The sequence below is a fragment of the Rhinoderma darwinii genome, chromosome 3 (assembly GCF_050947455.1).
Source record: "Rhinoderma darwinii isolate aRhiDar2 chromosome 3, aRhiDar2.hap1, whole genome shotgun sequence".
In the NCBI taxonomy this organism is placed as follows: domain Eukaryota; kingdom Metazoa; phylum Chordata; class Amphibia; order Anura; family Rhinodermatidae; genus Rhinoderma; species Rhinoderma darwinii.
The window spans coordinates 266,604,220-267,160,189 of NC_134689.1; the positions used below are offsets into that span (position 1 = coordinate 266,604,220).

General features: G+C 41.9%; 1 protein-coding gene across 4 annotated transcripts; it reads right to left on the reverse strand.

Annotated features, from left to right (window-relative positions):
- Positions 1 to 125,209: 125,209 nt before the first annotated feature.
- On the reverse strand, positions 125,210 to 405,202 carry OTUD7A (OTU deubiquitinase 7A). Of its 4 annotated transcripts, none has more exons than XM_075857890.1 (14): positions 404,923 to 405,202; positions 309,420 to 309,527; positions 279,295 to 279,441; positions 246,683 to 246,839; positions 210,548 to 210,730; positions 209,037 to 209,255; positions 197,122 to 197,223; positions 195,382 to 195,509; positions 194,344 to 194,456; positions 181,618 to 181,745; positions 178,326 to 178,475; positions 130,975 to 131,086; positions 129,254 to 129,338; positions 125,210 to 126,838 (listed from the first exon to the last, which is right to left on the reverse strand). In XM_075857890.1, the coding sequence occupies exons 4-14, from the start codon at positions 246,765 to 246,767 to the stop codon at positions 125,411 to 125,413; spliced, it is 2,733 nt and encodes a 910-aa protein (XP_075714005.1). In that variant the 5' UTR covers positions 246,768 to 246,839; positions 279,295 to 279,441; positions 309,420 to 309,527; positions 404,923 to 405,202; the 3' UTR covers positions 125,210 to 125,410. The 4 variants fall into 4 exon arrangements, with proteins under 4 accessions (XP_075714005.1, XP_075714002.1, XP_075714003.1 ...); XM_075857887.1 differs by having other exon boundaries at positions 130,975 to 131,089; XM_075857888.1 differs by lacking the exon at positions 279,295 to 279,441 and having other exon boundaries at positions 130,975 to 131,089.
- Positions 405,203 to 555,970: the final 150,768 nt, after the last annotated feature.

Genomic DNA, 555,970 nt, shown 5'->3' on the forward strand with positions numbered 1-555,970 from the left:
CCCCATGTTTGTACATACCTGTCAAAATTTTCAGTTATAAATTTGGACAAAGCTCATGGTCGATTTAATCCATAAATGGTGTTTTATTTACACCCACATTTACTGAGCGACCATGCTCATTTTTGGCCACCCCACTTAGAGACCATGGTTTGTTTTTTTAAGGCCACCCTACTTAAGGTTTTAAAAAATCTGACTTCTCGTAAATGTAAAGTATTATATATCTTAAATGGTTTTAGTTTTTTAGAGGCATAGACAGCTGAATATTTTTTTTTTTATAGTTACCGATATTGTACAGCACTAATAGTACTGCACTATTGATTCCGTCGGAAAAACTGAAATCTGCCGGAATGGTGACGAACGGACATTAGCAATGTTTCCGTCACCATTGATATCAATGGTGACTGAAACGGAAGCTGTGATTTCAGTTTAACTTTCCGTCAAACCTCCGACAGAACCCCGGAACGGAAAGCCAACTCTGGTGTGAACATGCCCTAAGGGGGCAAACCTTGGTAGTAACAGCTATAATTGAGAATTAGAAATGTTGTATCTGATCAGTTATCTTTATAAGCATTTATCTTTATAATCAGTTATCTTTAGAAGCATTTTTAAAGTCCTCGAAAAACCATTTGCTAAAGCCCTTTTAGTAAATACCTTCACTCCCCATGAAACAATGCTGCAGCATCTTTTCTTAGAACTCTGTATTGTGTCTTTCCTCTGTTATTGCTCCATTTTCTTTATGAATAGGGTGTGTCCCTACACAGCCTGACACTGTCAGCACTGATTGGATAGTGTCAGACCATTTAGGGACAAGCCTCTTTGACAAAGGGCATAGTAACAACCAGTAATCAATTTATTCACACATTTCCATTAGGAATAATAGAGGAATGGCACAATGCGGAGTTCTAAGATAAGATGCTCCAGAATTATTTACTAAAATAGATGTCAGGGTACCTAACAGGGGTACTTTTAAAGTGGGTTGTCCTATATGGCGAACCACTTTACATATACCCTTTTATAGACATGTAATGGGGAGGGCCGCTTTAAGGGAAATATGTGGTCATTCCAAATTTTCTCAGACAATACAAGTTTATTGCCAGTCGAGACCACCCCCTTTAAGTGTATAAAGCTGTCCCTTGCTGTCTTAAAATATTATAAGATGTAAAATAAAAAATTTAATCAGAAGAACACTGTGAGAACATTTTGATTTTTATCGATCGTCGTGATTTTTAAAACTCTTAAGGGTGTGGCCTACACAAAATTCAATGTCTCAACACTGGAAAAAAAATTGCCATACACAAATCTAGAGCAAGTTTGGGCCAATATGGTGTGTGGCATCCATTTTCCAAATGTTTCAGTCTGCAATGGTGCAATGTATTTTGTGAGCTAAACCACAAGAATGAGATTGATTAATGAAATATTGTACATCTAAAACTTTGCTTCACTTTGTGTAAATGCAGTTTAACTAGTTAATCATTGATTTTCACAAATATGGTTTACTCCACAAAATAGTTGTACAATAAATACCGTATTTTACGGACTATAGGACGCACTGGACCATAAGACGCAGCCATAAATTGTAGCATAAAAGAGGAGAAAAAAAAGGTTTTGCCTTTAACTGTACATTTCCTCGGTAATATTGAGGCAATAGGGTACCACAGTGCCCCATAACAATGTCAGACACATAAATACAAGATATTGGCAGCTATAGTGCTCCCACCCTCCCCTGAACTCACCAGACATCAGAGGTGGGGAGTGGCAAGAGTTAAAGGGGTTTTCCCACGAGGGACATTTATGACTTATCCAGAGGATATGTCAGAAATGTCAGATAGATGTGGGTCCCACCTCTATCTCTAGAACAGGGGGCCCCTAAACCCTGTTCTAGCTTTGTCTGCTATCCCTGACTCCTGTCTACTTCCTGACTTTATGGTCGGGAGTTTACGAAAACAGCGTAACTCGCTGAGCTACGCTGTTTCCGTAACTCCCATAGTAGTGAATAGCAGTTATGGAAGCAGCGTAGCATGTGAGCGACACTGTTTCCATAACTACCATTCAGTTATATGGGGCTTATGAAAACAGCGTAGCTCAGCAAGCTACGCTGTTTTCACCTTCATGGTCGTAAATCAGTCGACACAAAGAGGTAGAACGGGGTTTAGGGGCCCCGTCCTAGAGATAGATGCGGGTCCCAGCAGTGAGACCCACATCTATCTGACATTTATGACATATCAAATGTCCCTTGTGGGAAAACCTCTTTAATGGTGATGAATCTGCTCTACTTGCTGCTCTGTATATAGGAGGGGGCGTGGCTAGAAGGTCCTTGCAGATCAGGACCTGCATAGATTTACTGTGCTGTGTGTACTAATGTCTGTGTTATTTGCTCACTGAACAGTCAGATTTGAAATAATTCTGTGTGTAAGATGTGACTGTTCAGTGAGCAGATTACACAGAGATCTTTTACACACAGCCCAGGACATGCTGCTTCCATTACACTGCACTGCAAGGACCTTTGAAGCTCTGAGCTCAGTCTCCTGCTCCTGGCAGCTGTTTGCCTTCTGGAGATAAGACGCAGCAGAAGATTACAGCTCAGATTCTAAGATAGAAACTGCGTCAAATAGTCCAAAAAATACGGTAAGTGCATCAGCACACGAAGAAAGTCTAAACTTATTTATAGGTGTTAATTGTTGGATGTACGCAGCATGGTCTGTGTTAATAAAGCCATATGAGTTTTGTCCAATAAAACTTTCACCAAAGTCGTTAAATGCATTTACATCATAGCAAATATGGTTTAGGTGCCGTTTTAACGTATGTACATACTATCCCTGTCACATGTAAGATTTTTGGGATATATTTAAAAGAAAATACTAACAATAAATAGTAGGGCTCTGGTCACATCGACACCCTGTTTCCTTTATAACGGAAACCAGGACGCAGTATCGTGGTGCCCGTTGTTTTTAGTAGTGTCAAATCTGGCAGGATCTGCGATGGAGGGTCTAAATGGAGCCTCTGATGCAGATGTAAACCAAACCTTGGCATGGTATTGCTGAAGTAATAGAAGATATATGTATATATATATATCTACATATAAACACACCTAAAACATCACTTTGTGACACAATCATTAGATCATTAGGGTTCTTTCAGACCAGCATTTTTGAGAAGTATTTTTTTGGGTTTGACAGTGGACATGATGCATTGGGAGCAATTATTCTTCTATATGATTATCATGATTTCCATTATTCCATTGAGGAATACAGCATTATCAGCTTCTAAATCAAATGCTCGTATTAATTGACCCTTCCAGTGAACAATTTATGTATTGCAATTAAGACAACATAACTTGTATGTTAAGTCCACCAATTTATGTTGCAAAGTATGTATAAACTTTTTTTTATCTTAAAAAGTTACGATTTCTGCAGAGTGGCCATTTTACGTATATAAAGCAATTCAAAAGAGAAATATTTTACAAAGAAACAATAATTATTGGGCATTGATACCTAGCATTCCATAGATTTTATATTTGGGCATTCAGGTTCCATTTGTATTTATCAAACCAGGCATGTTGTGCAATCTCGGTTTTATTATTCCTTCTTTATAATACAATTGTTTTATTATAAAATATGTTGCTGTTTTTTAAGTTTTACTGCAATTAATTTTAAATGTATTATTTTTTTCCAGCAGTATTTCTCCTGTGAACAGTTTGCAATTGTTTTGTCTCTTTAAAAGGGAGCTGTTTGGTCTGTCTAAAGCAATGAACCTTGTCGGTCACAAAATGTATGTGGTTGTATGACTTTCCAACAGACAGGGAATATTGCATGCAGGGAAAATATATGTAGACTTGTGTATTATTATTATTATTAATTTTAGAAAGTTACTTATTTTACGGCATCATGAATTATTCTGGTTTAGTTTTGCATTGAAGCCGCATGTGTAGCATTTTATGTGTTTCATTTTTGTTGATATAGTTTGGGTTGTTGTTACATATTAAATATTAAAAGGCATTCCTCTTTTCTTATTGAGGTCGTTGGTGACTGTCTTGAAAGGCTTGTAGTTTTGCATTATATAACTGTGTAAGAAAAACGTTGTTTGCAGTAGACACAGTGGTGTTATATGTCATCAGAAACATTCGTTAAATATATAGAAGGTAATTTTTAGCAATATTCTACCCATTTTTCTATCAGATATTGACTAATATCCTATATATATATATATATATATATATATATATGTACATAGCTTCATGGTAAAAGTACCGCATTGACAGATTGATAGGTCTATACGGTCATTCTCTTGGAAATAAACAGTCTAATGTGATTTTTCATAAGTGCAATAAGATCCTTCATAAATGATTATAAAATAGGTTATCTACAATAGAAAACCTCTGGATATATGACCTAGCAGGGCATGTGTAGGTAATAGAGAGTGGTCCCCATCTTTTTGCTATAGCTGAGAGTCGCATCATTTGCAGTCTCAGCAGTAGAGGAACACAAGGACTTTGTTGACACCGCAGAACTTCAACAGTTGCCCTGCCATGTTTCATTTTTTCCACAAAAAAGGTGTAGACATTGTGGTCCCATCTTTCCCAACAGCTGATTGTGGGGCTCCCAGGACTATGAGAGTTGGGGCAGTCTAACTATCACCTTTAATAAAAGAAAATACAAGATGTTCTTATCATACATCTACAAGTCCAGCACATGCGTGCGTAGGTAGATTAAGGTTTATCCACACCACCTTCTAGAACTACTCATTTTGCTGTTTTGTACCCCATTTTCAATAGTTTATCGATATTGACAGCCTAAATCACTACTGGTTGTACAAACTCCAGATAAGTGTGCTGTTTTGGGGAATTTTTGCTCATATTTATCCTTCAAAAACACACTTTATAGAATGTTTAACATCTGAAATGTAGCCAATTCATTTTATTGCCAAGTCTAAATGCACCAAAAGCATATTTTTATTTTACGGTTATTATAATGCAATCTGATTCAAACACGTAAGATACAATTATTGTATAGCTTTCATTAAGAATACACTTTTTGTGTATATCGTTTATTTGGAGATGTTGAAACCCTTCAACATATCTGCTTCCTCTTGGATTCCATGGCACTTGAGAAATGGCTTTTTAAGCACTATTTTGGGCACATACTTAGAATTTGTTTACTTACTTTTACAAATCCCTTTTTCAGGGTTTATACCACCCGCTTAAAGTTCCACTGTTCTCTAACGTTGCAAAGGGCCATGTGGGCTACCCAGGCCTAGGAGCCCGGGTGTCATTGTAATCTTTTACCCCATACTGTTATGCCATTTTTGATAGGAGTTTTGTAGCTGGTCTATTCTACAAATGTCAGTATCTATAGACACAAAATAAAAGAGCCATATCATTTACTGATATGGAAGGGGGTGTTCAGTGAGTGCAGCAGAAGCACCCACTGGCTTGTTCTGGTTATGGCATCTAATAAATGCCCTCAATAAAAGATGTCCGTCATCATTACAGCTCTTCTTTAACAAAGAGATGTTTTGAGAAAGCCTTTGCATTATTTGGCAAGGATATAGTCATGCTCAGTGTGCCTCCAACACAAGCATCCTAATTCATGTGCTCCAAATTGCCTTAAATTAGAAGAACTATTACAGGGAAAACGAGGGCCAGGACCCCATCATTATTGAGATCATTGATGGTCCTCAACTGTGGACCCCAATCACTTTTACACATATGACATGAAATGTCATAAATGTTACATTTGGGAAAGCTCTAAGAAATGTTCCCTTTAAGTTGTGCACTCTGGAAACGAAAGAGTTAAAACAATGTTCCAATGAGATCAACGCACTAAGGCTGTATACACACATTGCGGATAAGGTAAAAGTTAGACAAGAAAATTAGCAAATTGCGGTAAAACCACATTTTTATTTTTTTACTTTTTTTTCTGCAGTTATAACCACACCTCAACCGCAACCTGTGGATTTTTTAACTATAATTTCTCGAAAACACAACTTAGAGGGAACGGTGCCCCTAAGTAGTTAATACAAACTTGTCATAAACTGATGCTGTGTGGATATGTGATGGATAAAGTCCGTTTTCAATGAACACTGATGACTATTAAAATACTTCAAGTACACAAGTACTCTTTATTCTTGTAATTTAACTCAATTATATAATAATAGATAACTCTAAATATAATACTATTCTTTATTATTCAATAGTCTTATATTTGGTGGAACTTATACCATATAGATAATTATCTAAGAAGCACAATAATAGCAAATAGTCCTTGTGTACTTTACATATAGATGGGGGCTTTACAATAGGAATTTGGAGAATCCTTGGTTTATGCCAATACATTCGTAATCTCTTTGGGAGAACAGATACAGGTATAAATATTAATTATACTTCCAGGCTTTGTCAATTCCTTGGACACCTGTCCATAGTGTTATGGCAGGTGTTCTGTAGAACTATATATAGGAGAGTTAGCAGTATATCTCATGCCTTTTTCTCTTGGATTAAAGCTAAGGTGTAGCTCCTTATATTTGCTGTATGGAACAAGTACTCTGAGTATGCCTCCGGTTTGAAGACTATATGAAGGAATTGCTGAAATAGAGTATTTCCCGTTAGCTGTAATAGTTATCCATTTCTACTCGAGAACTGCCAGGTTAATTCATTTTCCATTTTATTTTCTACTACCTTTCAACAGGCAACAGATTACTTTATAATATTCATCAGTCTTAATCCCATTCACAGATGGTATAATTTGCTGTGACTACTGATGGATTCTCAGGGGAAGTGTGGAAGTTCGATCTCTCCCCAGCAAGTCTTAAAGTGAGGCTGAATAAATATATATATTTGAAGTTCCTGGGCCCCAATGCAAAACATGTTACAGGGCCCCCACCTACCTTGTGTCATTTGTAATATTAGTGTCTTCTTATGTGGCATTAGAGCATTGGCTCCTGGGCCTGGATGTGACTGATAACTCTGCTCCCCCTAAAAATATTTGTTTAATTAGCAATTCCCTAATATATTATGCAAATTGCTATCCTGAAAACATTGTAAAGATATATATCAGAATGCTTATATAACTACATTAAATATCTTATTTAATGTTTTGAGTGTAAAATAGAAATATTGGTATAAAGATTTAAATATAGTTCTGAAAACTTGGCCTATTGAACATATGGGCATCACTGCTAGTGAAAAAAAAAGTAAAAAAAAAAAAAAGCACAAATTTGTGGACAATCAAGAGACAAACTGCAAAAAATAAATAAAAAAAAGCTTTAAAGTCAAAATCTTTGCAACTGTAAGGCTAATTGTGCTCACAGTTTTAAAGTTTGGTACAATGTGGTTATTTCAGTTTTAAAAAAACCCTAATATATTATTATAGGAACCACATCAGTTAAAAGCAAGTGGGTGTAACCCAGGACTGTAGGGTATTTCAAGTTTCCCATTGTCACCCTGGAAGATCCATCAACAGAATACAGCCTGCTATTGACAGAAGCCTGTATTTTCTCTATGCAATGTATACACAGGCTCTCGTGGTCTCTGTTAGGTGGAGCTTCACTTTAAACTAAGATGACAAGATATTAAATTATTACAATAACTAGATAACTGTATACACATTTTTGTTTTGTTGAATATTTTCATTAATATTTTCCACCTAGATGATAACTATAAAAGGCTTACTGAATTGATTGAGATATGAGACAAACGAGGACGTAAATTTAGATATACAGGGTGGGCCATTTATATGGATACAGCTAAATAAAATGGGAATGGTTGGTGATATTAACTTCCTGTTTGTGGCACATTAGTATATGGGAGGGGGGAAACTTTTCAAGCTGGGTGTTGACCATGGTGGCCATTTTGAAGTCGGACATTTTGTATCCAACTTTAGTTTTTTTCAATGGGAAGAGGGTCATGTGACACATCAAACTTATCGAGAATTTCACAAGAAAAACAATGGTGTGCTTGGTTTTAACGTTCCTTTATTCTTTCATGAGTTATTTACAAGTTTCTGACCACTTATAAAATGTGTTCAAAGTGCTGCCCATTGTGTTGGATTGTCAATGCAACCCTCTGTTCCCACTCTTCACACACTGATAGCAACACCGCAGAAGAAATGCTAGCAGAGGCTTCCAGTATCCGTAGTTTCAGTTGCTGCACATCTCGTATCTTCACAGCATAGACAATTGCCTTCAGATGACCCCAAAGATAAAAGTCTAAGGGGGTCAGATCGGGAGATCTAGGGGGCCATTCAACTGGCCCACGACGACCAATCCACTTTCCAGGAAACTGTTCATCTAGGAATGCTCGGACCTGACAACCATAATGTCCCCCATAACTTGTAAATAACTCATGAAAGAATAAAGTAACGTTAAAACCAAGCACACCATTGTTTTTCTTGTGAAATTCTCGATAAGGTTGATGTGTCACATGACCCTCTTCCCATTGAAAAAATTAAAGTTGGATACAAAATGGCCGACTTCAAAATGGCCGCCATGGTCAACACCCAGCTTGAAAAGTTAATATCACCAACCATTCCCATTTTATTTAGGTGTATCCATATAAATGGCCCACCCTGTATATTGGGCAACTATAAAAAAAACTGTTGTATGTAGACAGTTTGCTCCCTCGAAGACATCATAGTTCCCATTGTGGTAGCATGTGATTTTAACTGGTGGCAGCGGAATAATAGCACAGTTAATATTACTCTTAGTAATATTTATGGCACATATACAAAATCCACCAAACTAGAACACTTAAAATATAAATCCTTTAATTGATGGAAAGTGCGAAAAGAAATAATTCAAATCCCTCACAATATGAATGATATACACATTTGTTTTTTTGCTATATGGGCATTATGTTTAGTAATTACTTTAGCCATATTAATTATCTTTTAAGGTTACACTTTGTATGAGTGATTTATTAAAGGTATAAATTATACCCATCATTACTGGGCAATCAGCACAGGAGAAATGTAGAATTTTTTACTAATCTAACTAGGTCTAATAAACGAAAAAACAATTAGCAAATCTCCCTCTATTTTACGCCCCCAAAAAATATACAAATACAATAAAGCCAAATCCATCCTCTATACATACGCATCAGCACTGTACAGTATGTCTGTATAATTTTGATATAAACTTGAATTTTTGCATATATCCTTGAATTTCTGCTTTTTTGAGTGATAAACGTTATAAATTTTGCAGTTTAAGGTGTTTTTGTAAAAATAATAAAGTGATCCTAAGTTAGGAGTCATTGTATAGTTATAATCTGTAATATTTTGCATGTATTACTTAAATTTTCATATTTTTTGTGCTTGAACAAAACTTTTCATAATAAGAGTTATGCAATGTATACTATTTCATTTTTATATAATTTTATTGTTTTCATTTTTAGCTTTATGGTTTCTTCATTTAATAAAAGTACTTTTTATGAACAGTCTTACAAAAATAACAGCAAGTGTCATGATGTTTTTGTTCATTCTATACATTAAATTTTATGTTTATTATTTACATTAAATGGTCATTAACTTTTCAACAAACTTCACAAAAAAATTAACGGTATAAGCGAATATAATAATAAAAATAAAAATGTGTAATATATCTTATTAGAGAAAAAATGCCTCGTTCTCCACTTATCAGGCCCCCCTCCCCCCACTGTTCACTCACTCTCTACTTTTTCCATCTTCTCAAGAGGAGACTATCAGCTCACTGAGGGATCATGTTACAGCTGCCCATATAAGTCTACTGAGAGGAGAGGGGGAGGAGGGAACAGGAGCAGAGTAAAACAGGCATAGAGACAAACACAGATTCACAGCTACGCTGCTCATTACTTCAGTGTAATCTCAATGCTGCTGCATCTTCTATATATGTGATAGGGCAGCAAAATTCTTCTCTTCTCTGTGTGCAGTGTATAGAAGATATGATATAAGTTAAGCTCTACCCCGTAGCTCATGGAAAACTGTGATTTAATTATTGAGCCTGCAGAGGGGAAAACTGCTAAATAAAAATGCAGAATACAAGTTGTATAATGGACAGAATTAATATTCCTCATGAACACAAATATGTATATGCTTATTCGAAAAAGTCACCTGAAAGGTTAGGTATTCTTTAACCTTTATTTTATTATGTAATACCCATATGATAATGTTGGTATTATATATAAGAAGCAGAACAATGAAAAAACATAAGCGCAGGCGCCCGACAGAACCCTTTGATTTTAGTGAGTTTCAACATGTTTCCTTCCAAGGTATCCCTCGTTTTGACAGACTATTTTGTTATTTATGTTTAGCATTATTCACCCCTGCAGATGTGAACAAGCTCTTACTGATAACAGCTGAATACAGAAGCTCCCATCAACAAGACCCTCCATGATCAGTATGTCTGAGCTGGGGTGTAGTGTTTCTTATTGCTCAAGTACCTCAAACAGGTCATGGTTGCAGTATTTCCATAGTATTGATCAGGTCATATACTGTAATTATTGTCAGCGCATCAGATATTATCACAGGCATTCCCTCTATGGAATAACCTCAAAACATAACCTGTTGGGTGTGCTAGAGAACTGGTGTTGAGTAACACTGCTTTAATGGACTCACACAAACTTTTTTCCCGAAAATAACTGATCACAGTTCAGAGAGTACTGGGGTTAATTTTCATCAGCTCATTTCCATTATTTTTTAATGCTTGAACTATACTTTGTCTTGTTCGGTGATTTTATTGGCTGTTCAATTTATTAATCAATGGTTATTTAACTATGAAGCTTCTCATTACACAATATTGAATGATACATTATAACTCCGCCACTTTTTTTTTTTTTTAGAGATTGCATGGGAACCCCATCATCTATCATTACATCAACACACAAATGGACCAATCAGAATAAAGCTGTAAGAACCCCCCCCCCCCCCCCTCTAGCCATTACACGCTCTTATGGCAATGCAGCCAGCAGAAATGACAGCAGTAGAATGTGTATGAACAAAGAGATCATCCTAAGACTGGATCTGTCACATTATTGACTAGTCCTGGGATGCTAGATACACACTACGGTCCACTCTTCAGGTAGAAACACATACACACAGTTTCCAGTTAATTTACGTAAAAGAGATTGATACTCCCTATGCCACCAGAAGAACTTAATTCCACATGGGCATGGGCTCTACCAGTTTGTTTTTTAAAAGTCTCTAAAAGAATTTTAAGGTGTATCAGTAGAAATGTCAGTAAAAGAATGCACTTGGTTACCATCAATGTTTTTTACAAGATAACCGCCATTTTGTGCTTTAGTGTTTTTGTGTTTCCAAAAATAAGCCTCTACTAAAAGTAAATCAACAGAGGATAGTCACTAAAAATCTAAAAAAACAAATGCTCACCCTTAACTATATTTGACTGGCTGCTGCCCACTTCTTCATTTGCATCCACCAGCAATTATGAAGCTTGATTTCGGGGATATAGATACTTGTCCAAACCATAGTGATACGGCCACACACGTTTCTGAAATAATAGAAAATGTTTGCTTTTCAGAGTTATGTTTAGGCCATTTATTTTCACCTGTTTTCAAAAAGATTTATATATGTGCCTAGTCCTTTCTAGTAAAAAAAAATCTGTAGTCTGCTATACTCCAAGCAAAATCTGTATACTGAAGGTGGTGTTATAGACAATAATCAATACAACAATAGAAAATGCCTCATAGTATTGCCTTAATGATAAAATAAATACAAAAAGTAAATACATGTTGCAATGAAAAGGTTATAAATACAGAACAAATACATAAAAGGTTAATGAAACAGAAGCAAAAGTAATATGCTGAAATATAGCAGTGAAAAAGACATGGAAAGATGGAACTATAAGACAAGGATAAGTACAGTAATTCTGGCATAAATACAACTATTCATTACCCTAACCTTCCTGGTAAAGGCCCAGTAAAATCACGTTGAGACTACTATTGTCAGGAAAGGCACGGGGTTGATCTCTGTCGTATTGGTTTTGGGTGTAAAACAACTACATTACCAACTTCCTCCATCCAGATCCTCGGTTGTAATGTTTTTTTTTCTTAAACAACCTTGGAAACCTAGCAAGACCAGAAATGGTGTAATGCAGAATTATCATTTGATTCAATTATCATTTGATTCTACAACTGTTTTAAAAGGTTCAGCGTTCACAAGGATATATTATTGTGTAATACTTCATTTCCCCTGTGGTGGCTCTACGGGGGAATTTTATCACTTAATATTGGGTTCCCCCACAGATGACAGCTTATCGCTGAGAGTCCGAGCAGTTAACTCCCAGTTTATTAGCTTATCGTAAGGGAACATTTCTAACAAAAAGGAATTGTCCAAAGAGGACAATCCCTTTAAGTGGTTATGAACTGACAGCAGGACTGTCTGTGCTAAGTGAAATTTTTGTATATGTAGAAGTCTTCATAGAGGCTTAAGTGTAGCCAAAGAGAACAAGGAACAGGATTTTAGACTATACCAAACTTTACTGAATGCTTAGTTTCTCAGTAGTGAATCTCTATTCATCACATGTAGGCTTCTTATCCAAATGGCTGCACATTATACAGAATTTGTAGAAGCAACTGGAAGGAGTGTACTACACAATCCACTGCTTCAGTGAGCCGAAAACCTGAAAGCGCTTATGGTAGATGGTTTGTGGACATTCACAATTCTTTAACATAATTGTTTTTCTCTTCCAATAGACCGTTATATAAAGAATACTTCACCAGTTCTTTCACAATGCACAATCTTAGATACAATATCACAATAAATAGCACTATTTTCTTTGCCATGTTACTTCAGAAGAATGAATATATTGTACATCATACAGGGATGCAATGAAAATATTTATTACTGAGCATTGCTCTTCCTTGCCAAGATTTACAAAACAGGGTAGACTTACTTAAGACAGGGATTATCAAGCAATAACTATTTACATTCATTTAAATAGATTCTTTACAATACAGGTATTCAAAGAAGACAAAATACTCATATATATATATTTGGAAAGCTCATTGAATATATACTATACATGTTATAAGCATCAAATCTTTGGGATCAATGACCATGACAATCAATTGTTCTTTCTATCTCCCATTTATTTATCCCATAAAAATTAAAACAATGTTGGGTCTTTCAAGTCTTTGCTACCTCACCATTACAAGCTGTTATTTTGCATTATTTTATATACAATATATCTTGACATACAAATTAAATATATACAGATTAGGACGTGCATGATACAGTATCACATTTTAGATCGAAAAACGCAAAAATGCAAATGCTATGGGGAAACAGATGATGATATTGATGTATGTGATGATGTTTTATGAAGGAAGTAATGAACGTTTATGGTATAAGCCCTGGTGTTGTGCTCTGTAGTTGTGGGCGGTATAGTAATAATAATAATAATAATCTTTATTTATATAGCGCCAACATATTACGCAGCACTTTACAATTTAGAGGGAACATGAAACAAACAATATCAGACATTACATAGTGACAAAGTTCATTTACAATTCAAACCTGGGTAGTGAGGACCCTGCTCGCAAGAGCTTACAATCTATGAGGACATAAGGGAGACACAAAGTGTAACAGTGTTTGTTCTGTACAATAGTCCGGCCATTTTTATACACATGCGGTGGTAACATAAAGCTGCATGTCCGATTTCTCTAAAGGAAAATCAAGTGGCGTCTTTGAAAAGCTAATGGTGAACGTGAAACTGTAATGTATAGCACTAGAGAATGTATATATATATATATTGGTGATATATATTTACTGGTATCTGTTTATTAGTGGGATTTACTAGTATAATTTGTCTCTAGTTTATAAGGGTTTGTGGAAACAAGTAACAGTTAGCAAGTGAATGCAGCAGTTAGTAGTACTGAGTATTAAGATTTATATACTGGGTTCGGTAGACTGTGTTATGTCCATTTTAATAATGATATACTATGTCTTTGTATTTGCAATAAGAACGTAACTAACTATGTAATCTTGTGAAAGGTGACCAGATTGTTCAGATGCTCGTCCCACTAAGAAAAACCCAGGTTACAGGAAGGTTTAGCTTTGCAATTCATCCTCCCACCAGCTCCAGACTACTGAATGGCTTAGCTTCTCAACTCCACCCTGAAATCCAAAGCTATTGTGTTTTCTCAGCTCCACAACTATTCACACTCCACCATGTAAAAATACAATAGTAAAAAATAATCGATTTTCTGAAATAAGTCTACTCCAGTTCTGAGGAGTGGCGGACAACTTGCCCCTTGGCCATGGAGCAGACATGCTGGCAGTGTGTAATAAATGGATCTTGCAGTCAATATAGGTCATGACCATATGGGCTTTGAAACATACTGTGTCACAGGACATGGTCAGTGTTGCTATCCAATCGCTCATACAAATGTATTTAGGAGGTCTGATAAAATATAACAATGCGATACTTCAGTTTTTGCTGGAGTTTTCTGTAAAGCAGCGCTGGCTTTGTCATTACTCATTGTTCTATTGTATTGACTGTTGTGTTGAACTATTATTCTAGTTTTTTACATTAAAAGAATCCAACTTATTCAGAGAGTATAACATGGAGCAGGAATATTACGAGTTCCCCTATGTACTAATCTGTACATATTAGGATGGTTGAGATTGTACAAGCAGTCATTGCATCCTACAGTATATACAATGAGCAGGTCCAGCTCCCTGGCCGGGCATGTTAATAATCAGACCTGACATCTTAGCTGTATTAAATTCCATTATTATTACTATTCTGACATACTTCTGTTACTTCACGTTTTGTAATCATAAATATGCATATTGCTGGCTGAGTTCGGTCTTTGTAAATCATAGCAACTGCTCGGTGACTTCATCTCTGGCAGATTTATCATTTATTTTCTTGGCGGCAGTTGGTGTATAATGCCAGAGTAGATTGTGTTTCCTTTGCAAAATCCAGTTCTGCATTAACACCTCCTAAAATGTGACCTTAAACAAGTCCAACTTTCCTGCACTGAATATTTTTCTCTTCTACGTAATATTCATTTTAAACTGCATTTGTTTTTAACTGTTATATAATTTTTTTTAATTTATTTTTGTATCTTTACTTTTAATTATTACAATACCATGTCCATTCACACCCTATTTACATTGATCATTGGTCATGACAGCAAAATCAAAGTCGACCTAGTGCATATCTGACCTGGGCTCAGCCAGCAAAGGGAATCTCCTAATACTTTATAGTGTTGCCAAGAATTGGTAATATGCTTAGCAGCATGTTTATATGTGAAAGGAAGGCATTACGTAACTCAGGTGCCACAGCACTGTGGTATGGAAGACATTTGTGCCCCCAGAAGGTCAGTTTCAGATGGAATTCTAAAAAATATTAGAGAATATTACCCACTTGGGTCTTTTGTTGTACTTGATCTAGCAGATCCTTTGATACCTGGTGTAAACTGGCTATGTACTGGCAGAAAGTTGGTCAGCAGCTATTTCCCACCTGATCCTACCCATTAACATGCAAATTCAACATGCTTAGCCTCCTGTGGATGGGGTTGTTGAATGTATGGCAGACACTGCTGACATTCAGGTTTTGGCAAGCTTGTCATTTTTAGACGTCTATTCAGGTTTTAGTCTATTGAAAACCAGACAAAGACAACTGATACCATGCTGATACTAGATCACAAAACAGTCTCTCCACCTCCGCTGTAACTCTCTGTGTATGTTTACGTTTTTTTTAATGTCTTGCAAGAGGCATTCATAAACATTACAATGCTGAAAAGGTATAAAATACTGACTTAGGTCATGTCTAAAATCGAAGCAATTGCAAAGTACAAGAAATGATCTCACCAACATAGATGAACAGTGAGATATCATAGCATGAGTGCATGTAAATTCCCTTCTCTAGAAAACAAAAGAGATTGTGTCAACCATAGATGCTGAAATAACATACAGGAAAGTCTCATCTATTGTTCTGGCCTGATTCTTTCTTGGTGGTCAGATAAGTTCATGTATAGTCATTTTTAGACCTCATGCACATATGCGTTTTATGGCTCAGAATCAACTCCAAGTTGTACGTATCCATAATACAGCACCCATAGACTTCTATGAGCCCATACTCTACCTCCGTATGCCTTTGCTTTCATACGAACACACAGAAATAAAATCATGACATGCTCCATCGGATACTGTATTATGGAGCTTCTTAACTCCACAATATGGCGTCGTATGGAGCGCTACACAGTGACAAACCTACTGCTCTCTAATATAGAGCAGCAGGGACTTTGTCTGCTTCTGTGCAGCCACCTGCATATGGCTCTGCCATGTGCATGAGGCCTTAGGCTACTGTAAAAAATACAGTAGGAGTTACATAGACATTGCATGAATAGTATCTGTTATAGATCTACATGATATAGATACATTACCCTCTATTTAATGTATGTGAATGTGGATAATATACACTGCATTATACTACTATCATCATTTATTAGAAAGAAGGAGCACACTCTCCATTATGTTTGTTATAAGCATGAAGTAGGTAAAACCTCGTGTAGCAGAGCATATTTATTGACTGCAGGTAGTGTTCTGTATAATATGGAAAATATTTTTTTGCCCTTTTGGTACTCAATGTTTGAAAGCAAGGGCATACATACTATAGCGACCGATCATGCGACTACCATGGGGCACATGGAGAGATCAGGCTCAGGACTGTTTGGTCCCATCCCCTTTTGCTAGTGGGTGGAAAGAACCTGTGAAGGGCACCCCTCTCCAGAAAAAAGTTTATTGTAAGCAAACAAGGTGTAGAAATTTGGCCCAATGGTCATTTAAAGGCTATGCAGAAGTTTAGTGTCTGAATCTGAATCCGTCAGTCCCGCGGACCTGACAGGTTCAGTCTCGGCGGGTCCTGCATGTCTGTGACACAAAGGATCCACCTGTAAACGATCACATCTAAGTTCATAAGACACACAGGACCCGCCGACACTGAACCCGTCAGGTCCGCAGGACTGACGGATTCAGTGTAAAACAAGCGATGCAGCTGTTCTGTATAGAGAATACAGAACAGCTGTATATCCAAAAGTAAAACGATATTTTAAAGTAATTACAAAGTTTCACTCAACACACAGACTAATCTATTTATTAAAAAAAAAATGCCCTCAAAGATGTCCATAGCCTTTATTGAAGTGTGTAGGAGGAAAGAATCACCAGGCCCTTAGGTGACAATACCTGGCACCATGATTGGGGCCAATTTTGATCTTTGCTATATGGTCCCTCTTCTATGTACACCACTGTATAAAGGCCACATAAGAATAATTCTGACCAGTTATACTACCTTTACTTAGCACAAACAGAGATGAAACAGGAACAAAATATTATACACATAGATAGAAACAATATATTTTGTGGTATAGAAATGCAGAAAAAAAAATGATATCTTGCCATTATGAAGATCTTCAGCAGTATATAAATATCATGGACTATAAAATGATTGTTTGACTGATTATTTTATTTTTCAGCGCCGTACAATCAGAATAAAATGCTCCCCATTCTAATATATTTATTTATGCATTTTTCAAGCTTACTGGAAAGTTCAAGTGACATGAGTGTTTGTAAGGGAAAAGTTCATATCCACAATTCTGACATGGGTGGTTACAAATGGTTGTCATAACACGGTGAACTTCATATGAGGAAACAGCTAATCAATAGTTCATATTGATTGTATGGGGGTATATACTGTTTCACATGAGGTCATACAATGCATTCTGATGAGTGAAAGCAATATACAGCACCCTGAGCTATGTGCAGCCTTTATTTATGATCACTGCATCACTTATTGATCAAGCACTTGAGTGGCCAATGTCTCCCGAGGCATACATCACTAACAATTAGATGGCTACATATATTTAGATACACATACTTAACGGAAAGAACTGGCTATTTGTGTTCTCCTAAGCGTATTTTAGAGAGACCAAACAAAGTTAAAACCTATAAATTATCTACAATTACAATTGCCATTTCTTTCATAATTCACTCCAATACAAGGAACCTCATCTAGAATGTACAAAGCCACCACTCGAATTTTGTGGAGTAAGGGGGGATTCACACGAGCGTGTATTGAGTCCGTGCGGGCCGCGTAGTTTTCACGCGCCACGCACAGACCAATACAAGTCTATGGGGCAGTACAGACAGTCCGTGCTTTTTGCGCAGCGTTTGTCAGCTGCGCAAAAAGCGCGACATGCTCAATATCTCCGCGTATTTCGCGCATCACGCACCCATTGAAGTCAATGGGTGCGTGAAAACCACGCAGGTCGCACAGAAGCACTTCCGTGCGAACCGACTGAAACAGCGCACCAGCTGTCAAAAGGATGAATGTAAACAGAAAAGCACCACGTGCTTTTCTGTTTCCAAACATCCAAACGGAGTGTCTTTGAGATGAGCGAACCCGGACAACCGAACCGAACTTCACCGGGTTCGGCCGAACTCGTTTTGGCCGAACCCGGCAAAAAAATTTCCGGTACGCGACGTCAGGAGATAGTCACTGTCCAGGGTGCTGAAAGAGTTAAACTGTTTCAGCACCATGGACAGTGACTTCCGATCCCAATATACATGAACCTGTAAAAAAAAAACGAAGTTCTGACTTACCGATAACTCCCGGCTTCTTCCTCCAGTCTGACCTCCCGGGATGACAATTCAGTCCAAGTGACAGCTCCAGCCAATCACAGGCCAAGCACAGGCTGCAGCGGTCACATGGACTGCCGCGTCATCCAGGGAGGTGGGGCCCTATGTCAAGAGAGGCGCGTCACCAAGGACGCGTCACCAAGGCAACGGCCGGGAGGGAAGTTCTCGGTAAGTACAAACTTTTTCTTTTTTTTTAACAGGTTTCTCGATATTGTGTTCGGCATTCACTGTCGAGGGTGCTGAAAGAGTTACTGCCGATCAGTTAGCTCTTTCAGCACCTTGGACAGTGACGGGCGTCGACTAGCCTCATCTCTATGATGGTGGCTGCGCGAAAATCACGCAGCCGCGCATCATACACGGATGACACACGCAGCTGTCAAGTGTTTTTTGCGCGAACGCAACGTTCGTCTGAATCTGCCCTAAGTAGAATGAGCAAATAAGAATGAAGAATATCCTCTTGGCTTTGTGCACGTGTGGGTAATGCATAAACCACAGTACATATAAGGGCAGTGGTATTGCCGTTCGGAATTTATCACATTCTGTAATCTTATAAGTAAAGGTTTGAAAATATTGGCAATGCATGGTTTTTATCTGCAACAGTCTTTAGACTATGTGGAGTATTTCATATGATAGTCTTTGTCTAAAGCCCGCAAGCGTAAGATGCAACTAATTTATTAAGATGCTTATGAGATTTCCGCTATAATTTGCACCAATTTCTGGCATAAATTATAGTAAATCTATCAGGCTGCATGTGACCCCACCCCTTACACTAAGCCCAGCCCATTTCTAAATAAGGACAAGCACGTTGTGAAACTGAAAAAATTAGCAAATTATTGCACAAATATGGCATGCATCATAATTTGCTACTTTTTAATGCCAGAAAACTGGAGTAAAGCCATTCTGAAATTCTTCCCTTTGTATCTTGTATTCCACTGATGTCACAAATTCCTAGTGAATTGTTTAGTTGAAAATATCTGTATAATGCAAAAGCATTTGTTTGCATTGTGTGGGTGTTGTATAGATATATATGGTTCCTGCTTGCATGCTACTGCGTACTGTAGGGTTACTGTAGAATTACAAAATCCACTGTGCTCTCTCTAAGCGCTGATGCACACTACTTTATTACATCTCTGTATTACATCTCATTTGAACCGAGCTATATTATGGCGCCCATGGTGCCCCACACTGTATATTTCCATTTTCATATGTAGACTTTTACGGTTAGATTCATGTGGAAAACAAACCTTACATGTTTTATCAGATACTGTATTACAAGACTGTTTGGAGGCACACTGAATTATGGAGCCTCAGGGACTCTGCTGTTGTACAGGTTCTGCGCACACAACTCAACGGTGTATTTGAGGCCTTAGGCTGAGTTCATGCCATGCTCGCGTAATACCGTTGAGGTAAAAAAAGAAAATGCAAATCTCAAAAACGTCAAAAGAGATGCAAATGTATGCCCATCCATTTACATACTGTACATCTGTCATTGACTTTTACCACGCTTTTTTACTGTAAAAAAAAAAATATTCAGATGTAAATGAGACAGACAAATGCTATTACGTGGTGTAGGCCTGCAGAACAGAAGCCTGTGGATACTGTACAATATACATCTGTATACTTTTTTTTTAGTATGCAGACTTAGACTTGACATAGTGACCAAAAGGCGGTGTACACTTAGCTATAGGTACTCTAACTATTTATGTAAATATGGCTCAAATAGCCATATTTAATAAGCACTCAAAGTATTCGGACATTACAATGTTTGTTGTGTGTTAAAGAGGCTCTGTCACCAGATTCTCAAATCCCTATCTCCTATTGCATGTGATCGGCGCTGCAATGTAGATAACAGTAAAGTTTTTTGTTTTTTTTTAAAACGTTCATTTTTGGCCAAGTTATGAGCTATTTTATATATATGCAAATGAGCTTTGAAATGGACAACTGGGCGTTTTTTTTTCGTTAAGTCCAACTGGGCGTGTATTGTGTTTTTAACTGGGCGTGTTTACGTGTATGACGCTGACCAATCAGTGACCAGTCAGCGTCATACACTCATCTCCATTGATTTACACAGCAGCGATGTGCAGCCACATAAACAGAGATTAACGTTAATCAAGTGTCTTGATAATGAATACACATGATCATCCAGCCTGGACGTCATGTGTATTCAGAATACTGACACTTCTGACTCTTTTCTGTGAGATTTGCAGCAAGGGAAACGAAATCGCGTTTACCTCCGTAATCTCGCGAGATTTCGTTTCCCTTGCTAGAAATCTCAAAGAAAAGATTCAGAAGTGTCAGGATTCTGAATACACATGACGTCCAGGCTGGATGATCATGTGTATTCATTATCAGGACACTTGATTAACGTTAATCTCTGTTTATGTGGCTGCACATCGCTGCTGTGTAAATCAATGGAGATGAGTGTATGACGCTGACTGGTCACTGATTGGTCAGCGTCATACACGTAAACATGCCCAGTTAAAAACACAATACACGCCCAGTTGGACATAGCGAAAAAAAACGCCCAGTTGTACATTTCAAACCTCATTTGCATATATATATAAAATAGCTCATAACTTGGCCAAAAATGAACGTTTTTAAAAGAAAAAAAAACGTTACTGTTATCTACATTGCAGCGCCGATCACATGCAATAGGAGATAGGGATTTGAGAATCTGGCGACAGAGCCTCTTTAAAGATTATCTGTCACTAGTTTAGTCATTTGCATATTAAGAAAAAAAGCTCATAACTTTTGAAATAAAAAAACGTTTTGGGACACAATCTTCACTAGAATTATCAATGTGAGAGAGCCTATTAGATAGGACATTACTAAACTAGTGACAGATCCTCTTTAAGGCTTTGTCCAGGCTATTGTCTTGGAACCCATGCCCGCAGGATGGGGTCATTGGTGCAACTTCAGACTGCCTGGTCTAAATCTTCCACAGCTTGGTAAGTCTGCCACTGTGGTTAAGGTCCCCAAGATCTGAGATCATGGACTGAACTGAAACAACACATATTACATGTTAGAGTACTATATGTGCCTGTTATACGAGCCACATTTATATATATATATATATATATATATATATATATATATATATATATATATAAACACTTAGGGGGAGTTTATGAAGCAATCTGCGCCAGTTTTCTGTCGTAGAAAAGTCGCAATTTAGACAAAAACAAGGATTTAGGCAAAAAAAAATTAACTTTGTTTTTTTGTCTTTAGAAAAAGTGGGTAGGGCTTAGCAGAAGTACCCGGCATAAATTATAGCGGAAATTGACACAAGCTCATAGCAGGCATAGATTTCCTTTTCACCTCTTAGAGTTACCGCATCTTATTTCAGCAGCATTCATTCTTAGACTCACGTATAAAATGCCAGTCTAAGTAAATCTCCCCCATAGAACTCACAAAAGAATTAAAAGACCTAAATGGATAATAGATGTCTGGAGGCAATACTGAATTAAGCTTTCAGAGTGTATTACCCTTCTGACATTGATGATCAACAAAATGAACTGGCCCTTGGCTTTGGGTTACAGGGTGGATCCTTTCCTATTCAAGGCTCTTATATATGTTAGAGATGACCTAAGGAGGTCTCCATCTGAAAACATCGTAATGTAGTTATTAATTCCAGATTTCTTAATATTCACTGCATTAACATTATTTGATGATCATAGTTATTTGATAAATGTTATAAAAATCTGCAGACATTTCCTGTTACAGGACATATGTTACAGACATGTGTATGGATATAAGCTGGGGAATCGCTCTTTAATCCTATTAATTCTTTGTATCCTAACAGGTCATTTTGTTGCTGGGCAGAAACATGGAATTAGATAGAATGATGCATCTCCTTTATTCACATTGCTAACGCTATGAAACTTGTCCCTTTCACTAAGCCAAAATACCCTTTTAACCAATACTAACTAACCAAATACAGAGATTCTTCCTAGTTTTTTAATATGTTACATTAGTGTTTGCATTAACACATAGATAGCAGTGCCACACATTTGTATACTGTGTATATGTGCATCTCATTGGTATAAACACAGTTTCGACCGAATACAGAAGCTGTTAGGCCGGACTCATCAATCATCTCCATGGAACAGCAAGTGATTGTCAAATGCAGGTTATCATGGTTAATTCAGGAAAACTTCTCCATTAGGAAAATAACAGTGTATAAAATGGGAACAATTTGTATGCATCATATTACTGTCTGAACAGTGTGCAATGTTAGATTTATGGAAGTCTTCCGCTCCATCGTTTTAATTCAATGGTATTGAGTATTATGGATGTGCCAGTGTAACACTTCCTTCACTGTACTTATTTTTCATGTATTTTGTACTTTGTATACTATATATATATATATATATATATATATATATATATATATATAGTGGAAATGAAATGGTTACGGACAGCAAAGAAAGCGTAAAATTGTTATAGATCATGTTCTGTATGCATGGGTTTTGTTGTTTTGAAGAATTATTTCTAATAAAGTAAATAAAACGCTAGTAATTTGTCTGAGTGTTATTATTCAATGATCATTATTCATCAGTGCGTGTGTGTGTGTGTGTGTGTGTGCGTGTGTGTGTGTGTGTGTGTGTGTGTGTGTGATTGAACAGAACACATTCTTTTTTGCTGTTTGTCACGTTTATTCACTTGCAAGGCTCTGTTCACATTGGTGTCATGGTTTCTGTTTTCTATTCGGATTCATTTATTATTTACATTAAGATACAGTTGGTCCGTCTGTTTTGGTTTTTTTTCTTATTGGATAAAATAGTTCAGCGTGCTAAACTATTCTGGCCATGAAAAATTAACAGAAACCTTTAAAGAAAAAAACAAAAAAGGCCTTGTGTTCACAGTGGAATCCCTGTAGGCACTGGCACATGTGCCTCCATATAAAGTTCCATCTGGTGCCATATTACAAAGATATTCTCTTCTAGGAGAAAATAGACAGGTTTGTTTTTATTCTGTCAAAGACATACGGAATCTGACAGAAGTAAATTAGATATAGACTTCATTAAATAATACATTGGAAATTCTTTCTACTGGGATACCACTATCGGCCATATTAGTAGTACAATTGTCAATCCTATTCTAACTTTGGCATACATTATGCCGAGTGTCACACATCTGTAGTATATTCAGTGCCAAGTCTCCAATGGCTCGGTAGAATTATTTCCAAACCCTGAAGATATATCACGAGTGCCTAGCAAACAAGGGGGTTAGTCTCCTGTCACAGTTGATCCAGGAGCCAGTAGACAGCACTTCTATTGATTATATTATCCTTTAAAGTGTAGCTAAACGTTTGACAAACTTCTGACATGTCATAGTGACATGTCAGAAGTTTGGATTGGTGGAGGTCCGAGCACGGAGACCCCCACCAATCTCTAGAATGAAGCAGCTGAAGTGCTCGTGTGAGCGCTCAGCTGCTTATAGTCTGTTCGGCTTTTTCCGGAAAGCCAATGTATCGGAGTACGGGCTCATAAACTTTCTATTGAGTCCGTACACCGATACATTTATTTCCGGAAATCGCCGAACAGACACGAAGCGGCTGAGCACTTACACGAGCGCTTCTGCTGCTTCGTTCTAGAGATTGGTGGGGGTCTCAGCGCTCAGACCCCCACCAATCCAAACTTATGACATGTCAGAAGTTTGTCAAACGTTTAACTACACTTTAAGATTGTAAGGTGTAAGAAGCAGGGACCCCTTTCTTGTGTCTCCTTATTTTAGATTATAAAGGTGAGAAGCTGATTAAAGGGGTTATGTGGGGAGCGAAAAATAATATCAGTGTACTCACTGCAGTATGTGAGTACACTCGCTAATATACATTCCGGTCCCCCGTCGCGCTGATTATGAGATTTTAATAGATTTTTATAGTGCTGACAGGGGACAGAAGTCTAGTACATACAAATGTTTACAAGCCCCACAACCGCACAGTGCCGGAAGTGATGCAAATTATTTCACAAACTGAAAAATACATCATTAAAACAAATTGGATAAAAAGTATTAAATCAAAGATATATAGTCCACAAAACAGCAGGTGTGATGATATTATAATATGCAATATAACATATACATACAAATGTAATTGAAAACTTGTTTGAATTAAAATTGATACAAATTTATTCAAATTTCTCTAAATTTATTCGTGTGTTGCAGCCTCGGAAATGGATCAAAGAAAAGAAGGGAAAGAGAGGGAGGAGAGAAAGAAGGAAAAATGAAAGAGAAGATGGGGAGGAAAGAAGCTAAAGGGGCAAAACATGAGATAAATGAAAAACCAACCAGCAAGGCAAACAAAATGGGTGCCCCTAATCAATACATTATTGAGAAGATCCAGGAGCAAACCGAGAATCGCTATAGGGGACTGATCGACAGGGAATCCTTTTGGATATTTAAATGAAACATCTTATATCCCGATGGTTTCAACGAGACTATCGAAACTACACGGTTATCTTCTTTGTTTGCATGTTTTCTATGTCAGGTGTATAGTCACATATGCATTTAAATGTATTTTTTTTTCTCTGTGCATTTGTATGTGTTGCTGGCTCCTCCTTTTCTTTTTTTTTTGCCAATATAAATTCACGTTGACATCACAATCGGCACGTCATTTTTCGATAAGCCTGTATTGATTAGGGGAACCCCTTTTGTTTGCCTCGCTGGTCGATTTTTTATTTATCTCATGTTTTGCTCCTTTAGCTTCTTTCCTCCCCATCTTCTCTTTCCTTTTTCCTTCTTCCTCCCCTCCCTCTCTTTTCCGTCTTTCCTCCCTCTTTTCTTTGATCGATTTCCGAGGTTGCAACACACTAATAAATTTAAATAAATTTGAAAGAATTTTAATAAATTTTAATTCAAACATGTTTTCAATTACATTTGTATGTATATATGTTATATTGCATATTATAATATCATCACACCTGCTGTTTTGTGGATTATATCTTTGATTTAATACTTTTTATCCAATTTGTTTTAATGATGTATTTTTCACCGTTTGTTAAATAATTTGCATCACTTCTGGCACTGTGCGGTTGTGGTGCTTGTGAACATTTCTATGTACCTGCGAAAGAGGTCAGCCTGAGCTTGGAACGCATTGTACGTTCATTAAATCATCTTTTCTAGTTTTTACTCCAGACCTTCTCATTTTGGTGCATCCTGCATTTTTCTTTTTGCTTGGTGATGTATCGTTAAACATCTCGGGATTGAGTTCTGCAGGCGGAGCAGCAACCATGCTGATTGTAGGGCCGAGAATATTCCTATACACGCATCCTAGAATTGTGCCTTCTGCTTTGCACAACTCTATCCGGTGATTGCGGCTAACTCTATCCGGTAATTGCGGCTCGGGCCGCCCAGTGGATTTTCTTACCCTTCTCTTTTTTACTGGACTGTGGATCTATTTTTGTGTTAAACTGTACAAATAATGTCCACTATAATAATTGTCATGTAGTTTTACATTTTATTATTTAAAGGGGTAGTTATATGGCCACAAAATAGGAACATAAAAAAATAGGCAATATAAATACCTTAGCAATTAGTTTTCATGCATTCACTAACCCCCAACATGACATTACACAAATTGGGAAACTGCAGGGGAACAGCAGTAGTTCAACTGAATGAGCAGGAAGACAGAATTTCTAAGGAAAGTGTAAAGGATCTGCCAGGCACAGCTTCGGGGTTAACTCCCTTAATTAATCAGTCAGCACCTGAATCTACATCCCTGAGTCTGACTCCAGCTTCCACCACTCAGGCTGGCAGGCTTAGGAGTGGGAGAGCCTATCGCAGCCTGGCCAGACTCAGCTAGCTCCCGCCCTCTGTCTATTTATACCTGCATTTCCTGTTCCTCCTTGCTTGTTATTCTTTTTCGTGTGGTTTCCTGGCCCAGCTACAGCTCCTTCTATTTTGTTCCTGCTCCATACTGACCCTGGCTTACTGACTACTCTTCTGCTCTTCGTTTGGTACCTCGCACACTCCTGGCTTGACTCGGCTCGTTCACCACTCTGGTTGCTCACGGTGTTGCCGTGGGCAACTGCCCCTTTCCCTTGCTTGTATTCCCTTGTATGTTTGTCGTGTTTGTCGTGCACTTACCGAGTGCAGGGACCGCCGCCCAGTTGTACCCCGTCGCCTAGGGCGGGTCGTTGCAAGTAGGCAGGGACAGAGTGGCGGGTAGATTAGGGCTCACTTGTCCGTTTCCCTACCCCCCGGTCATTACATAATAACAAGCCCATACCTAGTCTACCCTGGTCCCTGACACCACTATGGACCCCCGTGAGACCCTGGCTCAGCAAATGCAGGGTCTCTCCCTACAGGTCCAGGCCCTGGCTCAGAGGGTCAACCAGCCTGATGCTACCTTGGTAGTTCCCCTCACCGCACCTCTTGAACCCCACCTCAAGTTGCCCGACCGGTTCTCAGGGGACCGGAGGGCTTTTCTCTCCTTTCGGGAGAGTTGTAGGCTTTACTTTCGTTTAAAGCCTCATTCCTCAGGTTCTGAGAGCCAGCGGGTGGGTATAATTATGTCCCGGCTCCAGGAAGGGCCCCAAGAGTGGGCCTTCTCCTTGGCTCCTGACGCCCCTGAACTTTCCTCCGTTGATTGTTTCTTTTCTGCTCTCGGACTTATTTATGACGAGACTGACAGGACTGCCTTTGCCGAGAGTCAGCTGGTGACCTTACGTCAGGGTAAGAGACCTGTTGAGGAGTATTGCTCTGACTTTAGGAAGTGGTGCGTAGCTTCTCGGTGGAATGACCCTGCCTTAAGTTGCCAGTTTAGGTTGGGTCTGTCGAATGCCCTGAAAGACCTGCTAGTTAGCTATCCCTCTTCTGACTCCCTAGACCAGGCTATGGCTTTAGCGGTACGACTTGACCGACGTCTCAGGGAACGACAACATGAACGTTTATGTGTTTTCTCCTCCGACTCCCCCATGATGCCTCCCGAAGTTCCGTTGCTTCGTTCCTCCCCGAAAGACTCAGAGATACCTATGCAACTCGGGGCCTCCGTGTCCCCCCAACAACGTAGAGAATTCCGCAGGAAGAATGGTCTCTGCTTCTACTGTGGGGATGACAAGCATCAAGTGAACAACTGTCCTAAGCGTAAGAATGCAGCCAGAGAACTTCCGCGCCTAAGTGATCATCGGGGAGGTCACTTGGACGCACAGGTATTTCCAGTAAATAGGAAACGTACTAAGATCTTGCTTCCCTTTCAGGTCTCTTTTGGTGGTAGGTCTGCTACCGGCAGTGCCTTCGTGGATTCAGGGTCCTCTACTAATATTATGTCTGTGGAATTTGCTATGTCTCTTGCTATGCCTCTGATTGATTTGCCTAAACTTGTCCCGGTAGTGGGTATCGACTCCACTCCTCTTGCTAATGGTTATTTTACACAGCATATCCGTTTTTGAACTCCTTGTTGGCTCCATGCATTTGGAGCAATGCTCTGTACTGTTGATGCAGGGATTATCATACGATTTGGTTCTAGGCCTTCCCTGGTTGCAGTTTCATAATCCCAGGTTTGACTGGAATACTGGGGAGCTAACCAAATGGGGTAATGAATGTTGTACGTCATGTTTTTCTGTTAATTCTATTTCTCCCCCTGAGGAGGCGAATACGCTACCCGAGTTTGTTCAGGACTTCGCTGATGTTTTCTCTAGGGAGGCCTCCGAAGTGTTACCTCCTCATAGAGAATATGATTGCGCTATCGAATTGGTACCAGGAGCTAAGCTTCCTAAGGGTAGGATATTTAATCTTTCTTGTCCCGAACGTGAAGCCATGAGAGAGTATATCCAGGAATCCCTGGCCAAGGGTTACATTCGTCCCTCTTCTTCTCCGGTAGGTGCTGGCTTCTTCTTCGTGGGGAAGAAGGATGGTGGTCTTAGGCCATGCATTGACTACCGTAGCCTGAATAAGGTCACGGTAAGGAACCAGTATCCCCTTCCTTTGATTCCTGATCTCTTCAATCAGGTTCAGGGGGCCCAATAGTTCTCTAAATTGGATATACGGGGGGCGTATAACCTTATTCGCATCAAAGAGGGGGATGAGTGGAAGACTGCGTTTAACACGCCCGAAGGCCATTTCGAATACCTCGTCATGCCCTTTGGGTTGTGTAATGCCCCTGCGGTCTTCCAGAATTTCATAAATGAGATTTTGAGAAATTACCTGGGGATATTTCTTGTAGTGTACCTTGATGACATACTGGTGTTTTCCAAGGACTGGTCCTCCCACATTGAGCATGTCAGGAAGGTGCTCCAGGTCCTTCGGGAAAACAAACTGTTTGCCAAAACCGAAAAATGTGTGTTTGGGGTACAGGAGATACCATTTTTGGGTCAAATCCTCACTCCTCATGAATTCCGCATGGACCCCGCCAAGGTTCAGGCTGTGGCGGAATGGGTCCAACCTGCCTCCCTGAAGGCGTTACAGTGTTTTTTGGGGTTCGCTAATTATTACAGGAGATTTATTGCTAACTTCTCGGTCATCGCTAAGCCTCTTACGGACCTCACTCGCAAAGGTGCTGATCTCCTATACTGGCCTCCTGAGGCTGTCCAGGCTTTTGAGGTCCTTAAGAAGTGCTTTATCTCGGCCCCGGTGCTGGTTCAGCCCAACCAAATGGAGCCATTTATCGTGGAAGTTGACGCATCTGAGGTGGGAGTGGGGGCTGTCTTGTCCCAGGGTACCAGGTCCCTCACCCATCTCCGCCCCTGTGCCTACTTCTCCAGGAAGTTTTCGCCAACTGAGAGTAACTATGATATTGGCAACCGCGAACTCTTAGCCATTAAATGGGCATTTGAAGAGTGGCGCCACTTCCTGGAGGGGGCTAGACACCAGGTAACGGTCCTTACCGACCACAAGAATCTGGTTTTCCTAGAATCTGCCCGGAGGCTAAACCCGAGACAAGCTCGATGGGCGTTATTTTTTACCAGATTCAATTTTTTGGTTACCTATAGGGCTGGGTCTAAAAATATTAAGGCTGATGCACTGTCGCGTAGCTTCATGGCCAGCCCTCCTTCGGAGGAAGATCCTGCTTGTATTTTGCCTCCAGGTATAATCATTTCCTCGATCGATTCTGATTTAGTCTCTGAAATTGCTGCTGATCAAGGTTCAGCTCCCGGGAACCTTCCTGAGAACAAGCTGTTTGTTCCCCTGCAATTCCGGCTAAGGGTACTTAGGGAAAATCATGACTCCGCACTATCTGGTCATCCAGGCATCCTGGGTACCAAACACCTCATTACCAGAAATTATTGGTGGCCTGGGTTGCCTAAAGACGTTAAGGCCTACGTCGCCGCTTGTGAGGTTTGTGCTAGGTCCAAGACTCCCAGGTCCCGACCAGCGGGCTTACTGCGTTCGTTGCCCATTCCCCAGAGACCTTGGACACATATCTCCATGGATTTTATCACCGATTTGCCTCCATCCCAAGGCAAGTTGGTGGTGTGGGTGGTGGTAGACCGCTTCAGTAAGATGTGCCACTTTGTGCCCCTCAAGAAACTACCCAACGCCAAGACGTTGGCTACCTTGTTTGTCAAACACATCCTGCGTCTCCATGGGGTCCCTGTCAATATTGTTTCGGACAGAGGGGTACAATTTGTTTCATTGTTTTGGAGAGCCTTCTGTATGAAGTTGGGGATTGATCTGTCCTTCTCCTCTGCCTTCCATCCTGAAACCAATGGTCAAACGGAGAGGACTAATCAATCTCTAGAACAATACTTAAGGTGTTTTGTCTCTGACTGTCAATATGATTGGGTCTCATTCATTCCCCTTGCCGAATTTTCCCTTAATAACCGGGTCAGTAACTCGTCAGGGGTCTCTCCCTTTTTCTGTAATTTTGGGTTTAATCCACGGTTCTCCTCCGTTTCACCTGATAGTTCCAACAATCCCGAGGTAGAGGTCGTTCATCGGGAACTGTGCACAGTCTGGGCCCAGGTTCAGAAGAACCTAGAGGCGTCCCAGAGCGTACAAAAAACTCAGGCTGATAGAAAACGTTCTGCTAACCCCCTGTTTATGGTCGGGGATCTGGTGTGGTTGTCGTCTAGGAACTTGCGTCTCAAGGTTCCGTCCAAGAAGTTTGCTCCCCGGTTTATTGGGCCGTATAAGGTCATTGAGGTCCTCAATCCTGTCTCCTTCCGGCTGGAGTTACCCCCGTCTTTTCGTATACACGTGTTTCATGCCTCCCTCCTTAAACGCTGCTCCCCGTCCTTGGCTCCCTCGAGGAGACCTCCTGTTCCCGTCCTCACCCCTGAGGGGGTGGAATTCGAGGTGGCCAGGATTGTGGACAGCAAGATGGTCCAAGGCTCCCTCCAGTACCTGGTCCATTGGAGAGGTTACGGGCCCGAGGAGAGGACTTGGGTACCCGCCCGGGATGTTCACGCTGGGGTATTGGTCAGGAGGTTCCACCTGCGTTTCCCCAGTAAGCCAGGTCCACTTAGAAAGGGTCCGGTGGCCCCTCATAAAAGGGGGGGTACTCCCTTAATTAATCAGTCAGCACCTGAATCTACATCCCTGAGTCTGACTCCAGCTTCCACCACTCAGGCTGGCAGGCTTAGGAGTGGGAGAGCCTATCGCAGCCTGGCCAGACTCAGCTAGCTCCCGCCCTCTGTCTATTTATACCTGCATTTCCTGTTCCTCCTTGCTTGTTATTCTTTTTCGTGTGGTTTCCTGGCCCAGCTACAGCTCCTTCTATTTTGTTCCTGCTCCATACTGACCCTGGCTTACTGACTACTCTTCTGCTCTTCGTTTGGTACCTCGCACACTCCTGGCTTGACTCGGCTCGTTCACCACTCTGGTTGCTCACGGTGTTGCCGTGGGCAACTGCCCCTTTCCCTTGCTTGTATTCCCTTGTATGTTTGTCGTGTTTGTCGTGCACTTACTGAGTGCAGGGACCGCCGCCCAGTTGTACCCCGTCGCCTAGGGCCGGTCATTGCAAGTAGGCAGGGACAGAGTGGCGGGTAGATTAGGGCTCACTTGTCCGTTTCCCTACCCCCCGGTCATTACAGAAAGTATATTGTAAAGTTGTTACTTAGGGGGGATTCACACGAGCGTGTATTCGGTCCGTGCGGGCCGCGTGGTTTTCACGTGGCACGCATGGACCAATACAAGTCTATGGGGCAGTACAGACAGTCCGTGCTTTTTGCGCAGCGTTTGTCTGCTGCGCAAAAAGCGCGACAGGTTCAATAACTCTGCGTATTTCGCGCATCACGCACCCATTGAAGTCAATGGGTGCGTGAAAATCACGCGCACCACACGGAAGCACTTCCGTGGGACGAGCGTGATTCGCGCAACAGCAGTGAAAAGGATGAATGAAAACCGAAAAGCACCACGTGCTTTTCTGTTTCCGAACATCCAAACGGAGTGTCTTTGCGATGAGCGAAGCCGGACAAGCGTACCGAACTTCACCGGGTTCGGCCAAACTCGTTTTGGCCGATCCCGGCAAAAAAATTATCGGTACGCGACGTCAGGAGATAGTCACTGTCCATGGTGCTGAAAGAGTTAAACTGTTTCAGCACCATGGACAGTGACTTGCGATCCCAAAATACATTAACCTGTAAAAAAAACCGAAGTTCTAACTTACCAATTACTCCTGTCTCCTTCCTGCAGTCCGACCTCCCGGGATGACACTTCAGTTCAAGTGACAGCTCCAGCCAATCACAGGCCAAGCACAGGCTGCAGCCAATCACAGGCTGCAGCGGTCACTTGGACTGCTGCGTCATCCAGGGAGGTGGGGCCCGATGTCAAGAGAGGCGCGTCACCAAGGACGCGTCACCAAGGACGCGTCACCAAGGCAACGGCCGGGAAGTTCTCGATAAGTAGGAACTTTATATTTTTTTTTTACAGGTTTTTCGCTGTTGTGTTCGGCATTCACTGTCGAGGGTGCTGAAAGATTTAGCTCTTTCAGCACCTTGGACAGTGACGGCCGTTGACAAGCCTCATCTCTATGATGCCGGCTGCGCGAAAATCAAGCAGCCGCGCATCAGACACGCATGACACACGCAGCTGTCAAATGGTTTTTGCGCTCGCAAAACGCTGCGTTGTTTGCGCGCGCAAAAACGCAACGTTCGTGTGAATCTGCCCTTACAGTGAAGGAAATAAGTATTTGATCCCTTGCTGATTTTGTAAGTTTGCCCACTGTCAAAGACATGAACAGTCTAGAATTTTTAGGCTAGGTTAATTTTACCAGTGAGAGATAGATTATATAAAAAAAAAAAAAAAAAATCACATTGTCAAAATTATATATATTTATTTGCATTGTGCACAGAGAAATAAGTATTTGATCCCTTTGGCAAACAAGACTTAATACTTGGTGGCAAAACCCTTGTTTGCAAGCACAGCAGTCAGATGTTTTTAGTAGTTGATGATGAGGTTTGCACACATGTTAGATGGAACTTTGGCCCACTCCTCTTTGCAGATCATCTGTAAATCATTAAGATTTCGAGGCTGTCGCTTGGCAACTCGGATCTTCAGCTCCCTCCATAAGTTTTCGATGGGATTAAGGTCTGGAGACTGGCTAGGCCACTCCATGACCTTAATGTGCTTCTTTTTGAGCCACTCCTTTGTTGCCTTGACTGTATGTTTCGGGTCATTGTCGTGCTGGAAGACCCAGCCACGAGCTATTTTTAATGTCCTGGTGGAGGGAAGGAGGTTGTCACTCAGGATTTGACGGTACATGGCTCCATCCATTCTCCCATTGATGCGGTGAAGTAGTCCTGTGCCCTTAGCAGAGAAACACACCCAAAACATAATGTTTCCACCTCCATGCTTGACAGTGGGGATGGTTTTCTTTGGGTCATAGGCAGCATTTCTCTTCCTCCAAACACGGCGAGTTGAGTTAATGCCAAAGAGCTCAATTTTAGTCTCATCTGACCACAGCACCTTCTCCCAATCACTCTCAAAATCATCCAGATGTTCATTCGCAAACTTCAGACGGGCCTGTACATGTGCCTTCTTGAGCAGGGGGACCTTGCAGGCACTGCAGGATTTTAATCCATTACGGCGTAATGTGTTACCAATGGTTTTCTTGGTCACTGTGGTCCCAGCTGCCTTGAGATCATTTACAAGTTCCCCCCGTGTAGTTTTCGGCTGAGCTCTCACCTTCCTCAGGATCAAGGATACCTCACAAGGTGAGATTTTGCATGGAGCCCCAGATCGATGTCGATTGACAGTCATTTTGTATGTCTTCCATTTTCTTACTATTGCACCAACAGTTGTCTCCTTCTCACCCAGCGCCTTACTTATGGTTTTGTAGCCCATTCCAGCCTTGTGCAGGTCTATGATCTTGTCCCTGACATCCTTAGAAAGCTTTTTGGTCTTGCCCATGTTGTAGAGGTTAGAGTCAGAGTGATTAATTGAGTCTGTGGACAGGAGTCTTTTATACAGGTGACCATTTAAGACAGCTGTCTTTAATGCAGGCACCAAGTTGATTTGGAGCGTGTAACTGGTCTGGAGGAGGCTGAACTCTTAATGGTTGGTAGGGGATCAAATACTTATTTCTCTGTGCGCAATGCAAATAAATATATATAATTTTGACTATGTGATTTTCTTTTTTTTTTTTTATATAATCTATCTCTCACTGGTAAAATTAACCTAGCCTAAAAATTCTAGACTGTTGATGACTTTGACAGTGGGCAAACTTACAAAATCAGCAAGGGATCAAATACTTATTTCCTCCACTGTAGTTACATAGTTAGTACGGTTGAAAAAAGACACATGTCCATCAAGTTCAACCAAGGGATGGGAAAAGGGAAGGGAATTCTATTATACTATTCTGTGGCCATGCCCAATAATCCAAAGAGACCAAGAGCATGTACCCGTAGCAGCAAACCAGTGTTTACATGGGGTAACCACAAGAATTGTTGGCAAAAACGGAATTGAGTTAGAGCTTGAATTGAAGGTCACCTTACCTGGATCCTGCAAACATTAGGCATGAAACACCACCACTACAGTGAATTAAGGTAAGCTAAAACTGACATGGTACTCACATTCATTGCTAGTTGGTGAAGTTGGCTGAAGAGGTTGGACTAAAGCAGGGGTCTCAAAAATGTGGCCCCCATAGCTGTCATCTGTGGCCTGCGGGGCACTGTAGCTGCCTCAGGAGAGGAGAAAAGGCCGAAGAAGGGGCGTCCGAGTACTAGAAGTGGCTCTGCTCCAGGAGTCCAGCTCTGGGAAAGCCCCTGACATATAAGCCCCATATATGGACAGTGATGTCAGGAGCAGAGCTGGAATCCCAGGCTAGTAGCGCTCTGCCTGGGACACCGGCTCTGGGGTTGCCCCTGGCATCACTGTCAAAATATGAACAGTGATGTCAGGGGCTTCCACAGAGTTCCGGAGCAGAGCCTATACTTCTGCTCTGCTCTGGGACTCTGGATCTGGTGTTGCCCCCGACATCACATTCCGGTCCAAGAGGATCCCCTGACGTCCCTGTCTATCGACAGTGACGTCAAGGGCTCCTCCAGCAGAGGAGTCCCCGGGCAAAGCGTCGGCAACGCTCTGGCCAGGGATTCCACTCCTAGAGGGAGCCCCAATAAAGCTATCTACTGGGTGTGTATGTGTGGCACTATCTACTGTGTCATTATCTAGGGGGAGAGGGTGTGACAATATTTACAGAGGGCACTGTGGCATTATGTATGGGTGGGTGTGTGGCAGTATCTACAGGGAGCACTGTGGAAGTATCTACAGAGGGCACTGTGGCATTATCTACAGAGGGCACCATGACATTATCTACAGAGAGCAATGTGGCACTATCTACACAAGGCAATGTGGCATTATCTAGAGAGGGCACTGTGGCATTATCTAGGGGGTGTGCCATTATCTCCAGAGGGCACTGTGGCATTATCTACAAAGGGCACTGTGGCATTATCTACGGGTGGGTGTGTGGCAGTATCTACAGAAGGGACTGTGGATGTATCTACAGAGGGCACTGTGGCATTATCTATAGAGGGCACTGTGGCATTATCTACAGAGAGCAATCTGGCACTGTCTACAGAGGGCAATGTGGCATTATCTACAGAGGGCACTGTGGCATTTTCTAGGGGGGGTGTCAGTATCTAAAGAGAGCACTTTGGCATTATTCTACAGAGGGCACTGTGGCATTATCTACAGAGGGCACTGTGGCACTATCTAAAGAGGGGCTGCCCAATCTTGAAATTCTTGTGTCTGCCAAACGCTGCCAACTGAGCCACCAGACTGAATTTAGCGACACAAACTGGAAAACTGGATTGTTTTAATAAGCACATGGAGTAAACTCGCAAATTTAATGAAAGTTTAAACCTAACAGTATTATTATAGTAATGTAGTATTGTTTTAGTAATGTAGTATTATTATAGTAATGTAGTATTGTTATAGTAAGGTATTATTATAGTAATGTATTGTTATATTAGTGTTCAGTGTTATAGTAACGTAGTATGTAACATCCATGGACGCAGACCGCCAGGACTACTCACCCCTCGACGGCTGCAGCCATGGACTTGTGAGCGCTGGTCCGCATCTCCTCCCCAGGAGACACCAACACACCTCCGCTCCGCTCTGTTGTGTCCCGAAAGGGGCGCGTGCAAGCCTTAAAAGGCCAGTGCTCGCACATGTTAAATATTACAAATTAGCCCATGATCACCCTAGAATATAAGAAGGGCCCTGCCCTTTTACTCCTTGCCTGAGCGTTGTTTGTATTCCTCTGTTAGTCTTGCAAATGATCCCTTAGTCCTATCCTGTTCCCTGTGTTCCCGTGCCCTGCTACCTGTATCCCGTGCTGAATTTGTTCCTGTGCCATCTCTAGTGTTAGAGTCGTCTTGTGCCGTCTACTACACCTGCTGAATTACACCACGTCTGGTGTCATCCGCCACATTTTGCATCACCTGCCGCCAAGGTCCCATTTATGCCTAAGCCGTTGCTACTGTCTAGACTGTTACAGGTGCCCTTTTGCTCAGACTTTATATTGACTTGGTACACTGTTGTTTGGCCAGCTGCTACTCCGCTACGGCGGTGCGGGCTTGTGGGTACACATGCCCACAGCTCGTGACAGTACGCTCAGGCCATGGACCCCGCTGGTCAAACCAAGACCACGACGACGTCACAAGCCATGTGGGCGGATATGCTAGACCTCCAGTCACGACAGAACCAACTCCTCCAGGCAGTGAACATTATTGCACATCAGCTGGATACGCAAGCTGCAGCCCTCCCGGAACCTGCTCATATTGCTCCTGCTGTTCCTCCTACTACAACTCCTGGCAGTACAGATTGTCTATTCTCTCTGCCACTGCCTCCCCGTGACGACAGACTCGAGGACCTGCAGGGGATTTCTGAACCAGTGTAGGATCCACTTCAGTCTACATGCCGGTGCATTTCCTTTCCGATGGCACAAGGATCGCATTCATAGTCTCTCTCCTTAATGACTAGGCCCTGGCATGGGCGAACCCCAACTGGGAACTTCAGGGACCGGAGACCTGTGACCTATGGTGTTTCCTACGGACTTTCCGCACTGTATTTGAGGAGCCTGGGCGAGTCCCTTCAGTGGCTGCATCCCTGCTGATCCTTCGCCAAAGAGACACCTCCGTGGGCGAGTACGCCATTCAGTTCCGTACCCTGGTGGCAGAGCTGATCTGGAACAACGAATCCTTAGTGGCTACATTCTGGCAAGGTCTTTCCTCCGATATCCCGATATCAAAGCCGAGCTTGCCGCTCGAGATCTGCCCTCTACCCTAGAAGACATTATTCTTCTAGCCACCCGGATTGGCATGAGGATCCAGGAACAGTCTCAAGAGATTCACCGGGTCAGGAGATTGCCCAGGCCGGCTCCTACATTCCAGCAACCCCTGCTGCCCTCATCAGCTGTTCCGCCAGAGGAGCCTACGCAAATAGACCATCTCAAGTTGTCTGTCCATGAGAAACAGCGCAGACGCACTTGCGGCCTCGGAGGCCATTTTGTGCGTCTGTGTCCCCAAATGCCTAAAAAGCTCCAGAGCCTAGGATTGGTTGGAGAGAAAACCGTAGGTGGAAAAGGACTAAATAATAAATTCTCTGGTTCCTGATGCTTCACCTCCCCGTGGACGCGTATATCCCCTCTCCTTGCCAGAGACTCAGTCCATGTTAGCCTATATCAAGGAGAATCTGGAGAGGGGTTTCATATGAAAATCCTCTCCGGCCGGTGTCGGGTTCTTCTTTGTAAAGAAAAAAGACGGATCTCTTCGACCCTGCATAGACTACTCTGGTCTCAACCAGATCACGGTCAAAAACAAATACCCTTAGCCTCTGATCTCGGAATTATTTGATCGCATACGAGGAGCCAAGATTTTCTCTAAACTAGACTTGCGTGGGGCCTACAACCTAATCTGAATCCGTCAAGGTGACGACTGGAAGACGGCATTTAACACTCAAGACGGGCACTATGAATACCTGGTGAAGCCCTTCGGCCTGTGTAACGCTTCCGCTGTCTTTTTTTGTCAATTATATCTTCCGAGATCTCCCGTCTGTGTTGTAGTCTATCTTAATGACATTTTGAACTTCTCCCCAGATCCGACGACACATCGGAGACATGCCCATCAAGTCCTGCTGCTATTAAGGGAGAATCGCCTTTATGCCAAGTAGGACAAGTGTACTTTTGAAAAAAATTCTTTGCCCTTCCTGGGCTACATCATCTCTGATCAGGGTCTCAAGATGGATCCTGAGAAAGTAAAGTCCGTCATGGAGTGGCCACGTCCTCAGGGCCTGCGGGCCATACAGCGTTTTTTGGGATTCGCTAACTTCTACCAGCAGTTTATCTCAAACTTCTCTTCACTGACAACCCCCATCTCTAGCCTTACCAAGAAAGGTGTGAACGCCAAAGTGTGGAATCCAGAGGCCGAATCTGCATTCAATAGCCTCACGAATGGCTTCATTTCAGTCTCGATCAACCATCATCCTGACGTGTCTCGCAAGTTCTCGTTGGAGGTGGACACCTTCTGTTGGTGCAGGTGCACTTCTGTACCGGAGAAGCTCCAAAGGAAAGGCAGTAGTATGTGGCTATTACTTGAGACTTTTTTCCCTTGTAGAGTGCAATTACTCTATTGGGGATCGGGAGCCACTGGTCATCAAATTGGCTCTGGAGGAGTGGAGACAACTGCTCAAGGACGCAGCTCACCCCATCCTGATATACCACAAGAACCTCACCTATCTCCAGATGGCTCAACGGCTAAACCCCCGTCAAGCCAGGTGGTTGCTTTTCTTCACCCGTTTCCAACTTGTGCTCCACTACCGTTCCTCTGATAAAACAGTGAGGGCCGATGCCCTGTCCAGGTCGCTTGAAACGGAGGACACGGTGGAATCCCCTCAAAATATCATAGACTCGTCCTGCATTGTCACTGCCAATCCTTTGCAAGTTAGAGACATCCCTTCAGGGTGGACATTTGTTCGGTTGGCAGACAGGAGGAGAATTTTCCACTGGGGACACAGCTCCAAACTGGTTGGGCACGCTGGTGTTCGCAAGACTCGAGACCTGATAACTCATCATTTCTGGTGGCCCTCGCTGCCCAAAGATATTGTGGATTTTGTCTCATCCTGTACTGTGTGTGCTTCCAACAAGGTTACTCACTCCAATCCTGCCGGTCTGCTACAACCTCTGCCCGTACTCAATGCCCCTTGGCAGCACATTGCAACTGACTTTGTCACAGACCTTCCCCCCTCATCAGGATGCAATACTGTCTGGGTGGTGGTGGATCGATTTTCGAAGATGGCACATTTTGTCCCGCTGACCGGCCTACCTTCTGCTCCTCGACTGGCAAAGCTCTTTATTCAGCACATCTTCCGCTTGCATGGCTTGCCCCTTCACATCGTGTCAGATTGGGGGGTTCAATTCACCTCAAAATTCTGCAGAGCCCTCTGGATGTGAGATTGGAGTTTTCCTCAACCTATCGCCGCCAGTCCAATGGTCAAGTCGAGAGGATTAACCAGATCATGGAGAATTATCTCAGCCACTTCATCTCCATGCAGCATGATGACTGGGTAAAGCTTTTTCCATGGGTCGAATTCTCGTATAACAGTCACACAAATGAGTCCACCACTTCCACACCATTGTACATTGTCTACGGTCAACATCCGAGAATCCCTTTTCTTGTGTCGGCTACTTCTCAGGTACCCACAGCTGACTCTGCATTTGTGGACTTTCTGCAAATCTGGCAACAGACCTGGTCCTCTATTCTGTGGGCAGTAGATCGCATGAAGCGAAAGGCGGAAATAAGAAGAAGAGCCGCCCCAGTATCTTCCGGGTACCAAAGTCTGGCTGTCCTCTACGAATATCCGTCTGAAGGTGCCTTCATACAAATTTTCTCCCAGGTTCCTCTGACCTTTTGAGATCCTGCAACAGATTATTCCTGTGTCCCATAAGCTTTGGCTTCCTCCTATCCCCAGAATCCCTAACTCCTTTCATGTGTCCCTCCTGAAGCCCGTGGTCTTGAACCGCTACACTAAAACTACTAGCCCTGCAGTTGCTCCCAGTGGTTCTTCCAATGTGTTCAAGGTAAAGAAGATCCTGGACTTCAAGAAAGTAGGAGGAAGAATTTTTTATTTGGTGGATTGGAAAGGGTTTGGTCCAGAGGAGAGTTCCTGGGAGCCAGAAGAGAACCCTCATTAAAAAGTTCCACTCTCGCTCTGGTCCTAAGAAAAGAGGGCGTAAGAGGGTGATACTGTAACATCCCAGGAGCCAGTGCTCACTTCCGCTACGCACTGCTGTGTCCCGTAGGGTGCGCGTGAAATCTCGCGCCCGGCCTTAAAGGGCCAGAGCGCGCACATGTTAAACATCCCTAATTAGCCCATGATCACCCTGGACTATAAGAAGAGCCCTGCCCTTTTACTCCTTGCCTGAGCATTGTGTGTATTCCTCTGTTAGTCTTGCAAATGGTCCCTCAGTCGTATCCTGTTCCCTGTGTTTTCGTGCCCTGCTACCCGTATCCCGTGCTGTATTTGTTCCTGTGCCATCTCTAGTGTTGGAGTTTTGTTGTGCCGTCTACTACGCCTGCTGACTTATACCACGTCTGGTGTCATCTGCCATGTTTTGCATCACCTGCCGCCAAGGTCCCATCTGTGCCTAAGCCGTTGCTACTGTCTGGACTATTACAGGTACCCTTGTGCTCGGACTTTATATTGACTTGGTACACTGTTGTTTGGCCAGCTGCTACCGCGCTACGGCGGAGCGGCCTAGTGGGTCCACATAGCCACAGATCGTGACAGAGTATAGTTATAGTAATGTAGTATTGTTATAGTAGTTCAAATAACTAATTGATGAACAAATTATTTTGTATTGTATCAAATTTGAAATGAATGCGGCCCGTCAATTTCACATTTTTTTAATATATGGCCCATTCACCTCACCGAGTTTGAGATCCCTGGACTAGCGCAATATGCGAATTAAACTTCCATTGTCGTACTTAGTAGACCATTGACAGTAATGGCTCAGTATCCAGTCATACTAGACATGTTTACTGAGAACATGTAGATAATTGTTTTATAGCATGGGACTTGATCCAAACACTGTTCAAACAGCATTACTTTAATGTTACTCCATTTGTCACACACCATACCTTTAGCTTTATTTTTGGTATCAATTATTTTATTGGTTCCTTTAAATGACTTCGTAAAACAGTTACTCACTGAAATCCAGCAGCTTCTAATGATCCAGAATGAATTTTCATTGTGGAAATGTTGACTTATCAGCGTAATTGCATTTTAGATTGAATATGGATGAATTCCATTAGAGCAGTTGTTTCTATTACTGTTCATTCTTCTGCTAATGTCATTTGAGATGTACAGTACGGTTTGGCCTTTATATATGGAACACTTTAATGGATGTGTGAGGTAAACATTGGAACGGCTTTAACCTCCTGAGTGCTGTTTTGTTCTGATGTTGTACTCCACTAAATAAAACATCAGTCTCTACATGGTTGGTCGTGTTCCCTTCTATCAATTCCAATCAAAACAAAATATTCTTAACACTTACAATTTCTAAATCTACGTACATCTCCTTATAAAACAGTGGTCTATTAACCCACAAAAGAGAAAATATTTCCTTCTGACTTCCTATAGCGATTAGACTGGATCAACCTTCACCCAGATATTGATAGACTTACATAAGCATTTGTTTTATTTTTTCAAGAAAGCATTTAAAGCTGCCCATCACTTTGTTTTTTTTTCCAAATGGGATCCATTTTCTGTTTTTGGGGACAAACAATACACCCATTTAATTGAAGACTAGAAATTGTTTTGGGAATGTTATGTGTAGAAACATGACTCAAAATTCTGTAGCATGTCATAGTTGACGACCTCCGTTAAATGACCCTTTGTCTTTATGCACAGAGCTCCCACCCCTAGGCTGGATTCACACATGCAGTTTTTGCTGCAGTTTTGAGCCTAAGCCATGAGTAGATCCTAAAATAAAAAGGAAACATATTAAGGAAGAACTAATTTCATGAGTATTAGACCTTAGCAGGCAGCATGTTATAGAGCAGGAGTAGTTGAGCAAATTTGATGTATATTTTGAATCAGTATAATTTGTAATTTATTCACCTAAACCTATGCTCATTCTGGGCTTAGGAGTCCAGTAGGCGGTCCTATACCGTGACAGAAAGTCTTCCCTATATGAGTGTGAATACAGAGATAACTGTCAGTCAATGTGTGTGGGACCGCCTACTGGACTCCTGAGTTATACTGAATCATTTGCTACAAAAATATACATCAATCTGCTCAGCTCCCCCTGCTGTATAACATGCTGACCGTAGATTGGCCTCTATTTTTAACATGACAGGTCGCCTTTACGTTATGTGTATTCTTAAAGGCTATATATTTAAAGTAATTAATTGAACCAATCTTAAAAGTTCGTTTTTTTTTGTTGAATTAATAAATTGAATACATTAAAAAGTCAAGGGCTCTTTTAGAAAAAAAAAATAAATGTATAACGGTCTGGGAATATCTATGTAGCAAGACCTACTGTGGAAAATAAGGTCATATGGGTTAATTATCAGGATTTATTAAAGGCAGCCCTATAACAGAAAGCCCAAAGCTATCTTTAATTTAGTAATTCTAAATTTCATATCATGAAAGGTACTTCGGCTACATTTTTAGCTAAACTGGTTCAGAACCAAGGGGGAAATCGGGCAATTGGAGCAATATGTGGAAAGTATGGAAGATTGGTCTTCATTCCTGAGCAGGTTAGAGAAGAGTTCCTTAGGCTGAAAGTTTGTATTCATTAACTGAGATAATACAATTCTTACAAAAGGTTAAATTGTCCAGATTCACAAAAGAACAGGCAGAAGCATTAAAATCTCCTTTAAGATTGGAAGAATTGAAGGATGCTGTTAGACAGTCTACCATTTGTAAATCCCCGGGTACAAATGAGATTCTGCTGAAATAAAGTGACGTGCTATTGCCAACCCTCCTGGAGGTCTTAAAACATTCAGTTGAACAAGCTGCCGTGCCTTTGTCACTTTAATTTCTGAAAAGTGACAAAGATGCTACAGATATTGGCTCATATCGGCCCCTTTTTTAATGAACACATACTATAAACTGTTAGGGTATGTGCACACGTAAACTGCATTTACGTCTGAAATTACGGAGCTGTTTTCAGGAGAAAACAGCTCCGTAATTTCAGACGTAATTGCTTGTCCTCGCATTTTGCGAGGCGTCATTAACGGCCGTAATTTAGAGCTGTTCTTCATTGAATTCAATGAAAAACGGCTCAAATTACGTCCAAAGAAGTGTCCTGCACTTCTTTGACGAGGCAGTCATTTTACGCGTCGTCGTTTGACAGCTGTCAAACGACGACGCGTAAATTACAGGTCGTCGGCACAGTACGTTGGCAAACCCATTCAAATGAATGGGCAGATGTTTGCCAACGTATTGGAGCCGTATTTTCAGGCGGAAATTGAGGCATAATACGCCTCGTTTACGCCTGAAAATAGGTAGTGTGAACCTAGCCTTAGTCAATGTTCTATCGGAGAGATTGGCAAGAGTGTATGCTTTTTTTGGTGCACCCTGACCAAATGAGGTTTATACAGTGGAGGAAATAAGTATTTGATCCCTTGCTGATTTTGTAAGTTTGCCCACTGTCAAAGTCATGAACAGTCTAGAATTTTTAGGCTAGGTTAATTTTACCAGTGAGAGATAGATTATATAAAATAAAATAAAAGAAAATCACATAGTCAAAATTATATATATTTATTTGCATTGTGCACAGAGAAATAAGTATTTGATCCCCTACCAACCATTAAGAGTTCAGCCTCCTCCAGACCAGTTACACGCTCCAAATCAACTTGGTGCCTGCATTAAAGACAGCTGTCTTAAATGGTCACCTGTATAAAATACTCCTGTCCACAGACTCAATTAATCAGTCTGACTCTAAACTCTACAACATGGGCAAGACCAAAGAGCTTTCTAAGGATGTCAGGGACAAGATCATAGACCTGCACAAGGCTGGAATGGGCTACAAAACCATAAGTAAGACGCTGGGTGAGAAGGAGACAACTGTTGGTGCACTAGTAAGAAAATGGAAGACATACAAAATGACTGTCAATCGACATCGATCTGGGGCTCCATGCAAAATCTCACCTCGTGGGGTATCCTTGATCCTGAAGAAGGTGAGAGCTCAGCCGAAAACTACACGGGGGAACTTGTTAATGATCTCAAGGCAGCTGGGACCACAGTCACCAAGAAAACCATTGGTAACACATTACGCCGTAATGGATAAAAATCCTGCAGTGCCCGCAAGGTCCTCCTGCTCAAGAAGGCACATGTACAGGCCCATCTGAAGTTTGCAAATGAACATCTGGATGATTCTGAGAGTGATTGGGAGAAGGTGCTGTGGTCAGATGAGACTAAAATGGAGCTCTTTGGCATTAACTCAACTCGCCGTTTTTGGAGGAAGAGAAATGCTGCCTATGACCCAAAGAACACCGTCCCCACTGTCAAGCATGGAGGTGGAAACATTATGTTTTGGGGGTGTTTCTCTGCTAAGGGCACAGGACTACTTCACCGCATCAATGGGAGAATGGATGGAGCCATGTACCGTCAAATCCTGAGTGACAACCTCCTTCCCACCACCAGGACATTAAAAATGGCTCGTGGCTGGGTCTTCCAGCACGACAATGACCCGAAACATACAGCTAAGGCAACAAAGGAGTGGCTCAAAAAGAAGCACATTAAGGTCATGGAGTGGCCTAGCCAGTCTCCAGACCTTAATCCCATCGAAAACTTATGGAGGGAGCTGAAGATCCGCGTTGCCAAGCGGCAGCCTCGAAATCTTAATGATTTACAGATGATCTGCAAAGAGGAGTGGGCCAAAATTCCATCTAACATGTGTGCAAACCTCATCATCAACTACTAAAAATGTCTGACTGCTGTGCTTGCCAACAAGGGTTTTGCCACCAAGTATTAAGTCTTGTTTGCCAAAGGGATCAAATACTTATTTCCCTGTGCACAATGCAAATAAATATATATAATTTTGACAATGTGATTTTCTGTTTTTTTTTTATATAATCTATCTCTCACTGGTAAAATTAACCTAGCCTAAAAATTCTAGACTGTTCATGTCTTTGACAGTGGGCAAACTTACAAAATCAGCAAGGGATCAAATACTTATTTCCTTCACTGTAACTGGCAAGGGGGAAAACTACAATATTCAAAGATTGTATTAGAATATGCAAGAGTTTCCTGATAATGCAAGAGATTGCGCAGTTTTTGTCCCTCGACGCGATCAAAGCCTTAGGTCACGTTGAATGGAATTCTGTGCAGGCTGTACTGAAGAAATTTGGGGTTAAACCATGTTTTTTTTTAGGTGGATTATACACTTGTATAAGGGAGCTAAGGTGAGAATCAGTATAAATTGATTGGCTACAGATTCTTTTCTTCTGCATAGGGGTACAAGGTGAGTATACCCATTGTCCCCATTATTATTTGCATTAATAATGGAACCATTGGCCTCTTATATAAAATCTAGACCTAAAATTTAAGGCTTTAGGTATGGTTCCAGGGAGTAAAAAATTTTGCTTTATGCAGACGATATGCTTATATTACTGGCGGATGCTGAGAAGTCATAATAGAGAAAACGTCTGCGGCAACAGCAGGTAGGGAGGTTTCAGTATGCTGGTTAAAATAATTGCACAGAGGCATAATTTTTTTTCCCTTTTTCTTTGCTTCCAATGGGGAGCAGGGTGCGTCTTAGGGGATATATACAATGGCGGATCATCATTGGCCGTTTTGGGCGACCACCCGGGGCCCGAGTCTCCCGGGGGCCCATGGTCGCCCCAAGTACAATGCATTTGTGCTGATATTTAGTCTGGGGTGTGTATTTAGGGGGCCTGGTCTCTATTAGTTTATAGGGGTCTGTATTTAGAGGGTAAGGTTCTGTATTAGTTTAGAGAGTCAGGTATGGGGTCTGTATTAGTTTATGGGGTCTGTATTTAGGGGTCTGGTCTGGGGTCTGTATTAGTTTACGGGTCTATTAGTTTAGGGAGACCAGTCTGGGGTCATTATTAGTTTAGAGGGTCAGGTTTGGGGTCTATGTTTAGAGGTGTTGTCCGAGGTCTGTATTTAGGGTGCTTGTTCTGGGTCTGTATTTGTTTAGGATGCTTGTTCTGGGGTCTGTATTTTCTTAGGGGGGTCTGGTCTGGGGACAGAAATAGTTTTGAAGGTTTCTATAAAGGCTGGAAAAGGTTGCAGAAATGAGGAGCAAAGATGTCTCATCAGGAGAAGTCGCCATACCGGTCTGTGTCAGATGGAGAAGAAAAGAGAACGACTCCCATCAGAGAAGACGTCACTTGTGAGTCACTGGATCTATAGAGTATCTGTCCCCTCCCCTGACATGTCTGTTGTAGGAAATCCTTGTATTCCACATAAAGTCTTTTGTACCCAGGACTAATAGACAAATGTGTGTTACCATTCCCATTGTCAGGAGGATGTGTCCCTACACAGTGTTATACTGTCAGCGATGGTTGGAGACTGTCAGTATGTAAGGACACAGCCCTTTGACAAGAGGAATCGTAACACCCATTTGTCAATAGCTCACACAAAAGGTGGTGTTTACTATAGACATGACAGAGCGGCGGTGGGGAAGTGGGGCCCAAGTTTGTGGAACAGCCAAGGGCCTATGGTTTACTTAATCTGCCAATGGATATATAGATGTCTATAGATGTTTTTTCTCTGTATTTTCATAATTATTGTTATGTACTGTAAGAGACATAAATAAATAATTTTAAAAAGCCATTAATTAACATGCCCGACAGCGAATATAGCCCGAATTTTTTATTTCATGCTAAGGTACATCTGCAATCTGTCTATGAATGCATGAAAAGTATACGCTTACTACTGGTACTCTACTATTTCTAAATGCTGCATAGACTACCTGAGCAAAGCAGACCATTAGTCTTTATATATTATAAATGGCTTGTACATTAATACAGTAGTATATGGATCATAAATCATACAAAATAGGTCCCATGAATATAGGAAAAATAATGTTCTAAGGTTCTACTGTAGTAAAGCTGTAAGTTGTAAATGTAAGGTTCTACTGTAGGCTGGAAATTTCTATGTGAAATGTAAATGACCCTTAGCTCTGTACGAGCATCAGGGGCATTTCTAGGGTCTTAAAAGATCAGGAGCACAAGCCCCAAGATATATATTCCCCCCCCCCCCCCCAAAAAAAAAATAAAAAAAAAGTCAATGGGTGCATGAAAACCACGGACAGCACACGGACGACATCCGTGTGCTGTCTGTATTTCACACATCAATTACACTGAAAAAAAAGTGCTTGCGAGTGCGTGAAAAACACATGCCACATGTAAAGCACATTGATGCATAACGCTACGCACGTTTTTTTTTACGCACATAAATCTGTCACGCTTGTGTGAATGTAGACTTAGATCCAGGGCCCCAACAGTAAGTATCCTTGTACTAAACCTCAGTGGCAGATTTGGCATTTCTAGGGCCCCAAGCAAAGTTATGTCACGGGCCTCAAATCAAACACACCTGTAGAGAGTACCCCACAAAATTACCCCTGCATATAGTGTCACAACCCCCCTGTATGGTTACACACACAGTCCCCCTGCCATACATCGCCCTTGTATACAGTGCCATGCAGTCTCCTGTAGGTAGTCCCATATATTCTCCTTGTCTTAACAGTCAGTATCATACATGATAGGCTTAGATACATGGCCCCAGCAGATAGTATCACACATGATAGACTTAGATACATGGCCCAGCAGACAGTATCACACATGATACTAAAGCCTGATTCACACGAGCGCTGCGCATCTCGGACATGAAAAACTGCAGTTTTTCACGTCCGAGGTGCATCCGTGCTCAGTGCTGCGGGATGCGATGTCAGGCATTCCCCATAGTTGAGAGTCTATGGAGGGATGCGTGATGCGCGAAAAGAACGGACATGTCCTATTTTCGCACGGACCCTTCACACGGTCCATTAAAACAACGGCTGTGTGAACGGCCACATTGAATTACATGGGTCCGTGGGACGGTTGCTGTTTCAACGGCTGTCCCACGGACGTTTAACACGCTCGTGTAAATAAGCCCTTAGGTACAGGGCACCAGCAGTACGTATCCTTGTACTAACATATGTTCACACCCCCAAAAAAATGTGTGTGCGTGCATGTATATGTGTGTATATATATATACATATATATATATATATATATATATATATATATATATATATATATATATATATGAGACAGCATATCTATAGCACTATGACCCAGGGGCGTAACTAGGAAAGACTGGGCCCCATAGCAAACTTTTGACTGGGGCCCCCCTCCCCTGGGTGTCACACAACCCCCCCCCCTTGTAGATAGTGCCCTTTTTATGGCGCTATCTACAGAGGGGGCTGTATGGTGCTATCTACAGAGGGGGCTGTATGGCGCTATCTACAGGGGGGACTGTATGGCGCTATCTACAGGGGGGACTGTATGGCGCTATCTACAGGGGGGACTGTATGGCGCTATCTACAGGGGGGACTGTATGGCGTTATCTACAGGGGGGGTGTATGGCGATCCCTACAGGGGGGGACTGTATGACGTTCCCTACAGGGGGGGACTGTATGGCGTTCCCTACAGGGGGGGACTGTATGGCATTATCTACAAAGGGGGCTGTATGGCGTTATCTACAGGGGGGGCTGTATGGCGCTATCTACAGGGGGGCTCTATGGCGTTATCTACAGGGGGCTGTATGGTGCTATCTACAGGGGGCTGTATGGTGCTATCTACAGGGGGGACTGTATGGCGTTATCTACAGGGGGGACTGTATGGCGCTGTATGGCGCTATCTACAGAGGGGGCTGTATGGCGCTATCTACAGAGGGGGAACACCATACAGCCCCCCCTGTAGGGAACGCCATACAGCCCCCCCTGTAGGGAACACCATACAGCCCCCCTCCCTGTAGGGAACGCCATACAGCCCCCCTGTAGGGAACGCCATACAGCCCCCCCTGTAGGGAACGCCATACAGCCCCCCCGTAGGGAACGCCATATAGCCCCCCCCCTGTAGGGAACGCCGTACAGCGTCCCCAACCCAACAAAAAAATGCGACCTACAGTGTGAAAAGACAAAAGACATGTATCCACTATCCGCAGGATAGGGGATACATGTGTGATCGCTGGCAGCTATAGGGAGAACGGGGGACCGAAAGTCCCCCCAAGTTCTCCATGACTAACCTCGGACTTCCGGCATCTGCGCAGCTCCATAAAAATGAAAGGAGCGCTGGTCACGCATGCGCACAAGCGCGACCGGCGCTCCATTCATTTCTACGGAGCTGTCGACACAGACCCCGGAAGTCCGAGGTTTGTGATGGAGAACTTCAGGGTTCTTTCAGTCCCCCGTTCTCCCTATCAATGCCAGCGATCACACATGTATCCCCTATCCTGTGGATAGGGGATACATGTCTTTTGTTTAATGGCAGAGCGGGGAGAAACCTCCCTGCTCTGCCGTAGTGTTCAGTGGCGTCCCGCTGTAGCAGCCATAGCGGCTGCTAGCGGAGCCTCCGGCCATGGTGGGGGCCCGTGCCGGCGGGCGACACGGGCCCCCTCATGCCGCGTGCCCTGTAGCAGCCGCTATGGCGGTAGTTATGCCACTGCTATGACCCTATACCTATATATAGGATTAGATAAAGTGGCTCAGCAGACAGTATCACACATGATATGATTAGATATGGGGCCCAGCTCGCTGACATTGCGGCTTCAGCGCTGGACCCAGGAAAGGTAAGAATAATAATTGTATTGCTTTTTTATGTGTTACAAATTTTTTGGGTGTATTTGTGTTTTTTTACAGGTTCGGTCGTTGGACTACGTCGGATTCGAGGACTACTTCGATTACAACTTTTTTTATTTTCAATAAAATGGTTAATCAGGGATGTGGCGTTTTTTTTTTTCAATAAAATATTTTTTCTATGTCCTTGTATTTTTTTTTGTAATAAACAGGGAAACCATCCCCCTGTCATAACCCAATGTGCTAAAAATAATAAGAATAACAGACAAAATCTGTATATTTTCATCAATTGGTCCAGTTGTGGATCCTATAGATCAGGGGTCTCAAGCACGCGGCTCGCGGGCCGCATACGGCCCCTGGGGCTGTCATCTGCTACCCGCGGGACACAGAGCCGCTAGTATAGACTCTGCTCCGGGACACTGGAATTCCCTGACATCGCTGTCCACATATGGACAGCGATGTCTGGGGCTTCTTCAGAGCTGAAGTCCCGGGCAGAGCGCTAGTATAGGCTCTGCTCCGGGACTCTGTGGAATTCACTGACATCGCTGCCCATATATGGACAGTGTGTCAGGGTCTTCCCCAGTGCGAGTTCCGGGCAGAGCGCTAGTATCGGCTCTGCTCCGGGACTCTGTGGAATTCCCTGACATCGGTGTCAATGTATGGACACACATATCTGGGGCTTTCCCAGAGCCGGAGTCCTGGGCAGAGCACTAGTGTAGGCTCTGCTCCGGGACTCTGTGGAATCTTCTGACATCGCTGTCCACATATGCACAGCGATGTATGGGGCTTCCCCAGAGCTGGGGTCCCGAGCAGAGCGCTAGAATCGGCTCTGCTCTGGGACTCTGGGGAAGCCTCTGACATCACTGTCCATACATCCATATTCAAATAAATAAATACCTCAGGTTGCTTAGAGTAAAATGTACCTATAAGCCTAGTAATGTTAGTATCTGCCTTTGGAGATTCATGCGCTGTATCTATGACCTTTCTAGGGAAACCTCTTTCTTTAAACGTCTTCCCAGATCCCTAGATTGACTCTCAATGTCTGACATAGAGCTACAGTTCCGACGGACTCTTAAAAACTGACCTCTCGGAATACCACGTTTCAATGGATAAGGGTGACAACCAGTGTTCCCTATAAGGTGCGCAGCTTCGCACCTTCCACGGTCCGCCCGCTCACTAATGTTTAAAGCCGCGCATGTCACGGGCGGCGGGCGGTTGCAGGGACGTCGCTAGCACCGGTGGGAGCCACATTCACTTGTATGTGCATCATACAATACACATACAAATGAATACTATAGGCTGTAGGCCACGTTAAGCCTGCAGCCTATAAGGTGCTGGGAGTCGCGCAGGCTGGCGTGATGACGTCACATCATGCCGGTTTGCGCCTGCGTCCGACTGGAGAGATAGTGTATCGCTCTGTCTGTCGCAGGAGCGGGGCAAGGTAAGTACAATTTTTTTTTTAAGGAGCTGTGGGAGGGGGGCTGTGTAGCGCTATATACAAGGGGAGGAGTGGAGCCGTGTAGCGCTATATACAGGGGGGGAATTGCTATCTATCATCCATGCAACTGAATAAAAATATATAACGGATTATGGATTGTATATTTATCATAATGTTATAACTTATGTTTATGTTATGTGACAATAAAGAATAAGAAAATCTATTGTTATAATGTAATATATATAGCAATTATCAACGTATTTGACAAAAAATTGTCCAATAATATAATTATTTTAAGAAAAGGGAAAAATATTCAATAATATGAAATAACACTAGAAAAACCGCAACAGTGTGAATGGAAAAAATAAATCTTTGTTTTCTATTTTTTTTATTTTTTCCTCCCTCTTTTAAACCTTACCAGTTCACATGGATATTGGCACAATACATCATCATATATTTCAAATTACTGATGAGTTTACTAATTCCAGTTCTAAATAGAGAATATATATTAATATATACAATATGAATTTTTATAAAGAATACATTTTAATGTATATAATGTTCATATAGGTGCTGATGTATTTTACACACCAGAACAAAGGGTCCAAAGTATACATGGAAGGAGCTTGAACTTGGTTCGTTGTGACATGATCTAGGAAAAAATTATATATTAAAATCTCCAATAATTTAAATTATACACTGATTTGAATATGCAGGAGACATATGTCCAACACATCCCAACCTATGGGCAAGCCAATCCTAAACGATGCCATCAGTAGAAAAATCAACATTCAATCCATGGGGTTTTAATATGTGTAATCTCTCTATCTACTGCAACTCTCTGCATTTTAATAATTTGATACGATTGTCTCCTCTACGAGGAACCGGAATGTGATCTATCAAATAAACGAGAATTTGTTTCTCTGTATGTCCTGCCTCAGTATTAGTGGCATAGCTATAGGGTCGCAGTTGCGACCAGGTCCCTAAGCCTGGGGGCCCAAAGGGCCCCCATTCCCATACAGCATGCTGGTTAAATAAATTTTCTGTGCCGTGAAGCCGGCACTAACTGGTTACGTTCACATGGTACACTTAGTGTACCATGTGATCGTGACATCTTGTGACACGTCTTTCAGCCAGTGCAGTGGAAGAGCCGGTGCGGAGGTCTCCAGGTGAGCTGCAGAGTCTGTATTGTAATGTAATGTAATGTAATGTAATGTATTGTGTTGTCTTGTAATGTATTGTGTTGTATTGTGCTGCCTGTGTTTGCGGTGGAGAGGTGGGGTACATTAAATTACAGCCACCCCCTTCTCTCTCCACCGCAAACTGCACAATACAACACAATACAATACAAACTGTGGGTCGCGTCCCCCTGGGGGGGTCGTGTGAAGACCACCAGGGGGTCGCGAGTCACTCATTGAGGTCCCGGTTCCATTCAATGCTTGAGCAAGGAGCTGACGTGTCCTTGCTCCAGCATTCACTGTACCCTGAGTGGCTCGACGCAGGCAGGCACGATGTAGCGATGTCTTCGCGCCTGTCTGCGCCGAGTCACTCATAGCACACACCGGAGGAGGCGAAGGATCCTCCACCCGGCGCGGGAACGGGGATAGGTAAGTAATTATGTTATTTTTCTATTATGCACATATGGGGGCATTATACTGTAGGGGGGGCTGATATGGTGGGGGGGCATTATACTGCATGGGGGGTGATATGTCATAGGGGCTGATAAGGTGGGGGCATTATACGACATGGGGGCTGATATGGGGGAATTATACTGTATGGGGAGATGATATGGGGGCATTACAGTGTATGGGTGGCATTATACAGTATGGGGAACTCATATAGGGGCATTATACTCTATGGGGAGCTGATATTGGGGCATTATACTGTATGGGGGCTGATATGGGGGGCATTATACTGTATGGGGGGCTGATATCGGGGGCAATATACTGTATGGGGAGCTCATATGGGGGCATTATACTGTATGGGAAGCTCATATGTGGGGCATTATACTGTATGAGGAGCTGATATGGGGGGGCATTATACTGTATATCTCCGCTATATCTGTATATCTCCGATCCGATACTGGCAATCTCCGATATGAGAACAGGGGTGCATTTTTAATCTCTGGAATATGTGTAAAGCATTTCATTAACATAGGCCAATGGTCAAGTATAATTTTATTCATGGAATGACTATTTTCCGCATACGTGGTGGTAAAAGGTATGCAAGCTGGTTTCGAAGTCCATATCTATAGCACTATGACCCTATAGCTATGGATAGGATTATATACAGTGGCTCAGCAGACAGTATCACACATGATAGGATTGGATACATTGGCTCAGCAAACAGTATCACACATGATGGGATTAGATACACTAGATCAGCAGACAGTATCACACATTATAGGGTTAGATACAGAAGCTCAGCAAAAGAGTATCATACATGATAGAATTAGATACAGTGGCTCAGCAGAAGAGTATCACACATGATAGGATTAGATATAGGGCCCAGCTCGCTGACATTGCGGCTCCATTGCTGGACCCAGGAGGTAAGAATAACTCTTTTGCTTTTTTATGTGTTACTATTTTTTTGTGTTTGTGTTTTTTTACAAGTTCGGTTGTTGGACTACTTCGGATTTGAGGACTACTTCGATGATGGCGTTTTTTTTATTCTCAATAAAATGGTTAACGAGGGTTGTGTGGGATTTTTATTTCACAAAAAATATTTTTTCCTGACTTTTTTTCCCTGACAATGACTTTTGTTGTATGCGTTTTGCAGGGATTATCCAAATACAATTGACATTGTCTGGGGGAGATAGACATCAGATACTTTTAAAAAAAGAGCCTGAAATTATTTTAAAAAAGGAAGCACTAGAACCACTCGGTCTGAATGATCGTAACGATCTTAGTGCCTTCTTGGTATAGATGTAACTAACAAAAATTGATAAGTTATCCGCTATTTGTATACTCTATTGTGGCTATCGTGCATACCTGTTATATAAAAATCTGCTTTTCTCTTTGCTACTTTAAATGTAAAAGGATACTGTGTATACTCATATGTGAGCAGGGTATATAATGAGCAAAGAGAGGAAGTTACACCAGGGCCTTGAAAAAGCGTGCGCTAACGCGAAATGGCCGTAGGATTACTCCACATCTTTGAGACCATGATCAGTGAATAAAATAAGTTTATTGCAACCAACGGTGAGTGCCTCGATTTTTCTACTTTATCTATTCAAAACAAGCGTGCTGTACTTGTCAATGAGCACCCTGGGGGCAATTATAAGTTGGCTCTTTACATGATCACATGCTAGTTAAAACCTCTATACAGGACGATTGCTCTGTCTGAATCAGGTAGTGCCAGCCTCCTTCATTTCTTCGTTTTTTTGAATACCTTTAAAATTGCCTGCCAATGACGTCCCAGATGTGCTCGATGGGAGACAATTGCCGGATACCATGGTAGAACATTTAGGCCATGCAGGCTGCTCACAGTAGCACAAGCAATGACGTAGTCTCCAGACCAATCTACGACTATCATTGCATTCGAGACAAAAGCGGGACTCATCGCTGAAGAGGCTAGACCTGCATTCCAGCCTCCATTTCCATCTTGCTGTGCACCATGAAAGCCTTCTTATCGTTTGTGTCGACACTGGTTGCCGTTTTAGGCTGGGTTCACACGACCTATTGTCAGGCGTAAACGAGGCGTATTATGCCTCGATTTATGCCTGAAAATACGGCTCCAATACGTCGGCAAACATCTGACCATTCATTTGAATGGGTTTGCCAACGTTCTGTGCCGACGACCTGTCATTTTACGCGTCGCTGTCAAAAGACGACGCGTAAAATGACTGCCTCGTCAAAGAAGTGCAGGACACTTCTTTGGACGTAATTTGAGCCGTTTTTCATTGAATCCAATGAAGAACAGCTCCAAATTACGGCCGTCAAAGACGCCTCGCAAAATGCGAGTACGAGCAATTACGGCTGAAATGACGGAGCTGTTTTCTCCTGAAAACAGCTCCATCATTTCAGCCGTAATGGTCGTTATCGTGTGCACATACCCTTAGGCTTTGGATGTGATATTTAATTTCACTTGCAGTACAGAATAGATCACTGCATGCCATTCTTCCAATCAGACGTACAGAGGTTCGCCTCCGCGCACGTCTTGCTGTCATTCCTGTTCATTGTTGTTCTCCCAACCTCCGAGACACACAACATTGAACAGTGCTGACATCTCGGCGTAGGCGCTTAGCGATCTGCCGGAGTGATAAACCAAGGTCTCTCAGTTCAAGGATTCTGTCCCACGTTGACGAACAGAAGGCATTGCACAATCATCCCACACCACTTGATCTGATTTTTGAGCTTTCATGTGGCTAAAACACTTTGCTTTCAATCTGACTTTTATGCCCCTTCCATGTGCCACAGATTGGAGCCAGGTGCTTGAAAATGTTATCATTTGCAGATCTTAGTAACACCTGCTACTTCCTCGATTTGCATAACCTTACGGCTTGCACTTCTTGGCTGCCACTGAAGGGGTTGTTCCTAAAAAAAGACATGCATCCCCTATCCACAGGATAGGGGATACATGTGGTTTCGCTGGGACGCCCAGCGATAAGGAGAACGGGGGACCGAAAGTCCCCCGAAGTTCTCCATGACAAACCTCGGACATCCGGGGTCTGTTGGTAGCTCCATAGAGATGAATTGTGCACCGGTCGCGCTTGTGTGCATGCGTGACCAGCGCTCATTTCGTTTTTATTGAACTACGCAGACCCCGGAAGTCCGAGGTTTGTCATGGAGAACTTCGGAAGACTTTCAGTCCCCCATTCTCCTTATCGCTGCCAGCGATCACACATGTATCCCCTATCCTGTGGATAAGGGAAACATCTCTTTTGTAGGAGCTTTTTTTTGTGTTTTTTGGGGGGGTGTAGGGGCTGTATGGCGTCATCTACAGGGGGCTGTATGGCATTATCTACAGGGGGGCTGTATGGCGTTATCTACAGGGAGTTTGGGACTGTATGGCGTTATCTACAGGGGGGGGTTTGGGGCTGTATGGCGTTATCTACAGGGGGGCTGTATGGCGTTATCTACAGGGGGCTGTGTGGTGTTATCTATATGGGGGTTTGGGGCTGTGTGGCGTTATCTACAAGGGGGCTGTATGGCGTTATCTACAGGGGGGCTGTATGGCGTTATCTACAGGGGGGCAGTATGACGTTATCTACAGGGGGGCTGTATGGTGCTATCTATAGGGGGCACTTTGTGCCAGAATCTTTAGGGAGGCACTATCTACAAGGTTGTGTGATTCCCAGGGGAGGGGGAGCCCCAGTAAAAAGTTTTCATAGGGGCCCAATCTTTCCTAGTTACGCCCCTGAGGACAAGAATACCTGTATAGAAGATTTGACAGACACTTTGCATAGCAGACGCTTGGCTTAGCCGATGCCTGGCATAGTAGACACGTGGTGTAGCAGTTGTTTGGCGTAGTGGACGCTTGGCACAGATGATACTTGGCACAGATAATACTTGGCACAGATGACACTTCGCACAGATGACACTTGACTCCAACACTAAACTTCTCACAGGAACAAATACAATTACTGGAAACCGGATATGGGAACACAGGATACAGCAAACAACTAAGGGACCATTTGCAATAACTAACATGGACAGACACAACAATGCTGAGGCAAGGAGGAAGGGGCAGAGCCATTTTTATAATTCAGGGTATTTTTGGGATTGGGTAGGGAACATTTACTGGGCAGTGCGGCCGCATGTGCTGGCGTCTTCAGGAAGGAAGACGCAGGCAGGTGTTCCCAGGTCTGCGGTCGCTGGAAGGCAAGAGAAGCCGGCGGTTCATGATCGCGTACATCACAATACCCCCCCCCCTCTTCTTAGGTCCAGAGTGTGAGAGGAATTTTTTAATGAGAGTAGAGGCATTAATGTTCTCTTCTGGCTCCCAAGACCTCTCCTCAGGACCAAACACTTTTTAGTCCACCAGATAGAAAGTCTTTCCTCCCACTCTCTTGTAGTCCAGGATTTCCTTCACCTCGAAGACGTCATAAGAACCACTGGGAGCAACTGTAGCACCAGGAGATTTACTGTAGTGGTTCAGGACCACAGGCTTTAGGAGGGACAAAAGATGTGTTGAATAAACAGATTTGCCATACGAGGGGCAGATTTCCAGTTAAAGGAACGAAATGTGTCATTTTGGAGAAACAGCACACCACTGCCCAGATAGCAGCCTTGAAGAAGGGCTTTGTTTAAATGATTTAATGTTGCGTATTAGCCATCTTATCTGCAGCCTCCATTCTCTAGTGAGATAAGAAGTAGAAACACATTAACTTGTGTATCTGAAGTGTGTCTCCCACATGTAACAAGGGAGAGGCCACCTGGGAGACCTTGAAGGGTGAATAATCATTATAATGCATTGAAATATTCTCATTGGCTGAATCAGAGTCATTATCATATTGTAGATGATTGGCTGAAATGAGAGCCTACACCTTTTCTGTCATCATACTTATATACTTGTTTGGATCAATAAAGATCAGAGGAGTATTTTGAGAATACCAGCAGCGTCTGTGTGTTATTTCTCCCGCGCGATATATCGATAACCAATAACCACTGAGATTATTTGGACCTGAACAGGTGTACTGATACAGGTATTGGTTGACACACCTACCTAAATCTTCAGTCTAATATACTTTTGGCCGAACCTGCGACGACAAATATATTATAATGGGTGCAAGCCTTACAGGAACCTGATCCAAGGTCCCATGAATGGAGACCGCAAAATACTGCTTGAGAAAGGTCCTGTTGGACTGAAACGTCGCATTTGTGGGTAAATAAATTCATATTATTTTGGATGTGCTGCCTTGTCTCTTGTATTTTCTTCAGAGTCATCTGTCTTGAATGACCGGGACAGGGCACCAGCCTTAATGCTTTTATCCGCAGGGCGGAAGTGAAGAAACTGAAATCTGGCGAAAAACAGCGACCATCTGGCTTAACAAGGATTTAGTCACTTTGCAGACTGCAAATATGTGAGATTTTTGTGATCTGTAAAGATGATGATAGGATGAGCAGCCCCCTCCAGCAGATGTCTCCACTATTCCAAGGCCAACTTGACGGTGAGTAATTCTCGGTCCCCGATAGAGTAGTTGCGCTCAGCGGGAGTGAAAAGTTTGGAGAAGAATCCACACGATACTGCCCTTCCTTTGGAATTCCTCTGAAACAAGAGTGATCCTGCAAGGATGGAAGAGGCATCAACCTCCAAGGAAAACTGTTGAGTCACATCAGGATGATGAAGAACAGAGGCAAAAGTTAAGGCGCTCTTGAGGTTGGAGAATGCCGACTCTACCTCAGGGGACCAGTCCTTAGCCTTCACTCCCTTCTTGGTAAGAGCTGAGATGGGAGCGGTAAGGGACGAGAAATTTGGGATGAATTGTCGATAAAAATTGGCGAATCCAAGAAATCTCTGGATAACTCAGAGACCTAGAGAACATGGTCACTCCAAGATGGAGTTCACCTTCTCCGGATCCATTTGAAGACCACAATCATAAATAATATACCCCAGGAAGGGCAAGGATTTTTTTTTCAAACACGCACTTCTTGAGTTTCGCGTACAGGCTATTCCCCCTGAACCGCAACAAAACTTAGGGTACATGCTTCCGATACATCGTCAGATCAGGTGAGTAGATCAAGATGTCATCCAGATACACCACCATGCAGACATACAGAAGATCACGGAAGATGTGGTTTACGAATTCTTGGAACACTGCTAAAGCATATAATGAGAAACCTAAAGAGAAAGAGGTCAAGTACATTCAAAATAATGTGTAATAGAAAAACTTTCTTTATTAACAGATAGAAAGACAAACAGTTAAAAATGAGTCATACAGTGTAAAAGGGCGTCAGCCCACACGGAATACATGAAAAGATACTGATGATGGTATTAAATAACAAAGACCCAGGGTTAAATGTTAACAGTGAACAGCTCGATACATGTAGCATAAGTATAAGGGAATAGATCAAGTGATCAAGTAATTCTGATGTCTATAACACCATACGCTGGTATTGGTAGTTGTAATCAGTAACTATAGGTTAATATCATGTAGCAGTATAGCTGAGACTGATTGAGGAGCAGTACAACCTGGATCTAAGTGGCCATGTGCATTAGGTAAATAAAACATGTCACGTACCCGGATTCATGTAGCCGCATGGGGGAGACGCCAAGCCCGACGCGCGTTTCGGCGGATGCCTTCGGACGAAGGCATCCGCCGAAACGCGCGTCGGGCTTGGCGTCTCCCCCATGCGGCTACATGAATCCGGGTACGTGACATGTTTTATTTACCTAATGCACATGGCCACTTAGATCCAGGTTGTACTGCTCCTCAATCAGTCTCAGCTATACTGCTACATGATATTAACCTATAGTTACTGATTACAACTACCAATACCAGCGTATGGTGTTATAGACATCAGAATTACTTGATCACTTGATCTATTCCCTTATACTTATGCTACATGTATCGAGCTGTTCACTGTTAACATTTAACCCTGGGTCTTTGTTATTTAATACCATCATCAGTATCTTTTCATGTATTCCGTGTGGGCTGACGCCCTTTTACACTGTATGACTCATTTTTAACTGTTTGTCTTTCTATCTGTTAATAAAGAAAGTTTTTCTATTACACATTATTTTGAATGTACTTGACCTCTTTCTCTTTAGGTTTCTCAGTATATATTCATGGTCAGAGTACCAGGTCATGTTGGGTTTACATGTATGTTCCTCCTACTTCATAATCTTGGTTATTTATGTCACTTTGACTGTTACCGGTACTTACGAAGATATATATCTTTAGTATCTTTTCTGATGTGGAGTGCATACGTTTGCTGCATGTGTACAATTTGGTTTTCTACTGCTAAAGCATAGCATATTCCGAAGGGCATTACGAAATACTCGTAGTGACCGTCCCAGGTGTTAAATGCGTCACCCTAGCAGATACGGATCAGATTATAGGCCCTGTGTAGATCCAGCTTAGTGAAAACCTTGGCTCTGCGAATCCTGTCAAAGAGCTCGCAGATATGCCGCAAGGGAGTACTTTTTTTTTTTTTTTACTGTGATTTGATTCAACCCACGGTAGTCAATGCATGGTCGAAGAGATCCATCCTTTTTTTCCACAAAGAAGAATCCAGCTCCGGCTGATGAAGTAGAATTACTGATGAATCCCCTCTCTAAGTTCTCCTTGACATAATCTGACATGGCCTGGGTTTCTGGCAAGGAGAGAGGATAAACCCGTACGTGAGGGGTAGAGGCTTTAGGAAGCAGATCGATTGGACAGTCCTAGAGACGATGAGAAGGAAGGAGCTCTGCCTCCTTTTTGTTGAAGAAATCAGCGTAATGAGCATATTATGGAGGTAGTCCAGAAAGAGATTGGGGCAGAGGAGAAACGACAGGTTGACCCGAGGCAGACAGCGCTGAAGACATCGGGGTACCCATTAAGGACCTCCCTGGAATTCCAATCAAGGACTGGGGTGTGCTGGCGAAGCCATGGCAATCTCAGCAGGAGGGGTTTAATAGCTTTGGTTAAGACGTGGAGGGCTATTCGATCGGAATGGAGGACTCCTATCTGTAGTCTCAGTGACTTAGTGATAGACAGAATAGGATCTGGCGGGGGCTGTCCATCAACTGAAGCAACCGCCAGAGGTTTCTCCAGAGTGATAGTGGCCAATTGAAGATGGTCTACCAGGTCCGCTGGATAAAATTTGCAACCACTCCGGAATCCAAGTAAGCAGGCACACCATGCGATCCTTCACTGGTGACAATAGACACAGGAATAGACAGCCTAGACGAGAATTTAGCAGCAGAGTTAGAGTCACCTAGAGTTGTCTCTCCAATCAACCCTAGGAGCTGGAGGTTTCCCCGCTTCTGAGGGCATTGGCGCACAAAATGTCCCTTGTGACCACAGTATAGACAAAATCCAGAAGAACATCTGTGTTGCCGCTCTTAGTCGGACAGTCTGAGTGTAATGACGGGGTAAGGAGACAGACAGGTGAGCCCTAATCTACCCGCCACTCAGTCCCTGCCTACTTGCACGACCCGTCCTAGGCGACGGCGTACAACTGGGCGACGGTCCCTACGCTCAATACGTGCACGAGAGACAAACAGACAAGGGTATACAGAAGCTAAGGGAAATGGGGCAGTTGCCCACGGCAACACCGTGAGCAACAAGTGTAGTGAACGAGCCGAGTCAAACCAGGAGTGTACGTGGTACCAAACGCAGAGCAGGAGCGTAGTCAGTAAAGCCAGGGTCAAAATGAAGCTGAGGTCAATAGTAATAGCTGGAACAGCAGAGCTAGGAAACTAGAGAGAATCACAGGCAAAGACAAGAAGCAAATGAAGGTATACATAGACTGAGGGCGGGAGCTAGAACCGTCTGGCCAGGCTGTGATAGGTTCTCCCACTTCTCAGCCTACCAGCCTGAGTGGTAGCAGATCGAGTCACTCTAACAGACCTATGAGCAGATGCAGACTGATTAACCACGGGCGTCGATACAGAAGCTGTGTCTGGCAGATCCTTTACAGTTCCCCCCTTTTATGAGGGGCCACTGGACCCTTCCTAGGTGGACCTGGCTTATTGGGGAACCGAAGATGGAACCTCCTGAGCAATACCCCAGTGTGAACATCCCGGGCAGGTACCCAAGTCCTCTCCTCAGGCCCATATCCTCTCCAATGGACCAGGTACTGGAGGGAACATTGGACCATCCTGCTGTCCACAATCTTGGCCACCTCGAATTCTACCCCTTCAGGGGTGAGAACAGGGACCAGAGGTTTCCTCAAGGTAACCAAGGACGTGGAGCAGCGTTTCAGGAGGGAGGCATTATGAAATGTTAAATACTTTTGTGTCAAAAAAGACAAAAGTATAATAGGTATGATACCTTTATTGGCTAACCATAAAAGTTCTATATGCAAGCTTTCAAACCGGCATGAAACACCTCGTGTATTTGAAAAAAAGGGGGTAACTACAGCCAGAAGGAGACAGGGTTAAGGACCTCAATGACCTTGTACGGCCCTATAAACCGGGGCGCCATTTTTTTGGACGGAACCTTAAGGCGCAAATTTTTGGAAGACAGCCACACCAGATCCCCGACCACAAACAAGTCTTCTATCTGCCTGAGTCTTTTGTATGCTCTGGGACGCCTCTAGGTTCTTCTGAACCTGGGCCCAGACTGTGCACAGTTCCCGATGAATGACATTTACCTCGGGATTGTTGGAACCACCAGGTGAAACGGAGGAGAACCGTGGATTAAACCCAAAATTACAGAAAAAGGGGGAGACCCCTGACGAGTTACTGACCCGGTTATTAAGGGAAAATTCGGCGAGGGGAATGAAGGAGACCAAATCATATTGACAGTCAGAGATAAAACACCTTAAATATTGTTCAAGAGACTGATTAGTCCTCTCAGTTTGGCCATTAGGTTCAGGATGGAAGGCCAAGGACAGATCAATCTCCAACTTTTTACAGAAAGTTCTCCAAAACAATGAAACAAACTGTACCCCTCTGTCAGAAATTATATTGACAGGAACCCCATGGAGACGCAGGATGTGTTTGACAAACAAGGTAGCTAACGTATTGGCGTTGGATAGTTTCTTGAGGGGCACAAAGTGGCACATCTTACTAAAGCGGTCTACTACAACCCACACCACCGACTTGCCTTGAGATGGAGGAAGATCGGTGATAAAATCCATGGAGATATGGGTCCAAGGTCTCTGGGGAATGGGCAAAGAACATAGTAAGCCCGCTGGTCGGGACCTGGGAGTCTTGGACCTAGCACAAAATTCACAAGCGGCGACGTAGGCCTTAACGTCTTTAGGCAACCCAGGACACCAATAGTTTCTAGCAATAAGGTGCTTGGTACCCAAGATGCCAGGATGGCCAGATAGTGTAGAGTCATGATTTTCCATGAGTACCCTTAGCCGGAATTGCAGGGGAACAAACAGGTTGTTCCCAGGAAGGTTCCCAGGAGCTGAACCTTGATCAGCCGCAATTTCGGAGACTAAGTCAGAATCAGAGGATATTATTATACATTATTATACCTGGGGGCAAAACACAAGCAGGATCTTCCTCCGAAGGAGGGCTGGCCATGAAGCTATGCGACAGTGCATCAGCTTTAATATTTTTAGACCCAGCCCTATAGGTGACCACAAAGTTGAATCTAGTAAAAAACAACGCCCATCGAGCTTGTCTCGGGTTTAGCCTCCGGGCAGATTCTAGGAAGACCAGATTCTTGTGGTCGGTAAGGACCGTTACCTGGTGCCTAGCCCCCTCCAAGAAGTGGCGCCACTCTTCAAATGCCCATTTAATGGCTAAGATTTTGCGTTTGCCCACGTCATAGTTACTTTAAGTGTGCGAAAACTTCCTGGAGATGTAGGCACAGGGACGGAGATGGGTGAGGGACCTGGTACCCTGGGACAAGACAGCACCCACTCCCACCTCGGAGGTGTCAACCTCCACGATGAATGGCTCCATTTGGTTAGGCTGAATCAGCACTGGGGCAGAGATAAAGCACTTCTTAAGGATCTCAAAAGCCTGGACCGCCTCCGGAGACCAGTGGAGGAGATCAGCACCTTTGCGATTAAGATCCGTAAGAGGCTTAGCGATGACCGAGAAGTTAGCAATGAATCTCCTGTAATAATTAGCAAACCCCAGGAAGCACTGTAGTGCCTTCAGGGAGGCAGGTTGGACCCATTGAGCCACAGCCTGAACCTTGGTAGTGTCCATGCGGAATTCATTAGAAGTGAGGATTTGACCCAAAAATGGTATCTCCTGCACCCCAAACACACATTTTTCAACTTTAGCAAAGAGTTTGTTTTCCCAAAGGGCCTGGAGCACCTTCCTGACATGCTCAATGTGGGAAGACCAGTCCTTGGAAAACACAAGTATGTCATCAAGGTACACTACAAGGAATACCCCCAGGTATTCTCTTAAAATCTCATTTATGAAATTCTGGAAGACCGCGGGAGCATTACACAACCCAAAGGGCATGACGAGGTATTCGAAATTACCTTCGGGCGTGTTAAACGCAGTCTTCCACTCATCCCCTTTTTTGACTCAGATATGGTTATAAGCCCCCCGAAGATCAAACTTAGAGAACCATTGGGCCCCCTGAACCTGATTAAAGAGATCAGGAATCAAAGGAATGGGATACTGGTTCCTTACAGTGACCTTATTCAAGTTTCGGTAATCGATGCACGGCCTAAGACCACCATCCTTCTTCCTTACGAAGAAGAACCCAGCACCTACCAGAGAAGTAGAGGGGCGAATGTAACCCTTGGCCAGGCTTTCCTGGTTATATTCTCTCATGGCCTCACATTCTGGACAAGAGAGATTAAATATCCTACCCTTAGGGAGCTTAGCTCCTGGTACCACATCGATTGCGCAATCGTATTCTCTATGAGGAGGTAACACTTCGGAGGCCTTTTTTAGAAAAAACAACAGCGAAGTCCTGAATAAAGTCAGGTAGAGTGTTCACCTCCTCAGGGAGAGAAATAAAATTAACAGAAAAACAGGACGTCATGCATTCATTACCCCATTTAGCAAGATCCCTAGTACTCCAGTTAAACGTGGGATTATCCATCTGCAACCAGGGAAGGCCTAAAACCAAATCGGACGATAATCCCTGCATCACCAGTACAGAACACTGCTCCAAATGAATGGAGCCAACAATGAGTTAAAAAACAGGGGTATGCTGCGTAAAATAACCATTAGCAAGTGGAGTGGAGTCGATACCCACTACCGGGACAGGTTTAGGCAAATCAATCAATGGCATATCTAGAGACATAGCAAATTCCACATACATAATATTAGCAGAAGATCCTGAATCCACGAAGGCACTGCCGGTGGCAGACCTACCCTCAAAAGAGACCTGAAAGGGAAGCAAGATCTTATTAGGTTTCATATTTACGGGAAATACCTGTGCGCCCAAGCGACCTCCCCGATGGTCACTTAGGCGCGGAAGTTTTACGGCTGCTTATTCTTATGCCTAGGACAGTTGTTCACTTGATGCTTGTCATCCCCACAGTAGAAGCAGAGACCATTCTTCCTGCGGAGCTCTATACGTTGTTGGGGAGATACGGAGGCCCTGAGTTGCATTGGTTCATCCGAGTTTTCAGTGGAAGAACAAAGCAACGGAACCTCGGGAGCCATCATGGGGGAGCCAGAGGAGAAGGCACAAAAACGTTCAAGTCGTCGTTCCCTGAGACGTCGGTCAAGACGTACCGCTAAAGCCATAACCTGATCTAGAGAGAGTCAGAAGAGGGACAGCTAACAGGTCTTTCATCGCGTTCGACAGAGGGAATCTAAACTGGCACCTCAAGGCAGGGTCATTCCAGCGAGAAGCTACACACCACTTCCTAAAGTCAGAACAGTACTCTTCAACGGGTCTCTTACCCTGATGTAAGGTCACCAGCTGACTCTCGGCAAAGGCAGTCTTGTCAGTCTCGTCATAGATGAGCCCGAGAGCGGAAAAAAAAGGTCAACAGAGGAAAGTTCAGGGGCGTCAGGAGCCAAGGAGAAGGCCCATTCTTGATGGCCGTCCTGGAGCCGGGAGACAATTATACCCACTCGCTGGCTCTCAGAACCTGAGGAGTGGGGCCTTAGATGGAAATAGAGTCTACAACTCTCCCGAAAGGAGAAAAAAGTCTTCCGGTCCCCTGAGAACCGGTCAGGCAACTTAAGATGGGGTTCAAGAGGTGAGGTGGAGGGCACTAGCTGGTTAGCATCACGCTGGTCGCACCTCTGAGCCAGGGCTTGGACCTCTAGGGAGAGACCCTGCATTTGCTGAGCCAGGGTATCAAGGGGGTCCATTGTAGTAGGAACCAGGGTAGAAAAGGTATAAGGGCCTGTGATTATGTAATGACGGGGTAAGGAGACAGACAGGTGAGCCCTAATCTACCCGCCACTCAGTCCCTGCCTACTTGCACGACCTGTCCTTGGCGACGGCGTACAACTGGGCGACGGTCCCTATGCTCAATATGTGCACGAGAGACAAACAGACAAGGGTACACAGAAGCTAAGGGAAATGGGGCAGTTGCCCACGGCAACACCGTGAGCAACAAGAGTAGTGAACGAGCCGAGTCAAACCAGGAGTGTACGAGGTCCCAAACGCAGAGCAGGAGCGTAGTCAGTAAAGCCAGGGTCAAAATGAAGCTGAGGTCAATAGTAATAGCTGGAACAGCAGAGCCAGGAAACTAGAGAGAATCACAGGCAAAGACAAGAAGCAAATGAAGGTATACATAGACCGAGGGTGGGAGCTAGAACCGTCTGGCCCGGCTGTGATAGGTTCTCCCACTCCTCAGCCTACCAGCCTGAGTGGTAGCAGATCGAGTCACTCTAACAGACCTAGGAGCAGATGCAGACTGATTAACCATGGGGGTCGACACAGAAGCGGTGTCTGGCAGATCCTTTACACTGAGTCTGTCTATTTGCATTGGCTCCTCCAGGGATACAATAGGAGAAGGCAGAAGTGGTCTTTGAAACATAGGTTGCAATTGATATAATCTCTTCTCCCGGCGAACTTCACAAGTACGCTCTTGGATCCTCATATAGATCTGGATTACTAGCAGTATCAAGGCATCCAAAGTAGAGGGATACTCTCGAGCTGTTAGTTCATCTTTTATATGTGGAGCTAGTCCCTGCCAGAAAGTTGCCACCAGAGCCTCATTATTCCATACCAGCTCCGCTGCCAGGGTACAGAAGAAGTACTCCCCTACAGTTGATTCCCCTTGTTTAAGAGTCAGCAGTGAGGCCGCTGCAGAAGATATTCGACCCGGTTCCGCAAACACTGTACGGAAATTCTCAAACAACAGTGTCAGATCAGAGAATTCCGGACCCTCTCGTTCCAAGATGGGGTTCACCCATGCCAGGGCTTTGCCAGAGAGGTTGGAAATAACAAAAGCGACCTTGGCCTCATCAGAGAGGAAGAGATGGGCACGTAATTTGAAGTGGATCGTACACTAGGTAATGAAACCTCTACAGGTCTTAGGATCCCCGTTGTAGCGATAAGGTATAGGCAATGAGATTGCAGACCCAGGACAGGCAGGAAGGATAGCAGGTGGTGGAGCAGCGGTAGCAGCCAGAGGAGGAACAGAAGGACGATCCAAACACATAATGACGGAGTTTACAGCCTGTAAATGCAGATTCTAGCGTGCCCGGAGGTCACACATGTCCACTTGCATCAGCTGGATCGCGGTTTTGGATTCACCAGCGGGATCCATGTCCTGAGCGCACTGTAACCACTGTGGGGTATGTGGACTCACTGAGCCACTCTGCGATAGCAGAGTAGCAGCTGGCCAAACAAGAGTCAATGACAGTTATAGGACAAGAGTACCTGTATTCAACAGACCCTTGTCGTAGCAGACACTTGGCGTAGCAGATGCTTGGCATAGTGGACACATGGTGTAGCATACGCTTGGCACAGATGACACTTAACTCTAACACTAGATTTCTCACAGGAGCAAACAATTACTGGAAACGGGAACACAGTGTACAATTAAGGGACCATTTGCAATAATGAACATGGGCAGACATAACAACGCTCAGGCAAGGAGGAAGGGGCAGAGCACATTTTATAATTCAGGGCGTTGTTATGAATTGGGTAACGAACATTTACAGGTGCATGCACCTTAGGAAACACTACAGGGCACTGTGGCCACGTGTGCTGGCGTCTCCGGGAAGATGTCTGCAGGAGTTCAGAGACCTGCGGTCGCGGCCGCCAGAAGGTAAGAGAAGCCGGACATTACAGTACTGTGATATATATATATTAGTCGTGGCAGGTGGGCTCACACAATTTGATCAAAATGTGCGCTAAGAAGCTCACTAATGTAAGTAGATTTAACAGTAATGCATATTTATTTATAATCAGTGGCCTAAGTGGCATTGGTGTTCGCAGTGTGCTGTCGCAATTTTTTGTGTGCTTTGTGTATATATACAGTGAAGGAAATAAGTATTTGATCCCTTGCTGATTTTGTAAGTTTGCCCACTGTTAAAGACTTGATCAGTCTAGAATTTTTAGGCTAGGTTAATTTTACCAGTGAGAGATAGATTATATAAAAAAACAAAACTGAAAATCACATTGTCAAATTATATATATTTATTTGCATTGTGCACAGAGAAATAAGTATTTGATCCCTTTGGCAAACAAGACTTAATACTTGGTGGCAAAACCCTTGCTGGCAAGCACAGCAGTCAGACGTTTTTTGTAGTTGATGATGAGGTTTGCACACATGTTAGATGGAATTTTGGCCCACTCTTCTTTGCAGATCATCTGTAAATCATTAAGATTTCGAAGCTGTCGCTTGGCAACTCGGATCTTCAGCTACCTCCATAAGTTTTCGATGGGATTAAGGTCCGGAGACTGGCTAGGCCGCTCCATGACCTTAATGTGCTTCTTTTTGAGCCACTCCTTTGTTGCCTTGGCTGTATGTTTCGGGTCATTGTCATGCTGGAAGACCCAGCCACGAGCCATTTTTAATGTCCTGGTGGAGGGAAGGAGGTAGTCACTCAGGATTTGTCGGTACATGGCTCCATCCATTCTCCCATTGATGCGGTGAAGTAGTCCTGTGCCCTTAGCAGAGAAACACCCCCAAAACATTATGTTTCCACCTCCATGCTTGACAGTGGGGACGGTGTCCTTTGGGTCATAGGCAGCATTTATCTTCCTCCAAACACGGCGAGTTGAATTAATGCCAAAGAGCTCAATTTTAGTCTCATCTGACCACAGCACCTTCTCCCAATCACTCTCAGAATTATCCAGATGTTCATTTGCAAACTTCAGACGGGCCTGTACATGAAGGAGTGAGCAGGTGCTTTAAATAATAATAGCCACTCCCACTAGTCTTGAGGGGAGTGGTGTGTGTGGTGCATGGGATGTGTAGTAAGAAATAATAAATGAATAGTGTGTGTGCAAGTGTAATACTGTAAGTGAAATATAGGGGGCAGTAATGAGTGAAGTGCCTCAATAGAAATAAATGGATAATGGGGTGCAAGTGTGTGAAACATGGAGGGATAGTGTGTACGTCATGAGGCACAACGTGTATAGCCAGGTAGAAGCCTATTTGTGACGCCTTGATAGTTCATAGAGCGGGCTACCCTGCTTGCTATGCCAAACAACAACACACCATGCTCTCCCAGCCTCAAAGACCTGGCTGTGTCCAAGAGAAGCGAATATACGTAATAATGAAAAATACCTGGGGCATTAGTGATCATTTTGGCCAAAAGGATGCAAGCTCGCAATCCACGACAAGGATCCCCACACTTGCGAGTCCCTAACTCCTTAACTGGAACTGAATGTTCCTGATGCACAGACAAAACCGATAAAAACAAGGGGACATATACAAAAACACCGAAAAAGGCCATACTTACAAATGGACACAGCCAGGTCAGAAACGCTGATGAAGGAGTGAGCAGGTGCTTTAAATAATAATAGCCACTCCCACTAGTCTTGAGGGGAGTGGTGTGTGTGGTGCATGGGATGTGTAGTAAGAAATAATAAATGAATAGTGTGTGTGCAAGTGTAATACTGTAAGTGAAATATAGGGGACAGTAATGAGTGAAGTGCCTCAATAGAAATAAATGGATAATGGGGTGCAAGTGTGTGAAACATGGAGGGATAGTGTGTACGTCATGAGGCACAACGTGCATAGCCAGGTAGAAGCCTATTTGTGAGGCCTTGATAGTTCATAGAGCGGGCTACCCTGCTTGCTATGCCAAACAACAACACACCATGCTCTCCCAGCATCAAAGACCCGGCTGTGTCCAAGAGAAGCGAATATACGTAATAATGAAAAATACCTGGGGCATTAGTGATCATTTTGGCCAAAAGGACGCAAGCTCGCAATCCACGACAAGGATCCGCAGACTTGCGAGTCCCTAACTCCTTAACTGGAACTGAATGTTCCTGATGCACAGACAAAACCGATAAAAACAAGGGGACATATACAAAAACACAGAAAAAGGCCATACTTACAAATGGACACAGCCAGGTCAGAAACGCTGATGAAGGAGTGAGCAGGTGCTTTAAATAATAATAGCCACTCCCACTAGTCTTGAGGGGAGTGGTGTGTGTGGTGCATGGGATGTGTAGTAAGAAATAATAAATGAATAGTGTGTGTGCAAGTGTAATACTGTAAGTGAAATACAGGGGGCAGTAATGAGTGAAGTGCCTCAATAGAAATAAATGGATAATGGGGTGCAAGTGTGTGAAACATGGAGGGATAGTGTGTACGTCATGAGGCACAACGTGTATAGCCAGGTAGAAGACTATTTGTGACGCCTTGATAGTTCATAGAGCGGGCTACCCTGCTTGCTATGCCAAACAACAACACACCATGCTCTCCCAGCCTCAAAGACCTGGCTGTGTCCAAGAGAAGCGAATATACGTAATAATGAAAAATACCTGGGGCATTAGTGATCATTTTGGCCAAAAGGACGCAAGCTCGCAATCCACGACAAGGATCCCCAGACTTGCGAGTCCCTAACTCCTTAACTGGAACTGAATGTTCCTGATGCACAGACAAAACCGATAAAAACAAGGGGACATATACAAAAACACAGAAAAAGGCCATACTTACAAATGGACACAGCCAGGTCAGAAACGCTGATGAAGGAGTGAGCAGGTGCTTTAAATAATAATAGCCACTCCCACTAGTCTTGAGGGGAGTGGTGTGTGTGGTGCATGGGATGTGTAGTAAGAAATAATAAATGAATAGTGTGTGTGCAAGTGTAATACTGTAAGTGAAATATAGGGGGCAGTAATGAGTGAAGTGCCTCAATAGAAATAAATGGATAATGGGGTGCAAGTGTGTGAAACATGGAGGGATAGTGTGTACGTCATGAGGCACAACGTGTATAGCCAGGTAGAAGCCTATTTGTGAGGCCTTGATAGTTCATAGAGCGGGCTACCCTGCTTGCTATGCCAAACAACAACACACCATGCTCTCCCAGCATCAAAGACCCGGCTGTGTCCAAGAGAAGCGAATATACGTAATAATGAAAAATACCTGGGGCATTAGTGATCATTTTGGCCAAAAGGACGCAAGCTCGCAATCCACGACAAGGATCCGCAGACTTGCGAGTCCCTAACTCCTTAACTGGAACTGAATGTTCCTGATGCACAGACAAAACCGATAAAAACAAGGGGACATATACAAAAACACCGAAAAAGGCCATACTTACAAATGGACACAGCCAGGTCAGAAACGCTGATGAAGGAGTGAGCAGGTGCTTTTAATAATAATAGCCACTCCCACTTGTCTTGAGGGGAGTGGTGTGTGTGGTGCATGGGATGTGTAGTAAGAAATAATAAATGAATAGTGTGTGTGCAAGTGTAATACTGTAAGTGAAATATAGGGGGCAGTAATGAGTGAAGTGCCTCAATAGAAATAAATGGATAATGGGGTGCAAGTGTGTGAAACATGGAGGGATAGTGTGTACGTCATGAGGCACAACGTGTATAGCCAGGTAGAAGACTATTTGTGACGCCTTGATAGTTCATAGAGCGGGCTACCCTGCTTGCTATGCCAAACAACAACACACCATGCTCTCCCAGCCTCAAAGACATGGCTGTGTCCAAGAGAAGCGAATATACGTAATAATGAAAAATACCTGGGGCATTAGTGATCATTTTGGCCAAAAGGACGCAAGCTCGCAATCCACGACAAGGATCCCCAGACTTGCGAGTCCCTAACTCCTTAACTGGAACTGAATGTTCCTGATGCACAGACAAAACCGATAAAAACAAGGGGACATATACAAAAACACCGAAAAAGGCCATACTTACAAATGGACACAGCCAGGTCAGAAACGCTGATGAAGGAGTGAGCAGGTGCTTTAAATAATAATAGCCACTCCCACTAGTCTTGAGGGGAGTGGTGTGTGTGGTGCATGGGATGTGTAGTAAGAAATAATAAATGAATAGTGTGTGTGCAAGTGTAATACTGTAAGTGAAATATAGGGGGCAGTAATGAGTGAAGTGCCTCAATAGAAATAAATGGATAATGGGGTGCAAGTGTGTGAAACATGGAGGGATAGTGTGTACGTCATGAGGCACAATGTGCATAGCCAGGTAGAAGCCTATTTGTGAGGCCTTGATAGTTCATAGAGCGGGCTACCCTGCTTGCTATGCCAAACAACAACACACCATGCTCTCCCAGCATCAAAGACCCGGCTGTGTCCAAGAGAAGCGAATATACGTAATAATGAAAAATACCTGGGGCATTAGTGATCATTTTGGCCAAAAGGACGCAAGCTCGCAATCCACGACAAGGATCCGCAGACTTGCGAGTCCCTAACTCCTTAATTGGAACTGAATGTTCCTGATGCACAGACAAAACCGATAAAAACAAGGGGACATATACAAAAACACCGAAAAAGGCCATACTTACAAATGGACACAGCCAGGTCAGAAACGCTGATGAAGGAGTGAGCAGGTGCTTTTAATAATAATAGCCACTCCCACTAGTCTTGAGGGGAGTGGTGTGTGTGGTGCATGGGATGTGTAGTAAGAAATAATAAATGAATAGTGTGTGTGCAAGTGTAATACTGTAAGTGAAATATAGGGGGCAGTAATGAGTGAAGTGCCTCAATAGAAATAAATGGATAATGGGGTGCAAGTGTGTGAAACATGGAGGGATAGTGTGTACGTCATGAGGCACAACGTGTATAGCCAGGTAGAAGACTATTTGTGACGCCTTGATAGTTCATAGAGCGGGCTACCCTGCTTGCTATGCCAAACAACAACACACCATGCTCTCCCAGCCTCAAAGACCTGGCTGTGTCCAAGAGAAGCGAATACACGTAATAATGAAAAATACCTGGGGCATTAGTGATCATTTTGGCCAAAAGGACGCAAGCTCGCAATCCACGACAAGGATCCCCAGACTTGCGAGTCCCTAACTCCTTAACTGGAACTGAATGTTCCTGATGCACAGACAAAACCGATAAAAACAAGGGGACATATACAAAAACACAGAAAAAGGCCATACTTACAAATGGACACAGCCAGGTCAGAAACGCTGATGAAGGAGTGAGCAGGTGCTTTAAATAATAATAGCCACTCCCACTAGTCTTGAGGGGAGTGGTGTGTGTGGTGCATGGGATGTGTAGTAAGAAATAATAAATGAATAGTGTGTGTGCAAGTGTAATACTGTAAGTGAAATACAGGGGGCAGTAATGAGTGAAGTGCCTCAATAGAAATAAATGGATAATGGGGTGCAAGTGTGTGAAACATGGAGGGATAGTGTGTACGTCATGAGGCACAACGTGTATAGCCAGGTAGAAGACTATTTGTGACGCCTTGATAGTTCATAGAGCGGGCTACCCTGCTTGCTATGCCAAACAACAACACACCATGCTCTCCCAGCCTCAAAGACATGGCTGTGTCCAAGAGAAGCGAATATACGTAATAATGAAAAATACCTGGGGCATTAGTGATCATTTTGGCCAAAAGGACGCAAGCTCGCAATCCACGACAAGGATCCCCAGACTTGCGAGTCCCTAACTCCTTAACTGGAACTGAATGTTCCTGATGCACAGACAAAACCGATAAAAACAAGGGGACATATACAAAAACACCGAAAAAGGCCATACTTACAAATGGACACAGCCAGGTCAGAAACGCTGATGAAGGAGTGAGCAGGTGCTTTAAATAATAATAGCCACTCCCACTAGTCTTGAGGGGAGTGGTGTGTGTGGTGCATGGGATGTGTAGTAAGAAATAATAAATGAATAGTGTGTGTGCAAGTGTAATACTGTAAGTGAAATATAGGGGGCAGTAATGAGTGAAGTGCCTCAATAGAAATAAATGGATAATGGGGTGCAAGTGTGTGAAACATGGAGGGATAGTGTGTACGTCATGAGGCACAATGTGCATAGCCAGGTAGAAGCCTATTTGTGAGGCCTTGATAGTTCATAGAGCGGGCTACCCTGCTTGCTATGCCAAACAACAACACACCATGCTCTCCCAGCATCAAAGACCCGGCTGTGTCCAAGAGAAGCGAATATACGTAATAATGAAAAATACCTGGGGCATTAGTGATCATTTTGGCCAAAAGGACGCAAGCTCGCAATCCACGACAAGGATCCGCAGACTTGCGAGTCCCTAACTCCTTAATTGGAACTGAATGTTCCTGATGCACAGACAAAACCGATAAAAACAAGGGGACATATACAAAAACACCGAAAAAGGCCATACTTACAAATGGACACAGCCAGGTCAGAAACGCTGATGAAGGAGTGAGCAGGTGCTTTTAATAATAATAGCCACTCCCACTAGTCTTGAGGGGAGTGGTGTGTGTGGTGCATGGGATGTGTAGTAAGAAATAATAAATGAATAGTGTGTGTGCAAGTGTAATACTGTAAGTGAAATATAGGGGGCAGTAATGAGTGAAGTGCCTCAATAGAAATAAATGGATAATGGGGTGCAAGTGTGTGAAACATGGAGGGATAGTGTGTACGTCATGAGGCACAACGTGTATAGCCAGGTAGAAGACTATTTGTGACGCCTTGATAGTTCATAGAGCGGGCTACCCTGCTTGCTATGCCAAACAACAACACACCATGCTCTCCCAGCCTCAAAGACCTGGCTGTGTCCAAGAGAAGCGAATATACGTAATAATGAAAAATACCTGGGGCATTAGTGATCATTTTGGCCAAAAGGACGCAAGCTCGCAATCCACGACAAGGATCCCCAGACTTGCGAGTCCCTAACTCCTTAACTGGAACTGAATGTTCCTGATGCACAGACAAAACCGATAAAAACAAGGGGACATATACAAAAACACAGAAAAAGGCCATACTTACAAATGGACACAGCCAGGTCAGAAACGCTGATGAAGGAGTGAGCAGGTGCTTTAAATAATAATAGCCACTCCCACTAGTCTTGAGGGGAGTGGTGTGTGTGGTGCATGGGATGTGTAGTAAGAAATAATAAATGAATAGTGTGTGTGCAAGTGTAATACTGTAAGTGAAATATAGGGGGCAGTAATGAGTGAAGTGCCTCAATAGAAATAAATGGATAATGGGGTGCAAGTGTGTGAAACATGGAGGGATAGTGTGTACGTCATGAGGCACAACGTGTATAGCCAGGTAGAAGCCTATTTGTGAGGCCTTGATAGTTCATAGAGCGGGCTACCCTGCTTGCTATGCCAAACAACAACACACCATGCTCTCCCAGCATCAAAGACCCGGCTGTGTCCAAGAGAAGCGAATATACGTAATAATGAAAAATACCTGGGGCATTAGTGATCATTTTGGCCAAAAGGACGCAAGCTCGCAATCCACGACAAGGATCCGCAGACTTGCGAGTCCCTAACTCCTTAACTGGAACTGAATGTTCCTGATGCACAGACAAAACCGATAAAAACAAGGGGACATATACAAAAACACCGAAAAAGGCCATACTTACAAATGGACACAGCCAGGTCAGAAACGCTGATGAAGGAGTGAGCAGGTGCTTTTAATAATAATAGCCACTCCCACTAGTCTTGAGGGGAGTGGTGTGTGTGGTGCATGGGATGTGTAGTAAGAAATAATAAATGAATAGTGTGTGTGCAAGTGTAATACTGTAAGTGAAATATAGGGGGCAGTAATGAGTGAAGTGCCTCAATAGAAATAAATGGATAATGGGGTGCAAGTGTGTGAAACATGGAGGGATAGTGTGTACGTCATGAGGCACAACGTGTATAGCCAGGTAGAAGACTATTTGTGACGCCTTGATAGTTCATAGAGCGGGCTACCCTGCTTGCTATGCCAAACAACAACACACCATGCTCTCCCAGCCTCAAAGACATGGCTGTGTCCAAGAGAAGCGAATATACGTAATAATGAAAAATACCTGGGGCATTAGTGATCATTTTGGCCAAAAGGACGCAAGCTCGCAATCCACGACAAGGATCCCCAGACTTGCGAGTCCCTAACTCCTTAACTGGAACTGAATGTTCCTGATGCACAGACATAACCGATAAAAACAAGGGGACATATACAAAAACACCGAAAAAGGCCATACTTACAAATGGACACAGCCAGGTCAGAAACGCTGATGAAGGAGTGAGCAGGTGCTTTAAATAATAATAGCCACTCCCACTAGTCTTGAGGGGAGTGGTGTGTGGGGTGCATGGGATGTGTAGTAAGAAATAATAAATGAATAGTGTGTGTGCAAGTGTAATACTGTAAGTGAAATATAGGGGGCAGTAATGAGTGAAGTGCCTCAATAGAAATAAATGGATAATGGGGTGCAAGTGTGTGAAACATGGAGGGATAGTGTGTACGTCATGAGACACAACGTGTATAGCCAGGTAGAAGCCTATTTGCGACGCCTTGATAGTTCATAGAGCGGGCTACCCTGCTTGCTATGCCAAACAACAACACACCATGCTCTCCCAGCATCAAAGACCCGGCTGTGTCCAAGAGAAGCGAATATACGTAATAATGAAAAATACCTGGGGCATTAGTGATCATTTTGGCCAAAAGGACGCAAGCTCGCAATCCACGACAAGGATCCGCAGACTTGCGAGTCCCTAACTCCTTAACTGGAACTGAATGTTCCTGATGCACAGACAAAACCGATAAAAACAAGGGGACATATACAAAAACACCGAAAAAGGCCATACTTACAAATGGACACAGCCAGGTCAGAAACGCTGATGAAGGAGTGAGCAGGTGCTTTAAATAATAATAGCCACTCCCACTAGTCTTGAGGGGAGTGGTGTGTGTGGTGCATGGGATGTGTAGTAAGAAATAATAAATGAATAGTGTGTGTGCAAGTGTAATACTGTAAGTGAAATATAGGGGGCAGTAATGAGTGAAGTGCCTCAATAGAAATAAATGGATAATGGGGTGCAAGTGTGTGAAACATGGAGGGATAGTGTGTACGTCATGAGGCACAACGTGTATAGCCAGGTAGAAGACTATTTGTGACGCCTTGATAGTTCATAGAGCGGGCTACCCTGCTTGCTATGCCAAACAACAACACACCATGCTCTCCCAGCCTCAAAGACCTGGCTGTGTCCAAGAGAAGCGAATATACGTAATAATGAAAAATACCTGGGGCATTAGTGATCATTTTGGCCAAAAGGACGCAAGCTCGCAATCCACGACAAGGATCCCCAGACTTGCGAGTCCCTAACTCCTTAACTGGAACTGAATGTTCCTGATGCGCAGACAAAACCGATAAAAACAAGGGGACATATACAAAAACACCGAAAAAGGCCATACTTACAAATGGACACAGCCAGGTCAGAAACGCTGATGAAGGAGTGAGCAGGTGCTTTAAATAATAATAGCCACTCCCACTAGTCTTGAGGGGAGTGGTGTGTGTGGTGCTTGGGATGTGTAGTAAGAAATAATAAATGAATAGTGTGTGTGCAAGTGTAATACTGTAAGTGAAATATAGGGGGCAGTAATGAGTGAAGTGCCTCAATAGAAATAAATGGATAAAGGGGTGCAAGTGTGTAAAACATGGAGGGATAGTGTGTACGTCATGAGGCACAACGTGTATAGCCAGGTAGAAGCCTATTTGTGACGCCTTGATAGTTCATAGAGCGGGCTACCCTGCTTGCTATGCCAAACAACAACACACCATGCTCTCCCAGCCTCAAAGACCCGGCTGTGTGCAAGAGAAGCGAATATACGTAATAATGAAAAATACCTGGGGCATTAGTGATCATTTTGGCCAAAAGGACGCAAGCTGGCAATCCACGACAAGGATCCGCAGACTTGCGAGTCCCTAACTCCTTAACTGGAACTGAATGTTCCTGATGCACAGACAAAACCGATAAAAACAAGGGGACATATGCAAAAATACCGAAAAAGGCCATACTGCAGGATTTTAATCCATTACGGCGTAATGTGTTACCAATGGTTTTCTTGGTGACTATGGTCCCAGCTGCCTTGAGATCATTAACAAGTTCCCCCCGTGTAGTTTTCGGCTGAGCTCTCACCTTGCCCAGGATCAAGGATACCCCACGAAGTGAGATTTTGCATGGAGCCCCAGATCGATGTCGATTGACAGTCATTTTGTATGTCTTCCATTTTCTTACTAGTGCACCAACAGTTGTCTCCTTCTCACCCAGCGTCTTACTTATGGTTTTGTAGCCCATTCCAGCCTTGTGCAGGTCTATGATCTTGTCCCTGACATCCTTAGAAAGCTCTTTGGTCTTGCCCATGTTGTAGAGGTTAGAGTCAGACTGATTAATTGAGTCTGTGGACAGGAGTCTTTTATACAGGTGACCATGTAAGACAGCTGTCTTTAATGCAGGCACCAAGTTGATTTGGAGCGTGTAACTGGTCTGGAGGAGGCTGAACTCTTAATGGTTGGTAGGGGATCAAATACTTATTTCTCTGTGCACAATGCAAATAAATATATAGAATTTTGACTGTGATTTTCAGTTTTTTTTTAAAATATAATCTATCTCTCACTGGTAAAATTAACCTAGCCTAAAAATTCTAGACTGTTCATGTCTTTGACAGTGGGCAAACTTACAAAATCAGCAAGGGATCAAATACTTATTTCCTTCACTGTATATATATACATATATATATGGTCTGCAGAGCGCCAGATTATACGCCACGGCGCGCCAGTGTAGAACTGGTATGTGACCGCTATATTGTCACTGTATGGTGATATTATTGGATTCTTGTGGTAGATATATGTGTTCATGGTTTGGAGGTCGTATTTGGCCCTTTTATACTGGTATTATTTGGTAACTGCATGACTGTATTATTCAGAGAAATGCTATTATATATACATTAGTGTTTATGACGGGGCAAACTATTTGGGGTAGGGCTGATGTATCTATGGGTACAGATTGCCTTACAAAGTAATTACCAGGGACAGTGTACTGATGAGGTGGTGTATCCAAGTGTATCGTATACTAAAAGTTGGTTTATAGGTATGGTGTATTCAATATATTTTTTGGGGGGAGGGGCTTTTTCCCCTGATCTGTTTAGATCCTAGCAACACTCCTGGTAGATATTGGGTCTTTTTCCAATGACAAGATATAAATACACTAATGAGACACTTGTAGTAAGTGCAAGAGGGAAGTCTGTATACTCAGTATTAACACAAGTCATAAGGGGACTATACACAATAGTAAAATAAGAGACTTTAAGACTATATTCACACAACAGTTGAAACCTGCTGTGACAGAATTATTTTTAATGGCCGTCACACAGCTGTTTTTAGAACAATGAAGTTCTATGGGTGGATTCACACTGCTTTTTTTTTTTTTAACTGTCCGTGAATACTGACCGGCAAAAAATAGAAAATTTTTGGCCCGTTTTAACGGTCCGACACCCCCCATAGAAAGCAATGAATCAGTGTGTGGCAGGGTGTGGCTCGATCTACAGGGGTCACTGTGGCACTATGTGGGCACTATCTATGGGGGACACTGTGGCGCTATGTGGGCACTATCCACAGGGGACACTGTGGCATTATCTACAGTGGCGCATGAAATTTTGTGAACCCTTCAGAACTTTCTAGATTTCTGCATAAATTTAACCTACAACTACAGCAGATTTTCACACAAGTCCTAAAAGTAGATAAAAACAACCAAATCAAACAAAAAAGTAAAAAATATTAGACTTGGTCATTTATTATTGAGGAGAATGGTCCAATATCAAAAATCTGTGCGTGGAAAAATTATGTGAACCTTTGCTATCAGTATATCAGGATTTCCTGACATTTTCCCTAATAATTTGCTTGTATAATTCAGAATTCATTGTCCCATCAACGATGGCAAGCGATCCTAGCCCAGATGCAGCAAAACAGGCCCAAGCCATGATATTACCACCACTGTGTTTAACAGATGGTATGAGGTTTTCATGCTGGAATGCAGGGTTTTTCTTTCTCCAAACATAACGCTTCTCATTTATCACCTTTACGCTCATTGACGAAACTATACCGCATGGTGCGTGGGGGGTGATGTACGAAGCAGGCTCACGCACTGAGTCCGCTCTTTACGCTGCGGGTGTTAGCTGTGTATTACAGCTGATGCCTCACCCTAAGTGCTTATTTACACAAACGTGATATACGTCCGTGCAACGCGCGTTATTTCACGCACGTCGCACAGACCTATGTTAGTCTATGGGGCCGTGCAGACAGTCAGTGATTTTTGCGCAGCGTGAGTCCGCTGCGTAAAACTCACGACATGTCCTATATTTGCGTTTTTCGCGCATCACGCACCCAGCACTTCCGTGGGACGCGCGTGATTCGCGCAACAGCAGTAAAAAGTATGATTGAAAACAGAAAACCACCACGTGCTTTTCTGTTTACAAACATACAAACAGAGTGTCATAATGATGGCGGCTGCGTGAAACTCACGCAGCCGCGCATCAAATGGTGATGACACACGGAGCTATTAAGTGCCTTTTGCGCGGGCAAAACGCATACGCTCGTGTAAATCCAGCCTAACAGCTAGGAACAGAGAGCACTCTGATCCTGGCCATTTAACTACTTAGATGCCACGGTCGATAGCGAACGCGGCATCTAAGCCGTTAGAAAGAGAGGGGCCTCTCTCCGACTGCCCATCGGCCCCTCCGTGACGCGATTGCAGAGTGCCGATGGTTGTCATTGCAGCCTGGTGGCCTAATGAAAGCCCCCAGGCCTGCCTTCTTTCTGCTCTGGCAGGACTTAACCCCTTAAGGACGCAGCCTAGTTTTGGCCTTAAGGCTCAGAGCCCATTTTTCAAATCTGACATATTTCACTTTATGTGGTAATAACGTTGGAATGCTTAAACCTACCCAAGCGATTCTGAGACTGTTTTCTCGTGACACATTGGGCTTCATGTTCGTAGTAAAATTTGGTCGATATATTCAGTCTTTATTTGTCAAAAATTGCAACATTTAGAGAAATTTTAGAAAAAATAGCATTTTTCAGAATTGAAATGCATCTGCTTGTAAAACAGACGGTTATACCACCCAAAATAGTTACTAGTTCACATTTCCCATATGTCTACTTTAGATTGGCATCGTTTTTTGAACATTCTTTTATTTTTCTTGGACGTTACAAGACTTAGAACATAAACAGCAATTTCTCATATTTTTAAGAAAATTTCAAAAGCCTTTTTTTTAAGGTACCTCTTGAGTTCTGAAGTGGCTTTGTGGGGCCTATGTATTAGAAACCCTGATAAAACACCCCATTTTAAAAACTAGACTCCTCAAAGTATTCAAAACAGCATTTAGAAAGTTTTTTTAACCCTTCAGGCATTTCACAGGAATTAAAGCAAAGTGGAGGTGAAATTTGCAAATTTCATATTTCTTGCTGAATTTCAATTTTATTCATTTTTTTTTCTGTAACACAGAAGGTTTTACCAGAGAAACACTACTAAATATGTATTGTCCAGATTCTTCAGTTTTTAGAAATGTCCCACATGTGGCCCTACTGCGCTCGTGGACTAAAACACAAGCCCTAGAAGCAAAGAAGCACCTAGTGCATTTTGAGTCCTCTTTTTTTATTAGAATATATTTTAGGCAGCATGCCAGGTTTGAAGAGGTGTTGAGGTGCCAAAACAGTAGGAATCCCCCAATAGTGACCCCATTTTGGAAACTACACCCCTCAAGGAATTCATTTATGGTTGTTGTTACCATTTTGACTGCACAGTTTTTTCACAGCACGTATTTGAATTGGGCTGTGACATTAAAAAAATGACATTTTTTCCAATAAAATTAAATTTTTTATCAAAATTTCTTATTTTCACAGGGAACAAAATACTAAATTTTGTTGCCCAATTTCTCCTGAGTGCAGCAATACCACATTTGTGGCAATAAACTGCCGTTTGGGCCCATGGGAGGCCTCAGAAGGGAAGGAGCGCTGTGTGTTCTTTGGAGTGCAGATTTTGCTGGTTTGGTTTTCGGGTGCCATGTCGCATTTGCAGAGCCCCAGAGGTATCAAAGCAATGGAAACCCACCAGAAGTGACCCCATTTTGGAAACTACACCCCTCAAGGAATTCATTTATGGGTAATGTGACCATTTAAACCCCATAGTTTCTTCACAGAACTTATTTGAATTGGGCTGGGAATTAAAAAAAATATATATTTTTTCCAATAATATGTCATTTTAGCTCAAAAATTCTTATTTTCACAAGAAATAAAATACTCCATTTTGTTGCCCAATTTGTCCTGAGTGCAGCAATAATCCATTTGTGGTGATAAACTGCCGTTTGGGCCCATGGGAGGGCTAAGAAGGAAAGGAGCGCTGTGTGTTCTTTGGAGTCCAGATTTTGCTGGATTGGTTTTCGGGTGCCATGTCGCATTTGCAGAGCCCCAGAGGTATCAAAGCAATAGAAACCAACCACAAATGACCCCATTTTGGAAACTACACCCCTCAAGGAATTCATTTATGGGTGTTGTGACCATTTTGACCCCATAGTTTTTTCACAGAACTTATTTGAATTGGGCTGGGAATGAAAACAAAATATTTTTTTTCAAATAATATGTAGTTTTGGCTGAAAATTTCTTAGTTTCACAAGAAACAAAATACCCCATTCTGTTGCACAATTTGTTCTGAGTGCCGCAATACCCCATTTGTTGTGATAAACTGCTGTTTGGGCCCATGGGAGGGCTCAGAAGGAAAGGACCACCATTTGGCCTACTGGGGATTTTCTAGTGCGAAGTCATGTATGCAGAAGCACTTGAGGTACCAGTACAGTTGAAACCCGCAAGAAGTGACCCCGTTTTAATAACTACACCCTTAAGGCATTCATCTAGAGGTGTAGTGAGCATTTTGACCAGAGACCTACACCCCATGAACTGTAATGTGGGTTCTCCCGGGTATGGCAATACCTTACATGTGGCTGTTATCAGCTGCCTGGGCACACAGCAGGGCTCAGAGGGGAAAGACGAGGGGGGATAAGCTGTGTGGAGTGCATCAGGGTAAGTAAAATTGGAGTAAATTATAAACCAAGGGATGTATGATAAATTTTAAAACTGACTTTCATACAGAGCTCTGGTTATTCGGGACACGTGTCACATTGATATATTGTGTCATCCCTTATCGCCCTCTTATAGCAGACTTTGCACCTCTTTTGACTTTGTCCCTTCTTGCCAGTTTGGGGAACTTCTCCTGGAAAGTGTTGCCGCCCTGGTACGATGCGTGTAGCCCCGCTTCCAGAAGTACTGGGTGCCCCCCCCCTTCTTGGTCCCTAAAGATTAGGTTCTTGATAATCACCTGTTGAAATTCCAGGAAAGTTCCCGTCTGGCCTGCACATCGACGTAGCACGTACGTATTGTACAATGCCATTTGTATGATGTGCCCGGCCAGCTTCTTATACCACACCGCATGGCGCTGTAGGGCTTCAGGATTTGATCTTACAAGTCCATCCCTCCCATGTACCTATTGTAGTCCAGGATGCAGTCTGGTTTGGGGGTGGCCTTTCCTTCATATAGCCTAAACCTGTAGGTATACCCGGATGCACTCTCGCAGCTTATACATCTTCACACCATACCTTGCCCTCTTACCCGGCAGGTACTCGCGGAATTGAACCCTCCCTTTAAAATGTACCAGGGACTCATCAATAGAAATACACTTCTCGGGGGTGAATGCTTGGGAAAACCGGGCACTGGAACGGTCTAATAGGGCTCTCCGTTTATACAAACGGTCAAAACTGGGGTCATCTCGGGGTGGGCACGGCTCATTATCAGTATAATGTAAGAAGCAAAGTATTGCCTCATTTATTTATTTTTTTAGGTTCCAGTTCAGTTCTGAAGTTGCTTTGAGGAGCCTATATATTAGAAACCCCTATCAAATACCCCATTTTAGAAACTAGACCCCTCAAAGTATTCACAACAGCATTTAGAAAGTTTATGAACCCTTTAGGTGTTTCACAGAAATTTAAAGCAAAGTAGAGGTGAAATTTACATATTTTTTTTGTCAGAAAATCCTCTTTATACCATTTTTTTTATAACACAAAAGGATTTATCAGAGAAACGCAACTTAATACTTATTGCCCAGATTCTGCAGTTTTGAGAAATATCCCACATGTGGCCCTAGTGCGGTAATGGATTGAAGCCCCGGCCTCCGAAGCAAAGGAGCACCTAGTCGATTTTGAGGCCTCTTTTTTATTAGGCAACATGTCCAGTTTGAAGAGGTCTTGTGGTGCCAAAACATTGGGAACCCCCCAAAAGTGACCCCAATTTGGAAACTAGACCCCTTGAGCAATCCATTGTAGTTTTCTTGGGGTGCATGCGGCTTTTTGATCAGTTTTTATTCTATTTTTAGGTGGCGCGGTGACTAAAAAACAGCAATTCTACTATTGTTTTTTTATTCTTTTTTATTTACTGCGTGCACCGTGCGCTATAAATGACATTCATTTTATTCTGCGGGGCGATACGATTACGTCGATACCATATGTTTATAGTTTTTTTTAATGTCTTATGGCGTTTGCACAATAAAATACGTTTTGTAAACAATCATTCACTTTTTGTGTTACCATATTCTAAGAGGCATAACGTTTTTATTTTTCAATCAATAAAGCCGTGCGAGGACTTATTTTTTGCGTAACGAACTGTAGTTTCGATCAGTACCATTTTTCGGTACATGCAACTTTTTGATCTCTTTTTATTCCATTTTTTGGGAGGTGAAGTGACTTAGAACCCGCGTTGGCAGGCAACCTCTCCAACAAACCCCTTATGACAGCTCGACGAAGTATGAACTTGAAGGATATGCTGGTAAGAAGTCACTATGTACCAAGACAGTGCAATCCATTTACATCAAGCACCCCTAGACATGGTTGTTACCCTTGTGGTGACTGCCTGTCCTGTAAGAATCTGGTCCGCACAACTAAATTTGTATCAATGATTGACAACAGGGAGTTTGAGATTAGACACTACATCTCTTGTAGTACAATGAATGTTATTTACTACGCCACCTGTGCCTGTCAAAAAGTATACGTGGGCCTAACGTCAAGACAATTACGTGTCAGAATACGTGAACACGTGCGTGACATAGTGGCTGCAAGAGATGTGGATGACCTCACACTCCTTAAGACCATCCCTAAGCACTTTAAAATACACCATGCCTGTGATCCCAAATCATTTAAGGCATGGGGTATTGATAAAGTTCTCTCTGGGATTAGAGGCGGAGACGTCAAGAAACTGCTAGCCCAGAGGGAATGTAAGTGGATAGTCACTTTAGGTACTATGGCCCCTGTTGGTCTGAATGAGACACTAAGTTTTGTGTCATTTCTATGAACTTTCTGCCTATATGTATTTTTAATTTGTTTTAACTGTATGTCTACTAATATATGTTTTTGTTCTATTTAGTCATTTTCTCTGTTGCTGATCATGTATGCCTTAGACCATCTGCGAGTGTGCCTTCCGGGATTCTGAGGGATTGAATTTAGGCTTAAGAGACTCTCCAATATTTTATATTTTATATTTAATTTATATGGTGTTGATATGTTAGTAATGTATATCCACTTTTTGATAATATATTTTTGTTATGTGACATCTCCTGTACTGTATTGTGTATGACCCATTTTTCTGAAGCAGAAAACTTACCTTTTTTACCTATCACTATCATACTTTTTGTAATTCACTTCATATATTTATTTGTATATAACTTTGGTATCTCATTAATTGCTGCTATAAATAAATTTTCGTTAGCAAGCATCTTACTTTTGTTTAGTTTTGATACCCATGATTATATGTTTTCCTCTGTAATTGTCACTTATATTAATAATCACTTTTATAAATATATTTTTTCAGCTCATTTATTATGAGATTTTTTCACATGTTAGCTTATAATCTGTAATATTTTATTATTTTTATATTTTTATGCTTTTCTTCAGTATTATTTTATTATTATATTTTTTCTGCAGGAATGTTTAGTTACTCTAGTACTGATCACATTATCGTGACATGGATTGATCTAACTATGATATCTGCTTCTCGTATGTCTGAATGATCTGTTCATTGATAGATTTTTTCCGATATTTGAGTTAGTGTGATAGTCCTACTGAACTTGTCCGTGAAGAAGATAAATGGCACTTATATTGGCCTAATTATCTTTTTAGTGCTAGATTGAGTCCCCTTTCCCTACCTTATCCTGTTCTTCATCCGTGTGTGTCAGTTCTGTCATCGTCGGGACTTGCCTGGATTGTTCATTGTACGCGTCTGCGCGTGCGCAGTTTCCGGAGCCGCGCATGCGTGGTCGTGTCTTGACGGCCCGGAGTTTAAGTATCGCGATGCCTTTTCCTTGCATGCGCACGGCGGAAGTCATTCCCCTATTGGCTGATGAGCTCAGCTGACCTTGTGACTTACTGCATAAGAGGCGTAATCTAAATGATTAGGAACATACCCCTTGAAAAAGCCATCCACGCGAAACGCGCGTTGGGGTTTCTCCACTTCTGGGAGTCACCACATTCCTGGAACGATATGGGTCAGTACTAGCGGTGTTTCTTTTGCAATCTTAAAATATACGACTATTGACTGATACATTTACTCCTCTGAGCTTGCGACAGGTTAGTTGCAAAACACTTATATCTACTTAGACAGCAGGTTTGGTCGTACTGAGACTTTCTCTGCTTAAAGAGGCTCTGTCACCAGATTTTGCAACCCCTATCTGCTATTGCAGCAGATCGGCGCTGCAATGTAGATTACAGTAACGTTTTTATTTTTAAAAAACGAGCATTTTTGGCCAAGTTATGACCATTTTTGTAGTTATGCAAATGAGGCTTGCAAAAGTCCAAGTGGGTGTGTTTAAAAGTAAAAGTCCAAGTGGGCGTGTATTATGTGCGTACATCGGGGCGTTTTTAATACTTTCACTAGCTGGGCGCTCTGAAGAGAAGTAACATCCTCTTCTCTTCAGAACGCCCAGCTTCTGACAGTGCAGATCTGTGACGTCACTCACAGGTCCTGCATCGTGACGGCCACATCGGCACTAGAGGCTACAGTTGATTCTGCAGCAGCATCAGCGTTTGCAGGTAAGTCGATCTTACCTGCAAACGCTGATGCTGCTGCAGAATCAACTGTAGCCTCTGGTGCCGATGTGGCCGTCACGATGCAGGACCTGTGAGTGACGTCACAGATCTGCACTGTCAGAAGCTGGGCGTTCTGAAGAGAAGAGGATGTTACTTCTCTTCAGAGCGCCCAGCTAGTGAAAGTATTAAAAACGCCCCGATGTACGCACATAATACACGCCCACTTGGACTTTTACTTTTAAACACACCCACTTGGACTTTTGCAAGCCTCATTTGCATAACTACAAAAATGGTCATAACTTGGCCAAAAATGCTCGTTTTTTAAAAATAAAAACGTTACTGTAATCTACATTGCAGCGCCTATCTGCTGCAATAGCAGATAGGGGTTGCAAAATGTGGTGACAGAGCCTCTTTAACTATTAGGTTCCTTATCCTTTTCATGCCTGTTACTAGACTAATCGCTTTTTGCTGATATGTACCGACACTGTGTATGGTTATAACTAACCCTCGCTTCCTCTGTATCTATCGTTTGCAAACCACTTAGAACCACTGATATAAACTGATAACCACTGATATAAACTGTTGTTTGTACTGTTTTACCTCTATTACCCATGTTCCTCTCCCATACTTTTGGAGATATACAGTCTATTTTGATTTGTAGTCTATTTTTAATCGTGTTACTTGTATTGTCCAATAAAATATATATTTTTCTATGCCATTTGGCAAATTTACATTTATTGATAGTTTCTGACTCTTTCTTTCTCTTGTGCTTAATCTGATATTTGGAGTTTCTATTATTACTGGGGAGTCGAATAAATTTAACCGCACTTGCTGGCGACTTAACCCATAGACTGTATAGTCCCATGAGACATATGTTGACACCCTTGAGCAATCCATTGTAGTTTTCTTGGGGTGCATGCGGCTTTTTGATCAGTTTTTATTCTATTTTTAGGTGGCGCGGTGACTAAAAAACAGCAATTCTACTATTGTTTTTTTATTCTTTTTTATTTACTGCGTGCACCGTGCGCTATAAATGACATTCATTTTATTCTGCGGGGCGATACGATTACGTCGATACCATATGTTTATAGTTTTTTTTTATGTCTTATGGCGTTTGCACAATAAAATACGTTTTGTAAACAATCATTCACTTTTTGTGTTACCATATTCTAAGAGGCATAACGTTTTTATTTTTCAATCAATAAAGCAGTGCGAGGACTTATTTTTTGCGTAACGAACTGTAGTTTCGATCAGGACCATTTTTCGGTACATGCAACTTTTTGATCTCTTTTTATTCCATTTTTTGGGAGGTGAAGTGACCAAACAATTGTGATTGTGGTACGGTTTATTATTTTCTTTTACGGCGTTCACCGTGCGGGATAAATAACGAAATAATTTTGTAGTTCAGGCCGTTACAGACTCGGCGATACCAATTATGTATAGTTTATTTGTTTGTTTATATATTTTTATTAATAATAAATGACTGATAAGGGAAAAAGGGGGATTTTTACTTTTAATACTTTTAAAACATTTATTTTCTTATTTTTACACATCTTTTTTAAACTTTTTTTTTACTGTATTACTTTGTCCCACTAGGGGACTTGAGGGCAGGAGGCCCTGATCGCAATTATAATACATTGCACTACATGCGTAGTGCAGTGTATTAGAACTGTCAGCTACTCACTGACAGCAAGCATAGTGGGTCCTAGGCTTCCGTCTATGGTATAGCCAGACGCCATTGTTTGGTGTCCGGTTGCCATAGTCACCATCGCCGGCCGCTATCGCGTAGCAGGCCGGCGATGGCAGCTTAACCCCTAAAAAGCCGCGATCTCTATAGAACGCGGCTTTTAAGGGGTTAATCAGCGGGGACACAGCGATCGGTCCCCGCTGTAGGAGCTGTGACAGCTGCTGTACGAGACAGCAGCTGTCACAGCTCCTGTATGTGTCGGGAGGACGGCCGAAACGGCCGTTACTCCCGAGACGTACTATTAGGTCATGAAGTGCGAACGATACAGCTGCCATGACCTAATAGTACGTCCAGGAGCGGGAAGGGGTTAAAGGCTATGTACACTTTTTTTTTTTTTTAAATAAAAATGTGTATCAGTGTGTTTGGTGCAACCTTATTACTTTTTATTTTAAATTATTTTAGATTCAGCTTAGTTGTACCCTGTATACAGACAGGGCCGCCATCAGGAATTTCAGGGCCCCATACAGCTAAAGTTTTTGGGCCCCCCTACCGTGGCACCACCCGTTAACGGTACTCTGTCCAGCACTATATCATGGTACCCAGGGCCGCCATCAGGGGGGGTATTAGGGGTACTGATGTGAGAGGCCCGGCCAAACCTAATTGAAAGGGGGGCCCGGCAACTGCCGCGACTTGCCTTTGGTAGAAAAAAAACAGGCCCCTGCAATGGGTCCCGTTTTTTTCACCAAAAGAATGTCGTGAGCTGCGGGCCCCCCTTTCAATTAGGTTTGGCCGGGCCTCTCACATCAGTACCCCTAATACCCCCCCCTGATGGCGGCCCTGGGTAGCATGGGGGTCGTCATGGGGGCCGTCAAACACCGCCTTCCGTGCGACCGATCGCGCACACCCGCAAACTCCCACGCGTGCGCACACGCGAGGGCGCACCCACGACCGCACACACCTGCGACCGCCCGCGCACCCGCGACCGCCTGGTACCGAGCACCGAATTTTGAGGCAGATTTTGACCTGCCCACACTATCTTGCCGCGTTTTTTTGCCCGCGGCGATTGAGGACAGCAGACAAAAAACGCAGCGAAAAATGCATTTTCTGCCTCCCATTGATTTCGATGGGAGGTCAGAGGCAGAACCGCAGCAAGAAAGGACGTGCTGCTTTTTCTTTTTCCCGCGACTGGCTCCCATTGATTTCAGATTAAATCAATGGGAGGCGGTTTTGGAAGTTGTTTGGTGCTGATTCTGACGCAGTGTCTGAGTCAATATCAAGGCCCAAAAACTCTGTGAACTGGGCCTTATTGTTAGGGCTTATTCAGACGATCGTGTAATACATCCGTGCAACATGTGTGATTTTCACGCGCCTCGCACGGTCCTATGTTACTCTATGGGGCCGTTCAGACTGTCAGTGATTTTCACGCAGCGTGTGTCCGCTGCGTAAAACTCACGACATGTCCTATATTTGTGCATTGTTCGAGCATCACGCACCCATTGAAGTCAATGGGTGCGTGAAAATCACGCCCAGCACTTCCGCAGCAGTATAAACTATGAATGAAAACAGAAAAGCACCACGTGCTACAAACATACAAACAGAGTGTCATAATGATGGCGGCTGCGCGAAAATCACCTAGCCACGCATCATACGCTGCTGACACACGGAGCTGTTATGGACCTTTTGCATGCGCACGCAAAAAGCACCCGCTTGTGTAAATCCGGCCTTAGGGTAGGAACACACTAGGCATGAACGCTGCGGATTTTATGCAACACATTTTATTGTGGATAATCCGCAGCGTATTACAGTCGCAGCAGAGAGGATGAGATATGAACAAATCTCATCCACACGCTGCAAAAAAAATTGACCTGCAGTGTGGCTTTTTAAGCCGCAGCGTGTCAATGTATTCTGTGGAATCGCTGCTCCTCTGTTGCGGAAATGCTGCGGTTCTGCCGCAAAAATCACAAATGAGAAAAAAAAAAGGTACTTTTTTAAATTTATAAAAAAGTTTAGACTTACCCCGACCGTAGTCCTGGTGACGCGATCCTCTATTCTTCGCGCAGCCCAGCCTCCTGTCATGACGTTTCATCCCATGTGACTGCTGCAGCGGTCACATGGTCTACAGCGTCATCCCAGGAGGCGGGGCTACGTTCAGAAGAGAGAGATGCGTCACCTAAACTACGGCCGGGGTAAGTCTAAACTTTTTTATAAATTTAAAAAAGTGCCTTTTTTTTTTTTCTCATTTGTGATTTCTGCGGCAGAACCGCAGCATTTCCGCAACAGAGGAGCATCGATTCCACAGAATAAATTGACATGCTGTGGCTTAAAAAGCCACACTGCAGGTCAATTTTTTTTGTTCAAATCTCATCCACTCTGCTGCGACTGTAATACGCTGCGGATTTTCCACAATAAAATGTGTTGCATAAAATCCGCAGTGTTCATGCCTAGTGTGTTCCTACCCTAAGGCCGGATTTACACAAGCGTGTGCTTTTTGCGCGCGAAAAAAAAGTGGCATGCAAAAGGTCCATAACAGCTCCGTGTGTCAGCAGCGTATGATGCGTGGCTGAGTGATTTTCGCACAGCCGCCATCATTATGACACTCTGTTTGTATGTTTGTAGCACGTGGTGCTTTTCTGTTTTCATTCATAGTTTATACTGCTGCGGAAGTGCTGGGCGTGATGTTGTGAACAGCGCACAAATATAGGACATGTCGTGAGTTTTACGCAGCGGACACACGCTGCGTGAAAATCACTGACAGTCTGCACGGCCCCATAGAGTAACACAGGTCCGTGCGAGGCGCGTGAAAATCACGCACGTTGCACGGATGTATTACACGTTTGTCTGAATAAGCCCTAACAATAAGGCCCAGTTCACAGAGTTTTTGGGCCTTGATATTGACTCGGACACTGCGTCAGAATCAGCACCAAAAAACGTCCAAAACCGCCTCCCATTGATTTAATCTGAAATCAATGGGAGCCAGTCGCGGAAAAAAGAAAAAGCAGCACGTCCTTTCTTGCCGTTGTTCTGCCTCTGACCTCCCATCTAAATCAATGGGAGGCAGAAAATGCATTTTTCGCTGCGTTTTTTGTTTGCTGTCCTCAATCGCCGCAGGCAAAAAACGCAGCAAAAAACGCGGCAAGATAGTGTGGGCAGGTCAAAATCTGACTCAAAATTCTTTAAGGAATTTTGAGGCAGATTTTTTCGGCCTGCAAAATACTCTGTGTGAACAGGGCCATACTTAAACTGCACTTTGAGATATTTTACTCACTGTGTCAGAAGAACTGCTCCCACTCCAGTCCTCGTCAGGCGATGTCTTCGGTCCAGATGTCCAGTCCTTCACCTCCAGGCTCCAGAAAATGGCGGGGATCGTAGAACTCCTGCCGCCGCGCAACAACTGGACTCCTCCCCCTCTCCTTACGCAGCTACGCTCTGGAGGAGGAGGAGGAGGTGGAGGCGGAGGCGGAGTAGGAGGCGGACCAGCAGGTAAGTAGTCTGTGCGCCGCTCTCCCTGTGTGGCTGTCCTTCCAAGTAGTTCGGCGGTGTTCAGGTGGTGCGGGCACGAGCATGTTGCGCGCCGATACGTCCGGTCGTTCATACGTGGGCGCGCGTCTACGGTCCTTTGTGCGGGGCGCTTGTGCGTTCGAGCGCGCGCGTGTGCGGTGTTTCACGGCGGTGTTTGACGAGAGGGGGGCCCGCAGCTCACGGCGGTGTTTGACGAGAGGGGGGCCCGCAGCTCACGACATTGTTTTGGTGAAAAGAACAGGCCCCATTGCAGGGGCCTGTTTTCTTCTACCAAAGGCAAGTCGCGGCAGTTGCCGGGCCCCCCTTTCAATTAAGTTTGGCCGGACCCCCTACAGTAGTACCCCTAATACTCCCCTGATGGCGGCCCTGTATACAGAGCAGCTCTAGCGCTGAGACCTGTATCCCTCAGGTCAGCGGGACTGACGGGTTCAGTGTTAGAGGGTCCTGCATGTCTTTGACACACAGGATCCACCGGTTATCAATCACATCTGAGTTAGGAACTTAAAAATTGCGGGGTGCCGATGGTTGATATGGCAACCAGGAAGCCTAGCAACAGATTCCTGGTCGGGTAAGTACAGAAGCCTATTAGGTCCTGCCTTTGGCAGACTAACTGCCTGTTGTAAATGACAGTTAGGGTATGTGCACACGCTAGCTGTCATTTACGTGTGAAAAGACAGACTGTTTTCAGGAGAAAACAGCTGCCTCGTTTCACACGTAAATGCTCCTCCTCGCATTTTGCGAGCCGTCTGAGACGCTTGTAAATCTTGAGCTGTGCTTCATTGAGTTCAATGAAGAACAGCTCAAATTACGTGGCAAAGAAGTGTCCTGCACTTCTTTGCCGAGGCAGTCCATTTACGCGTCGTCGTTTGACAGCTGTCAAACGACGACGCATAAATTACAGGTCGTCTGCACAATACGTCGGCAAACCCATTCAAATGAATGGGCAGATGTTTGCCGACGTATTGGAGCCCTATTTTCAGACGTAAAACGAGGCATAATATGCCTCGTTTACGTCTGAAAATAGGTCGTGTGAACCCAGCCTTAGGCTGGATTCACATGAGCACATTACGTCCGTAATGGACGGAACTTATTTCGGCAGCAAGTCCCGGACCGAACACACTGCAGGGAGCTGGGCTCCTAGCATCATAGTTTTGTACGATACTAGGAGTCCCTGCCTCGCTGCAGGACAACTGTCCCGTACTGAAAACATGACTACAGTACGGGTCAGTAGTTCCACGGAGAGACAGGGACTCCTAGCATCGTACATAACTATGATGCTAGGAGCCCGTGTCCCTGCAGTGTGTTCGGTCCGGGACTTGCGGCCAAAATACGTTCCATCCATTACGGACGTAATGGGCTCATGTGAATCCAGCCTTAGGGTATGTGCACACATAAAATCAAGACCGTCTGAAAATACACAGCTGTTTTCAAGGGAAAACAGCTCCTAATTTTGAGCCGTTTTTTTAGCAACTCGCGTTTTTTACGGCCGTTTTTGGAGCTGTTTTTCTATAGAGTCAATGAAAAACAGCTCAAAAAACGGCTCAAGAAGTGACATGCACTTCTTTTTCGCAGGCGTTTTTTTACATGGCCGTTTGAAAAACGACCACGTAAAAAACGCCCTGTTGGAACAGCTTCTGATTTTTCAGCTTACAATACACTGTACTACATACGTGGTGCAGTGTATTGTACTGGAGATCATAAGATCAGATCTTCAAGTCCTCTAGTAAGTGTAAAAAAAACTTTTTGAAAAATAAATAAATAAAAGTTTTATGTAACAAAAAACAATAATCGTTTCCCTGATCAATAAATTAGAAAAAAAAAAACAAAAAAAACAAAGAACCTATACATAATAAATATCCCCACGTTCGTATCGGCCTGAACTATAAAAATATCATATTATTTATCCCGCATGGTGAACACCGTAAAAAATAAACAAATAAAAAACAATGGCAGAATTTTCTTTTTTGGTCACATTGGTTCCAAACAAAATGGAATAAAAAGTGATCAAAAAGTTGCAAGTACACAAAAATATTACCAATAAAAACCACAGTTTGTCATGCACAAAACAAGCCCTCACTTCGCTCCCTCAACAAAAAAATAAAAAAGTTATGACTCCCAGGATATTGAGACACTAAAATATTATTTTATTTAGAAAAAAGTGTTTTTGTTGTGTAAAAGTAGTAAAACATTTAATAATGACATAAATTTGGTATTGCTGTAATCGTATCGAACCGCAGAATAAAGTAAACATGTTGTTCATACTGCACACAGAAAGTCGTTAAAAATGTATAAATAACAGTAGGAGGTTTTCTGTTTTTTGGACTCCTCACCTCCCAATTTTTTTTTATAAAAACGAATAAAAAAATCGCATGTACCCCAAAATGATACTAATAAAATCTACAGCTCGTCCCATGAAAATCAAGCACTCATACAGCTCGTCAACGAAAAAATAAAAAGTTATGACTCTCGGAACGCAATAGTGCAAAACGACGGCCCAGACTAATTTATATGTGCAGCAGTTCTTCACCTGAAACCCCACGTTATCATTTGCTAGCCCCCATTGGTAGACTATGTAATGCAGCGGAGACTATGACATTTTGGGGTCTTGTGCTACATATGTGGCTAGTGAAGAAATCAAAGATTAGGCAATGCTGGAGTGCGGATATTTTGTACAATACCACGGACACCCTTCAGAAGTGCGACTCCTGCACCCAAAAATCCGGCCTGTGCATAAAGGATTGGTTCAAAGCGTATGTCACTATCAGTGGATAATTATTTTTATTATTAATTTACCCCATTATTACATCATCCTATTATGACCTGATGCACTCCGCCCAGCTTACATATACCCTGATGTACCCCGCAGTTTACATATACCCTGATGTACTCTGCCCAGTTTACATATACCCTGATGTACTCCGCCCAGATTATATACTTTGATGTACTCCGCCCAGTTTACATATACCCTTATGTACTCCGCACAGCTTACATGTGCCCCCACATTATAAACTGAAATACCAGTAATAACCCAAACAAAACTACTTCCCAAAAAACCCGCTTAGCGATTTATGGGGTGTGTGTCTAAAGTGGCACAATCTGAGCACAACATATTGGGCACTAAAATAGCATATCTATGGGAAATGGCAATTATCGATCTGCAATATATATTGTGTACTCATTTCTGCAAAACCTGTGGGGTCAAATTTCTCACTACACCTCATGATAAATTCCTTAAAGGGGTATAATTTCCCAAATGGGGTGGTCAGTTCTCGGGGGTTTCCACTGTACTGGCACCTCAGCGCAATGCAACATGGCGTCAAAAACCAATTTTGTAAAATCTCCACTCCAAAAACAAAATTGTGCTTTTTCCCTTTAGACCCTTGCCGTGTGTCCAAACAGCAGTTTACAACCACATATGCAATATTTCCTTACTCAGGAGAAAGTGTGTAACAAATTTTGGGGTGTCTTTTCTCCCGTATTCTTTGTCGAAATGAAAAATGATGCACTAAATCGACATATTAATGGAAAAAAATTTTTTTTTCATTTTCACAGCCCAATTCTAATAAAATCTATAAAACATCTGAGGAATCAAAATGCTAACTATACCTCTAATTTAATTCTTTAAGGGGTATAGTCTCCAAGATGGAATCACACCTGGGGAATTTCTACTGTACTGGTACTTCAGGGGTTTTGCAGATGCGACATGGCCCCCAGAAAGCAATTCAGCTAAATCTGAGTTGCAAAATTCAAATGGCACTCCTTCCCTTCTGAGCTTTGCCGTGGGTCCAAACAGCAGTTTATTACCACATATGGGGTATTGCCGTAATCAGGAGAAATTGCTTTACAAATGCTGGGGTGTTTTTTCTCCTTTGTTCTTTGTAAAAATAAAAAATGCTATGTTTTTTCAGAAAAAAAGTAGATTTTCATCTTCACAGACTAATTCAAATAAATTTAGCAAAAAACCTTTGGGGTCAAAATGTTAACTATACCACTAGAAAAATTCCTTGAATGGTGTAGTATCCAAAATGGGGTCACTTTTGGGGGTTTCCACTGTTTTGGCCCCACAAGACCTCTTCAATCCTGACATGGTGCCTAAAATATATTCTAATAAAAAGGAGGCCCCAAAATCCACTCGTTGCTCCTTTGTTTCTGAGGCCTGTGTTTCAGTCCATTAGCACACTGGGGCCACATGTGGGATATTTCTAAAAACTGCAGAATCTGGGCAATAAATATTGAGATGCATTTCTCGGGTAAAGCCTTCTGTGTTGTGAAAAAAATGTATTACAAATGAATTTTGGCAAAAAAAAAATGAAATTTGAAAATTTTACCTCTACTTTCCTTCAATTCCTGTAAAACGTCTAAAGGGTTCAAACACTTTCTGAATGCTGTTTTGAATACTTTGAGGGGTGCAACTTTCAAAATGGGGTGTTTTATGGGGGTTTCTAATATATAGGGCCCTCAAAACTACTTCAGAACTGAACTCGTCCCTAAAAATATAGCCTTTTGAAACTTTCTTAAAAATGTAATGTTAAATACCTTTGTGTCAAAAAATACAAAAGTATAGAAGGTATGATACCTTTATTGGCTAACCATAAAAATTCTATATGCAAGTGTTTTATGGTTAGCCAATAAAGGTATCATACCTTCTATACTTTTGTCTTTTCTGACACAAAGTTATTTAACATTGCATATTGTTTCTGGCTAACACGGTACTACACAATTTTTTTTTACTGTACTTCTTAAAAATGTAAGAAATTGCTGCTAAAGTTCTAAGCCTTGTAACGTCCTAGAAAAATAAAACAATGTTCAAAAAACGGTGCAAACATAAAGTAGACAAATGGGATATGTTAATTAGTAACTATTTTGTGTGGTATTACTATCTGCTTTACAAGCAGATACATTTAAAATGAGAAAAATCTTAATTTCTTCAAATTTTCTCAAAATTTTGGTGTTTTTCACAAATAAGCAATGAATTTATCAACCACATTTTTTCACTAACATAAAGTACAATATGTCACGAGAAAACAATCTCATAATCGCTTGAATGGGTAAAAGCATTCTGAAGTTATTACTACATAAAGTGACACGTCAGATTTGAAAAAATGGGTCTGGTCCTGAAGGCCAAAATTAGCTTGGTCCTGAAGGGGTTAAATATATGGTATCAGTCCTTCGGGCCTAAAATTTTTATAAACATATATCATATATTCTTATATATAGAACCACTTTATAGAAATAATAGGTAGAACCTGTCCCTTCATTTACACACTTAATATATAAAGTTCAAGATAGTTCACATGTCATTATTGAACTACGTTTAGTGTGTATGTTAGGAAAGCGCCCAGTGTACATTCTAAACGTGTCCATAGAGCTCTATTATCCCGATGGAGGCCAAAAGTGTCCGTTTGGACTGTGTCGGGCTGGTATACGTTAGTATACCTTTTTTTAAGAAGGATGGAATAGCGTAGTAGACTATGCTATTCCATGCTATGGGAACCTGCAAAAAGAAAAACGTATAATCTGCGGTATACGTATTTTACCATTGGAGCCTATGTGTGATGGATGCAACTGTATGGGATCTGTCATAGCTTCGCTCCGTGGAGTCCAGCACTGAGAAAGCTCCTGACATCACTGTTCATATATGGAGAAGGACTTCAGGAGCTTCCCCAGAACCGGTATCCGGATGCAGGGAGCTTCCGATACTCAAGCCAGTGACTTTGGCATTGTAAAGCTTCCCCGGGTTCAGAGTCCACGGACAGAGCGCTTCCGATGCTCTGGCCAGGGACTCTAGGATTTTCACGTTCCTGACGTCAGTGTTCATATATGAACTCTGATATCAGGAGCTTTCCCAGGCACATCGCTTTAGGTAGCTCCTTGCCAGGGATAGTTGATATCTTGCGCTGCCTAAGGTGGACTAAAATATAATGGATTAAATCAAGTCTCAAAGATATACATATGGGGGGTCGGGGTGTTACATTAAGTTTTATATTCAAACATAAGGATTGTACTCAGACAATGTAAAGGATCTGCCAGACACAACTTCTGTGTCGACGCCCATAGGTAATCAGTCTGCACCTGCTTCTATGTCTGTGAGACTGACTCCATCTTCCACCACCCAGGATGGCAGGCTTAGGAGTGGGAGAGCCTATCACAGCCTGGCCAGACGGGAGAGACAAGGACCAGAGACCCGTGACTTCCCTGCCTTCCTCCGGACTTTTTGCATGGTGTTTGAGGAGCCTGGACGGGTCTCATCTGCAGCGGCATCTTTGATTAGCCTACGCCAAGGAGACACCTCCGTGAGTGAGTACACCATCCACTTCCGTACCCTGGCGGGAGAGCTCTTATAGAACAATGAGGCTCTGGTGGCTGCATTCTGGCATGGACTATCTTCCATAATTTAAGACGAACTTGCCGCCTGGGATCTGCCGTCTACCCTGGATGACCCCATCCTTCTGTCTGCCCGGATTGATATATAGATCCGTGAACGCCTCCAAGAGGTTCAACGGGAGAGAGCCCTTCCTAGTCTGGTTCCTACTCTGCAGCAAACCCTGCTGTCCCCCGATGTCAATCCTCCTAAGGGTATGTTCACACGCTAGCTGTCATTTACGGCTGAAATGACAGGCTGTTTTCAGAAGAAAACAGCTGCGTCGTTTCAGCCGTAAAAGCAGCTCCTCGTAATATACAAGGCGTCTGTGACGCTCGTATATCTTGAGCTGCTCTTCATTGAGTTCAATGAAGAACAGCTCAAATTACGCTGCAAAGAAGTGCCCTGCACTTCTTTGCCGAGGCAGACAATTTACGCGTCATCGTTTGACAGCTGTCAAACGACGATGCGTAAATTACAGGTCGTCTGCACAATACGTCGGCAAACCCATTCAAATGAATGGGCAGATGTTTGCCGACGTATTGTAGCCCTATTTTCAGGCGTAAAACGAGGCATAATACGCCTCGTTTACGCCTGAAAATAGGTCATGTGAACCCAGCCTAAGAAGTCGGTAATAACGGACCAGTGTAAGTTATCTCCTCAAGAGAGACAACGCAGACGCACTTCTGGACTCTGTCTTTATTGCGGTCTCAATGGTCATCTTGTGTGCCTGTGCCCCCAAAAATCCCAAAACCTAGGGTTGCTTGGAGTGACGACCTTGAGTAAAGATGGACTTCCGTTTAAATTGTCCATACCTGTGACCATAGTGTCCGGCGCGAAAACGCATTAGGTCTCTGCGTATCTGGACTCTGGATCCGCTGCTAATTTCATCCGCAGAGATCTGGTGGATCTGCAATTGCCCACCAGCCCTTTGGAGAGCCCGTTGACAGTTGCTTCAGTAAATGGTCTACCCATGCCAGACCCTGTTATAGCCGTGACCAAGCTGCTGAGGCTCCAAGTGGGAGTCCTTCACTCCAAACTTCTGACGTTCTATGTCCTGCCCAAAGCTGTAAACCCTGTGTTGCTGGGCCTGCCTTGGCTCCGACTACATGCCCCAGTTCTGGACTGGAATTCTGGAGATGTTCTCCAGTGGGGCCCAGAGTGTCAAGGTCGATGCCTGGTGCGGATTCGTTCGGCTCAGTCTTCTCTGCCTCGGACATTGGCAGGATTGCCGGGTCATTATGGTGCCTTTTCGGACGTCTTCAGCAAGAGGGAGGCGGAGACATTGCCCCCACATCGGGCGTATGACTGCCCTATTGAACTGATCCCTGGTGCATCCCTTCCCCGTGGTAGGGTGTATCCTCTCTCCTTGTCAGAGACTCTGTCCATGTCCTCCTATGTGAAAGAGAACTTAGAAAGCGGCTTCATACGAAAGTCTTCCTCCCCGGCAAGAGCCGGGTTCTTCATCGTCAAAAAGAAAGATGGCTCTCTTCGTCCTTGCATCGACTACCGTGGTCTCAACCAGATCATGGTGAGGAATAAATATCCGTTGCCACTGATCTCCGAACTGTTTGATCGTATACGTGATGCAATTTTTTTTCTAAACTAGACCTGAATGGGGCTTACAACCTAGTCCGGATTCACCAGGGTGATGAATGGAAGACTGCATTTAACACCCGTGATCGACACTATGAATGTAATGCCCTTTGGCCTGTGTAATGCTCCCGCGGTCTTCCAGGAGTTTGGTTTTATTCAGTAAAAGTGTCAAAACAAATAACACATACACATATATGGTATCCCCGTGATCGTAACAACTTGACCAATAAAATTAACACATTAATTAAACCGCCGGATGAACGGCGTCCAAAAAAAACGCAAAATTCTCTCTTTTCTCCCATTCCCCCCATAAAAAATAAAATAAAAGTTAATCTATAAGTCCTACGTACCCCAAAATAGTACTAATGAAAACTACACATTGGCCCGCAAAAATCAAGCCCACATACGGCCACATCGACGGAAAAATAAAAACGTTACGTCTCTTGGAATGCGGCGATGGAAAAACAAGTAATTTTTTTCTAAAAGGGTTTTTATTGTGCAAACGTAGGAAAACATATAAAACCTTAACATATTTGGTATCCCCGTAATCGTGCCGACCCATAGAATAAAGTTAACATGTTATTTACACTGCATAGTAAACGGCGTAAATTTATAACGTGAAAAATAAAGTTAATAAAAGTTAATCAATATATTGTAAGCATCTAAAAATGGTACAATTACAAAATACAACTCGTCCCGCAAAAAACAAGCCCTTATACGGCTATGTCGACGGAATAAAAAAAAAGTTACGACTCTTGGAATGCGACCGTGAAAAAACAAAAAATAATCCTTGGTCATTAACGTGAAAAATGGCCCGGTCATTAAGGGGTTAAATATATACTTTTTTTTTTATGATCTGGTTGTCTTTCCGCACTGTGGTAATTATCTCTGCTTTTAAAGTATTCTGTAATTTTTAACTTGATCTAATAAATTTACATTGTTTTAATTCATATTTGGTGTATCAGACTCCAATCTTTAGGTTTTGCTTCAAACCAGCGGGTTTCACCATTACCGCCATGTTTATTATGGGCTGCTGTGCCCGGTTCCCTATAGACAGTATATATTAAGTGCAATGCATACGACAATGAGTATTTTAGGGATCCTCTATGTGTTCTCCATTTAGGTACATTACTCCTCTATGCTTGTGTTGTAGTCTACCTTGATGACATCTTGATTTTCTCCCCAGATCCTATGACGCACCAGAGACATGTCCATCAGGTTCTGTTGTGGTTAAGGGAGAGTCGTCTGTACGCCAAGTTGGAGAAGTGCGTATTTGACAAGGATGCTCTACCCTTCCTGGGCTACATCGTCTCGAATCGTGGTCTCGAGATGGACCGTGAAAAGGTAAAGTCTGTCCTGGAGTGGCCACGCCCTCAAGGCTTCAGCGCCATACAGCGCTTTTTGGGATTTGCTAATTTTTACAGGCAATTTATTCCGAACTTCTCCTCACTGACTTCTCCCATCTCTAACCTTACTAAGAAGGGTATGAACGCCAAGGTGTGGACTCCCGAGGCAGAGTCCGCATTCAATAGCCTGAAGAGTGCCTTCACGTCAGCCTCTATCCTCCATCATCCAGATGTCTCTCTGCAGTTCTCGTTGGAGGTGGACGCATCCTCTGTCGGTGCTGGTGCACTCCTGTTCCAGAGAGGTCCCAAGGGCAAGTCAATGGTATGTGGATACTTTTCCAAGTTCTTCTCTTCCACAGAACGCAACTACTCGATTGGAGATCGGGAGTTACTGGCCATCAAATTGGCCCTGGAGGAGTGGAAACATCTACCAGAGGGCGCAGCTCATCCAATCTTGATTTTTCCGGACCACAAGAATCTGACCTACCTCCAGACGGCCCAACGGCTGAACCCTCGTCAGGCCAGGTGGTCACTGTTCTTTGCAAGGTTCCAGTTTGAGCTTCATTATCTCCCGGCCGACGAGAATGTGAGGGCCGATGCCTTGTCCAGGTCTTTCGAGATAGAAGACACCATTGAGAGTCCACAGAACATTATCTTGCATTGTCTCGGTCAACCCCCTGCAAATTGGGGACATTAATCCTGGGAGGACTTTTGTGCGCCTGGCTGATCACTCCTCTAGACTGGCAGGTCAGGCGGGGTTATGTAAGACCCGGGATTTGATTGCTCGTCACTTCTGGTGGCCCTCTCTGCCCAAGGTTATTGTGGACTTAGTTTCTTCCTGTGCTGTATGTGCAGCCAACAAGGCCACCCACTCCAGACCTGCTCCAGCCATTGCCTGTGCCCAATGCTCCCTGGCAGCATATAGTGATGGACTTTATCACAGACCTGCCTCTCTCTGCTGGATGCAGTGCTGTCTGGGTGGTGGTGGACCGATTTTCGAAGATAGCCCACTTCGTTCCTCTGACCGGTCTTCCTTCTGCTCAAGTTATTTATCCAACACATCTTCCGCCTGCACGGCTTGCCGCAGCATATTGTCTGATCGGGGGGTTCAGTTCACCTCGAGGTTCTGGAGAGCCCTCTGCGGACTTCTTGGCGTGAAGTTGGACTTTTCTTCTGCCTACCATCCTCAGTCTAATGGTCAGGTCAATGGGATCAACCAGATTTTGGAGAACTACCTACGCCACTTCATCTCCAAGCAGCATGATGACTGGGTGCAGCTGCTCCCGTGGGCAGAGTTCTCCTACAATAATCACACCAGCGAGTCTACTAGGAATACACCGTTCTGCATTGTCTACAGCCAGCACCCACAAATTCCTTTCCCGCTGCCTGACACTTCCGAGGTACCTGCGGCTGACTCCACGTTTAGAGACTTTTTGACGATCTGGCAGCAGACTCGATCCTCCATCCTAATGGCAGTGGACCGCATGAAACAGAAGGCTGACACAAGGCGAAGAGAGCCTCCTCGGTTTCTTCCTGGCACTAAGGTCTGGCTGTCGTCCAGGAATATCCGACTGAGGGTGCGGTCATGTAAATTTGCCCCCAGGTTCCTTGGACCATTCGGGGTTCTGAAGATCAATTCTGTCGCCTACAAGCTTCGGCTGCCTCCTACCCTCAGAATTCCCAACTCCTCCCATGTCTCCCTCCTGAAACCTGTGATCCTGAACCGCTATTCCAAGACTCCCAGCCCTGCGGTTGCCTCCAGCGGTCCCTCGGACATCTTTGAGGTCAAGGAGATCTTGGACACCAAGAGAGTGAGACGAAAGACTTTTTATTTGGTGGATTGGAGGGGGTTTGGTCCTGAAGAGAGGTCCTGGGAGCCAGAGGAGAACTTCAATGCCCCTACTCTTCTGAAAAAGTTTCTCTCTTGCTCTGGTCCCAAGAAGAGGGGGATACTGTAATGTCCGTGGCTGCGGGCTGCCAGCTCCAACCTCCCCGACAGCCACGAGTCGGCAAGCGCTGGCCCCAGCCTCCACCTCAGGAGATGCCAGCACTCGCATCCACTCACCTCTGCCAGATCCCGTAGGGTGCACGCGCACGCTTAAAGGGGCAGCGCGCGCGCCGGACCTCATGGACGAACTTTGACCCATGAGTACTCTGGACTATAAGAGGGGTCCAGCCCCCTAGTTCTATGCCTGAGCGTTGTTGTGTTCCCTATAGTTTGTCTATCTGATGGCCTAGTGTGTTCCCTGTTCCAGTCCCTGTCCCTATACTTGTTTCCAGTTCCTGTACCTAGCAATCCGTACATTCGTGGTTTAGCACGGAGCCGTGCCAAAGTCGTGCTGCGCTACATCCACGTCTGACCTGCTCCACCTCGCCTGACGTCCGCCTGCTACCTAAGTCCCAGCCGTGACTGCCCTGCTGCTGTCTGAGCTGCCACAGGTACCTATAGACTCTCACTTGCTCCATAAACTAAATAACAGCATGCAATGTCAATCAGCTGTTTCTAAGGCCAGCAAGATATTGTCGTGTATTAAAAGAGGCATTGACTCGCGGGACAGGGATGTAATATTACCACTTTACAAAGCATTAGTGAGGCCTCATCTAGAATATGCAGTTCAGTTCTGGGCTCCAGTTCATAGAAAGGATGCCCTGGAGTTGGAAAAAATACAAATAAGAGCAACAAAGCTAATAAGGGGCATGGAGAATCTAAGTTATGAGGAAAGATTAAAAGAATTAGACCTATTTAGACTTGAAAAGAGATTACTAAGGGGGACATGATTAACTTATATAAATATATGAATAGCACATACAAAAAATATGGTGAAATCCTGTTCCATGTAAAACCCCCTCAAAAAACAAGGGGGCACTCCCTCCGCCTGGAGAAAAAAAGGTTTAATCTGCAGAGGCGACAAGACTTCTTTACTGTGAGAACTGTGAATCTATGGAATAGTCTACCGCAGGAGCTGGTCACAGCAGGGACAGTAGATGGCTTTAAAAAAGGCTTAAATAATTTCCTAGAACAAAAAAATATTAGCTCCTATGCGTAGAAATGTTTCCCTTCCCTTTCCCATTCCTTGGTTGAACTTGATGGACATGTGTCTTTTTTCAACCGTACTATGTAACTACTCCAGTTGGGAGGAATAACAGTCCATTTCAATGGCGAGAGGTAGTCACTATATAATCTAGATATGGAAAAAGATGTACGTTTAAGTGCCACTGAAGGCATTCCACCGAGAAAAATTCAGACACCATTTACTATAAATTATCTAAGATAATAGATACTTTTAATATTGGAAAATGGAGGCATTCCTTCCAATGTACCTAAACCATCAGTAGTAACAACCTCTTTGCGACATTCTCCTTAACCTTCCACTGCTCACTCAGGTTAATATTATACATTTCAGTAGACTATCTAGAGTGTCTAAAGTGCTAGAGGCATTCCTCTTGAATTTATGAACATTGAAGACGTCTCCTACGGTATGTTACTGTAATGGCCGCGGTCGTATTACTTACCTGCCAAAGGCCGCAAACCTGTGAGCCCATGCCGGCGTCTCCCTCCTCTGAAATGCTGGCACACAAGACTGTCTTCGGCTGCTGCTGTGCATAGTGCGCAGGTGCTCCAGGCCTTAAAGGGCCAGCGCGTGCACCAAGAAAATCTCCCCCATCTTATCCCAGCATACCAGGAACTATAAAAAGGACTCTGCCCTATCCCCCCTCGCCTGAGCGTTGTTGTGTCTGCCCATGTTAGTTATTGCAAATGGTCCCTTAGTTGTATCCTGTGTTCCCGTACCCTGTATCCAGTAATTCTGTTTGTTCCAGTGAGAAGCCAAGTACTATCTGTACCAAGTCTCATCAGTGCCATGTGTCTGCTACGTCAAATCATCCATCCAGGTACTCTTGTCCTAGAGAATGTTATTGACTATTGTTTGGCCAGCTGCTACTCCGCTACGGCAGAGCGGCCTAGTGGGTCCACATACCCCAGAGTCGTGACAGTTGCACATCAAGTATTAGAGGCATTCCTCTCAAAATCAACAAACATTCCTCCTAGGGTATATTACACACTCAGTATTAGAGGCATTCCTCTTATAATCAGCAGAAACATGGTGGCATTCCTCCTACAGTATATCACACTCAGTATTAGATATTTTTTTTGCATAAGCAAACACATGGAGGCATTCCTCTCAAAGAGCTACACATTCAGACTCTCCTATTTCCGCTAAACCATGGTGTTGATATTGTATTGGTATTATAAGGGCTAGTCCTAACAAGGATTGTATATTAAAATAACAAAAAAAGTCCCTAAATTAGCCTCCCTACTTTTCACCACATACAGTGGTGTTATCAGGGGAGAATGGCTGTTCTAATGGCCAAAGGTGGAGCACCCAACTTTATTTTGTCAATGCTTTGGGTAAGTAATAAGCTTCTTACTGAAGGAATTTGTAGCAGCAGTACTGATGGCAGACTTCCTGAACTTGACTATTCCTGTTTGTTATAGAGAAAAAGAAGGGTCACAAACATTAGGCCAGCCTTGCTCGTTTTAAAGCGGCACGTTTAGGCCAGTACTGCTCATTTCACGGGGGTCACAAACTCCAGACCAGTCCTGCTCACCCCAAGTGGGATAACCTGTAGGCCAGTCCTGCTTGTTTATAAGGGATGCAAAATTTAGGCCAGTACTGCTCATTGCAAAAGGAACACATAGGTTAGGCCAGTACTCCTCATTTTCAAAAGGGGTACTGACTTTGGGATTTCCCTGCTTATTTGGAGAAAAAAAAGAGGGCACTAACTTACGGTAAGTCCTGCTCTTATTCCAGGGTTGGCACTACAACGCTCCACCCGCTCTATTATCAAGAGTCTGGAACTAGGAACTTGAATCGTATCTGCACTGTGCTCTATGTCCCTCTTTGAAGCTGGTCTTCACGATCTGACCACGGCATCTTTTAGTCTCTGCTCCATCAGACTGACCGATCCTGCTCTGTCTGCTGGCATTATATAGACCAGCAGGTGTGCGGATCCATGACATCATGAATTACAGTGTCTATGATGTGGCGTCACCTGATTGACCAGCAATGTCCTGTGCTTTTCACCAAGAACTAGTGACCCCCACCGATCGTGGGTAGGTATTTTCCCCATAGTTTTCAGGGCACATCTGGCATATTAACCCAGGAATTGCTCCAGGAGATGCTTTTTTATGTGAAAAAGTATCCATTGACTTCTATGGACCAGGTGAATGCCCAAAAGTTTACCCTTTTGTCATATATTTCGGCTGAAAGCATCGATATAACTTTAACTGTACTGTAAAGCTTAGTTAACTATGCTTTTTAATACAAAGGCATCTTTCAAAAACAAGGTATACTATGTGTTATATGTTTTTTTTTTCAATGGCAGACATATGCATAACGTATGCCATACAGTTGCAAACATCCAGCCCAAAGGTTTAGGCTATGTTCACACGGAGCATTTTGGGGGAGGAATATCTGCCTCAAAATTCCGTTTGGAACTTTGAGGCAGATTTTCCTCTCCCTGCACGCCGATTTTCGCGCCGTTTTTCGCCCGCGGCTATTGAGCGCCGCGGGCATAAAACAGCGAGAAATACGCTTTCTCTGCCTCCCATTGAAGTCAATGGGAGGTCAGAGGCGGAAGCGCCCGAAGATAGGGCATGTCGCTTCTTTTTCCCGCGAGGCAGTTTTACTGCTAACGGGAAAGAGACGCCGACGCCTCCCATTGAAATCAATGGGAGGCGTTCTCGGGCCGTTTTTGCCGAGTTTTGCGACGCGGTCTCCGCGTCAAAAAACTCGGCAAAATACTCCGTGTGAACATAGCCTTAGTGTAAATGTCTGAATATTTTCCTGGAGTATATGCCGAATGTGCAATACAAGAGCATTGTACAGAGTCTGTAAATATATTTTGCAACAATGTGCTTTATGCCCCTTAAGGGTATGATCACACAGGGCGGATACGCTGCGTAAAAGCACACAGCGTATCCGCCCTATGCGCTGCAGGGAATTCCGGCTGAAAAACCTGCACCAAATTGTGGTGCAGTTTTTCGACTGGAATGTCAGCTGTGGAAAACTGCCCCTGAAAAAAAAAAAGCTTCATACTTATGTAGCCATGGCAACGCATCCCTCCACAGTCGCGGAAAATCCGCAGTATTTACGCTACGTGTGAACTGACCCTTCTACTCTCTCCTGATGTATTTTTTAGATGTTAAACTTAATTCTGCATACAACTTTGATACACAAAATCTGAAGAACATGTATAAAAGTAATCATTCAGGGTGGAAGACAGCATTTATTTATATACAGTGTTTATTCTTACCTTATGTTGTATAATTTAAACTCTATAGAAACAACCCCTTGATCATTTATGCTGCCATAATAATTAAATACATAGATAATGTAGAATATTATACAATCCCTGCAATTTTCTAGAGTAAAATATATTGCAGAGTTTGGTTTGCCATTACATTGTCCAGCATTGTGAAAACCGTATTTGGCAGCCTGAAAACATAATTTGCAGCAGTTATAGTAATTCAGCACTAATGTGAGTAACAGTGCTTCTTCATACAGCCGCTAGCTGGATATATTTAATTATAAATGGGAACGTGGCGGGCCGTGTGGAAAATGTATGTGTGCACGATTTTACTATATCAGATTTGGCTTTTATCCAATGCAATTACATTAGGTAGTAAAACAGAACCTTAGCTGAACTCTAAACTCAGAAAGTCTATCTTAAAAAGTCAAATAACTGGTTAGTGTGTGCTGTAAATGTCTGCAGCTTTGGGCCCTGTAAATTAACTACTGTATACCAACGCAAAAAAATTTCAGCACTTTTCGTTTTCATACTATATATTAACCTTTTGTTGAAGTCTGGGTTATATGGCACTGGATGAATGTTGTTTTGTTTTTAACATTATATATCTGCAAAGTGGAATTATTATCTGCATAATCTCCATACTTTATAATAACAAAACAAAAATACATAATCTGTTACCTGCTGTCAACAATATTTGTCGTTTTTATGCACTTTTGGGGTTGCAGATTTTTCTTAGCGAATCCGCAACCCAAATTTATTATATGACTTTTTTTGCACCTTCTTTGACAATTGTATAAAGTGACTAGAAAAAAGGGCTTGGTTAAGAGGAGTTACAAAATGTGCCACATTTATTAGCGGTATGTACTATATTTGGGTACAAAATATTGGTATAAAGAACGTCAAGCAGGAGGTGGTTGAAGGAAGAGAAAGGTGTATAACATGTCTAGCAACCTGCGCCAAATTTATTATACTGCCTGTTCCACGCTGATAAATTTGATGCAGTTTCCATTGGTCTACTCAAATTTTGTCTGGTCTTTTTGACAATATTAAAAATTTGCCCTAGGTGCTTTCACTTTTCTTATTCATTTATTAAGTGTAAGACTGCAATGCACAGCCTACTCTCTCCCTGTAAAAAAGGACTAAAAACCGACCTGTTCTCAGAATTGGATCCCCACTAATGTTTTATAACTTATCCTATCGATGGGTCATAAAACTTTATGTCAGGAAAACCCCTTTTTTAGATTACCATTAATGTTTTTGTTAGGAAACATCTGTTCCTTTAAGATTGCCTTGACTACTGGTCTAGCTTCTGGTTTTACTCTGAGCCTATCTCTCTTCTCTGTCTTTCTCCCTATTAGAGGTAAGGGTGAAGTATTTATACCTGGCTTCCTCCACTTGTTCTTTGCTTGTGATTTACTTGTCTTCAGGTGTTTTGATCAAGCTTCTGACAATACTATGTACCTCTGACTTCTGGACTTCTTGGAAACTGACCTCGGCTTGTCTCTGTATAACCCCTTGATTTGGAATATCTGCTCCTGGCTGATTTTGACTTCTGCTATACCTGATATCCACTTGCTTTCTAATTTGGGTTTTCTATTTACCCTCTGGCTGTCTGGTTATCCTGTTCAGGTTTGCCTGCCTTGCACCACTTATCCAACACTGAACTATGCTTAAGACAACCTGGGTTCTATGCAGCAAAAACCATCCTGCCTTACAATCGGCTCTGGCAAAAACATAGAGTAGCCTTAGACTCTGTTGATCAGAGTTGTGACGGATTTGAGGTTGCAGATTCATTTGAACCCTCACTCCCAGCAGTCTCCTGTAGCCTTTAGGGAATCACTCTCATAGCAATTCCATAACAAACATTGAGATGGTATTTTACCTCTAGATTTATGTCACACTCCTCCTAAATGTGCCTTGCACAACTAGTCCTGAGCTTCACCTCTATTGTTCTGCTTTCAGCACATTTCCTCCTATTTTATTTTCTACCTTGTTTCTTTGATCTACACTTAAATCACACTTAGACCTTGTTCACACAGTGCAGTTATAATGAGTGATCCACAAAGAAGTCTGGGATTGTGGAAAAAAAATCATCCATTTTTGTAGATACCAAATATATGAACCTAACTCATTTATTTTCAGTTGTTAATAAAGTATATGCATACATATGCTGGAATGTGCTGTTCAAGCTTTTGTGTTTGTGATCCATATATGTGGGGTTAGTGACTGCCTCCATTTTTGTTCTTGCACTCCTCCCATTCTGCCCTGGGTGATTTTAATTTGTTTAATGTTGGTCCCTACCATCGCCAGATATATGTAGGCTTAGTCCCAGTTCTGGTTGTATGTGCAGAGTAGGTCCCCGCCTATGGAGGACGCCTTGTCGTGGCAGGTGGGCAAACACAATTTGATCAAAATGAGCACTAAGAACCTCCCTATTATAAGAAGATTTAGCAGTAATGCATATTTATTTATATTTAGTGGCTTAGGTGACATTGGTGTTCGCAGTGTGCTGTCGCCATTTTCTTGTGTGCTGCATACATACACTGGTGTGTCCATTATTTAACTGGTTGCCGACCGCTGGCTGTGTTTTTACGGCCAGCGTCCTTAAAACCCACGCCATAGACTTTTTACGGCTCAGGTTTTAACTTGCTGCCCGAGCGATCGGGCAGCTGAATGTCGGGTCTCCGGCTGTCAGTGACTGCCGGGGACCCTGAGGAGAAGATAGAAGCAGCTTTCGCTGCTTCTGTCTTCTCTGATCACTTGTACACAGCGCTCAATGAACGCTGTGTATCGGAATAGAGGCATCGCCGCTGTCTCTATTGCTCCCGGTGTTCATGTGACTGGTCACATAATCGCCGGGTGTCGTTAGTGACAGACTGCTGCTGGGTCTTACTAGACCCAGCACAGCCCTATTAGTGACAATCGTCACTATGAGAGGGTTGATTTCCCCTGTAACTGGGGCTGCTGTGCAGCTCCAGTTACAGTGGAAAAACATGGTGTAAAAGAAAGAAAAAAATATATAAAGTCCCCCAAAGGTCTTTTTTGACCTTTGAAGGACAGACCATAGTAATAAAAAAATAAAAGTAAAGTAAAGTGCAAAAAAAATTAATAATAAATACACATAAAATACCCACCCCAAAAAAAAATGTTCCCCCCCCGCCAATCATTGTTGTGACCCAATTACCCTAATATAGACATGTAATATATTAAAATTTACGGTAGACAAGGACGATCACAAATAAAAGGTCTATTTTAGGGTAAAACTATGTTATTACAAAAAGAAATAGCTGAAAAGTAAAAAAGCTTATTTTTTTACTATTATTTTCAAACTTTAAGAATAAAAATTCTAAAATAGCGAAAAGTATGTGTATAAAAACGATAAAAAAAAAGAAACCTGCATTGTCTACGGAAAAAAACATCGCAAAAATCACGTCGCTAGCCCAACAAATAAAAAAGTTATAGCCATTTAACTAATACATGCTAAAAAGGGCTAAATGGTGTCTGGTCCTGAAGGCTCAAAATAGCCTGGCCCTGAACTGGTTAAACGACTTAATTTAAAATAAATAGAACTTAAATATAATTTCTTATTTATACCCTTATATGCTAACAAATTCTATACTGTATTCTATTGTAAGAGCAAATGAAGACTTGCATTAGCATCATATGCCACTACCTTAGGGTGAGGCTCATATCTTCTGATAACCAGGTACTCTTCCTTATAAAGAAAATAAAGTTGGTATTCACTGGCATTTTGGCCCATCATGGGTGCTGCCACGAGGCTGCAGAGGAGACATGTTCTCCGAGATCTCTCTCCCCCTGTATTTCCATGGTGATTGGAAGTCCAAGTGGACATATGAAAGATTTTTGGATGTGGAAGTTATTTCATTGGGAAGGTAAAAGCATTCCTACCATAACGTAATACATCTATAGGAAAATCATGGAAGTCTAGAGGTTAACGACAACAAAGGTTAAAGAGGCTCTGTCACCAGATTTTGCAACCCCTATCTGCTATTGCAGCAGATAGGCGCTGCAATGTAGATTACAGTGACGTTTTTATTTTTAAAAAACGAGCATTTTTGGCCAAGTTATGACCATTTTTGTAGTTATGCAAATGAGGCTGGCAAAAGTCCAAGTGGGTGTGTTTAAAAGTAAAAGTCCAAGTGGGCGTGTATTATGTGCGTACATCGGGGCGTTTTTAATACTTTTACTAGCTGGGCGCTCTGACGAGAAGTATCATCCACTTCTCTTCAGAACGCCCAGCTTCTGGCAGTGCAGATCTGTGACGTCACTCACAGGTCCTGCATCGTGTCGGACACATCGGCACCAGAGGCTTCAGTTGATTCTGCAGCAGCATCGGCGTTAGCAGGTAAGTCGATGTAGCTACTTACCTGCAAACGCTGATGCTGCTGCAGAATCAACTGTAGCCTCTGGTGCCGATGTGTCCTCGCTCGTCTGACACGATGCAGGACCTGTGAGTGACGTCACAGTGTGATCAGGCAGAAGCTGGGCGTTCTGAAGAGAAGTGGATGAAACTTCTCATCAGAACGCCCAGCTAGTAAAAGTATCATAACTTGGCCAAAAATGCTCGTTTTTAAAAAAAAAAAACTTTACTGTAATCTACATTGCAGCGCCTATCTGCTGCAATAGCAGATAGGGGTTGCAAAATCTGGTGACAGAGCCTCTTTAACACTGCTCCAGTACAAATACATTATAAAATATGGAGACAACAATGTCTAGGAGTTAACATTATGCAAATAACTATGTACGTACAGTGTGTCATCTGTATATCTGTGCAGAAATTCATAGGAGCAGGTGTCAAAAATCTATGCTGGTGGCTTCCTGCGTGTTAGACAATGACATAGATCCTATAAAAGGATTATCTACTGCTAATCAAGTTCAGACAAATAAGAAAAAAAAACAAAAAAGACACCAGATCTGATCAAGTAAACGTGCGCAGTTGTGAAAATAAATGAGCTTGAAAATGTTTCATGAAGATATGCAAAGGAACAGCTACTAAAAGGATGACGATAATGAGAAGGAGTGGTAGCAAGAGAAAAGCAGCTATGCACAAGCTGACACTTACCGTCAGAGCATCAGAAGATGGGAAATAAATGATGAGGTGAAAATATACACCCAAACTGTTATGTGGCAGTAGCACAATTTAATTTTCAAGCCATGAAGACTGATAAGATGCAGCATTTTATCTCCTACCCTACAATGTTACAGAGATCAGGTCTTGCAAAATTTTTGAGTTGAAGAGATACAGTATTCCAGGAATTATGTTTTACATGGTCTTCATTAATAAGGAGGAAAATTCTTATTTATGGTAAAAAGGGCAAGTATGAATAAAAAAAGAGTGATTTGTAACTGGAGGAGAGATTAACATCCCCCATCTACTACCTCACCCATGCACTACAGACCCTATACTTGGGGGGAGGGGGTGCACAAGAGAATGTGCCGAAACTGTTGTGAGCAAAGGATTTTCTTTCTGTGTCTGTGGTTCTACACGCAGCCTTTCATGGCTGACTAGCCCATAATGTACTCTAATGCCTGCCTATGGTTGCTGTCTCCTAGGAAATATTCATCATTATAACCACAGAGACAAAAACAGAACAGTGTTTATAATAAACAAGACACAGATGAACAAATGTCACCATCAACATCTGGTAACTTTTCCTTTTAGGGGAAATGCTCTTTAAAGAATCTCTCTATTGCATATAATCACTTTAGTTTGATGTAGGTTGTTTGAAAGGTTTAAGAGACAGAAAAAAAGCATAAGACAATTTTAATAGAAACCATTCATATATTTCAACTTTCAATAAACATTTTTGTGTGCATAACAATAAATAGCATTCATAACTTACTAGACTGTTTACAAAGCATCTTCATGTCATGGTCTACCAACGGCTCTGCAGGTAACCTACTAAAGTGACAAACCCTGTATATAATAAAGGCGCAAAATATTGCTCTATAGCATATTTTGAAAATAATATAAAAATAAGTTCTATATTACAATTTAAACTTGGCTTGTAAAATTTCAACAGAATACAGCCTTTAATCTACAAACAGAACACATACAAACAACTTTCTTTTATTTTCTCAACGATATACTATTTATTTTTCACTACATTGTTAATGAAGTGGTGTGCAAAAAAAATAGAAAGTGTGTAAATTGCAACAAAATTTTCTAAAAATAATTTTTTTTTCTATCATATATCAATATGATAAAAAAAAGCTTATGAGAGAATTCTTTTACAAACCTAACATATGAAAAAGCCATAGTTTGTTCATAATGGCACCATTGGCCTTTATAAATACTACCTACAACATGTTAAAAAAATATCCAGCAATACACAGATTAGTTTAATGAAAAAGCCAGAGCTGAAAAGTTACCTACAATCATGGTCAGTCCTTTCAATGGTTAGAATATAAACGTAAGAGGGGATGACAATAGCCATCATGTTCACCTACTCCGGATCATATTCTATTTGGATTTATAAGTCACAGTTTTCCAATTCTTTATTATAAACAGTCTTCTGAGTGGTCACAAAAATGTTTTACGCAGCTAAAGTTGTTTGAGACAAAACCAGGAGGGTTTTTTCCAAGAAAAGTAAAAGAATAAGGGAAAGACTGATACGTCTCTACTCTTGTTCCACTCTTGTGTTTGTCTTAAAAACTGCATAAAAAACTGCATGTGTGATTCCAGCCTTACATATGCACTGAAAGCCTGCATTCATAAAGCCATAATGCGGCTCCATGCGGGACTTATATATTTAGTGCCAAAGACAGGATTTAATCCCATCAGGGGATAGCAGGAAAACCTTTCCAAAACCTTATATCTATGGCTCCATTAAAGTGCCATAGTATGGATCATCTGGAGGCGCTACTGCGTGGTGAAATTGTAAAATGACAGGATGGTAGAGTCCAGATATAATAATATCATTTATTTAGGACAAGACGTGGCTACGCGTTTCGACGCTGAACAAGCGTCTTCCTCAGGCCGCTTGTTCAGCGTCGAAACGCGTAGCCACGTCTTGTCCTAAATGAATGATATTATTATATCTGGACTCTACCATCCTGTCATTTTACAATTTCACCACGCAGCAGCGCCTCCAGATGATCCATTTTTTTCCTCCTTTCTTCGCTAACTAAGCGGTCCCCTCCGGGAACCAATTCGGATCTGGCAGCAGCATATGTGGACCTACCCTTGCGTTATATGCATTCAGCCTAGGTGAGCATGGTAATGCCCCCTCTCCTCACCTACCTAACATATTGACCTGCACAAGGTGGCGCCGTGTTTTTTGCTCTCTCTCTTCAGTGCCATAGTATGGCTGTGTGAGAGCAGCTTAAAGAGAACTTGTCATGTTGAACATGCAATCTGATCTGCTGGCAGTATGTTGTAGAGCTGGAGGAGCAGAGCAGATTGATATATAATTTTGTGGGAAAAGTTTAGTAGACCTTGTAATTGGTTGATTGAAATCTCTGATCACTGCGAGCGTATTAGTCCAGTAGGCGGTCTCACAACTATCTCAAAAGTTTCTCAATCATTCAGCCACTCCGTCCACTGACCTCATAAACCCACAGTCGGTAGAAATTGTAATAAAGAATGTACAAGTTATACTTAATCTCTTCCTACAAAACTATATATCAATCTGCCTTTATAACATGCTGCCTGCAGATAAGACAAAATGTTCTATCTTGCAGGCTCCCTTGAATGGGTTAAACCACAGGGTGTTAAGTGCTCCTGCTACAGTACCCCCTCAAACAGCTGCACCGTGCTACTGCTTACTAAACCGATCAAGTAGGAGACGTAGTGTGAGGGAATCCCTGTTGATATCCACACGTTCGACAAATTAGCATAAGATTAATTGTCTCAGAAAAAGGAAATAGCCAGGGATTCTCTCACACTTAAAAAAAAAGGCAGTAGTAGTGTAAGTGGGACTGTATACAGGAACGTGGGACTGTTTAGTGGACATAATTAATCCTCTATGATTCCCTTTCAGATATTACATGATCTACTAGATAGTGAAAACTTTAAATTACATACATGCCTAGTAAATCTGTTCTAGTCTTGTCTGTCCAACGTGCATACCCTCAGTGTGAGTAGATTTAAATTCTATAATCAGGCTAAATTATTAAATCCCGATGGGTGAATCCGTTCACCTCTAACATTCAATTCTCCTTATATAGTATAAAAAGAAAAAAGTAAGAATATTCCCTTCATACAACACTGTAACCCATACAGCTGGCAGTATATGAGGGTAAACATTTGCATAGCAACTCCTATTATACATAAACATGTTAGTATACACCAATATTATTCACAGACTTTTACAGTTTTGTGCAATTAGCAAATGAAATCACAAGCAACACAGAACCTAAACAGCTTACTGAGATTTATATCACATTGCAAAACCTCTATAGAGTTCAATTGGGTTTCACAATTGATGGTCGCTCATAGACTGCATCATCAGAATTATTTCCTCTGGGGCCTGGTAGATGATCAAAGGGTGATATGGGGTCATGGCCGACTTATGTTGATAAGCAGATTACTATTGGCATTCACACAACTGGTTGCAGTAAGTGTGTGGTAAAGAATCTTGGTAAAGTTCGTTCTTATATTCTACAGGGTTGGAGTACTTGTTGAGGATAACAGGGCAATCCAGTCAACTGCCTAGTTATAAAGAAAGACACATCTGAATAGAATGTCATGACTTATTGGGTGGGCATAACGCTTCCAATGAGGATTTCGTTTTAGTGCAAGCTGTAATTGGTAATTGTTTGACTACATGCAAATATTAGTGGTACAGAAGGAAACGGCTAGTTACCAATCCAGACTATTCACAGAACCATGATAGGTTCATGGTGGTCTTAAATAGAACTATTCAGCCCCTCACATTTTATGCTACGCCAGTGTTGATTTAAAGTGTACCTCCACTTTCAGTGAAAAACAATTACAGTGCAGCAGTGTGTGGTATAATCGTTTTTCTAAACTCCTTTAATATTAAATTTTGCTTTTAGCATCAGCACGTACTGTGTAAAGTCCGTGCTACTGGCTGCTCATAACTCTTCAGTGGGAGACAGAGCTTATGAGCAGCCGGCAGTATGGACTTTACACACCATGGATTATTGTGCACACCCTTGCACTATATACGTTTTTCACTGAAAGTGGAGGTACGCGTTAAAGGGTATTTCGGACCCTGAAAAATCACATTCTATTGTTTTAAAACATTAAAAGGAAAATGCTAATATATGTAAATATACAAGACAACATTTTGAACCAAGGTGGGTAAATCCGTGTAAAGGGGTTTTCCTATTTTTTTTTTAAATTGTGCGCAAGTACTAATGTACTGTCTGTAGCTAAAATGTCTTTATAAGCCATTCTCACATTCAGTCACAGGACCACGATCCTGGTGTTTATCTCCTGCTTGTATGACGTTCCATTCACTGAACACGTGGTTATCTGTCCTCTCCCTGTAGTGTATAGTACATCACACATCACCTGCCTCTTATCTCCACTGCTCTTGCCATCCCTCTCTGGAGGGATCGTATTTCACATGCTGGGCAGCAAGTAGCGCAGAGAACAGTGTCTCTGTAGCAAACAGTGAGTAAATACAGAACTACCGTACAAATTGGAATGGGGGGGGGGGGACTGTAAATATAGGCCATATCTGTGAGTGGAATCATGGGAAATGTAGTCCTTTTAATAGTTATCACACTCACAGCACGCCCTAGCAAAATTAAAACAACAGTGATGTACAAAGCTGGGCAACATAGTAAAAATAAAAATAAACTACTTCTGAGCCATGGGGGCATCATTTGGTGACCATTTAGATACATATAGGTACTTTCCGGTATTTTTCATAAGCTTGAAATACCCATTTAGGGTAATTGAAGCTATTCAGCTGAAGTTAAAACCTCAATGTGTTCCTTTATACATTTCATTTTTATCCGAGTGACTCAACAAATACATATTCATGAAACTATATACTTAAAAGGGTTGTCTGGTTTGTTTAGTTAATAGTTACACAATTTTCTAATATACTTTCTGTATTAATTCCTCTGCTTGTTGTTATTCAGTAGGAACATTCATGGTTTACTTTGAGTGGATAAAATTCTGTTTATGGTCATGTGATGGACACACAGGTGCACGGCTCGTTGCAGTATGTGTCCATCTCTGATACACCTGTGTGTCCATCACATGACCCTGGACAGAATTGTATCCAATGGAAGTAAACAATTAATGTTCCTACTGGATAACAACAAGCAGAGATATTGAAAACCGTGTGAAATTAATGCAGAAAGTATATTGGAAAAATTTACAACTTTTAATTATACAAAAAAATATTGTTCATTTCCTGAAATCGGACAACCCCTATAACATAATCGGTCAAAAATGCATATTATGATACAGTGTTCAAAGTCAGCAGTCCACCATTTCTGTGCACTAAAAACACTTTTCTAATCAAAGACTCTGAAGTTCAGCTCCCTTTAATTCAAAACCACAACTTCCTGTTCATATAAACCTAACATCCTGAAATACTGGTAAAATAAAAAATAAAATCTGATTTTGAATGGGAGTCATAATTGTCACTATTTACATTAAGGTATTACTCATGAGGTATTAGGCTGGGTTCACACTGAGTTTTTTGCAGGAGGAAAATCTGCCTCAAAATTCCGTTTGGAAGTTTGAGGCAGATTTTCCTCTGCCTGCACGCCGATTTTTGTGGCGTTTTTCGCCAGCGGGCATTGAGCGCCGCGGGCATAAAACGCTGCGAAATACGCTTTCTCTGCCTCCCATTGATGTCTCCCGGTCTTACCACTCGCAGGAGAAAACCGCCTCCGCCTCCCATTAAAATCAATTTGAGGCATTTTCGGCCAGTTTTTGGCGAGTTCTGCCGCGCGGTTTCCGCGTAAAAAAACTCAGTGTGAAAATTTCCTTAAGGTATTACTCATGAGGAAAGTTAATGGTTAAGAAATCCAGTACAAAATCTTCATGAACTGGCACCACTCACCTGCCCTGCTACATCACCTGAACTCCACAATAGCCAACAATCTCTTGGATCAACTAACCACATCTTCTGGAGATCCAGCCTGAATGTAATATTGGTATTCGGTTAGGGCCACAATTTCCTCAGTACTACATAGAGACATGCCCCTAGACCAACTGACTTACCTACTTGGGGTTCCTTGTAAGTCCCTAAGATGGACCTCTACTAGCTACTTTAACACACCCTCTAAGTGGCTAAAAGGCTAATAGCTATATATGGATATGAACAGCATATCAAGCACAACGGACTCCTACGATAGGATAAAGAATATTCACAATGTGGAACGGCTTACTAGTACCAACATGAACATCAAAGTGCGCACATTTGAGGAAACTTGGATTTCATGAGACTCTTTTTACATTGACTTATCACTCTATTTCCTACAATAATTTTATTTCACATTCTGTAGAATGATGATGACTTTTGGTTGAACACGCTTCTCTTAGCTTTCCTTGTCTCTCTGTCCCTTGCCCTTCTTTCCTAAATCCTTAAACCTATGCATACCAATATATACTGCCATTACTTGCCTATTGTACTGCACTCCAATTATCTATAGTCCACTGTTTTTATTGTTGTACTCCTTATTTACTCATCCAATAAAATGCAAGAAAAAATAAAATGCTATATCTGTTTATATTTGTATTTACTACAAAAATACGCTAAACTCTGTAAAAGTACATAGGTATTAGTACTTGTATTTATTCAGTTTTCACTTAAAAGGAGTGGTATACACCTTGCTCGGGGGATAAATAGGAATATTGTGTTTTTTGTTCTGACTATCTGAATATGTTTTTATACATAACCAAACGAAACTCAATAATAACTGTGATATGCACATTAAAATGACCATAAGGTTTACATCTACTAAGATATCCACAGATTTTAATTGATGCATATTGAAGAATAGATTCATAGAAAAAAATATGTGAAATGTTTATTCAGTTATTTCAGATTTAATGTCATTGTTTTTTAAGTTGGGTCGAAAAAAAATAATAATGTGCATCCAAGTGTTTTTATTTCCAAATATACTTTATTATTTTATTCTGCTTCTTTCTTGTAATATTGCAGCATGTATTGCCCAGTCTCCATCATGCATACAGCTCATATAATAAAGAAAAGGAGACAGAACATGGTGTAGGCTTCTCTATTGATTACAATAGGAGTTTTGCAGTAGACAGTCTTGTATATAAGAGACTTTGTTATATAAGCAGCGCGCAACACGGACACTGTACAGTCCAGACTGCATTATCTAGAGGAAGAAGCAGAACAAGCTAATGGAGTATATTAGCAAATGACATCACTTATAGTGAGTGATGAAAAATATGAATTTCTTCATATAATTAGAGGTATGTCGAAAGCCTAATGCTTGGCTTGAGATATGGTCCTACAACATCTATATAAGAGACCAAGTTATATTCAAATAAGCCGTACAAAACCTATACTATGTAGTCTGATGTCTTCCATTGTTACCAATTGGTCTAAGAGAAGAAAATCTATGTAGAGACAGACCACAAAACACTAATAGGAATAATTTCATATATGACAAGATTATTGTAGGGCACCAAGATCTTATTGGTTTTACCACTTCTGGAACATTTGGGCAAAAACCTTACCTTGTCAAGGTAGCAGCAATATTGATACAGCTTTGAAGTGGTTTTGTGTCCAGGTTGTTTTGCAGTCACATTGAGAGCTCCAATACACATTATGAAAGGCTACATTGTTCTGCAAACCTCCCACTTATTATCAGTGAAGCTGGCAAAATTATGTCATCTCCTCTGCTGTAAAGCAAAACTGTCACAAAAAAAGTTCCCTTTAGAAAATGACAGCAATAAGTAGCAGGTACCTGATCATTGATCTTCTGCCTTTCTGATTGGATTCCAACAGTTTTGCCTTTATTCCTTAGCAGTTTAGTGTTGACAATGGTAAAACCAAAAGATGCCACACTCTATTAACAATGTAGTTGTAACTATTCAGGTCCATATAGATTGAAAGTGGCAAAATGTTGACCATGCTAAATTGCCAGATAAGACAAGTGGAAGAGTTATTATCAAAATCATAATGTTCAGGTCCATGAGGAGCCAAGTACTTACAGTGATCATTGCCCAAAAGTAAGGTAGTAATATGTAGTAATGTGTGTATACGCAGAATCTGTAGTAATGTGTGATTGACCCAGATTATATATTGTCTCTTGTGGTATGTATGTCCTATGTGCACTTAAGTCCACATTGTTGGGAGTTAATATTCATACTGGACCCTAGTGGTATTTAATACACTTTCTTAACACAGAGGATTAATATTAAAACCAAATCTAATCGGAAAATACAAAAAAAATAATAGACTGTGGAAATGTTGAACGAAATTTACATTCGCCTAACATAATGTTATGATATACATTTGATGCATTCACTGAGGCCATTTTATAATTTATATTTGTTTAGTCTTCAAAGTTTCTCAAGCAAAAGTTGCTTGCAGGAGTTTGTATATTATGCATTGGCTGCATTTTACATATATTCATATGGACTTTTTGAACCACATCCCTATCCTAGTGTTGAACACTATAAAATGCAGTTTTCATAATAACATATTTAATGCCACTCCTATGGGAAAAAAACTATGACTGTGTCAATATTAGCAGGAATAAATAAAATGTTACCTTCCATTGCTTGGCTGATCAAGAAACTTAGTGGTCTCCCTTATAAATGTACATTTAAGTAATAGTCTTCAACTCTCATTCCCTGAGGCTTTGCCATTATTTTTTTTGTCCACAGGGTAGAGCTATGTTCAGCTTTTACATCAAATGATTACACTCCACATTATTTACTAATCTCAGCAGAAAAAAAAAGAAATAACTAAAAATATAATATATATATATATATATATATATATATATATATATATATACACATATACATATACTAGTCCTTCTCAATGAATTAGAATATCATCAAAAAGTAAATTTATTTCAGTAATTCAATTCAAAAAGTGAAACTAATATATTATATAGATTCATTACACACAGAGTGATCTATTTCCAGCATTTTTTTCTTTTAATGTTGATGATTATGGCTAACAGTTAATGAAAACCCAAAATTTAATGTCTGAAAAAATTTAAATATTATATAAGCCCAATTTCAAAAATGATTTTTAATACCGAAATGTTGGCCTACTGAAAAGTATGTACAGTATATGCCCTCAATACGTGGTCGGGGCTCCTTTTGCATGAATTACTGCATCAATGTGGCGTGGCATGGAGGCGATCAGCCTGTGGCCCTGCTGAGGTGGTATCAATGCGGCGTGGCATGGAGGCGATCAGCCTGTGGCACTGCTGAGGTGCTATGGAAGCCCAGGTTGCTTTGATAGCGGCCTTCAGCTCATCTGTATTGTTGGGTCTGGTGTCTCTCATCTTCCTCTTGACAATACCCTATAGATTCTCTATGGGGTTTAGGTTAGGCGAGTTTGCTGGCCAATCAAGCGCAGTGATACTGTGGTTATTAAACCAGGTATTGGTACTTTTGGCAGTGTGGGCAGGTGCCAAGTCCTGCTGGAAAATGAAATCAGCATCTCCAGAAAGCTTGTCAGCAGAGGGAAGCATGAAGTGCTATAAAATATCCTGCTAGATGGCTGCGTTGACTCTGGACTTGATATAACAACACCAGCAGATGACATGGCTCCCCAAACCATCACTGACTGTGGAAACTCCACACTGGACCGCAAGCAACTTGGATTGATGCCTCTCCACTCTTTCTCCAGACTTCGGGACCTTGATTTGCAAATGAAATGCAAAATTTACTTTCATCTGAAAACAGGACTTTGGACCACTGAGCAACAGACCAGTCCTTTTTCCCCAGTGCTTGCGGTCCATTATGAAGTTTCCATCAAGTCCAGAGTCTATGCAGCCGTCTAGCAGGAAATTTTACAGTACTTCATGCTTCCCTCTGCTGAGATGCTGATTTCATTTTCCAGCAGGACTTGGCACCTGCCCACACAGCCAAAAGTACGAATACCTGGTTTACTAACCGCAGTATCACTGCGCTTGATTGGCCAGAAAACTCGCCTGACCTAAAAATCCTGGAGATAAATCACTCTGTGTGTAATGAATCTACTGTATATAATAATATAATATGAGTTTCACTTTTTGAATTGAATTACTGAAATAAATTCACTTTTTGATGATATTCTAATTCATTGAGAAGGACTAGTGTGTGTGTATATATATATATATATATATATATATATATATATATATATATTTTTTTTTTAAAGAGTTATTTGATTTGGCCAAAATGTATAAATTATTTGTGAATAACAGCATATTTTTTAAAATAAAGTTCATGAAACTATAGTGACAATACGGAAACAATTTATACATTACGCCGATATAGAACAAAACAAGCCTTTTACCACCATTACCCCCTAAGACACACAACTGACTTGTAAGAGCAGGTTCTGAAGGCAAAGTAACCTTACATACAAAATAAACTCTGGTTTAGCATGGTTTAAATAAAGCAGTCCATAGATATTCCTTTATTCTTTTCATATTTTGCTCTGATTTTACCCATGTACAAGACAATTAAAAAAATATGTAAAATGTACGTGGAATGACAGAGCCTAACGGTTTCATCCATGATAAGAAAAACATGGCTGCTTTCTTCTTAAAGAGGCTCTGTCACCAGATTTTGCAACCCCTATCTGCTATTGCAGCAGATAGGCGCTGCAATGTAGATTACAGTAACGTTTTTATTTTTAAAAAACAAGCATTTTTGGCCAAGTTATGGCCATTTTTGTATTTATGCAAATGAGGCTTGCTAAAGTCCAAATGGGCGTGTTTAAAAGTAAAAGTACAACTGGGCGTGTATTATGTACGTACATCGGGGCGTGTTTACTACTTTTACTAGCTGGGCGTTCTGATGAGAAGTATCATCCACTTCTCTTCACAACGCCCAGCTTCTGGCAGTGCAGACACAGCCGTGTTCTCGAGAGATCACGCTGTGACGTCACTTCCCCAGGTCCTGCATCGTGTCAGACGAGCCGGCACCAGAGGCTACATACAGATGATTCTGCAGCAGCATCGGCGTTTGCAGGTAAATTCGATGTAGCTACTTACCTGCTGATGCTGCTGCAGAATCAACTGTAGCCTCTGGTGCCGATGTGGCCGACACGATGCAGGACCTGTGAGTGACGTCACAGATCTGCACTACCAGAAGCTGGGCGTTCTGAAGAGAAGTGGATGATACTTCTCATCAGAACGCCCAGCTAGTAAAAGAAGTCAACACGCCCCGATGTACGCACATAATACACGCCCAGTTGTACTTTTACTTTTCAACACGCCCAGTTGTACTTTTGCAAGCCTCATTTGCATAAATACAAAAATGGCCATAACTTGGCCAAAAATGCTCGTTTTTTAAAAATAAAAACGTTACTGTAATCTACATTGCAGCGCCTATCTGCTGCAATAGCAGATAGGTGTTGCAAAATCTGGTGACAGAGCCTCTTTAAAGACAGCACCACACCTGTCTACAGGTTGCGTGTGGTATTGCAGCTCATATCTATTCACTACTTCAACAGTAGACAGGAGTGAGGCTGTTTTTGGAAGAAACCAACCATGCGTTTTAATAATCCTAGACAACCCCGTATAAAAAGGTAGAACAAATGTATACATATAATTATCTAAGAAACCAAGACAAGTATGGTAGTCAAAGTGCATTAAACAGATAGGTACATTGGTTATATACAACCAGAATGTATATTAGGAAATATTAAAAGTGGATTAGTCATCTGCGCACAGTGGAGCCAGTTTTATTTGTGGGTTGAACTAATATAAATTGATCAATACCCATGAAATTAGGGACATCACATAAGCAAAAGAGATGTTGCGGCTTATGCATTAGTGACGTCTCTAGTTCCTAGCAGTTTGCTGCGTCGTATATTGCGATTCACCATAAACTGACTGCCTTTAATGTATGTAGGTGATGAGTCCACTATTATGATCCTTCCTACTTACCTGAGTGATAGCAAAAGAAATCAGGCACCTTAGTAGTTAATAACCATACATCATACACAGCACTGACTGTGACATGACCAACCTTTCAGCTTAATATATGAAAATGACTACAGAAAGAAAAATCTAACAAAGGCTTTTTATTCCTTCTCATTCTGAGCAGTCTAATAAAGCTTGACCTGTATAACAGCTAGCGACTATTATTTTTCCCTTGCTCTCCAATTTGGCTATTTTGTTCCATTGCAATTAAAGTGATTTTAGTACTGAATGTTTGCATGTAAAAAAAAAATGATAAGAGGACTAAGATCTGGACTTGTCAAATCAATTCAGTGCCTGTGCACTTTATTTTCCCGATCACGTTTTTTCAGTTCCTCTTTAAAGCAGTATGAACAGAAATTATCAGTTTCGGGGCGTCCATAGAAAGAGCAGTTCTCCTTCTTACACCTGCTCTGGTGAAGTGAATATATTGGGCAGCCTGAATTTCTGCCTCTACTATTTTTGTCATTGTTCAACCATGTCTGAGGAGACTCCTCGTCAGCATATTCTAAGCAGTCTCTAATATCTGTAGAGTTAAACCCATTAGTATATGTCTGAGATTTATGCTCTGTGGGTTTCTCGTATGAAAGGGATTCAACTGTGTTCACTGTGCGTATGCCCGATAATCGAGCTGGACTATAGCTCTGCGAAGACAATGAACGATTCTGTTGAGGATATGTAGCACAAGTTTTCAAAGAGCCCACAACTGGTTTGTAAGGATCATCTTGGAAGCTCGGTGACTTGGAGTTGACATCATGTAGATGAATAACACTTTGCCTTTGGACTGGTGGTGTATGGCTGTAATGGGCAGATACTGGCACGGGACCACATTTCTTAGCACCGTTGCTGGGTGAGGGATAGGAAGCAGGGGTAGGACTGGACCGATCCTTTAATTTAAGAACTAGTTGTGTTGTATGGCTTTGAGGCAAGATTGGTGATGTCTTATCCTGAGGAGATGTTTCCAGCTTCTCTTTGACAAATCCTTCCTGATCTAGCTTCCTGCAAGATGACCCGTTAAGGACGGCTTTCTTCTCCGCTTCCTTTCTTTTCTGTTCTTGCTCAGCATTGAACCGTTCCTGGGCACTGGTTAAATAAAAACCAATCATCTCCTCATGAAATTGATGCCGGTGACTAGTTAGAAGGAGTCCAGCAAAGATGAACTTGCGTTCCCCTTGCATGGCAGCTCTCAAAATATTAAGGCTGAGTTTAACATCTGTGCTATATTTCCAGGGGTCTGACTTATTATCTAATAGTGATCTGTTAGCTAGCTTATCAATGGGTGATATGCTAGCTTTATCAGTGGGTGATGGGGTTGTCTTCTCTGATGGTGAAGTGCTAGCAGACTGTCCAGACTCCTCTTTGCTTCCTTTGCGAGATTTGGACTTCTTTACTTTTTCAGTGGAATCACCGTTTTTACAATTGCCTGAATTTGCTCTGCTAATTTTGCCATGTACTAGGCCACCAAGGCCTCCCATGTTCTTTTTTAACTTAATACCCAATGTTTTGCTGAGGCTCCCAAGCTTGTTAGCTACAGAGTCAGTTCTGTTCTTTTCCTTCTCTTTCCTTTGTTTTTCTTTTTCCTTTTCTTTCCCATTTTTCCCATTGTTAACATTGGAATTACTGCAGACTGACTCACGGTCCGAGTCCACAGAGTCGGCAAGTGACTGTACGTCCTCTCCCGCAGAAGCTGTTGGAGATTCAGGTTGGGCCAAAGGAGCCTAAAATGACAAGACATCTGTTAAATGACAGTTGTACATAAATAAAGCTAGCAAACCACTGGTAAATTCACCTTATGGGCCTTTGTTAACTTGCCAGAATGTGAGTAGCCATATTAGACTGTTTTACTATACATAAATCAAGCGGAGTAGACAAAATGCCTGAAGTCTAGTAGACAATCAGATATCAATTCTTCTGGTAAACAGGTTAGCACGAATGCCTAACACCATATAAATAATTCTTCAATTTCTGCTTGTTGTTTAGGTGAATACAACTATTGTGCTGTGCCCGCTACCACTCCCTTCCTCAGTGTGTCCCTGGAAGGTCCTGAAAGCAGTTTTACAAGTTTCTCCTAGAGTTGTAGTATATGTACTTTGATGTGTGTCGATTAGCCAACAGAGGTTGCAGCCCGTCACACATGGCATACAGAAGGTATTTACACGCTCATTGCCACTACATATCCACACTCAATATATATATATATATATATATATATATATATATATATATATATATATATATACACACATATACACACTGTATATATAAGGCGGGATTCACACGAACGGGTCGTTCCCGAGCCCGAGTGCCGGCCGGTAAAATCGGCCATTCTGCCCGGCCGGTTTGCATAAAGATTTGCATCCGTGCCGGGCAGATCCGGACAGTGACATCAGCGGCAACTCCTGAAGGGGAATCCCCATGTGTTCGGGGATTCCGCTTCAGGAGTTTCCCCTGATGTCACTGCCCAGATATGGACAGAGACATCAAGCGCTCTGTCCAGGAGCGGAATCCCCGAAAACACGGGGATTCCGCTCCTTCAAGGAGCTCAAGTGCGGCTAGCACATAGCAGAGCGGGGAGATACCTCCCCGCTCTGCTATAGTGGCGTCGCTACAGTAGTAGCAGCAGCAGCAGCAGCTGCAGCTGCTAGCGGCGCCATCGAAGGTGTCGCCGGGCCAGGGTGATTTTAACAAGCAGGGGAAGGGAGCCAGCGCAGCGCTCCCTCCACCTGCTGTACACCCCGGCCCTGCCACACAGTGTGCAGCGATGCCATTCGTCAGAATGGCATCAACTCCTCCTCACATGCACTCTGCGCTGTGAGGAGGAGGAGATAGAGCGCAAGCGCCGGGAAACCCGGCCATCACTCGGAACACATTCCGGTGATGGCCGTGTAATACCCAGCCCCATAGACTTCTATGGGATGCCGGACGGCCGGGTACCCGGGCGAAGATAGAGCATGTCCTATTTTTTGACAGCCGGATTTCCCGGCCGTCAAAAAATCGGTCGTGTGAATAGCCCCATTAGGGGTCTATTATTCCTAATGCAGCCGGGTGCCGGCCGATTTATGAACGGCCGGCACCCGGCCGGGAAACCCTGCCGTGTGAATGAGGCCTAATACAATATCCAGATCACATTGGTGTTCCCCCCATAAAACATATCCCCATGTGATGATGTTTTAATAAAAACACCAGTTATCCTACGGAAAATAACTCAACTTCATCTTTTTGCTGCAAATCAGTGATCTGCGAAGATCTGTGAATCTGTGAAGATCTGAGAATCTGTGAAGAATCAATAATTTTTTTTTGAGATTCTCTCGTCTAGAAATAAGGTAAAATTGATTCATCAGTTTTGAAGTTTACATTTTGGACTCCTCTCCATATTACATTACAGAGAAACCACACTACAAGTTGTCAGTCTGTCTTCATTCTTGTCTATTTTGAAAGGTATCAATGTTCTAGTGCACCGTGTCTACTTCATGTTTGCTGTGCTACACTGTGCTTCATCTGTAGCAATACTGCCACCACTAGGTGAAAAACAAATCTGATGGGTTCATGGTTTGGGGCATAGTGCATGCACATATGAGAAGCAAATTGAAAAAATTAAATTTTATCTTCAAGTCTTACAGGTTGTAGATCAAGTTGTTGTAGCTTTAAGCATTAGATATCAACAACCAGAACTATTTGTCTGTCTTGCATCAAATTGAAGATATTAGTATTTACGAAAAGAAGAATTGTTTGAAGGGCTAAGCTTTTCTACAGGAGGAGGCACAGGCTCAGACTTTTGATGATCTCCGCCACTGGTAAAACATAATTAAAGTAATGACCAGAAATTCTCCATAGCAATACTATTTCTTTATATAGAGATAAAGATGGAGGTGAAATGTAACCTCATAAAATACAATCTAAACTTACACAGATCCGAGGGTTTAGATATTCTATGAATAATGGCTTCTCTCTATTCTATCTCCAAAACCAAACTCTATTAACATTTCAACCCCAAAATAGAAACATAAGATAAAAAAAATTAAATGTATATATATTAATATATACACACACACACATATATATGACAGAAAAGACATACTGTATATACAATATGCAGAAACACTAAAACTTTTATCTAGTCTGCAGGGGTTTACCCGTGTCTCAGAGGGTATACGTATCCAGGTTACATTCATGTAGCTGTGCAAAAGGTTCAGTTTGGCCTCCAGGGATAGAATCAAACTGTAAAGGGAATATAAAAAGGACAGCAGGAAACATTACACATATTTGAACAAATTACACAACGTTTCAGCTTGGAGAGGAATTATTTATCATAAATGTATCAAATATAGGAATAACTTAAGCTGGTTATTTCACTGTAGTATTAGCATCTTCCGAATGCCAGGGGTCCACATCTAGAGAAGAGGCTGTCTAGGTGGGACAATCCCTTTAAAGAGGCTCTGTCACCACATTATAAGTGCCCTATCTCCTACATAATCTGATCGGCGCTGTAATGTAGATAACAACAGTGGTTTTTATTTTGAAAAACAATCATTTTTGAGCAAGTTATGAGCAATTTTAGATTTATGCTAATTCGTTTCTTAATGACCAACTGGGCGTGTTTTTACTTTTTACCAACTGGGCGTTGTGAAGAGAAGTGTATGACGCTGACCAATCAGCGTCATACACTTCTCATTGTTCCCGCCCAGCATGATCCACAGCACAATCACACTGTGTGCAGTGAAAGAAGCTGGGCTGGAACAATGAGAAGTGTATGAAGCAGATTGGTCACTGATTGGTCAGCGTCATACACTGCCCAGTTGGTAAAAAGTAAAAACACGCACAGTTGGTCATTAACAAACGAATTAGCATAAATCTAAAATTGCTCATAACTTGCTCAAAAATGATTGTCTTTCAAAATAAAAACCACTGTTGTTATCTACATTACAGCTCCGATCATATTATGTAGGAGACAGGGCACTTATAATCTGGTGACAGAGCCTCTTTAAAGGGATTGTCCCACCTAGACAGCCTCTTCTCTAGATGTGGACCCCTGGCATAATCTGGTGACAGAGCCTCTTTAAGGTTGAAAACACATGGAGGGTCAGCCGCACCTGGCCAAAACCATGCCCACATGTGTTGACGAATTGCCACATGATTTCGCCTTACCATTCACCTAGTGGCGTGGTTTTGGCAGTATGCGGCTGCCACTTAGTGTGTTCTCATCCTTACTGTGCCTAGTGATAGACAAAATTTGTGACTAATGGTATAAAAAAATTATAAATAAACTTGCTGCAGAGCTAAATAATGTAAATAATTAAAACCTCAATGAAGACTCTGTCTGAGGAACCAATAATATGTGTCACGGTATTGTTTCTATGTTAAATGTAATAGTAAGAATACTCATTATCACAATTGTTATTATATTACTATTGTTTATAAGTTCTACAATCTTATCACATGGCTTTACAATTGTAGGAATGACCAAACGTAGCTCAGCACCTTAGAATAATTATCTGAGGAAACAGCCGGTGCCCTGTAATCCCTGTTCTTAACTTTAGTTGCAAAACGCAGAGTTGCTTCTAATGCTGCATGTAAGTTGGAGCTTATGTATGACTCACAACATACCATTTATTCTCTGCATTTTTATCGGACATTCATGGACATAATAGTCTGAAGCATTGCCAGGTTGTCATTGAGGCAATTTAGAAATCCACTACAGTCTTCTTGAAGTTAAATAGTCTGTCTGAGAGAAAAAAAGTTTAATATCTGCTGAGCAGGGATTTAAAAGACACCTTCAAAATTGATCACTGGTATCCTCCAAAATCCTGCTCAGAAATAAAAAACTATGAATTCCAAAAAATTGAGTGAAAGTTACCTGGCCAGCTTAATGTTGTCATTATCATCCTTGCCCCATTCCCAGTCCTTCCCAGGGTCAACTGCAAAGTGCAAAGGTAGAAGCTTGTGTTCGGAGTCTGTTAACGGAATAACTGCTGTGAAAAAAAAAAAAAAGACACAAACATGTTTAGTAAAAATTACTAGAAATTAACAGGGTGCAAGACAAATCTGCAAACTATAAAATCATAGTGAAGTCTTAAACATGTACACTACCGTTCAAAAGTTTGGGGTCACCCAGACAATTATATTTATCAAACGAGTTGCAAAATGACTAGAAAATATAGTCAAGACATTGACAAGGTTAGAAATAATGATTTTTATTTGAAATAATAATTTTCTCCTTCAAACTTTGCTTTCGTCAAAGAATGCTCCATTTGCAGCAATTACAGCATTGCAGAACTTTGGCATTCTAGCTGTTAATTTGCTGAGGTAATCGAGAGAAATTTCACCCCATGCTTCCAGAAGGCCCTCCCACAAGTTGGATTGGCTTGATGGGCACTTCTTGCGTACCATACGGTCAAGCTACTCCAACAACAGCTCTATGGGGTTGAGATCTGGTGACTGCGCTGGCCACTCCATTACAGATAGAATACCAGCTGCCTGCTTTTTCCCTAAATAGTTCTTGCATAATTTGGAGGTGTGCTTTGGGTCATTGTCCTGTTGTAGGATGAAATTGGTTCCAATCAAGCGCTGTCCACAGGGTATGACATGGCGTTGCCAAAATGGGGTGATAGCCTTCCTTATTCAAAATCCCTTTTACCTTGTACAAATCTCCCACTTTACCAGCACCAAAGCAACCCCAGACCATCACATTACCTCCACCATGCTTGACAGATGGCGTCAGGCACTCTTCCAGCATCTTTTCAGTTGTTCTGCGTCTCACAAGTGTTCTTCTGTGTGATCCAAACACCTCAAACTTCCATTCGTCTGTCCAGAACACTTTTTTGCAATCTTCCTCTGTCCAATGTCTGTGTGCTTTTGCCCATATTAATCTTTTCCTTTTATTAACCAGTCTCAGATATGGCTTTTTCTTTGCCACTCTGCCCTGAAGGCCAGCATCCCGGAGTCGCCTCTTCACTGTAGACATTGACGTTTTGCGGGTACTATTTAATGAAGCTGCCAGTTGAGGACCTGTGAGGCGTCTATTTCTCAAACTAGAGACTCTAATGTACTTGTCTTGTTGCTCAGTTGTGCAGCGCGGCCTCCCACTTCTCTTTCTACTCTGGTTAGAGCCTGTGTGTGCTGTCCTCTGAAGGGAGTAGTACACACCGTTGTAGGAAATCTTCAGTTTCTTGGCAATTTCTCGCATGGAATAGCCTTCTTTTCTAACAACAAGAATAGACTGTCGAGTTTCACATGAAAGCTCTCTTTTTCTAGCCATTTTGAGAGTTTAATCGAACCCACAAATGTAATGCTCTAGATTCTCAACTAGCTCAAAGGAAGGTCAGTTTTATAGCTCCTCTAAACAGCAAAACTGTTTACAGCGGTGCTAACATAATTGCACAAGGGTTTTCAAGTGTTTTCAAATCATCCATTAGCCTTCTAACACAGTTAGCAAACACAATGTACCATTTGAACACTGGAGTGATGGTTGCTGGAAATGGGCCTCTATACACCTATGTAGATATTGCATTAAAAACCAGATGTTTGCAGCTAGAATAGTCATTTAGCACATTAACAATGTATAGAGTGTATTTCTGATTAATTTAATGTTATCTTCATTGAAAAAAACTGTGCTTTTCTTTCAAAAATAAGGAAATTTCTAAGTGACCCTAAACTTTTGAACGGTAGTGTATTTTCTCATTACATTTGGATAGATACATGAAAATTAAACAATTGCCACTCAGCATTGGTCCCCAAGGCTTGAATTTAAACTTGCTCTAGGGCTGGGCAATTTTGCCAAAAAATAAAATCTAGATTTTTTTCAGCCCTATGGCCGATTATAGATTTGAATCTCGATTTTCTTAAAAATACCAAGAGATAATTTAATAAATTATTTTCTTTATATAAACAACTTTTTAACATATATTACTATAATAATCGTACTTAACTTCACAACTTTTAACCTCTGCAAATACTTGTCTTTATCAGAAATACTATTTGAAAAATATATATCTAATTGATTATAACTATTGTTAGGGCTCATTCACACAAGAATCTCGTCTGTGAGCTGTGCATTGAAACAGCGCACAGCATACGGCCCCATAGATTTCAATGGGGCTATTCACACATGCGTGAGTTTTCAGGCAGCGAGTGTCTGTTGCGTGAAACTCACTGCATGTCCTATATTGCTGCGTTTTCACGCACCAAGCCGCCCATTGAAGTCAATGGGTGCGTGAAAACCACGGACAGCACACAGATGCACATCTGTGTGCTGTCCGTGTTTTAGGCATCAATTACATTGAATAAAAAAAAAAAAGAAGTGATTGTGAGTGCGTGAAAAACACATGCCACTCACAAAGCACACTGATGCAAAACGCAATGCACACGGACAGATTTGCGAGCGTTTTTTTACACACGTAAATCTGTCATGCTCGTATAAATGCTGCCTTAACCTGCTCCCCGGCAGGGAACAGGTTAACAGAATCTATAATCAATTATGCACTGCGTGCACTAACACCCTCTCTCTCCGCCACCACATTAGCCAGTCTCCGACATTGTAGGTGAAAGCAGCGTAAATTGCAGCAGGACCAGGCAGATAGCGCAGAGTGGGCACTTTGGGAAAAGATTACATTATAGTGTCTGAAGTCTGAGAAGGACGTTGTGCAGTACTCGCCCCACAATGGTGTTTTAAATAAATGACATTAAGGCTGGATTCACACGACCATGATTGGGCCATGATAAATGGTCCATGCGTCAGCCGGCTTTCCCGGCCCTACTACCGTACATGTGAATGGGACTCCTGGCATCATAGTCATTCAGGCTACATTCACACGTTTGTCATCCATTTGCCATCTGTTTTTCATGGGCGTTAAAAAAAACACGGATGAATTTCATCTGTCAGGGTTTTTTGTTGTCCCAACCCCCTGAAAACACCACAGTGCCCATGTAGATATTGCCACAATGCCTACTGTAGAAAGTGCCCCCATAGACCATGTCAGTGACCACATAGTGCCACAGTGCCTGCTGTAGATAATGCCACAGTGCCCCCATATAAAGTGACACAGTACCTACTGTAGTGCCACAGTGCCCACATAGTACCACAGTGCCCACATAAAAAGTGCCATAGTGCCCACAAATAAAGTTCCAGAGCCCACAAAGTTCCACCCCCTGTAAATATCGTCATTGTAGCTCCATCTAGGAGTGGAATCCACGACCAGAGCATTGCCGACGTACTGGCCGGGGATTCTGCTCCTAGAGGGAGTCTCTGACGTCTCTGTCCATATATGGACAGTGATGTCAAGTGCTCCCTCTGAGAGTGGAATCCCATGCCAGAGCGTCTGCAATGCTCTGGCCGGGGATTCCACTGCAGGAGTGGCCCCTGACGTCACTGCCCATATATGGACAGTGACGTTAACAGCATTCCCAAGACAGGACTCTCCGGCCAGAGATCTTGCGATGCTCTGGCCGGGGATCCGCCAGAGCATGGCCGGGGACTCATGTATGGACAGTGACGACAGGGGCTCCTCCTGGAGCGAAGTCCCTGGGTTGCCGATGCTCTGGTAGGGTTTCCGGTCCTATAGAGAGCTACAGTTGTGCTATCTACAGGGGAGGGGTGGTGCTATCTACAGGGGGGTGGCACTATACTAGGAGTCCCTGCTTCCCCACGGAAATGCTGTTCAATACTGTATAATTTTGTTCAGAACAGCAGTTCCGTGGGGAAGCAGGGACTCCTAGCACCATATAGGACTAGGATGCCAGGAATCTCGTTCACATGTATCGGGACAGAACCGGGAGAAGAGGCGATGGGGCGCAACTTTTCAGATGGGGCGGACCAGGCAGGTGACGAGGCTGCAAGATGGAGTTTTGTCCTGCAACATGGCGCAACGGCGCCACTAGGTATGCGATTTAACGATTCTGTTAAAAAAAATAGAATCGTCAGAGGCCTTAAGGGCAAATTAATCAAATTAATTTGATTAATCGCCCAGCTCTAACTTGCTCCATATTTTTTCACGGTTTATAAAAAAATAAAAATAAAAATCCCCAGACTATAAACACCTTTTTCAATGACTTGGTTGAAATATCGGTTTTTATTGTAGCAGTACTTTGATGTCACAAGATGGCAGCAGAGTTCAGGTGACGGCATGTTATTTACATCAACAACACACATCACTATAGCAATCACTGACGATCATTGTGGCTGCTGACTCAAGAGGAAAGTGTCAACTCCCTCGACATCTCCCAGGTGCACTGATAAATGCTGCAATCTCCTATCACTCAGATTTACACTAATTATTGTTATGGGCAAGTTAATATATGATGATTCCAAAACACACGTCTTGTTGAATAAAAAATAACTAGTGCTGCAAAACGATACCATAAATACACAGAAACACACCCATGAATTATTTTTTATCCTTATAGAATCTATAGTTTAGTTTATACTGTTATTTAAATATACGCATACATATACACGAGGGAAAAAAAAATGCTAAGCAAAAAGTGCCAGGGATATAATGTCGGAAGAGGTACTTAGTAGTGGACCACCCTCGACCACATATTCCACACGCTCTACACAAACTTCTTGGGCGTAACAATATAGAGCTGGGCCCCCGTGATTGAGCCCAATACCCCCTCTTTCCTCTTTCCCCCCGATCAGACAAAAACAAACAAATTTACTCACCGTTCCTCTTCTCCAGAGGGCTCTCCCCGGATTCCCCTCAGACTGACACAGCCCCAGCAGAGGACTACGCCATTGGGCATGACATCAGGCAGCATCAGGATGTTATTTATATGCAACGCAGACTGTCATAGTTCCCAACACAATAATGTGCCATCTTTGTGCCCCACACAGTAATATTGACATCTTAGTAGCATCAACACAGTAATAGTGTGCCTCTTTTCCCCCACACAGTAATAGTGCCCATCACAGTAATTGTTCTCCCCACGTGCATCAATAAGCCTTGGGCGCCCACGACCCTGTTGCTGGTTAACCTGTTGTCCTTCGTTGGGCCACTTTTGGTTGGTACTAACCACTGCATACTGGGAACACACCATAAGACCTGCTGTTCTTGAGATGTTCTCAGTTGTTTAGCCATCACAATTTGACCCTTGTCAAAGTCTCTCAGATCCTTACGCATGCCCATTTTTCATGCAACTAAGGCTCTGTTCACATCTGCGTTGGGGTTCCGTTCTGACGTTCCGCTGGAGGTTTTTTTTTTTCCTTTGAGTGCTGCTTCCGTGCTCTCGTTTCTTGCTATAATTAGCAACATAGTGTATAAAGCAGCTAGAGAGCAGTCCGTTCTTGAAGTTGATGTGTAAGGCTCTGTTCACATCTGCGTTGGGGTCCCGTTCTGACGTTCCGTCGGAGGTTTCCATCAGAACGGGACCATAATCAGACACAAATTGACACCGACGGAAACCAGAGGTTTCTGTCTCCATCACCATTGATTTCAATGGTGACGGAGCCCGTGGTTTCCGTATGTCTCTTTTGTGCAGTCGGATCAGTCGTTTTGCCGGAAGCAATAGAATAGTCGACTACGCTATTGCTCCCGGCAAAAGGACGGGTCCGGTGCACAAAAGAGGCAAACGGAAACCATGGGCACCGACACCATTGAAATCAATGGTGATGGAGACGGAAAACTTTGGTTTCCGTCGGTGTCAGTTTGTGTCTGCTCAGGGTTCCGATGGAAACCTCCGACGGAACGTCAGAACGAAACCCCAACGCAGATGTGAACAGAGCCTTACACATCAACTTCAAGAACGGACTGCTCTCTAGCTGCCTTATACACTATGTTGCTAATTATAGCAAGAAATGAGAGCACGGAAGCAGCACTCAAAGAAAAAAAGTGAAATTTATTCACCCAACAGATGCTCCTTATTTATTTTATGTTGCTAATTATTATGCACATGGCATTTTTGTTCGTTTTTCCTAAACAGTCAGTATGTGCAAGTTTTTTTTTTTTATCCTAAACAGTTATTTTACAATGTGGATGTTATTACATGAGGAAGTACTGATAATAGCAATGGCTTTATTTATATTTTTAAAAGAACACAAAAAATATGTTGTTCCAAATTATTATGCACAATGCAGTTTTGGAAAACACTCAATAGGACATAACGACATACATATAATTTCAAATATGATGCACAGATAAGACTTCGTTCACATCTGCGTCGGCGCTCCGTTCAGGCGTTCCGTCTTGGCTTTCCATCAGGGGAACCCATGAACGGGAACCCTGACAAACAAACGGACCCTTGTACAACGGAGACAAACGGAAACCATTTGCACTCAGTTTTCGTGAAACATCAATTGTTTTCATGCCTTTTGCAAGACATTGAACTATTTCACGCTTTTCATCTTCGGAAAGGTCTTTCTTCCTTCCTATAGTGCATGAGAACTGTGACTTGCCTAATAATGTGGAACAATCTCTTAAAGTAAAGGTCCTTTTACACAGGCCCATTTTGGCCGGTTTTATTCTTTCAAAAGAAACTAGTATTGGGACGAGCGTTCGTTACTCTGATTGCTCGTCCCCATACATTTCTATCATGTTGGCAGCACGTCTCCCTGTTTACACAGGGAGATGTGCTGCTGACAACTATAATATTTTGGGCATTTAAAACTATACGATCAGCCGATGAACGAGCGTTTACTCGTTCATCGGCTGATCGTTGCCCTATTTACACAGGACAATTATCGGGAAGGAGCGTTCTATGAATGCTCGTTTGCCAGATAATTGGCCAGTGTAAAAGGGCCCCTAACATTCCCTTTAAATCTAGTTTGCAGATATGTGAAAATAATAATAAGACCAGTCCCAATAAAATGGGGTCCAAGTCATCAAAGAAATGGGACCAAGATGACTACAGTAAAATTTATACAAAGAATCTGCATGTGAGCAAAGTACTCTTAAATTATGTGTCCAAATAGGTAATCTTACGATCTGGAAGTGAGGGGGAAAACGCCAAGAACAATTTTTCTAAACTCATTTAGTGGGCTGAAGATTTTAACCCCTTCAGGACTTAGACTGTTTTGGCCTTGGGGACGAAGCCAATAGTTTAAAATTTGACGTTCACTTTATGTGGTAATAACTTTGGAATGCTATTATGTATCCAAGTGATTCTGAGATTGTTTTTTCATGACATATTGTAACAATTTGGTCTTATCGATATTCAATATTTATGTGTGAAAAACAACAAAATTTGAAAAAATGTGAAAAAATTTGCATTTTTTTAAAATCTAAATGTATCTGCTTGTAAGACAGATAGTAATACCACACAAAATAGTTACTATTTCATATATCCCATATGTCTACTTTATGTTTGCATCGTTTTTTGAACATTCTTTAATTTTTTTAGGACGTTACATGGCTTAGAACTTTAGAAGCAATTTCTCATAAAATTTCAAAAGGCTATTTTTTCAGGGACCACTTCAGTTCTGAAGTGGCTTTGAGGGCCTTATATATTAGAAAGTCCCAATTAAATCACACCATTTTGAAAACTGCACCCCTCAAAGTATCGAAAACAGCATTCAGTAAGTGTTTTAACCCTTTAGCTGGTTCTCAGGAATTAAAGCAAAGTAGATGTGAAATGTACAAATTTATTTTTTTTCCAAAATTCATTTGTAATAATTTTTTTTTGAGGGGCCTGTATATTAGAAACCTCTATAAAACACCCCATTATGAAAACTGCACCCCTCAAAGTGTTTAAAACCGCATTCAGAAAGCATTTTAACCCTTTAGGTTTTTCAAAGGAATTGAAGCAATGTGGAGGTCAAATTTACAAATGTAATATTTTTTGCCAAAATGTATTTGTAATACATTTTTTTCTGTAACACAGAAAGTTTTACCAGAGAAACGCAACTCAATATTTATTGCCCAGATTCTGAAGTTTTTAGAAATATCCCACATGTGGCCCTAGTGTCCTAATGGACTGAAACACAGGCCTCAGAAGCAAAGGAGCACCTAGTGCATTTTGGGTGCTTCCTTTTTTTTTTTAGAATATATTTTAGGCACCATGTCAAGTTTGAAGAGGTCTTGTGGTGCCAAAACAGTAAAAACTCCCCAAAAGTGACCCCATTTTTGGAACTAGACCCTTTAAGGAATTTATCTAGGGGTAAAGTTAGCATTGTGACCCCACAGTTTTTTTGCTAAATGTATTTGAATTCGTCTGTGAAGACGAAAATCTACTTTTTTACTAAAAAAAAATGTAGAAATTTAATTTTTACAAGGAATAAAGGAGAAAAAAACACCCCAATGCAATTGTAAAGCAATTTCTCCAGATTACGGCAATACCCCAATTGTGGTAATGAACTGCTGTTTGGACCCACAGCAGGGCTCAGAAAAGAAGGAGCGTCATTTGGATTTTGGAGCGCTGATATTGCTGGAATAGTTTTCAGTGCCATGTCGCATTTGCAACGCCCTGGAGGGACCAACAGTGGAGACCCCACAAATGTGACCCCATTTTGGAAACTACACCCCTCAAGGAATTTTTCTAGGGGTATAGTTAGCATTTTGACCACACAGGTTTTTTTGTTTTTTTTGCTGAAGTCATTGGAATTAGTCTGTGAAGACAAAAATGTCCTTTTTTTTTTTTTTTTTAAAACATAGAAATCTTAAATTTCTACCAGGAATAAAGGAGAAAAAGCACCCCATCATTTGTAAAGCAATTTCTCCCGATTACGGCAATATGCCATATGTGGTAATAAACTGCTGTTTGGACCCACAGAAGGGCTTAGAACTGAAGGAGCGCTATTTGGCTTTTGGAGATCAAATTTAGCTGAAATGGTTTTCGGGTGTCATGTCTTATTTGCAAAGCCCCTGAGGGAACAAAACAGTGGAAACACCCCAAAAGTGACCACATTTGGGAAACTACACCACTTAAGAAATCCATCTAGGGATATAGTGAGCATTTAGACCCCACAGGTCTTTTTCAGAATATATTAGAATTAGGCCGTGAAAATGAATTTCAACATTATTTCCACTAAAATGTTACATTTTTTCATTTTCACAAAGGATAAAGGAGGAAAAAGCACCCCAACATTTGTAAAGCAATTATCCAGAGTACGGCTATACCACACATGTGGTCATAAATGTTTTGTTATTAAAAATGAATTAACCCTTTCCGGACTGATGCATTTGTTGCTTTTTCTTTTTCCACTCCCCGCTTTCCAAGAGCCATAACTTATTTTATTTTTCCGTCAATAGAGTGGTGTGAGGGCTTGTTTCTTGCGAGAGGAGTTGTAGTTTCTATTGACACCATTTAAAGTACCATTTAATGTATTCAGAAACTGAAATAAAATCCTTTGCAGGCAGAAATTGGAAAAAACTGTGATTCCCCCATAGTTTTTGGGATTTTGTTCTTAATGCTTTAACCGAGCAGTAAAAACGACAACTTACATTTTTTCTACGACTCAATACAATTATGGGGTTACCAAATTTATATTGTTTTTTTTTCTATATTTTACAAAGTAAAAACTATTTGTTAAAAAACAAAATTGTTTTGTTTCCCCACTTTCCGAGAGGCATCACTTTTTTCAGTTTTTGGACGATTGAGAGGTGTGAGGGCTTATTTTTTGCGGGACGAGCTGTAGTTTTTATTGGTACCCTTTTTTGGTACATACAACTTTTTGAGCACTTTTTCTTAATTTTTTTTAGAGCTAAGGTGACGAATAAACTGCGATTTTGCAGTTGTAAAGTCTTTATTTTTTTATGCCGTTTACCGTGTGAGTTAAATAATGGTATATTGTAATAGTTTGGACTTTTACGGACGCAGCGATACCAATTTTGTGTATTTTTTTATTTCTTACATTACTTTAGAGAAAAAATGGAAAAAAGGGTTGTTTTTTTTACTTTATTTATTTAATTTCACTAATAACGTAACTTTTTTTTTTTTTACACATTTTATTAGTCCCCTAGGTGACTTGAACCAGCGATCATTAGATCGCTGGTACAATACACTGCAATACTAATGTATTGCAGTATATTTTCATTTTTACATGCTCATGTAACAGCGCGATCGCTGTTCCTTTCCATTAGTAGTGGGTGTCAGCTGTAATACACAGCTGACACCCGCAACATGTGGCACAGGCTCAATACATCACCCCCCGCACCACAACGTGATAAGTCATGGTGCGAGAAGGGGTTAATGCGCAGCTGATGGTGCGGAGTGAAAATTAAAATTTTCCTCTGATATGCAATTTTAGTGCACAATAAGTTGTGCCCAATTTGTGCCACTGAAGATAAACACCTCATAAAATATTGAGCAGGTTCTCCCGGGTATGGCGATGCCAGATCTGTGGACGTAAACTGCTGTTTGAGCACGCTGGAGGGCTGAGAAGGGAGGGAGCGCCATTTGGCTTTTGGAGCGCAGATTTTGCTTGGTGGTTGTTCTGTTTGAAGTGTTTGGACTGGTATTTCATTTTATAATGTGGGGGCATATGTAAGCTGTGCGGAGTGCATCAGGGCATAACAAGAGGGTATAATAATGTCGAACTGATAAATGGCGCCCAATCTTATCTGCTTTTGGACACTCTGCACATTTTGCGTCGCGATATTCAGAGAGCCAGAACGTTTTTATTTTTTCTCCACCGGAGCTGTGTGAGGGCTTATTTGTTGCGGGACAATCTATCATTTTCATTGGTACAATTTTGGGGTACATGCGATTTTTTGATTACTTTTTATTCCATTCTTTGGCAAGAAATGAATTTTTTTACAGGGTTCATCGTGGGCTATAAATTACAATTTTACTTTATTCTGAGGGTCGGTACGATTACGGCGATACCAAATGTATATTATTTTGTTATGTTTTGCAGCGTTTGCGCAATAAAATCACTTTTTTAAATTAAATTATTTATTTTTTGTGTCACCATATTCTGAGAGCCACAACTTTTATTTTTCAGTCAAAAAAGCTGTGTGAGGGCTTGTTTTTTGCGGGACGGGTTGTAGTCTTGACTGGTACTATTTTGAGGTACATGCGACTTTTTGATAATTTTTTATTCTATATTTTGGGAGGAGTGTTGACCAAAAAAATTGTGATTCTGGCATTGTTTTTAAACTTATTTTTCTGGCGGTGTTCATCTTGCGGGAAAAATAATCTTGTAGTTCTATAGTTTGGGTCGTTACGAACGTGGCGATACCAAACGTGTACTTTTTTTTAACGTGTTCATTTTTTTTCCTATAATAAAGGAAAAAAAACATTTTTTGTTTTTGTAGCGTATAACTTTTATTTTTACACTTTTATATAACATTTTTATTACTTTTTTTGTCCCACTATGAGACTTCAAGACTTGCAGTTCTAATCGCTGCTAGAATACATTACACTACCTACATAGTGTAATGTATTCTAACTATCACTGTGACATGACAGTCTCTCTGACAGGAAGCCTATGAGGACCAGCCACCGGCTGGCTTCCGGTTGCCATGGCTAACATCGGCAGCCCCCACGATTTGATGTGGGGGCTGCCGATCTGCTCTAAACGCCTTGAATGCAGCGATCACAATCGAACCACCGCATCTAAGGGGGCCGCTGATCAGCAACAGGGAATGCAGGGCAGATGCCCTGCACAGTTAACCGCCACTGCAGTGCAGCGCCATGTGGCGGTTAACTGCCAAAGTCCAGACGTAACTGCACGTCAAGGTGCGCAAAGTTACTGCTCAACTTGACGTGCAGTTCCGTCAAGGTGCAGGAAGGGGTTAATCAAGATCACCTGCCAATTTCATTAACAAACCCGTTTGAGATTGATACCAGACATCTAAAAACATATGAGAAAGAAAACAAACAAACAAACACTTTATTTGAAAAAATAAAACCTAAAATGATCATTTAACTGAAATCCTAATCATATTTAACTTGCATAATAATTAAATTTTATACACATACAGTGAAGGAAATAAGTATTTGATCCCTTGATGAATTTGTAAGTTTGCCCACTGTCAAAGACATGAACAGTCTAGAATTTTTAGGCTAGGTTAATTTTACAAGTGAGAGATAGATTATATTTAAAAAAAACAGAAAATCACATAGTCAAAATTATATATATTTATTTGCATTGTGCACAGAGAAATAAGTATTTGATCCCCTACCAACCATTAAGAGTTCAGTCTCCTCCAGACCAGTTACACGCTCCAAATCAACTTGGTGCCTGCATTAAAGACAGCTGTCTTAAATGGTCACCTGTATAAAAGACTCCTGTCCACAGACTCAATTAATCAGTCTGACTTAGAGTCAGTCCACAACATTGGCAAGACCAAAGAGCTTTCTAAGGATGTCAGGGACAAGATCATAGACCTGCACAAGGCTGGAATGGGCTACAAAACCATAAGACGCTGGGTGAGAAGGAGACAACTGTTGGTGCAATAGTAAGAAAATGGAAGACATACAAATGACTGTCAATCGACATCGATCTGGGGCTCCATGCAAAATCTCACCTCGTGGGGTATCCTTGATCCTGAGGAAGGTGAGAGCTCAGCCAAAAACGACATTGGGGGAACTTGTTAATGATCTCAAGGCAGCTGGGACCACAGTCACCAAGAAAACCATTGGTAACACATTACGCCGTAATGGATTAAAATCCTGTAGTGCCCGCAAGGTCCCCCTGCTCAAGAAGGCACATCTACAGGCCCGTCTGAAGTTTGCAAATGAACATCTGGATGATTCTGAGAGTGAATGGGAGAAGGTGCTGTGGTCAGATGAGACTAAAATTGAGCTCTTTGGCATTAACTCAACTCGCCGTGTTTGGAGGAAGAGAAATGCTGCCTATGACCCAAAGAACACCGTCCCCACTGTCAAGCATGGAGGTGGAAACATTATGTTTTGGGGGTGTTTCTCTGCTAAGGGCACCGGACTACTTCACCGCATCAATGGGAGAATGGATGGAGCCATGTACCGTCAAATCCTGAGTGACAACCTCCTTCCCTCCACCAGGACATTAAAAATGGCCCGTGGCTGGGTCTTCCAGCACGACAATGACCCGAAACATACACCCAAGGCAACAAAGGAGTGGCTCAAAAAGAAGCACATTAAGGTCATGGAGTGGCCTAGCCAGTCTCCAGACCTTAATCCCATCGAAAACTTATGGAGGGAGCTGAAGATCCGAGTTGCCAAGCGACAGCCTCAAAATCGTAATGATTTACAGATGATCTGCAAAGAGGAGTGGGCCAAAATTCCATCTAACATGTGTGCAAACCTCATCATTAACTACAAAAAACGTCTGACTGCTGTGCTTGCCAATGTAATGACAGGGTAGGGAGACAGACAGGTGAGCCCTAATCTACCCGCTACTCCGTCCCTGCCTACTTGCAACGACCAGTCCTAAGCGACGGGGTACAACTGGGCGACGGACCCTACGCTCAGTAAGTGCAAGACAGACAAAACAGACAGGGGTACACAGAAGCTAGGGAAACGGGGCAGCTGCCTATGGAACACCGTGAGCAACAAGAGTGGTGAACGAGCCGAGTCAAACCAGGAGAGAGCGAGGTACAAAACGCTGAGCAGGAGAGTGGTCAGAAAGCCAAGGTCAATAACAAGCAGAGGATCAGTAGTACAAGCAGCAGCAGCAAGCCGGGAAACAAGCATAGAAGAATCACAGGCAAAGGAGGATCAGGAAAGGCAGGTATAAATAGACAGTGGGCGGGAACTAGCTCCGTCTGGCCAGGCTGTGATAGGCTCTCCCACTCCTAAGCCTGCCATCCTGAGTGGTGGAAGATGGAGTCAGTCTCACAGACATAGGAGCAGGTGCAGACTGATTGCCCAAATACTTATTTCTCTGTGCACAATGCAAATAAATATATATAATTTTGACTATGTGATTTTCAGTTTTTTTTTTTATATAATCTATCCCTCACTGGTAAAATTAACCTAGCCTAAAAATTCTAGACTGTTCATGTCTTTGACAGTGGGCAAACTTACAAAATCAGCAAGGGATCAAATACTTATTTCCTTCACTGTACATGCATACATACAATATATGGACAAGAGGATTGGGATACCTACACATTACACCTACAGGAGCTTTTATGACATCCCATTCTAAATCCTAAGGCATTATTATGTTGGTCCTCCCCTTGCAGCTAAAACAGCTTCCACTCTTCTGGGAAGACTTTTGGGGTGTGACTGTAGGAATTTTCTAGGAGTAACAACAGCTCACTAGATCATAAAGACATAATAGGGGGACCTCTACCTGCTCGGGACCCCATTTTTGAATGTAGAGCCTGCTCTAAGAGACCCAACTCGTCCATAAATTAAATGGACGGCAAGTCATTTGAAAAGTCACCATGTAATTATACATTTCCCCAGGAGTGACAGCTGCAAGAGAAATGTATGCCTAGGTGAGGTTTCCTCTGGTGAGAACAGCTGATTGCCCATAGAGGTAATAAAGGATGAGTGCAAGCGCAACCTAAGAAGGTGGCCATACCCCAATTTGTACAGAAGGGGCAGGAAACAGTCAAACATACTAACCTGGACCTATTACAATCCCATATAAAAAACTTTTACTGGCAAATCTGATAAAGATAATATGGGGACTTTCAGAGGCGTAGCTACGGGTTTAGCACAGGGGGGCGAAACACATCTGAGTGGGCCCCAACCCAGTTGTAAATGCATGTGCACAACTGCAGAGCCACATCCGGTGGGGTCAGGCTTACATAAACATCTTAGTTTGATGTGCTACTCTGTTTCTGTAAACTTCAATTCACAGTATAGTGTCTCCACCACTAAGTATAATGCCCCTATAGTGCCTCGCCACACAGCATAATGCCCCCCATTGCTGCCCCACACACAGAATAATGCCCCTATAGTGCCTCCCCACACAGTATACACCGTGTTCCAAATTATTATGCATATTGGATTTAAGTGTCATAAACATTTAATTATTAGTTTTTCAATTAAACTCATGGATCGTATTGTGTCTTAGGGCTCTTTGGATCATTGTAATCAATCTCAGACACCTGTGATAATTAGTTTGCCAGGTGTGCCCAATCAAAGGAAAACTACTTAAGAAGGACGTTCCACATTATTAAGCAGGCCACAGGTTTCAAGCAATATGGGAAAGAAAAAGGATCTCTCTGCTGCCGAAAAGCGTGAAATAGTGCAATACCTTGGACAAGGTATGAAAACATTGGATATTTCAAGAAAACTTAAGCGTGATCATCGTACTGTGAAAAGATTTGTGGCTGATTCAGAGCACAGACGGGTTCGTTCAGATAAAGGCATAATGAGAAAGGTTTCTGCCAGACAAATGAATAGGATTAGGAGAGCAGCTGCTAAAATGCCATTGCAAAGCAGCAAACAGGTATTTGAAGCCGCTGGTGCCTCTGGAGTCCCGCAAACCTCAAGGTGTAGGATCCTCCGGAGGTTTGCAAGTGTGCATAAAGCTATTATTCGACCACCCCTAAACAATGCTCACAAGCAGAAACGGTTGCAGTGGGCTCAGAAATACATGAAGACAAATTTTCAAACCGTGTTGTTTACTGATGAGTGCCGTGCAACTCTGGATGGTCCAGATGGATGGAGCAGTGGATGGTTGGTGAATGGCCACCATGTCCCAACAAGGCTGCAACATCAGCAAGGAGGTGGCGGAATCATGTTTTGGGCTGGAATCATGGGGAGAGAGCTGGTAGGCCCCTTTAGGGTCCCTGACGGTGTGAAAATGACCTCTGCAAAGTACGTAGAGTTTATGACTGACCACTTTCTTCCGTGGTACAAAAAGAAGAACCGTGCCTTCCGTAGCAAAATTATCTTCATGAATGACAATGCATCATCTCATGCTGCAAAGAATACCTCTGTGTCATTGGCTGCTATGGGCATAAAAGGAGAGAAACTCATGGTGTGGCCCCCATGTTCCCCTGACCTCAACCCTATTGAGAACCTTTGGAGCATCCTCAAGCAAAATATCTATGAGGGTGAGAGGCAGTTCACATCAAAAGAAAAGCTCTGGGAGGCTATTCTGACATCCTGCAAAGATATTCAAGCAGAAACGGTCCAAATACTCACAAATTCAATGGATGCAAGAATTGTGAAGGTGATATCAAAGAAGGGGTCCTATGTTAACATGTAACTTGGCCTACTAAGTTTTTTTTTTATTGAAAGAGCTTTTGATTTCTGTAAATATGACCTCCTGATACTGCAAATTCAACAAATTACCATTTCAGTTCTCTTTACAACCTTTAAAATGTTTTGATCTCTGTTGTGCATAATAATTTGAAACAGTGCATTTTGAGTTTTTTTTACTTCTAAAAAAAAAATCTGTTATCATTAGGAGATTTGTTCAATAAAATACGCATTATACTCCAACGGTTGATGGCTTGAAGATTATACTGACTGTCATTTGCATCGACTATTTAGGAAAATCAGGGAAAAATAACATTTGCATAATAATTTGGAACGCGGTGTAATGACCCTATGGCTGCCCTCACACAAGATAATGCCCCTATTGTGCCCCTCACACACTATAATGCCGCCATAGCTTCCTCCACACAGTAAAATGCCCTCATAGCTGCCCCTATATATCCAGTACAAAGCCCCCACACCCAGTATAATACCCCCACAGCCAGTATAATGCCCCCACATCCAGTATACTTCCCCCTCAGCCAGCGCCCCCATAGCTGCTCCATGCAGTATAATGCCCCCATAGTGCCTAATAAAAAAAATACTCACCTAACCCTGTTCCCACAACAAGTGGAGGAGATCCCTCTGCTCCTCCGGTCTGTGCAATGTGTGGATCAGTGAAGACAGGCCCGATGACATCACTGCTGTTATGGAATTGCAAGTTGAGCGATTCCCTAAAGGCTGCTGGAGACTGCCGGGAGGGAGCGTGCAAATAAAACCTCAACCTCAAATCAGTCACAACTCTAAACGACAGAGTCTAAGGCTACTCTAAAGGTAGCCGACCACAAGGTGGGATGGTCTTTGCTGCATAGAACCCAGGTTGTCTTAGCAGAGTTCAGTGTTGGATAAGAGGTGCAATGCAGGCAAACCTGAACAGGATAACCAGACAGCCAGAGGGTAAACAGAAAGTCCAAAACAGAGCAAGTGGAAATCAGGTACAGCAGTGATCAGAACCAGCCGGAAGCAAATAATCAAAATCTGTAAACCAGGGGTTAACGAGAGACAAGCCGAGGTCAGTTACCAAGAAGCCCAGAAGTACAGGGAGTTTCAGAGCTTGATCAAAAACACCAGAAGACAAGTAAATCACAAGCAAAGACCAGGTGGAGGAAGCCAGATATAAATACAACCCCACACCTAATTGGCAGAAAGACAGAGAAAAGAGATCGGCTCAAAGTAAAACAGAACCGCCCAGAAGCTGGAACAGTAGTCATGGTGATCTTAAAGGGAACCTGTCACCAGCATTTCACCTATTGAACTTTACTTATCCCTCACTGGCCGCTGCTATCAAAAGTTCATTGACATTATCCTCTCTCCTAAACTCCTCCTCTGACTATAAATAATGGTCTGCAAACATTTTGCACCTTTTATCGTAATAATCCGGTGTCCCTTTGTGCGCACACATCAGAAGAGGACATCAATGCGCAAGCACGGGATTGTGTGTGCTGGGGGAAGGCGACGAGCTGTCAATCAAAAGTAAGGAGGTGGGGTAAACGCAGAAAGACACTTGAGGAATGAAGATATGACTCTTTTCAAATGAAGATTTGACTCTTTTTTGCTCATTAGCATACGGTGTGCAAATCTGAATACTAAAGTTATAAAGCCGACTAAGAAGACAATTATAGGTTATATAGAAATTATTTTTCACCCACTTCCACCAGGTATTGCTGGTTTAATAGGTGAAATGCTGGTGACAGGTTCCCTTTAAGGGAACAGGCATTTTCCTAACAACTGCATTGTGCCTGTATGCTCATGGCCGTCGTTAAGCAGTAAATTCTGGAGCAAGGGAGTGGACGGCTAGTTGCTCCAGCATTGGGTTCAACTGTATCTGAGGACGAAGATATATTTGAAACTGGGACATGCCACTGCCCCACACCCTGTTGTTAGACTGGCTGATTTCACTGAATACTGTCCAATGTGAATGCAGGGAGATAGGACCATCGCACAAAATCAATTTCAAAATCAAATCTGCAGCCCACTAAATGAGCTTAGAAAAGTTGTTCCTGGCCCTTTCACCCTCACTTTCAGATCCTAAGATTACCCATTTGGACACATCATTTAAGAGTACTTTGGTCATATGCAGATTCATTGTATGAATTTTACTGTAGTCATCTTGGTCCCATTTCTTTGATGACTTGGACCCCATTTTATTGGGACTGGTCTTATTATTTTCACATATCTGCAAACTAGATTTAATAAATGTTCTTCTTGTTGTTATATTTTGCATAAACAGGAAAAGTACATCTTTTTTGCCCAGAGGCAGTATTCCTGTACAAGCAACTTTGCAGTGGTGGTCCAGCCTAGGAGCATGTCATTGGGCTGCATTAACTCGTACTAATTTATTATTATATATATATATATATATTTATTTTTTAAATGACATTAATTCCTGGGCACTGTACAAATACTAAAAGTGTTTAACCGGTTGAAGAACGATAACGAGTATGAGTGTAATGAGTAGCAGGTTGTTACTGCATCAGGACAAGCATCACACTGTGCAAACAGGAGTGAGGCAATGGCTGTAATACTCTGCCCTTAACCCCAACGCTGATTGTGACATTCAAAAGGGAAAGAGTGAGAGGGGGACCCTCCTTTGATTGAGTCACAGGTGATCCCTGTGACGCGATGAAGGCAATACCTTACATGGACAGACAGTCCAGGGTCCATATATATATATATATACATGCCAATATATAACAGTTAAAAAAAAAAAAAAAAAACCTATATGGGATTCAAAAAAAACAAAAAAGTAAAATAAATAAAAAAATAAATATTAAACAAAAAAAATCAGTAAAAAAATACACGGAAATGTGCTTTATTTTTTTGCAATGAATAAACTTGATTAAATAGTCCCAAAACATAAAATAACATGCACATATTTGGCATCAGCACGACCGTAACAACCTGCACAATAAAATGATAGCATCATTTATGGTGAGCAATGTATGTTATAAAAAAAATAAAGGGGAAATGCTTTTTTTCAGCATTTAAAAAAAAAAAAAAAAAAAGAGAAATACATTTAAACTTAACCGCTAATGTATATGTACAAAAAAGACGCGCCTATGTAAAATACAACTCCTCCAGTAAAAAACAAAGCCTCCTACAGCTACATCGAACTAAAAATAAAAAAAGTACTGACTGGCAGGATGCAAAGAGGGAAAAAAAATAATAATTCTGGCCCTCAAGGCCAACATTGGCCCAGTCCTTAAGGGGTTAAGGAAATAACATGAGACAATAAAGAGAAAAAGTACAGTAAACATAAGCTTAATGAACGACAGACTGGTACAGATGGAGAGAGGTCCCTGCCCGCTTGGACTTACAATCTACGAGGCAAGGGGAAGGGGACAGAAGCTTTACAAATAAGTATAAAATACTGTAATGTTTTGCCTAAGGGAAAAAACAATACTAAGGCCTCATTCACACGGCAGGTTTTCCCGGCCGGGTGCCGGCCGTTCATAAATCTGCCGGCACTCGGCTGCATTAGGAATAATAGACCCCTAATGGGGCTATTCACACGACCGATTTTTTGACGGCCGGAAAAACCGACCGTCAAAAAATAGGATATGCTCTATCTTCGGCCGGATACCCGGCCGCCCGACTCCCATAGAAGTCTATGGGGCCGGGTAATACACGGCCATCACCGGGATGTGTCCCGAGTGATGGCCGGGTTTTCCGGCGCTTGCACTCTATCTCCTCCTCCTCACAGCGCAGAGTGCATGTGAGGGGGAGTTGATGCCATTCTGACGAATGGCTACGCTGTACACTGTGTGGCAGGGCCCGGGTGTACAGCAGGTGGAGGGAGCGCTGCGCTGGCTCCCTTCCCCTGCTTGTTAAAAGCGCCCTGGCCCGGCGACACCTTTGATGGCGCCGCTAGCAGCTACTGCTGCTGCGGCTGCTACTACTGTAGCGACGCCACTATAGCAGAGCGGGGAGGTATCTCCCCGCTCTGCTATGTGCTAGCCGCACTTTAGCTCCTTGAAGGAGCGGAATCCTCGTGTTTTCGGGGATTCCGCTCCTGGACAGAGCGCTTGAGGTCTCTGTCCATATCTGGGCAGTGACATCAGGGGAAACTCCTGAAGCGGAATCCCCGAACACATGGGGATTCCCCTTCAGGAGTTGCCGCTGATGTCACTGTCCAGATCTGCCCGGCCCGGCACGGATGCAAAACTTAATGCAAACCGGCCGGGCAAAATGGCCGATTTTACCGGCCGACACTCGGGCTCGGGAACGACCCAGTCGTGTGAATCCCGCCTAACACTTGCAAGGGTAATGTAGTACGCTAGGGAAATGTGTTGTAACGTCTATGGCCGTGGCCCGTCATTCTGATTGACCCCTCGACGGCCGCGGCCATGTGAGTTCCCTGCAGCGTCGTCCCCCTGTGAGGCGCCGGCACTCACTTCCTGGTATCGAGACTGTCTCCCGGAGGGTGCGTGCGTGCACGGTCTTAAAGGGTCAGTGCGCGCATAATTGCAGGGAAGTCTGCAATCAAGCCCAGAATGCTACTGGACGATAAAAAGGGCTCTGCCCTCTTGTTTGTTGCCTGAGCGTTGTTCGTTACCCAAAGTTTGTCATGCAAATGGTCTCCTAGTGTCTTCCAGTTCCCAAGTGTTCCCTGTTCCTGTATCCCGTGCTATCCTGGTCAAGTGCCGTGCTGAGCTGGGTCGTGTTGTGCTGTATTCCACGTCCGTTCTGATACTCCACGCCTGACGTCTACATGCTGCCTGATCCCAGCCGAGCCTTCCCTGCTACTGTCCGAGTTGCCACAGGTACCCTTTCTTGACTATAGACTCTGTACTATACCTACGCTACGCGGTATGGCCCAGTGGGTACACACCCCGCATTGTGACACGTGTTTAACTTACTTGGCATTCTAACATGCACAGGGATTAGTGACGCAAACAAGCAACTATCACACAGACTGCAGTTGTGGAGAACGGATTGGGAAGAATCTGCTTAGACTATGTCTGGATATCTGAATCTATCCTACAGCAAGGCTGGAATATCTATCAAACATATTTTATTTATATCAAATAAAAAAAAGCTGGCATTGTATATTGAAGTCATACTATTCTAAATAGTTTCAGCTTTTCATTCTCCAAGGACATGCTCTGCTATATTAAACTAAAAGCATCAATATCATTAAAAACCCTATCTCTTCTTGCCAAATTGTCACACACGGAAAATGCAGGATTTTACTGGAGGGATCTCAGAGGTTTTGTCTTTATAAAAGGGCTCGCAGTACCCACACAAGAGCAGAGTGCTCTTGTGTGGGTAGTGACTTTGACAAGTGTCAGATGCTAATTAGATTTTTAACTTCAGCTCCTAACATGATTTCACAAAGGAAAATGTGACAAACGGAGTCCCGTTACTTGTGATGGGGCTCAGCAACCTATTGTCTAATTAAAAACACATACTGGCTCATACTTTTTTACATCTGATTGTCTATTTTTGAACTTTATTTTCTTTAGAGCAGTTTCAGACATTAGCTTTACAGCAGGCACCCTGACATAAGAAAACGATCACTTCTACACATGACAGAGTATGCCCACAGCACTATCATAGAAGTTACGGTGCAGGGAGGAAAAACTGAGCTGTCTCCATCACCTATTTTAATGGTGTGATCTTGTTTTATCTACTTAAAGGGGTTGTCCACCTTGTGACAATTGAAGACCTATCCACCGGATAGGACATCACTATGTCATCGGTGCAGGTCCGACACCCGGCTCCCGCACCGATAAACCGCTCCAGTGGCCTGCGGCATCGGATGTTGTGACACATAATGCTATGTACGGAGCCCGGAAGCAGTTGACTTCGTACATAGCATAGTGGCCGTGCTGCAGAACTGCAGGTCTGCTCCGATTCACTTGAATAGGAGCAGAGCTGCAGTACTTCATCTCGGCTGCTATTCCATGGCCGGAGCTAACTGCTTCTGGCTTGTACGTCCGGTGCACAGAGGCACCGGATCAGCTGATCTCTGCAGGGCCCGGGTGTCGGACCCCCACAGATCATGTACTGATGACCTATCCGGTGGGGAAAACCCCTTTAAAGCTTTATAAAGACATGTTACCTTTTATAGTAATCCTGCCCTCTGTCGATAATGCAATGACTTCTGACCCTGCCTCCAGGGCACACAGCACAAGCTAAAAAGTCATCCCCACAAAACGGAAAGTGTATGGCTATTGCAAAGGCTTGTGTTTCTATTTAAGACAGAAACACTAAAGTGCCGATGCAGAAACAACTACACTGAATAAAGTCTAATTTGGAGCACAAATTAACACCATGAAATGGCAGTAAACTGCAAAACTGGTATACATGTTATGCTGGCTTCCATAGCAGCCCGCAATCACGTAGCAGGGGTGCTAATAGTACGACGATTGAAACTCATTTTAAAATGCTGAAAAAAAAGTGTGTTTGGGGCCTCACACTTGTCATACCTGCTGGAACATTTAGGGCATGCCCACACGTGGCGGATTTCCTCCGCAACTGTCCGCATCAATGCCGCACAGAATCTGCGTTGCAGATTCTGCGGCGGATCTGCCCAAAATGTGCAGTAAATTGATGCGGACTAGCTGCTGCGGACTGCGGTAAAAGTGCTTCCCTTCTCTCTATCAGTGCAGGATAGAGAGAAGGGACAGCACTTTCCCTAGTGAAAGTAAAATAATTTCATACTTACCGGCCGTTGTCTTGGTGACGCGTCCCTCTTTCGGCATCCAGCCCGACCTCCCTGGATGACGCGGCAGTCCATGTGACCGCTGCAGCCTGTGATTGGCTGCAGCCGTCACTTAGACTGAAACATCATCCTGGGAAGCCGGACTGGAGACAGAAGCAGGGAGTTCTCGGTAAGTATGAACTTCTATTTTTTTTACAGGTTGCTGTATATTGGGATCGGTAGTCACTGTCCAGGGTGCAAAAACAGTTACTGCCGATCGCTTAACTCTTTCAGCACCCTGGACAGTGACTATTTACTGACGTCTCCTAGCAAAGCTCCCGTAATTACGGGAGCCCCATTGACTTCCTCAGTCTGGCTGTAGACCTAGAAATAAATAGGTCCAGCCAGAATGAAGAAATGTCATGTCAAAAAAGCAAGACGCATCCGCAGCACACATAACATGTGCATGACAGCTGCAGACTTCATTGCGGAAATTAGAATCTCCATTGAAGTCAATGGAGAAATTCCGCCATGAGTCCGCAACCAGTCCGCCACAACTCCGCAACATCCATTGCATGCTGCGGACACCAAATTCCGCACCGCAGCCTATGCTCCGCAGTGGAATTTTCCGCTTCGTCTAAACGAACCCTACTAAATAGAAGTGGAAGTCAATGGAGAAACGGCTCCGCTGCGGATTAACGCTGCGGAGTGTCCGCAGCGGAATTCAAGAGCAATTCCGCCACATGTGGCTTTGCCCTTAGAGTTATTGATTCTGTAGGATTTAAGAATCAGAGAGCGATCATAATTTTTTTGGCTTGCTTAGTTTTCCTCTGTAATAGTTATTAGGTTAGCTGCTGGATTAATACGGTAATCTGTTGCGTGTTGTGTATTTGATCCCACCATATAATACTTACAGTAACTAGAGTCAGTATTTTACATGCCAGTTTGGACCTCAGCCACGACACAATATAAATGTTTAAGTCACTTTACTGTTGTCACACTATCCTCGGGTTCAAATTCTCCAGCCTGGCTCCATCCCAAAGCTTTAAGCCAAGTAGGTTGCTAATAAGAATTCACTAGTTGGTACAGGAATCTATCCAATTCCCTAGGCTTCTCCAAGCTTTTCTAACACTGTCCCCAGTTTCCTTAATTTTTCCAGCGTGTACCATCTGTCCGCATAATAATAATAATAATAATAATAATAATAATTATTATTATTATACTTAACCAGTTCAGGACCGGGCTATTTTGAGCCTTCAGGTCCAGACACCGTTTAGCCCTTTTTAGCACGCGTTAGTTAAATGGCTATAACTTTTTTATTTGTTGGGCTAACAATGTGATTTTTGCAATGTTTTTTTCCGTAGACAATGCAGGTTTCTTTTTTTTATCGTTTTTATACACATTATTTTTGCTATTTTAGAATTTTTATTCTTAAAGATTGGAAATAGTAAAAAAATAAGCTTTTTTACGTATCAGCTATTTTTTTTTGTAATTAAAGGTCTATTTTAGGGTAAAACTATGTATTTTTTGTGATCGTCATTGTCTACCGTAACTTTTAATATATTACATGTCTATATTAGGGTAATTGGGTCAGCGCTAGCGTTACAACAATGATTGACGGGGCGGAACTTTTTTTTTTTGGGGTGGGTATTTTATGTGTATTTATTATTAAAAAAATGTTGCACTTTACGTTACTATTTTTTTTATTACTATGGTCTGTCCCTCAAAGGTCAAAAAAGACCTTTGGGGAACTTTAGATATATTTTTTCTTTCTTTTACACCATGTTTTTCCACTGTAAATGGAGATGCACAGCAGCCCCAGTTACAGGGGAAATCTGCCCTCATATAGTGACGATCGTTACTAATAGGGCTGTGCTGGGTCTAGTTAGACCCAGCAGCAGTCTGTCAGTAACGGCACCCGGCGATCATGTGACCAGTCACATGAACACCGAGAGCAATAGAGGCAGCGGCTGTGTAAAATATACACAGCGATGTGTAAAAGACATCGGAGAAGACAGAAGCAGTGAAAGCTGCTTCTATCTTCTCCTCAGGGTCCCAGGCAGTCACTGACAGCCGGAAACCCGACATTCAGCTGCCCGATTGCCCGGGCAGCAAGTTAAAACCCGAGCCGTAAAAAGTCTATGGCTCGGGTTTTAAGGACCCTGACCGCTGGCCGTAAAAACATAGCCAGCGGTCAGGAACCAGTTAATACTATGCTAGTTATATGCAGTAAACACATTCCTCAAAATAGTAATTCCCGGAAGGCAAATGCGCACGGGGCTAATGGTGGACGCACTCCCCTAGAGCTCCGCACCTCAATGGGAGTATCCAACTATTTTTAGCCGCTCACCTCGCTCAAACTCCACCGGAATCCCTCCTGCATCCCCTCAGGGATCTTTTGATGGCGAAAGGGAATGCCAAGAAGTCCGGGATCCTCACCAGATAGTCGGCTGCTGAGCCAGAGCCCCCATTACAAATCCCACACGCGGAGCAGGCCATAATGGCGCCGGACCCGCCTCACTCACCGCAACTGCAGTCATCCTCACCGGACCCAATACACAAATTGGACGGAGGTACCCCATGTTTTCAGAGCCCAAACCCTGCCTCAGATTCGTTTGGCGAAAAAAACCTCTAATACACCGTCTGCAGAACATGTGGTAACAGGGTTTTCACTAAGCCAGGCGGGGCAGGGGGTGTCATCCTGATTATCCTTCTCACAGTTACATGCTGAAACTGGGGCATATTCTGTCGATAAGAACTTGAAAAAACGTGTGTAAAGATTACTTCTGAACGAAAAGCAAACTTTCATGCTCTAGGTTCGAGAATGGAAGCGATGGAGGCTAAAATTGAGGATACACTATCAACTGTTAATCAGCACTTTGACCACATTGATGATATATACCAACAGCTTGAGGAAGCCCATTCTAAGCTTGAAGATATGGAAAATAGATCCAGATAGGAAAATTTCCATATAAGGGGCCTGTCAGAAAACATCCTGGATTTAGAAGCGGCAGTACATGATCTTTTCAAGCATCTCCTCCCTGATCTACCTAACCGCTACTTTGATATCGACAGAGTGCATAGGGCACTTACAGCTCCCCGCACAGATGGTCTGCCCAGAGATGTGTTGGTTAAACCACATTATTATTCTGTAAAGGAACAAGTCATGGAAGCCTCCAGAATCTCAGAGCAACTGCTACTGCGTGACTGTAACATTCAATATTCGCTGTTTTGGCTCCTTGCATTATCCAGAGGCGCCGTTCATTAAAACTCCTTCTCCAATTCCTGATACGCCAGGAGATTAAATAAAGATGGACCTTTCCTTTTTGTCTCACATTCTCCTATCGCAATCGACCATACAGTTTTGCTTCCCTCCAGGAAGGAGAGTCCATTATGGAGCGTTTAGAACTTCTTTCTAAAGATGGTTCACCTCCGCCCCAAAAATCACCGCCACCTGTTTCCTCCTTTTCTACAGCTTGTCTTCGACCACTTTTGCACTACAAGTCTTCATCTCGACCTTCAGCTTCTACTACTTGAACTTGAAGTGCCCTATCACAACACTGACATGCTTATTACAGGATCCTGAGATTGGAACTTTCTCTCCATTTAGGTTCCCTTTCCTGTTTAAACTTCATGTTTATTTTTACACAAAAATTGCCTATTTTATCATAGTATTATTTGTTAATATTTCTAGTTTAGAAATTGGCTGAGCAATTAAGAGCTGGCCCTTCTGTTGGGTGATGGTATGCCCTCCTTGGGATCTTGACGGACCGACTAAACAGCGTCAAGCGTTTCAAACATATAAGTCTTTGCATTGTGATATTCTGTTTCTACATGAATTGCATTTCTCCACTACCTCTTGTCCTAAATTTATGCATAATCATTATCTCTTGTATTGTCTAGCGGTGGCTGCGGAGAAGAAAAGAGGAGTGGGCATCTTTCTCAAAAGAAACCTTTCCTTCACACATCAAACCACAGTGGCAGACCCTGAGGGCAGGTATTTGCTCATAAATGGTACACTTCAGGACACCCAGGTCACATTTATTTCATATTATACATCAAATGAAGGCCAAATTAGTTTTTTCAATACAATGTTCAGAAAATGACTCCCACATTTCCTTGGTAGAGTTTTTTTGGCGTGGGGATTCTAATGTGGCGCTTGATCATCTCCTAGATAAATCGATTGCAGGTCCTTCCTCTCGTCGCCCCCCTCCTAAACAGTGTTTACAATTAGGCAAACTATTGCATTCTCATGATTTTGTGGATGCCTGGAGAACCGTCAATCTCTCCACCAGAGATTACACCTTTTATTCACATGCCCCCTCATCTTATTCTCGCATAGACCACCTCTTCCTTCCGCCTCAGCTCCTAAATAGTATGCTCCATGCCAAAATACGCCCCATTTCGTTGTCAGATCACGATTTAGTCTGGATTACACTGGATCGTTTTTGGCTCAAGTCTCGGTCTTGGTCATGGCGTTTGAACGAGTCCCTTCTGACTAATCCCCAGATTTCCCAAGATATATTGACTGAACTCGAGCATTACTTCCACGCTAACTGTGCAACTGACACTTCCCCAGCTATTAACTGGCAGGCCCATAAAGCTACCATCAGAGGGAAACTCATTCAGCTTGGCTCACGATTTAAAAGAACTAGAGACCAAACAGGGAACAAACAAGATAAGGAAGCGGCATATTTAGCGCTCGTACAACAGGAAAAAATGGATAACAAGTTGGACCTGCATTCTAAAATTGAAGATGCCCGTACGGAAATTAATTTGTGCATTAATACTTTTGCCGAACGTCACATCCGCTGGACACAATATAGTTTTATGTTTTTTTTTGCCCAGAGTGATAAACCAGGTACCCTTTTAGCTCAAATGCTTGCTCTGCTGTCCCGTAACTCTACGGTCCCAAAACTACGGCTGGCGAATCTTACGTAACACCCTAAGGAAGATCTTAATAGGTTTTTTCCTTCTACTCCTCCCTCTACAAATCCCCTCGCCAGCTAGATGCCCTTAAAACTGATGCTTTGTTTAAAGATATCCCTTTTGACTTCCGGCGCGCACATGAGTAGACGCGAGTAAGGAGAGCTCCGTTAACCCGACTCAAAAACCGGGGTCCCGAGGCTTTGATACCTGACCTGAGGCTGCTGGCCGACAACCCTACGTACAGGCTTCTCTCCGGCGTATGGAGAGATACCTGGTGAAAACCGGGACCCCAGGATTAAAATCACAGGCCCTGCAGACTGACGACATGCTGCCGCTGGGGAAAATGGCGCCTGAGCCGGCCAGGAACACGAGGAGTACGAGCTCGCGCTCGGCATCACAACCTCCTCTGGTGCAGCCAGAAGTGGAAGAAGGTGAGCCTGAGACTATGTTTCACAATATGGACATTTCATGTCGAGTCTTGGCCAGGGAAGTAGCGAAACTTATAGCCCCAGATATCACAGCTTCTTTGGAGGCGATGGTGTCGAAATTATTGCACCAAATTCAGTCGGATGTTTCAGCTCAGGCGGAACGAATTAACGATTTGGAACAACGGTTCAGTTTATTGGAGGATGAGCTAGCGGGAACGCAGGAGGAGGTGAAGAAGGTGATAGCTTGTAATCTACAGCTGGTTGATAAAGTGGATGACCTGGAGAATCGCTCGAGGAGGAGCAATTTACGTATTATTGGGCTCCCAGTCTATACCAGCAGGCCAGCTGCTAAAGTTGTGTGCGGTGGAGTTGCCTCAGGCGCTGGGATTGCCAGCCCCGCTGAGAGCGGAGAGAGCTCATAGAGTGGGACCGATGAGAAGTGTGACCCAAGATGGCGCCCCAGCACGGCCGCGACCAGTCATTGTGAAGTACCTGGACTATGTGGATAAAACGAATGTGTTACAGGCCTACCGAAGGTCATCGGCACAAGTGAGAGTACGAGGCAACAGAATCTTAATGTTTGGAGATTACTCGGCTGAGGTTACACGTAAGCGGCGGGCTTTTAGCACGGTGTGCTCTCTACTGGTCCAGAAACGCATTCGGTTCTCTTTGATGTTTCCCGCCATTCTCAGGATCTTCGAGCCCGGTGGTGGGGTGGAATCGTTTTCTTCTCCAGGGGAGGAAGCTAAATATGTGGAAAGCTTGTCCAAAGACAACAATGGTGATAGCCAGACACACAGGGACAGTCTGCCTCGCAGGGGACGTTCCAGAAACAGGAGTATCAGGAGGGGTCTCACCTCTTCTTCTCCGGATTGAAGGGAGATGCCCAGGCAGTGATGGAAGGAGACTCATGTCATTTTAAGTTTCGCATTGTCTGAGACATAATTGTTATACCTATCGGTGCATCGGAGGTTGAGGTTTACTGATGTTAATGGTAGGGGAGGGCGCAGCTGAAGTGAGGCTTGAGGAAATTTTTGCAAGGAGTCGGGTGGGAGTGTAAGGTGTTGTTGATACTTTCCGGGTATACAGGGGGTTCATGGTATACCAAGGGGTTTTTAGTGGTGGAATGTACAGAGATTTCACGCTAAAATGTGCGAAAAAAGAGAAGTCTGAAACTAGTAATGATCTGTTGTTGGGGTTTCAATTCTGTTTTATGTTTAGGGAGGGGGAAGGAGGGGGGGAAACGGTCTCGGTGGATGAGGTTTGCTTTGCCATTACTGTGAGATGCCTAAAGTAATAACATGGAATGTGAAGGGACTGCAGTCCCCACATAAACGCATGATGGTTCTTCGCCACCTGAAAAAGCTGAAAGCGGATATAGCGATTTTGCAGGAAACCCATCTATTGGAACGTGATTTCCAGAGAATGCGCAAATTATGGGTGGGCACAGTAATGGGCTCTCCAGCAGTTAATGGCAAGGCGGGCGTCTTACTCCTCATACACAAAAGAATTGAATGTTCTGTGATTACTTCTGAGCGGGATGAGGGGGGCAGATATTTGCATGTGATCTTAGAGGGCGCCATGGGGAGAGTGAGTTTGTACTGTATATATGCACCGAATGACAACAATCGGGTCTTTTTTCAATTTCTGGAAGGAAAACTTTTAGCGGATAAAGAACCTCAGATTCTACTGGGAGGGGACCTTAACTCAGTCTTATGCACAACAGAGGACAGGCGAAGGGGAGATAGTAGGGTATTGGTTGAAAGAACACACAATTAAGTCTTGGCCCCATTACTGTCTTCCACGGGCATGGTAGATGTATGGAGAACACAATTTCCATTAGGTAGAGAATTCACTCATTTTTCTCATGCGCATACCGCATGGTCGCGCATTGACTACTTTATGGCTTCTCCGGTGCTCCTCCCTAGGATCCTTAGTGCTCGCATAGAGGACTTGGTGATTTCAGACCATTCACCGGTTTCTCTGATCTTGGCAGATACATTTAAAAGGGGGTCGGATATATTGTTAAAATTTCCGTCGTTTTTGGCAACTGATGAATCCTTTCAATCATGCTTGAAGGGGTGGTTATGGGAATATAGTCAGGAAAACCAAGCTCATAGAGAGAACAGCCACTTGTTTTGGGACACAGCCAAGGCAGTGCTGAGGGGGAGGATCATTTCTTATGTGGCGTCGCTTAAACGAAAAACCAACAAGCATTATAACGAGTCTAGTAGGAATCTTCGCATGAAATACACAGCGTACTTGGCAAACTCTACACTAGCGCTTAGGGGGGACTGGCTCACGGCTAAGGCAGAGTTTGAAATGTGGCTGGATAAAAAAGAAAGGTTCCAGAGAGAGCAAACAACTGTGCATTTTTTTAGATATGGGAACAAATCAGGCTCCCTGCTGGCCAAAATGGCGAAAGGACAATTTCGCCCGACTCACATAGGGGGGTTGAGAGATGGGAACGGGGAAGTACAGAAAGATCCAAAGATCGTCAATGATATACTGGGAGATTATTACACTGCGCTATATGCACAGGACACTTCGGAGAGGACTGAGGGGAGGGAGTTTCTGGACTCCTTAACGTTACCATCTCTCTCGGACTCTGATAGAGAAGCATTAAATGCATTGATCACGGAACAAGAGATCATATCGACCATTAAATCATTGACGAATAACAAAGCGCCAGGGCCAGATGGATTTTCCCAACGACATACAAACTTATGAGGGAGGAAGTCACGCCCATTTTATTGCCGGTGTATAATCATATGCTGTTAAATAAGGAATTCTTGAAATCGGGCAATGTAGCTTATATCAAAGTATTGTACAAGGAAGGGAAAGACCCGGCTAACCCGGGGTCTTATCGCCCAATCTCTCTGATAAATCAGGATGTTAAAATATTGTCAAAGATACTGGCCGACAGGTTGGCCATGTTTCTCCCGACTCTGATTGGGCCACACCAGGTGGGTTTTGTTAAGGGGAGATCGGCGGTCAAAAACATACGCACGGTTTTGGCGGTACAAGACGCAATGAGGACTTCTAATATGGAGGGACATGATTCGCCAGAAATTTTAACGCTAGATGCCGAAAAGGCCTTCGATAATGTCCACTGGGATTGGCTGAGGTTAGTTCTAGATAGATTTGGGATACAAGGATTGTTTAGGAATTACCTGGAAGAGTTATATTCAGAACCTCTAGCTAGGGTGTTCACTACAGGTTTTCTGTCAGCACCGATACATTTACAGAAGGGAACAAGACAGGGATGCCCCCTGTCTCCCTTGCTGTTTGACTTGGCTTTGGAACCGCTAGCGAGACATCTTTTGTCCTCCAGGGATTTTGAAGGGATAATGGTTGGCAGACAGGAGATCAAACTGACATGCTTTGCTGACGATCTTCTGTTGTTTCTAAAATCGCCTGGGGATCATTTGGGGGGGTGCTGGAGAAGCTAAGATACTTTGGGTCATTCTCAGGCTATAAAGTCAATGCGCAAAAGAGTCAATTACTTTACTTGAAGGAATCAGGGGCAAGACCACCCTTGCAGGGTACGGTGGAAATAGCCAGATCTTATATCACATACCTAGGGATTAAAATAGGCAAATTTCACTCTTCCCTCTATAAGCTAAATTATTCACCCTTGTTTGAAAAAATTCATAAGGAACTAAATCGATGGGCGTCACTGCCTTTGTCATTGTTTGGGAGAGCTGCTCTTTTAAAAATGATAAGCTTTGCTCGTCTGTTATATCCAATGCAAACCATACCCATATTGATCAAGCATCTAGATAACCAGAAATTACTGACAGCATTTCTACAATTCTTGTGGCAAAAGAAGAGACCTAGGATTGCATATAAAAAATTGGCACTGCCCAAAGTGGATGGAGGCATTCAGCTACAACTTATACGATATTACAATTTAGCGGCCATCTGCAGGCATATAGGGGATTGGATACATAACACTAATTTGTACTCCAATGTTCAGCTGGAGCAGGATTTGGCGGGATCGGTTCCGCTGCAGGCCCTGTTACATCTGCCATATGCTCAACTGCCTACTAATGTTAAGTCAAGTCTGTTGCTGAAAGATACAATCGGCGCCTGGAAGGCGGTGCGGAAGCTTTTTGGTCTTCCGTATGGTCTTTCTAAATTCTGGCCGTTGTGGGATAACCCCATGTTCCCACAGGGGAGTCAGAATAAATTGTTTTCGCAGTGGAGAGATGAAGGGATCAATGTCCTGGGCCAACTCATGTTGAGGAGGGAAGATGGCTTACGTGGCAGGAGGTCTCTAGCAAATATAATCTGAGGGGAAATCAGTATCTGCAATATGCTCAAGTAACAGAGCTATGTAAAACCAAAGTCTGCAATATTGATGTAGTGGAGATGCGGGGAGCATTTGATGGGATGGTGCCGCAGGGTGGTACGGGAAGAAGTCTTGCAAGTTTGTATGGTAAACTTCGGAATGCTCATCTTGATTCCTTTAGTACTTCTTGCTTTAGAACGTGGGAGGTGGAGCTGGAGGATCCAGAAATCTCCAGCAAAATTCGAGATGGATGGGAGAGGGTGAGGAAGGTCATGGTAAATGAACAGTGGCGTGAGATGCACTTCCGGCTTATGCACAGAGCGACATACGCCTTTAATTTATCCTATAGGGACGCTCCAGCACACTATCTGCGTAGTTGTCCTAAATGCGACTTACACAAAGCTAATTTACTTCACGGGATGTGGTTGTGTCCACAAATTCGGACGTTTTGGGATCTTGCTCTACAATTTATTAAAGACACCTGGGGGGAAGAGGTGCACGCAAACCCACAGGCAGTGTTGTTTCACTATATCCCCTTGGATCCAGGTGGGGGGGGACCACCTATAGTGGCCCGGAAAGGAATACATATGGCATTATTGGCTATCAAGAAGTGCATCTTGCGCCACTGGCTACAGGCATCGGTCCCGGAAATTGCGGAGGTCGTGACTACTCTCAAGACTTTATTGGGATATGATAAAACAGACCTAGAAAGACACAAAGAAAGGTCTACAGAACAATTTTTTAAAACTTGGCGTACATTCATTGAACAACATTATCCCACAGCAGAGATAGGGGTGTTCATGCGCACATTTCGACACACATCATGGTATAGTTCACAGAGTATCCAGGGCACGTTAGGCATGCTGATAGCTAGTTAAGAAAATGTTCACCGAGATGGAGGAGAGTTGGGGGGAGGGAAGGGAATTGTTGGCTTTGTTTTGCCTTATTAATTGCTTTGTAACTTAATGATGACAAGTAAAATGGAAAATAATTTTGAAGCTGGAACACATTGTTATATGATGTACGTATTATTGTATGTATGATACACACTGCATACTTGTAACTGTTCTGGCTTTGAATAATAAAAATATATTTGAAAAAAAAAAAAAAAAAAAAAAGATATCCCTTTGCCTACATTAATGGTCCCCCATAAAGATAGTATGGAGGCCCCCATCTCGTTACAGGAAGTCTTGGCAGCTATTAAGTCTCTCAAGTCAGCAAAATCCCCAAGCCCGTATGGGTTCCATAACTTATACTATAAGAAATTTGCTGATGTGCTTGCCCCCCATTTAGTTACCCTTTTTAACTCCTTAAGAGATGGGGGGTCTCCTGGAGCTAAAGCACTCAAAGCTTACATTCCGGTGATCCCGAAACCTAATAAAAATCCCTCCTCCTGTCAGAATTATAGGCCAATATCGCTTATTAACGTCGATATGAAATTACTCACTAAAATCTTGGCCACGAGGCTTAATGCTTTCTTGGAGCAATATATTCATCTTGACCAGGTGGGTTTTGTACCAAACAGGCAAGCGGCTGATTAGACTAGAAGAATTATTGATATTATATCCCTTGTTCATTCACACTGGGTTCATTGAAAACAGGAGCATTGTGCCTGTCATAAGACCTACACAAAGCTTTTGATTCCCTGACCTGGGACAATTTGTTTTTTGTTCTTCAGCGCTGTGGTTTTGGCAACAAATATATTACTCACCTGAAAAGTCTGTATTCTGCCCCATCCACCCAGGTGATGAACAAGGGATTCTTCTCAGACCGTATCCGCATAGCCCGTGGAACGAGACACGGGTGTCCTCTCTCCCCTATTCTTTTTGTATTAGCTATCGAACCCCAGGCCCAGCTGATCAGGATGAATAAAGATATAAGGGGGTGGAGGTTGGAGCTCAGACTTATAAGTGTGAACTATATGCACACAACATGTTGATACAACTGAATTTTGAGCTGAGATGGAGGGAAGACAAAATCTCATATCTGGGGGTTCACCTTACATCCTGTTACTCTACCCTTTATCGCACATATTCTCCCTTTAAAGCAAAAACTAAAAACAGAACTGCTGAATTGGGCTTTTATGCCTCTCTCCTGGTTTGGCAGAATAGCAGCTGCTGAAATGACGGTTCTTCCCAGAATCCTCTATTTTCTCAGCTTTCTACTAATAGATGTACCCCCTACTTACAAGACCTTCAGAAACTTATATTGTCCTTCATATGGGGTCCTAAACGTTGTAGAGTCCCACAGAGTTCCCTTTATGCTCCTAAAGTTTCCGAGGGACTGGTTTTACCGAACCTCATCAAATATTACTATGCTGCTCATCTGACCCCTTAGTTTCACTCACTCACTTAATCAAGCACGGTGGATTCCTATTAAACAGGCAGCTACTCCTGATATTCCTGTCGACTTGTTGATGCGGTTGAAACCTAATCAAAGACTACCTGTGTTATTCCCACTCCTCTCTTCTTCCTTGGCACTGTGGGATAGGTTGAGTCACAGATTCTGGCTTAGATCTACACACACACACACACACACACACCTGCAGCTAGATTGTTTTCTAGTTCCAATTTTGTTCCTGGTATGCAGCCGTCGGCATTCCAATGGTGGTTGGATAAAATCTATACTGTATTGGACACTTCTTTGATAGACTAGGCATAAAACCCTGTCATTTTTATCAATCCATAGATCACATCCCGGACTATGAGATTTTGTATTTCCATCAGATACATAATTTTATGTCTTCTTTTAAACCTATGTCGGTCCTGCAAAAAACTACTGAATTTGAAACTTTGTGCCTAAATAATGCCGGTGGTCGTTGCCTCTAATAGTTATATATTTTTGGTTTCGCCGTTGGACAAACTAGCATATATGTCTATGTGGGAGAGGGACTTACATACATTCTTTTCTGTTAGGGAATGGCAAGATATGGCAGAGCGCATTGCAAAAATCTCCATTAATACTTCTCTGGTCGAAGCTAATTACAAAGTATTTTTACGGTGGTATCTAGTTTCCTCTAGATTGGCCAAGATGTTAACTACTTCCTCACCTTCCTGTTTTAGGTATTGTGGAAATGTGGGTGATCTGCTGCATATATGGTCGGATTGTCCAAAGGTGCGCCGTTTTTGGAGACTAATCTTTAACATGTTGTATTCTATAACTCAGATTAACTTGAAACTCTCTCCATCACAGGCATTACTCAATGAGACCATCCCAGGACTTTCTAAGGCCTCTCATAAATTTATCTCCTTCCTTTTCTTCGCACCCAAAATTGCTATAGCTACATCTTGGAAAAGTTCTCTTATTCCTCTTCACTTAGTATGGCCAATGACCGATTACACTGTATGGTCTCGGACAGAGAAGAGCTCGGACAGAGAAGAGCTCTTCCGTAAAGTTTGGCAACCATGGCTTGGTTATCTTGGGACAATCTCTTAGGTTCACATAGCCTGGAAGACATTAGATCCTCATTCCCTCCCCCCCCATCCCTTTTTTTCCCCTAGTGTACTATTAAATATATATTTGTTTGCCATAGCCTATTTTACGGGGCTTCGAACCCCTGATGCTGATTTAATTTTTGATGCATTGCTGATCCTTTTTTGAAAATCTTCAATAAAAATTATTGGAACATAAAATAAACATTCCCATTGGTTTAGGTCAGTGGTTTCCAATGTTATTACTATAGGGAATCCTCCAGGGATCCATACTCTCATTCTCATCTCAAAGAAATTTGGCATAGGAACTGGCAAAGCATTATATAATCTATATTATGGCCAAGATTTGTTGACTTCTTTACTTGACCCCATAGTTATATAGTTAGTACGGTTGAAAAAAGACATATGTCTATCAAGTTAAACCAAGGGACAGGAGAAAGGAAAGGGATGGGAGAAACTATAAAACTTTGTTTTAACCCTATTGATCCAAAGGTAGGTTTAAAAAAACAAACAAAAAAACCCCCATAAGACATTAACCAATCTTCCCTAAAAGGAAAGCACAGCGCTCAAGTGAGCATTGTGCCGCTGTTTCTGATCGGTTTTACTCGGAAAGCCAAGCGAGCGGTGTACCGGCTAATATACTTTTTATTGAGCCCATACACTGCTTGCTCCGCTTTCTGAGGAAAGCAATCAGAAATGAAGCAGCACAGTGTTCACTCGGGTTCTTCTGCCTCTTAGTTTTAGCGATAAGTGGGGGTGTCAGAAGTTTTAATTTGTGGGGTCCAAGCACTGACATGTCACTATGACTTATCAAAAGTTTTTTAAAAGTTTAGTTACTCTTTAAAGATTTGTAGTAGATCAGCTTTCTTCTATTTTTTAGATTCCTAGATGATTCAATTCAAGAGGTTTACCACCCAACAATGTGTTCCAGTCATGTGATGATATCTTAACAGAGGTATCAATTTGAACCCACATATTTTATGTATTTAAACCTCAGTTATCCAACCTCAAATCCTCCAACCTCCTGCTGTCAGAGATTTACTACACTGTAAGACTACTATGTTAAAAATATTGTCGTCTGAAGTGCTGTATAGAATGGCTGGATTCAACAATCACTCATGCTGATGTATACTAAAGGCAGCTTCTAGAAGAATCATTCTCATAAATTCCTAATTTTAGAACAGAACACAAATAATGATCAACTGATCAGCAAGAGCAAGCAAAAATATATATTTATTGATCCGAACAGCACTCACGCATCAGATTCCAGATACAGGCCATTTCCACAATGGGCATGTGCTTTACTACCCTGAAGATTTTTGTTGATTTGTCCGATCAATACAAATGTTCTCTGAATATTTTGCTCACGTCATAATGATGTGGATTTACAGGAAGTAAACATTTACATTACTGCCCGACCATTTGTCATAATGTAAAACTCTAAAGGATTAAATACAACAATTGTTTATACAGTAATGTAAGGACAAAAGTTATATGGGCCAACACATCTTACAATATTGAAGAGATGAGTGACACAATAATTATAAAAGTGCTGTTTTTGTACATTGAACTAGTAGCTTTCATTTGAACAAGATATAAAACACAGTTTGGAGCATGGAGTGGAGAATAGCCAAAAGACCAGAGGATGTAGTGTTACTGAACTGGAGAATAAATGCTGAAAAACAGGTTTAGGGTATAATGAGAAGAAAAAGCGGAGATACAAAGTTAATACAATCAGAAAATCCCTAAAAAAATGCATTTTTTGAGAGCTTAGATAAGTGGCTCAGTGGTTCAGTGGTTAGCACAGTTGTATTGCAGCACCAGGTTTTGATGCTCAACCAAAGGCAACATCTGGACTTTGTATGTTCTCCGCTTGTAGGGATTCCCTCTGGGAACTAAAGTTTTCGTTCCACACACAAAAACTTACTAATAAGTTGGTTAGTTTTTCTATGATATTTGCCCTAGTGTGTGTGTTATAGGGAAAATTAGGTTGTGACCAGCCCCCTATGAACAAAGACTATTATAAGTGACTACAATCTGTGTGCAGAGTGGCAGGATATGTTAGTGCTACAACAGCATATTAACAAATATGTAGCAGTTAATTACAAACCAAAAAGTAGTGTAATGCCGTATGTAAGAAGGTCTTATAAATAACAAATGAAAGTTTTACTTTTTATTCTATCATTGTGATTTAGAAAGTGACTGAGTAAATGAAACCCATCACTTGTCATCTGGAATCCTTGTTTTAAACGTGTTATAAATTTGCTAATACCAAAAGGAAATGTATCATCAGAAATTACATATTATTTGAATCAGGTTTTTAATTTAAGCATATTTTTAACAAATGTTGGTATTTTTTTTTTAAATTCGTTTTTATGTGATTTGTTGGTGTGGTTTTTTTTGTTTTGTTTTTTTATGTGACTCCCTACAAAAAAAATAAAAAATCTTAAAATATTTCAGTTTTCACACTGGCTACTAGAGAAGGCACAAAGGCGTAAACTACCTGTCTTCTGCAGTTCACTTGTCAGCTTTGTTATGTTGACTAACACAGACTTAGCTGAGAACAAGGGATTTATTGACATCTCTATCTGCACAGCTGGAGGTCTAGATAAGGCAGCATAGCAACACTATACACTACATACATAGATAAGGCTCTGTATGTATCCCTCCTGTCACTCCCTGGTCTCTGGGTGAGGGGGCTATACTCCAAGACGTTGTTATTTTAAAGTATATGGAAACCGTTGAGCTATATAAATATAATTTTTCTGTTAGTGGTTACCTGGAATTAAACATGTTGCACTATGTTTCAGGCAGCAATCTTCCATCCTTCATTCATTTTCAGACCTTTTGATATGCAGTTTGCAAGCTGCTCTAGTTTCAGACTTTTCTACTGTGGGCATGTCCCTCCCAGTAATACATGTTGGATGTCAGTTCTATGGGTCCAGAATGCTGCTGCCTTCACTAGCTCTCATGTATCAGCACAGCTTTATCTATTTATCTATTATTTATGATAGCCTGTGTGCTTTCCTCCTTGAACACTTGGATGCTTTCCTCCCTTTCTATGATTTATAAAACCTCCAAACCCTCCCTTCTGCTATCTCTAAGGCTATGTTCACACTGAGTTTTTTAGCAGGCGTAATTTCTGCCTCAAAATTCTGTTTGGAAGTTTGAGGCAGATTTTCCTCTCCCTGCACGCCGATTTTCGCTGCGTTTTTCGCCCGCGGCCATTGAGCACCGCGGGCATAAAATGCAGTGAAATACACTTTCTCTGCCTCCCATTGAAGTCAATGGGAGGTCAGAGGCGTAAATGCCTGAAAACAGGGCATGTCCCTTCTTTCTCCCGCGAGGCGGTTTTACTGCTCGCGGGAAAAAGACGCCTCTGCCTCCCATTGAAATCAATGGGAAGAATGTTCGGGCCGTTTTTTGACGAGTTTTGCGGCGCGGTTTCCGTGTAAAAAAACTCTGTGTGAACATAGCCTAACACTGAGAGTAGGGGGGGGGGGGGCAGATTACATCATCCTGTCAGGAGAGGTGGACTGACAGATTTGAGTTAGAAGCAGCAGCACAGCCAGTTATCTACAAGAGCTGCACAGACTCTACAGCTGCAAATTGAGAGGAACAAATTTTCGGAAGACTATTTAGAAAGTTGCTTAACTTTGCATTTAGTAAGCAAATGAACAATAACCTAAATTTAGTACATAGGTGTCCATTGCCTTTAATATAATCAATCTAAGCACCAAATAAAGGGACTAAGGCTGTTTTCGGACATGCGTTTTTGCTGCATCTAACTTATGTATAATGTACATAAATAGAAGTTTAATGCTGGGTCCTTTCTATAACTTACATATTGTTACTAAACTGGAGGATTTCTTGTAAAACATTCTTGTTTCTAGATTGTTCATATTAAAGGAGCAATGTTGGGCATCATATATTGGTCCCTACTGAACATACACTGCTGGGTGTAATATACTGTATAATTATAATGACTTAGTCCGTGAAAGGAAGTATTGTAACTCGGGGCAATGTGATTACAATTGCATTAATTCTACCTAATATCCTGCAAATATAATTTATCATTGCGTATGATCTCTGAAAAAGAGATTACCCAGACATCTCTAGTGAAAAGACAGCTTGATAATGACTACAACTCTTTTATATCTTCACTATTTTTGACACATTTCAAATCTAATTGTAAACAAGAACTACTTCCAGGGAGGCTTCAAATGCCTGTCAACAACAACTTCCAGCTACGAGAGAGCTTTTCTTCTTTAATCTTTTGCATATTAAAAAAAATGAAAAAAAGAAGTTGCATGAGCTGTGATTACTCTAATCATGAAGATGCAGCTGTCTTCCTGTATTCACGGCTTTAACAATTAGCAAGAGACAGGAAAAAAAAATCTATGCTGAAAATTATGGAGACAGTATAATGGAACAACAACATACTTTTCTTATTCTATTTGTATGCTGTAAGTTACACTATTAAAGTTAATGAGAGAAGGTCAAAAAATAGACCCTACTGGAAAAGTAGTATTAGGTACCTCTATGGCTATGTTCACACCTTGTTTTTTGGCATACCTTTGGTCGTAAGCATTGGCCTACCCTTTATTCGAACTTTAGCGCACAGTATACATTTTTTTCCAAAGTTGCCCTTTACATTCCTTTTACAATGGGAACCAATAGCAGATGTAGACAACTGTATGGCATAAAGTTGCATAAGTGTGACGTACAGTATACACCGGGCATACACTGAACAAACTTTGAACAGAGCCTTAGTGACTGCACACTATGTTTTTTTATTTTATGGTGGATAGCCGAAAGGCTTTAATTGTATTCATCTTGTTCTTAGAAATTTCAGTTGCATAAATAATGATGCAGTGAGGAGAGAGAAATATTTTTATTATTTTTTGCTCTCTTGATTGACTATATTATCCGGAATGGCATCCTGTTTTTAAAAATGTTATACCCATTTGACTAGAAAATGTCAAAAGTTGCTAGGCTGATAAACTGGCATGTTATTTATTATCAGGTACATTATTGCACACAGCCTGTTCTAACATCATTCCTGAGATACTCCATGTGGTTGAAATCTAGGGTCTTGTGAGGGTTACGGAACCATACTGTAAAATGGTGCAATGTGCTGTTGAAATAAAAAAAAAAATTGTCCATCAGTGCCTGTATACACAGCAGACATAAAGATGTGAAGTTGAATAGCAATGGTCCAGTTTAATTACTCATATGCCATTAGTGATGCACTTACTAGTTTTTCCCCGATCCTATAAACTTTACCCATTCACAATGGGAAATTAACCAAAGCGAACACATGATTCAAACACACACTGATATCCATCATCTATGGAAAGATTTATGAAAATATGAATTAAATCCAGTGCCATTTGGCCATTTTTAATGCAGATACTCTAGAGCCCTCACTATGAATACATTCTTGTGTTAAAAACACATACTAATTATGGAAAAATACTGATTGGACTAATTGACGTCAAGGGGATCTCAAAAATGTTCCCATCTGTCTATTTTTCGTAGTTCTTTAGAAACCATTCCAACACATTGTTATATAATTTACTTATAGCGATTATATGACAACTGTAAGTTCTCAAATGAAAGGTAAAAAAAGAGAAGTTTTTGATAATTTTGGAACACTAAAATAGGTGACAGCTGATAACTTATTTACAAGTCCCACTAAACTAAAACGCCCTCTTCAAAGCACATCAAATAGCAATCTGTACAGAGAAGACGATACTAAACATTATTCAGATGTGTGTACTGCATAATGACAAGAGAACTCCCAACATAAAATAACTAGGTTGCTATCTGTAAGTTTAATAGTTGCCAAAGTAATACCAAACTTTTCACTCATTTTTTTCAGTTCGGTTTTATTCTGTGCAGTGCAGAAAAATAAGTTGTTGCCTGGAAAGTACCACAAGCTGGCCCAATTGCTGCTAACCAATCTTATTGCTTTATATTTATTTGTTATTAAAAAGTTTTTATTCCACACAAGTTTTAAAAAAAGATCTCACAATTTTATCAAACCTCACACTGACACACAAAGGATCACTATAAACTTAGGGTATCTTTGTAAACCTCCTTGCGATGAAGAAACAGTGCAGTGTAATGTGACAGCTATAACACAACTACCTGGAGGTGGCTTATAGTTGAAGCACTCAAGCAACTGCAGTGTGCGGCTCCCAAATTTAACATTTACTGGCCACAATGAACTCCCACTGCATCAATGTTTTAAAAGGGTTTTGTTTTTTTACTCTTTATTAAATCTTCTTAAAAAAGAAAAAAAAGATATAAACACTTAACAATTCAAACACAAAAAAAGAAGATAAAGAAGCACAGAGAAGCCAATATAGAGAAGGTCCTATTACAAAATAAAATTGCATGAACAATATAACCCACACTCCCTGGTGCAGGGAGACGAGAAGAAAAAAAAGGAGATATATATTATATACACACACTTCAGCTACAATCAAGAGGACTCGTAACTAGGGATTTATACTAAGGGCGAGTTCACACAGAGTTTTTTGCAGGAGGAAAATCTGCCTCAAAATTCCTTTTGGCCATTGAGCGCCGCGGGCATAAAACGCTGCGAAATACGCTTTCTCTGCTTCCCATTGATGTCAATGGGAGGTCAGAGGCGTAAACGCCCGAAGATAGAGCATGTCCCTTCTTTTTCCGCTTGCGGGAAAAAGACGCCTCCGCCTCACATTGAAATCAATGGGAGGCATTTTCGGCCGGTTTCTGTCGCGTATTGCGGCGCCGTTTCCGCATCAAAAAACTCGTCAAAAAACTCTGTGTTAACTCCCCCTTAGGGTCTAACTGATCTATCTACCACTTCCATTTTGGGAGCCTCCTTTTTGCCTCAAAATACAATCTCTCATAGAGAAGCACTCTTAATATCGCCTTTTGCCATCCATTCACCAGGGGCGGATCTTTAGCAAACAATTTTCTTATATTCTGCAATCTTGCCATAAACAGCAACTGAATCACAAGATTACAATATTCAAGTTTTTTATATATGTTTGTAAACTGGACATAGAATATCAGAGATATAGGTGGGGCTCAATAGCCACACCTATAGAGATCTGCACAGGGTAGATAGATTCAATCCAAGTCCAGCACATCCAAGTTAGGTGCATGGAATATTGTTCAAGTGCTAAGACCCTAAATTCCTATCCTACCCACTATTAGCCCTACGCGTTTCTTTGCTATCTATTTCTGCCGCAAATCTTCAGGGGCCTACAGCAATCAATCTATTAAATCTTCTAGCATTCTATAAGTCTAAGTGTACAATGCACTGCATTGCACTGAATGCAACAAATCGTGCTACAACGTGGACATAGCTAGCTAGCTTACTATGTCCACGTTGTAGGACGATTTGTCTCTGATATTCTATGTCCAGTTTACAAACATATATAAAAACAAATAAAAATATATAGCAACTAAGGTACTAACTGGACATGAATATATGTGATATGTTATTTTTTTAGCATTATTAGCTAGCAATTTTGTGTCAATGCAAATTGCGAAAGCACTAGACACATATTCTTGATACATTGTATCATTTATCTTGTATAAGCTGACATACTTATGATACAAACATTGGCAATGAAGCATTGACTGCCAATTTATATATCCCTTAAACAAGTCAGAGACTCAGTGAAAATACCCATGTAAGGCCTCAAGCACACGAACGTAAAAACGGCCCAAATTACGGGCCCATAGACTTTTATTGGCCACGTGTACCTTGCCGTATGCTTATGGAAAGGTGCCCGTGCCGTTGAAAAATATAAAACATGTCCTATTTCAGGCCGTAATAACGGCACGGGCAGGCCCATAGAAGTCTATGGGGCTCCCGTAATTACGGGTGGCAACGTCTGTGCACCCGTAAATACGGGAGCGTTGCTACGCGACGTCAGGGGATAGTCACTGTCCAGGGTACTGAAAGAGTTAACTGATCGGCAGTAACTCTCAGCACCCGGGATAGTGACTACCGCTGGAGTTAATAGTAAAAGTTAACTTATCCAGAACTCTTCTTCTTCTTCCTCCAGTCCGGCCTCCCGGGATGACGTTTCATCCCATGTGACCGCTGCAGCCAATCACAGGCAAATAACTGGCTGCAGCGGTCACATGGACTGCCGCGTCATCCAGGGAGGTCGGACTGGAAGTCAAGAGAGGGACGTGTCACCAAGACAACGGCCGGGTAAGTATGAATTTCTTTTATTTTTACTGCGGATAGGGCTGTTCCTTCTCTCTATCCTGCACTGATAGAGAGAAGGGCTGCCGATTAGTGCAGTGCAATTTTGCAGCGAAAACGTTCCCTGTAAATACGGGTGGAATACTGGTGACACCGGACCCGTGTTTACGGGCACGAGTCTGTAAATACTGGTGCAATACGGGTCGAATACGTGTGACCAAGGACCCGTATTTACGCCAGTATTTACGGGAGGACAAAAATATGTTCGTGTGCATGAGGCCTAACTGTGTAGACTTTCACAAGTCCTTTTCACATTTCTCAATGTTGTTACCGCTTGTATTACTAAACCGATTGAAATGCATATTCAGTTCATTATATACAGTAGAAGTATATAATTTTTCCATAAACGCCAAAAATTTAATCTTGAAACTTTGTTTATCAAGTGTAGCCTCCAAAATTCATAGAGCAGATACCAAAATCCCTCTGGAGTGTATCAAGGGTCTTATTAAAGCCGTGAATAAATAAACGTGAAATTTGACATATGCCCCAATTCTGCCAAAACTTACTATCTTCTAGCAAAGCAAACGGCAGAATGAATGCATTTGCCCAAAGTGGCGTAAACCATAAAATCTAATTCCCAATTTCACTTACCAAACCCTATGATATAGACCAAAAAGCTTACAGCTGGGCGGCGTCCTGCTGTGGTCTCCTGTCTCCAAGGCTTCAAATACATTATCCCTCCGTACAGGGCCCCCTGATGCTAAAAACAGTCTTTTTGCAGCTGAGAAATTTCCAATCAATGCTTCATATGGCACGAAAGAAAATGTAGTCTAAAATCTGGCAGTGTAAAGCCTCCCTCTGACACCAGGCAGCATAATTTAGTGTATTTAATAAAAGTCTTCACTTCTTGCCATATAAGATCATTCACAATTGATTCCAGTGTGTTAAAGATCCGAATAGGAATTCAAACTGGAGAATTGCCAATGATGTGTAACACCATAGATCATTTTGATCAGAGCAATCCTTGGGGCCCTGGACAGGGGGAGAAGATTCCAAGTCTTTGCCTTGCTACTCATACTCCCCATTAATGGGAGTATATTTAAAGAAAGATAATCCTGGATACTTTGAAATATTAATCCCAAAATATTGAAGACTTTCCACCACCTGAAGATCCTCTCCCAGTTTGAGAGCCAACCCTGCCTGTGATAAGGGAAGAAACATGGACTTAGTCCAATTAACCTGAATGCCCGACAGGGCCGAAACTCCCGGCTACACTCGGATGGCATGCTCCACATCCAAGGAATGCTTAAGATACAGGAGCATGTCCTCCGCGAGAGCTTCTCCTTCTCCCCACCTTAGCAGAAGCCCCGTATAAGCGGATTTGCCCTGATCTTTAATGCTATCCAGTCTATAACTATTGAAAACAAGAACAGGGATAATGGACATTCCTGACAGATACCTATGGATAATAAGATGAACGGTGACTTTGTCTTATTTGCTCCTATATGTGCACAAGGGTTTTTATACATAATCCAAGAGATAAAAGTTTCTCGAAGGCCAAATCTACAGAATGCTGCCCATAGAAAATCCCAGTCAAACGCCCTAGTTGCATCAATGAGAGGAGGCCCCACTCAAACTTATATTCTTCTTTTTACTACAGGGTAGTGAAAACTTTAAGTAGGTTATAATTTATTGCTTTGCCAGAGATAGGGTGTATAATAATATTCTCTATAATCGCCGCTAAGCAGGTTTGCTTATAATTTCATATCACAACCCAAAGGAGAAAAAGGGCGGGATGAGCGTAATAGCATAGGATCTTTGAGTACTCCCTCCACAAAAGCTTCCTCCAGAGTTAACAAGAACTCCCCCAGGAACTGCTCCTGGAGGATTTATCCCATAATCACTGCCTCGAATTCTGGCCTTATCAGATGTGAATCTATGGTTGTCTGGTTTAGATAATCCCTCGTTAAACGCCCAGTTAGGGTATGTTGAGCTAATAGAGGATAGTCTTCTGATTGGTACAATACAATTCAACAGTTATAAGAGCTCTTATGTGAGTGTTGTAGATGCCGTACTCATTATCCCCCTAATGCATTAGTTCTTGTCTATACTCTACATTTGTGATGTTGAGAACACCCTCAAACATGAAAGGATGGCAGAAAGTTTTACAGACACATATGTTAAAATGTTTTGAGGTTGACTGTATTTAGTCATGTATGAAAGGAACAGGGCTGCACAGCTGCTATGTAAAAAACGCCCTTCTATCCTACATTGATAGAAATCAGTTATACTATGTTCAAACTTGCGTTAGTTGCTTTCTGTCAGGTTTCCGTTGTTTTTTAAAGGTTAGAATAGAGTAGAAAAAAACACAAATAGTAACGGAAACATGACAGACCTATTCAAGGTGAAAGGCAGTAAAAAAAATTTGACTGATATGACGGATCCATCAAACGGATCATAACGGATCCGTCATGTATCCTGTAGAAACTATGACACCATGTTTGAACAGAGCCTAACTTTCACATTAACTTACTTTTGAAATGTGGTCACGTTCTCCCTCCTTTGGCACTGGGTCACGTGGTGCTGGGTCCGACACGATTTTGCCAGAAGTAATAACGTTTCGTTCTGAGATTGTGCCAGTGACCCAGAAGTCGGGACGTCATCAATGACGTGCCATTCAGGGGTGGTCGGAGTCAGGCTTCCTCTCACTGAGCATGCATTGTAAACATCAGCATGCAGTTCCACGCATGCTATGTAGCCTCCTGAACTACTTGGAGGGGTGAGGGGTGGAGTTACACGCGAGAACAGGTAGTGAAAAAGATGCAATGGGGGAGGAAGGAAGAGGCTGGACTACAGAGACAGCTAGGGAGTATGGGAAATGCAGTTTTTAGGTGCTGTTGAAGCTCTCTTGACCCAGAAGTTTTGGGATGTGAAGAAACAGCACCAGGAAGCTGTAGATCATTGTAAGAAGCACATTTTTAGCTTCAAAAAACCTATGTGACATCTAATTTATACAGTAATACTAGGTCTTATTTTAGTTTTTTGCCCCTTTAAGTATACTGTCCTTACCTGTGGTCACAAAAGAAGTGCCCTCAAGAAATCATCTATCCCAATTAGACAGTAATTGCTATGTTATATTTTACTTTAAAACATTAATGTATTACTTAGTAATGGATTTACCCTACCTTGTTCACGTTGCTGATCCTTTTGCTCCATGGAAACCAGTGCTGAGAAATGAGCTTGATCATAAGCTAAGACCAGAGGTGAACAATGACATCTGTTGGGTGGAACTTCAAGAGGCAAGTAAATTCCACCAAATGGGATAGGTGCAAATGCTGGAAAATATAAACCATGTTGCAAAAAAAAGGTTTAAATGTAACAATAAAATCATCTATTTTGTTAAGCTCTAACATCCTTAAATTGTCACTAACCTTTCAACAAACTTAGCATAAATTAATAGTACAAGTGAATATAAGAAACTTTGTAATATACCCTATTAGAAAAAAATGCCTCTTTCTCCATCAGGCTCCTTTCCTCCTCCCCGTAAGGGTATGTTCACACGCACTATTTACGGACGTAATTCAGGCGTTTTACGCCTGGAATTACGGCCGAAAATACTGCTTGAAAGCGTCGGCAAACATCTGGCCGTTCATTTGAATGCTTTTTACGATGTACTGTGCAGATGGTCATTTTTTTTTACGCGCCGCTGTCTAAAGACGGCGCGTAAAAAAGACACCCGCGTCAAAGAAGTGCATTTCACTTCTTGGGACGTAATTGGAGCCGTTTTCCATTGACTCCATAGAAAAACAGCTCCAATTACGTCCGTAATGGACACTGTGAAAAACGCCTGCACATGCTATTACGTCTGAAATTCAGGAGCTGATTTCGCCTGAAAACAGCTCGTAATTTCAGCCGTAACGGACGTGAACTTGTGAACATACCCTAACTTTTCACTCACTGAATTTACTGCTAAAGATTCTCAATTCACTAAAAGATCAGGTTAAATGCTGCCTATAGAAGTCTATGGAGAGGGCAGGGGGAGACGGAGGGAGCTTCTAGAGGGAGACAGAGGCAGGAAGACACACAGACGCTGCTGCAGCTTCTAGTGAGTTTTTTTTAAATCTCACCCAGGGATGGATTCACATCTACACTGATCATTACTGCTGTTTGATGTCCTCCATGCTGCTGCTGCTTCTGAGGGTGTGTTACAAAGAAACTGGGGAGCAGGATGTTCTCCTCTCTATTTGTGCTTTGCATGAAAGACAGTTAAACTCCACCCAAAAGCTCAGTTAAAACTGAGAATTAAATATGAAAACTTTAGAGGGGAATCTGATATAAAAAAAAAAATGCAGGATACAAGGCATAATGGCCAGAAATAGTTATTCCTCATGTACACATACATGACAGCTTATGTTTAAAAAGGCTTCTTTGCCTGTATCCAGTATATTGATGTGAGAGCAATTAAAAACTGTTTTTGGAGGACGCTGTCACCTTGGATTTCTTATATATAACATGGTGCTGGAGGATTTGAGGACTATCCCACATTTGTGAGCACCTTCCACAACCTTGTGCTGTCCTACCCTGCATTTTTTTAGCTTATTCTAAAAAGTCACCTGAAAGGTTAGGTACGCTTTAAAAATGTGGGCCATTTACGGTTATATGCCATATAGAGGCAGGATAGGTAAGGACACACGTACATCAAACAGACATGGAGCACATCAATAAGAAGGAGTTTAACATCTAAACATCTCTGACAACAACAAGCCCAATAAAAATCTCAATGTTATACTTGACCCTGTTTGTGGGAAAAAGGGAATTGTTATCAAAGGAGAAACTGAAAACTCCTGTAAATAACCTCAAGCACTGCCATCTAAAATATATCACAAATGGCCATTTTCCAAGGACAAACGTCTTTCTTTTTCTGCTTTCAAATGACAAACTGCCATCAACATTTCAGAAATAAAATCTAAACATATTTATATATTTTTTTTGCTATCTACTGTCAACGTAGTGTAATGTTCAAAGACATAGTGTATTTAAGTCAACTTAAAAAAAAAAACATCATATCGACGTACAAAAAAAATTATGTTAATGAGTAAAAAAAATAAAATAATGCAAAAATAAAATGTATTGAACCTGAATGTCTTTATTATAAAAACAATTCCTACAAATCCATGGGGGCATAGAGAAGGTAGGTAAAATTCCACCCACTTGGAGTCAACAAGGTCAAACTGAACCTGCTCCTATAAAACCCCTTTTCTTTACAAAGGAAACTTTCATACATTTATTGTGGTCTGCAACACCAACTCACAGTAAGCCATCTCCTAACTGTAAAACATGGGCTAAACAACGCATGACCTGCTCCATAGAATTGGTCAGTTGTAGCCCAATGATGTAGGATCTTGCAGTGATGTAGGACCTAGTCGGTGCCTAAGTGCTGAATTTTAACCCCATAACCCCTTATTCCTGTTATATTATAAGTACTGATTATCCAGATGTCCTGTAATATGGAACCTGGATACCACTACCACATTTCAAGAAAAATTCTTCAATACAAAGCCAAGGTCAAATGGAGACAGAACTAACAAGTATGCCCTGAATACAGATTATGACATATGAAATAAACACAAATTGTCACTGAAGGCATACTTACCTTGTGGAAAGCTGAAACCACCAAGCCCATACCCACTCACCCTCTGTTAGAAAAAAAATGAAACAAGAAAAACTGGAGGATTTCAAACATGGATTTTGACAAGGAAGACTTGACCTTGTCGATCAATCATCCACGGAAGCCAACCTAATAACGGTAAGCCAAATGTGTAGTTTCATTGGTGCAAACTTTCACCAAAATATCATTTATGTAGGAAAATGTTGTTCCCCCTTGGAGCTAGAGCACAATTGCTACTTAATCCATGACATGGGATACTAAGGACAGACTCAAAAGCAATCCACATAATTTAAAATGCACTTAATATTCTTAATGTAAGAATTGTTAATGGCATTCTCCAAGTTAAATGTGTTGGCACCCTTTATGTTCAATGACTCAACCCATACCCACTGAGACACGACCTTATATCACTGACTGAAGAATCTCTATAGTTTTGTGGAAAAAAAATTCTAAGTTAATTAGTAAATTACTGAGCCTGCCCTGAGAGTCTGTAAGGGCAAATGTCTGCTGGTTAAAAATGGACCTGAATAAACCATAGTGAAGGGTGATACACAGTCTTACAACCTCAAAAGTGGGTATTTGGAATAAAAATGTAGAATAGGAAAAATAGTTATGGGAAAAGACCGGCACACTTCTCTCCCTGTATGACTCCTAGAAGGTGGAACATAACCCACTATCTGAAAACCCAAAGGGCAAAATTTAGCTAAATTGTTTTAGTATGTAGCTAAAAAAATTTGCATCATTCTGAAAATGTACTCACTATATGTTCTGTATTACAGGACTACTTATAAATACATGCAAATTCTTACCTTCTCCCCCTGAGTCACGCAGCATTGTATCAGCGACTACAACAATAGGTCGTCTCAATATATGAGCCAGGACAAACACATGAAACTCCTCTAAACTTTCATACACTGGATCTTCTGCATTATCCACTCTGGGAAAAAATAAAAACAAGCCCATTTATTAGTCCATATTTGTCATAGGGTTCATGCACACATGAAGTAATTTATTTAGTGTGCTATACGTTTTTTTAAAGAGAGGCACACTGACTTATTCATTTCTATGGGGTCATGCTCACATTTTCGTCTTTTTGCAGATCATGTGCCATGCACACACATCCGTTTTTTTGCGGATCCGTGTGCCTGATCTACAAGACTCAGGGCAAGTCCTATCCCTGTCAGTTTTTGCGCATCAGTCCCACCTTTCTCCAGTCAACGGTCTGTTAAAAAAACGGACCGCACACGGAACCCATCCTTATGTGGTCTATTTTTTGCGGGTCCATTCAAAAGGACGAGGATGTGTGCATGAGCCCATATACAAATACAGTGAAGAACAACGAAATGAACATTGAAACTTTGCTACATTTCCATTTTAAATTTTGATTGTATAAATATTATTGTATTGTTATTTAGTGACCATATAATATGTATAACAATGACTAATATCAAAGTGCATGAGATCATGTATGGCCACTTCTCTTTATCGAGTGTAAGCTTATCATGGATGCTACTATGTTTAAGTGTATCTCAGATGAGATTATACAGTGTAAAGCCTACAACAAGTAGCTCATAGGTACATTTATGATCTGGATAACAATCTGAAAAATCTGTCCCAAACGGTGATAAAGTTGATAGACAATAAACAAATGGAAGTTGCACAGTCATTGTTTTCAATGAGAGGGACTACTGTGAGTTGCCAAGTTAGGTCCCCAGTCTATAGTCAACAAGTTGATGTCTTCAGTAGTAAAGGTAAAAGGATAGCTGACCAAATATTAATGTGGAGTTTTAAATTAAAGGGGTGATAAAGTTTCAGCAAGTAAATGTTTTTCTTTGTATAATGAAGAGTTATACAATTTTCCAATATACTTTGGTATCAATTTCTCACGGTTCCCAAGGCCTCTGCCATTCAATAAGAGCTTTCATTGTTTACTTTCAGGGGAAACAAATCAGTCCTGATTATAGAACGATCACAAAGATGCAGAACTGATTATAGTTCCTTTTTCATGGTAAAATCCATAACTACACATGGCAGAAGGTAAACTTTGCTTACACATATCAGACAGTCCTTAATGTAAGCATGCTCTGTCTAAAATCTTCTGCCATATGTTTAAGCCGTGGATTTTACCATGGAAAAACAAGTTAAGTAATATACATACGAGTATGTTTGTGGTGCTATACCTATGCTTTTCATTTATACTGTTGAAACCGTTCTACTCTGAATATATCCCTGCATCAAACTTTCGGGCTTAGTATCCTGGTCTCTAGGGCGGACTTTCCTGCTTTATGATTATACTGTAGTTACAGTAGTTATTTGTTTGTTTAAACCAGAATATCCCTTTAGAGGGGTATTCCCACCTTAGACATTTATGTCATATCCACGGGATAGATGCCGGTACCAGCTCTGGAAACCATACCTTTTCTGAGAACAGGGGTAATCTGACCCCTGTCCCACCTGGTGAGGCGGCCACCGCATCCAGTCGGGGAATGAACGAAAAGTTATGGGAGTTATGGAAACAGCCGAGCCTGCTTGCTTGGCAGTTTCCATAACTCCTACAGAAATCAATGAAGAGCCACCTCTCCATTAATTCGTCGCCGTGATGTGGTGGCCGAGTGACCCCTGTTCTTGAGATAGGCGCAGGTCTCAGAGCTGGTACCTGCATCTATCAGACATTTATGGCATATCCTGTCAATATGCCATAAATATCTAAGGTGGGAATACCCCTTTAATGATTATTTAATATACGTTTGTTAAACTAAATAATAGAAAAAAAAAATAAATGTAAAACTTCTCCTTGCAATGTAATAGATCCTTATGGATATAAGAAAATATTTATTTAAGAAACGATTATGTGCCCAAGGGTAATCTCATACAAAAATAACAATACCTAGTTAACAACAAGGCAAAACATTTGATCTCAACAATTGTGTAAGTAAATATCTTACTTTAAGAATTAGTAGTTCTCTAGTGTTCCTATTTTACCAATTAAAATATTTTCTTAAAGTGAACCTGAAACTTTACACTTTTTGGCAAAAAGGATTTAAAGAGTATATTATTTCTTGTATACCTTAAAAATATAATCTTCTACAATCTTTTGTATTGATTTTTCTGCTCTTTTAAAGTTAGAGACAAATTATAAATGACCAGCATTTGAGAAGGAGGATAGAGTAACCAGCCACTTAGCCGAATACATCTCTTTGCCACAACTCTTCCAAGTGCCCGTAACTTGTATGCAGACCTCGAAACTTTCACAGACAAATTCTACACATCTCACAAACTCCTCTTTTCGCTGCCAATAAGCGCTTTGTGTCTAATGTACTATTCATGTTTATAATAAATGTTTTAGCAGTTCAAATATTAGTCCATTCCCTTCCTGTGATTCCTGTATACTGCAGGACTAAGTATTCAGTTGTGGGGAATGGAACTCAGTTACCAGAAGGTGTAATAACTATCTTGGCCAATACCCATTAAGCTGACCTAAAGCAAGGCCAATATTATTGCATAGTGTTATATAACTTTTAGTGCTATTTTATATTTCCTACATAAACGCTCTCCTCTGGACGAGTGTGGAATGATAAGAGGACTAACAAACAAGCTAATAGATTTATATGTTGGAGGGCAAAGAGGAAATTTAAGGAAAAATCTGGAGTAGTCAATTGCAGGTATCAGAGAAGTACAGTATTTGCGGTCTGTATAATTTAAGAAATATAAAACAGCGGAGCAGCAAAAAACGAGTTATTATGTAGGTTATCAGATGTGCAAATCTATTGAGGTCCGAAAGTTTGGACAAAAAAGGTCAAATCAATCAAAATAAGCCAAATAACAGATGTGAACATTTAATTTTAGTGCCGCTGTATAGGGAATTTATGAGCGTACACAGAGAGTAAAATCAGCCAAGACTTGGCTGCATTATCAAAAAAAGACTCATTATAGTAATCTGTACCCAGAAGCGACAAAAGGGTTTCCACGAAATATGATAGCACAAGCAGTGCCTGTACATTGGCTTATTCGTCATATATCTCCATTAATACACTATTTATTTCCCACATAAGGGTTTGTGATTCTAAAATAGCACATATCGACAGTCTCTAGAGTCTGGTACACTTTTTATCATAGTTAATCTGAAGAATTTAAAAATACATTTAGCCTCAGTTTTAATGAATGTATTCAGAATAGCTGCTGCTTAGATAATTCTTTCAAGCAAGTGCAAATAGATTCGGAAAAAAACCGCATACAATCAGGCAACAGATATGGCAAGGCGTAGCGGAGGCCAACGAGGGTATTTGATGGTAATCATGCTTTGCTGATTGCAGAGAGTCTGGAATTGAGTTAGCTGCTCAACGTTGCCGGCTCATTTAAGCCTTTCACTAATATTCCCTGCTTTGTTTCAGGTTTTCTATAATTTCAAAATGTTTTTTTCTATTGTGAATAATCAATGGAATAGGCAGTCTCTAACTGGTACCATGCGGCTCCTCACTGCCCAACCCAAACAAGTGTACATTGTACATAGTTTTGCTTTGTGTCACAGTCCTGGAATGCAACACATATATGATCCTTCCTGCCTAATGGTCCTATCCAGTGCTGATGTGTATAGAAAGCGAAAGACAGATTTAAGTAACGGCTGGTTGGTCGCTTACATGTAAGATCCTGTTGGAGGAATTGAAAGCAGTGTAGGTGCATGGAGGAGATAAGTGTTCTCTATTTTAGGGACACAGGAGCTGGCACATTTATAAAGAGAGAGAAAATCTGGACCACACATTCACTTGTCACTTGGTTGTGTCTGTGGAGGGACGTAGCCTAGATCCAAGGTGGTGAAGCCTGGCAGGAGGGGTGCTGTGGGGCTTCTGGGTTGCTCCCCTTCAGGTGCTGTGTTACGGCGGCATCGGTTGCCATGCGGTACCGCCCAAAATAGAGTATGGAACCACTTAAAAGAGGTCGCTGTGAATTGGCAATTGAGCTTATTTAGTTTGATCAAAATGTTAACAAAGAATCTCATTTTCATGTTTATAAATTTTGGCACAATATTATCAGTAATTCTATGTGGCAGTCACTATAGTATGGGCAAGTCTGCGTTGATATTATTGTGGTAGCACTAATAATTGGTCTACAATTCTTTATGGACACAAGTGTAGAAATATCAACACCACTGTGCAGTTACTGAGCGGCACTAGAGTGGGCACATTATGGTGTGTGCTCTACTATTTGGAACAATTCATGGACATCATTTGAGCCACTAGTTCTGGGCACTCAAACTGAGAACAAAAAATTATCGGAGGTCAATACTACGGTTAATTTTGGGGGTGTGGTTAGTATAATAAGAGGTAGGACATACAACTGAAAACAAAAATTGTTATAAATGGTCAGCAGTGGGGTACCACAAGGATCTATGTTAGGCCCAAATCGTTTAAATCTTCTTATTAATGACCTTGTGGATAGATTAAAAGTAAAGTGTCATTTTTTGTTGATGATGCAAAACTTTGTAGGATACTTAAAACTCAGTTTGACTATAAATTATTACAGAAAGACCTAGATAAGCTTGCAGCATGGGCAAAAACATGGCAGGCAAACTTTAATGTTACTAAATGTAAAGGAATGAACTTAGGCCGCAGTAACTGTATTAATGAATATACATTGAGTGGAATCAAACTAGGGATAACAGAACAAGAGAAGGACCTAGGTATTCTGGTTACAAGTAAGCAGCCATACTCAATGTCAAGCAGCAGGTGCAAAAGCAATTACAATTTTAGGGTGTATAAAGACAGAGAAAAAACTGCAATGTCAATGTAATGTTGCTGCTCTATAAATCCCATCTAAGACCACATCTTAATTATGGGATTCAGTTTTTGGCTCCACACCCCATACCCCAATAGACAGTAAAGGCAGATACCATGACAGTGCTCAAAAAAATGCAAGATGCTTACCTAATGACAAATGGCAATGAGGGTTATAAATAATTTACCATTGAATGATGTATAGTTGATCTGAGAAAGGTTGAGCTTGATGGACACGTGTCCTTTTTCAACTTAACTATGTAACTTTTACTGTGGCATGTTTTATGCTTCCATGATTGAAGTTTCTGAATGGCAATGGTACACTTGGGCACCTGTTTGATAAATTCCTTGTATTCCTTAAATTGTCTTCAAAGAGACCCTTTGCTTAACACAAATATTGAAAAAAATAAGAACTTTATGAATTTAGCAACTGTGAGACAGTGAAAGGTAAAGTCATTGAGGGAAGGTACATTTCCCCTAGAATCCTGTCATATGTATCCTAGGCTGCAGGGAATGAGTATTTTTTGCAATAGAAAGCTCTAGCTTTCCAATCTCGGCTTAAGGAAAAGCCGGAAAAAGGGCCTGGATTTGGATTGGGGAAGAGCAGGGCGGGTTCCCCAATCCCTAGTCCATCTCTGTTTGTAGGACAAGGCTGCTGCTCAATTAGCTGCACCTGCAGCCTGTGTATAAAAAGGTGCAGACACAGTGTGTGTCAGTCTCAGCCCTGACTCAGACCGGAGACTAATAAGTCTGGAGTAGCCTGTATTCTATGTGAGTAAAGACCTGTGTTACTTTGTGTCCAGTGCCTGGTAGGAAGGCACTTGGTATAGTTAGATAATATCTTGTTTAGTTAGTGCTCAGCCGAGCAGGATTTATTTTATATTTTGCCTTGTTGTACAAGAGGCTGTTTCTTTGACAAGAATAAAACACAGGCAAAGTCCTGTTATGAACTTTAATGCACGGTGTCCCTGTCTCTGGCTACTAAGAAACCGCTGTACCAACCTCTCCTGATGCTAAACCCTCACACAACTTATTTTCCTTAACAAAATAGGATACAGTATATATATATATATATATATATATATATATATATATATATACATACATACAGGGAAGGAAATAAGTATTTGATCCCTTGCTGATTTTGTAAGTTTACCCACTGTCAAAGACATGAACAGTCTAGAATTTTTAGGCTAGGTTAATTTTACCAGTGAGAGATAGATTATATTTAAAAAAAAAAGAAGAAAATCACATTGTCAAAATTATATATATTTATTTACATTGTGCACAGAGAAATAAGTATTTGATCCCTTTGGCAAACAAGACTTAATACTTGGTGGCAAAACCCTTGTTGGCAAGCACAGCAGTCAGACGTTTTCTGTAGTTGATGATGAGGTTTGCACACATGTTAGATGGAATTTTGGCCCACTCCTCTTTGCAGATTATCTGTAAATAATTAAGATTTCGAGGCTGTCACTTGGCAACTCGGATCTTCAGCTCCCTCCATCAGTTTTCGATGGGATTAAGTTCTGGAGACTGGCTAGGCCACTCCATGACCTTAATGTGCTTCTTTTTGAGCCACTCCTTTGTTGCCTTGGCTGTATGTTTTGGGTCATTGTCGTGCTGGAAGACCCAGACACAAGCTATTTTTAATGTCCGGGTGGAGGGAAGGAGGTTGTCACTCAGGATTTGACGGTACATGGCTCCATCCATTCTCCCATTGATGCGGTGAAGTAGTCCTGTGCCCTTAGCAGAGAAACACCCCCAAAACATAATGTTTCCACCTCCATGCTTGACAGTCGGGACGGTGTTCTTTGGGTCATAGGCAGCATTTCTCTTCCTCCAAACACGGCGAGTTGAGTTAATGCCAAAGAGCTCAATTTTAGTCTCATCTGACCACAGCACCTTCACCCAATCACTCTCAGAATCATCCAGATGTTCATTTGCAAACTTCAGACGGGCCTGTACATGTGCCTTCTTGAGCAGGGGGACCTTGCAGGCACTGCAGGATTTTAATCCATTACGGCGTAATGTTTTACCAATGGTTTTCTTGGTGACTGTGGTCCCAGCTGCCTTGAGATCATTAACAAGTTCCCCCCGTGTAGTTTTCGGCTGAGCTCTCACCTTCCTCAGGATCAAGGATACCCCACGAGGTGAGATTTTGCATGGAGCCCAAGATCGATGTCGATTGACAGTCATTTTGTATGTCTTCCATTGTCTTACTATTGCACCAATAGTTGTCGCCTTCTCACCCAGTGTCTTACTTATGGTTTTGTAGCCCATTCCAGCCTTGTGCAGGTCTATGATCTTGTCCCTGACATCCTTAGAAAGCTCTTTGGTCTTGCCCATGTTGTAGAGGTTAGAGTCAGACTGATTAATTGAGTCTGTGGACAGGAGTCATTTATACAGGTGACCATTTAAGACAGCTGTCTTTAATGCAGGCACCAAGTTGATTTGGAGCGTGTAACTGGTCTGGAGGAGGCTGAACTCTTAATGGTTGGTAGGGGATCAAATACTTATTTCTCTGGGCACAATGCAAATAAATAATATATATAATTGTGACTATGTGATTTTTTTTTTTTTTTATATAATCTATCTCTCACTGGTAAAATTAACCTAGCCTAAAAATTCTAGACTGTTCATGTCTTTGACAATGGGTAAACTTACAAAATCAGCAAGGGATCAAATACTTATTTCCTTCACTGTATATAAAGCTGTCTTTAAAAAGTTATGTCAAAAAGTGTGCCTGCCGAAACAGTCATGTTCAAAAAGCAGCTCAAGACCAGCAATCCGCATGATTCATCCTGTGACTAAGCAGCAGTACTGCTACAGGTACCAAGAAGCATGAAGCGGCCCACACAGTTCTGGAAAATCAAGGAGGGTGAATCAGGCAAACATTCCTATTTTTGCAATAACATTCTGTCCTAACTGCCAGCCAGATGATTTACAAGCAGTGTTGACAGCTTAAAGACATTAATTTCCAAAAGTCTGCATTTTTAAACCTGAAATATGGCGCAACTACGAAGGTAAAACAGGCTTCCCTGTCCTACAAAATGACTTTACCTGTTGTAACTCACTGCCACTGTAAATAATTTCCACTGCATGTGACTTTAAAGCCTTGCCCCCTTTTTTCTGACACTATGAAGTGTTGAAAAAAAAAAGGGGGTTTTCAGACTTCGTACATGTGGCATTTTCTTACTTTACTTTAGACTTTAACGTAGCATTGGACACAGCGTTTGTATGTAAATCCAGAATGTGCATGTATATAACCCCTTTCTCTGATGTTTCTATATATCCATCTATGTATATAGCTAGCCTAAACACCATTCTTTTTAAAGGGGAGCTGTCACTAGTTTATTAATTCCTTATCTCCTAACTAATATAATAGGCGCTATGATGCTGATAACTACAGTGCAATTTCTTTTTCAAAAATGTTTATTATTTGCAAAATTATGAGCATTTATCTAAATATGCTAATTTGGCTATAATAGCCAAATAGGAGGTGACTCTTTCTTTTCACTGTCGGCAGTGTAATGTTTTCTGTATGACGCTGTCCAATCAGCATACAGCTTCTCCCCCTTCCTTGCCCTGCAACACGGTGTGATCATATAGTACACTGCTTTCATTTCCGACTGTGTTTTCAACTGGTGATACCTCCGGTTGTTTCACAGCTAGATCTGCGATCCTGGTGTCGTATGAAAGATTAGAATCTCCTCTTTCATATGCCACCAGAACCACGGTTCAGGTTGTTCACAGCCTGAGATATGGCTATTTGAAGTGATCCCCCTTCCCTCTAGAATGTCTCTCACACTGTGTGAAGCAGCTTCATGCGGATAGGACAGCGTCAGGGGCTGTGAGGCAGCTCCACCTTAGGAGATTTGCTGCTGTTGACAGCCACTTGTCAAGTATAGGCTCTTCTGCATATTTAGAAAAATGCTCATAACTTTTAAAATAATAAACGTTTTGGGATACAAATTTCACTAGCATTATCAGTGTGACAGCGCCTATTAGATTAGCTAGGAGATAGGGCATTATTAAACTAGTGACAGATCCTCTTTAATGCAATTGTGCCAGAAAACTGATAAATATGCCCCAATGCATTTCCACTCTTTTATGGAAATCTGTTGGCAGACAGCAAATATAGGATCATGACGCAACCTTCTAGCAATTCTCTATATAATGTTCTTTTCTGGAATATCTCATCATTCAGATATGTAACAGTGTTTCAAATCCCCAAGGTAGCCCTGTAGATAGGTCAGCAGATTACAGGCTGTTTATGGCAGTCTGTAGTTTGTCAGTAGACTGAAGACTATAGGCAAGTTTAGAGAATTTGAACCTTACAGCCCTAAAGGCTATTGGAAGTTCTTGTGTCTAGGCATTAAATGAGCATTTCCAGGAAAAATTTGTAATACTTATGCATTTCTAAAATATAGTCTTTAAAATGGCCCCTAAAAGCCTTCTCCTTAAAGGGAACCTGTCACCAGTATTTCACCTATTGAACTTTACTTATCCCTCACTGGCCGCTGCTATAAAAAGTTCATTGCCGTTATCCCCTCTCCTAAATTCGTCCTCTGAATGTAAATAACAGTCTGCAAACATTTGGGCTTTTTATCGTAATAATCCGGTGTCCCTTTGTGCGCACACACCAGAAGAGGACATCAATGCACAAGCGCAGGATTTTGTGTGCTGGGGGAAGGCGAGGAGCTGTCAATCAAAAGTAAGGAGGCGGGGATAAATCGGAAAGACTTGAGGAATGAAAATATGACTCTTTTCAAATTAAGATTTGACTCTTTTCAAACGAAGATATGACTCTTTTATGCTCATTTGCATACGGTGTGGGAACATTAAAAAGCTGAATACTAAAGCTACAGAGCCGACTAAGAAGACAATTATAGGTTATATAGAAATTATTTTTCACCCACTACCACCAGGTACTGCTGGTTTAATAGGTGAAATGCTGGTGACAGGTTCCCTTTAAGGCTATGTTCACACTGGGTATTCTCTGAAGAGAAGTAACATCCTCTTCTCTTCAGAACGCCCAGCTTCTGACAGTGCAGATCTGTGACGTCACTCACAGGTCCTGCATCGTGACGGCCACATCGGCACCAGAGGCTACAGTTGATTCTGCAGCAGCATCAGCGTTTGCAGGTAAGTCGATCTGAAGAGAAGTGGATGATACTTCTCTTCAGAGCGCCCAGCTAGTAAAAGTATTAAAAACGCCCCGATGTACGCACATAATACACGCCCACTTGGACTTTTACTTTTCAACACACCCACTTGGACTTTTGCAAACCTCATTTGCATAAATACGAAAATGGTCATAACTTGGCCAAAAATGCTCGTTTTTTAAAAATAAAAACGTTACTGTAATCTACATTGCAGCGCCTATCTGCTGCAATAGCAGATAGGCGCTGCAAAATCTGGTGACAGAGCCTCTTTAAAGTAACATTGGCTGCTGCGTTTTTGGGGGGAAAAAACATGCAAAAAAAACAATTGAAAACATAAGTAAATGCTGTTTGTGATTCTATCTATCTATCTCATATCTATCTATTTATCTATCTATCTCATATCTATCTATCTATCTATCTATCTCATATCTATCTATCTATCTATCTATCTCATATCTATCTATCTATCTATCTATCTCATATCTATCTATCTATCTATCTATCTATCTCATATCTATCTATCTATCTATCTATCTATCTCATATCTATCTATCTATCTCATATCTATCTATCTATCTCATATCTATCTATCTATCTCATATCTATCTATCTATCTCATATCTATCTATCTATCTCATATCTATCTATCTATCTATCTCATATCTATCTATCTATCTATCTATCTCATATCTATCTATCTATCTCATATCTATCTATCTATCTATCTCATATCTATCTATCTCATATCTATCTATCTATCTATCTATCTATCTATCTATCTATCTATCTATCTATCTATCTATCTATCTATCTATCTATCTATCTATCGATGAACAGTGGAAGTTATACAACCATCTATTATCTGACAAACACAAAGTATATAAAAATGGCCCTAAACCGCCATGTCTTGCTGTATGATGAGAATAAGTAATTATGTTTGATTTACTGTGAAACCTTGTTCTTTTATGTGATGAGCGGTTACTGCAGCGCCATTCAATGTAAATGTGCAGTGCAGATTCATTTGCATAGTCAGGTTTTCCCAGCAGTTGCACGAATGTCATTTATAAATATCTGCTCATCATACTAGCTACTAAAAGAGTTCTTTCTTATACAAACAATTACATGGCAATATTTATGCTTAACATACTTGAGAGTCAAATTAGCAGAATAGTCTGCAGGCTGTCAGGGCATGCTGGAAGTTGTAGTTTTGAAACAGCTGGCATGTAGCAGGATGAGACCACTGCCATACTGTAGCGGTACTCCCCAAGCTCTACTCCACAGAGCCGTGACTTCTATATCTTGTACTAATGAGGGCTTAGAAGTCTGAAACTGCTGTATATACAGTAAGTTCATATAAATTGATCTGTGCTCAAGGGCATTATCTGTCCCATACGCCAGCAGTTTTGCATGCCTAGTTAGCCACTGGAATCGGACATAAAGGAACTATCTGCATGCCTCTGCTCTGTGTCGGTATTCCAATGACGGCCATAAATGCCTGATAGAGTAATGTCAGTTGCATGTCTATCACTTCTCTTTGGATCCTGGCTGCAATGAGAAGCAAAAGATAGTCAGCAGCGTACGTGCATGGAACACCCCATTACTGTGAGGGTAACAGCCAAGCTCCTCATAGACTGTAATGGAGAGTGCTGCACACTCATTCATTATTGGATGAACTACCTTGTTTTTTGGATGCACCAATTTTAGGAAGGACTTGCATAGCTAAAGGCAATACAAAACATGGTTTTAAGTTAAGATTTGGTCAAAGATTCAAAATTTAAAGGCCCTTTTACACGCACCAATGATCGGGCAAACTAGCGTTCATATGAGCGCTCGTTCCCGATCATTGCCCTGTCAAGATTGCGGGCACGGCCGGCCGCCGACAGCCGCATTTTCGGTCCGTGCTCCCATACAAAGTATGGGAGCACGGCCCACAAAATGCAAAAGAACGGACATGTTCCATAATTTTCTGAACATTTCTACGGCACGGACACCCACCCGTAGCGCTACGGAAAGGTGTCCATGTTCAATGAAAGTGAATGGGTCCGTTTTTGCGGACCGCAAAAACTGAGTTTTTTTACGGTCGTGTGCATGGGGCCTTAATCTTGTTTGGATCTCCTGTATATTTTATATTCCCCATTTTTTGTGATAGAATAAAATTTTAGATTTTCTATTTTCATATATAAATAGTGCATGACTCTTTTGTATGTATACAATTTTTTGGAGTTACTATTTTGTTACTATCTTTTACCTTGGAGGTGTAGTAGCGCATGTGGAATCACCAATAGCCAATAACCTACTTGTCCTGCGAGACATATGATTATGATAAAAGAGCGCAGTGTGCTTTGTCACTGCACCAAGTATCCCAAAATCTATATTTTTCTTGTTTATACTTTATTTTTATTCTTGAAACTTATGCTAAAACCGAATATAAATGACTGAATAATAACAATTAATATAAGCATGATTATTACTAAGATAAATAACCTTAAAGCATTAAGGGAAGTTTAATAGAAAACGTTGAATTTGCTTCCTAGAAAACAATTCATAACCACCCCAAGATGATTTTCAAGATGTTTCTTAGATAGTCAATACTTACCCACCACCAGAGCCTCCATTCTTGCTGAAGTGTGTTCGAGGCTCACTGGAGGCCAACTTGAGCAGTTCATTCCACTCCCGCTCCCACTCATCTTCTGTGTAAACCAGCCCAGACTGCAAAGAAAAGGTCAAAAATACGTCAATAGTACAAAAAAATAAATAAAAAGTACTACAAGAAAAGTAATGCTTAATTTCTACACCTGATTTTAAGATGATCATTATCTAGTAGCATTGGTTGTTACATTGATGTGACAAAATAAAAAAATTAACACAGACTTTTTTACCGGATTTAATTGTTGAAGGGTTATAAGTTAGGCAATCTCGGAATTTGCATACTTGAAAGGTTTTAGAAGGAAATAGTTAAAATCATATAATAATTACACATGATCAGCTAAAGGTACGATTTACACCCTGTATGAAGCGATATCAAGCAGAAGTGCACAGTACTACGAAAATCTCCTTGCATTCACCCTCCGTTTCCCTTTCCTTCAGGACAGCAGGGTTTCAAGGACAGGCAGATCTCTCACAGACTGTTGGACATCAGCCCACATACAGCTGCCATAAGACCTCCAGATCCCTAAATAATGACGATACATGGGAAACATTTTGACTTTGTCATAGTCCTTTTACCTTTTCAAAAACTTGGGACCAAAACAGTTGTAAATGGGGACTTCTCCACCAGATATGCAAGTGTATGATACAAGTTATGTTTTACATACATGCTTGACCTTCCAGTTGTCAAAATTTTTCCTTTTTCTGTCAAACGCAACATATAGTTTGTTAAATATAGTTTGTCTTCCAGTGGAAAACATCAATGATGAGGTATTCCACGGGGTGACCTTGACATGACTCTATGAAGGCTCTAGAGCTTGCAGCTGTGTGTATACAGGAAAGGTAAAATATGTTAAATGTAGAAGAATCCACTAGAGTCCAATTACAGTGGCGCTATAGAAAGGTGTCCTTGTGTGGTTATAAGAAAGTTCGTAAAGACGCCGTAATGTGTGCAGACGGCAGGCGTTAAAGGACTAAAAATCAATACCTCCTTATTTTGCTGTGTCTGCTGCCACCTCCATCGTCTTTTCAGTGCTTCCCTCTCTGCTCCACTTCTCATCATGGTATAAAGAGCTTTCCTTAGGACAAGATCTCGGTCATGAAATCCCCACATTCCTATTGTAAAAGACATAAGATCATTTATTAAATCCAAATAAATCCTACAAGGGCTGCTAAACAAAACACATCCCAAGCTATAAGCATAACTGGTATGCTTCTTTCTTATACATATCAATAAAGACTTCAAAATTGTGGTCTCATCTGTACAGGGACCACAGATGCATTTATAGACAAGGACATAGCTGCTAAGAATACATATCAACCACTTTGAGTACAATAATTATGAGTTCATGTCTGCATTTTTTGCTTTCTGTCGGGGGTTGTATCAAGGTTTCCGTCACTTTTGATGGCAAGAATTCTGCAGAATGTAGCGCTATTCTTGATGTCAAAGTTAGGGAAACCTCATTGGAACCCATTATAATCCTCTCATACAGTGGATACAGCACAGCGTCATGACTTCAGTTATAAACAAAAGCCATAACACAGATGTGAACAGAGTCTAAGTGGTAGCCAACCACTGCAGTGCCAAAATGCAAAGTAGCTAATTTATTTACCCGTGTAAAGTTGAGTAAGGAAATTTTTGCATCCCTGTACTGATACCGATAATAACATTCTAATCTGCCACCAAATTGAAGAAAAACAGAATGACTTACTAAAGTAGAAGATGGATAGTAGAGATAGGTTTTTACTATACACAACAAAACATTGCAATGTATGTGCTGTAATATCGAATAGAGTTAAAGTTATGACAGCAAAGGTCTTAAAGCCTGAGTTCACTGTTTTATTTTTTAGCTGCAATAAGCAAAACTGCCAAATATTTTTGTTGTGCCGTTTGGGCTAATAGTAGAGTGGATCTGACCCCACTCTACTGTATACGGCCCTACAGAAGCATAGTATGATGACAGATTCGCTTTAAGAAGATCCCTAATGCTAACTAAATCGAATAGTTGAGGGCACAGTATATAAGTGCAAGAGTTCGTTTTACTACAATAAATAAGTTAGGCTCTGTGCACATCACGTTTTAGTCCTATGTTTAACGTATGCGTCGGGTAAAGCTTCCGACTTCTACGTTAAACGTAGGCTGTGACAAATGCCTTAAAAGTGGCATCCGTCACAATAGCGTTTAATGGTGTACGTTAAATGAATACGTTATGAACTCTCATGACCCTGTTCAGGACGTATACGTTAAATGGATACCATTACAGTCTATGGGCGATGGATGCCACTGTGAGGCATCAGTTTAACGCATACGTCGCCCATAGACTATAATGGTATGTTTAACATATACATCATGAAAGGCTATTGAAAAGCCCATAACATATACGTTAAACGTATGACATACAATGGCATAAATCACCCATAGACATATTAAAGACGTGTACCGTGCAGTATACTATTTTTGTGACATCCTTTGGGATGGAAAAGAGTAGTCTACTAAGCTATTCTATCCTCCAAATAAAAAGTATATTGAAGTATGCCAGCCTGTCAGAGGCCAAAAGGATACACTTTTGGCCTCCGTTGAACTAATGGAGCCCTATAGACACATTTAGCGTGTACGTCGGGAGCTTTCCCGACGTACACGCTAAGCGTAGGGGGAAAACGTGATGGGCACATGTCCTTATTACAAGCAAGACATCCTGCTGAACAGAACCAGAAGTTTGTATCTTACCCAAAGAGGCAGCATGTAAAAGGCAGTTCCCATCACCTGTTGTAGCTAAAGGCAGAAGACGTTTGCAACTTGAGCAGGTTGTAGACCACCAGTTCAGTCTCCCTAGGGGAATATGGTAGAAATAATTACAAGACGGTAATGCCAGAAAGAATTGTGCGCATTGGTTATAGAAAAAAGCCTGTATAGAGAAAGTGTGTGTGTCTGTGAGTCTTTGCAATAAATCAGGTTTAATTTATAAAAGTCCCATTTACATGTACCAATACCCAGTATAAATGCACAAAATGATTAACAATAAAAGTGTTCATTGCTAAACAAAATTAGTCCCAGTAAGTCAGTTCTAATTATGTAAATGTTCATCTTATCCTGTAAATGATCTTTGAAGTTGGGGATCATTAATCTAAAGTTTGTAAAAATGTAAACGGGCCTTAACTCCGTAAGGACACTGCCAATTTTGGCCTTGAGAACAGAACAATTTTATTTATTTTTTTCCTCTGCATCCCGGCACTCATAATTTTTTTGTTTGTTTGACGTAGCTGTACGAGACTGTTTTTTGCGGGACAAGTTGCACTTTATGTAGGTGTCATTTTTTGGTACATTTACATTATCGTGTCACTTATATAAATTTTTATTTGAACAAAAATGCAGAAAAAATATCAGTTTCTCTTTTTGCTAATTGAGAGCTCTAAATCCTCTGCATAGATAGAATAGAGAGTGAAGTGATAACATTCTGGCTGCCTGCAGTCACCACTAGAGGGAGCCTAGGAGCATAATGAATACTGTTTTATCATGTTTTAGATATATTATATGAATTTGTCACAGAATTTTGAAAAGGACAGACATTCACTTAAATTAGATTGCATATCAGTGAGCATTTGTGCTTTTTCTTATTTACTGCATATCTGGATTTATAATCTTACAGTATTGTGTGTAACAGATTATCAGACGCTTACAGTAGTGGTATTTAGTGGGTCATTTTTTTGCAGAACCGTATGAATAAATCTGGAGGTTATTTCTTAGAACTAGTTCATTAACTCTCAGCTGGGCCAAGAATAGATAAAGGTTATTTCACATATAAATTCCATCATACTCTCCTCACACAGCTTTCTATGCCAGGGGCCTGATAACAGATTTATGTGCAGTGGTAGTAAAGTATGACACAGGGCTAGCTTTAAAGACTTGCCTGATATTTTATTCTACTGAATGATCATTTTTTACCGATTTCTGTAATTATAGAAAGCGATCCCAGAGGTGTTTGCCCTATTCATTGTTTAGATATGTCCTTGAAATATGAAATCTAAAACCAAATCATGGGAGGGGGAAGGTCTTCAAGAGCCTTTCAAATACCATGTGAGGTTGAACCTACATAGCATTATTGTTGCTGCACCAATACTGTGAGCAAGTGATCCCATCACAATAACCAAATAGTGTCGTCACTGTCCCAGATGTAAAATAGAAGTTTACTATGCTGCTCATGATGAGAAATGCCACTGTGAGGAAAACATCTTATCCTATTGCACAATAAAAGTTACCTGTAGCCCTAATCTAAGGCTAGCCATAAACTAGCAAAGGTCTTTATGACACCAATGGGAACTCCCAATGACAGCTCATAGACCAGCGTCATGAGTGGCGAAACCCATTCTTCTACTTTTTAGAAGGAAATAGAATGGTCAGGTTGCTCGCTCGAAGATTTTTCATAAAGCTCTTCTCCACACCAACTGATTGGATATTTTCTAATATACACTGAATGACCCATAAACCTAAACACATAAAACTATATAAATATGTATTTGTAGCCAAATAATAATACTTTATAATGTGGCATCTTCCTCTATCTGCAACTATGGTCAGTTGTCATGAGAGCTTTCTAATGTCAAGATTCTCTATCAAGAAAGCGTGGAATTGTGGTGCACATTAGACATGAGAAAAATTGCTTCCATACTACACTGCTTCCGCTCTTATGACAGACTGATATAGTATTTTAATAGCTGGATTACTCCTGTTATACAGTGCAGAGTTTCATAATCTAGGGAAAAAACGTAATCTAAGTCACTGCTAACACAACAGGAGTTTTTGTAACAGGCATCATTTTTGTAAGATGTTTTCTCACAAATAAGATACAATATTTAGCACATAGTAATGCGGAACAAAACAAAGTTAGTATTCCTACCAACTTCTACACTATATACTAGGCAGGACGCCATATTTTTAGTGCGTGCAACAAATTTATGATCTGGTTATATGACTGCCCATACGCTATCTAAGTACACAAATTAAAATTAATGTAAAAAGATCCCCATGTATGCATCCTTAAAGCATACCTAACAATTCAGGTGACTTTTCAGAAACAGCTGTCATGTGTGGCCATTATAGAACTTGTATCCTAAATTTTCTTCAGATTTTCCCTCTGTAGGCGCTATCTGTTTAGCAGCTTTCCCTGAGCTACTGCGTGGAACCTAACTGCTATCATGCCTCCCATACACAACACACATAGAAGAGAACATTTTGCTCCACAATCTCTTTGTAGCACACCCTCAGAAGATGCAGCAACATGAAAAAGAATATACAGCAGTAATGAGGAGTGTAGCTATGAATCCAGCACTGGGGTGAGATAAAACACTAACACTAGTAGCTGAAGCATCATACAGAAGTACTGAGCACTGAGCAAAGTAGCACTGAGGTGAGATATAACACTTACTAGAAACTACAGTAGTGTATGTGTCTCTCTGCTTCTCTCTCACTTTCAGTTTTTTGAAAGGTTAGCGATCATTTAATCCATGGAACAAGCTCAAACCCAATAGCCACAGATAAGCGAATCATGTGCTGTAATGTATTTCACAAAATACCCTTTAACCAACTTATAAAAACATTAAGTCTTTCTTATAAAAAGTCAAGATGCTGTTCATTGAAGAGTACTCAAAAAGTTAAAGATCTGTAAACGGATTCATTGCTTTAGGAAACACCTTCACTTTTATTATGATCCCTAAAGTGTTAATCTTATAGCTGGCAATTTTGCAAATTGTCTTGGTAAAAAATATACAGCTCCTATGCAGACCTATGCATTTCCATGTTGAGAGACTACAAACATACACTGTGTACTTTGATCCTGCAGTAATTTTCCATTTCATCCGTCTCCTACTTCTCACTAACCTACCAAATGCATATTAGGAAGAAGTATGACTGCATGATCAGGCTACACAATGTTAGGAGCTGTAGAAACAAAACGGTAAAAGGTTGCTAAAAAAGGTCTATTTAGGCTTCGTTCACATCTGCGTCGTGGCTCCGTTCATGGGTTCCGTCAGACCTTTCCGTCAGGGGAACCCATGAATGTAAACCAAACAGAAACCATAGCTTTCCGTTTGCATTACCATTAATTTAAATAGTAATGCTACCATTACAAATGCTTTCAGTTTGTCCCCGTTCTGTAAGGTTTCCATTTTTTTGGCGGAATAAATAGCAGAGTCGACTACACTATTGATTATGCTGAAAAAACGGAAACCTTACAGAAGGAGACAAACGGAAACGATTTGCAACGGATGCATTACCATTAAAATTGTAATGCAAATGGAAAGCTATGGTTTCCGCTCGGTTTCCGTTCATGGGTTCCTCCGACTAAAAGGTCTGATGGAACCCATGAACGGAAGCCCGATGCTGATGTGAGCGAAGCCCTACAGTTACTTCACTTTATGTTGTAGATGCAATGAAACAATAGAAAAACTGTTGTAAAGGTAGACATACCCAAGGAAAGTATTGTTAGAAAATGACATATTATTTAAATCAGGTTTTAATTCTAAATGTATTTAGTTAACATTTTTTGGTGCTGTTTTTTAATGTTTTATATGTGGTTATTCATATATATATATATATATATATATATAAAAATTTATTATTTATTTTTTTAAATATTCCTGTGTTCACACTGGCCACTAGAGTAGTCACAATAGACTCACACTTCCATTTTTCTGCAGCGGACTTGTCAGTTTTGCTGTACAAATTGGGAAATTCCTCTCATTATCTTTATAGGGTGGGCAGGAAAGTAAGAGGCCGATTACACGGCCCAACGTAAGCCATATAAAACGAGCAAAGATTAACGAGACAGCTCATTGATCGGCACGTGTTTTATCCTATCACAAGGAGCAATAATTGGTTATGTATAGGGACGAGCGCTTGTTACTACAATCGCTCCTCACTATACATTTTCATAATGTCGGCATCCTTATGATTACACAGGGAGATGTGCTGCCGACAACGATGATTTTTAGTTCTGCATAAAAGTGCCGACCAGCCGATGAACGAGCGTTTGCTCTTTCATCGGCTGATCGTTGCCCTTATTACACAGGGTGATGATAGGGAACGAGCGCTCATATGAACGCTTGTTTGTCGCATCATTGGCCCATGAAATAGGGCTTTAACCCTTTCCCGCCGCAGCCCTTTTTCAGATTTTCATTTTCGTTTTTTCCTCCCCACGTTCCAAAAGACATAACTTTTTTATTTTTCCGTCTATATAGTCCTATGAGGGCTTGATTTTTGCGGGACGAGTTGTAGTTTTTCGTAGCACCATTTATTTTGGCATGTAATGTACTAGGAAACGGAGAAAAAATTATTTGTGGGGTAGAAAATGAAAAAAACAGCGATTCCTCCATTGTTTTTTCGCGTTGTTTTTACGGAATTCACTGTGCAATTAAAACAACATGTTAACTTTATTCTGTGGGTCAATACGATTACATCGATACCAAATATATAAAGTTTTTTCTATTATATTTTACTACTTTTACAATTAAAAACCTAAGTGTAGAAAATAAAATTTATCTTGTGTCGCCAAATTCCGAGAGCCATAACTTTTTGATTTTTCCGTCGATAAAGTGGTATGAGGGCTTATGTTTTGCGGGATAAGCTGTAGTTTTTAATGATTCTGTATGCATCTCCCCTGTCACTCCTGTCCTCTGAGGAGGAAGTTGTACTGCAACACCTCCTGGAGACTGTAATAATCTATGATACATCTCTGTTAATTCTCTCCCATTCATTGCAGCTGCCATTGTAGTGCACACGCCCTGCTGTACTATCTATACAGGAAATAAAGGAAGGAAGTGTAGGTCTCCAATATGGCCGACCCCAGGGAATGTTTTAAAAATAAAAAAAATCTATAGCTGCAAAATTTAAAAAACAAAAAACAAAAACAGAACACGTAATTTCTCTACTTTCTAACTACAGCACCCAGTATTTTTGCTGCTTACTACTACTCACTAAAGGTCTGCTACAGAAATACCGGGTACGTCCACAGAATGTCCTCTGAAATATGGTACATTTTTCTACCTTGCTAAATCCCTTATGTAAAGAGCTGTGAAGGAACGGTAATGAGAAATGTGTCATTCTTTAGTCTCCTCACAGCAGATTGTACATCACATCAACAAGATGCTTATGAGATTAGATGGTATAAAAGGCAATAATGGAATCTTACAAATTATTTATTGACATGAAATTCTGCCCATAACAAAATGCATGAAAAAAAAAATTGTGATTACACAGGAGACATAAGTGATAGGAGTGAAACTGTGGTCTCATATCAAATTATTTACCACCCATAAAAAAATAAGCCATTTCTATAAAATATAGGATTAACACTGCTCTATTCACTGCCGTAAAATACGGTTTTTCCATGTAAATGGTCTGTCTCGTGTATCACTGTCCACATGAAGATAGAAGATCCTTTGACCTATTAAGACACTGTCTTTACATGTCTAAGAGAACCCTAGTACATACTGACTTGTGCTATTGTAAATGTACATTGGGGAATTTGAGATAAGCCATAGGGTAATTATTTAATAAATTCATATCAATAAAATATATAGTTTTAGCTCCATGAGTATAACCAACATGGTTTTTTATGTGAAATAAAAAAACAAGGGGGCACATGCGCGCAGTTGGGCGAGATTTGAGCTGAACACACACCAGACCTGTGGTAGATAGCTCCAAGATTGCGCCTGATCGCGGCATTCAAAGGGAAAATTAGAAGGGGGACCCAACTTTGATCGCGTCACAGGGAATTCCAGTGATGTGATTGAGGGACAAACTTTATATGGAAGACAAGACAGCACAGGGTCTACTGAAGGACCCAAGGGCTGTCTGACCATATTTCCTGTTGTTAGGGCATACTTAGGTATGTCCTAGCAACTGTCTGGGTACTATCAGTACATAGATATATGCCAGTACATTAAAGCTAAAAAAAAATTATCTGAATTAAAACTGAATTTTATCTGAATTTTAAAAAAAATTATAAAAAATAAGTAGTGTTAAATAGAAAAATCTGTGAAAATAAAAACTTAATTTGTCAGCATTTTTGCCAAAATGAAAAGGTATATAAATTAAATGATAATGTAAATGTATAAAAAAAATGACATCTACATAAAGTCCAATTCATTCCGCAAGAAACAAGTTCTCATAAAGCTACGTCGAGCAAAAAATGTAAAAGTTCTGTACTCAAGGACAAAATTGTCCATGTCTTTAGGGGGTTAACCCCAATATTGCCATTATGTGAGGAAAATGATGGGAACACATATTAATGTGAGGCACATGGTGTTATAAATTTAGTACCTCCTTGTGCCATCATGATTGGGTTAATTACTATTAATGTGAGGCACATGGAGGTTCCAAATTGATAACACTATGTGTCTCACATCAGAAAATGGAAGGACTTCATATATTTGTGTTTTTTTTTTTGATGGCAAAGTATCGTTTTGGTATCGAGAATCGCAATACTACACAAAGTATCGGTATCGAAGTCCAAATTCTGGTATTGTGACGACACTACTGGGAACTCCTCCTTGACAAAATCCTGCATACACCCCTGCAGCCAGCTATTCAATTTAGCTAACCTATGCAATGATAGATATGAGCAGTCCAGCCAGGGGATGCAAGGGGGGTTGGTGCTGGTCTGTAAAGAGCGGAGCTTTTTACTTTTCACCTCAGGCAGCAGAAGGGCTAGACGCACCCATATACAAGGAAGTAGATAGGGGAACACATGTATGAGATATCTTTTATTTATACATAATAATAATATCATCATAGTTAATCACAATAACTGATATTCAGTGTTCCATTTAGAACACAAGAGCCAAAAAAGCCGTAGAGGATGCATTTCAAATGATATTAAAATATGCAAATTTTGCTTGGAGAAATTGACCCAGGACTTCATTATGGACGGATATACTTGCGGTGCAGAGCATATATTCCATGTTGTACATCCATTTAGTCAAGTGTTCCTACATTTCCTACTCCGTGAATGGGTTTATAATAGAGAATGAAAGCTTTGTGGGTTTTTTAAGGTGCAGAATTCTGTATAAGGCCCCATGCACACGACCTTAAAAAACTCTGTAATTGCAGACCGTAATATGGTCCGTAATTACAGACCCGCCCGGTTCTATTGGCCGCGGACACCTTTCCGTACCACTACGGAAGGGTGTCCGTGCCGTAGAACCGTGCCGGGAATTATGGAGCATGTCCTACTTTTCGATTTTTACGGGCCGTGCTCCCATACTTTGTATGGGAGTACGGCATGAAAATGCGGCCCGCGGCAGTCGGCCATGCTCGCAATCAGTGATTACGGGCATGGCTAGAGTTGTAGAAAAGTTTCATCAGTGCAGCTAATCTGTTACAACAATATATTTGATTTTAAGAGAAAATGCTGTAAGGAGATGAGGGAATGGGTAAGGTCCACATGAAGTGACATTCCTCAATGTTTGCATAGTCACTAGCAATGTGAATACTGTACATTAACCCCTTCCCGCCGCAGACATTTTTCAGGTTTTCATTAAAATTTTTACCTCCCCACCTTACAAAAGCCATAACTTTTTTATTTTTCCATCGATAAAGTCCTATGAGGGCTTGATTTTAGTGGGACAAGTTGTAGTTTTTCATGGCACCATTGTACCATATAATGTACTAGGAAACAGGAAAATAAATATTTGTGGGGTAGAAAATGAAAAAACTGCGATTCCTCCATTGTTTTTTGCGCTTTGTTTTTACGGCTTTCACCGTGCAATTAAAAATACATCTTAACCCCTTAAGGACGCAGCCTAGTTTTGGCCTTAAGGCTCAAAGCCCATTTTTCAAATCTGACATATTTCACTTTATGTGGTAATAACGTCGGAATGCTTAAACCTATCCAAGCGATTCTGAGATTGTTTTCTCGTGACACAGTGGGCTTCTCGGGGTGGGCACGGCTCATTATCAGTATAATGTAAGAAGCGTAGTATTGCCTAATTTATTAATTTTTTTAGGTTACAGTTCAGTTCTGAAGTTGCTTTGAGGGGCCCATATATTAGAAACCCCTATCAAACACCCCATTTTAGAAACTAGACCCCTCAAAGTATTCACAACAGCATTTAGAAAGTTTATGAACCCTTTAGGTGTTTCACAGGAATTTAGAGCAAAGTAGAGGTGAAATTTACATCTTTTTTTTTTTCAGAAAATCCTCTTTATACCATTTTTTTTATAACACAAAAGGTTTTATCAGGGAATCGCAACTTAATACTTATTGCCCAGATTCTGCAGTTTTGAGAAATATCCCACATGTGGCCCTAGTGCGGTAATGGACTGAAGCACCGGCCTCCGAAGCAAAGGCGCACCTAGTGGATTTTGAGGCCTCTTTTTTATTAGGCACCAAGTCCGGTTTGAAGAGATCTTGTGGTGCCAAAGCAGTGGAAAACCCCCAAAAGTGACCCGATTTTGGAAACTAGACCCCTTGAGGAATTCATTGTAGTTTTCTTGGGGTGCATGCAGCTTTTTGATCAGTTTTTATTCTATTTTTAGGTGGCGTGGTGACTAAAAAACAGCAATTCTACTATTGTTTTTTTGTTCGATTTTTTTTAGTGTTCACCGTGCGCTATAAATGACATATTCACATGTAACGTGTGTTCACTGCGAGTTGATGAGTTGTCGGGGATTCGGATTCTTATGATGTCTGCGGGGGTCACGCCTCTGATCTGCTTATTGGCGATCTCGCTTCTCGGAGAAAGCTTTTGGATAACATATCGGTGAGACTGGCACAGGGTATTTGGCTGGTTCCATGCCCATGCTATCGTCACACTGGGGTTGAAAACCCAACGAGAAGGGGAGACCCTGCATTTGCTTGATGTGTAGATCCCCTCACCTGACTTATTGGAATTATGGATATAATGAGCTTAATAGTAACGGTTATGACTGTTATGTTTTTGTTCCCCTCCCCCCCCCCCTATTTTTGTTTACTTCTCTTTAATATATTTTTTTATTTTTTATTTTTTTTTCTCCTTTTTTATTTATTGTTTTATCCCATTATTTGATCTTTCTCAATGTCTTTTATATTTCTCAACCCCCATCCTCCCCTTTCTACTTTTTGTACCCCTTATTGGAAAATGTTAATAAAAACAATTTCGAAAAAAAAAAATGACATATTCACTTTATTCTGCGGGGCGATACGATTACGGCGATACCAGATGTTTATAGTTTTTTTTTTATGTCTTATGGCGTTTGCACAATAAAATAAGTTTTGTAAAAAATCTTTCACTTTTCGTGTTACCTTATTCTAAGAGCCATAACTTTTTTATTTTGACATCAATAAAGCCGTGCGAGGACTTATTTTTTGCGTAACGAACTGTAGTTTCGATCAGCACCATTTTTAGGTACATGCGACTTTTTGATCTCTTTTTATTCCATTTTTTGGGAGTTGAAGTGACCAAACAATTGTGATTGTGGTACGGTTTATTATTATTTTCTTTTACGGCGTTCACCGTGCGGGATAAATAACATAATAATTTTATAGTTCAGGCCGTTACGGACGCGGCGATACCAATTATGTATAGTTTATTTGTTTGTTTATATATTTTTATTAATAATATAGGACTGATAAGGTAAAAAGGGGGATTTTTACACATCTTTTTTTTACTTTTTTTTTACTTTATTACTTTGTCCCACTAGGGGACTTGAGGGCAGGAGGCCCTGATCGCAATTCTAATACATTGTGTATTAGAACTGTCAGCTACTCACTGACAGCAAGCATAGTGGGTCCTGACTTCGTCAGGACCCACTAGGCTTCCGTCTATGGCATACCCGGACGCCATTCTTTGGTGTCCGGTTGCCATAGTCACCATCGCCGGCCGCTATCGTGTAGCAGGCCGGCGATGGCAGCTTAACCCCTAAAAAGCCGTGATCTCTATTGAACGCGGCTTTTAAGGGGTTAATCAGCGGGGACACAGCGATCGGTCCCCGCTGTAGGAGCTGTGACAGCTCCAATATGTGTCGGGAGGACGGCCGAAACGGCCGTTACTCCCGAGACGTACTATTAGGTCATGGAGCGCGAACGATACAGCTGCCATGACCTAATAGTACGTCCAGGAGAGGGAAGGGGTTAACGTTATTCTTCAGTTCAATACGATTACAGCGATGGCAAATTAATATGTTTTTTTTTACTACTTTTATAAGGAAAAAAACTGTAAAATATAAAATTGAGTTTAGTTTCCTCAAATTCATAGCCATAACTTGTTTATTTTTCCGTCGATTGAGCGGCATGAGGGCATATTTTTGATCTGGTGGTTTATTCTTTTTTTTTTACGGCGTACACCGTGCGGGTTAAATAATGATATATTGTAATAAATAGTTCAAATTAGGTTTATTTATTTATTTCTTTATAATGCTTTAGGGGGAAAACGGGAAAAGTTTTTTTTTTTTTACCTTTTAATATATATATATATATATATATATATATATATATATATATATATATATATATATATATTTATTTACATTGAAAAAAACAACTTTATTTAACAGATTTTAACTTTTTTTTTTATCAGTCCCAAAAGGGGACTTCAACCAGCGGTCGTTGGATTGCTTGCACTATATACTGCAATATATTGCAGTATATCGTCAAACTGACAGACTTCTATTAAGGGCTTAATAGGAGCACAAAGATGGCAGACTTGTGGGCCTTTATTAGGCCCCCACACTGCCATAACAACAACAACCCGCGAACGTATCACGGGAGGGGGGGGGGGCTTGGTAATGAGCTGTTAGAGGGAGTCAGCCCCCTCTTTCTAGCGATTTAAATGCCGCGGTCGCTATTGACTGTGAAATGTCAGCTGTAACATGCAACAGACACCCGCTTTGTATGGAACGGGCTCAGCCATGAGCCCGCTCTATACTTCCCCTACCTGGCTACGACGTAACTGTATGTTGTATGTCGGGAAGGGGTTAAAGAAGACCTCCAGTGTTAACACAACTTTTCATATCTGCATTCCCCACCTGACTGTATACCACACTTCTTTCATGTATACAGTATTTACTTTTTGAACTGCAGCCTTGTCTGTGCTTTAAAAAAGCCTCCATCTTGATTCTTAGATTTCTCAAACTTTCTCTTCCTCTCTGCTTTGCTATCAATCCCATGAGGTTTCAGCACAGCATCACATGACCAGCTAAAGACCATACCATTTCTGCATGCTGGGGGACACTGTGATTATTATTCTCTCTATATTCTCCTAAATAAGCTGAGAAACCGTAAGCATGTCTAAGTATCAGTGGTAGCTAAGTTTCTGTCTCCCCCCCCTGTGGAAAACTAGTGTGCTACAGGAACTGCTGAAGCCTGTGATGGGTGACACACTGCTGCTAAGAAACCATCCCAGTCTGATATATAGAGATAGAAGCAGCAAGAAATATAACAGGTGAGAGACTGACACATGGAACACCATAATGGTACACATGGGAATATTTCGTTTTGGCGGGAGTGTCCCTTTAAAAAAAATAAATATGTTTCCTTTATGGTTTCTATTTTTTTTAGGGTCTTGTTGCTTTAATTTTAATTTGTAACACTTTATTGGAGAAATCCTACACATATCAGTTTTCTTTTCATAACTAATGTTCCAAACCCCAATGTAAACCATATTACTTACCTGCTTGCTCCAAGGCCACCATTGTAGACTGCTCTATTAAATCACGTTCAATAAAGACTCTGAAGTCTTCACTGTACACACTGAGGTCTGGAAGTTGGAATGTATAGATGGGCATTTCTAGAGGAAATGGATCACTGCTGCATTCGTTGGCCACATGCAACCGAGCCAGAGAAACAATGGCTGAACTGGCATGAGATATGCCCCTGGACAGTCTTTTCTCTAAAGAACACAACAAAGAAAATCCATTATGCTGGAGGGACATCATCTGTTGAAGACTAAAATACATGTTGAGGTCATGAAAAAAATAGTCCAGGCCTTATGCACACGACCGTATTTTTTCCCACCCGTAAATACTGGCGTAAATACGGGTCCGGTGTCACACGTATTCGACCCGTTTTGCACCAGTATTTACGGACCCGTGCCCGTAAATATGGGTCCGGTGTCACCCGTTTTCCCCCCGTATTTACGGGCACGTTTTTGGCTGCAAAATAGCACTGCACTAATCGGCAGCCCCTTCTCTCTATCAGTGCAGGATAGAGAGAAGGGGCAGCCCTTTCTGTAATAAAAGTTAAAAGAAATTCATACTTACCCGGCCGTTGCCTTGGTGACGCGTCCCTCTCTTCACATCCAGCCCGACATCCCTGGATGACGCGGCAGTCCATGTGACCGCTGCAGCCTGTGATTGACCTGTGATTGGCTGCAGCGGTCACATGGGCTGAAACGTCATCCAGGAATGTCGGGCCGGATGTCGAGAGGGACGCGTCACCAAGGCAACGGCCGGGAGACCGGACTGGAGGAAGCAGGAAGTTCTCGGTAAGTATGAACGTCTTTTATTTTTTTTACAGGTTGCTCTATTCTGATCGGTATTCACTGTCCAGGGTGCTGAAAGAGTTACTGCCGATCAGTTAACTCTTTCAGCACCCTGGACAGTGACTATTTACTGACGTCGCCTAGCAACGCTGCCGTAATGACGGGTGCACACATGTAGCCACCCGTCATTACGGGAGCTCCATAGACTTCTATGGGCTGTTCGTGCCGTTATTACGGCCTGAAATAGGACATGTTCTATCTTTTTCAACGGCACGGGCACCTTCCCGTAAGAAAACGGGAAGGTACCCGTGGCCAATAGAAGTCTATGAGCCCGTTATTACGGGTCGTAATTACGAGCCGTAATAACGGGAGTTTTTACGGTCGTGTGCATGAGGACTAAGGCATTACTTTTGCAACTACTCTTGAAACGCGTGGTCATAATGATACTGGAGGCCGGCACCGTAATCCATAAAGGATCTATTTTAATGAGCGGGGTAATGGCACATTGCTCTTTATCACAACAAAACAAATAAGGAATTAATATTTTCCGGTCTATACAACTAGTGGATATATCGTCTTTGAACATACAAGTACATAACAGATAATTATTTAGTTCACTGACCTGGGTGGTTGAGTTAAAATAATTTGTCACAATCACAGTTGTATATGCATCATAATAAATTCCTAGAAAATGCTATTACCTTGAGCAATGTCGTCTTGTCTTTGGAGATTTGGTCTCTCAATCTTGTTGACATGCTGGGTGATTTCTCTGTCCTGCTGCTTATAGTATTTCCCTTCATTAAATACTTGCGGCAGATTTGCAGTGTGCACCTGTCGCAGTTGTTCATAGTCACTCAGTGCTGCCGTTAGATCCCAGTTCTTTCCTGACAAGTAAAAATGTACAAATCAATTACTGATTCCACTAAGTGATAAAACACGCATCAGAGATGAATGTAACTATACACTATATAGCCAAAGGTTTCTGGAGACGACCATCACACCTATATGAGCTTGTTGGACATCTCATATTTAAAACCATGGGTGTTAATGAGGCGTTGATACCCCTTTTGCGGCTATAACAGCCTCCACTCCTCTGTGAAAGCTTTTCACATGACTTTGGAGTGTGTCTGTGGAAATTTTTGCCAATTCAGCCAAAACAGAATTTGTGAGGTCAGACACTGATGTTGCATAAGAGGGTCTGGTTCACAAACGTGGTGTTCCGATTCATTCCAAAGGTGTTGGATGGGGTTGAGATGAGGGCTCTGTGCAGGCCACTTAAACTTCTCTACACCAAACTCATCAAATCATGTCTTTGTGGGCCTCGCATTGTGCACAGGATCAGTGTCATGATGGAACAAGAAAAGACCTTCCTCATACTGTTGCCACAAAGTTGGAAGAAAACAATGGTCTAAAATGTCTTTCTTTCTTTTTTAATCATGACATTTTTTTATTAAAACAAAATAGTCGCACATTATGAAAATAATACAATGAAATTTGCCTCAATAGAAAATACAATATAGTCATATTTGAAATATGCTGTAATAAAATTGTGCATGCCATTTCAGTTTCTCCCAAATAAAAAATAATAACAAGAAGAACATCAAGAAAAAAGAAAAATCAAGGAATTAGGGGTACAATAATTTGAGATACAAAATAAAAGGTAGGTGACAATTATTTCCGGAATTAAATATAGATATGGTCAAAATGTCTTGCTTAATATTTTGTAGCATTAATATTACACTTCACTGGAAATAAGGGGCCTAGCCCAAACCCAGCCCCGACCATTATCCCTTCTCCACCATATTTCATAGAAGGCAAAATGCATTCCAGTAGGTGATGTTCTCCTTGTGTCCACCAAACCCAGACTAGTTCAGATTGCCAGATAGTGAAACTTGATTCATCGCTCCAGAGAACATGTGCCCATTGCTCCAGATTCCAGTGGTGTGCTTTACACCATGCCCACGCTTGGCATTGCACATGGTGATCTTCGGCTTGTGTGCAGCTGCTCGTCCATGGAAACTCATTTCATAAAGCTCCCATCATACAGTTCTTGTGCTGATGTCACTTCCAGTAATGAAATATGCAAGTATATGAGTATAGGAAATTTTTACAGGCCACGCAATTCAGCATGCAGCGACTCCACTCTGTGCGTTTGCACTTTCTGCTGCTTCGTGGCTGTGCTGTTTTTACTCCTAGATGCTTCCACTTCACAATAATAGCACCTACAAATGATCGGGGCAGATCTAGAAGATCAGAAATTTCACGAACTGACTTGTGCTGAAGGTGGCATCATATGACAGTGCCATGTTTAATATAACGGAGCCAATACTACTAGCAAAGTTTGCCTTTGGAGATTGCATGGCTGTGTGCTTCATTTTGAGCACCTGTTTGCAATGGGTGTGGCTGAAACACCTGCACTCAATTAGGTGTGTCCACATACTTTTGGCCATATAGTTTATCAAATTGGACTGTGTATTGTTTGTTTTCTTTCTGCTTAAATTTTTTGACCATTGACATTGCATAGTCTATGTAGTTTGCCAATACAAACATCACCTACTATAGTCCATCCTAGGTCAAATCTTTCGGAGTAGGAAGCCTTGTTTTTTTTCTGTATCCTCTTGTGCATCTGTACCAGGCACCAGTTTTTCTCACTGAACTTGCTGGTGCTGCTGGACAGCTCCACTGCTGAATCTGTTGTCTAGATTCACTTGACTTTTGACTCTATGGATTAGACAATTTCGCTTTCTACCTGTAGTCTAGTTCCCCTCTCTCTTATGCTACAACCTATTGCTGCTTATCGGTGTACTGAACATGGAGTTTCCTGACCACATCTCCGTCTCATGCTATAACCTGCTGACACTTATCTGTTACCTGGACTGTTACTGGACTACTCTTGCTATTTTAACCCCCTGCCAGATTGTTTCAGCCACTGGACTCCAAATCTGCTGCAGACCTTGACAGCATCTTCTAATAGTGGATTATAATCATCAATAGCCTTTCCATGGAAATTATGAAGGAATTGTGCATTATTTGGGAGCTGATCACACTATTAGTGCAGGAAAGGGCACCAAATACAATTCATTTTGAAACAAGTGTCATTTATATGGCAGTCCTTGTACCCAATAATTTAACCATTCGGTTATGATAATAGACAGTTGTTCACTTTTTGTTATTTTTTTATTGGTTAAACCCCGAATATAAAAAGTGTTGGCATAAAAAAGTATGATGTTTGCGTTTCATAGCAGTATCTAGCAAGTCAAGGGGGGTTAATCTGCATTTAGATGACCAATCCATTTAGTTATTTCCCATCATTTTCTATGGGAGCAAGTAACATGGGCGATTTATAAGGGAACCAACTGTTGTTTCAGGAAGGCAGCCTGCTGGGACATTCATCATGGAAAATCTCATACAGGCTGGAATATATGCCCATTTCATTATATTGTTCTATGGTTGTTACATAGGTTGAACAAAAAGAAATGTTCAACAAGTTCAACCTTTCTCAGATGAATTATACATGATTCAATGTCTTTTTACTGTTGCATTAACACTGAGCATCCAACGAGGATCATATTTTTTGGGTTCTCTAACACACTAACTGCCTAGTTAAAGAAGCACTCCAGCGAAGTCCCCCCATCCTTGTTTAAAAATACGATTATGTAAAAGGTAGTGAGGTGTATTGGCTTAATGGTAGGGATGAGCTTTTATGACCTTAATCAAAATCACGATTAATTGAACATGTAATCTCGATCATTAAAGAACTATTTTAGGCCACACCCCTTTTTCATACCACACCCCTATTTGCATGCCACACCATTGAATTAATATAGATCCTCTGAGCCTGTTGTATACTACTGTATATAATATACCCCCCCACTCAGTATAATGCCCCTATAGCTTCCCCACACAGTATAATGTCCCTAAAGATTCCCTCCATGCAGTATAACGCCCCACAGCTGCCCCATGCAGTATAATACCCCCATACAGCGCCAATAGTGCCTAATAAAAATAATAAAATACATACTCGCCTAATCCCGTTTCAATAACGAGCAGTAGATCCCTCTGCTCCCCCGGTCTATGTGGCTCGGCGTTCATATTTCGCTGGACTTCTGCCACATACCGGCGTTTCAGGCATCCTACTGGTCCAGGGTGTCCTTAATGCCCACACCATTAACTTTTTTTTTTGCATCAATGCCCGCCCCATTAACATCTTCTTTAGCCTTAATGCCCACGAGCCACAAAGAGCAGACAGTGCCCAACCCAATGGTATATACACGGATGATGGGGGTTATATACAGGGTTGATGGGGATTATATACAGGGATTATGGGTGTTATAAGCAGGGATGATGGCACGCTGGTATATACAGGGATGATGGGGGTCCCTGTATATAACCCACATCATCCCATTATATTACCCTCATCATCCCTGTATATAACCCCCATCATTCCTGTATATAACCCCCATCATCCCTGTATGTAACCCCCATCATCCCCGTATATATCAGACAGTATTCATCCCTGTATATAATTCTCATCAACCCTGTATACTACCCAACCACCACTGTATATAACCCCCATCATCTGTGTATATACAATTGTGGCGGGCACTGTCCGCTCGCCATTGAACGCAGGCTTTGAGGCTAAACAAGAGTAAATATGGCAGGCATTGAGGCGGAAAACAAAAGTAAATGAGGCAGGGATTGAGGACGTCGTGGACCAATTGGATGACTGAAACGCTGGTATATGGCAGAAGTGTGTGCAAAGCCGCTCACGGCTTGGCACAGACAGGTGTGAGGCAGTGACATCATCGCACCTGTCTGTGCCGACTCGTGAGTGGCCGGCGTTACATAGTGAATAGCATGAAACTGATGGCTCCCTGCCCTACCACAGGTTTCAACTGTCCCGAGGATGCAGATACAGATGAAACCAGGAGAAAAAAAAACAGAGAAAAAAAATAACGAAAATCGCAAGATGACGTCAGTTATCTGAGCTGAATTTTGGTTTCATTTTTTTTTCTTTGATTAATTGCTCAGCCCTTCTTACCGGGCACTTTATATAAGTTAGCCACACCGTTACGGGCCGCAGTATGGTCACGTAAACCCCACTCTGATGACCCAAAACCTACAGCGTCTGTTACAGTCTCTCGATACAAATCTATGAGACTCACATCAAGGCTCTCATAGACTTGCATTGAGAGGATGACTTCTAGTCCCTACAGCAGATGCTGTAAGATTCAGGGAGTCAGAGTGGGGATCGCATGACTCAACGCGTGGCCCGGAACAGAGCAGCTCACAAGTAAAATAAAGTGCCTGGTAGGGCAATACACCTCACTACCTTTCACTTACTCACATTTTCAAATGGGGGAAGGGGATTTTTGACGGAGTGCTTCTTTAAAGCTGACCATAGACATGGGATAACTGCTATGGTTGTAGCCATCTTTATCTTGACTCTGACAACTCGCTGCAGCATGATATCACAAAACAAAAGTCATTGATAAGTCATTGAAAAAGTCAAGATAAAGGATCTAGCCACTGTGTATTTAATGCGTTAAAAGTCAAGATAAAGACGACTACATCTGTATTTCCATTGACCATAAACAAGTCCTTTTGGGTCAGCCAAATGGGTATGTTATTTCTATGGTGAAGAAGGCAAATGACACTTATCTTGGGGAAACAATAAGACTGGTGTAAAACCCAACCTATCCGATGTTTCCCCCTATAGCACATTTCAGGGGACAGTCTATCAATCAGTCACCATAAACATGAGCTTTTTGGTAAATGGCAAGGATAAAAAGGTATTTTCTATAGCTTGCTCGTCTAAAGTAATCAATCAGTCTGTATAAAAGTCTGTAGCATCAGTCTTTAAAATTAGACACAAAAACATGCAGAATATAACATATAAAAAATAATAAGACAGCCGGAATGTAATTGCTATTTGTACTTTTGTAGTAAAGTTACAATGATCACAATGAAACCTTATGGTCGCTTTAGGATACTGAGGAAGAGTCAATATTAACTAGACAAACTTTTCAACCAAACTCTTCATTAAAGGAGTTTTATAAACTTCTGAAAACCCTCCCCCAGAAAAGTACCTTTATGTGTCTGAACGCACACCGGTTGATGCCAGATCAGAAGTAGTTATTTTAAAGGCTATGTACGCCTTTGAAAAAGTTTTTTTTTATTTTTTATAAAAATGTGTATCAGTGTATTTGGTGCAACTTTCTAATCCTCTTTAGTCTCCGACACGCAGGATCGAGCTGTTATCAATCACATCTAAGTCATAACACACAGGACCCGCTGACACTGAACACATCAATGCCGCTGACCTGGCGAATTCAGGTCTCGACACAAGTTACAGCTGCTCTGTATACAGGTTACAAAGCAGCTGTATCTGAAAAAGTAAATATCATTTTTAATAAAAAGTAATTAGAAAGTTGCACCAATGTCCACAGGATATGTCATGCGGGTCCCACCTCTGGAAAGGGGCCCCCTAAACCCCGTTCCAGCTTTTTGTGCTCACTCTGACTCCCGCCCACTTACTGTTTACATAATCAGGAGTTACGGAAACAGCGTAACTCGCTGAGCTACACTGTTTCCGTAACTGCCGACCATGTCCCGCCTGACCATGTAATCAGTAAGCGGCCGGAAGACAGCGTTAGCACAAAAAGCTAGAACGGGGTTTAGTGGGCACCGTTCTGGAGATAGGTTCAGAGTTGGGACCCGCATCTATCTGACATTTATGACATATCCTGTATCAGGCTTGACAAAGACCCCTCACTCACTATGGGTCGAAACGTTGCCTGTCGATTGTGGATGTCTTGACAATAAAACCACTTTGAAGATTTGAAGACGTGTGCTGTTGTCCTACTACTTCTTTTGAAATTCATATCCTGTGGATATGTCATAAATGTCCCTCATGGGAAATCCCCTTTAAATTAAACAGTACATGGTAAGCTCCTTAGATGCCCCTAGTGGCAGCTGCCAGTAGCAAGATATTTTTTATTTAATTCTATGCTTGTCTGAAGGGAAGCAGAGTATTTGGAGCTCAGTATCAGAAAAGCTTTGGCTACTATAAAGATGTATAAATAAATGAATCACTACAGAATGTTGGAACTAGAAAAGACATGGTGTTAAAAGATGGTCACTCAGTATACCTGAAGCAGGTATATTTTTTTTAAGTCAATCATGCAATTTTTGGGTTTCAATGATCAGGGCTGTAGGGAGGATTAGGAAGAGTTCACAATTACACCAATAAAAGGTGCCCATATATGTAATAATAATGGTTATTGACACAACTGGAAAGGACAAAAAATATAACAATTATTGCTATGCGTTCTCAAAATGATAAGTTCAGACCGATGTTTTCATCAATCATAACAGATTTGGGGTTATATTTCGTTACAGTTTAAATACTACAATCTTAGGATTTAATTAGCTATGAACATAAACATTCTTGCAGATCTCTACCAGTGTCCTGGTCTCTAAGGTGTTAATAAGAAATTCAGACCTTTTTTTTAATAAATACAAACACAAACCATCAAAATACAAATAAAGCCACAGGAAGCTTAACAGCTGTGCTGCTTGCTGATAGTTTCCAGGTAACAACAAGAAATAAAAAGACAGGAAATCTATTTTTCTAACAGATTTTCAATATAGAAATATTATATTTAATGTTTGCCAAATAGCGCCAAATGTTAATGAAAGGAAGAACTCCACTTTTACTAATTAAAATATAATAATACATTTTCAAAAAAGAGAAGGTGTGAAGAGTAAAGGTAAGGCCTTATTCACACGAGCTTGTTTCTCGTCAGTGTGCTTTCTATTTTGACAACGGACAGCACACTGACCCATGCAATTCAATGGGGCTATTCACACATCTGTTTTTTTGCAGGGGGCGTTCGTTGCAAGAGACTCAATGTATGTCCTATTCTGGTCCATTTTTGCGGACCACTCACCCATGAAAGCCTATGAGTGTGCAAAAAAAAAAAAAGACGGACAGCACACGACATTTGTGTGTTGTCCGTTTTTCAATGATAATTAGAACGTCATACTTACGAAAAAGTTATTAATAATGCGGCCATAGTACAGTGAAGGTCAGCTTTAATTTGATTTCTATATGGATATGTATTCTACTTTGTGCTTCAGATCAATATACATTTTCCTTTCCTATTTTGACTCCCGTTTGCCATCTTTATCATCTTGAGCATGTAACAAGTGGTCTGGAAATGTGATTCTTTTTTCGTCATACTGTGCTACTGACTATTCTCATTTTCCTCCACTAGGTGGCGAGAAATTCACATGTCCACCATGCTACACATTTAAAATAAGATTCTTGGCAGGAATCCATTGATGTGTTCCTTCGTCTTTTCTATATATTTCATTATCTAGCTTTTATGTTTATTACAGGGCTGAATAATGATTTTATATTAAGAGGGTAGTAATGTAATAGGGTCCATTTTCATCTTTCAATGTCACTATAGGAGTCTTAGCTATACATAATTTGCGCATTCATTCATTTTATTCACGCACTCATCTCTTTTTTTAATAGCTCTGGTTTTATACTTGCAAAGCTTGTTAAACATGTAAATACTCCCTTATTGCTTCACCGCTGGGACCCTTAAGTTTCAGGATATCCATGAAAAAAAAAAAGATATTGAAGCCCCGGGGGTAGGAAAAGGAAGCACCAGGTAGTGGAAAACAAGGACATACAGTAAGCATGCTTCTAACACCTTGTTAAGGTTTTGGGAGTTTGGTAAAAACTTTTAAAGTGAAAAAACCTCAAAGTCTCCATGAAGTCTGGAACCCATGGACATCACTAAATGCGGAGATTCCTCCCTTGAGATGTTTGCCAGGCCTTTACTGCAGCCACCTTCAGTTGCTGCTTGTTTGTGGGTCTTTCTGCCTTCAGTTTTGTCTGCAGTAAGTGAAAAGCATGCATAGTCGGGTTGATGTCAGGTGATTGACTCGATCAATGAAGAATGTTCCATTTCTTTGCCTTAAGAAGCACTTGGATTGCTTTTGTAGTATTGTTTTGGGTCATTATTCATCCGCACTTTTAGTATGGTGCTTCAATCTGAGCAGAAAGTAGAGCTCAATATGCTTCAGAATTCATCCTATTTATATCCACAGTCACATTATAATGCCGGCGGCAGGTGCCGCGCCTGCTGGCGCCCCCCCCCCCCCCCTCCGGGTCTCCTACCTGCTTCTTCTTCTGCATGCCTCCCCTCCTGCTCACAACAGTGTTCCTCCTACTGTGTGGGCACGTGCTTTGGCTGCCTATTACAGAAACTTTGTGTGCATTGCAAAATCCCCCTTCATCAATTCTTGTTGCTCCTGAACTATTTAAGGCACCTCCTCAGATCACCTGGTGCCTGAGCAACTTTGCTGTATGTGTCCTGAAAAGGCTCCTGTTTGCATCCTAATTTCAGTCCGCACCTGCTATCTGCTACCAGCCTGTGTCCAGCTATCCGCTACCAGCCTGTGTCCAGCTATCCGCTACCAGCCTGTGTCCAGCTATCCGCTACCAGCCTGTGTCCAGCTATCCGCTACCAGCCTGTGTCCAGCTATCCGCTACCAGCCTGTGTCCAGCTATTCGCTACTGCCTGTGTCCAGCTATCCGCTACCAGCCTGTGTCCAGCTATCCGCTTCCAGCCTGTGTCCAGCTATCCGCTACTAGCCTGTGTCCAGCTATCCGCTACCAGCCTGTGTCCAGCTATCCGCTTCCAGCCTGTGTCCAGCTATCCGCTACCAGCCTGTGTCCAGCTATCCGCTACCAGACTGTGTCCAGCTATCCGCTACCAGCCTGTGTCCAGCTATCCGCTACCAGACTGTGTCCAGCTATCCGCTACCAGCCTGTGTCCAGCTATCCGCTACCAGCCTGTGTCCAGCTATCCGCTTCCAGCCTGTGTCCAGCTATCCGCTTCCAGCCTGTGTCCAGCTATCCGCTACCAGCCTGTGTCCAGCTATTCGCTACTGCCTGTGTCCAGCTATCCGCTACCAGCCTGTGTCCAGCTATCCGCTACCAGCCTGTGTCCAGCTATCCGCTACCAGCCTGTGTCCAGCTATCCGCTACCAGCCTGTGTCCAGCTATCCGCTACCAGCCTGTGTCCAGCTATCCGCTTCCAGCCTGTGTCCAGCTATCCGCTACCAGCCTGCGTCCAGCTATCCGCTACCAGCCTGTGTCCAGCTATCCGCTACCAGCCTGTGTCCAGCTATCCGCTACCAGCCTGTGTCCAGCTATCCGCTACCAGCCTGTGTCCAGCTATCCGCTACCAGCCTGTGTCCAGCTATCCGCTACCAGCCTGTGTCCAGCTATCCGCTTCCAGCCTGTGTCCAGCTATCCGCTACCAGCCTGTGTCCAGCTATCCGCTACTAGCCTGTGTCCAGCTATCCGCTTCCAGACTGTGTCCAGCTATCCGCTACCAGCCTGTGTCAAGCTACGCGCTGCCAGTCAGCATCCTGATACTAGTTTGTGTCCTGTTACCTACCATCAGTCTGCAGCCTATTGTCTACTGCCAATCTATGTCCAGCTACCCGAGAGGAGCCTAGGACTTTCTACCTGTTACAAACTGTGACTACTGGTCCTCATTCATCTGCCAAGGTATCGTCTGCCAGTGCCTGTACCCTCCGTGTACGACACCGTTGTATCCTGTTACACTGGACCAGCTGCTACTCACACTGGGACCACCTCAAGAGGAAGCGACCTGGTAGTCTCCCTGCAGTGAAGTCCAGAAGGGTGTAGACCGGAGAGGCTACTTAGATAACACTCTTAGAGGTAATCCTAAATCAAACCCTTTGGAGTAGCACATTGGGTCTACAACCTGGTCATAACACACATCATCACCAGTTCTTAACCACTTGGTCACATATGATGTACATGTATGTGGCAGCTGCTGGGGGTTTGCACAATTTGCTGTACATTTACAGCGGTGAGATGTCGCTGTCATACGTGGGTGCTGGCTGTATTATACAGCCGACACCTAGCTCTAGTGGCCTGGGTTCGTAGATAACTCTGATCCCGCCTTTTTTTAGCCCCTTAGATGCCGTTGGCAATGCTGACCGTGGTTTCTAAGTGGTTTAGAGAAGGCAGAGGGCTCCTTATGTCAGCACATCGCCCCCACCCGTGACATACCTGTGCTGGGTGTCGATGCGTTGATATGGCAGTTACGGGCCTAACAATGGCTCCCAGTTCTGCTATCTTAGCACACCAAGGGCAGGGCCTAATAGTGTGTATGTCAGTGTTATGCTGACAGGCATAATACACTGCAAAATGCCAGATCTACCCCAAAATTGTACCAATGAAAACATCAACTCATCCGGCAAAAAACAAGCCCTGGACATCTCCTTTGATGGAAAAATAAAAAAGTTATGGCTCTCAGAATATGGCGAAAAAAAAAAAAAGTTTGATATTTTTTTTTGTTATTTCTGTGCAAAAGTAGTAAAACTAAAAAGAACTATAAAAATTTGGTATTGCCGTAACTAACCTCAGAATAAAGTTAACATGTCATTTTTACCGCACGGTGAACGCCCTAAAAACTAGAACACAAAAATAATGACGGAATAGCTGTTTTTTTTTTTTCTCCGTTACACACCACAAACAACTACATTTTTCCAAAATGATGCCATTAAAAAATACCACTTGTCCTGGATGGAAAAATGGAAACGTTATGGCTCTCGAAACACAGTAATGCACAATGGTGGCCAAGACTAATTTGTATGCCTAGCAGTTTTTCTCCTAAAACTCCACAGCATTTGCTAGAGCCCACAGGTGGACCCCCTTGAAGGCAGCAGAGATATTGACATTTTAGGGCCTTGTGCTGCATGTGATGCTAGTGAAGAAGACAAAGATTAGCCAATACTGCGTAGCTATTTTGTACAACTCTCTGATTTACTGAATGGCCATGTCCCGGAGATGGCCATGCTGTAAATTATGATAATACAGAGTGTCCACCCCAGGATTTTTTGTAAATTGGCATGTGAAGTGTCCCCCACAGCGTTGTGGTCCCATTTGCGATTGGCTGCAGCAGCACGTTACCTATAAATAGCAAGTGACCACTGCAGGATCTTTTGGCACCTGAGGGGCGGCGAACAAGACCTCAGTATTGGAGTGGAGGCACTTCAGGGGGTAAGTATCTGTTAGTTTACTATGTAATTCCATCCCCTTCCCTGCTGCTAATTTTGCCGCTTTAAATTCCACCAATATCTGCCCATTAAGAGGGCAAGATGGTTACACCCACAGGTTTAGGGTTTACGAAGTAAAATACCCCAGTTTAAAACTCTCAGAATGCCTTCCTTCCTGGAAGTTAGTGTGAAAATCTAGGACCAGGGTTATCTCAAGTTGCCATGTCAGCCAGGGGGCTATCATTGCTGTCATCGTAACGACCTGAACAATAAAGTTAATTATACCGCCGTATGAATGCCGTACAAAAAAACGCACAAAAAACAGAGGGGAAATAGCTTTTTTTTTTCAATCCCCAAAAAGTTAAAGTTATTCAATAAGTCCCATGTACTCCAAAATAGTACTAATGAAAACAACAGCGGCTGCATCAACGGAAAAATACAAAACGGTTTGTCTGTTGGAATGCGGCGAAAACTATTTATATTTGTTTAAAAGTGCTTTTATTGGGCAAACATAGTAAAACATAAAAACCTATACATATTTGGTGGTATCGTTGTAATCATACCGACCCATAGAATAAAAGTAACATGTTATTTACACTGCATAGTGAACGGCGTAAATTTAATGAATGTAATATATGAATCCAAAAATGGTGCAATTGAAAACTACAACTAATCTCCGAAAAAAACAAGCCCTCATACGGCTATGTAGACGGAAAAAAAAAGAAAAAGTTATAACTTTTGGAAGGCAGGGAGGAAAAACTAAAAATGAATGCTTGGTCATTAGGGACAAAATACGCCTGGTCTTTAAGGGTCAAGGCAGAGAAATTACAATTTTGAAAACTGCAAATATTTAAAAAATTGTACTAAATGTTGGTGTTTTTCACAAATGCACACAGATTGTTTTGAATGTAATCACATTTACCACTAACATACAGTACAATGTGTCACATAAAACAATCTGAGGATCACTTAGATGAGTAAAACCATTACAAAAGTTATTCTCACAAAGTGACATGTCTGATTTTAAAAATGGGGCGGTGTCAGAAAGGCCTACATTGGCTGCGGCACCAAGGGGTTAATAAGTGCAGTGTATAATTTACATAATATTTACCTTAAGTAATTGCAACTATTGAAGGGACTAACCCCAAAACGAAAAAGTTTATATTAATCTATACACAACAAATAATAGTGCCTAAAATAATGGTTAAAAGGTAAAAATGCACAAATCAGTTAATTACTACTTCATATCCTACACATCTTCACCTCATATCGCACGACTATATTTAAAGAATAATAATATTCAGTGTCCTATAGCCCTTATAGTGTAGTCATTTTATAATGAGGACTTCCAGCCATACGAACCCAAAACAGTGCCATCAAAAGCTCACCATAAAGTATGATTGTAGATACAAACACCATCTCCATAATGGTGTGACATCTGTTTTTATGACAATTTTCCCCCTATTACACCTTACATTATCTATATTTTACAGCACTTACATTCATAACCTGTGCTGTATGTCCATTAACACTACATTTACAAAACAAGCATTTAATAACACTTTACTCTATTCTTGGATTGTGTGACACACTGAGAAAACATTTACATTTGATCTGTGAAATAATATTAAACAGAATCTGGAGAACTTAGAGGCTCTGTCACCACATTATAAGTGGCCTATCTCCTACATAATGTGATCAGCGCTGTAATGTAGATTACAGCAGTGTTTTTTATTTAGAAAAATGATCTATTTTCACCAAGTTATGAGCGATATTAGCTTTATGCTAATGACTTTCTTAATGCCCAACTGGGCGTGTTTTTATTTTTGACCAAGTGGGCGTTGTGGAGAGAAGTGTACGACGCTGACCAATCAGTGACCAATCAGCGTCATACACCTTCTCTCCATTCATTTACTCTGCACATAGTGATCCTGCGTTGCTCACTATGTGCAGTCACATACACACAAATTAACGTTACTGAAGTGTCCTGACAGTAAATAGGATTCACCTCCAGCCAGGACGTGATGTCTATTCACAATCCCGACACTTCGGTAACGTTTGGTGGGACTTACAGCACAGAAAGCGAAATCTCGCGAGATCACGGTGTAAATGACAGCACAACGTGATCTCGATGTGATGTGCTGTAAGTCCCACACAAACGTTACCAAAGTGTCGGGATTGTGAATAGACATCGCATCCTGGTTGGACGCGATGTCTATTTACTCTCAGGACACTTCAGTAACGTTAATGTGTGTGTATGTGACAGCACATAGTGAACAACGCAGGATCACTATGTGCAAAGTAAATGAACGGAGAGAAGTGTATGACGCTGATTGGTCAGCGTCATACACTTCTCTCCACAACGCACACTTGGTCAAAAATAAAAACACACCCAGTTGTCTATTAAGAAAGTCATTAGCATAAAGCTAAAATAGGTCATAACTTGGTGAAAATAGATAGTCTTTCTAAATAAAAACCACTGCTGTAATCTACATTACAGCGCCGATCACATTATGTAGGGGATATGACACTTATAATGTGGTGACAGAGCCTCTTTAAAACCCAGAAATACTTTAAAAGTGTAACTCAAATTTAAAGGGATACTATCACTTTAATTCTGTAATAATTAGATTGTGTATCTAGTACAAAGTTGCATACTCTATGTATATTCTTTTATAAACTAAAGGCCATAAACTAACCTTACTGCACTGTGATTTAGTATCAAGTTGAAAATATCTTATTTAAGTTTCCCTGTTTAAATAAATGCATCGCTGTAGGTTGCATCCTGGTATGCATTTGTGTTTTAATAAAATCTATATTTATTTTTGATTGACCTCTGAGACTGAGGCCAGTGATTGGCTGCAGTGGTCACTTGGGTGTATACGGGCACGCCATTGCTGGAGCAAGATAAAGAAATAACGACGAGGAGCACCGGAGCAGTGGCAGTGGATTGGCCGTGTTGGAGTGGCAGGCGGCTTATTAGGTAAATATAGGTTCTTTTGTTGTTTTATGCCATTTCCTCCATTCCATTTTCTGGGGCTCTCGGAAAACCCCTTTACAATGAAATACAAAATTCCCAAAAGAGAAAAATAGCATTTTCTAGCTTGCAAACTCTTATGCTGGCCATACACATAACATAAAATAGCTCTTGGCGAAATTCCCCTGACCACCCAGTTACAGCAAATTTTGACTTTCAGGACGTAAAAGCTTTTTGTTTTCTATTGCTTTTAATTCCACACATTCTGATAGCAAGAAGTTTTCCATTTTTGTGGAATAAGTTGTAGGTTTTGGGGTTCATATACATTAGCATTTCATTTTTTGGACAATAAAAGACGATTCCACCATGTGTGTGTCTCTCACTTTCACTCTGGACCTACTCCCCACTCCATAAACTTCTATAGGCAGCGTGTCTGTGTATCCTCTCTTTCTCTGCTACTGCTCCATCCTCCTGCTCCCCCTTCCCTTCTCCATAGATTTCTGTGTGAAGCGTGTCTGTCTTTCTTTTCTCCTTCTCTCCTCTCTCCATAGACTTCTATGGGCAGGCAGTCCGCCTCCTATGCTCTGTAACTAGGGACGGAAGTCCCCGATTGAGTAACGTATACGCCAGGAAAATTCCCTGATGTATGACCTGGACTGAAACTGTATGCCATGGAGATGCATACTATACATCTGCCATTGACTCCTATTGTAAAAAAAAACAACAACAAAAAAACAAAAACATGCGGTATATCGTTTGTTTCTTTTAGCAGGATACTTTAACCCCTTAATGACCGGGCCATTTTGCACGTTAATGACCAAGGATTATTTTTTGTTTTTTCACGGTCGCATTCCAAGAGTCATAATTTTTTTTTTATTCCGTCGACATAGCCGTACATGGGCTTGTTTTTTGCGGGACGAGTTGTATTTTGGATTTGCACCATTTTTAGATGCTTATAATATATTGATTAACTTTTATTAACTTTATTTTAGGAGAGTATTGAAAATAAGCAGCTATTCCAGCATTAATTTTCACGTTATAAATTTACGCCGTTTACTATGCAGTGTAAATAACATGTTAACTTTATTCTATGGGTCGGCACGATTACGGGGATACCAAATATGTAAGGGTTTTATGTTTTTTCTACGTTTGCACAATAAAAAGCCTTTTAGAAAAAAATTACTTGTTTTTGCATCGCCGCATTCCAAGAGCCGTAACGTTTTTATTTTTCCGTCAATGTGGCCGTATGTGGGCTTGATTTTATGTATTTTTTGCCATACATAGGGTCCATAAATGTCTATGGACAAGTATGGTGCATACTTGCGGAGAATTTTCTGAAGTATATGCAAAACATGCACTGTAAATACAGAGTGAACAGAGCTTTAACCCCTTAAGGACGCAGCCTAGTTTTGGCCTTAAGGCTCAGAGCCCATTTTTCAAATCTGACATATTTCACTTTATGTGGTAATAACGTCGGAATGCTTAAACCTATCCAAGCGATTCTGAGATTGTTTTCTCGTGACACATTGGGCTTCATGTTCGTGGTAAAATTTGGTCGATATATTCAGTGTTTATTGGTGAAAAATTGCAAAATTTAGAGAAAATTTGGAAAAAATAGCATTTTTCTGAATTTAAATGCATCTGCTTGTAAAACAGACGGTTATACCACCCAAAATAGTTACTAGTTCACATTTCCCATATGTCTACTTTAGATTGGCATCGTTTTTTGAACATTCTTTTATTTTTCTTGGACGTTACAAGGCTTAGAACATAAACAGCAATTTCTCATATTTTTAAGAAAATTTCAAAATCCTTTTTTTTAAGGTACTTCTTCAGTTCTGAAGAGGCTTTGAGGGGCCTATGTATTAGAAACCCCATTTTAACACCCCATTTTAAAAACTAGACCCCTCAAAGTATTCAAAACAGCAGGTTTTTTTCTGTAACACAGAAGGTTTTACCAGAGAAACACTACTAAATATGTATTGTCCAGATTCTGCAGTTTTTAGAAATGTCCCACATGTGGCCCTACTGCGCTCATGGACTAAAACACAAGCCCTAGAAGCAAAGAAGGACCTAGTGCATTTTGAGTCCTCTTTTTTATTAGAATATATTTTAGGCAGCATGCCAGGTTTGAAGAGGTGTTGAGGTGCCAAAACAGTAGGAATCCCCGAATAGTGACCCCATTTTGGAAACTACACCCCTCAAGGAATTCATTTATGGTTGTTGTTACCATTTTGACCGCACAGTTTTTTCACAGCACCTATTTGAATTGGGCTGTGAAATTTAAAAAATGTCATTTTTTCCAATAAGATGTCATTTGTGATCAAAATTTATTATTTTCACAGGGAACAAAATACCCCATTTTGTTGCCCAATTTGTCCTTAGTGCGGCAATACCCCATTTGTGGTGATAAACTGCCGTTTGGGCCCATGGGAGGGCTCAGAATGAAAGGAGCGCTATGTGTTTGTTGGAGTCCAGATTTTGCTGGATTGGTTTTCGGGTGCCATGTTGCATTTGCAGAGCCCCAGAGGTATCAAAGCAATGGAAACCCACAGAAGTGACCCCATTTTGGAAACTACACCCCTCAAGGAATTCAAATATGGTTGTTGTTACAATTTTGACCGCACAGTTTTTTCACAGCACCTATTTGAATTGGGCTGTGAAATGAAAAAAATTACATTTTTTCCAATAAGATGTCATTTTTTATCAAAATTTCTTATTTTCACAGGGAGCAAAATACTCCATTTTGTTGCCCAATTAATCCTGAGTGCAGCAATACCCCATTTGTGGCAATAAACTGCAGTTTGGGCCCATGGGAGGCCTCAAAAGTGAAGTAGCGCTGTGTGTTCATTGGAGTGCAGATTTTGTAGGTTTGGTTTTCGGGTGCCATCTCGCATTTGCAGAGCCCCAGAGGTATCAAAGCAATGGAAACCCACCAGAACTGACCCCATTTTGGAGACTACACCCCTCAAGAAATTCACTTATGGGTGTTGTGACCATTTAGGCCCCATAGATTCTTCACAGAACTTATTTGAATTGGGCTGGGAATTAAAAAAAATAATATTTTTTCCAATAATATGTCGTTTTAGCTCAAAAATTCTTATTTTCACAAGAAATAAAATACTACATTTTGTTGCCCAATTTGTCCTGAGTGCGGCAATACCCCATTTGTGATTATAAACTGCTGTTTGGGCCCATGGGAGGGCTCAGAAGGAAAGGAGCACTATGTGTTTGTTGGAGTACAGATTTTGCTGGTTTGGTTTTCGGGTGCCATGTCGCATTTGCAGAGCCCCAGAGGTATCAAAGCAATCGAAACCCGCCAGAAGTGACCCCATTTTGGAAACTACACCCCTCAAGGAATTCATTTATGGGTGTTGTGACCATTTTGACCCCATAGTTTTTTCACAGAACTTATTTGAATTGGGCTTGGAATTAAAACAAAATCTATTTTTTCCAATAATATGTAGTTTTGGCTGAAAATTTCTCATTTTCACAAGAAATAAAATACCCCATTCTGTTGCGCAATTTGTCCTGAGTGCAGCAATACCCCATTTGTGGTGATAAACTGCCGTTTGGGCCCATGGGAGGGCTCAGAACGAAAGGACCACCATTTGGCCTACTGGGGATTTTCTCGTGCAAAGTCATGTGTGCAGAAGCACCTGAGGTACCAGTACAGTTGAAACCCCCAAGAAGTGACCCCGTTTTAAAAATGACACCCTTGAGGCATTCATCTAGAGGTGTAGTGAGCATTTTGACCGGAGAGATACACCACATAAACTGTAATGTGGGTTCTCCCGGGTATGGCAATACCCTCAATGTGGCTGTTATCAGCTGCTTGGGCACACAGCAGGGCTCAGAAGGGAAAGATAAGGGGGGATAAGCTGTGCGGAGTACATCAGGGTAAGTAGAATTGGGGTAAATTATAAAACAAGGGATGTATGATAAATTTTAAAACACTCTTTCATACAGAGCTCTGGTTTTTCGGGACACGCGTTACATTGATATATTGTGTCCTCCCTTATACCCCTCTTATAGCAGACTTTGCACCTCTTTTGACTTTTTCCCTTCTTGGCAGTTTGGGGAACTTCTCCTGGAAAGTGTTGCCCTGGTACGATGCGTGTGGCCTCGCTTCCAGAAGTACTGGGTGCCCCACCGTTCCTGGTCCCTAAAGATTAGGTTCTTGATAATCACCTCTTATGAACCCTTTAGGTGTTTCACAGGAATTTAGAGCAAAGTAGAGGTGAAATTAAAAAAAAATTTTTGTCAGAAAATCCTCTTTATACCATTTTTTTTATAACACAAAAGGTTTTACCAGAGAAACGCAACTTAATACGTATTGCCCAGATTCTGCAGTTTAGAGAAATATCCCACATGTGGCCCTAGTGCGATAATGGACTGAAGCACCGGCCTCCGAAGCAAAGGAGCGCCTAGTGGATTTTGAGGCATCCTTTTTATTAGGCACCATGTCCGGTTTGAAGAGGTCTTGTGGTGCCAAAAGAGTGGAAATCCCCCAAAAGTGACCCCATTTTGAAAACTAGACCCCTTGAGGAATACATTGCAGTTTTCTTGGGGTGCATGCGGCTTTTTGATCAGTTTTTATTCTATTTTTAGGTGGCGTGGTGACTAAAAAACAGCAATTCTACTATTGGTTTTTTAATCTATTTTTTTTACAGCGTGCACCGTGCGCTATAAATGACACATTCACTTTATTCTGCGTGGCAATACGATTACGGCGATACCAGATGTTTATAGGTTTTTTTTATGTCTTATGGCGTTTGCACAATAAAATACTTTTTGTAATAAATCATTCACTTTTTGTGTTATCTTATTCTAAGAGCCATACCGTTTTTATTTTTCCATCAATAAAGCCGTGCGAGGACTTATTTTTTGCGTAACGAACTGTAGTTTCGATCAGTACCATTTTTCGGTACATGCGACTTTTTGATCTCTTTTTATTCCATTTTTTGGGAGGTGAAGTGACCAAACAATTGTTATTGTGGTACGGTTTATTATTATTTTCTTTTACGGCGTTCACCGCGCGGGATAAATAACGAAATAATTTTGTAGTTCAGGCCGTTACGGACGCGGCGATACCAATTATGTATAGTTTATTTGTTTGTTTATATATTTTTATTAATAATAAATGACTGATAAGGGAAAAGGGGGGATTTTTACTTTTAATACTTTTATTTTCTTATTTTGACACATCTTTTTTTTAACTTTTTTTTTAACTTTATTATTTTGTCCCATTAGGGGACTTGAGGGCAGGAGGCCCTGATCGCTATTCTAATACACTGCACTACATGCGTAGTGCAGTGTATTAGAACTGTCAGCTACTCACTGACAGCAAGCATAGTGGGTCCTGACTTCGTCAGGACCCACTAGGCTTCCGTCGATGGCAGAGCCGGACGCCATTGTTTGGTGTCCGGTTGCCATAGCCACCATCGCCAGCCGCTATCGCGTAGCAGGCTGGCGATTGTAGCTTAACCCCTAAAAAGCCGTGATCACTATTGAACACGGCTTTTAAGGGGTTAATCAGCGGGGACACAGCGATCGGTCCCCGCTGTAGGAGCTGTGACAGCTGCTGTACGAGACAGCAGCTGTCACAGCTCCTGCATGTGTCGGGAGGACGCTGAAATGGCCGTTATCCCCGTGACGTAATAATCCGTCGCTGAGCGCTAACGATACAGTTAGCGCGACGGATTATTACGTCGCTGAGCGCGAAGGGGTTAAGATTGTACATTTATGTATATTATACTTTGTTTGTATCCTGCTATACAAGCAAGGTTGTTTACTCCGGTTGGGTGGTACAGTATTTTTTTTAAACCAATAAAATAAGTGGTTGATGTTCCGTGTGATTTAATTTTTTAAGGTTAGTGTAGGGCCTCACAAGACAAAGGGATTTGATGTGTGTTGAAACGTGCATATTTTGGCCAAAATATCAACCAATAGCTCACGATTATTTGACAGGATACATGCTAGCCTTTTGATGTTGGGGGATAAGGGGGTGTAAGTACTTTGAGAGGTACTTAGAAGGTAGTGGCAGCCTCTCTGATTTAGTAGTATCGGCTCTGACCACTAGCCAGCATGGTATATTACACATAACCGTGTGAATGGCTCCTTTAAGAGGCTATATCGGAGTTCAATTGTAATACAAAGCATCTATTACTCTCCTGAATAGTAGGTGTGTGAATGGCTGTTCATTTATATTTTCCACCTGTACCATCTCCCCTATATAACATTGTGGCTTGTCTGCATCCTACTGGGAATAGTTATATTAAACTGTCCTTGAACCAGTAGGTATTGCCTCTTCAGCGAGTTGAGTTCAGCGAGCTCTGCATTGATAATCTCTGTGTAAAAGTGAAATTAAAGGGGATGCAGAATTGTGGATAGCGACTGTCGTAGAACACAAGTTAGTGTAAGCATATAAGTGGAACAGTAAATATTACCATAATAGCAGTCTCTTATAATTACCTGCACTTCTTAGAAGTTCTTTGTCGGAAAGTACGGTGAGCTGGAGTCAAAGAGCTGCTTCTGGGGCTTGGATCAGATGCCAAGGGGAATCTATATCAATAAGTAATTGAATTTGCTTGTGACATGCATTCTACCACTTTACTCAATTTGAGAAGTGCTTGAATATAAATATATTTAGGATGCCGAGGCAATCAGTGTGAACTAGGAGGACTTTGCCAAGTGCCATTAGTGGAAATTAGCAGTTGACAGCATGAAAAGTACATCATGTAAAACTGGCATATATTTTCTTGGAACAGAGGCAAGACATGGAACCGATAATAAGTAAATATCATAGCAAAACTGTTTGCTGGGTTTTAAAGTCTAAAAACTTTGCCTAAAGGGATTAAATATAAATCAGCTCCAAAGCTGAAATTGCACTATAGAAAGATCTGAGGTTTAACAAATATATTCCATTGGTTTTAATTTACAATCAAACTTCCTTGTTAAATAGTTTTGTTCTCTTCTAAGAAACTGCTAGGAATTCTATCCAAAACCTTCTGATTTGGGTTACGCTAACAATATAGACACCATTAAAGCCCTCAATTCAATCATCACACAGCATTCCCATACTTCGAAATGGGAAATCTGCATTGTTGTGCAGTAAGGCTGAGTTCACACGTCGCTGATTTGTTGCAGATTTTACCCTTTGCAATGCAAAAAGGTGAGATCTGCATCAAATCCGCAACAAACCCACCTCCATTCAGATACTGCTGCAGAAAAAGGCAGATTTTTCAGTTCAGAACTCTGAACAACCTACATGGAGGTCATACTAGCGGTCACCGTTTTCCCGCAAACAGCTAAAAAATTATTTAATAATTAAAAAAAATATATATCTGATAGAAGTAGACAAATTAAGGACTTGGGCTCCGTTCAGATCATGTGTCTGCCCTACGTTTATCGTGTATGTCGGGAAATGTTACAGCCTTCCGTTGGAGGTATATGCCAGAAGTCCTCTCGAAGTTTACCATCGATGAAAGGCAATTTACGCAATGTGAAGGGGGCCTTATTTGTGTTTTTAACTTTTGGGGCAACAAAAGTGTAGTGTAAGCCACATCGAAAAATTGTTTTCCTACTCCTAAAAAATTAGGAATATATTGTTTTTGTATTTAAAGGGATCTCTTCATGAAGACAACCCCTTCTTCATAAGTCCTATAAGGGCATATGAATGTCATGCGCTCCATTCTCCCTCTATGAGGCAGAACTCTGGTGTACCCTTCATCTACATTTACCCTATATTTCACCTTAATGTCTGGCTGGCAGTAACTTCCCCTGGCAAAATCTAGTTTGCAGAGGTGCCAGGAGCCCAATTTATTGTGTTTGCTGAGACAAGTAATCCAGCAATGAATGACTGGTAATTTATTGAGAAAGGTTGAACCTGATGGTTTCTTTTTTCAACCTATATAACAATGTAACCCCTTTAAGCGCCTTTATATGACTAGTGAGATGGCAACTTGAAATGCAACACAATATAATGTCAGTGCCCCTTTATTTGAGAGCACTTGTGAAATGCATGTTCTCTCAGGATTGTTTTAACCAGCAGCTGAGATTGGAGAGAAAATTATGACACAGCAATACAGATACAAAATGACCATCTTAGGGCCAGTTCACAGAGTCTTTTGACACTTTTTTTGACGCGGAAGCCGCGTCGGAAAACATGCTTAAAAACGTCTGAAAATGCCTCCCATTAATTTCAATGGGAGGCGGAGGCGTTTTTTCCCCGCGAGCGGATAAAACGGCTCGTGGGAAAAAGAAGCGACATGCCCTATCTTCGGGTGTTTACGCTTCTGACCTCCCATTGACATCAATGGGAGGCAGAGAAAGCATATTTCGCTGCGTTTTTTGCCCGTGGCGCTCAATGGCTGCGGGTGAAAAACGCAGTGAAAATCGGCGTGCAGGCAGAGCAAATCTGCCTCAAAATTCCAAACGGAATTTTGAGGCAGATTTTCTGCTTGCAAAAAACTCAGTGTGAACCCAGCCTTATTAGGACCACCCTCACACCTCTACTACTGGAGAAAACATTCCTTTGCACTCTGAGGGTATGTGCACACACACTAATTACGTCCGTAATTGACGGACGTATTTCGGCCGCAAGTACCGGACCGAACACAGTGCAGGGAGCCGGGCCCCTAGCATCATACTTATGTACGACGCTAGGAGTACCTGCCTCGCTGCAGGACAACTGTTCCGTAGTGTAATCATGTTTTCAGTACTGGACAGTTGTCCTGCAGCGAGGCAGGGACTCCTAGCATCGTACATAAGTATGATGCTAGGAGCCCGGCTCCCTGCACTGTGTTCGGTCCGGTAATTGCGGCGAAATACGTTCGTCAATTACGGACGTAATTAGTGTGTGTGCACATACCCTAAGCAACTTGAATTTTATTTGGCATGGATTTAACAACCTGCTGGAAATGGTGACATCAAAGAGCAACACAGTTTAACTGCACATTCATTGGCTGCACAACCTTTTACGTTAAATATTTAAGATGCTCTGTGGATCTGGAGACTGACAGTCATTGGAGTGTACACTGTTCAGGAAGGTTTGTTATGCCAAAAGTACACAGAAAAAAATTACAGAAAGTATAAAAGTATAAAGAATATAGACAGTGGCATAACTATAGTGGTCCCAGCGGCAGCAATTGCGAACGGGCCCCCGAAGCCAGGGGTCCCCGTGGCCCCCCGCACTACATCAATGAAAAGTTACTATAGCAATTGGGGCCTATGTAATAAACTACACCGGCCCCTGTTACTATAGTAACTGACAGTACTGACAGTACTTACCCTCCTCTTTCCGGAGCGCAGCGGAGGACCTGACGTCACAGCGCTGTGCGCTGCGCACAACATTCCGACCCTGGATAGAGTCAGAACCTCTGCGGCTGAAGAGGAAGGTAAGTTTAATATTACTGTCTGCTGGAGCTGATTCCCGGGACCCCTGCCAATCAGCTGTTTTGAACAGGGTGCAGTGCTCATATGAGCGCTACTTCCCCTTCATTCCGGTCACTTTCTCACACTGTGAATCGCTGACACTTCCGCGTCAGCGATTCACGGTGTGAGCAAGTAAGGGAAATGAAGGGGAAGTAGCGCTCGTACGAGCACTGCAACCCCTTCAAAACAGCTTATTGTCGGGGGTCCAGGGAGTCCTACAACCGAAGGCCTGATTTACACGAGCGTGTGCATTTTGCGCACGCAAAAAAACATGGTGTTTTACGTGTGCAAAAGGCACTTAAAAGCTGCGTGTGTCATCAGTGTATGATGCGCGGCTGCGTGATTTTCGCGCAGCCGCCATCATTATGACACTCCGTTTGGATGTTTGTAAACAGAAAAGCACGTGGTGCTTTTCGGTTTACATTCAGAGTTTGACAGCTGTTGCGCGAATCACGCAGTTCGCACGGAAGTGCTTCCGTGTGACATGCGTGGTTTTCACACACCCATTGACTTCAATGGGCGCGTGATGCACGAAAAACGGCGAAATATAGAACATGTCGTGAGTTTTACGCAGCGGACTCACGCTGCGCAAAACTCACGGACTGTTTGCACTGCCCCATAGACTTGTATAGGTCCGTGCGACTCACGTGAAAAGCACGCGCGTCGCACGGACGAAAATCACGCTAGTGTAAATGAGGCCGAACACAAACACACAAAAGTTATTAGTAACACATAAAAAAGCAAAACAATTCTTATACTTACCTTTCCTGGGTCCAGAGCTGGAGCTGCAATGTCAGCATGCTGGGCCCTATATCTAATCCTATCATGTGTGATGCGGTCTGCTGAGCCACTGTATCTAATCCTATAATGTGTGATACTGTCTGCTGAGCCGCTGTATCTAATCCTATCCATAGCTATAGGGTCTTAGTGCTATAGATATGTTGTCTCCTATATACACATATACATACACGCACACACATTTTTTGGGGGGGGCACATGTATTGGGGTTATTCCCTCTGACATTTTAAGGCCTTAGTGACGCCCCTGGCTGCTAGTGCTGCATTGTTGGGTCACTTAGGAGATCCAGCGATGCAGCTGAAAACTGCAAACCGTCGGACATGAGAAGTTTGGGGGGCGGGGCCCCAGGAAGAACCTTTGCATCAGGGCCCATGAGCCTTTAGCTATGCCCCTGAATATAGATAAATTATAGAAATGGAAAAGATGCAACTTAAAAATAGTGCCAAGAAAGTGAACAGAAAATGGCACGGCACAGGTAAGTTTGTGAAATGATTTTGGCATACACGGTAACCTGATTGAAGACCAAAAATGACTAAAAACGTACTAAGAAATGCCGGAAGAAAACAGCACAATACAAGATCAGTGATTAGAAAAGGACAAGACTAGATGAGATAGAACTGGCACAAAGACTAGATGAGATAGCACTGGCACAAAGGGAATAAACAAGATTAATGATCGACAGAGTAGAGAGAGGAAGAAAAGATGACTACATATAGTAATGTACAGTAATAAGATCATTTACCTCACTATCGGATGATGGTCATTCGGTCTGGACAGGCTTTCATCTTCTGGATTTAAGTTAGAATGTTTTTATTCAATAACAGCAAGTTTTGATCTTGAAAATAGTACATTTAAGTTGCATGCGGATGAAATACTTAATGACGCGGTCACTCTCACTTCACACGTCGACCATGCAATAGTGCTAATTGTGCTCTCTTTGCTTGTGGTGTTCTTCCTTACAAAACGTGAGTGTGAACAAGGTCCTGGAGGACCAAACGTCAACTGCTATTATTGCCATATTTCTTTTACTTATTATTGAGCTGTGGAATGAAATAAAATGTCACCTTCTGTGCTTCGCTACTACTGAGTATGCCATGATTCTTCATAATACTTTTCTAGAGCCAACGTACAGAGATCAGTCCTCATTCCCAATGGAGCTCACAATCTGATTTGGCTATTTAAGAACCGCACGCACGAGGGCCAGTTTCATAGGAGGCCAATAAACATATAATCAAATAATCAGTACATTTCTTGGCTTTGATATTTTCCCCATGCACAGGTAGAAAACATTAAAGGCTATGTATACCTTTGAAATGTCTGATGTGAACACAGCTAAACCTGCATCAGTCAGGATTCATGTCTTAGCGCACTTATGGCATTTTAGCGCACTTATGGCATTTTAGCGCACTTATGGCATTCTTTGTGGAAGTGTCCACAGATTGAGATCTTTTGGAACCAAGTAGTCTCATTTATTTATACTGTAGTACACAAGTCCTTCGTTATCAATCTGTGGATTCTCGTCTTCAATGTGGACTTAGGCCTTATTCACACGAGCATGTTCGGTCCGTAAAGGATGTAATCATGTTATCAGTACAGGACAGTAGTTCCATGGAGAGCCAGGGACTCCTAGCATCGTACATAACTATGATGCTAGGAGCCCGGCTCCCTGCAGTGTGTTCGGTCCGGGACTTGCGGCCGAAATACGTTCCGTCCTTTACGGACCAAACATGCTCGTGTGAATCAAGCCTCAGAGTCAGACGAAACAGAAATAAAGAGAATTATTATGCTATTAATATTGACAGTGAAAATATTCTGAAAGCTTGGTTAAAACCCCACAAACCAGCCTATAATGAGTACTTAAATCTCAAAGTTTTTTACTACATTAGAATGGCTACATAGTTATTAGAGGGAAGTAGTTCAGAGGAAACCATGGGAAGATCTGATGAAGTGTTTATTTGATAAACAAGATATATATAATTTTTTTTATTAAAACCACAATATGTTTCTTTTCTTTTTTTTCTGTGCACCCAAAAAAAGGAAGGGGAGGGGGGTTCAATGTATTCTAATTAAGGTCAGGGATCGGAGAATATGTATCCTTGTGACTTTATATTGATATCATTTTTTTTCTGTTATTCATGAAATATTTTAAAAAAAAAGTTCTTAGCGCACGATACAGCTACTCTGTATACAGAATACAAAGCAGCTGTATCTCAAAAAGTAACAATTATTTTTAATAAAAAAGTATTTTGAAAGTTGCACCAATCACACTGATAAATATTGTGAGAAAAACAAAACAAAAAAAAAGGATTTCAAAGGCGTACATAAGCCTTAAAATGTGGGTGGCACCACCCACTATCGTTGTGCATAATAAACCCATTTTTCTTTGTTAGAAACCCCCCATCACTGCAAGAGAGGCATTTTGATACTTATTGATTGTTTAACCTCGTATATATTAGACAAACATTTTTCAATATACACCCAGGGCCGCATCTGCCATTAGGTGAGCATCTCTGAGGGAACGGTGGTGATCGAGCTCACTCAACAGTCGCAGCTGACTGCCCCCCTGCACTCCAATTGTATCTGCGTCTATGGAACGTAGACACAATTGGATAGTGTATCCAGCACTGGCAGGAGAAAGGAACCATCAGTTGCCTGCCCTGCCATATGGCGCTTTTTCTGTGATGGAGCTGACACAATTACGTCATCGTGCCATCTGCATCATTCCTCAGGAGAACGCCTTGCTAAAAGTGGCCAAGCTTGCATCGCTGGACAGAGTGGAAACTGTGAGAATGTTTATTTGTCTTAAATAGGCATTGGGCGGGCATAGAGTCAGCAGTCTATCTACCGGAAGCACTATCAATAGTGGGCACTGTGTGGCACTATCTACAGGGTGCATGGTGTTTGGCACTATCTACTGGAAGCACTATCTACAAGGGGCACTGTGCATGACACTATCTACAAGGGGCACTGTGCATGACACTATCTACAAGGGTCACTGTGCATGACACTATCTACAGGGGGGCACTGTGTGTGACCCTATCTACAGGGGGGCAATGTGTGTGACACTATCTACAATGTTGCATTTCATTGTATATTCAAAAGGAACCTATCAGGTTGTTTTAGCTTCTAAACCTTCACCAGGCAGTAATACATGACCTGTCAATGTTTTTCAAATGCAGCAAAATCTATATAGACAACTTTTAAAATGGCGTGCGCTGTATGCTAATCACACTTTGACGAGTCATGGGATGATGCCATTAACCTAAAGAGTCACGCAGTCCAGTCTCCAAACTCACCTTGCGATGCTTTATTGACATCCCCTGGTCATTCTATATCACTACCAGCCTACTCCAACTCTCACAGATGCGCCGTTGTTTTGTACTCCCTAGGCCCTGACCGTGCATGCTCGGTGAGTATGAGGCAACGGTGCCATTTCAGTTTTCGCTTCAGGCAGCAAAAAATCTAGAATCGGCCTTGTACACCCAATACACATACATACATCTACTCATTGTATTGGTTGAAGATAAAGACTGAGCAATGGTTACTGATATCATAACTTAATGACAATACGCTTTGATGTGTCATATTCTTATCAGAGTCTATGCTATATTCATTGTCAACTAAAATACAGCCTTTAAAAGCAATGAATGTTTGTGGTTATTTATTCCGCTATATGAATATGACCCTTGAAGGAATGGCACTACAGCCAGAAAGCATTCAGAAAGAAGACAGGCATGTAGCTTCTGATTTGCAGCACTTTTGGCAGATTATTAGTTCCCATCACTGCACAATGCCTTTCATTTTAGTCCTTCCAGTCAGCCTAGCAATTACATCAATGGCTCACTAGAAGATTTCTTAAAGACATAAAAGGCAGGAATTGGCAGTTTTGATCAGGAAGTACATCTTGGAAGCAAGCTCGGAAAGACTTAATCAGACTCACATAGAAAATCTGCCCCGTTTTCCCATGAATTGTAGAGCACAATTATTTCTTAGTGTACATAATCATGTAGTTAACAAAATAGTAAGCATAGTAAAAATATACACATCATAAATATATTTATCTATAAAGTAAAGGCAAGACCTTCTTTCCTCCTGCGCAGTATCTTGTAACTTCCATTTTGTATCTGTGCTGCTACTCCAGACTGTTTTAGAATAAGAATTATACCAGTAATTGCATGTTTAGCCATCTTTTACAGAATTATAAAGTGCCACAGATAATACCTGTGCTAAATAAACTATATATTAAAAAAAAAACTATAGGAAAAAGTAAAGACTTTGTTATGGGGGTGCTTAATTCTGATTTCCTCATAAGGGAACCCATTAATCATAAATGCATTCCTGCAAATTGCAAACAAGAATGGAGATTTATTTAATAAGATTTAATGACTTATACAGGTTATTAGTGCTGTAATATTAATTTAAAATTAATTAATATTAAAATAATGGAAAATGACGTGTACTCATAAATGTTATACTCCTGTGCAGTTATTTCACTTACTGCACTCATGGACAGCCATCTTGGATTTCTGGAGTCTAGCATTTTTTTTTTTTGAAATTCTTTATTTTCGTGACAACAGCCACATATTTTCAGAATACACAATACAGCAGGTACATGTGGGAAAATATATCAACTTGCAAAAAACCAAGATGTATGCTTTTGAAATTTACAATGTAAACCTACCACGAGGTAGTATTATATGTCATCTTTAAGGTATAAACATGAACTTCCCCACTATGCATAAGAAAGACATATTTAGTTAAAAGTACAGAATGAAGTGAAAGAGCAAGAAGGGGAGGAGAAGTAGTAACTCCCACCGGGGAGACCCCCACCACCCCCGAACAGGACCCCACGAGCTATCCATCAGTGTCCACACTTCCAAGAATGTCAGTGTAGAAGTCGGAGTCCTGAAACACGATCCACGGGGCCCACGTGCGACAGAACCTAGTGTGTGCATCGTGAATGGAGGAGGTTAGGTCCTCCATATGCATAAGGTCATTGACCTTCGAGATCCACAGAGACAGTGACGGCGGAGAGGATTTCTTCCAGCGTAAAGGGATACAATGTCGTGCAGCCATCACTAAAAAGTGAAGGAGAGAGCGTTTGTATGTATTAGCCGGAATGTCACAGTGATGGAGGAGGAAGAAGGCCGCGTCCATGTTACAGGTAGCGTCTGTAACCTTGAGGATCACCCTTTTGACCCCGTCCCAAAATCCAGTTAGTCGTGAGCATGACCAGAAAGTGTGTAGAAGGGTACCATTGTCCAAACCGCATCTCCAACAGAGAGGTGAGACAGTCGGGAAGATGCGATGAAGGCGGACCGGGGTCCTATACCATCGTGAGAGCAACTTAAAGCTAGCCTCCTGATATCGTGAGCTAATTGATGTTTTATGAGCTAGGGTAAGAATTCGGGAACATTGGCTTGTGGTAAATGTGATTCCCAAGTCAGCCTCCCATTCCGAAATGTACCCAGGCTTCGGTAGGTCCGGTGGGTTTAGTAGAAGACGGTAAATTGTGGACAGAGTATGGCGCGCCGACCCATCCTCGGCACATATCATTTCCAGCTGAGATCTAGGGGCGTGGAATAGGGCCGAAGAGGGCAATGAAGAGTAGAAGTGACGGAGTTGGAATACACGCCAATAACCCAATGGGGGGGGAGTCTAGCATTTTAAGTCACCCAGTCACCTAATGTATACACAAGCCTGCACAACCTCTTCACTACAATCTACGACATCCACTTTCTTTCTGTCAGTCTAGTTATTGTTACTCCCATTGTAATTTTTCAGCAACTGTGGCTATGCTTTCTGGTCGAGCGGATTTTCACTTTGCACTGCATAGAGTTCTTAAATGAGTTCTCTCACCCCCTAGTGCAACAGCCAGGGACAGGGATGGATCAATATCTGTGGATGGCTTTGGGTATAACATTGCATTTTTGAAAGAAAATGAGAATAGCTCAGGAAAACCAGGTTACGGGTAAAAGATGAAAATGATACAGCTACAAGATATCAAACAGGAGAACAATCACAACAATCCTAAAGTAAGCAACAGTAGAATGAAGTGTCCAAACAATGCTACCAGAATACCCAAATAACGGAGCTATAATATGGCAAAAAAAATAATGCCATACAGTGCCAAACACAGCCATACATTGCCTAAATAACAGCGCTATACAATGTCCGCTTAACAGGTTCTAGTGACGTGTTGTTAGACTAATGTGAATCACCCGGAAGAAGTTCTTGGAGGCCCTGGGCAGTTGCCGCTTTTGCCTTCCCAGCCGTGGCCTGATATTTTAAGACACCACTTTGTAACAGGTCATGCCTTCATAAAGATCTATACATACCGTACATATTCATACACAAATAAAATGATATAAGGACTATAGTAACTTGTGAATCTAGTAAGTTTATTATCATCATTTTAGAAGGTAAGTGCACAATATAATGATACACTAAATACAATAGATAATTGAGAATCTGTGAGATATTACATTTGATATGAGGTAACTAGTTAAAACGTATAAATACAAGCAATTGGTGTTGACGCGAGAAATAATTATTAATGCTACGTCTGCTTTTTTAGCAGAAGAGCAACTGATGCATGGACAGTACATACGTAGGTTTATTAAAAATAGATTTTCTATAAACCTGCAGTCTCATCTGAAAAGGTTTCAGTTTAATACTAGCTAATGTACTTCCTTACACCTGCTTGGAAGCATCGCAGAGAAACAAACATCATTTATATTCTGACAATGTAGTGGTACAAAGTGGCCACAATATGGAACAATTAAACATTCTTACAATCTTTATGGTTATACAGCATAATCTCCCAAAGTAGATCTTTTCTGTCGGCTAGTGGAACCATGGGTTCAATCCCAGGCATTATCGTTCTTATATATATACATATATATATATATATATATATATATATATATATATGACTAAAGCACGAAAATAGCAACACCCATCACAAAACATACTACGGTTTTGAATAACGATTAATGCATATACCATGCATATAAGCAAGTCTTAACAACCATGGAGAGGTGATCGGTTCAAGAGATGGTGTTGACAGTGGAGTTCTGGGAAAGTCAAGCCTGAATACAAGTCTTTTTTTTTTTTCTATTGCCATAATATAAGCAATGTGTACTGTGATGAGCAGCAGTATAGACACACCTTGTTGCCCACCACTTAAGTGTTTAGGATTTAGGTTTCCCAAAAAGAGGCACGATGGAGCCTCTACATTAACCAGTTACTACTAGACGAAGAATACCTATGAAGACATGTATAGACAGCAATACTAGAAGTGTAAATAACCATAGTATAAGTAAAGCGCTAACCAATATCAAAAATATATCTTTATTTGGAAAATATTTAAAAACATACATAGACCATCACATACAATATAAAACAACACATAATAAAAATATGGTAGTGGTATCTAGGAGCAACAAATGTATAATATTATACATCCATGGAATCAAACCGTGTATAGTCAAGGTATTGACAACCCTGTGCAAGAATACCTCAACAGTTAACGGTATACTAAATATGTACACACTGGACAAAAAATACAAATGAGAGTGTCAGAAAGACTGTTCCAAGATATAAAAAATATATAGATCCATGTCGAATACCAACCATATTCTGCATGTCTGCCCCTAAATGAGTCAACCACAGACCACACCAAGACACCCCGACGTACGTTTCGCCGTCATTACCCCTTGAAAAAGCTGACGGGGAAAGGTACATCAGGGTGTCTTGGTGTGGTCTGTGGTTGAGTCATTTAGGGGCAGACATGCAGAATATGGGTTGGTATTTGACATGGATCTGATCCTGATTTTATATATTTTTTATATCTTGGATCAGTCTCCCTGACACTCTCATTTGTATTTTTTGTCCAGTGTGTACATATTTAGTATACCGTTAACTGTTGAGGTATTCTTGTACAGTATTGTCAATACCTTGACAATACACTGTTTGATTGCATGGATGTATAATATGATACATTTGTTGCTCCTAGATACCACTACCACATTTTTATTATGTGTTGTTTTATATTGTATGTGATGGTCTATGTATGTTTTTAAATATTTTCCAACTAAAGATATTTTTTGGATATTGGTTAGTGCTTTACCTGTACTATGGTTATTTACACTTCTAGTATTGTTGTCTATATATGTCTTCATAGGTATTCTATATCCAGTATTGACGTATATGGATGTTATTGCTGAAACAGGTTTTCTGTCTGGCCTGGACTTTATAGGTATTGAAACTACTAGACTAAGGTTATGAATGTGACTTAAATCATTAGAGTGGGCCATTTTTGCTATGGTCATCATGTAACTTGTCAGCAGAAGACACAGTTGGGGAGATTTATAAAAACTGGGGCAAAAGAATAGTGGAGTAGTTTCCCATAGCAACAAATCAGATTGCTTCTATCATTTTCAAAAGGGCCTATCAAAGATAAGAGCTTGATCCTCTTTGGTTGCATAAGCAAATGCTCCACTTTACTTTGCATCAGTTATGATAAATTTACCCCAGTATATTGATTACCGCAAAGAAGGTGCACTAGTCCATAACTCAAACAGCAGAAACCAGCTTTAGACAAAAATTGTATATATAATATACCGTATTTTCAGACTATAAGACGCACCCAGCTTTTAGACAAAAGAAAATAGGAAAAAATTTCATATTTTACTTCCTTTACAAAGAAAAAACTATTGGTTAAAAAAAATAATTTGTTCGGTTTCACCACATTTTGAGTGCCATAACTTATATTTTTCCATCATTTGAGCGGTGTGAGGGCTTATTTTTTGCGGGACGAGCTGTAGTTTTTATTAGCACCATTTTTTTTGGTACATACGATTTTTGTATCATTTTTTATTTCATTCTTTTTAGCGCTATGGTGACCAAAAGACAACGATTCTCGGGTTTTAAAATGTATTTATTTTTTACGCCGTTCACCGTGTGAGTCAAATAATGCTATATTGTAATAGTTTTTGACTTTTACGGATGCAGCCATACCAATTTATTTATTTATTAATTTGTTTTATATTGTGCTTGGGGACAAATGGGAAAAGGTTGTTTTCTTTTAACTTTTAAAAAATGTTTACACTCCTGAAAATTTATCTAACTTTTTTTTTCGTTTTACACATTTTATTAGTTCCCCTAGGGGACTTGAACCAGCAATCATTGGATTGCTGAAACAATACACTGCAATACATGGATGAGTTACAGAAACAGCGTAACTCGCTCAGCTACGCTGTTTCCGTAACTCACATAGTAGTGAATGGCAGTTACAGAAGCAGCGTACCATGCTACGCTGTTTCCGTAAATACTATTCAGTTCTATGGGAGTTATGGAAACAGCGTAGCTCAGCGAGTAACGCTGTTTCTGTAACTCTACCATATAACCAGGAAGTGGCTGGGAAACAGCGGAGTAACATAGAACGGGTTTTAGGGGGCCTCGTTCTAGAGATAGATGCGGATCCCAAAGGTGGGACCCGCATCTATCTGACATTTATGACATATCCTGTGGATATGTCATAAATGTCCTTCATAGGAAAACCGATATAAATGCCGCGATCGCAATTGACCGCGGCAATGAACTAGTTAAACGGCTAGGAACAGCGCAATCGCTTGTTCCTGGCTGTTATAGCAGCGTCAGCTCTAAAACACAGCTGACATCTGCAGTCTATGGAGCAGGCTCAGCGCGTGAGCCCGCTCCATACATCATCCCCTTCCCGCTCCATGATGTGCCGGCACATCACGAGTCGGGAACTGGTTAAGTAAGGAGTGGTCAGGGGGCCCGGCACTGCTGGGTCCCCTGACTGCCGACTATAAGACGCAGGGACTTTTTAGCAAGATTTATTCTTGCTAAAAACTACGTCTTATAGTTTGAAAAATACGGTAAACCTTTCAGCCATACCATTAAACCACTTGGCCTAACATAGTCTAGATCCCACTCGTGATGCCAAAATAACTCTGAACTGTTGATGAATGGACTTTACAAGACTTTTTGAAGGTGTTCTGTGGTATCTGGCAACAAGACATTAGAAGCAGATACTTTAAGTCCTATAAGTTGTGACATGGGGCCTCCATGGATTGGACTTGTTTTTCCAACAAATCCCATAGATGCTTGATTGGAGTGAGATCTGGGGAAATTGGAGGCCAAGACAACACCTTGAATGATTTGTCATGTTCCTCAAACCATTCCTGCCACAATGTTCAGGTAGGGGGTACATGTCAAATTAACATCCACGTGAAAGCCAGTATTCAAGATCTCCAACAGAACATTGCCCAGAGCGCGACACTTCCTCCGCTGACTTCCCTTCATCCTGTATTGCATTCAGCCCTCTCTTTCCCAGGTAAGTGACACACACAGACCTGGCCCTTCACATGATGCAAAAGAAAAACGTGATTCATCAGACCAGGCAACCTTCTTTTATTGCTTCATGATCCAATTCTGATGCTCACATGCCCATTGTGGGTGATTCCGCTGGTGGACAGAGGTCAGCATGAGATATGTACCCCCAAACGCAGAAAGCTGCGTATTGTGTGTTCTTGACTTGAATGGGAGAGTGGTGCAGTGCTGCAGCCCCTTAAACAGCTGATCGTCGGATCCCCCCCTATCGCCGATTTACTGGTTGCCCTTCCCTGAACCCCTTTTCGTATGTACTAACCACTGCATACTGGTAACAACCCATAAGATCTTCCATTTTGGAATATGATCTAACCCAGTAATCTAGCCATCACAATTTGGCCCTCCTTGTCCAAGTGTCTCAGATCCTTGCGCTTGTATTATTTTTCTTACTTCCAACACATCAACTTCAAGAACTGACTGTTCATATACATACACACCTATGTACATACACAGTATATATTGAAAAGTAATGCTTTATATTGTACTCAATTGACTACAGTCCCAAATTAGCTTGTTTGCCTTCATTGAATAAATATATGTGTATATATGAATATATTTATAGCTAAACAAAATCTGGATGGTAACCATACAAGGACTGTGCATATATACTAGCGAAACCGCACCAAAAAACGACCGAAAATGCCTCCCTGATTTCAATGGGAGGCAGAGGCATTTTTTCCCCGCTTGCGGGAAAAAGAAGCGTCATGCCTTTTCTTCAGGCGTTTCCGTCTCTGAGCTCCCATTGACATCAATGGGAGGAAGACATAGCGATTTTCGCTGCATTTTTGCCCGTGGCACTCTTTAGCCGCAGCCGAAAAACGTGACAAAGAAAGTGCAGGCAAGTCCAAATCTGCTTCAAAATTCCTGAAGGAATTTTGAGGCAGATTTTTCCGCCTCCAAAAATCTCAGTGTGAACAGGGCCTTAAACTACCCTTGATCTACAGGATTATGATTACCAACAATTAAAACCGATTCAGGAGTCTTTAGTTTCTATATATTGTATTTTAGTGCTGTTTGTGACAAGTTGCAATATTTTTTAAATAAGCGGGGAAAAAAAGTTAAAAAACAGCAAAATCAAGATCTGTCTTACCTTCCAGCAAATCCCTTGCCAGACCAGGTTCAGCCCCTGTAGACCTAACAAAGTCTGACAGGACTGAGTCCATATCCAGAGTCATGTGATCATGTAGCGATGCTGCTTGCCCAGCAGCAGCAGCAGGAGCAGAATGTTACCACTAAAAGGATTCCATCTAAAATACAGAAAAAGGAAAGCCGACATCTTACTAAAATGATCAAAATCAGATTTCTTACAATAAACATACAAAACAATTTAAATAGTGTTAGAAAATTACAGGGAATACCTGGAACAAACATGAATTTTAGAGTAATATATAGAGAATCAACTTTGCAAAGAATTTTGATTAACAATTTTGTGTTTGCAGCTGCTTAGTAGATCTATGTGTATTCATAGCTACAGACTACAAACGAACCCTATGTGTAGTCAGATCCTGCAGTCATGTGTTACTCCATTCTACGTGCACCCTCATTTTGCCAACCTGCTGGCTACACCAATGGTGGGAAACTGGTGGCCCTCAGATGTAATATCTGCTAAGCACAAAAAGAAAACGAGAAGAAGAGGAGGTTGTAGAGGGGGAATCAGTAGAAAATACAAAAACCAGATCCACTCCACCAAAAAAGAATCGAATCGGCCAATAAAACTATTCAACCTATCTAGTTATATTCGCAAAGAAAATTAAATACAATTATTAAACAAAGGCCTTTCTTTCTGTCCCTCTGCCACCCCGGATGGTTTTCAATTGTTTTTAGACCTAAATTATTTCAGCCATTAATTCCTTAACCAGCAGCCTTTCCCACAATATAGACCTACATCTACTGCAATATGTACTAGCCATGCATTCCTACCTTAAAGATTCGACCCAACTCAGCAAGGAACTTCAAATCATCAATACTAAGACCGACATAACCAGTTTGATATTTCTCACTACGGACGTCTCCACCCTATACACCAACATCCCCCACACAGGAGGTATGGAGGCAGTTGACCATTATCTAAGTACAAACCCAGATATGCCCATCAGAGACAATTCCTAATACAATGTATAAATTTCATCCTGTCACACAATCATTTCAGTTTTAATGCGTGTATTTACTAACAGATAAAAGGGTGTGCCATGGGGTCATGGTTTGCACCGGCCTATGCCAATATGTATATGGGAAGCTTTGAAAGCCAATTTATCCAAAGCCCCCATATGTACAGCAAACATATCCTACTGTATATAGACAATCTTTTTTTTCTTCTGGTATGGAAGTGAGAATAAAGCTTTTGAGTTTACTAAACTACTTAATGTAAATGAGTTTGGACTCAAATTTACACACCATCTTTCCAGCGGCAAAATCAAATTCTTAAACATTGTAATATGCAAGGATTGGCATGGCAAACTAACTACTAGCATCTATTTTAAGCCAGTAGACGTTAACAGCCATTTGGATTTTCGTAGCGCCCATTATGCACCATGGCTCAAAAATGTCCCCTATGATCAGTTCAAAAGGATCAGGAAAAATTGTTCAGTTTATACTATTTTCAAAAAACAATGTCGAATACTCACTAACCGGTTTAAAGAGAAGCATTTTACGGATAGTCTTATTAAGGGGGCCCTAGAAAAGGCCTCTATTCACACCCAAGAGGATTGTTTAGCTCAAAGAGGTGCGGGGAGTAGTATGGATATCTCCGGGGCCAAACATAACTTCATCACAATATTAAATTCTGGACATAAAGTCATTGTCAATATTTTGGCCCGACATTGGCATATTAATGGCAATGAGCCTTACCTGAAGGGCACAATACCTAGCAAACCACAGCTGACGTACAGACTATAAAAAACATCCTTGCACTGAGTAGACTACGAAATATGTTCCACACTATGGTAGGCTCCTATAAGTGTTGTAAACAGAGGTGCCTTTGCTGTCAAAGCATATCACTTAGAGCGGTTGCATTTATATCAGCTACCACTCTAGAAGAATTTCCTATCAAACCCTTTCTCAACTTTAGGAGTAACTTTGTCATCTGCTTCGTTGCCCGTGTGGACTTCAGTATGTAGGGTGAACCATGCAGACCTTGCGAATGAGGGTCAATAAATATAGGTCCAACACTAATTTGGGTTATCTGAAGCAGTGTCTCACGTCATTGCACAACAATCCATAATTGCACCTTTACTGGGGTCACTGTAACTCCTATCGAAGACATAGAGACCATCATTCCTAATAGATTTATTAAGATAAAACAAAGGGAAAACTATTGGATATATATACAGTAAGTTATCCACATTACATCCCAATGGGCTTAATGACATTATAGAGACCAATTTTTAAGAACATCATCACTCATCACGAGGTAATCTATTTACAAGTGCCCTATTCCTGCCCCTGCCATTGATTTCATTATTTCATTCATTTTATTACTTATTTTTTCCATCCCTACCCCATCAGTGACCTTTTGTGATCTCTTCGGAACTATAGTCATAGTCCAAGTTGATTTACTTGCAGCATTTTTTTCTGTTGTGTTTTCTACTTTCTCCCGCCCATCCTAATCTTGCCCCCCTTCTTTCCCACCAATAGTCTACATCCTGAATGTTATCCACCGCACTCCTCTCTCCCCCTGTTCTACGTAAATTCTTTGCACTTGTATGTCACCAACCTCCTCCTTGTCTCCCTACTCTTTCACTTTTCTATCACTCACTCTGGCTTTCCTTTTCATCTACCTCCCCCCTCTCTTTTTCCCAATGTACATTCTCTGCTTCTTCTTAGTCCGCCATCCACAGGTTATATATCCCACTGCTTCAAGCCGCACATTATTCACATCAAGCCCACGGTCCGCTGAGGTTTCCAGTTCTCGCGGGTTTTAGTGTTTACATAATCTCTCACTCAGTGGGGATATATGTTCATTCTCACATTTTATCACTTATTGAAAGAGTCCCCTTAAAAGTGCCTGCCCGTTTTTGTTTCGATATATTTTATTTTGATATATTTTATCCTTGTATGTATGAATGTTTATATTTATTTATATATATTTGTAATTGCACGTTGCATTCCAGCCATTTGTGTATCTATTTATTTTTCTATTTATTTATTTCATCACTGTTATCACTAAGGTTTCATTACATCCCTGCCTTTGTTACTTTGTACCAATCTCTAGCCCCTTCCAGCGGCTCATACTTCATTGACTACAGTTACTGTCAGTCACACTTGCTCTGACCCCTATGACATCATCTTTAAGTGATTTCTGGCGTTCTTTTCAACCTGTTCTTAAATTGTTTGGTGCTATATATAAACCTGCTATGTTTTTAGAACTCTATACTGGCCTAATGAAGACGCCAGACTGGATTTGAAATGCGTTGCCATTGTTTTAAGAGTCTAATAAAATACCTCCTTTACCTATTCTGCGTCATCGTTGATTTATGTTTATGTCGGCAGCTGGTATTTTCCCTGCTTTTTTCTCCTTTCTACTCATTAACTGCGGTGGTTCATCACGTCCCCCGGATTGGGGATTTCTGCGGCCAACGTTACGATTTACACCTGACTACAACAGTGTTGTACCTGTATTTGTACAACTCTACAGGATAAGCAGCATTACTTCCGTTATTCACTCATCCATCTTTTATTTGTTTTGATCTGCACGATGTTCTGCCTTGTGTCAATTTTTATCTTTTAGATTCACATATCTGATCCCCCAGGCACCCATCTGTGTACAGTACAGTGTCTTGCATATATACACTCCTTTATGTCCCGCAGATTCATACACGGCTATATTGAACAGAGAACTGTGTTTATACGGTCTTTGGACTATACTATATTATCTTTAAACATCTGAATGTAAAATTATTCATGGTCAATCTCTGATCAGTTTTCATCAGCGAGTTTACCTCCTATAGACCTTCATGCCATATCAATGGGATCTGCCTTAAATGTTTAATAGGTGGGATTTCCTATAATAAGAACCCAGGTAATACAGAAAACATAGGTCCCAAGTCCCCACCCCTTTGCAGCAGAGAGGGGGGTGTAAAAGCATAGTCACCCTCCATTACAGTAAGTACAATAGATATAGAAACATCTGGGTTATCCTCAATCACTGGCCGATGCAGTCATGTGCCTGTATGACACATCTTCTCTGCAGCGTTGTAAACATAGAAAAGCCGGGGGGATCACAGGACACAGAGCGCTGAAGTCGGTTGGTATTTAAGAGGGGAGTATGGGTTTACTTGGTATTTTATGGTGTAAACAGCTCAGAGAATTTTTTTCATACATCTACATGTGTATATTTTAGGCTATTGCATACATATCAATCTCCCTTATAATATGTCAGACTCTATAATATTGGGAGATACACAGGGAAGTGACACATTACTCCATGCCAGTAGAAATCAGTTGTTTTACAACCCCCTGTGTCGCCTACTGCACATGTCGCTGGTGCACAAGAGGTCTGCCCTTTTTCCATTTTTATGAAAAAGATATTAGGTAATGACCATTTTTTGCCAAATTTATAACCAAGAAAACATTTCATTTATGCATACAAGAAACAGGGCACATATCACAAATATTGCACATTTTCTATTTTGCAGCAGTACAGTTGTAAGATACAGATTGTACATTGATGGCTAGGCTACTTATACCTGTAACGTAGAGAGGGCACAGGCACAAATATAGCACGGGATACAAGATACAGGTAGCATGGCACGGGAACACTGGGAACAGGATACGACTAAGGGACCATTTTCAAGACTAATATAGGAATACAAACAACACTCAGATAAGGAGTGAAAGGGCAGGGCCCCTTTTATAGTCCAGGGTGATTAGGGCTAATTACTAACACCCTATAAGACACTGCAGAGTGGAGAGGAAGCGAGTGCTGGCGTCTCCTATGGAGGAGATGCTGGCAATCACTCACAAGTCCATGGCCGTCGAGGGGACAACAATGATGGTCCACGGCCGTGGACGTTACATAGACACTGGGATTTTTGCCTATTCTTCCAGGTAAAACTGCTCCAACTTCTTCGGGACAGATAGGTCAGAGTTGGTGTACAGCAGTCTTCATCTCATGCCACAGATTCTCAATCAGATTGAGTTCTCGGCTTTGACTAGCCCATTCCTAGACATTTAAACCACTCCCCTTAAACCACTCCAGTGTAAATTTATCAGTAATTTTTGGGTCTTTGTCCCTCTAGGAGTTGAACCTCTGTCCCAGTCGGAAATGTCTGGCAGACTGAAAGAGGTTTTTCTCAAGATTCTGTATTTACTGCCATCCATCTTTCCTTTAATCCTGACAAGTTTTCCAGTCCCTGCCAATAAAAAGCATCCCCACAGCATGATGCTCCCACCACCATGCCTCACTGTGTTACTAGTAAAATAGGAAGTATTGGGTTTGCACCATACATAGCGTTTCCCATGATGGCCAAAAAACTAAATTTTAGTCACATCTGACCAGAGAACCTTCTTCCATCTGTTTTGGAAGTCTGCCACATGTTGTTTTGCAAACTCAAAATGTGTTTTCTTATGTTTTTATTTAAACAAATGGCTTTTTTTCTGTATCCTCTTTCATAAAGTCCCCACTCTGTGAAATGTACGGCTTATAGTGGTCCTATGGGCAGATACTTCCATCTACGCTGTGGATCTTTAGAGCTTCCTTAGTGTTTTTATTGATGTCCTTGTTTAATCTCTGAATAATGCCCTGCTTGCCCGGTCTGTGGGTTTGGATGGGCCGTCTTTTCTTGTTAGGTTTGTAGATGCCATATTCTTTCCATTTTGTTATAATGGATTTAATGGTGCTCCAGGTTATGGTCAAAGTTTTTGATTTTTTTTATAACCCAACCCTGATCTATACTTCTCCACATCTTTGTCTCTGACCTGTTTGGAGATCTCCTTGGTCTTCATGTTGCTTGCTTAGTGGTGTTACAGACTCAAGGCCTTTCAGAACAGGCGTATTTATACTGACATCATGTGACAGGTCATGTGACACTTTGATTGCACAAAGGGGGACGTTATTCAACTAATTATTTGACTTCTGAAATTAATTGGTTTGACCAGATCTTATTTAGGGGTTTTAAAGTAAAGGGTTTTTTATACATATGGGCTCGCAAATTTTCAGGTTTTTGTTTTGTGTTGTTTTTTTAAACAAAGTATTTTTTACATTCCTCTGTAAAAATTTAGACTATTTTGTCAGGTCCATTACATAAAATCAAATTTTAAATCCATTTTGAATCCAGGTTGTAATGCAACAAAACAGGAAAAGCACCAAGTGAATATTTTCGCAAAACTTAAAATATAAATATGCATACAAATAGATATGTAGAAGTCTCACTAAATACCATCTTCTAATAACGTGGAGTGCTGTGAATTTTTTTTTGCCCCTTCCAAATTCAATTGACAGATGGGTTCAATTTCACTAGACACACCCAGGCATGATTACTGCCAGACCTGTTGAGTCTAAACATCACTCAAATAGAACCTGCCTGGCAATGTGAAACCAGCTAGAAGGTCTCAAAAAGCAGCACATGATGCCACGTTCTAAAGAGATTACGGAAAAGGTTACAAAGCCATTGCTAAGGTTCCACAAATGGAGAAAACAGTGGTGAAACTTCCCAGGAGTGCTCGCCCTATCAATATTTCACCAGGAGTGCATCGATGACTCACATAGGCGGTCACAAAAGAACCCAGACGAACATCTAAAAGAACTGCAGGAGTCACTTGCCCCCGTTAATTTCAATGTACAAGATTCCGAAATAAGAAAGGCAAAAAAAAACAACACAGGAAAAAATGCTATCCATTGGAGAGTTGCAAGGTGCAAACCATTGCAGACCAAAAAGAACACAAAGGCTCATCTCACATTTGCTAAAAGAAACATCTACATGACCCCCAAGACTTTGGGATAATATTCTGTTGGCCTATTGTCCAACTTTTTGGAAGATATTGGTCTCATTACATCTGGCGTTAAGCTAAAACCACATTCCACCATGAGAACACCACACCAACAGTCAAACATGGTGGTGGTGGTAGTAGTGTGATGGTCTGGGGCTGCTTTGCTTATGGACAACTTGTCATAATTGATGGAACCATGAATTCTGCTCCATATCAGAAAATCCTAAAGGTGAACTTCCGCCCATCAGTTCAGGACATAAAGCTCAGGCTGAGTTGCATTATGCAGCAGGACAATGATCCATAGCACACAAGCAAGTCCACCTCTGAATGGCTCAATAGAAACGTTATTATTTGAGCCAAAGGTTGTCAGGGCATGCTGAGAATTGTGGTTTCTCAACAGCTAAAATGGCGAAAGTTGCCGATCCTTGATCTATGACTTATCATAAGTTTGCCTGCACTAGAAAGATACAAGCATAGATATAAGGGGAAGTTCCCATGTGGGAGATTTGTTGCAGAAATTTCCCACATTCGAATGGGGTTTGTAAAAATCGATAGATGTGTTTCAGAAACACATTTAGATGTATGGAACAGGATTTCTGTCAGAAATTTCTCCAACAAATCTTTCAAGTGTGAATATAGCCTTAGTGGTGGTTGAAACAGGTGAGAAACATATTTTTGACAGTAGAATGCCCTTTATTTAACCCATTGAAATACATTGTGGACTACGGTTTCTTCAATAAAGACAAAAATATGTTAAGCACACAGATTTGCATTGAGGGCAACTTTATAGAGGCTATGCCCCTCCTTTGGGATTAGCCACATCACTGTATATTACTTTCCATAGTATATACAATCGTATATACAATCCTGTTAATATAAGCATATCACAATCTCAAAATAACCACTCGAACACAGTAATTCTCCAATAATACAAATACATTTGTTTGTATAGGCTTTGACATAAAAAAAAAAAGAAAAAAAAAAAAGCTAAACAGAGAAACTGACAATTCAATACGCGATTCATACTAAATCAGAAAACAGAATTATTTATGAATGAAAAGCCATGGAAAGGGAGGAAATCAAAACCAAGGCCAGCTGCCAAGAATCACTTTGAGAAAGGACATCTTAAACATGAAATGATCTGAAAGGAGTCTTGGGAAGCCCGGTTTCCTTCTCTAAATAGCTGGTCTCTATTAGAAAGGAGATACACAGTGTGCCAATGGTTAGTGCTTACCGTGGGCTGCCTGTACCATGCTGCTTCTGCTTAGAAGAGCAACAAACCCTGCTCTGTGTGACAATGACTCATTGGCGACTCACAGAAAAGCTGAAGGGATCTCAGATATAGCTTCTAATATGCAAATTCGCTCTTGTTTTTCAGAATTACTCGGAAATTGCACTTCTTTCTTAACGTATCAGTTGAGCTTCATTTTTGCTAAAAAAGTTTAGTAGAAGTGTTGCCCACGTTTTCAGGATTTACATTTATTTGGAATTAGTCACTCTTGGTTATCATTATTTACTGCATCTTGATGACACTAAAATTAATGGATAGCACAAAAATAAGCAAGAGTTTACCAGAAATCACTATATGATCATTGATATGCTGGACACAATAATAAGGCTTCGTTCACATCTGCGTCAGGACTCCGTTCATGGGTTCCATCTGACCTTTCCTTCAGGGGAACCCATGAACGGAGTCCAAACTGAAACATCACCATTTCAATGGTGATGGATCCGGTGCAAGCGGTTTCCGTTTGTCACCGTTGTTTAAGACTTCCGTCGTTTTGACTAAATGAATAGCGCAGTCCACTACGGTATTTATCCTGTCAAAACGAAGGAAGCCTTAAACAACGGTGACAAACGGAAACCATTTGCACCGGATCCGTCGCCATTTAAATCAATTGTGATGCAAACGGAAACCTATGGTTTTTTCTGTTTGTTGCAGTGTGGATTCCGTTCATGGGTTCCCCTGACGGAAAGGTCAGATGGAACCCAGGAACGGAGTCCCGACCCAGATGTGAACGCAGCCTAAAACATTAAGGTGCAGTGGAAAACTACCAGATGCTTTATAAATGTAAATGCAAAATATTTTGAGGACTTTGCATTTATCTAAAATATAAATATTAGTCATGATAGCAGGTATGTTCAGCATGTGGTGAAGGTTACAGGACGAAGCACTGAAATCTGTCTATAGCCAAGTTCACACAGTGCACTATTCTTTTTTTTGCCATTTTTGGTTGATGCATTTTTTTTAATCTCTTATATATCTTTATAGCGATCAGAGCTCCATTTTCAGAAACAGAGCTCTAAGTTCCTCTGAATAGAAATAATGTTAAATGATAAAATGTTGTCTGCCTGCAGCAGCCACTAGGTCTAGCTTACTGAATACTGTTTTACTATTGAGTTCAAAGTATATATTGTACACTACTAAGCTCCCTCTAGTTTTGAGCTCTGTTGGCTTTATGTCTATGCAGGGGATTTGGAACTCTGTATCAGACGTTCACTTTAAAGCAAATTTGTCATCATACTATGCTGCCCCGTTTAAGAGCCACATATTATGGGGACAGGTCCGCTCTACTATTACCCCAAGCGACACAAAAAATACCGTGCTGTATGCCTCATGGAGCATAAGGCTGGGTTCACACGACCTATTTTCAGACGTAAACGAGGCGTATTATGCCTCCTTTTACGTCTGAAAATAGGGCTCCAATACGTCGGCAAACATCTGCCCATTCATTTGAATGGGTTTGCCGACGTACTGTGCAGACGACCTGTCATTTGCGCGTCGTCGTTTGACAGCTGTCAAACGACGACGCGTAAAAATACAGCCTCGTCAAAAGAAGTGCAGGACACTTCTTTGGATGTTTTTGGAGCCGTTTTCTCATAGACTCCAATGAAAACAGCTCCAAAAACGGACGTAAAAAACGGCGCGAAAAACGCGAGTTGCTCAAAAAACGTCTGAAAATCAGGGGCTGTTTTCCCTTGAAAACAGCTCCGTATTTTCAGACGTTTTTGGTCACTATGTGTGCACATACCCTTACAAAGAATACAGCGGACTCATAAATATGAGCCCACTGTATTCATGTGGTGTGGGCTCGCCCCTCTCTCTGGTGAGAGGGGCCAGTGACGGCAGGAAGAGCACTACCCTCGTGAATACAGCGGACACATAACTATACACTATACAGTTAAAGCTTTTTATCTATCTCCCCTGTCACTCGATGGTCTCTGTGTAAAGGGACTGTACACCATCACTTCATGGAGACTGTTATCTGACATTTCTCTTGTCTTCCATTCATTTTAGCTGCCATAAAACACACACACACGTCCTGCTGTACAGTCTATACAGACTAGAAAGTGTGTACCTCCAATATGGATGCTTCCCAGGAAGTTTTAAAAATAACAAAGATAAATAGTTACAATATTTAACCCCTTAAACAGGCTCTGTCACCACATTATAAGTGGCCTATCTTGTACATGATGTGATCGGCGCTGTAATGTAGATCACAGCAGTGGTTTTTATTTAGAAAAACTATCAATTTTGACGGAGTTATGACCTATTTAAGATTTATGCGAATTACTTTCTTAATAAACAACTGGGCGTGTTTTTAATTTTTGACCAAGTGGGCGTTGTAAGGAGAAGTGTATGACTCTGACCATTCAGTGACCAATCAGCGTCATACACTTCTATCCATTCATGTACTCAGACATCGTGATCTTGCGAGATCATGATGTGCAGTCACTCACACATTAACGTTACTGAAGTATTTTGAGAGTGAATAGACATCGCCTCCAGCCAGGACACAATGTCTATTCACAATCCCAACACTTCGGTAACGTTTGTGTGGGACTTACAGCACAGGACATCGAGATCACGCTGTGCTGTCCTTTACAGCGTGATCTTGCGAGATCACGCTTGCTGTCATTAAGTCCTGCACAAACGTTACCGAAGTGTCGGGATTGTGAATAGACATCGCGTCCTGGTTGGAAGCGAGGTCTATTCACTCTCAAGACACTAAAGTAACATTAATGTGTGAGTAAGTGACAGCATATTGTGATCTCGCAAGATCACGATGTCTGAGTACATGAATGGAGAGAAGTGTATGATGTATGATGCCCACTTGCTCAAGAAGTAAAAACACGCCCAGTTGTCTAATAAGAAAGTCATTAGGATAAATCTAAAATAGGTCATAACTCCGTCAAAATTTTAGAAATAAAAAACACTGTTATCTACATTACAGCGCATCACATTATGTAAGAGATAGGGCACTTATAATGTGGTGACAGAGCCTCTTTAAGGACACAGCCTGTTTTGACCCATCTTGACAAATATAGCTATAAATATTAACAACCTAAATTTAGGAATTTTTGTAAATACCTTCTTTTTTTTAAATGCTGTACTTTGCGAGATATCCTGGCTCTATCTTACTGACTCCATCTCTTTGTTTATTGCTTGTTGCCTAGGGATCCGGCCACCACTGCTTTCCTCTAGCGGTGGCTGCGCCTGCTCTGTTCTACATCTTTATTTTGCAGTGAGGGTGGCAGGGATCTCGGGAACGAGCATGCTAGAGCATGCGCAGTAGCTCCCTGCCCGACCACCTCTTGGGTTCTATTCAAGTCTATAGGACGGCCCCAGGCATGCGCAGTAGCCCTGGAGCCGTCCTGTACTTGGCACATCACTAAAGGCCAGCCGAGCTGAGCCCTTATCAGGACTGTCTGTTACATACTTATGCAGCATGGACTGGCCGCTGTCCGTGGTGTAAGAAGCACATAAATCAGCTGTATGAGACAGCGTCCTGCTCGGTCCCCTGTGCTCTCATCTGCTGTAAGGAAGCCAGCCCTGTGTCAGTGTGGGCTGCTGTACTGCCGACAGGAGGACAGGAGTACAGGAGACAGAGCAGGACGCCGTCTCATATAGATGATTTATGTGCAGCTTACACCACGGACCCTACAGTCGGGGGATCCTCCAGGACAGGAATTCCTGGCTAGAGTGTTGTGTTGGAAACTACACTCATAGGAGTTAGCCACTGGGAAGGGAGGGGGGGTAGCATCTAACGACGTCAGGAGCGTGCAATAACAGCAGAGCGGCTTGATTGACATCAAGCCGCTCAAGCCCCCTTTTAGAAAATATAACCAGCACTGGCTGCATTATCTAGTTGAGGAAAAAGGGAGTTGGGAAATGATTATGAATTTTTTTTTAGAGCAATATATTTATATTTTTATTTATGTTTAGGATGTATTAAAAAAAAAATATGACTCAACTTTGGAATAACCCTTTAAGGACACCAATTTTTTCAAATCAGACGTGTCACTTTATGTAGTTATAACTCTGGAATGCTTTTATGTATCCAAGCGATTCTCAGATTGTTTTCTCGTGACATAATGTACTTTATGTTAGTGGTAAAATTTGGTCGATATATTCAGTGTTTATTTGAGGAAAAACACAAAATTCAGAGAAAATTTGGAAAAATTAGCATTTTTCTAAATTTAAAGGTATTTACTTGTAAGACAGATAGTAATACCACACAGAATAGTTACTATTTTTTTTCTTACTTTTTTAATAAAAATATTTTTAATACTAAATGGTTTCCGTTTATCTCAGTTGTGCAAGCGTTCCGTCGTTTTGACTTAATCAATACCGTAGACCACTGCGCTATTCATTCCGTCAAAACGTAACCCTTACACAACTGAGACAAACAGAAACCATTGGCACCAGATCTGTCACCATTGATCTGTCACCGTATGTTTCGGTCAGGGTCCCGTTCTGACGGGAAGCGAGATTGGGACCCTGACGCATATGTGCCCCCAGCCATAGTCAGACATGAACCCTCTATAAATGTTGTGGCAGTGTCTAAGATCTTTATTGGAAAAAACAAACAAAGGCTGGGTTCACACGTGGCGGAATTTCACTTGAATTCCGCTGCGGACACTCCGCAGCGTTAATCCGCAGCGGAGCCGTTTCTCCATTGACTTCCACTTAAATTTAGAAGTGTTCGTTTAGACGATGCGTAAAATTCCGCTGCGGAGCATAGACTGCGGAGCGGAATTTGGTGTCCGCAGCATGCTCTGTCTGTTGCGGAGCAGTGGCGGACTGGTTGCGGACTCATGGCGGAATTTCTCCATTGACTTCAATGGAGATTCTAAATTCCGCAATGAAGTCCGCAGCTGTCATGCACATGTTATGTGTGCTGCGGATGCGTCTTGCTTTTTTAACATGACATTTCTTCATTCTGGCTGGACCTATGTATTTCTAGGTCTACAGCCAGACTGAGGAAGTCAATGGGGCTCCCGGAATTACGGGAGCGTTGCTAGGAGACGTCAGTAAATAGTCACTGTCCAGGGTGCTGAAAGAGTTAAGCGATCGGCAGTAACTGTTTCTGCACCCTGGACAGTGACTACCGATCCCAATATACAGCAACCTGTAAAAAAATAGAAGTTCATACTTACCGAGAACTCCCTGCTTCTGTCTCCAGTCCGGCTTCCCAGGATGACGTTTCAGTCTTAGTGACGGCTGCAGCCAATCACAGGCTGCAGCGGTCACATGGACTGCCGCGTCATCCAGGGAGGTAGGGCTGGATGCCGAAAGAGGGACGCGTCACCAAGACAACGGCCGGTAAGTATGAAAGTCGTTTACTTTCACTAGGGAAAGTGCTGTCCCTTCTCTCTATCCTGCACTGATAGAGAGAAGGGAAGCACTTTTCCCGCAGTCCGCAGCAGCTAGTCCGCATCAATTTACTGCACATTTTGGGCGGATCCGCAGCCGTAATCCGCAACCCGGATTAGGTGCGGCATTGATGCGGACAGTTGCGGAGGAATTCCGCCATGTGGGGGCATGCCCAAACACTGGACTGAATCAAAGCAGTTGTGCAAAGAAGAAGGAACATCTCATTACATTTATTGTACCTAATCTCTATAAATCTAGCTATTACGTTTGCAACAGCGGTTACTGTGTTACGTGAGAGATATGGGTTACAGATAACTTTGCACTTTATATAAATAATAATATTACATTTTGTCTAAAAAAAAAATCAATAAAACATTCAGGGTATCTTTGGAAGAATTGTACCTATTGGAGGAATGCCAACGGTAGGTCGAAAACAAGAATACATACCAGAAGTGGGAGTAACTAAGAAAATCAAAACCTTTCTCAAAAAATTTCTCCCAGTTCCCTCTGCTGGGATCCATTTCCATTTTGGCAAAAAACAAACGTTTCTGACACTGATGTGATTTGGGCTCGTGTAATTTGTTACGACACTTCTTAACCCCTTCCCGCTGTGGCCACATTTGACCTTCCCGAAAGAGCCTCATTTTTCAAATCTGACATGTTTCACCTTATGTGGTAATAACTTCGGAATGCTTTTACCTATCCAAGTGATTCTGAGATTGTTTTCTCGTGACACATTGGACTTTATGTTACTGGCAAAATTTGCTCGATACATTAAGTATTTAATTGTGAAAAACACAACATTTTTGCGAAACATTGCAAAAATTTGCATTTTCTAAATTTAAATGTACCTGCTTGTATGACAGGCAGTTATACCACACAATAGTTACTAATTAACATTTCCCATATGTCTACTTTATGTTGGCATAGTTTTTTGAACATCCTTTTATTTTTCTTGGATGTTACAAGGCTTAGAACTTTAGAAGCAATTTCTCGCATTTTCAAGAAAATGTCAAAAGACTATTTTTTCAGGAACCAGTTCAGATGTGAAGTGGCTTTGACGGCCTTATATATTAGAAACCCCCAATAAGTCACCCCATTTTAAATACTGCACCCCTCAAAGTATTAAAAACAGCATTTAGAAAGTTTCTTATCCCTTTAGGTGTTTCACAAGAATTAAAGCAAAGTAGAGATGAAATTTACGAATTTCTTTTTTGTTTTGTTGCAGAAATTCATTTTTAATCCATTTGTTTTGTAACACAGAAGGTTATACCAGAGAAACGCAACTCAATATTTCTTGCCCAGATGTTGCCGTTTTAGGAAAGATCCCACATGTGGCCCTAGTGTGCTAATGGACTGAAACACAGGCCTCAAAAGCAAAGGAGCACCTAGAGGATTTAGCTCATATTTTTTCATTTTCACAATAGATAAAGGAGAAAAAGCATCCCAAGATTTGTAAAGCAAACTCTTCTGAGCACAGCAATACCCCATATGTGGTCATAAACTGCTGTTTGGACACACGGCAGGGCTCAGAAGGGAAGGAGCACCATTTGGATTTTGAAATGGTTTCTGGGCGCCATATATATACGGCAGATGTCGGAAAGGGGTTATAACCAAAATGAGAAGAATGATACAATTCATAAATGCTCTTTTAAAGCATCCTTACATTTAGGATTACATTGGAAACGCTAAAGTAACAGAGGACCTATTACCAGATCATTCAATATGGCCATAGTAATCATACAAAGACTGAATACAATTGTTAGATATGATTATCTGTTAGAGCCATTACAAGCATAAACGTCAACACGTCTTAACTGAGCTGACAACTGCTGAATGTCAATTCAGTGGACACAGCAATTCATCCTCATGGAAGCGGTTAATGAGTTAGGATCGCAGATGTTGTGGTCATAGTGGCTCCCAGCTACTGTACTTCTCACCTGGCGTGAAAGCGGCCATAAAGAATCGATAACAAAGATGTAACATCAAATTTTATAAAAGTGACAAATATTTTTATTTATATAGCAATTTTTTTTGGGTTTGTTTTTTTATGACACTTAGATGTAACTGTATAATCCATTTTATTGGGAGTTTTCTTTTCAGTTTCCATGGCTATTTCAAGGGTCATGCATATTTACATGCACGCAAGTATAATTTCTCCTCTAGTTTATACTAGATATAATAATAAGTAAATATACAGTATTGTGCAGATGTTTTAGGCAGTTTTGGAAAAATGTTGCCAAGAATTCTTTAAAAAAAAAAGAAGTGTTAATAGTTTTTCTTTATCAATATACAAAATGCAAAGTGAATGTACAGAAGAGAAATCTAAATCAAATCAATATTTAGTGTTACCACTCTTTGCCTTCAAGACAGCATCAATACTTCTAGGTACACTTGCACACAGTTTACTAAGGAACTTGGCAGGGAGGTTGTTACAAACATCTTGGAGAACTAACCACAGATCTTCTGTGGATGTAGGCTTCCTCAAATCCTTCTGTCTCTTCATGTAATCCCAGAGTCGATGACGTTAAGATCAGGGCTCTGTGGGGGCTATATCATCATTTACAGAGCTCCTTGTTCTTCTTTACGCTGAAGATAGTTCTTAATGACATTGGCTGTATGTTTGGGGTTGTTGTCCTGCTGCAGAATAAATTTGGAGCCAATCAGATTCCACACTGATGGTATTGCATGATGGATAAGTATCTGCCTCTATTTCTCAGAATTGAGGACACCAATAATTCTGACAAAATCCTCAACTCCATTTGCTGAAATGCAGCCCCAGACTTGCAAGGAACCTCCACCATGCTTCACTGTTGCCTGCAGACACTCATTATTGTACCGCTCTACAGCCCTTCGGCGGACAAACTGCTTTCTATTACAGCCAATCAAATTTTGACTCATCAGTCCAGAACACTTGCTGACATTTTTCTGCACACCAGTTCCTATGTTTTCGTGCATAGTTAAGTCGCTTGGCCTTGTTTCCACGTCGAAGATATGGCTTTTTGGCTGCAACTCTTCCATGAAGACCAATTCTGGCCAGGCTTCTCCAAACAGTAGATGGGTGTACCTGGGTCCCACTGGTGTACCTAGAAGAATTCATACTGTTTTGAAGGCAAAGGGTAGTCAAACCAAATATAGATTTGATTTAGATTTCTCCTCTTTTAAATCACTTTGTATTTTGTAAATTGATAAAAAACGAATTAACACTTCTATTTTTGAAAGCATTCTTACTTTGCAGCATTTTTCTACAACTGTCTAAAACTTTTGCACAGTTCTGAATATTGATGTTTGTGAATATTATTAAGACAGGCAACCCAACAATCCAGTTGTTATCACTGTTGTAGGTTTTTATCTGGCCATACATTTTTGAACTGTAGTACTGCAATAATTCAAATAATTGGCTGACCATATAGTATATGGGCGTGTCAGGTCTGTCCAACATGCGCTAAGAAGGTGTATAGTCAGGGGTTGTTTTTATGAACCCCTTTATGTACACTTTTTATAGTTAAAAATATATTTAATTATATTCCATGGCAAATAGAGAGAAAAAAAATTACAGGCTTCATTCATAGAACTAAAAAATGGTCCATAATAGGAAAAAGTTTATATAACAAATGTACTTTTTTTTTTACTAGATAGCTTTACAAATAAAATGTTTAAACCCTCTTTAAAGATACCTACAATGGCAACAATGAATACAGAAGAAAAAAAGAAAGCATATAACCAAGACCAAGCAATGCAACAGCAAAGAACAAGTAAAAATCAACTCATGAAGAATGTAACAAGAACAAGGAACCAAGTCAATGAGTATAATTAAATAACAACATCACAAGTTATCCAAGAAGAGGAGTAGCTATAGGGGGTGCAGAGGCAGCAGTCACACTTGGGCCCTGTGGTTGCACGAAGGTCTCTCTGCCAGATAAGACACCAATATTATAGTCCGAAAACTAGAATGCTAGTCATTGAACCTCACATTAGACTGCTAAAGCGCATACTTAAATGGATTTTCCCATAATCATTCGACAGTCCCATAGAAATAAATGGAGCGGTGGCCGAGGATGCGCCCTACAGCTCCATTCATATGGGGCTCCCAGGAAAGACAATGTAACCTCGTTCTCGTGATTGGTGGGGGTCCCAGCGGTCTAAACCCCCGCCAATCAGATATTTATCACCTATCCTGTGGTCAGGTGATAAATATTGATTATGGGAAAACCCCTTTAAATAATTATATTAAGTATTCAATTTGCAAGCCAAGTTTAAAGAGTTAAAGATTATATTAGGAATTGTCATAAAAGGCAACTCCACAATTTAAACTTATTATGTAAATACACAGTCAAGGGAGTGATTCAATAACAACCAGTTCTAAACACTTGACCCATAGAAAGAGGCAATACACAGGCGTTACGGTACTTACAGTACATATCCATAATACAGCAAAATATACCATAGTTTTCCGTTTGCATAACCATCAATGGTGATGGATCCGGTGCAAATGGTTTCCGTTTGTCACCGTTGTGCAAGGATTCCTTAGTTTTGACAGAATGAAAAGCGCAGTCGATATTGATTTCATCAAAACGACGGAACCCTTGCACAACGGTGACAAACAGAAACCATTTGCATCGGATTGATCACCATTGAAATCAATGGTGATGTAAACAGAAACTGTTTCTGTTTGGATTCCGTTTATGGCTTCCCCTGATGGAAATCTCTGCAGGAACCCATGAACGGAGTCCCGACGCAGATGTGAACAAAGCCTTACAGAGCAAGCTTGATGAATTATTAACCTCCAGCAGGATATTCAGATAATATCAGTATATTAGGCTGTTACTATATAAGCAATTTCCTGCAAGTAGCTCCAAAAGGCTGAGCAAAGCCTGCATCACCACAGAAGATCATATCCTTGGGTTGCTTTTAAATGCTATAGTTAAAGTGTAGCTAAACATTTGACAAACTTCTGACATGTCATAGCACTGAGACCCCCACCAATCGCTAGAACGAAGCAGCTGAAGCGCTCGTGTGAGCGCTCAGCCGCTTCGTGTCTGTTCGGCTTTTTCTGGAAATAAATGTATCGGTGTACGGACTCAATAGAAAGTCTATAAGCCCGTACTCCGATACATAGGCTTTCCGGAAAAAGCCAAACAGAGCTGCATCGTTCTAGCGATTGGTGGGGGTCCCAGTGCTCGGACCCCCACCAATCAAAACTTCTGACATGTCACTATATGTCAGAAGTTTGTCAAACGTTTAGCTACACTACAGCAAATCTACAGTATATTCATGAGCAGCCATTTTTTATTAAGATACCCAGATAAAATATGAGAATCAATATGCGGGATATTATTATATATAGTGCTGAATATCCGTGTATCATTCTGCAATGATTACCATACGCTGCGTGTGACAGTTGTGTTTTGCAGCTGACACCCGACACTCACGGCCAGGAACAGCGATCGCGCTGTTCCTGGCCGTTTAACCCCTCAAATGCTGCGGTCAATCGCGACCGAGGCATTTGAGGCGTTATAGAGAGGGGGGGTGGCCCCCTTTGACAGCTCATCGGCGCCCCCATAATGCGATTGTGGGGTGCCGATAGTTGTCATGGCAGCCCAGGGGCCTAATGGAGGCCCCCAGGACTGCCTTCACTCTGCTTCTGTTAAGCCCTGCTATAGTATTAATATAGAATTGTATTTTAGCAGCGATCCAGCGATCGCTGGTTCAAGTCCCCTCAGATGACTAATAGAATGTGTAAAATAAAGTTAAACAAAATTTTTAGTAGTGAAAAAAGTAATGAAAAGAATTAAAAGTTCAAAAACCCCCTTTTCCGATTTTTCTCTGAAGTAATGTAAAAAAATAAATAAAAAAATAACAAAATTTGTATCGCTGCGTCCGTAAATGTCACAACTATTACAATATAGCATTAGCTAATGCGCACAGTTAACGCAGTAAAAAATATAAAAAATAAAATGCCAGAATGGCTTTTTTGGTCAACTTAGCGGTGATTTTTTTTTTTTCAAAAGTCAAAAAGTCGTATGTACTAAAAAATGGTACCAATAAAAACCACAGCCTGTGCCACAAAACGTAAGCCCTCATACTGCTCAATCAATGAAAAAGTAAAAAAGTTATGGCTTTCAGAATTAACCCCTTCCCAACATCTGCCGTATATATACGGCGCACGCCGGGTGGGGGAATATGGAGCGGGCTCACGGGCTGACTCCGCTCCATAGAGCGAGTGTGTCGGCTGTGTGTTACAGCCGACACTTCCGGGTTACGAGCGGGATCCCGTTTTAGCGCGATCCCGCTTGTTTAACCCGTTAAATGCCGTGTTCAATAGAGATCGCTGCATTCAAATTACTAAAAACAGGGGGGCGACCCCCTATAACGTCCCAACGGCCCCCTGCGGCGTGATCGGGGGAACCGTTGGTTGGCACGGCTGCCTGGGGGCCTGACGAAGTCCCCCAGGTCCGCCATCTTTGTACTCCTATGAAGCTCTGCCTCCGGCAGGGCTTCATAGGAGACTGTCAGAATCACGATATACTGCAATACATTAGTATTTCAGTATATCGTGCAAGCGATCTAACGATCGCTGGTTGAAGTCCCCTAGGGGGACTAATAAAAAATGTAAACATGAGTTAAATAAAGTATTTTTTTTGTATAAAAAAAATACAAAATTAAAAGTTCAAAAAACCCCCCTTTTCCCATTTTCCCCCTAGAGCATAGTAAAAAATTAAATAAATAAACATAATTGGTATCGCCGCGTCCGTAAAAGTCTGAACTATCACAATATATAATTATTTAACCCACACGGTGAACGCCGTAAAAAAAAAAAATGTAAACGCCAGAATCTCTATTTTTCGTTCAGCTAATCTCCCACAAAAAATGAAATAAAAAGTGATCAAACCATCGCATGTACACCAAAATGGTATTATTAAAAACTACAGCTTATTCCGCAAAAAATAAGCCCTTATACCATTTAATCGACGGAAAAATAAAAAAGTTACACTTAGGTTTTTACTTGTAAAAGTAGTAAAATATAGAAAAAACTATATATATTTGGTATCAGCGTAATCGTATTGACCCATAGAATAAAATGAACATGTTGTTTTAATTGCACAGTGAATTCCGTAAAAATGGTGCGCAGAAAACCATGGAGGAATCAGTGTTTTTTTCATTGTTTACCCCACAAATAATTTTTTCCCCGTTTCCTAATACATTATATGGCAAAGTAAATGGTGCTACGAAAAACTACAACTCATCCCGCAAAAATCAAGCCCTCATAGTACTATATCGACGAAAAAATAAAAGGTGTTATGGCCTTTGGAAGGTGGGGAGGAAAAAACGAAAATGAAAATCTGAAAAAGGGCTACGGCGTGAAAGGGTTAAAAAAACAAACCATTTTCTTTTTGTAACAAATAGTTTTTTCTTTGCAAAAGGAGTAAAACATTAAAAAATATATAAATCTGTTATTGCCGTAATCGTACTGACCAGCAAAATAAAATACATTTGTCGTTTTTATCGCACGGTGAAAGACGTAAAAACGAAACCCAAAAGAAAATGGAGGAACCACAGTTTTTTCCAATTCCACCCCACATAGATTTTTTTTTCAGTTTCCTAGTACATTATATGGTACTTTAAATGGTGCCAATAGAAACGTCAACTCCTCCCGCAAAAAAACAAGCCTTCACACCACTCCATTGACAGAAAAATAAAAAAGTTATGACTCATAGAGCTTGGACTGTAAGGAGCTTGGACTGTAAGGGGTTAAACAGGTTATTTAGCGTGAAACATGAAGAAAAAAAAGAATTTTTTAAAAAAAAAATTCAAATAATTAAAAACAATTGCTGAATCGCTTTTTCCTAAATTCACGTCGTTAAAATAAATTATATAAAACCTACACAGTGAATTGTTTCTACCCCGAGCTGCACCAAAAAGAAAAAAAATATTTCTCCCGCATTAAACAAGGCCTCGTCAATGAAAACATAAAAAGGCAATGAAAGGCAGAGGCAAAAACGGAAAAATTTAGCTGGTCATTAAACAGAACATCAAATGAAAAAAAAAAATAACCACTTACAACGGGAATTAAAAACTCTGCTAAACAAAGACCTTTGCAGGCAAAAGCAAGGTCCACTTTAAATTGCTATGCAACACAAGAATCATGATCATATAAATAGCACCCATTGTCTTCTGTTTTTCTGCACAGAAAGCTTGCGTCATACTGAGGGTTAACCATTATAGTCTGTATCGAGCGACGGTTAACCCTTCACTACGAATCTTGTACTGATTACACTGGTCGGATGGATTAATGGACGTGTATACAAAGAGCACAGAGTGATTAGGTCTTGAAATAAATAATGTAGAACCACCGTTATGCTCTAATGACTCCGACTTCCTGCATAAAAAGTCCCATCAGAAACTTCACTTAGAATGAACTCACTCCATTTAATGACAAAACTGGATAATAACCGAGGTCCAATAACTGCAGACTACTAAAGTAGAATAATCAGTAAAAGGCTATTTTATCTTAGTGATGGCATATCCCTAGGACATGAAAATTAAGGGCGATAAAGGGCACCCCTGTCGGGTGCCATTATGTATCGGAGAGTCCGCTAACAGAACCTTCGCCGACAGTTGAGAATACAATGAGAGAATCCAATTTGGAAATTTAAACCAAATTCCACCCTTCAAGTTATTTCATGTATATACAGGGTGGGCCATTTATATGGATACACCTAAATAAAATGGGAATGGTTGGTGATATTAACTTCCTGTTTGTGGCACATTTGTATATGGGAGGGGGGAAACTTTTCAAGCTGGGTGTTGACCATGGCGGCCATTTTGAAGTCGGCCATTTTGTATCCAACATTAGTTTTTTCAATTGGAAGAGGGTCATGTGACACATCAAACTTATCGAGAATTTCACAAGAAAAACAATGGTGTGTTTGGTTTTAACGTTACTTTATTCTTTCATGAGTTATTTACAAGTTTCTGACCACTTATAAAATGTGTTCAAAGTGCTGCCCATTGTGTTGGATTGTCAATGCAACCCTCTTCTCCCACTCTTCACACACTGATAGCAACACCGCAGAAGAAATACTAGCACAGGCTTCCAGTATCCGTAGTTTCAGTTGCTGCACATCTTGTATCTTCACAGCATAGACAATTGCCTTCAGATGACCCCAAATATAAAAGTCTAAGGGGGTCAGATCGGGAGACCTAGGGGGCCATTCAAATGGCCCACGATGACCAATCCACTTTCCAGGAAACTGTTCATCTAGGAATGCTCGGACCTGACACCCATAATGTGGTGGTGCACCATCTTGCTGGAAAAACTCAGGGAACGTGCCAGCTTCAGTGCATAAAGAGGGAAACACATCATCATGTAGCAATTTCAGATATCCCGTGGCCTTGAGGTTTCCATTGATTGTCTATGCTGTGAAGATACGAGATGTGCAGCAACTGAAACTACGGATACTGGAAGCCTGTGCTAGCATTTCTTCTGCCAAGTCTAAGGACGTCGGAGCCGTCCGAAACGCGTAGGCTTAAAAGGATTACATTCCCCCATTGTTCACACACCAGGACTACACTCCATTGGACTTTTTAAAGAGAACCATTAAACTTGGAAAACCGTTCCATTTTATCTCCATTTAAAGCGCTGGATTCAACTTTCTTGCTACCTCTATTTCCGCATCGTGTGCCGACATGAAGGATCCGGGGGCTGACAGCGACACCTATCAGTGTGTCAGGTGAGCTGGATGATTCCTCCCCTTCTCCCCTTTATTAGAGCAGAAAAACTGTCTGATCATACGGGCCGACAGATCAAATCACTCACTCTGGTAGTGTCTTTAGCTTATTTTCCCCTCATAAATCCTACCGTGTCACAATATATAACTTGGTTCCAGAATGGGATCAGACGTATAACCACAATTTTCACAAACAACTTAGTGTCCGCATTTAAAAATGAGATTTGACTATAGCAGACATTGTGATGGATCCTTGCGAGTCGTATGTATCACCGTGATGTGTGCTCTGAGGGAATTCTAGGTACTATCCTAGAATCTGCTACTGTATTATATAACAGGACAAACTCGGGTGCAAGAATATCTGCAGACATCTTATAATAGGTAGTAAACCCGTCTGGGCCAGGCGCCTTACCAGACTGTGTAGACTTAAGGCCTAATTGAAATTCTTCCTCAGTAATTGGAAGCCCCAAAACCATAAAATCTTCAACTTGAAGCCTCAGTATCTGGACTTCTGATTGGTATTTTTGGATGGGCGTCTGAAAATAGGACTTCTGATATCTGAGGGCAGGGAAGCTTTTAGTCCTGTCATTATGAATACTGACGGTATGAAATGATGGGTACTCTGTGATCTAACATGCGCCATTTTTTAATCTTGTTCCGTGTAGGACAAATTGATAAAAAATAGGTTTTGGCTGGAGAGGTTGCACCAAAACTTCACCAGATTTAACATTACAACTAGGTATTGCTGGTCAAATTACACAAGAACTTCTGAAATATTTTAGACAATAAGAATACAATGTTACATAACATGCAGTGTCCTGTCTAAAGGAAATGGCCAGTAAGGGTCTATTCACACTGGCATCACAGTTCTGTTTTGTAAGGTTTCCATTGCTCCTGATGGGCAAAATAGTGTAGTATTATTATGAAAAAAAATAAATAAGTAAATGGAAACTTGACAGAGATCCAGTATAAGGCCTTATTCACACAAAAGTACTTCTCAGCTGTGTGCTGTCCATTTTAACAACAGTCAGCACTCTGACCCTTACAAGCCAACTGGGCTATTCATACATCCGTTTTTTTCAACATGTCCATTTCAAGAAACTCACAGTATGTCCTATTCTGGTTTTACGAACCAGACTCGCCTATTGAAGTCTATAAATGTGTGAAAAGAAAAAATTGACAGAACGCGGATGATATCTAAGTCCTGTCCCTTTTTCACAGACAAGCGATGCAGAAAAAAGCTGTCTATGCTGTAAAAGCAATAGAAAATTGTGTCTTTACGATAATGTGAACTTCCATTGGGTGTTTTCAGCGGGCTGGGGAGAATTGTGACATGACAAAAATGGATGATATATGGATGTAAAAAAAACGTACACACGGAACACACACAAACATTCATACAGATATAAAACGGTCCTTTTTTGCAGAAGCAAACCGGACATGCTTGTGTGAATAAGCCAGTCAAAGAGATTCATTGGGGTCTGTGATAAAACAGATCAGTTACATTCTATGAAAATAGAAATGATGACACCAATGTGAATAGGGCATTAAACATATTTTTCCAGGCTTATTCATCGGGGATTTATTCAGGCTCCCTAAACAGTTACTTTTTCATGTGCACATTTGCTAGGCAGCTCCAAGTCTGTATAAGACATTGCCTAGCAATAGGCCCCAAGTGGATGTGGATGGCAACACCAGATTATCTCAGGTGTTGCCGAAGTGTTGAAGGATATACACCGATGACACATCAGCACCTCCACATTTCTGCTAGCAGCAAATGGTTTACATTACTTCAGTACTTTCTCTATAACATAGTATAGAGTATAAGTTCCAGAGAATTATATATACTTGCCATTCACAGTTCTCTTATACAGTGAAGGAAATAAGTATTTGATCCCTTGCTGATTTTGTAAGTTTGCCCACTGTCAAAGACATGAACAGTCTAGAATTTTTAGGCTAGGTTAATTTTACCAGTGAGAGATAGATTATATTTTAAAAAAAACAACTGAAAATCACATTGTCAAAATGATATATATTTATTTGCATTGTGCACAGAGAAATAAGTATTTGATCCCCTACCAACCATTAAGAGTTCAGCCTCCTCCAGACCAGTTACACGCTCCAAGTCAACTTGGTGCCTGCATTAAAGACAGCTGTCTTACATGGTCACCTGTATAAAAGACTCCTGTCCACAGACTCAATTAATCAGTCTGACTCTAACCTCTACAACATGGGCAAGACCAAAGAGCTTTCTAAGGATGTCAGGGACAAGATCATAGACCTGCACAAGGCTAGAATGGGCTACAAAACCATAAGTAAGACGCTGGGTGAGAAGGAGACAACTGTTGGTGCAATAGTAAGAAAATGGAAGACATACAAAATGACTGTCAATCGACATCGATCTGGGGCTCCATGCAAAATCTCACCTCGTGGGGTATCCTTGATCCTGAGGAAGGTGAGAGCTCAGCCAAAAACTACACGGGGGGAACTTGTTAATGATCTCAAGGCAGCTGGGACCACAGTCACCAAGAAAACCATTGGTAACACATTACGCCGTAATGGATTAAAATCCTGCAGTGCCCGTAAGGTCCCCCTGCTCAAGAAGGCACATGTACAGGCCCGTCTGAAGTTTGCAAATGAACATCTGGATGATTCTGAGAGTGATTGGGAGAAGGTGCTGTGGTCAGATGAGACTAAAATTGAGATCTTTAGCATTAACTCAACTCGCCGTGTTTGGAGGAAGAGAAATGCTGCCTATGACCCAAAGAACACCGTCCCCACTGTCAAGCATGGAGGTGGAAACATTATGTTTTGGGGGTGTTTCTGTGCTAAGGGCACAGGACTACTTCACCGCATCAATGGGAGAATGGATGGAGCCATGTACTGTCAAATCCTGAGTGACAACCTCCTTCCCTCCACCAGGACATTAAAAATGGCTCGTGGCTGGGTCTTCCAGCACGACAATGACCCGAAACATACAGCCAAGGCAACAAAGGAGTGGCTCAAAAAGAAGCACATTAAGGTCATGGAGAGGCCTAGCCAGTCTCCAGACCTTAATCCCATCGAAAACTTATGGAGGGAGCTGAAGATCCGAGTTGCCAAGCGACAGCCTCGAAATCTTAATGATTTACAGATGATCTGCAAAGAGGAGTGGGACAAAATTCCATCTAACACGTGTGCAAACCTCATCATCAACTACAAAAAACGTCTGACTGCTGTGCTTACCAACAAGGATTTTGCCACCAAGTATTAAGTCTTGTTTGCCAAAGGGATCAAATACTTATTTCTCTGTGCACAATGCAAATAAATATATATAATTTTGACAATGTGATTTTCTTTTTTTTTTTTATATAATCTATCTCTCACTGGTAAAATTAACCTAGCCTAAAAATTCTAGACTGTTCATGTCTTTGACAGTGGGCAAACTTATAAAATCAGCAAGGGATCAAATACTTATTTCCTTCACTGTATTAGTGTATTCTACAGTACTACCAAAAAACTGAAATGCACATAAATTCCCTATTTAACATATCCGCTATTTACAATAGACACAACCATAAACAACAATTGGTATTCATGTATGAGGTTTTAGCCGTACTATAGTATGTATTTAGATCACATTTATGGAGTCATAAATATTACGGACCCCACTGAATTGAGAAATACGCAAGGCCATTTACACGGAACAATTTTTCAAATTACCAACAAACAATCGGAGAATTGAAAGAATCTGGTGGAAATTTTACATCATTGACATCATGGGAGAGGAGTCGCCCCTCCCCAAAGATCAGTGTCATTGCTGACAAGCGACCACTCTGCTGAAATCCGACCGCAAGGGGCATTGTAAATGTCACTATTAGCAGCATATACAATTTCCGTACAAGTTTTAGGAAGGACAGTGCACAACTATGGCATGGTCTACCAGAATTCTGCGCCTCTGGCTCAAAACACTGCCTGTGTTTTTCCAACCTAAAGGAACAATTTTGGTACATTGACACGTGGCAATTTGTTGCAGAAATTTCTGTGACTCAAAATCAGTTCAATTCATCTGAATGGGGTTATTTATGTGGCAAGCACAGGGATTTTAGCAAGCCCAATTTACATAACAATTTTGAAACAATTCTACGGCATGTGAATATACCCTTTAAATGCCATCTGTCATATATAGGTGATGGCAGTGAGCTATGTAAATACTTTGGCTGGACTTAAAAATAACTATTCTCTTACGCACTCCATGCACTAACTTTGCAAAGAATGGAGGAAGACTACAGTGCCCAGATGTACAAAGCTGACCTATGCATTGTGCGTATACATATTATTCTTAACAAATCAGTAATGCATAGGTTAGGAAAACGGTATGTATTCTAAAGAAACTTACATCACTTTAACTCAAGGGATCTGAAACGGCTGACACAATACACAAATCAAAATATTGCTCTGTAAACCAGTAATGTGACTACTCAGCATTAACCAGCGGCAGACTAGAGCGGACAGTAACAAATGCGGCCCAATCATGTATGTGGTGATTGATCTCAGCAGTACAGCGAAAAACCAACAAAGTCACGGACAAGGAACACTGTATTGGGAAAGGTGAAGATAGAATTCAGCTACATATAGAAGCCTGCGTATCAATCTAAGTAATGCCTGCTGCCAATACTTCTAGGCATACACTTAGAATGCAAACTTCTTATCTAATAGATGACCCCACACAGATAAATACATTGAAAATTTAAAAACCTACATTTTATCCCCAGATTTGAGATCCAGTTTCTAGAATATATAAGTGATTTGATAAAGTTACAATTTCCTAATATATCATTATCAGAACTGTCCACTTAAGATGAAAGGCTCATGGTTTTCCTGTGTTCTAGCCCACACTAGTGTTTGCAGTCATTAAAATCCAAGTCAGACATTATGCAAGGCACATTAACCAGTATGCATAGGTCCTTTTATTTGGGGCGTAATAAAAAAAAAAAAAAAAAAAGAATAGGCCTGATTTAAAGAGACACTAAAGTTAAAAAATTAAATTAAAAAATATATAGAAAAACTTGATTTCTACCTTGCCAAAATCACAAGGCAAAGTTAAAGGGTTATTCCCAAGTGAAGCCTTATTTTTTTTTCATGAATATGAAACATACTGCCAATTATTAGTTTAATAATGTAAATACTTTCTTGGTATTCATTTTCTACGTGTCTTTTTTCTAAGTCTTTTAACGCAGCCAGTTGCTGTTCTATTGTCTAAATGTGGGTGTGAGACGCTCAATGTCAATCAAGCCACTGTGCTCTCTGATAGTGCGCGTGCCCGATGATGAAATATACTGTAATACTGGCAGCATCGGCAGTCAGTCTCTCTCTCTAACTCACTCCCTCTCGTGGCCTGTCCGGGACTAACGCGCATGCGCCATCTGGCGCTTTCACGATGACATGGCCGGCCAATCCTGGGGAGGAAATCATTGCGCAAGTGCACCCATCACTAAAGCAAATCAGCAGTGGCCGGATCCCTAGGCAACGAGCAATATACAAAGAGGGGCTGTCATGAAGATGGAGCCTTTATATCTCCAAAACTACAGCTTTTAAAAAACGTAAAAGGTATTTACAAAAGTGCATAACTTTTAGTTGATGAGCTTTATCAAAAATGGGAAAGAAAAAAACGCCTTCTATATGTATTCCAGGAGGAATCCATTCTCCCTCAATGTGAGACCAGATAAAATTGCTTTTTCAGTTGGTCTTTAACTAAAATTGGAGGGAATCAGTAGAAAAATGGGATACCTGTCTTTCTAGGTTTTGTCCTCTCAGTCAGCTCTACCTTAATTAATCCTGTGAACACAGATCTATACATTTTAAAGGTGATTGACCTGATAATCCTCATCACTGGCTGGCCTTTGTTCAAGTATAAGCATTATTTTAGGGTTACTTAAATCAATGGCCTCTAAAACTAAACAAAAAAAGGTGTCTTATATTAAAGTGGTTGTCGATTACCGGACAACTTATGACCTATCCATAGATTTAAAGAAAATTCGTCAGCGACTTTATGCTGCCCTCTTTGTTTCCGTAGCTCTTGACGTCTGAAAACTCTCTGTACTATACGGTCAGCTGTTTCCGGAAAACCCAGTCACCTCATCAGTCAATTGCCGGAGCCTAGCAACAGAAGGTAGTTCGGGCGTCAGGGGGCCCCATTCTAGAGATAGGTACATTTCCCAGAACTGGGACCCACATGTATTAGACATGCAATAAATGTCCGAGATAGGAATACCCCTTTAATTACATATTATATGCATAGATTATTATTTTTTTCTTTTACACACCATTTTATTACACAAGCAAGATGTAAAATCTATAGTCATTCACAAATTGGGCACATCTAAAACAAAACCCAAAAAACTGAGACATCTAAGGAAATACTATATGAAGGAGGATGCTGCGAGTCTATTATGGATTTCTTCTCACTACTGCTTCAATGACTTGTCAAGACTGATTTAGTGTTTACAGCCAAGATGACAACATCATCAATTATAATTATGAATCCAGTAAAAAATACATTTCTGCTTTGCGCACTTCATTGATTGTATAATTTTGTAATAATCTGTTGAAGCAACCAAATAAAATAATGTTCATAAATGTGTTTATAACAAAGCTTTTAATTTATCGTGGCCTCTATGTTCTAGAACAACGGCATCATGCTATTATAATACAGCTCATTATGTTCATTTATAGCTGCAGTGTGGGCATACTAAGCAAAAATCATAAATGGAGACATACTTAAAAAGGAGACCTAAATGTAGAAAATACACACTAAAAAATCCAAGCAATTGCTTTTTTAATATCATCATCTCTTTCGTAACTATCTTTTCTCATATTGCAATCAAAATGGTTTGACATATATAAGTATTAGTTTATATGTGTCCTATGAGATCATAATTTCCCCTCTGCCTTTTGAAAACCCCAGATCATACCGGTCTCTGTCTGTAAGCAACTGGGTACAGCAGGAGCCCTCTCCCATCGCTCAGTGTGCAATAAGAGGCCAGGAATGCTAAGGTAATGGCCACGGTCACGGACTGCAGCCTTTCCTTAGCTGTAGACTGCAGACCTCCTCTCTTTGGCCAACATCTCCTTCCTCAGAGACGTCAGAGCATCCGGCCGCTATATCCTGCAATGGCCGTGAGGGGGCGCGCGCTGGTTCCCGGCCTTAAAGGGGCATCGCACGCATATGTAATTCATTCATTATTTCTCAGACCACCCTGGACTATAAAAAGGGCCCTGCCTTTCCACACCTTCCCTGAGCGTTGTTGTAGTTTTCCCATGTCTGTATTGCAAATGGTGCCTTAGTGTTTTCCTGCTCCCAGTGTTCCCTTGTCCTGCCTCCTATATCCTGTATCCTGTGCCTTGTTCCCCAGCCTGTATAGTACCTGAGCCGTGCCTTGCTCTGCCTGCTGGAATACTCCACGTCTGCTGTTGCCGGTCATCCCGGATAGCATCCGCCACGTCTGGAGTAACCCACCACCACCAGCCCCATCTGTACCAGAGCCCTTGCTGCCATCCGGACTATCCCAGGTACCCTTGTGCTACATTCCTACCATAGACTTTGTGCATAGACTGAGTTGGTCAGCTGCCTCTCCGCTACGGCCATGGAACCCGCTGACCAGCCTAAGACCGCAGTCCAGGGCATACAGACGGATATGCATGACCTACGACACGTCAGGATCAACTACTTGAGGCTGTAAACTCCATCATGGTCCGACTGGATCAACTCCCTGTTCCACCTCCGGTTCCTCATCCAGAGACTGCTGCCGTTCCACTGCCTGTTACTCCTCTTGTTTGATCTGGATCCAGGTTTCACTGCCTCTTCCTCCACGCTATGATGGTGATCCTAGAGCCTGTAGAGGGTTCATCAATCAATGCACCATTCATTTTAGACTCCGAGCTCATCTCTTCCCATCTGAGGAGGCCAAAGTAGCATTTATTATCTCCCTCCTCGCTGGCAAGTCACTCGCATGAGCGAACCCCATCTTGGAACAACAGGGACCTGAATCCTCAGACCTAGCCTTGTTCCTGCAGTCTTTCCGTGCCGTGTTCGAGGAGCCGGGCCGAACATCTGCCGCAGCAGCTCTGCTAACCCTCAAGCAAGGAGGCTCCACAGTAGGAGAGTATGCCATCCGTACCCTGGCAGCAGAGATGGCATGGAACAATGAGGCATTGGTGGCGACCTTTTGGCAGGGACTGTCCTCACACGTCAAGGATGAGCTAGCAGCCCACGACCTTCCTTGTACCTTGGATGCCCTCATCCTGTTGGCCACCTGGGTCGACATGAGGATCCAGAAACGCACTCAGGAGGTTCGACAGGAGAGCCAGTTTCACAGACTAGCACCCTCGGTCCAGAGACCACTATTGCCTTCCCCTGTTGCGCTACCTGAAGAACCGATGCAGGTAGACAAAGTCAAGTTGTCCGAGTAGGAGGAACAGCGCAGACGCTCTTCTGGATTATATCTATATTGCGACCTTAAGGGTCATTTAGTGCGCCAATGTCCACAGAAGCCGAGAAACTCCAGCACCTAGGGTTGGTTGGAGAGGCAACCCTAGGGGGGATGACTCCAAGCATCAAAACTTCTTCTAAATTATCTATTCCTGTGACCATCATCTCTGGAGAGACATCACAATCCTCCTCTGCCTATCTTGATTCCGGAGCAGCTGCAAATTTCATCCAGCAGAATCTAGTGGATCATCTACATCTACTCACAGTTCTTCTAGAGAGAACCCTGGCCTGCTGGAATACTCCACGTCTGCTGTTGCCTGTCATCCCGGATACCCTCCGCCACGTCTGGCTCAACCCACCACCTCCAGCCCCATCTGTGCCAGAGCCCTTGCCACCATCCAGACTATCTCAGGTACCCTTGTGCTAGACTCCTACCACAGACTTTGTGCAGAGACTGTGAGTTGGTCAGCTGCCCCTCCGCTACGGTGGAGCGGCATAGTGGGTCCACATACCCTTAGATCGTGACAGCTAACACACCACCTCTCAGTGAAGTCCTGAGGATTCAGTTCACTAACCAAGTTGACTGTGCACCGGCCATATCTATGTAGTTGTAATTTGACATACTGTATCTGTATATTGCATTTAACTATTTATTTCCCTTATACTACAATGGATATTCTTAAATTGTGACACTAGTTTATAGACTAGCAAACTAGAATTTCAAGTTAATTCACTGGCCATCAGATTACAAATCCAATCACTTAAGAGGCTGTGTAAAGTGTATTGACATTAAAGAGCGGAGAGCAGCTGTTCACATTCAGCCGAAACAAAATGTGGTCCCTTGATACTGTTAGTCATGGTGGCAATGAATGATTTTGGAGCTGATTAAGTCCATTCATGAAGCAGCTTGTACTTACTTTCATTAGCCTTTGAACAAGATGCAGACATAAATGCTTTAAGCGGGTAACATGCTGTATTGTATTGTTTTGCATTCCGATGAGATATGTATAAGTTTCCACCAAGTAGAGACGCAAGATGATTCTGGTTGGCGTCTTCAGATTAATCTGAAATGGGAAAACCATTTTTGTTAGAATAAATCCTCCAACCCATTGCTGATTTCAAGGGATAAAAAATAAAGACTATTAATTTAGTGCAAATGTCAGAAGATTAAAGACGCATCAATTTGTCCTCATGTGCTCACATTAATACATACACAAAAACAAATTTGATACGGGAAAGGGAGTTTGTTTTTTCAAGGGTAAATGACACCAAGAATCATAGTTGCTTAAATGGGCTTTCTTATGTTAACACATCTGAGAATGTCATAGATGTCTAAGAGTAACTTCCGGAAGTGAGAGGAATGGAACTGGTTGAGCATTTCATAAACAGGCATGATCAATGCTTTCAAAATGACTATTCGACCAAAGAATATCTAGTTATTTAACCCCTTAACAACCGTCAATACGCCTATTCACGGCAGGATACTTATGCCAGAGCGCCGCCTTTTCACGAAGCTCTGACATAAGCCTGGCACGGGTGTCCTGTGCAGGCTATATCGGGCGTCGGCGGTCTAAAGACAGCCAGACACCTGTACTAACGGGCAGGATCGATTTCAACATCAATCTCAACCGTTTAACCCCTTAGATGCGAAGCTCAATAGCGTGTGCCGCATCTAAGTGGTTTTGGAGGGAGGGTGCTCCCTCTCTCACTCTATCGGCACCCTGCAATTGCAATCGCAGGGTGCCAACGGCTTCTATGGAAGCCGGGGGCCTAACAAAGACCCCCAGGTCTACCTGTAGTGGATGTCTGCTATTGCAGTGTATTATAAAAGCGATCAGAAGATCGCATAGTGAAGTCCCCTAGTGGGACTAAAAATAAAGTTATCAAAAAGTTTAATAAAAGTTAATAATAAATAAATAAAAATACCCCCCAAAAAAAATGAAAAACCCACTTTTTCCCCTATAAAATACTTTAAAATGAACAAAACAAACAATTAAAACGTTACACATATTTGGCATCGGCGCGTCCGTGATGACCCTACCTATAAAGCAATTAGGTTATTTAACCCACACGGTGGCCGCTGTAAAAAAACAAAAAACAATGGCAGAATTGCTGTTTTCTGTTCATCCTGCCTTCAAAAAAATTTGATAAAAAGTGATCAAAAAGTCGCATATACTCCAAAATGATACCAATAAAACTAAAAACAATATGATACCAATAAAAACAAGCCCTCGGCGTAAAAATAAAACAATTATGGTTCAAAACATGGCAACACAAAAACAAATAATTTTGTACTTGCCCGTGTTTTGCGCTGCACGCACCTATTGAAGTCAATGGGTGCGTGTAAAGCACTTTTGGGTGTCGCGCGTGATTCGCGTTACGGTAGTAAAAAAAAATTTATGAAAACATAAAAGCACCTCCAGCTTTTATGTTGGTAAACATAAAAACAGTGTCATAATGATGCCGGCTGCGCTAAAATCACACAGCCACGCACCATATACAGATGCCACACTGAACTTTTGCGCGCGCAAAACGCAGCGTTTTTTGCGCGCGCAAAACGGACACGTTCGTGTGAATAAGGCCTAAAAGTAGTAAAACATACAAAATCTATATAAATTTGGTATCGCTACGATCGTAATGACCTACTGAATAAAGTTATTATGTTATTTATACCACACAGTAAACGGCGTAGATCTAAGATGCCAAAAAGTGTGGCAAAATTAATGGGTTTTTTTCCATTACCCCCCAAAAAAGTTAATAAGAGTTAATCAATAAATTATATGCACCCCAAAATGGTGCTATTAAAAAATACAACTTATTCCGCAAAGAAGAAGACCTTATACAGCTATGTCGATGCAAAAATAAAAAAAAATTATAGCTCTTGGAGTGAGACGATGGAAAAACGCAAAAAATTGTTTTGTCATTAAGGTTTAAAATAGGCCGGCCATTAAGGGGTTATGGTTCTCCCAGCCCTTGTTCCTGGCCGTCTTCAACACATTCCATTACGTGTTAATAAAACAACCCTCTTGTTCAAACCTTCTGAAGTCCAAGAGATGCTCATTTTTACTAAAGATGGTATAGCTCACACAATTTGCAATAATCAGGCAACATTGGAACCCCCTGTATGGGTGTGGTAACCCCACCTTTATTGAACACAGTAATACAACATTCCTTACACATTTAGGCCTAATTTCTCCACACCTGGCTTTATTACCCTTAAGTAGGAATTCTATGTTATATTTGGGCTTAGACATATCCGTCGTGTTTATCGAATGGTCCACTGAGGACCACACCAAAGATTATCATTTTCATAGAGTATGTTCACACGGCGTCTGTATGAAGAAAAATATGAAGTAGTTTTCAATAGAAAATAGCCTCTGAAAACCAGGCGTTTCGGAGGCAGATTTGCCAAACATTTTTTAATTGTTTTTCTTCAAAGTGTTTTTGGCATTGTCCATAGGTAATGGTCAAAATCTTCCTCAAAAACGCCTCAAGATATGAAATGCACTTTATTTTTTACAAAGCGTAAGTTTACTCATCCTTTTTCCCTTCCTTAAAATTACGCATCCCATGCACTATTCAGCAATTAACCATTGAAATCAATGGCAAGCTGTTTGCACGTGTTGGCGTATTTTGAACCGTAATGCAACCTTTTTTATACTCATAAATACGCCTGAAAAAACTCAGTGAACATACCCTAACTTTCAATGTAGTCCGCTCCTTCCAATTCTTTGCAAATCTTATTTTTTGCTATCGCCAAATTACCGTAAGCACTTTCTTTTACCCCTGCTAAAGAATACATTCCAGTCCCTTTCTCTCAAATTATTTGAACACGATTGTTAAGACAACTTCCATAGCCCTGGTATGATCTCAATATTGTATACCAGTCTCCACTCATCCTAGATCACTTTTTAGATTTTATTTCCAAAAACTCTTGTAAAATGCTTATTTTGGGAACATCTTAAGCGTTCCTATACTGGTACTTAGTTCCCCCCAGATTAGCCCATTCCGTTCCAGGCTACACACCTGACCAGAGGCAATGTCACGCACACGTGAAGTACAGAGCCTTTGGAAAAGGCAGCCAACAAACTAGTTACATACATTTTTCTAGTAAAACAAAAAACATTAGCAATTTCCAAGAAAAACCTTCCCTTGACTTTACCAACGTGAAACGCAGGGTAGCCTGGTACATGACCACCGAAAAACTGAACTCCATTCAGAAAACACATTTGACAAAATCATGTACGTGGTTCCCCATGGCTCATAATGTTCTTTCTCCTTTTTCTACCAACACACTTCTCCCATTGTGATACGTTTATCGGCTAGCTCCCCTCCTTATGAATATAGGCTGTAGTTGCTGTTCACTTGTTTTTTTGAAAAATTGAATAAAAATTTAAAGTTTTAAAAAGGCGTAACATAAAAGATTATCTCGATTCCCCCTAATTTCCCATCACAGATATTCCCGGACAGCCAATATATCAATGTATCAAATTAACCCCTTAAGGACACGGATAATTTTCATTTTAATTTTCTTTTCTCCCCGCCCTTAAAAAGCCATAACCTTTTATTTTTTCAGAGACATAGCCGTTTGAGAGCTAGTTTTTTGCTGGACAAGTTGTAGATTTTCAGGGCACCATTTAATGTACGGTATAATGTACCGGGAAACTGAAAAGAAAACTAATTGTGGGGTGAAATGAGAAAAAAAACAGTGACCACCATTGTTTTGGGATTTTGTATTTACGGCATCCATCAGGTGGTAAAAACGACATGTTCACTTTATTCTACGGGTTGATGTGATTACAGCAATACCAAATTTATATACATTTTTATGTTTTACCACTTTTATAAAAAAAAAAATTAAGGGATTAAAAGTTCATGATCAATTCACGGGTCTATGATCAACATAATTATTTTTTTCAGAACTGCAAACTGTGAGCTTTATATGCAAAAGAGTTGAAGGAAAGAAGCAGTAGTTGCTCTAAGCCATCAGTTCTTCAAGCGAAGGCTTGAAGAAAACAAAACAATTAATTAGTTGCCATTGGCAACAAAACTTTTAAATGCTATTGTTCAGTTTATGTATTACACGATAGCAAAGAAGTCTACCATGTAACTGCTTATTCAGAGCCTCTCCCAGGCTTTCACATTGTCCTTTTAATAAGTATCTTTTATGCAGGTTCGGTCAAGTACATGAACGGACTAGCAGAGTTCTTTTCAACATTTAGTAAACTGGTGCCAGTCTGTCAACCCTACAACACCCCTTTGACAATCATCTCTTTAGGAGGCCAGGAGGGTCACAGGTTTAAATAAACAACATTTTGCTCCTCTTTCAGCCACAAGAATACAGTCCACATGCACAGCAACTGACGGAAGCGTAGAAATCATTAATAATCATACCTCTGGTGAAAAGGTAAAATGTACTGAGCACATAAATCAGGAAAGTGGTTTTGTAGTTGATAGGTTTGTGTATATATACTAGTGATTCTCAATTAATTAGAATATTATTACGTTAATTTATTTCAGTATTTCAATTAAAAAAGTGAAGATCTATTTCCAGTATTTTTTTTTCTTTTAATGTAGATGATGTAGATGATTATGGCTAACAGAAGGTCTATGAGCCCGTACTCCGATACATTTGCTTTTCGGAAAAAGCCGAACAGACACGAAGCGGCTGAACGCTCACACAAGTTCTAGCGACTGGTGGGGGTCTCAGTGCTTGGACCCCACCAATCCAAACTTCTGACATGTCACTATGACATGTCCGAAGTTTGTCAAACGTTTAGCTACATTTTAAGGTTCAAAATAGGCTGGTCATTAAAGGGTTAACCGGGACGTTGTGTTGCCTCTAGCAAGCTGACCACCAAATTGCACAGAAACCTAAGCACAGACATAATGGTCACCTTGTTGTCACATGACCCCCAGCAATTGTAAGAGCATATTTCTATGTTAAAAAAAATCATAATGTCAAAAAGGCAACACTAGTCTGTTACATGGGAGAGGTTGGATTAGACCATTTAAATAAAAGATTGTTCAGAATGGAGAAGTCCAGCACCAGTGGATGTCAATAAAATCTTCTGCTTTATTTAATTAACGACCCGCGTAAAGTGTCTCTACGTCGGCTGTTAGGCGTAGTTCTTCTGAAGCGCTACTTCTGAGTTCTACTGAAGACGTTTTTCCGCATTGGGCAGGGTGCTCCTGAAGACTGGGCTGTTGCTAACAGCCTCGGGCTTCAGGGTTTCGATTTGAAACCACTAGCAATGGTCTCCGATCATATTTAACCCCTCAGGAAGACGCCATTTCAGTGTTGAAACGCGTCAACCTATTAACCTTATTAAAACGGAATTACGTATTACCTACTGGAGGACGTCTTTAATTTGTGATGAAGTAGCGCTTTTTGGCTTCCATTTTTTTCTGCATTTGATACAAAACTAAGCGATGGAGCCCTGTTGTCCCACCGGCTAGGAAGCAGCTGCGACTACATCATTTATTGCTTATAAATCCGTATTGTGCCTGGACATCACTCAACCTGCCCAGGTCAGGTTCACTCCTACACCTGTATCGTTTCTCTTCCAAATTACATTGGGATTTCTGCACCATGAGGCGATTTTTTGCTTACATTTTTTACAGATTATCAAGTCTCATACAGCTATATCAGCAGAAAAATAAAAAAGTTATCGCTCTTAAATTATGGCAACACACAAACAAATAAATTTAGGGGAAAAAAAAAGTGTTTTTACTGTGTAAAAGTGGTAAAACATAAAAAAAACTATATAAATGTGGTATCTCCGCAATCATAATGACCCGCTAAATGAAGTTATTATATTTATACCACACGTTACATGGCGTAAATTTAAGACACAAAAAAGTGGCAAAATTTCAGGTTTTTATCCTATTACCCCACCAAAAAAGTTCATAAAAGTTAATCAGTAAATGATAAAGTACCCCAAAATGGTGCTATTAAAAAACACAACTTGTCCCGCAAAAAAAGATCTTCACGACTGCCATACGGCTTTATACGTTATAACTGTCGATGCCCCGTGCAGTTAGCACGTATATAGACGTTTTCAGCGTGCATTGGGATTTAATGAGTGCAGAGCTGCTTCAGCGTGACCAGCTCTGCACTAATCTATGTGTCGGCTCTCTTTTCAAGTACCGACAACTCTTTGACTGGGTTTCATAAAACAAACATGTGTTTTTTTTATGAATCTAAAAGCTGCAAGTGCATCGCTGCTCACAATGAAGCAGTCCGCAATAGTTAGGATATTAAGCAATGGAAACCCACCAGAAGTGACCCCATTTTGGAAACTACACCCCTCAAGGAATTAATTTATGGGTACTGTGACCATTTAGACCCCACAGTTTTTCACAGAATTTATTTGAATTGGGCTGTGAATTAAAAAAATTAAATTTTTTCCAATAATATGTCGTTTTGGCACAAAATTTCTTATATTCACAAGGAATATAAAACCCAATTTTGTTGCCCAATTTGTCCTGAGTGCGGCAATACCTCATTTGTGGTGATAAACTGCCGTTTGGCCCATGGAAGGGCTCAGAAGGAAAGGAGCGCTATGTGCTCTTTGGAATCCAGATTTTGCTGGATTGGTTTTCGTCTACCATGTCGCATTTGCAAAGCCCCAGAGGTATCAAAGCGAGGGAAACCCACCAGAATTGACCCCATTTTGGAAACTACACCCCTTAAGGCATTCATCTAGAGATGTAGTGAGCATTTTGATCCCACAGGTATTGTCTAAAAGGTATTGCGCAGCAGATGGTGCAGCGTGAGATTTGCAATTTTCTATATATATATATGCCATTTCAGTGTCCAATATATTGTGCCCAGCATGCGCCACCGGAGATATACACCCCTTAAATTGTAATGTGGGTTCTCCTGGGTACGGCAATACCCTACATGTGGCTGTTATCAGCTGCCTGGGCACACAGCAGGGCTTAGAAGGGAAGGACCACCATTTGGCCTACTGGAGATTTTCTGGTGCTAAGTCATGAATGCAGAAGCCCCTGAGGTACCAGTACAGTTAAAACCCCTAAGAAGTGACCCCATTTTAAAATCTACACCCCTTAAGGCATTCATCTAGAGGTGTAGTGAGCATTTTGACCCCACAGGTATTGTCTAAAAGCTATTGCGCAGCAGATGGTGCAGCGTGAGATTTGCAATTTTCTATATATATATATATATATGCCATGTCAGTGTCCGATATATTGTACCCAGCATGTGCCACTGGAGATATACACCCCATAAACTGTAATGTGGGTTCTCCCGGGTACGGCAATACCCTACATGTGTCTGTTATTAGCTGCCTGGATACACAGCAGGGCTCAGAAGGGAAAGATGAGGGGTATAAGCTGTGCGGAGTGCATCAGGGTAAATTAAAAAACAAAGGATGTATGATAAATTCTAAAACAATCTTTCATACAGAGCCCTGGTTTTTCGGGACACGTGTCACATTGGTATATTGTGTCCTTCCTTATCCCTCTCTTATAGCAGACTTTGCACCTCTTTTGACTTTTTCCCTTCTTGCCAGTTTGGGGAACTTCGCCTGGAAAGTGTTGCACTGGTACGATGCGTGTGGCCTCGCTTCCAGAAGTACTGGGTGCTCCCTCTTCTTGGTCCCTAAAGATTATGTTCTTGATAACCACCTCTTGAAATTCCAAGTAAAATCCCCTCTGGCCTGCACATCGACGTAGCACGTACGCATTGTACAATGCCATCTGTATGATGTGCACGGCCAGCTTCTTATACCACACCCTTGATTTCCGCATGGCATTGTAGGGCTTCAGGACTTGATCTGACAAGTCCACCCCTCCCATGTACCTATTGTAGTCCAGGATGCAGTCTGGTTTGGGGGTCTCTGTACTGGTACCTCGTACAGGTACATGGGTACTGGAGTGGCCATGTATTGTTGTCAAAACAAGGACATCTCTCTTGTCCTTGTACTTGACACACAATATGTTGCTGCTAGAATGTGCCCTGCTCTCACCCCTTCTGAGTGTTTGCCCAAGCAGTGTTTTAGGGAGGCCTCTCATATTTTTTCTAGCAGTGCCGCATGCCACAGTACTTCTGGAAGCGAGGCAGTTGAAGAGTGGGACACTGGTAAAAAAATTATCCAGGTAGAGGTGGTAACCCTGGTCCAGCAGTGGGTGCACCAAATCCCACACAATTTTTGCATTAATTCCCAGTAAGGGGGGGAATTCTGGGGGCTGAATACTGCTGTCCTTCCCTTCATATATCCTAAATGTTTACGTATACCCTGATGCACTCTCGCACAGCTTATACATCTTCACGCCATACCTTGCCCTCTTACTCGGCAGGTACTGGCGGAATTGAAGCCTCCCTTTAAAATGTACCAGGGACTCATCAATAGAAATACACTTCTCGGGGGTGTATGCTTGGGCAAACCGGGCACTGAAATGGTCTAATAGGGGTCTCAGTTTGTACAAACGGTCAAAACTGGGGTCATCTCGGGGTGGGCACTGCTTATTATCCGTATAATGTAAGAAGCGAAGTATTGCCTCACAACGCATCCTGGACATGCTCCAGTAGGTCCTAATGGACGACTTTTTCAGAAGCCCCATGTTCAAGTGAAGTCCCCAGAACTTGCCCAACGCTGCTGCATCTACAGGGGTCCACCTGTGGGATTGGGCATAAAATTATGTGGGTTTCTTAGTAATATACTGTTGGGCATATAAATTAGTCTGGGAGACCATAAGATCTATAAAGTCATCAGTGAAGAAGAACTTGAAAAAGTCCATTTCACGGAGCCCTGCCGTATTAAATTTTATCCCTGAGCTGCCCGTGTACTCTGGGATTTGGGGCTCATAAATGTCTGGTGTGGGGGTCCAAATGGGGTCACTTCACTTTGGGGTTTCAACTGCGGAGGGGTCACTTTGCTCGGGGGTTTCAACTGCAGCGGGGTCATTTCGCTCGGGGGTTTTAGCTGTAGTGGTGGTCCTGGGGCGTCTCCTAGGGGGTTCCTCTTCATCACTGGATGAGGAGGTGGATAAATAAAACAGAGTCTCACCATCCGACGAGTCTGTGTCAGAGGCAAAAAATGAATATGCCTCTTTCGCACTAAATGTCCGTTGGGACATGTTTGTTTGTGTAAAGGATCTGCCAGGCACTACTTCTGTGGATACTCCCAGGATTAATCAATCGACACCTGAGGCCGGACCTCTTACACTGACTCCGGCTCCCACCAATCAGGGTGGCAGGCTCAGGAGTGGGAGAGCCTATCGCGGCCTGGTCAGTCGGAGTTAGCTCCGCCCCCTGTCCATTTATTCCTGCCGTTTTCTCTTCCTCATTGCTTGTGATTCTTTCTGGTTTCCTGCCCTGCTACAGCCTTGCTCCAGCCTGCTACTGCCTTGCTTCAGCCTTGCTACAGCTTCCGCTTATCCTGCTTCGCTCTGACCCCGGCTTGCTTCCTGCTCCTTGCTCTGCGTTAGTATACTTCGTGACATCCTGATTCTGACTGGCTCGTTGTCCACTCTGGTTTCCTCACGGTGTTCCGTGGGCTACTGCCCCTTCCCTTGCTTGTTCCCTGTTTGTATTTCCTTGCACTTAGTCAGCATAGGGACCGCCGCCAAGTTGTACCCCGTCGCCTAGGGCGGGTCGTTGCAAGTAGGCAGGGACAGGGCGGTGGGTAGATTAGGGCTCACTTATCCCCTTCCCCTTCTTCCGGCCAGAACTGTTTGCTTCCCTAACTAGGAGCGATAGGCTGCTACCTAAACCAGCCCAAAAAATTGATGTTTTTATAGAAAGAGTGGGCTTCCCTGAGACTAAACCTAACTAGATTTTATTTGAACTTCCCTGAGACTAAATCTAACTACGGCGACTTTTCCCTGACACTAAACCTAACTAGAATATTCCGAGCTTCCCTGACGCTAAACCTAACTACGGTGATGGACCCCTAACGCTAGATCTAACTACGGTGACGGATTCCTGACGCTAAATTCCCTGACGCTATACCTAGCTACGCATTTTGACGGTTCCCTGACACTAACTAACCCTAATACTAAACTAACCAGTTAAATTGTCTAAATGAACTGGGTTTTTTTTGTTGTTTTTTTAATTTTTGTTTTTTTTTGGTTTTATATATTTTATAAGAAAAAAAACAAAAAAATAATCCCCAGGGACCAAGAAATTGGTCCTGAAGACTAAGAAGTGGTCAGTGATAGGAGATCACTGACCAAAAATGTGGGGAGAACACAAAGAGGAAGGGTACAGGAGTGGATAGTCGATGGGAGAGGTGGGATACAGAAAAAAGTTGTTTTTTCAGTCTTTTTTTGACTTTTTGTAGGTCTTCCCTCTCTCTCTCTCCTCTTCACACAACCGCTCTGAACGCCTCGCTATCTCCAACAGAGGTGTTCAGGGCGGGTGCGGCAGGATGTGATGTCAGGGAGAGGAAGACATCGATCGCCGCTATTGGACAGTTACTCATTGACTGACCAATAGCAGCGATCGTGGAGGCGGGACCATCGCGACAGGTCCCTGCGTATTGAGCTGTGATAGCCTGCTGTCCGAAACAGCAGCTGTCACAGCTTGTGCACGCGCCGGCGGAAAATGGCGCTGCATTTTCCCTGTGACGTACTATTCCGTCACTGAGCGCGAACGGGGTGGTCAGCATGACGGAATAGGACGTCACTGAGCGTTAAGGGGTTAAAGAAGTGCACATCAGAAATGGAAAATTTGACAGCTTTCTACAGACTTTTACGGACACGGCGATACCAGTTATATTAACTTTCTTTTTTAACATTGCTTTAGGGAAAAAAATGGGAAAAGGGGGGATTTAGAACTTTTAATATATTTTTTTTTAGAACATTAAAAAAATCTTTAACTGTTTTTTACTTTTTTTTTATTAGTCCCCCTAGGAGACTTGAACCAGCGATCATTGGATCGCTTACATGATATACTGCAATACTAATGTATTGCAGTATATCACTATACTGACAGTCACCTTTGAGGTCTCTTCAGGGCTTCAAAGGAGTACAAAGATGGCAGACCTAGGAGCATTCATTTGGCTCCCAGGCTGCCATGACGACCATCGCCCCCTTAATGATTTAAATGCCGTGGTCGTGATTGACCGCGGCAATTAAGGGGTTAAACGGACGGCCTCAAAGTGATCTTTGATTTTGCTTGTTGCAGTGAGGTGTCAGCTGTACAACACAGCCGTCACCCGCTAAGCCCGTTTGTCCATACTCCCCTTAGCGGCTGCCACATACATGTACGTGACATGTCGTTAAGGGGTTAAAAAGAAAATAATTACAGGACAAACATTTCTTAGCAATATACACCGATCAGCTTTAACATTAAAAGGGGTAATCCGAAATAATAAAGAATACAGAAATGTCCCCATCAGGTTATGCCACCACAGCTCACAAGTAGTTATTTTTTATTTCCATTATGTTGCCTAGCTGTGCAGCACTGTTTTCATTTTGCTATGGCTTGCTGTGGGTGGGATCACCATGTAAAGGACTACCATTCCCATGATTCCTCTCACACACATTGCATCTATTTACAGCTGCCTGAATGTCCCTCTATTACAAGGTGTAAGGTAGTGCTGTGATTACGCACTGTTTGCTTCTAATAAAAATAATAATAATCTTTATTTATATAGCGCCAAAACATTCCGCAGCACTTTACAATTCAGGGGGTACATTGCACAGACTATTACAAAGTGACAAAACTAATTTACAATTCAAACAAAAGGAGTGAGGACCCTGCTCGCAAGAGCTTACAATCTATGAGGAAATAAGGGAGAGACAAAATGTAAAAAATGCTTGTTAAATACAATGCTCCTCCATCTTTTATACATACGAGGTGGTACACATAAAGCTGCATGAGCCGGCCACCAGCCAGTGTCAGTGTATGATAGAGATGAAGTGCATTAGGGTGCAAGGAGTGTGGGGGATACTGCTGAATGAGGGGGTCAAGTTCATGAAGAGGGGCCAGGGAAAGTAGTCAGATTAGGAAATGTTATAGGCCTGTCTAAAAAGATGTGTTTTCAGGGCACGTTTAAAATTGTGGATGTTGGGCATTAATCTGATTGCCTGGTGTAGCGCATTCCAGAGAACTGGTGCAGCACGAGAGAAATCTTGGAGACGGGAGTGGGAGGTTCGGATTATGGAGGATGTTAATCTAAGGTCGTTGGCAGAACGTAGAGCGCGAGTAGGGTGGTAGACAGAGATGATGGAGGAGATGTAAGGTGGTGCAACACTGTGGAGAGCATTGTCAGGGGCCCCCCAAGCTATGAGCTTGGGGGACACATGGTCGCACGAACCGCAAAAATATGTGTTAATATTTATTTTATATGGTTGTTGTGTTGTGTATTTCTCTTCCCCTTTCCCTTCTTTTTTCCATATGTATTAGAATGATACTTACCTTATTGGCATCCCCTATGTAAGCTGTACAGGTGGTACGAGCAGGTTCCAGAGGTTTCTATCTCCAGGCAGATGTTTCCTGGAGATCAGCTGATTGGACAAGGTCAGCTGTGCCTTGGCACGAGCAGGTTCCAGAAATTTCTATTTCTAGGCAGATTTTTCCATAAGGACAGCTGATTGGCCATTGGAATCCTAAAAGGCGGGAATCCAAACTATAAATGACCGTGTTTCTTCGTGGTCAAGCAGTTGTCTGGAAGCATGGACAGTCGCCCACCCACCCTCCCTATTATGTGTATTTCTATCCTGTCGCGATGTTTATTAGAGGGGTTTTGTCACCCAGCTAATGGACTTGGTCTTTTATTAGTTAAAAGCTGGATTTTTTTATTGGTTTTCATGATTTTAGTTTATGGTTATTTATATATTTTAATTATTCTTGATTTGGTTACCCTTAATAAACATTGTGGCCATTATTATCCAAATTTCAGTGTTGTGTGTTTATTTATTGCTTTATTATTTTGTGGGTTGTGTGCTACCATGTGGGTGAAAGTAATAAGTTTGAATGTAATTCTGAACGGTGTGGGCAACCAGTGCAGTGACTGGCAGAGGGTGGAGGCGTTGGTGTAGCGGTTGGTCAGAAAGATGATCCTGGCTGCTGAATTAAGGATAGATTTGGAGAGGGCAGAATTTAGTGAGTGGAAGACCTATTAGTAATGAGTTACAGTAATCAAGACGAGAGTGATTTAAAGCAACAATTACAGTTTTGGCTGTTTCCACAGTAAGAAAAGGGCAGATTCTGAAGATGTTTTTGAGGTGAAAATGACAGGAGCGTGAAAGTGATTGAATGTGAGGAGTAAAGGAAAGATCTGAGTCAAAAATAACCCCAAGACAGCGGGCATGCTGCCTGGGAGTTATGGTAGTGCCCCATACTGAGATAGAGACATCAGGTTTAGGTAGGTTAGCAGATGGTGGGAAAACAAGGAGCTCAGTTTTAGAAAGATTCAGTTTCAGATAGAGAGAGGACATGATGTTAGAGACAGCGGATAGACAATCAATGGTGTTTTGTATTGGAGCAGGGGTGATGCCATCGGAAGAGGTATATAATTGGGTGTCATCAGCGTAGAGATGATACTGGAAGCCAAATCTGCTGATGGTTTGTCCAATAGGGGCTGTGTAGACAGAAAAGAGAAGCGAACCTAGGACTGATCCCTGAGGAACCCCGATAGCAAGGGGAAGAGGAGAAGAAGTAGAACCAGCAACTGACATACTGCACGAGCGGTTAGAGAGATAGGAGGAAAACCAAGAGTAAGCAGTGTCCTTAATGCTAATAGAGTGGAGCATGTTAAGTAGGAGTTGGTGGTCTACAGGGTCAAAGGCTGCAGAGAGATCCAGAAGAATCAGTAGCGAGTATTTGCCAATAGATTTAGCCGCCAAGTGATCGTTTGAGAGTTTAGTAAGGGCATTTCTGTAGAGTTTAGAGTGCAGAAACCAGATTGTAAGGGGTCAAGAATGGAGTTAGCTGAGAGATAGCGGATAAGCCGAGAGTAGACCAAGCGTTCCCGGAGTTTGGAAATGAAGGGAAGATTAGAGACTAGTCAGTAGTTAGCAGCGCTGGATGGGCCAAGAGTTGTTTTTTTTCAGTAATCGGTTTATAATGGCATATTTAAAAGGGGAAGGAAAAATTCCAGAAGAAAGAGAGAGGTTAAAAATTTTAGTCAGGTGACTAGTGACAGCCGGGGAGAGGGACTGGATGAGGTGTGAGGAGATTGGAGGACGAGACACAGCTCTGTGAAATATGATTCCACCAGAGACTAAGGGGTAGGGAGCGCAGGGGGCAGTGGAGAAAACACCCTCTTCGCATTATGGTTTAAACCTTCCGTCGGAGGCATACGTAAGGAGGACTCCCTACGATAACCTCCAACAGAAAGCTGCAATGTATCTCATTGTATATGCATACAGCAGGTTATGTCACCTATACAACACCCTCTCCTCATGAGTCACTGCCACAGCTGGAGTCACAAGACAGAGCATCGGGAATCAGAGCTTCCATTCTCTGAATCCTGATGCTCTTCCCAAGGACTACTGGCCCTGGGGAAGCTCCTGACGTCACTGCATATTTATGGACAGAAATGTCATAAGCTTCCCCAGGGCCAGGGACTACTCATGCTGTGGCCCTTGAGAAGCTCCTGACTTCACTGTTCATATATTGACAGTGACATCAGGAGTTTCCCCGGAGTCCCCGACAGAGCATTCAAAGAGATGAAGCCTCCTCCACCCAGGACTACGCCGTTGCTCTCAGCCATCCTGCAGCACTACAGGCTGCAGTTCATTCTTCAAGCCCGTCCTGTCCTCACACACCAACCTAGAGAGATTGGTGACCGCTGGTTCCGATCCCCCGAGGCTGTTGCTTGGAGATACCAGGAGTTAATTCGCCCGGGGAAGGTCCAGTGATAACTGTCAATATATGGACAGTCACTGGAGCTTCCAGACATACACACTTAACGGAGGCCTTTGACGGATGCCATACAGTGGCATCTGTCAGCCATAAGTTCAAATAAAAAAAAGTATACGTCTAACGTATACTTTTTTTTACTGGACTCTGCGGGATAGATTAGCGTAATCTACTAAAATAATCCATATATTTTCCGTTTTTGCGGTATACTGACGTATAACAGCCCGACAGTGGCCAAAAGGACATTCTTTTGGCCTCCGTTAGGCTAATAAAACCCTGTGGACAGGAGCTTTCCCAAAGTACACGCTAAACGTAGGGTGAGAAACGTGATGTGCAGGGGGGCCTAAGAGGCATGTGAAGTGTGATATTTCGTACTACTGAGAGGGGAGGGGAAGGGGAGATAACCACTGTTCAGAAAACTAGACATCACACAAGTAGGTCAGTCGACTGCGCTATTGCTTCTGTCCAAAACGACGGAACACAGTCACAACGGTGACAGACGGAAACCATTAGCTAGGTTTTCGTCACCATTGAGTTCAATGGTAAGGGAAATGGAAGCTGAGGTTTCCGTTTGACTTTCCGCTGAGGGGTTGACCCGACGGAAACCTCCGATGGAACCCCTCAGCGGAAACTAATGCTGATGTGAACAGGCCCTTATTCACTTCATTTTATGTTATGGCTGATCGGTGTGAAAGCAAATAGTGAAAATATTAAATAATATGGTTTTCAATTAGATATTTATGTATGACTGATGTACAGAATACATATGGTGTATAATATTTGTCATTTGTATGTAAGTTTCACAGCCTACTGTTGGTTCTCAGCGTCAAATCCAGTGTAAGACAACTTAATGGCAAGAACAGTATGTGGTATCGAACAACTGAAAAATTATTTCCCTTCCCTCCCCAAAGTATGACAAATACAGCGACATGTGTTCATTTTCTAAAGATGGAAATGACTGTTATCAGTTATTTGTCAAAATAAAACTTCTTTAACGGCTATGCACGCCTTTGACATCGTTTTTTTTTTTTTTAAATAAAATTGTGCATCAGTGAGATTGGTACAACCTCCTAAATACATTTTCAGAAGCGCAGCAATTCATTGTGGCATAGATTCCACTAGGTGTTGAAATAGTTCTGTAGGAATATTGGCCCAAGCAGACAGGATAGCTTCTCGCCACTTAAGTGTCCTTCTGCCAGAGGGTCAACAGCTGCCATGAAGGAATGAACTTGGTCGGCCGCAATGTTTAGGGGAGCCCTACTGTTCAAATGTCCAACTACAGGTATCAGAGGATCCAGGGTGAGATTTTTTTTAATGCTTAGTGATCCAATTTTTGCTCTCTGTTGCCCACTGGAGTATTGCCTTTCTGTTTCCTTAGGACAGCTATTTCAATCAAACTGGTTGTCTCCTCTAACCTTTTTCCTAGACTTTTTTTTTAATGTCCACAAGACCCCTTTCACTGATTGAGGACAAACAATCACACTATTTTTGGTATACTCTCTACACCATTGCAAAAGAAAACCTCACAAGGTTGGTAGTGCTTTCTGAAATACTGGTCCCGCTAGTCTAGCACCGATGCCCATGCACGATGACCATGCATGGTTCGAAGTCGCTCAGATCGCTAGATTTTACTATTCTACTGTGGATTTACACTGATATGGATGCACGTATTTACACGGATATGGATGCACGGAAATCTTGCTCACTTGATTTGATGCTGCACTTACATGGCTAATTTCCATACAGGGAAGCTTTAATGGTGAAAGGGTAGGTGTCTCTAATAAAGTGACCATTCAGTGTATGTCTCTCAAAGTTCTGCGTTTAACTCTGCAAGGACGTAAATAAACGTCAAGCAGAGTTAGCTACTGTGCAAGCAATTGTGTAGCTGCAGGAGGGGAGATCAGGCTGTCAGTGACTGCCAGACTCTTCAGAGAGAATACAGCTTCTTACTGCTCCTACCTTCCTGATTGCTATATACACACACACACACACACACACACAAACACATACTACTTTCGCGTCGTGCCGATGGGATGACAGGGGGAACCACCTCCCTACGTCAAACTCCTTAGAGGCCGAAGTCCCTGTTGACTGCTACTAAGGGATTTAATGAACGGGCCAATGTTTCCATTAGTTCTGTTGCTGTGACATCACAAATATGTTTCCATTGGTTAAGCAGCTATAATATTACAAGTGGGTTTCCGTCAGGTAACTGCGGTTACATCACAAATGTGATATCATAGCAGTTTACCAGATGGAACCACAAGTGTTTGCTCAGTGAGGAAATCTACTGTGACATCACAATTGTGTTTCAGTTAGCTAAGCTTAGGGTGGACATACCATATGTACCATCGCATTAGCAGTTGGAAATCAGGGAGCCCATATATACTGTTCTTGCAGGCAGACCCTTTGTTAAAGAGGTCCTCTCCTAGTAGATTATAGAAATAATTTGTCACCAAGGATTTCCCTTATCAAACAAAAGCACAAGGCCGCAGACCTAGTAAATTTATACAGGTTATGGAATTCAGAGAAGACTTGGAAAATTCTTTTTAATTTATAGTAGATGTACATTCATTTTATAATACACATCTCAACTGTTGCAGAACCTCTTTTAGAACAGTAAAGGGACTGCCTTGTCCTTAAAGGATTGATATGAAAAACCTTAAGCCTTTTCTACAGTATATAATTTGTGCATAATTATTATTTGAAGAACTTATTTTCGAAAGAGAGAGAATGCAATACATGTCAGTCAGTGGATGGCACAGGAGTGGGAACACCACGCATTTAAGGATCTGACATCAAACGCGTCAATAGAAAATTTGCATTGACGTGTATTAAATCTCTAGAATTTACAGCAAGGGGTAAAATGCACACTATTCTTTCTTCCAAATCTAAAAGTATATCATAGATTATGTTTCCATGAACAATATCTATTCTCTACAATGCAAAAGGTCTGTGATTTACATCCTAATGATCTGTTATAGACTACAAAAGAAACAACAGAAAAACATGTGCTCTAGCCAAACTACTCCACGACAAAGCATTTCCACAAATGTATTTTTTATTACTTTACATTATTGCATTTGCTTTGCTTGTAAAAGACAAATCCAATTGACGCTCACTTAAGTGCCACATTTACCCATTAGGCTTCGGTATGAAAAGGTTACTGCAATAGATGGAGAGTTTACCGGAAAGCAGGTTTAAACAGTCCATTCCTCAAGGGAGACTTTGGCAGCTTTAAGTTTCATGCAAGAGGGTGCACTAAGGCATAAAGAATCCAGGCCATTTACAATGTATGGACAGGCACAGTACAGCGTGTAAGAGGGAATCGCTCATGTATTTTCATGAACAAACCAAATGTAATTCACTAAATAATATCAAAGCCCACCAAATAAAAAATACCATTTGTAAAGAAGCCGTTTCCACAAATTCTAATTTGCTCCAAATTCTATATAAGACTACATATGTTCACATCTGCGCCAGAGGCTCAACAGATCAGTCAGAGCGCTGTCAGAGATTAGAAATTCCGTATTTTCACGCAGATTTCTTTCCCTACATGTGGGTGGGGTTTTTAAAAAGCCCATTCACATGTATTGTAAATTGCTGCTGATTTTTTTTTTTTTAAATCTTAAATTTTTATTGAAAGATTTTTATACATTACAACCAAACAAAAATACACATAAGTAACAGACACACAATACTGTTCGTATTAGAATGACACTCCATATAAGTAAAACACATCTCAAATTAGCCATTTAAGATCATAATTAAATATAGTATTTTGAATGAGTCCAAGAATTCCATCTCTTCACATTCCGACCATGAAGAACTAAATCAGAAACTAAATAAGTTTCATGATAACATTGGCTATTAACTCTTCTAATGACCTCCTGGATAGAGGGGGAAATCTGAGATTTCCAAGATTGTGCGATGGCCATTCTAGTGGCTATAAGAATATGATGAATAATTAATCTATCTAGCGGATCTATTTCCTCCAGATTAATATCCAAAATTGCTATGGCAGGGGATAACGGCACAGGAACCTGTACGAATTCCGAAATAAGTGTAAATACCCGAACCCAAAGGCCAGACACTGATGGACACGACCACCACATATGTAAAGGGGATCCTATTTGTCCACAACCTCTCCAACAAAGTTTAGAAGAACCCGTGATGATATGCGCTAGTCTAGAAGGTGTTAAATACCACCGCAGGTGAATTTTCCGCATTAATTCAGTATGATTTACACATTTAGAGTGTTTTGCGGCCCAATTTGAAGCTTTAATCCAGGTATCTTCAGGAAAAACTGAACCCAGTTCCCTCCTCCATTTTAACATGTAACTTGTTTTACCCTTATTATCCAGAGCAAGAATCAAATCATAAAACTGTGGTAAACCCTTTGAATATCCCTGCCCTTTATTTAAGAATTTGTGGAATGAAGTGAGATTAATAGGTGATTGGGGAAGTTTCATGGATTGGATACAATGTCTGATTTGCAGATATTGGTAAAAAAGGTTATGGGAGAGTTGATAAACCTTCTGTAAGTCTTCAAACGTCTGAAAAGTGTCAGAGTTATAAAAATCAGAAATAACCTTTATACCTGCGGCAACCCAAGGAGACATGGAAATATGAGGAATAAAGAACTCAAGAACAGAAAGTGGAATACACTCTTTCGACACATGAACCCACTTATTTTTGCAAACATGTCGTACCCACACCTGTAAAGAGTCGGTCATAGAAGTCAAAGTAAATTTTGGTATCTTAGCTCCTAATAAAGTCGCTATAAGAGTAGATTTAAATGAAACGTTAGGGTGACTATTCTCTTCTAAGACAGCCCACAGAAAGGGGGTCGTATCATTCCAAAAGGGATATAGTTGGTCTGCAATAGCCGCTACGTTATAGGCTACAACATTTGGTACACCCATCCCTCCATTTTTTATTTTGCGATAAAGGAGATTCTTAGCTACTCTAGCTCTCTTCTTATTCCAAATAAAATTAAGAAATAAGGATTGGAGTGGTGCTGTAATAGAACCAGGAAGGATATATGGAATAGTTCTGCATAGATATAAAAATTTGGGGAGCAAAAACATCTTAACTAATTGAATTCTAGCGAACCATGAAAGCTGAAGATTTTCAAATTGTATACAATCCTGTTTAAGAGCCTCAATAAGAGATGAAAAATTAGTAGGGATTACCTGAGAAGGGTTGGGAGTGAGCGTAATCCCCAGATATTTCAGACCCGATTCCGCCCAAGTAAATTTAAATTTAGAGATAGACGCTCTCATTTGTGCGGAAATATGAATAGACATCATGGAGGATTTAGCAACATTCAATTTATAAAAGGAGACTGCTGAATAAGATTCTATAACTTTAAGAATTGCGGGAATCGTTGTTAGAGGCGATTTACAAAATAACAGGACGTCATCCGCATACAACCCGATTTTGTGCTCAATAGGGCCGACCTGGAGGCCCTGGATATCAGGGGAACTACGTATAAGTTCAGCAAATGGTTCCATGCATAGGGTAAAAATTAAGGGGGACAACGGACACCCTTGACGAGTGCCATTACTGATTTGAATATGTTTTGAAAAGAAACCATACGTAAAGATCTGGGCCGATGGGGAGGTATATAAAGAAAGGATTGCATCCTTAATAAAGGCTTGAAAACCAAATTTGTCCAGGACCGCTTCTAGAAAATGCCAATTAACCCTGTCAAAGGCTTTTTCCGCATCCAATGAAATCAGCACCGCAGGGACCCTCAGGGAATGCGCAATTTGAATTAGATCAAGACTCCTCCTAGTTCCGTCTCTGGCCTGACGGCCTGTAATAAAGCCCACCTGGTCTGAAGCAATCAGAGAAGCTAGGCACCTGTTAAGTCTCGAAGCCAGTAATTTAGCAAAGAGTTTTATATCATTATTTAACAGTGAAATCGGCCTAAAATTAGCCGGAGAATCAGGGGGTTTACCAGGTTTAGGGATAGTAACAATTATGGCTTTCAACATTTCCGCGGGAGGAGAGCCATTACGTGCTATATTATTTACCAAACCCATAAAGTACGGGGACAGAACGTTAATAAAAGTTTTATAATACTCATTGGGAAGACCATCTGGGCCTGGGGTCTTATTTTGTTTCGAGGATCTAATAAGTTTCCTGACTTCCTGCTCTGAAATAGGGTTGTTTAGGCAGTTCAATTGCTGATCAGATAGTTTTGGTAAGTTCAGGGCTGACAAAAATTCCCGAGCCTTTTCTAAAGTTACTTGTGGAAGAGAAGGATCTTCCTTCAAATTATATAAATCACTATAGTAGTCTGCGAACGCATCTGCTATTTTTTGAGGATCATAAGTATCAACCCCATCTTTCGCTTTGAGGTGAGAAATTTTAGCTTTAGCGGATTTCTTTTTTACTCTATTCGCCAATAATTTGCTAGGCCTATCGCCCTGAGTGTAGAAATTCCATTTCATTCGTTTCAAATTCGTTTCATAATAGCCCAAATTCAAGGATTTCAACTTATTTCGTAAATTTTTCAATATATCAATATACCCTGGTAAAGGACTTTGTTTCATTAAACCCTCATATTGTTGGATTTTATGTAAGAGATCATCTATTTCTCGGGTTCTTTCTTTTTTGGTCCTAGACGCTACTTGTATAAATAAACCTCTCACAAAAGGCTTTGTGGGTACATCATAATAATTCCGGAGAAGAAGCAGAGGGAGCATTAATTTAAAAAAACTCAGATAAGCCCTTTTCAATGTACGTTTGAACCTTTGGGGACTTCAAAAGGTGAGTTCCAAGTCTCCAAGGGGATCTAGGGGGTAAGTCATATTTGTCAGAAATTACTAGCTCAATAGGGGCATGGTCAGACCAAGTTATAGTTCCAATTTCCGAAGATATAGAATTTAAAAGCATACCTCTATCCACCAAAAACATGTCTATCCTTGAATAAATCTGATGAGGAGAGGAAAAGAAGGAATAGTCTCTCTCTGAAGCATGCTGGTATCTCCAAACATCATGGAGGTTTTCCTCTAATAAAATATCCCCTATATCACGAGACCCTCTAGCAGAGGCTACAGATCTATCCAAACGAGCATGCGTAACTATATTAAAGTCTCCACAGAAGACCAGCCCCCCTTGTTGGATAGCTTTAGCTTTTTTAATCACTTTTCTGATAAAGGAATGTTGTCTAGAATTAGGAGCATACACCGATACAATAGTGAAAGTAATGGCATTAAGTTCACAAATCAGGATCACGTATCTACCCTTTGGATCAATGACATTTTTCACATGTTTAAACGCAACTGTGTTTTTAACAGCTATGGATACTCCCACCTTCTTCTTATCAATGGAAGCGGAAAAAACATGAGGAAATCTAGAATGTTTAAGGAGAGAAGTATCTTTAGCACACAAATGAGATTCTTGGATACATAAAACATCACATCTCGATTTAACTGCTTCTTTCCAAAGAAGCGACCTTTTAAATGGAGAATTCAAACCATGGACATTTAAGGACAGAAACTTGATTCCCATCAATCGTACTGCAAAAGAATCAGGAAGTAGTCAATCTTATTATCAACACACAACAGTATATAACTGATGAGCAGTAGAACCAATATCCCTCTTTCAGGGAAAAAACAACGGAGGCAAAAGTCAGTGGAACTTCTTTACCCTCTGACAAAGGGCCACAAAGCGAACCAAGCAGAAAGTTACACACTTATGTGAAGCTCAGCCATCTGAAAGTGAAGTAGACATGGACAGTTTCAATCCTCAGCTCTGCACTTAGAACGAGTAACCTTTTCAGACCAGAGAGGAGTCATCATTTCTGGTCTTGTGCCTTGATTATGAATCGGACTGTTAGGTGGGGTAGAAAGGAGACCCCAGGTGTGAAGAAGATTTCTTGCTTCCGCCGGAGAGAAACACACATGTTGAGATCCATTCCTTGAAATTATTAGCTTGACCGGAAATCCCCATTTGTACAGGATACGGTTTTCTCTCAGGAGTTTGGTCATAGGTAAGTATTCCTTTCTACGTAACATAGTAGCTGCCGATAGATCTGGGTAGATTGATACCTCTTTAAATTTATCCGGAAGGTCTGGAGAGGTTTTTAGAGCTTTCAAGAAATCATCCTTGACATGGTAGAAATGGATCCGAGCAATAGTATCTCTAGCAAGGTGGGCAGCAATATGTCGCGGCTTGGGAATCCGATGAATTCTATCAATGGTGAGGTCAAGCTCAGATCTTTGAGGAAGGACCCTGGACATAAGCTCTTTCAGGTATGGAGATAACAAATCCGGAGTAATAGATTTTGGGATGCCCCGAATTCGTACACTGTTTCTTCTAGATCTATCTTCCAGATCTAGAACTTTGGTAGAAAGTCTCTGAACTTCTTCTTCTAAGGTAGCATTAGCATCAATCAAGGAGTTGTGAGATTTAGCAAATACCGCCATCTTGTTTTCGATATGATCTGTACGAGTAGCAATGGATTGAATGTCCGCCCTTAACTCCCCCAAGGCTTGTCTGATATCCGTTTGAAGAGAATCTCTCAGTGAGTTTAAAAGCTTTTTAATCACTGCTTCTGACACAGGGTGAGAGTCCAGGGGATCATGCATCTCCCCATCTAGAGAGTCTGCTCTAGAGGAGGGGGTAGGAGAGGATGGGGGAAGTGATATACGCCTATTCACATCCAAGGACTGAGATGAAGAATGTTGTAAGAACTCTGTGAGTTTCGTGGGTTTAGACTTGGCAGTTTTTTTAGTTGTACCACCCATGGTGAAATGAAAACAGTAGGTCTTCAGACCAAGAGTCAGTTAAATATATAATATGTGACTTGTTAAATGGATGATTTCTCACATTCAAATAATGACTCCAGCAGGAAGGAGTAGGACAAGACCGGTGTATTGCAGTACACTGGAATAACTTTAGGTAACAGACGCTTTGTATTGCAATGCAGACAGGTATAATGTGAGCAGACAGTGCCAATTCAAAATGTCTCAGTGCTGCATGAGAGATGTACTCACTGTGGAGATGAGGAAAGCTGTGTGGTGTTCAGTAAGACAGCAGCTGCTGCAGGCAGAGGTAAGAGCAGGGGGATGTCAGTCTCTGTTAGCCCGGAGATGGTAGTTTCTGATAGCTGTGTCTGCTGATGCAGAGCAGCAAGCACACTGCTCAGTGCATTCACCAAGGGCTGGTCTACAGCACCACTTTAGTCCCTGGTTTCCAAGTGTCTGAGGCCGCAGTCACACAGAGAGGAGCTGACAAGCAGGAGAAAGCTCTAAATCACGCTGTATCTTCACTCCACTCGTACCCAGGTAATCCCTGGTTGATATTGTCTGTCTACTTCCACTTTTGTGGTTTAGATGAGCCGTTTTGTGCTTCACTTAGAGGGAGAGAAGTAACCTAAACTTCTGCTCTCATGCTTGTCCAGGCCACGCCCCCCATTGCTGCTGATTTTTAGTACGGTATCCGAATTGAAAATCTGCAGCATGTGAACTCACCCTAAGGCAAGATTCACACTTCGCGTATTTGTAGCAGACTTTGATGCAGATTTTTCAGACAAATCCAGAAGTGGATACAGGAGGAAGTTTTTGCTTAATATTTCCAATTCCTTTAGAAACCACTTCTGGCATCAGAATCCGCAACAAATACGCGATTTGTAAATTCAGCCTTAGGGCACACTAAAATCACTTTTACCAAGCAAATACCAAGATAATATTTCAAGTTCTATTAGTACTTATCAAATACATGTATTTTTTATTTTTATTTAGAAAGATAATACGCTAGTAAGTATAATAAGGGTGCTGAAAAATGGATAGCCCTGCAAAGATGGAAAATAAGAAGGAAAGATAACAGCTAGACGAGCTCTTCTAAAAGATTTCATGTCCATCTTAGAAAAATGGATCTGTTTTATTCTTTTGCAAAAACAGTACCACTCTTGTCCATGGGCTAAGTCTGATATTGCTGCTCATTCCTATTCAAGTGAATGGGGGCTGAGATGCAATAGACTCTCTTTTCTAATCGAATACTACTCCAATACTACCAGCTACAACAATTTCCAGAAGCCTGTTTATGCTATAGATTTGGGTCCGACCGAGCCATCCAACTGGTTGGTTTATAGCTTGCCCAACAGTGGATTCATAAGGGGTGGGGATGGATTGAGGTGGTCAATAGTGGTGACCATCCCCCATAGCTGCTTTCTAATTGTTACACAATTATGCAGCTGTCCCATCAGGAGCGCGAGTTTATGATCTGTGGAATAGTAAAGAATCCACTTAAAAGTAGAGTTTTGGGAGAAGTCGCTTATGAGTGGCTGCTCACTTCTGCTGAATGATTGACTACGTTACTTGTTGTCAGAGGGGTACAGAAAGAGGAGAGGAGTATGATTCAAGTAACTGTTTGGGGCTACAATTAAAGGGGTTGCCCCAGGATAGATACTGATGGCATATAACTAGGATGTCCGGGTCGGACTCTATGACCCCTGCTGATTGCTAGAAGGAAGTGGCCACGACCCTAGTAAAGTAACCGAACACTTCATCTCCTCTTGGCTTACTTCGGAGACCGTATGGTCAGTCCATTATACTCAACTGCTGACCATGTGGCTGCCCAGAAAATGCCAATCAAAGACGTACATGCTGTTGTAGATGTGGCCCATTGATTAAGTGGGATTTCTGTTGAAGGGGTTATATAGTAAAGTAAATTTGCACAACGAAAGTAAAGGCAATGCCCACAACAGGGAGTTCCCAATGTGCATGCAACGTTTCTCTGTGGTACAATACATACACGAGAATGCCAAACTACTTTGGATGGCACAGGGGGCATCATCCATGTCAATCAGGGAAAGATGATTGGGATTAGCAGCCAAAACACCGGACACTTCTAGGATGATACAAAAACACCGAAAAAGGCCATACTTACAAATGGACACAGCCAGGTCAGAAACGCTGATGAAAGGGCGAGCAGGTGCTTTAAATAATGATAGCCACTCCCACTAGTCTTGAGGGGAGTGGTGTGTGGTGCATGGGATGTGTAGTAAGAAATAATAAATGAATAGTGTGTGTGCAAGTGTAATACTATAAGTGAAATATAGGGGGCAGTAATGAGTGAAGTGCCTCATTATCCATTTATTTCTATTGAGGCACTTCACTCATTACTGCCCCCTATATTTCACTTATAGTATTACACTTGCACACACACTATTAATTTATTATTTCTTACTACACATCCCATGCACCACACACCACTCCCCTCAAGACTAGTGGGAGTGGCTATTATTATTTAAAGCACCTGCTCGCCCTTTCATCAGCGTTTCTGACCTGGCTGTGTCCATTTGTAAGTATGGCCTTTTTCGGTGTTTTTGTATATGTCCCCTTGTTTTTATCGGTTCTGTCTGCTGCTACTTCTAGGATGATGATGCACCCAGCGGATATGCTCATTTGCATATGACGCAGGACTTTTGAAATATATGTCTTTATTTAGAAAGGTCTCTGCATGTCCTAGACCATGGTGGGAGCAGTTCCCTTTAAGTATTTCTTTGTGAAATGACTGGTAGTGTATGTTAGGAAAGTAACTTGTTTGATCAGTCAGCTTTTGCATTTGATATTCCTCCAGCAAACAAAACACACAACCCTGTGCAACCTTCAGACACCTGGGCTATTTGTTTTCTTCATCACAATCAGTATATCTAGAGTATAAGCAGCTGCTTTTAGCATTTTCAAGCCAAAAAATGTGAAATATTTCATTAGATATTTACTATATATTAGTAAAAAAACAGACAACTAAAAAATATCCAGTAATTTACACTCAACCGTGTTTGAAGCCCATAAACATGAAAGCTATAACCATCAGATACGACTGATTCACATGTAGAATAATGGGCAGCTCAATACGAATTTCAGAAACCAAGAATTACTCTAGAACATATTATTATTATAGATGCATGAACATTGGAAATTGTGTTGCATTCTGCTAAATGATCGTTCCCATATTGGTACTAGAACGGCTTCGTCCAGAACTGGCATTGTGTCATACTTTTCCTGGCACATGTACTCAAGTAGAATCGTCCAAAGAACAACTGTGTAAAATAGTATTTACCTCCCTCCAAATGTCTACAATCACTGCATATTTTTAAGGATTTTGCATAGTGTTTAGACACCCCTAAAGATATTTTTTCCTTGTAAGCAGCGATCCAGAATCTTCTTGCAGGCCACAACTGCACCGTGCTCTCTCGGTTTACTTCTGAGCAACTAATGTCATAGGGTGCCCGGAAATTTGCGCAGGAAATAACTTTCTGAACATGCAGTGACATATAGAGTTCTGTGGGTCCATGCGCTGGAGATATTTTAGCTGCCCCTATGCTTACCTGTGAAATAAAGGAAAAACTGTGCTCACTAGCATTTCCTTTCATAATTCATTTTGACCTTGTAGAGCCACTACTGTGTTAAGGTGTCACTATAATTCTATTCTCCTGCCTGATCTGACATGGGGTATGGAGAAACGGCAAGAACACGTTGGGTGGTACATTTCATAGTTACGTAGTTACATCGTTTGTACGGTTGAAAAAAGACACATGTCCATCAAGTTCAACCAAGGGATGGGAAAGGGGAAGTGGGATGGGAAAGGGGAAGTAAAAAATTTCTACACATAGGAGCTAATATTTTTTTTGTTCTAGGAAATTATCTAAGCCTTTTTTAAAGCCATCTACTGTCCCTGCTGTGACCAGCTCCTGCGGTAGTCTATTCCATAGATTCACAGTTCTCACAGTAAAGATGGCTTGTCGCCTCTGCAGGTTGAACCTTTCTTTTTCCAGACGGAGGGAGTGCCCCCTTGTTTTTTGAGGGGGTTTTACATGGAACAGGATTTCACCATATTTTTTTTTTCTAAGGTAATATCTGTACTTCCGTTTAGTATGTTAAAAAAAACAGCCATCACACGCCCATTTTTCACTGTCTTGTGAATGTAGCCTTAATGCAACTAAAAAGTAAAGAGGAGATTACTCATGACCTCAAGTTCTTCAGCACCTTAGAAAAAAAAAAATATTTATATATTTTTATGAGAAAACTACAAACTCTGCAACCCCAAACCGGGCCTAATCTTCTTCTCAGCAGAGGAATATGAGACTTCAGGATACAAGGTGCAACTTAAAGATGCTCTGTCACCAGATTTTGCAACCCCTATCTCCTATTGCAGCAGATCGGCGCTGCAATGTAGATAAGAGTAACGTTTTTTGTTTTTTTTTTAAACCGAGCAGTTTTGGCCAAGTTATGACCATTTTTATATTTATGTAAATGAGGCTTTCTAAAGTACAACTGGGCGTGTTTAAAGTAAAAGTACAACTGGGCGTGTATTGTGTTCGTTACATCGGGGCGTTTTTACTTCTTTTACTAGCTGGGCGTTGTGAATAGAAGTATCATCCACTTCTCTTCACAACGCCCAGCTTCTGGCAGTGCAGACACACAGCGTGTTCTCGAGAGATCACGCTGTGACGTCACTCACTTCCTGCCCCAGGTCCTGCATCGTGTCGGCCACATCGGCACCAGAGGCTACAGTTGATTCTGCAGCAGCATCAGCGTTTGCAGGTAAGTAGCTACATCGACTTACCTGCAAACGCTGATGCTGCTGCAGAATCAACTGTAGCCTCTGGTGCCGATGTGTCCTCGCTCGTCCGACACGATGCGGGACCTGGGGCAGGAAGTGAGTGACGTCACAGCGTGATCTCTCGAGAACACGCTGTGTCTGCACTGCCAGAAGCTGGGCGTTGTGTAGAGAAGTGGATGATACACGCCCCGATGTAACGAACACAATACACGCCCAGTTGTACTTTAGAAAGCCTCATTTACATAAATATAAAAATGGTCATAACTTGGCCAAAACTGCTCGGTTTTAAAAAAAAAAAACGTTACTCTTATCTACATTGCAGCGCCGATCTGCTGCAATAGGAGATAGGGGTTGCAAAATCTGGCGACCGAGCCTCTTTAATGTATGAATGGAACAATTTACAGTAGTAGCGGGTTGCCAGCAGTTATTACATGGAGGCATGAAGAACCTATTGGTACATTCAGGAAAACGATCCTGTCAGTACACACGTAAAAGTGTGTACCATGAATTGTGTTCAAGACAAGACCACAATATAACCAAGTATATCTTGGTGCATTGACCCACAGTACTTAGTATACAACCTACAGAGTGTGGGGTACAATTAACACAACACATAAATGATAGAAAATTAAAAATTTTATTGAAGATAACAATGTATTAAAAAATGAGTCATGCAAAGCATGAATAAAACGTCTGTCAAATGCAGAGACAATATGTAAACAATTACTTGAGAAAAGGGCATGAACAATATATTGGTGTACAAAAAAGTATGGGTCTATCCAAGAATCGGATACGGACTTAGTGAAGAAAAGCACCCTTGACAATATATCATGATGTATCAGAATGTGATGCTTAAATAGCAAAGGGGGTGCAATGACACATTAAGGAGGAAGAACATACCCATATTAGCACCTCTGCATAGAGAGAACGTCAGACCCGTCTGATTGTATAGGCTGTGTACTGATTGTATAGGCAGTTTTTAGGGCATACTTCAGTATGCCCTAACAACAATAAATATGATCAGACAGCCCTGGGGTCCTTCAATGGACCCTGGGCTGTCTGGCCATGCAAGTTATGGGCTTTGATCGCATTACAGGGATTTTCTGTGACGCAATCAAAGGGCAGTTCCCCCTTCTCTTATTTACTTTGAATGTCGCAATCAGCTTTGAGGGGGTTAACGGCGGAGAGAAAAGGTTTCTCTTCTCTCCATCGTTAGAGCGGGACTGCGGCTGTGTATTACAGCCGTTGCCCCGCTCTTGATTGCGAGTGGACATGGCTGTCACACAGGACGAGAATGCTCGTCCTAATGCACTAAAGTACCTGCCGCTCAGGACAAGTATTCTCGTTCTGTGTCGGCAAGTGGTTAAAAGTTATAAACAAGAATAAACATTTTATGAAAAAACTTGAATTTGAATATAAATGTATTAGAACGGAGATCATTAAAATGTTATTGGTTTCAATTAAATATATTTCAAGAAGATATATGATGAAATGATGGCTCGTGTAAGTTATACAGTCCACAGAACACAGTATATGAGCAGGACATAGCTAACTCATCAGACTTTAATGCTTAAAGCAAAATACACTGCAGAAAATAAAAACCTCTATTAAAGCACTCACTTCTGGTTGCTACTGTCAGGTTAACTGCTTCCAGGCATCTTGGCTGATTATACGCTTAGGAGAAGCAGGATTGACACCCATCCAACTATTGTTATGAAGACTGTCTGCCTGCAAAATGAATGAAAACAAATAGAAGTGAACCAGATGCTGCTGCTGTGATACATTGAATCACACAGTTACTAAGAATGTGTGAAAAATAAAAATAGAACAGTTGTGCTCGCACCCAGAATCGAAAATAGCACAAGGTTGCAAAAGACCTGTATCAGAATGTAGATTACTAACATAGGGGAATAATAATCTGAATGATGCAGTGATTGCCTGCTACAAAGCAATGAGATTTAAGGGAACAAGAACATCTTACCATGCAAAATAAGGCTGGGTTCACATCAGCGTTGCTTTCTATTGAGGGGTTCCGTCAGAGCTTTCCGTTGGGGGAACCCCTAAACGGAAAGGCAAACGGAAACCTTAGCTTCCGTTTGCTTCACCATTGAATGGAACGGAACCATTTCACAATGGTGGCAAACGGAAACAGTTAGCAAAGTTAGCCTTCCCGTTGAGGGGTTCCCCCGAAGGAAAGCTCAGACGGAACCCCTCAACGGAAAGCAACGCTGATGTGAACAGGCCCTAAAATAGACTAATACACAGATATTCAACAATGAAACTCATTGGAGACAGTTCATATGCAACAAATAAACCAGATTAAATAGTCCCTTCAGTGAATTACAGGCACCTATGAGGGTATGTTCACACGCAGTGGTTTCAGACGTAATTCGGGGCCATTTACGCCTGAAAAAAACGGCACCATTACTCCTCCAAACATCTGCTCATTGCTTGCAATGGGATTTACGGTGTTCTGTTCCCACAAGGCTTAATTTTACGCTTCGCTGTCAAAATACAGCGCGTAAAAAGACGCCAGCGAAAAAGAAGTGCAGGTCACTTCTTGGGACGTTTTTGGAAGAGTTTTTAATTGACTCCATTGAAAAACACCTCCAATAACGGCCGTAAAATACACAGTGAAAAACGCGAGTTGTTACAAAAACGACTGAAAATCAGGAGCTGTTTCGCTTGAAAACAGCTCAGTTTTTTCAGACGTTTTTAAGTTTGCGTGTGAACATACCCTAAAGGATACCAAATGTATGTTCACACGCATCAGATTTGGACATCTGTTCCATATATGTGAATAAGGTTGTTTCTGCCACATGTGCATGGATTTTTGCAAGCCTCATATGAAAAGGACAGTTGAAGAAATTTCTGCAACAAATCTGCCCTGTATGAACATAATTGAAGTCACCAATAAATTACAAAACCTGCAGAACCATGGGATTTCAATCATTCTGATACAAAGTTGTTGACTATACGCAGTCACATGAACCTCCTATCAATAGTTTATAAAAGATAAAACAAAAACTAGATTATCCAAAAATCAAACAAATTCTGATAATTACACAACCATAGGGCCAGGTTCACGTTTTACCACAGTAGTCATATATGTAGTATTTCCATGTACAATTGCATTGGCTTTACAAATTGCAGTCTTTTTGTATACGTTTTTCCCAGATACAGTGGTACTATCGATAATCTGTATTCGAAATTCCATTTTTTAATACCCTAGATCAGGGGTCCCAAACTCGGCCGGGTAAGTGGGCCGCATATAGAAAAATGGGAAGTTGAGGGGCCGCATTACTTTCAAATTTGATACAATATAAAATTATTGTAAATCAATTAGTTATTTGAACTACTATAACACTATATTACTAGAATAATAATACTACATTACTATAATAATACCACTAGGTTTAAAATTTGAGATATTTCTCCACGTGCTTATTTCAACAATCCAGCTTTCCAGTTTAAGTGTCGCTAAATGCAGATGCTGCCGCAGAGTCCTCCGTAGATGCTGCCGCAGAGTCCTCCGTAGATGCTGCCGCAGTGCCCTCCGTAGATGCTGCCGCAGTGCCCTCCGTAGATGCTGCCGCAGTGCCCTCCGTTGATGCTGCCGCAGTGCCCTCCGTTGATGCTGCCGCAGTGCCCTCCGTTGATGCTGCCGCAGTGCCCTCCGTTGATGCTGCCTCAGTGCCCTCCGTTGATGCTGCCTCAGTGCCCTCCGTTGATGCTGCCTCAGTGCCCTCCGCAGATGCTGCCACAGTGCCGTTAGGGGCTTGCCCAGAGCTGGAGTCCTGGAGTAGAGCCACTTCTGGCACTCTGCCTGGGATTCCAGCTCTGCTCCTGACATCACTGTCCATATATGGACAGAGATGTCAGGGGCAACCCCAGAGCTGGAGTCCCGGGCAGAGCGCTAGTAGGCTCTTCCTGGGACTCCAGCTGTGCTCCTGACATCACTGGGACTCCTGCTCTGGGGAAGCCCCTGACATCATTGTCGATGTATGGACAGCGATGTCAGAGGCTTCCCCAGAGTCCCGGAGCAGAGCCGATAATAGCGCTCTGCCCGGGACTCCGCTCTGGGGAAGACCCTGACACACTGTCCATATATGGGCAGTGATGTCAGGGAATTCCACAGAGTCCCGGAGCAGAGCCTGTACTAGCGCTCTGCCCGGGACTCCGGCTCTGGGGAAGCCCCAGACATCGCTGTTCATATGTGGACAACAATGTCAGGGAATTCCAGAGTCTAGCGGCTCTGTGTCCCGCGGGCCGCAGATGACAGCTCCAGGGGCCGCATGCGGCCCGCGTGCTTGAGACCCCTGCCCTAGAAATATTTTGGTGACCATGCTATTTTGCAGGTTGTCATTGCATCAAAGGCAACAATACAAATTTTCCAAATTGCAAAATTGGACTGTGCTATCTTTAAGGGAACCTAGCACCGGAATTTCACCTATTGAACTCTACTCCCCCCTCGCTGGCTGCAGCTGTCAAAAGTTCATTGCCATTATCCCCTCTCCTAAACTCCTCCTCCGACCGTAAATAACGGTCTCCAAACTTTTCGTGACTTTTTTGGTAATAATTCAGCAGTCTCGTTCGTTCCTCTTCTTATGACTGCCCACCGTCGAAAACTGACCCGCCCTGAATGCCGAAATCTCGGCATGCGCCTGTCATTTCTGGTCCAGCACCCCTCCCTGCTTCGTCCGGGGCCCAAATCTAGTTACTGTGCATGCGCTGCTATGGTGTACCGTTGTGCGCACACACTAGAACAGAACATCGATGCGCAAGCGCAGGAATTTGCATGTGCTGTGGGGAGGCGTGGAGCAGTCAATCAAAAGTAAGGGCTTAACTCGGAAAGACTTGCGGAATGAAGATATGACTCTTTTGTGCGCATTAACATACGCAACAGGAACACTAAAAAGCTGAATACTAAAGAGAAAGCGTCATAAACTTCTCTTCATTCTTGTTACCTGTACACACAGCACAGCGTGATTTCTCGAGATCATGCTTTGCTGTCACATACACCCAGATTAACTTTATTGAAGTGTCTTGAGAGTGAATAGACATTGCCTCGAGCCAGGACGCGATGTCTATTCACACTCCCGACACTTCGGTAAAGTTTCTGTGAATGACAGCACAGCGTGATCTCGCGAGATCACGCTGTGCTGTGAGTAAGTCCCACACAAACTTTACCGAAGTGTCGGGAGTGTGAACAGACATCGCATCCTGGCTGGAGGCGATGTCTATTCACTCTCAAGACACTTTGGTAGAGTTACTGTGGGAGTGTGTGACAGCACAGCATGATCTCGCAACATCACGCTGTGCTGTGAGTACAGGTAAACATGAATGAAAAGAATTGTATGACGCTGATTAGTCAACGTCATACACTTCTCTTTACAATGCCCACTTGGTAAAAAGTTAAAAAACGCCCATTTGAGTATTAAGAAACTAATTAGAATAAATCTAAAATTGTTCATAACTTGCTCAGAAATGATCGTTTTTCAAAATAAAAACCACTGTTGTTGTCTACATTACAGCGCCGATCAGATTATAAACTGGTGACAGAGCCTCTTTAAGAATGGTCGTCATCTTGATTTTGTTTGCACTGTACAAAACAAATGGTTCTCTGACATAATGTATTGTATTTGAGGAACAAATAGTGCTCCTTGTTATTATAGTGTCTGTGAACGATGTTGCATCTTAATAACTTTGAGGAACTTTCAAGTCATCAGGAATTAATAAAAGTTGTTTTAGGTTGAATGGTAATAGTCAGTATGTATAAAACAAGTCTAGCAAATAGATTTTTGCTAAGAGAAAAGCTCAAGGTCAAATTGGTGCCAAAAGTGTAGGTGCATCTATCAAGAGTGAAACATTTTGTACACAGACAATGCAGAACACTCAGTACAGTATATGCTACACACGTCAATTGAAAAAAAAAAAAGAGACCTGTGTGTGTGTGTGTGTGTGTGTGTGTGTGTGTGTGTATATACATATATATATATATACACACATACATACACACATACAGTATATATATATATTTTTTTTTTTATTCAAAAGAAGATCTTGCAGCACTCCAATAGGCGATGAAAAAATTGTCGTTTATTCAAGCAATAGCAGACAGAGCAAAGTTTCAGTCCTGCAATAGGACCTTTCGCAAGAAAATATATATATATATATTTATTTATTTTTATTTTAAAAAAAGTCGCCATATTTTCTTGCTGGACAATTTTCTTAAATTGCAGGGTGGAATGATAACCACATCACACTAGGTAGACTCTACTTGAATTCCTTTCTACATCTCCCCATGAGCCCTAAGTTGTTCCCCGCATTCAGGCACACATCTAAGTTCTGTTAATAATAAAGTAGTCGCACATTTCCTACGACTCTGGTATACTCACAGCAGGAGTGTAACTAGGAAACACTGGGCCCCAAAGCAAACTTTGGACTGGGGCCCCCACACAGCCCCCCCCCCCCTTGTAGATAGTGTTATACAGCCTCCCTTGTAGACATGGATATACAGCCCTCCCTGTAGACAGTGCTATACAGCCCTCCCTGTAGACCGTGCTATACAGCACTCCCTGTAGACCGTGCTATACAGCACTCCCTGTAGACCGTGCTATACAGCGCCCCGTGTAGACAGGGCTATACAACCTCCCCATACAGTGCTATACAGCCCTCCCTGTAGACAGTGCTATACTTTCAAGTATCACAAAGTGGGACAATCGATTTGGCGCGCAGCGGCATTTTTTTCTCTTAAGCCACGCCTCTTATCCCACCCAATCCCTGCCCATACACACCTGGTTCAGCCTACACAGTATCATGCCTCTCATAGCTGCCCCCACAGTATATTACCCCCCCATAGCAGCCCCACCGTATAATGCCCCACACAGTATAATGCCCCTCATAGCTGCCCCATACAGTATAATGCCCCCACAGTATGCCCCCCATAGCTGCCCCACAGTATAATGACCCCTCATAGTTGCCCCATACAGTATAATGCCCCCCATAGCTGCCCCACAGTATAATGCCCCTCATAGCTGTCCCATACAGTATGATGCCCCCCATAGCTGCCCCCACAATATGTGTCCCATAGCTGTCCCCACAGTATAATGCTCCCCATAGCTTTCCCCACAGTATAATGCCACCCATACAGTATAATGCCCCCATATAGTAAAATGCTCCTATGGCTGCCACCAGCGTCCGTGTTATGTCCGTGATTTTCACGCACCCATTGACTTCAATGGGTGCGTGATGCGCTAAAAACACTCAAGTATAGGACATGCAGTGAGTTTCACGCAGTGGACACACACTGCGTGAAAAACACGGAGTGTCTGAATGGCCCCATTGACTTACGTAGGTCCGTGCGACGTGCGTGATTTTCACGCGCATATCACGGACGTGAAATACGCTCGTGTAAATAAGGCCTAAGTTGGAAGTCTCAATCAATCCCCTTTCAAAAAACTATTCTAAAATGTAGAGATAATTGGGCTTTTAAACGTATTGTAGCGGCATTAGAAGATAAAGTTCTGAGATACAAGGCTATTTGCTAACAACTGCAGGACTCCTCCTAAAGTGGACTCCTTGGAGGGAGATAGTTTCAGCTGAACTGGGGATTCTCTGGCTGCCAGCCCTCTTCTTTCCTTTTCCAGACACCCATGACCTATTTTTATTACTTTTATGAAGTAATCTTTAATGCTGCTGTTTATTTTTCGCCCCTCTTACCCCTTCTTGCTTTCTGTCTTCCCAACTTCCCTCCCCAATTCCCTGCTTCTGATATGTTTGGGTACTGCGCTGCCCAATTCACACCTATATTTTTCCTTTATTTTGTTCTCTGGTGTTTCATGCACTTTTCCTCCATTGATGATACATGTAGAATACAATAAAATAAAGAAGTCTAAAAAAAAAAAATCGACTACGCTTTTTAATATAGTGAGAAAAAAGGTATGCTGGTGGGCACTTTTTTGGCATACACTGGGCCCATTAAAGGCTATGGATACGTTCAGTGTATGTGCGGTGTGAACATAACCTAACAGAAACTAGGAACAGTTATCATCAGTTAAAAGTACAGTATGTTCACACGTGTCGTTTTTGCCTCAGGCAAAGTCAAATTTCTGCCGTAGATGTGCCATTGTTATTGAATGGAGCTGATACCCGTGCGGAATTTGTGGCATAGAATGTCAGCGGATTTACATGCATAATCTGTGCCTAAATCCTTATCAAATCCTGAATGTGTGAAAATGGGCTAAAAGCTTATTGACAGGAAGACTTTTCCTTCAGGGTGCTAGCCGTTTTTCTGACCGCTAGCACCCTGACCCATTCATTTCAATGGGGCCATGCACACTTCAGTTTTTTGACGGTCCCGTTGCTCCGTTCTGATCAAAAGTAGAGCATGTCCTACTTTGGTCCGAGTTTCCGTGACCGTGAGGCCCATGCAAGTCAATGGGGCCGTCAAAAAAACTGAAGGCACACGGAAGGCATCCGTGTGCCGTCCGTGTGTGATGGAGCCGTTGCCTAGCAACGGCCGGTCGGGCAGAAGTACATTACAGATATATTACACTAATCGGCAGCCACTTGTCTCTATCAATCACTGATAGAGAGAAGAGGCTGCTGATAAAAATAAAATAAAAAGCAGTTCATACGTACCCGGTCGTTGTCTTGATGACAAGTCCCTCTTCTTCCTTCAGTCCAACCTTTCTGTATGACGCGGCAGTCCATGTGACCGCTGCAGCCTGTGATTGGCTGCAGAGTCGGTCACGTGGGATGAAGTGTCATCCCTGGAGGCAGGCCTTCTGACGTCATCCTGACTTGCGTGACCGCCACTACAGCCTGTGATTGGCTGCAGCGGTGACATGGGATGAAACGTAATCCCAGGAGGTCGGACAGGAGGATAGTAAGTATGAACGTATTTTTTTATTTCATTAAAATTGCATTTTGCGAGCGCCGAGCATGGTCATTCTTCAGCGCTAGTCACTGTCCAAGGTGCTGAATCAGTGCAGCCCATTAACTCTTTCAGCACCCTCTACAGTGACTAGCGCTGAACAACCCTGCTCTTTCAGCAGCCTGGACAGTACCATGCTCGGCGCTCAGAAACAAGGACTGAAATCACACAGCCGCTAAACCGGACACACGGATCCGTCAAAAACATCAGTGAAAACGGTGATGGAAGTGTGCACGAGGCCTTATTCACACGGGCGTATTTCACGTCCATGTTCCGCGCGTGAAAATAACGCACATCACACGGACCTATGCAAGTCAATGGGGCCATTCAGACATTCCGTGTTTTTCACTCAGCGTGTGTCCGCTGCGTGAAACTCACTGCATGTCCTATACTTGTGCGTTTTTTGCGCATCACGCACCCATTGAAGTCAATGCGTGTGTAAAAATCACGGACAGCACACGGACGCACATCCGTGTGCTGTGCGTGAGTCACGCAACAGTTGCTAAAGAAATGATGATGAAAAGAAAACCACCTCCTTCAGTTTATTTTGCTGACGTAAAAAAGGCATGACATACGGATGACATATGCGCGTAAAAACCGCTGACAAGCACCAAACACTGATGTCACACGGAACTACAACGCAGGAAACACGCTGCGTTTTTTACGCGAGCAAAACGGACACGTTCGTGTGAATAAGGCCGAAAAGGGAGACATATTTAGCAGGAAAAATAAATCTACAAACTTACCATAATACCACATTCACAATGCAGTTTGTGATGTGTCTTTTGTAAGCCAAAACAGGGAGTGGATAAAAGTAAAATAAAGAAGTGTAAGGGTATGTTCACAGAGTTTTTTTGCAGACTGAAAATTCAGCCTCAAAATTCTGTCTGGAATTTGATCTGCCTGCATGTCGTTTGCCGCGTTTTTCGCCCGTGGCCTATGAGCGCCGTGGGAAAAACGTAGCGAAAAAAACGCTTTCTCTACCTCCCATTGATGTCAATGGGAGGTCAGAGACGTAAACGCCCGAAGATAGGGCATGTCACCTGTTTCCGCAGACAGAATAAAACCGGCTCGCGGGAAAAAACCGGCCTCCCATTGAAATCAATGGGAGGAGTTTTCAGTCGTTTTTTAGCGCAATTTCCGACGCGGTTTTCGTGTCAAAAAAGTCTGTGTGAACAGGGCCTAAGTCTTTCTTTTGTACTTTTCGTTAATTTAGAATCTACTCTTGACATTGGCAGGAAAAAATAAATAAAAATAACTCGTAAAAAATTGGTACAAAACCACTTTGAGTTAGGCCAATTTTAATGTCCGTGTAACTGAGACCAAAACCCACTGCGGTTCTACTAAGAAATCAGACCATTATAGGATACAGTAGAACCTCAGGGGATCTGGGTATTGCAGCAGTAATACAGAAGTTAAAGTATGGCTATATCACAGCCGTCCGAAACTCGCTTCACTCTGTCTTTTAAATGGGTATTCTCAACTTAGACATTTGTAGCATATCACGGGATTCCACACCTATCTCCAGAACGGTAGTCACCTGATCCCTGTTCCACCTGGTGAGGGGGACAGCTGGCGCCGCATCCATCGGAGAATCAATGGAGAGGTTGAACAGCATGTGTCAGAACGGTAACCCCCCCCCATTATGGAGATAGGTGTGGGATTCTGTGGATATGTTATAAGTGCCTAAATTGGGAATACCCATTTAATCAGAAGCAAATTGTTTAGTCTAATGGTAAATAAATACAATTCTAGACTATCTGAATTCTCAGGTTAATGATTAAATTAAAATGGTTTTATAAATTTAAAATTCAATTATTAATGTAGACTGTAACCAATATCCATTAGAATTAAATGTATTAATTTACTAGTGTAATTGATTAAATGACTCCATTCTTAAAAGCTATGCAGCATCCACTGTATGTACAGGACTACATTTTGTTATAGGTCTGTATTTTCACCAATTTTAGCGTATTATAGAAAATGAAAAAAAGAACAACAAACTAACCATAAATCGTGATGCAGATTAGGAAGAAAAAGCTGCTCCTCTGAACGGGCGCTCAGGTGTGGATTGTACTGGTATCTTCACAAAATCGTCAGGGTATATTTTCAACGATTTTATTATTAAAAAAGAACAATATAAAATTCGATTGCTGCAACGCGTTTCAACCACGCACTGTGGTCTTCATCAGGCACATAAATTTGGTTACAATACATCATCTTATATACTTGTATCATATGCTTCACTTCCAGGTTAAACTGGCAAGGTGAAGGTTCATCATGGGCGTTTCAGCACAGGTGTGTGTATGTTTTTTCTTCAGACTGATTTTCTCTTAATTGCTATTTCTCCTCTTTTCTACCTTTTAACCAACTATTTTCTGCCAAATGGTAGATATTCTTAGCTTTAGTATAGAAGAAGATTAAATATGTTTATATGCAGGTGACCGTATATTTCAAAAAAATCATCATCGTCCGCATATTCTCTTTTTTTTTTCTCTTTTTTTTCTCTTTTTTTATCCCCCTTTTTACCTCAAGAATCATAAATCGTGATGAATCTTAAGTAATATTATTATGGAATAAAAGTTCTCTACTAAAACAGGCGAAATGTCAACTAATTCTCTACAGCACTTAAATGAGTCATGTGTAATCCCACAAGCACAAGTGCTAAATGAAACTCTGTTGTTATGTGTTCCCTGCAGGTTGTTTCTTCCATTGAGAGAAAGGTCAGATCACGCCTTGCTGAGACACACGTTTCCTTTCACAATGCTGCTGTCATTTATTTGAGAGAAATTACCAGCGGAAGCAATAATCTAGGAAGTACAATTAGTTATTCTGCGCTTGCTTTCCTTTGCTATTCACTGATATACACTCCATTCATCAAAATCACTAAATAATACTAGAACTGTGCAAGACAACAAGAAAATCTTACTTTAATTAATTGGACTTACTTACAAATTAAGTGATTTACTAAAACAGACTGTGACCCATTTGCGGTTGCAGCACAGTTCTGCTTTTAAACAACAAATGATAAACATACATCAAACAGGCAGTATTTTCTAAAGCGGGTTTCACAAGGCAGTAATATACCTTGGACTCAGGAGGCAAAGATAGCGGAGGGGCAGGGGAGGTGGTGGCCCCGGCCTCACTTATATGGTGGGGCCTTACTAGGGTTGCGACCCAGCAGGTAAATTACTGACCTAGCTTTTTTTTTAGGTCAGGACGCTTGTGCCGGTAAAAGTTTTTCACCGGCAATTCCTATTTTGCATGCAGTGCCACAGCGTTGTGTAGATCTACCCTAAGGGCAGGAAAGCAAACAGCCCTTGGCCCATCAGCTCCAAGTGCCCTAATGTGTGGAGAGGCCTTCCCAGGCAAGAGCGTCACATTCCCCTCCTGCTATTGCTACTAGCTCCAGCAATGCTGCGCCTCCACTGTAAAACCCCTCGATGTGAAAGATAAGGGGTTGTGTGCCCAGGGCTGGTAGTGTGGCACTTTTTTGCATTGTGTGCCAGACACCCAGGGGAATGTGATTTCCGAGAGTGAGTGAAATTATGATTGCCATGTTTGTGTAGTCTGGCTCCATATAGTGTTGCCTGGGTGTGCTTTTATAGGACAGTTGTGGCAGAATTAGGGCGGATTTACATGAGCGCGTGCGTTTTTGTGCACGCAAAAAACGCGGCGTTTTGCGTGCGCAAAAAGGCACTTAACAGCTCCGTGAGTCATCACATAGGATGAGAAGCTGCGTGATTTTCGCGCAGCCGCCATCATTATGACACTCTGTTTGGATGTTTGTAAACTGAAAAGCACGTGGTGCTTTTCTGTTTGCAAACATACTTTTGACTGCTGTTGCGCGAATCACGCGCGTCCCACGGAAGTGCTTCCGTGTGGTGTGCGTGATTTTCACGCACCCATTGACTCTAATGGGTGCGTGATGTGTGAAAAACGCAGAAATATAGGACCTGTCATGAGTTTTACGCAGCGGGCTCACACTGTGCAAAAATCACTGACAGTCAGCACTGCGCCATAGACTAGCATAGGTCCGTGCCACTCGCGTGAAAAACACGCGCGTTGCACAGACGTATTACACGTTCGTGTAAATCCGCCCTGACTGAGGTAAAAGGAGGCAAGGTTTACTGCGCGAGGGGCACAGAGAGGGAATTTTTACTGTGTAGGAGCACAAAGGGGGCAGTTATGCCATTTCCCTGGGTAGAACTGGTATCTATCCATGATTTGGTGACTGCATTATTTAGAGCTATACAATTATATACAGTGGTGCTTGAAAGTTTTTGAACAAATCAGGACCCAAAGTGAGCAGTTCATGGGAGGAAACCCACCAACATAGCAGAGTTGAAGCTGTTTTATATGGAGGAATGGGCAAAAATTTCTCCAAGCCGATGTGCAGGACTAACCAACAATTACCGGAAACGTTTAGATGCAGTTATTGCTGCACAAAGAGGTCACACCAGATACTGATAGCAAAGGTTCACATACTTTTGCCACTCACAGATATGTGATATTGGATAATTTTCCTCAATATAGAAATGACCATTTACTAATATTTATGACTCATTTGTTTGATTTGGTTCTCTTTACCTACTTGTAGAACTTGTAGAAAATCTGCTGTAGTTTTAGGTCAAATTTTTGCAGAAATTTAGAAAGTTCTGAAGGGCTCAATTACTTTCAGGCACCACTGTACACTGTATATAGAGCGGAGACGCTGTATACAAGCCTGCTATGTTATAAAAGTATGTTGTGGACTTTTGCCCCTGATCTTTCAGGCTTATAGCAATGACCTTGCTGCTAGTGCGGCATCGATGTGTCACTTAACCCTTTCCCGGACAAGGACGTATCTCATGCGCCCTCGCAGGAAGGCACTTCAGTAGCCAAGAAAGTATCTGATACGTTCTTGCTACTAACGGTTGGAACTTTTAGCTATCAAACAAGCCCTGGGTGAGGGCTTTTTGTTTCCGTTCATCCTTTCTGTCGGAGGAACTGATGAATGGAATGCCGAACGCAAACTATAGCTTCCTTTTGCATTACTATTAATTTCAATGGTAATGCTTCAGTTGCAGTAGGTTTCGGTGTATTTTTGTCCCGTAAAGTTTGTTTTTTATCACAGAAACAATAACGTAGTCGACTATGCTATTGTTTCCATGAAAAAAACAGAAACTTTACGCTACAGAAATACACGGAAACCTACTGCAACTGAAGCATTACCATTGAAATCAATGGTAATTCAAACGGAAGCTATGGTTTACCTTTGAAGGAGATAGAAAAAACACAAAGCGCACAATAGTGCATGACACTGTGATAAGCAGCGTGTGAACAAAGGCTGAAAGTGGCTCACCTGGTGCAGTTATGCTGGGAGCATAACATCCAGTATAACAGATTCCAAAAAACGATAGCCTCCACGATGTGGGCAGCTTCACAATGCAGGTGTCAGGATCAGATTTGCAGCATAGGACCCGATTTGAGAACTTAGACTATGAAGTCTCAATAAGGAAATGAAGGAATAAAAGCAAAAAACGGGTGTCTTCCATGCGCTACTGATCGAGGTAGTCATCCATACCATCCAATTTGTGAAAAGTCGGAGATTAGTCCGTGGAAAAAGGATTTATTGAATATAACACGACTGTTTGACAATGAACAGTTTCAAAACCGGACCGGTTTCTTCCTCAGGTAACAATACAGATACGTAACAGGGTGGAGTGTCGGTTAAATAACCGATTAAAAGGTCAGGTGAGGGCAAGAACTACCGGGTCGGGTACATAGGTTAAACAGAGTTGCATATCGAATAATACATATGATTACAAAACAATTTAAAATAAGTAAAACGATTAAAAATGTGAGTTTGTGTAATGGTTAAAAACATAGTTACTTTTCATATTTTATAAAAGGGAAATATCTGATCATTATATAAAAACACTAAACAAAATAAAATCTATATGCACATATATATATAAATGTCATATACACATGTATTTTATCGGACAAATACCACTGTATAAAAACCTTGATAATCAAAAGGTCTTAGTTTAAAAAGGAAATTTATTTAAAGGGGGGGTAAATTTAAAAAGAATTTATTTAAAAAAATATATATAGTATTCTTAACCTTACGGTAATCACCTTAAGGGTTAAGAATACTATATATATTTTTTAAAATAAATTCTTTTTAAATTTACCCCCCCTTTAAATAAATTTCCTTTTTAAACTAAGACCTTTTGATTATCAAGGTTTTTATACAGTGGTATTTGTCCGATAAAATACATGTGTATATGACATTTATATATATATGTGCATATAGATTTTATTTTGTTTAGTGTTTTTATATAATGATCAGATATTTCCCTTTTATAAAATATGAAAAGTAACTATGTTTTTAACCATTACACAAACTCACATTTTTAATCGTTTTACTTATTTTAAATTGTTTTCTAATCATATGTATTATTCGATATGCAACTCTGTTTAACCTATGTACCCGACCCGGTAGTTCTTGCCCTCAGCTGACCTTTTAATCGGTTATTTAACCGACACTCCACCCTGTTACGTATCTGTATTGTTACCTGAGGAAGAAACCGGTCCGGTTTTGAAACTGTTCATTGTCAAACAGTCGTGTTATATTCAATAAATCCTTTTTCCACGGACTAATCTCCGACTTTTCACAAATTGGATGGTATGGATGACTACCTCGATCAGTAGCGCATGGAAGACACCCGTTTTTTGCTTTTATTCCTTCATGGTTTACCTTTGGGCTTTCCGTTCATCGGTTCCCCAACGCAAAGGTTAAACGGAACCGATGAACGGAAACCAAATGCTGATGTGAACAGGTCCTAAAAAATAAATCATCAGCCCTAGCCGGAGTTAATAAAAAACCAAAATTTAGTGTCTCTGAAAATTAGAATATTAAATAGCCCAATCTCAAACATGATTTTTAATAACGAAATGTTGGCCTGCTGAAAAGTCTGTACAGTATATGACCTTAATACTTGGTCTGGGCTCCTTTTGCATGAATTACTGCATAAATGTGGCGTGGCATGGAGGCGATCAGCCTGTGGCACTGCTGAGGTGTTATGGAAGCCCAGGTTGCTTTGATAGCGGCCTTCAGCTCGTCTGCATTGTTGGGTCTGGTGTCTCTCATCTTCCTCATGACAATACCCCATAGATTCTCTATGGGGTTTAGGTCAGGCGAGTTTGCCGGCCAATCAAGCGCAGTGATACTGTGGTTATTAAACCAGGTATTGGCACTTTTGGCAGTGTGGGCAGGTGCCAAGTCCTGCTGGAAAATGAAATCAGTATCTCCATAAAGCTTGTCAGCAGAAGGAAGCATGAAGTGCTCGAAAATTTCCTGGTAGACGGCTGCGCGGACTCTGGACTTGATATGAACCAACACCAGCAGATGACATGGCTCCCCAAACCATCATTTTCTCTATCTCCTAATTGCTTGTTCCCCTTTTTTTTGTATTTTGCATTTTCTTATCATTAATACCATTTTTCCCCTCTCAATTGGGGCAGCCTAATGGTTCTTCCTTGTGGTTCTTCCTTGTATTCATTAGAAGTCACACTTTTCACTTGTGCCTTGTAAATATGCATTAATGTATTTTTTTGGTATGTTTATATATTTTTTATTTTAGCACTTTATATTCTGTCCAGGGAAAATGTCATGCTATGTATCAGCACCTTATATTGTGATAGATTAGAGAGATTGTTTTACCTTTTTCTTGTCTCATCCCATATTTTTGCCAACGGAGGGTCACATATTTGTTTGTGACCCTCATAGGAGTGATTTATTTTTTAATTGTGTTTAAGCAACTGTTTGTTGGTGCATATATCTTTTTGTGCTCTGATAAAGTGTCTGTATATTTTTTCTCTATTTTGAACTATTGAGGGTGCGCATAATTTTTCTTTAAGTAGCCCGCTTTTTGCATCCCAAACATTTATGCTTTTTAGTGGTGCTCGCCATTTCTTCATCGTTCAATTAAAATGAGTTTTGTGACATTTTGTACATGCATTTTTCCTGGCATTTTAAAAGTCCTAAAAGACAAGTCTGAGTAAAATGGCAGAAAAAAAAAAAACATACCCAGAGCATGCTGCTTTTGAAAACAAAATCTGACCACAAGAACGCCACAAACTAAAACACATTGTATGTATCCTTATCAATAATTCACTATAGACTTTAGAGTAACATCTCGCCTAACGGTTTTGACCTTAAAAAAATAAAAAATATGCAGTGAAAAAACACGACAAACGCGTAGTGTGTGCATCTAGCATAAAGGTAAATTGTAAAAAGTAAAAAAAAAAAAATTTCATTAAAGTAAATTTAAAAAGTTTTTAAAGACACAAAAAAACATTATTTAATAAAAAATATATACATTTAAAAATGTACATAGCCTTTGAAAGGGGTTTTCCCATAATCATTATTTAATATCTTCAGCAGCCCCATAGAAATGAATGCAGCGGTGGTCGAGTATGCGCACTACTGTTCCATTTCTAAGGGACTCCCAGGATTGGCAAGGTAAACCCGTTCTCGTGATCAGTGAGGGTAGATAGGGGTTTTCCCATAATTAATATGTATCCCCTAAGTGGTTTTTGTTTTTGCCAAAGCCAGGTGTTGATCCCAAAGAGTGGAACAGTATATAGGAAGGACTTTGAGTATGTTCACACATGGCAACAAACACATGTTGTAATGTGATGGGTTGTAATTTTGAAAACAAAAAACATTCTGATATAGGAGTAAACAAAAATTTAAGTCACAGAAATTTCCGCAACAATTCTGCCACATGTGAACATACCTTTTAAGGCCTGTTCACATCATGTTTGCCTTCCGTTTGTTTTTTCCATTCACCTGCTCCTTTAGAGGAACAGATGAATGGAAAGACAAATGGAAAGTATCGTTTCAGTTTGCAATACCATTAATTTCAAAGGTATTTTTTTTATAGTTTGCCTCCGTTCCGCTAGGTTTCTGTTTCTTTTTTTTACAGAAACAATGGCGTAGCACAGGTATAAAAGTCTTCTTAATCTTTTTCAAATCCAGACCCATTTTTCACCTTACTTTTTTACTGTAGCAAGATATGATGTCTCTTTCTTACGTCGGAGACGAGAGACTGCATTTATTTATTTTCCAATGCCTAAATAGTGCCAACATATTCCACAGCACTATACAGAGATTGACACCATTTATATCAGTCGCTGTCTCCAGTGGGGCTCGCAAACTAATTTCCCAATAACAGACATACACTAGGGACAATGTCCCAAAAAGTCAGTTAACCTACAAGTATGTTTTTTTGGATTGTGGGAAGAAACTGCAGTACCTAGAGAAGACCCACACAAACACGGGGAGAACATACAATCCCATGGCAGATGTTGTCCGTGGTTGGACTTGAATCTAGGACCCCAGTGCAATATGTTTTCATCTTGATCATAAGCTATGACTATACTTTTCATATGCTGTGTATAATATAGTCATTGCAAACCGTTAGCTACTTCAGGTACTTCATTATTGGAAAGGAGTCATTATTTCCATAAACTGTGAAGAAAAAAAAATGTTTCACCTTACTTCCTCCTACAAGATGAGCTATATTTAAAGACGCCAACCTCTTTTGGCAAGTTGTTTGTGCTTCTGCATGGATAATGTGCAATGGAAAATTCATTGATATGTAAAAAGGATATAGAACAGAATCTACGCTTATTGAGCCACAAAGACATTAGACAATTTAAAATAAGTAAATGGGACCGGTTAACTGGTTCCCGACCGCTGGCTGTATTTTTACGGCCAGCGGTCAGGTTCCTTAAAACCCGAGCCATAGACTATTTACGGTTCGGGTTTTAACTTGCTGCCCGCGCGATCGGGCAGCTGGATGTCGGGTCTCCGGCTGTCAGTGACTGCCGGGGACCCTGAGGAGAAGATAGAAGCAGCTTTCGTTGATTCTCTCTTCTCCGATGTCTTTTTACACAGTGCTCAATGAACGCTGTGTATATGAATAGAGACAGCAGCAGCGGCGCTGTCTCTATTCCTCCCGGTGATCATGTGACTGGTCACATGATCGCCGGATGCCGTTACTGACAGACTGCTGCTGGGTCTTACTAGACCCAGCACAGCCCCATTAGTGACAATCGTCACTATGAGAGGGATGATTTCCCTTGTAACTGGGGCTGCCGTGCAGCCCCAGTTACAGTGGAAAGACATTGTGTAAAAGAGAGAAAAAAAATACATAAAGTTCCCCAAAGGTCTTTTTTGACCTTTGAGGGACAGACCATAGTAATAAAAAAATAGTAAAGTAAAGTGCAAAAAAAAAATGAAATAATAAATACACATAAAATACCCACACCCAAAAAAAACGTCCCCCCCCCCCGCCAATCATTGTTGTAACGCTAGCGCTGACCCAATTAACCTAATATAGACATGTAATATATTAAAATTTACAGTAGACAATGACGATCACAAATAAAAGGTCTATTTTAGGGTAAAACTATGTTATTACCCAAAAAAAATAGCTGAAACGTAAAAAAGCTTATTTTTTTACTATTATTTTCAAACTTTATGAATAAAAATTCTAAAATAGCAAAGAAGGTGTGTATAAAAATGATAAAAAAAGAAACCTGCATTGTCTACGGAAAAAACTTCGCAAAAATCACGTTGTTAGCAAAACAAATAAAAAAATTATAGCCATTTAACTAACACCTGCTAAAAATGGCTAAACGGTGTCTGGTCCTGAAGGCGCAAAATAGCCCGGTCCTGAACTGGTTAAGTGCCAGATTATCAGATATCCTATATGGTTATTGAACAGTTGAGAAGATAGGACGTTTGTAAGACAGGGAACCTACAGGAAGAAAGCTTTTTAATTAGGCATACTATGCACACAGGAATGCAACCTGTGTACACATATGGAGCATTAGCTGTATATTTTTCATGTGGGATCCACCACAAAAGTATAGAACAATGTATGGAAATGGGGATTCACAAATCCCCAAAAAGATGCTGCCAAAAAAGTCTGTACAGATCTGGGGGGCATACTGCAAATTTTCAAATCCTGAATATGAACGGTCACAGATTTTTCTGCAGGTTTCACCCACTGCTTTGCAAAGGGTTAAATGTGCATGGTATACATGCAAATTTTGCCGCAGATTTCAGGCCAACTCCTTTCATGGCATAAAATGTTAAAACTAAAATTAAAGGGGTTTTCCAGAGGGAGAAAAGGCTGCAATACCTGTGAATCGCCAGTAAAAGCGTGTCTACAGATTCATAGTGTGCAAGAAGAAATGAAGGGGAAGAACTGCACGTATGAGCGCCGCACCGCCTTCAAAACAGCTGATCAGCGGGGGTTCTGGGAGTCGGAGCCCGCTATTGATGGCCTATCCTGAGGATAGGCCATTAATTTTTATTGGGTGGAAACCCCCTTTAAATCAATTTGTATTACTTTGTTTATCAAGCGGGGCTATTTTCTGATTGTTCTCTGCTTAGTCTCCTCCTTCTGGTCTTTGGTCTTGGTGGGAAATTCATATATATATATATATATATATATATATAATTACACATACACACACACATACATACATTACTGTGCAAAAGTTTTAGGCAGTTGTGGAAAAAAATGTAAAATAAAGATAGAAGTGTGAATAGTTGTTTTTTTTATTAATTAACAAAATGAAAAGTGAATGAACAGAAGAGAAATCTAAATCAAATCAATATTTGGTGTGACCACCCTTTGCCTTCAAAAGAGCATCAATTCTTCTAGGTACACTTGCACACAGTTTTTGAAGGAACTCGGCAGAGAGGTTGTTGCAAACATCTTGGAGAACTAACCACAGATCTTCTGTGAATGTAGGCTTCCTCAAATCCTTCTATCTCTTCATGTAATCCCAGATAGACCCGATGATGTTAAGATCAGGGTCCTGTCGGGGCTATATCATCATTTACAGAGCTCCTTGTTCTTCTTTACACTGAAGATAGTTCTTAATGACATTGGCTGTATGTTTGGAGTCGTCCTGCTGCAGAATAAATTTTGAGCCAATCAGACGACTCCCTGATGGTATTGCATGATTTATAAATATCTGCCTGTATTTCTCAAAATTGAGGACAACCATTAATCCTGACCAAATCCCCAACTCCATTTGCTTAAAGGCAGCCCCAAACTTACATTCATTAGAGCACACTGAATTCCAGCGTGGTTCTGTAATAGGGTGCCACCATTTAACAAGTCCGTTTGTGAAATGTCTTCCATCCTAGAGATTTCATGATAAACTATGAGTATTATTATTGCAAATTGTAACCACAGCAACTCAGTCGAAGTTGCAGACCACGTAAAGTTACAGAGTGGTGTCACCAAGTGCTGATGCGCAATGTGCATACAAGTCGCCAACGCTCAGCTGACTCAATAACTGCAGAGTTCCAAACCTCGTCTGGCATTAACATCAGCTCAAAAGTATGCGCCAGGAGCTTCATGGCATGGGTTTCGGATGGAGTGGTTTAAAGCAGTGATCCCCAACCATTTGGTACCGGGCCGCGGTATCTGGTATCCACCCAGTGTAGCCTCAGGGAATTTCGGCCGAAAAACCACACCAAAATGTGGTGCAGTTTTTCGCCTGGAATATCCGCTGCGGAAAACTGCTGATCAGGCCTCCTGGGGTGACGTTTCATCCTAGGAGACTGCTGCAGCCTGTGATTGGATGCAGCGGCGGTCACATGGGATGAAACCTCATCCCAGGAGGCCGGCCCTCTAACGTCATCCAGGCCGGCCTTCTGGGGTGATGTTTCATCCCATGTGACCACCGCTGGTCCCAGTTCCAACTGCATCTGCATCCTTAGGATGCAGATACAGTTGACTTGAATGCTGGAGCAAGAGTGACGGCTCCTTGCCCCATTGTGACCTCATCGCGCCTCTCTGCGCCAAGACACTCATAGCACAGACCGGAGGAGAAGGATCCTCCACCCGTCGTGGGAACGGGGATGGGTAAGTAATGATGTTATTATTTTTTATTAGGCACATATGGGGGCCTTATACTGGGTATGGGAGGGGGGCTGATATGGTGGCAGCTATGGGAGCATTTTACTGTATGGGGCAGCTAAGGGGAGCCTTATACTGTATGAGAGGCATTATACTGTGGGGGCAGCAAAGGGGAGCATTATACTATGGGGGCATTTTACTGTGAGGGGGACATCTATGGGGGGCATTATACTGTGAGGGGGCAGCTATGGGGAGAATTATATCGTATGGGGCAGCTATGGGGAGCATTATACTGTGTGGGGGCATCTATGGGGAGCATTATACTATGGGGCAATATACTGTGTGGGGGAAGCTATGGGGAGCATAATACTGTGTGGGAGCAACTATGGGGAGCATTATACTATGGGGGCATTATACTGTGTGGGGGAAGCTATGGGGGCATTATACCGTGGATGCAGCTATCGGGGCATTATACTGTGGGGGCATTCATGGGTACTGTTGGGCAAGGCAGCTGGGCATAGGCGCGGGTAGGGGCAGGGGTCTGGTGGTGTTGGGGAGGGTTAGGGGGCAAAATCTGAATTCTTGCACCAGGGCCCATGACCCTTTAGCTACGCCCCTGCTGCTATTTGTTGTGGATTTTACCTCCCCATTTAATTCAATGGGGAAAATCCGCAACAAATAAGCAGAATTTATGCAAATAGAATTGACTTGCTGTGGAATAAAATTCTGCACTTCTGAGCGTTTTTTCTGCTCAGACTTTTTCATCTCATCCACTTTGCTGCTATTGTATTATGCTGTGGATTTTCCGCAGCATAATACAGGTATTATAATACAGGTATACGCCATATTTACGCAATGTGTGAACTGAAAAAAACTCCGCCCCGTCGGTCCCGGAATTTTTTTTTTGCATCAAACTGGTCATCGGTGCAAAAAAGGTTGGGGACCGCTGGTGTAAAGCACACCGCCACTGGACTATGGAGAAGTGGAAACGCGTTCTGTGGAGTGACGAATCATACTTCTCGATCTAGAAATTTGATGTACGATTTGATGTACGAGTCTGGGTTTGGCGAATGCCAGGGGAATATTACCTGAATGACGGCATTGTGCAAACTGTAAAGTTTTGTTGGGGAGAGTTGTTTTTTAGGGGTTGGGCTAGAACCCTAAGTTAGGGTCAGTTCACACCGAGATTTTTAGCGCAGATTTTGACGCAAAAACTGCATCCGAATCAGTGCCCAAAAAAAAAACCGTTTGAAATCTCCCCCCATTGATTTCAATGGGAGGCAGAAGCATACCCTTCCTCCTCTGACCTCCCATTGAATCAATGGGAGGCACACGTGGCCCTTGCATTAGCTGTAATGCCCGCGGGTAAAAAAACGCAGCAGAAAAAAAAAAACCTGTGTACAGGGCCTTACAGTGAAGGGAAATTTTAATGCTTCAGCATACCAGGACATTTTGGACAAAATGTAAGAATAGTTTGGGGAAGGCCCTTTTCTGTTCCTGCATGACTGTGCCCCAGTGCACAAAGCAAGGTCCATAAAGGCATGGTTGAGTGAGTTTGGTGTGGAAGACCTTGAATGGCCTGCACAGAGACCTGACCTTAACCCCAATAGAGTGTAAAAAAGGGAGGAGTGCATCCAAGTCTTCAGAGGGCAGATAACACGTGGTGAACCATCAACACCCTACGATTACATTGCAGGGGTGTCTACGTCTTACAGAGGGAGCTCCTTCTCTTTGTAAAACTGCTTTAGGTGACGCGTTTGTTATTGAGTGCAGCAAGAAAAGGGGTTAAACGGCCTGGAATTTAAATTCTCTCGAATACCGGCCGTTAGAGCAGGCTTTCGGGTGTATAATACAGCTGTCACCCGCAACTGTTACCGTGGTCGCAGCTCCTGTGCCTGCACCATCAATGCGTCGTAATAGCGTTCGTGGGATGGACCCCCTCACCACAACATACTATTACGTTGCAGAGCAGGAAGAACACTATTTAAGGAACATGTTAATATACAACATTAAAGGGGTGTTCCCATTTCAGCAATCAATGGTAACATGGTAGATAATGCAAATATAATTCTGTTTGAAAATACAGTCGAATCACATTATTATGACCACCTCCTACTTTTGACATCAGCAGCGCTTAGCCCATGTTGGAAATGATGTGTCGCGGGCTGGTTTGGTGGGTATATAAGGTGTGCGATAGGCAGTCTGAACACTGATAAATTACTGCTTTTACCCATGGCAACAACGACTGATATGACTTGCAAAAAGGGATGATTATAGGCTTTCAGGCCAATGGTGGCAGTATTTCTCAAACATCGCAGTTTGTGATCTGTTTGCGTGCTGCTGTAGTGAAAGTGTATTGTGAGTGGACAAATGGCACCATTGGGACAAACCGACGTAGAAACTGCAAAGCACCATGTGCCATTGATCTGAGAGGTGAGCATCGGCTACGAAGGTGCGCAAAGGCCGAACGACACGCTACAGTGGAGCAGCTCACAGTTAAAATCAACCAGGGAGCTGCCAGACGTGTGTCTAAAACAGGGGTCTCAAACTCGGCCGGGTAACTGGGCCACATATAGAAAAAATGTGACGTTGACGGGCCGCATTACTTTAAAATTTGATACAATACAAAATTATTGTTAATCAATTAGTTATTTGAACTACTATAACACTATATTACTATAATAATGCTACATTACTATAATAATACCGCTAGGTTTAAACTTAACGGAAATTTGTGCGTTTTCTCCACGTGCTTATTTCAACAATCCAGTTTTCCAGCTTAAGTGACGCTAAATGCAGTCTGGCAGCTCAGTTGGCAGCGTTTGGCAGACATACAAATGTCAAGATTGGGCAGCCCCTTTTTAGATAATGCCACAGAGCCCTCTGTAGATAATGCCACAGAGCCCTCTGTAGATAATGCCACAGTGCCCTCTGTAGATAATGCCACAGTGCCCTCTGTAGATAATGCCACAGTGCCCTCTGTAGATAATGCCACAAACCGCTAGATAATGCGAGTGTCCTCTGTAGATACTGCCACACACCCACAGTGCCCTCTGTAGATAATTCCACAATGCCATCTGTAGATGCTGCCACAGTGCCCTCTGTAGATGCTGCCACAGTGCCCTCAGTAGATGCTGCCTCAGTGCCCTCTCTAAATGCTGCCACAGTGACCTCTCTAGATGCTGCCACAGTGACCTCTGTAGATGCTGCCACAGTGCCCTCTGTAAATGCTGCCACAGTGACATCTGTAGATGCTGCCACACACACCTCTTGTAGATAGTGCCACACCCCCCCCCCCCTAGTAGATAACTCCATTGGGGCTCCCTCTAGTAGTGGAATCCCCAGCAAGAGCTTTGACCAGGGATTCCTCTGCTGGAGGAGCCCCTGACGTCACTATCCATACCGCCAGAGTGCCTTCTGTAGATAATGCCACAGTGACCTCTGTAGATAATGTGAGTGTCCTCTGTAGATACTGCCACACACCCACAGTGCCCTCTGTAGATACTGCCACAGTGCCATCTGTAGATGCTGCCACAGTGCCCTCTGTAGATACTGCCACAGTGCCCTCTGTAGATGCTGCCACAGTGACCTCTGTAGATGCTGCCACAGTGACCTCTGTAAATGCTGCCACAGTGCCCTCTGTAGATCATGCCACACACACCTCTTGTAGATAGTGCCACCCCCCCCCCCCCCCTAGTAGATAACTCCATTGGGGCTCCCTCTAGTAGTGGAATCCCCAGCAAGAGCTTTGCCAACGCTTTGACCAGGGATTCCTCTGCTGGAGGAGCCCCTGACGTCACTGTCCATACACAGTGACGTCAGGTGATCCTCCTGGACCGGAATGTGCGGTCAGGGCCAACCCCAGACCCGGCGTCCCAGAGCAGAGCACTAGTATAGGCTTTGCTCCGGAACTCTGAGGAAGCCCCTGATACGAGTGTCCATATATGGAGTCCCGGAGCAGAGCCGCTTCTAGCACTTTGCCTGGGACTCCAGCTGTGCTCCTAAAATCACTCTCCAGCTCTCGGTAAGCCCTAGACATCACTGTCTATATGTGAACAGCGATGTCAGGGGATTCCACAGAATCCCGGAGCAGAGCCGATACTAAAGCTCTGCCCGGGACTCCGCTCTGGGAAAGACCCTGACCAGGGGCGTAACTAGGAAAGACTGGGCCCCATAGCAAACTTTTGACTGGGGCCCCCCCTCCCCCGGGTATCACACAACCCCCCCTTGTAGATAGTGCCTCCCTATAGATTCTGCCACACAGCGCCCCCTATAGATAGCACCATACAGCCCCCCTGTAGATCTGTAGATAACGCCATACAGTCCCAAACCCCCTGTAGATAACTACAGAGAGGCTGTATGGCGTTATCTACAGGGGGTTTTGGACTGTATGGCGTTATCTACAGGGGGGGTTGTATGGCATTAACTACAGAGAGGCTGTATGGCGTTAACGCCATACAACCCCCCCTGTAGATAACGCCATACAGCCCCAAACCCCCTGTAGATAACACCATACAGCCCCCTCTGTAGATAACGCCCATACAGCCCCCAACTCCCCCCCCCCAAAAAAAACGGCCTATAGTTTGTCCTACAAAAGAGATGTACCCCTATCCACAGGATACATGTGTGATCGCTGGCAGCGATAAGGAGAATGGGGGACCAAAAGTCCCCCGAAGTTCTCCATGAGAAACCTCGGACTTCCGGGGTCTGCGCAGTTCAATAAAAATGAAAGGAGCGCTGGTCACGCATGCGTACAAGTGCGACCGGTGCACAATTCATTTCTATTGAGCTGCCGACAGACCCCAGAAGTCCGAGGTTTGTCATGGAGAACTTCGGGGGACTTTCGGTCCCCCGTTCTCCTTATCGATGGGCGTCCCAGCGATACCACATGTATCCTGTGGATAGGGGATAGGGGATGCATGTCTTTTGTAGGAACAACCTCTTCAGTGGCGTCATGCTGTAGCAGCCATAGCGGCTGCTAGCGGAGCCTCCAGCCATGGGGGGGCCGTGCCCCCTTATGCTGCGGGCCACGTAGCAGCCGCTACGGCTGCTACAGCGGTAGTTACGCCACTGACTCTGACAACACTGTCCATATATGGATAGCGATGTCAGGGAATTCCACAGAGTCCCGGAGTAGAGCCGATACTAGCGCTCTGCCCGGGACTCCACTCTGGGAAAGATCCTGTCAACACATATGGACAGCGATGTCAGGGAATTCCAGAGTCCCGGAGCAGAGCCGATACTAGCGGCTCTATGTCCCGCGGGCCGCAGATGACAGCCTCAGGGGCCGCATGCGGCCCGCGTGCTTGAGTCCCCTGGTCTAAAACAACAGTACAGCGAACCCTACTGTGTATGGGGCTCCGGAGCAGACGGATGGTCACTGCTCCTATGATAACAAAGGTGCATTGGAAAAAAAGGCTTAAATTTGCACGGCAGTATCGGAATTGGACCACCGATGATTGGCAAGGGTTGCCTTCTCCGATGAGTCACGTTTTAAGCTTCATCAAACAGATGGACGTTGGCGTGTCAGGCGAGAAACATCAGAGAACAAACACCCTGCAATCATTGCTGGAAAAACTCAAGTGGAATTTTTTCATGGCTTTCTCTGGGCCCATTCATCCATGTGGATAGCACTCTGAACCGATTTGGGTATGAATCTATTCTTGCAGATCACGTCCACCCATACATGCTGTCTATCTTCCCTGAGGCAGATGGAATCTTCCAGCAAGACAATGCGACATGTCACACGGCTAGAAATGTTTGACAGTGGTTGGAAGAGCAGGACCAAAACTTCCAAGTACTTCCCTGGCCCCCTAATTCGCCAGACTTTAACCCAATTGAACATCTGTGGGACCACCTCGATCGTCTTGTTCGCTCTATGGATCTTCCCCCACAAACCCTCCGGCAAATGTGGGATGCACTGCAGTCAGAATGGCTCCAGATACCTACCAGCACCTTATTGTGTCACTCCTAGCCCTTCTAGCTGATGTCCGTGCTGCACACGACGGTTACTCTGGATATTAGCTGGTGGTCATAATAATGTGACTCAACTGTGTATATTCATATTTCAAAAGTATACCTTTTTTTAGATCTAGCTTGTTAAATGTGTTTTGTGGGACAACCCCTTTAATGGCAGAGCGGGGAGATACCTCCCTGCTCTGCCGTAGTGTTCAATAGTATCTGCGTCCTAAGGACACAGATACTATTGGATGTAGCGTCCTTACTGCTGTAGCAGCCATAGTGGTTGCTTGCTGCACCACCGGGCATGGGGGCCCATGACGGCGGGTGACACGGGCCCCATATTGCCGTGGGCCCCGTAGCAGCCTCTATGGCTGCTAAAGCCGTAGATACGCCACTGAGGAGCACACATCATGTTGGAATATGCGCAATAGGTCCCTTCCCGGCCACCTGTTGGCAGCTCTATACAAGTCTATAGGGCAACTCTGTGGCACTCACAGTAGCCTTGGAGTTGTTCTTTACAGCTTCACACATGCCACCTAGCTGCTGAGCCTATAGTCCGCATGCTCCAACGCACTATTTTCTCTACATGTAAATATAGAGATAACAAGCAGACTGTAGATCACTCACAGCGGCATATCAGTTTGCATCGCACGTGATACTAGGGTAGCGCCCACAACACGTCCTCAGACAGGGAACGTGGAGCAACCAAAAGAAGGGAGGAAACTCATAAATAAAAGGTATGACAGTGGATTTGAGCACACCAATAGGTTTCTTTTTCAGTGTAGATTACAGCTGGGCAAAAAATAAATAAAAGCCTAAAATGGGAATAACCCTTTAATCATTTTGTACTCATCCAGAGATACAGGCTGTATTAGAGCCCAGAGCTGCAATCACATTTCTGCAGGCTTCAGAGCTGAATTCCTGCAAACTGAGAAGTGCAGATGCTACATCAGCCACTGTGAGGATTTGTCTGCCCACAAGCTATTTGACCTTTTTCAGTAGCAACCAGCACAACTGTTAATGAAGTACTGTACTTTACTACAGGCTGCAATTCAGGATCAGAACAAGATAAGTAATGGAATGTATTAACAATACAGTTTTATCTTTATAGAAATGGTGTTTAAATGGAAAACATACTGTATGCTCTTCTGTCAACTTTTAAAAAAAATTATATTCTGCTGTTTCTGAGAGAAATCGGTACTTGAGAAAGCAGTGTGATATCATCCAGCTTTCACAGGGACCGGAATGACAAACTTGCTTTTTTATAGGGCTATACAGGTGCGGAGGTTGTTTCACTGCGTTAGTAGGCCGTTTTGGCCATTGGGGGAGTGTGGAAGCTATAATGGCAGCCATACAAGCTCTTTTCTTCTTTAGCCATACAGGTTGATACTCTGCTTTCTCCGCAATAAACTCTCCATTCGGCTGTTTATTTGTTCAGCTTCACAAAGGAGGACAACGCAAAAGTTTATAGTTATTGATGGTGTTCTGACTTCAGATGGACGAGCTCTATGCAGATCATTGTTTTAGTTACTATGACTATTATGAATTCTACGCACACAACCAAGAGTGTCCCTTATCAATGACAACAAAAATAAGACAACATGGCAGATATTTAGAGCGATGTAGACTTGACATGATACATGTTCTATTCCATGGCAAGTCTACATCTTTATTGTTTCTACTTTTTTTCTTTGCATTATCTTATAGCTATTACTGCACTATTAGGCCTCATTCACCCGAGCGTGAGTCACGTCCGTGTGCTGTGCGTTGAAACTATGTGCAGCACACGGACCCATTGATTTCGAGTCCGCTGTATGAAATTCACTGCATGTCCAATATTGGTGTGTTTTCACGCACCTACGCGCCCAAGTCTATGGGTGTGTGAAAACCACGCACTGCACACGGATGCACATCCATGTGCGGAGCGTGATTTGCGCATTTGATTGAAAATAAAAAAAATATGTGCTTTGCGAGTGCGTGAAAAACGAATGCCACTCGCAAAGCACACTGATGCATAACGCAACACACATGGACCAGATTCACGCGCGTGAATCATACGCTCGTGTGAATGAGGCCTTATAAATCAATACAAAGCAAGTTTTAATACAATAGTGGCCATCAGGGGCAGGTTTAATCAACACACGCAAGTACAACCCAATATACTCATTACTACTACTGCGAGGACTAGACAATATATGAAACATGATAGATATATCATTAAATTTAAGCAGTAACAAAGTAAAAATAATTTAATCACAGGGATAGACCGGACCACCAGAGGGTCCTCTAGTCCAACAGAAGACAATTCCATCTTGGTATGTGCCTCAGAAGAAGTGTTTTCAAACGGTGAAGCATGACAGACACATACCGCCACAAGTTCTTCATACTTCTGTGCCTGGTTCCACGTGATTTATGTTGCTTTTGGGATACTTCACTATCAAACCGCAACATACCCCTTGTATGCCAAACGTAAATATTTATATCATATGAGCGGGATATGCCATAAATGCCTGATAGTCACTGTCACTTGACCACGTTCTTCCTGGTGAGGACATCCAGGCAAATAAATGAATGGAAAGGTGACTACGCACGTAAATGATTCCTATGGGAGTTACACAAAGAGCCGAGAAAGCAGTTCCAAATTAGCTATTCGATGTTAGGCTATGTTCACACGGGGTATTTTGCAGGAGGAATATCTGCCTCAAAATTCAGTTTGGAAGTTTGAGGCAGATATTCCTCTCCCTGCACGCCGATTTTCGCGGAGTTTTTCGTGCCGTTTTTCGCCCACGGCCATTGAGCGCCTCGGGCATAAAACAGCGCGAAATACGCTTTCTCTGCCTCCCATTGAAGTCAACTTTTGAAGTCAATGGGAGGTCAGAGGCGGAAGCGCCCGAAGATAGTGCATGTCGCTTCTTTTTCCCGCGAGGCAGTTTTACTGCTCGCGGGAAAAAGACGCCGACGCTTCCCATTGAAATCAATTGGAGGCATTTTCGGGCCGTTTTTGCCGAGTTTTGCGACGCGGTTTCCGCGTCAAAAAACTCGGCAAAATACCCCGTGTGAACATAGCCTTTAAGACTGTGTTTTCAGCGCTCAAAAATATGGGAAAAAATGTTATAGATTTGTCTCTTCAAAGGTTTAACTAATTAAATTCTGAGTCACAAAGTTCATGAAGTCAACAAATCATGTCTGATCTACACCCGCTTGAATTATTCAGTCAGAATATTGACAGCACTAGATATACCAAGGTTAAGGCAAATGCCAATAAAAAGGTTGAAGTTTCCTAGATACTTTCTGCCAACTCATGTCCATTTCAATTACAGGTTTTTAGGGTGGGAGTTCGAGAACAAATACTAATGACATTATTTGTCTACTTGGACCAAGCTTATCTGTTATTCCCTATGGGGTTGAAAAGCTCAATGAAGCAAATGAAATCAATGTTTTGCTAGACTGTCCTTGTTCATAAAGATGGTTTCAACTACAAAGCATGATATTCACGGCCTCATGTAAAAAATCTACGACAGCATGTTCCTAAAACAAAGATGTTTTAAGTCACAATTTGTGAACAGGTATTTTACAAAATCGATACCCCTTTTTACAATGTTTTCTCCTGCCGGAACAGCATTTAGAGAGTGGTAGCTACCCTTGTTGCAGTTTGCTAGGGGTTTTCTAGTTTCCTGTAAATAAATGTTATTTATTGTACATGCAACTTTATAATATACTTTAAATATCTAATAATCTCAATTTTTTGCTGGCAGTTAGTGAATAGAAAAATGCTTGGTTACATCTAGGGGTCGATTACAAATTCTGGTCATATCCACCTTTTTACTCCATGCAGTTTTTTTAGGTGCAATATTTTGTGAAGTTTAATTTCTTAATATATCTTTGTAGCAGATTTTTCTTTAAACTTCTATATAGAGTTAAATGGTAACAGGGAGCTTAAAATCTTACTGCATACTGTTTTCATTTTGACTTCACAGCTTATTTCTTACGATTTATACACTGAAGAGTCTCTGCAACTACTTTACATATCTGGCTGCGGCGCTGCTTCCGACATAGAGTAGACAGCACATAGCTCCTGGCTGGCTGCTGACTTAGGCCAGGAACACAAGCATGTTTGATGCAGTTTTTGGCACAGTTTTTTTTACTCGATTGGGGATCGGGAGTTACTGGCCATCAATTGGCTCTGGAAGAGTGGAGACATCTACTAGAGGGCGCAGTTCATCCGATCCTAATTTTTATAGACCACAAGAATGTGACCTAGCTCCAGACGGCCCAACGGCTGAACCCTCGTCAGGCCAGGTAGTCACTGTTCTTTACCAAGTTCCAGTTTGAGCTCGATTATCGCCCAGCCGACAAGAATGTGAGGGCCGATGCCTTGTCCAGGTCTTTCGAGACGGAAGACACCATGGAGATTCCACAGAGCATTATTGATCCGTCTTACATTGTCTCTGTCAATCCCCTGCAAGTTGGGGACATTCCTCCAGGGAGGACTTTTGTGCGCCTGCCTGATTGTGGAAGAATCCTCCGCTGGGGACACTCCTCTAGACTGGCAGGTCACGCGGGGGTCCGTTAGACCCGGGATCTGATTGCTCATCATTTCTGGTGGCCCACGCTGCCCAAGGACATTATGGACTTTGTTTCTTCCTGTTCTGTATGTGCAGCCAACAAGTTCGCTCACTCCAGACCCGGTGGTCTGCTCCAGCTATTGCCTGTGCCCAATGCTCCCTGGCAGCATATAGCTATGGACTTTATTACGGACCTGCCTCTCTCTGCCGGATGCAGTACTGTCTGGGTGGTGGTGCATCGGTTTACAAAGATGGCCCACTTCGTTCCTCTGACCGGTCTTCCTTCAGCTCCTCAGCTGGCCAAACTATTCATCCAACACATCTTCCGCCTTCACGGCTTGCCGCAGCATATTGTGTCTGATCGGTGGGGGTTCAGATTACCTCGAAGTTCTGTAGAGCCCTCTGAGAGGACTCCTCGGTGTGAAGTTGGACTTTTCCTCAGCCTAACATCCTAGGAGAACTACCTACGCCACTTAATCTCCAAGCAGCATGATGACTGGGTGCAGCTGCTTCCGTGGGCTGAGTTCTCATATAATAATCACACCAGCGAGTCCACAAGGAATACACCGTTCTTCATTGTCTACAGCAAAAACCCACAAATTCCTCTCCCAGTCCCCGATACTTCAGAGGTACCAGCGGCTGACTCCGCTTTTAGAGACTTCCTGCAGACTCGATCCTCCATCCTAATGGCAGTCGACCGCATGAAACGGAAGGCTGACACAAGGAGTAGAGAACCTCCTCAATTTCTCCCTGGCACGAAGGTCTGGATGTCTTCTAGGAATATCCGACTAAGGGTGCAGTCATGCAAATTTGCTCCCAGGTTCGTCGGACCCTTCGAGGTCCTACAGCAGATCAACCCTGTCACCTACAAGCTTCGGCTGCCTCCTACCCTCAAGATCCCCAACTCCTTCGATGTTTCCCTCCTGAAGCCGGTGGTTCTGAACCGCTATACCAAAACTCCTAGCCCTGCGGTTGCCTCCAGCGGCCCTTCAGACACCTTTGAGGTTAAAGAGGCTCTGTCACCAGATTTTGCAACCCCTATCTGCTATTGCAGCAGATAGGCGCTGCAATGTAGATTACAGTAACGTTTTTATTTTTAAAAAACGAGCATTTTTGGCCAAGTTATGACCATTTTTGTATTTATGCAAATGAGGCTTGCAAAAGTCCAAGTGGGCGTGTTTAAAGTAAAAGTCCAACTGGGCGTGTATTATGTGCGTACATCGGGGCGTTTTTACTACTTTTACTAGCTGGGCGTTCTGACGAGAAGTATCATCCACTTCTCTTCAGAACGCCCAGCTTCTGGCAGATCACGCTGTGACGTCACTTCCCCAGGTCCTGCATCGTGTCAGACGAGCGAGGACACATCGGCACCAGAGGCTACAGATGATTCTGCAGCAGCATCGGCGTTTGCAGGTAAGTCGATGTAGCTACTTACCTGCAAACGCCGATGCTGCTGCAGAATCAACTGTAGCCTCTGGTGCCGATGTGTCCTCGCTCGTCTGACACGATGCAGGACCTGGGGAAGTGACGTCACAGCGTGATCTGCCAGAAGCTTGGCGTTCTGAAGAGAAGTGGATGATACTTCTCGTCAGAACGCCCAGCTAGTAAAAGAAGTAAAAACGCCCCGATGTACGCACATAATACACGCCCAGTTGTACTTTTACTTTTCAACACGCCCAGTTGTACTTTTGCAAGCCTCATTTGCATAAATACAAAAATGGTGATAACTTGGCCAAAAATGCTCGTTTTTTTAAAATAAAAACGTTACTGTAATCTACATTGCAGCGCCGATCTGCTGCAATAGCAGATAGGGGTTGCAAAATCTGGTGACAGAGCCTCTTTAAGGAGATCTTGGACACCAAAAACGTGAGAGGAAAGACTTTTTATTTGGTGGATTGGAGGGGGCTTGGTCCTGAAGAGAGGTCCTGGGAGCCAGAGGAGAACCTCAATGCTCCTACTCTTCTGAAAAACTTTCTCTCTCACTCTGGTCCCAAGAAGAGGGGGCGTAAGAGGGGGGATACTGTCATGTCTGTGGCTGCGGGCTGTCAGCTCCAATCTCCCCCTGACAGCCGCAGCCACGAGTCGGCAAGCGCTGGCCCCAGCCTCCTCCTCAGGAGACGCCAGCGCTCGCTTCCACTCATCTCAGCCAGATCCTGTAGATCCTGATGTACATAAAAGTCCGGTACACACGCTGCCCATTTAAGAGCGGGCACTAGCGTGCGCGCGAGTACCGGACTTTTATGTACATCAGGCCGTGAGTACCCTGGACTATAAGAGGGGTCCAGCCCCCTGCTTTGATGCCGGAGCGTTGTTGTTGTTTCCTAAGTTTGTCTATGTGATGGCCTCCTAGTGTATTCCTGTGGAGGCGTGTGGCATCATATACAGGGAGGCGTGTGGCATCATATACAGGGAGGCTGTAAATAGTGTCTAGGTGAACATGTGACCTTCCTTTGGTTTTTTTCAGGGGTTTGGGACAAAAAAAAGGGTGACCAATGAAATTCATCAGTTTTTTTAACGGCCATGAAAAAAATTATGCAAAATGGATGTCAAACGCCAATTAAAAACGGACAGATGGACTTGAAATGGATGAAAATTTAGAGACAGACTGATGCAAAATGGCCATGAAAAACTGACAGTTGATGAGTTTTAAATGGACATTTTTTTCACTGTCGTGTGAATAAGGCCTAACACTAAAGCTAGAAAATGGTGCATATTTTAGCGCAAATCTACACCAGTTTTAATAAATATGGGAAAAAAATGTGCAATTGCTACATTTATTTAGAACAAGATGTGTCTGTGGCTCTTGGTGTATTTCAAGAGAGAACATTGTAGTGGGTAAATTGCTCCCAAATATATTACATGTCATCAGGAGTCTCCAAACCGAACATAGAAAACATCATCACTGTGTTTTTAAATTTATTTCAGCTAGCGGGAGAAAGAAGCGTCCTCGATTTTCAGGCTGATTCTGCCCGAACCTTCCATTGATGTCAACGCGGCGGACTTTGTGGTGGGATCCGTCAGTAGTTACACATCAGTATTTTGTTTCAGTATTTGAAAGCCAAAACCAGGATTTGGTCCAAAATAAGTGCACATTTTTCCATTATACTTTTCCTGTGTTTTGCAAACTATTCCTGGTTTTGGCTTACAAATAGTGAAGTAAAATATGGACCAGATTACTGCCGTGTGAAAGTGGCCTAACTACTTGAGTACTGCAGGACTTCTTAGCTTTTTTTAAGAAAAACCTGTGAGATATCTACAGGGTCTACATCGCAAAACAGGGGAAAACTGTGTATTCATTCTAATACACCTGATATGTTCGGTTTTGTTGTATAGGTTGATTCAGCTGAAAAGTCACGATAGCTGCTTCTGTACATCGCCTTGGGGAATGCTTGAGGCACATAGCATTAAACGCAGTATTTATTTAAGGAAAAGTCTGTAAAATAGACAAGGAAAGCTGTGCAGTAAATGTACCAAGCTGCAGGTTCATAATATAAGATAGATCCACCCGCTTGTTCCATCATGTGGTTTTACACGTCCTGAGTATTTTTGTACTGCCAAGATGGAAAAAGCCAACAGAGTTCTCAGATTAGCTGTGAGTTTTCTATGACCTCCAGGCCAGATGTACTGCAAACTACAAATCCATAAGCCAAAACTCACAATGACCACAATGGCCCACACTTATTATTCAGGTTACACCAGATTTTAGCAGAAATTACAAAAGTTGAAATCTCACATGTAAAGTTGCACCAAATTTGCGACATTTGTCTTCTCCTTCCAAAAAAAGAACAGGCATGAAAAATTGATGTCGTCAAGCTAAAAATTTACATTCAGACTCATTTATCAAAGGCAAAGGTTAAAAGAGGCGCGGATTTGTGGCGCTGACGTACGGCTGCTCATAAGAGTAATAAGAAATTCACAGTCAGACAATTCCAAAGGCACCAGATTAATGGGCATGCACCTTTTAATAAATTAGGTGCAATTCTCGGCAGCTAGCCCCTCCAACTTCATTGGTGCCAAATATGCCATTATTCACAAATGTGGGCCACTGTGTTATATACAATGCTTCACATTTACTAAGGCTGTAAACTTAGACCAGGCAGTCACACATTTTTTACAGTGCTGAATTCTGCATGATCTATTTGGTGCATCTTGAATGACCTGGCAAACAATTTTGTCTTCCTTATACCACATTTAAGCCATGCCCCTTTTGGGTAAACCATGCCCATTTCCCAATAAGCCATGCCCCTTTATAAGGACACTTTCAACTTGTTCCCACACCACAACATACTATGGCGTTGTGGTGGGGGTGGTGATGTTTGGAGCGGGCCCTGTGATTTACAGCATAGCAGGCGTAGTCTCGCGAGATTACGCTGTAAGCGGTCATTCACAGCGAGATCTCGCTGTGCTGTAAAAAACAGAAACGCTACAGAAGTGGTCAGGATTCTGAATACACATCACGTCCTGGCTGGAGGTAATGTATATTCATTGTCAGGACACTGCAGTAACGTTATAGTGTGTTTATGTGGCTGCACATAGCGATATAGCTATATCGCTATGTGCTGTGTAAATAAATGGGGAGAAGTGTATGACGCTGATTGGTCACTGATTGGTCAGCGTCATACACTCCTCTGTACAACACCCACTTGGCCAAAAAGTAAAACACGCCCAGTTGTTCATTAAGAAAGTCATTAGCATAAAGCTAATATAGGTCATAACTCCATCAAAAATGATAGTTTTTCTAAATAAAAAAACACTGCTGTAATCTACACTACAGCGCTAATCACATCATGTACAATATAGGCCACTTATAATGTGGTGACAGAGCCAAGTGGATAAGGTAACTCCCAAAATATAAGGAATAAAATTGTTTTAAAGAGGCTCTGTCACCACATTATAAGTGGCCTATCTCTTACATAATGTGATAGGCGATGAAATGTAGGTAACAGCAGTGTTTTTTTATTTAGAAAAAGATCTATTTTCCCCAAGTTATGAGCGATTTTAGCTTTATGCTAATGACTTTCTTAATAGACAACTGGGCGTGTTTTTACTTTTGACCAAGTGGGCATTGTGGAGAGAAGTGTATTACGCTGACCAATCAGAGTCATACACTTCTCTCCATTCATGTATTCAGCACATAGTGAGCCTGCGTTGTTCACTATGTGCAGCCACATACACACACAATACGTTACTGAAGTGTCTTGACAGTGAATAGACATTCCTTCCAGCCAGGACGGGATGTCTATTCACAATCCCGACACTTCGCTAACGTTTGTGTGGTACTTACAGCACAGCAAGTGTAATCTCGCGAGATCACGCTGTAAACTGTCATTTAAAACGAGATTACGCTTGCTGTGCTTTAGTGTCGGGATTGTGTTAGAGAAGTGTCAGGATTCTGAATACACATCACATCCTGGCTGGAGGTAATGTATATTCACTGTCAAGACACTGCAGTAACGTTATAGTGTGTTTATGTGGCTGCACATAGCGATATAGCTATATCGCTATCTGCAGTGAAAATGAATGGGGAGAAGTGTATGACGCCGATTGGTCACCGATTGGTCAGCGTCATACACTCCTCTGTACAATGCCCACTTGGCCAAAAAGTAAAACACGCCCAGTTGTTCATTAAGAAACTCATTAGCATAAAGCTAAAATAGGTCATAACTCTGTCAAAAATGATCGTTTTTATAAATAAAAAACACTGCTGTAATCTACATTACAGCGCCGATCATATTATGTACAAGATAGGCCACTTATAATGTGGTGACTGAGCCTCTTTAAAATATAGGTGAGGTACCGGAGCAGATCTTTCAGGCAGCCATCTCGTTCAGCTGCCAAGCCACGCCCCTCATCTTATTATCATCACAGGCAGGATTACAATGAAAGGTAACGCCTCCATATAGATAATACATTTACTATAGGTGACAGACACAGCTCCCTCCTATCCCTTCCTGCACAATGACCTCTGCACAGGTCACAGAGCATGTCTAGAAAACTCTCCTATAGAAGTCAATGGGTCTCCTCCTGTTCACAGGTTCCTATGTTTCATGTGGCTGTTGTAAAGCATATCTCTAAATGCTATTATCAACGGCTGTGTGCTCCCATAAAAATGCACAGAATTAAAAATAAATAAATAATGTATATATATATATATATATATATATATATATATATATATATATATATATATATATATATATATAGGTGATACATCCCTTTAACCAGTTCAGGACCGGGCTATTTTGATCCTTCAGGACCAGACACTTTAGCCATTTTTAGCACGCGTTAGTTAAACGGCTATAACTTGACTTTTGCGATGTTTTTTACGTAGACAGTGCAGGTTTCTTTTTTTATATAATTTTTCTACACATCCTTTTTGCCATTTTAGAATTTTTAGGCTTAAGGTTTGAAAATAATAGTAAAAAAAATAAGCATTTTTACTTTTTAGCTATTTTATTCTGATAAGAACATGGTTTTACCCTACAATAGACCTTTTATTTGTGATTCACCAGTCATTGTCTACCGTAAATTTTAATATATTACATGTCTATTTTAGGGTAATTGGCTCAATGCTAGCATTACAACAATGATTGGTGGGGGTGAACGGTTTTTGTGTATTTAAAATGTATTTTTTTGCACTTTTATTATTATAGTCTGTGCCTCAAAGGTCAGAAAAGACTAAATTTTTTTTACTTCTTTTACACCATGTTTTTCCACTGTAACTGGGGCTGCACAGCAGACCCAGTTATAGTGGAGAACACCAGTCTTATAGTGACTATTGTCACTAATAGGTCTGTGCTGGGTCTAGTAAGACCCAGCAGCAGTCTGCCACTAACGGCATCCCAGCGATCATGTGACCAGTCACATGATCACCGTTACCAATAGAGACAGCGGCGCTGCTGCTGCCTCTATTCATATACACAGCGCTCATTGAGCGCAATGTAGAAGAGATCAGAGAAGATAGAAGCAGCGAAAGCTACTTCTATGTTCTCCTCAGGGTCCCCGGCAGTAACTGACTGCCGGAGACGTGACATTCATCTTTCCATAGTGTGGAAATCCGGTTAAACATTCTAGACAGGGAATTTCTTTATTTAGAGCCGACTTTAATATAGGGCATATTTGGAATATCGTATTGGTTTTATTTTATTATTAGAACCATTTTCCATGGCGCGATACACTGCAAAAGCAACCCGCATCCCCACCCCCCGGCGAGTATGCCTTTGTCCGCAAAACAGGGAACCTGTTACAAATTTGAATTATACCCCTGCATTAAGGGGTTAAAGAGAGTTGGTAGATATTCTTTCCACTAATGTTACAAGCGTCCTCATCGATTCAGCACAAAACATTTCCTAGGCAACACCTGACAAAACACATTAGGGAATTGCAATGTGTTTTGTTAGTAATAATAGAAAGGCAGAACAAATCAGAACAAAGAACTGGAACAAAAAAAATAAAAATATCAACGCTTGCCAAGTAACAAAAACAATTTTGCTACCTTACCAATTAGTAAATATAGCTATAAAAGTTAACTTTCATAACTCACCAAGACAACCGTCTAAAACAAGTGTTTCATATTATTGAACACAAAGGGACATGTAACGTTCATGTAAAGTTCAAATGTTAGTATGTACACAGGGACAGACATACCACCGGTGCTACCAGTGCAGCTGCACAGTGGGCCAGTAGGTAAGGTAGCCCGCTGCCAACTATAGGTCACAATTACTGGTGGATTTTTAGAGAAACATAATGGGGCGCTCTATAATGAGCTATTACAGAGCAAGGGGCCCATATACTGTTCTTTCACATAGCCCTCTTCTGTCTGTCAGGTATATGTTAGGGCTACAGTTTACTTAAATGTCTATTACTCATAGATTGTAAGCTCTTGCGAGCAGGGTCCTCAATCCTCCTGTCTGAATTGTAAATTAGCTTTGTCACTATGTAATGTCTGTTTATGTTCCCTCTAAATTGTAAAGTGCTGCGTAATATGTTGGCGCTATATAAATAAAGATTATTATTATTATTACTCTAAATTTATTTGGTCTTCAGAAGTTTTTTTTCCCCTATATTTTCCGACTCCTGTTTTGCTCTTCCGGTTTTTTTATATCATGTATATAGCGTACAAGAATTATGAGCATACAAGGCTACAATATACAAAATGACACCCCTTTATTGTATACAATAAAGTTGTCATTTTGTATATTGTAGCCTTGTGTGCTCATAATTCTTGTAGGTTCTATATTGAATTGCCGAGCACAGATGTTACTATTATTCCGGTCAGGGGTTTTTACAGGTAGTTTATTTAGCTGAATATTTCCCCCATTAGGGACAGGGAGTTGCTTTGTTGGTATCTCGATTTCATATCATATCACGATTACTGTAGTTCTATCGAGCCATTATGTGGCTGGTGCTCCTCTTCTGGCTGGTGCTCCTCTTCCTCTGTTTAACAGAGAATACATATCTTTACTAGTGAAATGGGTAATACACTGGGGCAGATTTACTAATGCTGTCTAACATTTAGACTGCGTAAACTTAAAAGACTAGGCAAGCAGAAGATGCCCCAAATTTCTCAAAGTGGTACACGCTGTACAGTATGATAAATCAGGACATGTTAGAAAGTCTTCTCTTCCTTATACCACCTTTTCGGTGGATTACTTTAAGCTAGTTTTTTGTACTAAAATGTTGGCGCACGTAGGTGCATTTTAAACTACGTTCCTTTCTGGCAAACCACACCACTTTCTACACACTTTTGAAAAAGGGTCTAGTAAGGCAAAAACATCTCAAATCAATAATAAATGTTAACTAAATTGGTTTGCACCCAAAAAAAGCTTTCCGACTTAGGCCATAATTCTGGTGCAAAAACAATAGTAAATTTGCCCTTGTGTGTATACAGTTGCAAGAAAAAGTAAGTAAACGCTTTGGAATTACCAGGAATTCTGCAATGAATACTAATAAAATGTGATCTGATTATTATCTAAGTAACAATTATAGACAAACACAAACTAACTAAGCGAATAATACAAAAACAGTTTCACTGTTAATGGTTTTTATTGAGCCCAGTAAGTAAAAATACACAGTGCAGGGAGAAAAAGTGTGTAAATTACTTCTCCAAGAGCTAACTGGCAAAAGATGTTTCAATTAAGGAGATGAGATTGGTAGTGTGAGATTCACAGGTGCTTTGTCCAGTAAATAAAGGCACACAAAACCTGGTTTCTGACATATCTGTTCTTTCCAAGAAAGATTGGTTAGTGTGAATCATGCCTTGAAGGCAAACAACTTTCAGAAGACATCAAACAATGGGTTATAGAGACACTTGAAGATAGAAAAAGCTACAACAGAATTGCTTAAGACCTAGGTGTACATCACAAAGTGTCTACAAATGGAGAAAATTAAGGACTGTTGCTACTCTCCCTAGGAGTGCGCATCCCGTTAAAATTACTCCAAGAGCACAACGGCAATCCTGAAAGAGCTGAAAAAGATCCTAAAGGTTTCACCAATAGACCTACTTAAAGGGAACCTGTCACCAGCATTTCACCTATTGAACTTTACTTATCCCTCACTGGCCACTGCTGTCAAAAGTTCATTACCGTTATCCCCTCTCCTAAACTCCTCCTCCGACTGTAAATAACGGTCTGCAAACATTTTGCGCCTTTTATCGTAATAATCCGGTGTCCCTTGGTGCGCATACACCAGAAGAGGACATCAATGCACAAACGCGGGATTTTGTGTGCTGGGGAAGGCGAGGAGCTGTCAATCAAAAGTAAGAGGAGGCGGGGTAAACTCGGAAAGACTTGAGGAATGAAGATGTGACTCTTTTCAAACAGAGATTTGACTCTTTTCAAACGAAGATTTGACTCTTTTATGCTTATTAGCATACAGTGTGGGAACACTAAAAAACTGAATACTAAAGCTACAGAGCCGATTAAGAAGACAATTCTAGGTTATATAGAAATGAATTTTCACCCACTACCACCAGGTATTGCTGGTTTAATAGGTGAAATGCTGATGACAGGTTCCCTTTAAGACTCTACAAACTTCAAAAACCTCTGTTCATGTGTCCACTATTAGAAAAACACTGAACAAGAATGGTGTTCATGGTAGGACAGAACAAAGAAAACCACTGCTGTCCAATTCCGTCCATCTCAAGTTTGACAGAGACCACATGGATTTTCAACAATGCTTATGGGATAATGGTCTATAGACAGATGAGACAAAAAGTGAAACAAAAATGCACAATGCTATGTTTGGAGGAAAAGAAACAAAACACTGCATACAGACACCAAAACCTCATTTTTTGTGTGCTATTGGCTTAGCTAGATTGTGTTTGTCTATAATTAGGACTTAGACAAAAATCAGACCACATTTTATTAGTAATCAATGCAGAAATCCAGGTAGTTCCAAAGGGTTCACTTTATTTTTCTTGAAACTGTACGATGGCTTTTGTTTTTGGACAATCATGTATGGATTCAAAGGTCATTAATGCTTTCCTGTCATGAGACAGATTCGTTTTATCCTACTGATTAATACTTTCCTTTCCAGAATCCTTGCCCTACTGCTTTCACATGAACTAGAAGTCAAAGAAAATATGTATGGATTGCTAGGTACTCTTATTAATAATTCATCCTAGTGAACAAAAGAAGTCTGCCTGTCTTTACTGTCTTAACTAGAAAGTTGGCCTTTGGGCTTTAGTTTCTTGTAATGTAATTCATTCCCATTACTTTCAATAGTTTTAGGGCCAATTTACCACACTGCGTCTAACTTTTTTTATTTTTATTTTTTATCTGAAAGGAAAGTTCTTCAGTATTTTTCTTAAATATCATTAACCATGTCAAGAAATAAGCATTGGTGGAGTCACATAAACCATCTGATGTTAATATGTTCTACCCATTCAAGCCCAAGCCGCTTTTTTTCCACTGATACATAGCACTGTAAGGTTACATAACCTGAAGGGGGCCACACACGGTCGGGTAGTAAATGCTGGGGGTAGAGGTAACAGAGAACCTAGTCGAACTAGGGAAAGAGTATCTGGCACTGCTTTTATATCACAAAATTTCCCTTATTCCTTAGATCGGACAGGGCAAGAGTCCATTGCGTAATCGCAGCATTCAGACACAAGACGGAGCGAACTTCAAACATTCAATTGTTCTTCCAGGACACTAACAGACTGCATAATGTGTGTCCTGTGTAAGGCCTTCTAATTCGTTCCCACAACGAACTTCAATCTTTTCAATTGGGTTAAGGACATTCATTTATGTGCCAGAAAACTACGCTGGTACAAGTTCCATCAACAACTGGCAAAGAGACAGAACTTGGAAATGGGGATCCACCGTGACTTGCTGCCAGGTGTGAACCTTTTGACTGATGTTATTGAGGATGGTAAGAGAGCTTATGATACAGGCCCCTTTCAGCGACATGAGCAAGAAAAGTAGCAAAATTCTGCTATCATCTGGCGTAACTTCCCCTTGGAAAAGATGGACACTTTAGTGAGCTTCAAGAGACAATTCTAAATACTTCACAGGGCAACATTGAGTTTTTAAATATTCCTTTGAGATGTGTCTGGATCTCGTGAGATCCTGAATATTACAAAGTTTTACAACTAGACCCTACTGATGTATATCTAGCATAAATTGGCACACATGGACTCCTGATGGCAGTAGTTCATGTGTGCCAATTTATGCTAATCTGTTTCTGGGCTGGTGGGAAGAATCCCTGGTCTTCAGGGACAAGCATTTGCCCCTGACAGCATGTGTCAGTATGTGGGCACGGTACATAGATGACGTCTTCGTCATCTGGACAGGTCGCATAGAAGAGTTTGTGGAATTTGTAGGCTGATCAATAAGAATATAATAGGGTAAGACCACGTCTACTAATTGTCTATTGCAATAGGATAGTAACCACAATGTACCCCTCAAAAAGGAATACTGAAGGGCCAGTATTTTTAAATTAGACGTAATTATTCCTCCAACGCAGAATATAAAAAACAAGCAAGGGACCTACATTATGCAATCCAAGATAGAGGATATCCGGATGTCACCCCTAAATCGGCTTATGAAAAAGCACTTTGGAGAGATCTGGGCGAGTTGCTTATCCCATGTCCTAGGTTAGAGAAAGAGAAGGGATTCAAGCTCATATCAACTTTTGATGGAGCATCTAATCAAGTTAGAACGTTTATTGAGAAACGCTGGGCGGTTACTACAAATGGAATGGTAAATACCCCAAGGGACGGGACAGTGTCTAAAGGATAGACTTGTGCGGAGTCACTTTGAGTGGGACATGGCTATCTAGAAAGGTCCAGGGATGCTACAGATGCAGTAGTTGTGTAGAATGTAAATTGTTACAAACAGGGAAAAAAATTACCAGTAATGTTACATCACAACAATATATCATTAGTGATTTTATTATTAGCTGCAAATCAAGAGGGGGTAAGCTACAAGGCCACCTATAAATGTGGCCTCCGCCGAAGGATAGGGAAACATTTGTGTAATATCACGCACAAGAGGGATACAAAACATATCACGTCATATACAAAATGAACACCAAGGTGACTCGACATGCATCGAATTGATGGTAATTGAGCTTGTTAGACCGTCTGGGAGGCTGGGAAACAGGGACAAACAGGTACTCCAGAAGGCAACCCAGTGGATTTTTTGAACGGTCGAAATTGAATTTCAATTGCTTTATCTACTATTATTTACTTCTGCCGGACGGCATTATTTCTGTCCATTTCTTGTAGTGGTGATAACTGTACCTATTAGTTAATCCAGTAGTATAATAAACTTCTTGGTTTGAGAATTACAGTGCTCATGTGTATTATATGCAATTCCCTTATGAACGTGCCTATACGTATATTGGACATTACTTGTCTTTACTGGTCCATCCCTGGTACACTACGTGCTCTTAACTGATGGTTATTCATAACCCATGCATGGGATTGAAGTAGCATGTGGAGGGATCGGTGTACCATGGCACCCTATTTGTGGTCTTTTTTATTGTTTTTTATGACCTGATGTGGCTATAGGAGTCCCTTTATTTATATATGTAATGGTTGCGGGACAGAGTCTCTGACAGGCGCTACCAAGCAACACTCAGACGACACTTATGCCAGATCTACTCCCCAGATTTACGTAATTTGACAACTTCTGGTGGGTTTTTCTCAATGTGGATGAAGCGGCCTTTTTGATTATTTATACTGAGCCACCAGAACAGGTATGGTATGCCATATGCGTTGATTTCCCTCACCGCCACCTACGCTTTGTGTTGCTTAGATACCGCTAGCCTATACAACCATAGATAGGCTAGCCGCCATTTGTTTTCTACAGCCCATGGACATTTCCCTGATGAGTCCAATATAGGATGTAACGCTTAGGGAAGATAATTTGTGGTGCAACTAGGGCTTCCTTTAGGGCTAGGCATCAGTATGTAGGTCGCCCATTTCATGGCATGTGCCCTAAGATCCCTCCATCCATTAGGGTTTACACATTTTGTAGGTGTACAGGGATAGCTTTTCCTACCCTACTTACAAGTCCAATAATCCACTCTACAAATGCTAATCACTGTATGAGAAGGTGGAAAGGCTAAGACTGTTCGGATTATTCATTCTTTCAGTCCTATTGCACTATTGATGTTCTGGCTCTACAGCTGGTTATGACTGCATGGCACACCGAATTTCCATGATACTGTCCCATGATGTTGGGAGTCGTTATTTGTTTGTTCAATGTGGTTTTTGAAGGTATATTTTAAAAGTAGATTAGTAAAAGTTATATTTATTATTTACAGCACCATTTTCTGTTAATTGATTTTGACATTGTTTGGTGTAACATATTGCACCTTCATTGGGCGCCTTCAATTGCTGCGAATTTCTTATAGTAAATGCAAGCCCCCACACATTAGATAGGTCAGCCTTATACTTATATGAAGTTGTTAAATAAATATGTGGTAGACATGGTACATACATATTCTAAGGATCTAAAATTTCTTGAAATATTAATTCTATCCTAATGATTGTAAATAATCATTGTACAGTACATCATCGTACAATGTTTATTTACAATGAATCTACAATATACAGAAACTAAACCTTTCAGAATTGGTTTATTAGCTTTAATTCAAGCTATGAGCCAATGACTACCCAAAAGGCATTCAGTATACCACAGTGGGAAAATATGTTTCACTGCCTACTAGACAGGAATAAGTGCTAACACAGAAGGTTCCTAAACACTGCCAGCTGTTCTACTGTACAGCTTCAGAATACAGATCCAATAACAAAAAAGGACAATTAGTCAGCCGCCTGCTCAATACTGCTAGGTAACAAGCATCTACTTCCACAAATAATTATTGCGGTGATGGCACTTAAACTATAGTGTAAATCCCTATAATGTAAGTCACTGGTACCCAAACTCGAGTTTGCAGTCTGCAGGCAGGTTCCTGAATACATTCAAATAGCGTGGTAACGGTGCGGCACCACAACTGCATTGACACAAAAAAAACAAGGTTGTTTTGCCGTGGTGTTAAAAAAAGAAACCACTCTAGCGTAAGAACAAAAGCAAAAGTGAAAAAAATTAAAAAAGAGCTGAGAACTTGTCCATATCAAGCAATTAAATCAATGTTTCAATATTATATCAAATAATAGAAAACAGAGACCATGAAATTGTTTTATAATGTATATATGCTGAATTCTTATTTTATCAACTTTTTATTGTTGTTTAACTTTGTATTTGATATCGATGAAGGGACGGGAAAATACCACTCCCACTATGAACGGTCACCTGCACCTTTGACCCAGAAGTGGTTCCTTGTCAAAGTGGGTATTTAAGGAGTGCATTTTCTCCACCATTTTATAAGCCTGATGAAGGCCTCAGTATGATGTCGAAACGCGTAGTTTCTGGGACCACCTGTGCGAAACATGTTGTTTCATCACACATGTCTTTTTTAAAGAAATACATTTCAATTTATTGTGAAACTCTGCCTTTACTGGGAATTTGGTCCAATCATTCACACCAGCGCAGGAGTGCCTTCTACTAAGAGTGATTCTTTTATTCATTATTATCTAGACCTTGAAATTAGCGAGGAATTAAAACACATAGTACATTGAAAAGCTGAAGAACTTTTTATTACACACAGTTTAAAGGCTATGTACACCTAGTTGTTTTTTTTGGTTTTTTTTAAATGGTCTATCAGTGTGTTTTGTGAAACTTTCTAAATGTTTTTTATTCAAACATATTTTTAGTTTTTGGAGATACAACTTCCTTGTATCCTGCATACAGAGCAGCTGTATCTAGCGCTGAATCCTGTATCCATCAGGTCAGCGTCACTGACAGGTATAGCGTCAGCAGGTCCTGTGTGTCTCTGACACGCAGGATCGAGCGGTTGCCGATCACATCTAAGTTTTTTTGTTTTTTTAAAACACAACACGATTTAAAAAGGTGTACATAGCCTTTCAAATTGAAGACTGGAAAACACCTTTAAATATTCTAGAGAATCCTTTTAAAGTAGAGCAAATAACAATGCTGTGGGAGGTGTCCTCTTAAATTGAAATCCTTCACGTGAAAGTCAAGGGGGAACCTCAGTTGAGCCCACAGAGACAGTGCAGTAACTTCCCTAATAGAAACTACATTTACTAAAAGCCGAGAGTATGAAAGGAGAAAAGCACTTCTTAGTGACTCATTATTATTTCCATCAATGATAAAAGGTAAATAGTTAGACTGGCCCTTAATGGAATCAATTGACATGGTATTTGTCTTCTAACACAATCTTAAATAGAACTGTTTTGAATAGCATGAATGTATGACTAATTCTAACCTGGTCCTCCTTTTAATCTTAAAGTCGTCATTTATTATTTAAAGAGATAAATATATATATATAACTGAATATAACTAATATACAATAACTGAAAATCAAGTGAAAAAAAAAAATTCAACTAAATAAAAGATCTAGGTATAGAAATTTCACTGGTTCACATGCCCTCCTAGGGGTCCCTTCATATGTACAACTCTACAGGCATTTTCTCTCTTTGACTTCTTATAAAATTGAATATGACAAAGGTTAATACTTTAAAAGATTTTCGCTACATAGATAGAGTTTGAATAAAACATTTTCACAGATTATATGGTAAAGGAACTTCGTGTTAGGAAATTAGCATACCAAATGATTCAACTTGCATTCTTGTCACAGCCACTACCAACCTCCCTTCACGAATCACCGCTGCACTACCATTAAAGGGGTTTCTGAGATTATAAAAGAAGCTTGCTTTTTTTTTTTTATAGACACCCTGCTACTACACTAAGGTCAATGAATTCTAATGTAAGTTCAACTTCACTCCGGCCAAAAATGAAAACTCCATGTCGCTAGTATAATAGATGATATACTTTTGAACATTTTGCTTTTAAACATTACAAATATCGATTACATAAACTTAAAATTAGTCTTTTATCTATTAACGAAACGTTAATTCACCTATAAAATGCAAATATCCATAAATAGTACCCATCACAAAAAGTATAGCTTCCAAGTACAATAGAACGCATAAGAACTTCCATCTAGTTTTCACACGAATGCTGACAGCAAGTGCCTTCCATTATGGTGGTAATATTAACTACGGTGTTAAATTGGGGTGTTATGGGAACACCAGAGGAATTTATTTGGGAGGGTCTACCCATAATATAAATCCAGCACTACCGACCTATACAGAACAAGCTCATGCTATGGTGTTTTTATCATGTCACATAAAGTCCATACCATCAATAGGAATGAATAGACTATATGATAAACACAAGTGATTCTCTCCACTGCCAGCTTCAGTTTGTTTAACCCCGGTTTAAAACTCATGGGCTCTGTTTGGGCTGGAGCCCATTATTGTGTCAGAACCTGGGCCCACATGAAAATCCTCTGGTGGCTCAGTCTAACCCCAATTACCTACTACGTCAAAGAAAAAACAGGCACTACAGCTGAGAAACTTGACACATGGGTGGTTCAAACAATACTCCCACAAAGTACCCTACTGTTCTTTCCAACCCTCTCACATCCCCCCCCCCCCTTAAGTCCTTTCAAGGTTAATTATTTTTCTAACCATTTCGAAACCCCAGTTCATAACCATGGACAATTTCTATCATGTACAGTTTAGTTTGGATAGTTTGGATGTACATACACTAACCGGGATATTAGATAATTAGGATAAGATGGCAGTGACTTAATAAAGGTGCACCATACAAAGTAGTGTTGTTTTCCGACAGTTCAGCTATCAACAGACCACAGATTTTTAATTTAGTCCGTAGTCCGTAACACAAAACCCATTAGACAGATCAAAACCTTTACATGTGAATGTATTCTAAAGGTACATGCAAACCTATAGAAACCCTACAGCAAGTAACCCACTGTTTCACCATCCAAGATCTTCGGTCACGTAGGAACTGTTCTCAACGGTTTTAATTTAAACGCGAAGCAACTGATTTAGGCACTACACTATGATAGAAATGCATTGTTTTCAAAAATTCAAGTCAAACCTCAATTCGATGGTACTTAAAATAAGTTAAGATTCATTTCTCTATATGGTTGTCATTGGGATGCACTTCGGGGTATTATAATATTTGACTTTGATGAAATCAGAGAAAAGGTGGGCAATGCCCCCAGCATGACCCTGAAACCAGCAACGAATTTAAATGACCTACTGGTCAGGTCTGAGAGTGATACTTTGACATGGCTTCCTAATCGCCTTATGGGGATGTACAAACGTGGTAGTTGCTCACAATGCAAATATGTAAAAATCTATATATAATTAATACTTATGCCAATTCCTCTGTCACAAGCAAATTTATGGTATGTCCCTTTTTGAATTGTTGCTCCTCAATTGTGGTATATTTGATTTACTGTCCATGTAATAAACTGTATGTCAGGAAGTCTATCTAAGCCAACTTGCGATGTATTTCAAGCAGTTTAATAAACAATCTGTCTATCTTCATGGCCATTTATCAGTTAAATAGACAATAGGAGGTGGCAATAAAGATCGCAGACGCCTACTATAACAAAAAGAAAGTAAGTTGATCTATATGCTAATATCTATGATCCCCATGGGCTTGAAAAACATACGAATGCCGTTTTAGCTGGTACCAGTGCCTTAGATATTGGACTGGTGAAGTACATGCATTAAAGGTAAAACCAGCTTTCACATTGCAATCGTGCACTTTATTACTTATGAACTTATCCTTAAAGGGGTTTTCCAAGTTAAAATTTGTATGTGTTAATGCTTGTAACTTATGAATGTAAATACATTTGTAATGTACTTACATTTTCCAAATTGGCCCCATTTCCAGATTCTGCCGTGGGGTACTTGACGGTGTGAGCTGTGTTCATCTTCAATTTTCTTCCGGGCATACGACACGCCACTACCCGGAAGAAAATTGAAGATCTACATAGCTGCCAGAGAGGGATGTCACCCGTCAAGTACCCCACGGCAGCATCTGGAAACAGGGCCAATTTTGAAAATTGTCGCTCTTGTATGGTGTATATCATCTGTCATTGCAATAAAATGTATATCGGGAAAACCATACGTGAACTCCAAATACGTATTAGTGAACACGTATCAGATATAAAAAAAGGTGAAATGAAGAACACGTATCAGATATAAAAAAAGGTGACATGAAGAATCCCTTGGCAGTCCACTTCAAAATCTATCATCATCAATCCCCTTCTGGTTTGAAATACATGGGCATCTACTCACTGTTTGGTGATAGGAGGGGGGGAGGGGGCGAGACAAGAATAAAGTACTTGTACAAAAGGAGACTATGTGGATATATACATTGGGCACATTGACCCCTGATGGTCTTAATAATTAAACTAAATTTAATATGTTTCTTTGACATTAAATTTATTATTTCAGTTTTCAGGGTTATTTTAGGGTTGATGACTGTGTACCGGTGTCTAAACCATTCCCTGTGTTTTTTCTCCTTAATTTGCTTTGTTTCTTGTCTCCCTCACTACATAACTGTTACCAGTGGTGGGTCTTTTATCATACATTAAGTCCTCAGGTTATCTTTATTATTGATATTAGTATAGATACTCATCTCCAGATAAAAGGCTAGACTAAACAGCTAACTAGGTCCATTCAATTTGGTTAAAAAATTCTTATTAAAATTATTTAAAAAAAAAACCTTTAAGAAAATCATAAAAGGTACATTATCCTGTCCTCTTGGTCTCCCTATAATCTGGACAAAATATGATTTTCTTAACCTCACCTGTCGCAATATTAATCTTGTAATAATCACATTTACCTCTCTATTTAGATTGGTAACTGTTTTTTTTACTCTGGGTGACTTGATGGTCGGTCCTTTGGTCTGAGTGTGGGATTTTGTTTGCACCCTTTTCTCCCTTGGGGTTGATGGGGACTCGGTCTAGGACGGCAATATTGCTTGTTCTTGACTGGCTCCCTGTCACCTCGGGGGATGTTTTGGTTGCTCATTGCCCCCTCTCATCCCATCTGTGTCGGCCTGGCGTCACCTATTAGTAGTTTGAGGACGGATCCCTTAATTTGAGTTGTTAGGAAGCTGTATATTAACTTTATCCACAGGCAATATGCCATTTTTTCATTTATTTTATTTTCTTTTTATTATTAATTATTAATTTATTTTTTATTATTTATTTTGTTTTAGTTTTTGTTAAATGTATTATATTTTATTTCATATTTATTTTTAGTATTTTTTTATATATATATATTATTTTTTTTTATATTAATTTTATTATTTATATTTATTTGTTTTATTTTATTTCCCCTTTTTACTTTATTTAATTTCTTTTATATTTATTATTTTTGTCTTTATTCTATTTATTTTCTTTATGGAGTATCTACTCACTCGCGGAAATTGAATCTTTATTAGATGTGTGACATTTTTGTCCTATATTAAATACAAATTATCTATATAAGATTGTATTTTGCAATATTTTAAATATGGAAATTGGTAATATTCAGGAATATGATTAATTCCTTGATTTCACAAATACCTTATAATTACTAAGACGTTGTTTCCCCTATTGAGGTTCTTTAACCCACAAAAGATATTTTGCTTAAGATGAATAAATATGCACATGTAACCTAACTCTACCGAAACCCATGAGGATTACTGAATATAACTGTGTGGGAGATTATATATATATATTATATATATATATATATATATATATCTATCTATCTGTGGGATGGATTCATGTATTTAAATGTTAAAAAATGCTATCAGCACTAGGTATAGAATAACCTTACCTAATTAGAATGGACACTATATAAGGTGTGAATACTTGGATGTCGATGATGGCTCTGAGGAAGTCCCGGAGTGGATGAAACGCGTTAGCCAATGAAAGCTTACCTTGACACGTCCTGTGGCACAAACTGAACCGTGATGTGTGGGTACAAATACACCAAACTAGGAGGTCTGTGCCGGATTGCCTTGTCGGGTGAGGAGTATCAGGAATCTATCTCCCTTACTGACCCCGTTCTGAGGAACGTAACTTGAGTTTTTTGTGTAGTTCACTCTATGCTGTGAGTGGACCTTAAACTTTACACAGGTGGTTGGAATTGGATCATGCTGGTCCGATCTGGGGAATTAAATTCAGATCTCCCCCACATCTAATTTTGTTCTAACAACTGGAGGTGTCTCTTAAGGAATTTGTGCTCCTATATTTCGGCACAGATACAGGCTACCTATATCATCATTGATGGACATTGATTCGGCCGTATCTACAATCTACATGATAACTTTATCAATGGGGCCCCTTGATCACGTCAAGATATAGATAAGTACAATTGGATCTGCGTGCACTTATTATGTCAATTTTTGTACTTTGTCTATAACTGTCTTGTATCACGTAATTTCTCATATTATGTCTTGTATATGTGAATTTGGTAGCTTTTGGATCCTTAATCAACAGTACTTATCGTGATATATTTATCTTTACAGTTTATCATGTTAAATGATCTCTTTTCTAGCAATTATATTGTATGCCATAGATTTTTGTCTCCTAGACTATGAATGCTTTATTATATAGTAAATGGACTTGACTAAATTTTTTAAAATTAATTAATAAATAAATTTGTACTTTCTTTAATATCACATTTTCTACCTAGAGTGTGCTGGTTTGTGTCCAAAGATGTTTTTTGTTTTTGTTTTTTGTCATACTTAAATTTGGACCGCACCTCGCATAATATATGTTTTTGCATTTTTTCTAGGTTATTTAATTGGATAGTTTATTTCTATAACATTACAAATGTATTTACATTCTTAAGTTACAAGCATTAACACATACAGATTTTAACTCGGAAAACCCCTTTAAGCACCTTGCATTGTGCCATATAATGAACATCAAGTCTCTCCTCTGCTCACCACTACCTATTTGAACTATTAGCTGCAATAAGTTCTTTTGCGGTTTTAGGATTTGTGCACCCTAGTACTATAGGGCCATTTATGAATTCATTGTGTTTATACATAGATTAGAGAAATATTATTATAAATTTCTTCCTTTGTCTAATGGCTATGAATTAAAATGGGCTGATGTCATATTCAATTATTTTGTTTATGTATCTATGTGCAGAATCGCTAAATAAATTCTCTATTTTTAATGTACCTGGATTAACCCCTTCCCGCTCCTGGACGTACTATTACGTCATGGCAGCTGTATCGTTCGCGCTCCATGACCTAATAGTACGTCTCGGGAGTAACAGCCGTTTCGGCCGTCCTCCCGACACATACATGAGCTGTGACAGCTGCTGTCTTGTTCAGCAGCTGTCACAGCTCCTACAGCGGGGACCGATCGCTGTGACCCCGCTGATTAACCCCTTAAAAGCCGCGTTCTATAGAGATCGCGGCTTTTTAGGGGTTAAGCTGCCATCGCCAGCCTGCTACGCGATAGCGGCCGGCGATGGTGACTATGGCAACCGGACACCAAACAATGGCGTCCGGCTATGCCATAGACGGAAGCCTAGTGGGTCCTGACAACGTCAGGACCCACTATGCTTGCTGTCAGTGAATAGCTGACAGTTCTAATACACTGCACTACGCATGTAGTGCAGTGTATTAGAATTGCGATCAGGGCCTCCTGCCCTCAAGTCCCCTAGTGGGACAAAGTAATACAGTAAAAAAAAAGTTAAAAGAAGTTGTGTAAAAATAAGAAAATAAAAGTTTTAAAAGTATTAAAAGCAAAAATCCCCCTTTTTCCCTTATCAGTCATTTATTATTAATAAAAATATATAAACAAACAAATAAACTATACATAATTGGTATCGCCGCGTCCGTAACGGCCTGAACTACAAAATTATTTCGTTATTTATCCCGCACGGTGAACGCCGTAAAAGAAAATAATAATAAACCGTACCACAATCAAAATTGTTTGGTCACTTCACCTCCCAAAAAATGGAATAAAACGAGATCAAAAAGTCGCATGTACCGAAAAATGGTACTGATCGAAACTACAGTTCGTTACGCAAAAAATAAGTCCTCGCACGGCTTTATTGATTGAAAAATAAAAACGTTATGGCTCTTAGAATAAGGCAACACAAAAAGTAAATGATTGTTTACAAAATGTATTTTAATGTGCAAACGCCATAAGACATAAAAAAAAACTATAAACATCTGGTATCGACGTAATCGTATCGCCCCGCAGAATAAAGTGAATGTGTCATTTATAGCGCACGGTGCACGCAGTAAAAAAAAAAAAAGAATAAAAAAACAATAGTAGAATTGCTGTTTTTTAGTCACCACGCCACCTAAAAATAGAATAAAAACTGATCAAAAAGCCGCATGCACCCCAAGAAAACTACAATGGATTCCTCAAGGGGTCTAGTTTCCAAATTGGGGTCACTTTTGGGGGGTTCCCAATGTTTTGGCACCACAAGACCTCTTCAAACCGGACATGGTGCCTAATAAAAAAGAGGCCTCAAAATCCACTAGGTGCTCCTTTGCTTCTGAGGCCGATGCTTCAGTCCATTACCGCACTAGGGCCACATGTGGGATATTTCTCAAAACTGCAGAATCTGGGCAATACGTATTAAGTTGCGTTTCTGTGATAAATCCTTTTGTGTTATAAAAAAAATGGTATAAAGAGGATTTTCTGACAAAAAAAAAAATGTACATTTCACCTCTACTTTGCTCTAAATTTCTGTGAAACACCTAAAGGGTTCATAAACTTTCTAAATGCTGCTGTGAATACTTCGAGGGGTCTAGTTTCTAAAATGGGGTATTTGATAGGGGTTTCTAATATATGGGCCCCTCAAAGCAACTTCAGAACTGAACTGGAACCTAAAATAATAAATAAATGAGGCAATACTTCGCTTCTTACATTATACTGATAATGAGCCGTGCCCACCCCGAGATGACCCCAGTTTTGACCGTTTGTATAAACGGAGACCCCTATTAGACCGTTCCAGTGCCCGGTTTTCCCAAGCATACACCCCCGAGAAGTGTATTTCTATTGAGGAGTCCCTGGTACATTTTAAAGGGAGGGTTCAATTCCGGGAGTACCTGCCGGGTAAGAGGGCAAGGTATGGCGTGAAGATGTATAAGCTGCGAGAGTGCATCCGGGTATACCTACAGGTTTAGGCTATATGAAGGAAAGGCCACCCCCAAACCAGACTGCATCCTGGACTACAATAGGTACATGGGAGGTGTGGACTTGTCAGATCAAATCCTGAAGCCCTACAGCGCCATGCGGTGTAGTATAAGAAGCTGGCCGGGCACATCATACAGATGGCATTGTACAATGCGTACGTGCTACGTCGATGTGCAGGCCAGACGGGAACTTTCCTGGAATTTCAAGAGGTGATTATCAAGAACCTAATCTTTAGGGACCAAGAAGGGGGGGCACCCAGTACTTCTGGAAGCGAGGCCACACGCATCGTACCAAGGCGGCAACACTTTCAAGGAGAAGTTCCCCAAACTGGCAAGAAGGGAAAAAGTCAAAAGAGGTGCAAAGTCTGCTATAAGGGATGACACAATATATCAATGTGACACGTGTCCCGAATAACCAGAGCTCTGTATGAAAGTCAGTTTTAAAATTTATCATACATCCCTTGGTTTATAATTTACCCCAATTTTACTTACCCTGATGCACTCCGCACAGCTTATGCCCCCTCGTCTTTCCCCTCTGAGCCCTGCTGTGTGTCCAGGCAGCTGATAACAGCCACATGTAGGGTATTGCCATACCCGGGAGAACCCACATTACAGTTTATGGGGTGTAGGTCTCTGGTCAAAATGCTCACTACACCTCTAGATGAATGCCTTAAGGGTGTAGTTATTAAAACGGGGTCACTTCTTGCGGGTTTCAACTGTACTGGTACCTCAGGTGCTTCTGCATACATGACTTCGCACTAGAAAATCCCCAGTAGGCCAAATGGTGGTCCTTTCCTTCTGAGCCCTCCCATGGGCCCAAACGGCAGTTTATCACAACAAATGGGGTATTGCGGCACTCAGAACAAATTGCGCAACAGAATGGGGTATTTTGTTTCTTGTGAAAATAAGAAATTTTCAGCCAAAACGACATATTATTTGAAAAAAATAATTTTGTTTTCATTCCCAGCCCAATTCAAATAAGTTCTGTGAAAAAACTATGGGGTCAAAATGGTCACAACACCCATAAATGAATTCCTTGAGGGGTGTAGTTTCCAAAATGGGGTCATTTGTGGTTGGTTTCAATTGCTTTGATACCTCTGGGGCTCTGCAAATGCGACATGGCACCCGAAAACCAATCCAGCAAAATCTGGACTCCAAAGAACACACAGCGCTCCTTTCCTTCTGAGCCCTCCCATGGGCCCAAACGGCAGTTTATCACCACAAATGGGGTATTGCCGCACTCAGGACAAATTGGGCAACAAAATGGAGTATTTTATTTCTTGTGAAAATAAGAATTTCTGAGCTAAAATGACATATTATAGGAAAAAGTATATATTTTTTTTTAATTCCCAGCCCAATTCAAATAAGTTCTGTGAAGAAACTATGGGGTCTAAAAGGTCACATTACCAATAAATGAATTCCTTGAGGGGTGTAGTTTCCAAAATGGGGTCACTTCTGATGGGTTTCCGTTGCTTTGATACCTCTGGGGCTCTGCAAATGCGACATGGCACCCGAAAACCAAACCAGCAAAATCTGTACTCCAAAGAACACACAGCGCTCCTTCCCTTCTGAGGCCTCCCATGGGCCCAAACGGCAGTTTATTGCCACAAATGGGGTATTGCTGCACTCAGGAGAAATTGGGCAACAAAATTGAGTATTTTGTTCCCTGTGAAAATAAGAAATTTTGATAAAAAAAATTACATCTTATTGGAAAAAATTTCATTTTTTTAATGTCACAGACCAATTGAAATAGGTGCTGTGAAAAAACTGTGTGGTCAAAATGCTAACAACCATAAATGAATTCCTTGAGGGGTGTAGTTTCCAAAATGGGGTCACTTTTGGTGGGTTTCCATTGCTTTGATACCTCTGAGGCTCTGCAAATGTGACATGGCACCCGAAAACCAATCCAGCAAAATCTGGACTCCAACAAACATATAGCGCTCCTTTCCTTCTGAGGCCTCCCATGGGCCCAAACGGCAGTTTATCACCACAAATGGGGTATTGCCACACTAAGGACAAATTGGGCAACAAAATGGGGTATTTTGTTCCCTGTGAAAATAAAAATTTTTGATCACAAATGACATTTTATTGGAAAAAATGAAATTTTTTTCATTTCACAGCCCAATTCAAATACGTGCTGTGAAAAAACTGTGCGGTCAAAATGGTAACAACAACCATAAATGAATTCCTTGAGGGGTGTAGTTTCCAAAATGGGGTCACTATTGGGGGATTCCTACTGTTTTGGCACCTCAACACCTCTTCAAACCTGGCATGCTGCCTAAAATATATTCTAATAAAAAAGAGGACTCAAAATGCACTAGGTGCTTCTTTGCTTCTAGGGCTTGTGTTTTAGTCCACGAGCGCAGTAGGGCCACATGTGGGACATTTCTAAAAACTGCAGAATCTGGACAATACATATTTAGTAGTGTTTCTCTGGTAAAACCTTCTGTGTTACAGAAAAAAAATGAATAAAATTGAAATTCAGCAAGAAAAATTAAATTTGCAAATTTCACCTCCACTTTGCTTTAATTCCTGTGAAATGCCTGAAGGGTTAAAAAACTTTCTAAATGCTGTTTTGAATACTTTGAGGGGTCTAGATTTTAAAATGGGGTGTTTTATCAGGGTTTCTAATACATAGGCCCCACAAAGCCACTTCAGAACTCAAGAGGTACCTTAAAAAAAAGGCTTTTGAAATTTTCTTAAAAATATGAGAAATTGCTGTTTATGTTCTAAGCCTTGTAACGTCCAAGAAAAATAAAATAATGTTCAAAAAACGATGCCAATCTAAAGTAGACATATGGGAAATGTGAACTTGTAACTATTTTGGGTGGTATAACCATCTGTTTTACAAGCAGATGCATTTCAATTCTGAAAAATGCCATTTTTTCAAAATTTTCTCTAAATTTTGCAATTTTTCACCAATAAACACTGAATATATCGACCAAATTTTACCACGAACATGAAGCCCAATGTGTCACGAGAAAACAATCTCAGAATCGCTTGGGTAGGTTTAAAAATTCCGACGTTATTACCACATAAAGTGAAATATATGTCAGATTTGAAAAATGGGCTCTGAGCCTTAAGGCCAAAACTAGGCTGCGTCCTTAAGGGGTTAAAAAAAAATAAAATATATATATATATATATATATATATATATATAATATATCTGACCGACTGCCTGCCAGCTGCTTTTCTTTAGTTTCCCCTGTATCTGCTTTTCCCTCAGTTATTAGTACTCTAAGGTAGCCACAGGGAATTTTATTTCTATATGGCTCCTATCGGTAGCTTTGAACCATTCCATCCTCCAGCAGGATGATTTTGTTAATAAGAGTATATTGGGGGAATTGCATATATATATATATATATATATATATATATATATATATATAGTGTTCTTACTCATAAACTACAGTTACACTATTAAGTTTCCACATAATATACAGGCGCAGAACCTGTGCCTGTATATTCAATGATCTAAATATTCAATGATCAATACAGCGATGCATGGACAAGGACAGTGGTAGCGAGGAACAAGGGGAAGCTCCAGGCTTACAAGTATTTTTCAGAGTTTTTTGTGACTACAGTGTTTCCTATACTTATATCAGTGCAATCTAGTTAGATTGTTTCAGGCAATTAAATATTTACCACCACTATATTTGTGCATTTTAAACAATAAAAATGGATACTTCTCAGTAGTTGATCAAAAATTTTTTTTTATCTACTGGCTAAGACCTCTTTCACATCTGCGTTCTTGAATTCCGTTGTTCTGCTCCTTCACAAGAGCAGAACAATAAAATTGTGCCGGAAGGACACAAACGGCGCCTGACAGACTCCATTGACTTATAATGTGTATCATTAGGTACGGTCATGTGTCTGTCGTTTTGACGGAAAAAATAGCGCTGCATGCAATGGATATTTTTCGCGCAAATATGACGGAATCTGCGATGAATGCTCCAAGCGGGATGTGAACATAGCCTAACACTGTACAAATATTAATTTTTTAACTTAATGCAAAAGAACAATTTTTACCTGACATGTCCTATCTGCATGCTCTACAGCAGTGGGGCCGATTTACGAATACTGGAAGAGATATATCAAAACAGGTGCAAAGGAAAAGTGGAGTCATTGCCCATGGCAACCAATCAGATTCCAACTCTCATTTTTCAGAGACCCTTTGGAAAATGAAAGGAGCAACCTGACTGGTTGACATGCACAGCGACTCTACTTTTTATTTTGCACCAGTTTTGATATATCTTCCCCACTGTCTTAAATTTAGACTAGATGTGCCAAATTTATCAGTGTCTCATGCTGGTTGATAAATTTGGCGCATTTTTAGACACTTCTGTCTAACTTTATACCTCCTCTTTGTTGGCTTACTTTGGTCCAAAACACTTTATAAATGAATTTGAGCCAGCATTCTGGCGCATTTTGATTAGTAAATTTTCTTGAGTATTTCAATGTTTTTAAGCCAAATACTCCCTACTAAAATAAACATTGAAGTAGCCCCAAGGATATAATTATACACTGTGCTGCTCAGCATGATGACAGTGCAAGCACACCCTAAAGACATGGTGTATACCCCCTGCAGTACACATACAATACATCGAGAACTAGGTTTCACAGTATACAGTCAACAAGTCAATGATCTATAAAAAAAAAATCACCTTGTGCAGAATACTTAACATAAGGAATCATATTTCTGACTAGGGCCCAAAATATAATAATTTACTTCTTTTTGACTCCCTGGGATGTCAATTTCTCGATATGTTCAAATGTATCTATGTCAAAAGATGGAAAATAACCCTAAAAGTGACAGATGTAAGAAAAAAAAGCTGCAGCGTCAGAGCGATCATGATACAATCGAGTCATGCTTAGCAGAACATGAGCCCGTTCTTCAGAAAATTAAATGTCCCAGCTGTTTGTAGCTCATCACGCATTAAAACCGAACACAGCAACTGCGCCTCCAGCCAGTGAGAACTGCTTTTGAAGTCACGGTTTGCAAGCCCCAGGTTGCCTCACTTTTGGACACAAAGCCGATGGAAAGATCTGCTGTCAAAAGTCAACGGCTGTCACATTTTATAACATCATAAGATTTTTCAAGACTTTTAACCAACAACATATAAAATGCAGCAGACAAGGGTAAGAGCAGAAAGACTAATTAAACGGGGTTATCCGGGTTTTTAAAATTGATGGCCCATCCCTAGGATAGGCCATCAATAATAAAATCGGAAAGGGTGCAAGGTATTGCACCACTGTCCCATTCAGTTGAATAGGACAATGGTGCAATACCTTGCACAGGTTCTACAACTGTAACGGCGCATGCAAGTACGAACAGTAAGGAAAATCATGTAAACAATGAAGAGGTGCGGCACTCATACAATAAAAATGAGAAGAGTCAAAAAGTTACATGTAAGGCTGTGTTCAAATCAGCGCCAGTATTTTTGCTATTTTGTTCCGTCATTGGACAATACTAACGGCGCCAGGCGGAACCCTCTGACTTTAATGATTCATTTCTGTTTTTTTGTCGTCGTTGTGCTGGACAAAATAGCGCTGCATGCTGCGCTATTTTATCCAGCAAATAGGACAGGACCTAAACTGTGTCCACCAGAGCGGGAGCCGCTCATACTAAGCGGCTCTGGCTTATAGATGGAGGCCTTCTGAGAGACCCCCATGACATCCATAATAACTCCTCTAGTGCAGTTGACAATCTTATTTTATAGCGCATATGTTCTGACACCGATGCATGATCAGCCAATTTCTAAAGTTGTTTTTAAGGTTCAATCAAGAATCTTTACAAGCAACTATGTCCAATTCTCAATCACAACTACATTTTGGGAAATTCACACATATGTAGCATTTAGAGTCATAACACTATTTACAGATAAAGTTCACACTTTTCATTTAAGATTATGAACTAAGTTTCCTATACCTTGGTTAGCTCTTCCTTTTACTATATATAGATTTCAACCTCACTAAAAACTCACATGAGCAAACATCACCCACCACAAAGTCAAAACAGAAAACCTAGATGCATATTACTTCTATATTGAGATTGATTAGATTTGGAGAAACTAACCTAAGTGCTGAAGATTCTTTTACACATGGCAATTATCGTGTAAAAAAAGAAATCGTACTATTGAGTAAAAGTTTGCAATCATTGTCCAGTGTAAACATGAACAGCGATTGCACAACCAGCTAGAAATTCCTCTTTTGTGATTGATTGAATCTTTTTTAGATGACCTAAAAATTATCATGTTTCGGCAGTACATCCCCTTGTGTGAACAGGCATCTGCTAGTCGTTACCGGACGACACCGGTGTGGTAATATTGGCCGGAAAGACAACGTACGATTACTATTACATATAAATTCATGTCTTTTGATCATTAACCACTCGCTATGTTGTTGATCGGTGCTAATTTTTATAAATTTGACTTCACACGTAAAAGAGTAGAAATAAGACAGACAAGAAAACCACAAGTTTAGTTTCCATCTCAAAGCGTCCTGTAGCAACATCCAAAGACATTAAAGTGTACCTATACTTTCATAAAACTTTTGACATCTCATGGAGACATGTCAGAAGTTTTGATCAATGCGGTTCCGAGCACCGAGACCCTCTCCGATCGCTGCATAAGCAACATAAGCCGAGCCGCTTAGTTTCTGATCGGCTCTGCTCAGCTTTCCTCGGAATGTGGAGTGAGCAGTCTACAGACTCAGACTTTCTATTGTGGTTTGTGTTTACAGTGCAAAAGTACAGAATATTTTATTAAAAAAAATAATAATAATTAATCGCAGAATTTACGACCTTTTGCAATGCAATGTCATGTGACATCATGCCATTACGCGACATCTAGGCGTCATCTGATACTGTATTGAAGAAGCAGGGAGAGCAAGGTGGACAGGTTAGGACCAGTATGATTTCACCCTTCCCGACTGATCCCATAAGTTCCAAAAAAAATTAAAACAAATTAGCCCATGTTTGGCCCAATTATATAATTAAAAGATGAAGAACGAGTTTAGAAAGATGGATATATCATCATTCTCGGGGTTATTCTTAACCCAAACTCATAGTGATTCTCGAAGGAATAGTCTCATCACGCAAATTATCGCTAAATACACCTCCTATAGGCTGTTGAACATTTCGTCAATTGTAACCTATTTTGGTAAACACCCCTCTGACTACATAGTCACCTGCAATGCCAGACCTTTTGGTACTCCCAGTTAACAATAGTTCCGTCCACCAGCGATGTAAAATTTGCGGTGAACTTGCATGCACATTGTAGAGCTCCCTCTCCTCCTCTCACCCTGTCCTGTGTAGCTGCAGAGCCTTTGCACATGCTCATTAGATCCTTCGCTATCCTGCGATTAAGTGTCATATAAAACGCCACAGGACAGCTACAGGCATGCACAATATTCCAGATGTACCTGATGAAGAGGCCGAAGCGGTCTTGAAACGCGTTGTATATAGAATAGATCTTTTTATACTTTTTACTACTGCTGTGTCAGCGGCCATTTGAAATCCTGCTTTTTCCTCCTCCCTTTTCTACATTGTTTTGTGATCTCGTGTTCAGAGATCTGCAGGCTGGAGACCTGGATGCGACACCTTCACTGGAGGACTATTCACCTTACAAGTGCTGTACAGAGATGTGCCTGGAGGTTGCACAACCTCTTCTGGTAAGCCTTGCATTATTATGATACGGTATCACCTTGGATTTATGACACTTTGGAGGGTTTTTCTGTTTTTGTTATAAGTATATGCATGAGTCCAAGTATATGAATGATATAACATCAATCTCCTCCCACCTAGAGTTGACAAACACCTGCCAGTGTCCCTCCTCCCCCACACCATGATGAAATCTCGCAAATACGGAGTACAAGCTGCCGTTTTCCTGTATTTACAGTAAAAGAAAGCAGCAGATGGTGTTAGAAGCTGTAATTCCACACTACTGCCGCTAGAAGACGCCGTCACTCACTGCAGAACCAGAGACTCCAGCTTGTACTGAGAATGTGCGAGATATCAGCATGGTGCGGGGGAGGAGGGACTCTTATTAGAGTAGATTGAGATGACATCATGCATATACTTGGACTCATAAAATGCTAATTTTAATATCAGACAGGAAGGATTATGCAGCCATTCTAACATGGATTTTCAATGCAAGTACATCCATCTCATCAGGTCTAAGAGATCTATTTAATAAAGAATGCAGCTTGTATTATGAAAATTTGGTGACAGGTCCCCTTTAAAGGGAAAACAGAATTAAAATTATCTTTTCATATTCACTAATGAAATCCTCTTATATGTATCTATGAAGTCTGGGATGTCGGACCAATACGGACTTCCAGAATGAAAGGCTTCTATACCTTTAGTGCTGCTCATAGATTTCTGTTACTGGAAATCAACATGTGACAACATCCTAAGCAAACGGTCATTGATTTAAATGGACCTTTTCTTAGAATGTGTTGTCACGAGCAATGTGAAATTCATTTTGGTAGTTCTTTAGGGCCTTTTCGATCTGGAAATAAGTGGTGCCCTATTGCCTCATGCACACAACAGGGGCTGCCGGCCGGGCCCCGTCCATGAAACGTGGAAAGGTAGGACATGTTCTATCTTTCCATGGATCGGAAAGTCCGGTCCGTTTTCATGGACCCGATTCACCCGCTTGAAGTGAATGGCTCCGTAAAACTATCGGGTGCAACTCGGATGCCGTGAAAAATGGCTTGAGTGCCACTCGGTGGTGTGTAACTGCACTAAGATCATGGAGTTCACCAATTTTTTCCAATCTCAAAATGTTTGAAATGTCCAAATACTCTCCAACAATTCACAGTGAAATCCAGAAGGGTACAGAGACAACCAGTTGACCCATTTGAATCGTGAATGACCTCAGGTAACCCCCAGGGATCATCAGGGTAGTAATAACTGTTAGGGTATGTGCACACGATATCGACACTTACGGCTGAAATTACAGAGCTGTTTTCAGGAGAAAACAGCCCCTGCATTTCAGACGTAATTGCTCGTACTCGCGTTTTGCGAGGCGTCAATTACGGCCGTAATTTGGAGCTGTTCTTCATTGAAGTCAATGAAAAACGGCTCAAATTACGTCCCAAGAAGTGTACTGCACTTCTTTGACGACGCTGTCTTTTGACAGCGACGCGTAAAATTACAGGTCGTCGACGTATTTGAGCCGTGTTTTCAGGCGTAATTCGAGGCGTAAAACGCCTCGTTTACGCCTGAAAATAGGTCGTGTGAACCCAGCCTTAGGCTATGTATACACTTTATTGACAACGTTTTTTTTGCTCTTTGACAGTCAGAATAGGAAAAACCCAGGAAAAAAATGGAAACCTGATGGACCCAACTAATCATGAGAGATCGTATGCTTATGTACAAATGTGAAAGTCAACATCAAGTTAACAAAATTTACTGGAGACATATATACAGTATTGGAGGCAGACATAGACAGCATAGGGCCCCTGTGCAAGAAAGTTATGTGGCCCCTTGCTTTGTAACAGCTAGTTTTTCAAGTGTGAGGTGCTCGTCATAGAGCTCCTTTCTAGCCAGTACTTCAATAATGTTCTAATTTCTATGGTGGACTGTAAACCACTAGTAATTATGAGCCATGGCAATCATTAACAGTGCCGTCTCCAATCGCAATATACTCACCACTACCCAGCGTCTTCTGGTTCCTGGCCAATGCCGCACCTCTGCCCTGGTCTATGCGGCCTCCCTTGCTGCCACTTTCCTGCTATTTCTCTGTTGGCCACTATAGTGCTCGCGTGATGACTGGCCCTTTTTTAAAAGGCCAGTGTACGCCAATTCACCCAGATTTCCCGGATACTTATGGTACCTCCCCTTTGCTCGAGAAATTTGTTTCTTTACTTTAGCTTGCTAGTTGTAGTCTCCTGAGACTTGTATTTGGATAATCTGTTACCGAACAGGGCCTAAACAGGACCTTGCCTGCTTGCCCTGACTATTTGCCGGTTAACTGTCTGCCGCCTGCCCTGACCTACGCTAATACCGGAATCTTCATCTTGCCTGCTGTTATTTTACCTCATCTGTCCTCATCGGCCGTTGCCAAGGGAGAGTACTCTGGGAGTAGCGACCTGGGGATACTAGCAGCCAAGTCCACATCTCCGTACGGAGGTTAAAGGGTGAACACCTAGCTATCCTTTAGACTCCGCTCCCCAGTTTAGCCCCATTCCAAATCCAATTGTAACACAGTGGGTCCACACCATTCTGCAGGCCCCAAGACAGTCACTACTTCTACAGGCACGTGACACTTTTACATGCCATGAAGTAGAGAATAAGAAGTGCAATTATTTTTCATAAGATGGTGCTGGGCCCCTTTTCCTATTGGGCCCCTGTGCTTCTAGCATGTCTGTCCTTGGTACTGGTTGTGTCCCTTGATACTCAAGAATTCCTTGGGGACTTAATATTTACTGAATGATTCGTTTTATTTTGGCTGGAAATACTTTAAAATTGCCCATACATATTAGACAAAACTCATCTGAACCCGCCAATTTCACAGGATCAGCCGATTATCTAATAGGTCTGGACTCTTCCCCAATGGCCGATGACAGGGAAAAGAAGGATTGGGATATTGTGGATTTGAACATGCCCAATCCAATGTTCCCAAAAAAGATAAGCCACTGCCAGGGGAGTCTGGCAGTAGACTAGTCCCTTCTCCCCATCGAGATAAACATGCACGCTCAGCAAGCATGCATGTTTATGGGGGAGACGGGAGAAATAACTGTCGGCCAAACAAGCTTTCGCCCGACAGTAGTTTCATGTGTATGGCCAGCTTTAGTTTAGAAGAAGAATATGCAATAATCATTTAACAAAACTGGCGTATGAATAGGCGCAAATGCGGCAAAATTCGCAGGATTTAGAAGAAGGGCATGGGGCTTTCCATGTCCCGACAAATTTACTTTATTTTACTTCAAAAATTGGTTTAAATGAAAGAGCAACTCTAGATTTGACATTCTGGTGCATAGAAGGCTAAAAGATCTGCCTAATTTGCTAGAGATGCACCTAATTCATACCGAAGTATAAACCACCAGTCTTAACATAGTCCCCACTATATGTGTCAATACGAATCTTATAAATACCATGCTGATACTTAATTTTCTGAAAATAGTGGTGGAGCTCCAGCTAAAATAATTCAGCTGATCTCTGCAGCCTTTAGAGATGGGATCTTCCTAATATACAAATATTATTTATTTAAAAAATAATGCATTATTTATAAAGCCCCTTTTTAAAGGACTGGGATTCCAATTATTAGGAAGATAAGCCATTACTCCAGCACACAATTGTCTTTTGAGGGTTAATAGCAAAATTGCCACTTACAGAGTTTTACAGCATGAAATTGGCAATCCAAGAGAACGGCAGATATTTCACTTAAGTAGCTGCTTTGCTGGCTCACGTAACCCCTTGTATAACCTTGAATCTATAGATGAGAATATATTATGTCTGGCCTGCAATAACGACACTGTTTTCTGTGCCCGGTATAATAGGGTCTCCAAACAATGAACAGCATAAAATGAAAAAGACAGCTTACATAGCTTAAAGAGGCTCTGTCACCACATTATAAGTGCCCTATCTCCTACATAAGGAGATCGGCGCTATAATGTAGGTGACAGTAATGCTTTTTATTTAAAAAAACAATCTGTTTTCACCACTTTATTAGCGATTTTAGATTTATGCTAATGAGTTGCTTAATGCGTGTTTTTACTTTAGACCAAGTGGGCGTTGTACAGTGGAGTGTATGATGCTGACCAATCAGTGACCAATCAGGGTCATACACTTCTCTCCATTCATTTAGTCAGCGAATAGGGATCCTTTTAGATCGCTATGTGCTGTCTTATACTAACACATTAACGATACTGAAGTGTTTAGACAGTGAATAGACATTCCACGGGATGTCTATTCACAATCTCTGCCCTTCGTTACTGTTTCTATGGTAGTTACAGCAGAGGCGTTGACAGCCCGCAATTCTTTCAAACTTGATACAATACAAAATTATTGTTAATCAATTAGTTATTTGAACTACTATAACAATACTACATTACTATATCAATACTACATTACTATATCAATACTATATTACTATAAGGGTATGTGCACACGATAGCAGGCATTTACATCTGAAAAGACAGACTGTTTTCAGGAGAAAACCGCTGCCTTGTTTCAGACGTAAATGCTCCTCCTCGCATTTTGCGAGGCTTCTCTGACAGCCGTAAATTTTGAGCGGCAATGAAGAACGGCTCAAATTACGTCTGAAAGAAGTGTCCTGCACTTCTTTTGACGAGGCTGTATTTTTACGCGTCGTCGTTTGACAGCTGTCAAACGACGACGCGTAAATGACAGGTTGTCTGCACAGTACGTCGGCAAACCCATTCAAATGAATGGGCAGATGTTTGCCGACGTATTGTAGCCCTATTTTCAGACGTAAAACGAGGCATAATACGCCTCGTTTACGTCTGAAAATAGGTCGTGTGAACCCAGCCTAATACTACATTACTTCTGACAATACTATATTACTATAGCAATACTACATTGAATATAATACTATATTACTATAATACCGCATTCCTTTAACACTGCTACATTACTACAATAATACTACATTACTATAGCACTACATTACTAGAACAATACTACATTACTATAATACTACATTACTAGAACAATACTATATTACTATAATACTACAGTACTAGAATACTACATTACTATAACAATACTACATTACTATAATAATACCGCTAGGTTTAAACTTACCGAAAAATTGCGAGTTTACACCTTGTGATAATTTTAACAATCCAGTTTTCCAGTTTAAGTGCTGCTCAGTTGGCAGCCACAAGGATGTCAATATTGGGCAACCCCTTTTTACATACTCTCACAGTGCCCTCTGTAGATACTGCCACAGTGCCCTCTGTAGATACTGCCAGTGCCCCCTGTAGATACTGCCACAGTGCCCCCTGTAGATACTGCTAGTGCCCCCTGTAGATACTGCCACAGTGCCCCCTGTAGATACTGCCACAGTGCCCCCTGTAGATACTGCCAGTGCCCCCTGTAGATACTGCCACAGTGCCCCCTGTAGATACTGCCACAGTGCCCTCTGTAGATACTGCCACACAAGCCCTCTGCAGATATTGCCACAACCCCCTTGTAGATAATGTCACACACACACATCCTATAGATAGTATCACATCCCCCCTATAGGAGTGCAATCCCCAGCCAGAGCATTGCCGAAGCACTGGCCTGGTATTCCACTGCTGTAGATAGCGCCCCACACACACCACCCTGTTGACAGCGCTACACACCCCCTCCATGTAGGTAGCTCCATTCAGGCTCCCTTCTCGACTGGAATTCCTCTGCTGGAGGAACCCTTGCATCACTGTCCATATATTTACAGTGACATCAGGGGCTACCTCTAGGAGCGGAATCTCTGGCCAGAATCTCCGGCATTGCTCTGGCCGGGGATTCCGGTCGAGGGAGCCCCAATGGAGCTACCTACACGGGGGGGGGGGGTTGTGTAGCGCTGCCAACAGGATGGGGTTATTCGTGAGGTCAGACACTGATGTTGGACGACAGGGCCTGGCTCACAATCTCTGTTGAAGTTAATTTCAAAGGTGTTGAATGAGGTTGAGGTGGGGCTCTGTGTGGGTCAGTTAAGGTCTTCTAAACCAACCATGCCTTTATGGATCTTGCTTTGTGCATAGTCATACTGAAACAGAGAAAGGGCCTCCCCCCAACTGTTCCCAAAGTTAGAAGCATACAATTGTCCAAAATGTCTTGGTATGCTGAAGTATTAAGATTTCTCTTCACTGGGACTAAGGGGCCTAGGCCAACCACTGAAAAACAACTCCATAGCATTATCCCTCCTCCGCTAAACTTTACAGTTGGCACAATGCAGTCAGGCAAGTAACGTTCTCCTGGCATTTGACAAACCCAGACTCATCCATCAGACTACCAGATAGAGAAGTGTGACTCGTCACTCCACAGAACACATTTTAACTACTCTAAAAGTGCAGTGGCTGGGTGTTTTACACCACTCCATTCGATGCTTGGCATTGTGCTTTGTGATGTATGGCTTGCATGCAGCTGCTGGGCCCTGGAAACCCATGCCATGAAGCTCCCAGTGTACAGTTTTTGTTAGGATGTTAATGCCAGAGGAGATTTGGAGCACTGCAGTTATTGAGTCAGCAGAGCATTGGTGACTTTTAGGCACTATGCGACTCTGCACTCGGCGATCCTGCTCTGTAACTTTACTTGGTCTGCCACTTTGTGGCTGTGGTTCCTAAACGCATCCACTTTTGAATAATATCGCTCACAGTTCACCGTGGAATATCTAGGAGGGAATGAAATTTAACAAACTGACTTGTTGCAACGGTGGCATCCTATTACAGTACTACGCTCAAATTCAGTGAGCTGTTTAGAATGACCCATTCTTTCACAAATGTTTGTAAAGACAAACTGCATGGCTAGGTGCTGGATTTTATACCCCTGTGGCAATGGCATGAATGAAACACCTGTATTCAATGATTAAGAGGTGGGGCCCAATATGTTTGTCCATAGAGCACGGAGTCCTCTTTCAAGCAGCTCACTGCTCTAACTGATACAATAGGGTCTCAAGCAGGAGACTTGCTCTAGGATATCCATATGCCTTAATAGAGCATATAGAAAAAGGCTGTTCTAACAGGAAAACTTATGTAAACCTTTGAATGGCATTTTTTTTTTAAATTAAAAGGTCAGTCAGTCCGACTGTAAATAATTTTTATTGAAAATTCTTTTTACTTTTTGAGATACAGCTGCTCTGTATTCTCTATACAGAGCAGCTGTATCTTTCTCTAAATCCTGCTCCAGTCAGGTCCGCAGGACAGATGGGATCAGTGGAAGCGGGTCCTTCATGTCTCTGATACACATGATCCACCTGTAATCTATTACATCTAAGTTCATAACTTAGATGTGATAGATTACAGGTGGATCCTGTGTGTCAGACACGCAGGACCCACCGACACTGAACCCGTCAGGTCCGCGGAACTGACGGATTCAGGTCTCAGCGCACGATACAGCTGCTCTGTATAGAGAATACAGAGCAGCTGTATCTCAAAAAGTAAAACAAATTTCTTATAAAAACTATTTATAAAGTTGAACTAATCACACGGACTAACCTTTTTATTTAAAATAAATGCCATTCAAAAGGTTTACATAGCCTTTAACTGCATTGTGTAATGGACGTCTGAGGTACTTGCCTCATTTCTCATGCTGCTGCGTCCACATAACATGCTTTACACTGCTTGTTCTGATTGTCTCCTGTGTATAAAACACAAATTCAGCAGGAAGTTGGTGCTCGGGGAAGAAAATTTCATATCAGCAATGATAGTGATATAAACTACAAGCTACTAAAACATGGAGAAAAGATCATCGGGTAATTTTTACAAATGTACTAAGGCAAAAAAGCTTCAGTAAGGAGGTTCCTGGTGTTTTACTATAATTCATATTCTCCATTCCAGACTTTTTTTTTTCGTTTTATGCATTGAAGCGTAGGTTATTTATGTATAATTAAGTCAGAGAAAGCACCATAGGACTTTGCACTAAAAACAACCGAATGTTCTACTTACTTATTTTCCCATGATAAGTGTTTTTTTTCATCTCAGATTAAGCTGCATATCGAGTGAAACATGTTTGTTCAAATTTACTGTAATCCAACCTTTGGTGAACATACAAAAATATTAAATATAAATTCTGTAATACTATGTTGTTATCTAAACCCCCCCCCCCCCCCACACACACACACACACACACAATCGCACTTCTGAAAGGAAATGTCTTTTTCTTTTTACTTTATTTATATCTGTAGCCCTCTTTATGTGTTAATATTGATAATATGCATAGAATATGTTTCAGCTTTCTCCTGCTTGTGAATGTAACCAATGATGTTTGGATTCACGGACAGTAAGGAGAAATTTTAAAAATGGTGAGAAACTGGAACAAACCATAGCTTTTCAGGGGAAAGAGCACACTTTCGTGGGTTAGATGGTTGTCACACAAAGCAATTATACTCTAAAAGAGGGTCTCGTACAACTAGCCTCAGCCAGTTTTAATATTTCCTCGTGCAGAAAAGACAAAACACATCAATAGTACAGCTAAATAGATCGTAAACCGCCTGGCCACTAACTAAACATATAGTGTCCCTTGCTATCAGATTCTAGGCCTACAGAGAACCTCTAAACACAATTTTGTTCTTTGCCAAAACTTCTTGACTCCCACAGGCTGGCAATGCCTGTTTTTCCGAGGTTGGGAGCTTTGGCTTCTCTCCTTGCCCAGGCTGAGAGCCCCTTCGGCCTACATTACATTGAAGAAGTAGTGCTTAATGGTAGCCATCTGATAGTAATAGTCCAGGCTTGTACTGGTGGAGTGGGAGCCTACCCTTCTCTGCTCACTCCAGCAAGCAGACCCTTGTTCCAGGTCTTCCAGAAGACCAAGTCTGGGGAAATGGCCTGTTCCCTGGTCAAACACACATTCTGTCTGCTGTAAATGGCAAAGCATTACATGTTCTCCTTCATTCAGCAGTGACCATGTCACAGAATATAAAAGTATATGAGAAAGTTGAATATCTTTTCATTATACTATGATTAAAGCATACTTCCTGCTAAAAATCTACAGATGAAATCATACGTTTACATACACCACATCCACATTCATTGAATCAAAGTTTTTCATAATATCTGACATTTAATCCTAGTACACATTCCCTCTCTTAGGTTAGTTAGGATCATTAGTATATATTTCAAGAATGTGAACTGTCTGAATAATACTAGACACAATGATTTCAGTTTTTATTTCTTTCATCACATTCCCAGTGGCCTAGAAGTTTACATACGGAAAGTTGACTGTGCCTTTAAATAGCTTGGAAAATTCCAGAAAACAATGTCATTGTTTTAGAAGCTTCTGATAGGCTTATTCACATAATTTCAGATATTTCGAGGTGTACCTGTGGCAGTATTTTAAGGCCTACCTACATGGCCTACTTGCCTCTTTGCTTGACATCATGGGAAAATAAAAATAAATCAGCCATGACATCAGAAAAATACTTGTGAACCTCCACAAGTCTGGTACATCCTTGGGAGCAATTTCCAAACACTCAGCTGAAGGTACCACATTTATCTGTTCCATTGATAATATTCAAGTTTCATGGCCGTTTTGCATCACTGCGTCTCTAAATTTTCATCCATTTCCAGTCCGTCTGTCTTTTTTTAATGGCCATTTGACATCCATTTTGCATCAGTTTTTCATGGCCGTTAAAAAAACTGATGAATTTCATTGGTCAGGTTTTTTTTTCCCAGCCCCCTGAAAACAACCAAAGGAAGGTCACATGTTCACCTAGACGAAATTTACAGCCTCCCTGTATATGATGCCACACGCCTCCCTGTATATGATGACACACGCCTCGCTGTATATGATGCCACACAGCCTCCCTGTATATGATGCCACACACCTCCCTGTATATGATGCCACACAACCCCCCTGTATATGATGCCAAATAACTCCCCGTATATGATGCCACACACCTCCCCGTATATGATGCCACACAGCTCCCCTGTATAGGATGCCACACAGCTCCCCTGTATAGGATGCCACACAGCCCCGATGCAGATGATGCCGCACTGCCCCCGATGCAAATGATGCCGCACTGCCCCCCCTGTATATGATGCCACACAGCCCGACATGAATGCCCTACATACTCACTAATGCAGCGGTGTCTTCTTCAGGTAAGGTCTCTCGTCTTCACGGAATCTGCGAAGGCGACGCGATGACACTCACCGACGCAGCTTGTCTTCACGTGTGGTCTCGTCTTCATGGAATCTGCGAAGGCGACACGATGACATCATTGCGTCGCCTTCCCAGAACCTGTGAAGACGAGAGACCACACCTGAAGAGGTCGGCGCTGCATCGGTGAGTATGTCATTGAGCCACCGATAGTCAGCAAGGGAACTTGTAGTTCCTTTGCCAATCCCCATGTCACAGATCCGTTTTTAACGGTTGTTACATGTATTGACAGCCATTAAAAACGGATCCATTGACTTCGATGGGGGCCGTTAACACGGCCAAAAACAGGACATGTCCTATTTTTTGACGCCCATTATTCACAGTCGTGTGAATAAGGCCTTAAACACCCTGGGACCACGCAGCCATCATACTGTTCAGGGAGAAGACGTGTTCTCTCTCCTAGAGATGATCATACTTTGCTGCGAAACATACAAATCAATCCATGTACAACAGCAAACTACTTTTTTTTAAAAATTAAATATACATATATTTCTTGTGTGTATATACATATGTATATATTTTTTATATTACCCTTATTAAATGGTTTTCATGTAGGGACTAGATCCCTATATGAGGGCTATATTGAGTATTGTACACTGTTTTTGAACTTTTATACTAAATGTACTTTGCATGAATTATTTTTTTAATCTTCTAACTATGTACTGTCATTGATCTACACCGCATTCCAAATTATTATGCAAGTGTTATTTTTCGCAGATTTTCCAAAATAGTCGATGCAAATGACAGTCCGTATAATCTTCAAGCCATCAACCGTTGGAGTATAATGCAAATTTTATTTAACAAATCTCCTAATGATAACAGTTTTTTTTAGAAGAAAAAAACTCAAAATGCACGGTTTCAAATTATTATGCACAACAGAGATCAAAACATTTTAAAGGTTGTAAAGAGAACTGAAATGGTAATTTGTTGAATTTGCAGCATCAGGAGGTCATATTTACAGAAATCAAAAGCTCTTTCAATCAAAAAAAACTTAGCAGGCCAAGTTACATGTTAACATAGGACCCCTTCTTGCCATTCACCAACCATCCATCTGGACCATCCAGGGTTGCACGGCACTCATCAGTAAACAACACGGTTTGAAAATTAGTCTTCATGTATTTCTGAGCCCACTGCAACCGTTTCTCCTTGTGAGCATTGTTTAGGGGTGGCAGAATAATAGCTTTATGCACACTTGCAAACCTCTGGAGGATCCTACACCTTGAGGTTCGCAGGACTCCAGAGGCACCAGCGGCTTCAAATACCTGTTTGCTGCTTTGCAATGGCATTTTAGCAGCTGCTCTCCTAATCCTATTAATTTGTCTGGCAGAAACCTTCCTCATTATGCCTTTATCTGAATGAACCCGTCTGTGCTCTGAATCAGCCACAAATCCTTTCACAGTACGATGATCACGCTTACGTTTTCTTGAAATATCCAATGTTTTCATACCTTGTCCAAGGTATTGCACTATTTCACGCTTTTAGGCAGCAGAGAGATCCTTTTTCTTTCCCATATTGCCTGAAACCTGTGGCCTGCTTAATAATGTGGAACGTCCTTCTTAAGTAGTTTTCCTTTGATTGGGCACACCTAGCAAACTCATTATCACAGGTGTCTGAGATTGATTACAATGATCCAAAGAGCCCTAAGACACAATACCATCCATGAGTTTAATTGAAAAACTAGTAATTAAATGTTTAGGACACTTAAATCCAATGTGCATAATAGTTTGGAACACAGTGTATTGTCAATTGTATATCAATCATGCATTCATTGTTTCACACTGGGACTCTATTTATAATGTTGCTACCTTTTTGCGATCCTAGAGAGTATTCATGTATTACTTGTTGCTATCATTCTTTCCCCCTACTCTACCTAGAGCTCTATGATTCCAAAGATGGCGCTGATACAAACAAACCTGGGGGCTTTACACTTTCTGTCCCCGTAGATCCAACACAGCAGTTCACTGATTGGGTCTTCTGGCTCATCCGATATAGCACACCTGTGCTTTATTCCCCAATAGGAGTATTTAAACACTGCTACTTTAACTAATTCCCATCACCAGATGAAGGTTTGAGACGCTGAAACACACGTCGGGAGGGCACCAGTCAGCCAACATAAGAATATTTAAGGGTAAGCAAGTATTTGTACACAATGTCAGCTCCTTACTTCTAAGAGGGTAATTTACATATTACTAGTACATTTTTTACATTAGTTATAATATTTGCTTCCTGTTAAAGAGGCTCTGTCACCACATTATAAGTGCTCTATCTCCTACATAATGTGATCGGCCCTTGTAATGTAGATAACAGCAGTGGTTTTTATTTCGAAAAACGATCAATTTTGACAGAGTTATGACCTATTTTAGATTTATGCTAATGACTTTTTTGTTAATGTGTAAGTAAGTGACAGCACATCATGATCTCGTAAGATCACTATGTGCTGAGTACATGAATGGAGAGAAGTGTATGACGCTGATTGGTCACTGATTGGTCAGCGTCATACACTTCTCTTTACAACGCCCACTTGGTCAAAAAGTAAAAACACGTCCAGTTGTCTATTAAGAAAGTAATTAGCATAAAACTAAAATAGGTCATAACTTGGTCAAAATTTATAGTTTTTCTAAATAAAAACCACTGCTGTTATCTACATTGCAGCGCCGATCACATTATGTAGAAGATAGGGCACTTATAATGTGGTGACAGAGCCTCTTTAAGTACAGAGGTCCCTACATTTTCCAGTATATATACTTCTATGGCAATTTGTTTTGCTGTTCTGGGTCTGGTCTACAACGGTGTAACTCATCCTTGTTATATGATTATTTATGTATGTGTATCTTTAATCTTTGATTACAGAAGTGGTTTTTATTTAGAAAAACGATCTATTTTAACTAAGTTATGACCTATTTTAGATTTAATGCTAATGACTTTCTTGATAGACAACTGGGCGTGTTTTTACTTTTTGACCAAGTGGGCGTTGTAAAGAGAAGTGTATGACGCTGACCAATCAGCGTCATACACTTCTCTCCATTCATGTACTCCGCACATAGTGATCTCACGAGATCACGATGTGCTGTCACTTACTCACACATTAACTTTACTGAAGTGTCTTGAGAGTGAATAGATATTCCTTCCAGCCAGGACACGATGTCTATTCACACTCCCGACACTTCTGTAACGTTTGTGTGTGACCTACTCACACAGCACATCGAGATCACGCTGTGCTGTCATTCACAGCGTGATCTCGCGAGATCAGCTTGCTGTCATTAAGTCCCACACAAACGTTACCGCAGTGTCGCACTTCAGTAACGTTAATGTGTGTGTAAGTGACAGCACATTATGATCTCGCAAGATCACGCTGTGTGGGAGTACATGAATGGAGAGAAGTGTATGACGCTGATTGGTCAGCGTCATACACTTCTCTTTACAATGCCCACATGGTCAAAAGGTAAAACTACACCCAGTTGTCTATTAAGAAAGTCATTAGCATAAATCTAAAATAGGTCATAACGTGCTCAAAATTGATCAGTAATAGAGTGGCCATCACAAAACCCTGACCTCAATCCTATAGAAAATTTATGGGCAGAACTGCAGAACTGAAAAAGCGTGTGTGAGTAAAGAGGCATACAAACCTGACTCAGTTACACCAGTTCGGTCAGAAGGAATGGGCCGAAATTCTAGCAACTTATTGTGAAAAGCTTGTGGAAGGCTATCCAAAACGTTTGACCCACGTTAGACAATGTAAAGTTAAGTTCACAACTAGGTGTTTTTTTGGCGATTTTGACACAAAAAAGCATCTGAATCAGCACCAAAACCAGCCAAAATCGTCCTACAATGATTTTAATGGTAGGCAGAGGCATTTTTTTCCCAGGCGGCTTTTGGCTGCTCGAGGGGATAAAAAAAAAAGTGGCATGCTTTTTTTAAACGGTGTCCACTTCTGATCTCCCATTGAAATCAATAGGAGGCAGAAAAAACCTGCAGCGAACGTTTGAGAATTTTTGCAGTGTTCTTTGCCGGCTGTCCTTGCATTAGATTTAACGTCCACAGGCAAAAAAACGTTTAAAACAACGCTGGCAGTTCAAAATCTGCCTAATTTTTTTTTCTGTCTGCAAAGAACTCTGTGTGAACTAGGCCGAAGGCTAAATTCACACTAGCGAGACAGATTTACGCGCGTAAAAAAGTGCGCAAATCTGTCCGTGTGCGTAGCGTTTTTGCATCAGTGTGCTCTGCATGTGGCATGTGTTTCTCCCGCACTTTTTTTTCAATGTAATTGATGAGTGAAACATGGACAACACACGGATGTTCGTCAGTTTGTTGTTCGCGGATTACACGCTCCTATTGACTTCAATGGGCGACTGGGCGCATGAAAACGCACCAATATAGGACATGCAGTGAGTTTCACCCAACGGACACTCGGTGCGTGAAAACTCATGCATGTGTGAATAGCTTCATTGAAATCAATGGGTCCGTGTGCTATGCGTTGTTTCAAAGCACAGCACACGAACGAGAATCATGCTCATCTGAACGAGCCCTAATGCTACCAAATACTAACCACATGTATGTAAACATCTGAGCCACTGGGAATGTGAAAAAAATAAAAGCTGAACTAAATTATTGTCTCTAGTAATATTCGGACATTTCACATTCTTGAAATATAGTAGTGACCCTAACTGAACTAAGAGAGGGAATGTGTATCAGAATTAAATGTCAGGAATTGTGAAAAACTGAGTTTTAATGAATGTGGCTGAGGGATATGTAAACTTATGCTGATTGTGTTCCAGACTTCTGCTGCTTCAGTTTCTGGCACACAAACAAGCCTGGTGTCAGCCATATTAGCTACCAATGTGCCAGCGGAGCTCAGAGTATACAACAGTCTCACTTTCCTTGCAACCAATCACAGTGAGACCTCTGCACCTTAAGGGTATGTTGACACGCAGTGAGCAAAAACGTCTGAAAATCAGGAGCTGTTTTCGCCTGAAAACAGCTCCTTATTTTCAGACGTTTTTCGCTGCGTTTTTTACAGCCGTTTTTGGAGCTGTTTTTTAATGGAGTCAATGAAAAACGCCTCCAAAAAGTCCCAAGAAGTGTCCTGCACTTCTTTTGACGAGCCGTCATTTTACGCGCCGTATTTTGACAGCGACGCGTAAAATAAAGGCTCGTGGGAACAGAACATCGTAATTCCCATTGAAAGCAATGGGCAGATGTTTGTAGGCGTATTAGGGGCGTTTTTTCAGGCGTAATTTGAGGCATAAAACGCCCGAATTACGTCCGAAACCACTGTGTGTGAACATACCCTCAGGCCTCCTTCACTCACACACACACACGAGATTCTAAAAACGCTAGCGTTATTAAAATGTAACATGCGGTTTTTTATGGAGTTTTTCAATTTGTGTAATTTTGCACATGCTTTTTTTCTGGCTTTTTTATGCCCTACAGGGAAGCCCATGGGAAAAAAGTCTGAAAAAACATCATATCTAGGAGTATCCTGCGTTTAGAAAAAATGCCACTGACCACAAAATTCTGAAATTACAGTTACTCTTTAAAGGGGTTGTAACGTCTATGGCCGCGGACCGTCGTCCTGACTTACCCTCTGACGGCCGCGGCCATGGACGAGTGAGTTCCCAGCGGCATCTCCCTCCTGAGAGACGCAGGCACTCACTTCCTGGTCCGGACACTGTCTCCCGCAGGGCGTGGGCGCACGACCTTTAAGGGCCAGTACGCGCACAGTTGCAGAATACTGCAATTAGCCCAGAATGCTTCGGGACTATAAAAGGGGCTCTGCCCTCTCGATCCTTGCCTGAGTGTTGTTATGTTACCTAAAGTTTGTCATTGCAAAGGGTCTCCTAGTGTTTTCCAGTACCCAAGTTACCCTTTCCTGCTGCCTGTACCCTGTATCCCATGCTACCGTGCCTCTGTGCTGTCAAGAGTTGGAGTCGTGTTGTGCCCTCCGCTGCATTTGTGTCGCACCCCGCCGGGTGTCTGTCTACTGTCGGAGCCTCATCTTAGCCTGAATCTACCACTACTGTCTACATTGCCTCAGGTACCCTTTCTTAAATATAGACATTGCACTGTACCTGTTTGGCCAGCTGCTATCCCGCTATACGGTAGGGCCCAGTGGGTCCACACCCAGCGCCGTGACAGGGGTTTTCCCACTAAGAACTAGGGATGTCACGATACCAGAATTTGGACTTCGATACCGATACTTCGTTTAGTATTGCAATTTCGATACCAATTCGATACTTTGCCAACAGTAATAAAAAAAAAAGTTCTTCCGTTTTCTGATGTGGGGCGCGTGGTGTGATGAATTTTGAATGTGCCTCACATTAATAGTAATTAACCCCGTCATGTTTCTCAGTCATAATGGGTTAATGTGTAAGGTACGTGATGGGGTTAATTACTATTAATGTGAGGCACATGGAGATTAAATTCATCACACCTCGCGCCTCATATTAATAAGTGATAGAAAGCAGTTTTTATTTATTTTTTTTACAGCGTACACATCATAGATGATGCAAAAAAATTGTTGTGCAGGTTATTATGCCCGTGCCAATACCGAATATGTGTATATGTTATGTATTGAGACTTATTTTTATGTTTATTGTAAAAAAAAAAAGGTGTGTGTATATTTTTAAATTTAACATTACTTTATGTTTTTACTTTATTTTTAAACTGTAATGTCCTGGCATATATCTATATGCTGATAGTAATGTACTGGTATGTATCTATATGCCAGTACATTAGCCTGTGTAGTAATAGTACACAGGCAGTTGTTAGGACATACCTAAGTATTCCCTAACAGGAAATATGGGCTGTCTGCCCATATATGGTATGTCCCTCAATTGCGCGATCCAAGGGGCACCCCCTCTTCTAATTTTCCCCTGAATGCTGCGGTTAGCTTTGATTGCAGTATTCAGGGGAATAGCGGGGGAGATTAGAGGTTTCTCTGATCTCTGCCGTTATAGGGCTGCAGCTGTGTAATACAGTCATTGCCCCGCTCCTGACATTAAGTGTGCGTGCGGTCAGCATGAGGTCATGCGGCCGGCGCTGCAGTAATGAGCGGCGGTTCAGGCACTGACGACAGAACATGGGGGTGGTTTGTAGTGCGCCCGCCATGTTCTGTCTTCAGTGCTGCCGCTCATTAGTGCAGCGCTGGCCGCGTCGCATCATCCTGTTATCAGGACTCAGGAGCGGGGCAATGGCTGTATTACACAGCCGCAGCCCCGATCTCATACATTCATGTGTTACAATACAATTACTGAGCTGTGCGGCTGCGCAGCTTAGTATCGAAATACATGAAATAGCGGTATCGAACCATTTGGGGATGCACAGTATCGAAACAGTATCGTAGTTTCGATGCATCGTGCATCCTGTCTAAGAACATTTATCACCTATTCACATGATAGGTGCTAACTGCCTGATAGGTGGGGTCCGACTTAGGCCCTGTTCACACAGAGTTTATTGCAGGCAGAAAAATCTGCTCCGGTTTTGCACCACACGCGTTTTTTGAGGCTTTTTTTTTTTAGCTCTCCCTTCAACAGAAAGATGGAATAACCGCATCAAAAATTGTGGCATAAAACGCGTCTCCCATTGATTTCAATGGGGTTTTTGAGGTGGAAAAGATAGGGCATGTCGCTTCTTTTTCCCGTGATATCAATGGAAGTCAATTTCGGATGTTTTTTGCAGCGGTTTCCACGGCAAAAAACTCCATGTGAATAGGGCCTTAGGGGATGCTCATGATCAATGAGGGTCCCATATGTGAATGGTGCGGTACTGTGCACACTCGGCCACTGGTCCATTCACTTTCTGTGGGACTGCTGGAGATAGCCAAGATTCAGTATAACTTATTTATCTTAACTGCTGCTCATTCTGGTCTTAGAAGTTTGGTGGGTGGTCCTAATGAATGATTGACAGCTATATTTGTATGCATACAGGGAACGGTCAATCACTGATTAGGACCACCCACTTAACTCCTAAGAGCAGAATGAGCAGCGGTTAAGATAAATAAGTTATACTGAATCTTCCCTCACAAAAATATATATATCAATCTACTCAGCTCCCCCTGCTATTTAACCTGCTGCCTGCAGATCAGACACCATTTTTAACGCGACAGGTTCCCTATAATAAAAATAAATATATAAATATGAGGTAGCTGAAAATTTCCCTAGCATATGGGTATGCCCATGTCTTTTAACTGGCAATTGATTGCAACCACCCCACTGGCCTAGGCACTTCACATAGTGTTCATACAATTTGCTTTAAATAACAGACCCTTGCTGCGAGTCCACCGGTGATTTATGAACTATAGGGAAGACTTGGGTGACCAGCCGGGCACCATGCCAAACTATGCAGGCACTGAAACACTAGATTTCAGTGTCCACTCAAACACTGAGGTTATGTAGTCATGAGACTGCTGAGGTGAACAGTTTCTGGTCACAAACTTGCAGTAGGAGACATTCTGATCATCACTGCTGCACCAGCCAATTACCAGATCAGCGTAACTACTATTTTTGCAATGTGATGTCTATGCTTTACTTTCCTCTGATTAGTTGATACTGAAATTTGATATTTAAAACGTACATTCTGCATCTCTGGATTCAACAATTCTTGTATTTCCTGAGGGATCACAATATACTGCAAAATATTCACAGAAAAAGCAAAAACGCCATTAATCCTGAAACTGATGGCCAGAAAACATTGCTTACTTAGCATCTAACAAGATTAGTTCCAGTGCCACATTAGAAGGATACGGAGGGCATTTAATTGTCCAAATATGGCCCGATAAATCAGGACAACTCCGGAGAAGGAAATAAGGCTCTATTCACATCACGCTGGGGTATTTCCACTGTGTAGCTTTATAATGGCATACATAGTTAACTGGCTCTAATGCGAATATATATATATATATATATATATATATATATATATAAAAGAAACAGCACTCCAAGCAGGCAACGTTTCGATCCATCTCAATAGGATCTTTGTCACGTATCTACAAGGGTTCTTAGCCTCAACCCAGGAGGTTTGCACCCACCGCTGTAGCTGTGCTGCTTTATTATTTTTTCATTTTATATATATATATATATATATATATATATATATATATATATATATATACATACATACATACATACATACACTGCGTGGTATAATTTTTCTTGCGGTGGCTCACTGAATAGGAAAGTGTTATTTAATGCGCTTTCCTATACAGTAAAAGAAAGGTATACTAGTGCATTCCTCCCCGATGGAGGCCAACACCGATTGTATACACATAATGCGATGTGAACATGGCCTAAGTGTACTATGACTAAAACTAGATGCACTAGGTGACTCATGAAAATCTGATATTGTTTATGAATTTATTAGGTATGTGTCAAATAATATGTTGCAAAGTCCCTGTTTTGGCATTGTAAACATTAGTGCATGAATCGATTTAGTATCCTAATCCGTGTTTCATTCTTCTGTTGTTGACTTCTTCTGCCTTGATTTGTCAGTTAATCCTTCCTCTTCCTGTGGCGGTTGATCAGACGGTCTGGCTCGTATGTGTATTAATTGATAACATAATAATATACCGGACTAAAAACAGCTTAAAACATAAAAAAACCACTATTAACAAATTCAACACATAACTGATCTTAAGGGCTCATGCACACGGCTGTATTATGGCTCTGTAAGGCCTTATTCACACGAACTTATTTTACGTCCGTGCTACACGCGTGATTTTCGCACGGACCTATGTAACTCAATGGGGCCGTTCAGACAGTCTGTGATTTTCACGCAGCAGACATGAAGTCAATGGGTGCGTGAAAATCACGCAGGGCACACGGAAGCACTTCCGTATGCCGCTCGTGATTTGCGCTACAGTCTTTACATGAATGAAAGTAACAATAAAAGCACCTCCTTCTTTTATGTCTCTAAACATAAAAACGGAGTGTCATAACGATGCCATATGCGCGAAAATCACGCAGGCACGCAGCAAATACTGATGACATACGGAACTGCTACGCGCGCAAAATGCAGCATTTTTGCACACGCAATACGCACACGCTCGTGTGAATAAGGCCTAATAGGGCTGCCATAGAGGTGCATGGGGCCTGTACTGTACGATTTTATACAGAGATTTTTTTTCTGATTCCGTATGAATCCGTGAGAAAAAACTAAATTTATGGCAAGCTGTATTGGACTTCGTATGAACAGAGGTACTCTCCCCTAGAAGCATTGCTTATAGCGTAGGACATCACCAAACACACAGTCAGACACATATAGCGCCAATGAACTGCCTGCCACACAGGCTCCATGCACAGGGCTCTCATGTGCGCATGAGCCCTAGGAGTATATTTACATCGATTTAGTCAACTTTCTATGTAGATTTCCCCATAATACATTATTTATCTTGCATTAATACAGAGTTACACTATTTATTAAAACCCATTCATAAAGAGCTGCCTTCACAGATCTGCAGGCTCCTGAGCTCAAGTTTGTCAGCATTCCCTGCTTGTTCAGTGCCTGTTCAAAGCTTGCTCGGGGAGTTTGGTTTCTGAGAAGTGTAACAGGCACTGTACTATAACCTCATGTAGTAAAAATAACTGTCCAAGAATGTAGATCATTGCATTATAGGGGCTCAGTTAAGCAAGTTGGGATATGCCTGTTGACTTGTTCCAATAGCAACTAGAAGAATTCTAAAAACAGCGCTGGACTATAATGCACGTGGCAACCCCTTACCGACATAACTGTACATCATAGTCAGTTCTTATATAGAAAAAACACTATATAAATTTTGTATCGCCGTAATCATATTGACCCACAGAATAAAGTTAACATGTCGTTTTTACGGTGATTGCCGTAAAAAACAAACCCAAAAAACAAGAGGAATCGCTTTTTTTTTTCATTTTCACAAATTTTTCTTTTTCAGTACATTATATGGTATAATAAATGGTGCCGTTAAAAATCCAACTCATCCTGGAAGGAAAAAGCCCTCATACGGCTATTTACATAACGGGAAAAAAATGACAAAAACAAAAATCATCTGCAGCAGCAAGGGGTTCAATTCAAACACATTAACAAGATTGCCGTGCTTACATTTTACGGCCCTGTTCACATCACGTTACAGCCCTACGTTCGACATATTAATATGCTGAACGTATCCATAGGCCCCCATTCACACAGCATGTGTCCTTTTGGCATACACTGTCCTGGTATGCGTCGGCATACATTGTTTTTTGATATATGGGATAGTGCTATTGACTACGCTATTCCATACAATAGAAAAATGTATACATTGCAGTATACGTTTTTCTACTTTTGGGTCCTATGTGCTAAGAATATGTTGCAGCTTTCTTTCAGAGGTATACAGAGCCTTACTAATTCACAAAAAATACAACCTTACAAGTAACATAATAATAATTTGTGCACTTTCTTACCGGAAGTGTCCAGTATGAACGTCTGACATCTTAGAAAGCCTTTAGTCCGGCATGAAGGAGGTTACATAGCCAATATCCTGCTGGTTTAGAAGAACGGACACTACATATGGGTAGGTTGTAACCATCTAGCAAGTAGCGGGACCTGATTCGCCCACCTGATATACCTGAACGTATACGTATAGAGAAAAGCAAGTTACGAGCTGTTTGAATTAGGTGCTTTTCACCGCTGGTGACTTCAACCATGCCTAAATACTGTTGACACAGAAGTGCTTTTATGTTTGATGTGGGTAAAAAAACAACTATTGTCTACTTAGTGTGTGTCAGGTTCACTATAGGCTATGCAGGAAAGTAGACTTCTATTATACAAAATGTCACTATGGGAAAAAAAAGGAGTTATTACAATGCCCAAAGTACTAGCTGCTTTGAGATAGCATCATTTTCATAACTTAAAATTACTATTTGGAAACAAATACAATAGAAGCAACCTTATCAGACATGTAGGGACTCAGGTGTGCAAACTATTGAATAACACGAGACTTAGGCCAGGCTCACACACGCAGTTTTAATGTGTGTGTGTGTGTGTGTGTGTGTGTGTGTGTGTGTATGTGTATGTGTATGTGTATGTGTATGTGTATGTGTTGCCAGTACCATTCCCTTCAATAGGACCGGGCTGCATAGAACTGCAATCCCAGGCACAGCCGGTTCGGAAGGCCCTAGGCCTGCTAAACTATAGAGAGCCAGCTGATCGGTGAGGGCGCAGGGAGTCCATATTTATACAAATGTCTAATGTTTCATGAGCTAACTCACAGATCAATTTCTGTAGTTAAATGCTTTGTAACATTTTTGACATCTACACAGATGAGCTACCTATTATCAGGGATGGCCAAAAATGGAAGTCCCCGTGGAAGCTAGTCATATCTCTCCTGGAGCTCATTTGACTTTTTTTTTTTTTTTTACAGCCTAACAATAAGGGTATGTTCACACGCACTGTTTTCAGACGTAATTCGGGCGTTTTACGCCTGAAAAAACCGGCTCCATTACGCCTATAAACATCTTCCCATTGCTTTCAATGGGTTTTACGATGTTCTGTTCCCACGAGGTGTTATTTTACGCGTCGCTGTCAAAAGACCCCCGTGAAAAAGAAGTGCATGTCAAGTGCATGACGTTTTTGGAGCAGTTTTTCATTGACTCCATTGAAAAACAGCTCCAATAACGTCCGTAAAATACGACGCAAAAAACGCGAGTAGTTACAAAAACGTCTGAAAATCAGGAGCTGTTGTGAACATACCCTAAGAAATTACACACAGATCACGCTTGCGCCATATGTTTTTTGTTAGTGTATAGAAATATATGAATATCTTTCATTGAAAGGGATTTACACAGTTTTGCCGAAAATTACAAAAAACACTACAAATGACTCATGTAAATGCACAAGTGTTGTCTAAATTTAGGATTGTATTGGTAAATCTGTCTCATAACGTTTTTGTTTTTGCCCTTTTTTTAGCAGTTTATATAGCACACAGAGCTCTTTTGCAGGCAGAAAAATCTGCCTCAAAATCCCTTCAGGAATTTTGAGGCAGGTTTTGACCTGCCTGCTAGCTCTTGTTGCAACTTTCACAGCGTTATTCGCCCGCGGCCATTGAGCGCCATGGGCAAAAAACGCTGTGAAAAACACTATCTCTGCCTCCCAGTGATTTCAATTGGAGGTCAGAGGCAGAACCGCAACAAGAGCAGGCCGCTTTTTTTTTCCCGCGAGCGGCTAAAAACCGGCGTGAAAAAAAAACGCCTCCGCCTCCCATTGAAATCAAATCAAGGCGAATTCGGGCGTTTTTTTGCCGCTGATTCTGATGCGGTTTCCGCGTCAAAATCAGAGTAAAAAAAAACTCTGTATGAACTGAGCCTTAGAAAACCACAGTAATTTTTGCTGGTGTTGTTTCATGCAGTTAGGCCTCATTTACACGAGCGTGTTAGTTTTGCGCGCGCAAAAAACGCAGCGTTTTGCGTGCGCAAAAGGCACTTGACAGCTCCGTGTGTCATCCGTGTATGATGCGCGGCTGCGTGATTTTCGCGCAGCCGCCATCATAGAGATGAGGCTAGTCGACGTCAGTCACTGTCCATGGTGCTGAAAGAGTTAACTGATCGGCAGTAACTCTTTCAGCACCCTCGACAGTGCATTCCGATCACCATATCGCGTAACCTGTTTTAAAAAAAAGAGGTTCGTACTTACCGAGAACTTCCCGGCCGTTGCCTTGGTGACGCGTCCTTGGTGACGCGCCTCTCTTGACATCTGGCCCCACCTCCCTGGATGACGCGGCAGTCCATGTGACCGCTGCAGCCTGTGCTTGGCTTGTGATTGGCTGCAGCTGTCACTTGGACTGAATTGTCATCCTGGGAGGTCAGACTGGAGGAAGAAGCCGGGAGTTATCGGTAAGTCAGAACTTTTTTGACACGTTCACGTATATTGGAATCGGAAGTCACTGTCCAGGGTGCTGAACCAGTTTAACTCTTTCAGCACCCTGCACAGTGACTGTCTCCTGCCGGGTTCGGTCAAAACGAGTTCGGCCGAACCCGGTGAAGTTCGGTTCGCTCATGTCTAAGACACTCCGTTCGGATGTTTGTAAACAGAAAAGCACGTGGTGCTTTTCTGTTTACATTCAGTTTGACAGCTCTTGCGCGAATCACGCAGTTTGCCCGGAAGTGCTTCCGTGCGGCATGCGTGGTTTTCACGCACCCATTAACTTCAATGGGTGCGTGATGCGCGAAAAACGTACAATTATAGAACATGTCGTGAGTTTTACGCCACGCACTCGCGCAGCGCAAAATTCACGCATCGTCTGCACTGCCCCATAGCGTAATATAGGTGCGTACGACACGTGTGAAAAGCACGCGCGTATATTACGCTTGTGTAAATTAGGCCTTAGACGCACACACAAAAAAAAAAAAATGTGAACCTGGCCTAATGGAAATCTGTCACTAAGGATATGGGATATGATAGAGATAAATTAGGGAAGAAAAAACAGCACTTAAAAGGGGTTTCCAAAGATTAAAATATGTTTTCCGCATTCAGCAAATATCTGGCCAAGGGCGGTGGGAACCCTAAAATATTAAAATAGCCATTAGGGGAGATTCACACGAACGTTGCGTTTTTGCGCGCGCAAACAACGCAGCGTTTTGCGAGCGCAAAAACCATTTGACAGCTGCGTGTGTCATGCGTGTCTGATGCGCGGCTGCGTGATTTTCGCGCAGCCGGCATCATAGAGATGAGGCTTGTCAACGCCCGTCACTGTCCAAGGTGCTGAAAGAGCTAAATCTTTCAGCACCCTCGACAGTGAATGCCGAACACAACAGCGAAAAACCTGTACAAAAAAAAGATAAAGTTCCTACTTACCGAGAACTTCCCGGCCGTTGCCTTGGTGACGCGTCCTTGGTGACGCGTCCTTGGTGACGCGCCTCTCTTGACATCGGGCCCCACCTCCCTGGATGACGCAGCAGTCCAAGTGACCGCTGCAGCCTGTGATTGGCTGCAGCCTGTGCTTGGCCTGTGATTGGCTGGAGCTGTCACTTGAACTGAAGTGTCATCCCGGGAGGTCGGACTGCAGGAAGGAGACAGGAGTAATCGGTAAGTTAGAACTTCGGTTTTTTTTTACAGGTTAATGTATTTTGGGATCGCAAGTCACTGTCCATGGTGCTGAAACAGTTTAACTCTTTCAGCACCATGGACAGTGACTATCTCCTGACGTCGCGTACCGATAATTTTTTTGCCGGGATCGGCCAAAACGAGTTTGGCCGAACCCGGTGAAGTTCGGTACGCAAAGACACTCCGTTTGGATGTTCGGAAACAGAAAAGCACGTGGTGCTTTTCGGTTTTCATTCATCCTTTTCACTGCTGTTGCGCGAATCACGCTCGTCCCACGGAAGTGCTTCCGTGTGGTGCGCGTGATTTTCACGCACCCATTGACTTCAATGGGTGCGTGATGCGCGAAATACGCAGAGTTATTGAACCTGTCGCGCATTTTGCGCAGCAGACAAACGCTGCGCAAAAAGCACGGACTGTCTGTACTGCCCCATAGACTTGTATTGGTCCATGCGTGCCGCGTGAAAACCACGCGGCCCGCACGGACCGAATACACGCTCGTGTGAATCCCCCCTTACTCTGCTGAAAGTGACCCGGAATTCCAGCACAGCCGCTCTGGAGCTCCCTGTCGCTCTTTGTTGACAATGTTTTAACGATCATGTGCCCATACACCCATGTGATAGCTGCAGCCAATGACAGACCTCAGTGGGAGACCTCTGAGACCAGTGATTGGCTGCAGCGATCTTGTGGTTATACGGACATGTCATTGCTGCAGCTATTGTAAAGGATCTGCCAGACACAGCTTCTGTGTCGACACCCGTGGTTAATCAGTCTGCACCTGCTCCTAAGTCTGATAGAGTGACTCGATCTGCTACCACTCAGGCTGGTAGGCTCAGGAGTGGGAGAACCTATCACAGCCTGGCCAGACAGGTCTAGCTCCCGCCCTCGGTCTATGTATACCTTCATTTCCTGCTGGTCTCTGCCTGTGATTCTTTCCTGTTTCCTGGCTCTGCTGCTCCTGCTATCATTAGTGACCTTGCTTCATTTTGACCCTGGCTTTACTGACTACGCTTCTGCTCTGCGTTTGGTACCTCGTACACTCCTGGTTTGACTCGACTCGTTCATTATTCTTGCCGTGGGCAACTGCCCCATTTCCCTTAGCTTCTGTGTACCCTCGTCTGTTTGTCTGTCTTGCACATATTGAGCGTAGGGACCGTCGCCCAGTTGTACGCCGTCTCCTAGGACGGGCCGTGCAAGTAGGCAGGGACTGAGTGGCGGGTAGATTAGGGCTCACCTGTCTGTCTCCCTACCCAGTCATTACAGCTATGTTAAAGAGCGGTGGGGATCTCCAGAGAGGCTGCGCTGGAACGCAGGGGGATCTTTCAGGAGAGTAATGGCCCTTTTATTGTTTTATGGTTCCCACACCCCCCTTGGCTAGATTTTTGCTGAACGAGAAAAACCCCTTTAACAGTAATCTCCTATCCACAATACAGTACAGCGGCTGTTTCAGTCAGCCCCATAGACATTAAATAGGCGGCGCATGCTCGTCCTCCATTCCATTCGAGCTCCTCCTCACTGCGATCACGCAGTGAGGTGGAACAGCGGTTCAGGACTCCCTCTCGAGATCTCAGAATATTAATCTTGGGACAACCCCTATAAGCAGTCAATAACACAACCACCATTCCAGGGTTTCTCTGCCCTTTGCACTTGTAAGTGTCATGTTGTAAGTAGTTTATGTGCAAAGATCTCCACAGTTCCGGTGAGATCTACCTGTGCAGTCACTGCATTTACTGCCTCCATGACACTCTGTAAAAATGGAGAAGCCATTAGGGCAAATCAAACTAAGCCACTGGGTGCCTTTGCCTCCCATATGGGCTTTCATAAGAGAGAACATGCTGTATTTCCTTACAAAAATAAAACCCACAGACAGCCGTGTAATCCTTTTTGACCGATCAGTTGGAAAACACACAGATTAGAATACGGCCATACAGGGAGGATCCCAGTAGGTGCTTAGTTCTTTACTTTGGAAAATCCCTATTCAAATAACCGATCCCCTGATGATGCACTGACTGCAGCGATACCCCCACATTCAACGGTTATTGCCAGGGGAGGTGTAGTGGCACGCCGCTCTAGCCAACAGAGGTTGGTGCTAATCACAATCGTGCTAAATGTTGTGGAAGAATATCTACAAATGTTTCCTTTTATTATTTGCTCAGTTATGTCCCTCAATACGTTAACCTTCTTTTTGGTTCCAAAACATTCAAAGGGGTTATCCAACTTGTGAATTAAAAAAAAACAAAAAAAAAAAAAATCACCTGCTAATGTCAGAAAATAAAAAGGAATCGTCGGTATTCACCTCTTCTTTCCCCATCCAGAGTTGACACTATGGCGGTCCTCCTGGTCTTTGTTTACAAGCAGTTAATTGTGACCGCTGCAGCCAATCAGAGGGTTCAGCAGTCACGTGTTTCCTCCTGGAAGCATGCTTAGTGGTGGGAACTATAAAGCCAGGAAGATGGCACCTAACCGCTGAGCCCTCTGATTGGCTGCACCGGTCACATGTTGTAAACCAGGAGGAGAGCGCTGAAGTGTAAGTGCTGAGTCGCCGGGGGAACAGAGAGGTGAGTTATCTAGATAACTCCTTTAACATCTAGATAAATAGATTTACGGTATGTTCACACGGCCTATTTACGGACGTAATTTGGGTGTTTTAACCCCCGAATTACGTCCGAAATTACGGCTTGAATGCGTTGACAAACATCTGCCCATTGAAAGCAATGGGCTGACGTTTGTCTGTTCACACGAGGCGTATATTTACGCGTCGCTGTCAAAAGACGGCGCATAAAAAGGAGACGCCCGCGCCAAAGAAGTGTCATGTCACTTCTTCAGACGTAAATGGAGCCGTTTTCCATGGACTCCAAGGAAAACCAGCTCCAGTTACGTCCGTAATGGACGCGTTGTTCAAGCGCCTGCACATGCCGTTACGGCTGAAATGACGGGGCTGTTTTCTCCTGGAAACAGCCCCGTAATTTCGCCCGTTACGGACGCTGCCGTGTGAACATACCCTTATACTTTATAGATGGAAGAAATGAAAATGCGGCACTCACCCGTTTGCAAATCTTCTTAACTTTATTGTGTCACCTTGGCGAGGGTAAAAGCATTACAGTGAGGACAGCTAGTTGTAGGTTACAGCCTGTTTCGCGCTGGAGATCGCGCTTCTTCTGACCTACCCTTATACTTTATTACCATTCAGGGGATTTTTACAATACTACACAAGCATAGAATATAAATAAGTGTGTGAATCACACATAGAGGAAGTATAAGAAAAAGAAGTTATGTATTTGGCTAGAGTATATCTACCTAACATAAAGGACAAATGTCTCAGTATTGATAGCTCATGGAGATGGCTTCTTCTGTCGAGTAGGAGCTCCGCAAGGAGAATCAGTACCTTCCCACAGTCTGTCAAATTGTGAAACAAATCTCCTGTTTCAGCTTCATTATATTTGTTTCTGGAGAAGCTGGGTAATAACCAGGGCTGTACAGTCGGGAGTCGTAGAGTCAGGGTCAGTTTTGGATGGAGTCGAAAGAATGTGCCAACTACAACAATATTAAATATTATATGTTATACACATTGTATGTATATAATAGTCCATAGTCCACAGCTTGTTGCATATTTACTTTCATAGGAATTTAGGAAAGTTTAGAAATTGTAATCATATAAATATATGTTATATTCTATCAATCTAAGGCCCCTATTTATAAAAAAAAAACAAAAAAAAACGGTCATATCTGGGATGTTCTAGTGGCAATAAAATATTGGTTATCAGCTCCACGTTGTTCTCTCCACTATATTTACACGAGTGTAGTTCACGTCCGCACGGACCTATGTAAGGCAATGGGGCCATTCAGACATTCCGTGTTTTTCACGCAGCGTGTGTCCGCTGCGTGAAACTCACATGTCCTATACTTGTGCGTTGTTTGCGCATCACGCACCCATTGAAGTCAATGGGTGCGTGACAAATCACGCGCAGCACACGGACGCACTTCCATGTGCTGCGCGTGATTCGCGCAACAGTAGATCAAGAAATGAAGGGAAAAATAAAACCACCTCCTTCATATCTTTTTCTAAACCTCAAAACCGCATGTCATAAGGATGGTATATGCGTGAAAATCACGCAGCCACGCACCAAACACTTATGACACACGGAACTGCAACGCACAAAACGCACACGTTCATGTAAATAAGGCCTAAGACTAAGTATCTTCATGCTGCTGCTCCATGGCCCTTAGTTAGAATGTCAGAATCTGGGCTGCACATGATCAGTAGTGTAGACCACGGGAGGAAGTTCACTACATTGGGCCCTTAACACACTTTGGTGGGCCCAATGTAAAAGTTTCATGAGTGCCCCCCACCTGAACAGACTGGAGAGCTGAGGGTTAATACGGTCTTTGTTGCCAGTGATCGAGCAGCAGTGAGGGCCGTGAGTACCAGGGTTGTCCTGTACTCATCACTCCCCGTCTCTCAATCAACCTTCCTCCTATAACCCCTTTCTCCTACTTCTTCGGCGCCCAGCCAATCCGCTCAGCTGGCATGGCGCCACTACGCCGCGTCAGTGCTTGGTTTAGAACTAGCTGACAAGGCGCTCTACTTCCCTCCTAATCTCCTGGGAAACTCGGTCTCGCTGATAACCAGGAACGCTACAGAGTGTTCAGTGGAGGAGGCCACTGAACAGAACTACCGGAGGAAGAACAGGCAGACCGGCACAGAAGGAGAGAAGGAAGACAGACAACCAATAAGAGTGTGTTCACACAGGTCAGATACACTGCGGAGAAGTACGCTGCACATTTCAGCCAAAAGACCACACTAAATTCTGGTGCAGAATTTTGGCCAGAATCACCACTGCGGAAAGCAGAGCAGAAAAAAGTCAATACTTACCTTCCGTGGCATTGCCATAGCGATGCACCCTGCTGCCCACCTCTGGTTTCCGTGAAGCCTGGCCTCCTGTGATTGGCTGCAGCAGTCCAATGGGATAAAACGTCATCCCAGGAGGCAAACAGCACAGAAAACAGCCGGGGGACCAAGGGGCATACGCTACGGCAAAGCCAGAGAAATAAGTATGGACTTTTTTATTACAATTTCAGAATTGTGATTTTTGCAACGTAATCACAGTTTTTATGCCACAAAAATTGCAAGATTTGCTATTTGCTGCAGCTTTTACCTCCCAGTAATCTGGGGGAAAACCGCAACAAAAGTACAAAGATTCCGCAGCATAAATTGACATGGTGTGGATTAATAATCTGCACCGCAGGTCAATTTATGCAAATTTTCTCAGTGGATTTTTTGGGCAGCGTGTGAATGAGATTTGCCCACTTTGCTGATATTGTAATATGCTGTGGATTTTCCACAATAAAATTTGTTGTGGAAAACCTGCAGCTAATCCTTCACCGTACATACCCTAAGGCCTAATTCACACGAATGTTGATTACGTCCGTGTGACGGCCGTTAAAACAACGGCCGTCACACGGACGCATGTAGTTCAATGGGGCAGTTCACACGGGCTTTGTTTCAACTGACCATGCGAAGGGTCCATTAAAAAATAGGACATCCTATTTTTTTGCGCTTCACGCATCCATCCATAAACTCTAGTCTATGGAGCATGCGTGATAACGCGTCTCGCAGGGAAAAGCACGGATGCACCGCGAACGTGAAAAACTGCAGTTTTTCACGTCCGGGGTTCGCAACGCTCGTGTGAATGCGGCCTAAGGGTATGTTCACACGGCCTATTTACGGACGTAATTCGGGCGTTTTTGCCACGAATTACGTCCGAAAATAGCGCCTCAATAGCGCTGACAAACATCTGCCCATTGAAAGCAATGGGCAGACGTTTGTCTGTTCACACGAGGCGTATATTTACGCGCCGCTGTCAAATGACGGCGCGTAAATAGACGCCCGCGTCAAAGAAGTGACCTGTCACTTCTTTGGCCGTAATTGGAGCCGTTATTCATTGACTCCAATGAATAGCAGTGCTAATTACGGCCGTAATTGACGCGGCGTTCAAGCGCCTGCACATGCCGGTACGGCTGAAATTACGGGGATGTTTTCAGGCTGAAACATCCCCGTAATTTCAGCCGTTACGGACCCCCGCCGTGTGAACATACCCTAAAGGTGAAGGATGCAAGGCCTAACAGGACACATACACAGGAGAAGACACACAACACTGCCGCTCTACCTCCTGTCTTTGGGTTATCGCGCCCAAACCAGGGCGTCTGGAGCAGTTGCATCAGAGCTGGAGTCAGACAGTGGAAAAATGGAGGTGTCAAAGTGGGAAGTTTAGCTTTCCGACTCCACAGCCCTGGTAATAACCAGTTTGGGCGCTATTAGGCTAAGTTCAGACTTAGGAGAGAGATTTATTTAGGACAGCATGGGCCAGATTCATCAACAGGGCTTACTCCGTGTAGTTGTTGCTCATCAACGGGCCGGACATGGCGTTTTCCTAACACTTTTCTAGTTAGAGTCGTACTTTATCTGCCACATTCCGATGTGTCAGAGAAAGTGAGGCAGGGGCTTCATAAATATAGTGTCCAGTCCAAACGCCATATTTTTCAATGTGTTATGCCAGAAAACTGGTACAAATGCATTGATAAAAATGCCCCTTTATGTTTTGGTGATTTATTTGTGCAAAGGGACCAGATGTTACCTGTGGTCTGAATGAGGTTCTATGACATCTCCGTCCCTTTACATTTTGAAGAGTGCAGTTTGAGTGTTTTCAGTTTTTACAAGCCGCAGCATTATGTTATTTTGTTTGTGAATATTTTTCAATGAAAGAAAACCACAGCAGCAAAAATTGCTGGCTTTGAATACAGCACAGTCTGAACGTAGTCTTACAGGAGTTATTACTCAGCGTAGACTCCTGCCTAGCTATACTCCCTCTAATGATAGCATACGCATTCGTAATAGAAGTATACCCAACAAAAAAGTCTAATCATACATAAACACCTGATATATATCAGTGACAATTGCAGTAAGTATGGTAAATGTTTACCATGGAAAAGATGAACCCAAAATAACGCTCCAAAAATGCATCCGTTTACAACTTTGAAAATATCATATAGTGCACACAAATGATTTAGCAGAATACCAGTATTTATGACCAGTTATACATAAGATACGCTGTGCCACCTCCAGGCATGATGTGCCAAGGACAGTGCACAGTTCACACACATACAATAAAACTGATGCCAGCTAACATAGCAAATGCAATATACAACAACCAGTACATGAACTTCTGCTTAATGTGGGGGACATGTGCCATAATAGAGGTAACCCCAGGCCTGCTGATGTCCGGCATTCCTCCAATGCATCCAGGTTATTAGAGTCAAAATGTAAATGGGCAATTCCAAAGCAGACAAACCTCTCTTTCATAAATTGGGTCAAGCTGGCACACAAGCAGGTAGGTTTGCCACCTGGCTGGCATTTTTCTGGCCTAGCTAGTAAAAATAGAGCTAAATGGCACTGTTATAAATAGGGCAGAGTTGTAGCATTTGGAATGGCAGTACTATAAGAACATGTTATCATACACTGTAGACTACAGTGCGGATGTTTGTGACACAACTGCATGTAAAATTGACACTGATAACACTAACCCCATATCAGTGCCCACATTACCCCTGTGGCATGATAATAACACGTGACGCTGACAAAGTGACCCTTTAATTATCATGTGACACTACATGATATTACATATACCCTTCATACCTGGATGTTACAGTAAATCCCATGTAAAAAAAAAAAAATATATATATATATATGAGGCTGACATGACAAATGCATGTGATGGTTACACATAAGCCCATACTATGACAACAGTGTGACATGTGGAAGGTCAGCACTCACATGAGGATGCCTGGTTCTCCTGTGCCCCTGTATGTCACCGCTTCATGTATCATACAAAGTGATGATTACATGTAACATGCACAGTGGTGACCTGAACATACCAACTGCATGTAGCAGACATACATGATGAGACCCCAGCACACACGGTCATCCCTATAGCATCACGTATGTAACACAATGATGCATGACTGCTAAATGAATGGGACCGAGCACTGGAGGTCACAGCAGCACAGCATTTAAAGGGGAGTTCTGGCACTGCAGTACCAACTCTCAGCCTACTAGTACATCAATTCAAGGTGATCACACAATGCGGAGTGACCGTGCACCAGGGACAGAGGATAGTAGCGCTGATCCTGTCCCATCTCTGCACTGCAGACGCATCACAACAATGCACAGCATCCATATAACGCTCCTACACGTTGCGTACAAGGCTTACCCGCCTCATGCATCCTTCCCATCCTCCATGCATAGCATAGCATCGCATCTAGCTGGTGCACCCAGGCTCCAATCCCAGTCTCCGTACACAGCATCCGATTCCTTCTTACTTCACCCTGCAGAACCGAGGGACAGCCCCCTTGTCTTCAAGACGTGTGACATCATCCGGCTGGACTCCTCCCTCCCGGCCAGGCACTATAACGCTATGAAAGAGAAGAACCGGTGAATGACACCAGCAAGGTTCGGGTCATTGGTTTAGCCACCTGTCTATCACAGCTCGGTAGACGTGAAGACGAGCGCCCAGTAGGTGGCACAAAAGAGCAGGCGAGCGAATAGTAGGCGGGGTTATGTGGGAGACAGGGAACGTGTGGCGACATGTAGGCTCGGATATAAGACGAGCTGTGATTGGCTGTAACTAACTACACTCAACTGGTACTTCTATGTGAGCGCCGCATCCTCAGCGCCGCACAGGTTATTACAGAAGTAGTGTCGCTGCTGTGTGCCAGCATGTCCCCAGACTCCTTATCAACATACCTCACAGCGGTGCATGCTGCTGCTTATGCCTAAGGGAGGGTTCTCGGACTTTAACCCTTTAATTATGGAACTAAGAGTTTTGGTACATTTGGTGCTTTGGAACTTCTTTGATAGGGCTCGGTCACATTGTTTTAGGCCAGGTTCACGCATGGCATTATTTTGGCTGTATTCACACACAACGTCATAATTCATAGTAGAAAAGTTTTGGAAAACGCTCTGCAAGACTGAAACACCATATACTTTTTACAACACCATCATGTGTCAGAAAGTGTCGCGGTCTAAGGGTATGTTCACACGGCAACGCAAAATACGTCTGAAATTACGGAGATGTTTTCAGGCGAAAACAGCTCCTGAATTTCAGACGTTTTTACAAGTGCACGCGTTTTTCGCGGCGTCTTTTACGGACGTAATTGGATCTGTTTTTCAATGGAGTCAATGAAAAACGGCTGCAATTATGTCCCAAGAAGTGACCTGCACTTCTTTGACGCGGGCGTAATTTTATGCGCCGTCTTTTGACAGCGACGCGTAAAATGACAGCTCGTCTGCACAGAACATCGTAAGACCCATTGCAAGCAATGGGCAGATATTTGCCGACGTATTGGAGCCGTCTTTTCAGGCGTAATTCGAGGCGTAAAACGCCTCCATTACGCCTGAAAATAGGTCGTGTGCACATACCCTCAATGTGGTGGTAGGGATGAACGCCATATTTGTCTATGAAGTTACACCAGGAAACTAGTGTAGGTCATTGATGGAGTTTGTGTATGTCTTTGTGACATTCTCAGATGTTTTTTTGCCCCAGTTTTTACTTTTTCTAAAATGCCGCATGCTCCAGATGTGGTGTTTTGAAGATTATGTTCACACGCAGCAGATTCATTGCAGAAATTTCTTCTGCCACACAAATAAACATTCCATTTCTGCAAACCCCATTCAGTTGAAACGGACAGTCAAACATTTCTGAAACAAATCTGCTGTATGTGAATAGTGCCTGTGTGGCCATGTTGCTGTTTTTGCGGCATTTTATTTTTCAATATACCCAAAAAGTATGAATAAACGTCTTTTGATATTTTCGTGTGTTTATTTAACCCTTTCCTGACATCTGGCGTAAATTTATAGATTTATACAGCGGAGGCCGTGAGGGAAAGTATGGAGCGGGCCTACGGGCTGAGCCTGCTCCATAAGCTGAGCGTGTCGGCTGTAGGTCACAGCAGACACTCAACTGCAGCGAGCGGGATCCCTCTTTTTTAACCCCTTAGATGCTGCGGTCAATAGCGATCGTATTGACCCTCCGAATAAGGTGAACATGTCGTGGTTATTGGACACTCAATTCAGGATTGGAGCAGTGGACTTCTCATGTCGGAGCTCACAACTGATTTAATCCTTTGTACATTTGCCTGGGCACTTAAGTACATACTGGCTATTTCCTACTGGGAAATGTTCTTGAAAATCGCACATAAAGGCTATATCTCTCCCGTACGAAACGTACATATGGGAAATGTGCCAACCCCGGCTTGCTCCAGGTGTGGGGCAGACTTGGCTAACATGTACCACTGCTTATCACCTGTCCAGTGTCCCAGTCATTCTGGAATAGGATACTACTTTTCACCTCTTTTTGGTCATCTGCCTGACATCACTCCTCCTGTCCCCCAGACTACAAAAGGCTAATTTTTTGCATTTCCGCTGCTGCCCAAAAAAACTATCCTTTAGACCTGGCAGGACCAGACGTTCCATCCCTTCATTTATTTTTTGAAAAGTTGGTCGAGAGCACGTGGTTTATTTGAGACCTGGCAACCCGTAATCCACATCCTCCCCACACACATTAGGACCAGAATACGAGATTGTTTTTGTTCCATCCTCTGGTTCCTTGAACGAACGTTAGTTGGTGACGATCCTCTATAGTGGCCCGGTATAATCATACACACTCAGTGATTGGTCTCCTTTGCAATTCCTTCTTCTCATTGGTCTTGTTCCTTTGAACCGTTGGGATGTTTATGGTCTGCGGGTCCTCATATCCCTATTTCCCCTCCTTTTTTTTTTCTTCTCCTTCTCTTCTCCACTCTACCGCTAACCACCAGTTGTTAATACACAACTGTAGTTGCAGTCCAGTAGTTTGGAATTCTGTACATTGAGAGAAAGGCTGGGTTCACATGATCATGTTCGGTCCGTAAAGGACGGAACGTACTTCGGCCGCAAGTCCCGAACCGAACACACTACAGGGAGCCGGGCTCCTAGCATCATAGTTATATACGACGCTAGGAGTCCCTGCCTTGCTGCAGGACAACTGTCCCGTACTGTAATCATCTTTTCAGTACAGGACAGTAGTTCCACGGAGAGGCAGGGACTCCTAGCATCGTACATAACTATGATGCTAGGAGCCCGGCTCCCTGCACTGTGTTCGGTCCGGGACTTGCGGCCGAAATACGTTCCGTCCTTTACGGACGTAACATGCCCGTGTGAATCCAGCCTAAGCGGACATCTGGCTGCTGATCCTAGGGCGGGCCTGCCTTTATAAACCCACCAGGAGACCACCCTCTCCTGTATCTCTACATGCTCCTCATTTGGACTCACCCTGGATGACCTTCTCCCTGGAGCCCTCTCATCGGAATGACCCCAAAATGTCCTAGATACTTTTCTCTTTCTGAACTCTTTAATCCTCCCAAACCCTTTTTTTCCTCTCCCTTTCCCCCCTGTTCTGTTCCTGTTTGCCATGGAATTCCATGGCTGGTTGTAAAAAGTTAGAAAATATTTACAATAAAAACATGTTGATAAAACAAAAAGAAATTGCTATCAAATCGCTTTACTGGAGTCAAAGAGATTTTCTAGCTACTCAATGTATTTCCATCAAAAGCGATTTCATAGTGATTTTTTCTGGTGAGAGAAAAAAGTTTAGGTGTAACCATAGCCTTAGATCATACAGAACATAATAATTTCTCAATTCAAATCATTTTAAAAAAAAGATCCCCCGTGTCTAGACATTACTGTTACATACTTGTTATGGCGCCCCCTGGTGTTGTTTTGATCCCTGCTTAGAATGTTCATGTAATGTGTTCAGTGCTGGTGATCAGTCGCTTCTAGTGCATTGATTCTTATTGGCTATCCCATGTACAAGAGGGTCTAGAGGTATGAGCTTCTGAGCATGTGTGACCCCCAGCATTGAACACATTAGGTGGACGTTCTGAGAGGGAATAAAACGGACACCATGGGGTGTCATAACAAGTATGTAACAGCAATATCTACACACAGGGGCAATGTAAAAAATAAAAAAAACTAAATTCATAAATTATGTTTTGCGTCTTTTAACAGAGTAATGTAGTATTGAATCGTAGAACAACCCCCTTTAACTCAAGGAAACACAAATTACTGGTAGGAACTAATTCCTATTTTCCTTACGCCACCTCATGGCGGCTGTATTTTACATCAATATTATGAGCCAAAAAAAGTGTACATTGTAAATCTAGTTCATTTTAGTACTCCTCTGACTACAACCCTTCTAGACAATTTTTAAAATTGTCTAGGAGGTTTCTAAACACATTTGTTGCATGCCACTCTTTTGGTGCAATTTGTGCGCATTTTATTTCTTAAATCTCCCCCAGTGTGAAAATAAAAAATTATGTTGTTTACCCTCAAAATATTTTTCATTACAAGTGTAGTTTAATAATATATAAAGCTAATTTCCACGAAATATACCAATAACTCTGTAGTTGACTCTCTCTCTCTCTCTCTCCCGATATGTATGTATGTATGTATATATATATATATATATATGTATGTATATATATATATATATATATATATATATATATATATACATACATATACATATATTCTTTATAAGCTGCAAAAAATTAAAAAGAAAAGCGCCTCATGGTGCAGAAATCCCAATACAGTTTGGAAGAGACACAATACAGGTGTAGGCGTGCACCTCACGTGTCCAGGCACAACACTGTTTAGAAGCATTAATGGATGTATTTGCAGCTGTTTCCTAACCGATGGGACAACAGGGCTCCATCGCGTAGTTTTGCATTAAGTCCAGAGAAAAATGGAAGCCAAAAAGCGCTACTTCATCACAAGTTAAGATGTCATCAGTAGGTAACGCGTAAATATGGTCTGATGAAGACGCCTGTTCGGTGTCAATACGCGTCACCCCATCAAATTTAATAAACGGATTTACGCATTACCTACTGAGGACGTCTTAATTTGTGATGAAGTAGCGCTTTTTGGCTTCCATTTTTTTCTGGACTTAATACATATATATTCGTACAGCTATCATAAAAAAGCAGCACAACAATTTAAATTGCAACTATGCATAGAATAGTTTTATTTGTGGTGTATGTTGAAAGACATATAAGGAAATTCCATTGGCAGAACTATTTTTTCGCAAATTTCTTACGTTTTTGCCAAAATATAAACAATATACAAATTTATCAGTACTTTAAGAAAAAAAAATAACATTTCTTACATTTCTTGTACAAAACAAAGTATCATACAGCTATGTAGAGGAAAAAGACAATTAAGTAATGAGCATCGGAAAGGTGAGGGGTAAAATTAAAACAATTAGTTTGATGAAAAAAGGAATATGCAATTTGGTATAATTTTAACTTTAAGGGTATGTTCACACGAAGTGGTTTCAGGCGTATTTCGGGGCGTTTACGCCTCGAAGAACGCCTGAAAAAGTGGAAGCTGAACCCCTACAAACATCTGCCAATTGAAATCAATTGGAAAAACAGCATTTAGTACATACGGGGCGTCTTTTTACGCCTCTGTTTTAAAAAACGGATCATAAAAAGACGCTCCGTAAAAAGAAGTAGCATGTCACTTCTTGAGGCATTTTTGGAGCTGATTTTCCATTGAACTCCATGGGTATGTTCACACGAGGGCGTCCGTTACGGCTGAAATTACGGGGATGTTTCAGCCTGAAAACATCCCCGTAATTTCAGCCGTACCGGCATGTGCAGGCGCTTGAACGCCGCGTCAATTACGGCCGTAATTAGCGCTGCTATTCATTGGAGTCAATGAATAACGGCTCCAATTACGGCCAAAGAAGTGACAGGTCACTTCTTTGACGCGGGCGTCTATTTACGCGCCGTCATTTGACAGCGGCGCGTAAATATACACCTCGTGTGAACAGACAAACGTCTGCCCATTGCTTTCAATGGGCAGAGGTTTGTCAGCGCTATTGAGGCGCTATTTTCAGACGTAATTCGGGCCAAAAACGCCCGAATTACGTCCGTAAATAGGCCGTGTGAACATACCCTATGAAAAACGCTTCAAAAAACGCCTCAAAAGAAGCTCCAAATTAAGGCTATGTTCACACGGAGTATTTTACCGAGTTTTTTTACTCGGAAACCGCGTCGCAAAACTCGGCAAAAACGGCCCGAAAATGCCTCCCATTGATTTCAATGGGAGGCGTCGGCGTCTTTTTCCCGCGAGCAGTAAAACTGCCTCGCGGGAAAAAGAAGCGTCATGCCCTATCTTCGGTCGCTTCCGCCTCTGACCTCCCATTTACTTCAATGGGAGGCAGAGAAAGCGTATTTCGCGGTGTTTTATGCCCGCGGCGCTCAATGGCCGCGGGCGAAAAACGCAGCGAAAAACTCAGCAAAAATCGGCGTGCCGGGAGAGGAAAATCTGCCTCAAACTTCCAAATGGAATTTTGAGGCAGATATTCCTCCTGCAAAATACTCTGTGTGAACATAAAAGAAGCTTCATTTTCAACTTCAAAAACGCCTGAAAATCAGAGGCAGTTTTCTCTGAAAACAGTTCCGTATTTTCAGACGTTTTTGAGTTTGTGTGTGCACATACCCTTTCCCGTTCCCGCTGCAGCCACTTTTGGACTAAGTGACAGGATCCCATTTTTAAAATACGACATATGCTACTTTATGTGGTAATAATTTTGGAATGCTTTCACCTATCTAAGCGATTCTGAGATTGTTTTCTCGTGACAAATTGTACTTTATGTCAGGGGTAAAATTTGGTCGATAAATTCATTGTTTATTTGTGAAAAACACCAAAATTTTGAGAAAATTAGATTGTATCTGCTTGTAAGAAATATAGTAATGCCACACAAAATAGTTGCTAGTTAACATTTCCCACATGTCTACTTTATGTTGGCATAGTTTTTTGAACATCCTTTTATTTTTCTAGGACGTTACAAGGCTAAGGCTGGGTTCAAACGACCATGTTACGTCCGTAATGTACGGAACGTAATTCGGCCGGAAGACCCGGACCGAACACAGTGCAGGGAGCCGGGCTCCTAGCATCATAGTGATGTACGATGCTAGGAGTCCCTGCCTCGCTGCAGGACAACTGTCCCGTACTGTAATCATGATTACAGTACGGGACAGTAGTTCCACGCAGAGGCAGGGACTCCTAGCATCGTACATCACTATGATGCTAGGAGCCCGGCTCCGTGCACTGTGTTTGGTCCGGGTCTTCCGGCCGAATTACGTTCCGTACATTACGAACGTAACATGGTCGTGTGAACCCAGCCTTAGAGCTTTAGCAGCAAATTCTCACAAGTTCAAGAACATTTCAAAGGCCTATTTTTATAGGGACTAGTTCAGTTCTGAAATGGATTTGAGGGGCCTATATTTTGAGAAACCCCAATAAATCACCCCATTTTAAAAACTGCACCCCTCAATGTATTCATAACAGCATTTAAAAGTTTCTTAACCCTTTAGGCATTTCACAGGAATTGAGGTGAAATTTACAAATTGCATTTTTTTTTTGTTGCAGAAATTACGTTTTAAAACATTTTTTCTATAACACACAAGGTTTTACCAGAGAAACGCAACTCATTATTTATTGCCCAGATTCTGCAGTTTTTAGAAATATCCCAGATGTGTCTCCAGTGTGCTACTGGTCTGAAACACAGGCCTCAGAATCAAAGGAGCACCTCTTAGATTTTGGGGCCTTCTTTTTATTAGATTGTATTTTTGGTATGTCAGGTTAGAAGAGGTCCAGTGGTGTCAAAACAAAGGAAACAACTGAAAAAGACCCCATTTTGGAAGCTACACCCCCACAATGAATTCATCTAGGGTTGTAGTGAGCATTTTGACCCCACAGGTGTTCCATAGATTTTATTAGAATTGGGCAGTGAAAATGAAAAATTTAATATGTTTTTTTCCCACTAGCCCATAGCTTTAGCTCAAAATTTTTCATTTTCTCATCAAATATAGGAGAAAAATCGCACCAACATTTGTAAAGTAGCTTCTCCAGAGTAGGCAAATACCCCATATATGGTCATAAACTGCTGTTTGGGCACACGGCAGGGCTCAGAAGGGAAGGTGCGTCATTTGGCTTTTGGAGTACAGATTTTCCTGGTTTGGTTTCTCTGCACCATGTCGCTTTTGCAAAGCACCTAAGGTACCAGTGCAGTAGAAACACCCCAAAAGTGACTCCATTTAGAAAACTACACCCATTGAGGAATTCATGTAGGGGTGTAGTGAGCATTTTGACCCCACAGGTGTATAGATTTTATTAGAAATGGGCAGTGGAAATGAAAAATTACATTGTTTTCCAATAAGACATAGCTGTAGTTAAAATTTTTTATTTTCTTAACAAATAAAAGAGAAAAAGCACACCAAGATTTTTAAAGTATCTTCTTCAGAGTAGGGAAATACCTCATATGTGGTCATAAACTGCTGCCTGAGCACATGGCAGGGCTCAGAATGGAAAGAGCACAATTTGTAGCGCAGATTTTGCTGGATTGACTCCTGGGCGCCATGTTGCATTTACAGAGCCCCTGAGGAACCAGTACAGTAAAAACCCCTGAAAGGGGACTCCATTTGGTAAACTACACCCCTTGAGGAATCTAGGGGTGTAGTAAACTTTTTGACTCCACAGGTTTTTGCTGAATTTATTAGAATTGGGACGTGACAATAAAAAAAATGATACTATTGTAACCAATAAGATGTCGTTTTAGCTCAAAATTAGCATTTTCACAAGGACTATAGGAGAAAAGCAACTCAATGTTTGTAAAGCATTTTCTCCCGAGTGCAGCAACCCATGTGTGATCACAAACTGCTGTTTGGACACACAGCAGGACTCAGAAGGGAAGGAGTGTCATTAGGATTTTGAGCGCATATTTTGCTGAATTGGTTTCTGTGCGCCATGTCGCATGTGCAAAGCTTCCTAAGGTACCAGTTCAGTAGAAATTCCCAGATGTGACCTAATTTTTGAGACTTTACCCCTCAAGGAATTAAATTAGGGTTGTAGTGAATATTTTGACCCCACAGGTTTTTATATAGATTTTATTAGAATTGGGCCTTGACAATTTAAATGTACATTTTTTCCAATAATATGTCGTTTTAGCTCAATATTTTTAATTTTTACAAGGAATACAGGAGAAAAGACACCCCAAAATTTGTCACGGCAATACCCCACATGTGGTCATAAACTGCTATTCGGAAACACAGCAAGGCTGTAAAGGGAAGGAGCACCATTTGGTTGTTGGAGTGGAGATTTTACAAGATTCGTTTTCTGACACCATGTTGCATTGAGCTAAGGTACTAGTACAGTGCAGGTATTGTGAGCATTTTGACCCCACAAGTGTTTTGCAAAAATTAGTACACAGTAGATGTTGCAGATTGAAAATTGCCATTTTTCCACAGATATGATATTTTAGTGCCCAATATGTTGTGCCCAGCTTGTACCACTGGAGACACACCCCATAAATTGTTAAGCGGGTTCTCCAGAGCACAGTAATACCCCATATGTGGTCATAAACTGCTGTTTGGGCACACTGCCAGTCTCAGAAGGTCCGCCATTTTGCTTTTTGAGCGCAGATTTTGCTTGGTAGTAGTTCTGTTTTGGGTTTTACTAGTATTTCAGCTTACAGTGTGGGGGCATATGTAAACTGTGTGGAGTACATCAGGGTACATGTAAGCTGAGCAGAGTACATCAGGGTATATGTAAGCTGGGTGGAGTACATCAGGGTATATGTAAACTGTGGAGTACATCAGGGTATATGTAAACTGTGGAGTACATCACGGTATATGTAAACTGTGGAGTACATCACGGTATATGTAAACTGGGCGGAGTACATCACGGTATATGTTAGCTGTGCGGAGTACATCAGGGTATATGTAATCAGTGCGGAGTACATCAGGGTATATGTAAACTGTGCGGAGTACTTCAGGGTATATGTAAGCTGTGCGGAGTACATCAGGGTATATGTAAGCTGGGCGGAGTACATCAGGGTATATGTTAGCTGTGCAGAGTACATCAGGGTATATGTTAGCTGTGCGGAGTACATCAGGGTATATGTAAGCTGTGTGGAGTACATCAGGGTATATGTAAGCTGTGTGGAGTACATCAGGGTATATGTAAGATGGGCGGAGTACATCAGGGTATATGTAAGCTGTGTGGAGTACATCAGGGTATATGTAAGCTGGGCGGAGTACATGAGGGTATATGTAAAATTGGCGGAGTACATCAGGGTATATGTAAGCTGGGCGGAGTACATCAGGGTATATGTAAACTGGGCGTAGTACATCAGGGTATATGTAAGCTGGGCGGAGTACATCAGGGTATATGTAAACTGGGCGGAGTACATCAGGGTATATGTAAACTGTGTGGAGTACATCAGGGTATATGTAAGCTGTGCAGAGTACATCAGGGTATATGTAAGCTGTGCGGAGTACATCAGGGTATATGTAAGCTGGGTGGAGTACATCAGGGTATATGTAAGCTGGGCGTAGTACATCTGGGTATATGTAAGCTGTGCGGAGTACATCAGGGTATATGTAAGCTGTGCGGAGTACATCAGGATATATGTAAACTGGATGGAGTACATCAGGGTATATGTAAGCTGTGCGGAGTACATCAGGGTATATGTAAGATGTGCGGAGTACATCAGGGTATATGTAAGCTGTGCGGAGTACATCAGGGTATATGTAAACTGGATGGAGTACATCAGGGTATATGTAAGCTGTGCGGAGTACATCAGGGTATATGTAAGATGGGCGGAGTACATCAGGGTATATGTAAGCTGTGCGGAGTACATCAGGGTATATGTAAGCTGGGCGGAGTACATCAGGGTATTTGTAAGCTAGTCTATGATGATGTGGGGTTTTTAGTGAAAAACTACTGTACCTAAAAAAGTTGTCTGTGCCATCATCTAGCATAATTTTACATCATTGGGTTTTGAGAGTCATAACGTGTTATTTTTCCGTTGACGGAGCTGTGTGAGGGCTTGTTTCTTGTGGAACGAGCTGTCATTTTTATTGGTTCCATTTTGGGGTACATGCGATTTTGTTTATGACTATTTATTCCATTTTTTTGGGAGACAAAACCAAAAAACAGCCATTCTAGCACTATTTTGTTTCTTCTTTTTTTAGGCTGGGATCACACAACCTATTTTCAGGCGTAAACGAGGCGTATTATGCCTCGTTTTACGCCTGAAAATAGGGCTACAATACGTCGGCAAACATCTGCCCATTCATTTGAATGGGTTTGCCGACGTATTGTGCAGACGACCTGTAATTTACGCGTCGTCGTTTGACAGCTGTCAAACGACGACGCGTAAATTGACTGCCTCGGCAAAGAAGTGCAGGGCACTTCTTTGCAACGTAATTTGAGCCGTTCTTCATTGAACTCAATGAAGAGCAGCTCAAGATTTACGAGCGTCACAGATGCCTCGTAAATTACGAGGAGGAGCATTTACGTGTGAAACGAGGCAGCTGTTTTCTCTTGAAAACAGTCTGTCTTTTCACACGTAAATGCCTCTCATCGTGTGAACATACCCTTACAGTGCTCACCGTGCAGTATAAAAATGTTAACTTTATTCTGTGGGTTGATACGATTACAGTGATGCCAAATTTATATTGGTTCTTTTACGTTGCCTTAGAAACCAACAGCACCTGCGATCGCTCGCGGGGGGGGGGGGGTTGATGGAGTATAGAGGGTGCCCCCTCCCTCTGTCAACCACTTAAATGCGGCAGTCGCTATTGACTGGCGCATTTGAGGGGTTAAAATGTGATAGCCGTCGTTTCAGCGGGATGTCAGCTGTGTATTATTACAGTTGACACCCGCTGAAGGTGAAGCGAGCACAGCTCCAGTGCCCACTTCATCTTCAGGACGTGCTTGGTATGTCGGATTGCACTAAGTTACTTGCAATACCGATGTACCAGACATGTCATTTTGCGGGAAGGGATTCACAACCCGAGGAATATACATTTACCAACCTAATTTTATTGTTTGGTGAGTTTTTGACATAAATATTTACCATTTTTATATATACATTTTATGTAAACAAATTTATATGTACTTCAAAATGCTCCAATACAAGGCAACGCACAGCTATTCAAACGAAAAAAATAAAATGATGAGTTGTAAAAATCTGAAGACATCAATCCTGTATGGGGTACAAGTACAGAATTAATAAGGGAATATAATTGAAAATATGTGTTCTTTTTATAATGGGCCAATTTAAAATAATCCTTGAAGACTGTTCTACCTTCTTGTAACAATCAATGTTTTAAGGACTATCTCCAGTCTTGCTGATTATATCCTTTTACATATTTTCATTACTAGCATTGGGTCTTTTGCAATGGCGGATCATCATATGGGCGTTTCGGGCGGTCGCCCGGGGCCCGAGGCACTCAGGGGGCCCATTGTTGCCTGAACTGCACATAATCGTAAAAACTATGTAGCGCTAACTGTCACTGCAGAGAGAAGGTGCAGGCAGAACAATTCGGGGCGGGCTTAGCCGGGATAGTGAACATTACCTCTACATAAATGTGCTCCGAATTGAAGGCTAAAGGACCTTTGATGACGTCGTGCCCATGTGACCCCCGCCCACCAATCAGGTCCGTCTATCACAGTGAAGGAGCAGAATATCTGCAGGGAAGAAGGCCCGCCCACCAGTCAAGTTTTTACACAGCGCTCCAGGCTGGTGAGTGCTTTTCCAAACCCCAATCCCTTCATCACTCACTCCCTCCATCTGTTCATCCCTCCCTTCATTCTTCCATAACTCCCTCCCTCCCTTCATCACTGCTGTGTGTGATGCTATCTACAGGGGCTGTGTGTGTGTGATGCTATCTACAGGGGCTGTGTGTGTGTGATGCTATATACAGGGGGATATGTGTGTAATGCTATATACAGGGGGATGTGTGTGTAACGCTATATACAGGGGGATATGTGTGTGATGCTATATACAGGGGGATGTGTGTGTGTGTAACACTATATACAGGGGGATGTGTGTGTGATGCTATATACAGGGGGATGTGTGTGTGTGTAACACTATATACAGGGGGATGTGTGTGTGACGCTATATACAGGGGGGGCTGTGTGTGACGCTATATACAGGGGGGGCTGTGTGTGACGCTATATACAGGGGGGGCTGTGTGTGACGCTATATACAGGGGGGGCTGTGTGTGACGCTATATACAGGGGGGGCTGTGTGTGACGCTATATACAAGGGGGGCTGTGTGTGACGCTATATACAGGGGGATGTGTGTGACGCTATATACAGGGGGATGTGTGTGACGCTATATACAGGGGGATGTGTGTGACGCTATATACAGGGGGATGTGTGTGACGCTATATACAGGGGCCTTTGTGCACGTGGTGCTTTACTATACAGTGTTTGACACAATTATATTCAGGGGCGCAGTGTTTGGTGCTATTATAGTTAGAGGCACAGTCTGTGGCACCATGATCATTTTGTTTTTGTTTATAGGTGTAGAAATGTTGGAAAAGTGAGCAACAGAAGACATCTAAGTGGCAAATTCTGCAGAAATGGGTCATGGCCGGGAGAAGTCGTCAAGAAGAGGCCGTACTGAAAGAAGAAAAAAAGGAATAAGGGAAGGCCTCCATGACTAAAATAGATGGGAGGGACACAGAGTTGGCTGGCCTATGAGAGGAAAGGGGGGGGGGGACAGCAGGAGGGCTTGAGTGAGAAGGGGTGGGGATTGAAGGGGATGTACCTGTTTCCTGTTTGTGCTCTCCCTCTCTTCGCCAGGACACAGAAGCAGGAATATGTTCCCGCCCGCCCGCCCTGATGTGGATCGGTTGACCGCGGCAAAAGGTTGCTGCGGATGGTGGTTCTTCTCGTCAAAGTTTATTTGCTTATTGACATTTGTCTTTGGGGGAGGTTAAATTTTGTCATTGCAGCTGCGGGGGGGAGTCCTTGAAGTAGGTCGTAAAAAGTGGTGGGGGGGAATGCATCACGGGATGCACCCCCAATTTGTCGGCTTCTTAGGGTGTTACCCCTTTTGAAAGCTGGGTTATATATATTTATATATATATGGTGGTCATCTGCAAAAAGGTAATTTGGTGCTCCTGGGCCGGGTTACGGCTGGGGGTAAGGTATTTGTGGGCAGATGGCCAAAATTAAGTATCGGTGGCTTCAAGGACTTGCCCCTGTCATTCTGGTTGGTTTATAATGTTATGACCCTGATAGGGTCGCAGTGGGTTATTTGTTGTTATGATGTATCCCCTTTTTTGGGGATTCAAAAATTATGGTATTTAAAGTTATTGTTATTTAAATAATAAACGGCTGCTGTGGCCATTAAAATCCAACTCTGTTTCAGTGTCTGCTTTGGGAGGGTAGATTTACATAAGGGGAGAAGCGACTCGACTTATTTGAGTCATGAAGTCTGGACCGGATGGAGAAGAAAAGAGGAAAAAAGTTACCAGAATCTGAGGAGTCGTCACATGTGAGTCACTAGATTTATAGAGAATCTGTCACCTCTCCTGACATGTTTACTATAGGAAATCCTTGTGTTTCACTAAAAGTCTTTGTGCAGTGCAGGACAAATGCGTGTTACCATTCCCCTTGTTAGGAGGATGTGTCCCTGCACAGTGTGATACTGTCAGCGATGGTTGGAGACTGTCAGTATGTAGGGACACAGCCCTTTGACAAGGGGAATCGTAACACCCATTTGTTAATGCTTGCACAAAAAGGTAGTGTTACGGCTCGGCGGGGGAGAAAGGGGTCCCAAGTTTGGGTAACAGCCCAGGGCCCATAGTCTACTTAATCCGCCACTGGTCTTTTGCCTGGACCCCTGGTCTCTTAACACTGGCGATCAGCATATTCAGTTTTATCCACATCCATACGATGCATATCCAGTTGCATACCACAGATGGCTCAGTTGCACGCTTACATGAGGAGGAAGTGACGTGTACAAAAAAGTGATTGTGGCTTTTGGGGTAAGCACAGTTGGCACAGAAGTGGAGGCAGCAGGAGCGTAACTAGGAAAGACTGGGCCCCGTAGCAAACTTTTAACTGGGCCCCCCCCCCCTCCGCTGGGTATTACACAACCCCCCCTTGTAGATAGTGCCTCCCTATAGATTCCAGCACACAGCGCCCCCTATAGATAGCACCATACACAGCCCCCTGTAGATAGCGCCATACACAGCCCCCTGTAGATAGCGCCATACACAGCCCCCTGTACATAGTGCCATACACAGCCCCCTGTAGGTAGCGTCATACAAAGCCCCCTGTAGATAACGCCTTACAGCCCCTCTGTAGATAACGTCTTACAGCCCCAAGTCCCCCTGTAGATAACGCCATACAGCCCCCCTGTAGATAAAGCCATACAGCCCCCCTGTAGATAACGCCATACAGACCCCCCTGTAGATAACGCCATACAGATCCGCCTGTAGATAACCCAATACAGATCCCCCCTGTAGATAACGCCATACAGCCCTCCCCTGTAGATAACACCATACAGATCCCCCCTGTAGATAACGCCATACAGACCCCCCTGTAGATAACACCATATACCCCCCCCCCAAAAAAAGGCATATAGTTTGTCCTACAAAAGAGATGTATCCCATATCCACAGGATAGGGGATACATGTGTGATCGCTGATAGCGATAAGGAGAACGGGTGACCGAAAGTCCCCCGAAGTTCCCCATGACAAACCTCAGGGTATGTGCACACACACTAATTACGTCCGTAATCGACGGACGTATTTCGGCCGCAAGTCCCGGACCGAACACAGTGCAGGGAGCCGGGCTCCTAGCATCATACTTATGTACAATGCTAGGAGTCCCTGCCTCGCTGCAGGACAACTGTCCCGTACTGTAATCATGTTTTCAGTACGGGACAGTTGTCCTGCAGCGAGGCAGGGACTCCTAGCGTCGTACATAAGTATGATGCTAGGAGCCCGGCTCCCTGCACTGTGTTCGGTCCGGGACTTGCGGCCGAAATACGTCCGTCAATTACGGACGTAATTAGTGTGTGTGCACATACCCTCAGGCTTCCGGCGTCTGCTCAGTTCAGTAAAAATGAAAGGAGCGCTGGTCACGCATGTGCACAAGCGTGACCGGTGCGCAAGTCATTTCTATGGAGCTGCAGATAGACCCCGGAAGTCTGAGGTTTGTCATGGAGAACTTCGGGGGACTTTCGTTCCCCCGGTCTCCTTATCGCTGGGCGTCTCAGCGATCACACATGTATCCCCTATCCTGTGGATAGGGGATGCATGTCTTTTGTAGGAACAACCCCTTCTGTGGCGTTGCACTGTAGCAGCCATAGCAGCTGCTAGCGGAGCTTCCGGCCATGGGGGAGGGGCCCGCTCATGCTGCGAGCCCCGTAGCAGCTGCTATGGCTGCTATAGCGGTAGATACGCCACTGGGAGGCAGCAGCTCCTGTATTAGGAGCAGCTGCCGCTGTCCGGCCGATTTCACACGTTGCTTAAATACTGCAGATTTTCCGAAACTCATTTAGTTGCGGAAAATCCGCAGCATAATACAGTAGCAACAGAGTGGATGAGATTTGAACAAATGTCATCCACATGCATAAATGATAAGCGGAAAAAACTTTCAGAAATTGACCTGCGGTGCATTTTTGTAATCCGCAGCATGTCAATTGTGTTTGCGTAATCGCTGCTTTTTTGTTGCGGGTTTTCCCCATTGAATACAAAAGGGAGGTAAAACCTGCAACAAATAGAAGATGTTGCGATTTTTGCAAGGGAAAAGCTGCCTTTCTGCCGCAAAAATCACAACACTGAAAAAAAAGAATTCTTATACTTACCCAGAATTCTGTGCTTATACGTCCAGGCCGTTTCAGCCCATGTTACCACTTCAGCCAATCACAGGCTGCAGCGGTCACATGGGATGAATTGTCATCCCAGGAGACTGGATTGCAGGACGTCAGTGGGTAAGTACAAAACTTTTTTTATGTTCAGTTTTCCGCAGCGGACATTCATTCCACAATTTGGTGCATTTTTTAGGCCTGAATTCCCTGCAACGACAAGGGAGGATAAGCTGTGTGCTTTTACGCAGCGTATCCGCCCGGTGTGAACAAGCCCTATTAGCAACAACACCAGGCACAATATTGGTGGTAACAGAATGCACAGTTTGGGTGTAGCAGGATGGGGGTTAATGTTGCTAGACAGGGTGGGGATGCGTTGCATAAACTAAGAGCAAAAGATTTATGGGTGGCAATCCATGGGTGATGTTTCCTTCTCTTCCACCTGCTAAATTTCTGAGTTGTGTGTGTGTTTGTCTATTTGTGTCTTCTTATGGCTTTTTTACGCCTGAGCAATAGGTCATTTGGTCATTTGGTGCCAGTACACTGCAAAATAATTGTTGTTTTTTTTGCTAAGACTTCATGCACAGGAACGTAGTGATTTTTACTGTCCGCAAATACAGATCCATAGTTATACGAAAGTCATCCGCATATCTGGCACGCTATCCGCAAATACGGTCTGTAGTGCATCCGAATTTACGGATCCACAAAAAAGAGAGGGTACAAATGCTGTCACCAACATGTCCCAACCCCTTGAAAAGGTCACCTGATCACTCAGGCGCCATTTTCTCGGGGAATCCCCTGCCGGCGCATAGCAACGCTTCCACAATTATGGACTACTAATGATGCACGTCGGTAGCCATCCACAATTTTGCACGCACCCATAGAATTGGGGACATGAACAGGACATGTTCTACATTTTGTGGATCATTTCTACGGCCCAGACACTCATCCGTAAATATACAGAAAGGTGTTCTGTGGCCTATAGAAATAAATGGGTCTGCAGATTATCTGTAATTATGGATCCGTAATTATGGAATAAAATTTCGGTAGTTTGCATGAGGCCTAAGGCTGGGTTCACACAACCTATTTTCAGACATAAACGAGGCGTATTATGCCTCGTTTTACGTCTGAAAATAGGGCTACAATACGTCGGCAAACATCTGCCCATTCATTTGAATGGATTTGCCGACGTACTGTGCAGACGACCTGTCATTTACGCGTCATCGTTTGACAGCTGTAGGACACTTCTTTGCAACGTAATTTGAGCCGTTCTTCATTGAAGAGCAGCTCAAGATTACAGGCGTCAAAGACGCCTCGCAAAATGCGAGGAGGAGCTTTTACGTCTAAAACGACGCAGCTGTTTTCTCCTGAAAACAGTCTGTCTTTTCAGACGTAAAAGCCACTTCTCGTGTGCACATACCCTTAGTCTCTCTGGTTCGACTTGGTTTTGCTGCCTGCCTGGACCTTGTACCTGGTTGCTCATCCATAAGGAATTATGCCTGCCCTGACCTCGGCTTACGCACGACTACGCTTCTGTCTCTCACCTTGGTATTGCAATACTTTTCTTCAGCCGGACTAAACGTCAGCTGTTGCTAATGGTTACTTTACTGTGATAGCGACCTGGTGATCCCTCTGGGAAAGTCCATACTTCCATCAGCTGGTTAACCCCTTCCCTCCGCAGCCATTTTTAAATTTTCACTTTTGTTTTTTCCTCCCCACCTTACAAAAGCCATCATTTTTTTATTTTTCCATCAATATTGCCGTATGAGGGCTTGTTTTTTGCGGGACGAGTTGTAGATTTTCACAGCACCATTTTTTGTACCATATAATGTAGTGGGAAACGAGAAAAAAATATATATGTGGGGTGGAATAGGAAAAAAACAACGATTCCTCAACCTTTTGCGTGGTTTTGTTTTTACGGCGTTCTCCGTACGGTAAAAACAGCATGTTACCTTTATTCTGCGGGTTAATACGATTACAGCGATACCAAATTTATCTAGTTTTCTTTATGGTTTTACTACTTTTACAAGGAAAAAACTGATTGTTATTAATAAAATTTGAGTTTTGTCGCCATATTCTGAGAGCCATAACTTTTTTATTTTTCCGTCTATTTAGTGGTGTGAGGGCATTTTTTTGCGGGGCGAGCTGTCGTTTATATTCGTACCATTTTGGGGTATGTGAGACTTTTTGATCACTTATTTCATTTTTTGTGGGAGATGAAGGGACCAAAAAACAGCAATTCTGATATTTTTAGTTTTTACGGTGTTCACCGTGCAGACTAAATAATGATATATTGTAATAGATCAGACTTTTACGGACGCGACGAAACCAGTTATGTTAGCTTTTTATTTTTTTACATTGTGCTTGAGGGAAAATGAGAAAAGGGTGTTTTTTTGATCTTTTAATTTTTAATTTTTTTTTATTTGTTAAAACGTTATTTTACTGTTTTTTTACTTTTTTACTTTTTCCCCTAGGGAACTTTAACCAGCGATCGTTAGATCGCATGCACGATATACTGCAATACTACTGTATTGCATTATATCGCGATTCTGACAGTTTCCTATGAAGCCCTGCCTTCGGCAAAGATGGCGGACCTGGGGGACTTCGTCAGGCCCCCAGGCTGTCATGCCAACCAATGGCACCCCCTGATCTCACCGCGGGGGGGCCGTTGGGACGTTACAGGGGGTCGCCCCCCTGTTTTTAGTCATTTGAATGCCGCAATCGCTATTGAACACAACATCGCGCTAGATCGATCACGCTCTAACGGGATCCCGCTCGTTACCCGGAAGTGTCGGCTGTAACACACAGCCGACACACTCGCTCTATGGAGCAGGCTCAGCCCGTGAGCCCGCTCCATATTTTCCCACCCGGTGTGCGCCGTATATATACGGCGGATGTCGGGAAGGGGTTAAAGGTAAAGAAAGGATCCCCAAGGACTCGCTGGTCTAGCCTATGCCAAAACCTGTTACTATCCTAGTGGGCTTACTGCCCATCTGTTGGCTTTGTGACATTCAATGGGAACCTTTATTATTTACATCCAGTGGAAAAAAATCTCTCCTGGTTAGGTGATGGACACACAACTGCTTTGTATGTTACAAGACAGAACTCTAATAACTATACCCTGTTCTGCACCTGTGTGTCCATCACATGACAAGAACAGATATTTATCCTCTAGTTGTAAACTGTGAGGAATTGGTACAGAAATGTTATTGGAAAATTATCTACATACGGCTTATATAAATTGGTCAGTGTTATTTTGGCTAGAAACTTTTAATGTCACATTTTGTACATACATTTTGTGATGTAGTAATTCTAAATCTGGGTGTGTCCATTTACATAAACTTCCAGTGATGCCATGATATATGATGGCATAACATATTATGACATCTTCACATAAGGCCTATAAATATGGTTCACATCTTTACAAACGTGTCGTCACTGTACATTGTTTTTTTTCGAGATCATTGGTTAGAATTGGTGCCTCGTGCTCTTTATAATTTATAGAGTTAAGTGCTTTGTATTCTCATTACAGAATTGTTCTAGAACTACATGAATCCTAAACTTCACTTTTATGAATTGTTTTAATAATAATAACAATAATAATTTGTATAGACAACATCCTATAAAATCAATAAGAACATATATAAAAAAATAATCTATAATATAATTTCTAATCCATCTGAAACTCTCAGGAAAAATCCTCTACAGACAAAGCCTCCTGGTAGATCCAGTAAGTTTTATTTAATGTATCTATTTTGTTGGCCTCTTAAAAGGTCCTTATCATGACCATTTCCGTTGTGTTCTATGTTTTTAATTGGAAAATGCTTTTTCTTATTTTCAATTTTTCCTTCATAAGATCCGACTGCTTCGTGATCCCTGCATCAAAGTGAATAATCTTCCCAATTTATTTAACTGGATAACCTGTTGAGTGACAACCAAGAGTGTGACAAATAGCAATGGGGCTCTATATCAAAACCTGGACTGGAGCTCTGCTCCACCAAATCATGACTATTTTGATCCCACCTCCCTTTGTCTTATCCTTCTTTCCTTAGTCTTTTGGTGATCTGCATTAATTTTCCCACTTTTGCTTTGCCCTTCTAATTTGCTCATGCGCCCAATCTGTGGTGCAACAGTTTTAAGGATGTATTCAAGTATGAAAAATGTGCTGCCAGTGTGAAGGAGAGTAAGTTCCCATTTTTGTAGGTCCTGTACTACCAAAAATGCCCTCATATATCTATAGCGACAGAAAGTACTTCCTCACCATCATCTGTTGTGTCATGTTCCCACTCCACACTCCTCATCTTCAGGTTCTACTAACACATGCAGCATGGCAGCTTAGAGGAAAATGTGTCTCTTGAGTGCAAACATTGGCCGCTCATTAAGGATAAGGAGAGGGAGGATGAGATGACAGACTTTGACCCTATGTCTGGCGTCACTAGCAGATATGATGGCTGACAGTGGTAGGAGAAGGAGGAAAACTTGAACTGTGGGGGGGTATACAGTGATCCAGCACTCTTTTGTCCTTGGCCAGTTACATGCTTGCCTGTATCAGTGAGCACGATATGGCTACTAGAATTTGCAAAAATTGCTGCATGTGAATACACTCTTAGGGTAAGTTCACACGTAGTGTAAACATTGCAGAATTTACGTCAAGATTTTCTGCACGGAAATTGACATGCTGCGGATTGAAAATCCATACCACAAGTCATTTTCCACACGGCTTTTGTGCGGGTTTTTTCTGCAGTGTGTAGATGAGATTTGTGAATTCTTATCAGCTTGCTGTTATTTCAAGGCTACATTCAGATGAGATTCAACCTCTTTAATTTTCTAGATCAGTTTCATTAATTCCATGTTTTTAATTTTTATTATGAGCAGACAAATCACTAAAAATGTGAAAAAAACCACACTTTTTTTGTAATTTGTTAAATATATTTATCTATATATTATCTATCTATCTATCTATCTATCTATCTATCTATCTATCTATCTATCTATCTATCTATCTATCTATCTATCTATCTATCTATCTATCTATCTATCTATCTATCTATCTATCTATCTATCTATCTATCTATCATCTATCTATCATCTATCTATCATCTATCTATCAATCATCTATCTATCAATCATCTATCTATCAATCATCTATCTATCATCTATCTATCATCTATCTATCATCTATCTATCATCTATCTATCATCTATCTATCATCTATCCAGTGGCGTAACTACCGCCGTAGCAGCAGTAGCGGCTGCTACGGGGCCCGCGGCATGAGGGGGCCCGCGGCATGAGGGGGCCCGTGTCGCCCGCCGGCACGGGCCCCCACCATGTCCGGAGGCTCCGCTAGCAGCCGCTATGGCTGCTACAGCGGGACGCCACTGAACACTACGGCAGAGCAGGGAGGTATCTCCCCGCTCTGCCATTAACTGGTTCCCGACCGCTGGCTGTATTTTTACGGCCAGCGGTCAGGGACGGGTCCTTAAAACCCGAGCCATAGACTTTCTACGGCTCGGGTTTTAACTTGCTGCCCGCGCGATCGGGCAGCTGAATGTCGGGTCTCCGGCTGTCAGTGACTGCCGGGGACCCTGAGGAGAGGATAGGAGCAGCTTTCGCTGCTTCTGTCTTCTCTGATCACTTGTACACAGCGCTGAATGCGCGCTGTGTACAGGAATAGAGACAGCAGCAGCGGCGCTGTCTCTATTCCTCCCGGTGATCATGTGACTAGTCACATGATCGCCGGGTGCCGTTACTGACAGACTGCTGCTGGGTCTTACTAGACCCAGCACAGCCCTATTAGTGACAATCGTCACTATGAGAGGGCTGATTTCCCCTGTAACTGGGGCTGCTGTGCAGCTCCAGTTACAGTGGAAAAGATGGTGTAAAATAAAGAAAAAAAATATATAAAGTTCCCCAAAGGTCTTCTTTGACCTTTGGGGGACAGACCATAGTAATAAAAAAAGAATAAAGTAAAGTGCAAAAAAAATGTAAATAATAAATACACATAAATTACCCACCCCAAAAAAAAAACGTTCCCCCCCGCCAATCATTGTTGTAACGCTAGCGCTGACCCAATTACCCGAATATAGACATGTAATATATAAAAATTTACGGTAGACAATGGCGATCACAAATAAAAGGTCTATTTTAGTGTAAAACTATGTTATTAACAAAAAAAATAGCTGAAATGTAAAAAAGCTTACTTTTTTACTATTATTTTCAAACTTTATGAATAAAAATTCTAAAATAGCAAAAAAGGTGTGTATAAAAACGATAAAAAATGAAACCTGCATTGTCTACGGAAAAAACGTCGCAAAAATCACGTCGTTAGCCCAACAAATAAAAAAGTTATAGCCATTTAACTAACACGTGCTAAAAATGGCTAAACGGTGTCTGGTCCTGAAGGCGCAAAATAGAGCAAAAGACATGTATCCCCTCTCCACAGGACATGTATCCCCTCTCCACAGGACATGTATCCCCTCTCCACAGGACATGTATCCCCTCTCCACAGGATCTCCACAGGACATGTATAGGGGATAGTCAGAGGTTTGCCGGAAGTCAGAGGTTTGTCATGGAGAAGTTCAGGGGACTTTCAGTCCCCCGTTCTCCCTATCGCTGCCAGCGATCACTCATGTATCCCCTATCCTGTGGATAGGGGATACATGTATTTTGTAGGACACACTGTAGGTCGCATTTTTTTGGGAGGGGGGACGCTGTATGGCGTTCCCTACAGGGGGATGTATGGCGCTATCTACAGAGGGGGGGCTGTATGGCGTTATCTACAGGGGGGGGGCTGTAAAAAAGGCACTATCTACAAGGGGGGGGGGGGTTGTGTGACACCCAGGGGAGGGGGGCCCCAGTCAAAAGTTTGCTATGGGGCCCAGTCTTTCCTAGTTACGCCCCTGCATCTATCTATCATCTATCTATCATCTATCTATCATCTATCTATATATATATATATATATATATATATATATATATATAAAGATCTAGAGATAGGAGCAGCACTGTGTCAATAGCCAGAAACGGTTGGTGCTAGCTTCAAATATCAAGGAGTGACGTGCTCCTCATACATACATCCAAGAAAAGAGACTGGAAGCAGCACTGAGCAAAAGAATGTGAATTTATTCACCCAACACAGCAACGTTTCACTTTTGAAAATGCTTCCATGGAAAAAGTGAAACGTTGCTGTGTTGGGTGAATAAATTCACATCCTTTTGCTGAGTGCTGCTTCCAGTCTCTTTTCTTGGATATATATATATATATATATATATATATATATATATATATATATATATATATATATATATATATATATATATATATATATATATATATATATATATACACATACATACATACATACATACACAAATAGAAAAGCAGCAACACTCAAATTTAAATTCCAAGACGGTGTCGGGTGCAGGCAGGTAATCCCAATCCAGGGGATATAGGTAAATATAGAAGAAAGTCCCACAGCAGTCCGTAATAGTGAAAAAGATGATGGTTTATTAAGCCAGCACAAGCTGCAACGTTTCTGTCCTGCTATAGGACCTTTATCAAGCATAGTGATACATAAAACATGTGTGCCATATATAGTTTGTGTCTCATTAGCATAATGAATAAACATTAAGACAGTATACATTAAAAAACCATACTGATATATTGAAGTAACAAGTGTTTAAAATACAATAAAGTGATCAAGTGCAAGTAATTACATTTACTCATAAAAAATACAAAAAAAGTCTTTAAAACAAGCAAAATCGACATGATTATTGTGAAATTAGAAATGCAACCATATGTGTGTGGGTGGAGAACATCCGACCACTCACCAATCCAGGATGGTATATGTAAATTCATAATAGAGGGTGCAGATCCGTTCTACACATGGAATCCATAGCAGATCGGCGTCCTCAGGTTGTTGCTGCGCATGCTCGCATGTAGAGGACAGAAGTCTGTAGTTGCATGGCAACAACTGACACACAAGCCAGCGTGCAAATGGAACGCAGCAAACAAGACAGGAAGTAGAAATAACGCGTAACAACTAACATCAGTATGTGCCAGACTAATGTATACAATAAAGAAATGCCAAATCAATTTTAACCCCTTAGTGACCACTAATACGCCTTTTAACGTCATTTACTACTGGGCTTTAGGCTAGGCTGACGCCTTTTCACGTCAGCCTAGTCTAAGTCCTGCACGGGTCTCCCGTGCAGGCAGGAGCCGGGGCTCTGCTGTCTGATGACAGCTGAGCTCCTGCTCCAACGCCCGCGATCGAAGTTTACTTCGATCGCGGCCGTTTAACCCGTTAAATGCCGCCGTCAATAGCGACCGCGGCATTTAACTTTGTTTACAGAGGGAGTGCGCTCCCTCTCTCACCCATCGGCGGCCCGCGAATGAAATCGCGGGTCTCCGATGGGGTGTCATGGCAGCCGGGGGACTGATAAAAGCCCCCAGGTCTGCCCTGGACATATGCCTGTTAGGACGCGCCGGAGGCACGTCCTAACAGATTGCCTGTCAGATTTACACTGACAGGCAATAATGCTCTGGTATACGAAGTATACCAAAGCATTATAGCAGCGATCGGAACATCGCACAGTAAAGTCCCCTAGTGGGACTAATAAAATCAGTCATCAAAGTGAAATAAAGATTATTAATAAAAAGTACAGTAAAAAAATAAATAAAACCATTTTTTTCCATAAAAAGTGGTTTTATTTAGTAAAAGTGTAAAAAAAAAAAAAAAGTACACATATGTGGTATCGCCGCGACCGTAATGACTCCATTAATAAAGTTAATATGTCATTTAAACCGCAAAGTGAACACCGTAAAAAAAAAACGCCAAAAACTATGGCGAAATTGCAATTTTTTTCCATTGCCCCCCAAAAAAGTCATAATAAAAATGAATCAATAAGTCCCATGTACCCCAAAACAGTACCATTCAAAACTACGTCTTGTCCCGCAGAAAACAAGCCCAAAAAATCACTACATTGATGGAAAAATAAAAAAATTACGGCTCTTGGAAAGCGACGATGCAAAAACAAATAATTTTAGTTCAAAAGTGTTTTTATTGTGCAAAAGTCGTAAAACATAAAAAAACCTCCACATATGTGGTATCGCCGTAATCGTACCGACCCATAGAATAAAGGTAACATGTTAATTACGTCGCACAGTGAACGGCGTCAATTTAAAAACGCATAGAACAATGGCGGAATTTCAGTTTTTTTTTATAATCCCCCCCAAAAAGGTTAATAAAAGTTAATATAAAAATTATATGTACCCAAAAATGGTGCCATTAAAAAGCACAACTAATCCCGCAAAAAACAAGTCCTCATACAGCTATGTAGACGAAAAAATAAAAACGTTATAGCTCTTTGAATGCGACTATAGAAAAACGAATAAAATAGCTTGGTCATTAAGGCCTAAAATGGGCTGGTCACTAAGGGGTTAATAACCTGTTGTTCATTAACCCCTTAAGGACGCAGCCTAGTTTTGGCCTTAAGGCTCAGAGCCCATTTTTCAAATCTGACATATTTCACTTTATGTGGTAATAACGTCGCAATGCTTAAACCTATCCAAGCGATTCTGAGATTGTTTTCTTGTGACACATTGGGCTTCATGTTCGTGGTAAAATTTGGTCGATATATTCAGTGTTTATTGGTGAAAAATTGCAAAATTTAGAGAAAATTTAGAAAAAAATAGAATTTTTCAGAATTTAAATGCATCTGCTTGTAAAACAGACGGTTATACCACCCAAAATAGTTACTAGTTCACATTTCCCATATGTCTACTTTAGATTGGCATCGTTTTTTGAACATTCTTTTATTTTTCTTGGACGTTACAAGGCTTAGAACATAAACAGCAATTTCTCATATTTTTAAGAAAATTTCAAAAGCCTTTTTTTTAAGGTACCTCTTGAGTTCTGAAGTGGCTTTGAGGGGCCTATGTATTAGAAACCCTGATAAAACACCCCATTTTAAAACCTCAAAGTATTCAAAACAGCATTTAGAAAGTTTTTTAACCCTTCAGGCATTTCACAGGAATTAGAGCAAAGTGGAGGTGAAATTTGCAAATTTCATTTTTCTTGCTGAATTTCTATTTTATTCAATTTTTTTCTGTAACACAGAAGCTTTTACCAGAGAAACACTACTAAATATGTATTGTCCAGATTCTGCAGTTTTTAGAAATGTCCCACATGTGGCTCTACTGTGCTCGTGGAATAAAACACAAGCCCTAGAAGCAAAGAAGCACCTACTGCATTTTGAGGCCTCTTTTTTATTAGAATATATTTTAGGCAGCATGCCAGGTTTGAAAAGGTGTTGAGGTGCCAAAACAGTAGGAATCCCCCAATAGTGACCCCATTTTGGAAACTACACCCCTCAAGGAATTCATTTATGGTTGTTTTTACCATTTTGACCGCACAGTTTTTTCACAGCACGTATTTGAATTGGGCTGTGAAATGAAAAAAATTTCATTTTTTCCAATAAAATTTCATTTGTGATCAAAATTTCTTATTTTCACAGGGAACAAAATACCCCATTTTGTTGCCCAATTTGTCCTTAGTGCGGCAATACCCCATTTGTGGTGATAAACTGCCGTTTGGGCCCATGGGATGGCTCAGAAGGAAAGGAGCGCTATGTGTTTGTTGGAGTCCAGATTTTGCTGGATTGGTTTTTGGGTGCCATGTCGCATTTGCAGAGCCTCAGAGGTATCAAAGCAATGGAAACCCACCAGAAGTGACCCCATTTTGGAAACTACACCCCTCAAGGAATTCAAATATGGTTGTGGTTACAATTTTGACCCCACAGTTTTTTCACAGCACCTATTTGAATTGGGCTGTGAAATGAAAAAAATTTCATTTTTTCCAATAAGATGTCATTTTTTTATCAAAATTTCTTATTTTCACAGGGAACAAAATACCCCATTTTGTTGCCCAATTTCTCCTGAGTGCAGCAATACCCCACTTGTGGCGATAAACTGCCGTTTGGGCCCATGGGAGGCCTCAGAAGGAAAGGAGCGCTATTTGTTCTTTGGAGTCCAGATTTTGCTGGATTGGTTTTCGGGTGCCATGTCGCATTTGCAGAGCCCCAGAGGTATTAAAGCAATAGAAACCAACCACAAATGACCCCATTTTGGAAACTACACCCCTCAAGGAATTCATTTATGGGTGTTGTGACCATTTTGACCCCATAGTTTTTTCACAGAACTTATTTGAATTGGGCTGGGAATTAAAACAAAATAAATTTTTTCAAATAATATGTAGTTTTGGCTGAAAATGTCTTATTTTCACAAGAAACAAAATACCCCATTCTGTTGCGCAATTTGTTCTGAGTGCCGCAATACCCCATATGTGGTGATAAACTGCCGTTTTGGCCCATGGGAGGGCTCAGAAGGAAAGGACCACCATTTGGCCTACTGGGGATTTTCTAGTGCGAAGTCATGTATGCAGAAGCCCCTGAGGTACCAGTACAGTTGAAACCCGCAAGAAGTGACCCCGTTTTAAAAACTACACCCATAAGGCATTCATCGAGAGGTGTAGTGAGAATTTTGACGGGAGACCTACACCCCATAAACTGTAATGTGGGTTCTCCCGGGTATGGCAATACCCTCAATGTGGCTGTTAACAGCTGCCTGGGCACACAGCAGGGCCCATAGGGGAAAGACGAGGGGGGATAAGCTGTGCGGAGTGCATCAGGGTAAGTAAAATTGGGGTAAATTATAAACCAAGGGATGTATGATAAATTTTAAAACACTTTCATACAGAGCTCTGGTTATTCGGGACACGTGTCACATTGATATATTGTGTCATCTCTTATCGACCTCTTATAGCAGACTTTGCACCTCTTTTGACTTTTTCCCTTCTTGCCAGTTTGGGGAACTTCTCCTGGAAAGTGTTGCCGCCCTGGTACGATGCATGTGGCCCCGCTTCCAGAAGTACTGGGTGCCCCCCCTTCTTGGTCCCTAAAGATTAGGTTCTTGATAATCACCTCTTGAAATTCCAGGAAAGTTCCCCTCTGGCCTGCACATCGATGTAGCTCGTACGCATTGTACAATGCCATCTGTATGATGTGCACGGCCAGCTTCTTATACCACACTGCATGGCGCTGTAGGGCTTCAGGACTTGATCTGACAAGTCCATCCCTCCCATGTACCTATTGTAGTCCAGGATGAAGTCTGGTTTGGGGGTGGCCTTTCCTTCATATATCCTAAATCTGTAGGTATACCCTGATGCACTCTCACAAAGCTTATACATCTTCACGCCATACCTTGCCCTCTTACCCGGCAGGTACTCGCGAAATTGAACCCTCCCTTTAAAATGTACCAGGGACTCATCAATAGAAATACACTTCTCGGGGGTGTTTGCTTGGGAAAACCGGGCACTGAAACGGTCTAATAGGGGTCTCCGTTTATACAAACTGTCAAAACTGGGGTCATCTCGGGGTGGGCACGGCTCATTATCAGTATAATGTAAGAAGCGAAGTATTGCATAATTTATTTATTTTTTTAGGTTACAGTTCAGTTCTGAAGTTGCTTTGAGGGGCCCATATATTAGAAACCCCTATCAAACACTCCATTTTAGAAACTAGACCCCTCAAAGTATTCACAACAGCATTTAGAAAGTTTATGAACCGTTTATGTGTTTCACAGAAATTTAGAGCAAAGTAGAGGTGAAATTTACATTTATTTTTTTTGTCAGAAAATCCTCTTTATACCATTTTTTTTATAACACAAAAGGACGCAACTTAATACGTATTGCCCAGATTCTGCAGTTTTGAGAAATATCCCACATGTGGCCCTAGTGCGGTAATGGACTGAAGTACCGGCCTTCAAAGCAAAGGAGCACCTAGTGGATTTTGAGGCCTCTTTTTTTATTAGGCACCATGTCTGGTTTGAAGAGGTCTTGTGGTGCCAAAACATTGGAAACCCCCCAAAAGTGACCCCAATTTGAAAACTAGACCCCTTGAGGAATCCATTGTAGTTTTCTTGGGGTGCATGCGGCTTTTTGATCAGTTTTTGTTCTATTTTTAGGTGGCGTGGTGACTAAAAAACAGCAATTCTACTATTGTTTTTTTATTCTATTTTTTTTACAGCGTTCACCGTGCGCTATAAATTACATATTCACTTTATTCTGCGGGGCAATACGATTACGGCGATACCATATGTTTATACTTTTTTTTATGTCTTATGGCGTTTGCACAATAAAATACGTTTTGTAAAAAATCTTTCACTTTTTGTGTTACCTTATTTTTTGCGTAAAGAACTGTAGTTTCGAACAGTACCATTTTTAGGTACATGCGACTTTTTGATCTCTTTTTATTCCATTTTTTTGGGAGGTGAAGTGACCAAACAATTGTGATTGTGGTACGGTTTATTATTATTTTCTTTTACGGCGTTCACCGTGCGGGATAAATAACAAAATAATTTTGTAGTTCAGGCCGTTACGGACACGGCGATACCAATTAAGTATAGTTTATTTGTTTGTTTATATATTTTTATTAATAATAAATGACTGATAAGGTAAAAAGGGGGATTTTACTTTTAATACTTTTAACCCCTTAATGACGGGCATGTTTGTACCTTAATGACCAAGCCAGATTTGTCAAATCTGGTATGTCTGACTTTATCAGAGAATAACTCTGTGAAAGTTTTGAATATCCAAGTAATTCTGACATTGTTTTTTCGTCACATGTTGTACTTTATTTTAGTGGTAAAAGTAGACTGATACAATTTGCGGAAATTAATTAAAAAATAGAAAAATGGAAGAAATTTTGTAAAAATTACAATTTTTCCCTATTTTTAACTGCAATATGTCACATATGTACATACATACTGTACAATTTTTTAAATTAAATATATATTTCCATCTCTTTACTCTATTTTGTCAGCACTTTTGAAAAAATAAAATAAATTTTCAGCAATTTAAAGGACTTACAAATTGAATAATAATTTTATAAATTTTGAAGTACATTTTGTTTTCCTGCACCAAGCCAGGTTTTCAGAGGCTCATAGGTCTCAGAGTGATGGAAACCCCCACAAATGACCTCATTTAGAAAACTAGACCCCTTAAGGTATTTACCTAGGGGTATAGTAAGTATTTTGACCCCACAGTTTTTTGTTAAATTTAATACATAGCAGGTGAAAAAAAAAATGTAACTTTTTTTCATAAAAGTATCAGTTTGAAGACCGATTTCTTTGTAAAGCGAACATGAGAATGAAGAAACACACCACAAAATCTATCACCCTGTTTCTCCTGTTTTCAAAATTACCCACATTGTGGCCCTAATGCGCTGCCTGGACACACGGCAGGGCCCAAAAGGAAGGGAGCACCCGGAGGCTTTCAGGACTCATATTTTGCTTGAAAATGTTTTAGGCCCCACTGTACATTTGGAGGGGCTTTGAGCTGCCAGAACGATAGAAACTCCCCATAAACGACCCCATTTAGAAAACTAGACCCCATAATGTAATTATTTAGGTGTATAGTAAGTATTTTGACCCCACAGTTCTTTGCTAAATTTAATGCATATCAGGTGAAAAAAAAAATTATTTCACTTTTTTCATAAAAGTATTAGTTTGAAGACCGATTTCTTTGTAAAGCGAACATGAAAATTAAGAAACACACCCCAAAATCTATCACGCTCTTTCTCCTGTTTTCAAAAATACCCACATTGTGGCCCTAATGCGTTGTTTGGACACACGGCAGGGCCCTAAAGGAAGGGAGCACCCGGAGGCTTTCAGGACTCATATTTTGCTTGAAAATGTTTTAGGCCCCACTGTACATTTGGAGAAGCTTTGAGCTGCCAGAACGATAGAAACTCCCCATAAACGACCCCATTTCGAAAACTAGACCCCTTAAGGTATTTATCTAGGGGTATAGTTAGCATTTTGACCACACAGGTTTTTCGCTAAATATATTGGAATTAGTCTGTAAAAATTAAAATTTACTTTTTTTCTGAAACAACATAGAAAGTTTTATTATTTACAAGGAATAACGAATAAAATGCACCCCAACATTTGTAAAGCAATGTCTCCCCATTACGACAATACCCCATATGTGGTAATAAACTGCTGTTTGGAACCACAGCAGGGCTCAGAAGGGAAGGAGCGCCATTTGGATTTATGATTTTGCTGGAATGGTTTTCGGTGCCATGTCGCATTTGCAATGCACTGGAGTTACCAAAACAGTGGAAACCCACCAAAAGTGACCCCATTTTGGAAAAACCTTCAAGGAATTTTTCTAGGGGTATAGTGAGCATTTACACCCCACGGGTCTTTTGCAGAGTTTATTAGAATTAGGGCGCGAAAATTAATATCAAAATTTTTCCACTAAAATGTTGCATTTTCTCATTTTCACAAGGGATAAAGGAGGAAAAAAACAACCATTTTTTATAAAGCAATTTCTCCCGAGTACAGAAATACCCCACATGTGGTCATACGTTTTTTCATTAGAAATGAATTAACCCTTTCAGGACTGATCCATTTTTTGCTTTCATATTTTAGATTTTCACTCCCCGCTTTCCAAGAGCCATAACTTTTTTATTTTTCCATCAATAGAGCGGTGTGAGGGCTTATTTCTTGCGGGAGGAGCTGCAGTTTTTATTGGTACCATTTTTTGGTACATAAAAAGTGATTAAAAAGTTGTATTACATTTTTTTTTTAGAGCAAAGGTGACAAAAAAAAAAAACAGCGATTTTGGCGGTTTCAATGATTACATTTTTTTAAGGTGTGCACTGTGCAAATTAAATAATGGTATATTGTAATAGTTTGGACTTTTACGGACGTAGCCATACCAATTTTGTTAATTTTTTTACATTACTTTAGAAGAAAAATGCGAAAAGGTGTTTTTTTTTTTAACTTTAAAAAAATAAAATTCTCACTACTAATAACTATAATTCTTCTACACATTTTATTAATCAATCCCCTTAGGGGACTTGATCCAGCGATCATTGGATCACTGGTACAATACACTGCAATACTAATGTATTGCAGTATATTGTTATTCTTACAGGCTTCTGTAACAGAGCGATCGCTGTACCTGTCCGTTAGTACCGAGGGGGCCTGCTGTAATACACAGCCGACACCCGCAGCGTATGGAGCGGGCTCAGCACGTGAGACAGCTCCATACATCAACCCCCGCACTATAACGGGCAATTAAGTCATAGTGCGCAAAGGGGTTAATGCACAGCGGATGGTTCAAAGGGAAAATTGCAATTTTCCACTGATATGCCATTTTAGTGCATAATATGTTGTGCCCAGTTTGTGCCACAGAAGACAAATACCTCATAAAACGTTAAGCGGGTTCTCTCGGGTATGGCGACGCCATATATGTGTGGGCGCAAACTGCTGCTTGGGCACGCTGCAGGGCTCAGAAGGGAGGGACGCCATTTTGCTTTTGGAGCGCAGATTTTGTTTGGTAGTAGTTTTGTTTAGGGTTTTGCTGGTATTTCAGTTTATAATTTGGGGGTATGTGTAATCTGTGCGGAGTACATCAGGGCATAATAAGAGGGTATAATAATGGGGTAAATAAATAATATTTCATAGATATGTGGCCGATGTCGCACTGATAAATGGTGCCCGATCTTATCCACTTTTGGACACTCTGCACATTTTGCATCGTTCTATTCTGAAAGCCAGAACTTTTTTATTTTTTCACCACCGGAGCCCTGTGAGGGCTTATTTGTTGCGGGACAATCTGTCGTTTTCATTGGTACCATTTTGAGGTACGTGCGATTTTTTTTTTTTGCAATCCTGAGCAAAAAACAGGAATTCTGACACTGTTCTTTTGGTTTTCTTTTTGCGGCGCTCACCGTACGCTATAAGTGAAATTTTTACTTTATTCTGCGTGTTTGTACGATTACGGCGATACCATATGTATATAGGTTTGGTCCTTTTTTTTAGCGTTTGCACAATAAAATGACTTATTTATAAAAATAAATTTCTGTCACCATATTCTAAGACATAATTTTTTTATTTTTTTGTCAAAAAAGCTGTGTAAGGGCTTGTTTTTTACGGGACGGATAGAAGTTTTTATTGTTACTATTTTTGGGTACATGTGACTTTTTGATCACTTTTTATTCTTTATTTAGGGAGCGGTGGTGACCAAAAAATTTGTGATTCTGTCGTAGTTTTTTATAGATTTTTTTTGGGGTGTTCATCGTGCGGGAAAAATAACATTACAGTTTTATAGTTGGGGTCGTTACGAACGCGGTGATACCAAATGTGTACTTTTTTAACGTGTTCATTTTTTTTCTATAATAAAAGTCTTATTATAGGAAATAAAAGCAGTTCATGTTTATATCACTTATAACTTTTATATTTACACTTTTTTTAAAACATTCTTATTATCTTTTTTTTACTTTTTTACTTGTCCCACTAGGGGACACTTAGTCTTGCAGCTTTGATCGCTGCTAGAGTACATTACACTACACACGTAGTGTAATGTACTCCTAACTGTCATTGTGACGTGACTGTCACTCTGACAGGAAGCCGAGGAGGACCGGCAGGAGGCTGCTCCTCCGAGGCTTCCGTACATGGCAACCCGGAGGTCATTGTCTGACCTCCGATTGCCACGACAATCATCGGTAGCCCCCACGATCACTTCGTGGGGGCTGCCGATGTGCTTCAAACCACTTAAATGCGGCGACGGCAATCCGTCGCCGCACTTAAGGGGTTAATTGCCCAAAGCAGCGGCGATGGTCCGCTGTCCGGCGAGACTGATGTCTCAGCTGTCTAGGACAGCTGTCAGCGCGCGCCTGTCACTCTGTGTTTACACAGAGTGACAGTTTTAAATACTGGGGGATTTGAGGGCAGGAGGCCCTGATCGCAATTCTAATACACTGCACTACATGCGTAGTGCAGTGTATTAGAACTGTCAGCTACTCACTGACAGCAAGCATAGTGGGTCCTGACTTTGTCAGGACCCACTAGGCTTCCGTCTATGGCATAGCCGGATGCCATTGTTTGGTGTCCGGTTGCCATAGTCACCATCGCCGGCCGCTATCATGTAGCAGGCCGGCGATGGCAGCTTAACCCCTAAAAAGCCGCGCTCTCTAGCTTTTAAGGGGTTAATCAGCGGGGACACAGCGATCGGTCCCCGCTGTAGGAGCTGTGACAGCTGCTGTACGAGACAGCAGCTGTCACAGCTCCTGTATGTGTCGGGAGGACGGCTGAAACGGCCGTTACTCCCGAGACGTACTATTAGGTCATGGAGCGCGAACGATACAGCTGCCATGACCTAATAGTACGTCCAGGAGCGGGAAGGGGTTAAGAACGGAGCACTGTTAAACATGACAGTGCAGATGCTATAGTTGTATTAATACTGCTGACATAGCGTAAAGCATATGGCCTATCTAAACTATATTATGTGCATTAAACTCCAAGAAGGAAAAATATTTTTTTTGAAGACAAATCATCTTATACAACACTAAAGAAGCTGGATTAGTCAAGCAGATATAAACACATGTCGTTGTACCACAATAAAGACAATGATGGTTAGTGGTCACGATGTTCAACTGATTATCTGAAAAACATTAATGATCTATGTAAGTGAAAATACCCAAAAGATTATCACAAAGTGAAACACAAAAAAAATTATTATATAACATATATCACACGCCCCATGCAAATCAATGCATGTGTGTATATACGTTCCTCGAAGAGGACACCGCAAAAGACACCAAATAGATGAAAGGCCCTATAATTATTAATTTAATCTCGCCACATTAAATTCAATGTTAAGATCCCTTGGTTTTAAAGAATCCAATAAATGTATCCATTTAAGTTCACATTTGTGTAACAGTCTATGTCTGTCTCCCCCCCTGTAGGGAATGGGGATGTGTTCAAGAATCATGAACCTCAAATCTTTCTCAGAATGCCCAAAATCACAGAAGTGTTTTGCAACTGGCAAATCACATCTCTTTTTACGAATGGAGTGCCTATGGTTGTTAAAACGGGTCTTGAAATCACAAGTGGTTTCACACACATATAAGAGTAGACAAGGGCACCAGAGCACATAAATAACCCATCCAGTATCACAGGTGAGAAATTGTTTTATTTTGTATTGTTTATGGGTAACATGATGTGAAAAAAACATTCCCCTTGCACATAAACCGGCAGTTGACGCAATGTAAACAAGGAAAATTTCCCATTTTTCTGGGTCTTCGTAGTATTTGTTGGTCTGTCACTTGTGTTTTGCCGACTAAATTCTTGACCAGTTTGTCCCGTAAATTCTGTGGGCGTCTGTATGACATGAGATGTTTGTTATTAAATAACTCAATATGTTTGTAGCTATTTTGTATAATACCCCAATGTTTGTTAATAATTCTCGACACCTCTCCACTCAAATCTTTATATGTTGTAACAAATGGGATACGATCATGTTGTTTTAGTGCTTTTGCATCGTCACAAACCCTGACCTTAGGAGTGGGTGAAATCTTGTCTCTACATGTACGTAATAATTTCCTCGGATAACCTCTGGGAAAAATGAACAACCATCTGATTCAGTCTGATCTAATTTGACACTGTCATCAACTATACATCTTGCGCTAAGCATTTGACTATGTGGAAGAGACCGTACCATTTTCTTGGGATGACAACTGTCAAATCGAAGTAAAGTATTGCGATGGGTCTGTTTCGTAAAGAGACTAGTTTGAAACACATTGTCTCTAATATCCACCAAAACATCCAGAAATTGGATGGTAGTGGTGGAGTATGTGATAGTGAATTGAATGTCTGAATCTATGTGATTCAAAAAGGTGTGACACTCATGTAGAGATTCTTCCGAATCCGTCCAGATGAGAAAGATGTCGTTTATGTATCGCCACCACCTCAAAACATGAGAGAAGTTGTGGGATACATAGATCGACATCTCCATCATGTCCACAAAAAATGTTGGCGTAAGTAGGCGCCATGTTAGAGCCCATGGTCGTGCCTTTCTCTTGTAAATAGAATTGGTTATCAAATGAAAAATAATTTGAAGTAAGAATCAAATCCAATAGAGCGATAATCAATTCACAACATGATGCACTATATGTAGATGTAACTAGTCTGCGTCTGACCGCTTCGATGCCACTATGGTGTTGAATAGAGGTATAAAGTAGATTCAGTAACATAACCTGTAGTGCCTATTTACTAGATAACTGCTCAAATTTAGACCGAAACTCGTCATGATGTATATACATCGATGGTGTGGACTGAGATCTCATGCCTCGTGGGATCATATGATTTTTATAGTATTGTCCCAGGGTTAAGAGATGCAATTCTACATTCACAAGACGCTTAGATTCCATTTCTAAATTGCGTTTAACATCCAATAATGAAGGTACACTTAAAAATGACACATCACCTTCAGCTCCATTGCAATGTTCTCCTCGGTGAACGCAAAAGTATTGGCTGACAAGGGTGGTGCAGTCGTGGTTATGGACACTGCCACTTATATGGAGGAAGCATTTAGACAATTACAGGATAGAAGTGTTTACAGGGTACTGTCTTCTGACCCTAAAATTGACTTCAGTAGGAGGATTTCTTCTTTAGTGGATCAGGCTTATGATAATGATCTTGTAGATCTTGCTGTTAAAAAGTTCCTCATCATGGAACATCCGAAAACGCCTTATCTATACTTATTGCCCAAGATACATAAAAGCTTGGTTAAGCCCCCAGGTCGTCCCATTGTATCGGGTAGGTACTCTCTATTGAATAACATAGCTATCTTTGTAGATAGGACACTTCGAGATTTTGCCATCAAAACCAGATCGTACATAAGGGACACCTCTGATTTCATTACTAAATTGAAACAAGTGGCACCACCTCAGGGAGCATACTTGGTTTCCTTTGATGTGGTGTCACTTTATACCTCTATTCAACACCATAGAGGCATCGAAGCAGTCAGACACAGACTAGTTACATCTACATATAGTGCATCATGTTGTGAATGGATTATCTCTCTATTGGATTTGATTCTTACTTCAAATTATTTTTCATTTGATAAATTCTATTTACAAGAGAAAGGCACGGCCATGGGCTCTAACATGGCGCCTACTTACGCCAACATTTTTGTGGACATGATGGAGGAGATGTCAATCTATGTATCCCACCACTTCTCTCATGTTTTGAGAGGGTGGCGATACATAGACGACATCTTTCTCATCTTAACGGATTCGGAAGAATCTCTACATGAGTGTCACGCCTTTTTGAATCACATAGATTCAGACATTCAATTCACTATCACATACTCCACCACTACCATCCAATTTCTGGATGTTTTGATGGATATTAGAGACAATGTGTTTCAAACTAGTCTCTTTATGAAACAGACCCATCGCAATACTTTACTTCGATTTGACAGTTGTCATCCCAAGAAAATGATAAGGTCTCTTCCACCTAGTCAAATGCTTAGAGCAAGATGTATAGTTGATGACAGTATCAAATTAGATCAGACTGAATAAGATGGTTGTTAATTTTTCCCAGAGGGGTTATCCGAGGAAATTATTATGTACATGTAGAGAGAAAATTTCATCCACTCCTAAGGTCAGGGTTTGTGACAATGCAAAAGCACTAAAACAACATGATCGTATCCCATTTGTTACAACATATAATGATTTGAGTGGAGAGGTGTCGAGAATTATTAACAAACATTGGAGTATTATACAAAATAGCTACAAACACATTGCGTTATTTAATAACAAACATCTCATGTCATACAGACGCCCACAGAATTTATGGGACAAACTGGTCAAGAATTTAGTCGGCAAAACACAAGTGACAGACCAACAAACACTATTAAGGCCCCATGCACACGAACGTGCTTTTTTGGCCGCAATTCCCCCAAAAATCCACGGTAGAATTGCTGCCCCATTCATTTCTATGGGGCCATGCACACGACTGACGTTTTTACGGTCCATGCATGGCCCGGGAGCCTGCACCGCAGAAAGAACGGACCTGTCTTATTACGGCTATCTTCTGCGGTCCAGGCTCATTGAAAATAATGGCCGCGGCCATGTGCATGTCCCGTGATTTGCGGGCGGCTCGCGGCTGACAGTCCACAACTGGCCGACCCGAAAATCACGGCCGTGCACATGGCTACGGTCGTGTGCATGAGGCCTTAGACCCAGAAAAATTAAACATTTTCCTTGTTTCCATAGCGTCAACTGCCGGTTTATGTGCAAGGGGAATGTTTTTTCACATCATGTTACCCCTAAACAATACAAAATAAAACAATTTCTCACCTGTGATACTGGATTGGTTATTTATGTGCTCTGGTGCCCTTGTCTACTCTTATATGTTTGTGAAACCACTTGTGATTTCAAGACCAGTTTTAAGAACCATAGGCACTCCATTCATAAAAAGAGATATGATTTGCCAGTTGCAAAACACTTCTGTGATTTTTGGCATTCTGAGAAAGATTTGAGGTTTATGATTCTTGAACACATCCCCATTCCCTACAGGGGGGGAGTCAGACATAGACTGTTACACAAATGTGAACTTAAATGGATACATTTATTGGATTCTTTAAAACCAAGGGGTCTTAACATTGAATTTAATGTGGCGAGATTAAATTAATAATTATAGGGCCTTTGATCTATGTTATATAACAATTTTTTTTGTGTTTTACTTTGTGATAATCTTTTGGGTATTTTCACTTACATAAATTATTGTTTTTCAGATAATCAGTTGAACATCGTGACCACTCACCATCATAGTCTTTATTGTGGTACAACAACATATGTTTATATCTGCTTGACTAATCCAGCTTCTTTAGTGTTGTATAAGATGATTTGTCTTCAAAAAAAATGTTTTTCCTTCTTGGAGTTTAATGCACATAATATAGTTTAGATAGGCCATACGGTTTACGCTGACTATGTCAGCAGTATTAATACAACTATAGCATCTGCACTGTCATGTTTAACAGTGCTCCGTTCTTAATGAACAACAGGTTATTAAAATTTATTTGGCATTTCTTTATTGTATACATTAGTCTGGCAGATACTGATGTTAGTTGGTACGCGTTATTTCTACTTCCTGTCTTGTTTGCTGCGTTCCATTTGCACGCTGGCTTGTGTGTCAGTTGTTGCCATGCAACTACAGACTTCTGTCCTCTACATGCGAGCATGCGCAGCAACAACCTGAGGACGCCGATCTGCTATGGATTCCATGTGTAGAACGGATCTGCACCCTCTATTATGAATTTACATATACCATCCTCTGATTAATGAGTGGTCGGATGTTCTCCACCCACACACACATGGTTGCATTTCTAATTTCACAATAATCATGTCGATTTTGCTTGTTTGAAATAATTTTTTTGTATTTTTTATGAGCTGATGTAATTACTTGCACTTGATCACTTTATTGTATTTTAACCCCTTTAGGACGCAGCCTGTTTTGGCCTTGTGGCACAGCCGATATTTTCAAATCTGACATGTATCACTTTATGTGGTAATAACTCCGGAATGCTTTTACCTATCCAAGCAATTCTGAGATTGTTTTCTCGTGACATATTGTACTTTGTGATAGTGGAAAAATTTGGTTGATAAATTCAATATTTATTAGTGAAAAACACCAAAATGTAGAGAAAATGTGCAAAAATGTGCATTTTTCTTAAAGTTTAATGTATCTGCTTGTAAAACAGATAGTAATACCACACAAAATAGTCACTAGTTACCATTGCCCATATGTGTACTTTATATTTGCATCGTTTTTTGAACATCCTTTTATTTTACTAGGACGCTACAATGCTAGAACTTTAGCAGCAATTTCTCACATTTTCAAGAAAATTTCAAAAGGCTATTTTTATAGGGACCAGTTCAGTTCTGAAGTGGTTTTGAGGGCCTTATATATTACAATCCCCCAATAAATCACCCCATTTTTAAAAACTGCACCCCTCAAAGTATTCAAAACAGCATTCAAAAAGTTTCTTAAGCCTTTAGGCGTTTCACAGGAAATAAAGCAAAGTAGAGGGGAAATTTACAAATTTCTCTTTTTTTTGCCAAAATTCATTTGTAATAAAAAAAATTGTGTAACACAGAAACTTTTACCAGAGAAATACAACTTAATATTTATTGCCCAGGTCCTGCCGTTTTTAGGAATATCCCACATGTGGCCATAGTGCCCTAATGGACCGAAACACCGGCCTCAGAAGCAAAGAAGCACCTAGTGGATTTTGGGGCCTGCTTAATTTTAGATTATATTTTAGGCATCATGTCAGGTTTGAAGAGGTCTTGTGGTGCCAAAACAGTGGAAACTCCCCAAAAGTGACCCCATTTTGGAAACTAGACCCCTCAAGGAATATATCTAGGTATAGTTAGCACTTTGACCCCCACGGGTATTTTGCTATATTTATTGGAGTTAGTCTGTGAAAATGAAAATCTACTTTTTTCTGAAAAAAACATAGAAATGTTTAATATTTACAAGGAATAAAGAAGAAAATGCACAGCAACATTTGTAAAGTATCTTCTCCCGATTACGGAAATACCCCATATGTGGTAATAAACTGCTGTTTGGACCCATGGCAGTGCTCAGATGGGAAGGAGCGCCATTTGGATTTTGGAGCGCAGATTTTGCTGGATTGGTTTTTAGAGCCATGTCGCGATTGCAACGCCCTGGAGGGAACAAAACAGTGGAAACACCCCAAAAGTGACCCCATTTTGAACCTTTGCAGGACTGATCCTTTTTTGCTTTTCCATTTTAGTTTTTCACTCCCCGCCTACCAAACACCATAACTTTTTTATTTTTCCATGAATTGAGCGGTGTGAGGGCTTATTTTCGGCAGGACGAGCTGTAGTTTTTATTGGTACCATTTTTTGGTACATGTAAATTTTTGATCACTTATTACATTTTATTTAGAGCTTTGGTGACCAAAATCAGAGATTTTGGCGTTTAAATTCTTTATTTGTTACGGCGCTATATATGACAATTTTACTTTATTCTGTGGGTCGGTACGATTACGGCGATACCATATGTATATAGATTTTTTTTATGTTTTGTAGCGTTTGCACAATAAAATCACTTCTTTATAAAATAATTTATTTTCTGTATCACCATATTCTGAGAGCCGTAACTTTTTTATTTTTCAGTAAAAAAAGCTGTGTAAGTGCTTGTTTTTTGCGGGACGGGTTTTAGTTTTTATTGTTACTATTTTCGGGTACATGCGACTTTTTCATCACTTTTTATTCTATATTTTGGGAGGGGTGGTGACCAAAAAATAGTGATTCTATCATTGTTTTTAGTTGTTTTTTTTTTTGTGGCGTTCACCGTGCGATAAAAATAACATTATAGTTTTATAGATTCGGTCGTTACGAACGCGGTGATACCCAATATGTGTTCTGTTTTTAACGGTTTCATTTTTTCCCTATAATAAGAAACTTATTTTATTATAAGTGTATTTTTACACTTTTGTAAAATATATTTATTAACTTTTTTTTACTTTTTTCTTTACTTTTTACACTTTTTTTTTACCTGCAGCTCTGATCACTGCTAGAATACATTACACTACCTTGGTAGTGTAACGTATTCCAACTGTCTGTGTGACGTCACAGTCACTCTGACAGTTAGTCTACGAGGACCAGCCAGAGGCTGATCCTCATAGGCTTCCATACATGGCAGACCCGGAGGCCGTTGTCTGGCTCCCGGGTGCCATCACAAGCATCAGCAGCCCCCGCAATTTCATGGGGGCTGCTGATGTGCTACAAACCCCCTACAGGCGGAGATCACAATCGAGCCCCGCATGTAACAGGTTAATTGCAGTGGAGTGTCAGCTGTCAGGGATAGCTGACCTCCCGGTTCCTGATGCACACTGTCACAGACACTGTCGCCGACAGTGTGCATCGTGAGCTGCAGTGACGTCCTGTCACTCTGACAGGAAGTCTATCAGGAGGCTGGTCCTGATAGGCTTCTGTACATGGCAGACACGGAGGCCATTACTTGGCCTCCGATCGCCATGCTAGCCATCTGCAAACCTCACGATTTCATTGTGAGGTCTGCCGATGTGCTAGAAACCCCTGAATGCGGTGATTGCATTCGATCACCGCTATTAAGGGGTTAATTGCCGAAATCAGCGGAAATAAGCCGCTGATCAGCATACAGTGGAATGTCAGCTGTCAGGGACAGCTAGCCTCCCGGTTCCCTAGAGGGAGACCCTGATGTCCATATATGAACATTAACGTCAGAGGCTAACTCTAAAAGCGGAATCCCATGCCAGAGCATCGGCAGGGCTCTGGCCGGCAATTCTGCTCCAGGAGTAGCCCCTGACGTCACTGTCCCTATATGGATAGTGACGTCAGGGGCTCTCCCTAGGAGCGGAATCCCCGGCCAGAGCGATCTAACCAGGAATTCCGCTCCTAGAGGGAGCTTAGGTGGCGATTTCTACAGGGGGGATGCTATCTACAGTGGGGGGGTTCTATCTACAGGGGGTGGCGCTATCTGCAGGGGGGTGGCACTATCTACAGGGGGGATGGAGAGATGTCGGGGGCTCCCTCTAGGAGGGGAATCCCCGACCAGAGCGTTGGCAGGGGATTCCGCTCCTAGAGGGAGCTTCGGTGGTGCTATCTATAAGGGTTTTTGTGTTTATTTTGGGGCTCCCAAAGCCCCGGCAGACATGAGCGTGCAGCGCTGCTTACAATGAAGCAGCATTGCACTCATTAAACCCCGTTACAGGCTGCCAATGTTTATATACGTGACAACTTCACAAAGCATCGGCAGTTGGAACCTATATAGCCGTATGGCAGTCGTGAAGGGGTTTAGGCAAATAAACACAGTTGCAGTGCTGATATCCACTGGCTGATGTTCCAACAGACAAATTGTATTTTTAAGGGTATGTTCACACGCAGTGTTTTCGGCCGTAATTCGGGCGTTTTACGCCTCGAATTATGCCTGAACAAACAGCTCCATTACTCCTACAAACATCTGCCCATTGCTTGCAATGGGATTTACGATGTTCTGTTCCCACAAGCCTTTATTTTACGCGTTCGCTATCAAAATACGGCACGTAAAATGGCGGCTCGTCAAAAGAAGTGCAGGACACTTCTTGGGACGTTTTTGGAGGCGTTTTTCATTGACTCCATAGAAAAACTGCTCCAAAAATGGCCGTAAAAAATGCAGCGAAAAACGCGAGTTGCTACAAAAACGTCTGATAATCAGGAGCTGTTTTCGCCTGAAAACAGCTTCGTATTTTCAGACGTTTTTGGTCACTGCATGTGAACATACCCTCACTATCCCTCTTAGACCAGGATCACAAACACAGTTTTGGTGCAGTTTTTGGCTCAGTTTTTTAAACCAAAGCCAGGAGTGAATCGTTAAGGTATAAACAAAAGTCTGATTCATCTCATTTCCTTTGTGTGTTCTCCAGTGTTTGGCTCAGATGCAGGGCAGACAGCCACCAACCGCCTATTAGAATTTTTTTCTATAATAGAGGAAATAAAACACCCTAAGGCCGGGTTCCCACGGGTCAGATACGCTGTGTAAAAATTACGCAGTGCATCCGACCTGGAACCCACAGCACCTTCCATCCGAAAAATCGCACCACATTTTGGTAAGGTTTTTTCGGACGGAATTTCCGCTGCTTAACCTCTTCCCGCGCTGCTTTGCAATAGTACGTCCTGTAGAGGGGTTAGTTCCCGCATCCAGATGTACTATTGCGGAGTAGTTCCCGGCGCACACTGTCCTAACAGACAGTGTCCGGGAACCGGGAGGTCAGCTGTCCCTGTCAGCTGACACTCCAGCCTTGCCGGTCAGCGGACCATCGCCGCTGATTTCGGCAATTAACCCCATAAATGCGGCGACGGATTGCCGTCGCCGCATTTAAGTGGTTTGAAGCACATCGGCAGCCCCCACGAAGTGATCGTGGGGGCTACCGATGCTTGTCGTGGCAATCGGAGGTCAGACAATGACCTCCGGGTTGCCATGTACGGAAGCCTCGGAGGAGCAGCCTCCTGCCGCTCCTCCGAGACTTCCTGTCAATGTGACTGTCACGTCACAATGACAGTTGGAATGCATTACACTACGTAGGTAGTGTAATGCATTCCAGCAGCGATCAAAGCTGCAAGTCTAAGTGTCCCCTAGTGGGACAAGTGAAAAAAGTAAAAAAAAGATAAGAAAAATGTTTTAAAAAAGTGTAAAAATAAAAGTTATAAGTTATATAAACAAACACTTCATTTTTTTCCTATAATAAGTCTTTCATTATAGGAAAAAAATGAACAAGTTAAAAAAAGTACACATATCTGGTATCACCGCGTTCGTAACGACCCCAACTATAAAACTATAATGTTATTTTTCCCGCACGATGAACACCCCAAAAAAAAATCAATAAAAAACGACACCAGAATCGCTATTTTTTGGTCACCACCCCTCCCAAAATAGAGAATAAAAAGTGATCAAAAAGTCGCATGTACCCGAAAATAATACCGATAAAAACTACAAGCCGTCCCGCAGAAAGCAAGCCCTTACACCACTTTTTTGACTGAAAAATAAAAAGTTACGGCTCTCAGAATACGGTGACACAGAAAATAAATTATTTTATAAAAAAGTGATTTTATTGCGCAAACGCTGCAAAACATAAAAAAAAACTATATACATATGGTATCGCCGTAATCGTACCAACCCGCAGAATAAAATATAATGGTCATTTATAGCGCACGGTGAACGCTGCAAAAAATAAACTAACTCATTGTAAGAATTGCTTGTTTTTGGTCACCCGGCTTGCAAAAAAATGTAATACAAAGTGATCAAAAAAATCGCATGTACCCCAAAATGGTACCAATGAAAAGTACAGATTGTCCCGCAACAAATAAGTACTCACGCAGCTCTGGTGGTGAAAAAATAAAGAAGTTCTGGCTCCCAGGAATATGGCGATGCAAAATGTGCAGAGCGTTCTAAAAGCGGGTAACATCCGACACCATTTATCAGTGCGACACCGGCCACACATCTATGAATTATTATTTATTTACCGCATTTTTATACCCTCTTATTATGCCCTGATGTTCTCTGCACAGATTACATATACCCCCAAATTATAAACTGAAATACCAGCAAAACCCAAAACAGAAAAACTACCAAGCAAAATCTGCGCTCCAAAGGCAAAATGGCGCTCCCTCCCTTCTGAGCCTTGCAGCGTCCCCAAACAGCAGTTTGCGCCCACATATATGGCATCGCCATACCCGGGAGAACCCGTTTAACGTTTGTCTTCAGTGGCACAAACTGGGCACAGCATATTATGCACTAAAATGGCACATCAGTGCAAAATTGTAATATTCACACCATCCGCTGCGCATTAACCCCTTTGAGCACTATGACTTAATAGCACGTCATGGTGCGGGGATGATGTATGGAGCGGGCTCACGTGCTGAGCCCGCTCCATACGCTGCGGGCGTCGGCTGTGTATTACAGCTGACACCCGGGACTAACGGACAGGAACAGCGATCGCTCTGTTACAGAAGCCTGTAAAAATAACAATATACTGCAATACATTAGTATCGCAGCATATTGTACCCGCGATCCAATGATCGCTGGTACAAGTCCCCTAAGGGGACTAATAAAATGTGTAGAAGAATTCAAGTTATTAGTAGTGAGAAAGAAAAAAAAGTAAAAAAAAAAAAACCTTTTCCCATTTTTCTTCAAAAGTAATGTAAAAAAATAAACAGAATTGATATCGGTACGTCCGTAAAAGGCCGAACTATTACAATATACCATTATTTAACTCGCACGGTGAACACCGTAAAAAACTTAAATAATTTAAACCGCCAACATCTCTGTAGTTTTCGTTTTTACCGCACGGCGAAAGCTGTAAAAACGAAAACCCCAAAAAATGGAATCAGATTTTTTCCTATATCACTATATTTTCCAGTTTTTTTTACAGTTTCCCAGTACCTTTTATTTCACTTTAAATGGTATCAATAGAAACTATAATTCCTCCCGCAAGAAATAAGCCCTCACAACACTCTACTGACGGAAAAAGAAAAAAAAGTTATGGCTCTTGGAAGGCGGGTAGTGAAAAACAAAAATAAGAAAGCAAAAAATGGATCAGTCCTGAAAGGGTTAATTCATTTCTAATGAAAAAAATGCATGACCCCATGTGGGATATTTCCGTACCCGGGAGAAATTGCTTTATAAAAATTGGTTGTTTATTTCTCCTTTATCCCTTGTGAAAATGAGAAAATGCAACATTTTAGTGGAAAAAAATTGTGATATTAATTTTCTCCGCCTAATTCTAATAAATTCTGCAAAAGACCCGTGGAGTCTATATTCTCACTATACCCCTAGAAAAATTCCTTGAGGGGTGTTTCCAAAATGGGGTAACTTGGGGGGCTTCCACTGTTTTGGTCTCTCCAGGGCGTTGCAAAGGCGGCATGGCACCGCAAAACAATCCAGCAAAATCCATGCTCCAAAATCCAAATGGCACTCCTTCCCTTCTGAGCCCTGCTGTGGGTCCAATCAGCAGTTTATTACCACATATGGGATATTGCTGTAATCAGGAGACATTGCTTTACAAATACACCGAAAAAGGCCATACTTACAAATGGACACAGCCAGGTCAGAAACGCTGATGAAGGAGTGAGCAGGTGCTTTAAATAATAATAGCCACTCCCACTGGTCTTGAGGGGAGTGGTGTGTGTGGTGCATGGGATGTGTAGTAAGAAATAATAAATGAATAGTGTGTGTGCAAGTGTAATACTATAAGTGAAATATAGGGGGCAGTAATGAGTGAAGAGCCTCAATAGAAATAAATGGATAATGGGGTGCAAGTGTGTGAAACATGGAGGGATAGTGTGTACGTCATGAGGCACAACGTGTATAGCCAGGTAGAAGCCTATTTGTGACGCCTTGATAGTTCATAGAGCGGGCTACCCTGCTTGCTATGCCAAACAACAACACACCATGCTCTCCCAGCATCAAAGACCCGGCTGTGTCCAAGAGAAGCGAATATATGTAGTAATGAAAAATACCTGGGGTATTAGTAATCATTTTGGCCAAAAGGACGCAAGCTCGCAATCCACGACAAGGATCCCCAGACTTGCGAGTCCCTAACTCCTTAAATGGAACAGAATGTTCCTGATGCACAGACAGAACCGATAAAAACAAGTGGACATATACAAAACCTCCGAAAAAGGCCATACTTACAAATGGACACAGCCAGGTCAGAAACGCTGATGGAGTGAGCAGGTGCTTTAAATAATAATAGCCACTCCTACTGGTCTTGAGGGGAGTGGTGTGTGTGGTGTATGGGATGTGTAGTAAGAAATAATAAATGAATAGTGTGTGTGCAAGTGTAATACTATAAGTGAAATATAGGGGGCAGTAATGAGTGAAGTGCCTCAATAGAAATAAATGGATAATGGGGTGCAAGTGTGTGAAACATGGAGGGATAGTGTGTACGTCATGAGGCACAACGTGTATAGCCAGGTAGAAGCCTATTTGTGACTCCTTGATAGTTCATAGAGCGGGCTACCCTGCTTGCTATGCCAAACAACAACACACCATGCTCTCCCAGCATCAAAGACCCGGCTGTGTCCAAGAGAAGCGAATATATGTAGTAATGAAAAATACCTGGGGTATTAGTAATCATTTTGGCCAAAAGGACTTTTGGCTTTACAAATGTTGGGGTGATTTTCTTCATTATTCCTCGTAAATATGAAAAATGTCTATGTTTTTTCAGAAAAAAAGTAGATTTTAATTTTTACAGACTAATTCCAATATATTTAGTGAAAAACCTGTGTGGTCAAAGTGCTAACTATACCCCTAGAAAAATTCCTTGATAGGTGTAGTTTCCAAAATGGGGTAACTTTTGGAGGGTTTCCCCTGTTTTGGTCCCTCCAGGGGGTTGCAAACGCGACATGGAACCGAAAACCAATCCACCAAAATCCGTGCTCCAAAATCCAAATGGCGCTCCTTCCCTTCTGAGCCTTGCTGTGGGTCCAATCAGCAGTTTATTGCCACATATGGGATATTACCGTAATCGGGAGACATTGCTTTACATATGTTGGGGTGCATTTTCTTTATTATTTCTTGTAAATATTAAAAATTTCTATGTTTTTTCAGAAAAAAGTAGATTTTCATTTTTACAGACTAATTCTAATAAATTTAGCGAAAAACCTGTGCGGTCAAAATGATAACTATACACCTAGATAAATTCCTTGAGGGGTGTAGTTTCCAAAATGGGGTAACTTTTGGGGTGTTTCCACTGTTTTGGCACCACAAGACCTCTTCAAACCTGACAAGGTGCCTAAAATATATTCTAAAAAAAAGGAGGCCCAAAATCCACTGGGTGCTGTTTGCTTCTGAGGCTGGTGCTTCAGTCCATTATCACACTAGGGCCACATGTGGGATATTTCTAAAAACTGCAGAATCTGGGCAATAAATATTGAGTTGCATTTCTCTGGTAAAACCTTCTGTGTTACAAAAAAAAAATGTATTAGAAATAAATTTCTGCAAAAAAAATAAAATTTGTAAATTTCACCTCTACTTTGCTTTAATTCCTGTGAAACGCCTAAAGGGTTAAAACACTTTGTGAATGCTGATTCGAATACCTTGAGGGGTGCAGTTTTCAAAATGGGGTGACTTCTGGGCATTGTCTAATATATAAGGCCCTCAAAGCCACCTCAGACTGAACTGGTCCCTGAAAAAATAGCCTTTTAAAATTTTCTTTAAAATATGAGAAATTGCTGCTAAAGTTCTAAGCCTTGTAACGTCCTAGAAAAATAAAAGGACATTCAAACAACGATGCAAACATAAAGTAGACATATGGGAAATGTTAACTAGTAACTATTTTGTGTGGTATTACTATCTGTTTTACAAGCAGATACGTTTAAATTTAGAAAAATGCAGATTTTTGCTAATTTTTTTCTAAATTGTGTTTTTCAGAAATAAATACCAAAATTATGGACAACATTTTTTCACTAACATAAAGTACAACATGTCACCTGAAAACAATCTCAGAATCGCTTGGATAGGTAAAAGCATTCCAACGTTATTACCACAAAAAGTAACACATGTCAGATTTGAAAAATCGGCTGGGTCCTGAAGGCCAAAACAGTCTGGGTCCTGAAGGGGTTAAAAAAGCGCTCATACTTACCCCCTCCCTCCTTTGACATCTGCTCCGGCCTCCTACGATAACGTTGAAGGCCATGTGACGCTGCAGCCTGTGATTGGCTGCAGCAGTCACATGGGATGAAATGTCATCCCAGGAGGCCGGACTGCAGGAAGAAGGAGGGCGTTCTGAGTATATATGATTTTTTTTTCGGGGTTGCGATTTTTGCGGCGTAATCGCTGTGATTACGCCACAAAAGTCGCAACACTTCGCTTTCTGCTGCGGCTTTGCATCCCCATTAAATTCAATGGGGAAAACCTGCAACAGAAAATCAACAAAAACGCAGCATACAGTAAATTGACACGCTGCGGAATTAAATTCTGCACCGCAGGTCAAGTTATTAAAGTTTACACTGTGTTTTTTTTCTGCAGCATTTGCTAAATCTCATCCACTTTGCTGCTACTGTAAATGCTGTGGCATTTCTGACACAGAATTCCGTTGCGGAAATTCTGCAGTGTTTACGATATGTGGGTACCCGGCCTAAGGTTGGGTTCCCACAGTGCGGATTTGCTGCAGATTTTGCATGCGTTTTTTTAACCGCAAAATTCGCAACACTTGGCTATTTGTTGCGGGTTCTACATCCCCATTGAACTCAATGGGGAAAGCCCACAATAAAACAGCAACGAAAAATTACCGAAATCCATTCACCTGCTGCAGAAACAACCACATTCACATGAATGGAAAATTTCTGCAACAAAATCTGCTGGTGTGACTGCACCCTCAAACAAGCCAGTGGGATGCACAGAGAACTATCAGCTGTGTCATTCTCCTCCTACAGGTGTATTCACATTTGGAGCAAAACAAGAGTGTAAGGGCTAGTCCACATGTGGCGTAAATACTGAGGATTTTCCGCAACGTATTTCATTGCAGAAAATCCGCAACAAAATACAGTAGCAGAGGAGTGGATGAAATTTCAAGAAATCTCATCCACATGCTGCGTACGTGATATGTGGGAGCATGTCAATTGTGGTTGCGGAATCGCCAGTATTTTGTTGCGGGTTTTCACCATTGAATTCAATGGGGATATAAAACCTGTAACAAACAGTCAAGTGTTGCGACTTTGCGGTCACATGGGATGATGAAATGTCATCCCGGGAGGCCGGTCTGCATGGCGTCAGAGGGTGAGTATTGGTGGGTTTGTTTTCGCTTCTGCTTTCCACAGAGGACATTCCGGCCGAAAAACTGCACCAGAATTTGGTGTCGTTATTCGGATACACTGTGTCCCTTTATGCAGCATATCTGCCCTGTGTAAACTTACCCTTAAGCCAGTTTCCACAGGTCGGATACGCTGCGAAAACCGACGCAGCGTATCCGATATCGAACCCGCAGCACATTCCATCCGAAAAACCGCACTATTGTGGTGCTGCCTTCCAGGCAAAAACTTTCATACTTACCGCGGCCGTTGTCATGGTAACACGTCTCTTCTTTGACGTCCAGTCCGGCCTCCCTGGATAACCCTGCAGCCCATGTGACCGCTGCAGCCTGTGATTCACTGCAGCGGTCACATGGGATAAAACGTTATCCCAGGAGGCCAGACTGGAGAAAGAAGCAGTAAGTTCTGGGTAAGTAGAAATTTTGTTTTTCTGAGTTGTGATTTTTGCAGGGAAAAAAGACGCAACACTTGGCCATTTGTTGCGGGTTTTGCATCCTTATTGAATTTAATGGGGAAAACCCGCTACAGAAAACAACAAAAGCGCAGCATAAATTGACATGCTGCAGATTTAAATTCCACACCGCAGGTGAATTTATTAACGTTTTCGCTGCATTGTTTTCTGCAGCGTGGGCATGAGATTTTGATAATCTCATCCACTTTGCTGCTACTGTAAATGCCGCAGAATTTTCTGAACAGAATTACGTACGTATCACGTGCCGATTTGCTGCAAGTATTTTCGTGTGGCAAAATGCAGCGTAATACAGTACCAGTAAATGAGATTTTAACCCCTTAAGGACACAGCCTGTTTTGGCCTTAAGGACACAGCCTATTTTTGCAAATCTGACATGTGTCACTTTATGTGGTAATAACTCCAGAATGCTTTTGCCTATCCAAGCGATTCTGAGATTTTTTTCTCGTGACATATTGTACTTTATGATACTGAAAAAATTTAGTCGTTAAATTCAATATTTATTTGTAAAAAACACCAAAATTTAGAGAAAATTTGCAAAAATCTGCATTTTTCTAAATTGTAATGTATCTGCTTGTAAAACAGATAGTAATACCACACAAAATATTTACTAGTTAACATTTCCCATATGTCTACTTTATGTTTGCATCGTTTTTTGAACGTGCTTTTATTTTTCTAGGACGTTACGAGGCTTAGAACTTTAGCAGCAATTTCTCGCATTTTCAAGAAAATTTCAAAAGGCTATTTTTTCAGGGACCAGTTCAGTTGTGAAGTGGCTTTGAGGGCCTTATATATTAGAAACCCCTATAAAACACCCCATGTTAAAAACTGCACCCCTCAAAGTATTCAAAACCACATTCAGAAATTATTTTAACCCTTTAGGCGTTTCACAGGAATTAAGGCAAAGTAGAAGTGAAATTTACAAATTTCAATTTTTTTTTACTAAATTCATTTGTAATACATTTTTTTTGTAACACAGAAGGTTTTACCAGAGAAATGCAACTCAATATTTATTGCCCAGATTCTGCAATTTTTAGAAATATCCCACATGTGGCCCTAGTGTGAAAATGGACTGAAACACCGGCCTCAGAAGCAAAGGAGCACCTGGTGGATTTTGGGGCCTCTATTTTATTAGAATATATTTTAGGCACCATGTCAGGTTTGAAGAGGTCTTGTGGTGCCAAAACAGTGGAAATCCCCCAAAAGTGACCCCATTTTGGAAACTACACCCCTCAAGGAATTTTTCAAGAGGAATAGTTAGCATTTTTAGCCCACAGGTTTTTTGCTAAATTTATTGGAACTGGTCTGTGAAAATGGAAATCTACTTTTTTTCTGAAAAAACATACGATGTTTTAGTTTTTACCAGGAATAAAGGAGAAAAAGCTCCCCAACATTTGTAAAGCAATGTCTCCCGATTACGGCAATACCCCATATGTGGTAATAAACTGCTGTTTGGACTCACGGCAGGGCTCAGAAGGGAACGAGGGCCATTTGGATTTTGGAGCGCAGATTTTGCTGGAATGGTTTTCGGTGCCATGTCGTGTTTGCAAAGCCCTGGAGGGACCATAACAGTGGAAACTCCCCAAAAGTGACCCTATTTTGGAAACTACACCCCTCAAGGAATTTTTCAAGAGGTATAGTTAGCATTATTAGCCCACAGGTTTTTTGCTAAATTTATTGGAACTGGTCTGTGAAAATGAAAATCTACTTTTTTTCTGAAAAAACATACGATGTTTTAGATTTTACAAGGAATAAAGGAGAAAAAGCACCCCAACATTTGTAAAGCAATGTCTCCCGATTACGGCAATACCCCATATGTGGTAATAAACTGCTGTTTGGACCCACGGCAGGGCTCAGAAGGGAACGAGGGCCATTTGGATTTTGGAGCGCAGATTTTGCTGCATTGGTTTTCGGTGCCATGTCGTGTTTGCAAAGCCCTGGAGGGACCATAACAGTGGAAACTCCCCAAAAGTGACCCCATTTTGGAAACTACACCCCTCAAGGAATTTTTCTATGGGTATAGTGTGCATTTTGACCCTACACAGTTTTTGCTGAATTTATGGGAATTATGGCGTAAAATTGAAAATCTAATTTTTTTCTAATAAAATGTAGTTTTAGCTCAGATTTTTAAATTTTTAAACAGATAAAGGAGAAAAAACACCCCAATATTTGTAAAGCAAACTCTTCTGAGCACAGCAATACCCCATATGTGGTAATAAACTGCTGTTTGGACACATGGCGGAAGTTAGAAAGGACGGAGCGCCATTTGACTTTTGGAGCTCAAGTTTTGCTGGAATGGTTTGCAGCACCATGTCACATTTGCAAAGCCACTGAGGGGCCAAAATAGTGCAAACCCGGCAAAAGTGACCCCATTTGGGAAACTATACCCCTCGTGGAATTTATCTAGCGGTATAGTGAGCATTTTGACCCCACAGTTTTTTTGCTGAATTATTGGGATTATGCAGTGAAAATGAAAAATCTACATTCTTTCCACTAAAATGTTGAATTGTTTTCATTTTCACAAGGAATAAAGGAGAAAAAGCGCCCCAACAATTGTAAAGCAATTTCTCCCGAGTACGGCAATACCCCATATATGGTTATAAACTGCTGCTTGGATACACCGCAGGGCTCAGAATGGTAGGAGTGCTACTTGGCATGTAGATTTTGGTTGATTGTTTTTTGGGCGCCATGTCGCATTTGCAGAGCCCCTGAGGTACCCGTACAGTAGAAACCCCTGAGAAGTGACTCCATTTTGGAAACTTTACCCCTCAGGGTAATCATCTAGGGGTGTACTGAGCATTTTGATCCCACAGGTGTTTCATAGATTGTATTAGAATGAGGCAGTAAAAATGAAAAATTATTTTTTTCCCCAAAAATATGTAGTTTTGTACCCAATTTTTTTTCCCACAAGGGATAATAGGAGAAAAAACAACACATAATTTGTTACCCAATTTTTCCCGAGTACGGCAATACCCCATGTGTGGCCCTAAACTGCTGTTTGGGCACATGGCAGAGCTCAAAATGGAAGGAGTGCCATGTGGCTTTTAGAGCACAGATTTTGCTGGACTGGTGTAGGGGCGCCATGTCGCATTTGCAGAGCATTCTTAGGTACCAGAGTAGAGTGTAAAACCATGAGAAGTGACCCCATTTTGTAAACTACACCCCTCAAGGCATTTATAATTTGCCTGGACATATGACAGAGCTTAGGAGTGACAGGCGCATGTGAGACCTATTTTGGTGATTTTCGCAGCATTAGCCCACAACGGCAGGGCTCGGAGGTCAAATAGTAAAACAAACCCCCAAGTAGTGACCCCCATTTTGGAAACTGCACCCCTCAAGGCATTTTGACCAAACAGGTTTTTTTTTCTATTAGAAATGAATGCTCAGTGGATGGTGCAAAGTGAAAATTGCAAATTTCCACAGGTATGTGCCATTTTAGTGCACAATATTTTGTGCCCAGTTCGTGCCACTGAAGACAAATACCTCAAACTGTTAAGCGGGTTCTCCCGGGTATGGCGATGCCATATATGTGGACGTACACTGCTGCTTGGGCACGCTACAGGGCGCACCATTTGGCTTTTGGAGCGTGGATTTTGCTCGCTAGTTGTTTTGTTTGGGGTTTTGCTGGTATTTCAGTTATAATGTGGGGGCATATGTAATCTGTGTAGAGAACATCAGGGGTATAATAAGAGAGTATAATAATGGGGTAAATAAATAATTATCCACAGATGTGTGGCCGGTGTCACACTGATAAATGACGCCCGATCTTATCCGCTTTTGGACACTTTGCACATTTTGCGTCGCCATATTCTAAGAGCCAAAACGTCTTTATTTTTCTCCACCGGAGCCGTGTGAGGGCTTATTTGTTGCAGGACAATCTGTAGATTTCATTGGTACCAATTTGGGGTACATGCAATTTTTTGATCACTTTGTATTTCATTTTTTTGGCAAGCAATGTGACCAAAAACCTGCAATTCTGATGTTTTTTACTGCGTTCGCCATGCGCTATGAATGACAATTTTACTTTATTCTGCGGGTCGGTACGATTACGGTGATACCAGATGTATATAGTTTTTCTTATGCTTTGAAGCGTCTGCACGATAAAATCACTTTTGTTTCAAATAATTTATTTTTGGTGTCACCAGATTCTGAGAGCCGTAACTTTTTTATTTTTCCGTCAAAAAAGCGGTGGGAGAGCTTGTTTTTTTGCGGGACGGGCTGCGTTTTTTAATGGTATAATTTTGGGGTACATGCAAGTTTTAGATCCCTTTTTTTATTCTGTTTTGCGAGGGGTAGTGACTAACAAACAGCGATTCTGGAACAGTTTTTTATTAAATTTTTTTACGGTGTTCACCATACAGGTAAAATAGCGTGATATTTTTATAGTTTGGGTCGTTACGGACACGGGGATACGACATATGTGTAATTTTTTTATGTTTTTTGGTTTTTCCTATAATAAAAGACTTATTATAGGAAAAAAGGCTGTTATAGTGTTTTTTAACATGAAACTTATTTTTTTTTAACTTTTTTACAACATTTTTATTAACTTGTTTTAACTTTTTTTTTTGTCCCACTAGGGAACTTGAAGGCATGAAGCCCTGATCGCTATTCTAATACACTGCACTACCTACATAGTGCAGTGTATTAGAGCTGTCAGCTATTCACTGACAACAAGCCTATTAGGCTTCGCCTCCCGGCGGGGCCTAATAGGCTTCCGTACTAGGAAGCGATTGTTAGGCTATGGTTGCCATAGCAACCATCGGATCACTCGCGGGTGCCGATGGTTTTTATTAGCAACCATAGGGTACGATCTAATCACTTAGATGCAGCGATAGCTGCATCTAAGGGGTTAATCGGCCGGATCGGAGCCTTGCTCCGGTCCTGGCCGTTAGGGCACGATGTCAGCTGTGACAAACAGCTGACACCCGCGCCCGTGGCAACCATCGTGGTTGCCGACAGGCTACAAGCCACTTCGATGCATCGATCACGTTGATCGATGCATCGAAGGGGTTAATCGGCCGGATCGGAGCCTAGCTCCGGTCCTGGCCGTTGCAGAGGGGCGTCGGACAGTGATTTCCCGGCGGTGATAACGCTGGCTCAGCTTCTGAGCCAGCGTCATCACATACACACGTCATAGAGCTGTGATTGGTCAGTCTGCTTTGACTGACCAATCACAGCGATCGACGGCAGGGGACCGCTGTGAATGGTCCCCTGCCGTCTTACTGTGCCGGTCAGCTGTCTGTCACCTTGTCCATTGACAGGGTGACAGTTTTTAGCCAGGACGCACCGGTACGTCCCTGTGCCTTAAAGCACTTCAATGCAGGACGTACCGGTACGTCCTGGTGCGCTAAGGGGTTAAGAAACTTCATCTACACTTTGTGGATTTTTTCTGCACGTAAATTGACCTGCGGTACATATTTTAAAATCTGTAGCTTGTCAATCTATCTTGCATTTCCACTTGCGAATTGTATCTAACTAGTTAAAAAAAAAACGCACCAAAGTTCGCGGCATAAAACCGCACCTATTTCTGCCGCAAAATGTAAACATTGCGGTTCTACTTGTGGATTTAATGTTAAACATTGATTATAGCAAAGTATAAGTGCACTTGAGGATTTCCAGCGTTTTTTACTGCATTTCCGCTGCGTAAATCGCAGAACATATCTATTGCAGAATTTTTAAGTCTTTAAGCCAAACACGCAGCATCTCCGCACAGAACCTGCAGCATATATAGACATGCTGCGGAATTGAGAGTCGCACCAGAAGACACTTTACGCATGACTTTTCTGCGTTTTAATCCGCAGTGTGGGCATGAGATTTTCTAAACCTCATTCACTTTGCTCCTACTGTAAATGCTGCGGAATTTCTGCACAGAATTCCGTTGTGGAAATTACGCAGACTTTACGCTACATGGGAACCCAACCTTAATCCTCACATTTGCTAATGAGTGTGAAGTGTCCGGCTTCTCTGCTGTAATCACTCCCCAACCCCTGCACTTTGCTCTTGAGTCCTGGCTTTAGTACAGGGGTGGGGAACGTCCGGCCAGCAAAATAATTTGGTCTGGCCCTCTGGCACGCACCGACCTCACTCAGACCGCCGCGTCATTCACTACTTGGCTCCGTCCGCTCTCCTCCTGCTCCTAAATGTGAGTGACGTTACTCACACTTAGGAGCAGAAGGTCGGAGCCAAGTAGAATAATTCACTACCAGTGAATGACGCGGCGGCGGTCGGATTGAGGTCGGTGCATGATGGCCACGGAGTGGACCAGTCCAGTCACCTGACTTGGGTTACCTGACCTGACGTGACTGGTCCACTCCTTGGTCAGCACGCACTGACCTCACTTAGACCGTCACCTCATTCACTAGTAGTGAATGACACTACTTGGCTCGGTCTGCCCTCCTCCTGCTCCCAAAATGTGGAAATTTAGCTTAGGCCTCATGTACAGTTAGGACCTAAATGCATTTGCTGCAAGCCACGGCCTACTCAGTCTCGCCTCACCAAAGAGAAGCAGTTCCAGCCATCACATTAGGGGTGAGTTGATTAAATGTTTGAACAAATATAGCAGGCTAAATTTTAAGTTAATAATAATTTAGTATGGACCGCGAATCATGTTATAAATATCCAAATGGCCCTTGCCAGAAAAAAGTTTCCCCACCCCTGCTTTAGCGGATAGCACGTTATGACGCAGGAGAACATATAAGTTCTTATGTTGGGCTTTATAAGTGCCAAAGGTGTGGAGGAATTGTACTTTATCGATGGCATTATGAATTCCTAGATTTACAGACTATGTTAACCTCACTACACAACCGCACTTTTTCTACATGACAATGACCTCAAACATTCTTTTAAGGCTACTGCTGCAGTTTTTCTATCTCTTTGGACCAATGAATATAGATTAATCTGTCTAGAATTTTATCTCTGTATTTTAACAGTATGTCTGCTGATGAATATTCATGAGGAGTTTTGTCCTTAGAATACAATATTTAGCAGCTGATCGTGTCACTTGACACACTAAGCTGAATCTGATTGATCAGAGCCCTCACTGCAGCGTCTGTCCTAAGACTCATTCCGACTCAAAGAGACTCTTTAAGCCGGGTTCCCACGGGTCGGATACGCTGCGCGTATCCGACATGGAACCCGCAGAACATTCTGTCCAAAAAACTGCATCACATTGAAAAATAAAACAAAAAACATTCATACTTCCCCGGCCCTTGTCATGGTGACGCGCCCCTCCTTTGCCGTCCGGTCCGGACCCCCTGGATGACGCTGCAGTCCATGTGACTGCTTCAGCCTGTGATTGGCTGCAGCGGCCACAAGGGATGAAATGTCATCCCAGGAGGCCAGACTGGAGTTGCCATTTGTGCGGCGGTATTGCTACGATTCCTCCGCAAAAGTCACAACATTTGGCTGTTTGTTGCAGTCTTTGCATCCCCATTGAGTTCAATGAGAAAAAGCAATGAAAACGCAATATAAATTGGCAATCTGCTGATTTAAAACTGCACCGCAGGTCAATTTATTAACGTTTTCAGTGCAGGTTTTTTTTCTGCAGCGTGGGCAGGAGATTTTCAAAATCTCATCCACTTTGCTGCTACTGTAAATGCTGCAGAATTTATGCACATAACTGTTGCGGAAATTCTGCAGCGTATACGCTACGTGGGAACCTGTCCTTAGGCTGGGGCTACGTTGAGACTTTTTGTAGCGCGACTTTTAAATGTTAACTATTGAGCAACGGCTGCAGTCTACATGAGTAGATTTAGTTCCAACTGTCCTGTAGACTGCAGCTGTAGTTCAATTATAAAATTTGTATGTGGGGCACGGTCTACAGGGGCTTCTATGCAGGGCACTATCTACAGAGGTTCTATGGGGGTCACTATCTACAGGGGGCTATGGGGGCACTATCTGCAGGGGGCATGGTGTGTGTGGACAGTGTATGGTACTCTTTTTTAATCTGACAAATTGTATGGCGATATTATAGTTAGTGGTGCAGTGTATGGCGCTTTATTATATTTAGAGGATGAGAATTTTAACTTCGTTTATCGGTGCACAAATGTTTTAAAAGTGAGAAGTGAAGGCATCTGAGCGGAAAACTGCAGAAATGGGTCGTGGCCGGTAAAAAATTCTCAGATGCTGCGCTTTCTATTGAGCACAGCATCTGAGGGGTTAATCGGCCGGATCGGAGAATAGCTCTGGTCCTGGCCGTTACCAAAGTGTGTCAGCTGTAATATACTGCTGACACCCGGCGGTGATGGTGCGGGCTTCTGAGCCCGCCCTATCACCGCAACGTAATAGTACTGAAGTTTACGGGAGCCCCTTCCCGACAGCGCCGTATATATATGGCGGATCTCGGGAAGGGCTTAATAAAGATCAAGGTAAATGTGCTGCAGTGGCCAAGTATTTCACCTCACCTCATCTTTATTGAGCACCTGTGGGGAATTTTGAAGAGACATATTCAGCAGTACCTACCATCAACCATCAAAGCACTCAAGGGGGTCATTGTTCAGGCATGGAACATGATAGATGTGACAATATATTTGTGGACTTGTACACTCCATGCCAAGAAGGGTCAGTGCAGTATTTAAAGTGACAAAGGACATGTCGCTGCAGCCAATCACTGGCCTAAGCAGTCCCGTGTGGTATAACATTGTGGCCAGTGATTGGCTGCAGCGGTCACGTGGGTATACAGGCACGTTATTACTGCAGCCATGTCAACAAACAGTAGCAGGAAGTGGCTGCGCTGGAACGCCAGGGGTTTTGTCTGAGTGAGTAATTCCTCTTCTATCGTTTTATTGTATTCCCTCAGAAAACCCCTTTAACACCTTGAGCCTGTTTTGGCCTTATGGACCAGACCAAATTTTTTCAATCTGACATGTCCTTTCAAGTGGTAATAAGAAATCTATTTAGGGGTATAGTGAGCATTTAGACCCCACAGGTCTTTTGGAGAGTTTATTGGAATTATGCCATGAAAATTAATATTACGTTTCATTTGCACTAAAATGTTGAATTTTTTCATTTTCACAAGGGGTAAAGGAGAAAAAGCCCCCAACATTTGTAAAGCAATATGTCCCGAGTAAGGCAATACCCCACATGTGGTCATAAACTGCTGTTTAGACACATGGCAGCGCTCAGAAAGGAAGGAGCGCAATTTGACAAGCAGATTTTGCTGGATTGGTTTTTGGGCGCCATGTCGCATTTGCAAAACCCCTGAGGTACCTGAGTACAGTGGAAGTCCCCAAGAAGTGACCCCATTTTGGAAACTACACCCCTCAAGGTATATATCATTTGCCTGGACATATGACAAGGCTTAAGAGTGAAAGAGCACAATGCGCATTTCAGGCCTATTTTGGTGATTTTCACAGCATTGGCCCACAATTGCAGGACTCTGAGGTCAAATAGTAAAACAAACCGCCAAGTAGTGACCCCTATTTTGGAAAATACATCCCTTTAGGCATTTTAAGGGATGTAGTGAGCATTTTGACCCCACAGGTGTTTTTTTTCATTAGAAATTAATGCGCATCTGATGTTGCAAAGTGAAAATTTTCACTGATATGCCATTTTAGTGCACAATATGTTGTGCCCAGTTTGTGCCACTGAAGACAGTTATCTCAAACTGTTAAGCGGGTTTTCCTGGGTATGGCGATGCCATATATACAGACGTAAACTGCTGTTTGGGCACACTGTAGGGCCCAGAATGGAGGTAGCGCCATTTGGCTTTTGGAGCGCCGACTTTGCTTGGTAACAGTTCTGTTTGAGGTTTTTGCTAGTATTTCAGTTTATAATGTGGGGGCATATGTAGGCTGGGCAGAGTACACCAAGGCATAATAAGGTGGTAATAATGCTGTAAATAAATAATAATCCACAGATGTGTGGCCAGTGTTGCACTGATAAATGGTGCCCAATCTTATCCTCTTTTGGCACGCTCTGCATATTTTGTGTCGTCATATTCTGAGAGCCAGAACTATTATATTTTTTCGCAAACTGAGCTGTTTGAGGGCTTATTTTTTTGCGGGACAATCTATAGTTTTCATTGGTTCCATTTTTTGATCACGTTTAATTCAATATTTTGGCAAGCAAGGTGACCAAAAACAATCAATTCTGACAATGTTTTGTATTCTTTTTTTTTTTTACACTGTTCACCGTAGGCTATAAATGACATTTTTACTTTATTCTGCGGGTCGACACAATTACGGCGGTAATATATGTAATATAATTTTTTATGTTTTGCAGCATTTGCACAATAAATCACTTTTTAAAAAAAAACAATTGTGTCACCATATTCTGAGAGCCATAACTTTTTTATTTTTCAGTTAAAAAAGCTGCCTATGAAAGGCGCTGATTGGCAGGGCAGAATGACTTGCCCTGTCAATCAGCACCTTTCAACGCCGTAAACGGCGTCATGACGTCATAGCGCTGCTTGTGTCGTTCAACCCCAGCAGACCTGCTCAGAAGAGGGCAGGTCTGCATTGCCATCGGACAGCGTGGGAATCCCCTTAAGGACATAGACTAGTTGGCACGTTCAGGACGCAGCCCCATTTTTCAAATCTGACGTGTCAATTTATGTGGTAATAACTTTGGAATGCTTATACCTATCCAAGCGATTTTGAGATTGTTTTCTCGTGACACAATATACTTTAAGTTAGTGGTAAAATTTGGTCGTTAAATTCAGTATTTTATTGTGAAAAACACCAAAATTTAGTGAAATATTGCAGAAATTTGCATTTTTCTAAATTTAAATGTATCTGCTTGTAAGACAGATAGTTATACCACACAAAATAAATGGCAATTAACATTTCCCATATGTCTACTTTAGATTGTCATCATTTTTTGAACATCCTTTCTTTTTTCTAGGACGTTACAAGACTTCGAACTTTAGCAGAAATTTCTCACATTTTCAAGAAAATTTCAAAAGGCTTTTTTTTACAGGGAGGAGTTCAGTTGTGAAGTGGGTTTGAGGGGCCCATACAATGCAAACCCCCATAAATTGCCCCATTTTTAAAACTGAACCCCTCAAAGTATTCAAAACAGCATTTAGAATGTTTATTCACCCTTTAGGCTTTTCCCAAGAATTACAGCAAAGTAGGGATGACAATTACAAATTTCATTTTTTTTGCAGAAATTCATTTTTTATCCTTTTTCTCTGTTAGACTGGGTTTACACGAGCATGTTACGTCCGTAATGGAAGGAACGTATTTCGGACGCATGTCCCGGACCGAACACACTGCAGGGAGCTGGGCTCCTAGCATCATAGTTATGTATGATGCTAGGAGTCCCTGCCTCGCTGCAGGACAACTGTCCCGTATTGTAATCATGTTTTCAGTACGGGCCAGTAGTTCCACGGAGAGGCAGGGACTCCTAGCATCGTACATAACTATGATGCTAGGAGCCCAGCTCCCTGCAGTGTGTTCGGTCCGGGACTTGCGGCCGAAATACGTTCCGTCCATTACGGATGTAATATGCTCGTGTGAACCCAGCCTAACACAGAGGGTTTTACCAGAGAAACGCAACTCAATATTTATTGCCCAGATTCTGCAGTTTTTAGAAATATCCCACATATGGCCCTAGTGTGCTAATTCAGTGAAACACAGACCTCCGAAGCAAAAGAGCACCTAGAGGATTTTGGGGCCTTCTTTTTATTCAAATATATTTTAGGCACCATGACCGGTTTGAAGAGGTCTTGTGATGCCAAAACAGTGCACCCCCAAATAAAAACCATTTGGCAAACTACACCCCTCAAGGAATTTATCAAGGGGTATAGTGAGCATTTTGACCCCACATTCTTTTTGCCGAATTTAATGGAATGAAGACGTGAAAATGAAAATCAATTTTTTTTCAAATAAAACGTAAAATTTTTAAATTTTTACAAGGCAAAAAGGAGAAAAAACACCCCTAAATTTGAAAAGCGATTTCTCCTGATTACTGCAATATCCCACATGTGGTAATAAACTGCTGTTTGGACACACGGCAGGTCTTAGAAGGGAAAGAGAACCATTTGACTTTTTGAGCTCAAGTTTTGATGCAATGGTTTTCGTGTGCCATGTCGCATTTGCAAAGCCCCTGAGGGACCAAATCAGTGGAAACCACCCAAAAGCGACTCCATTTGGGAAACTACACCCCTCATGGAATTTATCGAGGGGTATAGTGAGCATTTTTACCCCACAGGTTTTTTTGCTGACTTTAGTGGAATTAGTCCGTGAAAATGAAAATCTAAATTTTTCTAATAAAATGTCGTTTTAGCTCAGATTTTTCCATTTTCACAATAAATAAAGAAGAAAAAGCACCTCACCATTTTTAAAGCAACCTCTTCTGAGCACAGCAATAGCCCATACGTGGTAATAAACTGCTGTTTGGATCCACGGCAGGGATTAGAAGTGAAAGAGCACTATTTGGCTTTTAGAGCTCAAATTTTGCTGAAACGGTTTTCTGCGCCATCTCACATTTGCAAATCTCCTGCGGGACCAAATCAGTGGAAACCCCCCAAAAGTGACCCCGTTTGGGAAACTACACCCCTGAAGGAATTTATCGAGGGGTATAGTGAGCATTTTGACCCCACACGTTTTTTGTTGAATTTAGCAGAATTAGACCATGAATTGAAAAGCAAATTTTTTTTCTGATAAAACGTGGACATTTCCAATTTTTACAAGGAATAAAGGAGAAAAAGCACCCCAACATTTGGAAACCAATTTCTCCCAAATATGGCAATACCCCATAAGTGGTCATAAATTGCTGTTTGGACACACGGCAGGTTCTCAAAGGAGAAGGAGCACCATTTGGAGCTCAAATTTAGCTGGAATGGTTTTCAGGTGCCATGTCACGTGCCTGCGGGGCCAAAACAGTAGGAACCCCCCAAAAGTGACCCCATTTGGGAAACTACACCTAAACAATCTATCTAGAGGTATAGTTGTTGTTTTTTCACCAATACATTTTTTATTAATTTTCAAGAAACATACATAAACAATTGATTTACAATAAAATAAAACTAAGGAAACATGTCAGCCATTGCATACTTATGTATGATCACAATAGAGCTACAAATTGTGGTGAGAATTAGGTAGAGAAACCATAGAAACCAGAAAGGAAGCATCAATATTCCATAGTCCAGTAGGAATCCCATTGACATTGTCAAATACTATTATATTCTCTGGGGAGAAGAGCCAGTGAGCTTTTTAACCAAGCATGCCAATGAAGCTTAAGCGCAATCAATTGAGATGAATGAGAAGCTAAAGCAAATTCGTGATGCATATACGAATTAACCTTAGCACATAAGTCAGAAAGTGTTGGAGGGATAGAAGACTTCCACTGTGAAGCCACATATTTACATGCTGAGGTTAAAATGTGCGCCAAAGGCCAATGAAGTTCTGGAGAAATTTCCGCTACGTTAATATTCAATAAGGCCATATCGGGGGCAGGGGAGATACCAAAACCAGCCACTAAAGAGATAACTTTGAAAGTATCCTTCCAAAACACTTCAAATATTGGGCAGGACCACCACATATGTTCCTAGGTACCTATTTGTCCATATTGTCTCCAACAAAGATTCGAATAACCCGAAATAATATGAACTAGCCGGGATGGGTAAAGGTACCTTCCTAAATGTATTTTTTTTACCTGCTCCAAGTGATTCACACAGCGAGACGAACACATCAGCCAGTAAAAAGCTCTTCTCTACTGAGGTACAGTTGTCTGAATATTGTCTGACAATGCTTCCGACACTAATAGGCACAGGAACAAGAACAGCACGGGGTACAGGTAACATGGCACGGGTAACAACTGGAATGGGAAACACTAAGGGACCATTTGCAAGACAGACTGGAAAACTAACAATGCTCAGGCAAGGATCAGAAGGCCAGGGGCCTTCTTATAGACCAGGAAATCTTGGCAGTTGATGATGATGACTATTTGCTTTGTGCCCTTTAAGGCCGGGCACGAGCGTGCGCGCGCACCCTTCCGGAGCGGAAGTGAGCGCTGTTGTCTCCTAGGAAGGAGATGGGGACCAGCACTCACAGATCCATGGCTGCGGGCGTCGGGAGGTGAGTAAACCCGATAGCCCGTGGCCATGGACGCTACAGTATCCCCCCTATTAAGCCCCCTCTTTTTGGGGCCAGAGCGAGAGAGGAATTTTTTATAAGAGCAGGGGCACTGAGGTTCTCTTCTGGCTCCCAGGATCTCTCCTCAGGACCAAACCCTCTCCAGTCCACCAAATAGAAAGTCCTTCCTCCTACCCTCTTGCAGTCCAGAATCTCCCTCACCTCGAACACATCAGAAGAACCGCCGGGAGCAACTGTGGAACTAGAAGTCTTGCTGGTTCAGGACCACAGGCTTCACGAGGGGCACATGAAAGGAGTTGGGGATTCTGAGGGCAGGAGGCAGCAGCAGCTTATAGGAGATAGAGTTTATTTGTTGCAGAATTTCGAAAGGACCAAGGAACCTGGGAGAAAACTTGTATGAAGGCACCTTCGAATGAATGTTCCGAGAGGATAGCCAGACTTTGGTACCCGAAAGATACTGAGGCAGCTCTCTTCGCCTTGTATCTGCTTTTCGCTTAATGTGATCGACTGCCAGCAAAATAGAGGAGATCTCGGAAGATATCATTAACAAACTCCTGAAACACTGCGGGAGTGTTACACAGTCCGAAGGGCATTACTAGGTATTCATAGTGCCCGTCCCGGGTGTTAAATGCCGTCTTCCATTCATCACCCCGGCGAATCCGGACTAGATTATAAGCACCCCGTAGGTCTAGCTTAGAAAAAATGTTGGCTCCCCATATGCGATCAAACAGCTCAGATATAAGTGGCAACGGGTATTTGTTCTTGACCGTTATCTGGTTGAGACCACGGTAGTCAATGCAGGGTCGAAGGGATCCGTCCTTTTTAACGAAGAAGAATCCAGCTCCGGCTGGGGAGGAAGACTTTCGTATGAAACCGCTTTCCAGATTCTCCTTGATATAGGCCGACATAGATAGAGACTCTGGCAAGGAGAGAGGATATACTCGACCACGGGGGAGAGAGGCATTAGGAACCAGTTCAATGGGGCAGATATAAGTCCGATGTGGAGGCAGCATCTCAGCCTCCCTTTTGCTGAAAACATCTGCATACTGAGCAAACTGAGGAGGCAGTCCCGCCAATGACTGAGGCAGAGGAGGCTTGACAGGATGGATCTGCAACAGACAACGACCAAGGCACTTGGAGCCCCATTGGAGAACCTCTCCAGAATTCCAGTCAAGGACTGGGGCATGTAGTCGAAGCTAAGGCAAGCCCAGCAGAACAGGATTGATGGCCTTGGGCAAAACAAGGAATGAAATCATTTCAAAATGAAGGACTCAAACCTGGAGCCTCAACGGCTTGGTTTTAGAAACGATGGTATCAGGCAGAGGCAGTCCATTAACTGAGGCAACAGCCAAAGACGTCTCTAGGGGAACTGTGGGCAACTGAAGATGATCCACTAGCTCTTTCTGGATGAAGTTTGCAGCAGAACCAGAGTCAAGATAGGCAGAAACTTGATGCGTCTTATCGCCGGATACTAGGGTCACAGGAATAGTCAACTTGGAACAAAACGCTTTATTAGGTACCGTTCCACCTAGGGTTGTCTCTCCAACCAATCCTAGGCAATGGGGTCTCTCTGGCCTCTGGGGACACAGACGCACAATATGAGTTAGTACAGCAAAAAAGTGAGGGGATGGCGGCGCTCCTCCGAGACTATTATGAATCTATGTGAAAAACATGATGCTAGAACAGAATGTACACAATCATGAATATATTTATAAGAACCCATGTGAATATGTGTGAATAACATATATTATCTGTATAAAGCATGATGTTTTAAACTTTGAATCCACTAAGGATCTGTTATCCTGTAACGGCTCTTGATAATTTGTATGTAAATTGAAGTGTTGTGCACCGGTGTGTTCCCGGTCTTTTTACTGCATATATATGTGCACACTACACGTGCAACTATTGTATACTGACCTGACGAAGGGACCAGTCCGGTCCGGAAACGCATCGTATTCTCAATAAAAGATCTCCTAGATCCTATGCACTTGACTCCGTTCCTGATCCTCTTCAGCCTGGCGCCGATACCCGTAATTACACTGCATTTTTTCTCTTCACCTTCAGACGCACAATATGGCCTCGAGGGCCGCAAAACAAAGTCCAGAAGTGCATCTGCATTGTTTCTCCTGGGTAGACAATTTGACATAGTTACTCTGCATAGGATCCTCTGGTGGGACGACTAAGGAGGATTGCTGGAAAGTAGAATCCAGCCTAGGAAGTTCTTTCTCCCGGAGAACCTCTTGGGAACGCTCCCGGGTCCTCATGTCAACCCGGGTGGCGAGTAGGATAAGATAATCCAGGGTAGATGGCAGATCGCGAGCAGCCAGCTTGTCCTTAATCCCTGAAGACAGTCCCTGCCAGAATGTGGCCACCAAAACCTCGTTGTTCCAGGTCAATTCAGCAGCCAGGATACGGAAACTGAATGGCAATACTCTCCCACAGAGAGGTCTCCCTGGTGTAGGGTCAGCAAGGATGCAGCAGCAGAAGAAACTCTCCCAGGTTCCTCAAAGATCGAGCGGAAGGTCTGTAAAAAGCACTGCAAGTCACGGGTCTCTGGTCCATGATGTTCCCACAGAGGATTAACCCATGCCAGGGCTTTGCCAGTAAGGAGAGAGATGATGAAGGCGATTCTGACGTCAACCGAAGAGAAGGACCTGGCATGTAGTCTGAAGTGGATCAGGCATTGATTCAAAAATCCCCTGCAGGACCTCGGGTCTCAGTCATAGCGTGGAGGTAGCGGCAGGAATCACAGGGGATCGGTACCGGTACAGACAGGAAGTGAAGCAGGGGGAACAGCAGGAATGGGTGCGGTGACGATTGTGGTAGGAACAAGCAGCCGATGGGCTATGGCGTTCACCGACAGGAGGAGTTGTTCTGGTCATGACTGGAGATCCTCCATCTCGGCCAGCATGACTTGTGTCGCCAAGGTCTCAGGTTGACCAGCGGGTCCATGGCCTGAGCGTACTGTCACGAAGCGGGTTTGTGGACCCACTAGGCTGTACCGCCATAGCAGGGAGGCAGCTGGCCAAACAACAGGTAACTCCTGCAATACAATGTCCCAAACAAGGGTGCCTGGATAGTCCAAACAGTGGCTGCAGCTCTCGTACAGATGGAGAAGGGCGCAGCAGGTAACGTCAAACGTGGCGGATGACACAGGTGCCGCAGGTTGCGCCAGACATGGCGAGTTCCTCCGGACGTGGCAGACGACACAGGACGTGGCAAATTCCTCCTGACGTTGCAGATGACACAGGACGTGGCGGATTCCTCCGGACGTGGCAGATGACACAGGACGTGACATGACTCCAACACTAATAGGCATAGAAACAAAAACAGCACTGGATACAGGTAACAAGGCACGGGTAACAAATGGAATGGGAAACACTAAGGGACTGTAATGACGGGGTAGGGAGACAGACAGGTGAGCCCTAATCTACCCACCACTCAGTCCCTGCCTACTTGCATGGCCCGTCCTAGGCGATGGCGTACAACTGGGCGACGGTCCCTACGCTCAATATGTGCACGACAGACAAACAGACAAGGGTACACAGAAGCTAAGGGAAATGGGGTAGTTGCCCACGGCAACACCGTGAGCAACAAGAGTAGTGAACAAGCCGAGTCAAACCAGGAGTGTACGAGGTACCAAACGCAGAGCAGGAGAGTAGTCAGTAAAGCCAGGGTCAATATGAAGCAGAGGTCAATAGTACAAGCAGCAGCAGCAGCAGAGCCAGGAAACAGGCAGAATCACAGGCAAAGGAGGAGCAGGAAATGAAGGTATAAATAGACAGAGGGCGGGAGCTAGCTCCGTCTGGCCAGGCTGTGATAGGCTCTCCCACTTCTCAGCCCCCTAGCCCGAGTGGCAGATGATCGAGTCACTCTATCAGACTTAGGGCTTATTCAGACGAACGTTGCGTTTTTGCGCGCGCAAAAAACGCGGCGTTTTGCGCGCGCAAAAACCACTTGAAAGCTCCGTGTGTCATCCGTGTATGATGCGCGGCTGCGTGATTTTCGCGCAGCCGCCATCATAGAGATGAGTCTAGTCGACATCAGTCACTGTCCAGGGTGCTGAAAGAGTTAACTGATCGGCAGTTAACTCTTTCAGCACCCTTGACAGTGAATGCCGAACACAATATCGAGAAACCTGTTAAAAAAAAATAAAAAGTTTGTACTTACCGAGAACTTCCCTCCCGGCCGTTGCCCTGGTGACGCGTCCTTGGTGACGCGCCTCTCTTGACATCTGGCCCAACCTCCCTGGATGACGCCGCAGTCCATGTGACCGCTGCAGCCTGTGCTTGGCCTGTGATTGGCTGGAGCTGTCACTTGGACTGAATTGTCATCCCGGGAGGTCAGACTGGAGGAAGAAGCCGGGAGTTATCGGTAAGTCAGAACTTCTTTTTTTTTTTACACGTTCATGTATATTGGGATCGGAAGTCACTGTCCAGGGTGCTGAAACAGTTTAACTCTTTCAGCACCCTGGACAGTGACTATCTCCTGACGTCGCATACCGGAAATTTTTTTGCCGGGTTCGGCCAAAACGAGTTTGGCCGAACCCGGTGAAGTTCGGTTCGGTTGTCCGGGTTCGCTCATCTCAAAGACACTCCGTTTGGATGTTTGTAAACAGAAAAGCACGTGGTGCTTTTCTGTTTACATTCATCCCTTTGACAGCTGGTGCGCGAAACAGGCAGTTCGCACGGAAGTGCGACCTGCGTGGTTTTCACGCACCCATTGACTTCAATGGGTGCGTGATGCGCGAAATACGCGGAGATATTGACCATGTCGCGCTTTTTGCGCAGCGGACAAACGCTGCGCAAAAAGCACGGACTGTCTGTACTGCCCCATAGACTTGTATTGGTCTGTGCGTGGCGCGTGAAAACCACGGACCCAATACACGTTCGTGTGAATCCACCCTTAGGAGCAGGTGCAGACTGACCAACCACGTGCGTCGACACAGAAGCTGTGTCCGGCAGATCCTTTACAGGGACCATTTGCAAGACAGACTAGAAAACTAACAACGCTCAGGCAAGGATCAGAAGGCCTGGTGCCTTCTTATAGACCAGGAAATCATGGCAGTTGATGATGATGACGATTTCCTTTGGGTGCCCGCTGGCCCTTTAAGGCCGGGCACGAGCGTGCGTGCGCACCCTACGGGACACAGCAGACCAGAGCGGAAGTAAGCGCTGGCGTCTCCTAGGAAGGAGATGGGGACCAGTACTCACGGATCCATGGCTGCGGGCGTCGGGAGGTGAGTAAACCCGACGGCCCGTGGCCATGTACACTACATGTGATGACAACATCATCTGCATATAAACCCAAATAATGGAACTCCTTTCCCACAAGAATGCCCGATATACCATCATGTGAACGAATAAGCTCTGCTAACGGTTCCACAACTAAGCAAATATGACCAGAGACAGTGGGCAACCCTGCCTGGTACTATTACTAATATCAAAACTGTCCGACAGAAATCCTGATTCCAAAACTTTTCCATTAGGAGATACATATAAAGCCATAATAGCCTTCTTGATATCTCCCACAAACCCAAATTTTGAAAGGACAGCATCAAGATAGCCCCAGTGCACCCTGTCAAATGCTTTCTCTACATCTAAAGACAGGAATGCACTCGGGGCCTTAGACATCTCAACCACTTCTAAGAGGTCTAGTATACGTCTTGTACCGTCCTTGGACTGCCTGCCCGCTACAAATCCTACTTGAACCGGAGAGATCAATGCAGGGATGACCTGCTGTAAGCGAAAGGCTAACTGTCACGTACTCCCTTCCTGCGGCTCCCTCGGTCTCCAGGACGTCGAGAGTTACTCGCTCCGGCGTCGCCCGGCCTGGCAGACTGAGGCAGTCTGCAGCCAATAGGAACTCAGGAGCATCAGGCCAATCAAAGCCTGGCTGATGTTCCAGAGCTCCCGCCCTCTCCTTATTTAGTTCAGCCTGGGGTTGTAGGCCTTTGCCTGTAATTAGAGTTACCTAGCCTGGTGCTTTCCCTTGTTTCAGACTTCCCTGAGCGACTTACATTTTGACTCCTTTGTGACCCCTGACCCCGGCTGGACTCCTGACTTTTCTTTGCCTTTTGACTTTTGTTTTTCCGCACTCTCCTGGTTTGACCCTGCCTGCCTGACTCCACCTTTTGCGCCCGGACTTGTCCGTGGCGCAATTGTTCTGCCTTTCCCTCCGTGTACTTCCCAGGTGACCCTTTGTTATTTCATACGGTCTCTGTCTTATCGTTTCTCTGTTTCACTTGTACTAGTATAGGGAACGCTGCCCAGTTGTGCGTTTTTTCGGTCGGGTCGTACAAGTAGGTAGGGACAGAGGTTTGGGAAGAACAGGGACCTCACTCCTTACCTTGTATTTGTCCGTGACATAATTACAGGCCCTTTACCTGCTACCCTGTTGTTTGGCTTTGTTTGCCATGGACCCCTTGGTAGTGTCAACAGAGCAAATGCAGGGTCTCACCCAATTGGTGCCCAGAGAATCTACCAGCAGGAGCATGCCCTGCAGGTGGCCGCCCCTGTGTTACCCGTGGCTGCCTACCCTCCCGCACCTGTGCTGGAACCCCAAATCCAGTTACCCGATCGTTTCTCTGTCGATCAACATTTTTTTGCATCTTTTCGTCAGAGCTGCATGCTTTATTTTCAGTTACGGCCCCATTCTTCTGGCTCTGAGTCACAACGTGTGGGGATCATCATATCCCGTCTGCTGGGGGACCCCCAGGATTGGGCATTTTCCTTATCTCCCACTAGTCCCCAACGCTCCTCTGTCGACGCTTTCTTTTCCGCCCTGGGACATCTCTGACGAACCCGACAGGACAGTGTTCGCTGAAACTCAGTTAGCGGGACTTTGTCAGGGTAAGAGGCCGGTAGAGGAGTACTGCTCTGAGTTTAGAAAGTGGTCAATGGAATCTACCTGGGGTGACTCAGCCCTGAAGGATCGGCTAGTAAATTGGCTCCTGGCTATTTCTGCCAGGTAAATATGCTGCTATGCTGTGATTGGTCAGTTACTACTGACTGACCAATTACAGTGATTGCGGGCGGCGCCGCACCGCGATTGGTTCCCTGCAGCATCACAGTGACTATCAGCTGTCTGTGACAGCCGATATCACTGTTCTGTCACCATGACTTTTCTTTTAATATGGTGACAGAAGAAAGCTATGACGTAACTGTACTTCATGGTGCCTTAAGGCAGTGCAAACCATGACGTACAGTTGCGTCATGGTGCGTTAAGGGGTTAAAGACATAATATTGTATTTTTTTAATTAAGTATATGTTTAATAAATTACTATTGAATTGTAACAGCAATAATTTACAAATAGAAATATATCTTTATGGTCGGAGGGGGTGTACTCAATTATGCTGTGTATTGTATTTAGATTCATCATTTATAGTCTTGTCTCAAGCTTAAAATGCTGAGTATACATGCTAAAGAGAAGATTGAAACCCATTTTGAGCAGTTCCTATCTTACATGCCTGATCTACATTATTACATTAAGACAAGAGTCAATTCTTGTTAGCATACATAATACATTGTAAAGAGCTGCTAGCAATCGGGTATAAAAAGCAATACACTGGATGTAATCTTTAAACAGAGATTACAATATAACTATGTTAATAAATGAGACTTTAATCAGCTTTACAGAATGCGTGTTTCTTCAGACCTCATTCTGTTTGATGGGCACACCTGCAGTGTTCATGTGCTGATAACTGGCGGAATGAAGCCATTTGGCTTGATTACAATCATCACGCAACCTAAATAACAGTAGACTGAAACGGAACATCCAAACAGGTGACAAATGGACGGAGACATTATATAAGTTTAATGTTAATTAATACATTTGTATACTTATGATCATTCATGATCCTGCTTACATGGAATAAGCCAACAAACAACACTATATTCCGCAATCCTTCTTTATATCCCACATCAGGATTTAACCTCTACTTTGGCCTTAAAAAGAACCTGTCACCAGCATTTCACCTATTAAACAAGCAATACCTGGTGGTAGTGGGTGAAAAATAATTTCTATATAACATAATTGTCTTCTTAGACAGCTCTATAGATTTAGTATTCAGCATTTTAGTGTTCCCACACCGTATGCTAATGAGCATAAAAGAGTCATATCTTCATTTGAAAAGAGTCATATCTTCATTCCTCAAGTCTTTCTGAGTTTACCCCGCCTCCTTACTTTTGATTGACAACTCCTTGCCTTCCCCGAGCACACAAAATCCTGCGCTTGTGCATTGATGTCCTCTTCTGGTGTGTGCGCACAAAGAGACACCGGATTATTACGATAAAAGGCACGAAATGTTTGCAGACCGTTATTTCCAGTGGCCAGTGAGGGATAAGTAAAGTTCAATAGGTGAAATGCTGGTGACAGGTTCCCTTTAAGGACCAATCAGTCTTTTCCGCTTTTTCCTCGCCGCCTTCCAGGAGTTCTAACTTTTTTTACTCTTATGTTGATATAGCTATATGAGGGCTTGTTTTTTGCAGAACGAGTTGTATTTTATCATTGCACAATTTTTGGGTGTATATATTATATTGCTTATCTTTTATTCATTTTTTTAGGAAAGTAATTGGAAAAAAAACAGCTATTCCAGCATTGTTTTGCGCGTTTTAAATTTACGCCGGTTACTATGCGGTGTAAATAACATGAACTTTATTCTATGGGTTAGTACAATTACAGAGATACCAAATATGTATAGTTTTTTATCTATTACTACTTTTGCACAGTTAAAACACTCTTAAACAAAAATTATTTGATTTTGCATCGCTGCTTTTCAAGAGCTGTAACTTTTTCTTTTTTATGTCGATGTCACCATATGAGAATTTATTTTTTGCGGGAAGAGATGTAGTTTTCAATGGTATCATTTTGGAGTACATGGTATTTATTGATTATGTTTTATTGAATTTTTTCGCCGTTATATTTGTTTGTTTTTTTTGTACTGCGTTCCCCCGGCAGTTTAATTAATGACTTAACTTTATTACTCGTGTCGTTATGATCGCGGTGATATCATATATATATATATATATATATATATATATATATATATATACATATATATATATATATATATATATGTGTGTTTTGTGTTTTTTTGCACTTATAGTAAATAAAACCTCTTTTTATGGAAAAAAATGGGTTTCATTTAAATTTTTACTGTCATTTTATAAAAAATTTGTAATAAACTTTATTTATTTATTTAACTTTTAAAATATTTTTTTTTATTAGTCCCTACCATGCGATTGTCTGATCGCTTATATAATGCTTTGGTATACTTAGTATACCAAAGCATTATTGCCTGTCAGTGTAAAACTGACAGGCAATCTATTAGGCCATGCCTCTAGCACTGCCTAATAGGCATACAGCCAGGGCAGGGCGCCTTTGTTAGGCCCCCGGCTGCCATGGCAACCCGTCAGCAGTTGACGATTGCATTAGCGGTCCGCCTGATCGGTGACAGAGGGAGCTCCCTCCCTCTATCAAATAACTTAAAGAGGCTCTGTCACCAGTTTATAAGTGCCCTATCTGCTACCTAATCTGATAGGCACTGTAATATAGATAACAACAGTGGTTTTTATTTTGAAAAACGATCAACTTTGAGCAAGTTATGAACAACTTTAGATTTATGCTAATTAGTTTCTTAATGCCCAACTGGGCATTTTTTATCTTTTGACCAAGTGGGCATTGTAAAGAGAAGTGTATGACGCTGACAAATCAGCATCATACATTTCTCTCCATTCATGTCCATCTGTACTTACAGCACAGCGTGATCTCGCGAGCTCACACTGTGCTGTCATATACACCCACAGTAACTTTACCAAAGTATCTTAAGAGTGAATAGACATCGCCTCCAGACACTCCCGACACTTCGGTAAAGTTTCTGTGGGAGTATGTGACAGCACAGCGTGATCTCGCGAGATCACGCTGTGCTGTCATTCATGTCCATCTGTACTCAGCACAGCGTGATCTCGTGAGATCACGCCGTGCTGTGTGAGTAAGTCCCACAGAGACTTTACCGAAGTGTCGGGAGTATGAATAGACATCACATCCTGGCTGGAGGCAATGTCTATTCACTCTCAAGACACTTCGGTAAAGTTACTGTGGGTGTATGTGACAGCACAGCATGATCTCACGAGATCACGCTGTGCTGTGAGTACAGATGGACATGAATGGAGAGACGTGTATGATACTGATTGGTCATCGCCATACACTTCTCTTTACAACGCCCACTTGGTCAAAAGTTAAAAAATTCCCAGTTGGGCATTAGAAACTAATTAGCATACATTTAAAATTGTTCATAACTTGCTCAAAAATGATTGTTTTTCAAAATAAAAACTACTGTTATCTACATTACAGCGCCTATCAGATTAGGTAGGTTTCTCCAATCCTAGCCGTTGCAGCAGGAATCTGGCTGTCAGTCACAGCCGTATTCAATACTATAGTCGACTGCGCTCTTCATTCTGTCAAAACTACGGAACCCTTACACAACGGTGACAAACGGAAACCATTTGCAATGGAACCGTCACCATTGAAATCAATGGTGATGCAAACGGAAACCTATGTTTTCCATTTGTTTCAGTCAGCATTTCGTACATGGGTTACCCTGATGGAAAGCTCCGACGGAACCCATGAACGGAGTCCTGAGGCAGATGTGAACGAAGTCTAAAAGACAGTTCCATGACTCTGTCCCTTTAGCCCTTTCAGTTACCCTGACAGCATTAAAGTGGGACATAGCTTAGCATCACTATAGTTTTTTGGGTGATATGCTTGGTTGTGCCCCAACAAAAGAAAAGTAGCAATGCGTGATATTGGAAGAATGGGGGTTCAGTGGTTAGCACTGTTGCCTTGTAGCTGGAGTCCTAGCTTCGAATTCGACCAATGGCAAAATCTGCATGGAATTTGTTCTCCCAGTGTTTGTGTGGGTTTCCTCTGGATACTCAAGTTTTTTCCCGCTCTCCAAAAACATTCAGGTAGGGAATTTAGATTGCTAGCCCCATTGGAGACTGTAAATGATGACAACTTATGTGCAGCACTGCGAAAAATGTTAGTGCTTTATAAACAGAAGAAATAAATTAATAAAATAAAATTGACTAAAATGCACTTACTGCAACTACGACTTTTCTAAGACTCGTGTTCGTGTTAAGAATTTTCAAATTGAATCCAAACAAATCTGAGATTTGATGTAGCTTGTTTTTTTGATTAATAAAAATCTGTGCTGGGTATTGTGGATAAATTATTAATCTGATGGATACCTTTCATAGCCAGTGCTGGACTGGGACTAAAAAGCAGCCCTGACACACAAACTCAGCACACATACACGCCCCACATAGTATCATAGAAAAATAGTGGCGTGCGATGCGCGCTGTAGAAACATTTTCTTTATTTGGGCCCCTCCACCACTTCTTTAAATATGTACACCACACCATCAACACAAGAAGGAAAATAAAAGTGGAACTTAGAAACCCCTAATCACACAGTCAGGGACAGGTATACACTTGTTTTTTTAGTCAGGAACAAGTGTAAAGTCCTGACCAAAAGATTTGAGACTGACATAAATTTGGGTTTTCAAAGTTTTAGTCAGATGTCAGTTTTAGTCAGATGTTTCTAAGGTATACTGAAGTACAATTAGAAGCATTTCATAAGTTTTTAAACTTTTATTGAAAAATAAATCAAGTTTATGCAAAGACTCTGTCACGGTCACAAGGTATGTGGACCAACTAGGCCGCTCCGCCGTAGCGGAGAGGCAGCTGGCCTAGTCACAGTCTATACAAGAGTCTCTAGCAGTTCGTAACACAAGGGTACCTGAGATAGTCCAGACAGTGGCCGAGGCTTAAGCACGGATGGAGGTGGGTTCAGCAGGGTCCTTCTTATAGTCCAGGAAATCATGGGCAGTTGATGATGATTTCCACCCTACTGGAGACAGCGGATTGGAGCGGAAGTGAGCGCTGGTGTCTCCCGGGAAGGAGATACGAGCCAGCGCACACAGATCCATGGCCGTCGGGGGGTGAGTAAACCCGACGGTCCGCGACCATGGACTCTACAGACTCAATATTTACAGTGTTGACTCTTCTTCTTGTAAGCTTCTGCAATTCGCCTTGGCATGCTGGATATCAGCTTCTGAGCCAAATCCTGACTGATGGCAACCCATTCTTGCCTAATCAGTGCTTGGAGTTTATTGCAATTTCTGTGTTTTTGTTTGTTCACCTGCTTTTTAACCCCTTCAGGACACAGCCTGTTTTGGCCTCGTGGACACAGATGATTTTTTCAAATCTGACATGTATCACTTTATGTGGTAATAACTTCGGAATGCTATTACCTATCCAAGCGATTCTGAGATTGTTTTCTCGTGACATATTGTACTTTATGTTAGTGAAAAAATTTGGTCGATAAATTCAATATTTATTTGTGAAAAACTTCAAATTTTCCAAAAATTTGCATTTTTCTAAATTGAAATGTATTTGCTTGCAAAACAGATAGTAATACCACACAAAATAGTTACTAGTTAACATCCCCCATATGTCTACTTTATGTTTCCATCAGTTTTTTTCACGTCCTTTTATTTTTCTAGGACGTTACAAGGCTTAGAACTTTAGCAGCAATTTCTCATATTTTCAATAAAGTTTCAAAAGGCTATTTTTTCAGAGACCTGTTCAGTTCTGAAGTGGCTTTGAGGGACTTATATATTAGAAAGTCCCCATAAATCACCCCATTTTGAAAACTGCACGCCTCAAAGAAATAGCCAACATGTGGCCCTAGTGTCCTAATGGACTGAAGCACCAGCCTAAGAAGCAAAGGCGCACCTAGTGGATTTTGGGGCCTCCTTTTTTTAGGAATATATTTTAGGCACCATGTCAGGTTTGAAGAGGTCTTGTGGTGCCTAAACAGTCGAAACCCCCCAAAAGTTACCCCATTTTGGAAACTACACCCCTCAAGGCATTTTTCTAGGGGTATAGTTAGCATTTTGACCCCACAGTTTTTTTTGCAGAATTTAGTGGAATTAGTCTGTGAAGAGAATTTTTTCATTTTTACAAGGAATAAAGGAGAAAAGGCACCCCAACATTTGTAAAGCAATTGTTCCCGGGATGGAGCGCCTTTTGGATTTTGGAGCGCAGATTTTGCTGGATTGGTTTTCAGTGCCATGTCGGGTTTGCAACGCCCTTGAGGGACCAAAACATTGAAAACCCCCCAAAAGTGACCCTATTTTGGAAACTACACCCCTGAAGGAATTTAGTGGAATTAGGCAGTGAAAATGAATATCAAAATTTTTGTCCACTAAAATGTTGAATTTTTAAATGTTCACAAGGGATAAAAGAGGAAAAGCACACCAGCATTTGTAAAGCAATTTCTCCTGAGTACGGCAATACCCCACATGTGGTCATAAATGTTTTAGTAAAAATTTATTAACCCTTTCAGGACTGATCCTTTTTTTGCTTTTTCATTTTCGTTTTTCACTCCCCGCCTTCCAAGAACCATCATTTTTTTATTCAATAGAGCGGTGTGAGGGCTTATTTTTTCGGGAAGAGTTGTAGTTTCTATTAACACCATTTAAAGTACCATAAAATGTACTGGGAAACGGAAAAAAAATTATTTGTGGGTTGAAATTGGAAAAAAAGTGTGATTCCTCCATTGTTTTTGGGGTTTTGTTTTTAAGTCTTTCACCATGCGGTAAAAACTACAACTTTAGTTTTATTCTGCATCTCAATACGATTACGGTGATACCAAATTTATATAGTTTTTTTTTATATTTTACTACTTTTACAAAGAAAAGACTATTTGTTAAAAAAAAATTATTGTTTTGTATCATCACATTCTGACAGGCAGAACTTTTTTATTTTTTGGTCGATTGAGCGGTGTGAGGGCTTGTTTTTGGCGGGACGAGCTGTAGCTTTTATTGGTACCATTTTATGGTACCTACATTTTCCTAATCACTTTTTGTTACAACTTTTTTAGAGCTAAGGTGACCAAAAAACAGCGATTGGGGCGTTTTAAATTCTTTATTTCTTACAGCGTTCACCATGCTCAATAAATTACTTTATAATGCGGGTCGCTATGATTACGGCGATACCATATGTATATCGTTTTTTTTACGTTTTGCAGCATTTGCACAATAAAACTACTAAATAATTTATTTTCTGAGACACCATATTCTGAGCCCTAACTTTTTTATTTTTTAGTCAAAAAAGCTGTGGGAGGTCTTGTTTTTTGCGGGACGGGTTGTAGTTTTTATTGGTACTATTTTGGGGTAAATGCGACTTTTTGATCACTTTTTATTCTATATCTTGGGAGGGGTGGGGACCAAAAAATAGCGATGTTGACATAGTTTCTCGTTTATTTTGTTTGCGGCGTTCACCGTGCGGAAAAAATAACATTATAGTTTCATAGTTTGGGTCGTTACGAATGCGGTGATACCAAATATGTGTACTTTTTTTAACGTTTTCATTTTTTTCCTGTAATAAATGACTTTTATTTTTACACTTTTATAAAACATTTTTATCAACCTTTTTTTTACTTTTTACACTTTATTTTTTTTACCTGCAGCTCTGATCGCTGAGAGTATACATTACACTACCTAGTAGTGTAATGTATTCCAACTGTCAGTGTGACGTCACAGTCACTCCGAGAGTAAGTCTACGAGGATCATCCAGAGCTGGTCCTCATAGGCTTCCATACATGGCAGACCCGGAGGCCGTTGCCTGGCCTCCGGATGCCATCACAAGCATCAGCAACCCCCACACTTGCATGGGGGCTGCTTAGGTGCTATAAACCCCCTAAATGCGGCAATTGCAATCGAGCGCTGCATTTAACGGGTTAGTTGCCGAAATCAGCGGCGATGAGCCACTGATAGGCAATACTGGAGTGTCAGCTGTCGGGGACAGCTGACCTCCCAGTTCCCGATGCACACCTTGTCGCCGACAGTGTGCATCGGGAACGACACAGTGACTTCCTGATGTTGGTCCTGATGGGCTTCCGTCCATGTCAGACACGTGTTTGGCTTCCGTTTGCCATGCTAACTTTCGGTAAACCCCGCGATTTCGGACCGGGGTCTACCGATATGCTAGAAACCCCTAAAATGTGCCGATCGCAACCGATCACCGAGTTTAAGGGGTTAATTCGCCGAAATCAGCGGCAAAGGACCGCTGGCCGGCAAGAGTGGAGTGTCAGCTGTCGGCGACAGCTGACCTCCCGGTTCGCGGTGCACACTGTCGCTCAGTAACTATACGTCCTCGTGCAGGGAGTAACCTCCCGTGACGACGTATAGTTACTTACTCGTGCGTATAGGGGTTAAGGATTGACCACAGGTTCTCCTTGGGATTGAGATCTGGGGAATTTCCTGGCCATGGACCCAAAATTTTAATGTTTTGTTCACTGAACCACTTAGTTATCACTTTTGCCTTGTGACACGGTGCTACATCATGCTGGAAAAAGCATTGCTCATCACCAAATTGCTCCTGTATCGTTGGGGGAAGTTGCTCCTGGAGGATGTTTAGATAACATTCTTTAGTCATGGAAGTGTTCTTAGGCAAAATTGTGAGTGAGCCAACTCCCTTGGATGAAAAGCAACCTCACACATGAATGGTCTCAGGTTGCATTACTGTTTGCATGACACAGGAATCATGGTAGCGCTCACCTTTTCTTCTCCGGACAATCATTCTTTCAGATGTCGCAAACAGTCTGAAGGGGGCATCATCAGAGAAAATAACTTCATTCCAGTCTTCTGCAGTCCAATCCCTGTATTTCCTGCAGTATGTCAGTCTATACTTGATGTTTTTTCTTGGAGAGAAGTGGCTTCTTTGCTGCCCTTCTTGACACCAGGCTGGCCTCCAAAGGCGTTTGCCTCACTGTGTGTGCAGATGCACTGACATACCTCCCAACCGTCCCGGATTCAGCAGGACTATCCCGGATTCCAGGTGGTGTTCCCACTGTCCTGGGCGGCCCGTGGTATGTCCCGGTGTCAACAGTATCTACGTCCTCAGGACACAGATATAGTTGAATTCAATGCTGAAGCAGTGAACCGACGCTCTGGCCGGGGATTCCGCTCCTAGAGGGAACCCCTGACGTCACTATCCGTATATGGAGAGTGGTGTCAGGGGCTACTCCTGGAGCGGAATCCCCTGCCAGCGTAATCCCCTGCCAATGCTCTGGCCGGGGAGTCCGCACCTAGAGGGATCCCTTGACGTCACTGTCTATATATGGACAGTGACATCAGTGTCTGCTCCTGGAACGGAATCCCTTGCCAGAGCATTGCCGACTGTATGGGGCAGCTAAGGCGGCATTATACAGTATGGGGCAGCTATGGGGCATTATACTGTATGGGGCAGCTAAGGGGGCATTATAATGTATGGTGACAGCTAAGGGGGCATTATACTGTATGGGGGAAGCTATTTGGGGCATTATACTGTATGGGGCAGCTGTGGGGGTATTATACTGTATGCTGGCAGCTAAGGGGGCATTGTACTGTATTGTGACAGCTAAGGGGACATTATACTGCATGGGGGCAGCTACGGGGCATTATACTGTATGGGGGCATTATAATGTAGGGGGCATTATACTGTAGGGGGGCAGCTATGGAGGCATTATACTGTATGGGGCAGCTATGGGGTATTATGCTGTATGGGGGAATTTGTTTAGGCATTATACTGCATGGCGGGCATCTGTGTGTGCATTATACTCTATGGGGGCATTAAACTGTATGGTGGCAGCTATGGGGCATTATACCCTATGGTTTCAGCTAGAGGGCTTTATACTGTGTGGGAGGCACTATGGGTGCATGGTACTGTGTGGGCTGAACCAGGTGTGTATAGGCGGCCGATTGGGTGGGATAAGAGGCGTGGCTTTAAAGGAAAAAAATTGTCCCTCTTTTCGATGCTTCAAAGTTGGGAGGTATGGCGCTGACACTAGATTGCTGCCATTCCTGAGCAAGCTCTGCGCTGGAGTTGAACCGGTCCCGTAGGTGAATCCTCTTTAGGAGACAGTCCTGGCACTTGCTGAACTTTTTCTGGGCACCATTAAGCCTTGTTCACAGCAACTGAACCTCTCGCCTTGAAGTTCTTGATGATCTGTTAAATGGTTGATTTAAGGGAAATCTTACAAGCAGCAATGTCTTTGTCTGAAAAGCCCTTTTGCTGCACAGCAATGATGACTACATGTGTTTCCTTGGTGGTACCCATGGTTATAAGAAGAAGACAAGGATTTCAAGCACATCCAACTTTTAAAGCAACAAGTATGCTCTTATAATTCAAACAGCATGACAGAATCATATCAGATGCCTTGTCCTCATTAGCACTTTGAAAATAATGTTAGCAGGTCATTTTGTGGCAAGGCTGAAATGCAGTGGAAATGGGGTTTTTGTGATGAAGATAATTTTCATGGTAAGGAATAACTTTGCAATTAATTGCAATTCATCTAATCACTCTTCATAACAATCTAGAGTTAATGCAAATTGCCACTATAAAAATTGAAGCAGCAAACTTTGTGAAAACCAAAATTTGTCTGTCTCAAATCTTTTGGCCAGGACTGTATGCCACCACTATACAAGGCTTCTTTTCCTCCTGGAAATGTATGAATAAATTGAGAACTGGGTGTTATTATTCCCCTTTTAAAAGGGCTGTTTCCCTAAATAGTCTGACAGTGTCCAATCATTGCTGACAGTATCAAACTGTTTATGGACATCCTATTGGCAAGGGGAATGGTAACTGTAAAGGATCTGCCAGGCACAACTTCTGTGTATACTCCCATAGCTAATCAGTCTGCACCTGAGTCTGTGTCTCTGAGACTGACTCCATCTTCCACCACTCAGGATGGCAGGCTTAGGAGTGGGAGAGCCTATCGCAGCCTGGCCAGACGGAGCTAGCTCCCGCCCTCTGTCTATTTATACCTGCCTTTCCTGTTCCTCCTTTGCTTGTGATTCTTCTCGTGTGGTTTCCTGGCCCAGCTACAGCTTCTGACTATTTGATCCTGCTCCATACTGACCCTGGCTTTCTGACTACTCTCCTGCTCTGCGTTTGGTACCTCGTGCACTCCTGGTTTTGTCTCGGCTCGTTCACCATTCTTGTTACTCACGGTGTTGCCGTGGGCAACTGCCCCTTTCCCTTTGCTTTGTGTTCCCTTGTCTGTTTGTCTCGTGCACTTACTGAGCGTAGGGACCGCCGCCAAGTTGTACCCCGTCGCCTAGGGCGGGTCATTGCAAGTAGGCAGGGACAGAGTGGCGGGTAGATTAGGGCTCACTTGTCCGTTTCCCTACCCCCATCATTACAGTAACACCCAGTTGTCAATTAGGCCTGGGCTACACAGAGACTTTCTGTAGCACTGCTTATTCACTTTAACTATTGAGTGACAGCTGCAGTCCAGAAGATTGCATGCAACAAAGTGTAATGCTTAGTACTGCAGCTTTAGCTTTATAGTTAAAATACGTTAATTGCATCACAAAAAGTCTCCATGTAGCACAGGCCTTGTTCATATATTTTCCGGAGGAATAACAGAGGAACGATACAAAACAGCTCTAAAGATGCTCCAGATTTGTTATCTCATGGGTAATACAAGAATTTACTATAACAGATGTGTCAGGAGAGGTGACAGCTCCTCTATAAATCCAGTGACTCACAGGTGACGTCTTCTCTGATTGAAAACATTCTATTTCCTTTTCTTCTCCATTCGGCCCAGACTGCCATATTCGCTTCTCATATTCCACTGCATAATTTGCTGCTGAGATGTCTATGGCTCCTCGCTTCAGTTTTCTCAAACAATAATAGTGCTCCTCTTAGTGTCTCCTTTGTGCTTGCACACAATAATTACCCTTTTGTGCCCCCACGTTGTAATAATGTGCACCATTGTGCATCCAATAAAGTAATAACACTCCCTTTGTGCCCTCTAGACAGTAATAATGTCCTGTGGATAGTATTAAAACCTCCTTTCTGCAACACTAATAATGACGCACTTTGTGCCCAGCACAATAAAAATGCCACCTAGAAAATAATAATGCCCTCTTTTTGCCCCTAGAAAGTAATAATTCCTCATATGTGCCCCTAGAAAGTAATAATTCCCCCCTGTGTGCCTACTAAAAAGTTATAATGCCCCATTTGCCCCTCAACAGTAGTGTATGCCTCCCAAAAAACATTCCAACCTGTGTGCCTCCTTCTAGTTAATAGTGCCCCCTTTATTCACCCATCCCAGTCGATCCGGGGACGAACTAAGCGGCTCAGGCCTCTCCTGGACTCCAGCACAGGCGGCATGATGCAGTGACATCATCGCGCCGCCTGCACTGGGACGCTGATATCATGTGCGTGGGCCTGGAAATTTGTAGGCCGCAGGCCTACAGCGGCCTATTAGCTACAAGATGGGGAATGCCCTAGGATCCAACTGTATCTGTGTCCTGAGAACACGGATACAATTAAAAGTCAGGGCCTGATCATAGTTATGCACTGATCTATGTAACAAGAAACTTATCTATTATTTTTTTTTACATCTTAAAGAAAAGCTCTTAAAATGTGTACTCATGTTCTTTATCACCAAAGTGTAGAACATACAAGTGTGCAGTAACCATCGCTACCAATTAACCTTTTGCATTAATGATGTAGCTTTCGCCAGACCCATCAGAGCTAATTAATTATTGATTGCTGGTATGTTGCAACAGCCAATCTAGTTACCTAGCTTGGTTTTTCTTCAGTTAGTGGATGGTGGAACGTCATGAGATCAGACCCCAACAATTCCAAGAGCAAAGAGGGTATAGCATAAGTACTGTGCTTGATGGAGATTTCTATGACTTCAAATCTCTAGCACAAAATCCATGGTAAAGTCATGTGTTTAGTATAAATAATAGAACTGCTGTGTTACATGTCACTGCTATCAAGTCTCTGTGTTGAAGATGAGGAGCCATTAATAGATCATTAATAATAAGCTTTATTGGGAGATCTGCTATGTTTTTCAACCCAGGACTAAGGACTTCTTGCTTACATAATCTGATATTGTCAGTGGATAGTGTCCCATTGACAAGGGGAATGGTAATGACCATCTGTAAATCTATTAACACATTTCCAATAGAAATAACAGAGGAAAGGCACAAAGCAGAGAAAAGATGTTTCAGAATTGTTACAGTTGTGCTGGTTGCTATTGAAAAAGGTCAACAAGCTTGTGGGCAGACAAATCCTCACAGTGGCTGATGTAGCATCTGCACTTCCCAGTTTGCAGGAATTCAGCTCTGAAGCCTGCAGAAATGTGATTGCAGCTCTGGGCTCTAATACAGGCTGTATCTCTGGATGAGTACAAAATGATTAAAGTGTTATTCCCATTTTAGGCTTTTATTTATTTTTTGCCCAGCTGTAATCTACACTGAAAAAGAAACCTATTTTTGCTCAAATCCACTGTCATACCTTTTATTTATGAGTTTTCTCCCTTCTTTTGGTTGCTCCACGTTCCCTGTTTGAGGACACGTTGTGGGCGCTACCCTAGTATCACGTGCCATGCAAACTGATATGCCGCTGGTAGTATTGCTGGATTAATAGGTGAAATGCTGGTGACAGGTACCCTTTAATGGGGAATACCAGTATTTACTAAAAAAAACTCGTCGGGAGAACTTACTGGTCTTATTTAAATTTAGGATTGGTTCACATGTGTATTCATCTCAGCACACTATTACCCTTTGGGTACAAGCACTGCACATTTAGTTATTATTTAGTTATTGCACATTTGTTAGTAAATAGCACTCAATTATATCCCTTTATCCAGCCACATATATTTTCTCAATGGTGGGTTGAACCATCTCTCAAAGCTGCAAGAGTAAATCATTTTATCTATATAATATCTAAAGGTTTGGCAGCACTGAATACATGTCTTGATTCAAACAGCTCAGGAAAACTAATTCTCTCTCCTCTCAATATAGCATCACCTTTTGCTACAAAGCGAATCACTTCTGGTTCTATTAACCCCTACCCGCACCAGTACGTAACTGTCCGTCGTTGCGGGAGGTTACTTCCCGCACGAGGACGTATAGTTACTGAGTTTTTCCAGGTGCACACTGTCGGCGGTCCTTTGCCGCTGATTTCGGCGAATTAACCCCTTAAATTCGGCGATCGGGTGCAATCGCCGAATTTTGGGGGTTTCTAACATATCGGCAGACCCCGGTCCGAAATCACAGGGTTTGCCGATAGTTACTATGGCAAACGGAAGCCAAACAATGGCTTCCGGGTCTGCCATGGACGGAAGCCCATCAGGACCAACCTTCGACTGGTCCTGATAGGCTTCCTGTCAAAGTGACAGGAAGTCACTGTGTCGTTCCCGATGGCACACTGTCGGCGACAGTGTGCATCGGGAACATGGAGATCAGCTGTCCCCGACAGCTGACACTCCAGTGTTGCCGATCAGCGGCTCATCGCCGCTGATTTCGGCAATTAACCCGTTACATGCGGGGCTCGATTGCGATCTCCGCATGTAGCGGGTTTGTAGCGCATCAGCAGCCCCCATGCAATCGTGGGGGCTTCTGATGCTTGTGATGCCATGTATGTCAGCCTATGAGGATCAGCCTCTGCTGATCCTCGTAGACCAACTGTCAGAGTGACTGTGACGTCACACTGACAGTTGGAATACATTACACTACCTAGGTAGTGTAATGTATTCTAGCAGCGATCAGAGCTGCAGGTCAAAAAATGAAAGTGTAAAAAGAAAAGAAAAGTTAATAAACAAAAATATAAAGTGTAAAAAGTAAAAAAAAAGTTAATAAAAATGTTTTATAAAAGTGTAAAAATAAAAGGTTTTGTTTTCCTATAATAAGTCATTTATTATAGGGAAAAAATGAAAACGTTAAGAAAAGTACACATATTTGGTATCACCGTGTTCGTAACGACCCAAACTATGAAACTATAATGTTAATTTTTCCGCACGGTGAACGCCGCAAACAAAATAAACGGAAAACTGTCAGCATCGCTATTTTTTGGTCACCACCCCCCCCAAGATGTAGAATAAAAAGTGATCAAAAAGTCGCATTTACCCCAAAATGGTACCAATAAAAACTACAACCTGTCCCGCAAAAAACAAGACCTCCCACAGCTTTTTTGACGAAAAAATAAAAAAGTTACGGCTCAGAATAGCGTGTCTCAGAAAATAAATAATTTTATAGAAACGTAATTTTATTGTGCAAACTCTGCAAAACTTAAAAAAAACTATACACATATGGTATCGGCGTAATCGTACCGAACGGCAGAATAAATTAAAACTTAATTTATTGCGCACGGTGAACGCTGTAATAAATAAACAATTTAAAGCGCCAAAATCGCTGTTTTTTTGGTCACCTTAGCTCTAAAAAAGATCCTGAGGGGCCAAAATGCTCACTATACCCCTAGAAAAATTCCTTGAGGGGTGTAGATTCCAAAATAGGGTCACTTTTGGGGGGTTTCCACTGTTTTGGTCCCTCCGGGGCGTTGCATACCCGACACGGCACTGAAAACCAATCCAGCAAAATCTGCGCTCCAAAATCCAAAAGGCCCTCGTTCCCTCCTGAGCCCTGTTGTGGGTCCAAACATCAGTTTACGACCACATATGGGTATTGCCGTAATCGGGAGAAATTGCTTACAAATTTTGGAGTTCTTTTTCTCCTTTATTCCTTGTAAAAATGAAAAAATTCTATGTTTCCACAGAAAAATAGGTGATTTTCATCTTCACAGACTAATTCCACTAAATTCTGCAAAAAAAACTGTGGGGTCAAAATGCTAAGTATACCCCTAGAAAAATTTCTTGAGGGGTGTAGTTTTCAAAATGGGGTCACTTTTTGGGGGTTTCGACTGTTTAGGTACCACAAGACCTCCTCAAACCTGACATGGTGCCAAAAATATATTCCTAAAAAAAGGAGGCCCCAAAATCCTCTAGGTGTTCCTTTGCTTCTGCGGCCTGTGTTTCAGTCCATTAGGACACTAGGGCCACATGTTGGATATTTCTAAAATCTGCAGAATCTGGGCAATAAATATTGAGTTGCGTTTCCCTGGTAAAACCTTCTGTGTTACAGATTTTTTTTTTATTACAAATGAATTTTGGCAAAAAAAATGAAATGTGTAAATTTCACCTCTACTTTGCCTTAATTCCTGTGAAACGCCTAAAGGGTTAAAATACTTTCTGAATGTGGTTTTGAATACCTTGAGGGGTGCAGTTTTCAAAATGGGGTGATTTATGGGGACTTTCTAATATATAAGGCCCTCAAAGCCACTTCAGAACTGAACTGGTCCGTGAAAAAATGGCCTATTGAAATTTTATTGAAAATATGAGAAATTGCTGCTAAAGTTCTAAGCCTCGTAACGTCCTAGAAAAATAAAAGTACGTGAAAAAAAATGATGCAAACATAAAGTAGACATATGGGGGATGTTAACTAGTAACTATTTTGTGTGGTATTACTATCTGTTTTACAAGCAAATACATTTAAATTTAGAAAAATGCACATTTTTGCACATTTTTGCTAAAATGTGAAGTTTTTCACAAATAAATATTGAATTTATCGACCAAATTTTTTCACTGACCTAAAGTACATTATGTCACGAGAAAATAATCTCAGAATCGCTTGGATAGACATGTCAGATTTGAAAAAATCATCTGTGTTCACAAGGCCAAAACAGGCTGTGTCCTAAAGGGGTTAACTGATGTTTACAGAGTTCTACTTCCACAGATTTTACTAGATTCCAATGTCTGTCACTGATCCTTTCTCACTCTCATCTCATGCATCCTTTCATTGCTTCCATGTAGCTGGGATTTAGCAGAATGGCTAGAAAAATATAGAGCTTCACAGAGCTTTATTTTTTTAGAGCACTTTTTTTTTTACAGTGGATTTGAAAAAATAATTAAAATACTGATACAATTTATTCATCAGGTGGCCAATCTGCTTGACCTTGTTGTTGGCTGAATACTTACTGACAGTGGAACATCAGCACAGATCTCCAGCTGGTTTACTGGTGTAATTGCTATATACTAAGTCTTCGTCACATCTGCGTTTGAGGCTCCGTTCATGGGTTCATCAGACCTTTCCGTCAGGGGAACCCATGAACGGAAACCATAGCTTTCCGTTTGCATTACCATTTAGTTTCAATGGTAATGCTTCCATTGCTAATGGTTTCCGTTTGTCTCCATTCTGTAAGGTTTCAGTTTTTTTTCGGCGGCATCAATTGCATAGTCAACTAGGCTATTGATTCCACAACAAAAACCCGGAAACCTTACAGAACGGAGACTAACGGAAACCATTAGCAACGGAAGCATTACCATTAAAATGAATGGTAATTCAAACGGAACCACAAAGTAGATGTGAACGAATTCTAAGGCCGGATTCACATGAGTGTGTTCGGTCCCTGATATACAGAGCGTATGTCGGCAGTATTTCCCGGACCGAACACACTGCAGGGAGCCGGGCTGTAATCATGTTTTCAGTACGGGATAGTAGTTCCGCCGAGAAGCAGGGACATCTAGTGTCATAGATAACTATGATGCTAGGAGCCCGGCTCCTGGCAGTGTTGTCGGTCCGGGAAATGTGGCCGACATACGGACGGTATATCACGGACCGAACACGCTCGTGTGAATCCGGCCTAAGACATTCTTAACGGATTAACCCTTTATGCACAATGCAACTAAATATTTTCATCTGTAATCCATGATTCCTAGGAAGGTAAACACACATAGACACATACAAGAAACTACTACTAAAAGATATGTAAAGAATACGTTGTGGACACAGATGATTTTTTCAAATCTGACGTGTCACTTTATGTGGTAATAACTTGGGAATGCTTTTACCTATCCAAGCGATTCTGAGATTGTTTTCTCGTGAAATATTGTACTGTATGTTAGTGGAAAAATGTGATCAATAAATTCAGTATTTGTTTGTGAAAATCACCAAACTTTAGAGAAAATTTGCAAAAATTAGCATTTTTCTAAATTTAAATGTGTCTGCTTGTAAGACAGATAGTAATACCACACACACAATATTTAGTAATTAACATTTCCCATATGTCTACTTTATGTTGGCATTTTTTGAACATCCTTTTATTTGTCTATGACGTTACAAGGCTTGGAACTTTAGCAGCAATTTCTCAAGAAAATTTCCAAAACCTATTTTTATAGGTACCAGTTCAGTTCTGAAGTGACTTTGACGGCCTTATATATTAGAAGCCCCCATAAGTCACCTAATTTTAAAAACTTCACCCCTCAAAGTATTCAATATAGCATTTAGAAAGTTTCTTAACCCTTTAGGTGTTTCACAGGAATTAAAGCAAAGTAGAGGGGAAATTTACTAATTTCTTTTTTTTGTCGGAAAATCCAATTTAATCCATTTTTTACTGTAACACAAAAGGTTTTTTTTACCAGAGAAACGCAACTCAATATTTATTGCCCAGATTCTGCAGTTTTTAGAAATATCCCACATGTGGCCCTAGTTTGGTAATGGACTGAAGCACCAGCCTCCGAAGCATGGGAGCACCTAGAGGATTTTGGGGCCTCCATTTTATTAGAATATATATTAGACACCATGTCAGCTTTGAAGTGGTCTTGTGGTGCCAAAACAGTGGAAACACCCCCCAAAAGACACCATTTGGCAAACTGCACCCCTCAAGGAATTCATCAAGGGGTATAGTGAGCATTTTAGCCCCACAGGTTTTTTGCTGAATTTAGTGGAATTAGTCCGTAAAAATGAAAATCTAAATTTTTTCCAATAAAACGTAGAAATTATCAATTTTTACAAAGAATAAAGAAGAAAATGCACCCCCAGATTTGTAAAGCAATTTCTCCTGATTATGGCAATACCCCATATGTGGTAATAAACGGCTGTTTTGACACACAGCGGGGCTAAGAAGGGAAGGAGCGCTATTTGGCTTTTGGAGCTCAAGTTTATTCAATTGGTTTTCGTGTGTCATGTCGCATTTGCAAAGCCCCTGATGGACCAAAACAGTGGACACCCAACAGAAGTGACCCCATTTGGGAAACTACAGCCCTAAAAATAATTTGTCTAGGGGTATAATGAGAATTTTGATCCCATAGGTGTTTTGCTGAATTGAGTGTAATTAGGCCGTCAAAACTTCTATAGTTTTTTATTATTAATTTTTACGGCGTTTTTAAATGTTATTATTTTGACATTTTACTTTTGTACATTTTTTTTTTGTAACTTTTTTTTTTTTTTTGGTCCCACTAGGGACTTGAAGATCCAATTGTTGGATCGTTATTATAATACCCTGCAATACTTATGTATTGCAGGGTATTATACCTGTAAGGGTATGTTCACACGCAGTAGCAAAATACGTCTGAAATTACGGAGCTGTTTTCGCCTGAAAACAGCTCCTGATTTTCAGAAGTTTTTGTAACTACTCTCGTTTTTCACGCCGTATTTTACGGACGTTCTTGGAGCTGTTTTTCAATGTAGTCAATGAAAAACTGCTCCAAAAACGTCCCAATAAGTGACATGCACTTCTTTGACGCGAGAGTCCTTTTACGCGCCGTCTTTTGACAGCGACGCGTAAAATTACACCTCGTGGGAACAGAACATCGTAAAACCCATTGAAAGCAATGGGCAGATGTTTGTAAGCGTAATGGAGCCGTTTTTTCAGGCATAATTCGAGGCGTAAAACGCCCGAATTACGTCTGAAAACAGTGCGTGTGAACATACCCTTAGTTTCACACTGATAGGAGGCATATTAGGTCCTGCCTCTGTCAGGACCTAATCGCTTTCCATAGATAGCAGACCGGAAGCCTTTGCCATCGCAATCGGCCCCCGCAATCGCGTAGCGGGGTGCCGATGTTGCTATAACAACTTAAATGCGGCGGTCACTATTGACTGCCGCATTTAAGGGGTTAATCGGTTTGGATCACCGCTGTGATCCGACCCAATGTTTTCCCCCAGTACTAAGGCTGCTAGTAGCAGCCCGTACTGGGAGATGCCGGGCTGCGGGGAGTGCATGTGTGCTCTGTTAGGAGCCCACGTAGATTAACGATCTGCAGGCACAAGGACCAGTGCTGCAGCCCGTTAATCTACGTGGGGTGATCGGGAAGGGGTTAAACAACTTCTTTATTATAATGCCCCTTATCTTCATTTTCTGCAGCTACCCTATTGAGTGTTTTGGAGGAAGAAAAAAAAAGGTTTTAATGGAAGATGTGTAGGCATGACACATGAGCCCCCTCTGTGCTGTTGAATGGCCAACAGGCCTCACCAAGGGAAGGAGGACTGTCTCGTATACTCAATAGCATATGTGGGACACTATTTTTGCACTCTAATCTAAGTTCAGCATTAATACGTCATCTATAATTTAAAGGGTTGTCTCATCAAGATGAAGACATCTTGCACCTGCCCTGGTGTTAGGGTATGGCCACACAGAGCGGCTCTGACATGGTCGCAACGCGGCCAACAATTGCGCTGACACTATGTAGGACTGGCTGTGAAATACCTCGTTAAGGGGTATTCCAGTTACATGCGCATGCGCACTGCTGCTCCATTCATTCTCTACGGGAGCGTCAGAGATAGCCGAGTGCAGTGTTCAGCTTTTTCTGGCGCTGCCATAGAGAATGAATAGGGGGTAAGTTGTTGTAATTTGTAAAATCGTGCGGCCATAAAGGGTTTATTAATTCATGGCCGCATGATTTTGCAGATAAAGGGACGGTTTACCCGCGTTAACATGCGGCCATTAACAGGCTGTTTGACAGCCGCACCGAACATGGTGCCGGCGCGGTTGTTAGCCGCGTTACGACCGTGTCAGGGCCGCTCCGTGTGGCCTTACCCTTATTAAGCAGAACATTGGGTCTCCAGCTGCTGAATCACTAGTGATCAACTGTTATTACCTCTGATGTGTCCACATTGTAGTATAAGTCCACGTTCAGACGGGGTGACTTGAAGAGGGCTGTACACAGGAGATGCCCTCGCAATCTGACAGATTTGAAGCGCTTTTACAAGGAAGAGTGGGCAACAATTGCCAAGTCAAGATGTGCCATGCTGATAGACTTCTACCTAAGGCCAGATTCAGACGAACGTGAGCGTTTAGCGCGCGCACAAAATGCTGCGTTTTGCGCGCATGGCAGCAGCGTGACAGCTCCGTGTGCCCTGTTCATATGGATGCGCGGCTGCGTGTTTTTCGCGCAGCCGCCATCATTATGACACTCCGTTTGGATGTTTGTAAACAGAAAAGCACGTGGTGCTTTTCTGTTTACATTCATTCTTCTACTGCTATTGCGCGAATAACGCTTGTCCCACGGAAGTGCTTCCGTGGGGCATGTGTGATTTTCACGCACCCATTGACTTCAATGGGTGCGTGATGTGCGAAAAGCGCCCAAATATAGAACATGTCGCGAGTTTTACGCAGCGGACTAACGCTGCGCAAAACTTACGGACAGTCTGCACTGCCCCATAGACTAACATAGGTCCGTGCGACCCGTGTGAAAACCACGCGGGTTGCACGGATGCAAATCACGTTCGTGTGAATCCCCCCTAAGGGTAGGGCCACACGGTGCGTTTATGTTGCGTTTTTAAACTGCAGCAAGTCATTTCTCAATAGAAGTCAATGGTGAAATGTTTGTTATGGACAGACTGATGCTATTATATTACATTGTGTTTTTTGTGCAGATAACTGCATCTTCATAATGTCCGACTGCATGCAGTTAATGACCGCGCTCCCAAAGTTGTTGCTGAACTGCTTTCGTTTTTCCTAACCGTTCTGCAATGCATTGTAATGAACTATATACAGGAAGCACCTAACAAACTTCAACACGGGTGAAAACTATGTCCACCAATTATTTCCTTTAAAAATGCAACAGAACTGCAGCATTACAGAGACAAAAAAACGCATGCAGTTGACCGCATGTGGTTTTCAAACGCAACAAAACCGTGTCAACGACGCACCGTGTGGCCTTACCCTAAAAAGACTGAATGCTGTCACAAAGTCAGAGGGTAATTCGACAAAGAATTAGTTTAAGGCCTTATTCACATGAACGTGTCCGTTTTGCACGCTTAAAAAACGCAGCGTTTTTTCTGCGTTGCTGTTCCGTGTGACATCAGTGTATGGTGCGTATCTGAGTTTTTTACTTGTGTATGTCTTCAGTATGTCACGCGTTTCACGTCAGCAAAATAAACTGAGGGAGGTGTTTTTCTTTTTCAAAATCATTCCTTTAGCAACTGTTGCGTGAATCACGCACAGCACACTGATGTGCGTCCGTCCGTGTGTTGTCTGTGATTTTCACGCACCCATTGACTTCAATGGGTGCGCGATGCACAAAAAACGCACAAGTATAGGACATGCAGTAAGTTTCATGCAGCGGACACGCTGCATGAAAAACACTGAATGTCTGAATGGCCCCATTGACTTGCATAGATCCGTGTAACGTGCGTTATTTTCACACGCGTAACACGGACGTGAAATATGCTCGTGTGAATTAGGCCTAAGGGTGTGCATATTTATGCAACCACATTATGTTTGTTCTTTATTTTTATTTTTCTACCCTAAAAGATTTCAATTTGTTTTTCAATGGAATTGTACAGATTATGGGTCACATTAAAGGTAGAAAATGCTCTGAAATGATTCATCTTGTACTGACTTTGTAACATGACAAAAACCTGGCATTTTAACTGGGGTGTGTAGGCTTTTTATATTCACTATATAATAGATAAAATATAGGACTGCATATAACATTTACTATATTATATATATAACACCACAGATAACACAGTGATAGCTCTCTGAGTACAGATCATGTAGTAGATGTTTCCTGCAGTCCTATGTAACACCACAGGTAACACACTCTGATAACTATACCCACACAGGCAGGCACACACACACACACACACACACACACACACATACTGGAACATATACACAGAGACATATGTACACAAATAGTCACTTACCATCTCTCCTTGCTCACATGTTTCTTGCAGGACGGGCTGTGGGCGGAGCTTCGTCCTGTCTCTGCTTCCTCCGTGTGTGTAACGAGGAGCAGAGAACAGAGCTTAAATGGCCTGCACAGTAGTGCCCCTTACATGCTGGGAGGCTGCAGCGCCCTGTGCACTTGCACAGGTCGCACACACCTAAGGCCGGCCCTCTCCACAGGAGAGGAAGCGTCTGCAAAGAAGATGTCAACGCTCTTTATTAACCCAAAACTTTTATGCTAAGTTCTTTCTTAAATCTGGCTAGGGGTACGGGGAGAGACCATATAAGGGGGGCATTATTGCTCTGCCTATTTGATCATGGATTTACTTTCTGTCTAATATTATAACTGCAACAATGTAATGTAAATCAAATTATTTATTAAGTAGTGCTTTCGATTTCCTATTGAATACAGTCTGTAAGCACAGAGCTTACCATATCGTACAGTATCTGAATAAAGTCAGGCAGCTGCCAGCTACCGGCAAAGGTTAGAACGCTGAATCTGCATAGATATGAATCACCTTAATAGTGAAAAAAATGGTGTGGATCTAGTACCACTAGAACTTCTACTTCTGCACTGTGCATAAGATGGCACCATACCCTAGCACAGGATAAGGGACCAAATGGTAAGTAGCTCTTTACCTATTTTAACTATTATGCAGTTTAAGAAACCGTAAAGAAAGACATTTTGCTACTCTTTTGATTTTTTTTCATTAAGGAATTCCATAATTAGCTATTTCCAAATATAATATGGTGGTCAGAATGTATAAGTCATAATAAAAAGGGATGTGGAGTTTATAAATTCACATTCCTCTTTCTTGCCCTGCAAGTTCCTGCAACAATTAACTGGCTGATGTATACAGGGGCCAATAGTCTGTGCATGGGACTCATAGTGCACGTTGTAAAAAATAATAGTCTATTGATAGGTTAACTAATAAGTCAGAAAGGGAGCGATTCCAATAGTAAGACACAATTTAGCAGCTTTCTTACTGCTGATTAGAAGTGTGGGTATACTAGCCACATGATCCCTCTTGGACAATCAGCCGAGAGGGACGTGCTGACTACATACAGCATTTAATACGGGGACTGTTCAGTGAGTGCCGTATCACCCACAAGCACCAATAGGCATATAATAGTCGTCTTAGTTGAAAGCGTACTGTTCCATAAAAAAATCCTTTTAAAATAAATAAATAAATCATTGGACGTGTGCACCCACCTAATCCATCTGTCCAGTGCTGCTGCTTGTTCCTTTTGTTCCAGTTGAAGAGTGGGACGCTGGTATAAAAATTATCCAGGTAGAGGTGTCAACCCTGGTCCAGCAGTGGGTGCACCAAATCCCACACAATTTTTGCATTAACTCCCAGTAAGGGGGGGGGGGAATTCTGGGGGCTGAATACTGCTGTCCTTCCCTTCATATATCCTAAATTTGTAGGTATACCCTGATGCACTCTCGCACAGCTTATACATCTTTACGCCATACCTTGACCTCTTACCCGGCAGGTACTGGCGGAATTGAACCCTCCCTTTAAAATGTACCAAGGACTCATCAATAGAAATACACTTCTCGGGGGTGTATGCTTGGGAAAACCGGGCACTGAAACGGTCTAATAGGGGTCTCCATTTATACAAACGGTCAAAACTGGGGTCATCTCGGTGTGGGCACGGCTCATTATCAGTATAATGTAAGAAGCGAAGTATTGCCTAATTTATTTATTTTTTTAGTTTCCAGTTCAGTTCTGAAGTTGCTTTGAGGGGCCCATATATTAGAAACCCCTATCAAACACCCCATTTTAGAAACTAGACCCCTCAAAGTATTCACAACAGCATTTAGAAAGTTTATGAACCCTTTAGGTGTTTCACAGGAATTTAGAGCAAAGTAGAGGTGAAATCTACTTTTTTTTTTGTCAGAAAATCCTTTTTACACCACTTTTTTTTATAACACAAAAGGTTTTACCAGAGAAACGCAACTTAATATTTATTGCCCAGATTCTGCAGTTTTGAGAAATATCCCACATGTGGCCCTAGTGCGGTAATGGACTGAAACACCGGCCTCCGAAGCAAAGGAGCACCTAGTCGATTTTGAGCCCTCCTTTTTATTAGGCACCATGTCCGGTTTGAAGAGGTCTTGTGGTGCCAAAACAGTGGAAACCCCTCAAAACAGTGGAAACTCCCCAAAAGTGACAGCATTTTAGAAACTAGACCCCTTGAGGAATTCATTGTAGTTTTCTTGGGGTGCATGCGACTTTTTGATCAGTTTTTATTCTATTTTTAAGTGGCGCGGTGACTAAAAAACAGCAATTCTACTATTGTTTTTTTATTCTATTTTTTTTTTCAGCGTTCACCGTGCGCTATAAATGACATTCACTTTATTCTGCGGGGCGATACGATTACGGCGATACCAGATGTTTATAGTTTTTTTAATGTCTTATGGCGTTTGCACATTAAAATACGTTTTGTAAAAAATCATTTTCTTTTTGTGTTACCTTATTCTAAGAGCCATAACGTTTTTATTTTTCCATCAATAAAGCCGTGCGAGGACTTATTTTTTGCGTAACGAACTGTAGTTTCCATCAATACCATTTTTAGGTACATGCGACTTTTTGATCTCTTTTTATTCCATTTTTTGGGAGGTGAAGTGACCAAAGAATTGTGATTCTGGGACGGTTTATTATTATTTTCTTTTACGGTGTTCACCGCGCGGGATAAATAATAAAATAATTTTGTAGTTCAGGCCGTTACGGACGCGGCGATACCAATTATGTATAGTTTATTTGTTTGTTTATATATTTTTATTAATAATAAAGGACTGATAAGGTAAAAAGGGGGATTTTTACTTTTATTACTTTTAAATCTTTTATTTTCTTATTTTTACACATCTTTTTTTAACTTTTTAACTTTGTCCCACTAGGGGACTTGAGGGCAGGAGGCCCTGATCGCTATTCTAATACACTGCACTACATGCGTAGTGCAGTGTATTAGAGCTGTCAGCTACTCACTGACAGCAAGCATAGTGGGTCCTGACTTCGTCAGGACCCTCTAGGCTTCCGTCGATGGCATAGCCGGACGCCATTGTTTGGTGTCCGGTTGCCATAGTCACCATCGCCGGCCGCTATTGTGTAGCAGGCCGGCGATGGCAGCTTAACCCCTAAAAAGCCGTGATCGCTATTGAACGCGGCTTTTCAGGGGTTAATCAGCGGGGACACAGCAATCGGTCCCCGCTGTAGGAGCTGTGACAGCTGCTGTACGAGACAGTAACTGTCACAGCTCCTGTATGTGTCGGGAGGACGGCCGAAACGGCCGTTACTCCAGTGACGTACTATTCCGTCATGGAGCGCGTACAGGGCGCTTTCCATGACGTAATAGTACGTCACTGAGCGTTAAGGGGTTAAAGGAAATAATTGATGGACATAGTTTTCATTGGTGTTGAAGTTTGTTAGGTGCTTCCTGCATATAGTTCATTACAAGGCATTGCAGAACTGTTGGCAAAAACGCAAGCAGTTCAGCAACAACTTTGGCAGCGCGGTCAGTAACTGCATGCGGTCGACATTATGCACAAAAACACATTGTAATATAATAGCAGCAGTCTGTCCATAACAAACATTTCACCATTGACTTCTATTGAGAAATTACTTGCTGCAGTTTAAAAAAGCACCATAAAAGCACCGTGACCGCACCGTGTGGCCTTACCCTTATAAGCAGATACATTTAAATTCAGAAAAATGCAAATTTTTCAAAATTTTCTCTAGATTTTGCTATGTTTCACAAATAAACACTGAATGTATCGACCAAATTTTACCACTAACAAAGTACAATCTGTTACGGGAAAACAATCTCAGAATCGTTTGGATTAATAAAGGCATTCCAAAGTTATTACCACATAAAGTGACACGTCCGATTTAAAAAAAATGGGCTTTGAGTCTTAAGGCCCAAACTAGGCTGCGTCCTTAACCCCTTAATGATCAGCCTATTTTAGACGTTAATGACCAAGCCATTTTTTATGTTTTTCCATCGTCTCATTCAAAGAGCTATACACTTTTTATTTTTGCGTCGACATAGCTGTATAAGGGCTTATTTTTTGCGGGACAAGTTGTACTTTTTAATAGCACCATTTTGGGGTACATAGAATTTATTGATTAACTTTTATTAACTTTTTTTGGGGGGAATAGAAAAAACCCTCGCAATTTCGCCACACTTTTTTGCATCCTAAATTTTCGCCATTTACCGTGTGGTATAAATAACACAATAACTTTATTCAGCGGGTTGTTGCGATTGCAACGATACCAAATTTGTATCGTTTTTGTATGCTTTACTACTTTTACACAGTGAAAACGCTTTTTTTTCAAAATCATTTGTTTTTGTGTCTCCATATTTGAAGAGCCGTAACGTTTTCATTTTTTTCGCCGATGCAATTGCAGGAAGGCTTTTTTTTTGCGGGGCAACTTGTAGTTTTTATCGGTACCATTTTGGTGTAGATGCGACTTTTTGATCACTTTTTATCACATTTTTTTTAAGGCTGGATTCAAAGAAAACAGCAATTTTTGCATGTTTTTTTATTTTATTTTTTACGACGTTCACCGTGCGGGTTAAATGATGTAATAAGTTTATAGTTGGGGTCGTTACGCACGCGGTGATACCAAATATGTGTAACTTTTTTACTTTATTTTGTTTTTTAATAATAAAGCAGTTTGTAAGGGGGAAAAGGACGAGTGTCGCGAAAATATTTTTTTTAATATCAATTTGCTTTTAGTTTTATTAAAAAATGTTTTATTTATTTGTGTGTTTGTGTTTTACTTTTTTTTCTTTTTTAACTTTTTCTTGTCTATGGGGGCTGCCATTTTATTTTCCATCTCTGTATGTGTCGATTAATGACACATACAGACATGGAATACGGCACATACAGCCCCATAGTGAATGCGAACGGGGCCCGTTCCATCCACTATGCTGTACGCCGTCTGTGTGGGAACGGCGCATGCGCCGCTCCCACACAGTCCAAATTGAAGGTCTTCGGCCGAGCGACGTCCGGCGCCATTTTCTTGTGGACCCGGAAGCCGCGGCCGGACAGTAAGATTACTACTTCCGGTCGCGGCTTCCGGACTTGTGCACTTGGAGCGGAGGGAGCAGACGGAGCGGACGGACCGGAGGGAGCGGCGGCGGCAGAAGCAGATAAGTTAGGTCTGTGTATGTACGTGTTTTAGTGTGTGATTACTACTGTATATAAACCTACTACACTGTGTGTTAGCTCAAAAAATGGCGACAAACAGTGTAGGAGGTTTGACCATTCAATCCTCTCCTTTCTCCTGGCACTAGCCAGGATAAAGGAGGGGGGATACTGTGAGCTCACTAGAGAAAGTGTGTATTCTCAAATTTTGGAGCATAAAGCAATGTGGTTGCTTTACCACATGCCAATGCTGCAATTTTGGGAATTCCTCCCTCTAGTGACCAGCACTGGGAAATGTTTTAAATTAGAATCTAATTTATAATATGTCCTGACTCGTGAAAAAATTAAAAAAATTAGAACAATGTTTAATCACTTATACACTAACTGTTTAACTAAAAAAAATAAAAAATAAATTTCTAGCGACACATTCCCTTTAAACTTTTTTTTTTTCACTTTTTTACTAGTCCCACTAGGGTACTTCACTATGCGATAATCCGATTGCATTTATAATACGCTGCCATACTTCTGTATTGCAGTGTCTTATGCCTCTGCTAGCAGGCATTCACCACAGGCAGACCTGGGGGCCTTTATTAGGCCCCCGGCTGCCATCGGAGAAACAGACACTCGGCGATCTTATCTTATCTCTCCAAAACCACTCAGATGCGGTGCACGCTATTGTGCACCGCATCTGAGGGGTTAAACGGGTGAGATCGATACTAATATCGATCTCACCCGGCAGAGCAGGGACGCCCCCAGCCCTCAGCTACCTCTGGTAGCTGAGAGCAGGGAGATTTGACAGCTCCCTGCTCTGTTTACTTATTCCGATGCCGCGACGTAAAAAGTCTATGGCATCGGAATAAGGCCCGTTAGTGACCGACGTAAAAACACTATGGGCCGGTCACTAACGGGTTAAGGGGTTATGATAGCTCTGTATAATATTACTATGTTATTGTTATGCTATAACACTTCGGCTGGACTGTACTGTCAAATATCCATGGAAAATGGGGACCTAGGAACCATTGTTGTTGTGATCATTGAGGGTCCGAGTGAATGAACCCCCACTGATTACAGTTTTATGACAACCTGAGTCAGGGGAAAACATCTTTAGGCCAGGTTTAAACAGTGACCTATGTGGACCTAGTCTTAAAGTGATTCTACAGATTCAAGTAAAAAAAAGATATACAGGACCAAGACATAAAAAAATATAAAAGAACAGCCAAGGTCACAGACAAATTCTACAGCACGGCTGAATGTCTCCCGTAGACACAATCTCTTGCGCAGTAATGCATCTATGAGGCAAGGCTGTACAGATTCTCTGATGCATAAACATGCTGCAGCTGAGATGATCATGAGATTACAGAAAGAGGGTAAAACAGCTTAAAAGGAGACGGAACATATTAGCTAGTGCTACAGCTTACTATTGACAGTCTCTGCAGTTCACCAGTGCAGTACACTTAGGGTATGTGCACACGGCTTATATTCGGACGTTTTTCTGGCCGTAAACGGATGAAAAACAGCCGAAAAATCGGAAGCAGAATACCTCCAAACATCTGCCCATTGATTTCAATGGGAAAAACAGCGGTCTGTTCCGACGGGGTGTTTTTTTATACGGCCGCGAAAAAGAAGTGCATGTCACTTCTTGAGCCGTTTTTGGAGCCGTTTTTCATCGACTCTATAGAAAAACAGCTCCAAAAACGGCCGTAAAAAATGCAGCGAAAAACGTGAGTTGCTTAAAAAACTTCTGAAAATCAGGAGCTGTTTTCGCTTGAAAACAGCTCCGTATTTTCAGATGTTTTTTGCTAAACGTGTGAACATACCCTTGATATTACTACAGAATGGACATCCAAAAAATGTCTAAGAACCACCCTCATAAAAGGGCAGGAAGAAAGCAAATTCCTCTTAAACTGTCTGTACCCATTGGAGATGAAATATTTAATGTGTGGATTCTTTAAAGTATTTAAATTTTTTCTAGAAGGAAAATGGTCAATTTTCTAAGCCAAATGACTAACAGTATAGATATATAGAATTTATCACTATAGAATATATACTTATGATTTATAGCAATATGTTCAAAGTGTGCAGACTGTGGGCTCACAGAAGCACGAATACATTTTTTACTAGATTGTGTAAAAAACTATTATTGCTTTGGATAATTTAAAATACTGTGATATATTTTCTTGACTGATTTTCCGAGAATTCTTTTCACATCCTAGCTGTTCCGACAGGAGCTGTGGCTTCTATGACTTAACTGAGCCCTACAGGAGGCCTTTGTAATCTGAAATGAGTAACAGTGAAAGACTATTATGCTTCAGCAGTTCCTTTGTGTAACGCCAATTCATGAGATACTGTATAACATTCTTTCTTGATGTGATTACTCCCCTCTCTGCCTGACTACGTGTAGAGAAGGACATTTAAATGTAAATCAATAGCTGCTTTCGCTGGAAAGCTAAAATGGGTTACCACTATTCCACAAAGGAAAAAACATAGGTAGGTAGATATATAGAAGGAGGTAGCAGAGCTTATTTTGTTAAGTCTCTAATTTGGTACGTTATCTGTGGTCTTCTATAGCACTGCAGATAAACCCATGAATTGTAGTGATACATAAAGAAATGCACATTCTTATAGATTAAATAATTAAGACTTTGATAAACTCCTGAGACAGAACATGCAGAAAATAGTCTATCTTAACAATTTTCTGTCTACATCCAGATTGTTCAATGTTTTAACAGTGTAAATATCCTTTAAAATCCATCCTCAATATGCAACAATTATGATATATAATATCATTTTATATTTCCTGATCGTCCTACGGCAGCACACTTAAGGGTTAAGATACTTCATCTGAGGCCCCATGCACATGACCATATTTTTTCCCTCCTGTAAATACTGGCGTAAATACGGGTCCTTTGTCACCCGTATTCCACTAGTATTTACGGACCCGTGCCCGTAAATACGGGTTCGTTGTCACCCATATTCCACCTATATTTACGGACACGTTTTCTCTGCTATATTGCACTGCACTAATCGGCAGCCCCTTCTCTCTTTCCAGCACTGATCGCCAGCCTCTTCTTTCTATCCAGGTCTGATCGGCAGCCTCTTCTCTCTATCAGTGCTGTATAGAGGGAAGGGGCAGTCCTTTCGGGCAGAGTTTCCACAGCGGAACGCAGCGATAGAAAGAAAAATAAGTTCATACGCCCCCCGGCCGGTGTCTTGGTGACTCTTCCCTCTTTTGACATCCAGTCCGACCTCCCTGGATGACGCGGCAGTCCATGTGACCGCTGCAGCCTGTGATTGGCTGCAGTGGTCACATGAGATGAAACGTTAACCCAGGAGGCCGGACTGGAGGAAGAAGCAGGAGGTTCCGGGTAAGTATTAACTTTTTTTGTTGCAGGTTTTTGAAGGAGACTGTCCAGCGGTAGTCACTGTCCAGGGTGCTGAAAGAGTTACTGTCGATCAGTGCAGACCCTTCTCTCTATCCAGCACTGATCGTTTAACTCTTTCAGCACCCTGGACAGTGACTAACCCCTGACGTCGCCTAGCAACACTCCCGTAATTACGGGTGCACACAAGTAGCCACCCGTAATTACGGAAGCCCCATAGACTTCTATGGACCTGACCGTGCCCCTGACTTCGCCTAGCAACGCTCCCGTAATTACGGGTGCACACACATAGCCACCCATAATTACGGAAGCCCCATAGACTTCTATGGGCCTGACCGTGCCGTAATTACGGCCCAAAATAGGACATGTTCTATATTTTTCAACGGCACGGGCACCTTCCCGTAAGCAAACGGGAAGTCTATAGGCCTGTAATTACGGCCCGTAATTACGGGCATTTTTACGTTCGTGTGCATAGGGCCTGACCGGATAGAAGAGACATATTACTCAGCAGTAATCATTAAACAATTAGGAGGTCCCAGGTAGCCTTAAATAGAGCCCAAATCTCTTCAGAAAGTGTATTTTTTCTCTACTATGAACATGGAGAGTGAAGACATCTATACTGATAGCGTTATACAGGGGGTTCCCTCTGTCCCTAAGCTGCGACCCATGAGGACATGGGGGGCTGTATACTGGGGGTTTCCTCAGTCCCTCGGCCTGGCTTCTAAGTCTTACCTGGGATAGAAGCCACGCTTCCATTCTGGAGCGTGATACAGGTTTACCTGTCCCTCGGCTCCTAGAAGTGGATCCTATACACCTCCGAAAGGGTGTTCCAAGATGGCCACCATCAAAGTAAGGTGTACACTGGCTTCTGGCGCATGCGCCGTGCGCTCTCCCGGCTTGGTGCATACTGCGGATGTGCGAGAACGGAAGTCTCACAGGATACCGGCGCTGTTTAAGCAGCTTGACCCTGGAGAATTAAGGTACCTAACTTTCATTGTGTAATGTTGGAGGTGTTTTTTCCTTGTTGCCACTTACAGGTTAGTTTGTAAATTACATGCCTCTTTCCCCAGATGGCAAGTCCTGCATCTCAAGGGAAACGCAAGAGGAAATCCAAGCACAATATTTGTAAAGGTTGTCAGCAACCATTGCCAGGGGATTGGGACCAGAGTTTCTGCTCCTCTTGCAGACCTCCTGAAACAATCCCTCCATACTGAAGTCAAGGGGTTTCTGTCCTGGTTTAAGGATCAGCTTACGGACACCTTTCAGGAGATTAAGTCGGCTGCTATGCCGAAAAAAATCTAAAGGTAGAAAGCAGATGCCCTCTCCGCATTCCCCTTCCGAATATGATATATCGGAGAATGAACTGGTATCAGAGGACTCTGATGGGGAACCTCTAGATAATATTTATCTGTAAGATAAAGACAAGGTCCCGCACTTGCTGAAAGCAGTCAAATTAACCGTCGAGACCGATAAAGATGTGTCTCATAAACCTAAAAAGGCACAACTTTATTATTTTCCGGTCAACAAAGACAGAGCCCTTCCCTCCCATCATGTTATGACAGATTGGTTCCAGAAAGATTGGGATAAGCTGGAGAGATGTATCCATCAAGTGGCGAGGTTTAAACACACCTACAAAACAGATCCCAAGTTTAGTTCTAACTGGGATGTTCCGCCCAAGGTTGATCTGGCTGTCCACAGATTATCAAAGAAATCTGTGTTTCCTTCAGAGGAATCCTCAGTTTTAAAGGATCCAATGGATCGCAGAGCGGATTCGATATTAAAAAAAGCCTACTCATCGTTGGTAGCGGCGTGTAAAGTGGCATCAGCCTCCATCCCAGTTGCCAGGGCCCTTCGTACATGACTTAGTTAGCTCTCACAAGATCTAGAAGACGGCGTGCTGAGAGAGAAGATCTTACATAATATCCGTCTCATGAAAGCGGCTGCAGAATTTTTATGTGACGAACCTTGAAGTTCTCTTCTAGATCCCTAGCTCTCTCTAATGTGGTGCGTAGAACCCTTTGGATCAAGCAATGGATAGGGGACGTACAATCCAAGAATCATTTCTGTTCCCTACCATTTCATCCCTCTTCTCTCTTTGGACCTCAGCTGGAAGACATCCTTACGTTGATAAATGATGAAAGAGGGATTTTCTTCCCACGCCCCCAAAGAGTCCACCATTCAAAACCTTTCAAACCCGTTCCAAAAGGTCCCCTAAGGGTCAAAAATATTTTTGCGGTGGAGACAGGCAGCGTAGGTTCAAAAGCAAGGAAGAGGATAACCCCCCCCCCCTTCAGGAAGAAATCCCTCTTTCAGAGAAATCCTAACTTATGACGCCAAAGAGAAAGGAGTGTCCAGTAGGCGGAAGACTAGGAAAGTTTGTTCACCTATGGCTAAGTCAGATCCACCATCCAGAATGGCTACTCGTTGGAACTAAACACCATTCCAAAAAACAAATTCTGTATAAACAGAGGAAGAAATCCGGTGGTTCTCAGTCTCATTCAAGACTTCATAAGGTAGGGAGCATTGGAAGAAGTCCCGTATCATCAGCGGGGTCAGGGAGTGTACTCACCTATCTTTGCCGTTCCAAAAAGGAAGACAAGTGGTCATAAATATTATCCAAGAAGGAGATTTTCTAGCCACTATCGATCTGCAAGAAGCATACCTTCATATCCCGGTCCTGAAAAAACACAGGAAATTTCTACGTGTAGCAATTCTTCTTCATAATCAAGTTTTACATCTTCAGTTCACCTGCCTGCCCTTTGGCATAACATCAGCGCCCCGAGTGTTTCCGAAGGTAGCGGTGGTACTGTCTGCAGTACTACGCATGAAAGGGATCTTCGTATGTCCTTACCTGGACGATTGGCTGGTGAGAGCCCCGTTAGAAGACATCCTTACAAAGCACCTAAAAGTCACTCTAGACATGGTCATCATGCACGGTTTCATGATAAACCTCCAAAAGTCTCATCTAACACCATGCACCAGGTTGAAGTACTTAGGCGGCTTCATGGTAGACACACAGCGACCGGATATATTCTATCCGTCAAGGAGTTAAACGACTAATATCATGGAGTCACTGCTCCATCCGTCAGGACATGAGAGTGGTAGGCCTTCTAACATCAGCTATCGAGGCGGTACCCTGGGCAAGGGCACACGTCCGAATGTTACAATCCAACATACTGAAAAGTTGGGACAGGAAAATAGTGTCTCTGGACACCCTAATGTCAATGTCTTCGGATGTGAGACGAGACCTCCAGTGGTGGCTGGTACCCTACCATCTCGAGACCAATTCGTCGGATGCTCCTCACTATGGATGCCTCAGGCTGGGGTGCACATATGGGAACATCATGGGTGCAAAAGAAATGGTCCAAACACAACAGCTGCCTTTCATCCAACATGAAAGAACTTAAGGCGATCAAACTAGCCCTATTACACTTTCAGACTGTACTCCATCGTCACGATGTCCAAATTCAGTCAGACAACCTCCCCACAGTTTTTTATGTAAACAAACGGGGGCACCAGAAGCAATTCCCTCAAAAAGGAATGCAGTCAGATCATGCGGTGGGCAGAACACAATCTGAGATCAATTTCTGCAGTCCACATTCGAGGAGTGTTGAATCTGAAAGCGGATTGGCTGAGCATGGTTTCCGCTCATGTTGAATCTCTCGAACGGCAACTTCTGGACACTTCCATTACGTCCAGATCTCCTACTTCAGGAGGGTTGGTTTCATCCCACGTTAGACAAGTTACAGTTACGTCACGGCATGGAAACTGAACGACAGTCTCTGAAAAATAAGGGCTTCTCCAATGAGGTAGTCAATACCTTATTAGCCTCCAGGAAACCCAGTACAATGAAAATATATTCTCGAATATGGCTTATTTTTTCTAAATGGTATCAGGGCAATGACAGGTTACCAGATACAGTGTCCACAGTATTGCAGTTTCTACAAGATACTAAAATGAAGTAAAAAGGACACGGCGCCACATAGTGCAGTTCAGATAGTAATGTAGAAGAGCAAAATGGTGAAAAATTGCTCACCTTGTGGTTGCAAGTACTGGCAGGTATTTGCAATGTAAAAGAAGCTGCTGCCAATCCCAAACGCAAACACCTGGAGGGGTTGCCAGAAATAGTAAATTTATAAGAGCAAAAACGGGAATATACAGTTTCTACAAGAGGGATACCAGAAAGGCCTCAAGCCCAATACGTTAAAAGTGCATTTGACGGCCATTAATGCCAATTCAGAGGGGAGGTTCTCCAACCATCCACTGATAACCAGTTTCTTGAAAGCGGTTCAAAAATTAAGGCCATACTATCACAATCCTCTGCACTCTTGTAGAGGTTGTAGAGGTTCGTGTAGAATTTCTGAAAGGCATTTGCAATTGAGGTTGTATCTGAGACAAAATTGCCTGGGAATTGTGCAATACGGCGAATAAATGCTTTATCTTGATGAGTTTTAAGGAGAGCGGACATCGTCTTGTTGCCCCAGTCTCCATGAGCGTAAAATTTAAACCTTGAGATTTGTAGCAATCTGGCCGATTTAATGTTGAGAAGATCCCTAACCTTATGACGCAAAGAGTTTAATTCGTCTTTAGTAGTTTCTGCTTGGGTACGTTTATGGAGGTTTTCTAGCGAGGAGATTTGAGAGAAGAGGGCATTCAAGAGTGCCGATCTCTGTTTTTTAACATATGTACATAGCGAGATAAGCTCTCCCCGTAAAACTGATTTATGGGCCTCCCAGGTGATAGCCGGTGAGACATCTGTTGTAATATTAGTGTCAAAGTAGTTTTGTATATGAGTCCGTATAGAAGATTGATGAGAAGGATCAGCCAACAGGGTATCATTGATCCTCCAACACCATTGGCCTTTAGGAACGTCTGCTAATGTCAGGGTAATATGAGTTGGTGCATGATCCGAAAGGAGAATACTTCCTATGTCAGAATGGAGTAGAAAAGGAGCATGAGATTGAGATATAAAGATATAATCTAACCTGTGGTAAGTATGGTGCGTATGAGAAAAATAGGTATAGTCCCTATCAGAGGGATGCAACAGTCTCCAGGCATCTGACAGGTGTAAGGCGTTAAAAACCTTACGCAATTTGGCAGTATATCTATATGAAGTGGAAGATGTCCCAGTGGTATCTAATAATGGATCTATAGGAACGTTAAGGTCACCTCCCACTACCAAAACACCCTCCGCAAATTGTTTAAACAGTTGTAAGGTCTGAACTATCCACGTAGTCTGCTGTGAGTTAGGAGCATAAAGATTTGCAATTGTGTAAAGAGTATTGCCTAGGAGGCACTTGATAAATAAATAGCGACCTTCCGGGTCAACCACATCAGCTATCCATTTGAAAGCCACACTCTTGTGAACCAGTATGCTCACACCTCTGCGTGATGACGAATAGGGGCTATAGTAAACATTCGGAAAAACTCTTTTCCGTAAATTTGGAATTTTGTTGTGTTTAATATGTGTCTCTTGTAATAGAGCGATTTTTGTCTTATCTGCAAGAATTTGGTGTAAAATTTGGTTTATTTTCCGTGGGGAGTTCAGGCCTCTTACATTAAATGAGGTAATTTTCAGATCCGCCATAAATTCGTTTTAGATGAAGGAGCAATTCGACCCACATAGCCACCATTAGAATGGCAAAGACCACCCCGTATCTGTGAGAGGGGGAGAGGGGTAGGAAAGAAGGGGAGGAAAGGCATGGGAGGAGGAGGGTATAAACATATAAACAGAGAGGTTGCTAGCAACCATAAGGACAGCAACAGCTTGTGAGAGTGATAAAACACAGTAGTATGATAGCTTGTCCTTATCCACAGGAGGAAATCTTGAGGTACAGAAAAATCCTGTAGGACTGAATACACATTAGACATATACCAACAAGTAATCCTTACACTGAAAAACATACCAGAACATATGGTAGAAAGGTTACATATCAAGGCATATATAAACTCAGATCACAGTATGAGAAAAAACATTATCTCCTCACAGATATAAAAAACGGTAAACTCAGTGTGAGAAATTGCGGGAAATCTGTATATTACTCACAATGCTTCTCCCACAAACTTAGTGGAGAAGCGGTCGGTCAGGGCTCCATCAGGTAACTTCTGAGAAGACAGTCAGCTGTCCAACTGTCTAGTACGAGTGTGAGCCTTCTTGATTTTTGGGGAAGTGGCTTTCGAGGTTTGGCTCCAAAATGAAGGACTAGGTAGAGGAGGTAAGTCCATCATAGTAGACGGGAGCCACGACGGGATATCTATAGGTGAAATGTCCAGCTTCTCCCAAGCAGCTACAAGATCCGCAGGCTTTTTAATGATGATTTGGTCACCATCTTTAGATATAGCAATAATAAACGGAAAGAGCCACTTAAATTGCAATTTTTTCACCCGTAAAGCATCGAGTAGGGGTTTAAGCACTCTCCTCTTTGCCAAGGTTGAAGGAGCAATATCTTGAAAAATTTGTATCGTAGAAGTTTCGTAGGTCAATACATTCCTATTTCTCGCAGCTTTCAATATGGCAGCGGTGTCTGTGTACCTAAGCAAACCGCACACTATCTCTTGGAGGGTCGTTGGGGCGAGGTTTGGCCCGTAATGCCCTGTGGATACGCTCAATCGTGATGGATTTGGCCGCGTCAGGGCCTATGAGATCGGAAAATATATCCAGAGCTAGTTGAGGTAAGTTATCATGCAGCATTGATTCTGGGAGGCCTCTGAGCCTGAGGTTGTTCCGGCGGCTCCGATTTTCTTGGTCTTCAGTACGTAATAGAGACTCATTAATACAATCTTGCTGATGGTCAAGAACACATTTGACTTTTGCACTATAATGCAGCAGAGCATTTTGTGTATTTTCTATGGTTTCAACTCTTGCGCCAAGGCCACGGAAATCAGATTTGATATCTGCAAGGTCTTTCACTAGCGGTGTGAGAGCTTGGTATAGTGTCCGTTTAATAAAAACCTCTTGATGCCGGAGCCATCCTAGAATCATCCCCAGTATCAGAGTTACAGCCTGCGCTATCCATATCGGAATCATCTTCTATGAGGTTGTCATCAGATAGGAGCTGTGCTTGCTTGGATTTACAAGCTGGTGAAGCTGTTAATTTTTTCCGTAAAAACTTATCAAGATCTGCTTGTGCTTTATGAGCCTTAGGGTATGTTCACACGGCCTATTTACGGAAGTAATTCGGGCGTTTTTCCCCCCGAATTACGTCCGAAAATAGCGCCTCAATAGCGCTGACAAACATCTGCCCATTGAAAGCAATGGGCAGACGTTTGTCTGTTCACATGAGGCGTAATTTACGCGCCGCTGTCAAAAGACGGCGCGTAAATAGACGCCCGCGTCAAAGAAGTGACCTGTCACTTCTTTGGCCGTAATTGGAGCCGTTATTCATTGACTCCAATGAATAGCAGCGCCAATTACGCCCGTAATTGACGCGGCGTTCAAGCGCCTGCACATGCCGTTACGGCTGATCTTACGGGGATGTTTTCAGGCTGAAACATCCCCGTAATTTCAGCCGTTACGGACGCCCTCGTGTGAACATACCCTTAGGGTATGTGCACACGTAGTGACCAAAAACGTCTGAAAATACAGAGCTGTTTTCAAGGGAAAACAGCCCCTGATTTTCAGACGTTTTTTGAGCAACTCGCATTTTTCGCAGCGTTTTTTACATCCGTTTTTGGAGCTGTTTTCATTGGAGTCTATGAGAAAACAGCTCCAAAAACGTCCAAAGAAGTGTCCTGCACTTCTTTTTACGAGGCGTCATTTTACGCGTCGTAATTGCCGTACGACGCGTAAAATTACGCGTCGTGGGAACAATACAGCGTTATACCCATAGAAAGTAATGGGCAGATGTTTGACAACGTATTTGAGACGTATTTTCAGACGTAAAACGAGGCAAAAAACGCCTCGTATACGTCTGAAAATAGGTCGTGTGAACCCAGCCTTAGGGGTAGGTGCTGCTTCTAGGATTTTATCTTTAGACGTTTTGACTATGATGGCTGCTGAAAATCTGAGTAAGCAAATGTTCTGGAAGTTTCAGTGACAGGGAAGTATTCAAGCTACCATTGACACAGCGGAGTGTACAAGTTTAGGTCCACACAGAGGGTGATGAAATAATTGCTTGCGTACTGGAGACTATTACAGTGTCTTTCAATCAGCAGAGCAGTGTAAGCTTGCAGCTCGTTCAAAGAAAGTAAGATGGCCGCCGGCTACAGTCCCCTTCCCCCACTCACCGGGAATGTCCTGCAACGTGTACCGGCTCGTCTCTGTCTACAGCAGTAGCTTGTAACGATCCAGGGCACCGCTGAATAGTAGTTGTAGGTGCCAGAAGGAGGGGATGGCTGCAGAGTCCCGTGTGTCAGACGTCCGCAGGGATCCACTATCACAGCTGCGTGTGGTATAGGCCGCACTTTCAATCCGGCGAGGTAAGTAAAAAACTTACTCCTGTCAGCCCAGCAGTGATGTTAGATGGTGGTAGGGAGGTGTCCGGTCGTATTCTGAACACCGGGGGTGATTTCCGTGGACGGATGATGTGAGATGCCGTTCTTTGTTTCAGAGCTCTCACTCAGCACGTCTTTCCACCATCAGCGCTAGGCCACGCCCCCCCACGGTCACTTTTGAACAAAAATCAAATGCAATGGAAGGTAACAGTATTTCATCTAGTGTTAGGGCTGATTCAGACGTGCGTGGCATTTTTGCGCACGCAAAACACGCTGCGTTTTGCCTGCGCAAAAGCCACTTGCCTGCTCCGTGAGGCAGCATCATATGATGGGCGGCTGCGTGCTTTTCGCGCAGCCACCATCATTATGACACGCCATTTGGATGTTTGTAAACAGAAAAGCACGTGGTGCTTTTCTGTTTACATTCATCCTTTTGACAGCTGGTGCGCGAAACAGGCAGTTCGCACGGAAATGCTTCCGTGCGACCTGCGTGGTTTTCACGCACCCATTGACTTCAATGGGTGCGTGATGCGCGAAATACGCGGAGATATTGACCATGTCGCGCTTTTTGCGCAGCGGACAAACGCTGCGCAAAAAGCACGGACTGTCTGTACTACCCCATAGACTTGTATTGGTCTGTGCGTGGCGCGTGAAAACCACGCGGCCCGCACGGACGCAACACACGTTCGTGTGAATCCACCCTTTGTGCAATTTTTTAGCTATTATTAATCTTCTGTCTTTGATAGAAGGGCATATTGATGATCCTCATTCATTCATGCATTTATTTATTTATTCATTCATTCATTCATTTGCTCTAAACCCCTAGGCGCACCAGGACGCAACTGTACGTCCATGTGGCCAGTGTCTTAGCGCTCAGGGACGTACAGTTACTGCGTGGTTCTCGGTGCACACTGTCGGCGACAGTGTCCACCGGGAACCGGGAGGCCAGCTGTCCCTGACAGCTGACACTCCACTGTATGCCGATCAGCGGTTTATTTCCACTGATTTTGGCAATTAACCCCTTGATTGCGGTGATCGATTGCAATCACCGCATTCAGGGGTTTCTAGCTCATCGGCAGACCTCACGATGAAATCGTGAGGTTTGCAAATGGCTAGCATGGCGATCGGAGGCCAAGTAATGGCCTCCGTCTGCCATGTACGGAAGCCTATCAGGATCAGCCTCCTGATAGTCTTCCTGTCAGAGTGACAGGACGTCACTGCCGTTCGCGATGCACACTGTCGATGACAGTGTCTGTGACAGTGTCGGCGACAGTGTGCATCGGGAACCGGGAGGTCAGCCGTCCCTGACAGCTGACACTCCACTGTTGCCGATCAGCGGCTCATTGCCGCTGATTTAGGTAATTAACCCATTACATGCGGGGCTTGATTGCGATCTCCGCATGTACAGGGTTTGTAGCACATCAGCAGCCCCCATGCAATTGTGGGGGCTGCTGATGCTTGTGATGGCACCCAGGGGCCAGACAACGGCCCCCGGGTCTGCCATGTATGCAAGCCTATGAGGATCAGCCTCTGGCTGGTCCTCGTAGACTAACTATCAGAGTGACTGTGACAGTGACTGTGACGTCACACTGACAGTTGGAATACGTTACCTAGGTAGCGTAATGTATTCTAGCAGCGATCAGAGCTGCAGGTAAAAAAAGAAAGTGTCAAAAGTAAATAAAAAATAAAAAAAAAGTTAATAAAAATGTTTTACAACAGTGTGAAAATAAAAGATTTTTTTTTCCTATAATAAGTCTCTTATTATAGGGAAAAAATGAAACCGTTAAAAAACAGTAAACATATTTGGTATCACCGCGTTCGTAACGACCCAATCTATAAAGCTATAATGTTATTTTTACCGCACGGTGAACGCCGCAAAAAAACCAAACTAAAAACAATGCCAGAATCACTATTTTTTGGTCACCACCCCTCCTAAAATATAGAATAAAAAGTGATCAAAAAGTCGCATGTACCCCAAAATAATACCAACAAAAACAACATTACAACCCGTCCCGCAAAAAACAACCGCTTTTTTGACTGAAAAATAAAAAAGTTACGACTCTCAAAATATGGTGATTTTATTGTGCAAACGCTGCAAAACATAAAAAAAACTACATACATATGGTATCGCCGTAATCGTACCGACCCACGGAATAAAGTAAAACTGTAATTTATAGCGCATTATGAACGCCGTAAGAAATAAAGAATTTAAAACACCAAAATCACTGTTTTTGGCCAGCAAAGCTCTAAATAAAATGTAATAAAAAGTGATCAAAAATTTGCATGTACCAAAAAATGGTACCAATAAACACTACAGCTCGTCCTGCCAAAAATAAGCCCTCACACCGCTCAATTCATGGAAAAATAAAAAAAGTTATGGCATTTGGATGGCGGGGAGTGAAAAACTAAAATGGAAAAGCAAAAAAGGATCAGTCCTGCAAAGGTTCATTAATTTCTATTAAAAAAATAAATTATTACCACATGTGGGGTATTGTCGTACTCTGAAGAGATTGCGTTACAAATTTAGGGCGACTCTTTCTCCTTTATCCCTTGCAAAAATGAAAAAATTAAACATTTTAGTGGACAAAAATGTTTATATTAATTTTCATGGCCTAATTCTACTAAATTCTGAAAAAGACCTGTGTGGTATGAATGCTTACTAGACCCCTAGAAAAATTCCTTGAGGGGTGTAGTTTCCACAATGGGGTCACTTTTGGGGTGTTTCCACTATTTTGTTCCCTCCAGGGGGTTGCAATCGCGACATGGCACTAAAAACCAATCCAGCAAAATCTGTGCTCCAAAATCCAAATGGCGCTCCCTCCCTTCTGAGAGCTGCCGTGGGTCCAAACAGCAGTTTATTACCACATATTGGGTATTTCCGTAAATCGGGAGAAGATGCTTTACAAATGTTGGGGTGCATTTTCTTCTTTATTCCTTGTAAATTTTAAAAATGTCTATGTTATTTCAGAAAAAAAGTAGATTTTCATTTTCACAGACTAACTCCAATAAATATAGCAAAATAGCTGTGGGGTCAAAGTGCTAACTATACCCCTAGATAAATTCCTTGAGGGGTATAGTTTCAAAAATTGGGTCACTTTTGGGGAGTTTCCACTGTTTTGGCACCACAAGACCTCTTCAAACTCAACATGGTGCCTAAAATATAATCTAAAATTAAGCAGGCCCCAAAATCCACTAGGTGCTCCTTTGCTTCTGAGGCCGGCGTTTCGGTCCATTACCACACTAGGGCCACATGTGGGATATTCCTAAAAACTGCAGGACCTGGGCAATAAATATTGAGTTGTATTTCTCTGGTAAAACCTTCAGGGTTACACAATCTTTTTTATTACGAATGAATTTCGGCAAAAAAAAGAGAAATTTGTCAATTTCCCCTCTACTTTGCTTTATTTCCTGTGAAACGCCTAAAGGGTTAAGAAACTTTCTGAATGCTGTTTTGAATACTTTGAGGGGTGCAGTTTTTAAAATGGGGTTATTTATTGGGGGATTCTAATATATAAGGCCCTCAAAACCACTTCAGAACTAAACTGGTCCGTGTAAAAATAGCCTTTTGAATTTTTCTTGAAAATGTGAGAAATTGCTGCTAAAGTTCTAAGCCTTGTAGCGTCCTAGAAAAATAAAAGGATGTTCAAATAATGATGCAAATATAAAGTACACATATGGGAAAATGTAACTAGTGACTATTTTGTGTGATATCTGTTTTACAAGCAGATACGTTTAAATTTAGAAAAATTCACATTTTTGCTAATTTTCTCTAAATTTTGGTGTTTTTCACGAATAAATATTGAATTTATCGACCAAATTTTTCCACTATCATAAAGTACAATATGTCACGTCACGAGAAAACAATCTCAGAATCGCTTGGATAGATAAAAGCATTCCGGAGTTATTACCACATAATGTAACACATGTCAGATTTGAAAAAATCGGCTGTGCCACAATGCCAAAACAGGCTGCGTCCTAAAGGGGTTAAAAGGATACAAATGGATTTAGAGAATTTCTACTGTCAATAAATGGGTTGTCTCCTATATTATGAATCCTTAGTAGGCCTAGGCTCCACAGTGTGAATCTTCTCTTCTCTTATACACCTCGGGATCTACAGATTCTTTTACTTACAGAATAGGAGCTGCTAGACTTACATTGCATGATTTGGTTAGGTTCACACCATGGTTAGGGGCAATGTTCGGCATATATTAATAACATGGCCATCGAATATCATTAGGCAAGGGACATTAAAGGACAAATAGAAATTCTACTAAATTTGGTAAAAAAGTATTATTGCTTAGGATAATTCAAAATACTGTGATATATTTTCTTGACTGATTTTCCGAGAATTCTGTTCAAATCTTAGCTGTTCCGTCAGTCATATGTTTGGTCAGTATATACTGGTATAACTATGTCTCAATTATATTAAAAAGCATAGTATACTCTTCAGTACAACTGTTAGCAAAAAAAAAAAGCGCTTTCTATGTGATAGATGTTTTTCTTTAATGGGATTCAAGACAGATTATGCAACGCTATACACCGCGTTCCAAATTATTATGCAAATGCTCTTTTTCGCTGATTTTCCTAAATAGTCGATGCAAATGACAGTCAGTATAATCTTCAAGCCATCAACCTTTGGAGTATAATGCAAATTTTATTGAACAAATCTCCTAATGATAACAGATTTTTTTTTAGAAGTAAAAAACTAAAAATGCACTGTTTCAAATTATTATGCACAACAGAGATCAAAACATTTTAAAGGTTGTAAAGAGAACTAAAATGGTAATTTGTTGAATTTGCAGCATTAGGAGGTCATATTTACAGAAATCAAAAGCTCTTTCAATCAAAAAAAACTTAACAGGCCAAGTTACATGTTAACATAGGACCCCTTCTTTGATATCACCTTCACAATTCTTGCATCCATTGAATTTGTGAGTATTTGGACAGTTTCTGCTTGAATATCTTTGCAGGATGTCAGAATAGCCTCCCAGAGCTTCTGTTTTGATGTGAACTGCCTCCCACCCTCATAGATATTTTGCTTGAGGATGCTCCAAAGGTTCTCAATAGGGTTGAGCTCAGGGGAACATGGGGGCCACACCATGAGATTCTCTCCTTTTATGCCCATAGCAGCCAATGATACAGAGGTATTCTATGCAGCATAAGATGGTGCATTGTCATGCATGAAGATAATTTTGCTACGGAAGGCACGGTTCTTCTTTTTGTACCACGGAAGAAAGTGGTCAGTCATAAACTCTACGTACTTTGCAGAGGTCATTTTCACAACGTCAGGGACCCTAAAGGGGCCTACCAGCTCTCTCCCCATGATTCCAACCCACTGCAACAGTTTCTGCTTGTGAGCATTGTTTAGGCGTGGCCGAATAATAGCTTGATGCACACTTGCAAACCTCTGGAGGATCCTACACTTTGAGGTTCGCGGTACTCCAGAGGCACTAGCGGCTTCAAATACCTGTTTGCTGCTTTGCAATGGCATTTTAGCAGCTGCTCTCCTAATACTATTAATTTGTCTGCCAGAAATCTTCCTCATTATGCCTTTATCTGAACGAACCCGTCTGTGCTCTGAATCAGCCACAAATCTTTTCACAGTACGATGATCACGCTTAAGTTTTCTTGAAATATCCAATGTTTTCATACCTTGTCCAAGGTATTGCACTATTTCACGCTTTTCGGCAGCAGAGAGATCCTTTTTCTTTCCCATATTAAAACCTGTGGCCTGCTTAATAATGTGGAACGTCCTTCTTAAGTAGTTTTCCTTTGATTGGGCACACCTGGCAAACGAATTATCACAGGTGTCTGAAATTGATTACAATGATCCAAAGAGCCCTAAGACACAATACCATCCATGAGTTTAATTGAAAAACTAATAATTAAATGTTTATGACACTTAAATCCAATGTGAATAATAATTTGGAACACGGTGTATTGAAAACAGCATTTAGGACGTTTATTAACCCTTTCGGCTTTCTCACAAGAATTACATCAAAGTAGGGATGAAATTTACATTGACACAAGGCCTCAATCTAACACCTGGATTTATGAGCCACTACATGGACACACGTCACATCCCCCATCAGACTGACTCCAGAGGCCTTAAAGGGAATGTGTCGCAAATTAAACCTTTTTTTTTTTAAGTGTCGTTACTTATTGCTATTATATTTTTTAAGTTTTTTGCTATATTTTTTTTTTCTATATGGTGGAAAGTATTAAAAATTAAATAATAATTTGACATGTTTTCCTATTTTGGCCACCAGGGGGAGAACTTCCCAGAATTACAGCAAGGTGAATAAGGCAAAGCAACCTGACTCACAGCTGCCGTAAATGTGGGAGGGAATCTCACCCCCCTCTCACAAGCCAGGAAAAGGTGTCTTCAAATTGCTAAGCAGTGTCCGGCAGCCATTTTGGGTGTGATTCTGCATCTGGCAGAAGTTATAGGACACACAAAAAGACTAAGTGTATGTTCACACGCTTATTAAACAAAGGGAAAAAAGCTCCTGATTTTCAGCCATTTTTTAATCAAACTCACGTTTTTTACGGCCGTTTTTGGAGATGTTTTTCTATAAAGTCAATTAAAAACTGCTCCAAAAACATCCCAAGAAGTGACGTGCACTTCATTTTGGTGGGCGTCTTTTTACATGCCGGTTTTGGAAAACGACCACGTAAAAAACGCCCTGTCGGAACAGAACGCCGTATTTCCCATTGAAAGCAATGGGCAGATGCTAGTAGGCGTTCTGCTTCCGATTTTTCAGCTGAAAACACTGCGTGTGAACATACCCTTAGAATGATGAAAGTGAAGTGAATGACTTTTCAGTTGACCGGTTCACACGCCGTGTATTTGACACTTTTTTTTTTGCACATTTTACGTGCCAAAAAGCACATTAAAAAAAATGCTTGATTACACTTGATTTTGCGTGTTTGGGGGATTTGTGTGTGTGTGGGGGAAGGGAGGTGCGCTCGCCGCTGATTCTTCAAAACAGCTGATAAGCGGCTATGAAGTATCAGCGGCGGCTATGAAGTATCAGCGGCGCCCGTGCACACTCCGCTCTGCCACACACACCGGAAAAGTCTTACAGGGGTCGTCCAGGAAAACATGGCGCCGCACCTGCCCTCAGGTCGTGAGTGGTATTACAGCTCTGTCCTATTCACTTCAATGGAGGTGAACCGCAATACCAGACACAACCTGAGGACAGGTGCGGCGCTGTGTCTCCAATCCGGACATCCCCTTCTGTCCTGAGATGACCCGACGGGGGAGGCGGGTGTCAGAGCCACCTACCGCCATCACTGCAGACAGAACCACACAACTACGGCATGAGGGCAGGGCTTGTTCTGAGTGCACTGTCTCTTGTTATGGACAGATTTATAGTCACATGAACCCCGTCTGCATCAGAACCGGTAACCTAGGTCCAATCACATGACAGAGGGGGTCACCAAAAACCCTGTGCACCCTCAGCCCGTCCATCCAGCCCTTTCCTGGTTATATCTGCTTCTGGGAAAGCTGGGTGACCACCATTACCCCTCCTACTGGAGTGTTTGGGGATGTGACTAATGAACCTCTCACACTCCAGTAGGAGGGGTAATGGTTGTTATCCAGCTTTCCCAGACCCCTGAACGGTAAATCTCTCTAGTTGTGCTGAGACTGTTTGGGGATGTGACTAATGAACCTCTCAGTCTCAGCACAACTAGAGAGATTTATCGTTCAGGGGTCTGGGAAAGCTGGGTGACCACCATTACCCCTCCTACTGGAGTGTGAGAGGTTCATTAGTCACATCCCCAAACACACTCCAGTAAGAGGGGTAATGGTGGTCACCCAGCTTTCCCAGACCCCTGAATGGTAAGGCCTCATGCACACAACCATAGCCGTGTGCACGGCCGTGATTTTCAGGTGGGGCGGCTGCGGACTGTCAGTGGACTGTCAGCCGTGGGCCGCCCGCAAATCGTACGACATGCACATGGCCGCCGTCATCGTTTTCAATGAGCCCGGACAGCAGAAGATGTCCGTAATAGGACATGCCTGTTCTTTCTGCGGTGCGGGTTCCCGGGCCATGCACGGACCGTAAAAACTACGGTCGTGTGCATGGCCCCATAGAAAAGAATGGGGCCGTAATTCTCCGGTGGATTTTCGGGGGAATTGCGGCCGCAAAAACACGTTCGTGTGCATGGGGCCTAAATCTCTCTAGTTGTGCTGAGACTGAGAGGTTCATTAGTCACATTCCCAAACAGTCTCAGCACAACTAGAGAGATTTATCGTTCAGGGCTTTCCCAGTACAGTTGCATCATGTGTCCTTCATACAAGGGGGGGGGCCGTTGGGGGTCACGAGAGCGGCGGTCTGTGAGATAGAGAGTGGGACAGACAGAGACACACACCTTACCTGCAGTGCAGCTGGTCTTCATGATGGCGTCTGCTATCTCCCTGCAAACAGCTGCTCTGCTGTGTGACTCTGACCTATGTCTGCGCAGTACAGAGACAGAGATGAGAATCAATGGAACGGCTCCCGTTAATTGACTCCTATGCACTGTAGCTGCCGTATTCCATCTCTGTATGTGTCGTTAATCGACACATACAGAGATGAAAAAAAAAATGGCAGCCCCCATAGAGGAGTAAAAGAAATAAAAAAATAAAAAGTACAACACAAAAACACAAATAAATAAAATGTATTTTAATGACATACTAAAACCAATATTATATAAAAAACCATTTTTTCGTGACACCCGTCCTTTAACTCCTAAGTCATCATCTCTATAACCTCAGTTTTATTGCCCCGGCTTATTTTAATGATGTATCACCTCATGTACTAATTGTCTTTGTGTAACATCTTAATCCGTTAGTGACCGGCCCATAGTGTTTCTACGTCGGTCACAGTGGCGTAACTACCGCTGTAGCAGCAGTAGCGGCTGCTACGGGGCCCGCGGCATGAGGGGGCCCGTGTCGCCCGCTGGCACGGGCCCCCACCATGGCCGGAGGCTCCGCTAGCAGCCGCTATGGCTGCTACAGCGCAACGCCACTGAACAGTACGGCAGAGCAGGGAGGATAGGGGATACATGTGTGATCGCTGGCAGCGATAAGGAGAACGGGGGACTGAAAGTCCCCTGAAGTTCTCCATCACAAACCTCGGACTTCCGGGGTCTGTGTCGGCAGCTCCGTAGAAATGAATGGAGCGCCGGTCCCGCTTGTGCGCATGCGTGACCAGCGCTCCTTTCATTTTTAGTGAGCTGCGCAGACTCCGGAAGTCAGAGGTTAGTCATGGAGAACTTCAGGGGGACTTTCAGTCCCCCATTCTCCTTATCGCTGCCAGCGATCACACATGTATCCCATATCCTGTGGATAGGGGATACATGTATTTTATTAGGACACACTGTAGGTCGCATTTTTTTGGGAGGGGGGACGCTGTATGGCGTTCCCTACAGGGGGGGACTGTATGGCGTTCCCTACAAGGGGGACGACGCTGTATGGCGTTCCCTACAGGGACGACGACGCTGTATGGCGTTCCCTACAGGGGGGACGACGCTGTATTGCATTCCCTACAGGGGGACGACGCTGTATGGTGTTCCCTACAGGGGGAACGACGCTGTATGGCGTTCCCTATAGGGGGGACGACGCTGTATGGCGTTCCCTACAGGGGGGACGACGCTGTATGGCGTTCCCCACAGGGGGGGACGCTGTGTGGCGTTCCCCACAGGGGGGGACGCTGTATGGCGTTCCCCACAGGGGGGGACGCTGTATGGCGTTGCCCACAGGGGGGGACGCTGTATGGCGTTCCCTACAGGGGGGGGCGCTGTATGGCGTTCCCTACAGGGGGGGACGCTGTATGGCGTTCCCTACAGGGGGGGGCTGTTTGGCATTCCCTACAGGGTCGGGCTTTATGGCGTTCCCTACAGACCCCCCTTGTAGGGAACACCATACAGACTCCCTGTAGGTAATGCCATACAGTCCCCCCTGTAGATAACGCCAGACAGCCCCCTCTGTAGGGAACGCCATACAGCCCCCCCGTAGATAACGCCATACAGTCCCCTCTCTAGATAACGCCATACAGCCCCCTCTGTAGGTAGCGCCATACAGCCCCCTGTAGATAGCGCCATACAGCCCCCCATGTAGAGAACGCCATACAGTCCCCCCTGTAGGGAACGCCATACAGTCCCCCCCTGTAGGGAACGCCATACAGTCCCCCCCTGTAGGGAACGCCATACGGTCCCCCCTGTAGGGAACGCCATACGGTCCCCCCTGTAGGGAACGCCATACAGTCCCCCCTGTAGGGAACGCCATACAGTCCCCACTGTAGGGAACGCCATACAGTCTCCCCTGTAGGGAACGCCATACAGTCCCCCCTGTAGGGAACGCCATACAGTCCCCCCTGTAGGGAACGCCATACAGTCCCCCCCTGTAGGGAACGCCATACAGTCCCAGCGTAGATAACGCCATACAGCCCCCCGTAGATATTGCCATACAGCCCCCTCTGTAGATAGCGCCATATAGCCCCCTCTGTAGATATCTACAAAGGGGGCTGTATGGCGTTATCAACAGGGGGGCTGTATGGCGTTATCAAAAGGGGGTTTGTAAAAAAGGCACTATCTACAAGGGGGGGGGGTGGTTGTGTGACACCCGGGGGAGGGGGGGCCCCATTCAAAAGTTTGCTATGGGGCCCAGTCTTTCCTAGTTACGCCCCTGGTCGGTCACTAACGGGCCTTATTCCGATGCCACAGACTTTTTATGTTGCGGCATCGGAATAAGTAAACAGAGCAGGGAGCTGTCAAATCTCCCTGCTCTCACCTGCCAGAGGCAGCTGCGGGCTGGGGGCGTCCCTGCTCTGCTGGGTAAGATCGATATAAGTATCAATCTCACCCGTTTAACCCCTCAGATGCAGTGCACAATAGCGTGCACCGCATCTGAGTGGTTTTGGAGAGAGGGAGGGAGCTCCCTCTCAACCAACTGACACCCGGCGATAAGATCGCCAAGTGTCTGTGTCTCCGTTGGCAGCCGGGGGCCTAATAAAAGCCCCCAGGTCTGCCTGTAGTGAATGCCTGCTAGGTCATGCCAGTCTGTTTTACATGGACAGGCATAATACACTGCAATACAGAAGTATTGCAGTGATTTATAAATGCGATCGGATAATCGCATAGTGAAGTCCCCTAGTGGGAATAGTAAAAAAGTGAAAAAAAAAGTTTCATAAAAAGTGAAAAAAAAAAAAAAAGTGAAAAAAAATTAAAAACCCACTTTTCCCCCTTACAAACTGCTTTATTATTAAAAAACAAAATACTCATCTCTCATACTCTAGAATTGATTTATTTCTGGTAGATGCTCTTGTTCAAGCCCAATCTTCTAGTATAGGAGACATAACGTGGTCCATGCCCCAGTGTCACTTTCGTTGGCGGAAAAATTTTCCTCGCCCCCTCCCTCCCAATGGAAACTGAATGATTTTATCCTGCATCACCCTGAGCATGCGGAGTATTTGAAATCAGAATTATCTCACGATTTTTCCACCAATATAGACTCAGTTGCTTGTCCTCACGTTCTGTGGAACGCTCATAAAGGCTTTATGAGAGGGTTACTTATTACGGCTTGCTCTCGGGTTAAAAGGAAGCGGGAGGCGGAGGTTGTCGCAACTACACTTAAAATTGCTGAACTAGAGACTAGGAATAAATCGAACCCTTCCCCTGGTGTGGCTTCCGAATTGCGAGCTTTACGATTATCCCTACAGGCGTTATTGGCTTCACAACATGATATTTTTCTTAAACGTATGCAGGTACAAACATATGTCCATAATAATAGAGCTGGGGCATTATTGGCGAAAAAATTGAAGCAGACCACATTGCGCTCACGTATAGCTTTTTTAATAGACGCTAATGGTGATAGGATCATTGCCCCTAGACGGATTGCTGATCGGTTTAGGCAATATTATAGCTCACTCTACAATTTAAAAAACAAAATAAAGTAAAAAAGTTACACATATGTGGTATCGCCGCGTCTGTAACGACCCAAACTATAAACTTATTACATCATTTAACCCGCCCGCGCGGTGAACGTCGTAAAAAATAATATAAAAAACTATGCAAGAATTAATGTTTTCTTTGAATCCAGCCTTAAAAAAAAATTGATAAAAAGTGATCAAAAAGTCGCATCTACTCCAAAATGGTACCGATAAAAACTACAAGTCGTCCCGCAAAAAAAAGCCCTCCTACAATTGCATCGGCAAAAAAATTAAAACGTTACGGCTCTTCAAAGATGGAGACACAAAAACAAATAATTTTGAAAAAAAAAGTGTTTTCACTGTGTAAAAGTAGTAAAACATACAAAAAATATACAAATTTGGTATCGTTGCAATCGCAACAACCCGCTGAATAAAGTTATTGTGTTATTTATACCACACGGTAAACGGCGTAAATTTAGGACGCAAGAAAGTGTGGCAAAATTGCAGGTTTTTTTTTATTCCCCCCCCCAAAAAAAGTTAATAAAAGTTAATCAATAAATTCTATGTACCCCAAAATGGTGCTATTAAAAAGTACAACTTGTCCCGCAAAAAACAAGACCTTATACAGCTATGTCGACGCAAAAATAAAAAGTGTATAGCTCTTTGAATGAGACGATGGAAAAACGTAAAAAATGGCTTGGTCATTAACGTCTAAAATAGGCTGGTCATTAAGGGTATGTTCACACGGCCTATTTACGGACGTAATTCGGGCGTTTTTGCCCCAAATTACGTCCGAAAATAGCGCCTCAATAGCGCTGACAAACATCTGCCCATTGAAAGCAATGGGCAGACGTTTGTCTGTTCACACGAGGCGTAATTTACGCGCCGCTGTCAAATGACGGTGCGTAAATAGACGCCCGCATCAAAGAAGTGACCTGTCACTTCTTTGGCCGTAATTGGAGCCGTTATTCATTGACTCCAATGAATAGCAGCGCCAATTACGTCCGTAATTGACGCGGCGTTCAAGCGCCTGCACATGCCGTTACGGCTGAAATTACGGGGATGTTTTCAGGCTGAAACATTGCCGTAATTTCATCCGTTACGGACGCCCTCATGTGAACATACCCTAAGGGGTTAAATGTTGGGCTTTTTTCTAAGACATTCATTTGTAAACTACCTGAAGAAGGGGTCTCTGTGCTCTGAAAGCTTGCATATATAATTTTTATGGTTAGCCAATAAAGGTATCATACTTACTATACTTTTGTCTTTTTTGACGCAAAAGTATTTAACATTGCATATTGTTTCTGTCTAACATGGTACTACAATATTTTTTTGCAGAAATTAATTTTTAATCCTTTTTTTTTCTGTAACACAGAAGGTTTAACCAGAGAAACGAAACTCAATATTTATTGCCTGGATTCTGAAGTTTTTAGAAATATCCCACATGTGGCCCTAGTGTGCTAATTCACTGAAACACAGACCTCCAAAGCAAAAAAGCACTTTTTTGGGGCCTTCTTTTTATTCAAATATATTTTAGGCACCATGTCCGGTTTAAAGAAGTCTTGTAATGCCAAAACAGTGGAAACACCCCCAAAAAGAAACTATTTGGCAAACTACACCCCTCAAGGAATTTATCAAGGGGTATAGTGGCCATTTTGACCCAACAGTTTTTTTTGCTGAATTTAGTGGAATGAAGCCGTGAAAATGAAAATCTAAATTTTTCCCAATAAAACATAGAAATGTTCAATTTATACAAGGCATAAAGGAGAAAAAACTCCACAACATTTGAAAAACAATTTCTCCTGATTACAGCAATACCCCATATGTGGTGATAAACTTCTGTTTGGACACACGGCAGGTCACAGAAAGGAAGGAGAACCATTTGGCTTTTTGAGCTCAAGTTTTGCTGCAATGACTTTCGGGTGCCATGTCGCATTAGCAAAGCCCCTGAGGGACCAAATCCGTGGAAACCCCCCCAAAAGTGACCCCATTTGGGAAACTACACTGCTCAAGGAATTTATCGAGGGGTATAGTGAGAATTTTTTTGCAGTTTTTTTGCTGACTTTAGTGGAATTAGGACGTGAAAATGAAAATCGAATTTTTTTTCTAATAAAATGTCAAAATGTTCAATTTTTACAAGGCATAAAGTAGAAAAAGCACCCCGACATTTAAACCAATTTCTCCCGATTACGGAAATACCGCATAAGTTGTCATAAACTGCTGTTTGGACACACGGCAGGGGTCAAAAGGGAAGGATCACCATTTGGAGCTAAAATTTAGCTGGAATGGTTTTCGGGTGCCAGGTTGCACTTGCCATGTGCCTGCGGGACCAAAACAGTAGGAACCCCCCAAAAGTGACTCCATTTGGGAAACTACACCCCTTAAGGAATCTATCTAGGGGTATAGTAAGCATTTAGACCCCACTGGTCTTTTGCAGAATTTATTGGAATTAGGCCATAAAAATTAATATCATATAAATATATTAATATTAATGTGCACTAAGAACCTCCCTATTTGTAGGTAGATTTAGCTTTAGTGCATATCTATTTATATTTAGTGGTTTAGGTGGCATTAGTGTTGCAGGGTGCTGTCGCCATTTTTTTATATCTGCTATAAAAATTAATATCAACATTTTTTCCACTAAAAAGTAGAATATTTTCATTTCCACAAGGGATAAAGGAGAAAAACATCCCAACATTTGTAAAGCAATTTCTCCAGAGTACGGAAATACCCCACATGTGGTCATAAACTGCTGTTTGGACACACGGCAGGGCTCAGAAAGGCAGGAGCTCTATTTGGCATGTAGATTTTGCTGGATTGGTTTTGGGTGCCATGTTGCATTTGCAAAACCCTAAGATACCAGAGTATAGTGGAAGCCCCAAGAAGTGACCCCATTTTAGAAACTACACCCCTCAAGGCATTTAACATTTGACTGGACATATGACACGCCTCAGAAGTGAAGAGCAACATGCGCATTTGAGGTCTATTTTTGTGATTTTCACAGCATTGGCCCACAATTGCAGGGCTCTGAGTTCAAATAGTAAAACAAACCCCCAAGTAGTGACCCCTATTTTAGAAACTACACCCCTTGAGGTATTTTAAGGGGTGTAGTGAGCATTTTGCCCCCACAGATGTTTTTCCATTAGTAATTAATGTGCAGCGGATGGTGCAGAGTACATCAAGGCATAATAAGAGGGAATAATAATGTGGTAAATAAATAATATTTCAGAGATATGTGGCCAGTGTCGCACTGATAAATGGTGCCCAATCTTATCCGCTTTTCGACACTCTGCACAGTTTGTGTCGCCATATTCTGAGAGCCAGAACTTTTCTATTTTTCAGTCAAAAAAGCTGTGTATGAGCTGGTTTATTGCAGGAGGGGTAGTAGTTTTTATTGGTACCATCTTGGGATACATGGGACTTTATGTTCACTTTTTATTCCATGTTTTGTGAGGGGTGGTGCTAAAAAATTAGCGATTATGGCGTTGTTTTTTTAAAAAAAAAATTTTTGCGGTGTTCACCATGTGGGAAAAATAACATTATAGTTTTATAGATTGGGTCGTTACGGACGCGGCGATACCAAATATGTGTACTTTTTTTTAATGTGTTAAAGACTTATTATAGGAAAAAAGGCAGTGTTTGTTTCCATTAACTGGAAATGAAACTTTTCTTTTTACACTTGAGGACCTGAACCTCTAATCTTTACTCTAATGCATTGCACTACCCACGTAACCCATGTAGTGCATTGCATTAGACCTGTCAGTCATTCACTGTCAGCAAGCATATTAGGTCCTGTCTGTGGGCGGGGCCTAATAGGCTGTCGTACATGGCAGACCAGGGGGCTATTATTAGGCCTTGGGTTGCCATATCAACGATCGGCATCTCCACGATCACATCGTGTTGATGCCGAGCGCCACAAACCACTACGATGCCGCGATCGCGGCATCTAAGGGGTTAATGGCAGGTATTAGAGCTATCTCCCTTCCCTGCCATTACAGCATGATATCAGCTGTAACATACAGCTGACACCAGCAGCTTATGTCGCAGGCTCAGCTTCTGAGCCTTCACCATCTTGTTACTGTGGCCGGACGCCTTTTAGGCCCCGCCTCTGGGTGGGACCTAGCAGGCTTCCGTACTTGGCAGACAGGAGGCCATTGTTAGGCCTCCAGTCTGCCGGAGCTTTCATCGGAATTTCATTGCGGGGGTTCCAATCTGCTTGTAAACACCATAGATGCAGCACTCGCTTTTGAGCGCTGCCTCTAAGTGGTTAGACGGCCGGATCAGAGGCTAGCTCTGGTCCTGGCCTTGAAGTAGTGATAACGTTAAGCTCTTACTGCTTTAAAACTGTGTCTGCAGACGTGTCTGCAGACACAGCACCCCGTTAATGCGCTGACGTAATAGTCTGTCAGTTTGCTTTAACAGGACAATGCCTGTGACGGACTATTACGTCACATAGCGTTAAGGGGTTAAGAATCCAGCATTTTGTGATGCGTTTTTTACGGCCGGTTTTGGAGCTGTTTTTCTATTGAGGCAATGAAAAACAGCTCCAAAAACGGCTCAAGAAGTGACATGCACTTCTTTTTTAGGGTATGTGCACACACACTAATTACGTCCGTAATTAACGGACATATTTCGGCCGCAAGTACCGGACCGAACACAGTGCAGGGAGCCGGGCTCCTAGCATCATACTTATGTACGATGCTAGGAGTCCCTGCCTCGCTGCAGGACAACTGTCCCGTACTGTAATCATGTTTTCAGTACGGGACAGTTGTCCTGCAGCGAGGCAGGTACTCCTAGCATCGTACATAAGTATGATGCTAGGAGCCCGGCTCCCTGCACTGTGTTCGGTCCGGTACATGCGGCCGAAATACGTCCGTCAATTACGGACGTAATTAGTGTGTGTGCACATACCCTAACAGGGTGGACTTTTTATGCGCCGTTTTTAAAAACGGCGCGTAAAAAAAATGCCTCGTGGGAGCGAAACACTCTTTTTCCCTTTTAAATCAATGGGCAGATGTTTGGAGGCGTTCAGCCCCCGTATTGTCAGCTGTTTTAAACGTTTGAAAATAGGTCGTGTGAACATACCATTAGCAAGTTGACAGGACTTATATATACAAGGGGTTTGTTAATTTTTAAAGAGGCTCTGTCACCAGATTTTGCAACCCCTATCTGCTATTGCAGCAGATAGGCGCTGCAATGTAGATTACAGTAACGTTTTTATTTTTAAAAAACGAGCATTTTTGGCCAAGTTATGACCATTTTTGTAATTATGCAAATGAGGCTTGCAAAAGTCCAAGTGGGTGTGTTTAAAAGTAAAAGTCCAAGTGGGCGTGTATTAGGTGCGTACATCGGGGCGTTTTTAATACTTTTACTAGCTGGGCGCTGTGAAGAGAAGTAACATCCTCTTCTCTTCAGAACGCCCAGCTTGTGACAGTGCAGATCTGTGACGTCACTCACAGGTCCTGCATCGTGACGGCCACATCGGCAGCAGAGGCTACAGTTGATTCTGCAGCAGCATCAGCGTTTGCAGGTAAGATCGACTTACCTGCAAACGCTGATGCTGCTGCAGAATCAACTGTAGCCTCTGGTGCCGATGTGGCCGTCACGATGCAGGACCTGTGAGTGACGTCACAGATCTGCACTGTCACAAGCTGGGCGTTCTGAAGAGAAGAGGATGTCACTTCTCATCAGAGCGCCCAGCTAGTGAAAGTATTAAAAACGCCCGGATGTACGCACATAATACACACCCACTTGGACTTTTACTTTTAAACACACCCACTTGGACTTGTGCAAGCCTCATTTGCATAACTACAAAAATGGTCATAACTTGGCCAAAAATGCTCGTTTTTTTAAAATAAAAACGTTACTGTAATCTACATTGCGGCGCCTATCTGCTGCAATAGCAGATAGGGGTTGCAAAATCTGGTGACAGAGCCTCTTTAACTATGTTAACAACGTTTTTGGTGCAGGCAAAGTAAAGTTTGTTAAGGACACAACGGATGTGCTTGGGAGGATCAATGGGATCCAAATTTAACCAGATACGTATCTTGTGACAGCAGATATAGAGTCACTCTACACGAGTATAAGACATCATGATGGGTTGGAGACGGTCCGCTTCTTCCTGGGGACCGGTAACCGCGATGGCCAGCTGTGTGATCTCATTTTGGAATTACTACAATTCATCCTGAGTCATAACTTTTTTGTATTCAAAGATTGTTATTATTTACAGAAGCAGGGTAATTTCTCAGGATGAAGCGGATCTGCTCCTCGGATGTCCTATTTGAAAAGCAATCTAAAGATCTGAGATTACGATTCAGAGATAGGGGTTATAGCAAAAGAATTATAAAGTCTGGCTATAGGAGAGCGAGAACAACTCCACGGGACGATCTCTTAAGACCTAAACAAGAACGGCCGAGTGAGCCAGGAGTACGATTTATATCGACATATAATGGACAGTGGAACAAAATTAGAGCAATCTTGGAAAAACACTGGCCCATTTTGAGATCTGAGCCACAATTGGCCCAAAATCTATCTGAAAGGCCAATGATGACAGCTAGAAGAGCCAAAAATCTGAAAGATTTTCTTGTCAAAAGCCACTACATATCACGTCAGGTATGTCCCTTTGGCTCTCGGGGGCCAACAAAGGGATGCTATCCTTGTGGTGACTGTAGAGCTTGCGCGAGTATCTGTCGGGCAATCAATTTCTCCTCAGTTGACGGAATGAGGCACTTCGATATTAGGGAGTATATCTAGTGTAGTACGACACATGTGGTATATTATGCCACATGTGGGTGTCCTAAAATATACATAGGACTCACCTCCAGAGAATTGAGAATTCGTACAAGGGAGCATGTACGGGACATTATGGGAGCAAGTGAAACTGAGGATTTAACAATGTTTAAAACCCTACCCAGAGGTTTTAAATGATACCACGATTGTAACCCTAGAACATTATCAGTACGTGGTATAGATAGAATACATGTGGCATCAGGGGGGGCAATGTGAAGAGAGTTCTGGCACAAAGAGAGTGTAAATGGATTGTCATGCCGGGATCCATGACAGCCCAAGGTCTTAATGAAAAGCTTAGTTTTGTTCCATTCCTATAATCTCTACTATATATGTGTTTTTTTTAAATTATGTTCTGTATTGTATGTTTTTAATAGGTCTATATACGATGCACATATCCGCCCTATGCCTGATAGTTGGAATAGGAGAGATCCAGCAATTTTCGAATACTGTACAGAGGGATAGTGTCCGAAAATGTGGACCTGCTGTTCTTCATAGAATGGTATTGACTGAAAATGTGGACCCGCTGTTCTACTTCTGCCAGATTAAGTCAAGGGGATGCTTATCCTAATTTCTCTTGTTTTTTTTTAAAGCACACATGAAATTGAGCGCATATGTAAGATTCATTGTTTGATGTATTTATTCATTTTACTTTTCATATTATTTGTTGTTTTGTATTATTTATGACATATGTTTGGCAATTTCTGCACACCTCCCTGCAATAGTAGTGTGATGCAATTATTTTTTATTGCGTGACTTTACACTAATCCTCATCACTTTGGATGTTATATGCTTTTGTAATTTCATGATTACATTATTACACTGTCTCTTTTTGTTTTATTGGGTCAATAAGTTACCCCTTAATTTATGTAATGTTTGTCTATCAAACGTCACTTAGTCTTACATCAGTTGTATGTATTGACATATAATTTTGCTTGTTTTTTGCTTCTTATTTGTTGTTGGGTTTTTTAATTTTTTTTGCATTAACACATTACATTTTTTGTTTAATCGCAATCTCTCTTCTTTTATTATTATTTTAATTTGCGTCCTAATTATTTTTCACTTCATCACATCACACATCTATACTATGCAGGGTTTTTCCCTAAAGACCTAGACCCTAAGGATATTCGGTATCATCTTTGATACGTATTGATAGGCATTCGTTTTTTTTATGGCCAATTAGGTCCCTAACGTTATACAATACCATTCCCTATATATGTTGATGGACAATCTGCTTTTTATGGCCATTTTTGTCCGTAACAGTTTTCTGATATATAAAGATAATAACATTATAGGATATAAATCTTTCCACTTACGCTACTGGAATCTCCCTATGTGATGAAGTGCGCATGTCTGTGTCAGCTGCTGGCGGCGACGCTTTGCCCTCTCCGTCTCCAAGGGCGCACTGCACATGTCCGGAACTCCCGTACGCGTCGGGAATCCAGATGTGCGCTGCAGTGCCTGGAGCCGGAAGTGGGGCTGGCCTAGTTTCCGGCTGCGCCATTGGGGATGCGCCATTGGGGATGCGCCACTATTCGTCGCACCTGTGACATGCCACACATTATTTAAGGGCTGATAACATCAGGACATATACACTCATCCCCCCTGAGGAAGCACCGTTAGCGAAATGCACGTAGGGGGTTCATGTGAAGGAGCGAGCACTGACTACTGCTTTTTCCTTGCTGCTATGGGTAAGGCTGTTAAATACAAACGGTATCTTGATGCACTGTCACTTTATTCCACCTTCCCTTCTTCTTCTACCCACTGAATATACTTATAGGGTTCATGTGAACGAATAAAAGGGTATTTCCCCTTTTGGGTCTATATATAGCTTATACAATTGCTAATACAGCCCTTATATCCATATTTATCATTCAGCAAGTGTCAATAATTGCTCCGCTGTTCATACTAGGGTCTTGTCTTTATATATTTTTAAACATTGTCTGTTATATGTGTTAAATAAATTCTACTTTTTATATAAATCGGCTATATGGCTCTGCTTTGTTCTTCTGTGTATGGAAAGTAAAGACACTCAGATGAGTCTCCATTGATGAAGACCTGGCCATTTAAAGTCCACAATCGCTTTCTTATCTCTTTAATATTGTCTATAAAGTTGGAAATGTTAAATAAAAATAATATTAGAAGATGTTTCAAAATAGTTTATCTCATGTAGGGAAAGAGTATCCAAATCCATACCATACGGTCTAAAAATGTTCCTCTGTGATAACATCATTGGCAAACAAAATAGTCTGTGAGGAAAACGAAGATGTGGGTAATTTATTTGTATCAACCGCCTTTCTAACAAATAGATACAACAGGTAGAGCCCGTATACCAGGGGTCTCAAGCACGCGGCCCGCTTGCCGCATGCGGCCCCTGGGGCTGTCATCTGCGGCCCGCGGGACACAGAGCCGCTAGTATCGGCTCTGCTCCGAGACTCTGGAATTCCCTGACATTGCAGTCCACATATGAACAGCGATGTCTGGGGCTTCCCCAGAGCCGGAGTCCCGTGCAGAGCGCTAGTACAGGCTCTGCTCCAGGACTCTGCAGAATTCCCTGACATCGCTGTCCATATATGGACAGTGTGTCAGGGTCTTCCCCAGAGCGGAGACCCGGGCAGAGCGCTAGTATCGGCTCTGCTCCAGGATTCTGTGTAATTCCCTGACATCGGTGTCCATACATCGACAATGATATCAGGGGTTTTCCCAGAACAGGAGTCCCAGTGATGTCAGGAGCACAGCTGGACTCCCAGGAAGAGCCTACTAGCGCCCTGCCCGGGACTCCAGCTCTGGGGTTGCCCCTGACATCTCTGTCCATATATGGACAGTGATGTCAGGAGCAGAACTGGAATCCCAGGCAGAGTGCTAGAAGCGGCTCTGCTCCAGGACTTCAGCTCTGGGCAAGCCCCTGAGATCACTGTGGCAGCATCTGCGGAGGGCACTGTGGCAGCATCTGCGGAGGGCACTGTGGCAGCATCTACAGAGGGCACTGTGGCAGCATCTACAGAGGGCACTGTGGCAGCATCTACAGAGGGCACTGTGGCAGCATCCATCAAGGGCACTGTGGCACTATCTAAAAAAGGGCTGCTTAATCTTGACATGTGTGTCTGCCAAACACTGCCAACTGAGCCGCCGGACTGCATTTAGCGACACTTAAACTGGAAAACTGGATTGTTGAAATAAGCATGTGGAGAAATATCTCAAATTTTAAACCTAACGGTATTATTATAGTAATGTAGTATTATTATTATAATAATGCAGTGTTATTATTATAGTAATGTATTATTATTATTATTATTATTATTATTATAGTAATATAGTGTTATAGTAGTTCAAATAACTAATTGATTAACAATAATTTTGTATTGTATTAAATTTGAAAGTAATGCGGCCACTCAACTTCCCATTTTTTCTATATGCGGCCCACTTACCCGGCCGAGTTTGAGACCCCTGCCGTATACTATTACAAGTAGCTCAGTGGACCAGCGGCTCATACGAGGGCCTTTTCTTCCTGCCCATATTGCTTTCCCTGAATAATTCTGGAATTTGATCTGAAACTTGCAGGAAAGGGGAAGCAAACCGGTTTGACTAGTTTGTGACTCTTATTTCATGCTGCATTTCTTTCAAGGAGAATTTCACTGCCTGTCCATTGTCAGGGTGCACCTGTTGGACAGCAGACACTTTCCAGAGGGACACTGCAAGGAGAAATGGAGTTGAAAGCAGCAATGGTATACAGCTCTGTGCTGCTTCTTCTGCATGGCTGTGGTTTCTTGTCAGCCATGTTGTGTCCAAATGGTCAGTTTGCACTTAATGCTCAGTGTGTAAACTGCCATTCGAGCTGTGAGGAATGCAGCGGGCAGGAGCCATATGAATGCATGCAGTGTGGCATAGGTAAGTAAAGGGCATAGTGTTTTGTGGTTGGCAAATCGTAATTCGCTTTTTATTGCAAAATAGTCCTTTATTATATTTACATGACAGAACTTTGCTTATCAGATTTAGGAATTCATTACAATTGATAAGTAGCCTCTACAGTGGATTCACACGTGGGCACACCACTATCGTACAGACTAGACTGCAACAAAAGGATCATGTTTTTCATTTTTATTGTGAGTTAGGGGATTAGAATTGTTTCTATATTCAGCATTCAGTACTGCATGTCAAACATTTTTACATACATTTTTTTTTACCTTGCGTTCTATTGCCATTAAAGAGAATGTGGAATCTTTATTACAAGAGCACGCTGCAATAAAAGTGCCCATCTAACTATCGCAGTAAACAAAAACAAAAAACATAGGCGAAGACGCTCAAAAAATGTTTTGTATGAAACTGGCTTAAAGTGATTTGTTGTGATATATTCTACACAATCCAAAGAAAGTGCCCTGAGCTCTGTAATGCACATCTGCCTAGTAAGTATTTAAAAGCAAATATTAGGGCGGATGTACACGAGCGTGTGCGTTTTGCGCACGCAAAAAATACGGCGTTTTGCGTGCGCAAAAGGGACTTAACAGCTCCGTGTGTCATCACATAGGATGTGCGGCTCTGTGATTTACGCGCAGCCGCCATCATTATGACACTCCGTTTGGATGTTTGTAAACAGAAAAGCATGTGGTGCTTTTCTGTTTGAAAACATACTTTTGACTGCTTGTGCGCGAATCACGCGCATCCCATGGAAGTGCTTCCGTGTTGTGCGCGTGATTTTAACGCACCCATTGACTTCAATGGGTGCGTGATGCGCGAACAATGCAGAAATATAGGACATGTCGTGAGTTTTATGCAATGGACTCACGCTGCGCAAAAATCACGGACTATCTGCACGGCCCCATAGACTAACATAGGTCCGTGCGAGGCGCGTGAAAATCACGCGCGTTGCAAGGACGTATATCACGTTCGTGTAAATCCCCCCTTATAGTGTATGGATACAGCTTTTTCCATTCTGTATAGTAATAATTGTTTCATTATTTTGACATGACTATTACAGAGAGATTTGAATTTTCCCCCTATTTATGTCATGTTAGTGATTGTAAACCTTAGTGTATGTATATTCACACACGGCAGAAAATCAGTCCCATACATCTTAAGGCTACATGCACACGTTCCAGAATTTGATGCAGAAAATTTGCATCAAAACTTGAGGAAAAGGCAGGTAATTCCGCAGGTAAAGTACGCACCTAATAGTGCATTTTTTTGTATGCGTTTTTAGATGTGTTTTTTACATTTTGATGTGGAAATAGGTGCGTTTTTATGCTGCGGATTTTGTTGCGTTTTTTTTAACAGATACAATTCGCAAGCGGAAATGCAAGATAAATTGACATGCTGTGGATTTTAAAATACGCACCGCAGGTCAATTTACGTCAGAAAAAATCTGCAACGTGTAAATGGTACTGTATTACGCTGCGGCAAATCCGCTAGTAATACACATCGTGTGCAATTGGCCTAATGGAGTTGTTTCTGCGGATATGTATGCAACAAATCTTCCCCATGTGAATATACATTTAGGGCTCTTTCAGGCACAAGATTTTTTCAGCGCTTTTAATTGCATTTTTTCAAGCGTTCTTGGTGGCATTTTTAATTGTGAATTTTTTTCCCCACGTTTTTCAAGTCCCATAGAGAAGCTTATGAGAATGTCAGAAACAAAAAGCCACTTCCAGAGAATGCTGTTCCCAAAAACGCCAGAAACCAAAACACTTTGAAGTGTTTTCTATATTTTAGTGTTTTTGACCTAAAAAAACCAAAACGTGCAAAAAACACTTAACAAAAATGCCCCCAAAAAACTCCTCAAAATCCTGTGTGTGAATCCAAGACTGGCATCTATCTTTATAGTTTATATGGCATGTTAATGCTACTTTTTTGCCAATTATTGAAATTGTCAAAACAGTGGGCTGATGTTTTCTAATAGGCAATAGAATAATTTGACGTTTTCTACACACAATGCACTTTTGGGCTGGAATCACACATGCAGCTTTTGTTGCAGGTTTTAGTAAAAAAAATTCTAGTCAAAATCAGGAGCGGATTCAAAAGGGAAAGGAAGTATTAAGGAAGGATGTGTTTCCTTCCTGTAGGATTTACTTCTGTCTTTGGGTATGTTCACACACACTATTTACGGACGTAATTCGGGTGTTTTAGCCCCGAATTACGTCCGAAAATGCGCCTCAATAGCGTTGGCAAACATCTGCCCATTCATTTGAATGGGTCTTACGATGTTCTGTTCAGACGGTCATTTTTTTTACGCCCCGCTGTCAAAAGGCGGGATGTAAAAAAGACGCCCGCGTCAAAGAAGTACCTGTCACTTCTTGGGACGTAATTGGAGCCGTTATTCATTGACTCCAATGAAAAGCAGCGCCAATTACGTCCGTAATGGACGCGGCGTTCAAGCGCCTGCACATGCCATTACGGCTGAAATGACGGGGCTGTTTTCTCCTGAAAACAGCCCCGTAATTTCGGCCGTTACGGACGCTGTAGTGTGAACATACCCTTTGGCTTAAAAAACTGCATCAAAAACGGAACCAGAATTGAGTCAAATACTGCATGTGTGATTCCAGCCTTGTGGTGTTTTTATGGCCTTGTTGCCCTGAAGAGTTTTTTTTGTTTTTTTTAATGCAACATGCTTTAGATGTGGTATTTTTGAGGGTTTTCCATCCATAGACCTCAATTGTAATGTTGCTTTCACACGGCATATTTTATTTAGTATTTTGCATCAGTATTTGTAAGGTAAAACCAGGAGTGAGTCCAAAATATGGAAGAGATGCAAATCTTTCCATTATACTTTTTCCCTGACAAAAATACTGCCGTGTGGTTGAGGTCTAACAAAACCTGCACCAAAATCTGCAACTGCCTGTGTGACCTGTGTCACAAAACTAAAAAGTGTGTTTGTCCACGTGTTCATGATCAACCGATCTTATTAATTTCTATAAGGCTATGTTCAAATCTGCATTGGAAGCCATCTTGAGCCCCATTCCCAGAATCCGTCATATTTGACAAAATGATTCAGCGCTATTTTTTACATCAAAACAACGGACACCACGATGGAAACTGCCGGCACCCAATATAAGTCAATGGGTTTCGCCGGGCGCCATTTGTGACCACCATGCGATGGATCCGGCACTCCACCATTTTCATTGTTCTGCTCCTGACGGAGCAAAACAACGGAATTGATGACGCAGGTGTGAACTCGACTTGTAATTCCATCACCTTTTTTTTATTTCTCAGTGTCGAATTTAAAAAAAAAATGATCGAAACTGATGCAAACTGATGTCAGTAAGGGTATGTGCACACGTAGTGACCAAAAACGTCTGAAAATCCAGAGCTGTTTTCAAGGGAAAACAGACCCTGCTTTTCAGACGTTTTTTGACCAACTCGCATTTTTCGCAGCTTTTTTCGCACCGTTTTCGCGGCATTTTTTACGTCCGTTTTTGGAGCTGTTTTCCAAAAACGTCCAAAGAAGTGTCCTGCACTTCTTTTGACGAGGCTGTATTTTTACGCGTCGTCGTTTGACAGCTGTCAAACGACGACGCGTAAATAACAGGTCGTCTGCACAGTACGTCGGCAAACCCATTCAAATGAATGGGCAGATGTTTGCCGACGTATTGTAGCCCTATTTTCAGACGTAAAACGAGGCATAATACGCCTAGTTTACGTCTGAAAATATGTCGTGTGAACCCAGCCTCAGTCTATATAAGTTGCAAAGCAAAAAAATATACTGTAAAAAAACCAATCTAGAGAAGTATCATGACGTAAGAAAAGAAGGTGTTATGGAAAAGTATATATGCATAAAGTAGGGCAATGCATCAATATTTCCACAGTAAGATGTTTGTGTGACTTTACACTTTGTTAAGTTCAGCATATAAATGAAAGTGAGGAAAAAAGTTTTGCTAGCTGTTCAGCAAAATATATATATATTTTTTTGTTAGGGTCTGATGTGATAAGGTCTTATCTAGATGTTTACACATCACAGACTCACATCATTCACACTAAAGGCTTGTGTTGAAACTACATTTTTGTTGGTGTTATGAGATTGGTCGTTATTTAATTAATTGTTGTAATGTCCACTTTTTCTGCCAAACTTTTTTAAGAGCAGGTCTATCGAAAGTGAATTTACTGTATATGCAATCATTAAACATGTGTAACTATTAGGGCTCATGCACACTTCAGTGAAATTCTTCAGTGAGCTGTCCGTTTTTTACGGATAGCACACTGACCCATTCATTTCTACGGGGGCTATGCACACATCCGTTTTTTTGCGGATCCGTGTGTCTGTTCCGCAAATTATAGAACAGGTCCTATTCCTGTCCATTTTTGCAGATCATTCTCGGCCATTCTATTCATTGTTCCGGTAAAACTACGGACCGCACACGGAAAGCCGTACGTGTGTGGTCCATGTTTCACTTTGCCCCTAGATGAATACCATGAAAGGTGTTACTTTACAATCTAAAATTTCTCACTATACCGCTAGATGAATTCTGTGATCGGTTTAGTTTCCAAAATGGGGTAATTTTTCTGGGGCTTCTAATATTTTGACAGACCAGAGAATCTGTTTTCATGACACAGGACAGTAAATGCCATCATAGTAGGCCTCAAATGTGGAATGGTATTCTTTACCTTCTGAGCCCTGCCATGTGCTCAAACAGCAGTTTATGATCACATATGGGGTATTGCCATATTCAGGATAAATCGCGTAACAAACTGTAGTTTCTTTTTCTCTTTTAACCCTTTTTCTTTTTTTTACGGCCCACTGTATGAAACCTGTGGGGTCAAAATGCTCACTATACCACTTGAAAAATTCCTTGAGGGGTGTAGTTTCCAAAATGTGGTCATTTGTTGGGGGTTTCCCCATTGTATTGGTACCTGAGGGGCTCTTCAAATGCATCATGGTACCTAAGAACGATTCCAGCAAAATCTGCACTCCAAAAGCCAAATGGCGCTCTTTCCCTTCTGATCCCTGCCGTGTGTCCAAATTTCTCATTGGGTGTAGTTTCCCAAATGGTGTCACATTTGGGGGCTTTCCACTGTACTGTTAACTTAGGAGCTTGACAAATGCAACATGGTGCCGAGAAACCAATCCAACAAAATATGAGCTCCAAAAGCCAAATGGCACTCTTTCCCTTCTGAGCCCTGCCGTGTGTCCAAACAGCAGTTTATGACCACATATGGGGTATTTACGTACTCTGGAGTAGTTGCTTTACAAATGTTCGGGTGATTTTTCACTTTTACTTGTTAAAAAAAAATGACATTTTGAGCTAAATCTGCATCTTATTGGAAAAAAAATTGAAAAATTCTAATGAAATCTATGAAACACCTGTGGGGTCATGCTCAATACATCCCTAGATGAATTCCTCAAGAGGTGTAGTTTCCAGAATGGGGTCTATTTTGGGAGTTTTCTTTGATTTGGCACCACAAGACCTCTTCTAATCTGACATGGTGCCAAAAATATAATCTAAAAAAAAAAAAGCCCTAAAATCCACTAGGTGCTCCGTTGCTCCTGAGACCGGTGTTTCAGTCCAGTAGCACACTAGGGCCACATTTGGATATTTCTAAAAATTGCAGAATCTGGGCAATAAATATTTCAATGTGTTTCCCTGGTAAAACCTTCAGTGTTAGGCTGGGTTCACACGACCTATTTTCAGGCGTAAACGAGGCGTATTATGCCTCGATTTACGCCTGAAAATACGGCTCCAATACGTCTGCAAACATCTGCCCATTCATTTGAATGGGTTTGCCGACGTACTGTGCCGACGACCTGTCATTTACGCGTCGTCGTTTGACAGCTGTCAAACGACGACGCGTAAAATTACTGCCTCGTCAAAGAAGTGCAGGACACTTCTTTGAAACGTAATTTGAGCCGTTCTTCATTGAATTCAATGAAGAACAGCTCAAATGATCGGCCGTCAAAGACGCCTCGCATAATGCGAGGAGGAGCTTTTACGTCTGAAACGACGCAGCTGTTTTCTCCTGAAAACAGTCTGTCTTTTCAGACGTAAAAGCCAGTTCTCGTGTGCACACACCCATACAGAATTTTTTTTATTCAAATGGAATTTCTGCAAAAAAAAATAAATTAGCAAATTTCGCCTCCACATTGGTTTAATTCCTGTAAAACGCCTAAAGGGTTAAGAACCTTTCTAAATGCTGTTTTGAATACCTTGAGGGGTGCAGTTTTTTTTAAATGGGGTGACTTATGGGGTTTCTAATATATAGGTCCCTCAAAGACACTTCAGAACTGAACTGGTCCCTAAAAAAATAGGCTTTTGACATATTCTTGAAAATGTGAGAAATTGCTACTAAACTTATAAGTCTTTTAACGTCCTAGAAAACGAAAAGTAAACTGATGCTAACATAAAGTAGACGTATGGGAATGTTAATTAGTAACTTTTTTTTTGGGATTAACTATCTGTCTTAGGCTAGATTCACATGAGCGTTGAAAACGTCCATGTGACGGCCGTTGAAACAGTGGCCGTCACACGGACCTAAGTAGTTCAATGGGGCCATTCACACGGACCGTATGAAGGGTCCATTGAAAAATAGAAGATGTCCTATTTTGTTCCGTTTTCACGGATCCCCCATAGACTCAAGTCTATGGCAATCCATGAAAACGGAACCCGCACGGGGGCACCTCAAGACATGGAAAACCTCACGTATTTCACGTCCTAGTTTCCCCTAAATTTTGGTGTTTTTCACAAATAAACAATGAATTTATCGAACAAATTTTATGCCTGACATAAAGTCCAATGTGTCATGAGAAAACAATCTCAGAATCGTTTGGATTGGGGAAAGCATCCTAAAGTTATTACCACATAAAGTGCCACGTCAGATTTTAAAAAATGGGGCTCTGTCATTTAGTCCAAAAGTGGCTGCGGCAGCAAGGGGTTAACAGATACATAAAAAAAATTATACACTTAGCATACAATGGCAATATACTTTTCATCTAACAAAAATAAAATAAATAGCTTAATGTGTGATAAAGGGCCCAACCTAGCCTTACAGCAATCATCCTGGAGTCCAAGAAAAAAAGACAGATTTGTACTGCTGCTATACTTAGTTCACAAAGGATTCTCTACAATCTGATACATTGTAGCAAACTGCAGCTGTGTGAAAGTAGAACTAGTTCTGTATTATTTTTTTTTTAAGCTCTATATGGAAATTGTAATGTTTCCAACTACTGCCAGCAAGCTGAAAATTATGAGAAATTGAAACACAAAGTACTAAATATTAGAATTTTCCAGATCTTTTCATTATACAACAATCATGCTTTATCTACAGGGGAAAAAAACCTGTCCTGTTTACACAAGCATGATTGGTTTGTTACAAGAGAGGTCTGATAACTGTACTGTAACAAGCTATGCACCTGTGTTATCATTACATGACCAGAACAGATTTTTATTCTCTAGATATAAACAATAAATGTTTCTGTCCAATGACTGCAAGCATAGGTCTTGAAGCACAGTAGGATTTGTTACACAAATAAATTAGGGAACTGCATAAATTTGTCTTATACAATAAATACGTTTTATTTGCGGAAACCACTATTCGCCTTTAAAGGGAATCTGTCAGCAGTTTTGAGCCCTCAAAACTGCTGACAGCACTAAATACAGGGTAGGGTGTTTAGTGTAACTATACCGGTGGTGTCGGTCATGCAAGTTGCATGACCAAGAAATTGAAGTCGCAAAAGCTCTGGAGTCGGCTCCTTGATGCTCAAGGTTCTCCTACCTAAATGCCCCTGTCATCTATTCTAAGTAACGGTGCTAGCGTCCAATGCATGGAGGCAGGAGCACTAAACGTGAAGAGGCCGTCTCCATGGCACTTGTGATCACAGTGTCAGGATCATTAAAATGCCAATTTTTAGTTATGCAACTTGCATGACCGACACCACCGGTATAGTAACACTACACTTCCCAACATGTTTACTGTGCTTTTAGCCGTTTCGGAAGCTCAAGACTGCTGACAAATTCCCTTTAAAAAATTAGATGTGTAAAATGATGTCCATTTTGTGGCAATTTCTTAATTATCATATTTTGATTTTGAAGATGAAGATGGAACTGAACGCTTCCTCCATCGTAGTCGCTGTAAGGTACACTGCCCACGGGGCTTTTATCCAGAACGTGACACCTACAGCTGTGAGTCATGTCCCCTGAACTGTGACATTTGCACTAATGCTAATATCTGTCAGAAATGCAAAGGCAGCTACAAGCTTCAGAATGGCGAGTGCTATTTAATGCAGTGTTTTCCAGGTATTGTACCATACAGCTTTAATATTATTTATTTGAAGGAATTATCTGCATGATCTGCTATCAAAATGTGCTAATAAAAAAAATAAAAATTGGTATGGTATAAGGCCGCAGGAGCCCCCCTCAACTACTCACCTCCGCTTCACTGGCTGCAGACCCTCTTCTCCATTTTCCTCTGTTCGTCTTCAACTGTACCTCAGCTCTCGTTCTCCGTGGCAATCTTTGTGCCAATCAGTGGTGACATGAAGTGATGAGATGTACTTTATATTACATAATCTGCTCAATCTGCTGCAGAACTTCAAGATGATTGACATGAAGCTCCCATTTCCCAAAGTTTTTGCAGCACACCCCATCTGCCATAGAAGCTATTTAAAAAAAGTAGGGCTTTAAAAACAGGTCCAGAACAGCTAGGGTATACGGCATAAGACATCATTTACCCCTAACTTTAAATTACTATTAGCATTATTAATATTACTACCAGAAGTGACATTTATAAAAGCACATAACCTGTTCCTCATGCTTTCATATGGCTACAGAACTTCTTAAAGGCTTTCCATCATTTCAAGATTTATGGCATTTCCCTAGGATAAGACATCAATATGTGACTGGTAGGGCTCTGCCCACTGAGACCCCCACCAATCACAGTGAAGGCCTGAGATACCAAACACCGAGCATGGCCGAGGCTGGTGCTGTGCCTGTTAGGACTCCAAATATAGAGTGCCCTGGCACGTGATCCACGATTGGTGGGAATCCCGTCGTTCAGAACCAACACAACAATCACATATTGATGGTGTAACCATCTTGAAAGGTTTGGAACCTCTTTAATATTTGACGGTAGGGCTATGACATTAGTTATACAATGTATTATGTCTACTATTCTAGGTTAGAATTTCAATCACTATATCCCATACTTCTTTTATGAGTTACATGAGAAATCTCAGCTCCATAATCACACACTTGCCTCCACTAATGTTATACAATTGTTAATAGATACAATTCAGCTGTAGTAGTATCTTCCAGATATTTGTATGGTCTTGTCAGGACGTGTGCATTGTAACAGGCCTGCTATATATGACTTAATGCTGCTAATCATAAATTGAGTTGGTGACAGCATTTTAACTACTCACATTTAAAAGTGTCAATAAATAAACCGAACATTTCAAATCTAAAGAAGTAAATTTTAGTCCACAAAGGTGTGATCTTTTTACAAGAATCACATATTTTTCCGCGTGCTGTACTGTTCAGATAAGATAGTACAAGTGAAGGGGATTGTATAATAAAATATATTCATCACTCCTGCTGGTTATCTGAGAAATGCATGTGGCCAGGAAACATGTTGATGCTGCACATTTTATTACATCAAAGACGGCTACTAAGTATGGAGAACTGCTAGGCTGCAGAGCAAATGTATATTTCAAGTTATTGGAATATCAATATCTAAGAAATTCATTCAGATAATTGAGATATTGTCATTTCCTTAGTAGCTTTCAAGTTACAGCTGCTGTGAAAATGAATGTATTTAAATTGAGTAATAATAGGATTTGAATTATTTCATTATTTGGAATGACAATTATGTTAACTCGGAATTATAATATGTATGTGCACGCACGCACGCACGCACGCACAGTGAAACCTCTCCAAAAGACCACCTCTTTGAGAAGACCAACCCACCCATCTATATATATATATATATACACACACACACACACACACACACACACACACACACACACACACACACACACACACACACACACACACACACACACACACACACACTAGTATATGGATATAATTATATATCTATGTAAAAATACTGTATGTGTATATATATATATATATATATATATGTATCTCACATATTATGTGTGAGTAGGATTTCATACATTATTAGATATGTTTTAGCCTTTAATATATAACAAGGTGACAGAGTGACTAGTCACAATTTTAGCCCAGAGAGGGTCAGTGATCCATGTTACCATATCATCAGTTGTATCTACACATTGATACAGTCTACTTTGGCAGGAAATCTAAATATACTGTAGCAAGTTACAGCAATAAGCTTTGCTAATGATGTAAACACCTCAGTTGAAAAGTACATTAAAATAAAACAAAAAACAAGTGCTGTAATTTATATGCACCTAAAGACTGCCCCATTTCTTGTTAATGGAGATCGTCTAATCAGAAAAAGATGACAGAAAGTTTAGCATGGATTGGAAGAATGGAAGAATGTAGGTTAGTAAAGAGTTACATAGAAATTATTAGAATCTGAAATACATATTTGCAAACCTCTCCTAAGAGCGGTACTAAGAAGTTTCCCAACAGTGGTACTAAGGAATACGCACTGAACTCTTCTAGTGTCAACTGCTACAACTATCCAAACTTAGTCCCTTCACACGCACTTTATCTATCTATCTATCTATCTATCTATCTATCTATCTATCTATCTATCTATCTATCTATCTATCTATCTATCTATCTATCTATCTATCTATCTATCTATCTATCTATCCTATCTGTCTAGATGCCCCTGATAAACCCCCTACTCTTAAAAGCAACTTTTCTGTTTTCATTTGAAGTTTGAGCTGTTTCCTAACCCACCACTCGATTGTGGAGTACATTTACCAAATGTGTTTACAGCTTATAATGGGCTTGATGTCTGCCAAGCAAATGTCCTTTTGGAATACGTTTGTCTGATTATATATCAGCATAATTTTTGTACACGCTAATGCCAAAAAAATGCTTAGGTCGACTATGCTTTTCAATACAAGGGCATCCCTCGTATAGGCATTCATTGGGGTTATACTTTGGTGTATATACAATCAAGAGATTTTGCTGAATGTGCACTACAAACATGGTGTAAACAGAAGTTATGGTAACTGGAATTAATAAATTTGCAAAGTTTTATGATACGAAAATACTGTAAGTAATTTGATAGGCATATTATTGGCCATTGTAAAAGTAAACTTACTTAAATTTGTTCAGTTACCATATGCAAGTGTTACTTTAACAGCATTTTCCAAGTATCATTAGCGTGAATTTGCATTTATAAAATATTTTATTACAATAATTCTGGTGCTTAATGCTGAATCATGAATGACTACAGAAAATGTGCAGGAAAAAAAATATTGCTAATTTCAACCAACCATATGGAATGTATAATATTTATATTGTATGGCTTAGTTAATGTCTGGTTGATTTGAATATCAGTATACCTGTTCCAGGTCTCTATTGCTGTGTTGTGTCATTTGGCTTATGCAAATTATTTAATACTTTTATCACAAAATACAGGACAGATGGAAGACCCTGAGACTGGAGAATGTGTTGACTGTGAGACTGGATGCAAAACCTGTTCAGTAGGTGAGACAAAAAAAAAGAAAAATGTGTAATATATAAATACAATTTTAGTACCAAATACAGACCTTCAGGATATATAATGTCCCTCTTATAAGGCTTATTAGAACTAGAACCTCAGAAAGTCAGAATCATTGAATGGCCATGGAAGAGAACACAAAAGAGTTGTTGCACACATCCAAATTAAAATATCTAAAATACATCTAAAGCCAGACCCGAATTTCTTGTGTTGCCAACATTCTGCGCCACACAAAGCAGTCACTATGGGCCTGTTCCATTTGACACCAGTGAAACTACCACCAAATGTAAATGTAACTCAAAAGCTTCAGTTCTCTTTGGAATATATTCTGTAACTTTGTTGTAATTAAAGTGTCCACCAGAGAACATTATTTTAAAGTTTATATATAGAATTTAACAACTAAATATGTTGCGTAAGGCCCCATGCACACAACCGTGTTTGGTCTGTGATATATGATCCGCATGTCGGCCGCATGTCCTGGACCGAACACAGTGCGGGGAGCCGGGTTCCTAGCATCATAGTTATCTATGACTCTAAGTGTCACTGCCTTGCTGCGGGACAACAGTCTCATATTGTAATCATGATTACAGTACGGGACAGTAGTTCCGCGGACAGGCATTGACACCTAGCGTCATAAATAACTATGATGCTAGGAGCCCGGCTCCCTGCACTGTGCTCGGTCCGGGACATGCGGCCAACATGCGGACCGTATATCACAGACCAAACACGGTCGTGTGCATGGGGCCTAACTTTAGAAATATACTACATTGCTTATCTTGCACTGACCTTGAATTACAAGCTGTACCAGAGCTGCATTCACAATTATGATTTGGATAGTATGCCTCTTTGCATTATGTATATTTCCTTAGCTCTTTGTGTAATTTATATGTAAGAGCTTGTATTTCGGGCCATAAAATCAACGTCTTTTTTAAAATTTAATTTGTTGGGCTAAGTAGGGATAACGAAAATTGCTTGTATTATTATTATTGTTAAATCGTACCTCTGGCCAAAAATGAAAACTTCTAACTGTGTTATCACTGTGTGAAAGGCCCGGGAAGGCCAGTAGTGAAGCTATAATGTCTGAAATACATGAGTGACAGGTTCTTGATTAGTCCAAAGTAGTAGTTGAAAAAAGAGCATCTTTTTTCAATAAATTTATTTTATTGTGCCCATCATAGTAGAAAAACTAGAAGCAATGTTTCGACCCAATATAGTGGTTGGGTCTTTTCAAGATTGAATATAGACCCAACCACTATAATGGGTCAAAACATTGCTTTTATTTTATGTACAATGATGATGGGCACAATAAAAGACATTTATTGAAAAAGGATGCTACTTTTGGAAAGTTTTTGGGAGAGGAGACAATCCCATGTGAGTATGTGCACCCGAACAACGTGTCAAGTCTGTTGCTGTCTCAATTGGAAATGTATTCGCTCGATTGAGGTTCTTGACTAGTGTTAAACAGATACAGTTAAGAAAAAACAGGTTTGACACAGAATTATTGCCAAACAGACATGGCACTTTTAGTATATACCCTGTAACAAAACAACCTGGTATCTTCTATTTATAGTCACAGGAAGTCAGCTTGAATAGAAAGATAAGAAAGAAAATTATATATATATACCTTCTTCTTTGCTTTCCTTTTATCTGCTGCTCAGATCATCATCTCCAAGATTTCTCCCGTACATCCCCCATACTCTAGAACTCTCTACCCCAAAAAAACCAAACTCTCTCCCACCATCCAAACCATAAAATGCAACCTGAAAACCCACTTCTTCAGAAAAGCTTACAGCCTGCAATAACTCTGCTGCCACTTTTCTACTGGATAAAAAGATTCCACCCTCATCTACTGTCACATTCCCACTTCCCTAGATTGTTGGCCCCCGCGGACAGGGTCCTCTTCCCTTCTGTATCAGTCTGTCATTCATTAACCTCCCGATTATTGTACTTATTTTTATTGTGTCATGTTGTTCTTAAACATATCTATCTATCTATCTATCTATCTATCTATCTATCTATCTATCTATCTATCTATCTATCTATCTATCTATCTGTCTGTCTGTCTGTCTGTCTGTCTGTCTGTCTGTCTGTCTGTCTGTCTGTCTGTCTGTCTGTCTGTTTATCTAATGAGGCACATGTCTTATATACCTGCATGTATTGCTGTGTCACTATGCTTCAAAAAGGTCCTATAGCAGGACGTAAACGTTGCAGCTGTTGACTGAATAAATCATATACTTTTTGGAACCATCGGAGTGCTGTGGGATTTCTTTAGTTTATGTCTTATAATCCACGGATCTGGATTACCTGCTTGCACCCATTACCGTGTTGGAATCTATCTATCTATCTATCTATCTATCTATCTATCTATCTATCTATCTATCTATCTATCTATCTATCTATCTATCTATCCATATATAGATATATCTATATATACTGATTAGCCATAACATTATGGCACCCCCCCACCTCTTTCCCTCGCCATGTTTGTTTTCTCTACCAATCAATGACGTGTCATTTCTTTTCCACAGTTCTTTTTATGTAACTCGAGCATAAAAACATTTTTACATTTTACAAGCAATATAGTTCTATACACAACACCAGAACCAAGCTCCGTACATAAATACAGCCTCAGAACCAAGCTCAGTACATATATACAGCCGCTGAACCAAGCTCAGTACATATATACAGCACCAGCACAAATACAGCTCAATTTAGTGCAACCCCTGCCGTATAGGTTTGCACTAAATTGTTTCCAGCTCCCAGCATGGCCCGAACAATGATAAGGATATGCTGGGAGTTGATATTTCACAAAAAATAAATCATATCATAATCATACCACCCATCGTCTCACTGCAGATCATACCATGACTACAGTGCTGATTAGAGGCAGAATAAACATTTACATTAAGTGACTCACCGGTGACCTCTCAGATTCTAGTTCTTTTTCTCCATCCGATCCAGACCTCTATGATGACTTCTCCCGGTCACAGCCCATTTCTGCAGTTTGCCATTCAGATGTCTTCAGCTTCTCACTTTTCCAACATTTCTACACCTATAAATAAAGATAAAGTTCTCATTATACCACACACTACGCCCCTAAATATAATAGCGCCATACGCTGCACCTCTAATTATAATAGCACAATACACCTTGTGTCCCACACACACACACACACACAAACACACACACACACACACACCATGCCCCCTGTAGATAGTGCCCCCTTATAGCCCACCCCTGTATATAGTGTCCCACAAATAGCTCCCCCTATAGTGCTCCACAGATAGCCCACCCCTGTATATATACCCTCCTGTCGATATAGCCCACCCCTGTAGATATAGCCCACCCTGTAGATATAGCCCACCCCTGTATATAGTGCTCCACATATAGTCCACTCCTGTATATAGTGCTCCACATATAGTCCATCCCTGTATATAGTGCTCCACATATAGTCCACCCCTGTATAGTGCTCCACATATAGTCCAGCCCTGTATATAGTGCTCCACAGATAGCCCACCCCTGTATATAGTGCTCCACAGATAGCCCACCCCTGTATATAGCCCCCTGTAGATATAGTCGACCCCTGTATATAGTGCTCCATAGATAGCCCACCCCTGTATATATCCCCCTGTAGATATAGCCCACCCCTGTATATAGTGCTCCATAGATAGCCCACCCCTGTATATAGCCACCCTGTAGATATAGTCCACCCCTGTATATAGTGCTCCATAGATAGCCCACCCCTGTATATAGCCCCCTGTAGATATAGCCCACCCCTGTATATAGTGCTCCATAGATAGCCCACCCCTGTATATAGCCCCCCTGTAGATATAGCCCAGCCCTGTATATAGTGGCCATAGATAGCCCACCACTGTATATAGCCCCCCTGTAGATATAGCCCACCCCTATATATAGCTCCCCTGTAAATATAGCCCACCCCTGTAGATATAGCCCACCCCTGTATATAGCTCCCCTGTAGATATAGTCCACCCCTGTATATGGTGCTCCATAGATAGCCCACCCTAGTATATAGCCCCTGTAGATAAAGCCCCCGTAGATAAAGCCTCCTGTAGATAAAGCCCCCATAGATAAAGCCCCCCATAGATAAAGCCCCCTGTAGATAAAGCCCCCCTTGTAGATAAAGCCCCCCTGCAGATAAAGCCCCCCTGTAGATAAAGCCCCCCTTGTAGATAAAGCCCCCTGTAGATAAAGCCCCGCTGTAGATAAAACCCCCCCTGTAGATAAAGCCCCCCTGTAGATAATGCCCCCCTTGTAGATAAAGCCCCCCTTGTAGATAAAGCCCCCCTGTTGTCTTCTGCGCAGGTCTCCAGGGGGTTGAACGAAGCGTCTATGAAAGGCGCTGATTTGCTGGGCAGGATGACTTTCCCTGTCACTCAGCGCCTTTCATCGACGGAAGCGCGATAGCCCATCTCTGGTACAAAAGAGCTGAATAGCCGGGAACGGAACGTACCGGCCATTCATTGCTTCTAATTGTACCTGTGTCCCATAGACACAGGTACAATTATAGTGCAGGAGGAGGTGGCGCTGGCGACCCTCTCTAAATTGCGCCCGGGGCACATGCCCCGCCTGCCCCCCCTAGCTACGCCCCTGCTCTGACCTTTAGAAGCATGGACGCCACAAAACCTCTGAAGGTGGCACCAAGATGTCAGTAGCAGATACTTTAAGTTCTGTAAGTG

Coding starts and splice junctions, on each gene's coding strand:
- OTUD7A (XM_075857888.1), bottom strand. CDS start 246,767: ATGACTCTGGATATGGACTCAGTCCTGTCAGACTTTGTTAGGTCTACA. Junction 210,731..246,682: donor GGCAAGGGATTTGCTGGAAG/GTAAGACAGATC, acceptor TTTACTTGTCAG/GAAAGAACTGGGATCTAACG. Junction 126,839..129,253: donor GTATACCCTCTGAGACACGG/GTAAACCCCTGC, acceptor TTGTCATTTTAG/GCTCCTTTGGCCCAACCTGA.